General features: G+C 35.4%; 2 protein-coding genes across 3 annotated transcripts; one reads left to right on the top strand and one right to left on the bottom strand.

The window, feature by feature from the left end:
* Nucleotides 1-183,609: 183,609 nt before the first annotated feature.
* On the bottom strand, nt 183,610-549,425 carry TRHDE (thyrotropin releasing hormone degrading enzyme). Of its 2 annotated transcripts, XM_081060435.1 has the most exons (19): nt 548,047-549,425; nt 535,577-535,850; nt 441,462-441,588; nt 344,955-345,109; nt 340,839-340,952; nt 321,066-321,203; nt 285,732-285,797; nt 267,273-267,338; nt 266,406-266,593; nt 260,283-260,371; nt 254,454-254,587; nt 254,303-254,358; nt 220,053-220,200; nt 218,094-218,191; nt 217,500-217,607; nt 195,983-196,150; nt 195,305-195,445; nt 191,857-191,938; nt 183,610-186,403 (listed from the first exon to the last, which is right to left on the bottom strand). In XM_081060435.1, the coding sequence occupies exons 1-19, from the start codon at nt 548,949-548,951 to the stop codon at nt 186,260-186,262; spliced, it is 3,201 nt and encodes a 1,066-aa protein (XP_080916561.1). In that variant the 5' UTR covers nt 548,952-549,425; the 3' UTR covers nt 183,610-186,259. The 2 variants fall into 2 exon arrangements, with proteins under 2 accessions (XP_080916561.1, XP_080916562.1); XM_081060436.1 differs by lacking the exon at nt 321,066-321,203.
* On the top strand, nt 548,233-549,727 carry LOC308502531 (uncharacterized protein; the record flags this gene model as incomplete). The annotated part of the gene is made up of 2 exons (XM_081060440.1): nt 548,233-548,361; nt 549,419-549,727. The coding sequence occupies exons 1-2, from the start codon at nt 548,353-548,355 to the stop codon at nt 549,725-549,727; spliced, it is 318 nt and encodes a 105-aa protein (XP_080916566.1). The 5' UTR covers nt 548,233-548,352.
* Between the last annotated feature and the right edge of the window lie 26,989 nt (nt 549,728-576,716).

Below are 576,716 nucleotides of genomic sequence, written 5' to 3'. Positions count from 1 at the left end.
TTCATGTATCTATTGACCAGAAATTAAACTTCTAGGAATCATTTTATAGATGTGTTCAAATATGTATGTACAATGATATTCATTTGAGTATTGTTTGTAATGGTAAAAAAAGAAAACAACTTCAAAAATAATCATTTGGGATTGATTAAATAAATTATGGAATACTATGCAAATGTGAAAAGTTTTATGGAATAATACAGTAAGATGTAGCCTGAGTGACTAATGAAAAAAGCAGAACAGTAAAGATGTGCAGGATATTTCAGAAACTGGGAAAAATGTTTGTTCTAGGAAAAGTAATTGGCTTGTAGAAAACGTGGAAGGGAATCTTTTCAGTGTATTTGAGCATTTATAATTTGTATGCATGGTCTATTCAAAAGTAATTAAGAAAACAAATATTTTGGGAAACTGTTGTTGAACTGTAACATAAAAACAGCAGACAAGATTACTCAATTACTACTGTCTATAAGAAACAAATATTGGTATATTATGGGACTTTGAAATTTATATTCAATACAAATATATTTTATATTACTTTAAGCAAGTCTATGATATCAGTTGTAAAACTTGTTCTTGCTTCCTCCATCCCTGTCTCTGCCTTTTATAAGGATTGTAATATTTAATTTTAGATAATGATGCTTCTGAAACAAACTTGTGCTTTTAATTATTCAAGTATTCAGCCTTGCTGAAATCATTCTAATTATTCCCATTGCTCAACAGTATTAGTAAAAATTACATTTAAATTCAAAATAATTTAGATGGAGTCCTTAATATTCCCACAAGCATTTAGCTACTTTTATATTTTCACCTCTTGGGTTAAAAAAAATCAAAATAAAAAAGATTGAATGTAGCCAATATCATTGTTTTAATTTAAATAATTCTGTTTTTACCTCTAATGCAATACCATTGAAGGTAGATTAAATTTAGCTTCCTCTCTCTTTTTTGCTTTGTAAATCCCACCTCTCTTATTACTTCCTCATTTACACTTCTAAAATTTTTATGATGCTCATATTCTTTTATGATCTGTTAGGTTAATCAGCAGACAAAATTTTATGTACATTTTCTAGTGCATTGCCCTTGATAAATAAAGATTATTATTCATCCTGAATAAATAAATACCATGTAAGATTGTAATGGTAGATTTCAAACAACATAAACTGCCACCTAACATAATCTCTTGTTTGCTAGATTATGCTATCTATTTTCTAAAATAGGTTTTATGCATATACATTAAATAATACAATGTAGTTTTGAAAATAATACCTTATGTGGCATTTGGAAAACTAAAAAACCCATTATAATGTCTATTAAATTATTTAACAAATAATTCAAGATTGGTCCTTGTATTTAACATTGATTTAAATGGGAGGCAAGGACACAAGCCAGCCTAAAAATTAAGAAGTAGAAGTAGAAACAATGAAAACATTTCTTTCATGAGTCAGTCTTGAAATTTTGATTTAGGTTACATAAATTAAATTACTTTGGCCTGAGCTTTCTCTCCCACCACAGAGATACTATTCCCCAGAGTCTATTACAGCTGTGTATATAGATTGCAATGATAGCATTCAAAGACTCTGCGCAACATTTCTTCCTTCTATGTCATATACAGTAGAGGAACAAGGCACAGTAAGGAAACAATGTCCAGCGTGAATATGAATCTTAATTGAAATTTCTGTTTGTGGCTTGTTCTATAATTCTTCCCCATAAATTTTCGGGGCTCAACCTGCTTTTAAAAAAAAGTCTTTATTAAAGTTTCTCTTAGCGAGAAAATAAATTATTTTCTGTGAATTTTGGCAAGTAATGTCAATGCTTTATCTGTCATGATAGTGATACAAAGCAACACTCATGGAATGCAAAGGTCAGTCATTAATCACGCCAAAGGTTAAGGTGAGAGTATTTGCGCTGTGCCCCAAAAGAGCCCTTTGATGGCCGGAACATTGTTCCCATAATACAATGCCTTCACAAATTTTCTTAACTAAATTGTCAATTCTGAGCCTGAACTACAGGGGGTTTTAAGGAAGGATTGAATAGTACGACAAACATGGATACTGGCAATAAGTTTGAAGTGGAAGGAAAACCAGTAGTGATAACATATAGATTCTGAACTCCATGTTTTATTTGAATACGGCAAGTTAACATCTGAAGTAAGCCTTTCCTTTCAGGCAGATGGAAAACGTTGTCTCATATCAAACACTTCAAAAGGTCAAAACATCAAAACTGAAGTTTAAATAAGTCAGCGTTTTCTTTTGTCCATTCAGAATTAGGGAAAACTCAACCAACTCTGTCACTTTTTTACCCAGAATCACCTTATTCTGGAGATCTTGCCAATGACCCTCCCAACTTGACTACGTAGATGGACTTGCTTGTGACAGGGAATAATTGTTGACATCTTGAAAATCTGGTAGCTTCTGAATCATGTGTGCCCTAAGGTAAAATTGAAAAATGTGTTCAAATTGCTCAAATATAATACCACCAGTCACGTTAACATGACACTTATTTCCTAAATCCAATGAGTATAATTGTTGATATTTTTTATCTCATAGAGTGGGGTCTTTTTACAAAAAGAGAACATGATTCATTGCCTTTCTAGGTGAAGATGATCAGTGGCAATTCAAGAATTTTTGTATAGGAAACGGTTATGGAAGAGGACTAGTGGATACAGGTTAAAATTGTATTTCATAACAAATAAGTATTTATTTTGATTGTATTCTCATGCAGAGGCAGAGGTAAAAGAAACTGTAGGAAGGTCCTTAAGCCTTTGATTATTCTCTTCCCAAGTTGCTACTGGCTCCAACAATAGACAAAAATGCTAAAATGCTGTACAGAAAGTCAGCACCCAGCCAGAGTACAAGGACTGTAGAAACTGCAATTCCTGGCTACAGATTTAGACCACACAACACACCAAGTACAGGCAGCACAACTCTTAACCCTTTTCTTCCTAGAAATACTTACAACCAGAAAGTTTTGCAAACCCATTGTCAGGTTTCATATAGTGTAATGACAAATTTTCCAATATGGGTCAAAAATTTGATGAGTTATTAATTTCATGAAGAGTCTTCAAACATCACATTTCATCAAATTTATACCGGCCAGTGTAACAATTTGGGGGTGGAGGGGGGGGGGGGAGACAGAGAGAGTGAGAGTGAGAGAGAGAGAGCGAGAGAGAGAGAGAGAGAGAGAGATTAATATAATGTTTAATATACTAATGCCATATTTTAGGTAGAGTTTCTTAGTAGTTCTAAATGTCTAATTTAATTCACATTGCATAAGTTAAAAAGAGAACAATTTCCTGACAATATCTTCAATTATCCTGAGGACTCACAAGAGATTTTTGCTTCTCATCACTCATCTGAGATAGGTTTAAGATTATTTTTCATCTTAGGTGTGGTTTGTTGGAGAAACACTGTGAGCTGGATATTTGCATGGAGATAGTTTCTTTGGGGGCTTCTTCATACAGTGCCCATGAGGGAATGAGGACAGCAGGATTGGTCAGAGGAGAAATGTGATGCAGTTACAACAGAACCCACAGAGATCTCAAGAGGGAATAGCCCTTCAGTGTCCCACACTGAAGCAAAAAGCAACAAAGGTCACCTCTTATATGGATAAGTCGTTGGATGTGGTGCCCAAGGGAAGGGAAAAGAACTTGAACAAGGCACTTTACTTTGGTCTAGGGCAATTGCAAGACAGGAACTCAGCTGTGGTCCTTGGTCAGCACACTCCCAGCTGCAGAACCACGGACAGTCTGAAGGGGCATCTACATTTCTTGTTCTATATAAATCTAAAGCCATTCAATGTTTGATAATGAGAACCTACTGATCACTAGTTTCTGATATCTGCCACACATTAATGTATATATAGGATAGTATTCTGAATATTATTAACTCTATGAACATAAAACATCTCGAATGCTTGTGAAGGTTTTTGTATTTATTATCGACAGAATGGACTTTTTACCATCACTGATTTCTTACCAAAAATCTTTAAAACATAGCTTTTTCACACAACACACAGTTTCAAATAGAATTTGTGTCACTGCAACTGTCACAGATGAAAAAAAAAAGGCTTTCCTTTTGTAGTTCTACTTTTCAATCAATATTTGTTTAGGGCTCAGATGAAAGGGGTTCTGTGAACTTGTCGCAAGCTTTTGTGCTGACATAAATTCTGTCTATTTGCAACTGTGTGTGCCAAGTCTACACCATTTCTCAGCTGGACTCTTACAATAGCCTGTCGGCAGGCTACTCAGCATCCCATCTTCACCTCTTGAAAGGCATTTTCGACATAGGAGCTAGTGAAATGCAAATCAGACCACCTCATTCCCCTGCTTAAAAGCCTTCCATGACATCCCATCACACTCTGAATATATTTCAAAGTCTTTACCATGGCCTAAAGGGTGCTTCGTGATCTGGCTTCTCTCTACCTGCTTCTTTCAAATCCCCTCATATCATCAAACACTGAGCTTACAAACAAAGAGCAACACTGGCCTCTGTTCAGTTTGTATAAAATAACAAAGTCTTCTCACTCAAGGTATTTGCAGTCTGTGTTATCTATATCCAGAACACTTGTCTCTCTGAGTCTTGGCAGTTCATTTCCTCTCATTCTTTCACTAGGCTCTCCAAAAATACCTACCTGTCACCCTTCCTGGTCTTCTACTGCCTCTCCACGTACCTGCACCTTCCCAACATGGCCGATGTCTCTCCACAACACTTCATCACAATTCTCCATAGTTATTTTGTTTATTAATTTGATAACATGTTTATTTTAATCACTCCCATAAGAATAAAAACTGCATGTTTTGTTCTTTCCAATTTTAATAATCTGTGAGATCTATTCCAAATATTTAGTAGACATAGCACATAGAGGAACAGTACGTGAATTGAAACTTGATAGTTAGCCAAGGAATAGACTAGAAGAAATGTGTTAGGCCATGTTAAGAGTCTGGAGAAATGGAAACCATTGTTACGATTTGGGGAGTATGTTCTTGCAGTAGAGAGAAAATATGAATATTTCTCTCCATCGGATGCAATCACCCTGTTCACACCATATACATTTTATTGTATTCATACATTACTTAAATCGTGTCTATTAAATTGTCTATTGCTAAATTGTCTTTTGAAACATTTATTTTGGGCCAATCCTTATAAAAACTTTTTTATGTTCTTATAATATATTTGTAAAAAAATATTCCTATAAAAATTTTTTGATTCCAAAAGGAAATATCATATCACTGTTTAAGTATACTGTTTAAAATGTCACCTCTCCCAGGCCCACCTAAATTCTTATCCTCTTTAATTTTCTTCATGCTGACTGTATTAGTCATATCTATGTATTTATTTACCTGCTAATTGCCTGAGTATATCAGAGGGCAAGACTGTCTTGCATTCTCCTTTATCTCTATTTCTAGAATAAGACTTGGCAAATAAGATGTTCTCCATAAATATATGTCAAATTAATGAATCAATGAACCTGTTAACCTAAGAATTTCACATATATGGAAGTTGCTACTTCCCAATGAAGCTGAATAAATAAGATCTCTTAGTCACTATAGTCCTTTCACTCTGAAAAGGTCATATAATTAATTTTTTCTTTAATTCTCTGTATTTATGTATGCAAAATTATTGCCTAATCCAAGGGGTTCACCACTTACTAACAAGTAACAAAACCCTTATTCAATCTGTTCTATGGCCATATAACTAATGGACACCTAATTGTTAATTATAATAGTTGCATTGATGTTTGTTTTTAGTTACATTTCTTCCCAGTAATTATCTAGTTATTACACTTGAGTTTTGTTTTCAATGGAACCTTATTTACTCTTCCAAAGAAAAAATCAAAACAAATATATGTGTATATATACATATATATATTATATATATTATATTTATATATACATAAATACATATATAATACATAAATATATTTGTATATATATACATATATATGTGTGTATATATATACATATATACATATATTTCTATATATATTATATATGTGTATATACATACATAATATTATATATGTGTATATATATACATATATATATATATATATATATATATATATGGAAAGAGAGAAAAGAAAAAGAGATTTTGTCATTTTCATTTACTACTCTAATCCCAGTGCCTAGAATAATGCCTAGTACATATGGCAGTCTCTTGAGAAACATTTGTTGATTTAATAAATTAACATAATTTATACAGCCAAAGTGAATAAAGTCCCTTCTTTGGGAGAGATACTCATTTAATACATTCACCTATTTAATTAGATTTTTATTTTTTACCATGAATTCTTACCCATATTATTTTACCAGGTACATCAGGGAAGAAAGAGCATTAGATTAGGAGTAAGGATCATTATATTTCTAGTTCAGACCCTTTCTTATGTGACTGTATGCAAATCCTTTAAGTTATGAGGGATTCAGTTTCCTGAATTACCAAAAAAATAAAATAAAAGCAGTTAATTGACTCTCTAAGATTCCTTTTTAAAACTAAAATTTCGTTTTCTTCAAACCCTACCACTAATGTCCATTTTAATATGCATCTATTTTTAGAGACAATTTGTAGACCAGTATACATTTTTTTTCTCTTCAAGTATTGACAATGAGAAAATATCTCAATTATCCAAACCCCTTTTCTTTAATTCCCCTTTCTTACTTGTTTGCAGTGACGACTATATGGCGTCATCCTAATTGCATAATTAAGACATAATACATATACTAAAGTGATTAATTAATAACTATTTATGAGGAATAGATGGCTTAAAAATGAGGAGACTTATACATTTGGATGATGCTGAATAAAGCAAGAATCAGATAAAACTATCCAAGACAGATTCTGTTCTATTTCAATTGTTCTGTTCCCAACAATTGCTTTGAAGGCCAATGATACATGATATTGTGTTGAGTAATATAATTTCTATCTAATTTTAGAAAAGAATTTTGAGGCAATTAATACTTTCTATTAGCCAGTTGGATTTGTTACATTGCTTAGCAACATTTTATTCAATATAAAATTACCAACATCTTTGCAAATAAGATGGAATATATTATACATTATGTTATAGTAGTTAAGCTATTAAAAGGCACATTAAAAAAGAGTTGTCAATAGAAAATTATATTCCTTATTATTATTTATCTGAGAAAAAATCTAATAAAAGAACCAGAACATAAAATAAGACTAGTTTTCTTGTTCGAATAAAGAAATAATTAAGGTTTTAATCTTTTTAAATCTTTATTATTATATTATATAATATATTATATTATATTATTATAGTGTAATCTATAATATTGGGATAAGAGGTATCTTAACCACATGCTCCACTACATAGCGTGGAGTAAGATCAAATAGTCATATGAATAATTCTGTGAGGCTTTCTGGGATGTGCAAAAATCTTTAGGGGGGGGAACCGTTCTCTTTATTCCTTGCATATTATTGTGTTTTGTACCTTAAAATAATCTCTGCTTCCTTTTTCTTTCTCCCTAGATGTGATGCCTAGAATCCTTTAAGTGGAACATTCTCAGTTTTTTACCCACAGAATGGTGTTTAAGGACCCATCCTAGCACCCATAACAGAAAGGAAATTAAATAATTTCGAGCTCTGGGGTACATACTAGTCTAACACAATTATGGCAGTCTGATTCTCTTTACCAATACAGTAGTTTATGAATAGGCATGAAAGGTGTATCTGGTCCCTTCATTCTTTCATTCATCTCTTCAACAATTATTTTTGAATTCAATTATTGAGTGGCTTCTATGTGTCAGGCACTCTTTAAGGCATTGAGGATATAGGAAGACATATGAGAAAATACAAATAACTGCTCTTCATAGAATTTATATTTTAAAGGAAAGATGAAAATACAACAAATATAAATAAATCAATAAGTAATATCTCGGGGAGAGAAAAGTCCTGTGAAGAAAAATAAAGGCAGATAAAGTGATAGTGAAAAATGTGGGAAGAAGGACACCGTTTTCCATAGTGATGGGCAAAGGTCTGTATTATGTGAAAAAAAGGTGTGACTGAAAAGTCAAGGGAACAAAGACGACAGTACAATTGGATATCATTTTCATGTCTGTTATTACTGTGTGATTAAAAGAGACAAGATATGTGGAAAGAATATATGATTCTGTCATGTCCAATGATCTTTTACATTTAGATAATAAAGATATTTTGCATAACTCAAGAGACAACAAGGAAAAAAAACCTAACTCAAATGATATAACAATTTGGGTGGGGATTATAGACCTAATCTCACTTAAAAATTAACAATGATGTTACGCAGAACAGAGGGATGCCTCAAAATCATCACATTTTCTTCTATATCATGAAGCCCTTGCTGTACACTTAACAGATTTTATTACATTTCGGTTACTTCAGGCTTCCAAGCTAAGAGAGTGACCTCAAAAATTAATTGGAAATTAATTTCTGAAGACTGTGTTACATGATCTGTTTCCTTACCGTGTTGTTACTTTTGAACCCTCTATAGATTTACCATTAAGTTTAGGAGTGTTTGCAACAATAAAATAAAACTCACTCTATTAATATTTACATTAAGAAATATATGCATATTTGGTAATACAAATATTTGATTGTATGAGTAATATTAAAGAGAATTTGGCCTACTAGAATGACAAGTCAACCCTCCGCCTCATCGAACATTTAAACCTCAATATACTTATAATAATTACTTTACTTTGGAAGTGTTTGCTATTTAAAGGAAACAACATAGTTCTTGAGCAAATAAACTACACAAAATTTGTAAATATGGTAAATATGTAAAGGAACTTAACTAATTTAATAAAAGGGAACAAATGTTAATCCAAGTTCTTTTAAAGATAATCATTGCAATTATTAGTCTTAGAAACAGAATAATCAAATATGTAAGTTGGACTTTTTAGGAATGATTTTAAGAAAACAGCAACTTTAATAGATTGAATATTTATTTTTTTACGTATTGGAATAATCTTTGGTGTTCAAGAAAGTATCCTTGTTAGTAGATAAAATTTACATTTTTCATTGGAGTGACTTTTGAGCAGAGACCTGAATACAGTGGGGGAATTAGCCACAGAGGAAGGCTAGTTCTGGCAGAAGAAATAGTAAGAGCAAAGGCCCTGAAGCAGGAAGATGCTTGCTTGATGTTTGTGACCAAGTGTGATTCCTAGAACTGCTGAGGCCATGTTGCTCCCAAGCCAGAAGGTGAAGCTTAAGAGAGCCCGTCAGAACCCAAGATCAATGTGAGGTGGAGGCGGTGTCCTGGCATACTCGCCCTATCTTCCTACTTCTTGTTATATAATACATGCTCTTATTTTTTTAAGCCACTTTGAAATTGCAGTTATCTGTTGCTTGCAGGTGAAAACATCACGAACAATTCAAGTTACTGTTTACATTCTTTTAATCTTCTTCAAGTTGCCAAGCAATGAGTAGGCAATCTTTATTAGGCAGTGCTAGGGGACTTTATTTTCCAACAGATTTTCATTTGCAGTGTAAGATGTTTTTATTATTTTTTTCTGGAGTTAATTATTACATAATGACATACATATATTTGCCACTTCAATTTTATAGGCATTGTCTCTCTGAGCTTCATTCAGTCTCAGCAGGGTGTTCTTATCCACAGTTTATAGAAAAGGAAACCGAGCCTCAGAGAGGTTAAATCACTTAACCGTGAAGACAGGTGTTCAGTGCCAATCTGTTGCTATTTTCATTGTAATCAACTGCTAAAAATTAATTAGTCTTTGGCATAAAATCGCAGGCCAACTAAAATTCTGAAGTCATAAATTCGGGATAATGGCTGTCTAATAAGGAAATTTGCGGAAAGCTAACTGTAGAAATTATTTGATGGAGCAGCCTTTTATAGTACATGGAGCTCTTCAAATAAAACCACATTAATAGCTTCATCTATTCAAAAATTGTAACCTTACGTTGAAAGAGCCAGGAGCTTGTGGAGAGTTGGAGACACAGTTTATCATTTAGTAGCTGAATTTCAAGATTCAGTTTCCCCATTACATACTAAACTGTTGTGGGGAATAATATAAGAGTATGTATATAATGCTTAGTATAGTGCCTGGCATATAACAGCAGCTCAGTAGATGATGACCACTGTTGGACAAAAAGGAGTTGTCCTTTAAAAACTTCACAAAGAATCACAAAGAGAATGGTATATTTTTTTGCATCTTTTTTTTTTTAAGTTGATTGGGGTGACAATTGTTAGTAAAGTTACATAGATTTCAGGTGTATAATTCTGTATTACATCATCTATAAATCCCATTGCGTGTTCACCACACAGAGTCAGTTCTCCTTCCATCACCATATATTTGATCCCCTTTACCATCATATACCATCCCCCTCCCCCCTTAACCTCTGGTAACCACTAAACTATTATCTGAGTCTGAGTTTATATTTCTCATTTGTCTTGTTCTTTTGTTGTTTTTGGTTTATATACCACGTATCAGTGAAATCATACGGTTCTCTGCTTTTTCTGTCTGACTTATTTCACTCAGCATTTATACTCTCAAGATCCATCCATGGTGTCACAAATTTTCCTATATCATCTTTTCTGACAGCCAAATAGTATTCCATTGTGTATACATAACACAACTGCTTTATCCATTCATCTATCGAAGGACATTTTGGCTGTTGCCATGTCTTGGCCACTGTAAACAAAGCTGCAATGAACATTGGAGCACACGTGTCTTTATGTACAAATGTTTTCAGATTTTTTGGGTAGATACCCAGGAGAGGGATTGCTGAGTCATATGGTAATTCTATTCATAATTTTTTGAGGAACCTCCACACTGCCTTCCATAACGGCTGCACCAGTCTGCATTCCCACCAAGAGTGTATGAGGGTTCCTTTTTCTCCACAGCCTCTCAAACACTTGTTACTATTTGTCTTGTTGATGATAGCCATTCTGACTGGGGTGAGGTGATACTCATTGTGGTTTTTATTTGCATTTCTCTGATGATTAGCGATGTTGAGCATTTTTTCATATGTCTATTTGCCATTTGTATGTCCTCTTTGGAGAAATGTCTCTTCAGGTCCTCTGCCCATTTTTCAATTGGTTTGTTTTTTGTTGTTGTTGTTGAGTTTCATGAGTTCTTCGTATGTTTTGGATATTAGCCCCTTATTAGAGGCACTGTTTGCAAAAATCTTCTCCCATTCAATTGGTTGCCTCTTTATTTTGTCAATGGTTTCTTTTGCTGTGCAAAAGCTTTTAAGTTTCATATAGTCCCATTCGTTTATTTTAGCCTTTACTTCCCTTGCCTTTGGAGTCAAATTCATAAAATGCTCTTTGAACCCAAGGTCCATAAGTTTAGTACCTATGTTTTCTTCTATGCAGTTTATTGTGTCAGGTCTTATGCTTAAGTCTTTGATCCATTTTGAATTAATTTTGGTACATGGTGACAGATAACAGTCCAGTTCCATTCTTTTGCACGTGGCTTTCCAATTCTCCCAGCACCATTTATTGAAGAGGCTGTCTTTCCTCCATTGTATGTTTTTAGCTTCTTTGTCAAAAATTATCTGTCCATATTTATGTGGTTTTATTTCTGGGTTCTAAATTCCATTCTATTGGTCTATGTGTCTGTTTTTCTGCCAATACCATGCTGTTTTGATTATTGTAGCCCTGTAGTACAAGCTAAAGTCAAGGAGTGTGATACCTCCAGTATTGCTCTTTTTTCTGAAGATTGCTTTGGCTATTCAGGATCTTTTGTGGTTCCAAACAAATCTGATGATTTGTCGTTCTATTTCTTTAAAAAATGCCATTGGGATTTTGATGGGGATTGCATTAAATCTGTATATTGCTTTGGGTAATATGGCCATTTTAACTATGTTGATTCTTCCAATCCATGAGCACGGAATGTCTTTCCATTTCTTTGTGTCTTCTTCATTTTCTTTCAAAAATGTCTTATAGTTTTCAGCATATATGTCCTTCACATCCTTGGTTAAGTTTATTCCTAGGTATTTTATTCTTTTCACTGCAATTGTAAAAGGAACTGCTTTTTGTATTTCTTTTTCTGAGATTTCATTGTTAACATATAGGAATGCAATGGACTTTTGTATGTTGATTTTGTAGCCAGCAACTTTACTGTATTCGTTGATTGTTTCTGATAGCTTTTTGGTGGAGTCTTTAGGGTTTTCTATATATAGCATCATGTCATCTGCAAAGAGTGATAATTTAATTTCTTCATTCCCAATTTGGATGCCTTTTATTTCTTTCTCTTGCCTGATTGCTCTGGCAAGGACTTCCAACACTATGTTGAAAAGCAGAGGTGATAGGGGACAGCCCTGTCGTGTTCCTGAACGTAGAGCAAAGGGCTTCAGTTTTTCACCATTAATTATGAGATTAGCTGAAGATTAGATGGCCTTTGTCATGTTAAGGTATTTTTCTTCTATACCTATTTTATTAAGTGTTTTAATCACAAATGGATGTTGTATCTTGTCAAATGCTTTTTCTGCATCAATTGATATAATCATATGATTTTTGTCCTTTATTTTGTTTATGTGATGTATCACATTGATGGATTTGCGGATGTTGAACCATCCATGTGCTCCGGGGATGAACCCCACTTGGTGGTGATGAATAATATTTTTAATGCATTGTTGTATTCGATTTGCTAGAATTTTGTTTAGGATTTTTGCATCTGTATTCATCAGAGATATTGATCTGTAGTTTTCTTTTTTTGTGTTGTCTTTACCAGGTTTTGGTATCAGGGTAATGTTGGCCTCATAAAATGAGTTAGAGAGTACTGTCTCTTCTTCAATTTTTTGGAAGAGTTTGAGCTGGATTGGTATTAGATCCTCTTTGAAGGTTTGGTAGAATTCACTAGTGAAGCCATCTGCTCCCGGACTTTTGCTTTTGGGAAGGTTTTCGGATTACTGGTGATCGGTCTGTTTAGATTTTCGAGTTCTTCATGGTTCAGCCTAGGAAGGCTATATGTTTCTAAGAACTTGGCCATTTCTTCTAGGTTATTTAATTTGGTGGGATATATTCCTTCATAGTATTCTTGGACGATCCTTTGTATTTCTGTGTTGTCCGTGATAACTTCCCCTTTTTTATTTCTGATTTTGTTAATTAGTGTCTTCTTTCTTTTATCTTAGTGAGTCTAGCCAAGGGTTTGTCATTTTGTTAATCTTTTCAAAGAACCAGCTCTTTGTCACATTAATTTTTTCTATTGGCTTTTTTTCTCTATTTCATTTAGTTCTGTTCTGATTTTTGTTACTTCCTTTCTTCTGCTGACCTTGGGTTTCATTTGTTCTTCTTTTTCTACTTCTGTAAGGTATAACATGAGGTTATTTATTTGGGATTTTTCTTGTTTCTTGAGCTAGGCCTGTAATGATATAAATTTCCCTCTTAAAACTGCTTTCGCTGCATCCCAAAAATTTTGGTAGGATGTATTTTCATTGTCATTTGTTTCTATGTATCTGTTGATCTCTCCTCTAATTTCTTCTTTGACCCAGTCGTTCTTTAAAAGTATGTTGTTTAATCTTCATGTATTTGTGTTTTTTCCTGCTTTCTCTTCACAGCTGATATCCAATTTCAAAGCATTGTGATCAGAGAATATGCTTGGTATGATTTCAATCTTCTTAAATTTCCTGAGGCTGATTTTATGTCCCAATATATGGTCTATCCTTGAGCATGTTCCATGTACACTAGAAAAAAATGTATAGTCTGATGTTTTAGGATGAAGTGCTCTATATATGTCGATGATGTCCATTTCATCTCATGTGTCATTTAGGGCTGCTATTTTGTTATTTATTTTCTGTTTGGATGATCTATCTATATCTGTCAATGATGTATTTAAGTCTCCTAGTATAATTATGTTTTGGTCAATTTCTCCCTTTAGTTCTGTTAGTAGTTGCTTGGTATATTTCGGTGCTCCCTGATTGGGGGCATAAATATTGATGACTGTTATGTCTTCTTGTTGTATAGTCCCCTTTACCATTATGAAATGTCCATCTTTGTCTCTTGTTACCTTTTTCACCCTGAAATCTGTTTCATCTGATATCAGTATGGCTAAACCTGATTTTCTCTGGATACCATTTGCTTGGGTGTCAATTTCCACCCTTTCACTTTTTGTCTATGTTTGTGCTTGTAGCTGAGATGTGTCTGTTGGAGACAGCATATGGTTGGGTTTAAGTTTTTTGATCCAATCTGCTACTCTGTGCCTTTTTATTGGTGAGTTCAGTCCATTTACATTTAGGGTGATCATTGATATGTGAGGATTTTCTGTCATTCTAGCTTTAGTTTTCTGGTAAGGTTGTGTCTCCGTTTTTTCTTTGACTGTTTGTTGTTGTCTATTACTGCTGTGTAGTGGTATTCTATGATGTTTCCCTCTGCTTCTTCTTTTATTTCAGTATATATTTTAGTTCTGAGTTCTTTTTGAGTGTTTACCCTTAAGTTTATGTAAAACAAAGTTTGATATTTAGAGTATTCCATTTTCTTCCACACGCTTACTTTCTCCATTCCCATATTCCAGTTCAGGCCTTTACTCTCCCCCTTTTTAAATTTTGGTTGCCACAAATTTTCCCTGTTGTTGGTGGTCAAATAGCCTCCATTAGTATTTCTTGTAGTGCAGGTTGTGTATTAGAAAATTCCCTCAGCTTCTGTATGTCTGGAAATGTCTTTATTCTCCTTCATATCTAAAGGAGATCTTTGCTGGATATATTATTCTTGGCTCATAATTTCTCTTTCAATAGTTTGAATATTTGGTTCCACTCCTTCCTGGCTTGTAGAGTTTCTTCCGAAAAACCTGATGATAATCTAGTGGGCTTTCCTTTGTAGGTTACCGTCTTCTTTTTTCTGGCTTCCTTGAGGGTTCTTTCTTTGTCGTTGTTTTTAGACAGCTTCAATACAATGTGCCTTGGAGAAGGCCTGTTGGGATTGAGGTAATTAGGTGTTCTATTTGCTTCTTGGATTCGAAGATTCAGTTCTGTCCACAAGTTTGGGAAGTTCTCATCAACAATTTGTTTGAATATATTCTCTACTCCCTTCTCTCTTTCTTCTCCTTCTGGTATGCCCATTATTCTTATATTGCTTTTTCTGATGGAGTCGGAAAGTTCTTGTAGAGTTCTTTCATTTCTTTTAAGTCTCAAGTGTCTTTCTTCTTTCATCTGTGTAATTTCCAGGTTTCTATCTTTGATGTCACTATTTCTTTCCTCCATCTGGTCAACTCTACTACCTAAGCTGGTTATTTCATTCTTAATTTCTTCTATTGAGTTCTTAATCTCCAGTTCTATTTGTTTTTTTTTTTTAATTTCAATCTCTTTCGTAAAATGCTCATGTTGTTCTTTGATTGTGTTTCTGAGTTCATTAAACTGCCTTTCTGTGTTTTCTTGCATCTTGTTGAGGTTTTTAAGACGCAATCTTAAATTCTCTGTTATTTAAGTCACATATTTCCATATCTTTAAGTTCCTTTTCTGGAGACTTTTCACTTTCTTTCTGAGCTGTCTTGTTGCCTTGGTTATTCATGGCAATTACTGATTTATTATTTCTCTTCCTAATCTACAGGAGTGGCTTCTGCAACAGGTTGATAGGAAGAGGTCTTTCTTTTGTTTTCCAATACTTGTTGGTAGAATATTTTACTTTCTTTCCTACTGCAGCCTTTGTCTCTCTCTGACATTGTAGTGCTATGTTTTCTCTGTACTATTCCAACTTCTCACACAATGGGGGGGAATTCCCTGGGAGATGGGCTTCTCCTCTGTTAACAATTCATCTGGGTCACAGAGCGCAGTGTCCATTTGAGAGCTTTTGAAGTTCCAAAACTCTTTCTGCACCAGATTCAGAGCCTGTATGTTTCAGCAGTTCTGTTTACTCCTGCAGATCGGTGGGGCCAGGGGCAGGGTGAGTTTTGAGAGGTGGCCCAGAGCAATGGAGGCGGCCACCACCACAGCCAGTCCTGCTTCCACAGCTCCCTCCCGTTTACCAGAACTAGTTGGGCTGCGAATCTGTGTCTGCAGTCCACAGTTCTCATAAGAGCAAATATTCTGTTCTTTTGTTTTGACACTGCTACTGTTCCGCTTCTAGCACTGGACAGGTGGGCACGGCGTGAGCTCTGGGAAGGTACCGAGGGGCCAGCTAGTCTCAGTGCCTAAGGCTTCTGTTCTCTGCTCGGCAGTGAGGGCTTAAACCACCGTTTTCAGTCTTCTTCCCTCAGTCTTTTCCTGAGGTCTCAGCCATGAGTGTTGGGTTCAGCAGTGTTATATGCTGTCCCCTCAAGCGTTTGGGCCATAACAGAACCCTAGCAGTCCGAGTTCTTTCCCCTTCTGCAGTTGCAGTATTTCCGGGATGCAGGGAGCTCGGAGCACTGAGTTTGGTCTGCGTCCTGCACCCGTGCAACTCCATTTCTGCACTTCTCCCTTCCCGCCTCCCCTGCTCGCGCTATTCACCCACCTTTAGGTGAATTCAGTAGTGGCCCTCTTTGTCTTGCCTGTCTGCTGTGCAGGGAGTCCTTTGTGAAGTTACAGTTGTGAGATTTGTTGTAAATTCCAGGGGAGATTTGCAGAAGCTCAGCTCACACAGCCATTTTGATGACGTCTCTCGAGAATGGTATATTTTAAAACAGTCATCAAGCAGGTTGCTTTGAAGTTTAAATCTTAACACAATGTTTTTTACTAATATACTTAACGTGTCTTTCTATCCTTTACTGTTACCCTTGTTTGCTCCACCTATACCTCCATCACTCAGTCTCCAGTCAGTTCTGACTGTTACCTGTTAATATACAGTAAGAAAATGAAACTAAAATGAAGACTTTCATATAATCATTGACTATGATATCAAAAATGAGGACTGAGCAGTTAGACGAGTTAAAAGCAAAAAGGGAGTAAAAAAACTGGGAGACTAGCGTAGAGTGTTGGAAAGAAGAAGTATTAAGATATTGAAGGATTAAACAAGACCTTGGGAAAATCAATTAAACTCATAAATACTTTTATAAAAATTAGTCTACTTATAGTCAGACTAAGTCCAAATTAAGCACAGGATTCTATTATATTATAATACCATCATATTTTTTACAGAAAATATCACTTGTTTCATTTTTTATTGATTCATTTAAATGATTGCACATAATGGCAATTATAAGAGACACTTTGTTGAATGTAAAATGAAATACATTTATTATCAAGATACAAGGATTAAATTTTTTCACAATTTCTTAAAAATTTGTTTCCTTTTTTTAAATGATTTTACTTTTTTGGTTTGTTAAATTATCTTCTCACAATAGAATTTCCTGTAAAACAGTACCCTTAAAGGCTGATTACCAGATTACAAGAGAAGACTAAAGGTGTTAAAGAAAAAAATGCTCTAATTAAGTGGTAAATTAGTCAGTAATGGAAGCATTCATAGCCTAAGGAGGGTCACAGTAGCTATGTCACTACTGCTGGTCCTTTCTAATGTTTAAAGAGGGAGAGAATGTTTAATGGCCTGGATGGTTTCCCCACTCAAGCCATCACCTTGGGCAGTGGCTTCATTCAATCATTCAATTAATATTTATTTAGCACTCACAGAGTCAGGTGGGGGTCTATTGGAGCTAGAGTAGTTTAGAAAAACTGAAAATTCTCATAGACCTTATATTCCAGTAAAAGAGGCAGACAATAAAATAATCTATAAGTGAATTACATACTATGTTTGCTATGAATAAGTACTTTGAGACTAAAAATGAAGTTTGGGGTATATGAGATTCCGGGTTGGCTGATTGGAAATTTTAGATATGAGCTAGGGAACACTTCAATGAGACAGTGATTTTGTAGTCAAATCTGAAAGGAGTAGGAAATAGTCATGAGGATGTCTAGAAGAGACTTCTTAGCAGAGAGAACAGCTGGTGCAAAGACTTGGAAGTAGGAATATGCCTAAGGTTTCCAAAGAACTGAAAGAAGTGCAACGTGCCTGGAGGAGAGATGTAGAGGATATTATTGAATCACAACCAACACACAACCAACCTCCATAAGTCTCACTTCCTTTTGTGCAAAATAGTTTTAAACACAATGGTGGTTTTTATATGATGGCCTATGGTGGTTGTAAAAACTCCATGAGATAATTCTTACAAAGTACTAAGCACAATGCCTGGCACAAGTAAGTGCTTAATAAATGTTTGTTCTTGCTATTTGTTATTTCTTGGAAATAGAACCAAAGGGCTATCTCTGCTTGATGCCACTGAACATTTGAATCATTTCACCGACTCTCTTTACCTGACTGCATGACCACTCAGAGACTATTGCAATAGGATTTCATTTCCAGTGTTGTTTTGCCTCCATGGGGGGGATATGCTAGTTTTACTAAAGTCAGTGTTCCAAATTAGATGCCAGTAGAGTTCCCTTTATAAATGGATACATTTTCAACTTTGCCTCTATGAGTATAACTAATGAGTTTACCCATGAAAGACAGATCTACTCTCACATTTTACTTGCAAAGTCAGGTTTCAAATTCAGATCAGCTGACTTTATACCATGTAAAATTCCCTAAGGTGGTTCAGCTCAGGGATGCAGCCCAGAGAAATACCAGCAAGGCTCTCTTGACAACTTTTATCTCACCTCCTTTCCTATTCGAATGTTGCAAGTACCTAATCGTTATTTACCCTTACATAATGCTGTCACATATATCATCTCTTGTCAGCCTCTACAATTTTTATGAGTATGCAAAACAGCTGCTGCTACAACCATTTTATAAATACAGAACTGAGATAAAGAGATGAAGAGACAGACATGAATCCTGGGGCCAGATATTCAGACTCCTCAAAATGTGCTCCTTCTACCGCTAGAAATAAGAAAACCTGGGTTTTAGTCTCAGATTGCACACTAATGGATATTTGATGTTGAAATATCCTTCTTCTTTGAGTCTGTTTCCTTAGAGTTTGATTAAATGATCTAGAATATCCTTTCTAATATAAATATCCTAGAATTTTAAGGTAATAGTGAAATGAGCAAGTTAGTAGAACATGTGAGGAAGAAACTCAATTAGACCAGGAATTAACAAAAGAATATAAATATATGTTACATATGAACAGAAACAGCTCCGTCATATATTCTTATGTATAGGAAGTTGAGGAGGTGGGAGGAACAGGGGAGAACAGATTCCAAACATTTATATTTGGCAAAGAGGTCCCAGATACACTGACAGTTGCTTATTTTTATATTTTTCCCTTGGAATTTTTTCATGGAATATTAATAATTATAAAATGTAGTAATTAAAACATTAATAATGTTAATTAATAGAACTAAAACTTTCCAACCAAAGTTTGACTGAATACTCTAAAAGTACATATTTAAAAATTATTTTTAGTTTATTTGTTTTTTTTAATTAGATGTTCCAAGGACACCATCATGCAAATTTATGAATCAGTCACTACACCAGTGCTGACCTCCTAAGTTGCCACCATGAAATCCACCACGGTCTGTTTGAGTTAGAGACTCCTGTCTATTATCTCTTGATTCACTGATCTGTGTTTTTATTGGACATGTTAGAGAGGTGTTGAGGGCTTTGGCAGTCCAAGTCCCCTAGCGATTTTCTTCCCTGTCATCTGAAAAGGAAACTGTGCTGTATCATACAAAATCACCCTCACTAGTGCAGTGAAGTGGCAGGGAAAAGGAGGGCAGTCAACTCACCTCTATATATACTTTAGAATGTGTTCTGAAAAATTGCCTGTCTTTTTTTTCCCCCAATTTTCCTAATGAACCCATACCAGCCATTTGAATACAACAGAGATTTCAAGAAACTACAGTTTTCCTGCTCCATAGGACACTGATACTTCAGTTAAATGCACGCATTTGAAGCAAGATGATTGAAATAATAACAAATTAATTGCACCTGTACAAGCCAATGTAGGAAAGCTCTTTAGTATCCTATGCATTAAAATGTTATGTCTTGCAGCAAGAATACTACTGCACTTAAAATGAGGTTAGGACCCTCTTTTTGTGGTAGAAAGAAGGAGGCAAGAGAATCATGTATTCCTTAGAGAACACATACTTCTATATTTGTACATAAAGCTACCTTATCTTTTGAACAGGCATTTAGTTATATCCCAGGAAGAGAGTGACTTACATTGATCATTTACTGGTAGAATCCTGAGAGTATAACAAAAATGTGATTCACTCCCCTACAAACAATGACAGCAATAGTGCCTCTTCGTGCTGGCATTTGAGATTTCCTCCCTACCCTTCTTAGAATGCAAGATTCATTAAAGCATCATTGAAATTTTTTAACTGTAGGTAATCAAGATAAATGTAAAGCATTCATATAATAAATGAGCCTACAGAAGCCACAGAAACAAAATTAGTCACATCACTGGATTCCACTCTCCATCTACTTCTGTTATTTACTCAGTATGTAAGCTTAAATTTTGTATGACTTGAATTCTTATACACTACTTTGATATTTCACTGAATATTCGTAGGTGTTATTATACTTGGAATTCCTCGTTGCTCCATTTGTTATTCAAATCAGTGAAAACTATTTTCTATTGAATTTTCTTTAACATGGGTTACTAATAAATTTAAGATAAATATGAACAAAAGTATGACAAAATAAAAGAAATGAAATAGGTTTGACTAGTTTAATAATTTAATTTATTTTTCATGAAGATAATTAAGGGAAGACCAAAAGAATAAAACAAAAATATCATGTAAAGAGTGGAAAACACTTGCAAGAAAAGGAAATGGCATTTACAAAAATGTGTAGATAGCCATAGAAGATAGCAGTGACCAAATCTAATCTCACTTGGTTGTATCCATGTGAAAGGAAATTTTCACCAGAAGCTTTAGAATTGGATTAAATTGGAAATTGGATATGTGGTGTTGATATTTATCCAGATATCTCGATTTAAATCTATTTTCCACATTTTTAAAGCAGCTAAAAGAATAGATTCCTGTGTCCAGTGCAGCCCCTATCATGGAAGGAACTCAACTGAAATGAGCATTTGGTGTCACCTCCTTTTCTCTTTCAGAGTGAGGACATTAGGTGATGTGTCCATTGGAAATGCCACTAGAAAAAAGAATATAACATCACAGAATCACAGAACTCACAGTATCACTATACTTAAAATTGAAGTCATTTATTTGGAATATCTTCATAAAGGTGAAATATGTAGTTATTTGGTTGACCAAAAGGAGATGCGACTGAATATCATATTGCTTTTTGAGTTTTAATATGTACTGCAAACTATTTGGGCCTGGAGAGCAGCAATTAATGTTTTATATCAATGCTGCTCAAATTTTTTGGAATTGAGGTCTCTTATTGTTTGTTTGTTAGATTATCCATTGCTCCTATTTGTAAAGCCTATTAAATATTCTCAGGATATTAACATATTTGTTTTGAATATTTGCAATTTCTTTTGGGCATCTCAAGAATCACAAAACCAAGATTAGGATTCACTGTTTTATTACTTTGAGACATTTGAAATAATCTATACCAAGGATAAAAATACCAATTCTGTTCTATAGGATTATTACTCCAATAATCTCTTACTTTCCATTGCAAATATATTTGCAAACCACGAGGTATTTAGTTCTAGACTTTAGGCTTTCACAGGCAGATCATTTTTGGAAGAATGAAATAAAATGATTCTTGACTTCCCTGTCATTAAAAGCCTCTGTTCACAAACCACAGGCCTAAAAGGAGTGAAATGAACTAAAGGGAAATATGAGCTACAAAGGGAGCTTTAGCTCACGTGCTGGTCACTTAGATAAGATTTAACACCACCATTGATTTACACCATGTATTGTAGTTAAGGTAGTAATTGCTATATCAAAGTTTATAGTATCTCTAGTACCTCTGAAAGATAAGACTTTTTAAAACATGATTGTACACTAATAAAGCATCAGACTATTGCTATTTTTGTTGTATATTACTTTTTACAAAGAGCAATTATTTTTTCTCAAAGTTTAAACAATCCAAATCTTTCTACAGAACCACTTCAAAGACCCACTAAAATGTTATATTCTAAATATGATTTGATCCTGGGGTGTACCAAGTATTATGTATACCACAAATAGTCAGAAATTAGTAAGACATGGCCCTGTCTTCAAAGAGTTTATAGTTTCTTTGACTGTAAATACAGATACGTAGCCCCAGAGTTACATTGTAATGTGATAATAACAGGAAATGCAGTGTGCTATAGAATGAATGGGAGCACCAGAAAGAGTTACGGATTCATCACAGGAGGCTTCTGAGAGGCTTTATTGATCAGAGTGAGCTATAAGAGAGGAGGAGTGAACAATATTTCTGAAACATGGAAGGGCATACTCAAAGGTGCAGAAGGAATAAAGAGTATGGCCATTGGAGTAATTGCAAGCAGTTTAGTCTTGCTGGAGCCTACAGCATGACGTAGAAGTGCCATTAGATGAGGTGGATAGTTAAGAGGGGCACAGATCTTAAAGGGCCAGAACTTTATAGTCAGGATAATGGAAACCATTAAAGGGCTTTCTATCTGACACTTTTTAATGCAGCAATGCAGATCTATTTGGACAGACCTTTCTCTGGGTCCCCTAACCATATATATATATATTTTTTTTTCCAACCCAGCTGCTATTCCAGAAACCAGTTTTGTATGGGTGCAGAACAACTTTATGCAGGGATACTCAAACATGCCAAGTTCCAAGCCTTTATTGAGTGATGACAGCCTCACACACCAGGGCTCCCCTGTTGCAGTTGAAACATGACACTTCACAGGACCTGTGTGGTGCCTCAGCAACCCAGGAATGGGGGAAGTTTAGGCCCGTGCTTAAAGGACAAGTATACAAATGGATGTGTCATTCCACATATTGAAATATACTAATATTAATAATTGAAAATCAACCTAATGAGCTGTTAAATAAAATATGTTCCATCATCTTAACTTGATAACAATCGAAAGAGCCCATTTGAAATTTAAAATTTCAGAATCTCTGTAGTTTTCATATATATATATCAGTTATCTATCGCTTTCACAATAAATTATCCCAAAATTTAGCAGCTTAAAACAACAGGCATTTATTTCACAATATGGACAAGAAATGCAGAAGCAGCTTAGCTGGATGGTTCCGGCTCAGGGTCTCTCATGAGGTTGTAGTCAAGGTGTCAGCTAGAGCTGCAATCATTTGAAAGCGAGAAACATCCAAAATGTCTCATTCTCATGGCTAACAGCAAAATGACTCAATTCCTTGCTGGTTTTTGGAAAGAGGGCAGACGAGGGAAAGAGGACTCTGAAAACCTTAGGGTTTCTTGGAGCTACTGGGACAGAGAATCCCAGGGTTCCAGGTACTCGAAGTGTGATCTAAAAAGGTAGGCATGCATTCTGACTGGGTGAACATTCTGGGTGGTCAAGTGCCCCAGGTTCCATGCACTTCTCAACTTATAGGTGAATGTGCAGCTAGGGTAAGATGCAAATGGTGTAGAACCTTAGAGTGTCGTGCCCTTTATGCTGTAACTAAGAGCAGTACTGAGATAAACTTTGACCAAAGGAATACAGAAGGTGGAAACATTTTTCTTATTTTTTCATTCCCCTGGAAGAATGGCCCTGAAAGCTTTAATTCATACAGCCTCTGAAATCCATGAAGTTAAACGGTTGTTCTTGATACCAGTGGTAGGAAGCTTTCGTCTTCATATTGGTTCTCCTTTCTTCTGCCACTTCAGTTTTCTTTTCCCTCACCCAAGTTTGCGTATAGTTGCATCTTCTAATAATATTACAGAAGATTATTTTTGGCCTGAGGCTCTGCTGTCTGAGGTCCCAAAGTAAAACACGTTTTAAGCAGAAGACTAGCTTAATTAGATTTTTTTTCCTGATGTGTAAATGTGTTCATTCATTCATTTAACAAATATTTTCTGAGTATCTTATAGGACAAAGTCAAGTGCAAAGAACTGAGATAGATAAGGCAGACATAGCCTTTCGTTCATGAAACATGAGATGTGGGGAACAGAGACATTAACTGGCAGTTATGATCGAATATGGTGTGTGCTGCAGTGGACACATGCAAGACTATTGGAAAGCATGCGGAGGATACTGACCCCATTCTTCTAGCCTGATGCAATGTTTCCCAGAGGAAACAAAAAGGGCTCTTGGTTGTAAAGCCTGGTAATCAATGACTGTGTTCTTTTACCACCCACACTCATTCCCCTCCTCTATTTTCATTCATATTTACCATTTGGTGTGTTTTCCGATGTGCCAAACTCTCTATCTCCCACATTATTTCTTTGATCTGAAATATTTCTGTGCCACCTCCAATCTCCATGGACTGATTCCAGCTCCTCTTTTTGGTATTTAGAATACTGATAGAAGATCCTAGAAAAATGAAAAGAGGCCATGCCATGGAGGAATTTGCGTGCTAATATTACCATGTTTCCCCGAAAATAAGACCTAGCTGGACAATCAGCTCTAATGCATCTTTTGGAGCAAAAATTAATATAAGACCCAGTATTGTATTGTATTGTATTGTATTGTATTGTATTGTATTGTATTGTATTGTATTGTATTGTATATTAAAGACTGGGTCTTATACTATAGTAAAATAAGACCAGGTCTTATATTAATTTTTGCTCCAAAAGACGCATTAGAGCTGATTGTCCAGCTAGGTCTAATTTTCGGGGAAATACAGTAGGTGTTTGGACTTTGCTCAGAAGGGTGAATGAAATTGTAGGATTAGATATGCAGTTTATAAAGAGTGTTCTAGCTGCACATAGGGAGTGGAACATAATAAAGTAAGCCTGGAGGCAGAGAGAGCCGCTGAGAAGCTGTAGCATTATACCAGGTGAGAGAGAATCTTGGCAGTGAGGAAGCAAGGGAGTCAGAAGCATCTGAGGGATATTTTGATGGTACAAATACAATCATGCACTGCATAATGACATTCCGGTCAATGACAGACCACATATACAATGGTGGTCCCATAAGATTATAATTGAGCTGAAAATTCGTATTGTCTAGTGACGTCATAGTTGTGGTAATGTCATACAGCAACACATTACTCACACGCTGTGGTGATGCCGGTGTACACAAACCTACTGTGCTATCAGTTGTCTAAAAGTATAGCACACGCAAATATGCACAGTGCATAATACGTGGTAACGATACTATATGACTACATTATGTATTCATTATACAATACTTTATTGTTATGTAGAGTGTGCTCTTTCTACTTATAAAAAAATTAAGTTTGCTTTAAAACAATGGTACACCGGCAGCAGCCTCATTACATCTTGTGTTTGCTGCCTCTCTTGATTGCATCATTTTCTCTTGTGCTTGATTTAGTTTCACATTGTTTTGTACAGGAACGTACTGTACAAACTTGTATCCTAGGAGCAATAAGCTATACCACACAGCCTAGGTATATAGTAGGCTACACCTGCTAGCTTTGTGTCAGTGCACTCTATGATGTTATGTAAGTACACACAAGGATGAAATTGCTTACCGTCACATTTCTCAGAACTGTCCCATTCATTAAGTGGCACATGAGTATAACCAGAACAGGTTACATAAAGAAAGAAAAGCAAACAGTGAAGAAAAGGTTAATGCTCACTCCCAGTTTGCACCTTAGGAATCTGGTTTGTCGCTGGGCAATTTAATGACGTTTGCCTTGCCAGACAGAATATTTTTGTTTGCTAAATCTGGCAATTCTAACTGAGCTGGGGAACACAGGAGAAAGAATAAGTTTCTGAGAAATCATGAAAGGAATTGGTATGATCTCTGCCACCTTTCTAAGATGTAAAGATCCCTAGGAACTAACTTCAGGTTAGAAAAGGTGGGGAGTTTATTCATTTATTTCTCTGACTTTAGCAAATTGAGGACCAGAAAGTCAACAAAAGGTTAAAATATTACTTCTGATTAAGTTATGGGTGAGTGTAGTATAGTACACAGTACCTCTAGAAGTTTAGGCTGCCTAGAGAAAGCAGCTAACACCGGAAGGCAAAACAAAAAAGAACTTTTTATCCAAATTTTCACTTTCTGGACGTTTTCCCCATCTGTTGCCCAGTGTTAATCTTAGAACCCAGTTGCACAGAACTAGATCTACACAGAAAATACCCTTCCAGTGGTAGGGAAAATGGATCCTATTGCTGGTAAGAATACCAGAAAGAAAGATAGATACACACCCAAACACTCTCCCAAATCAGATTTTTTACTATGGAAAGATTGCAATACTCGTGATGGTAAATAATACCTTGAAGGAGAAACCAAGACTGGAAGCAGAGAGAGCTTTAGTGGCAGACAAGGTAGTGTTCAACTGAAGTTAACATTATTAGAAAGATTTGTTAAGGGCAGGATTGGCAGGACTCAACGTGAGGTACAGAGGACAGAGAACTGTCAACTATAGTGCCAAGCCTGGGTTATGGATGGCAATGTCATTCATTGAGAAAATTAACCCAGGAGGAGATGTTTAGGATCGAAAGATAGAAGTCAGTTTGTGCCTATAGGACATATTGCATCTAAGATGCATAAGGGACAGCCAAATGAAGATATCCAGGTAATAGCTGATGTGTGATTCTGACCACGTGTGGGTTTGTGTGTGTGAGTCTGTGCATAGTTTTGAGGATATATATGAAGTCTAGAGGTCAAGCAAGTGATTGGATAGGTCAAGAGCCACGTATAAGAGAGTAGCAGACACTGTAGAATACTTAAACCAAATAGCATATTAAAACCTATTTCCCCATCTTCTGCCTCTGTTCAAACTAAAACTTAATTTCATGTCTCCCCATAAAGATATGAATAAGCATGTTCCACAGTTATGGTCAGTATGGCAGAAGCAAAATTTTAATGTGACTCTTTTTCTATTTCCTCTTTTATAATGTCCAAACCTTGGACCTAAAGCTTAAACACTGAAATGTGTACTTAAGTACAACACACTAGATACTGAGGATGGCAGAACAGAAAAATAGAAAAAGAAACATTAACAAGGTGCCTCAGCCTTGCTCTGTCTCCCTCCTAGACTTTATATTATATAATAACAATGATAATGTTAATAACAACAACATATTCTCTTTACTTGGCCACTGCAGCCAAGGTGTGTGTTTGTAAGGGAATGCGGTTCTTCTGACTGGTACAGAGAATCATTAGAAAGAGATAGGGGGCAATAAGATTGCCCAGATAGAGTTATAGAGTAAGATAAGAAAAGGACCGAAGGAAGAATCTTGTAGAAACTAAGATTTAAGAAAGAATAGTCTAAAAGGAAAATATTATTAAGAAGTAAGCAGAGAAGCAGGAAGAAGATAGTATAATGTGAATTTCAAGAAAGAGAGTATTATGCAAGTTGGAGAGGGTTCCACAGAATCAAATGGTGCAGAGAGCTAAAGAAAGACAATTCAAAACTGGCACTTAAATTTATCAATTAGCAGTTCTTCTAGTGACTTTGGAAAGAGCAGTTTCAGTGAAATATAAACAGTGGAAGTCATTTCACAGCAGGTTAAGGACTGAGTGAATGGAGTAGAAATGGATAAAATGAGTGTACACATCTCTTTTAAAAGTGTCTCTGTGAAGAAGAAAAAAGAAGTCAATAGCTATTGGGCAATGAAAGCTTGTTGAGGATCTTAAAAACTGTCATTGTTGTAAGACGTGGTGCTGCTTATTATTTATTTGAAAATGTTTCAATGCTAATGGAAAAGATTACAGGCCGATGAGACCCCTCTTTGGTTAAAAAGGAAAGGGTGGAAATTGATGTTGCTTTTTTCTAACATGCCAAAGGATGTTGAAGATGTCCCTTTCTCAAAGTCATAAGAGGTGAGGACATCTGAAGAGAATAATGAGAACGTTAGAGGGATAAGAAGTATTAAAAAAAAAAATTGAGCTTTGAATGAGAATCTTGAAGAAAAAGCTACTAAGTAAAGGAAAGCGAATTTCTGGGTGTAATTGAGAAGCTGATTAAAATTGGAGAACACAAAATTATAACAGCATCTATATGATTACAAAGTTTTCTGTATCCGTAAATACTGTTTTGAATATGGTGAAGAGAAGATTGGACACATCTAAGTTGGGGTTCTATAGTGCTGGTTGGCTAGAAGAACAATGGGCAACCATGTTTAGAATAATACAGGCAAGTAGTAGTTGAGGTGATGGAGTACACACAAAAGTGTCTATATTGTAGAGGAAGAATTGGCGTAGGGGATGTGGCTGATAATAGAAGTTGAGAAATGTTGCTCTGTGGTTCACAATGAGTTTAAAGAACATGTGCAGTGGAATTAAAGCAAGTGAGGAAAAAAGCCTGTATAGAAGTATAATCAGGAGGTAGGATATTTTTATGTGTGAAATATGACAGTATTTTAAAAAAGGAAGGAAAAATAAACATCTTCATAGCAGTTCTGAAGCAGGCTATTGTTGTCAAGGGATTGGACAAATCTCTATCTTGCTTTCTATTTACAATTGAAAAATTGTTATGTGATTTTTCTTAATTAGCTACAAATGAGAAGATTTGAGCTATATCCAGGCTGTTCTGTATCTACATATACAAATAGGAAAGGAAATCACTTCCCAGAAGTATTTAGTTACTAATTTACCAATTGTATTTCCCAGGTTTATTTGTTTGTTTGTTTTGTTTTTAAAGGTACCTAATTTTTGATTAAATGATTGTTTCTCAAATTGACTTGTGGATGTGTGCAGGCTCACAGTAAGTGTTCATAAGCAATCCATTTTTGGATTTGTATAACCTTGAAATACCTTCTTTGGCACCCTGTAGAGAAAACTGTGTGATGATTTTTGACTTAGATGTTTTATTGTCATAGAAAGACAGCCCCAGAGAATTCTCTGCCCAACCCTTGGTTTGCTCCAACACTTTCTTCTAATTACTAATAAGCATAATCAAATAGAAAAGCAATCCAAGCCCAGCACGACTATGTCTTCTATCAGACCAAGTCGGCCTAGGAGTAATTGCTGTTCTAACAACTGCTGTAGCTTTCCTTAACCCCCTACAGCGACCTCTCTAGCATCTAGCTTCTCCAGCACTACCAAAATGTATTATCTTTCAACGAGAAAATTGTTGATTTGTGAGCATGTAGCCGATCTAAACTTGTTAGAAAGCCAGGCAGTAGGGTGGCCTTCATTTTCGCCTATTGCACACCCAGAAGTTTATCAATGCAACCACATCGAGACCTATAAATTACGTGTCAAGGAGGAACATCTGCAGGATATGTGAATTGGTGCTTAGAAAATTCTATCCTTTTAGTGCTCATGTACTATTTAGCTTCCATTTTACCACATCCTGCTGGTGCTATTTTTAACACTTTGCGGGCTAACGTGCTTAGTAGCCACGTTGAGAATGTCCGTTTGAATTTCTTTACCTGAAGTTCATTACAGGAAATAATTTAGTCCATTTATTAAATTTGATTTTAGGAAAACACAGCCTAGTTTTTATACCAATTTATAGGAAAGGCTGGCATTTCCATACCTAAGACCGTGGCTCTTCACTCATCTTTATTTAAATGATCTATGAGACAGCATTTTTGCAGCGTCCAAAGACTGCATCAAATAATGAGTCAACTCTTGTGTTTGGGGACAGGGAAGATTTTTTTTTTTTTTAAATCAAAGATAATTCACCATATTATATGTACTTGAATTAGCGGGTTGTTTTAAAGTGCTTCTGTTTAATTCCCATAAGAAAATAATCTCATTTTACTTTTATAGAAATCAGTGTTCTCTAACATTCCATTTGGTAAAAATCTGAAAATGAAAGTAGTAAAAAATTGAAAATTTTTATCAACCTAAATAGCTGAAACAATGCCCCCTCTTCCCAATCTCTTTGTTTGAATCGCATTGCAAAGCTACTAGATAAAGCCAGAGCTCATTCTCTATGTGCATTTTCGGTCTCAGTGAACCTATGGAGATATCACAGAGATTTCAATCAATAACCTCCCAAATTCCAGGAACAATTATTTTATTCTCAAAGATCTGTAAGGGGGTGAAAGGACTCTAAGATCTCCAGCTCACAAGGATGATATGAATTCATAAAGCTTACATCTGTGTCAGTTGTGACTCAGCTTTCCCTTTGTTACCAATTACTCATTTAAAGATGCAAAGAAGAAGATAACATGATACAAGCAAAATAATAAAAATGAATTAGACAGTTTGCCTAAATCTTTCCCTAGGAAAATGTACAATAGTGAAATAACCTACACAGACTAATTGTTTTTCACCTACGTCATTATAGTACTCTTTGTAAACAATGAATATGAATTAAGACTGTCACTGTAGTTGTGGGGACAGAGCCAGGAGTGCAGTTTCCAGGCTCTCGGCCTCACGTGGAAAGGTGCTGGCTCGGGTAGTAAATGGCCATCAACTGTGACTGGATGGCCATCAGCTGTGGCTAGTTGGCCGTCAGCTGTAACCAGTGAGCCATTGGCCCCCATCTATGGCTCCGTGGGTGTTTCTTTTTGGCCTCACCATGTCCTGTGTTCTTCTGTGGGGTGCAGGAGTTGAGACCCCGCAGGCCGCCCCGCACAACAGTAGTGCGTTAAGAAATGCTTTCAAATTTTAGGTCATGTCAGTGTTTTGATGCATCTCCAAAGAAAGCACAGGAGACATGAAAATATTCTCACTTCTCAGAGAATCAAAGTGGCATATTCCCAATTCTGTCGTTTGGCACAAAAAGGAAACATTTTTCTTCCCTTCTTGAATAACAAGGAAAGCCTAAACAACATTTGTCTCAGAACAAAACAGGTACAGGCCTTCGTAAATCTTGTTCTACTATTAGAAAAGAACTTGCAAGAATCAGACATCAGATATTTTGAGTGACTGTACAGTATTATGATGTCCATATAAACTTTACAATTTTACCCAGTTCTTTTAAAAGCATTAATAAATGTAATGTACTTTTTTAAAGGGGGTTAGGAGGCATTTTCTAGAATTGGTTCTTATAAAAGCATGTCATCTTCAATGTTCCATAATCTTGCCATCACAATAACTAAGTAAGACACGGAGTTTAATTTATAATTTATATTGGAGTCTTATTTGATCATGATTATTATTTATAAATAGCTAATGAAGTTTTTGATAGCTTATTATATAAAAACAACTTATTTCAGGAAAATCTACACAAATGTGTTTACTTAATATGTTCATATCCCAAAGGCTATCTTTTTTTAAACTTGCTGCAGTAATGTGTCTAAGAGAGAAAACATTCTCCTCTTCACCCTTCATTCTATAAAAGAGCTAATGTTTCTCCCTAATCATCTCCACATCCCACTGTCATATAATAGAACCCTGAGTGACTCAATTATTTCCTGTGAAGCAATCCATGACTTCACTGACGTCCCTATAGAAGCATTAGGAAAGAGTCTTAAAGAGATGGAGCTGCTAAATATTTAATCCTGACTACTAGTTGCACTAGAGTAAGACAATTAGTGAATTTATTAGTCAGGGTGCAATCTATGTGTCTACTTTTAGACATAAATCTTGGTAAGAATGTAACTTATGTGACCATTATAGAGGTTAGGGTATGAAAATAGTAGATAACCAAAGTTTCTTCTGTGAAATACAAGGCTGTGAAATTCTAAAACACCTGCATAGAACGACTGCATTTTCATTTTTAGAGCTACTAATAACCTTGATCAATTTGGTGTAGTTTAATGAAAACAAATGGTTTTATATCAATATCAAAAGCATAAATAGAATCATCACTCACGAACATCCTTACTATTCTTGCCTAATTTAGACATTTATTAATGATTTGACCTTTATAGTTGATGTTTTATTGTCCTAATATATTATTACTCAAGAATATTATTATCCTTTAATAAACCAAATGAAAGTGTTATTTTGTTGCCCACTAATCTTTAATGTTAACATTATTTCTTGGTAAATATATCATTCTGATAAACTACTAAATATAAAGATGGAACTATTTAGAGTCTTTTCAGTATAGCAGATACAATTAATCACTTTCACTGCATCATTTTCACCAAAATGGGAACACCAGGAGTGTCTACTGAAATGACAGCATCATGCTACTAGGAAATTTATCCCCTAGACCATGGCAATTATATGTGGAAAGATAACCTGTATATACCAATAGAAAAATTAACTATATTGTTTTCAAATGTTTTTCTCATGGTTTTCATTATCCTAGAATCACAACTAATATAATTGTGTGGGGACTTGAAGATGATGGGCTGTACTCAGCTTTATTGATTTAAGAAAATTTTTGCTCAGGGTGTCTATTATCACCCCAGGGAGATAAGGGGTTTCCCTTTAAAAATAGTATATTTTTAGTGACTAACCCTGCACCTGAAATCAAAGGAGTTTCCTACTGACTCTGACAAAGAGGATGGATGATGCAAGCAGAATCTAAAAGGGAAAAGTATGAGAAAAGGGTGGCAAATATGAATCAGGTTGCTGCAGTAGCAGGAGCTCGGGCTTCTGGGAAGCAGTTCTGTGCTGTACAACAGGACACTCATGCCCAAGACTTAGCCTACTTATTGAGGACTGCAGCCCACGGAGCCAGAATCACACACTGTTGACATAATATTGTGGTTTTCAAGAGAGAGAGACGTTATCTTCAAGGACGGGATGATTTATCTTGTGAAAAGTAAACACTAAATTTGAAAAACAAGCATTACCTTATAGTATTTATTTTTCTTTCTCAATAGAATAAAACTTTTTGAAAGGAGTATTCGTATGAGCCTCTTGACTGATAAACGAAATGGCATTTTACCGAGAAACTTAGGAAAAAAAAGACACACATAAGCTTTACTCTTCTTTGCATCATTTAAATTACAGGGGCAAAAATAAGATGATTCATTTTCAAGTGTTTAGGACAGATAGCTGAAAGCTCTACTAAACATAAAAAAATATAATATATTTGAATTATATTCACTGTCAAGGGAGTGCTGTCTAGGAGTTTCATATGTTAAATATAAGTTTAATTTGAGCATTTCCATTTTTCCAATTTAGGTTGAGATAAGTGCTCTTATGACAACTTATGCTAATGAAGCTAAACCCCAAAGAGTTTATTCAATGAACTGAGAAGCAGTGAATATGTCCATGAGGGAGATGATGTCATAAGCAACATTGATTACTATGGCTTTCTCTGGTGTCTGAGATTTTACTGGTTATTTGTCTAAGTGCATAATAATTTTGAGCATCCCTGAATTATTTATTATATGAATGTTGACTTCCACAGATACCTAGTATGAGATGCCGCATAGAATTCCACGGTAATAATCTGAAATCACATTGGAAATTGGTACATATATGCTGATTTACATGGCTTCTAATAGATTGTCTCTTGTTATTTCTGAACCTTCTGCTTCTGTAAGCAATATAACATACTCAGAAGCCATTATAGGAGTGACAGCCATCCAGCAAGAGTCAGCCTGTTTAAACACTGATTTTACAGTCAAGTTTGTATACCTTCAAAAGCAACCACAGGGATTTCTAAATCACAAAGTCACAGTTCTCCTGATGCCTAGCACAAGCAAGAAACTTGACATAAAAGGTGCACCACATGATTTTACCAAATTATAATGTAATTTTATAATATACACATGTCTTGCATATATAATATTATGTAAGAGAAATTCACTGTATATCAATTTAGGATTTTATAGCTGGACGGAACTTTAAAAGCCACCTAATCTAACTCTGTTGTGATTCTTCATTTTTATTTCTAACAGTAAGAACACAGTTGTCCTAAAGTGGAACTCATACTTTAATATCTTAATGATAACTTTAGAACATAAAAAGGGGCTATGTGCAGAGAGAGGCACTTAAATTTATTGGTATTTATTTTCTTAATTTTATTTTGCATCTATAGTTGCTCTCCACCTCACCCTACAAGCTTTCAATTTTTCCTTGAGAAACAGATCTAATAAATCTATTTTGGGTCAGAATAAAAGACTATAATTTCAATTAGAAAAAAAATGGGTTAGAAACAGGGAAACAATTTTCAACAAGGTTTTTCCTTTTCTGCTTTGGCTTCTGAAAATAGTTCCTCTTTGTTAGGTGCTATTCTTCTGTGAAATAGTAATCTTTGGCCCCTTGCAGATTTAAGGGTTTAGGGTAAAACAGACACCCCCTCCCAGGAGAAAAAGCCAGTAGCTGATTTTCCTGGAAGCTGAATGACAGTGATTTAGGCTTCCTGTTTTATGAGAACACAGTGAATCATGACAGCTTCTACCGATCCCCTGGGTCTCACCAAGCTTTCATCTTTGCCTTAGTTTCTCAAAGAGCCACTCTTATTTACCGTTCCTGTCTATACTGAGAACCTGCTCTTGGGGAGTTTGGCCTCCCTGCTTGTTCAGACAGAACTAACAAAAGTAAGATTGTTTTGTAGATTCTGACAATTTTTAGACATCTAGCTGTGGATACTTGAGCTATAAAACTGAATGTGTGCACTTGCTTTGCACAGAGCAAATAAAACTGCTTCTCCAAATTGTCATGAAGACCCCAGTATTTTCTAGTGAACTGTGTGCTTCTTAAAACATGGATAATTTATCTTTAGAGAGTTAATAGATGCTTTTATTTAGTAAAAATCATTTATTTTGTTCCATTGCTTTCCATCACATTATTCGAGGTAATAAATACGCAATGGCAGAAACTGTTCCTAAGGGAAGCTTGTTTATACCCAATTTGGGAAATGTTGAACTTTATGTATTCAAAAGCTCTCTGTCATTCACACTGGTGCTATCTTGGCTGACTCCTATAAATTATATGTTTCTTTATACCTAAAAAAGAAAAAAATTACTAGGCAAAAGTCTACTTGAGAGCATGTCACATTTCATGTATTGGGAAATTTGAGCATTTTGCCAAACTTTGATATGTTTTTAAATATCAGGTTTAGCAGAATATAAATTTTCCCAGGCAGGATGAAAAGATGAAAATGTACAATTTCACACTTCCTGAATTCCCCTAGTTTGCAGCTTTTCTGGTCGTTAACCATTCCTTGCTGACCTTTATACTTTTACCTTGAGTGTAAATGGACAGTGAAAATCCATGATTTTCATGAACGAAATTCACTGAACACATAGGAGTGAAGAATTCATGGATCATTATAGGGTTTCTTCTCCTTCACATCCTATGTGAATTGGTACTTTTAATTATAAAGTTGTGAATAACATATCCTAAAAAAAAATACAAAACATAATATTTAACTATGATAATCACATTAACCGACTCCAAGAATATGCATATGTATTTTTACAGCAGTGTAAAGATTAACACTAAAACTAAATACACGTCAATGAAAGGGACTTTCTACTCTCTGAATTAATTACTATTTCCCTCAGCCTAGTTTTACTTACTATCTTCCTCAACCTAGTTTTCACAGAATTTTGAAAATCACAAGGGTGAAATTAAGCATAGAAGATTGACCGCTACTAGAAGCAAACCCAGGATTGGGGATCTTCCAACCACATGCAAATTCCCATTTCACAATTTTACAATGTGAATGTGAAACTGTTATTTGTGGCAGGGAAAGTCACTCTATGTCAATTAGGATTTTATAGTTGAAAAGAACCTTAGAGATCACCTAATCTAACTCTGGTAATTCTCCAATTCTACACGACCATATAAAATAAATAGAATATTGCACTCTCTAGACCAACAGAATATATCACATTATTCTTAGATTTATTACTTATTTAAAAATTATTTTTTAAAGCTCATCATAATGGCTCTAATGCTCTATTAAAGTAAATGAAATATTTCTGATATTCTGGAAATTGAAACTGATTGGTCAAAAATGAGATAGCCTATTCTTCTTAAAAGAATGAATAAGGACAGTTACAAAAGAAAATAATTAAAAATAAAGAAACAAATAATGAAGGTGAAGTATTTTTTTTTGCTTAAAACACATAATAAAAATGAAGTTATTTTACAGTAGCATACTTACATACATATAGACAGATAAATTATTAATGAAACAGTAAAACATACCAAAATAGATTTTATAGAATGTAATATGCCTGGAAGGAGAAACTAAAAATAAAAATTGATAACGGGAAAATATGTTCAATAATTGAGGTCAGTGATATAATTATAGGGAATAAAAATATAACTCTTATACATCCAAATAAATTACAAAGGGATTAATACATTAAAATTAAATTATTTGTTACTATTACTATGTAAAAAACCATCCCTAAACTTATAGGCATAAAACTCCCCAATATTTGGTGCCTCACTGGAAAGAATAGAGAGTTGACCATGGCTTATTGGCTGGGGGCTGGAGTCATCTAGAGGTCTCTATTACCACATCTGGCTCTTGACTGGGACCTCAGCTAGTGCTTTCTATAAACCCCTGTGTGTGGCCTCTCTGTGTGGCCTGGGTTTCCTCACAACATGACAGCCTCAGGTAGCTGGAATTCTTACATGGAGGCTCAGGGCTAAAAATCTGGTCTAGCAGATAAGACAAACTTTCCATTAACTTATATAATCTAGTCTCAGAAATCGCATAGGTCCATTTTTGCCATTCTCTATTTTGAAATAGCCCCAAGCCTGCCCAAATTCAATAGGAAAGGATATAGATCCTCATTGTTTGATGTGAAGGTGGCCAAGTCATATTATAGAGAGCATATGAGATGGGAGCTGTTATTGTGGTGATACTTGAAAAATACAATCTGACACAATATCAACAGTAAAAGATAAACTGGAAATGGAAACAAGTAATTGTCAAACTTTTGGAGTGTTAAAAACAGTAGAAAAAACTGAAGCTGAATATCTTTTTATTCTAGGATCTATTAATTCTGCAACCAGGAATGTACTCAATAGAAATGCATTTACAAAAGACGTGTAAGAGAATATTCCTAGAAACTCTATACATAATAGTCCAAAATTGGATATTTCTTTTAAGAAATACCTTCTGGATTGGTATTGGCCCTTGTAAAGTCTGAACACTTGTCCATATAACACCAGGTGACATGAAACCTGCGCTGCCCAGATTGAACTCAGAGTTGTTCGATCCATTCATTCATAAGTTGGTCGTTTTTACAAGGCGGCACAATCCAACAAAGCACAAATGGCATACATGGGATGCATGCTGGGCAGGTCTGAAAGGCACAAGTAATCAGCATGAGTCGTTGTCTCAGATTCCCAAGACTGTTCCCCACGTCATTTTTACGACCTTTCAACTTCTATCTATGACCTCATGAGAGTTTCCTATGACCAGTGGTGGTGGGGGGGGAGAGTTTATTTGCTAATGTCTTTGCAATATAAGCTGGCACAGGTTTGAAGTGATATGCTTCTTACTTACATCCCAACTCTGGGATGATCCACAAAGACAATCGTCAAGGGAGCTCCCTACCTGATCCTTTATAGGAAGATTTCAAGCAGTGAAACTGAATGTGTGTTTTGCCTGGAAACCAAAACGGTCAAGATTGAGTTACACCTATTCATAGGCATTGGATCACTAAACAGTATCCACTGCTAAACCATCTCTCAATGAGCAACATCCAGTCTGTCAGTCTCATTCCCAGGCACCCTGGTGGTTGCTCAATGGGCCATATACAAAATATCAAAGCAGCAAAAAAGATGCTATCACTGGGCACTTCCCACCAAAGCTGACTCATTTTCTACCACCATCCACTGTGCAGCCTGCCAAAAGCAGAGGTCAATACCTGCCCTACCTCCCGCAATGACATTATTTCCTAGGGAACCAGACACAACCTGATGTCAGCTTGCTAACTTTAAAACTCTGTTTCCTGGAGGAACAGTGATATGTTCTTCCTGGAAAAACACCTGTTTTGAGTACAGATTTGCCTTTACCTGCTTCCGTGTGTTTTCCAGCATCACCACTCATGGACTTATGGAATGCTCTATTTATCATCATAATGTACTACACAAATATTGCTTCTGGCACACCAAAGATGTGGTAAAGGACTTAAATCCCTGGAATGCACTGAGGTTACCAAATATCTCATTGCCGAGAGATAGCTGACCTGATAGTATAATGGAATAAATTTCTGAAAACTGTTGCAGTGCCAGCTAAGAGAAAATGGTGCAAAATTGGAGTGCTTTCTTATTGGATATATGATTTGATTCCTCAATAAATATATGCTGTAGTTTCTCCCAGAGTATAAAATTCTTGGAAGCAAGTGTTGCTAATAGGAACGGCTCCTTTCACAACTGGACCTTTTAACCCACTTGAGCTGTTCTGGATTATTATCCCTGTGAAGTTGAGCTCTACTGGTTCAGAGATCTTAATTCTCAAGGAAGAAAGAGTTTCACCAGGGATCTTAATAATGTTTTCATTGGATTAGAAATTGAGACTATCATTTCAGACTCCCCTTGCTGTATGACCAGCAGGCCAAAAGAAAAAAAAAAAAACTATTATGTTGTAATAGGAGTAATTAATCCCGTGAGTAATTCTATTACCAAGGAGAGATAAGGTTGCTGCTACACAATGGGACAAGAAGAAAGATTATGTCTGAAAACTAAAGGTCTGCATTAGGGAACCTCTAGTACTTCCAATCCACTAGGAAAATTCAATGGAAGATTGTAAAATTTCAATAAAAGCAGGACTACTAAGGCTCAAATCCAGGTAAAGAACTCTGCCTTTCCCATCAAAATTGGCTTCTAAGTAGATTATAATATGAGAGTTCCAGGGAAAAAGTGAGTGGTGGGAAAAAGAAAACATCCAGGATATGACTTCTGGACCGTTCCATTTCTGCTGATTCTCTAGAAATTGTGTGTCTTCTTCATGGGGTCCAGCTCCCACTAAGCAGTATATGTTGTCAGTGCAATTTTCTCCTCTTGAATTCTGGTGATATGCTTTGTTTTTCTATCCCAAAATATTATGGTGGGCTCCTACTACTGTTAATCTCTGAATTGGCATGCTATGCACTGTCTTTTGAGGTCTCCTAACATTATTTCACCTATTCAACTATCTGACATCTGCTCTGTTTTCCTTTCTGAAACTGGAGTGATAAAGAATTAGTGGTAGGAGAGCTTTCATGTTCCTTAAGCAAAAAACTCATTCGTCAACTTTATTCAGTGACTTGTAGTTGGAATTGACTGGCTCTTAATAGAAGCAGTACTTTGTTTCACATTTTTAAGACGATCCTCTTGTATTTGCTGACTTGGTAGGGAATACAGAAACGGCCGCAAGATGAGTGCTAGGAATCAGAAACCAAACCCTAACCTCAAACCCAGCCTTTAAAAATGATGGTTGTTAAGACTCTGAAGCGACACAGAAAAATGCTTAAGCTCTAATGCTCCGTGGAATTAAAAAATATATAAATAAATTTTAAAAAGTTAAACATGTAGTATAATTTCAGTTTAGGAATTGAAATTACTTACATAACGTTCTCTGTATAGAATAAATAAATTGAAATATAATAAAATGCTATAGTGGTGGAATTATGGATATTATTTGGCACTTTGGTTGCTTTTCAAATTTCTTTCTACTGATCATATTACTCTTTTAAATTATTCATATTAAAATACAAAGATAGAGACATTCAATTTTTCAATATTGAATACATATCATGCCTGCATTCATTTTCAGTATTTTTGCTCTGTTATTTTAATGTTCTTTAAAAAATCATAAGTTACAGGCATGTTTAAGTCACATTGATTAAAAAATTTTATTTGTAATACTTTATTTTTATACAATTTGAATATATTATACTCAAAATTTTAAAATATCATTAATCTGTTATTGATAGCATAGATTATTAGGATTTTTATTCATTAATAACTAATTATACCTATTGGCTTCTGAAACTACTTGAGCCTTCAAAATTTTAGCTATAGACATTATGGTTAACAAAAATATTCAAAATTTCACAGTTATATTTTAATAAAAGAACCAAACTTACAGCTAAGAATTTAGAATAGGTTCTGTAAAGAGAATATATTTTATTTGACAAGATTAAAAACAAATCCGTAGCCTCTTTCCCCAACTACCATTTGTAGTATTTTAGAATTTCATAATACAATAATACAGAATATAATTCCCTTTTTTAATTAAATTCAATGTAAATTTCATAACACAGTTTGAGTAATGCATTGTTCACTAGAACATTATAAACTAGTAGCTGTTTATTCTGATATTTTAAAAATATTGTCTGATTGAGCATTCACTGTATGGCAAGCATGACATTTTACTTGGTAGAAGCATTTTTTCAAATAGTTAGAGCAAATACAAAGAATAGATGTTTTTAAAAAGTTAAATATCTACCAAGAAACTAATATTCTAATATATTCCTGTTCCACTCAATAAAATGTCCAACCAGTATGAATACTCCACCTTCTAGAGAAGACATTCAGCCAAATTGGAATGCAAAGCCTAACCTAATGTTCAAAATAAATATTAATATAGCTATGAAATGATAAATGATAGAAGCAGAACATGACCACATGGTGCTTTTTGGCATTTGGTAAGGTACAGAATAAATAACCTGTCATCACTTACAGTTCTTTTCCTCATCTTATACACACACATGCACACAACACATATGCATGCACACACAACACGTATGCACACACACTCACACACAGCACATAACCCACACATAAGCAAACCCAAAAGAATTTCATTGCATTAATTTACAAATCTCACCATTTTAAAATTCAAGTTAAATTATAAATGTTCTTCCTAACAACCACGTTATCTGAAACTATTTAACTCAAACAATTAAAGGTTTTGACTTTGTTGAACACTATTTCAACACGGGAGATTTTATATAAATCATATCTAAATTGAAAACAGTATATTAAATGCAAATTATTGGAAACCCAGATTACTGGAGAAATACATTACCAAAATAAAAACAATGAATATCCTTAGTAGGTGCAAAGTAAATAGTAGTTGCCAACACCTTGTCATTTGTATATATATTGTTATTTTTTTTCTTTTGGTTCTGTGTACTTGCTTTTTACTTTGCATTAGTTTTTATTTTTTTGACTATTAAAAATAATCAGTATTTTAACCTTATATTATATATATTCTGAGACGACCATCTGGGCAAATATATTGATAAGTTTTTGCAGTGTGCATGGCTAATGGACTATTTTGAATTATAACTTTTAGAACAATATATTTTCAAATTAAAAGTACATGCTCAATGCTGCATATACATGAATTCATATTCTGGTATCTATTCCTGAATAACAAACCACTCTTAAATTTAGTGGCATAAAACAGCAACTGTTGGTCAGAAATTCAGATAAAGCACTGTGGAGACAGCTTGTCTCTGCTCCATGATGTCTAGGACCCCAAAAAGGAAGAACAGGCGTATTTGGATTATGCTGATTTTGTGGTAAAAGAGTAAGAAAGGTGGCAAAGGCATGTTGTGATTCATAAACACTTTGCTTAGTATTTCTAACATGCCATTGTGTAATTCTAGTCACCTGGTGAAATTCAACTTTCATTGGAAGGGTATGTATGCTCCCTCCACCCAGAAGCACTGCAAGTTACATGGTAATGGGCAGGAATACACATTATTTGGTGGGCGGAGTAATAGACTCTATCTCATACTAACATCTGTATGTTTTTTAATTTCTCCAGATAAGTCTTAAGATCACATAGCTTTGGGGTCTACTATTCTAAGCTCAAACTATAAACAAACTAAAAAAAAAAAAAATCACCGATTATGTTTTACAAGGCATTTCTTTTGAACCAACTGAATTTGCTATCAAAATGATATCCATTGATTCATGAGTAAATCTTTCACAACAAAAACAATAACATACGAATTATGAAGCTTTCATAATAGAAAATGATGGCTGATGCCAATTTCCACCCAGATCAAACTGGCAAGAACCAAACAGCTGTCCCAGAGCACCTACAGGTTTTCAGAGGGAAAACTTCTGTACGTGTGTATGTGTTGAAGCAAATATTTATTTGTGGTTATTTACTTTAATTGCAGTTGCTTATTCCCCACCAGTGGTTAGTTCAAAGAATGGCAGAGGGGCTGTAAGGAATGAAGAAGGTCACACTCTCTGAGAATGTGAGTAACAATGGAAATGCAAAGTATTCCTAGCATTGAATAATGACAATCTAATTAATGATGTTAATTATGAAGGTGTCCACAATACTGTTTGGTTATCATTAACAAATCTCATTATCTTCCCCTTTTCTCTGTAGCAATCAGTGTCCGGTAGCAAAGTACATGGTAAATTCTTCTGACAGAAGGCACTTCCTTTTCTCCATTCCCTCCTTAACTCTATAATGAAATCCTAATGAATACTAAAGGTTTCTGTGAGTAGTACAATAATCATCTATTGTATTAGTGATTGAAAAGAACTTGCTGCATATTCAGAGAGATATAAAGGACCTGATTTTCAAACAAATAGTTTTGATAGGCAGATTCAGGACACATCTAAATTGTATTTAATTATGCTACTGTGCAGTGTTCTTAAAACAGTTGTTCACATGTCAAGTTAATATATTTAATATCTTTAAGAACTATTTTAATGTGTAGAGTCTATTTTCTGATTAGCTAAATCCATTTTAATACTATGACTACATGTAAGTACTCTGGGAATAATGACATAATGGTAGTCTAGGAAGTCAAAATATTGCCCTAAATAAAACCTTTAGGGAGAATGTTTTGGAACATGTGTGTCTATGGTGGGGGGCGGGGGTGAGGGTGGAGAGTCTTCTAGCATTAATTTGATAGCCTTTCTAAAAATGAAAATATTTTTGTTTCCAACTCTCAATTGCCTACAGGTTTAAACTCAGTTTTGCAAAGGAAATATATATGTAATGAAAAATGTACTGTTTCAAGTGTGTTTGTTATGGTTTCTCCATCCTAATGAATAACTTACTGTGGCCAAGAGCTTGAGGCCCTTAACCTGAACGTTTGTACATCTATCTCATCATGTGTGCTCACTGTACCTTTACAATGTTAGCAGAGGAAGACATGAATACATCCAAAAAGTTTTACCCAGAAGAGAAAACAGTCATTATTGAAAGTTAGATTTTAAAATAAACTCAGTTGAAAAATTATTGCCACTGGCACGCAGCTAATAAGTCACTGGAAAATTTTGACTGTGTTGCATTTTATCTTTATAGTTCAGTAGCCTCAAAGTATAATTTCCTTGAATTTTCACCTTTTATTGTTATTTTCATTTTGATTAGTTCCTTCTTTAATGCATCTTTTGTGTCTGACTAAATATGTCTTTGATTCCTCCTTAGTCTGGAATGGAAAACTACCTTTTGTTCTAAATGATCACAAAATTTAACAACACTTTGCAGTAAACAAAACAGGGCTATTTCACAATTGTCAGTTTCTTTAACTGGCAAGATGAATGTCAAATTGTATTCAAGGTTGGCTCTCAATATAGTTTATCAATACCATTTTAGCTTGATTTTGTGATTATTCTACCATTTTGAAACTACCGGTCATTCACTTAAAGTTTGAAATGGCATATCTTCTGTGATTACCCTGATTTGATCCTACAGTTGACAAATCCTTTGGTCAAGTGATAGAATAGATGTGGGGGAACAGGGGGAATATGTATATGTATATGTATATGTATATATATTCCTTTTCAAAACCATTTCCTCTAAATTGCTTTATAAGATTTCTATACTTCTGTAGGATATAAACATAATACACAGGAATAAATACTTAAAGGTACTCTTCAATTTTGAAAATAGTTATGCCCTATATAATAATTAAGAATGACATCAAAATGAGCCATCTCAAGTTGGTCTTGGATTTCTGAGGGATAAAACTCACTATATAAATACATGAATTACCTACCAAACACTTACAAAAGCAGAGGTTAATAATAATCATCAGTAAAATATCATTTTTAAATCTGTGCCTGAAAACTACAGAAACACTGAAGGACAATCAAAGTGATGAGGATATAATCTCCTGTAGTCAGTACCAGAATATGATTATAATTAAGTATGGTGGAACCTAGTCATCTGTATTATAAACTGTCAAAAGGAAGAAAGTATCTAGAGAGAAATACATGAAAAGATAATTCAGAGATGTGAAAATACAAGTGACTAATGAATAAAGTTGCAAGTTCAGCTAACAACCTAACAATTGAACTAATAGTGAGATGTCATTTTTACCCACCAAATTGTCAAAGATAATGAACAGAATAATACCAAATGTTTGCAAATGTTTAACAGGAAAAATTATCTCCCACATTGCTGGTGGAATGTAAATTCTTACCTATTCTGGAATGTAATTAGTAAAAGTATACTAATAACTTGTAAATACATTTATAATATTTTGATTAAATACACCTCTTAAAAGTGGATTTAATTTATTTAATTCTGTGTGGAATGTATCTCAAATATATATAAGATTATATATTAAGTTGTTCAATGCAATGTTAATAATAAAACATTATAAATAACCTAAAAACAGTACACTGATTAAATATACTGTATTTTCTGATATGATGGATTATTAGTAGTCTTTAATCATATTTTTGGAAAACTTAATGACATGTTAAGTAAGGAAAACAGTGTAAAAGAACGTAGATATATTATTCAATTTTTTGTTACATATATATGCATAGAAAAAGCTATTTGGAAATTTCAAAATATTAAAGGTTATCTTTATATTCTGAAATTGTGGTTAATTTTTGCTTATTATTTACACATAAGTGGTTAGGCAATAATTATTTACATTTGCCTAATAATTTTTACAAATAGATTTTCAAACTTCATGTAGATCTCTGTCTTGCTTTTTAAAAAATTAACAAATACAAATACACGAATTTCCTACCAAACACTCATAAAAACAGAGGTTAATAATAATCATCAGTAAAATATCATTTTTAAATATACCATAATTCAATCATATTGTTGTATGTAATTGTAGCTTGTCTCATTTTACTGCTCACACCAGTTGGATTTTGCTATGTAACAAAATCATCCCAACACTTAGTGGCTTATAAGACGAATTATATATTAGTTCATAATTTTGTGAGTCAACAACTTAGACAGAGCTCAAGTGGGTAATATGTGCCCTGGTTTCAGTGGGCACAGACATGCAGCTGTAATCTGCACACAGTTTTATTTGAAAATCAGTTGTTCTATGATGGCATTCCTTATGCTTCTGATGAGAGGTGCTAGTAAGTAATGGCTGTCAGCTCAGGGTGATGGAGTTAACTTGTCTCCAGAAGGTTGCCCTGGGCTTATACAAATGGTGGCAGTTGCAGGTTTTCCATGAGCAACAAGCTCCAATGAAGAAGCTGAATAATAATGAATGTCAACTATAATTTAATATATATATATAGTCACAGGATGTGGAGTACAGCATAGGGAATAGTCAGTGGAATTGTCTACGACGTCAGAGGGGTAGAATATAGGAGGAGAAGGGTTATCACTTTGTGAGGGGTATAAATGTCTAACTATTCCATTGTTTTATACACCTGAAACTAACAATAAAAAAAAGAAAACAAAAGGAAGCCTTTCTCAGTTTCTGCTTGCATCAACATTTGCTATTGTTTCATTAGTCAAAGCACGTTACTAAATCCAGAGCTAGCATGCAAAGGTACTAATCAAGGACATAAAATTCGGGAGGAATAAACAAAATCAAGGACCACTACTACTAAACTGTACCATACTTTTCCATTTTACTCCATATGTACCGTAACGTACTTATCCATTATCCTGTTGATTGATATTTAGATGGTTTCGGGGATTTGTTTTTATGAAGTTATTATGAATGCTTTACATATGCACACTCATGTCTCCTGTTCATAAATTCAATAAGTTCTCTTAGATAGATAACTAGGAGTAGAATTGCTTGGGATTATGAATGGTCAACTGTATTAAGATAATGAATTTCTCCCCATTAAGATTATTTCAATTATATTTTCATTGGCAAAAGCAGAGGACAGAAAATTGAAACACATCATCACCAACACATTGTAGTTTTAAAAACATAAGCTATCATTTTGTCTTCATTATTGAAAGATAACAATTAAATTACCAAGTAACAAGTACAATTTTAGGTAAATAAGGAATGGGCTATGTGAAACGTTGAATAGATGAATGGTAGAGTGTATAATTGTTTGCTCACTATTTCATTTATTTATTCACAAATATCTGTATATCTGTTAAGTACCTTACAAGGCGTTGTGCTGAAGGTAAAGATTTTTTTTTTTTTTTAAGGAATAATCCTTGCCTTCAAGGGTGTGATGGCTAATTTCATGTGTCAACTTGACTGACTATGGGGTGCCCAGATTAAACATTATTTCTGGGTGTGTGTGTGAGGGTGTTTCCAGATGAGATTAACATTAGAGCCCTGGTCTCAGAAAAGTAGGTTGCCCCCCACAATGTGTGTGGACATGAGGGTTCGAATAGAACAAAAAACAGAAAAGGAAAGCATTCACCCCTTTCACTTCCTGCCTGCCTAGTTGAGTTGGGACATCTCATTTCATGATGTCCAGCCCTCAGAGTGGGATTTTTTTAGACCCACTTGGAAAACTGGTTTCTTCATGCTGTTTGCAGGAAGATATGTCAGAGCTGGACCAGTCTAAAGTCTTAGAGGCTTTTCAGCTGGCCACAGGGTTGTTGCCATTTCAACCGTGGGCTCCCCTGGTTTCAGGCCTTCAGACTAGTACTGACTGGCACCATTGGCTTTCCTGGGTCTCCAGGTGGCAGATGGTTGATCGTGGGCCTTCTCAGCCTCCATAGGCACATGCGCCAATTCCTCATATAAGTCTCTATACTACTGGTTCTTTTTCTTTGAAGACTGACCTATACAAAGGGCTTGCAGTTTATTATAGAGTTTGGAGAAACTACGCCTTAACAGCAACAGCTAACACTTAACACAGTTTTCTAAATACTAGAGGTCATTGCGAATTCTTAACTTCCTAACATATATTAACTCAATCCTCACAATAGTTGTATGAGATGGACTTTTTACATCTCCATTTTACAGACAAGAAAATGGAGACAAAGCGTAAGTATTTTGTATGAACTTAACCAGCTAGTATGTGGTAGAACAAGGATTCAAACCCAGACAGTCTGGTTCCAGAATCTTTGCTCTTAACTTTCTATGCTAAACATTCAGGAAGGTAGTGATATGTAATATACAATGTGATATGTGTAGTCATGTGGCAAATTATGGTCAATGAAATGAAAAAAAGTAAGATTGTCCATGCCCAGGACTAATTGTTAAAACCTTCCATGTAATTGCCACCCTCTTTCCTCTTCCATCTGTCACTCATTATTGATTTCTAGAGTAACCTTGGAAGTTAGATGACATGTTGGCAAATCCATCATTAGTCTGAATCCCTGTTGACAGTGTGGCCATTTACACTTGCTATTCCTGCTGCCTGAAAGCTCTTCCCAAGATATCCCACATCTTTCACCAGTACCTCAGGTTTCTGCTTAAATACTTTATCAATAGATCCTTCCCAGTTCGTCCTATTTAAAGTGGCAGCCACCCTTCGGGATACTGTGTCCCCCTCTTTTGATTCAATTTTCTCCTATAACATCCCTTTCTTGCATACTTCTTTTTTATTCTCTCCTTCTACTTGCTAAAATATATGTAGAATATATGTTCCAAGATGGGTGGGATTTGTTTTTCGTTTTTTTTTTTTATGTTGTGTAGCCACAACCAAATAGAGTGCTACAACAAAAATTTGTTTAATGAATGAATGTTTATCAGGTATTATAACTGAATCTCAAAGATTTCACATGAAGTAAAAGGACTCACAAAAAAGTCAAATCTTATTTATTAATATTTTTAAAGATCTAAGCAATGCATTTTTTAAAACTCCATAAGTACAATGAAAAATAAAGGGGAAAAAATATTTCCCTTAGGAGGTAGAATTAGAATATAAATGGAAGGGAAAAAAAAGACCTGGAGAAATGATGGAGAATAATTACAAGAAAAGTTCAAAGGAAGACTGGTTTAAACATTACTTTTAAATTTTTCTGTTTTGATTAGCTGGTGATTCTTGTTCTGTCACATCGATTACAGAGCCGGAAGAAAGGTGAGAGAAAAAAAGAAATACCAGACATTTAAATTATAACCCAGCAAAAAGGTCAAAGAAATTCTGGTTAACACTTTACTTCTCAGGGTTGATGAAATATCAAAAGAACCAGAAGTTCAAAAATGGAAAGAAAAGCCTTTGCCACTCTGATACTAGATTCAAACTGGTGCCCAGAAGAATAATAAAAATGCCATTATTCTAACCAAGAAAAAATTCAGAAATAATACTCAGGCCACTGTCATCCATGTGACCAAATATCCATTCCGTGGACCTGCTTTATCAATTGTATTTTCCAAGCGTTATTGTGTTAAATATCTCCCAACAGATTAGAATTCAGTGGAACAGTTCCAACTGACATGATAATAGGGGGAAAGGAGCTTCTGGACAGACTTGAAGCTTCGTTTATCTGCAAGTTCTGAATTTTTGAATCTAAACTTTGTCAGGACAAAAGTTGTTCAAAAAAAGAATAAATATATTTCTTACCATTTCTTAAACTACCTTATTACCTTTTTAAGTACAGAGAAATGACAAAAAGATTGTAGATTGTAGTGTTTGGGAAGAGAAAAGAAAGGAAAACATATCTGAATATCTGAGTAATAGCCAAATATATGACTTTTTAAATTTAATGCTTGTATCTGTCAATGTAAGCCAGCTTTACCAATATGACAAACACTGCCACAGTCTCAGTGGCTTGAAACAATGGAAGTTTATTCTCATGTTACAGATCCAGCAAGGGTTTGCTGGGTTTTTCTGCTCTGTGTGGTCCTCATGATGAAACATCTGCTAGAACATTACCAGTAATCAAGACAGAGAGAAAGAGAAGGGAGCAAGTCACACAGGTAACATATAACATTTTTGCCTCTATTTTATTGGCCAAAGTAGATATATAGCCATACCTAACTTCAAAAGAGCAGAGGTATGTAATCCAACCATGCAGAAGAAAACCAGAAAAATTTGCTGGAAAGAAATAGCAAACATGACAATGCTCATAAAAACTCATTCAGGTTATGAAACTAAGCCCTAGAGAAGGTAAACAACTACCCTAGAGACTTGTTAGTGGAATTTTTGAAATCCAGGCGTTTCTGACTCAAAAGAAAAGAGATGGGAATTGGGAAATGGGTAGGACGAACGCTTAATTAATTCAATGTTGCTAAACCCTTGCTACCAGAAATTGTCTTGTCTGTAGAACTGCAGCTCATCACCACCTGGGTCTTTATTAGAAATGCACAATCTCAGCCCCGCCCAAGACACTGAATCAGAATCTGCCTTTTAACAAGGTCTGCTGTTAGCAATTCATATGTACATTAAAGTTCTGAAAGTACTGTCCTAAATTTCATTTGTTTTTGAGTACGCATTAGGTCATATTGGAAATAATCCATGATGGTGTCCCTCTTTAAACCTACATCGATCCAATTAGGAATTATATCTTCTCATATTTCAAACCACCATCACTCAGTTGTTTCTGGGACTCCTGTGTAGCACTGTAAGTAAATACACTTGTTTTCCCTCAACTTTAAAAAGTCTCTCCTTAATCCCTCTGCTGTCTGTGATCTCCAGGCACAGTGACCTCCCTTTCCTGCCTCTGTTTGCAAATATATTAGGGTTTAGGAAATGGGTCTCTGTGGAAATCATGCTACAGTTGACCATTTGGACTTCTAAGCAGCACTGTTTATGCCCAGAATCAAACATATTTGTTCACATCACAGCTCCTTCAGCTTTTTATCTGAGCAACAATTTTCAAATGGCTCAAGATCAGTCTATTGACCAAGTATGAAAAATAGCAATTGGGATGAGAGAGAACTTTCTCTTATATGCACTGTGCTCATAGTTCTCTTTTCTCTTCTTAAGAAGAAGTATGTGTCACACACCTACGTCAGCCAAAAAAATGAAACCTGCATGTTTTAATTCACATAAATAATACTTGAGGAAGGGGTACTTCAGACCAACAGAAATTGTCTAATAATTAGCCTATCGTATCTAGGTTATCAAATAGAAAAATGATCATTTTGAATAAATCTGAACACCCCCCTTTTTTTCAATTACAGTTCCCATTCAATATTGTTTTATATTAGTTTCAGATCTACAGCATAGTGGTTAGACATTTATGTAGTTTACAAAGTGATCCCCTGTTTAGTCTAGTACCCACCTGGAACTATCCATAGTTATTACCATATTAGTGACTATATTCCCTATGCTGTACATCCCTGTGACTATGTTGAAACTACCAACTTGTATTACTTAATTCCTTCACCTTTTTACCCAGCGCCCAACTCCCCTCCCATCTAGTAACCTTCAGTTTGTTCTCGGTATCTATGAGAATGCTTCTGTTTTGTTTGTTTGTTCATTTTTTTCGTTGTTCTTTATATATCACATATAAGTAAGATCATGTGGCATTTGTCTTTCCCAGTCTTACTTATTTCACTTAGCATAATACCCTCTAGGTCTATCCATGTTGTCACAATTGATAAGATTTCATTCTATGTTATGGCTGAGTAATATTCCCGTGTATGTATGTAGTACCTCTTCTATATAAAGACCTCCTAATTTTGATAAGTGCTGTGTCTTTATACTACTTTCTGTTCAAATAATTATCACAGAGAATATGTATTATCCTCTAGTGCCTTGACATCTTTCTGTTGTTAAAAACAAGACAATAGGCCAAAAATGAAATCATTTATGCAAAGCTCCATACCACCAAACTGAGAGACTTTTGGCTCTCCCAGAAATGGAAATTTAAACCAGTCAGTCAGGAATCACTTGATTAACACTAGTTGGGTAATTTGCCTGACAAACCCCTACTATCCCGTAAAGAAAAAGAACTTTACAATAACCAATCCTCTTGTTTTGCCTGGTGCTATTGCCTTGTTCCTGCTCCCTTCTATCTATAAAAGTCTTTCATTTTGTACAGCTCCTGAGAGCTTTCTATCTGCTAGGTTGGATGCTGCCAAACTCAAGTTGATTTTTGCTCAAATAAACTCTTAAAAGTTTTAATATGCCTCAATTTATCTTTTAACACTTATACATAATAATAAATTTAAATGTTATAAGAAAATTTATATCTCACAAAGAAATAATAATAAAGAATAAAAAAGAAAAGCCTAAATAGTAAGTATATATATCAATAAGACAAGCTGTGCTGCAGGTAATATAAGCAGATTTGGATTTTCCTACATAGGACTGACTACACTTATTCATTTTAAGAATGAATACCTCCTGTCCCACACTGTGGTTGGGATGCCTACCTAGATATAACAATTCCCAAACCATATGACCAAGCGTCAGCCAATGGCATGTGAACAAATTTCCGCTCACATTCTGAAAAAGAATCTACTTGCCTTCCACTTACTCTTTCCCCTTTCCCTAGGAAGTAGCAACAACTGGGGCAGTCTTTTTGGACTCAGAGATGGAATATATGCTGATGATGGAAAAACATTTCCAAACCAATAGCGTCCCATCTTAGAATTTTATGCAGAAGAGATCCAAATCTTCTGTCATGTTTAAGTCACTGTTAATTGATTTTCAGAGTATTTGGATCAATATTCTAATGTATATATCAGTTAACACACACAAAAAAAAGTGTGTGTTTTTTTTTTCAACAAAATCCATCCTCATAAAGAATACCCATATAACAGGATCTTGCTTTGCCTGCTGGCTGGGAACTAAAACCAAGATAATTATTATAAAAGAACAGAAGAAAAAGACAGCTGTATTTAGCTTTAGAAAAGTAAATAGTATTGACTTTTTAAAATGAATTTGGAAGAATTTAAGATTTTCAGAAGTATGAAATCAAATTTATTTGCAAAATATTTTTGTCTGAAGTAAACGAGGATCTTTAAGTCTATACATTTTATTTATGTTTTCATTCAACTAAATGCACCAGGTGAACATTAAAATCTCCTCCTTCTGAACATTCCTATTTCTGTGAATGAGGTCATCATTTTCCCCAGACGTCATTCCTCCCTCTTTCCGCCATCGTATTAGTCTCTTCTTTCTTTGTAGCGTCACCGTATGAATTCCTTCCCTTTCACATCACTGCTCTATCCAAATCCTTATCCAGTTCTTCCAGGGTTCTTGAAACCTTCTAAGCGATCATTACTTCAGCTGCCTCTAAACCTTGTCCTTTCTCTTTTTCTAGTTCAAAACTTACTGGAGTATATGTTTTAAGTCTTCGTTGTGCAAATCATTTTCTTCCTCAAATATCTTCAAAAGTTAAAGTGTTCATTTCAAACTTCTTAAACATTCTATTACCAAAACCTATTGTTATGTGTTCCCTTTCTTCCTCAGTAGTACTTCATAGAGTCTTCTCTCTGAGCTCCATCCAAGAAAGCTGCTCTTTATTTCCTGAATACAAAACATAGAGTCATACCTCCATTTGCTCAGCCTGCTCTCTGCCAGAAAAGCCTGGATGCAAAACCTCCCCAAGTCCTATTCTTTCTACAAAGCTCACATACTGGTCCCATTGATAAGATCTTCAACTAACCCAAGTCCTCAACTCGTAGGGTTCTTATTATCTGTTTTGTTCCCTTAGAGTTTATACTCTTTTTCATCCTTCAAGGGCCAGCAGTTGCCACCAATCAATTGTAATATATGAGTATATCCAACTGACTGTGCCAGAGGCACTGTGCCTGATGGTGAGAATTCAAAGAAACAAGAGATACGATACCTGCTGCCTTTGAGAGTCTTATAGGCAACTTGGAAAAATTCATCATCAATATTTTACAAGAAAAATCACTATACAAGATTACAGAGCTCTTTGAATTTAGAATGAGGACACACATAAAATTATGGCTTTCACCCCAGCCCTAGGATTTTATCATCTTATTTGTTCTTCTCCTCCAAATTAATTAGCTTTAAAACTAAAGAATTCATATTTAAAGCACTTTGAATTAATAAAACTTAAAAGACTGATATACATCTACAACCTTTATGTTGAACACTGTCCATTCAAATAGTACCTTTTCAGGAAAAGATTATGTTTCATGTGTCTGTATGAAAAGTCGAGTGATTCCATTCTTTCTCATTCATCCTTGGGTAATAAAAAAATTACACAGTCACTTTAAATCACAAAACATTCTGAATTCATTAATAAAAATATCCAATCCCAGATGGTAATCAGCATTCTAAACAAAATTCAAGTTGAGTCTTCTTCCCCACACACCACCAGAGGATTGCTTACTGAAAGCAGAATGCAGGCAAACGGAGCAGATCATCATTTCTCTTCTCTCCTTATACCTTTTCTTCTTCTCCTTCTCCTCTGAGTTGACTACTAAATTTTCTGACTCTGCCCAAGTCAAAGAGGAACAGAGGTAAGAGGGACAGGAAACATCTTACTCTCATAATGAGGTCTCACACTCTTGGTCAGGTGGGTTTAATGCTGACTTTCTCACCCCTTGCTACTCTTACTCTTTGGAAGTATCGCTAATTACCCTCTGTTACCTGAAGTTTCCGTGACCCACACAAATGTACTATATTATGTTTACTTTTTATTCTCCTTTCAGTTTCCAGAAATTGGTGTTCTACGTTTGGCTTCTCCTCTGCTGAGTCCAGTTCGCTCAGCCTCTATGTTGTGCCTGGAGAGACACACTAGTGTTCCTGCGCAGGTCCTATATCTGGGCAATGGTATAAAAACATTTGTTTGCTCCAAAAAAATGATGAGAGTTGCAGGCTAATCCAATCTAAGCAGGCCACTGACCATCTCTCACCCTTTTGAACTTTTGAATTTCAGATAAACAGATATTATTTTAATATAAGTATACCCCATGCAATATTCGGGACATTCTTTTTACCAAAAGACTAGTCATTGTTTATCTGCACTTGAAATTCAAATTTAGCTTGGCTATCCTGTGTTTTATTTGGGAACTCTACTCCTAGTATTTCTATTGATGTAATTTTGTTTACCTGAGGTAAAGGGAGGATTCTCCCAGCCCTCTACTTTGGGCATGGGTCACATGACTCTCTCAGCCCACTTTTATACAAAGAAATCCTTTTCACGAATTCTCTACCGATCTCTAGTCTTTGAAATTCTTTAAGTTATCAACTTTATAGGTGATAATCTTTTTCAATATTTATTCTTTATAAAACGACTTTATCTCAACTGGATCCTTCTCACTAAATAAATTTACACAGAGTCATTCTTCAACTTCACATTTGTTTCCAGATTATCACCATACTCTTCTTCACCTTAAATCTAACTTTGGACAATTCTTTCTAAAAGTCCGAACTTCTAGAAGTAAAAGTTAAAATTATGAACAATTCTTTCTAAGTTACATCTCCATGTTTTTAATTCATCACTCCCCAATCCACTCCAAACTGGCCTTTTTCTCTTCCATTTCTACAGTGAAAACTCATTGTTATCACCATGGACTTTCATGTCATGGAATTCAATGGATATTTTTCTGTCCTCAGCATTTGATGTTTCCACAGCATTTGCCAATGTAGACTACATCATCATTTCTATTCTCTGATACTATACCTTTTTCTTTTCTGGGTTTCTATGATGTCACTCTCTCTTGGTTTTCCAACTGTATTTCTGCCCTCTTTAATCTATGTCCATTCTTCCAGTCCTGATATTTAATGTTGCAGTTTCTTATGGCTCAGATATCTTCTTCTCTCTCTAGCTTTCTCTCTAAGCAATCAGATCCATGTCCTTAATTATCATCTGTAGGCTGATGACTCCTATTTTTCCATCTTTATAGTTTCAGTTAGATTCTCCTCTGGTCCATACATCCGACTGCCTATTCAACATCTTTACTTAAATGCCAAAAACATTTTGTACTCCTCAGATCCATGATTGAACACACATTATCTTCCTTAAAAACCTAGGTACTCACCCACTTTTAGAGTATAGCACCATCATTCTCCAGAGGCAGAAGGCAGAACCCTAGGACTCATTCTTATTACCTCCCTTCTCTCATCCTCTGATATTAATTGATTACTAAATCCTTTAAGTTGATCACCCAAATGTATCTCAAACATCTACTCTTGCCACTACTTCTTCTGCAGTCAGCCCTTATCCCAGCTATTGTCATTTCTTTCCTGGACAATATTTAAAATATATTAGAATTTATAAATTATTATTATTATTATTGCTATTATTATTATTATTATTATTATTATTATTATTTGGCCTACAACTGTTTTTCCTTTATCCATATTGGGTCTCTTCCCACCATTCTCCAAATGAGGCAGTGATTCTTCCAATAACAAATTTGATCAGGTCACTTTCTGCTTAAAACTCTTCAGTTGCTGTTGGATTGCTATTAAGAAAAAGACCAAGGTTTTTGTATTGTTTATGAGCTCTGTATGATCTGTCTCTTGTCATTTTCTTTAGTCTTCAGAGTATCCTTTCCCAGGAAAATGTTTTTAAATCTAAGTAAAGTTGGTTTGTTTTATCCTCTGATGAAATCATATTTCCTTCTTTCTGAGTATTTAGCTATCAGTTAATAACTTGAGCTTTCATTTGTAGCCTCAGAAGACAAAGAATTTCTGTTTCACATTGCATTTCTTTTATTTATTTATTTTTATTTTGTTTTGTTTTTTTTATTTGTTTCAGGTGTACAAAACAATGCAATAGTTAAACATTTATCATTTATATCCTTCACACAGTGATCACACCCCTGACGTCGCATACAGCCATTCCATTTCCACTGCCTCTATTCCTAATGCGGTACTCCACTTGTAAATATATATATTTACATACTTACATTACATATATATATATATATATATATATATGTATGTATACATATATACACATATATATGCATATATATACATATATATGTATGTGTATATATATATGTGTGTATATATATATATATATATATATATATATATATATATACATATATATATATATAAAATTGTAGTTGACATTCATTATTGTTCAGCTTCAGCTTCAGGTACTGAAAATGGAACTACCTTATTACCCAACAATTCCACTCCTAGGTATCTATCTGGAGAAATCCAAAACTCTAATTCAAAAAAATATATTCACTCCTATGTTTATTGCAGCACTATACACAAGAGCCAAGACATGGAAACAACCAAAATGTCCATTGGTAGACGACTGGATTAAGAAACTGTGATACATTTATACAATGGAGTATTACACAGCCATAAAGAAGAATGAAATCTTACCATTTGCAACAATATGGATGGACCTAGAGAACATTATGTTAAGTGAAATAAGTCAGACAGAGAAAGACAAATACCATATGATCTCACTTATATGTGGAATCTAAAGAAAAGAATGAATGAACCAATCAAAAACAGTCTCAGACATAGAGGGGGAAGATAAGGGGATTAGAAAGACCATTGCATTTCTTGCTCAAATCCCTAGACATGGTGCACGATCAGTACAAAAAAAGCATTTACTAAATGAATGAAGAGAAATAAACACAGCATAATGTAGTGTTTGAGAGAACAAGCTCTAGAGTCAGATACACTGAATTTCAAATTCTAATTCTTCCCTCTAGGAAATTTATTTTGCTCTTAGTTTCCTCATCCTTACTAAGGATATAATAATACTTATCTCATGTAATTATTAAAAATATTAATAGCTGACATTAAGGAAGCACATTGGGCTTGGCACTGAGCTAATTGCTTTCACATGCATCATCTCACTTAAAATGAATAGCATGAGGTAGATGTTAATATTACTCTTATTTTAGAGATGAAGAAACAGAAAATTAGAGGGTTAACTAGCTTTCCCAAAGTCATACACGTGGTACGTATAAGAGTTATGAGTAAAAACTAGGTCTTTTTGACTCGGAAGTCTGTGTTCTGAGTCTTACTGCTTTGGTCATCCTTTTCCTAACACTAATCTAATGCTGGCTCAACTAAGATTATATGTACATTGCTTACCACCATATCTAGCAGTGAGTAAGTCCTCCAACAATAACACTTATTGCTTTTCTCTATAATTATTATTATTGTTCATTATTTTTTATTATTATTATTATCGGATCACAAAATCTAAGAAGTGAAAATGACAGATTTCCATTTCCCTATAGGATAAATTTATATAATCTGATCAAGTCCCCTGTCAGTTCTATCTGCTAAAGAGCTGGTGGCTTAAATCTAAGGTAAAGCTTTTTTCTCAGCCTTTAAGATCCTTCCAATTTCCTCCATGTCTAAGAGTCTCCTACCTAATACATTGGGAGAGAAACTCTCCTCTGAACTCAGTGCAATTTGAATTTCCACCAATGATAGGGTAATTAATCAAAGGCCATCCAGCATAATTTATCTTTGGTATTATGTATCTTCTAAGGTTGCAGACACTGTGGCCCTCCAGCTGCATTGAAATTTTGCTGAACTCCAGCCTTTTTCTACTTTGTATTTCGTCAGCATCTGACAAACGATTTGCACACCATCAGTGAAGCAACAAATATTTGTTAACTGATTAATTAAAAAGAGACAGAAAACATTATAATTGAAACAAAACTTTTTATACCCTCTTCAGAGATGAAAATGTCAATGTTCAGCTGTGAGTAAATTCTGAGAGAGATGTTGTAAATTCAAAGAAAGTTTAGTACAGTAGTTTCTTTAAAGTCTTCTCACCATACACAGGCTGATTTCTCAGTAAGGCTACTAATTTCCACAGACGCTACCCTAGCTTAGAAGGATATTTCTGTATTTTTAAATTTATAACATTTAATAGTATGGCTCTTCATAGAGATTTAAATGACTGATTTTCCAAGGGGTATTGACATCATTTATATGTAGCCTGCAACTCAATATAGTCAAAAAGGTGAGTGTAAAACAGTAAGTTAGGAAAATAAAAATATCATAGAAGACAAGTATCCATTGAATACCCTACAAAATCTTTACAACATTATTGATTATATTCCCCAAACTGACTTTTGTATCCCCATGGCAATATTGTGGTTACCGATTGTGCTTTCTAATCCCCTCACCTTCTCCCTCATCCCCACATCCCTCCCATCTAGCAACCCTCAGTTTTTCTTCTATATCTCTGAGACTGTTTCTGATTCGTTCATTTGTTTCTTCTTTTCTTTAGATTCCATATATAAGTGAGATCATATGGTATTTGTCTTTCTCTGTCTGACTTATTTCACTTAACATAATGTTCTCTAGGTCCATCCACGTTGTTGAAAAAGGTAAGATTTCATTCTTCTTTATGGCATGCATACCTTTTGACCTATATTTAGTTCATTCTTTGTTAGTTCCTATTTGTTCCCCTTTATTTTATTTTATTTTTTTACCTCTTCACTGTAAAAAAAAAAAAAAGACATCTTAACAATGATCACTGTCAGGTTGATATATACATGTTTATACTATAAACTGACAAGGTTATCTGTTTACCTTTGAAATTGACTTAAAACTTAATTAATACTAGTCTCCCAGATTTCCTTTAATAGTGATTTAATAGCAGAAATTTGTTGGAAAGAGCAAGGGCAGAATATATTGGCCTGAAGATTGTTTTGAAACTATACTTATATAACAAGCATACTGACTAGTTTATATAAAATGATTGCTTGTGTTGTCTTTTGAGTGAACTGATGGATAATGTAGTTAAAGAAGTTCAATCCCTACTACTTACACCTAGTTTTTATGGTGGAAAACCAGGGACATGCTGTCTGAATAATTGACAAAAGATTTTCATGTGTTTTAATTTTGCTTAAATCAGTTAAAAAATAACAATAACAATATTAAGTTTATGTTTAGACAATATTTAGTTTACCAAAGCTTTCTTCTGGATTTTATTTGTACTCAAAGGGCAACCAAAAATGTGTTTATTTTGAACTATGGAGTTCGAAAACCTCTGAAGTCTTGCTGGGTTTTTAAAATATACATCAATATATTCTGTAGTGATTTTGCAAATAATTACTTGACAAAGTGGGGAGACGGAGTTGAGGTGGGGTAAATACCTCCGATTGACACTAGAGCACTCGGTAAAAAAATCCAGTCTTTTCCTATTTCCCTCAGGGGGACAGCAGCTGGTGTGATCCCCTCTTCCTGTCTAGTCTAAGAGATATATTGACCCAGTCTGTTATCTAATCCTGCCTCTTTCATTCTCCCATAATGTACTCAGGGGTTATGTTTACAGAGGACTGACAAAACTGTAGTGACATCTACAGCAACATAGAGAACATTATTTTTCTAGATAAAAAATATTATTTTCTACTGGCAAGATTACTCCTCAGAACAATAGTTCATTGCGGCTCTCCTGGCCTTCACCCATGCTTAGAACATGAACAAGTCTAGGAAGTAGTAAATCTAACAACCTGCAGAGTCTCTACAAAAATATTTACCATTCTCATCATTAACAAAAGTCTTTGTTTTTGTTTTCTCTCAAGGCTTCCTACACAATTCTTTACTCAGTCCTGTTTTCATGAATATTATAATATTCCGATTTTCTTAACAGAGGTTCCATACCAACACCCTTACTTTCCTGAGAATGGCAAAACCAGATTAGATCCTCACAGATCCCATTTCCTCATCCCACATATATGGAGAGATTATATTTGCCAACCACCTTTGTAGTTAGGTTAGGGTAAAATGCCAATGAAACATGAGTGGACATTAGATATATCTTTTTCTAACTCAGCCCATAAAATCTCTGGGGTAATTCAGCTCCCTCTCTCTTCTCAGAAAAGTGAAGACTGAACTGGCCCAGCCTCACTCCTAGACTTTGGGAAGTGTACATCCATCCCAAAGTCTTCTCTTGACAGAACTCTACCTACAACAGCTACCTGATATACTTCACATAGGAAGAAAGTAAGACATAAGCTCTTATGATTAATGTATAAGCTACTAAGATTTGGAGTAGTTTCGATACAGCAGACTTCACTAATTGTCCTGATCCACTAAGTCTGAATTTTCTTTTCTAAAATATACACTGCACGATTGTTCTGAGAAAGCAATGAGATAATGCATTAAAAGATACCTAAAATAGTATATTATCTTCATTAATGCTGTCAAATAGCCTGTTCTTTGTGTCTTCTGTTCAGCTCAGTAAATTATTGTGATCATCCCCACGTCTCCAATTTACATCCACCTTTAGGTCTCCTCTACCCTTCATAATTGTCACAGCAACCAAAAGAATCCATCCTATCCCTTCGTGTTTGCTCATGACATTCCACTTTTGGAAAGCTGAACCATTAGAAACTATTACTTGCAAGGTGTTAAAATTAATTTAAAAGGTAACTTCACCCACGGGGCATTTGCATCGTAATGAATGGTGCTTAGTGATTGACTGGCCTTTAAGATAAAAAAGATTAAAGCTTTACTAGTGTAATTAGAAAGAAGCTAGAAACTCTTGGGTACAGGAATAATTATAACAATTTTATGCTAAGTACTAAATATGCACCAGGCTCTGAGCTAAACACTTTATATTTATTATCACACTTCATCTTCATAGTACACCTATGAGAGACATCCTAGTAGAGCCAATTTTCTCAGTGAAGAAACTGAGGTTGAGTGTGGTGAAGTGACATGCCTAAGATCACTCAGGTAGTGGAGAAAGTAGACCCTTTAGGCTATCTGAAGTGATGACCTTACTTCTTTTATTATGCTGCCTCCTGAGATTTGGGGTTGGTTACACAAGTGGGCATTTGATAAATGTCAATTTTTCTTATCCTTTCTTAAATTGGCCCTCAAACCGTATCAGGTACAAGACCTTCAGTTCTGCTTTATTATAAACACAGTACTGGTACTTGACAAGTTGTGTTTAGACCAATCGTTGCCACCAGGTCCTGGGAGATACGGTACCTTATCAATTCCTGTACAAGACCCATGAACATCAGCACTGGTTTTCACCAGTGGGACATGAAAACCTATCTGTTAAGTTTTCAGAAAATAATTGTTCAGACGCCACTGTTGGGAAATATAATTAAAAACAAAATGTTGTTCTAACCCAGAAAAGCTCCCCACAAATGTAGTAGAGGAAGAAAACAAGTTTGTTACTGCATAAACTTTAAACCAGAATATCATGGGCATCACAGGAAATCTACTAAGAGATCGCAAAGTCAGAAAGAAATCACACCTATTTATACAGCTGACAGATACAACTCACTACATACATGTTCTCAAGATAAACAATAACTAGTCTTCAAGTAAGAGGACTTGACAGCACTATTTGTCACATATAGTTCATCCTAAATTTATTTGGTAATTGGGGTGACTATCTGTGTTTGTTAGCTGGCCTTATACAAAGGAAAAACAAATTCCTCCTATCTTTATGACAGGAGGTAGTTTAGTAACTTGGAGCAAGGAGCCTGAATAAGTTGGGTTCTTAACCATTCTACAGAGACTAACAGATAGGGACTCTATCTCTCTTCGGGTTTACAGTTCAAAGTGATGGCTTCCAGGTCCTTGAGAAAGACATTTCTGGGTTATAAACCCAGAAAAGGCTTAGTTAGCTGTTAAAAGGATTTACATATATTTCAAAGAAAAGGAGTCAAAACTTAGCACAAGTTTTCTGAAATGGATGCTCTAAGCAAAGGGAGTCCAAGGAAATCTCTTCTCTCATTTGCACAGGAAGAATTGAGCTTCTTATTTTTAGTTTGTATTTGTCCTCACGCCACTCCTTGTGAGTTGATTAATTTGTTCTGACTTGGAACCGAGGACTCCAAATCCAGGTAAAAGGAGCATCTGAGATCAGACCTAGACTAATAGGTCTGTCACGTCTACAACAATTCTCCAGAAATAGATGTGAACAGGCACCTCACAACCACACATTGATTAAGATGGCACATGTTCTATAGTAGGAATTGGGAGAATTGAGTCACAGAGCAGTATGATTGAGCAGAATATAAATTCATAAGTAATACTGTTAAATCCAGATCATTCTGAGAACTGCTGGCACCAGGACAGCAAACTTGAGGAGAGCATCTTCTGTGTTGTTTGACTTTGAGAAACAGAAATTCAGCATGAATTATTTGTTGTATTCAGGAAAGACTTAGACAAATAATACATAGTCATGTCTAGGGATGCAGCTACCAGGACCTCAGACTCTTTCTCTTGTTTCTGTTTCATTCTCTTTTATTGCAGACAAATATTCGCCACCCTTGCTAACCCTCCCACACCCTCCCCTCCACAGGAAGAAGGCAGAATTCTCAAGCACACACAAGACAAATCAAGGCCAAGGCTAAGGTCTGACTGATTTAACAGGTAAATATACAATGAGCCACTTTTGGTGTCAGTTTATTGTTTATTTATGGGGACAGTAAAAAGAATTATAAGCCATAGGTGCCAGCTCCCCAGGATTTTTGTTCTATACACCAAAAAAAGCAGGACACTGAAACAAAAGGGGTCAGATAAATGCAACAGGGGTTGTGAGGTAATCTGTTCTTGAAGGAGCCAATTCTGAACCGCAATTAAGTGTTTTCACACCCTGTCATTCTATTCCCAGAGTTGAGGCAGAAAATCCCATACCTTATCAGAATGGGAGAGGGTGTAAGAAATTGTCTCCCATCCTCTACTCTCCTGGGAGGATTACAAGGCATTCTGCCAAACTCAGATTAGCTGTTGGTCACATGTTTATGTGCCTGTGGGTCTCTATGAATATGTGAAGGTCACCAGGGCACCATGGCACAGCCTGGTTTTTATAAAATCTTACATATTTATGCATTTGAGGGAAAATGGTTTAGAGACATATCTTCTAAATCTATTTTCTACACACACACACACACACACACAAAAAAAAAAAAAAAATCCCAGGAAAGGGACTCACTGTTCCACCTCAAATTATGTGGCCACATTTGGACCATTCATGGGTCTCCCACGATGGACACATTTTCCCCATGATTTACAAGAAGCTAGGGAAGAAAATATATCCAACATATTCAGAAACCCTGAGTTCCCACTGAGTGGATCCTGGTCACCAGCAACTGTACTGTAGAGGATCTAGAGAGAAGATTCACGAAAAAGGAGGTAATTCAGAAACAATATTAAAATAAAGAAAATAATGACTGATACTTTCCTTATTGTCTCAGAGTTTCACTGAGGCCTCCAAACTGAGAGCCACTGGTAATCAATAATTCACCTATAATCTTTCCAGAGATACTAGATGCATCGAGAGAGAGAGAGAGAGAGAGAGAGAGAGAGAGAGAGAGAGAGAGAGAGAATTAAAATTTCACAAAATAATGCTTACCTTTCTTGCATGAGCTGCAATCTGAAGTCTAGTTCGTCTGTGCTATGGAAAGTTAGGCTAAGTCTATTTCATTTTTAAAATGTGTCCATAGTCAATTAAATCCAATATATAAGCTATAAATGAGTCTTGACTCTACTGCCTCTTAGGAGCTAGAAGGAGCCAAACTGGTAGAAAAAGAGGTGGAGCAAACAAAGCATCACAGCAGAACTTTACCTGCAGTTCATCCGCAGAGCTTGGCCCTAGGCTTTCAATAGGACAACAGATTGGAATTATGGTTTTTGTTTAACTGAAATTTTCTCTGTCTGTACTGACATCTGAACACACTTGAAAAAACTATGATATCTGCCTTATGGGGACAAGAAAGGGAGACTAACCGATCCTGTTGGAAGACAGTATTTGAAAAAATATAATCATTTCTTCTTTGTACCCCACTGAGTTCAGCTCATTCAATAAACTAGTTTTATAATAATAATTACATTTTGTTATGGAGTGAATGTTTTTATTCTCTCAAAATTCATACATTGAACCCCTAACCCCCAATGTGATCTTATTGGGGGTTAGGGTCTTTGGGAAGTAATTAGGGTTAGATTAGATCATGACGGGGGGGGGGGCTCTCATGATGGGATTAATAATTTTATAATTAAAAAAGAGGTGCTCTTCTCTCTCTCTCTCTCAATTGTGCAAGTACATGCATATGCCAAGTAAGTGCCATTGAGGACATAAGGAGAGGCAGCTGTCTGCAAACCAGGAAGAGGGCAATCACTGGCCTGCAGTGCTGACACTGAATTAGCCAGCACCTTGACCTTGGACTTCCCAGCCTCCAGAACTGTAAGAAACAAATGTCTATTAAGCCACCCAGTCTATGATATTTTGTTACGGCAGCAGCCTAAGCTGATTAAGACATGCTTTATAAAGACCTGAAGTATTTTCGAGGTGTTTTCAAAGCCATTATTTTATTTGATCTTTATAATAGATAATCATCAGATAGTTCTTAAGAGGAGTTTGGTGTTTTCAGCTTGAGTACTTCAATTTTCTGATCTGACCCTTGAAGGATAATTTTCAGGGTCAACTGTTAGAGGTATTTGTGATAAGAACCCAAGGGGAAAAGAAAGAGGACAACACAAATGCTTTAGGATTAACGGCTCAAAGAATATCTTTTTTATACAGGTGGGCAAGGAAGGGTCACTGAGGACATAGTATGAGTTGCAGTTCCTGCATGTGAAGGAAAGGAACTAGAGGTAAAAATTAAATTGCAAGTGTATTGCTCAGGGTTATGTGTTTTCCCTCACAGAGTTCAAGAAACTAGTAATGAACCTGAGTGCTATTGATGTTGCTTTTGGTTGAAGAAACTTCATCAGTTAAAATGAGATAGAGCTGGGATTTGAATCCAGACTAACACTCAAGCTCATGCAACCTCATTTATTTTAGTTTGTAGATACTATGGGGTATTTTCTTCAGAGTTCTGTGTCTGGAATTTATGTATCAAAGAATGACGCAGCATTGTCAGATAATTAAAAAAGAATTTGGAATAGATAGAGGATTAACTGAGAAGGAGCAGTGCTCTGGATGAGAACAAACAGTGAGATGTGTGTTATAATAATTCCCTCACCTGTGGCAATACCAACGGAAAAATGTCAGAAAAAATTTTCACTATCTCTCTCATATCAAAAAGCACAGAGCAATATAAGCAAACATGAATAGAGAGCACTGACAAAACACAAACTGAAATAACTGTTCTAATTTCTGTAAAGAATGGAGACCTGCATTATATGATTGTGAAGCTTATAAACTTGGCTTTCCCTATTATTTAAATACAAATTCATTTAATAACCTGAAGAATTCTGGAGAGATTTTTTTTGGTAACATTTACTATGCCATGGAAATTATCAATAAATTTGATGGCATGAACTGTAGTAGCAGGCAAACTGTTCTTAATAAGAAGAATGTCACATGTTGACTGTTCAGATCTACTTAAGAAATTATTAGTGACGTGGAGTCCTAAGGTTCTTTTTCAAGAGTACTTCATCCTCAAGTAATTTTTTTAAATTTTTCATGTCATTCTGACTAACGAATAGAGCTCTTAACAACAGAGATTTGATACATTTTATAGTTGGCTTCACCTTTTCTCAGGAAAAAAGCTTCCATTGAATGTAGCTCTACACCATCACAAAAGAACATTGAGAAAAGAAACAGGACTTAATCATCTTCAAAATATGAGGCCTGACAATTAAGTTTGCGAACTTGTTGCAACAATATTGCTAACTTTTTCCTGATATCAGAGGGATTATTCATTATGGATTTGTACCAACTGGACAAACAGTCAACGAAGTTTACTATCTGGAAGTGCTAAAAGCCCTGTGTGAAAAAGTTAGATGACTTGAACTTTCCACCAACAATTCATGGCTGTTGCATCACGACAGTGCACCAGGTCACACGGCACTGTCTGTGAGGGAGTTTTTAGCCAGTAAACAAATAACTGTATTGGAACACTCTCCTTACTGATCTGCTGTTGTCCCCAATGACTTCCTCCTTTACCTGAAGATAAAGGAAATACTGAAAGGAAGACATTTGGATGACATTCAGGACATCAAGGATAATATGATGACAGCTCTGATGGTCATTCCAGAAAGAGTTCCAAAATCGCTTTGAAGGGTAGACTAGGCACTGGCATCAGTGCATAGCTTCCCAAGGGCAGTATTTTGAAGGTGACCGTAGTGATATTCAGCAATGAGGTATGTAGCACTTTTTCTAAGATGAGTTAGCAAACTTAATTGTCCAACCTCGTACATCTGGAATATTCTGTGAATGTTAACAGAAAGAAAAAGAATATGTGTGAATAACATGTACACTGGTACACTGGGTCAAAACTCATAGAAAAACTCTGATTCAAGAAGGGCTCCTATACTCCTTTTTTTTTTTTTTTTTTTTTTTTTTTTTTGTTAAAGAAAATGGTATGAGAGAGAATAGGATGACACCTTCAAAACTGCCATTTCACAAGCTGCCATAACTTTATCTGGCTAAGTTTAGCTCAGAGAGTAGAACTTTAACCAAGAGTAGAACTTTAACCTATGTTGAAATACAGGCTGAGTCAATGTTGATAACATGTAATAGTCATCACAAAAACTCAAAACTTTAATGAATTTGATAAAAGCATGACAAACATGCTGTGGTTTTAGGGCTGTGGGTGAATAAAGAAATAGATGAAAAGTCTTCCATGAGCTTTGTTGTTGCTGTAAAGAGATCTTCCTTTTTTTGTCATTTTCTCTTTAATAGAGCTCCTCCTTATGCCTCCACTACAAACAGAATATATTAATTTAAAAACTGTTTGCAATAAACTAAACTAAGGCAACTAAAATTTCCCCTATGGCAATAAGCAGCCTTCACATATTTTATATCAAACGATAAACAGAAAAAGACATTATTCCTCCATTAACCAAGTCAGCCTACTTTAAATTATTTTGTATGCTATTCTTTCAATATTTGAATAATTTAAGTAACTTTTAGGAAAAGAACTATTTCTTGAAGTGTCTTGAAATTGTATTAGCATTGTGTTTATTACAATTCATGGTTTTTCTTCATTATGTTTTTTGTAGGGATGCCTGGGAAACACAAGGTATAAAGAAGGAAAATATATGTCTTGCAAAATAATAACAATAATAAGCTAAATTGAGAAATTCCAGATGTATAAAGAACCCGAGAGATTTGGTCCAATTGCTTCATTTGACAAACCAAGGTTCAAAGAACATAAATATATTGGTTTATCTCATTCATCCAAGATATTTAGCAAACTATACACTAAATTCAGTAATCTGTACTGTTTCATTTTGTCTTACTCTAGGGAGAGATCCTTTCAAAAGCATTAGACATTTATTTCGTGAAGAGTGAAGTCTTGGTTGGTTAAAGTATAGCAGATAACTATGTTTCTAACTTGATTGGAAGTTAAATAGCTATCCAATTAAAAAACAAACACTATTTTATTAATTGTTCCTTGTCATATCTGACCTTCTACAATGACAGAAGATTTTTGTTATTCTAAATAAATGTTAAAAATTCATGAAAGTGTTTTTGTAAGCTGGTTATTACCTATAAAGGTATAGCTGTTTAAGACATATTTAGTATAAAATATGTATAACTGCCTTATACATTATTAATAGGCTCCAGAATGTTTAGCACACTAGATGTGTTTAAAAAATCAAATTGGAATTTTGATCCCAAGTTTTGCTTCAAATCTAATACTTTAATTGTGGGAGGATTTTCTTAAATCATTCATTTCTAAATGGTGATTTACATATATATTTATGCTTTTCTCTATTAGTAATCTCAAAGTAGATCAGTCAAAATGATCTCATACAGAAGGGAAAAATAAATGCATTTGCAATCAAGAAAAAAATCTTAAACTTAGTTCAGTGACTCGGGTCAATAATGGTAAATATGTCAGTATTAGACTACAGTATGAGGCAAATACAATAAAACGTTTTTGTAAATGAATTCAGATTTATATATATATATATATATATATATATTTTTTTTTTATCAATATAAGAATGTGATCTCTGTCATCCATGACCTAGATAAAAAGATCAAGATGTTAGACTGGTTCCTCGGTGACTGGACAAAATATTAATGGAAGGATAAAACAAATTTCTAAGACTATCAAAGCAAATATATACCTGAAAGTAGCTAGTCAGAACTTGTCCAAAAGCGTTCAAGATGAAGAACAGAGAAAAGTTTCCATATGATGGATTTCTTCATCGTAGTAACTCCATTTGTTCAACAAATATTTATTGACTACATTCTTTATGCCAAGCACTCTTCCTAATGCTGAGGGTACAGAAATGAACAAAAATATCTGTCCTCATGAAGCTTATATCCTGTTGGAAGGATACAGACAAGATGTTATATGTCAGATGGGGATAAGTACTAAGAAGAAAAACGAAGTAAGAAAAAAAGATTGGTACTAGGTAAGAAAGCTATTTGAATATGAATGTCCAGAGAAAGGCTCTCTCATTAGATGGTGTTTGCAAAGAATGAACTATAAAGACATCTAGAGAAAAGCATTCCAAGTAAAGGGAACAGCAAGTTCAAAGACCCTGAAATGGGATAAACGTGACCCTATTGGCACAAGACAACAGTGTAGTGGGAGCCTGGTGAGTAAAGGAGAGAATGGCATTGCTGAGTTCAGGGAGATAACTCGGCCTGAAACCACTCTAACGACTCAGGATTTTACTCTGAGTAAATTGGGAAGCACTGAGGGAGGGAGCTTGAGTCCAAAGGTGATGTAAATCAGATCTAGGCTGCAATATGAAGAATAGTCTGCAGAGGGCAAGACTAATGCAGTGACCAGCTAGAAAGCCAGTGCAATAATCCAGGCAAGAGGTGATGGTGCTGGGCCACAGGGGTAGCAGTGGTGATGTAAGAAGTGGTGGGAGTCTGACGTACAGGTATCCCCTACTTTTCCGAAGTTCACATTATTCCACTTCTTTTTTCAGTAAAGGCCTGCATTATTACCTGTTGCAGTAACTGAAAGAAATCCAAAGAGTGTTTTTATTTTTGTAAAATAAAGTGAAAAGCAAAAATAGTGTTCATCATTTATTTTTCAGTGAGCCTAAGTCATACAGGCAGCGGCACCACGAGCAGCGAAGGTCACCCCGCCAAGCTCCTTCCAGGGGAACCACACTCAGCATCTCAGCATCAAGCTGCCATAGCTTTCAACTGTGTCATGAGCCTCTGTGCCTTATCTCCATTTATTTTGTTGCTCCTTTGCTTTATACCAGTTTGGCTTACAAAAGCTTTCAGAGGAACGCTCTGCTTTCGGATAGCAAAGGAAACCTGTATTTGGAAAGTAGCGTAAAAAAAGTTTCACTATTGCCATGTTTCCCCGAAAATAAGACCTAGCGGGATCATCAGCTCTAATGCATCTTTTGGAGCAAAAATTCATATAAGACCCGGTATTATATTATATTATATTATATTATATTATATTATATTATATTATATTATATTATATTGACCTGGTCTTATATTAAAATAAGACTGGGTCTTATATGAATTTTTATTCCAAAGGACGTATTAGAGCCGATGGTTCAGCTAGGTCTTATTTTCGGGGAAACACAGTGGTAGCAATTAGCTATGTGAAAGGCAAAAGAATGGTCTCCCAAAATGTCCATATCTAATCCCTACAACCTGTGAATATGTTGTTACATAGCAAAGGGGAATTAAGGTTACAAATGGAATTAAGGTTGCTAATGAGATGACCTTAAAATAGTGAGATTTTCCTGGAGTATCATGATGAGCTTAACGTAATCATAAAGAAGTAGAAGAGAGAGGCAGGAGACTGAGTCAGAGGAAGCTATGACTGCTGAAGAAAGGAACAGAGGGACGCAGCATTGCTGGCTTGAAATGTAGAAGAAGGGGACCATATGCCAACGTCAATGACAGCCTCTAGATGCTGGAAAGGTCAAGGAAACAAATTTTCCTCTACTGCCTCCAGAAAAGAAGGCAGTCTTGCCTACACTTTGATCACTGCATGGATCCAGTGTAGACCCATGTCAGATTTCAAACCTACAGAACTGTAACATGACAAATTTGTGTTTCCAAAGCAAGTTTGTAGTAATTGTGGCAATAGCAATAAAAAATTATTACAAATTAATATGGGATATTAGAGAAAGAAGAGTCAAGGGTGACTAGAGGTTTAATGTAATTTGATTTTTATAACTTGTTTGGCTTACAGAGTATTGATTCATTATTTGTATAGATAAATGTGTTTTGTTTTTTTTTAAATATCTTTTGGAAATCTAAGTAAGTACATTTACAAATGAAGGACTCTAATTCCAATATTGGTACCTACCAGTGAACTGATCGCCTCTATTTCATTTCCCATTCTCAGAATATGAACACAAACTTTTATTAATATTTGATCATCTAACACCAAACTCTGTGAAGTGTGATTGTAAAACACTGAAGACATTTTTTTGAATTAACATAGTACTAATTAAAAATGAGCATTGCCCTTCCAGAGTGTCAGATTACAATGCTAAATCCTAACAGCAATTTAGTGCCATTTCAAAACAGGCTTGAATCTTTCTTAGGCATTGCCTCCAGAGTCTGTTTACAAATCCCACAAGCAAAGCATATTATATGTTTACAAAACTGTGTTTTTTTGTTTTTTTTTCTGAAAATAAGCTAGCAAAACGTATTGCTCAGTTAGCATTGTTTTTTTTATTTATATTCTTCCTATTATATGAAAACCAGTTAAGGCAGAATCACTCACTGTCTTCATTAGTTCAGTAGATATTTATATTTTTATACTTGGTTCATTTAACATGTAAGAAAATGACTTTTATTTTGTCTGAGAGGCCATAACACCAACTGCATTATTCCCTTAGTAATAATTTCCAAGGCAACCAATTAACTGGGGAAGAGGTATTAGTCCAATTTTGGGAACCCAAAAAGACAAAGATATGACAGTTGTCATTCTGAGAGATCTAGGTGATGTCAGAGAAATTGTCAGTTCTTGAGAGATGAGGCAGAATCAAGCTTCTGGAAAAAACAATAAAAACATGATCAAAGACAGGGCATAAGGCTAAAATGAGAGATGTGTTTTTGATCCTAGAGATATAAATTGGTAAAACAGAATGAATAAGTACAAAGTAAGGAAAAACTGTGTTCTATAGACTTATAATTGGGGCCGAGTGGTACTAAACTTAGTGAATAGTTGAGCATCTGGGGCTTATATTTGACACACGTGGCCTACTGTTTTGTTGGCAGCTAAGAGAACACGGAGCATTAAGCTATGCAGAAAATGATGGCTCTAAGATCTCAAATTCAGGACAATGACTTGATCCAAAGCTAGTCAGACTGGGGGGGAGAGAGGATGATTAAGGAAAAGCCAAAATTGTGTCTCTTGCTGCTTCTGTGATTGACTCAAAAATGATGTGGGCCTCGGCCTACATGGAGCTGTGTAGGAAAATGGAAGGATATAATAACATAATAAAGAGTTGAAATAGAAAAATGTCAGTTGGGTTAAAGTGGTAGAGTTAAAAGAAGCTTACCTCTAGAAGATGAAAGGAGTAAGAGTGTTCAAAGGGAAAAAGCATGAATCCCCAAAGGCTTCCTACTTAATCTGCTGTGTAAAACTGCAGCCTTAACCATCTGTCTCACTCCAATAGGAGCTTTTTAATTGTGCATTTGTCTGTAGTATCTCCTCTCCATTGTTTTTACTTTCCCTTTACATGAGTTAACTTTCTAGATACTCTTAAAGGAATGGCAACCTAGCAATAATTTAAAAACTTCTCTTTTTCAGATGTTCATAAGGCCTTGCCTTGGGGATACTAACTTTCATTAGAAGTGGTCACATCAAAAAGTGGAGCTTATCTCAAATAATTAAAGAAATATGCAGAATATTTTAAGCAGTTCCTCCAAAAATAAATACAAGTGCTGCAGACTCTTTGCAGCTGTTGCTCATCTCAGCACCCAGCCCAAACAGATAATGTGGCTGCCACTCAGCGTGGTGCGCTAGGCTGAGGAGACAGAGCCACTTGTCTTAGGCATAAAATTTAAGAGGGTAACAAATCCTTCTTAATCAACATAAAATCAAATGCAATACTTTTTTAAATCTAAATTAATACAAAAATTATAATGAGCAAAATATCAAACTGATGAGCAACATATCAAAAATTTAAAGAAAGACAAGGCCAGTGCCTTAATCCTTTCATTGCTTCTCTGATGAAATAATATTTGGCCTAAGAAGAAAGAATGTATTCCGAATTATGTTTGCACTAATACAATCCCTAGCAATAAAAACATGGGATTTAGTTTATTGATTATTCTCTATATAAATATGAGACTGTTATCTGCTAAAGTTTGCTACCATTTAAAGCTATGGAATCAGTTGTTAATTAATAAGCCACAGAATGCCTGATCATTTTGATTTCATTTTAACTTATCTTTCACTTATCATTTATCGATACAAAAAAAAAACATTTTGAATATTTATATGGGATGTTTTTCATCACCAAGTTTCCATAGATGTGTTTCTCAAGATACACTAGCTATAGAACTATATGAAAATTTTAAATATGCTATATAGAGAAAATAAATTGTATGCATCAATGAAAGTGATACATAACTCAGCTATTAGACATCCAACACTTCTGTGTAACCCAGCTGTGTCTACTTGAACACAAATTTGACCCAAAAACCAGGCCTAACATCAGCTTTCTGAAAAAAGCTAAACACAAACATGTAGCTTGATTGACTATTGGTCGGGTAGTGTGATGTGTCACTTTGCATAACATCACACTCATCAGGCTTGCCTTGGATGCCCAGCTTTTCCTCCGAGCCCCACCACCACATCACATCTCCCCTTCAGTCTTTTATGCTAACGTAGGGAGCTCAGCTCCTCTCCTTTTTCCTCCCCTGCCTTTCTCCAAAGGAGACCCTAGTGTTAGTTGCCTTGTATCCATAGCTGACTGATAAAGTATGATTTTAACAAAGCAGAGCACTCTCCTCAGGGGAATTTTTTCCTCTAAAAAGATAAGAGTTTCACTCTATTGCTACATATTCCGAAAAAAGAAAAAAAGTGTACTTCCAGCATATTCCATATAGGAGATAGGAATGTACAACATTTCCGTGGGGTTCTTAGGCCTACCCCATTTTCTCTTTTTTGCCAGTGAATTTGCAATTGTGTTTAAAGAATGTCTCCCTGGATCTTTAGTCTCCTAAATACACAAAAGGCTTCCCTCTCTCTACCTGGAACACATCTCCCAACCAGGAAAATTATCCCCTTTGCTTCTCTTCCTTTCCCATGTCAGCTTTTGTCTCCATGGTTCTTGTCCAGGAAGCTTCACAGGTGGCCAGGAAAGAAGCCACATCAGCAGCCTGGGTCCTTTGTCCTACTTCCTCCCTGTTGTGCAGGGTCTCTGGTCCCACTCCCCGCCCAAGAACGCAGGACACGGTAAGGCCAAAAAGGAACACCCATGGAGCCATAGTAGGGGAGTCAAACCAATATATTCTCGCTGGAGGCTTGGCTGGAGACACAGGAAGCAGGATCTACATAATCTGCCTAACAGCAGTCCGCGCTTGCCAGCCACCATCTTCTCGCTAGCCCCATTCCTTCCTCTGCTAGCGTAGCCACAGCCGTTATATTAGTGGCCAATGGCTTACGGGTTACAGCTGACGGCCAACTAGCCACAGCTGCTGGCATCTGATCACAGTTGATGGCCATTTACTACCCGAGCCAGCACCTTTCTATGTGAGGCCGAGAGCCTGGAAACTGTTTTTTGGGGTTTTGTCCCCACACTCCCCTATCAGGACAAGGGTTCATCCTTGTGTACACACGCTGTCCACTTCAGCAGCCAACTCTAGGGGTTCTGTATTCTAAAGAGGGATCTCTTACTAAGATGGTTCTCTTTCATGGTCTAAAATTGCTCATCATTCCAGCACATCTCTTAGTTTCTAACATTCACCATGGCACCACAAAGTCAGTTCTCCTTATGGATACACTCTTTCCCAACAGCCCCACTCTTGTGCCAACCCACCTCTTTTCTACTTTATAAAATTCTAATAATTCCTTTATATGCTCTCTCTAAATCTACCCTCAACTTCAGCTTGGGACTCCTGGGGTTAAGGCTTGAGTGAATAAATACAACTGCTCTGTCTGTACCAGTAGTTAGCCAATTGTGATAACTGGAAGCCAGACGACTGGTGTACTCTCTGACTAATTCCTCCAGTAGCTTTGGAGAGAACTTCTGCCCTGAGGTAGATGATCCGCTCACTCCCACTCCCTGAAACTCTGCTGGTCTGTGATTAGACACAGAAAGCATAACCATGCAGACATCACTGCCAGTTCTCTCAAACTGAACTGTGTCTTCAGTCCCAACACAACCCCAATATTCCACCTTTGTTCTTTTTAGGAGTGTTGCCTCACGCATTACCTCTCTCCAATTTTATTTACCAGCAGAAAGAAATTGAGGGACCTTCTGGTCTTTCCTGGAGCCTGCCATTCTCTTCACTCTAAATAGCGGCTGCAGCAACTCGCACTAACTAGACATCATTTTTCATGTTGCGCTCCACAGCACCTCTACGCAAAAGTCATTCAAATCCTGACATATATGTTTAGGTACTTTCAATGATGTGTGTTCACCAACTTGACATATAAGACTCAGCATCTACCTGCATTATTGAGTAACTTTTTGACTGATGTCAGATATTCTGCTGTACAAAAGGGGGCATTTGTGGTATTTGAAAACATATATAATTCTCAGTGCCAGACTCTATACATTTTCTATTAATCTCTGTTTCATCTATACCTCAGGCGTTTCGCACCCCACTAACATTTCAATGATGTGTTCCAACCACAATTCAAAAATCTTCCTCTCAAGTTGCTGGCATTGGACTCTTTTCTCTCCCCACTACTGTCCGAGTCTCCAAATTCTGAGTAGTATAAGTTCTCAACCAAGAGCTCAAACACTGGCCTTAATATGGTGGTCAATAGTGATCCAGTAGCAAAGCTGATTGCATGCCTTGATTAGTCAAAGTATGTGTGCATACACCTCCTTTCTTCTTCTTTGACACACTCCATTTTTCTAAAAAAATGATGTCAAAATTAGTTTAAACACAAATGTATAGCTGTGTCATGCAGGATGTCATGCAGGGTCTCTGGTTCCGCTCTCCACATAAGAATGCAGGATATGTTGAGGCCAAATAGGAACACCCACGGAGTTCAAGTTGCTGGCATTGGACTCTTTTCTCTCCGAGGCATAGACAGGGGAGTCATACCATTACAGTCTCACTGGTGGCTGGGTTGGAGACACAGGAAACAGGATCCACACGATCTGCAACCTGCCGTCCACTTCTCTGCTAACCAACAATCCACTTGCTAACTGCAATCCGCCGTGCTAACTACAATCATTACTTGCTAGCTCAGCCACCATCTTCACGCTAGCCCCCATTTTTCTGCTAGCGTAGCCATGGCAGTTATATTAGTGGCCAATGGCTCACTGGTTACAGCTGACGGCCAATTAACCACAGCAAATCACAGTTGATGGCCATTTACTACCCGAGTGAGCACTTTCCATGTGAGAGCGAGAGCCTGGAAACTGCTCTGTGGGACTCTGTCCCCACAAGCTGGATACTTCATGAAGGCGATCCTGTGAGCTATACTACTAAGCTTACAAAACACTTGGCAGGGGAAACATTCCAGGTGAAATATTCAACATTCAATCATAGACTATTACAAAGACATTTCCACAGTATCCATGGGACTTTTGGTTTCTTTACCAAAGACCTGAACTAGTCCTAGTAAATTGACCTCTACTCCCTACACCATTAGCTGTGGGGAGCAGACACTAGAGGCTGCTCTATTAAGAGTGTTTTAATCTGACAGGATATCTAGATGCCCTCAGCAGATAAAATATCTCAGAAAATTCTCCAAGGCCCCAGGTGTCAGATACACTCCTGAATGGTAGGTTATCTATTCCCTTCTGCCCAAACAAATCCTGATTTTAAATGCAGCTAGTTTTTCAGTTTCCAGAGAATATCCAGTAACACCACATATATTGAGATCGTTTTTATTTTTTTTAGCTCTACTCAAGTTTTGTGGGGACGTGTCATTTATCTTAATTTCATTCTTAGCTCTATTCACTAAGCCTCTTCCTTAACCTTAATCTTACCCAAATGTAGATGCTGAGCAGGCAGTTAGCTGTATATGCCTGGAATTTTGAGAGGTTGTTTGAACTGGAGACATACATTTGGAGTTCTCAGAGTTTATAGACTAGAGAAAATTTTAAAGTCTGAGCTCTGGAGATTTCTAAATTTTAGAAATTAGGCAAATAAGGAGGAACCAACAAAAGGAACAAGGAAGGAAAAGTCGGTAAGGAGAATCCAGGAAAATGTAAAAGCCAAGGAAAGAAAATGTTTAAAGGATACTGTGCCAAATGACACTGATAGGCCAAATAGGGTAAAAAGAATGAGAATTAACTTTTATATTTGACAATATAGAGGGTATATCACTAGTTATCTTGCCAGGGACAAGTTCAGTGGAGACAGGCAAAGGCCTGTTTGAGGTAAATTCAAGAGAATGAGAAGAGAGAAACTGGTGGTAGTGAGTATAGACAATACTTTGGAGAAATTTTGCTGCAAAAAGGAGCAGGATACAAGAGCTAGAAGTTGGCAGATTAAGTAAGATCAATATCAGATTTTTTTAATTAAAAAATAGCAGACTGTATGCTTATGGGAAGAAAATAAGAAGACATAGGAGAAAGATCATCATTCCTAGAATGATGATCTTCAAAAGGCAAAAAGGAATGGGTAAGTGAACCACTGAAAAAGCTGACTTTGCTACGAAAAGAGATAGTTAATCCACAGTAATAAGAAAAAAAGGGCCCAGTATATGAACCCAGATGCCATATAAGTATATTTGGTGATGAGTTCCAGTAATAGTTCTCTTCGGATAGCTTCTTCATTCTCGGTAAAATAAGAGCTAAGATCATGAGCTGAGAGTCAATGGGGGTAGGAGATTAGTTAGATATTTAAGAAGAAAAGTAAAGGTGTGAAATAATTATCTAAGAGATCAGTAATCACAAATTTAAAGTGGCACAGCTATGGAGTCATCCAGCTTTATTCATTCATGTAGATTCATGCATACATTAAAGGGAGAATTCAATTTAATTATGGTTGTACTTTGACAAAAAAAAATGTGTAACAAAGTAAGAAAGGAACAAAAAAGTTAATTCTGTATGCAAGAGAGTAACAATAATAATTGATGAGGAAATTTCAGCAGACTAAACAAAGGAGTGAAAATATAGGTCATGTAACAGAAAGTATAAAGGGGTAGAATTAATGGGGTGAGGTCCTGGTGAGTATAATGGTTTCCAGATTTGGAATACAAAAAGAAATGAGCCAGACTCAAGCCTCCTATCCCTATTCCCCACAAAAAAGAAAAGTGTTCATTGTAATAGAAAACAGAGAGAATGGTTTTTGAAATTGAGATTAAGAATAGGGTATTTTTTTTTTCTTACAATGACAAGGTCTAATGATAATGATTGGAAAAGATGGGCAAAAGAGAGTATAGGACAAAATCATTGGAAAAAGAAAGATCAAGAAACTAAGTAGGCCCATCATTTTAAGACCATCTATGTAGATATTGAAATTATCAAGAGTTATGAGTCATGAGGGAGAGAGTATACCAGAAGCAATATCCTTCAAGGGATCAGAAGAAAGGAACATTTTCAGAAAAGTATTCTTTCTCTCTGCCATTTGCTAACAAAAAAGGACAATTTTATCATTATTTTACATATAATGAAAAAAGATAATAAATAAACACAGTCAGAGAAGGATGAATTGAACATTGTTATTGTTGGCTGTCTATCTGGATTCATTTATCCCTTTCTTTTTCCTATGTGAACTTTGATTTTGTACTGCTATCCACATCTTCTTATTAGAAATCATGTGCCAAAAGGACTGTTAACATTTGCTCCCATCTTCAGATGGTGCCTGACTATATTAAGGATAAATGCATTGCCCTTACCAGTGATTGATTAAGAAATGACATGTAACCTGACTTGTGCCAATGAAATACCCCAAAGATTTCCTCAGAATTTCTGAGTCAGTTCTGCCAAGAATTATTTATTCCCCTGGAAGTTCTTGGAAAAACAAAAACACCTTTCATTTTGTTATTAACAGGTATGGATGTGAAAGTTATGCCTCTCTTGCTATCACTCTGAGAATAAAACAAAACAAGGAAAAGAAAAGAAGAGAAATAATCACAGGTTGAGTGTGTTGACCCTGAACTAGTTCTTCCTCAGGACTTCCATTGTAATTAATCAATAAATTTCCTTATTGTTTAAGAATAAGCCCTTTTGACGGAAGTTTCCTCTCACTTGGATAAAATAGAATACTCAAAATATGAAAAGGAGGTTCTAAAATGTTGGTGAAATTTTTTTGTATCAGAGGCATAAGAATATAAATGGAAGGACAGAGAAATCTCACCTTCATGAATTAAGACAGATTTTTCATGGATATACTTAATTACTGGTCATCATAATTCTCCAGACTACCCACGGGTGTTATATGTACTTTATTTTAGGGAAGCACATAGTCTCTTATTTTTATAAATTAAATGGAGAATATTTTGTTACCTGAGATATGAAAGAAGAATAACAAAAATATCCTGAACTCTCTGTAATGGCAATAAATTTATTGGGAGCATGAGGGTAATTGTAAATTGGTACCGATGATCAAAGAGGTATCAGAGCATATGAAGCAGTTTGAGGCATACATAATAAATAATCTCACACAAAAGAAAGTAGTGCCAATAATAATAAAAAAAAAACATCATCATGATATTTAAATGACTAAAATATATTCCTTTAAAAAAAATAGAAATCCAGTTGAAAATAATTTTTTGGCCACATAATTCTCAAAATATCAAGAACATCTGAAGACACTGTCTTAACATAAGACTATAAAGGTTGTGTTTTTGCCATTACACATACCTAAACAACCATTAAAATAAGGTTAAAAAATAGCCATAATGAGTAGGAAAAAAAAGCATGACAAACAACAATAAAGCTAAAGCACATATCCTCAGCAAAGATGTCTAGAAAGGGGAAATAACTCCTCGGAAATAAAACAGAAATTTTTGTATAATTAAGGAAGCATATAGTTTATTAGATTACTGTTATCAGTTATTCCTTGCAAGTACAGTGAGGAGATTAATCATTCCTCATATTGCCATGTGATTTGCAGTATTTCTACCTACAGATATCACATAAGCCAATGAAATATTAACAGGTGAAGTTTATTACAAAATTTTAAAAGTCATGGCTAGGTTTTGCATCTTTTGCTTCTGCTCAGCCACTAGAATACTATGTTCCCTAGGGGAGATTATTCTTTAGTCTGGATTCTAGAATGAAGAAAACATATAGAATAAAATCAGAGATAACCCACAGTAGACACATAAATGAGAAATTAGCCTTTTTTGCTATAAGCCTATGAGTTTTGTGGTTGTTTGTTCTTGCAGTACATCTTTGCACAGACTGACTAATACAAAGCATTCCAAAAACATGTATACGTATGAGATCTAAACAAGAGATTTTAACTAATTTAAGAAAAATCCATGTAAGGGTCAAAAAAAGAGATATATAAAAGAACTGACATTGTGTATGTAATCATAGATCATAACACATTGGAGATAAAATTAGATTCATGTTAATCGTCAAAAATAGAAAATTATTTTTCTTTGTCCCCACTTGCTCTTCATCTTATTGATCTTTGTGCACAGATTCCTGACAGACATTTCCAGAAATACATTTGGGTATCAGGGAAGATGCAAGATTAGTCTTCTTGGTTATCCTGCAGCAACTACCAGTTTCCTTCTTTCTGGCTCAGCTTGCTGCACAGATGTCTTCTGTATCTGCCAACATACGAATGATTATTTTCATAGCTAGTACACACCAGGGGCATTTTTGTTGACATCTCTTGGAGTTTGTGATGAGGCTTCTGATGCCAGATAGCCAGGGAGCTGACGTCTGCAAAACAGCATGGTCTATGTCTCTGCTAACATGTCAGTTGTTAACTAAATGTCTCCACCAATTCTGTTGAGGCCTGAGAAATTTTAGTAAACAACTGATTTACTGTAATTCTCTCTCTCTCTCTCTCTCTCTCTCTCTCTCTCTCTCTCTCTCTCTCTCTCTTCTCTCTCTCTCTCTCTCTCTCTCTCTCTCTCTCTCTCTCTCTCTCTCCCCCCCCCCTCTTTCTCTCCCTTTCTCTCTCTCATTCTCGGTACTGGGCCAGATGACTTCTTAATTAACTCCATTATATACTCAAAGTGGTCCCTTCTCTCCCCTGTTAGCCTAATGCTTTTGAACCCAACATCTTTAGCTTCATATTAAGACAAATTCTTACTCAGGTGAGTTTACAGTCCCCCATCTGCCTGGATCCCTACCCCAACAACCCTCCAGTGGAATATTCCCTGAAATTCATTCAACAGATGTTTGTTGAAGGCCCGCTCCATATTGGACATGATGTTAGGTACTGGAGATGAAATGATGCATGAGAACATGGTCTTGGCCCTCCAGAAGTTTCAAGTCTGTGAGCAAAACTGAAAGGTAAACAGAAAATTTTTGTAGGACTAAATCCAATTTACTACAGGAGCCCAATGAGGGAAAATGAATTAGTATTGGCTATCAGGGAAGACCTTGCTGGAGAAGCATGTCTAATCTCAAACCCAAGGCACAAGAAGAATTACACATCAAGTAGCAGGAAGAAACGTAGAAGAAGCAGAAGGAATCAGTGTTTGCAAAGGCCTAGACTGAGAAAAAGTGTGATCAGTTTGGAGAACTAGAAAACAGACAACATGGAGGGCTCCATGAAGAGCATAAGCTCTATGAGGGCAGGACAGTGTCACCACATCCTCTAATCCTGGTAGTTACCTAATACATAATAATTTCTCAGTAACAATGAATGATTTCACATTGTCAGGATCAGAAAGATTGACAATATGTGTGGCTAGAAAGGTAAGTGGGAACAAGATTATGAGAGTCCTTGAAAGGCACATGAAGTAGTTTGGATCAGAGAGCAATTGATCACTATTGAAAGATTTTTAAAAGCGTAAGGAAGGACATGATAACATTTGTACTCCATTGCAGTGTTACACGTCTTTAGTTTGATGACTAAGATTAAAGAAAGGAGTTCTACTTTAGTCATCAGATGATTCAGGTAATAACTAATATTTATTTCATATTTATTATGAGCCTGACCTTTTTCTAAATGTTTTACTTGGGTTACCTCATTTAATCTTAACAGAAACTCAGTGAGGTAGGTAACATTATTTCAGATTTTTTACAAAGGAGGAAACTGAGTCATAGAGCGGTTAAGCAATCTGATCAAGGTCACATATGTAGGTACTCTGTTTCCCCGAAAATAAGACCTAGCCAGACAATCAGCTCTAATGCGTTTTTTGGAGCAAACATTAATATAAGACCTAGTCTTATTTTACTATAATATAAGATCCAGCATATAATATAATATAACATAACATAACATAACATAACATAACATAACATAACATAACATAACGTAATGTAATATAATATAATACTGGGTCTTATATTAAGTTTTGCTCCAAAAGACTCATTAGAGCTGATTGTCCGTCTAGGTCTTATTTTGGGGGAAACAGGGTAGAAAGTAGGTTAAAAGCAGAGCCAGCGTTCAAAACCAGTGAGTCTCCTTCCATGCCCATACTCTTAACCTCTGTCTTGTATTCTACATCAAAAGAAAGATGATAATGATTTTAAAAAGTGGAAAAAAAAAACTATGTTTTTTGTGGATAAAAGTGTCCTAGGAAGTGGAATATTAAGGAGCAAAAACTGACAAGAGTTGGAAACAGGATTAGATGTGTGCTGTGCAGATAAGGAAGATAGAATCAAAGATGATCTCCAAGTTTCTAGCTCAGCAAGTGAGGAAGTACAAAAGAAGGATTCTGAGGATGGAGATAAATTGATATAAGACATGTTATACCATAAGTGCTTGTGAGATTTAAAGTGGAGATATTAAATAAGTCATTATAACTGTGGGTGTGGATAGCATTCTGGAATGGAGATTTAGATTTAAGTTCTCAACTTCAGATGGTCATTAAAATCATGTAAGTTACACTCATTCAAAAACTATATACAGTGAGAGAAGAAGACAAAAATAAAATCATGACATACGTGAAAACTAAAGGGGCATCAAAAAGGAGATTGTCTCATTAAAAAAAAAAAATACACACACACAGAAAAAGAGATAAGAGTTACTCTAGGAGATGCCAGCAGAAACAAGTGTCTCAAAAATGAGGATGCAGAGATACAGAAGCAAAGAACTCATTGCCCAGAACCAAAGTAACAAGAAGTCAGAAAATTGTAGTAACACTTAAATGGAAATTTTGACAAATTGCTGGAGGCTCAGTATGGACTAACATGAGACTGAGAAATCTCTGGAACCACAGCTTCTGAGGATCCCTAAACTTTGTGACTTTTCCTCTAGGAAACTTACCAGGTTCTCATAGTGAGGATCCAAGATAGATTCGTTCAGGGCTCTGGTGGGGAGAAGGGAAGAATAAAGTGTGTGAAACATTTGGAGAACTTCTCCATAACAAAGGCTTACTCACCAAGGGAAGGACTTGGCCTCAGCTTAGGAAGTGGAAGGCTCTACATATTATCCCCTCCACCCTTCCATTCTCAGGATGGTAAAGCACATTGTCAGCCAGAAACGTGGCTTCAAGGAAACAGACTAGAAAAATTACAGCCAGGAAAATGGGACAAGGGTCAAAACAAACTATATCACTGGAGTGAGAGAAATTCTAAAGGCTATGACCAAGTTGACTTTAACATTCCCTTCAGCCTGATTAAACTTTATACAGCCTTCTCTCTGACTTTAGGGCTCTGACTTCTGTTAGTTTACAGCATCTACTTTATAAAACTTGTAACTTTTTTTCCTGTTCCCAAATTGTAAATCTTTGAAAACTTCTTGCCAGGATTTTGTCAAGGACCTGGGAGCTTCCTATGCTGGAGACAGAAGAAAGTTTACACATTTTCTTTTAGATAAAGCCAATTAGAAATCACATGGCCTAAGATTCACCTACGCTAGCTCTTAAAACACTCTCCCATCTTTTGTTAGAGTGGAGCTGACTATCCAGAGTTGGTTTGTGTTTTGTCCCTTATTACTGGTAATAGTATCAGAATAAAATTAATTTCCTTAAAAAAAAAAAAAATGAAGGAGCAGCTAATCGTGTCAGATCCTGCAGCGATGTGAACTGAAATAGTCTGAATCTATCCAGGGGACGTTAACAACAGGATTGTGAAAAGAAAAATTTTGGATAGAATCTTCCTTAGGAAGAAATTTTCAACCTATACTGAACGCTCCAAGAAAGTTTGACTTAAAAAAAAAAAAGCAAGAAGAAAAGAAATAATCCAGTTTAAGAACAGAGAGATTGTACTTAAATACATTTTCTGTTTCAAGCAGCAGAATCAACTTCAGCTAACTTAAAAACAAAATGAGAACTTTTTTAAAAGACTGAGTGTCTCAGTGTAATCCAGAACAGAAATGCTGCAAGACCTATAGAAGGATATGGTAGGCAGCCTCCAAATGGGCTCCCAAAGATCCCTGCCTCCCAGTATTCACGCCCTTTTAAGTTTTCTGCTCTTGAGTGTAGGCTGAATGTAGTGGCTCACTTCTAATGAATAAAATATGACAAAAGTGATAGAATGTCATTCCCAATATTAGGTTACAAAAATACTATGACTTCTGTCTTGATCTCTCTCTGTCCCAGCTTTTGCTCTAGGGGACATAAGTAGCTGTACGTTTGGTGTATAGATAACTCTCCCCTTAAGTTTCATAGATCTATCTATAGATAAAAGGAACTGTATCCAAGGAGCTATACTGAAGAAACTGTACCTGAGGATTCTCATTTGCACCTGAATCTCATTTATATAAAGTGCTTCTGGGCTTTGAGCTGATATTGTAATGAGATGAGACTTTGGGAGGAATTTAGGAGAGGCTGAATTTCTCTTGAATTGGCAGAGACGTGAATCATTGGGAGCTACACATAGACGATACTAGACAGCCATTCAAATAGCCCTCATTGATCTTTACCTCCTGGTATTCGTATCCCTGGGTATGAATGTCAGCGCTTCATAAATATGAGTTCATCCTGGTAACACTTTCCTAATAATTAAAATACAGCAAAAGCAATGGGATGTAAATTTTAAGATTAGGTAACAAAAAAGACTGACTTCTGCCTGGCTTGCCCTCTCTCATTCTCTCTCCAAGGCCTAGTTCTGGGAAAGTAGCTTTGAAGAAATCAAGTAGCCCTATAGAGAGGTCCATATGGCAAGGAAATGATATCTCAGGCCAACAACCGAAAAGGACCTTAGGCCTGTAAATGGTCACATGGGTGACTTTGAGAGTGGATCTTGTGCCAGTCAAGCCTTGAGATGACTGTAACCACAGCCAATACCTTGACTGCAGTTTTGTGAGACTCTTAGAGGCATCTAGTTAAGTCCTATTTAGATTCGGAATCCACAAAAAACTGTAAAATAATAAATGTTTATTTGAATAAATTTATGTGTTTGGGGGTAACTTATTACACTATAATAGGTACCTAATATAAAGAAATAACAACCAGGGAGCATAATTCTTTCTGAACGTCCTCTCCATCTCTATTCTCTGCTTCCCTGTCTGTGAGCATCATAGTAGAAAAGACAGATTCCCTTAGGGCTTAGGCCCTAGTTAGTTCTCGGGAACTAACTGACCACATTCCTTTAATAAGATTAAGTATGGTCATAGGGGCAGGATAACACTATGCAACCACACAGCCACCATTGCTCATGGATGAGAGATGGGCTAGTTAAGTGAGGTCCTAAAAAGCTAAATACACACAACCTGAGCATAGACACTGAAAGAGGTATTATTTTGAGTTTTAATAATGGCATATTTTTACAATTGGTATGACAAACATCTCCAAATATGCATCGTGTTTAAATGTCTATATTTCCCCAACCTAACAACTTATATTATCAATTTTAAGTTATGTTGGATCATTCAACTATGTGGGGTTTTTAATTGCTTTTTGCATGCATTGGGAAACGTTTTCTTCAAGCCAGAAATTATTGTCACTTTCTAAAATATTGAATACAAAGGATGACACTAATCACTCCTGATCTGAGTTTCAGAGGCAAATACTCCTTTAGGGGGAAAAAATAATAAAATGAAGGATGGTGGTAGGGATATGGCTTCCTCTACACCACAGGTAATAGATTTGAAACCATCACTTTGGATACCTCAAGGTAATAATTGAGAAGCTAGCATACGTATTAAGGGATTTATTTATAATAATTTTAATACTGTAAAAGAACAATGAAAAGTTGCTAGATAAATCAAAATATACAAAAATTTAAAAGGATAAAAATAATGTCCCATAGGCTAATTTTAAACTCGATTCTGTTAAGGTATTAAGAAATATGAGGCACTAAATATAACCAAAATAATAGATAACACAAAAATATGGGTGGAGGCAGAAAATGGAAAGATTTGATTGAGATATAATCTTTCTTCTATTTTTTTTTAATTGAAGTTTATTGGGGTGACAATTGTTAGTGAAGTTACATAGATTTCAGGTGTACAATTCTGTATTACATCATCTATAAATCCCATTGTGTGTTCACCACCCAGAGTCAGTTCTCCTTCCATCACCATATATTTGATCCCCCTTACCCTCATCTACCTCCCCCCACCCCTCTTACCCTCTGGTAACGATTAAACTATTGTCTATGTCTATGAGTTTTTCTTTCTCATTTGTTTGTCTTGTTCTTTTGTTGGTTTTGGTTCATATACCACATATCAGTGAAATCATAGGGTTCTCTGCTTTTTCTGTCTGACTTATTTTGCTTAGCATTATAATTTCAAGATCCTAGAATGGCTATCATCAACAAGACAAATAGTAACAAGTGTTGGAGAGGCTGTGGAGAAAAAGGAAGGAACCCCCGTACACTGTTGGTGGGAATGCTTCTAAAAATTTTTGATGTGGTACAATAAAAACACAGGTGCAATAAAACACAAAATGTGTGGTTAAAGAAAGAAAACAAAAGAAAGGCAATCTAAAAAGCCAAAAGGAAAAATAAGAAAAATCAAAATGTTAAAAATAAATTTTTTTAAACATTAAACTTTAATTTTTTTCATTCATTCATGTGTTATACATTTACGTACTCATTCCTCAGGTGTACATTAATGCCTATTTTATGCCAAGCAATCCAATAATTTCTGAACAAGACAGATGCTATACTTGCCCTCTTGGAACATTCTGAAAATCTCTTTCTTAAAACAAATATCTAGATGCTGAAAATACGCCATCCCAGAGTGAAAGAAAGTGAAATTCGAGGCGATACATTTTGTAAATGTTGAAACATGTTTGAGAGTCGAGAGTACTTTTCTCTTGCTATATCACTGATGGCAAGATTTCTAATACACAGCAGATTAGGGAGTGTGAATATCATGACTATCATTGAGTTATTTTAAGGCATTAAGTATGCAGGAAATGCTGCAGCTTATATTTAGATGCCTTTGGGATGCTCTGATGTTTGATACCTTAAAAGAGCTGACTGAGTCCTGTTGAAAGAGACCAGGCAAAGCTTAATACACAGCTTCACATTCACAAACAGAATTTTAACCCAATCTCTAGTTAAAAGATTTCCTAGTTGAATTTACATATAAGTTTGATGACATTTTTAATATAGAAGCATACACGTGAAATAAAGGATTTGAATGGTTAGCTTTCTTTGTGATAAATTATGCTACTCTACTTCCTTCCTACTTAGGATCCAAATTTTAAGACTTTCGAAGTCCAGTAAGAACAGAGAAATTGTAAATTTTTCCTTGTATGAGCAAGCAGTTGAAAAGCAAAAATGTAAGCAATAAATAAGATCCCAGTTACAACAGTAAACCTAAGTGGAGGTTATTGGTGTTAAATGCTTGTAGCACTCACTAATTCATTTATATATTCTGTGAGGAGTTATCGCTCACTTAGTGTCAGACATTAAAGGTATGGGGACATAGTGAAGCCAAGACAAAGCCCTCGTCCTGTTGGAGTTTATAGCCTAATGGAAGAGACAGGCCCATGCATGCTTATGCATACACACACACAAATGCACAAACTGACATATGACTCAGTTAGTGCTAACTGCTTTGAAAACAAATAAAAGAAGGTAAGCTGATAGATAGTGAGAGAAGGAGCTATGGCTGTCATAGAGAAGTTGTAATGGAAGGTCTCTCTGAGGAGATAGTCTTTGAAGAGAATCTACATTAAATGAGGGGGGAAAAACAGACAAACAATGGGGGAAAGAAAATTATAAGATAGAGAGTAGCCAGTGCACAGTCTATAATCAAAATAGGATTGGCATAGTCACAGAATTACAAGAAAGACAAGTGTAAGGAAAAAGGAGAAATGAGATTAGACGAACACAGATATAACATAGTACAAGGTTTTATAGGTCATTGAGAGAGATTTAGATCTTATGGTTAGTACAATGAAAAACCATTAAACATGACATGGTCATCTCCATTATTATCTTGTGGCGACATTTCCAATTCAAATCATTATCTTCTCGATCTCTTCCCCCAAATGATTTTATACCCATTAATCCTTCTATGACATTTAAAAATTAAGATTCTGTCCTTCATGCATATATGAAATATGGTCACTACTAATTCCTTCTTCTTTTTCACCTCCACCATAATGTGTCAAGAAAGCTCAACTAGGTACCTGAGCACCTAAATTCCAGTCCTGACTCGGTAACGTACTTGCTGAATGGCATTTAGCAGTTTAACCAACCTCTCTGTTTTCTTAGCTGAAGACAAAAATAGTAGAAGGTTGTTAGGTTTCTTATATGCCAAGTTTCTCACAAATAAAGAAACTGAGGAACATGTAGGCAAATTATTTTGCCGTATATTAGGCTATTAGAAGAGGTATTTGGGGATTTGAAGGCAACTTTCCTACTGCAGAGGTTTACAAGTATATCATTCTTCTTTTAAAATGAAGTTGTGTGTGACAATACACAACTGAAATAAAAATTAAAGTATTATTTTCTCCATCCATTATGTGATATATTTATAGATCTAATTTCATTCAGGATTTATCCTAACACTTATTCTGATTTTTGCTCTCTCCTGGGAATATATGGAAGACCCATCTTGTCCTCAAGTAGCATTAAATTTTTAAATAAAACTTTACAGTATTTTGCAGGAGGTTTATTTCAGTTAGGGATGGAGTGGAACAGGATGGTTGCATATGTAAATGGTCACGTGAGTAAATCTTGAAGGATAGTGTTTTTTATGCTGAAGTTCAGCCACCAACACTGTTGAAGTTCTTATTGACACAAGGAACATTAAAGCTGGAGGAACCCTAAGTGTTAATTTCAGGCCTATTCGTATTCACTTGTTGGGACCACATTGCATGTCCTCAATATTTGTGCTCTTCTCTTTTATAATTTCAATATTATCATTTTCCTCTCATTCTACCTTACTTTGAAAACTTCTCCCTTATTCAGTTGTTTGTAATATTGACTTGGCAGTTTCCTACGCCTAATTGCATTTTAAATGATTAAATATCATATTTTATTTGTCCTTTTAAGTTTCTCCTTAGTTTTCTTAACTCTCTTTTTTTCACTTTATCCAAATTTTCAATTCTTCTTTCACTCAACCCATCGAGAATGTGAGCCACCTGTTATTTATGTTGACTGTCCCATCTGAAATTGCACTCTGGTCAATATGGCAGAGGAGGTAACTGTGCTCACCTCCTCTCACAACCACATCAGAACTACAACTAAACTACAGAACAACCATCATGGAGAATCTCCTGAAGTCTAGCTGAACAGAAGTCCTGTAACTAATGACATACAGAAGAAGCCACATCAAAGCTGGTAGGAGGGGCAGAGACACAGAACAGGTTTGTTGCACACCTGGGTTAAAGATCAGGAAGGATTAAAGATCAGGAAGTATTTCTTGGCTGTGGAGGTCCCCTCTGAAGAGCAAGGGATCCCAGCCCCACCCCAGGATCCCAGAATAGGATTCCAGTGCCAGGAAGACAAGTCCTGACAACTTCTAGCTGTGAAAACCAATGGAGATTATGGCTAAGTGAGATGGAAGGCAGCTAGAGTCCCAGGCATTCCTCTAAAAGGGCCTTACTCACTGATTGACTCACTTGCTCTGAGTTCCATCACTGGGGCAGCAGCAGCTCAGAAAGCACCAGGGACATATGAAGAGGAACTAACTGAATTGTCTAGCTTCAGAGTGAGAGCTGGAGGAGCAAATTCTTCCCAGAAAAAAGTGCTGGCAGAAGCCATTTTTCCTTTGCTGAGCCCACCCCCTACTCAGCCTGCACACACATTTCTATCAACTGGGCTAACACTGTTGCCCAGCCCTGGCCATTCCCAAAGAACTTGCTTCACCCAACGTGTGAGCCCAGCCAAGCCATTGCCAGTGGTATTCCATACAAATGACCTGTTTTGGCTCATGCTGTACTTTCTTAATCTCTCAAAGGGTCACAAAACCCAAAAAAGCATTATCTGGCCTCGCTGTGTCTCATATATCTTGCTGAGAAGCCCCAAGTCCAGCATTTACTCCCAGGCACCTCCAAGTCCAGCATAAGTTGCTATAATCTACAGATCATTTTGTACCAAGGGGCCCTGGACACAGCACAAGCAATGGCCGGGAACAGAGCCCCTCCCAAGAGGACCCTGAACTAACACACCCCAGGGCCAGCTTCAGACCACACCAGAGCACCTCCACAAATAACGCAGCCAAAGTGCAGACTCTTCAGGCACCAGAGCCCAGCTAAAGCAAATCATTCCCCATAAGGTCAGCTCATGCACAATAGCTCCTCCACTGTAGTCAGGGCCAGTTCTCACAACCAATCAGCCCAAGAGTAGGTCCCTCCAACTGACATGCAAGCAGCAACCAAGGCTCAACTACAATAGAAGGGCACACAAAACCCACACAAGGGACACAGGGACACATAGAGGACCTGGTTCAGGTGACCAGGGAGACTGCACCACTACACCCCCACAGGACACTTACTATTAAGTCCACTTTACTGAGACCAGGAGACATAACAGCCCTACCTAATACGTACAAATAAACAAGAAGAGGCAGCCAAAAAGGGGAGACAAAGAAACATGTCCCAAATGAAAAAATAGATCAAAACTCCAGAAAAAGATTTAAACAAAATAGAGACTAGCACTCAACCAGAGGCAGAGTTCAAAACACTGGTTATAATGATGGTCCACCATCTAAGCAAGAACTTCAACAAAGAGACAGGAAACATAAAAATAGAGATAGAATTGAACCATACTGTAAAAATATAAAATAAAAATAAATAAAACATAAAATTGCACCCTGGCACTGTTTGTCCTTATTCTGTTTTATTTTTCTTCTTAGTGCTTATCTCTGCCAAACCTACTAGATTCTTATCTATTATCTAATTCCCTATTCAAATTTAGCAGGATTCTTTGTCTGTTTTGTTCAGCGCTCTCGTCCCAATCACTGCTGCATCACTGTCACAAATGAAGTCTTTAATAAGTATTCGTTGAATTAAATGAATCTAACTTTTTAAAAATTTCCAGAAGCACATGTTATTCTAATGTGAACTTTATGTTTTTCTTTTGCAGGCTGTTTCTTTCTTTTTGGGTGTGTTGGAATACCTTTTAATAGATTCAATGTTCGAGTGAATTTATTTTTGTTTACATGTCTCTGAATATGGGCAAATTTATAAGCTTCTGCTATTAATTCAAAATAAAGTAGATAAGCTCCAGTCGCTTCCATGGTCTGTTTTATCTGAACATGACTTGTCTCTTCCCCTTCAACCTTGAGTTGGAGTGTTAACTCTTAAAGTTTCACCTATTTAGTAACCTGAAGGAGAAGGAGAGGAGGCTAAGTCCACAGGCAGCCACAGGTGTGGAATTTTATACCTGCATGTTTCTGACAATTCTGCCTAAAAGTCATACTTTGCCTATTGAGTTGGGAGCATATGCTACAAAATTCAGGTAACTTCTAAATTAGACTCCTGCCTTGGGACAAACTGGTGACTTCAGTAAAAAGTTCATTTTGAAACATGTGAATACTTTTAATTTAGTGCGGATACACATTTTGTCTTGGCAGTTTGTTGCTGTTGCTCTTTAATTGTAAAAATGACTTTAGAAAGTTGATTTTTTTTCTTTTTTCTTTTTTTCCCCACTCTCCTGCCTTGTGTCCTTATAGTGGGTTGAATGGTTGCCTCCAAAAAGATATGTCTATTCACCCATGAATGGCAATTTGTTTGGACAGGTGGGGTCTTTATAGATAAAACTAAGTTAAGGATCTTGAGATGAGATCATCAGGATTATCTGGGTGGGTCCTAATTCCAAAGACAAACCTCTTAAGAGACACACAGAGAAAAAATACAGAGAGAAGAAGGAAAAGTCCATGTAAAGAGGGAGAGGAAGATTGGAGGTAGGCAGCCACATCTAAGAACAATTGGAGCCACCAGAAGCTGGAAGAGGCAAGAAAATCTCCCCTAGAACTTTTGGAGGAAGCACAGCCCTGCCTGCCAATTCCTTGGTTCCTGACATCTGGCCTCCAAAACTGTGACAGAATAAATTTCTGTTTATTTTAAGCCACCTAATTTGTGGTAATTTGTTATGGCAGCACTACAAAATGAATACAGTCCTTTATGCTAGATATTGCCCTTTCTGGTAAGGGGGAAATTCCCTCCTTTATTTGAATGAATACTACAATTATTAGAGAGTAAGTCAAAACAGGGGGACAAAAATGGAAAGTTCTGGTCACATTTATTCCCTTGGAATCCTTCCATTGAAATGTCAGCATGACAGTAATAATGGCCTCGGGAAAGCAGCTTCCAAGCATAGAATTCCCTTCTTTCCCTGGTCTGCCCATGCTCCACAACCAGTTCATCCATCATTTGCTGAAATTGCCCAGCTCTCTTTTGAATTGTGTTTTATGTTCTGTCTGTGTAAGCAGTGCTGATTTTTGGAAGGGTCCGTGTTATTTCCTGGATTCTACCTTTATTTTGTTGCAAATTGTAGTGTATTTAGCAGGTTGTCCAAGCAATATAAGTGGGAAGGGAAAAGCCTCAAACATTCTCTGATTTTGAGGTTAAGATTCCCCCCTCCTTGTTTTATAATCTTCAGTTGTGTTTTAGAAAAAGAGAGATTTATAATCCTGCACTTGCAGTTCTATCTGCTTTCTATCTGCCGTTCTATCTGCTTTTTTTAAAAAAAAAAGTATTTTATTTTTCTCTTGTGATCTAAGAGGATAATTGATATATTGGCTAATTGCTCTCCCCATTGTCAGTTTTGATCAGCATTTATATGCGTGTATGTTATTAAACATAAACTTAAGTACCATAAACATAAATTCTTTATCTTATAAAATACTTTTGCAGCCAACATAGCAATTCTAATAGCATAAAGTTTAATGGTTCACTGGCTATTAAACATGCTTATGATCAGAGTTTCTTCCTGCCTCCCATGTGTCCATGGAGGATACTTCAAATTATTCTATATTCCATAGAATTGATGTTTTTATAGAATGTTGGCAGTTATACCACTGGCTGCATATTCTACAACTTCACGTGCCAACTCACTGATTATTTCCAAAATACATATTTCACTGAACCATAGATTATAATCCCTATCAGAGACAAGAGATCTAAAAAATACTACATGACTGAAAACAAGTACTCTTTGGGATGGATAAAAAACATGAACGGGATTACAAAGCACAAATTGCCAATTATAAAAGAAGTCATGGGGATATAAAGTACAGCCTAGGGAATATAGTCAATAATATTGCATAACTATGTATGGTTTCAGATGGGTACGAGACTTACTGGAGTGATCACTTCATAAATTACATTAATATCTAATCACTATGTTGTACACCTCAAACTAATATAATACTGAATTTCAACTGTAATTGAAAAATAAATTTTAAAACTTATAATTATCAAAACATTTCTTTAATATGTAAAATGTTCTATTTCCAAAATACATTTAGCATAATATAGTGTGAAATCTCTGAAGTAATGTGAACGATGGAAACGCTATGGGAGAAGTTTTTCCAAAAGTTCCCTCTGGGACCCAACAGAAAGCCTAGTCTGCTCTGATATAACCTCTTCATTAATGACCTAGAAAAGGGTGGAAGTCAACAGCACATTAATTAAATTCACATCTGTTTCTTAATTGAAAAGTGTACCACATACCAGTGAAAGACAGAAACTCTGAAATTAAAAATAGAAATATAGAAAAAAAATATATCCAGGCTGGAAAATAGACTAAAAACCAAATTTCATAGGTTGATGATACTTGAAATGGTGTTCAGAGTTCAATGACGCTCAGGCTGAAGATGACATTACAGAATATGACAATGCAATGACCCATTCTAAGTGGCCAGAGATTTATGTGGCCAAAGAGGCACGTGGAAGGACATCATACAGTATACAGAGATGAAAGTAGTCCCATAAAAGATGTGGTTAATCTCACATTAGTGTAAGTATAGAGGATCAATTTTAAAAAGTGGCAAGAAGAGATAGCTGAAAGAAATAATGACTCATAAATATAAGAATTTCTATGTGGTCCTGTAATTAACCTGCAAGTCAGATCACATGAACTTTAGAAATGCTCTCAACTTATATGGGAGGAATATGTTACCAAGAAAGCTTAAGATACTAGCCCAGGATCCTAAAGCAAATGTCTGAGAGAAGCTGAGCTAAAGTTTAAGTGTCCTGACTACTAATTTCTGTACTGGATCCCGGTACCATTGCCAGGTTTGACTTGAACATCAACATTCGGGATGTGGAAATATCCTGATTTTAATATAGGAGATTCTTGGTAAGGAAAGTTTAGTAGAAAGTTAAAATTCCATGACAAATCCTTGGAGGAATAAAGGAAACAGAGAGAGGATCAATGCAAGATGTATGCAGGAATGGTTGGTTGTGGTATCATGTCTTCTCTGTAGACCATTCAGTGGTAGGTTCCAAACTGTCTTGTGAAACGTGGCAGAGAGCAGCATACTAAAAGCCAGAAGAATTTTGTTCTAAAGCTTGAACATTTATTTCAGTCTTGTGGTTTTCAGCTTTAAAATTTGTAAATTAGGGGCAGCCAGTTGGCTCTGGTTGGAGCGCGGCACTCCTAACACCAAGGTCACCAGTTTGAGTCCCACATGGGCCAGTGAGCTGTGCCTTCCACAAGTACATTGAAAACAATGACTTGACTTGGAGTTGAGCTGCGCCCCTCACAACTACATTGAAAATCAATGACTTGACATCCTGGAGGAACACACTGTTCCCCAATATTTCCCAATAAAAAAAATAAAAATTTGTAAATTAGATCTCAACAAAATTGCCAATTAAAGTTAATACCTATAAGGTATTAAGTCGTTTTAGGTTAATACTGCATGACAAAGCTGTGATAAGGATCATTTTTTTTTAATTATAGGAAGAATTCTGTAAAAGAGAAAACTCATGAATTAAGATATAATTTGCCTGAATCCTGACTTAGTGACCTGCTCCAACTTCACATAGCACATTCGATTGAGGTTGTGAAACTGAGTAACTTGCTTAGAAAGTCCATCCAGTAAAGGAGCAGATATTCAGGAGGAGTAAATTAGAATAAGGTTAAAGACACAGCTTCACTAGAGTGAAAGGTTCCTGCATCCATCGTCACACAGAGGATAGTAGGTTGATACTCTTTATGTATATAATTTGTAAGAAAACCAAAGGTTTCTAAATTCATTGATTAATAAGAACACCCAGGAGAAGTCAGCTCAGACCATAGTGTCTAGGATCTAGCAAGATATCTAAGAAATGACAAAGCTTTAGAGTCAGAATGATCTGTGTTTTTATCCTAGCTTCACAGTTCATGGGCAATGTGACTTAGAAAAGTTACCAACTTTAGTTATTTCACTTATAAAAGGATAATAATTTTATGTCAAAAAGTAAGGATTAGAGCAGCACATATAAATCTTCCAATATGTGCACAATCTACAACATAATCATTTTTATACCTTCCAAAGCAGCTGTGGGAGATTTTCTCCCAGAACAGGAAACACTCTTATGGATTGCATGCAGGTCAACTTCTAGGATTTTTGTTTAAAGCCCCAATATGTGAACTGAGCTGTCACTGTTAATGAAAATAAAGACAATGGCCACTGAATGTACCTAGTTATAACTCCACAAGTGATACATGATCGTACTGAGAGAATATCTTGCGCTCACAGGGTGATAATATTTTACATGATTTCATGAGTCCTTTTCATGTTTAATTTATCTGGCTGTGAATTTTGTAAGTTAAGTAAGTTAGTTAAAGGAACAATTCAAACCTACGTTGAGATAGCTAGGGAAAAAATTATTCAACTAACCTTTTGCTGTGCTATTAGGTCCATTAAAACCAACTTATTATAAATATAGACAGGTCAGGTCCAGGGAATAATGAAAACTGGAAACAATGTATCAGATCTTTTAGGTAGCCTGAGCCATGAAGTCATCACCGCCATGATTTTCCCAGAGCTAACCACTCATTTGCACACTAGCACTTATGAATCATTATGTTATTGTTTTCCTTTTAATATCTGCTATGCATCAATGGTCATAATAGGTGGAGATTGATGGGGAATTGAGACTTCACAGCAACTTAGCAATTAAAATGCTCAACTGGTCTTTGTTCTAGTGTTCCCCGGTGCATATGGCTCTGTTCATTAATCTGCATGTTGATTACAGCCACTGTGTGCTATTGATCTGTATTTCCCAACCCTGTAGTTACAGGAGTATTAGATTGCCATAGGCATCTACAACAACTCATACTTCTGAACTGAATGCTGCTGACAATCATGCAATGAAAAAATTATAGTCACCTTTTGTGCTGACTGGAAGAGACTTAAGGAAATATTCAAAACCTGCTTACCTTAAATTATTTTAATAAGGTAAATTGAGGCTAATTTTACTTTATATCATTGATGTGGTTCTAAAATTGTCCATATAATAAAGATATATTTATTTTCTCATTGACTTACTTTATACATTTCAGATAAGTTTTATTTTTATGTATAATTATTAGTGACTCCATTACATCATTTTAAATTTTTTCTCTTCTGTTCCCAAGTTTTTCCTCTCTGTCAAGTAGTCAATGATGTGTAAACTAGCACTTAGGTGTGCTGAGAGAGCATGTTATTTCAAAGAATGTGATCATGAATCTTTTATGAAATAGCTTTTTAAATGTGTGAACAATTATCCTGAAATGTGTGTTTATATTAACTTTTAAAAAGTGGAATACAATTCAAAATAATGGTGATTGGAAGAATGAAGCTATTTTAATTGACAAAAAAACAAAACAAAACAAAACAAAAAACCATAAAATCTTATGTTTAAATCACAGTGATTGAGAAGAATGATTTTGTAGAAATTTTATTTAGTATACTTTAGTTAATACCTCCAGTGTTAAACATGAATATTTGAAATACTATTAAACTCAGCAGAACCTGTAAATACTTTCACTTAGACGTTTTCTTTAATCACTGATTCATTTTAACAATGTAATTAATTTCTTGAGTAGTGTTTTAACACCAGAAGTAGCACCTACTAACAGTTAAGCATTTAAATTTCCTAGAGATGTAACATGGCCTCTATACATGTAACTCTGTTAGAAGGATGAGATCGTACTTAATTAGCTTTGTAATGTAAGGATAATTTTAGATTGAAGTCAAAACTATGAACCCATATTAACATGAGTCCTATGCCTGTATAAATAACTATACTTTAAATTTTGTTCTTCACCAGAATTTAGGTATTATTGTCAAGTTTCACTACCTTGTCCACCTCTACAAAAGTGAAAATACATGTAAATTAACATTTTTTTAACATACTGAAAACATAGAGGCCAGAGGAAGAGAGTAAGTTACCATCCAAGAAGCAGCAAAGTCTTCTGAATATAGCATGCAAATTACTGTTAAAGCAATAGCTTTTCCCAGCGCTTTTAAAAGTCATTCTGCCCAAGCCCAGCACCTAAATCAAATTCCTCTGTTAAATGTGAGGTCACCTTATAAAGTTAAGGCAGCATAAGTCATATTTCACATTATTTGATAACACCCTAGGTTTGGAAAAGACTTTTTAACTCGTCTAATTCATCTCTTTGAATGAGTTCATCTGTTTCTAAAATGTCCTATATGTCCCCTGTTTAGTCTTGAATATGACATTTAGAGTTAGTTTTTTATCAGGTTTTAAATTACATCATAGTATATACTAAATTTTAGGTCGTCAATATGACCTAACACTATCTGAAGTCCAAAGATCTCTGTTGTATGTCTCTGAGAGAAATTCACCTGGAGACATTGTAAAAGAAATACCTATCTGATTCAAGTGTAGCAACTGCTTCTATGAGGTATAATTTGAGAGGCATCTCAAGACCTCACTTTTCAACAACAACAAAGTCACTGACTTGCATGCCACCGCTTTAAACCTTCCTTTCCGATCACCAAACTTCTTTGGTTTAAGAAATGTTCTCGTTAAAAAGACACTTACTAAAATTACAATGTATTCCCTGGGCAGAGAAATCAATTAACACTCTCTTACCCCTGAGGCTAGAAAGGAGAAAGGGAATAGACATAGGTCAACAATAATGGGCTGTATGTGGGAAGGAAGTAGAGAAGGGCCTGGAAAGTTTCAGACAATCAAAGGAACCTGAGCAGAAGAAGTTAACAGAGAGGAGAATGAAGACATAAAGGGCTTGAAGGTCAGGAAGAACAAGAACTGAAAAACAAAAATTGATGTTCTACCTAAAGCATATTCACTATTTATAATTTTTTTAGGTCCTCCCAAAGTGTGCTATCCCTTACTTTCAATATTTTCACCAAGGAATCAAAATGGAGAAGCTGTAGCTATCACTTAGAGTATAGAATATTTATTCCTAATTTTGTTTACTCAGTTTAGGATCACTGTGATGACATCAGCTTCATCTTTTCACTAGGATGATAGTGTTACATCTCAGCTCATCTACTTGAGAGTCATTTTAGTCTGATGATTTGGGTTAATATACTATGGTTTAAAACGTAATAAAGTCTTCTTGTCTATAAATCACTCTTTATTTTAGTGATACATATATTCGACTCTTAAGTCAACAAAAATATTTATTATTTCCTATAATTTCCTCTCTACCTAGAATTTAAGTTTCTTTCATGAAAATAAGATAAGGACTATTTTGATTTGCATAAACTCGATTTTAATTCACTAGTTTTACCACAGAATTTTAATTAACTCTGCTTAATATTTTATTTACTTTTCATCTTATGTACCAGTGAGAAGCAGGTAAGTGTAAGTCAAAAAATGGTTTAACTCTACTGCATTCTCAAAATAAATAATTTTATTTATAATAATTTAGTACACACACACATACACAAAAATTTAAGTTGTAAGAGCAATTCTTATCCCAGTGATGTCCATTCCAGAAATAATGTACTTAGCAATAATTTACTTCCTTTTACCCCCACACCTAACCCTCTCTCTAGAATGCAACTGAAAGCCACACTTGCAAGATATCTGTTGAGATTTCCATCAGCTAAAAGGAATCAGAACCTCTGCTAGTCATTTTTCATCTGAAATCCCCATAGCACTTTCCATCATAATGTCTTGGTAATCAGGAAAAAGAGTTATCTCCTCCTCTGCCTCTAAGACCCAAAATTCACATAATTCCTCCTGTCGGAAAGATATTACAATAACAATTATTCCTAGGATCTCCTTGGCAACAGGAACCACTGTAGCTGTCCCCAGAACCTTTGTTCTTTTCAATATTCTTCTATAGTTCCCTATACATTGTAGCATCTCAACTGTCCTCTTGGGTCCCCAATCTCTTATTGTAGCGTTACATGAAGAATAGCTGATAATACCCTCTCATTTTTCTGGATACTATGGAGACCATAGCCTATGAATCCTTAGTGTATTGTTTTTGTTTTTGTTTTTGTTTTTTTGTGTGTGTGCTGGCTAATAAATATGACTTGTACTGCAGCTAATGTTTCCCTCAGCAAGGGGAAATATGAGCAATGTTTAATAAGAAATGACAACATGGACCATTTATACTCCACGCTTTTTTTTCCCTGCCTTATATTGTATATTATCAATGCCACTGCGCTCTTTAATTCTTATGAAACCAACTCTGCATGTACAAGTTGTAGCTGTGTAATGCAGCTTTTCTTAGTGATTGAGTGTGAGCTTTAAAGCAGAGTCATGAAGTATATGGGGAAAAAGAATCTGAGTTATGTAGCTGCATGTAAGTGCTCAGATAATACAATTCATACACAATTCACAAGAGGACTAATATAACTAAAAGATACAAATCAGATCTCAGGCATTCTGTATAGGATAAACATTTTCATTGCAGACACATTTTTTTTTTTCAAAAAGCATTGGGAAAAGATCTGGTCTGTTAGCAGGAAAATCCAGAGAGAATGAAATAATGTTTGTTGAGGACATAGGGGGAGGTATCAGGGAAAGGGAAAGATAGGATAGACTTATGATATTGTTTACTGTGACATTGGCAAAGAAAAATAAATAGAAATAAGGCCTGTGACATAAACAAGATAAAAAAATAAAAGGCAAGAATTTGAATACATTTTAAAAGCTTCGCAAAGCATAAAGTGATCAGGAGAGGAAGCTGATGATAGCATTTATAACAGAAAAGAAAATGATTAAAATCAAAAAGGCAAAACATTATATTTATCAGAATGAGAAATTACCCTAATATAAACAAATGGTTTTAACTATAGGATAAAAAGAAGAAATAGTTGACAAGATTCTACCATAATCTGAATGAAAACAGAAGGTGATATCAACCCCAAAGTTGTATTTTAAAGTGTTAAAAAATAAATAAAAAGAGGTCTGAAGTGCAAAACATCTGTCAAGAAAATATCATAGTGCCTATAGGTAATAATAATGTATCGTATACATAAAAATTTTCTGTGGGGGTAAATCTTATGTTAAATGTTCTTACCACAAATAATGATAACAATAATTAAAGACTAGGAGGAAACTTTTGGAGGTGATGGATATAGGTATGGCATAGATTGTGGTGGTAGTTTCACCACTGTACACTTATCTTCAAACTCATCAAGTTCTATATATTAAATACGTTCAGCTTACTGTATGTCAATTATACCTCAATAAAGTGGTTTAGAAAAGATAAAATATAATTAGTATGCAAAAGTTAAAAAAATATATATTTGTTGTATAAAACATACACTCTTCAATTAGATCATTTTCAGCCCCAATATTCGACATGGTATATCAGTTAGCTAAAGTGTTTCCCCGAAAATAAGACCTAACTGGGAAATAAGTCCTAGCATGATTTTTCAGGATGACATCCACTGAACATAAGCCCTCATGCATCTTTTAGAGCAAAAATTAATATAAGACCTGGTCTTCTTTTCGGGGAAACACGGCATTCCAGCATAACAATCTGTTGCAAAATTTAGTGGTTAAAAACCAAAAGTATTCGTATGAGTCAGCTGATTATTTCTATTGGTTTGGGCCAGAATCAGTTGATTAAAGTCTCCATGCAACTCTATTCAGGTGGTTAAATCAGCTGGCTGGGCCAGGAGGGCCTCAGTTGGGATTATTAGTCTGTGCTCTGTGTGGTCTCATCCTCCAGCAGGCTAGACAAAATTTATTCACAGGTATTAGTAGGGTTCCAAAGGAGAGCTGAAGAACGTAAGATCATTGGTGACCTAGGTGTAGATCTGATAAACCATTACTTCTGTCATATTCTATTGGCTAAAGTGAGATACAAGGCTATTGTATATTTAAGAAGAAAGGAAATAGACTCCACGACTATATGTGAGTGGCTGCAAAATCACTTTGGAAAGAGAAAGGACAGGGGATTATGTAAGTGTTAAATCATGATGGTCATTCAGAGACTAAAATTTAGTTTCTAATGACTAAAGAGGAGGCTGAGTGGGGAAGAGATAGCAGGCTAAGATGGCTTGGTTATGTCCTATAAGAAATGCAGTGTCTATAAGAAGAGCAGGGACAAGACTGAGAAGTGGAAATGCAAAGGTATTGATAAGCTGTTAAAACAGTTAAGTGAGAGAAATTAGAGAGTAGAAGTTATATTTGAGAGTTAGAAGTTAATGGTTGATGTACTGGATGTTGGAATGTATGTGTGAAGGTTATTGAATGAGGAAGAGGAATTGAGGGTAACATCAACATTTTAGGCTTAGACAATTGGATGTATTCACTGAAGAACATGGCAGGATAATTGGTTTCTCCTTTTTGAGTGTGTGGAGAGTAACAGGGGCTGTTGAGAATTAGTAGAATTTTGGAAATGTTCAACTTTTTATACGCCTAATAATGATGCATTTCAATGATGTAGGAAAAATAAAAGTCAAACCATAAATTGAGGAAAGAATGGGAAGTTAAGCAGAGGCATCTTGTGCAAATAACTCTTTTATGATGCTTCTCTGACAAAAAAATGAAAGCTGTAGGATGTATTCAGAGGAGGCTGAAAGATTGAAGAAAAAATTTTTTTTTGCTTGTGTAGTGTTTCTTTGCTTTTGTTTTTAGGATAGAAAAGGCTTTAGCATTTTTATAGGTTGCAAAAAAGAAAGAAATTTAATGTATAGGTGGATGAGGATAAGATTAGCTTTTGACAAAAGAAGAGAAAACAATTTTAAAAGAAAGTACATTAAATGCTTTTTTTATGTGACAAGATGTGGAGTTGAGAGCTAAATGACTGATAAGCTCTTTTCTCTGCTCAGATGGTTTTAGTTAGCAGAACAGAAGATTTTTAAAAATGAATAAGATATAAAATAGCTCCATTGGAGAATTTGGAGAGAGAGCAGACTGAGGACACATAGAAAGACTATGAAGGAAGGTTGAGGATAGTCCTAAAGGAGGAAGTTTATTTGTATCACCAGGAATTATACTTGGCTTGATCTTTTCATAGGTGTTACTACATTGAAAGGTCTCATCAGCAACTTCTAAGGCAAGGAATCCCATTCTACTCATGGAGACGTGTGTATAATAAAGCCTCCTGGAGGATGTATTGCCTGAACATCCTAACACAAAGGGGAAAGGGCCAGAGATTTCATTCCAGGTATATTTGGATTCAAAGCAAACCCTCCTACAATACACTCCCCTCAATTTTCAATTTTCCATGGTTTTCTATTGGTACTTTTCCATAACTTATGTCTACCCAACTCCAACTTTTGACGAGAAAGAGTTTATTCCTTTATCAGAAATTCAAGCCAAGCATTTGTCCCTCCTGAGGAACCATTTATAAAGATAGTAGGTTGCTGCAAGGACAGAAATTGCTTCCTCATTCCCATGGTGGATGCCCACTCTGGCAGCAAACCTGTTGATCTGTTCTTTCTGACTATTTATCAGGAGAAATAGGGATTATAAGGATGCAATATGGAGCAGTGGCAGGTGGCATACACCCCACTGTGTGTGTAACAGATATAGGGTGTTTCTCTTGGGTTAAGGGGTTTCTATGGAAGGCATTGGAGCTTTAACCATCTTTCTAGTGCCTGCCCAAGAAAGTTGCCTCCCCTGCACGAAGAGCTCAGCAAAAGAAGACTGAGCAGGAGATGATGGACAGTGTCAGGACAGATTATCCTAGAATACTACTCCAAAATCTGGCACCTATGCGGAGAGAGAGACCTCATTCAGGTTACCCTAGCACTCAAACACCCCATGAAGCAATCAGCATAGGGTATTGCACAACAGATAAGAACTTAAAAATGTTCACAAATCACCCAGAATTTGTGCAAAGAGAGGAAAACTTTAAAATGGATTTGAAATTGAAATTGTAGCCCAGACTAAACTGTACAGGGATTTTCAAAATCTAACAAAAATAGTGCTAAAATATGTTTATAGAATGATGTTCAGTGGCAGGAACAGGATAAAAAAACAAATCAAGGTTAAATACAGTGATTTAAAAAAAAATAAAACTGATTCTTATTTATAGTCCCACTAAAACCCTCCTTTCCCAAAAATTAGACCTAGCCAGACAATCAGCATTAATGCATCTTTTGGAGCAAAAATTAATATAAGACCCAGTATTACATTATATTATATTACATTATATAAGACCTGGTATTATATTATGTTTATTATATTTATTATATTATATCATATTATATTATATTATATTATATTATATTATATTATATTATATTATATTATACCCAGTCTTATAGTAAAATAAGATCAGGTCTTATGTTAATTTTTTGAAAAATAATGACAGAAAACTTCACTAACCTGGCAAAGGAAATAGACATACAAGCTACTCAGAAAGTGCAGAGAGTCCCAAACAAGATGGCCTCAAAGAGACCCACACCAAGACACATCATAATTAAAATGCCAAAGGTTAAAGACAAAAAGAGAATCCTAAAAGCAGCAAGAGAAAAGCATTTAGTTACCTACAAGGGAGCTCCCATAAGACCATGAGCTAATTTCACAACAGAAACTTTGCACCCTGGAAGGGATTAGCATAAAACATTCAAAGTGATGAAAAGCAAGGACATACAACCAAGGTTACTTTACCCAGCAAAGTTATCATTTAGAAACCAAGGGCAGATAAAGAGCTTCTCAGATAAGAAAAAGCAAAAGGAGTTCATCACCACCAAACCCATATTACAAGGAATCTTAGAGGGACTTCTTTAAGGAAAAAAAAAAATTCAAATACATGAATAATAAAATGGTAATAAGTATATATCTATCAATAATTACTTTCAGTGTAAATGGATTAAATGCTCTAATCAAATGACATGGTGGCTAAATGGATAAGAAAAGAAGACTCTTACATATACTGCCTACCAGAGTCTCACTTCTGATTGAAAGACACATAGAGACTGAAAGTACATGGGTAGAAAAAGTATTTTATGAAAATGGAAACGAAAACAGAAAAAAGCTGGGGTAGCAATACTTATGTCACACAAAATAGACTTTAAAACAAAGGCTATAGCAAGAGATTAAGAAGGACCCAGTAATCTCAATTCTGGGTAATTATCCAAAAAACCCAAAACCCTGCTTTGAGGGGTCATGTGCATCCATATCTTCATTGCGGTATTGTTTATAATAGTCAAGATGGGGAGGTAGTCCTTCACTGTATTGATGTACAAAGAGAAGATAGTACATGTATACCATGGACTATTGCTTGGCCATGGAAGGGAATAAATTCTCATCATCTGCAGCAGCATAGAAAGACCTGGAGGGTATCGTGCTGAGAGGAGTGTCAGAAGAGAAAGACAGATGCAATGTGATTTCACTTATATGTGGAATCTAAAGAACAAAATAAAAAATAAATAAATAAACAGAAACAAATTCATAGATACAGAGAACATTTTGATGTTGCCAGATGGGAAGGGGGTTGGGGGAGTTGGGTAAAAAAGGGGAAGGGATGAAGAAGTACAAATTGGTTCTTACACAGTAGTCCTGGGGATGTAGAGTATAGCATAAGGAATATAGTCAATAATATTGTAATAACTATGTAAGGTGTCATAAGGGTACTAGATTTATCAGGATGATAGATGGGAGAGAGGTTGGGAACTGGGTGGAAAAGGTGAAGGGATTAAAAGTACAAGTTAGTAGTTACAAAATAGTCATGAGAATGTAAAGCATAGGGAATATAATCAATAAGATGGCAATAACTATACATAGTGCCAAGTGGGTATTAGAATAGTCAGGGGGATCACTTCTTAAATTATATAACTGTCTAACCACTATGGTGTATACCTGAAATTAATATAAAATAATATTGAATGTCAGCTATAATTGAAAAATTAAAACAGAGGGAGAGGTGAAGTGGAATAAGAGGTTCAAATGTCCAGGTATAAAACAAATAAGACATGGGATGTAATATACAGCATAGGGAATAGAGTAAATAATATTGTGATAACATGGTACAGTGTCAGATGGTTACTGGACTTATGGTGATCACTTCTTCAGGTATATAAATGTTGAATAAGTATGGTGTACACCTGAAACTAATATATTGTATGTTAGAGATATTTTAATAAAAATCTTAAAAAAGAAAGAGCTTTGGCGTGAAATTCAAGACTAAGAATTCATACACCTAGACATGGTGTACATGGCATGCAAAGTACAAAAGAAACATTTCTGAATGACATTTGTTTCTTATTGCATAATTTAAAAATATGTTTCTACCATAAATGTTATCTTCACTTGAAGAAGTAATTTCTGCATCTTGTTTATGTCTCATATTCTGTCTTTCATCTTCATAGCCAGGTGCATCTCCAATTTCTATTTCATTTAAAAAATAAATCTTTTCCATTTCATTTATAACTTCTGAGTTTCTTTCATTAAAAAAAAAAATAATACAGCTAATTATCTATCCTCTGCAACAAACTCCTTACTCTGGTTTTTCTTTTCTGGTCTTAAGCAGTCAGTCAATGTTGAGAGATTTATATAGGCTGCGAGAGTCCTTCAGAGAACTCAAGAACACCCAGGAACACACTCAAATCACTGTCTAATTACATCTGTGGTTCTCAGTCCTTCCCATTTGGATTTATTTTAAAATCCAAGCGCTGCTATGTAATTCCTTTTCTTTTTACAAATAAATAAATATACCCTAACTGAAGGTCTGTCAGAAGATCTTATGGAGCATAGCTCTTGACACAAATTGTATGGCCAGCCCTTTTATTGTGTTCGATGATGTCTACGGCTAGATATCTGGAGTTTAGAAACCCATAGAATTTCTTAAAGAAAACCCTGGTGCTGCCCAAAAGGTGGTCATTCTAATGTATTACCAAGGAAAACCAGTAGGTCTGAGTTCAAATCTGTATCCCGGACAGTAATCCTCACTTCAGAAAGATGTACTGACAAATAAGATATCAAATTTAAAGTACCTGGCACTTAATAAGCCTTCACTCCCTTTCACTCCTTAGCATTCACAAAGGAGAACTACTTACATTTATGCCTGTATTATGCGGTGTATTATGAATACCCTTACAAATGAACACTTACAAGTGAAATAACTTGGCTCTTTGTTTTTGACCAGGACAAGCATGGACTAGGTCTGGGAAATCTCACAAATTTATCTTCATCATTTAAATCTCCCTGGGATGATTATTTTCTCCATTGAGTTTTCATGCCTTCTCCCGCCTTTCAATGTTGAGATGCTTCCTATTTTCCAATCTCCTTCACCTAATACAGGTTTTTTCTGATACGATGTGCACCTATCAGCACAGTCATACAGTTGATCTCTCCTATCCAGTTGGATTGCCAGCTTTAATTTTATTTTTATTTTCGTATCTCTACTTTGGTGTCGGGGTATATGTTATACAGCAATAACCTGTTAAGCGAAACTTTTTAATCCAAAAATATAAATACTAGATGGAAGAAAAAAATTACCTAAACTTTTTGAGTGTTTACTGTGTGTTCAGTCTTTTAAGTACTTTTCATAGATTATTTCATTTAAACTAAAAACAATTCCATGATGTAAGCATAATTATTAGTGCGATTTTATATATAAGGTAACTAACGCATAGAAAAATTAAGTCCATCATGGCTATGATGAAGTAGATTTGAGATTCAAACACAGGCAGTCTGCTCCTTGAGCCTATGCTATTATCTTATTAATAATTTATATTGTCTTTGTCTTTCCCCAACCTCACTTCAAATCCTATGAGGAGGACACTTCAAGAGAACAATTATAGAAGTTTTTGCTTGTCAGGGGCAAAAAATACGCTAGAACATAATACATAATAGAAGACAAAATCATGTTCATGGACTATATTAGTTCCTATTGCTACCATAATGAATTACCACAGACTTGGTGACTTAAAACAGCACAAATTTATTATCTTACCGTTATGGCAGTCATACATGTGAAATGAGTCTCACTGGGCTAAAATCAAGGTGTCAATAAGCCCTTATTCCTTCTGGAGGCTTTAAGGTCGAATCCATTTCCTTGCATTTCCAGCTTCCAGAGCTGCCTGCTTTTCTTGGCTGTGCCCCCACCCCCTTCAAATCCACAGCATAGTATCTTCCTTCCTGTCTGGCATCTGCTTCTGTTGCTTTGCACAGACTGTTAGTAGAAATATGGATGTTAAAGATCTTGTAGGTGAGGATTCAGAAGAAAGTGAGAAAAGGGTGATAGGAAGAGTATATTTTCTTGGAGAATAAATATATTGTCGTAAAAAGAAAGTTGGCGGAAACGTAAATATTAAGGGCACTGCTGGTGAGTGCTCAGAGGGAAATGAGGATCAGGTTATTGAAACTGAAGGAAAAGAAATGTTATATCATGGTGGAAAACTTGACTGAATTGTGGCTTTTAGTTGTGTGGAAAACAGAACTTAAAAGCAATGAACTTGGATATTTAGCTGAGATCTACAAAGCATTAAAGATATGATCTGATTTCTTCTCGTTTATATCCAAAAGCTATAGGAAAAGCATATATTGAAGGAAGAACCATTAAGCAAAAAAGGAGTTAGGACTTGATGATTTGGGAAATTCTTAGCCTATCAAGATTGCAGAAGGAGCTAAAATTAGGAAATTCACTACCAGGAAAATGTGCTCTGGAGTGAAAGCTAAGGTTATAGCTGGACTACCTTTTGCTAGCACCTCCAAAATATCAAAAACTCGAGAGCATTAAATCACACAAAAGTCTCTTTGAAGAGATTAAGCATATGACTCATAGATCCCCTTAGTCTTCTCAGCAGAGGCCAAGATAAGAGATGAGATTATCCAGGAAAGATCTGTAGAGAAGCTTCTTGTCTCACAGAGTGAAATCCTGTGGTATATACTTAAGATTAACAATTTTTCTGGGAATGTTATGCCAGCAGAAACACTGACAACTTGGACTCAAAATAGCAGAGAGAGAACAAAATGAATAAAGGCTGCAGGACTCCCAAAATTCTGCAGGCAGGAAACAGGCTCATAAGACTACCCATCTGCAAGCACATGTGGGTAGAGTACCCCTGCTGTTAGAATGAGTTTTGTGGGAGCAAGAGTGACTCCATATTGAATGAAAGAGAGTAACTCCATTTTGGACATGCTCAAAGAACTTAGCAGACAATGCCCAGGGAGCCACCTGGTTGTCCTGGTAATTGGGTGCAACCAGCTACACCCAGAAGGTCTGTACTGAAGATATGATGACGTCAGAATTGTTGGCTGGCTGCTCCATAGGGTGATGTTAGGAAGGCTCTCAGACCTACATAAGAACTGAGAAGTTTTGCAGTTTAGAGAGCCGGTCTCGACTGAGAGGTGACCATGCTGCCACTCTGCTCCAAGAATCTTTCACTCTGCTCTGCTCTGCTCGGACCCAACCTCTATCAGGCCAACCTCCCAGACCAGCCACCCTTCCTCGTTTCACCAGGACTCTGATTGTCTTTGGGACTGGTTCATTACTCTATTTTACCCAATTATTGTATTACTCTGTGTGCTTTACTGTTTGGTAAAGAGCATATTGAAAGGCTCTTAAGATCTTGCATGCTCTGTTCTTTGCTCGTGCCATGGCTACCGCGGAGGACTCAGTCAGTGCCAGGTAGGTCCTGGAGGTCTGAGAGTCTCTTGGGGGTTAGTCCCCTTGACTTACAGGAAGAGACTGCAGCATGGACTGTGGGCCTAGCCATCATTCATGACAACATGCTACTCATGATGGGAAAGGAAGGATGACTCCAGGGGATTAACTGTGAGCCCAGAGGTTGGAGCTGCTGCACACACAGGATTATCCTCAGTTCTTGGAACCTAAGGGAATCAGCCTGCTGGGATTTCAAAAATACTTGGGATTGGTAACTTCTTTTTATTTTATTATTTAACAAGACTATTTTTTAGAGCAGGTTTAGTTTCACAGCAATATTGAGAGGAAGGTACAGAGGTTTCTCATATATATATATATATACTTTTGTTCTTTTGTTTTCTCTCTTTCTGAATGGCAATGTCTACAACTGTTATCCTATACTTACTCCACCATTGTATTTTGGAAACAGATAACTTGCTTCCTACTTTCAGAGGTCCAAAATAGATAGAAATTTGCCCAAGGATGGATTATGCCCAGAATCTCACCCATACCTGATTTAGATAATGAAGTTTGGGACTTTTGAGCTGATGAGGTTTAGATGAGGATTTTGGACTTGAATGCATTGAGACTTTTGAGACCTTAGAATGGGGTGGATGTATTTTCATGTGAGATGGATATAAATCTGTGGGTCCCAGAAAGTGAATAGTGGCAGGCTGAATAATTCCCTCCCAAAATGTCCCCATCCTAGTTCCAGGACTGTGAAAATAATTAGGAACTTGAAATGGGAGGTTTACTCTGGATTAACTGGGTGAACCCAATACAATCATATGAGTCTATTAGAGAGAGGAAGGAGTATCAGAGTCCAAAAAAGGAGAGGTAAGGACAGATGCAGATGTCAGAAGGGAGAAAACATGCTACACTGCTGACTTTGATATTGGAAAATGAGGACACAAGCCAAGGAATGTAAGCAGCTTCCAGAAATCAGAAAAGGCAAAGAAACAGATTCTCTCCTAGCATCCCCAGGAAAAATGCAGGCTTGCCAAAAGAAAGTGAAACTGATTTTTGGTTTCTGACCTCTAGAACTATCAGATAATAAGTTATGTTGTTTTAAGCCACAAAACTTGTGATTGTTTATTACAATAGTAAACTAAAACATGGTCAGCAAATTGTCAGTTTTATTTGTTCTGCATCAATATAAACATTAGTTTTTTCCCCGGAGACTGAAGGTAAAACAAAGATAAAAGTGAACATCCAACCCACATGAGTAATAGAGATTTATCACTATTAGTCAAATAATTTGTTTACAGTCAAGATATTTCTTCTAATGACCTGGCAGAGCATTGGAACATGGCAGATATGGTGAGAGAAATGTTGGATCTGCAAGCACTATCTCTAGCTATTAGTCACTTTGAGTGTGTACCCTCCCGTTCATATGTGTTAGCATGTAGAAAACAGTTGTATTTTTATTTAATTTGTATTGTAGGAACTTGGTAAAATCACTTTTTAGTTCTAGTAGCTTCTTCATAGATTCCTTAATAATGTCATCTGTGAATAAAGACTTCACAATATATATGTATTTTATCTTCTTTTTTTTTTTTTTTGCATTATATTACTGTCTAGGACCTTCAATACAAAATTGAAAAGAAGTAGTGAGAGTGGACAACCATGCCTTTTTCCCAATCTTAGGAAAAAAATAATTTCATCTTCATCTTTAAGTATTAAGTTACATTCTTAATTTGTTTGATGCCTTTTATCAAGTTGAGTGAGTTCCCTCCAACATCATAAATTATGTCGAATTTTGATATATGCTTCTTCATCTACTGAAATCATCTTATGATTTTAATTTTTTTTTCTATTAGTGTCTTGTTATGATGATTTGCACTGATTGTTTTTCAGTGATAAACCAGCCTTGCATTCCTGGGTAAATTACACTTGATAATGATACATTATCATTTTTATATATTGGTGGAATCAAGATGCAAATATTTGTTGAGAGTTTTTGTGTCTCTGCTCATGAAATACATAGATATGAAGTTTTCTCTTTAGTAATGTCTGGTTTTCACTTAATGGAATGAGTAGGAAAGTGATTACTCATATTCGATTTTCAGGAAGAGTTTCTGTAAAATTGGTTTTATTTTTTCCTTAGGGTTTAGTAGAATTCACCAGTAAAGCCTTATTGGTCTGGAGTTTTCTTTATGAAAAGAGTTTTGAGTACAGTGCTGCATAATGACATTTCAGTCAACAATGGACTACATACACGATGGTGGTCCCATAAGATTTTGATGGAACTGAAAAATTCCTACAGCCTAGTGACATTGTAGTCGTTGTCATTTTTATAGTACAAAGTATTGCTCATGTGTTTGTGGTGATGCTGGTGTAAACAAACCTGTACTGCTAGTATAAACTATAGCACACACAATTATGTACAGTACATAATACTTGATAATGATAATAAACAACTATGTTCTGGTTCTCATATTTACTATACTATACTTTTTATCAGTATTTTAAAGTGTACTGTTTCTATGTACAAAAACAATTGCTGTAAAACAGTATGCCATGTTACATTGGCAACAGCCCCCTACATCTCGTATTTACAGCTTTTCTTGATTGCATAATTTTCTCTTGTGCTTGATTTAATCTTGTGTTATTTTGTGCAGTAACATGCTGTACAGCTTTGTAGCCTAGGAACAATAGGATATCCCATATAGCCTAGGTGTGTGGTAGGTTATACAATCTAGGTTTTTATAAATGTACTCTACAATGTTCACACAACAAAATTGTCTAATGATGCATTTCTCAGAGTATATCCCTGTCTTTAAGGGGTACATGACTGTTCAACTTCAAATCCTTCAGCAGAAGTGAAGCTATTTCTTCTTAATTAAACCTTGGTAGTACTTTTTTCCCTAAGGTATTTGCACATCTCATATAATTTGTCAACTGTACTAGAATAAAATTGTTAATAATAAGGCTTTATTATCCTTTTAGTGTTACAGGATCTGTAGTGGTATCACCTCTTTCATTCCTGATATTGATGATTTTTATCTCTTTTTCTTGATCAGACTGGCTAGAGTTGTATCAATTTTATTCATCTTTTCAAAGAACCAGTTTTTTACTTCCTTAATTTTCTTCATTGTTTTATGTTGTTGTTTTTTTTTTTTTTTTTTTTTTTTTTTTTTTAATTTCATTGCTTTCTATTCTTATATTTACCTTCTGCTGACTTTGGATTTTTCTTGCTTTCTTTTTCCTTTTTGTTTTTTGTTTTTGTTTTTTTTTTTCCCCCTTCCTTGTTAACCTGAAAACTTACATCACTGATTTGTGACCTTTCTTCTTTTCTTGGGTAAGCATAAAATGCTATAAATTTCTCTCTTAGCACTGCCTACACTTCTGATTTGGGGGTTCTTTTCTTTCATTTTTATTTTTTATTTGTTTTTATTTTTATTTATTTATTTTTTAATTAAAGTTTATTGGGGTGACAATTGTTAGTAAAGTTACATAGATTTCAGGTGTACAATTCTATATTACATCATCTATAAATCACATTTGTGTTCACCACCCAGAGTCAGTTCTCCTTCCATCACCATAAATTTGATCCCCTTTACCCTCCTCTACCACCCCTCTACGCCCTTACTTTCTGGTAACCACTAAACTATTGTCTGTGTCTATGAGTTTTTGTTTCTCATTTGTTTGTCTTGTTCTTTTGTTGTTGTTTTTTGTTCATACCACACATCAGTGAAATCATATGGTTCTCTGCTTTTTCTTTCATTTTTATTTGATTGTAGAGGCCTTTTTTTAAACCTACAATTTCTTTTTTAATCTATGGGTTATTAAGAAGTATGTTTGAGAATTTCCAAATATTTGGGTGTTTTTTCCAGATCTCTGTTACTGATTCTAGTTCAATTCTGATGTGGTGAGATAAGATGCTTTATGTAACTTTAATTCTTTTAAATCTGTTGATACTTGTTTTACAATCCAGACTATATATTTGTAAATGTCCCTTGTGCATTTGGAAAAAAAAAATGTTTTCTGCTGTTGTTAGATAGTGTATTCTATCAATGTTAATTATGTCAATTTGCTTGATAATGTTCGTCTTCTGTAACCCTACCTATATTTTAAATCCACTTGACCTATCAATTACTGTAGGTATATTTCACTGTAATTGTGGATTTTCCACTTCTCCTTTCAATCCTGCCAGTTTTTGCTTCATGTGTTTTGAAGATATTATTAGGTGTATTTGCATTTAGGATCGTGTTTGTTTTCTTCATGAATTTAATCAAGATTTGAGACAGAAGAAACAGAAAATGATGAGATGTAAATAGCACTTATTTGGCAGGAGTTTTGGGGTTTCTTTCTTCTTATTATTATTTTTCTTTAAAATAATAAGTAGTCAATATTCTATCAAATCATCCAGACAGAAATGCATTTCACTTGTCAGGATGCAATTCATTTTAGACTTTAATTCCTACTAAGTTATGAATGGCACAGAACAGGGTACAGAGGCAGTGAAGTTTATTAAGCTATGTCTGGACAGGATTCCTTCTTAGGCATGCTTCATTCAGGATTTCTTCAGGTATAAACTGACTGTACTGTTCACAACCATGAGTCTGACTTGGATGGTATGACTGGGAATAGCACTTGCTGGGAGAAAAATTATACATAAATTATCTGCTCAAATCTGAGACACTAGAAAGCACTGAAGAAGGGAATTGATGAGTAAATTCTGGGTTAATATTGTGGAACACAGGATGTTTTCCAACCTTTACAAGTAATCTCTATTCTCTTACCATCATATACAAATTACTGTCTTCCATACAGTATTTTATTTATTGTTTAAAGAGCTTCAAAGGCAACCTGGCCAATTTTATTCCCAGAAGGTTGGCTCACCATCTGCTGTAGTAGTAAACCTTCACAGCACTTGGTAAATATCACAGGCTATGTCTACACAGCACAAAATGGAGATATTTCATAATACTCTAGTTACTTTTGGTTACCAAGTAGGAGAATTTGACTTGGAATATTTTCTGATTCCCATTTTTTAATTAATAATCATCCTAGTAATTAAATCTTAACCAAATTTTTACTTTTCATGATGTTATCCAGCAAAAGTAGATTTATGATAGGCTTTACTATGAATAAAGTTTATGCAGATAGAATAATCGTATTATATATTTATTCATCTTTTTATTTTTTTATCTAACAAAATTTACTGAACACTCATTTTGTACCAAGCACAATTAGAAACTCTGGGATAGAAAATAAAATAAAATAAAATAAAATAAAATAAAATAAAATAAAATAAAATAAAATAAAATATGCCTTCTTTTACATTCTAATGGAAATATAGTCAATAAACAAATGAACATATACTGTCAATTATAGGTACTAAGGGGTTAAAAATGATAAAGACTTTTGAAAGATGGTCAGGAAAAGTTTCTCTGAAGAGGTGACATTTTAACAAAGACATGAATAAAGTGAGGGTGTGAATAAGCCAGTTATCTGGGGGAAAATCATCCTAAGCAAAAAGAACAGGTTAGAAGCAAGCAAGAAGGCCATGATGAGGTAGTAAGGAGACAGTGGTAGGAGATGAACTCCTAGGTATCTGGGGATCTATGGGGGGAATGGGTCAGATCACATGGTGCCTTTTGCATTTTATTCCAAGTGTAATGCAAGTTCACTAGAGAACTAGAGCAAGGCGGTCATTTGATGTTTTGAAAGGATCTCTTGGGCTACTGAGTGGAAAAGAAAACAGACTATATGCTATCGGCACAAAAAGAGAAGCAGAAAAAGCAGCTAGGAATACACCGCATGGATCCAAATGAGGGAGGGTGGTAGCTTAGAATAAACTGGTAAGTAAAATAAAAGAAGAGTGGTAGGGCTTTGGATCTTTGTTGAAGAGCTTTTGCTAATGGATCGGATACATGAGAAAAAGAAGAGCCCATGTGTCCAGGGTTACCAGGTCACCACGGAGTGAATGGTTGAGCCAGTTACTGAAATTGGGAAAGAATCAAAGGTTCAATTTTGAATGCCAAAAGTGATATGCTTATTATATATTTAAATACAATGTTGATCAGGCAACCTGTAGAATTCTGGAGTTCAGGAATAGATGCCTAAGCCATTGAAACAAATGTGGGAGTCACCAGCTCACAGATAGTACTTAAAACCATGAGAATGGTAGAAAAGAGATCTGAGGTTGGAGCCTTGGATTGGTCTAATTTTGGTGCCCTGGAGTACTCCATCGCAGAGATGAAAGAGTGACTACTGTGATAGAATGAAAACAAGAATGTGTGGTCTCCTGGAAGCCTAGGATCAAAAGTGTTTTAAGAAAGAGGAATGATCATCTCTGTGCATTTGCTTCTTAATGTTCTCTCTCATTTTACCTCAATCAGAATCATTATGAGTAGGAAGAAATAAGCACTTTTTATCTGTGGACAAGGAAGGAAATGATGCTGAAATAGAAATGTCATTAAAAATACAGGATTACACATCATATTTCCTGATCATAACACCTGGGATCCACACAGAAGTACACTGTCTTCTTATTTATGAGGTTATCAAAGCTCAGAATAACGACTCAGATGAGCAATATACATGTGAATATGTATCTGCATCGGTTGCTATCTTTAGTGGCAATGACAGAATCTTTTTTTTTCTATTTCCAGATTATCAGTGATGTGGATAACCAATATATTTAGAAATGAATCATTCACTAAGAAACTAAAATAACTATATTGGATTCTACTCTAAACGATCTATTCTTAGTTGATGAAAGGGGCGGGAACACCACTCTGAACAAACTTTCTTCTATTACTTAAATTTCTGAATATTATTTTGGTGCTAAAATTACTCTGTGACTATAAATTGATAATGTCTTAGTCTACGTAGAGCATAGGGGATATTGAATTTCTTTTCCTGTGATGTTAAAAGAGCCAAAACAAGTATAGGCCCCTTATAGACTCACTGTCTATTCCCACAGAAACCAGTCTGCACAAGTTAATTGCTTAAACCTGACAGTGCAAACAGCAGCATTAATAAATGGGGTGTACTGGGTTGTAGAAAGAACAGATGTGAGTTTTCTGCTCCACTGTATGATGAATTAATTCTCTATATCTCCATTTATGTATTGCGGTCACCACTGAAGACCTGTGTTTAAGAACTCTATAGTAAAGCACTCTGCATATGGTCTCCACTATTTCAAAAGTCTCCAGTAACATTTCATATTTCTTGTTTAAGATATAGTTCCTTTTACAGTGTTGAGAAGGGGTTGATTTTAGTTGAAATGCCACTGAAATATGATTTTTGTTTCTGGGTACTCTAAATAACTCTTGCTTACAGACCTACTGCCTGGAGAAACTAGAATTCTGCAATTACCTATAACTTTATCCCAGTGGAAAATGTAGTTGAAATACTTTTTGTAATAAATGTTGTCATTTTATTTTTTATCTGACTCAAAGGATGCAGGTCTTTAAGCTCCTAGGAATATAGCATTAGCTAAGGGTTCAGAAGCTTGATCCATGAAAAGAAATGCACATATTTAAATATCACACCAAAGCAAAAGTGTTTTTTTGTCACGAATTTCATTATTCAATGCCAACTGTCCTGCAAACCTCATGTGTATGTATTACTTCTCTGAGAACAGACCAAAGTCTTGTGGATGAAAAGCATTCTGAGAATCTATTACAAGACAGAAGTTAGAGGTATGGGAATATTTTTCCAGCTGCTGCTATATTCCAAGTGCTATGTATTTGTGCTACTCTAGCATACTCAATCATTACAATAGTCTAGTATAATGGTAAGAAGCTCTGTTCCTGGAGTGTTACTTCTCTGATTAAGATTAAGTTTTCTCATCTGCAAAAAACAGAGAACAATTGTACATGACTCATAAAGATTAAGAGAATTATGCCTTGAAATTGCTTAGCTCAGTCCTTGCATAGAAAGCTCTCTCTATTACATATTACCTATGAATCAAAAAAATAATAATAATAATCAGTAATAAATGAAGAAAACAAATTGCTGTCTATGTAACATGGTTCCTTTAACATAGAGCATAAGAATATCAGGAATTTAAATGCAAGTCTTTCTGTTTCCAAATATTTATAATTCCCACATTTATTGAATGCTTCAGTATACACTATGCTAGAAATTTATATGCAATATTTCACTCAATTAAAAAAAATACTTATGACAAACGGAATATGATTTCCATTTTATAGATGAGGGAGCTATAGATCAAAGATATTAAGAAAATTTCTAAACCTGCCGAAGTTTAGAGAAGCAGGAATCAAAACCAGGTCAACTTCACTGCAAACTCTTTTTGGAGAAGAGACTCAAGACCTGATTCTGTGACTAGCACATAAATAGCATCCATTAAATGGTGGTGGAATGAATGGATCTGACTCAAAATCTGAAGCTTTCTTCTGTATTATCACTCCAGCACACCCCAAGGAGATCTTTATTAAAAGTCATGCTTCACAGAATATTAACATATATGGGGCTGCAAACCAGTAGCCTACCTATGAAGCCAAAGTGAGTTTTTCAAGAATGCCAACAGTCCTAAAAGTGTGCAAGATAAATCCTATATTTTCACCTCGTATAGATTATTAAATAGTTTGTTTAAAGAAAGGGAAAAGGCACCTGAGCAGAGTCAGAAAGACAGAAATATATAAAGCCCCTCATCATGTCCTGGAAAGGGCCAGGATACCTCCCGCACATGATGTGGGGTCCTATCCAGTAACCCCAGATAGACTAGGTCTGAACTATCACCTATTTGAAGAAATTGTTTAGAAATTCCAACTTACAATCAGAAGAAAGTTACCCAGAATGTAAAAAGCTATATTTGGATATAACTGAGCATAGAGTCATTCCTTATATAATACCAGTTTAACTAATCATGGAAAATTTGACTCCAATCCTAATCATCATTGAACTTCCACAAAATATAATTGCTTCAATACATTTAATGTACTGTACTTGGCTCATTTATTTTCAATGATCAACAAATTTAACATGATGCTAACGTAGTGTGAGTAAAATGTACACTTCAACATAATTCTACATCATCCCACAAACAGTGGAAATTTCTCGAAGTATATCTTATTTTCTTGGTCTATGTCATTAGATTTCCCCACCCAAAAGAAACTTCAGAGAGTTATATTTAGTGTTCTTGAATCCAGACACAAATAAAATGATTTTTAAAACCAAACATACTGTAGTGTGGGAAGCTTCCTCACACAATAATGCCAACATATCGCAGCTCTTTTATTATTCAACTCAGACTTTCACTGATCATTTGCCAAATAATACTGAGTCAAAAGCAAAGTTAAAACAAGGTAAAATAAATGAGAGTTGTAGAGATAAAATTAGCTCTTCCACACTTACTGGTAGCCAGGACAGGTTCTGATATACTTAAAACTCAAATTGACTAATTTCAACACACAGGATGATTGAACTAATGTTCCAATAAAATGTACGTCAATCAACATATGGGCTTTCTGTTTAAGGGCTGATGTTTAATGTAAAGGGGAAGCTGAAAGCAACAAAATCATAGCTTGACCTAAGGAAAATGTGAAACCATACCTTCTGAGAAAGCACCTCATGTAAAAAATCCAGAAGCATTATGGATGCTAAAGAAACATAATGAAATTTTCAGAGCATTTATACTTCTAATAATTGCAGAAATAAGTCCTTGCATTTGCAATATCTTTTATTTTATTTTCAATTCATCTTTATATATGTTTTAAGAAAAACTCCATTCTTATATGTCACCAGCATCACTGTCACACAAACATAACATGCTCATTTCTGTTTCCACATCCCTCTCTCACTCCCTGTCATTGGAAAGGTTAGGGCATACTAAGTCAGCCCCAAGTTGAGAGAGCAAACAGGAAAGTTGGTAACAGGATGGTGATATGGTTAAGAATAGAGGCTAGATTCTAAGACAGACTTGGAGTTGAGACAGTGTTACCACTTGCTGGTTAGGTCTCCTTGAGGAATTTATTTAATTCCTCTAAGCTGTTTCCTCATCAGAAAAATAAGGATAATAATTTCTATCTCATAGGGATGTTGTGAGTTTCAAAGGCGATCACATATATACTGAGTTTTGCATAGAACCTCATGCATAAAGACACTCAGTAATTTTAGCCAAAGATATGATTGTAGCTTTTATAAATTTCCAAGTAGTTTTTAGTAGGTAACTCTGTGCTAACTACTTTACATGCACAAAAAGATCTATAAAATATTTTGATTTCTTGAAAGTCAAAACCACAATGAGCTATCACCTCACACCTGTTAGAATGGCTATCACTAACAAGACAAATAATAACAAGTGTTGGAAAGGCTGTGGAGAAAAAGGAACCCTCATATACTGTTGGTGGGAATGTAAATTGATACAACTCTTAAGGAAAACAGTATGGAGTTTCCTCAAAAAGTTAAAAATAGAATTATCATATGACCCAGCAATCCCTTTCCTGGGTATATATACAAAAACTCTGAAAATATTTATGCATAAAGATATATGTACTCCATGTTCATTGTAGCATTATTTACAGTGGCCAAGACATGGAAACAACCAAAGTGTCCTTCAATAGATGATTGGATAAAGAAGATGTGGTATATATACACAATGGAATACTATTATACTCAGCCACAAGAAAAGATAAAATACTGCCATTTGCAACAACATGGATGGACCTTGATATTATTATGCTAAGCAAAATAAGTCAGACAGAAGAAGTCAAGAACACCATGATTTCACTCGTATGTGGGATATAAAACTGAAAGCAACAAAAGAACATTACAAACAAATAAATAAAAACTCATAGATACAGACAATAGTTTAGTGGTTACCAGAGGGTAAATAAGTGGGGAGGAAGGATGGTAGAAGACGGTAAAGGGATCACATATATGTTGATGGAAGGAGAACTGACTCTGGGTGGTGAACACACAATGGGATATATAGAGGATGTATTACAGAATTGTACACTTGAAACCTATGTAATTTTACTAACCATTGTCACCTCAATAAATGTAATTAAAAATATTTTGATTTCTCTGTGCAATCCCCCTTCAACGTGGACATATTAACTCAAGACTTGCCTCTGTTTGGAGATAAGAAATGAAACCACTCTTGCTCCAAGTTATCATTAGAAAATATGGAGAATTAATGGTCAATCATTGCCTTTTAGGATTTAAAAACTCCCAATCTAGATGAATGTTGGTGAAAACAAACAAACAACCAAAACAAACACCTCTTTTTAAGTTTCTCTTTTTAAGCTACTCTCCCCACCTCCCCACTCACTCACCATTTCAACTCTATGTTTCTGAGCTGGGAAGGAAAAAGAAAATTGAAAGTAAGAAAAATAGAGCTAAAATGCAGAAGTACTGAAACTGAGGTAGGACACACTACCTTTAAATTTGGGAAAATAAAAGTAGAGGTGTTTGAGACTCACTTTCTGGCTAAGTTCTGACATGCTAGCAGATGTGCCCAGAGTCACAGTGATATGGGGGGGTCAGCTGAATGAAAATGACTGCCCGGATTTCAGTGGCAGAGAATATCCGATGAGGGCTCAGTCTTCCTCAGTCTCAAAGAAGTTCAGAAAAACAACAAAATCTTACTTGAAACAGGGATTATGACATAAAATTAATCTTTAATTCAATGGACATATGCATTCACAAGTAGTAGCTTATACCATATGTCAAGAAGCCATTGAAACAAATGCCACCAGAAGTAGAAGCCAAATGATTGTGTGTCTCCTGGATACCAGCACAGGGCAGACAAAGACCTGTGGAGTTCTCTCCCAAACAAGTAATGCAGGTTTTTTTATTTGTTTGTTTGTTTGTTTATAAACCTGAATCTTAGAATCAACTCCAGGGATAAGGAGAGTGAGGAGAAACAATTCTATAATTTGATTTTAAGCTCAAAATGATTGCAAAATGTGTAAGTTTCCCTGGAATGAATTGATTACAGATTCTTATCCTGGATGAAATTGGAGTGCAAGATAGAAATTAAGTTCAATTATGAGAAAATAAAATTACTTTTTTGCATGCTTGACTTTTTAGCCTCTGAAAAGATTGTGTATTTCACATATGCCACTCTCCTTTGACTGTACAGAATAGGTTTTATTTCCATATAGTAAGAGAATAAACTATGTATCAGAGAGGTTATGTTATTAGCCTAACACACATCCAGACCTGGGTCTGCAGTTAAGGTAACTGTTGCCAGGTATGTGGTGGGTCCTCGTTATTTGTACAGTAGTCCAGTGGTTCTCAAATATTAAGGTACATAAAGGGCTTATTAAAACTGCTCTGTACCTCAAAGATTCTGATTCCTTAGGTGTTTGGTGGAGTGTAGGAATTTGAAGCTTTTCCATGGTATCTAGGAGGTTTTGATACTGGTTAGGCCACCCAGCAAGGCTCATTTCAGGTAAAAAGGAAAGAGAGGAGGCAGGATTGACAGAGAGAGAGAGAGAGAGAGAGAGAGAGAGAGAGAGAGAGAGAGAGAGAGACTGAAATACACGATCAAAGATTAAAATGATGACATATACAAGTATACAAAATAGTATTTGGTAGTAGCATTGTAATCACTCTTTAAGGAAAGATATGCTCTACTGAGATATTTAGGAGAATACAAACAGCTAAATTTAAACTATTGGATAGGCCTCTAAAGTTATGTATCATTGTCCAAACAACTACAACTATAAACCAACCACCATCATGAAAATAATACAAAACAGAATGATTGCAAAATGCAAACATTACTAAAATTTATAAATTCTTTGTAATAGTAATTCTTTTACAAGTAAATCACAATAGAAAATACTTGTTGACTAAAAGAGTATAGGGTAACTGTTTTAAAACAAACTTAAGAACCTAAACTAGCCATTTACTGAACACAATAAAGCAGTTTACTGGCTAAATAAAAGAACAGGCTGCTGCATCTAACAGCTCCACTGAAATTAGTCTCTGTGGCCTTGGCCAGAAGAGCAGTGATTAAAACTTTTACTAGTAACAAGGAAATTAACTGTGGCAAGATTCTGCCATCCCCTTAGGTCTTCTCCAATCCCTCAACTGTTGTAGGAACAAAAGGTTTTTCAGGCCAAGTAAAGCCACAGGAGACTTTGTCAGCATATTAACACAATAATATTATCCTCAGAGTTGCTCAACATTTGCAGGTGGGGTGAACAACTGACTTGGTTTACCCAGAACTGTCCCAGTTGTAGCACTGAAAGTCTTACATTCTGGAGCAAACCAGGATAGCTGGTCACCTTATTGCAAGAGAAAAGATAGCATATCTTGTAAAAATTCTACTCAGTAGAATATGAAGACATTCATAATAGGAATAGCATTTTTGGACACTCTCCATGCGTTGCCTTATTTGCCTTATGAGCACAAGACTTTCAATGGTCTGCCCTAAGCACCCATCTATGTGGAGCATGGCAATTTAGGTGTGTTCTGGGGAGAAGTAAAGTTTGGCATTTGATATAGAAGAGAATCTTGTGACACGAACAATGTAATGTTTCGGCTTCACATACGTCACTCAAGGCTATTGAGACAATAGTTTTGCCACTATCAATATTATGCCTTGAAACTATTGCGTTTCCAACCAGCTTATGTTCTTGAAAAAGGATTCCCAAGATTGCTTTGTTACCTCTGTAGAATATAGAGTCTGCATCGCATAGAAATGGTCGTTTACCTACCTTGAAGAGCCAGGTTACTTTTATTTCTCTCTGAATAAGAGTCAAGGAGGAGAACAACTCAACAAATGCCTGTAGCAAGATCAGGGTAACTGGTGGCACAGAGGGCCCTAGGTTGCAACATTCCCCAACCCCCCTTGATTCCCATGTCACATCAATGAGTTGAAAGTCAACGGGCTTGCAAAGATGTGTACTGTGGATGAGCAAGGTGCCTCCTTCGTCTGCCAGAGACCAGGGAAGCATCTCCATATTGGAATGCTAGTGTGTCAGATATAGTATCTGGCAAATATCTAAGATTCCCCAATCAGCAGAAATCAAGGTGAGGGGCTGCCACAGAGGGCATTATCAAGGTAAAATAATTAATAACAATGATGATCATGATGATGATGATGATGATGATGGTGATAATGATGATAATAATAATAGAGTTCACCAGCTACAGACTTAAGCATCAGAGGATGCCAGGGCTCAAATTACCCAGTTGCACATGAGTTTGCTTCAGTGGTTAGAGAATACCAGACCTGATGGACTCCTCCTCTAACTCAAGGTCACCCTTCACCCATATACACTAGACCTCCCCTGAAGTAGAGAAGCAGGGGAAGAGGGAGTCTCAGTATCTGACACTCTGAAAAATGTTGTCCAAGAAAGACTGAACTCTACCACAATGGTCTATTTATATTATTAGATCAGGCTAAGCTTCAAAACAAATAAGACTGACTGACTTTTTATTTATTTATTTATTTATTTATTTATTTATTTATTTATTTGTTTTTATTTGTATAGTCTACTCTCCAGAACCTGGGTGCTCAGAAAGAAGTACAAGTCATTGACTAAGAATAGAAGCTACTTTTTTTTGTTTTTGATTCTTGAATATCCTTGTTGTAGTGTAAGTTAGTGCCAGTTTTCAGTACATGCATTGATCCTTTTTCTTTAGTACTGTATCACGACCCTTGTATGAGAGAGGCTGCTAACTGTTCACCCAACTCTTTTCTCTTTTCTCTGGGCAAGCAGCTGAAATATATCTACAAGACGACTTTGTAGGTCATGTCAGTAAGTCCCAGCTAGATGATGTGATTAAGCTGAGCAATGTCACTAAGTGGTTGGCTAATTAAAACTTTACCCTCATACAACTTTTTCATCTCTCTTCCACTGGCTAGATACAGAAAACTCTGAAGCAGGCGACACAGTCATGGGCTGGCAGCCACCCACTGACCCAGATTACCCTTATCAGACTGTAGCTTATGTCAGAAAGAAACTTTTATTAGGTTAAGCCACTGGATTTTTGTTTTGTTTTGTTTTACAGCAGCTCACTTTACCTTAACTAATATATTAGTTAATACAATACATGGAAGGGGAAGTTGGGAATAGATGAACGGGTTAGAATAGGAATGATGGGTTCAGAATGGAGGAGGAAAACCAAACAGAAGAGGATTCTTAAAGTCTCATCAGTGGTGATCTCAAATCTGAAAGGTACTTAATAATCAGAACCATCTTGGTTGAAAATAACAGAAACCTAACTCAAACTAGCTTAAGCTAAAAACACAATTCATTGTCTCTTTAAATTATAAATTCCAGAGGTCAACCTCACACAACTAGAAACAAGGACTCACATGTTACTCTTAGATCTCTCTCTCTCTCTCTCTCTCTCTCTCTCTCTCTCTCTCTCTCTCTCTCTCTCTCTCTCTCTCTCCTCCCTCCATCAGCCTTTCCCTAAGAAAAAATCATAAAGAATACTGATTGGTCTGCTCTTCTCTGCTATGTACAGAATGTCCAGCATAGGCCACATGTCCAGCCCTCTGATAAATCTACTAGATGGAGAAATTTCCAAAGGAAAAGGCACATAGCGGACAAAAATAACAAATCAACCACAGTGCTTAAAAAAGACATTATATCCATATATATCTATCTATCTATCTATCCAACTATCTATCCATCTATCTATCTGTCTATCTATCTATCTATCTATCTATCTATCTATCTATCTATCTATCTATCATCTATCTATCTAATTAACCAAGTCTTTGAAATCCATAGGCAGGCCAGTTTTCCTTTGCAGAAAAAGGTAATTTGTTTTGACAACTGACCGAGACTGCCTTAATATTCCCTCAGCTTGACTAAACTTTAGACAGGTCCCTGCTTGACTATCCAGCTCTTGACCTCCCTTTTTTTAGAGCTAATTTACTTTTTAAAAGTTACAATTGCAAATTCTTCCTCTGTCTCTCTGAGGTGTAAATTTTCTATAATCCAGGAATGTCTTTCTCAAGGAGCTGAAAACTAACCCTTTATAAAGAAACAGCCAAGAAAAATAGTGCCCCTAACTCCTGTTCTCTGTGGGAGGATAGGAGCCTCACTTCTGTAAGTACCAATCAGCAAACACAGATAACCCCATCACATTAATTAGCCTCCCCACTAATGTCTGCCCGTACTTTCCACCAGCTCACCTCAGTCCTTAAAAACTCTCCTGCCTTTTGTTTCAGTGAAGTTAGTTCATTTCCTCTCCCTTAGTGAAATAGTGTTAAATAAAGTCTTCTTTGCCTGATTCGCCAGTCCAGTCAGGTGTAATTTATTTTTCCTTTACACAAAATATCAGATTATTTGCTGATCAGGCTGATCCTTTTGAGCCTCATTTTAAGCTTTTTGTAGCTGTCTTTACTGAATGCCACATGTTTCCAATGAGGTTACACCACTCTGATTGGATGGAAGTTGAATTTCTCCCAACCTTTTGGGAACTCAGGAAATTGTTCCACTTAGAGCACTCTGGTTTTCTCTCCCTGACAATGGAAGTTCCCCCATATGTATGCACAGATCAATCCCTAGTCGGGATCCAAGGGAATCCCAACACAGAATTCTGGAGCTCTTTATCTGTGTGGCTCCCTTCTCTCCAGTACTTTGACCTGCAAAATTTAGCTGCCTTGGTGTCCTTGAACTTTTTATCTCTGACACCTTAATTTAACAAGGCATGGCTCTGTTTGGATCTCACCTTCCTGCACTTTCTGGAAATCATCTCTAGAAAGAAAGTCAGGAGCATAGTAGGACTCACTCCATTTGTTTCTCTTCTCTCAGGGATTACTACCTTCCTCTGCTTGTTGTCTAGTGACTGAAAATAGTTGTTTCAAATGTCTTTTCCCCCTAGGTTTTGGTTTTTTATGGTGGGAGGCTAAATACCATCTTCTTACCTTGATAGACAGACGTGGAAGTCCTAAAGTGCTACATAATTTGAAATGGTTATTTGATCGTGGACATCAAAGGCTTTGTGTCCCCAAACAAATCAGAAATTTGCTACCTTTTGTGTTTATGCAAACTGTCCTTTTGTTTCCACTTAAAAAAAAACACAAGTTTCCTACATTAGTGCATAAATACACAGCTGTCAATTGTTTGATGTGACTTAATATCAAATGCAACTTTTTACAAATATTGTCATACATTTCAAACAAAAACACACTCTATACTTTGGGATTATGTTGAGACCTGTGGTATACAAAAATCCTTTACAAATAGTCTTTTATTTATATGCATTTTTAGCTGTTCTAAATAAAATTCTATAAACAAATAAATAAGAATGCTAATTGAATGGCTATAAAGTTTTCACAGAGAGGCTTTTAAGACCATTAGAAAGATTTGCCCATATTATTGAATTTATTTTTCTTGACTTCAAACCCAAGGTCATTGTCTCTTTAGTTGCCAGATACCTTAGCTCAACGAGAGCAACCACACCACATGTATAGGTTAAATCTGAGAGTCAAAAAAGAGTTTGTTGAATGATGAGGTACATAACTTATAATAGGATAGTTCTTCCTGGTAAGACTATTGAGGTAAGCAGAATTCTAAGGTGGCTGCCAAGATTCATATCCCTGGTGTATATGCCCAATATAAGACTTTCCCCTTGAGCATGGATGGGGCTTGTCCAATGGTTGATTTCACTCCTGTGATTAATTTACATTATACACAATGGTGAAGGGATTGTACAAATGTAATTAAGTAACTAATCAGTTTGATTTCGAGTTAGTCAAAGGAGAGATTATCCCAGATGGACCTGACCTAATTAGGTGAGCCCTTTAGAATAGGGTGTAGGCTTTCCCTGAGATCAGAGATTCTCCTGTTGTCGTCAAAGTAAACTGCTGTGTTGTGAGAAAGTCTAAAGAGGTCTTGTGAATGGATCACATCACAAGGAACAGTGACAATCTTCAAGGAGCTGATGATGGTGGTAGATGATACAAGAAAATAGGAAATTCAGTTTTGCACCCAAAGGAACTGATTTTTTCCAATATGTACAATAAGCTTGTAATAAGATCCTGAGAGCCAGAATGGAATGCAGTCTAACCAAAATCTTTGAAGCTTTGGGCTACTCTGAGCAGTGAACCCAGTCACACCATGGCTGGACTTCTGACCCACAGACACTATGAGATAATAAAGTATGTGATGTAAAACTAGTATATTTTTTCATATTTTGTTATGCAGCAGTTGATGACTAATACAGTTATATTGGTTAGTAAAATATTAAATGGTTTTACCAGTTGGGAAATAACCTCTGCTCAAGCTCCTAAGACCCCCCCACGACCAGCACTCAGTTATCCGGGCTATCATTGCTTTCAGACCTGTGGACATTCCCACAGCTCAGTAACTCAGGGATTAACATTTGAACAGCAGGGAACTCCAGAATCCTGCTTCCTCAATGTGGCAGTTCCCCTTCTGATTGGCCAGCAATCAGGCCATACTGGTTGTTAAATATCTTTAATATAACACTAGATTATGTATTATTTAACTTTATATTATCAATATATAGTATATTACTATATTATGTGCCTCAAAGCTACTTCACAGAGTTGTAGAGATGGTACAGAATAGACCAGGAAAAGTTTCTGCCCTCGTGGGGTTTATCTGTGAGCTAACAAAGAGATAGAAAAAAGAAAATCAAATGAACAAACATGATTTTTGACAGTGATAAATTCTATAAACAAAAGTAATAGGCTCTGCATGACAGAAACATCTGCTGATGCCCAGAGATTGCAAGCTTCATTTCCTGAAGTGCCCTATTTTGTCACAGCTGCCCTTTAAGCCTTGTCTCATTTGATGACAAAGGTGATGGTAATGTTTATAATAATGACAATTATATAATTATATAATTAAAATATAAAGCATAAAATTATAATATGATAATAACCATCACAAATATGTTTCCAGTGTTTTCTTTGTGCCAGGCATGGTTATACATGTTTAACATAAATTGTCTCATGTAATCCATTCAACAACTCTGTTCTTGAGTTGGCCTTGAAATTTTACATATAACACCACACTATACACACACACACACACACACACACACACACACACACACGTGCTTGCTCAAGAAGGTCAGACAATTAAGGTTGCGAACTTTCCACCTTGTAAGTGCTAATTTTCTGATCTTTCGTGTGTGTGTGTGTGGTGTGGTGTGTGTATACATAAAATATAGTAAGTCTAAGGGTGATGTTCAAAACATTTAACAACTGGCCAATCAAAGTAATGAAGAGTGATTGGCAAGGAGAGAACCTCTCAAAAAGGTGAAATTTGAGCCTAGACCCAAAGATTGAAAAGGAACCAGCCAAGAAACAATCTGTAAAAGATGAGGCCAGAAAAGTAAACAAGATGGGTTTATTTTAGTCAGGCCCATTTAAGACCATTCAGGCCCATTGTAAGGAGGAGAATTTTATCTGTAAATGAAAAGGGAAAGCTTTGAAAACTTTTGAGCAGAAAAGTGACTTGATTTGATTTTCTATTTAAAGAAGACTACTCTGCTTCCTGTTGTTTTGGCCTCTAGTGTCCATCAACCATGGCATACCTCCAGGAGCTTTTATAGGGCACTCCTTTACAGCACTTCTCTCTCCCCACCCTACAAGTAGGTCCCATACAGCCTCTCAAGTAAACAAAATTCAGTTAACTTGCCCCTACCTGTCTCACAGTTGACACCCTGCTTTTTAGGAACGGTTTAAGTCCACCCATTTGACTTGAGTACTCGTAACATTACTGAGCATATCAATAAGGGGTCTTCTTAGTTGATCTCCATGTCTGTACTTCTTGGGTAAGCTATTTCATATTTTAGCACAGCTGTGATAGAAGGAGGTAGGCTAGATTCCTACATAGCTAGAAACTAAATTAACTGCTGCTATCTCTCCATGATTCTTTCCCATGCTTTCCATTTAATGTAGTATTTTGTGGATGTCATATTTTTGGCCAATATCTAATTCACAAGCTTTTCTGACACAGAATGTTCAGCACATGACTCAAAGGGGTTAGTATATTAAGACTAGTTTTCGCTAATAACGTGGATGAGAATTTGGGGCTGTGTGTGTCTCTCCTGATTCATTTTTAGTCCAGAGCAGTAGCTTTACAGAGCTGTCCTACTCTGGCACCACAAGCTGAGGTCTGCATGACAGAAACATCTTCATGCACAGAGCTCACCAACTTAGTTCCCTGAACTGCCCTATTTTGTCATTGCTACATCTCATCCCTTACAAATTGTCTGTTTCTTAGTCTCTTTTTTCATCCTATGATGACGATGATGATGGTGGTGGTGGTGATGATGATGATGATATAATAACAAACACCACAAGTATGCATCCAGTTTTCTCTGTGCTGGGCATGGTGATAGATGCTGAACACACATTATCACATGGAATCCATTCCACAACTCTGTGATTTGAGTACAGTTTGAATCCTACTCTACAGAGGGGAAAACAGAGATCTTGAGGCTAGAAGGTCACTTAGCTTGTGGGGAGCGAATATAGACCTTACACTCAGAATGTTCTGACATTGAATCTCATGAACTCACCTATCCACTCCTTCTTGGAATGCTGAGTGTTCTTGACCCTCCAAGCTACAACTGAAATTTAACTTGATGTGCTCCCAGATTCACTCGGGAAACGATGCTTCCAACTCTGCCTGGCCTTGGGAAAACCCTTCCAGTGTACTGTCTCTGAGTAACAAAGGCAAGTTCATGGTTTTGTTTTTGTGACTTACCCAGAATGTGTCTCGCCATGCTTTCTTACTTAAAGCCACTTACAGTGGCTCCTAGATCAAATGGAAACAATGCTATGAAAACTTTATAATACATACACCCTGTTTTATTATTCATTACTTTGCCCCAAAAGAGTTTCTCTAAGGGGCAAGAAGTATATCATTTAGTTGATTAATACACACATTGTTTCCAAAAAAGGATTTATACCCATTAGAAATACAATTTTAACTCAACTTGCTGCTCTTTAACACAGCCTTAAAAAGAGTCATAAAATATTAATTGAAAAGAAATTTATGTTATTAAGTAAGACTGTTTTGATATGCACTTGGTCAGAAGTAAATTACACTTGTATTGCTTAGCCAAGAAACATGTAACAGTTTTCTAAAAATCTGTTTTTCTATAACCATAATGTTGGAAATGATATGAGTTTTCCTCATGTAGAATTTTCTGGATTTTCCTAGTATTTGTATTTGAATGTGAAAAAGCCTTCTCTCCTGTACTTGTCATCCATGGTAAAAATAATATTCACATTCACTTTTCATAGTTGATTTGAATTTCCTTTATGGTATGTACTCATTTAATCATTTAATCTTGTCATGATTGGTCTATTTTATCTTTTTTTTTTTTTTTTAGCTTATCTACTTGTCATAGACTAGCATAGAAAGGCAATTTATACTTCTTAGACAGCAGATAGTATGTATTTTCTAGCTAACTTTTTAATGGAACCAGACTTCAATGAACAAGATAGAAATATTTTTTAAGTACAAGTATTTTTTAAGTACAAGTATCCCCTGAGTGACCACAGTACCATAACTGAGCAACTATATTGTTCTAAATGAAGATAAGTCTTTAAATAATATTGCAGCATCATAAATAGTAAATGGTCCAATAATATTCAAGACTAACTTTTCTTGTTCTTAGAGCAGATTATGTCTGCATCTTTATATATGCATACATATAAATAAAAATTGACCTGACGTTCTCATCCTCAGAAATTCCTTTGTAAATAAATTGAAAAATTTTAAGTGTTATCTCCAGATTTACAAATAAATAAATTTAAGATATGTTAACTAGTGAAAATAAATATAAATTTAAAGATAATGTTGTCTCAGTTTAAGGGTAATAGTGTATTTTGAATGTATTTCTGATAAACCTATTTGAAGTGTGTTCACTCTATTCTGTAAACTGAGTTTATTTTCTGACTGATTTTGTCCCATTATTTTATATTCCAAGTCATAGAAATTGCTAATGGAAAGAATATGATAAATGCATTACAAATGTATGTTCCTTTCTATTTCCTTTTGGCTATCCAAGCAATTTTTCAAAGACTTGTTAGAGCTGAAAGCATACATTAAATCATAGTGATGATTTACTTTTAAAAAATGGAGGGCATTTTGCAAATACTACTTATTAAAGTGCAGGATGGGGTAACAAGTGACAATAACAGGTATAAACATTTTTGTTTTATTCATATTGATTCACATTGTACTGATCTTGTTTTCAACGTATTGAATTTATATAAAATTCAACAGAATGAACTTTTAGTCCATTCTATTGCCACAGAAAAAGAAACTGAGAATTTCCTAAATGTGTAATTCAAATACAGCTTAGTTTTACTTGCATGAACAGGAACATAAAATTTAAGTGATATTTTTCTGGAATAATATTTATTATTAGAAATATGGTGACTTGTATATGTTTACTTTGTTATTTGTGTATACATGAGAAAAGATGGTGTTTACTTTTTCATTAAAGTATATTATATTGGCATTTTTTCAAGTAACCTCTCAATTCTCCAAGAAAGCTGATGCACATAAAAAAATAATAAGTGAAAAAGTATCTGATGAATGCTTGTCTTTCAAGATGAATTTGGTTAAGAAAAAAATTCTGGTTAAGCAAATTTACGGCTAAAATTAAAGAGATAATTGTGTCTACTTCTAGTTCTTTCTGTGACCTTTTTTCTTTTCTTGGAATCTTCATAAATAGGGTGTGAAGATGCTTTGTATCAGTTTTCCTAGTTTTTATTCATTTTGTTCTATTTATTTCTCTTGCAGTCTCAAATGCTACAATGCATCATACTTGTTTCCAATGATCTAATTACACCTCATTTTTATGAAACACATTGATAAAGGCATCTGCCCTGTGGTCCACTGGAAATTTTCCAACTCTTAATTACTGGTGTTGGTAGCAAAGCCTTCCCTGTAGAGAGTGAAATACTGCTTAGAAATGATAGGAGTGGCTTCTGGGGACAGGAGACCATTTCACTGTCCCTCTTGCCACCATAAATGCTTTTGTATAAATAAAATCAGGCTAAAATAAATGTCATGGGGAGACGTGAAGGGCAACACAAATTACTAAAAATGCAGTGGGCAGATTCAGAGAGCTGAGTTGAAGGTTGGAAATGTCTAAATATTCAACATATTCAATTAAAGCATGAGCTCTGGACTCATACTTACTGGACTTGGTTTCCTCCTTCAGCACTTAGAAACTGAGCAAGGCCCTTAACCTTTCTGAGCCTAATCAGTAAATGAGGACAATATTAACACCTACTTCTAAGGTACAATGAACCGTTGTAGTTACCAGGGATACAGCAGTAACAAAGCATATTTTCTGGCTTCATGGAACTCACATGGGGGAGGGGATAATGCATAAATAACAATATAATTTGTCAAGAGGTTATAGCAACAGAAATAATATAAGATAAAAGAATAGAGAATGAAAGAACAGGAGTCTGGGGAGGCTGTCAATATTTAGAAAGGTGATTAGGGAAGATCTCACTAAGACAGTGGAATCTGAAGAAAGTCAGAGAGCAAGTCATGTAGATATTCTGGGGGACTGGGACCCTAGGCAGAGTATAAGTGTGGAAAAGCCTAAGCCAAAAACATGTGTGGTATGCACAGATAATAGCAGAAAAGTCAATGAGGATTCAGTCAAAGAGAGAAGGAAAGTGACAGAAGGCTAATTTTAAAAGGTAGGAGGCAGTGAGTGTGAAGGTAGCAGATCATACAAGACCATGACTGAAGGTAAGATTTGCATTTTTACTTTGAGATGAGAAGCCATTGGAGGACTTTCTATAGAACTTGTTTAGATCTTACAGAATAGCCCATGCTGATGTGCTGAAAAACCCTATAGGAGAGGAAGAATGGAAGCAGAAGGGAGAAAAACAAAAACATTTAATAATTGTACCTTCAAATAATTCACTAGCCCAGTGGACATGGTGAAAGAAATATCAGTTTCTAAATATAATTAGAAGGTAGACTTAAAAGGATTTACTAATGTATTGACTGTGGCATAGAAGAGAAAGAGAAGGTATTTTGCCTCAGTATTTGGAGGGAAGAAATGAGCATCTACTAAAATGGTGAAATTAGAAGAGCAGTGTTGGTGGGAAAAGGAAGCTAAGGACATGGTATATTAAGCGTGCTCCTTGGTAGGTCGTTGCCTACAGGAGTCTAAAGTTTAGTGAGAGGTAGAAATGTAAATTTGGAATCTATCACTGTGTAGCTATTATCTGAGGTCATGACACTGAATGGCATCCTCTGGGTAGTTAGTGTTGATAGATAACTGTCTAAGAACTGAGCAATAAGGCTTTAGAGAAGATCAGTAAAAACCAGCGAAGGACACGGAGAAGAAATGGCTAGTGAAGGAGGAACACTTAGAGAATGCCGTAAGATTAGGAAAAAAAAATTTTCAAACACTATCAGTAGGTAAGTAATGGGAAGTGACTAGTGAATCTGTTAACAAGAAGATGACTGCTGACTGACACAAGAGAACTTTTGGTGAAATGGTAGAGATGAAGCCCTATTGGAATGAGTTCAAGAGAGAACAGAAAAGGAGGAACAATAAACAGTAATTCTTTTGCCAACTCTTTAAAGAAATTTTGCTACAAAGAGAAAGAAAGAAAAAGGATAGTAGTCAAGAATTTTTTTAACTCAAATTGTTGTGAATATTAAATGAGATAATACATATAAGGTACATAGAATACAATAAAACCTGGCATATAAAAGCTCACTAAATATTAGCTTCTATTATTATTGCAGAATAAAAGAATTTTTTTTCCCCATCATAACAGAAAAAAAGTCAATTCTTTCTGTCCTTTTCCTTCTCAGTCTCTGAGTAAGTAAATCATTCTAGGCTCACAGAATCTTAGGAAGACAGAACTTGCAATCAACTAAAGCCAGCTGAGTTGGGGACAAAAAAATATATAGGTAATTCAAACCCATGAGTTATCAGATAATCGAAACTTTGTATTTGTGCCATCTATTTCAAACTCTGCTGCAGTTGACACCTCCTCCTTCATGAAGCTCTCAGAGATCTTGATTTTTATGACAACTTGTTACTGATTTTTTTCCCCTCACTGAACACTTCTCTAAATTGTTTTCTTCCTCTCTATGTGTAGATTTCCCCCCCAAGATTCTATCCTCATTCTTAGTTCTCTCTCTCACACAATGATCTCACCATCCACAGCTGCCTCATTCTGAATATGTTCAGACAGGAATACATTTTCTTAACCCTACATTATCTCTTTCTACTCATTTCACTATTACACCTGAAACCATTCTCATCTTATCTGATAGCTACAAAACAATCCTGTCATTTTCAACATCTCCTTTTTACTTACCTCTGAAATCCAGTTTCTTATTTAGTCCTGTAGTTTTCATCCTCTTGTCTATTTGTTTAAATGTCCTCTATGCTGTGGACTCCCAAATTTGTGTTTCAAGCCTGATCCTCTCCTCTGAGTGCTAGACTCATAACATCCCTACTTGAATGCCTAATTTTTTTTACCTTATATTTGACAAAACGAAACTTGCAATTCTTTAAGGTTCTCCACCACAGTAAAAGGCAACTTTGCTCACTCATTAATCCAGTCTTGAACTCTATAGTTATCTTTCACTATTGTATTTCTCTAACCTCCCACCTCCAATTCATCGGTATATCTTTCAATCTACCATCAAAATATATCTCAAACACATCCAAAGCTGATCACTTCCCACTGCTTCCACTGTTAGTATCATTATCTTTCCTCTAGATTACTGAAATACCCTCTTTGGAAGGCTTTTGTTGTTGCTGCTGCTGTTGTTGTTAACCAATAATCCGGTTCTCCCCTACATTTTGGATACAGAGAAACCATATTTTTCTCTACCTTCTTGACATCGAGTATGCCTACGTGATTTGCCTTGGCAAGTTTAACATATGCAGATATGATTTGTTTCATTTTCAGATGAAATCACTTAATTGCCATTGCTGATGCTTTTGATCCCCCCCCTTCTTTAGCAATTGTTGAAGTACTAGTTGATACAGAGGTGCTATGAAATTGAAGCAACTTGTGACACTAAAGTTGCTTTAAACCACAGCACACTTTGCATGTGTTATCTAGCCTAACTGATACAACCTCCAAACTGAGCTCCTTGATATACTCTTGCTTTCACGTCCCTACAGACCATTTTTAACAAAACTGCAAATTGCTCTTTTAATGCAAAAAGCATTACATCAGTCCTCTGTTCCAAACCTTCTAATGGCTTCCTGTGATGCTTTGAATGACAGGAAAGCCATATCAACACCCCCACGGACCTGCATACATGATTTGGTTTCTGTCTAACTGTCTGAAGTCTTTTTGTACCTCTTCCCCCTCACTCATTCTCTTCTCCAGCTGTATAGGACTCCTTTAATTCTTCAAACATGACTAGTACACTCCTGCTGGAGCCAAATGTCATCCCTCTTCCTTCTTCCATCTACTCTCTTTTCAGTGCATTCATTGGCAAAGCATAACCAAAACTCAGCTCTTGAGAAAGTTTGGGAAATGCTATCTTCAGCCTTCTAGTTTTAGTAGTACAGAGAAGAGAATAGACGAGCAAGTGTGGAGCTAAGAACCAATAAACTACTATTCAGTGCCCTTGGCATAATATAAATTGCATAATAAATATTTATTGAGAAGACAAAATGAATATGTCCTCCTCAAAGTTTCTCCTATTAATCAGCACCACTCCTAAGGTGATGAATAATAGAGAGGTACAACTAACGGCCTTGGAGGTGGTAATCTGGAAGTTGTATAATGAGTAGGTAAGATATTCCTGAAACTCCCATATTAAGCAAGCCAATACAATGAGACTGTTTTCTTATAGGTGAACGTTGCATTAAAGCATCTCACTGACTAACACTTTTATTCAAACTCTTCTGGAAAAATGAGATACTGTCCTCGCTTAAGACTGGGATCCTTGGATCCAAATCTGGCAGTGATGACAGGGCTGTTACGTGGTAAACAGCACGACTGAAGCAGATCTAAATGATGACAACCAAGGCTAAAGCAGGAATTAAACCAAACTGGTATTAAAAATGAAGCATGAATTTCATGAAACTAGGTAGTAAGGCATAAAACAGGAACCAGGCAACAGAATAAGCACTAGTCACCAAGAGATAGACAAATGCTGAGAGTAAAGACTAGGAGGCAGAGCCTTAAAAAACATCCTGTGATTCTGGAACATGACTTACTGTAGCTTTTTGAATAGAAGCTGTGTTTCAACTCTTTTTGTGGGGAAAGCAGACATACTATAAGATTAGGACAGAAGCGCAGATGAAATTTGGTTTATTGATAGTTACTCTGTTAAGTTTTAGGCACTATGATAAGCACTTTACATGAATGTGTTATCTACCTTTAATTTCACAAAAATCCCCCAATTATCCACAGTCTCAATTTTACCCCTGAGTAAATTATTCCTATTTACTCTAGGAATAATGAGACCTAGAGAGGTTAAGTCACTTTCCCCAGTCATACAATCCAATAAGGGGTACAGGCAAAATCAAATAATGACCTAATTTCACAGCCCGTGAACTTTCCCAGTAGCTTTATCTTCTGGTTAAAGTTGCTGACATTAAATATATTAAAAATATAGGATACACACACACACACACACACACACACACACACACAGGAAAAGAACATTTTATCAATAATGCAAAATATACTTATAACTGCTTTTAAAGCATAAATGCTGAACTGATTTATCTTCCTAATTAAGCTTCTTATATTAATAATATAATGCTTCTTTTTTTTTTTTTTTTTTTGCCTAGCAGTATATTCCAAGCAATGAAGGAAGACAGGTGCACAAGGATGTTGGCTGGTGATAATGAATATTTGTGACAATAACCCGTGAAACAAACAATCTTCACATAGCTAATTGAGAGAAGACTGTTTTTTCCTATTTTGTCTTATCAAACCAGTAGATAATTTTGAGTTAAATCCATATTAGTGATAAACTGCCCACTGGCATTTTTTTAATGCTTGTAATCACTCTTAAGAGATAATAAACAAACAGAAATTTAAACTTTTGAATTCTATTGTGGAAATACTGCAGTTAGGTGCTATCAAACCAAATTTGTATTTTTTAAAAAAAAACTGCAGGAAACTGTTCACATTCTACTTTGTCACTCCCTTTCCAGAATGTAATGGATTAAAAACAATGGGATATCTTCAAGAGGAAATAGGAATACAACATTAAATCAGCAGCATCTATTTCCAAGCACATTTGTCAGGCAAAGCCCAAGAAGAAATATAACGAAAAGACCAAATTTTACACATGAAGGGAACCCTGAAATTTTGCCACCCTGAAGCTGCCTTTTGGGATATAGATATTTATTAAGAAACAAGACTCTGAAAGAAACTTTGACACCCTCCCGAACCCCTCCCCACACACCAACTCTCCCACCACCAGTCCAGCCCAAAAGATTCAGACAGAAAAAACCTGCTTTAAGAAGGGAACCATGGCTTAATCACCTTCAGAATTTTCACCCTAACATTAGTCAGGAAGACTACAGGCCTATTAGCTAGATACCCCTGTGTCCCATTGTTTCTGACTTGCCTAGCAAGAATTTTCCTGTCCTGTGTGTTTCCCTCTTCCTCAACTACTTGTAAATCACCTATTCTCACTTCTGAGTTCTAATACACCATAATTCCCTTTCTCCTTTGTCCAAAACTGTCATATACCCAATGCTGCCTCACTGTCTCCAGAATTTTCATGCTTATGTGAATTCCCCATGTGCATGTATTAAAATTTTGCTTTTCTCCTGTTCATTCCTTTCTGTTAATTTGATTATTAGCCCTGCTAGAAGAATTTAGGAGGTGGGAGGAAAGTATTATTCTTTTAGCCACTTCCCCCCCCACACATACACATACACACAAAATTTAAAGATGTAAATAAGTTAAGAAGATATTTTCCCCTTAGATCTTAACAGGAGGTAACATTTTACCTGCAAATTGTTTCGTTATTAAAAAGCTAATATACGTAGGAAAGATTAGCAGTTGTTTCTGCTCAATTTTCATCTTCTTTGGTTGACTCCTCAGTTCTTCAGTGGAACACTTTAGCTTTTCTTTACCTAGTGTTAACACCTTTAGGACAATTGCTCACCTCCATTCAACTTACTACAATTTGACTCTGCAAACCATGGAAACAATTTCCCAGAATTTCTAGGTGCTCCATATTTAAGGAGTACTTGACAGTTCTATTAATTCATTTTATCTGAAGCATTTGATACTACCAACCATTAAACTTCTTTTTGAAATTCTCTTCCTTTGAGTTCTGTGTCGACATACTTCTCTGGTTTTCTTCCTACCCCTTGACCTCTCCTTCATAAAATCTCTTGAGGATTCTCCCTCTTTCTTTGTCAAAACTATAAATGTTGGTTATTAACAAGATCTATTTCTCAACACTCCTATGTAATTCTTTTTATTGTGATATTATCCACTCTTAATTATTATTTCAAAAACCACATTTCCAGCCCTGACCTCTCTGATAAACTCTAGACCTTTTAATCACACTGCACACTGGCTAATTCCGGGTGAGCCTACACATCAGCAAAACTAGAAGACAGCAGTCATATTGTTGAATAGTTTGCTCTTTTTCTTTGCCCTGTGTCTTATCTAGTGTCATGACTATTCATGTAGTTTTCCTAGTCTAAAATCTGAGAGTTGTCCTTAACTCTATCTTCACTTCAACACTCATCACAGCAGAAGGAAAATGAATTCATATTACTCTTACAATTTTAATATGTGCAAAAGTTTCAATTCTTTCCTTCTTTACCAATTCTCTATCTTCTTTTACCCAAATTATTTTAATAGCCTCTTTTCTTTTTCCCTTGATTCTGGTCTTGGTATGCTTCAATAAAGTCTCTGACTTTTAGTTACAGCAATCATTTTAAAAGTCAGTTCTCATCATGTCACTGTTCTGTTTATAACCCTTCAAGTATTCTACCTGGACTTTATATCTTCTGCAACTTCTCATGCATTGGATACAAGTTCTTTCATAATCTGACCCCAGATAAAGTCTTGTCATTATCAGTCTTCATCCCAATACCCTACCCAGTTTTACAAAACAATCTATTAAACTACATAGTTCCTTAATTGCAACATACTTAGAAAATGTTACTAGTAAGGATAAGTAAAAATGAATGCAACTATAGAATTTATACTTGAAGACTAAAAAGTTTGATAAAAACTTACAAAAATCAATTTAAAAATGCAAAAGAATAAATTAGAAATTTATAAAGTTATACCATGACAGATTCTATTTTTAATAAATTATATACTTTGTAATTTATTAAATTATAAATTTATATTTTTATATTTTATATAAAAATATATAATTTATATTTTATAACTATAAATAGCTATAAAATACTGTACCAAAATTTTTTTAAGTTTACATGAAATTGTTAGATTCTTATGAAATATAATTGAATCTGAAGAAATAGAATTTGTAATTATTTTTTTTTCTCACAAGAAAAATCCAGGCCCAGATTGCTATACCACAAAATTCTTGCAGGTATTTAAAGAAAAAATAAAACAAATCTTACATAGTTTATTAGGGATGAAAGTATGAAGGTGGGGGAAGAGTTTACATTTCCCAACTTGTTTGCTAAGGACAGAAAAATCTTGTTACTAAAACCTGACAAAGATATTAAAAAAGAGGAATGTTGCAGGTCAATTGCTTTCTCAAAAGGAAACAACAAAAAAAAATCTAAACACAATATTAGCAAATCAAATGTCATTATCTGATATATAAATAGGATGTCATATCAAAAGCCATTTGTTTATCTTTTCAGAATATAAGGATTGCTGGCAGAACTTCTGGTCAAGATGGCAGAATAAGAAAATGCTCCTCTCATGAGCACATCAAAAGTACAATTAAATTAGAGAACTGTACTTGAGAACCACCTGAAGACTAGCTGAACAGAATTCTTATAACTAAGGCTATGAAAAAGAAGACATATCAAGACTGGTGTGTGTGTGTGGGGGGGAGTGTTGGAGAAACAAAAAGAGCTGATCCCACACTCACATGTGGTGCTTAAGAATTGGGAGGGCTATCTCAGCTGTGGTTGTCCTCACGGAGGAGTGAGGGGTGTGGACTCCACACTGGATTCCCTAGCCCGGATCACCAGTGCCAGGAAGAGGAATCTTCACAATAGCTGGCTGTGAAAATTAGCAGATATTCCATACAGGTGAGATGGAGGACTGCTGTAGACATAGGCATCCTCCTAAAGGGCCTGAGCACAAACTCACCTTCTCCCAAACACTCGCCAGGGACATACGGGGAAGGAAAAGTATTACCTGGCTTCAGGGTGAAGGCTACAGGAGAGCCGTCTTATTGAATAAAGTGCCAACAAGCAACATTATTTCTTTGTTAAGCACTCCACCCACACAGCCTGCAGGCATAGGTGGGTGTCATATCTGAGTCTCCATCAGCCTGGCTAACACCATTTGCCCCACCCTGGTGATTCTCTGAGACCTAGCCCCACACAATTCATGTGCCCAGATGAACCTCTTTCAGAGGCTAATACACACAAGTGACCAGCCTGGGCCCATGCTTTCCTAAAGTCTCTCAGAGGTCCACAAACCACCAAGAAGCAGCAGGTGTCTTTGGCATGCACTGTACCTCTTGTTAAGCATCCCTAAGCTTGGCACTAGTGGCAGCCCACCTTGGTTCACAGCATAACAACTCCCAGACTCCTCCAAACTCAGCACAGGCAGTTACCAACCACAAATCACTTTGTAGCTCCTACCAAGTGGCCCCAGGCTGGACACAGGCAGTGGCTGACCATGGCCTGCACAGTAGCCTTTCTTAGGAGGCTCCAGAAAGAACACACCTGGTGGCCTACTTCAGACCACACCAGAGCACCACCTAATTAGTTCCACATCGAAACACTCAAAGAATGAACTTAGCAGGCACCAGAGACCTGCTAAAGCAAATCCTATTCCATGGGGTCAGACCTCCCCACAATAGCTTGTCCACTGTAGTCATGGCCAGTCTTCATAGCCAGTCAGCTGGAGGGTCAATCTAACCCACTGATGTACCAAAAGCAATCAAGTTTCACTGCAAAAGAGGACACAGAACCCACACAAGGGATAACACAAGAGTACCCAGTTCAGGTGAACAGGGTGACTGTGCCACTGGGCCCCACTGGAAACCTACTACGTAAGGCCACTCTGCCAAGACTGGGAGATATAGCAGATCTACCTACTACAAAGAAACAAACACAGGGAGGCAGTAGAAAAGAGGAGACAAAGAAACATGTCCTAATGAAAGAACTGGACAAAATCCAGAAAAGGAATTACAGAAAATGGAGGTGAGCACTCTACCACATGCAAAGTTCAAAACACTGGTTATAAGGATGTTCAACGAACTTAGAGGAAGAATAGATGATCTCCGTGAGAACTTCAACAAAATTATAGGAAACATAAAAAAGAACTAGCAGAAATGAAGACTACAATAACTAAAATAAAGAATACATTAAATAAAATCAACAGCAGAATAGATAAAGCAGAGGATCAAATCAGCAATTTGGAAGAGAAGGTAACAGAAAATACATAATTGCAACAACAACAAGAATCAAAAAAATAAGAATAGTTTAAAGGACTTCTGGGACAACATCAAACATAACGATATTTACTTTATAAAGGTACAAGAAAGAGAAAAGAGAGAGCAAGTGATGGAAAACCTATTTGAAGAAATAATGACAGAAAACTTTTCTAACCTGGTGAAGAAAATAGACATACAAGTCCAGGAAGTACAGAGAGTCCAAAACAAGATGAACCCAAAGAGACCCACAGCAAGACATATCATTAAAATACCAAAAGTTAAAGACAGAGACAGAATCTTAAAAGCAGCAAGAGAAAAGCAGCTGGTTCCCTACAAGGGAGCTCCCATAAGATTATCAGTTGATTTCTCAACAGAAACTTTGCAAGCTAGAAGGGATTAGCATGAAATATTCAAAGTGATGAAAATCGAGGATGTACAGCCAAGATTACTCTACTCAACAAGTCTATCATATAGAATCAAAGAACAGATAAAGAGCTTCCCAGACAAGAAAGAGCTGAAGGAGTTCCTCACCACCAAACCGGTATTACAAGGAATGCTAGAGGGACTTCTTGAAGAGGAAGAGGAAGAAGAAGAAGGAGAAGGAGAAGGAGAAAGAGAAGGAGAAGGAGAAGGAGAAGGAGAAGGAGAAGGAGAAGGAGAAGGAGAAGGAGAAGGAGAAGGAGAAGGAGAAGGAGAAGGAGAAGGAGAAGGAGAAGGAGAAGGAGAAGGAGGAGGAGGAGGAGGAGGAGGAGGAGGAGGAGGAGGAGGAGGAGAAGGAGAAGAAGAAGAAGAAGAAGAAGAAGAAGAAGAAGAAGAAGAAGAAGAAGAAGAAGAAGAAGAAGAAGAAGAAGAAGAAGAAACCATATGAATAAGAAAGTATTGCAAAGAAAAAAATTCTCACCGATGAAGGTGTAATAAACAAAAGCATATTATAAAAGCACATAAGAAAAGCAGTGGACCAACCAACACTAAAGGTAGTATGAAGGTTAAAAGCAAAAGTAGGAAGATCATGTGTAGTTACAACAGTAAATTAAGGGATACACACACACACACACAAGAAGTAAAAAATGACAAAAACATAAACATAGAGGGGATGAGTAAAAATGGTAGTGATTTTAGAATGTGTTTGAACTTGAGAGACCATTGACTTAAAATAGACTGCTATAAACATAGTTTGGTACATATGAAGCACATGGTAACCACAAACCAAAAATCTATAAGATATTTATTAGAAATATAGAGGAAGGAATCGAAACACAACACTACAGAAAGTCATCAACATACAAAGGAGAGAGCAAGAAGATAAGAAAGGAATACAGAAGAACTACAAAACAATCAGAAAACAATAAAATGGCAATAACTACATACCTATCAATAATTGCTAAATGTAAGTGAATGAGATGCTTCAATCAAAAGACAAATAGAGTAAAAAAAAAGTGGTACATATGGAATATTACTTGATCACACAAAGGAATGAAATCTTACCATTTGCAACAACATAAATGGACAAAGAGCTATACTAAGTGAAATAAGTCAGACAGAGAAAGACAACATATGATTTCACTTATATATGGAATCTAAAAAATAAAATAAAATAAAATGAAATGAACAAACAAAACAGAAACAAATTTATACATATAGAGAATAAACTGACGGTTGCCAGATTGGAAGGGATTGGGGGCTGGGTGAAAAAGGTGAAGGGATTAAGAAGTATAAATTGGCAGTTACAAAATAGTCATGGGGATGTAAATTACAGCTTAGGGAATATAGTCAATAATATTATAATAAGTATACATGGTGTTAGGGGGCTGCAAGACTTATCAGGGAGATCACATTGTAAATTGTATAAATGCCTAACCACTATGCTGTACACCTGAAACTAATATAATATTGACTAACAACTGTAATTGAAAAACTCAAATGAATTTTTAAAAGAATATAATGTTTGCTTAACATTAAAAAATATATTATTCACCATATTAACATAATAAAAGAAAATATACTAATAGATGTAAAAAATCAATAAAATTGAATACTCATTAATAATAAAAATGCTTAGCAATCTGAGAAAAGATAGAAACTTCTTTAAATGAAAAAAGGCACCTACAAAAAAGCATGGATAAATATTGAAACTTTTTGCCAGAAATCCAGACTGAGAAAAGGTGGTCTTTATAAGCTACCACCACTTCTATTTAACATTGAGGTCCTAACCAGTACAATAAGACAGGAAAAGGAAACAAAAAGAATAAGGATTAAAAATAAATAAAATTGATCTTATTCTCAGATGACATGATTGTGTACTTAAAAAATATACCTATCTACCTATCTGTATACATACATACAGACAGACATGTATACATATATATACTCATATAAGGTATGTATGTGTAGATATATGATAGATTAGATAAATGATAGATAGGTAGATAGATAGATAGATGATAGATAGATAGATAGATAGATAGATAGATAGATAACATCTATAAACATATAAATGTTAAAGAATAGTATTAGAAACTCCAAGAGGAAAAAACTTGCATCTGAAAGCAAAAAATATAAACTAAATAAAAAATTCATATGATTTAAAGTAAATTGACACAATGTGAGAAAAAGGAATTTGACTTTCAGCTTTTTTTTTTCAAGTGACTCCACCACCTCAACATTGGACATACAGAGAGCATAATAAGACCCCATGTTGTTGTGTAGCAAACGATATATAATTAGTCATAATTGTGTAAACTTTGTGTACTGCTTTTGGCTTTTTTTTTCCTTTGGTTTTTAAAATCAATCTAAAGACAAAGCCTTTAAGACTAATTATAATGACGAAACGTAATGTAAAATATTACAGCATAAACAAGGTGTTGTGTTTAAGTTGGGTTTCCCTAGAATGAGCCTCTGAGATATGGATTCCAATTGAAGTTCTTTGCTGGGAAGCAAAACCCCAGAAACACCAGCAGGTGAATGAGGAAATGAGACAGAGAAAGGAAGGAAGCCCCCAAAAAGAAGCACCGTTAATCCTATTACTTTTTAATCCTACTACTTTTATGGACATCTGATCCTCAAACCTACAAGAAAACTCTAGGAGATAATGTAAAAGAAGCCTGAGTTGTTCTCCACTCAGAGGTAAGAAAGCTGGGGTCTTTATCCTTCAAATCCTACCTGTCATTTGCTGAGGCCCAATACTTATGACCTGTCTGGTAGAAGGATCAAGAACAAGCCTTCATGAAGAGAGTCCCTGGTGAATACAGGAGACACCATCACGTACAGAAACAGGGGTGCTAAGAGGATATGAGAGGGGTTCCAACAGCTTCTGTTAACGTTCACACCTTGCTCTGCTCAGATCCACCCATACCTCCCGATACCGTCACTATGTGCCATCACTTCTTCAAGTTAGTGGCCAGTCAAACTTTCTTTAAAAAGAAAGAAAAAAGACATAATTGAAGAGGTGTAGTGGGAGAAGCTACTCTCGTAGATACTCATTTTCTCAGTCCTCTAGCATTTATTCTAGATTCCCCACACCCTTAGACACTCTTCTGTTCTAGGTTGCTTGTTGGTGGGTATCCCAGACCTTCATGGTGAGATGTCTGAGCTGCTGGTCACCTTGCCTTTGTCAGGCCTTGGTTGCTCCAACTGCTCACTCATAACTATCACTAGTCATGGAAACAGTATTGCTAGAGGCTCACAGGGATGTCCAAGGCAGACTCAACCCGGAGCAGTGGTGACTGGGTTCTTGTCTCCGTGCGAGAAAGAATTCAAGAGCGAGACAGGTGCAAAAAAGTGAAAGGGATTTATTGACAATGAAAGTACACACTTCAGAGGAAAGTGCAGGCGAACTCAGAGAATATGAGTTACACTGAGGAAGTCATGGTCAGGGGTATTTATTCTTCCTGGGGTGGGAATTGGTGATGTCCCATTGAGGTGGTTCATTCATCTCCACCCCCTGGACAGGACCCTCCATTTCTCACTTTTTCTTCATTATTTGGCTCCTCTGAAACTGTCATGGCATTGGATGCATGATGGGAGTTGTAGTAACCTCGATGTAAATGAGATTATAATGACATTAGAATTAGCTGAAGAGCCAGTCACGTTCATAGGAACCAGCCTAGCTGAATGAAATTGGTTCTTGTTTTTCTCCAGCTGCAGGTACTGGATATAGTCACTTGTTATTTGTGTAACCAGTGAAGCACCTCATGTTGTACCCTGCAGGGAGCTGTCAATTTCTTAGGCTACATGTGCTGCCTTAGCAGCAAGAGGCAACTTGCTGAATCCTCTGAGTCCTGAAATACTTACTCCTTAGTGCCCCCAATATATTACAGCAGAGGTATCTACATAAAAATAAGGTCAATTATTTTTGCCAATTTATGTGAACAAAAGGAATAAATCGAAGTGGTAAAAACAAATCAGAAAAATTGAAACCTTCCTTTTTCTAATCCAAACTTTATTTGCCTGCTGGTCTGCTGATGTGAGGAGCCCAAAATAACCAGGTATCAGCTTTAACTTTAAATTTAGTTGAACATTTACTGTGTCCCTAGTCGTAGCCCCAACCCCTTGCCACACACCACTCAGGAACCAAAATATTTAATCCAGTAGAGACTGAATTGCAGGGACAGGAAGCACACATTCCCTAAACGGATAAATAGGAGTGATGGTGCTTTAAAGACATTCCACTTCCACCACTTGTTGCACAGACCCATGTATTTTAGCTATTTATATCACCGTCTCATAGAATAGCCACTGATATAAAGTGTATGCTATACCTTGAAGGACAATACTCTAATGCTGCAGAGTGCCCTCCCCGAGCTGATGTTTTATGTGCACTTTTGAGATACCTTTCTAACATTCTATGAGATCGACGATTCCTGACCTGTGGATCCTATTGTTTAGTGTACCTCACTATACCTCCTTAACTCCATGTGAGTCCTTAGTCCTAGGTGATGTCACATGGAGATCCCTTGACAATAAATCAGACATTCTGTGAGCCTTCTGACAATTCTGCTAGCTGAGGCAATGCAGATTGAGAGGCATATCAATTTCAGTAATGATGAACTGCTGCCAATATAATCAACTAGCCACCAAGTGACTGAATGGATCCCTCAAAAGATGATGCCATACTCAGAGTTCAGTGTTAGGCTCTGGGGCTGACTGGTCACACAGTCAGCAGCAGATTATCCTTGGTGAAAGAGAATCCATGCTATTAGGCCAATAGATAGCCATTATCCCAGCTAACATAGCTGCTCCATTCATGAGTCAATCATACAAATAATGGGGCGGAAAAACAGAGGCTGATTCGCATGTACTAGATGAGTAATTCCATCCATCTGGTTTTAGTAGCTCCTTTGAAATTAATACTCTACGGTAAGAATTGTCATGAAACCAAAAAATATCCCTAAACATCTGTGCCATTTTTGCATACATCCGCATGCATGCCTCTTCCCCACATCTTCGTCGCCACTCTTCTCCTCTTGCACTTTCCAGATCCCTGAACAACCTGCCAAGCTACTCACCACTTCTCAATATTTTGTGTGTCTCAATCCACTTGTATCTTTACATAACGTTAATGATAAGGTGTATTGAACGAAGTTCTGTCCACTGGGAGACTTTTCCCTCACTGCTATCTTTCAAGGCCACTCCAAGTGATAGTAACGTGGCAACCATTCTTTCTTGCCCCAACATATTAAGCAATCCACCTACGATCCAGGCCCAGGTGTGCTAAGGTCCATCATCTGGTGCTAAGGAATCCTCAAAGAAAATATGCCTGTGAGCTTAGGGAGAGTTGTTGTTACAACACTGGTAGGTAACAAATGGTTCTGCTCAAGGAACAAATGTGAAGGGTCCACAATCTAACAAGTTTATCCAGCATGAATATTCACATACCCTCAGGGACCAGAAAAATGACTATACTGCAGGTCTGTGAAGTAGACATGGACTCCATTTATCACCTGACTTCTGTATGTCATCCTCTACAAGGTGGTCAGTTGATGTTTGAGTCTTCGGGTATAAGTGTAAGCTCAGAATATGTATCTTAGTGCTCTCCAAAGAGCCGGGCGTTTCTCCATTCCCCAATGTATGCTATTCTATTAAAGGAAAAGGAATGGAGGAATGGCTATTGAATGTGCCTTCTATGTGTATTCCTTCTGCAGGGCTCTTCCTCTCCTTCAGTCAATAATGCTGAGTCTGAAAACTGGCTAAGATCTGGAAACAAGGATTGTAATTTTCCATTATAGAGAGGCTGACATCAATCTTCTGCTCACTTGTTCTTGACCTTCTTTTATTACATAGGTCACGGGTCAGCAAACTTCTGTAAAGGGCCACATAGTAAATAGTTCATGGTTTTGCAGGTCAGTCTCTGTTGTGTCTACTTAGCTCTGTCACTGTAACACAAAACAGCCATAAACAATAAGTTAACAAAGGGATGTGGCTATGTTCCACAGACAAATGACTGTTTTTGACCCACAAGCTGCAGTTTGCTGACCCTGATATAGGTCTAGTAATATTCGTACTGGCCATCCATCTACCTCATCCATAAGAGATCCATGGTCTATCAGCTAAGATGGATCCCCAACAGTAGACCTCTGCATGCCATTCTGACCTTGCTGCCCATCGTAATAATTATGTCTTCTTTGATCCTGATTGGAAGTGCTGCCACCTGATATCAAATATGCCATAATTTTATTATCCATATTGACCCCAGGGAGAGAAGTTCTATACAGCATTTTTTATCATTAGTGGAAACCTACAGAGACCGTCACCATTATGCTTCTGATCAATGCTGGTGCCCTCCTTAATAGAGAATTTCTTAGCACTTTTGTACAAGGACTATCCTTGGGCCCTCCCAGGAAACATAGTCAGATGATATTATTTATAGGCTTATATAATCCATTTGTTTTAACATGTTCAATTCTCTAAGTCTTTTATCCCTTGCAATACTCTGCTAAGGGAGTTCAAGCAAATTTATTTACTGTAGGCTATCATTCCAAACTTTAAAGAGTCACCCTAATAAAATTATAGGACCAGCTTATTATCCTATGTTTCCATCCCATTCAATCCTGAGTCATGAGAGAATGCCTCCATATCAATAGTATCCACTGACTAGACTTATGTTCCACCCTCTGGTATAGCATTTTAACATTCATTCTGAGGCATGTTCTCCCAGCTCCTCATAGTGTAATTTAACCAGATCTCTGATAAATTATCCTTTTCCTCCTGCAGGTATAGTACTTCACTACTTAGCCAAGCTGAGATTACTCTATTGGCCTCAGGCCAGGCAGGGGAGGCAAAGAAGATTCTGAGGAAGGCAAGCATGCAAACCAGAAGAGGCTTCTCTCCTTCTGCAAAGGGTGGGGTTAGAAAGATTACTGGCTATCTAGAACATCCAGGAGAATATGGGAATTCAAGCTTCTTAAGTCCATTTACCCAAATATTTTCATCCAGCTCTCAGGTTCCTACTTCTTCCCTCTTAGGGTCCTAAATTTGCTGTAAACTCAACTTTCTGCATAATGGTGCCACTTTGAAAATCAGGTATTGAGCCTGATGTTCAGCAGATCCTACTTTCTTAGGTGCAAGATTTAAGACTCTCTTTATTATTGCCTTGGAGACCCTCTGGCTCTTGCACAATCCCTTCATTAATTGGTAGCTGACCTAAACCTTTTATATTCTTCCTTCAGGACTTCCATGGCAGTTAACAATTACAAATCAACTCCATGTATAATTACTTACTCCATGTCTCTCAAGGGCTAAAGGTGTAGCATAGGCCAGTGCATCTCCTTTCACCTAAATCTCATCACAATTCACCACAGGTAAGAGCTTTAGTAATTGTGATGTTATGCACACAAGGTGTACATCTATCAATTACCAAACTATGCTCCACTTCCCAGAAGTTTGTTTATCTCAGATCACTTCTTCTTCCTTCCATAATTTCATGACAGCTGTACTGAATGAAGTTCTGTGCATTAGGGTGGGGGTGGGGGAGGGTTTCCCTTACTGCTGTTTTTCGGAGTTGCCTCTGAGTGGCAGCAGTGTGGCACTAGTCTTACTTCTGCTTGTACCAACATATAAGCAAACCATCCACGATCAAGCTCAGGTGTTTTGCTCCTCTATTAACTATCCCTAAGGAATACCCCAGGAAGCCATGACTATGAGCTTAGGGAGGGTTGGTGATGGAGTTTTTATCATCTGACTGGTAAACTCTCCAATTCTAGAACCTTACATCAAAGTGTCAATTTCTGGTACTATCTTAAATTGACTTCCTCAACCAGCATACCCCAAGAAAAGGATCTGAGGACAAGGAGCTTATCTGAGAGTTGTTCCCAAGAAGTACTGACAGGGGAAAGAGGAAGTAAGACAAATAAGGAAAGGAAACCAAATAAAGAGTGTGGTATCACGCAAGTTACTAGTTGTGGGCAACTAAAATGCAATCTTCCTGGGGAACTCTTGGAGATAGTGTAAAACATGCCTCAAAAATAGCATTCTCAAGGGTCAGGAAATCCAAAGTATTTATCTTCAAACTCCAATCCATCATTGGCAAAGGATTGCTCTTGGGCTGTTAACTCCCTGGTACTTTCAGACGCTCTGAATGTAAATTGAGAGAAGCCCTGAGACTGTCAGTGGCAGAAACTTGTGGTAGAGCACTGTGGTATGTCCTAGCACAGTACGTACAAAAAGAATATGAACAGGACATCAATTATATATATTACAAACAGTGTAGCTGATGGAAAGTGAGATAACGATGGGAAGAGGAAAAACAGATTTTATTTCTTAGAGTAAAAAGCTAAATAAAATACTGTAACATAAACACTACCAAAATGCTTAAACGAGATAGAAGCTTATTTTCCTCTTATGTCAAACTCAAAGTTCATGGCCAATAAGTGGCTCTTCTCCATGTAGTCATGGACTAGGCAGAGACTAGGCAAAGACTAGGCAGTTCTACAGTATTCAAAATGGGGCTTCAAAGGCCACACTGAAAACCATCTTTTCAGCCAAGGAAAGGGGAAAAGAACAGAAGGTAGAGATTGCCTCTTAAACAAGTATATTGAAGCTAATAGTCATCTTTTCCATTTGTAATATTAGCAAGATTTTTATCACATAATCACGCTTAGCAACAAAGCTATCTGGTAATTGTTGTTCTTTCTGAGAAGCCACATTAAAACAAAACTTTTTTTACCATGGAAGAAAAGGAGAATGGATTGTGGAGTAGTGTCTGCCTCCGAAAGTAAGAAACCTAGAAGAGATTCTGGATATTAATTAAAGTTGATGAAAACAACAAATAGTTACATTATTAAAAAATTCACAGATAATATAACTATCAAAAATTAGGAAATAAAGGATTATATGGTAGTTCTATTTTTAATTTTTTTAGGAATCTCTATACTGTTTTCCATGGTGGCTGCACCAATTTACCTTCCCACCAACAGTCAATCATATTTCAGTAAAAGTGAAAATAAAGCATATTTTCAGTAGACAGTAAAAAAAAAAAAAATGAGAGAATTAATGCAAGTAAGCCAAATGCTCATGGTTTGTGAAAGGGTGTCAATAATGATTGCCTAAACTTAATGATTGTCTAAACTTAATGATTGTCTAAACACAATTACTAATAATCATATGATTTAATGGCTTGAAAGTAACCACCAAAGGAACTTAAAGAAAACTAAAAAGTTTTTAAAAGAATTGCTTCTAGATACTTAAAGAAAACTGAAAAGTTTTTAAAAGAATTGCTTCTAGATATGAGGTGGGGGTGGGAAGGTGCACGTAAAATTTAATTTTTACCATTGCTTTGAATATAAATAAAATACTTTTTGGAAATATAAAGAATAAAGTAGGTCTTGATTGGCTGACACAAAATAATTTCTAAAAAGTTTTATTAACTGATAAAAGCAAATTATATAGTATTATATTTAACATAATACCATTAAGTGTAAATAGTAAAAAATACATTACACACAAAACACACAGAATATGCTTGGTTATACTTAAAAAAAAATTTAGAAAGATATATAAAATGTTATTCACAGTGGTTATCATCAAAGAATGAAATTGCTGGTCAGAAGTTTGGATTAGAAAAAGGAAAATTTCAATTTTTCTGATTTGTTTTTACCACTTCGATTTGTTACTTTTATTCACATAAAATTTTAAAACATATCTACAGGAAAAATAAATCCATTGGGCTAAAAAGTCAAATACTCTTAACTACATCTTCTAGTCAGGTAGGTTAAGCTGAGAAGTATTTTTAAATTCCTGAGCATTCACTGCAGCCACCCATCTCCCATCAGTTGGTGGAATCACTGAGTTATAACACTACAGAGTTTTATTAATATGGGCAAAGAAGAACTCTCTCCTTCTTCACATTCCCCATCAGTGCTATTTGAATAACTTCCCTCCACCCAGAACAAGACAGTTCTAAGTTAGCACGCATTCATTCATCCATTTATCAATTCATTCATCTCCTTAAAATTTCATGCCAGAGCAGCAACAACATCATTAGAAGCAGCTGATGAAAACATCATGACGGTGATGGATGGTGCAAAAAGAATTTTTGGAGATAGCAATGTTTTGGAAAAGGTATTTGCATGATTTAAGGGGGCTCTACCAGCTATGGCCAGAGATGGAAAAGATAAGTCTTAGTCCTTGTCCAAAGTCTTCAATTCTTTTTCATCACACTATCTTTAGAAATAATAATCCCCTGAGAGTAAATAGTAAGAGGAGATTTTATTCATAATAATTTCTTTCCTAGAGCACTTTAATGAATGTGATTATTTAAATATGACAGATGTCCTGATACATCTGCTCACCTGCACCTACTTTGTACAAAGAGAAATAAGGACCACTTTTAGTATAATATTCATTCATCAGTTATGTTTTGAACATAAGGTAAAATTTCCATTTCCACAGAATAAAATTTTTTAAGACTTTTCCGCTGGCTGAACGCAACTTTTTTCTCTGAAAGTGATCAAATTTGCCATTTGTTTATGCAGTTATGTCCCTATGGCTGTTTAGAACATCACACCGATTTTGCCTGATGTTTCTGATCTTAGGGCGATAGGATAGGCTTGCTTCTGAGTGGATTCTGCTGGGCCAAGACCAGAGTTGACAATTCCATTCTTAGCTATCAGGGTTGTGGGGGACCAAAGAAGTGAACACAGCACACACACACACACAAAAAAACAGCAAACATGCCTAAAATCAAAATGGCAGGAGGTGATTCAGAGTGCCATACAATCTGAGGTATCACAGGCCAATGTCAGAGTAGAAATGTGAAGGAACAGGAGTCTAGAGGCAGGAAGTGAGTACAAGAAGAAGAAAATTGGACGAAAAGGCCAAAAATGGTTTCAGGCAATAGCCTACTTAAGAAGCTGTGACAGCATCCGCCCAAACAGGACCACTGTGTGCAGCTTTGTAGCTTATATGGTACATAAAAGTGGCAGAAGACACAAGTGGGGACTGCCCTTTTGGGTCTCATCTGTCTGCCCAAAGGCTACATATAGGCTAGTGGGATCCTGGGCTCAGGTTAAGGAGCCAAGCTTCCTCTTGGCTGCATGATGCTTTTTAATCACATTCCCTTCTCCAAGCTGTAACAGGCTTTCTTCAGTCAAGCAACAAGTGCGTACAAACATACAACAAAACCAGAGAAAAATAAGAAAACACAAGAACAAAAGAAACAAGGCAAAAGTTAGAGGATGAATCAAGGGTTGTAGAACAGAATGGATACCATCCTGAATATGACTTAGGATTTCTGGTAGCTACTTTCCCACACAATAAAAAATATGTTATCAGGTAAGTAATGTTCAGGCAAGATCCCATTTCAATAAAATAATACAATATTTATTCTATTTTTTAATGATGAGATTTCATCGTTTAATTTCTTCTACAGATATGTAATGAATTCCTACTGTATATATTCCAAGGGATTTTCCAGAAGATACAATGTCCTTCGCTCTCATGGAGTTTACAACCTAGTAAAAGAAAAATCAATGATTCCACTGAGTTAGTCTTTCAAATCTAAAGGAATGTAAAAGACGCCCTGGAAGCACATAACAATAAAAACTGGGTGGAGAGAAAGGGTGTGTTGGTGCAGGCTGTTGAGCTTCTCTTCTTTGCAGTAGTAAATGATATTCTATTAACATACATAAAGACATTTCATTCCATATAAGATTAGTGCATGGCTTTTGAATTACAAACACTTTAATAAAATAATGAGTGCCCTGTAGAAATTAGATAAGTGTTCTGATGCTTCAAATTTTCAATTGACAGTAAGAAATTTAGTTACAGACACTGGGGTAGGATCACTTTCTTATAAAAATGGAAGAAAAAAAAACAGTTACAGATATCACATCTGAGCTGCAAGCCAATTTGCTTCATCCCAATTTCCCCATGCTTTATAATGAAAAAAAACCCATTCTTTTTCCACCATCACTAGAATTCAAAAGATGTGGATTTGAATTTCACTACACTAATTGCTATTGGGCTCTTCTTCAAGAGTCATCTTTGGAAAATGGGAATAAAAATAATACTTGTTAACAATGAAGGATTAAATGAGAAAACAGAAAAAAATGGATAGCACAATGTGGACTATGTGGTCTTAAAAATAAAATGAATTATCTTCTTGGTGAGGAGTATTTATTTTGCTATAATCCAGGAGGAAAACTGGCCACAGACATCACCAGTGCAGAAAGAGAACACTTGAGCTTCCATTGTCTGAGACTTCTACCCACAGGGTTGGAGCTCCCTTTTCCCCACTTGCCCTGTGAGGCCAGCAAAAAATAACTCATTCCATCAATATCTAGCTCAAGTCTGAAGGTCATTTTGTAAGACAAGAAGAGTGGGAACTGTGACATGGACAAGTATTCTATTGCAACCATATCAAATTACCAAAAAGGTAGCAGTTTCATTTGTTATCTAAATTTTCTGTGGGGCAGAAGTCCAAGTATAGTATGGCTCAGTTGGTTCTCTACTTAGTGTCTCACAAGGAGGAAATCAAGCAGCCTGAAGCTCATGCTTCTTTCTGGAGAACCTGGGTAAGAGTAGGCCCAAAGTCATCCAGGTTATTGGCAGAATCTAATTCCTTATGAATCAGGGAGTCTCTCTCAGTTCCCTAAACTCACTTACATGCCTTGTCATGTTGCCCCATCCATCTCCACACTAGCAATGGGGTATCAACTTCTTCTTAGCTTTAAATATCTCTGACTTCCCCTTTTACTTCTTCCAGCGGAAGATAGTTCTCTGTCTCTAAAGCTTGTGTGATTAGGTTGATAATCCAGGATAATCTTTATTTAAGGCCAGAACATTAATTCATCAGCAAATAAATAATATGTTCACAGTTTCTGAGGTATTACGGTATGAAAATTTTGCGGAGGCCATTGTTCTGCCTAAATCAGTTACGTTGCACTATGGGAGCTGGAGCAAATCTTTTAGCTATGGCAAAAGAGAAGGAGACCCATGATAGGGACCGAGGAAGGGTTGTTAATTCGAGATAAAGAAGCTACTTCTGGTTGGGGGTTTTGTCTGGTTAGTAGGGTTTTGGCTGTCTGTTTGGTTTTGAAATTGAATTTAAATGCCTTTAGTGACATCGTGTATTTATGAGGTATGATCAAAACACACAGTAAATGTTTAAATTTGAAAACTTTATTACAGTAAAAGACACATTGCCATTGATACCCCTCAAAATACCCCCCCTTGCTTTGAACACACTTAGCCCATTGTTCTTGCCACATTCTGAAGCAGTTCTAGAAGTCCTCTTTTATGTCTTTTGTTGCTCTGTAGTGGCTGCCTTGATGTCCTGAATCTATTCAAAATGTTTACCTTTCATGGTCATTTTGACTTTGAGGAAGAGCCAGAAGTCACACAGTGCAAGATCCGGTGAATAAGGTGGATGAGGACACACTGCAATGTTTTTATTTGACAGAAATTGCCATATGCCAGAAGCAATGTGTGACATGGTGCCTCTCCGTTGTGATCAAGAAATATGGTAAATGCTGCTGCTGAGTGCCAGGGATTTTCAATATGGGAAGTGACACGTCAAACCTTAGTAACAGTATGTGACAAGTTTCAACTTGTTTGGTGCAGTCAGGTGTGAGCTACAGTTGAGGGAAGGTGTGTTTTAAAGTGTGCCATAAATCATCCTCCATCATGACAACGCTCTGTGTCACACATTGCTTCTGGTATGTGGCAATAATTCCAGCCGTCCTATTCCATGGGGATCTGAAGGGCTCTAGGGTGTTCTCCAGAAGATGGCTTCTATCTTGAGTATTCCTACCATCAATTTCCCCAACACTTTTCTCCTATAGAAAGGAATTAGGAGCATACCATGGAGGACAGAAAGGAAAAGGTCTGCCAAGCACAGCTACACTAGTGTATAGTAGAGGCTCAGTAAATGGTTACTCATCCCACTAACCCACCTCTCTCTTCATAAACTCATTCCTTAACTGTTCACTAAAAACTAAAATGCCTACAAATGAACGTTCGTGTGCTTAGCATCTATAACACTGACAAATTCATAACATGAGTAGATTCATCAGAAGCAATAGAGCAAACAAACAGTTAAGACCCCAGTTTCTGGAACCAGGTTGCCAAGATCCAAGCTTCAGCCCTACCATTTACCAAATGCTTACAACTCGGGAAACTTATTTAACTCCTCTGTGCTTCACTTTTCTCATCTGCAAATTGGGAAGAGTAATGGAACCTACTACATAGGGTTTTTATAAGGATCACGTCAGTTAATATGTATAAGGAAACTATCTGATATATAGTACTTATTCAATCAATATATAATATTATTATTAAAACATCTTAATTGTTTCTATAATATCCATGATCTTTTTAAAAAAACCTGAGTATTTTTGAGACAGATTAAAATGTTGTTCAAATATATTATTTTTAAGGGTAAAAAGAAATGTACTGGCTTCTCATAGGAGCTCAGTGTTTCCAGAGGATACCAACATAAAGTGATCTTACAGAAAATAGCCACAAAATTTCACAGTGGAGAGTGTAGGGCAAAGGTAGGAAAGATGGAAATATAACTGACAGAGATCATAACCTGGTAGAGTTTATATCCTAATCAGAGGTGGATTTTCCATGGAGCTAATGAACCTGAAATTTTGGAACCCTTCACAATGTAGGACCCTTCTAAACCTTGTGAGGAAACCTAAAATTGTGTGAACCTAGTTTTGTGCTGGAAATTGTTTAATCATTTCCCCCCAGATTTATTGGCATATAATTGACAAATAAAATTGAAACATATTTAAAGTGTACAACATGATGATTTGATATATGTACATATTGTGAAAAGATTCCCCTTAACATATCCATCACCTCATAATTATCTTTTTTGTGTGTGAGAAAATTTAAGTTCCACTCTCTTTGAAAATTTCGATTATATAACACAATGTCATGAGCTATAGTCACCACGATTTACACTAGAGCCTCAGACCTTATTTATCTTATAACTGAAAGTTTGTATTTTTTTACCAACCTCTCCCTATCCATCCCCCAAGCTACTAGTAACCACTTTTCTACTCTCTGTTTCTATGAGTTCAATTTTTTTTAAGATTGCACATATAAGTGATAGTATATAGTATTTATCTTCCTCTGTCTGCCTTATTTCACTTAGTATGATCCCTCCAGATTCATCCAAGTTGTTGCAAATGGTAGGATTTCCTTCTTTTTAAGACTAAATAATATTCCATTGTATACATGTCTCCCCAAACCTGGATACTCATCTAAAATGAACACATTCATCCTTTGGGGTACTTGAGATCCACATGTGGTTTGTTAGTATTCCTAGCATTTATTTCTGGCAACCTCTGCGCCATTTCATCTGCTCCAGATTTGGCTTATTGACAGAAGCATCCAGTTTCTCAAGCCAGCAACCTATTTATGATTGGAAACTCTTCCCTGCCCTGTTGCCAGCACATTTAATGATGGCTGCATTCTGGAATTTTTACCCCCTCACCATTTCCTCAGGCATTTCCTCTGCTTCACCTCCACTGCCAGGGTCTCATTTAAAAACTCATCAACTGTCATGGGGGACTACAATAGACTATGAACTGATGTCAGAGCCTCCTCCCTTACTCTTTCTCAGCTATCTTAAATATTACCACTAGTATTAGCTTTATCAAAGTCAAATTATGGCTGCAATAATCCATTGCATAAAATTCTTCAATCCATTTCCTGTAAGAACAATTGTTCACTCCTAGTAGGAAATTTAAGATCTTGCATAATCTGGTCAATATCTTTCTCTCAGTGTATCTCATCTTCTACCATTGTTTGGTTTCTTTGTCCCTGCTTGCTGCATTGAATTACTTGTCATTTATCAAATATGCTATCGTGTTTTATGCTTCCATGCTTGTTCATGCACTCTACCCCAGGTAATAGTGCACTTAACTCCACCACCTTACTCCATGGTTGACTGTGATCTGCCTGGTGAATTGCAAGGTATCTTTCAAGAGGTTATTTTCTTTTTCATGACCTATATAAAGAATTCCTTGACAACACGTTGAGAATTGGCATTATTTCCTTCATGTGCCAGTTACTCTTTGTACATAAATCCTTCATAATTTTTGCCACATTATCTTCAAGGGCAGAAATCATTTGTTTTCTTTATTATGGCTCTTAAACCTACCACATTTCTAGGATATTATATATTTCAATAAATTTCTGGTAATGATTGAAGGAATGGAATAAATGAAGAGAGGTAAAGAAATGGTTGTGTAGAAGTTACTTCTTATGAATAAATCTTGCCCTCTCAAGAAATATTTTAATAAGCGTGTCATTGACAAGTGTCATGTCTTTTTCTTTTGTATCAGTCTCTTGAGTACTTATCACAGTACAGAGCACATTGTAAATACTTCTTAATTGATTGAATATTGTCAGCAAGGGAAATCTAAAATGCACGTCATTTAACTTCTCTGAGAGAAAAACTAGAGAGTCCCTCATAGAAGAAAATAGGGACAAAATAAAAAACAACTTCTGCCCAGAGAAGAGAGGGTTTGCCTCTTTCCTCCATATCTCTGCAAAAGTACTAAATACCCCATTTAGGGAGGAATATCTCTGTGATAAGAATCCCACAGCCGTTTTCATCTTGTAGGAAAAGCCAGTGCAAGTCATTAGATCCTTTTATACATTAATCGAATTTAAGCTTTTGTTTTCCCATGCTTTGGAAATACATATTGTTTGCATCTATATTGATTTCTAAATGTGTAGCTCTGGGATCTGCACACAATGTATGTTGATATAATTTAGGTATTTGTTCTAATTGCAGAAAATGATGAACAAAACTTAAGGAATAAAACTATTTCTAATCCCAATATAGGCCCAAAAAATTGAGAATTAGTGTTCTTTATTGCTTTTCTAACAAACTCATAATTAACATTTTTAAAAAGCAAAAATACTTCCTCTTAAACATCCATATATTATCATCAAAAGTGCATGCGAAAAGACTAAGTTGAGGAGGGGTGGCCAGTTAGCTCAGTTGGTTAGAGCGCCGTGCTCTTAACAACAAGGTTGCCGGTTCGATCCCCACATGGGGCACAGTGAGCTGCACCCTTCACAACTAGATTGAAACAACTACTTGACTTGGAGCTGATGGGTCCTGGAAAAGCAGATTTAAATAAATAAAAGTTAAAAAAATTAAAAGACCAAGTTGAGGAAAATATGATCAAAGTTTAGATCGACATGCCATATATAAACATTGGAAGTATTTCAGTATATTTTTTCATATAAACATATCCTAAAAGAAATTTTGTCATGTGTTTCCCTAAAATCTCAGTGCAATTTATGATTACAATCATAACATTATTATTGTAAATTAGAGTGGCAAAGATATGGGCAGCAGCACATTATCAGATGACATCAGAGAAAAACGGGTTTCTTCCTCCAGAAATTATTGAGAATGCCCTCTCTCCTATATTTATAAGGAAAATAATCATTTCAGTTATGTTTTTTTTCAATCCACAAGTATGTTTTCTGCCAAGCTTCCTTCCCTCCAGAAGAAGACTGCGCAACTCTTCGCAACTGAAATCACCTTTAAATGATGCAACATGTACCCAATCAGTTGTACTAACAACAATCACAGCTACCATTAATTGACTGTTAATTATGTGCCAATAATTTTATATAAATTATTTTGAAATCCACACTATAGCTCTAAGAGTTAATTATTATTATCTCCCCTTTCTACAGTGGTTTAAACCAAGGCCAGGTAAATTCAAGTTGTCCAAAATGCAGACTTGACAAGGAAGGTGCAGAATCAGGACTCAGTCTCAGGTTGCGGCCTAGCTCTCATCCACCAAGCCATATTTACTCTGGGGAGAAATCTCAAATGCCCTAGGCTTCTATCAACCTTGTTGTCAGGAAGCTTTCCTTTCTTACAAGTTTCCATTTCCTATGTAAGTCTATTTCTTTCAATTCTGCCCCCTGAGAAGAACAGCTGGTCAGTACCCTCGTTCTAATAACATTAACTAATTCATTGGTTGAGTAATTTTTCTTATGAAAGTTTTTAAACCCCTAGAGAACCGAGTATTTACTCACAGAAGGAAAAAAAAAAATCTACACTGAAAGAATGCCAGGTTTCCTCAGCATCAGGTTTTCCTTATATTTTCAATGTGGGTGGGATGGAAAGAAGTAGACACTGTAAAAGAGCCATAAGATATTTTCTTATTTTTTTCCTCTTAACTATGACCTCGAACTTGCTGACTGCAGACAGAATAGTTGATGGAAATTCAAAAAATATTAAGAACATACCCATGTAAACATTTTCAGAGCTTACATCCCAGACAAAATTGTCAAACATTGCTTCAAGTATTGTAAAAAAATTTCACAATAATATCTGTTTTTAGATGAGACTCTTCTCCTCAGGTTTATCGTTCAATAATCACTTTGCAATTATTCTTATTTCATGAATATTTTTGCTGGTTCTTTATACAAGCTCTCTCATCGGACTCATTTAATGCCTCACTATGATTTTACTCATTAATCTCTGCCTCTGCTTTGAAAAATAATCCATGTTTAATGGCCACCTTATGTAATATGCAACAAGGCAGAATTCTCCCACACATTCCTAAAAGGGCAGTGTTGAAATGTGTCAACAGATTTATCTTTGCATCAAAATCTCATTCATTCAGTTGCCAATCTGGGGAATTGTAGAGCCTCATTACATATATATTTTTCTCTTAGTGACTCTAGGGATTAGAACTCCAAATCACTCTGCTGTTTCTTGAGAGATTACCAACATTACAGGAAGGATAAAGGTCATTATACATTAAAATAAAACATAAATTTTAAAATATATTGAAATCACTAAATACTTAGAGCAAGGGAGTTCTTTAGTTCTCTCAGTGTATCTAAACATAACTTCTTCTTTTAACATTTACCAGAAACCTGATCATTAATTCAAAAGGAAAGGCACTTTTTTCTTGAATATAAGTAAACTGCTGAGTCCTATCTAAACCAGAGTGGCTGGACTACAAAATACATGTAGAAAATTAGCTCTAAAATAAAAATAATTGAAAATGAATACTTTTTGTAAGGTGATAAAAAAGAACCTAATCATTTTTGTGAATGATAGAATGAATGAATAAATAAATGAATGTTACACGTGTACTCCAATGTTCATTGCAGCTTTGTTTATGGTGGCCAAGACATGGAAACAACCAAAATGGCCTTCGATAGATGAATGGATAAAGAAGTTGTGGTACATATACACAATGGAATACTATTCAGCATGAAGGAAAGATGATATAGGAGCATTTGTGACAACATGGATGGATCTTGAGAATATAATGCTAAGCGAAATAAGTCAGACAGAAAAAGCAGAGAACCCTATGATTTCACTGATATGTGGTATATAAACCAAAAACAACAAAAGAACAAGACAAACAAATGAGAAAGAAAAACTCATAGACACAGACAATAAGTTAGTAGTTACCAGAGGGTAAGGGGGTGGGGAGTGGGTGATGAGGGTAACGGGGATCAAATATATGGTGATGGAAGGAGAACTGACTCTGGGTGGTGAATACACAATGGGATTTATAGATGATGTACACCTGAAATCTATGTAAATTTACTAACAATTGTCACCCCAATAAATTTAATAATAAAAAAATTTAAAAAAATGAATGTTGAAGTAATTGGGTTGTTTGGTTATTATCTCAGTCTGTACTTCCCTTCTCCACCCTTTCCCTGAAATTCCCAGAATATTATAAACCCTCAAGTCCACAAAGGAAAATGCTTAAAGAAAGCAATGCCTTTTTCTTTCGAGTGCTTTTCAGTACACCATATTGACCTGTTATTTATCTATTTGACCAAAGTATTGAACTCCTACTGTATATCAAATTCTGTGCAAGTCACAAAGACTCACAAGTGACTAAGAATAGTCTTGTCCTCTATGAGTTGACACTCTAGCAGGAAGACAAATGGATAAAAGATCATTTCTAAACAATACACAAAATATAATGATTAAGATACGATTTAGGGGAGTGAAAGCGCAGAAGAAAGGTAACTAACCATTTGGCAGAGCACCAGCCCATCACGTTTTAAACCCGTGCACTCCCATCATTGACCACTTAAACTTCATCCTTGCATGCCAAATGTAAACCACAAAATTACCAAACTCTTTCCTAAATACTGCCAGCCAGATGTGAAAAGTATAATAATAGCTAACTTTTATTGATTGCTTCCTATATGTCTGTTGTTGTAAGTTTTAATGTGTATTAATTCAGTTAGTCCTCCCAATTCTCTTTGTTGAGTGCCATTATTAACTCACAGATGAGAAAACTAAAGCGTGAGAGGCAAAGTTACTTTCTTAAGGTCACAGAGCTAGAAAATAAAACTAAATCTCAGACACTGAGTCCAGACATCCAGTTCTTAAACACTTCACTCCACTGCTTTCTAACACTAGAATGTACAGCAAAGTAAGGAAAATTTGGTTTGCATCTCAACTACAGCAGTCGTTAACCGTGATCTTAGGTAAGAGTCCTAATTTCTCAGCTTTCAGCTTTTTCAGGGTAAAACACAATTAAGTTTGACCTCTGTGACACACATTTTCAGTGTGATTCTAAAATTCTTTGAGAAAAATTTAAAATCGAATAGAATAGAATAAAACACAATATTTTATATATCAAAATAAAATTATTCGACCATCCTTTCGTTAAGAGGTGAGATCTATGTTCTTCTTACAGCTAGGCTCTGCAAGTGACTAACAGAATTCAATGGTGGTGACACTGCCAGTTTCCAGGATTAGTCCTTAAGAAATAGTCAGATGCTACTTATTTGTCTTTGGATGTTCTCTTTTGTAACCCTGACTGTATGTGCGAGGAGTCTCAGGAAAAAGCTACATGTAGGTGTTGGGGTAGGGCTCCAGCCAATACCAACCTCAGACATGTAAATGAGGAATCCTTTTAGGCAATTCTGGACACAGCCACAATATGATTGAGTGCAACTGCGTGAGACCTTGAGCAAGAATCAGTTACACCCAGTTCATTCCCAAGACCCTGAGAGATAATTAAAAATGATTAGCTTGTTTTAAGCCACTAAGTTTTACAGTGATTTGGTATGTAGCAATAGAAAAGAGAAACCATTGTCTACTTTGTCAATATTATTGGGACAAGTGTGAAAGTCTTTGATATATTATGAAGTATTATACAGGGGGTGCCAAAAAAATGTATACATGCGGACACTTTGGTCAATGTTGCTCAAACAGTAGTTTGCCATAATCAGAAGTGTCTGGACACTGATGGTTACCACTTTGAGCACCTCTTGTAATTGAAGAAGTCAAACATGACTTGTATTCATCTTTTGTTATTGATATATATTGAGTATTACAATTTTAATAGTTTTTTTTTCTTTGTTAAAACATGTATACATTTTTTTGGCACCCTCTGTATAAGAGTAAAGAAGTATTAGCTCTGTTGAGTATGTATAAGCAGAAAATACTGTATAAAATAGTACAAAATCTCAGAAATCTCAATATTCAGTTCCAAGGGTCAGCTAATAAATTCAGTGGGTATTCCTTGAGTGTCTATGCCTACCTAGCAGCAAATTCGGTTCCATAAAGAAACAATAATAACAAGGGCAGGAATATTCTGTGCATTCGAAGAGTATATTAAAAGCATCTTAAACATAAGCAATGAATGAAAGAAACTATTTCATTTAGCATTTTTCTCAGAAATGTTGTTTTATTCCTTAAAGCATTTTTCACTTTTGATAGAAAGTTGGTGCTGAATCAGGGTTCCAATCTGTCCTTTAAAAATACTTCTTTGAGTGCATACAAAACATCTCTGGGTGAAAGGTTTCTATTTGTAAAATGAGAGCAATAATACCTACCTTGCAGGAGGAGTATTGAAGGCTTAAATAACATAATGTATTCTAACAGCCTAGGGCATAGAATTAAATCAATAATGGACAGTTTCCATTGTAATTGACCATTCCAGTCTTCTTCTCCATTGCAAATTTGCAGTAAAACAATCCTAGATATCAGTCACCGCACTTGAGAAATATGGCTGCCAAGTTTTCCTGTGGTCAATTTTTAGGAGTAATAGGCTGCATTTGCTCTTGAATTACTTCTAACTCTTCTCTATCAAACCACACATGCATGCATAAATCCTATTGATGTTACCTTTTTAAGATACCCAATGCCCTCCATGACCTCCACTAGTACCAACTTAGGCAAGTCACCATCATCTCTCACTTGGAGTATTTGCAATAACCTCCTGTAGTAGTTTCCTAGAATTTGTATTTTTTAAAGTGCCACAAACTGGGCACTTTAACAATAAAAATTTATTCTTTGATGTTATGAATGCTAAAAGTCCAAAGTCAAGGTGTCACCTGGGCCATGCTCCATATGAAGTCTCTAGGAGAGGATCTAGACTCTCATCTGTTCCTTTGGAATTCCTTCAATTGTGGCAAAATAACTCCAATCTCTGTCTATGTCTTCACACAGCCTTCTTCCCATATATGCCCAAATTTACCTCTTCTTATAAGGAGAAAAGTCACTGGATTAGAGATTGCCTTAATGTAGTACAACGTCATCCTAAATTGATTACATCTACAAACACTCCATTTTCAAATTAAGTCATATTCACAGGTAGCAGGGGCTATGACTTCAACATATCTTTTTGGGGGACACCATTCAATCCATAATCCTGCCCATGTGCTCTCCTATTTTACACTTTTCGTCTTTACACTATGCACCTCATCACAGCCAGAATGTTTTACATGAAAGATTATATTTCATCTCTGCTCAAACTCCCCATTGATGCTCCATTGCTTTTGAAGAAAAAAAAAATCAAAGTCCTGAAGGACAAGAGAGTTCATCTGGATCTCCCCACACCTCCCTGCAATACACCCACCCCAGAGCCATTTCTCAGAACTCCTTTCCCTGGGACTTATTCCACACTAGTTGCATCAGGCCCCTTCTCCATTCTGGGGTTCCTGCCTCTGGGCCTTTGCACTTAGTGTTCTCTACTTATGAAACTATCTCTCCCTTCAACTCCCATAGCCTCGTGTTTTCTCCCTTTCTTCCTTCAGGTTTCTCTTGAAATATCTTGGCAGAGAAGTTTTTCCTGATAACACCATAGAAATGTGTATTCTCCTCTAGCCTACTTACTTAGAATCAGTATCCTGGTTTGTATTTCTTAACAGATAGGATGTGTCTCTAAGGTCACATAATATACTTATCTGTTTAATATCTGATTCCACTCCCTAATACACACACACACACACACACACACACACACACACAATAATGTAAGCTCCAGGAAGCCAGGGACATTGTTTTGTTTACTTTTTAACTCCAGTACCTAGAAGAGTGCCCCCCAAATTATAGTGAACAAATAGTAATGCAAGTGGTACATGTCCATAGAAATGCAAGTTGTGTTTGGTGGAGATTTGGTTAATTATTGCCCTGTGAATATTGGCCAGTTTGACACCTTCTCATCTAAGAAAATTTATATCAGCATTCCTGATGGCCTTATATAAGTGTGGTTCTTTGAATTTATTTGAACATCTTGTAACATTTTACTAGTTTCCTCATTATTTATCTTTTAGCAACATCCCCATTGATAAGATTTCTGGAATAGGATGGATGTGAATTGCGTTTCAGAGAGAGTGCAGGTATATACTGGAAGAGAAGAGGGCTTATGACAGGTGGGGATTTACAAGACAAAGAAGTCTATAAGGATTTATGTATATCATTCTCTGTTAACTCACAATTTTCAAAAAGGTAAAATCATGACTCTCATAAAAATATAAAATGAACACAAGTCAACAATTTTATTTAGCTCATTAAGTAATGAGGAAACTAGTAAGGTGAAAAAAAAACAGAGTTAATCTTCATAAATCCAGTTCTTCAAAGGATAAGACACTTCACTGATGGATCATTGATGCATTGCCATCAGTTCTCTAAATGTTAATCTTTATCTTTATAAAGGTGCAAAATACACTAACCAAGAACAATAACAGGTACACATCCCATAAAATAAGATAATCCCTGAAGAATACCCTAGATATTATAATATCCAGCATTCCATTGAAAGGGCTTCCAATAATCTTTTTCAAAAATCTTTCAGAATTTTCCTAAAAATACAAAGCAAGTTATGTAAGGTCTAGAGCCTCACATATTTCCGAGAGTGATACATATTTCCTTGCTTAGAGGAAGAGACAATCCATTTGGTGAAAGATGTTATTGCAAAGCAAATTAGGATTTTGTATAATACGGTATGGAAAATTAAATTCTCAATCAGAGGAGTGACTTGATGAAAACAATGTTTGAAAAGAGTCATTTTAACAGAGGCGTGTAGGATGGAAACTTAGAGTTGGAGGAGAGGCAGGGAGAAAACAGAAAGTAGGAAGATACATTTGGAAATATTCCGTAGGGATTCAACCCTGGTTTAGGCCTGAGTTACCCAAGTGACCTAGATAAGGTTGGATAGAGAGCACTGCGCATGAAGAGGGCAAAAGTAACCTATTGAGTTGACCAGGAGATAGTCAGCTTTCTTGAATTTTTTCAAAAGATACCTGATTGTGAGAGTCTTTATATTCCTCAAATGTGTACTTGCTAACATTTGACAGTTTATTTCTCTGCATTTCTGTTACTTTTTTACAATATGCTAATACATTACTTTTCATTTGAATCCAAAATACTGCATTCACCATTCATTTGAGACTTCAACTTTTGTAGTTTTTCTTGCCTAAAATGTTTTCTATCTAAAATGTCTTCCTCCCCTACCATTTGAAAAAGGTATATATCTATAAAATGCTCAAGTGCAACTACTCCAATCTATAAAAATATTTGCGATAATCTTTCTATGATGGATGCTATTTAGATGTCAACTCTAGTGTAATTTATCAAGATAATTTCGCTAATATTTATTTAATGTAGTATTTAAATGCAGTATTGAATGTGAATTAAAGCTCCTACAAAGCTTAAAATTAGCTTAGAGAAACCCATCCTGTTTTTGTAACCAAAATTTCCCTCCAGGTTTATTGAGATATAATTGACATATAACAGTGTGTAAGTTTAAGGTACTCAATGTGATGATTTATACAAGTTCATATTGCAAAATAATTACCACATTAAGTTTAGTTACATATATTTTAAAAAATAAGTAGTTCAATTATATTTTGTGTATGTGAGTTTTACTGGATTTTACTTGGTTCGTGAAAAATAAGAAAAAGCATCATGTCTCTTCAATATTATAAAGTAAAACAAATGATTCAGGTCACCTAAATCTATAACAACACATGTTTGAAGTCGTTGGGCTATATACTGATTTCAGGAAAACCAAATAACTGGGAACACTTACATCATAATTGCAGCTACGCAACTGAACTTCAAGCCATGCTTCCAATCTTTGATCTGAGTATGCTTTCTTCATTCACTTGGATTTTGTAGAAACTAAACAATGGTATGTTAAGAAAATGGCTTTTTTTGTAGGTTAACATATTCTAACAAACATATGCACTCTAAAAATGCACATCCAAAGTTAACCTTTTGAAAATGCAAACTGTACTGAAGACATCATAAATGATTCACCAGTGACAGACATATAGGTAATTTTTATGACCTAAGCCATGAATCGTTCTTTAGTTCTTGATTGAAGTGACTACTTTTCACTATATTGAGCCATGAGTTTCAAAAATAAACCTTCTGCTGATAAGGAGATTTACAGAGAACAAAAAAGCCTGAGTCAACTATTTATCTGGGACCAAATTCTGTGAACTAAGCTTAGTTCAAGCAAGAGGTTTTCTAAGCTGTTCATTTATTTTAATGAGGTGCAAGTATTTTGGAGTTACAGTGTAGCTTATGTTCACAGTGCACTGACAGAAGAGAAGGGGAAGGCCTGGAGGTAACATTTCATGCATTCTTAGAGATAAGAATTGAGCACCTGCTAGAAGCAAAGCTTCATGCCAGATTCTCTGGAGATACAGAGGCCTAGCCTGCAAGGAACTTCTACCTATTATGGAGGAAATAAAACAAGTGCAGAGATCATTGTGTCATGATAGAGTATAATATAAGACAAAATATTATAAATACTACAGGAAGAGTATAAAAGCAATCTTTTTAAAGAAATTCCAGATAAAGAAAGTACATTGGTTTTCTAGGGCAATGAGAAAGACCTCATGGCATTTGAACAGAACAGTATTTCTCAAAGTTCTGCATGCATAAAAGATGCCTGAGGAGCTTGTTAAAATTTACATTTTTGGACCATCCCTAGGGATTCTGATTTATACAGTCAGTCTGCATTTCTAACCAGCACCCCAGGTGATTGAGATAGAAATGGCACAAGTACTGTGCTTTATGAACACACAGGCAGAGCCTTAAAAGATAAATGGCATTGAGAAGGCAGTGATAAAAGGAGAAAGTATTATCTGATCTCCATGGGGACTTTGGAATCTCTTCTCCCATCCCAATTAGCCTATTAAAATAAAAGCAGTTTCTGATGAGCACGTCTAGAAAATAGACAGACTTGGAGTTCAGCACTAGAACGGATTTAATATCGCCACCCCAAACATATCCCTAAATTGCCCCAAAGTTGATGAAGAGTACATAAGTTATCGATTAGAGGTCCTCACACCTCATCGAAACAGGTGGAAAACTGCTGAAGACAAGACATCACAAGGAACTCATAACAGAGGTCAGCAACGTGATGAACTCTTTTTGGAACGACAGGCAGATACTGTTTTTCTGTGGGCCTGCTCTGGTGACAGGATGGCTCGACTTGTCCCTACAATCAATGGGCGATGTTCATAAACACGTGCCAACAATAGTCACGGTCGGGAGGAGGTGGAAGACTCAACTATCTCCTCTGTCTAACTGAGACTGATTGGGAGTTCCCTTTGTCCTGTTTCCTTAGACATAAGCTCAGATTCCCTTATTTATATTGTACTATCACTCACATTCTTACTTTACATATTATGTGCCCTCACACAACATTCTATTGCAGAAAATGTTGGTTTGAAAAATGGGGAGTTCCCTGGGTGAAATCTCCCACGGTGGAGGGCAGGGAGAAACCAAAGAAAGAGGCAGACCACTGCAGAATAAGCAAGAGAACTTCCAAGGCTTGTCTTGGATGGGATCTCTGCACCTGTCTGCCAGAATCTTATAAGTTTATATAGAGGCCTTCATGGGGTTTAGTCACATTTAGTCTCAGCACCTTACTCTCTCTAATATGCATCCTTGGAAAAGTTCCTATTGTGGGATGGTGGGTGGAATGTACATTCCAAAGATAGAAGGGAATGAGGAGCTCTCAGTTGCCTGGGTCCAGCTTGCAGGTGAACCAGTAATCAAGTCCTCTTGGTGACCACCTCCAACAGAAAAGCTACCTAGAACTCCTTATCTGTGTTGGTATCTGGCTAAAGCAGCAGAGACACAGGGGCCAGGACTCAAGGTAAAACACCGTATGATGGGTAAGTAGTACATATCTAGCTTCCAGCAGATAAGAATTTTCTAAGCACTCATCGCCCAAAATGCTTGCAAAAGACTCAAGAACACTATACTCAAAACATATATGGCAAGAAATAAAGTATCCCTATTTATGAACTCATACAACTCAACAACAAACAACAAATTTAAAAAGGGACAGAAGGAGATTCTGATTAAGATGGCAGAGTAGGTAAATGCTGTGCTCATCTTCTCAGGACCACATCAATTACAACTAAACTACAGAAAAACGATCATTGAGAATCACCTGAAGTCTAGTCTTACAACTAAGGATATGTAGAAGAAGCCACTTCAAGACTGGCAGGAGGGGCAGAGACACGGAACGGGCTGGTCCCACACCTGCATGTGATCGTTAAAAATTGGAAGGAATATCTTAGCTGTGTGGGTCCCCACCCCCCAAAGGAGCGAGGAGTCCCAGCCCCATACCAGACTCCCCAGCCCAGAGTTCCAGTGCCAAGGAGATAAGTCCCCATAATCTCTGGCTGTGAAAATCAGCAGAGATTGTGGCTGAACGAAATGGAGGGTGGCTGCACTCCCAGGTGCTCCATTTAAGGACCCGTTCATGAACTTACCTGCTGACAGACTCACGCTGAGCTCCAGTGCTGGGACAGCAGCTCAAAAGGCACCAGGGACATACGGGGAGGAACTGAATTCTTTGGCTTTAGGGTCAGGGCTGGAGGGGCACTTTCCTTCCAGATGGAGGAACTGGCAAAAGCCATTGTTTCTCTGTTGAGCCCTCCCCCTCCCTGCATACAAACCCAGGTGGCAGTCACATCTGAGTCTCATTAACCTGACTAACACTGTTCATTTGCCCTGATTCCTTGAGACACCACCCACCAAAATTTTGGGTACACGCAAGCCTCTTCCAGTGTCTTTTCCATACAAACAACCTGTGCTAGCTCATGCTGCAAACTTTCAAAAAAATCTCTTAAATGTTTACAAAACCCAAACAAGCAGCATCTGGCTTCAGCATGTCCCATACCTCTGGTTGAGCAACCTTAAGCCTGACACTACCAACAGCCAGTCTCGGTTCACTGATTGGCCTTGTGAGGTACCTCTAAGCCCAGTGCAGGTCAAAGACATCTGCAGATTGCTTTGAGGCTCATACCTGGTGTCACTGGGCAGAGCACAGGCTGTGGCTAAACTTGACCTGTAGTGGGTCCTCTCCCAGGAGGCCCCAGGGCTGGCACACCTTATGGCCAGCTTCAGACCAAGCAAGAGCATCACCCGACCACCTCTAAGGATGACACACACAAAGGGAAGACTGGGTAGGAAACAGAGTCCCGCTAAAGCAAACCCTGTTCTATAGGGTCAACCCTTGCACCACAGCTCCATCACTGTAGTCACAGCCAACACTCACAACCAATCAGCCTGAGGGTCAATCAGCAACTGATGTGCAAACAACCAAGGCTCAACTACAACAGGAGGGCACCCACAACTCTCACAAGGGACACACCTGGAGCACCTGGCTCTGGTGACCCGGGAAACTGCACCATGGGTACCAAAGGACACCTACAGCCCTACCTAATACATAAAAACAAACACAATTTTGTCTGCCAAAATAGGGAGACAAAAACACATGTCCCAAATAAAAGAACAGAATAAAGCTCCAGAAAAAGAACTAAACAAAATGGAGATAAGCAATCTACCAGATGCAGAGTTCAAAACACTGGTTATAAGGATGCTCAATGATAGTGGAGAGAATTTCAACAAAGAGATACAAAACATAAAAATGGAGATTGAAAACATAAAAAGAATCAGTCAGAAATGAAGAATACAGTAACAGAAAAGAAGACTACATGAGAGGGAATCAACACTAGATTAGATGAAGCAGAGGATTGAATCAATGATTTGGAAGAGAAGGTAGCGGAAAACACCCAATCAGAACAGCAAAAAGAAAAGAGAATCCAAAAAAAAATGAGGAGAGTTTAAGGGGCCTCTGGGACAACAGCAAGCATACCAACATTCTCACTTTAGGGGTACCAAAAGAAGAGAGAGAGCAAGGAATCGAAAACCTATTTGAGTTTACATAGGTTTCTAGTGTACATCATCTATATATTGCATCTATATACACATTGTGTGTTCACCACCCAGAGTCAGTTCTCCTTCCATCACCATATGTTAGATCTCGTGTCACCCCAATAAGCTTTAATTAAAAAACAAAAAAGAAAAAGAAAATCTATTTGAAGCAACAATAACTGAAAACTTCCCTAAACTGATAACGGAAATAGACATACAAACTTTGGAAGTGCAGAGAGTCCCAAACAAGGTGAACACATTGACACATTATAATTAAAATGCCAAAGTTAAAGACAAAGAGCGAATCTTAAAAGCAGCAAGAGAAAAGCAGTTAGTTATCTACAAATGACCACCCATAAGACTATCAGATGATTTCTCTACAAAATCGTTGCAGACCAGCTGGGACTGGCAGGAAATATTCAAAATGATAAAAAGTGAGGACCTACAACCAAGACTATCTACCCAGCAAAGCTATCACTTAGAATCAAAGGACAGATAAAGAGCTTCACAGACAAGAAAAAGCTAAAGGAGTTCATTATCACCAAACCAGTATTACAGGAAATGTTAGAGGGACTTCTTTAAGAAGAAGAAAAAGAAAACAAAGAAGATTAAAAGTATGAATAATAAAATGGCAATGACTACATATCTATCAATAATTACTTTAATTGTAAAAGAATGAAATGCTCCAATCAAAAGATAAGGTGGCTGAATGGATACGAAAAGAAGACTCTTACACATGCTGCTTATAAGAGACTCACTTCAGATTGGAAGACACACATAGACTGAAAGTAAAGGGATGGGAAAAATATATTTCCCATGCCAGTCTTTATTATATTATACTATATTATACTATATTACACTATGCTATACTATACTATACTATATTATATTATATTAAAGACCCAGTCTTATAGTAAAATAAGATTGGGTCTTACATTAATTTTTGCTCCAAAAGACTCATTAGAGCTTATTGTCTGGCTAGGTCTTATTTTTGGGGAAACATGGTATGTATGGTGTCAGATGGGTACTAGATTTATTGGGTTGATAGAGGGGAGGGGCCTGGGGGCAGGGTGAAAAAGGCAAAGGGATTAAGAAGCACAAATTGGTAGCTACAAAATAGTCATCGGTATGTAAAGTAAAACATAGGGAATATAGTCAATAATATGTAATAACTATGCATACTGCCGGGTGGGCACTAGGCTAGCCAGGAAGATCATACAAATGTCTAACCACTATGCCGTACATCTGAGATTAATATAAAATAATATTGAATGTCTAAATAAATAAGTGTAAAAATATATAAAATAAAACAGAAAACAAAAATAAATATACATAAACAACAAATTAATAAATAAATAAGTGGCAGATGACTTGAACAGACACTTCTTCCAATAAGACAAATAAACACCAATAGATATATGAAAAAAATGCTCAATTTCACTCTCTATTAGGGAAATGCAAATCAAAACCACAATGAGATACGACCAGACACCTGTTAGCATGGCCATTCTCAACAAGTAATAACAAGCGTTGGAGAGGTTGTGGAGGAAAAAGAACCCTCATACACTCTGGTGGGAATGTAAACTGGTGCAGCCACTATGGAAAACAGTATGGAGGTTCCTCAAAATATTAAGAATCGAATTGCCATATTACCCAGCAATTCCTCTTCTGGGTATCTACCCCCAAAATCTAAAAACCTTGATCCATAAGGATATCTGTAACCCATGTTCATTGCAGCATTATTCACAGTGGCCAAGACATGGAAACAACTAAAGTGTCCTTTGATAGGCCATTGAGTAAAGAAGATATAGTACATATATACAATGGAATATTATTCAGCCATAAGAAAAGATGAAATATTGCCATTTGCTACAACATGGATAGATCTCAAGATTATTATGTCAAGGGAAGTAAGCTATTAGACAGAAAAAAATCAAGAACCATGACTTCACTCAAATGTGGGATATAAAACTGAAAGTAACAAACTGACAAACAAACAAAGAAACAAAAACTCATAGACACAGCCAACATTTTAGTGGTTACCAGAGGGTAAGGGGGGAGATGGTAGAAGAGGGTACAGGGGTTCAAATATATGGTGATGGAAGGAGAACTGACTCTGGGTGGTGAAAACAGAATGTAATATATAGATGATGTATTATAAAAATGTGAAGTTGAAACCAATATAATTTTACTAACCAGTGTCACACCAATACATTCTACAAAAATTTAAAAATAAGTAAATAAGTAAATAAATAAATAAATAAATAAATAAATAAATAAATAAAAGAAAAAGAGAAATGAGAACCAAGAAATAAATAGTATGTCAAAAGCAAACTGTGAAAAATCTTGCAAGTCAGGGCAAACGACTTTTTCAACATACCAAAGGGACTCATTACACATAATTCAAACTGGTTGTAGAAAATTGAACTGTATGCAAAGCATGGATAAATTTGTTAAAGAAAAGACAAACAGAAAATTCCAAGCAGATTCACAGAGTTAGGATTATTGTTATGTAGTCCATCCCCCAAAATACCCCATGTTGAATTATGGAAGAAATGCATTTATAACATGCATTTCAATTTGTTTCTTAACTTGTGTGTAACTTCCAAAGCAAAGTTCCAGAGGCCTTACTATGGGCATTCTGGAAGAAGAATATAATTTTACTCACTTAAATTATATAAATAATAGAAAAAATCATGAAATGGAAACTTGAAGGATTATATATATATATATATATATATATATATATATATATATATATAAACTTGAAGGATTTTATATATATGTGTGTGTATATATATATATATATATATATATATATATATATATATATATTCCCTTTCCTGCTATATACTTCCATCACACACAATTTTAAGAAGATGCTTGTTTTATAGCTTAGTTTCTTCCCATAATAATCACCGCTTCTGAAAAATAGTCCTCAAAATAGAAATAGTTTTCATCAGATCAGACAGAAGTAACTTAAAGCCAGTCAAAGTCTTTCTGTAACTTGGATGAATAAAAAGAATGGATAGAACAGATCTTGAAGGTCTTATTAAATTTTTTCCATGTTAAGTATTCCTCACCCCCCACCCCCCACCCCCATGCCTTACCTGTTCTCTCATGGAAACCATAGAGTGGTCAGTAATCTTCCTCCAACTCCATTTACTCCACAGTCTTTCCCAAGAAGCTCAGTCCATTCACAATGTACCCTTTTCTCAAAAGTGGAATAAAATGTGTAGTCTACGTTTTTCTCTATTCTTTTATGATAGTCTGTTTTAGCCATAATTGTCATTTTTCCAATCACAAAATTTTCTTCTAGGCAAAGACCTATGCCTTACATTACTTTAATGTCAAAGCACAGCATATAATGTAGGTTTGAGTGCACAGTAGGTCAACAGAAATTCACCATTCATTAACTCCATACTGATTGTAGCTTAGACCTTTAACATTTCGTAAGATTATGAAGCATAGTAGTGGCATGTGAGCCAAATGATTATATAATTCTATGTCACATCCATTTCATACTAAAATATCAAAGATCAAAAGATTAACTCCATTTTCCCAGTCCAATCCATGGTCTTGCAAGGAATTTCAAAGCTGTAAGTGGCATCATTTTCTTGAATAGATTTATTTTTGGCAGCAATAGGGTAATACCGCCAATGGTTTCTATATGCAGATAATTGGAAAAGGCAGCATGCATGCAAAGTCAAGTGTAGGTCAAGTTCATAGACTATTAATTAAGCGGAAAGTGTGTTTTGTTATCACAGAATCTCCACTAACAGTGAACAAAAATCTCTTTAAAGAAACAGTACAGACACTTTCTTAAAAATTATACTTCTTGGTTAGTTCAGTTCTTCAACTAAAATTTCATTCTCCCTTGTGCATTTTACAAACTTTTGGCAGCTTTATTGTTGAAAAGCCAAGGTACATTCGTAATTGCACCACAGTAACATGCATTTATCATTGGCAAAGGTTTCATACTATAAATGAATTACTGTAATGGATATGTCATGAAATAGCGTCTTATTATCCTCCTCTTCTACTTTCTCTACCAAGCAGGTCAAAGTCGATAACAAGTGTTACTCTAAAGCGATATTTTTTGAACAAATTAAAGGAATGAACTGAGTTTAAAAGCTTTAGCTTTGCAATACTTTAAAATGATCAACGCTTTTTATTCTAGTTATGTGTCTAAATTCCCAAAACACTTCTTGTTCTGTGCTGTTTTTGCTCATCCTGGAAAGTCATTGGTTTCCATACCGGCACTTAGGTTGTTCTCAATCAAGAAAATGTGATTGAGAATTTATTATACCTGAAGTTGCTGTCAAGAAATGGAAAGATTATAATATTTCCAATTGATTTTATTCGTGTGTGTTTGAAAACATTGAGAGAGAAAAAAATCGACCTAACTCCTCTTCATAAAACTCTGGCAAGATATTAGAGTAAAAATTTTTCTTAGCTGTATGGTATTTTGATAGCTGCCATTTCAATGTTTCTGAGGTAGGTAAAATGGAGTTATCAGAAACATAGAAGTGTAGAATTCTGTTACCATTTTATTTTAGCCCCTTAACCCCTAAATGTGGCAGTGCATAATCTGTAAGCAGAGAAGATTTCCCCAAACAAGTCCCACATGGATATACACTAACCACAGGCTCCACACATCTAAGTAAGAAATGACTGGCAGGTATCAGATCTGCTGGCACAATGATATCTGCAACAAAAACAACCCCATCTCTTGATTTAAATGAGGGCAAAGATGACGTGGTACTATATAGAGAAAAGTTGTTACAATGGATGCCAACATCAGATCTCAAAATTCTCACATAACAATCTTTAACAAGAACAAAAATATCAATTGCTTGGCTCAAGTCCAAATCACAGCCAGTATTTAATTGAGATTTGCCTTAGCAGTATTCAAACTTTGGAACTTTAATTAACAAAAAGCTTTTGGGATCAAGCTGATCGGAAGGAAACTGCAAATTTAGGCACCTAGGGCATGGCAAATGATATTTTGCTTGATCCTTGTAATTTGTTCATTCTGTACAAGGTTTGTAGTATAAAATCAAACCTCTCAAGTGATGATAAATATCATGGTAAGCAAGCTAAGTGTCCATGGTCAAATAAAATGGAACATTTGTGCACAAAACTCAGCCAAAGCATTTGCTTTCACTCAAATTGTTCAAGTAGCTGAGAATGGCTAGAAACTGGAGACATGGGAATCTTTATTTTAAAAGGTGGTTATGACAAAATACATTTCAGTCTAAATCTCTCCTCTAAATCACCAAATATTTCTTCATATCCAACCAGATGAGCATTTTCAAACTAGCAAATTGAATAATTTGAGTCCAAAAGATTAGAAAATGATTTTAATATATAATGTGGGATTATAATTTTATTTATTTTCATGTGGAAATATAATTGGCATATATCCACAGATATTATCCCCAACATTAGAGTTTAAATGTTTAGTTACTAACCAGAAAGGGAAACTTGATTTTTTTCTGGTTACATTTATCCAAAGTTAGGTTTGGGTATTTCTTTTTTAAATTCAAGAGAAAACCTAGCTTCTGTTGCACCCAGAAATCTTCTGAATCTTATTTGACAGTTCTAGAAACTCCTGTCACTTTCTATTGAACCAAAAGTAATAGTATCACATTTCAGTCTAAATCTCGCCTCTGAATCACCAGATATTTATGCAATAAGATGAGAAATTTCAAACTAGCAAATTGAATAATTTGAGTTTGAAAGATTAGAAAATGATTTTAATGTATAATGTGGGATTATGATTTCATTTGTTTTCCATGTGGAAATATAATTAAAGTTTCCATCATCGGCTCTCAACTCTCCTCATCTTTCTCCTCCATCCAAAACACACACACACACACACACACACACACACACACACACACACAACATCTAAACATTAGCCAGTTCTTGCTCTTCAGAGACAGTTTGAACAGGATTAAAATTAATATTTGTTTTTGAACTTGTCTTTATTTTTTCACTCAATTATCTTCACTCAAATACCACTGGAAAATATTGAGGTGTTCCAAATACCAAAATAACTGTTGCTTGTATAACGTATTCCTGATGTACTCAAACTGTACTCTTTCAGTCACCTGTTGCACCTTTGCATGTTCTGTCTTCTGAAGTCCACCACCACCTTAAATACGGCAAGCCTACTTTCCATTCTCTTTTTTGTGTTAAATTTTGGTGTACATCTACCTAGTAATGTGGGATTGCAGCCATTCCTATTAGGATTTAGCTTTAGGACTTCTACATAGATCTTTGCTCATTAAGCTGTTCCCTCTTTTACTTTACCCAGCAGGCAGTTGTTGGAGTTCTTGGGTAGACCTGAATTTGTCATAAATGTCTCAGCGAAATTGGTCATTGTACAAATTCTAATAACTTAATAAAAAGCTACTGACCTGGGAGGTCTTACTCTACAGAAAAATTTCCTCTCTGCATGAAAATAGGTTCAATATTAAATCATATGAAGACAACTACATATAGGGTGAAAGATAAAGAATGAAAAAAATAGCAAAAGTAGAATAAAGAGGAATAGTGTGTGTGTGTGTGTGTGTGTGTGTGTGTGTGTGAGATAAGGCTCAAGAGTTCCCCAATTAAGTGTTTTACCATCTATAAGCTTGCTACAATGTTCCAGAGGTGGCAATGTTTCTAGTTCCTTTTTTAGTGAAAAAAATAATTCGTTTGTATTCTGAAATCTCTAATTAGCTAGAGATTTTAGGAAAAGGAAGCAGATTTTAACGACCTAAGGGACACTAAGAACTAAAGAAATGATGAATGTGCATTAAGACTCAAGAGCACAACCAGGCAGTTTCAATGTATCCAGGTGCCCTTTGGGCCTTGTTTGACAATCCCAAGAACACATGTCACTTTCTATTATGCACACTGATATAGAAACTGCTCAAAACTTTCAGTATTCTTTTTGCAATGTCAAGTGAAAATATAGCTGAAAAGACTCAGTGCTCAACTGGCAGGTCACAACGAGAGAGAGAGAGAGAGAGACAGAGAGAGAGAGAGACAGAGAGAGAGAGAGACAGAGAGAGAGAGAGAGACAGAGAGACAGAGACAGAGACAGAGAGACAGACAGAGAGAGACAGAGAGAGAAAGAAGGGAGCAGAGAAAAAAAACGGAAAATAACTTCAAAAAAAGAATAATGTTTCAGACAAAAATCATTAATAATTAACAGTTTATGTGTGTTTATCTCCCAGACATAACAATTTTAATCTCTGTATTAGGCTGGATCTCCAATTTCAGGGACTTGAAAATGAGCAGCAGAAAAATACTTGTTTTTTTCTCAGAGCAAAAGATGCAATCATTTGATGGAACACCCTGCAAATGGGCACCTTCTTTATTTCAAAACAAAATAAAAGTTGAAAAATTATTATTGTTGATAACAGTAAATATGGATATAGTCATACTCATTAAGGCTATGGAGAAAAGGATGTAAGATAAAGTGGGTGACAGGAGAAAAGTCAGTGTCAGAACACAAGAAAATTAGGCATCTATATGGATGGCTGGGAACCACTCAGTTTTTTGCCCTGTGGCAGTGATATGTTAGAGCAATGAGGTCAGTTGTTTAAACTCCTTGTTCACTTTTTACTATTTAGCTAAGTAAGAACACTTCTGTATTTGGTGAAGAATGGAGGAAACTAGTAAAAACTTCTTAGATTTTTTTTTGAAAAATAAGCACTTTTGGTAACATTCTGTAATTATTGCTAAAGTTACTTAATTAATACTCAATTTGGTATCTCCTGTTCAGGAGGTCTTAACATTGACTGCATATTAGAACCATCTGGGGGCTTTAAAAAATGACAATGCTGATTCCCCATGCCAGAGATTCTTCTTTAATTGGATTTGAGAGTGGCCCAGGCATCAGTATGTTTTAAAAGCCACCCCGGGAAGTCTAATGTAAAATCGGGCAGACAACCACTGCGCCAAGCCAATGTTTCTAAAAGTGTCATCTAGATGGATCACCTCTACAAGAATCACCAAAAATCCTTGTTCAACATGCAGGTGACCATGTCCCAACCAACAACTACTAAATAATTTCTAGGATTGGGGGCCAGGCAGCATGGCTTCATAATAAGTTCCCTCATGATTCTTCGAGAGAATTCCTGCGATCAAGCCTTTATAATTTGATGATCCATTTGACATGCTATTCAGGTAAAGATGGTAGCCATGCTCTATTCATCCAATTTATATTTTGCAATAGTCATTTTCTGACACGTGATCGTTCTGTCACACAACTATCATTTGAACATTGAAATAAAAAAACTATATAGATATAGTTTGAAGTCTATATGTATATATGTATATATGTATATACATCTCCAGTATATATGTATGTGTATATGTACATAAGCTCTCATCCTAATAGAAGTCTTAATTCTGGCTTGGAAGGCCTTCCTTTTCTTATTCTCATGCTCATAGCAGAGGAAGATTTCCTCTGGTTGTGTAAAGTTTTACGGGTAAGGCTCAAATGGGTGGCTATGCAGAGTTAAGTTCTAATGTTCTCTGAACAATCTTTAGAAAAACCCAGAGACATTGAAAAATATATTTTGAGTACTACTTATGAGCCCTGGTTATATATATTTTATAGCCCTGTTGTTACTGAAAACTGTTCTTGAAATCCAAAGATCCTGACAGTCTGTCGAACGCAGAAAACCTATTAAAAAGCCATCTGAAATGCATTTCAGGTGAAATCACTTTTACCAAAGTGCCGATCATTTAATTTACTCTAAAGGAATATAATTAGAATGGAGACCGAATTGGTATTTTTTTCTCTTTTCACAATATAGCACAAATACATACTTCTTTATCCTAGCTTCAGCATGTGTGTAGCTTTTTATAAAGCCCATGTCAGAAAAGGGAGCGTTTTTTTTTTTCTGTTTTCATGGACCTCTACAGTGTGTACACTCAGAATTTTTTAAATAGGTTCTCAAGTGAAAACAGAGCATAATAAAAAAAAAATGTATTATTTATCTTGGCCTTATCTGCACATGTTAGAAAATTAAGACAGTGATGAATTATACATTACTGTATAAAATTTTATTATCAGAGGCAAAATTCAAATTTGTTCTGCTTAAAATACAGAAGACAAATTTTCTCATTTAGAAAAATTCATTTTGTTAGTGCTTGGTTATAATGGAATAAAAATTTCATGTTGTACATACTGATTCAGTTATTACTGAATAATTTTAAAGGCATACCATAGAAAACATCTGCTAAACTAACACAAGTTATTTATTTGGTAAATGCTTTAGTAACTTGTGTTTTCTAAAAGATGTTACATTTGTATTTCTAAATTGTAAAATAATTAGAAAGAAAAAATTACTTCCATTTGGCATATTTTAAATAAGTCTGTTCATTTGGGGAATGGTTTTAGGAAAATAAACTTTGTTGCTGAAAAATTCAAGTTCACTCGAAATAGTCCACATAATATTTTTGTAAGATTATCTGATGAGTGCAATGGTGTCCAGAAAGCCAATTATGAAAAAGGCAGAATTTATTTTGTTGCTTCAATAACTGGATGGTGCACATGCTTCATAGTCCTAATGCGTTTTAGTTTCATAGCCCTAATTTATTTTCAGTGACTATCAAAATATAAAGGGACTAAAAGATAGTAAAAAATGGCAAGTGCATTCATATATGGCAATGTACAAGCAGCATTTAAAAAGATAATGTGAGATTACTGTTATATAATATTTTAAAAGGTAGGATACAACATTTGAGGAGGCATTCATTTGAAAAATGTTTAGGACTTGAGAAATGACATAATAAACATATTTTAAATAAAACTGGATAACAAATAATAATAATAATAATAATAATAATAATAATAATAAATGTTCTCACCCAGTAGGTCATAAGTTATGTGAAGGTGGGAACACAATAATATACACTATTGTGAATTTAGTAGGGGTTAAATAAACAGTGACTGATCAACATAGAAAATTAATGCACTGCACATCGAAGACAGATAATTCTTAACTTCAATGTAATATTTACTATAAAATAGTTCACTCTTTCATTTATTTTCATGGCATAATAAAAATGTGTGCTATTAGAAACAAATTGACCTGTGCAGAGCTAGGTCAAAGCAGTTATCTTAAATTGTATCTACACACAGCATGTCAGTGAAAATTTTAACTTCAGGTAAATTAAACAGCTGCAGTTCATCTATAGTTCTAAGCAGAAAGAGAGAAATCCTTCTCTGACCTCATCACCAAGCAAAATTCTCTCTAGACTACTAGGTCTCCTACACATGCAGAAGAGATTTAACCTTATCGTTTGGTCCACTGGTGAAGAGCTTTGCAATTCAGCCTATCTTTTTATTTATTTTCCATATCTTGGCTGGAGTACCTACTACAAAACCTACTATGGTAATGTAAAACATCCTGATATATTTTTTTAATAGGCGATATGAAGTAACCTTGTTAAGAAATGAGTGGCAAACCAGAATGCACTAAGTAACACTTCTCTCAAGTGAGCCAATAACGATGAGAAAGTGAGCTAAGTCACTAATCAAATCTTCGATAGAGACTGGCCTGTATGGATAAGCATTATGTTTCCATTCACGTTGGAGCAGCTTAATGACTAATTTGAGCTGTCGGAGGCTTGGGTGTGCAGGATTTTGAATACCAGCTAATACCTACCCCCAGTTATACAAACTGATCATAACTCAGCCTCGTCGCCTCCCTGGTAAAATGGAACTGATAACTCTTTATTAGGTTTATCAAATAAGACATCTAGAAAATGCTTGGCAGTTAGTAGACGTTCAAATTTTTGTTCTTTCTCTATATTCTAACTCATTTTAATGTTAATAAAGCACAAACAAATTAATTCAGATTAAAATAAAGAATTGGTCTTTTTTTTCTTTTTTCTTAGTATACTAGTACATGAAATGGGAATGTCCAAAAGATAACTATTCAAAATAAATTCCCTTAACACGCTATGTTTTCAAAATCTGGATAAAAGAATAGTGTCTACTGCTAGGGCCACTTGTGAACTACTTATTTAAAAAGTAAAATTCAGGTAATCATGCATATGCAGTGTACTTAAAATTAGAATATATACTTTCACCAACTACTTATTTTTAGTATTTCAGATACTTGAAACTTCCTTTGAATAAAATTTCATAAAATAAAGTTAAAAGTAAAAGCTACCAGAGTATACTTTTGTTAAATGTATTTTCCCTAAATATAAACAGCAGAAAACAAAGTATTTTAATTAAAAGATTTCTTATTAATTCAAAGCAATTGAACTGAAGGTTACTTTTACATATTAAAATTTGGAATTCTAGAATGTTTTACAGGAACATTTTTGTACTCGAAAGTTTACCTATATTACTTTGAACTGATACATTATTGCCTAGGATAAGAATTACTGAACCTGCTTGAAAAAACATATATGATTAACCCAAAATTAGCACATTGTGACTATACAAATAGTATGCTAAAACCATTTTAAAAAACTTGAACCACTTTTACATAAGTAGGTTAAACATTCTTCCTGCAACTTACTGATATTATTAAATTGCTCAAACAGCTTTTCTTACAGATAAATTCCATCCCAATTTATATTCCAACTATAAAATTTAAACTAACTGGTTTTATTATACTTTCTAAATGTTACACATTTCCATGAAACAGGACTAAGTGGCATGAAACAAAACAATGAGAATTATCCATAAACATTCTGAGAACTACCGCACAAAAATCATTGCATAAATTATCCAAACCTAAAAAAGAATTTAGTTTCTTTTCTGTAGCATGTAATTATTTTTCATGTTGCTCTTATTCTGATTGGGTCATTATTTCCTTATGTTTGTTTCACTCATTGTGATGTGAATTCCTTCAGACCTTGTTTATCTCTTCCTTCTTCACCTCTCACAAAGTGCTTTGTGAAACAAAAGATACTCAATTTGTTTAATTAATTTGAATTCTGTCATTATATAATTAGCAGTGTCAACTGATAATAATTCAACTACAATCTGTGATAAAGGGAAGAATACAGGTATGGGACTGTAAATTTCTCATTATATGAGCTTTTACTACTTCTTTAATAGGCACATGTGACTACCTCATGGGCATGCTAAGGAGAATAACTGGGCTATTGTAGGTTTCAGAATTCTTAGAAAAAACTTCCTTGAATTTTTAATAACCAGTAGATTTTTAATTAAATATGTTATGGTAAATTTCTTTAGGAATCCCTTTACTGCATCGTATCCAGTACTACAGTTGCACAAAAATTTGTTATTTCACAATTTAGTCTGCATAGATTTATAAATATTTTACTGAATGCTATTTTCACCGATTTAGGTGGACCACATTTTATCTGTGGTCTGACCATCTGTTACTACAGATAGAGTTTATCAGAGAAACTTGTGTGGAAAATAAATTAGCAGTATTTAAGGTCATTTAAACAATGTTCACCAAAAGCTTAAAAAAGGAAACTATAATCAATATTTTTCATCCTAATATTTGACTACTTATGCTAACCAAAGTGAATGCTGATTAACATTTCATCCAGTTATTTGACACCATGTAAATTAGAAATGCAGACTTGTAAAACTAACATGATTATTGTAGATATATTTTATCACATATTTTGATGCTGCTTTCAGTATTTGGAAAATTTCCAACTAGTGAAATGAATAGAGATAATTCAAGTATGTCTTTCTATTTTAGTTGTATGAAGGGTGTATTGAAAGTGTTAGGTTATTGTACCCGTTTCCAAAATAACAACTATATAATTTTAAATAGTTCATTTTGCTACTCTGTGCCTCAGTTTCCTCATCAGACTATCAGGGCTAATATAATTTATTGTTTTTGAAGGAAGTTAAATAAAATAGCATGTGTAGAAGTTCTTTGAAAATAAAATGCAATTTATAAATATATCATACAATCTTAATACCCTTGTAAGATATTAGTTGTAATATTTGTAAATTTCACTACCACAAAAATCTCAGTTCTATGATATAACTATTCAATAAATAATATAAACCAAAGTGAGTTTTAAGCTCCAGCTAAAATCCATATTATTAAAATTCAAGAATAAACCTAGTATTGTAGTTATTAGCCTTAGTGGTTGTGCTTGTATATTAAAAAAAAAAAAAAAAAAACTTCAAAGATTATAAGAAACTTTTAAGGGAAAATGTGTCAAAAGAGATAAAACTTTTTATTTACAAGTTACTTAGAGATACTTAATACTCAGTATGGTAAATAACTTAGTTCTTTCTAATTAAAACCAAGTTTTGCTGTTGTACATACATTGGCACAGTAAAGTTTTAAGCCTAGATGTTGGATACTTTCAACAAACTGTTATTTCATGCATAGATATGATTTGTAAAACAGACAAAGAAGAGAAAAAAGATAAAAATTCTATGTAGAAAATAGAATTTTATAACTACATTTTACAGAATATTCCAAGAGATATCATTGGTCATTTTATTATTTTGAAAATATTACTTATTTAAACAACTAAAAAACGTTAAAGCCTGATATAATCTTCAACATTTGAAAGGATAACTATTGAAAAATATGTAGAACAAAAATTCCATCTCAATGTCATTGATACCACTTATACTGTTGAACAAGTATTATATGAGGTATTGAACATTGCACATAATTATACACTTAGGATTTGACATTGTAGCTAAACCAGTTGTTCAAGGCCACTAAAATACTGAAAGAGGATTAAGATTATTAACAGTGGGGAGGAAAAAAAAACTTTAACAGCCCTTCTAACTCAAATCTGGAAATGGTGATTTCACTCAAAAGAATGTCACAGCTACTAAGAATTTTCAGTAATTCACGACAAAAGACAAGACATCCACCTCTAGTTTTTTATCTTCTCTATTACATGAATCCAGTGGTGACATGGTACGTGTTTTGGACTTGCACAGTAGTGTGATATTTATTATAGATATGTCTCACACTCACCCCTTAAGGATTTTGTATATGTGATGAGTACTAATTGAATTTCATTACTTCTGATAGGTGGGATGACTCATAGATTTTTTACAAAGCATTACTATGTCTTACTAACACCACATAGAGTACTTAAAAGTCATGTGTTTTAATTGAATGAAGTGCTGGAAAATTTAGGTGTAAATATATATTACCTGCTAAAAAGATAAAATTCGATTTTAGGTGATACTCATTCCATGAATTAGGAACTACAAACTTACAATAAATCAATGACTCTAGTTTCTAAAATAACTGTTTTTCCCTCAGTGTGCACTGACTATTAGAGTTACAATATTTTCTTTCAGAGATTTGCAAGAAGATTTGGAGTAGAAAACCTCAGGAAAATAGAAAGTAGTCCACAAACTTTTGACTTATGTACAGTAGTTGTATTGGAGTTTATAATGATAAACAAAATGTGTCAATTTGGAGCATCTGAGCAATGTTTGGAGAGCTGGCCTACTGGGTGAGACATCATTTATAAACACTTATGTTACATAACACAAAGCCATGAAAAGGGTGGTCAATGCCAAAAAAAAAAAAAAACTTTGCTCAAGAAAAGAAACTTTTCTTCTTAATTGATGGCACAACTGGCATCAAAGGTCATTACAGGCTAATAGACCCTCTTGAGGTATGGTTGCTTAATGGAGGATTAGATTCACACAGACACAAAACCAACATACAGAGAGAGTTTTGAACTCTCTGGACCACCCAACATGAGAAGGAAAACCAAACAAGATGAAAAATAAATATTTTTGCAGCACTAACAATTACTAAATATGCACAATCGTTTTATGCAACAGGAAGTTGGGCAAAAAAGATGACAAAATCTATATTTGGAAAGTGAGGTGGCCACTTAGGAGAATTAGAACAATGTTGAGTTTATACATAAATTTTGTTTGAATTCATTTTTATGTAGTAGAATAGACAATTGTTCAGGAAGTAGATGACAAAGATCCATAACAGTTGAGAAATTTAGTCAGGAAATTTTCAGGAACGACAGTATTGAGATAAATTCTTTTCAGCCTTTTCTAAGTTTGCATTAGTTTATAAAAAGAGATAAATTCTCTTTGATCTGAAGAGATTCTTTGCAGAAGTGCAGTGTACAACATACTATATACATATGGGGCTTCCCTATGTACATATACATATGCATACACTATCGATATGCCTTTTTAAATGTATACACAGATTTAACTCAAAGAAAATGAGTTAGCAATACGGTAATCATTGCAAGACAATCCAAGTGCTGAAATAAGTGACACTGATCACTTAAAGGGCTATTTTACTTCTTACAATGCCCAAGACAAAGAATATAATTCTCTTTCTTTAGTGTTTTTTTTCATTACAACACTGATTGTCATAGATAATCTTTGTGCTTTTGCATAATGCCCATCCTGGAGGTAACATATATTCACATACAGCATTGGACATTTTAAATAAGCATGCTGGAACACAGGCAGGACCATACAACCATGCACAAATTATTCTGAAAACGTGTTTCCAAATTTACTGCAACACCAACATGCACCACTATCATATTTGGTCCTGGAGAGCAAGGAATGTACAGCTGAAGCAATCATGGCTAGTTTCACTTGCAAGAGTTTCTTTAGAGAACGACACCCAGTAGAGAAACAAAACAGAATGAATGAAGCACACACACACAAACACACACACACACACACACACACACACACACTCCCCCAAAACCAACAATTAAAAAAAATTTCCTCCCACACGTTAACACTGAAAATCTGGCCATTCTCCATGTAGCATATTTTCCTCATTCCACAGAAAGCAGGTCTTCTCACAAAATTCTTAGCTGACTGGTGTATGACATATACTAGTGTCTCAGAGCTTTTCCTAACCATTGGAAAAGCTCGTCTTGGTAAAGCATTTTCCAGCGCACGTTGGCTTCCACTGTTTCCACTGCTCTGGAGAAAGAAGCAGCAGCTACTCCATCATAGTTCTTCATAAAGTTCTTTAGCTGGAAATAGACATTTTAACATGGTAAATATGCATGTCTTAACATGAACTCATGTCCAACATATGCAAGCAAGAATCCATTTGAAACAATGTGTCACAGTCACTGAAGGAGGTATATTTATTATGTGGAGCAGGTTTAGTAATGAAACACGACAGAACAGAGTGTATCCATTGGGTGTGATTTCTTTTGGAACTGAAAGAAAAAACTGAGTGCACATTACAGTTTAAATAACTCCAAATCCAGCTTCTTGTTTCATAAATAACTATTAAAACAGATATATTTTTCTTTTCATCATAGGTTGAAGGGATTGTGACAAAGTTGAGTTCTAATTACAAAGCATATCCAATAGACAGAACAGCCTTAAACACTGAATATAAGGATTAAAGTTCATTTTTTTTGTTTGGTTGTAGAGAGAAGATATTCTTTATCTTCTCCAAATAAGCATGATGAGGGCAAGCATTATGATGGCAAAGAATTACCAAAGTTATTGGGTGGTGGGGAAAAAGTAATGATGATATAAAAACTGGATGTTTAAATGGCATTGCAATAACCTGAATAACTACATATAGAAAGAATGAAACAGGAATGTAGTCTCATTTAGCTAGAGAATTTGAGACTTAATTAAAATAAGTTATAATTTTTTAAAGTTTTGTCCTAATTTTTATGGAAATAAAATTTTCTCTACAGAGTTCACACACTCTAGGAGTGCTCGAGAATTTTATCTCAAGATTCAATACTAGCAGTTTTTCTTTCTAGTTGATATGTCTTAAGAAACTGGCAACCAACCAACAATTGTGGTGCTAATAGACAAATGTGAAAACTCAGCTTGCAACACAGGAACATTATGTGGTGTAATTAGTGTGGGGTGTGATTCATTTACACGGTGGGCACCACATGGAAGATAAGCCAGGAGGGAAATGCAGCGCGTGAAGATTGGCACAAGGACAACCAAGGAGAACAGGAGCGGTGGAGGAGGGAGTATTTAAAATGGAGTCAATTACAGCCTTTGAATTAATCTAAAAGTCGGTTCACGGATATCTTGGTTTGTTTATGACAGGGTTATTTTGTTTACATGATACTGATGGTTTTTCTCAAATTTTATCCTCTACTTTCTTGCAAACCCATGTCCCAGTGCTTTAGCAATGGATAACCATATCTCAGAGCTATACACTTTACAAGAGTTCAAACAGCTTTGATAACAAACCTGTAATATTTTATAAGATCCAATGTATAACCAAGATTTGTCAGTGCTATCCTTATAACGAATTTAACATTTGACCAAATTCACACATACAAAGGAAAGAGGAAGAAGGGAAAGGATTGGAATTTATTGAATAGCTCCAGTATTATGGCATATACATGGTGCTGTGTATGCTGTGCCGTACACATGTACCTGTAATATGTATGCATATATAAGAAGTCTAATGGAAGTACTTGAGCTACATTTTAAAATTCTAGCTGATTAATCCAATAATTCATTTGTATTTATATATTTGTTCAGACTCATTCAGTCTATAGCCCTAAAGCAGAAAATAATGCATTTAGATCTAAGTTTTGCATTTTGTGTTTCAATTTATTACAAAAATATGTACATTACATATGTACGAGTTCTGACAATTAAGTTCACAAACTTGTTGCTAACCGTTTTTGATATCAGAGGGATTATTCATTATGAATTTGTACCAACGAGACAAACAGTTAACCAAGTTTACTATTTGGAAGTGTTGAAAAGGCTGCATGAAAAAGTCAGACGACCTGAACATTTTGGCAACAATTCATGGCTCTTGTATCACAACAATGCACCAGCTCACACAGCACTGTCTGTGAGGGAGGTTTTAGCCAGTAAACAAATAACTGTATTGGAACACCCTCCCTACTCACCGGATCTGCCCCCAAATGACTAGGGTGGACTAGGCACTGGTGTTGATGCATAGCTCCCCAAGGGGAGTACTTGGAAGGTGACTGTAGTGATATTCAGCAATGAGGTGTGTAACACTTTTCCTTGAATGCATTCCAGAACTTAATTGTCCGACCTCGTACATAACAATGGCATTATTTACACAATATATGTCAATCAGGAAAAAAATGCATCTACCCCTTTAAAACATGTTCTGCTTTATTATATAGTTTCCTAGGCAGTCACTGAATATGCCAGATAGTGAAAATGACCCTTCGGCCACTTTGATTCTGTGGAGCATGCTCTTGGCCTCTTGATGAGATAGCAAGCAAGCCTGAACACATGAAGTAAAACTCTTAAGTCTTCCTCAAAGGCAAACTATGGATTTGAATATGAATGTGCTATTTACACAATAGTAGGTCAGACTATCTTGCAAGAAGATTCATTTTTAAATCACTATTTTGGTACACGAAATTCTGCACTCAGAGAGCCTGAGGTGACTCACATGAATCTTAGGAATAGCTTATTCATCAGAATACATTTGGCCCACTTTCCATAGTTGGCACAAATTGATCTTATGCCCGTATTCCTCCACAGTTCTTCTGGCAAAGAGGTGGGCAGAGCAACCCTCTAACTGGTCCTAGGGTGTGAGCACAGAGTCTTCCAGACCCTGTCTCACTAGAGGCCATGGGGTAGATGGAAGACATTTGGCATTCCAGTTTGCTTATATCTGCATCTCTTTGGTAGGTTTTCTGCTGTTGTTAGTTTTTATTGTCGTGTTTCCTAAATATGCATGTGATCTTATGCTTTTATTTGAACGTGTTGTAAGTTTAGATATTTTTATGAAATAACATTTAGTAAGATGTCAGAGTTGTTTGTATTCCCTGTTCTTCACAGCATAAAATTTCTAGACATGTTTGTTAGTTTCTCTATTAAAAAAACATTTTAACATTTATAAAACTCTTATGTTAGGGTACCTTAGATCCTAAACATCACAAAATAAACTATTTGTACTGTAAATTGCAAAACCTAATATACCTTAGTGACCATATCAATGAATTGGATTAGCTATTATCCTTATATGAGATTTGTATTTTCACATTAAAACTGTACATGGGATATCTGGTGCATGGGATCTATATTCTTCCACAACTATGTTGTATGTTAGGTTCAAGAGGCAGCACAATGACTGCAGAGAAGGATTGCTTAATGGACATTAGTACGGAAAAATGGCAAGGGCCTCTGAAGTTCCATATGGTGGGACTTCCATTAGTTTAAAATTAAGGAACTAGTGTACTGTCTCATGGAGAAATATTGTTCAAATTGCTAGAGCTGTGGAATTCAAGGAAATTGCCAGTTTCAGTTTCTAGAATGCAGTTTTGGGGATGGAACCATGGCACAATATAAGTATCTCTACTTACTGGTCCTGAGGCTGGTGGGGATCATTCAAATCTCAAATGAGTTTTCAGAATTCATAAAGATGCTGATTCCTTTTTGATCTACTAACTGTTGAAATAAGAATATGCTATATCCAGAGGCAGCACGTTGAGTTTTCTGCTTACAAGGATGATTGGTTACAGGAGAACGAGATTGAAATTTCCTCAGCCCCTTTATATTTATGGAAGGAAGTTATCAGCAGTACAAGTTAAACCCCCATCCCACCTAACAAGAGTGGCCCCCATCCTACCGTGGACTAGATAATGACAGTGTAGGAAAGCCTCAGGCCACAGTTGTTAAACTAGAAATGTCAGAGCCAGCAGCTGTGTCCTGATGGAATTCATCCCTCCTGTCACTGAGAGCCTCTATTGTGAAGTTAGCTGCTTTGTACATAACGGAGTAAAAGTCACAAGTCAGTTTCAGTTCTGAAATTGCACCTTTCATTATAGGGATATGTTGGAACATTTCAAATGGAAATTAAATCAAGTGTAAAAAATGAAATATATAAGTGAAATATGTAAAAACAAACGGTCAGTATATGATACAATTAATTAAATGTCCATTTAAAGGATGTTTGTTTGTTTTTTCCCATGGCCTAGGTATTAATGAAACAAGGAAAATAGGAAAGACACAAAGAGTTAGAGGATAGAAGAAGAGGAAAAGGGGACAAGAGAGAATCAGGGAGTAGAGGGGGGGAAGGGGAAGAAGACAGGAGAGAAGCTGGGAGAAGGCAGGCAGCAATAAGGAAGAGAGAGGAGGGAAGAGATTTTTCACTTCCGCACTCACTTCAACGGCTGCGTAGGTCGTGACTAAATGAGTCTTCCACTCCCAGGTTATTGAATGTAAAATCATGAAATTAAAAGGACTTCATTTAAATACAGAGTAAATGGGAAGCAATCATTAATTTACTGATCTTTCTGCTTCGTATGGATATGAAAAAAGTCCTTCCCATTTAGCTTCTTTTATTAAAAAATATAGTGAAACATGTGCTGGGGCTTTCAAAACTAAATCCTTCAGGGTTGGGAACACATGTAGCAGGGATAAAAATTGAATTTCAAATAATTACAATGAGAGACTTAGCTTAGCTTAGCTCATGGTGTGAAAGAATCCAAGTTAGTACATGGGGAATGATCATACAAAATTGAGCAATAGCAGAAGATATTAAGGATGGTGCCAGGGTGGGTGCTTCTGGAGGACTGCTGCTCAATGTGATTAGCTCTGTGTCACAGCATTGGGCATCCATTCCATCAGTGAACACTGAGGAAACCATGGCTCAGTGACAAATCTCAGCTAGATTTTATAATGGAGGAGAGCAGGAGGTGAAAAAGAGATGTTTGGAGCCCCACTCATCATTTAAAAGTATCTATATTTTGTTCCTTCCTCCTACTTACTTACCCTTTCCTATTTCACACCTCTGTCTACTAGAGATGTAGGTAGTCAAAACAGTAGCTTGTTCCCAGAGAAATAAACCGGAGAGAAAAGGAAATATTAAATACTCCACAAAATGGACACTCGTGCTAAAAATGAAGTTTATTTTCCTTAATGAAATTCTTTAGTGATTGTACCAAGCAGAATTTTAAAACAAATTATTAATCTCAACATATATTGCCAGATACCCTCCCTTCCAACATATGAATTCATTCCATTCAACAGACTGGATAGCATGAAGCATTATTATTATATCCAGTTATCCACTCTCTGTGCGGACCCAAGCACAAAGGAGTGAGACGCAAGTTCTGGGCCTCAATCTCAGCCTCGGCCTTCTGTATCCAAATACTCAAGTCACTGTGACAGAACAATTTTGCTGTTTCGAGGATCCTAAACTGGGTTCACAGAATCAGCTGATGAGCAGTTCATTGTACCCAAGATATCTGGAGTGGATTTGGAATCCCCCAGTTTGAGAATCTTTATATTCAAACACTTCTCCCAGGCATTTAATATTTAATATGTTAAAATTACCTTAATAATGAATTGAGTAAAGACTTTAACGTGTGTGTGTGTGTGTGCACGTGTGTTAAAGAAATGGGTATGAATCTGTTGGAAAGAAATGGTTGAAGTAAATGTATAATTTCATATGTTTATGAAAGAAAAGCATTAGAACTCATCTTAAAATATTTACCTCTTTGAGTTCACCTTCAGTATTAAGAAATTCTGTAACTCCACTGATAAGTTTGGAATTCATAAATAATGCCTCTCCATACCTCAAAAGATAAAAAAAAAAAGTTTTAATGTTAATACAGGCAGTAATTTAAGAAATAATACAATAAAGATTTTCCGGAATCTTTTGCAAGGGTTCCATTTGACCGGTGCAGTCTTGATGCCATGAACATCCCGGAGCATTCAAGGTCATTCCTCTAAGGGAGTCAGAGAAGTGCCAAAGAGCTGTGTCTGTGGGATACCAGTACAGGCCACCTGATTTGGCCCACAATTTTTAAAAGATGTCTAAGTTGTAGTAAGTCAAAAACAAAAACAAAACAAAACTAAAAACCTTCTAAAATTAGATTTAGGAATTGCTATTATATTCCCAATCCAAGAACTGAGGAGGAACTATTTTTAAAACTTTTCAACTTTAAAGTTACCTAGCTCATTATAAGGGAACATAATCCCAACAAAGGAAACAGGACTGCAAGACAAATTTGGGCATTGTCAGATGTCACATAGATCCTTTGGTCTGGTCAGTCGTAATTGACATCGGCAGTTTCTTTTTCATGCTTAGAAACAGCCAAATTTCTTAAAAATGTTTCTAAAAATATTAGCTTTTTTTTAATGTAGGTAGTAAAACAAAATATCAAATTGTTCACTTGAATTGCATAATCCTTCTTCTACAAGCATAATTCCTTGACTCACGGACCAAGGTAAGGAACAATTTGTGTCTGTGAGTTAGAAAGATTTCTCATTTAATTGACTTGTCTCCACTGTGCTAATGATACCTATCACAGGTTATCATACTCTTAGAATTAAGAAAAGTACACCAACAATAAGATTTAGAGTTTTTTGGAAGCAGAGGTCCAGTCACTGTTACAGTAAGTTTTGTAATGTTGCTCTTACTTGTGGGACCTTAAGTAATTTAATTTTTGAAGCCTCAGTTTCCTCATCTGTAAAATGAGGGAACTAAACTGATGACTGTCATAATTTGTTATAATTCTAACGTTTAACTATTCCATGGGAAAATGTTAGCTAAATAAAATAAACAGGAATTCAATAATAATATAAGTAATCATTAGTAATCACTGTGGTTACAGATATGGCTTACTGTCTAGGAATGAAAATAATTCCTAGAGTGTTTTGCTTATACTTTGCTTACACTCATGTGAGGATGAATAAGGCACAATTCTTTCATTGAAGGTATTATACTATCTAGAATTGTAAGCAGTAATTTCCATTTATTGTGATTAAATGTGCTGATAATACAATTATACACCTTGTTCAGAGAAGGTCTCTGTAGCTGTGGGATCTTGGGAAACGATTCAGGGAGATGGTGGCATACAGATCGAAGGGAGTAGTTCCTAACATCAAGGAAGAAAGTAATTTCAGGCAGAGGACCAACATAAATAAAGGCAAGGAGGTCTGAAACAACATGGTGTGTGCAGACAACTACAAACATTTGGTATTAAGAATGTATGAATTGTGAAGTGAGGGATAGCAGAATAAAAGACTGAGGGGTCAGTCAGAGGACTTATTAGGGAGCTTAGATTGTCAGTGTGGCACAGAATCATTGAAGTTTTTACTTCAGGGGAATGGCACTTTTTTTTCAGAGTGATTCTTGGAACAAAGGGAAAAGGGGTGTGTGTGTGTGTGTGTGTGTGTGTGTGTGTGTGTGTGTTGGACATAATTATAGAGGCAGGGAGACAGAGGCCACTGTTAAGCGTAGTGGTAAGAGGTAAGAACCTGCACAAGGGGCAGTGGTAGCAGGAAAGAGAAATAACTCAGGAAACATTTAGGAACTGCTAAATTGACAAGACCTCAAACCTAATTGTTGCCTATAGCAAGGGAAAACAAAAGCCATATGTAGATTTCCAGATGTTTGGGTTGAATAATTGGTGAATAGTCATATTGTTTGCTGAGAAAAGGAAGACAAGAGGAAAACGATAGGTTTAGCTTTGTAGGCACACCTCAGTAGGGGATCACCACAGGTCACAATCTATTATAGGGTGATTCACAGGCCTAATGTCTGAGTTAGAGATACAGATTTGAGAGTGATTGAACCCATCGGAATATATGGCAAGTGAGAATGTGCAGGGCATGAAGTAAGGAGAGCCGTGGACAGCACCCCCATGACCTCAAATGTTCAAGGATTGACCGAGGAGTAGGAGTAGATAAAGACAATTCTATTTGTCAAAATAAACACAGTCCTATCTGTAGATATGCTAAAACCTCAACCTTTCTACCTTTTGATTAGAGATCATGAACTCTGAGACAAAACAGGCATATCAGGAACTAAACATCTCTTGGTAGGGACTAAATTATATATACATTACATTGAACTCTGATCTACAAAATCACTCCTTAAAGAAACTCAGTGTGTTCGTAAATATTTAATATTCTTTATAGTGAGCATAATGAGCCTGTATGCATTAATTTCATCTTGTGTCTGACTATTCACTATGTTATGTGCATGACAACAAAGCATGTTCTAATCTTCCAATCATTCCAATTTCTGAGTTGAAAATATGAAAAAGCCAACGTACTTCCTCGGAATATCAGTGCTTTCTGACAATAAAATATCTGTAGCTAGAAATGGGTTTTAATATGACACATCCATTCAAATTGAACTCTTTATATGAGGGCAACTGATAAAGTGTACGCTTTAAAAATAAAGTTTATATTTCCATTTTCTAAGAGACAGAACAGTAGGTCTGCACACTATTTGGGGAGATTTAATTTGAGAATGTGCAGCATTTACATACTCTATAATAAATTTAATTTTAAAATGCCATTGAGATTATCAGAGCACTAAATTAACATTTATTATAATATATTTAAATATATCATAAAATATTTTCTATAATTGAGGCTGAAGGATTCTCACCATGAAACAAGATGTCTCAGGAATTAATTCAACTGCCAACTAGAAGTATACAATGATTTGAATATTCCTTCCTATATCATGGTTTTATTGTAGGTATTTTATGATTTTATAGTTAAAAGAAATTTAAAACAATTCTACAGAAGTAATTAAAGTTGTGTTGTTATAATACCAGTATATCTGATTTATAAATATATTTATTTTTATAATGCATTCAGGACATAGGTGTTTTATGATACAATTTCTTCAACCTTGGACAGTTTGATAGATTTTTCCAGGGACATTGCACTGCTAAAACTTTCACTCCTTACATTTCCATATATAATTACAGTTATCAATTTTAATAAATGAATAATTTTATAAAATTGTTAAAATAATTCTGACTTTCACAGGCGTAGCAACACCCATCTTGATTGACTATTTTAAAATCTAATTCTATTATGTGGACCTTTATTCGAACACAAAAAGTTGGGCTTTTATCTCTCATGTGTCACCTTTAATTTACTCATTCAAGCAGAAATGACTGAACTCTTATATCTACCTGGTATTTAATATCTTCCACTTATCTCTGAAAAACTTCCAGGCCAGGTCCCGGCCATGTGGATTTCGTGCTACATGGATTATCACATCGATTGCATCTTGATCCAGCACCACCTCAGAATTCAGTGACAGATTCAGAAGCCTTTAAGGATAGAATTGTGGGAAATTTTTTAGTTAAACAACTTAACCATTTGTATAAAATTGCATGATTTAATTTATCATATTTGTCAAGAGAATAGTCCAGTGTAAACTTTATTAATGCAAATTGATCAATAGAATAATTTTCTGGTTATTAAAGAAGAAAGATCAAATTCATAGTATGTTAATTAATATATTAATTACATTCTGAAATAAATCTTGTGCATGGAGAAGTCACAATTCTGGTTTGATGATGCAAACGTACTTTAAAAATTATTTATGGTAAATACTTCCTTTTATATTGACATATTGTCTAACATGTGTGAATAAAAAGTATATAAGAAATGAGTTAGAAGCTAAGTTATATCTTTCAAGTCACCTAGCTTTAGTCATGTTCACAGATCAATTTTCCTTAGCTCTAAGCAGATATATTTCATAGTAACTAGCATATATTCAAGAAAATAAAATCAACTTCAGAACAGTTTGATAAACAGAGAATATTTTCATTACACAAGTAAATTTAGAACATTCATTGACCCACCTATTTAATAAATTCCTGTCATCACTGCAAGTTAAGGCTTCCAATAATATTTTCTTCTCAGAAACTGCCGTAGTGGAGTGGAATTTCATCCATATGAACTCCCAGACATCCTCATCTAGCAGTGAAACTCCTGTACAGTACACGATGTCTCTAACATTTAGTGGTATTCTAAAGAAGCAACCCACGGTGGTGTTCTGTTAATTAAAAGCTCCATAGTATTTAAAATAAAGACAGATGTTTTACTACAGTTTTTAAAAGATTATTTTGTTAATTAGATTTCACCTGAAAGAGAATAATACTACATAGTAACAATTCCAAAAATATTGGTGACTGAATGAATAAAATAATGGATTCTATTTAAAAGTAGTTTTGAACGCAGCATTTGTTTTCACTCTCAAAACTATGCATATATTTAAACAAACAAAAAAAGGAACATAAGAACTTACAAAACCAATAAAAATAGGGTGCTTTATGTTTTCACCAACATGAATATACTTATCAACCAAAGATTTTGCTCTCACAGGAATAAACCCAAGAATGACAAGAAAGCACTGGTTGAAAAGACTAATTTGGGTAAAACAAACATTTTCTCCTAAATTCTTGGAAAGTTTTTTTTTCTAAAATTATTTTCCTCAAATAGTTCTCTAAATTTTGGAGATCATTATACAGATAATAAACAAATAAAATATAAATAGTAAATTTTGAGAAAGCAAAAAGTTCTTTTTCCCTATGTTTATAAAGGTGACTATAAAAATAGACTAGATTTTGACTGATTCCAAAATAAATGTTACAGTAGGAAACTGTTAGTGGACTTAAACAGTTGTGGCTATTTCTAAGCTGTAAATTCTCACGTGCACTTTGCCACAGCAAATTTTTACTAAACATTGTTCTTTCAAGTTTCAGTCTATACTCATTTAAAAAACTTAATTTTCTAAAAGAACACTCCAATACTTAAAAAAAGTTAAAAATGCATTTCTGCTTTGTGCAATATTTCATAATCTATTATTAAAATTTCTCATTTATAATTTGAATGTGGCTAATAATGAGAAACGCTTTCTCTGGATAACAAGATAAATCAATCCCTTGTAAAGATTTCGGACTTTGATGGTTAAAACAGTGCTATCATTAAAGGAGTATTTGAAAAACTGGAGAAACTGTCAAATAATTATCAATAAGGTGATTGTCATTTTGTTCTGTTAAGCAGCTAAATAGGGCCACAATCAGAATACAGAGAACTGTGCATCAGGGTACTGGATGTATAGAGTTGTTAGAAGTTTCATATAAATTCATGGTTCCCAGAAATAGCTAAAACTGTTATTCTGTCTTTTCTTGCAAGAAATTAAAGTGTTTGGAGAAAAATTACTTTAACTTTGCTAACTGAAACCTTTTCTCTCTGTAGTATTAGAAAGCAAGCATTTTGTTTGTTTGTTTGTTTGTTTGTTTGTTTGATTTGTTTTATTTTTTAAGGAAACAAAAGGAATACAGACATCAGAAGACACCAGCAAAGAGTTGCACGTCTTTCTGCTGTCTTCTCTCTTTGCCCTGGAGCCCCATGAAAAAAGTACCAACAATAGTTTCCCAAGGTTGGTGAAACCTTCTCTCTGTTCTGTATATGACTGTTGGCCACACAGTACATCTGAAATCACTAAGGAAACATTGCCACCACATTTTGAAGAATGTGTGAATCCTGGTAGATACAACATGAGATTACAAAGATGCCTCCATGTTTACTAACTGCAATAAGAAAGCTAAACAATCTAGAAAAGACAATGAGTCTTTGCTTCCAAAAATTACAGGCTACAGAGCACAACACTGTCTTATTGTCATGACTTTAGCCAAGAGATCAATATAAAAATATACAAGACATAATAATAATATGTCTATTATAATCATCAACTCTTCAATCATTGCATATTTTCTTAATGTTAGACACAATTGTTACAGGTTACTTCCTCAGAGAAATTCATTAAGCTATTAATATACCAAAGAGAGTACAGCAATAGGGCCCACTGAATTAGGTTTGTTACTGTCTAGGAAACCAGTTCCCATTATCAATGGTTTCAAGTAGAAACAACAGACAGAAATATAGAAGAGGGAAAAAAAGTAAAAGGGAAAAGCAGGTATTAAACTATGTTCCGTAGAACTACCTTGAATGCCATATACTATAATTACTAGCAACAGTCCATATTTTTGTTATTCAGCGATTGCTACTGGTAGATGCCGACCTGTGTAAGACGCATACACAAATGACTAAATGGATTAAATGGCGAAAGCCCTGGACACTGGCTAAAGGGGCATCACAGATAAAAAAAATGACACTTTTATGCAATACTATGTTTCAGGGTGCCCATCTTATTTTATTTAGTCTATATAATAAGATCATGATGTGTCTATTTTAAACTTCTTTTCGCAAGAGAGGGAACTTTGTTCCAAGGGAGGGTATTATGCACAATAACAGCTATCCAGTAAGTTGAGAACTAGGATGATCTGCACATGTAAGTCATTCTTATTTTCATTAGCTTAGAGATGGCTAATGACAATGAAAATAAGGTATATTTATTTCTATTATTAGTAATACTCAAATAATTGTCACTGAATTCTGATTTTTGTTGTTCAATCAAATGCCATCTGATAAAAAGTAAAAATAAGAAAAAGTTTTAAATAAAACTATACTCTGTCCTTTAAGAGGGTACTATCACCAAGCCCTGGACCTAACCAGTGGGCTGCAAAGTAATATCAATGCATCTAACCTATAATTCTCTTAGTGCTGAACTGGCCACAGATGTCACCTCTAACCTCTTTTTAAATTATATATATTACATAAATTATATATATTATATATTTAAAAATATATACATATATATATATTTTTTATCCACAGTATAATCAGTCATTTTTGAGACATATTCAATATTGGCAAGACTGTTTTTCCAATCATAAGTACTCATTCTGTTCGTTGAAGTGATCTTTGTTAAAACGTAGCCGCTGGGTAACCGAAAGGACATAGGCAAGCAGAGTATTTAAGGAGCTGCTGTATGGCCAGCTGGTCAACCACAGAGGAAGCAGAAGAAATCTTGAATGGCGACCCAGCATTAAAGTGTTGGATGAAATGGCAGACAGACCACCCTGAAGGAATCTCACAAAAGTTTTCCTGGGCAAAGGAGACCTTTGAAAGTAAAGTTACCCAGACCAGTGGCAGATTCTGTATCTGAAGCTGAAGCTACAAACCAAGAGAAAGACCGCATCATTTGGACGTGCTCTGCAAGAAACTGCAGGTCAGCTTCCAGGCTTTGTCAGCAGCTGTCCCTCTGTGCATAGCAGATGTGTCAAATGCGATTACTATGAAAATGGCACACACATATGTCTATACATATAATCTAAAACCTGTTAATGGTCCACTGAAAAATAGCCCCCCGTCTTAGCTACAAATCCACAAAATCTCAGAAAAGAAATAGCTCTATTTTCAGATGCTAGGAGGTACACACTGCTTAAGGTTCCTAAGGCTCCTTAAAAGAGCATGAACAGAGCTGATTAGATGGAGAATACCGCTCTGATTTTTCTAGCATCTCTTCCCACCCCATCAATTTTTCATCTTCCTCACCCACCTACCAGATAAAGAGTCAATGTATAGTTCACAAGATGATTTGTACTCATCATCGAAAATAAAACAAGACTGGAAAGCACTGAATCTGCCAAGAATCCTTGGTCCCCAATAATTTCCATTGTTAATGAACTCCCCTCCCCCAACTTTGTGGCTACATTTGTCAAGATGTTCTAATAACATTTTAGCAAAATAATTGCTCTGGGGAGAGTTTAAGATCTCAGTGTATAAACCGAAGCCATTAGGAACAAATGAAAAAGCTCATTTGTTTATAAAGCATGAGTTGGTAAACCCACAGATCCCATAGTTATGAACAGTACAAATGAGTCCTGTGAGATTCTTGATGTCAGGATTACAGGGAGAGAGGGCCCCTTCTCGTGAACATAGAAATTATTTATGAAAATGTGAATATCCCCACAGTCATTTCTCCTTAACTGCTCCTCAGAAGTAAATCCTTTAATGGGATTTTATCATCTGGGAAAGAAAGCCGTGCTAGTTTTTCTCTAGGAATGGTATACACCATAAATGTGAGTGGGAGCTAGTCTCTCCTAGATGCCTGCATCTGAGATGAATGAGGTAATGTTTAGCCAAAAGGAAGTGCCTTAATTTTAGTAGGGTATTAACATTGCAGAAATTATTACCTAATTAGTGTAACTTGTACTATACTATATATTTTTTAATTCTATTCTCTATTTAAATAAGATCATGACAGAGTTCATTTGTATGATACCAGTTTTAAAGCATAAAAGTTCAGTACATCATTGTAAAGTAATTTAATTTTGTATTTTGGTGTTTACCCTTTTTTTTCACCTTGCCCAAAGCAAATGCCTAAAAACTATGTTTGGGGAGGAGCCAAAAAATTAAGCAGGTAGAAAAATAAAGGCATGCATCTTTTAGGAATAATTTTTACTGAATTCAATAACAATGATAGTGAAATGGACCTAAAATTTTAAATCATAGTAAACTGATACTTTAGTTATTAAAATGGAACATTGTAAAGTCGATTGATAAATTAAGAAAAATAATGAGGAAAATTTCCTAAGATTTTGCTGTGAAAGTTTTCATTGCTGCATTGTTTCTTAAGATAAAAAAAAATCAGGATTCATCTAAAATAATAATAAGGGGTTGGTTTAAGATAAAAATAGCAACTAAGAATGATATCATAGATTAACATTTAATGATGTGGTAAATATATTATTTAACACGATGAGCTATATTAAGGAAGAGAATGTGATGAGATATGTAAGGACAGAGTATACTACATATATAATACAACGGTGTTATGTTTGAAAACCCATAATGTGTATGCTAGAAAGACATAAAGGATAAACAAGAGAATATTAACATTTGCCTTTGGATTTGGCGACCATATAATAAATAATCAGTCTTTGTCTATTTTAAGTCATATGTTTCAAATTTTATAATTTAATAACTTTTATAATTACTTTGGAAATAGGATAAGTAAATGTATAATTATATTTATAAAGGTAAGATTCTGTAATTACTAGAATAAATTATATTCCAATATAGAAAAATGCTATTAAATAAGATATAGAAATAATTCTGATGATACAGTTAACATATCTCCCATAGGAAACTATTACTTGACAGAGAAAAAAAATCACCCAATTTTAAAATATAAATTTGGACCAGAAACTGCCTCTAGGACTGGGCAAGTCAAGGTCATTGCTTTGGGCTTCATTTTTCATTCTAATTGGACGAGGCGATAGTACATGAGTTCTAAGGTCCCTTTCCATTCTGTTAGTACAAGATTCTTTTCATCAGTAATCGTATTAACACTGAAATGTGGTTTTAATTATTTTCAAAGACAATGAGAAAAGTTTCTCAAATCACTAGCCTCTCTAAGAGCACCTCTTTCTTTTAGGAACACTACACATGCTATTGATATAGAGCATGGCCTACCATTTAATTAATTTTATTTAATCTGCAGTTAATTAATTCATTTAAAAGATCATTTGCCTAATCTAATTAGAAATTAAAAGAGTTTGGGTTGAGGCTTCCTCACCAACACTGCAAATCTTGTTCTGCCTTATAAGTACTAATGTTCTTACTTCTTCCAGGGCAGACAATCCATGACTTGAAAATGTCAGACTGAAAAAGAACCTGCATTTACAAAGTCCGACCATGGTCATAGTATCACCTTCCCCATCTCTCATTCTATCCCCAATTCCTTAGTCTCTTAGCTGCTGCTAAAAAACCCATCTTGAGTAAAACTTAAAGCTGTTTAGAAGGACTGTGTGATGTTGTTTGAACCTAAGTGTCAGTTTTCCTCATCTGGAAAATGGGGATAATAATTCCTTACAGAGTTGGTACAAGGATTAAATGAGATAATGTTTAGCCAGTGCTTAGCACAGTGCTTAGTGCGTATCAAGGGCTCAGTATGAGTTTTATCTAAATGCTGTGCATAGCCAAGGGCAAGAGACATAGACAATTGGCTCAATATGTGATAATGACATTCCTCCTCCTCATTATTTATATTACTATTATTAAGATGACGTGGCAACAAATACTTCTATCTTTCCCAAATAAGTACTAGACTAAGAATAAAGCAGAAGTGAAATGTTTAGACACTCGCTAAAAGTGAACGAGTAATGATAAAGATCATGACTGACCATATGTCTCATTTAAATGCATTTTTATAATCCCACCTAAATATACTGGTACACTTGTCCATCAAATATGCCACTGAATCAATATTAAAACCCTGGCCAAAAAGAAAAAAAAAAACGTTCCTTAACTCTATCACTGCATTGATTTCAAGTTTTTTTTTTTCTTTTTCAAAATTTGTCAAAAACCCACAAAAAATAAAAAGTTGATATTTGTACTATTTTATGCATTTAATAACATTTTGAGCTGCTTTGTACATAAATGATATTGTTTTTATTTTAATCCTTTGTTACATGATAATAAATTTACCATTATATTGAATTTTAGCAAAAAATACTCAAAACATACTAGGTGGCATCAATTAGATTTAAATATAGATAAATTAGAATCTAATGGCATTGATTACATAAAAAAATGTATTAGAAAATGTCACACAATATGGCATACAAAACATCTTAGTTCTTGATAGTGCGAGCCACAGGAAAACATACCCAAACATTGCAGCAAAAGAGCCACTATGTCTATAAGGCCCCTAAGGGAGAACAGAATCTCATGTGTAGTGTGCAGCCAGTGACCAGTGGAAGAGCACTGGACAGCGCTGCTGTTAGCCAGGCACTGATATGCAGCAGCCAGGGTTGCTCTGTTTCTAGGGAGTACTGTCACTGGTGCATACAGTGGTGGTTCATTTCCATCAAAACTAAAGCATAACAAAAACAAATACTAAAACCTCTAAATGAAAGAAAAGACAGTTCAAAACCAGTCTGCGGTCTTTGGACCTCAAAAAAATAGAGCTGGAGAAACTTGGTGGAGAATAGACCAACTGTATCTAAAATTACTGTGTTTTGAAAGGGCTAAGAATCTGGGCTATCCCACTTAATAAAATCTGGGCTAAGACCACTTGATAAAATGTAATTGCTAAAGTTCAAAAAGATGGGAAACCACGTGACCCAGACATAAAAAAGAAGAGGACAAAAAGGAGATATCAAAGTAAAGGTAGAAAGACAGGAGAACACAAGTGAGAAACATACAGAAAAGCCAAAAAATTCAGAGATGGCGACAATGATGTGCATGACAAGGACATACAAGAAAGGAAAAAAAGAAAAAAAAAACAATTAGAGGAGAAATTGTGATTTGATTTGTCTAAAATTTTTCTTTGGCCTGTATTTTAAACACATTCAACTGAAAAGCCTAGAATAGCATTATTTAACATTTCACATCTCAGAGCCCTTATGACATCCATAATTAATTATACCTAAAAGAGCTCAAAAAAAATCAAACTGCTTTACAACAAAAGTAAAAAATTAAGATATCTATGATGATTCACTCTAAAACAGTGAGCAGCATGTTGCTAGTATAAATAGCTCTAAGAGCATAACATAATTGAAAATGTAAGAGGCCATAAGAAAAGATGAAATACTGCCATTTGCGACAACATGAATTTATCTGAGATTATCATGCTAAGAGAAATAAGTCACAGAAACAAATTGAGAAACATATGATTTCACTCATATGGGGGTATAAAACTGAAAGCAAGAAAGGAATAAGACAAACAAACAAATAAAAACTCATAGACAAACAGTTTAGTGGGTACTAGAGAGTAAGGGAAGAAGGGGTGGTAGAAGAGGGTAAAGGGGGTCAAATGTATGGTGATGAAAGGAGAACTGACTCTAGGTGGTGAATATACAATGCAATAGATAGATGATGTATTATAGACTTGTATACTTGAAAGCTACATAATTTTACTTACCAATGTCACCCCAATAAATTTAATAAAAATAAAAAAGAGATATACAGTTTTCATAGAAGTTGTGAAATAGCTGATAAATTGCCCTATTTATAGATGGTTGTGTTAAAGATGGGGTAAATTGTTTTCTGATCATTGCTTGCTAGTTATCCATGACATCTCAATGAATCTGCTCTATACTGATCCATGAGTGTTTAAGCTCAGTGAAGACTCAGTCAGAGCACCAGTCAGAGCACTGTACATTTAACTACCTGCTCTGATACGAAGTCTAATATATACATACGAGGTCGGAAAATTAGGTTCGCAAACTTATCCTAAAAAAACTGCTACATACCTCATTGTTGAATATCACTACGGTCACCTTCAAATTACTACCCTTGGAAATATATGCTTTGATGCCAGCACCTAGTCCACCCTTCAAAGCAATTTTGGAACTCTTTTCCTGGAATGGCCAGCAGAGATGTCATCGTATTACCCTTGATGTCCTGAATGTTATCAAAATGTCTTCCTTTCATTATTTCCTTTATCTTTGGGTAAAGAAAGAAGTCCTTGGGGGCCAGATCAGGTGATCAGGGAGGGTGTTCCAATACAGTTATTTGTTTACTGGCTAAAAACTCCCTCACAGACAGTGCCCTATGAGCTGGTGCGTTGTAGTGATGCAAGAACCATGAATTGTTGGTGAAAAGTTCAGGTCATCTAACTTTTTCATGCAGCCTTTCCAGAACTTCCAAATAGTAAACTTGGTTAACTGTTTGTCTAATTGGTACAAATTCATAATGAATAATCCCTCTGATGTCAAAAAAAAGTTAGCAACATTGTTGCAACAAGTTCACAAACTTAATTATCAGACCTCAGTATTATACATATAATCTAGTGTATATAGTAGACTTCACATATATAGTCTAATATATATATAAGACAAGATACATATATGTGTGTCTAAATCACAGTGATTAGGAATCAGTACTTTAACTGTTAAGATGAAAGAAAATAATGGGAATGACACATTTGTTACAATAGCAAATCCATGAGCACTGTTCTCATTCAAATCATAATGCAGGCCTGAATGTTCATGAAAACTCGACTGGATAACATTGTTGCCCATGATTTATAGCAACAGTCATTGTCCTTTGTATTCTTCATACAAAAGTTGAAAGTTGCATATATTGTATCCATCAAAATACTACATCTAGAAATGTGAGTGCCTGTGCCAAAGTGGTTTAGCTTCCTTGCTAATGCAAGGTCAAGGTTACTCATGTTAAAAAAGCTCTTTCTCCAGCCTGAGAAGAACCTCTGTGGCAATTTCCTTACTTTTTTAGATGTAACCACTGAGCTTTCATGAGTAGATCAGTAATATAATTCTAACTTAAAAGTCCCCCAACTAAAAATAGATTTTATTTCGGCCAAAGTAAATTTTACCCTTTACGTGTGTGTGTCTGTGTGTGCATGTGTATGTTTCTGTGCTTTAACCAACATGCAATTCTGCAGGATTTCATAGTTTTAATTGATAGGTTCACTACACAAGAAAATGCTGTGATTTTTAAAAATAGAGAAATATTCTTATTCATATCAAATCCTACATGTTTCTATGGCTTCACTGAAATGTACTTTGACCTACTGCGTTGTGAAAAAGCCGTGAAATGCAGTCTCCCTCTCTCTCTCTCTCTCTCTCTCTCTCTCTCTCTCTCTCTCTCCATATATTATATATATAAATATATATATACATATATATATATATATATATATATATATATATATATATATATAATGTCAGGGAAAAATATATATACATATATCACATATATATGTTTTAAGGAATAAGGACAGATATCATTTAATCTGGTAATTTAATTTGATAATTGAAAACAGTTTTGAAGACTTTAGCCTGTTATATAAGGTAACAAAAAATTATTAAGAAAGAGATAAAACAACAATATGGATTCTAGAGAAAAGGGGAATGGCAAGAGTGGATGAAAAATTTACAAAATGAGCAAAAAAGGCATATTTTGCATTGGAGATGATATAACTTGGGAAAACAAATGCTGTTATTTCAAGAAATTACAAATAATCAAAGTTCTTTCTCACTTTCAGGTATTTTAAGATATATATATATATATATATATATACACATCACAAAACAATATTTGGTGCTTATGGGACATTTTTCATCAATATTATCACAATGTTAAGTAAATATTATCACACTATCATTAGAAAGAAGACTAATAAAATATTTTCAGTATCATTTTGAGATAGAAAGATTATATGTAAAGAATCAGTCCTAAATCTTCATAATAAGAAAGAAAAATAAACAGAAAAGAAACGTCGATCTTAGTAAATATATCTCAATGCTGTTAGCAAGGCTTATATTATTATTTTGAAAAAATGTGGAGAAAATTTCTTCTTTAAAGTGGTTGGTGGTAGCTTCAAAAACCTTATACTCTATTAATCTAAATCCATCCAGTATTACCTACTCTCTGTAAGTAGAAATGTTTTAGAAGTTGCAAATATTTTTGTTGGTGCTTCAACTCTGGCGTAGTAAATAATAATGATTACTATTTAAGTTTAATCATTAAACCTAAGTGAAATCTATATTCACTTAGCACTTGTACTGTGATAAATAGACAGTTAAAATAGAGCTATTCTATAACTAATCAATAGGCATATCTTTTGATAGATGACACGAAAGTTCAATTGTGTTATCCCTGAAATTGGTATAATATTAGGAAAAAAAAATACTAGCATGGTAGGAAAATTACTATTGGCAGAAACGGGGGGAAAGCCAATTACATTAAAAAGAAAAAAATTTAAATTAAACCAAGTCACTTTCATAAGCATACTTCTGTAAAACTGAAAATACCTTGAAAAATACTATTGACTATTTGCCTCTATGCACGGTTAGCAATATAATTTTTTTTTTAAAAAAAGTAAAATGTCAGGAAAAACACAAAAAGTGTTGGAACAAGGAAAATAAGTGTATGATTATTTCTGCATTTAAATTAGAATATAAAATCATTAATGCATTTAAATTACAAACTAAATGTAACTATACGGAAATGAATAGAACCGTGCACTACTGGAGTTATATTAGCTCTTGAGGCAATTAAAGTCCCTGCTACACCAAACAGTAAATTAAAAATACATTCAGGTTAGTTAGGACATTCAGTGAAATATTTATCCCATAGTGGGCTGAACTGAGCAAGCACGTATTGAAGTCTCCAAATGGCAAGAAAAACTGATATTTTCAGTATGATTCCAGAGAATTTTAGGGAAAAGAGAAATAATAAAGTCCTCTTCTCTATGCCACTACTTAAGTAGTCTTAATATATGACCTCTACTTATACAAATATTAAGTCAGGTAGTGGTTGTTGGTTACAAAAAAGATATCCAGTTTGACAAAGGAATTCACAATAGGATTAATTCAGAGAGCAGGCATACTTGCCGCATTTCATGGTATTTTACTTCCATGTTGCTATTCCAAAACACTTCTGTTTGGTACCATGCGCTAATTTAGAGGAGAGATTCCTCTAAAACGTTGATGAAAGAGCATAATCAGTAAACAGGGATTTTTGCTATTCTCAGCAAAGAAGAACAAAACAAACTGATTAACCGCAAAGAAAAGAAAAAATTTACAAAATTTCCAGAGAACGCTCATGGGTCAGTATAGATTCTGCACAATCAGCTAAAATTTGGAAAATACCAAGGATTTAATCTCGAGAAATGATGTGGAGGAGAAAGGCCGTTTTTACACACTGTTCCTTCTGCTTAACATCTCCTTTCCCTCTGTCTAGTGAACATGTATCTTTCCTGCCAGTTGTTGTTCTGCAAGAAGGTCAACGTCACTGGCCAGTCAAATTGTCCTTTTTGTATAATTCCCCAGTCTGGGTTCTCAATATAGTTAAAATCTTACAGTATTCTTATAGCATCTGATTCTACTCAGACTGTAGTTTTTGGAAGGCAGAAACTGTTCCCTTTGCTCTGTCGGATGCCCTGGAATGTGGCAGAGATTCAAGGTATATTTGGTACCTGCATTAAGCACTGTTAAGAGACTAAATGAATCCTACTTAACTAAATCAAGTAGATGTATGGCTATGGCAAAAAAAATGATCAACAATAATTTAGAAATAGAGCTAAAGGTTTAAAACCAAGTTGACTACTAATCAGATATCTCATTACCCAAATGTGGACTAGGGAATCTGCAACACTGCCTGTCACAATGAGGGACATGGCATAGTAAAGATTTTATTTTTTTAGGTTTAAAGAACCATAGGGATACATCGATAATGAGATGTTAATGATGATGACATCTTTGATGGTAATTGTGAATTATTCCAGAAATTCCCACACCACTTTCTGCTTTAATGATTCTTGTGAGCAATTTCTAAGTCTCTATGCTAGGATTATGCAGGCAACAACTCATAGCGAGGTGACGGGCCGTAATTAGTGAAGTATAAAATTCCTATGACAGAAAGATAATGGAAGGATGGTGATTATCCCTTAAGGTTTTTTCCCAAGCATATGATAAAAGTAAACAAAAATATGTGCCCTCAGATTTTATATTGGGGGAAACTAGCTGAAAGTATGTTTTTTAAATCTTCATTACAAACATCCAGGTGATTCACTGTATTATTTTCCTCTCACCTCAATGGGTCTGTTATAAGAACGTTTACAATGGAATTCACACACAGGGTGCATGAAAAAAGAGAAGTATCTTTTTAACAATGCCCCAACTGTGCACAGTGTGAAACAAGGAACTAGCCAAACAAATTGCAGTGTAAGATGCTGTATTATCTCACATGCAAGTAAAAATGTGAGCTACTGAAAATACAGGGTAATTAGTTTTAAGCTACTTAACATAATCCACTGAGAATATAAATACCCTTTGAAGCATCCTTCCTGAACTCTTCGAAATTAATAATTAAATGTCTTCTGATATTCTGATGGAAAAAAAAAGCAGTTTCTATTCCAGGTGTTGGCAGGAGGTAAAGGGATACATAACTTAACTTGTAAAAGCTGTATTACTGATGTAGTAAAATAATGTTTTGAGTAAAATATTTAAACACATGTGAGAAAATCATAAGAATCATTTTGAAACTAACATATGAACTGCCTACTTTATAATGCAAAATAGAATGCAAGTGGTTGTATTTTTTTAATGGGAAATGAGTTAAAGTACAGTTAACAATTGTATAAGGTTTCTGGGGACATTTATAAAAATAATTCCAGACATAAATTCTTAGACTACAAGGTGCGATCAACAAATATGGTGAGTGCTGCTGCTGAGTACTATGCAACAGAAAGGTGATGTTAATTGTGTTTTTTGACCTTGATAAAATTGTGCGAGCTGAGTTTGTACCCAAGAACACCACCGTGAACTCTGAACGTTTTAAGGGCTTATTAGAGCATTTAAGAAACAATGTGTAGAAAACAGCCTGAGAAATGGGCAAACAGTTTCATCCTCCATGATGACAACGCTCTGTGTCACATATCGCTTCCGGTATACAGCAATTACTGCCAAATAAAACCATTATGGTGTATCCTCATCAACCTTATTCTCCGGATCTGGCACCATGCAATTCTTGGCTCTTCCCAAAGTCAAAATTACTCAGGATGTCGAGGCAGCCACGACAGCGCAACTAAAGACACTCACGAAAAAGGACTTCCAGAACTGCTTCAGGAAGTGGCAAGAACGATGGATGTGTTCAAAGAGAGGGGGAATAGTAGTTTGAGGGGGATTAATGGCAATGTGTCTTTTACTATAATACATTTTTTAAAAATTTAAACATTCACATTTTTTATCACACCGCATACATACCATTTTTACACATCTATCTTTATAGATATATCTACTAATATATCTTTAGACAGATAAAATCTTTGGATTTATAGTGGAAAGTATTAATAAAAAATGACAAATATATGAAAATTGGTAGAGAAATAAACAACTTTTGAAATACACTGTAAATGTTAAGCTTTAAGGGCCACAATTCATGCCTGGAGTATATCCCGCAATTCAATGTTGTGATTTCTCAATTCTTAGCACTGCACTCTCTCTTTATGTTATATTCTCTCCCTAGACAATCTTATCTGCCTCTCATTCTTTCCATTCCTAGTGCAGTGGTCTTCAAAATAGGGTGTTTGTTCTTCTGGGTTTAAGGGAAGACTTTTCATGAGTATATAAGGATATGGGTAGTGTTATTGCAATTAAGTTCCACATTCTAAACTTTCATATAGATTCTTCTCTTTTTTTATCAAAGCCCTTCTCTCACTTTCTCTCACTGTCCAGGAGAAGACACATTTCTCATTCATTCACCTATCTTCCGAAGGTGCATTGCACAGCAGTACCAAATAATGAGAAAATTCTATATATTGGTGTTGATATCTAGGAAATGAGTTTTCAATTTTTAAAAATTCATCGCTCCCGTAAAATGTGAAGAAGAACCTAACTATCAGGTGATAATTAAACATTTTTGGTGAGAGATTACTGTGTGATTTTTGGCTTAAAATGGAAAGATTTTGAAGAATTGTGTTACATTGCTATAACCTAAATCTTCCCATTCTATCAATTTATTTTTATGTATAAGGTTTCTCAGCACTTTAACATAAAAATATGAATAGAATTGATGGAGAAACTTTTCTCATTCCAGCAGTGAGTAATATTTATCAGTGACTATATAATCTATTTAGAAAAAAAGGCAAATGTCAATTTTTACTTTTATGTTTTTATATTTAACAATTTTATTTTATACTTGAAAATTATTTATCAAAGTTTGTAATGTGTGGAAGTTGATCAATTGTATACAAGTAACAATTGTACTGAAAACCCAGTTTAGAAAAAAAAATTAACACAAGATTTTATGTTGACATGAAAAAATTATGTTTGTATATAATATGGTGTGTGTGTGTGTGTGTGTGTGTGTGTGTGTGTTTTATAGAGAAGTATTATTCGGTGATCCAAAAAATATTTTCAAGAAAAAAATATATCATATTAGAATACAATTTGGGAAAAAAAAAACATATAAAATGTGTGACTATTAAATAAGAAAATAATCATATTTTTAAATGACTAATGGTGGTTTTGAAATAGCTCTGGTGTTTTGATTCCATTGGATACAGTTAGAGGTCTTGAAAGAATTGTATTGAAAAACTGTCTACTTACAACATACTAGAAATTAAATCTTTGCATTTATTTAAACGTATTATGGAGAGTTTTAGAATTAGACTTTAAACTGTTATTTTAGGCAATTCATGTGCATAAAAGTTTGTACCCTTTTGAATTAGTCAACTAAAATGTCAGCGATGCCTTCCTTTCTCTTACCTTTTATATCCAAACAATCATTAACTCCTGTCATTCTCCCTTCCTCTATCATGCTCAAATTCTCTTCATTTCCATCTCCAGCTCTCAAGGCTGGAAGTCTTTCCTGATCTCCCTGATCTGGTCCAATTCCCATATGACAGTCTCTCAGAACACCACAGATGTTTCCTAGGTTGCACTTCCCTGAGTTTCCTTTTTAGTTTTGTATGGTTATTAACACCTTCTGTTTTCCTCCTATCCCCGCCATCAATCTTTAGGGTGCATAAGGGCATGGACCACATATTTTCAATGCCAAGCAAGTTACGAAGCTGGAGCTAAATGAAGGAATGCTGCCTTTTAAGTGTCTAGCTCAGTGCCTGACACACACAGCTGCTTGATATATACTTATTGAATACATGGATGTAGGAACATATCTCCTTCAACTGTATAATCAAAAAGGGTCAAGAGTGGATACATTGTAAGAAAACTGTATGATTTATGTTCACGCACAATGAGTGTGAAATTTTGGACTCTTAGAGCTAATGTAAGCATTGGATAGTTAGTTGGGGGAAACAGCCTCACTCAAGAAACAAGATCGAGATTTGGAGAAATTAAAAGCCACAGCTGTCTAATGACTAACTTGGAGCAAACCTAATTCTTCACCCCAGCTCACTGGACATTTGGACAGACTCTCTCCTGTGTTCAATTGTCTGGATAATGCCTGTGCTGATAACTCAGTACTACAATGGCACGTCTGGCTGGTGTAACTTTAGCCCATTCTTTATACTATTTATTTATAGTAAGAAGAATACATAACACAGTGTAAAAAACAGAGGGAATAGGACCACAATAACTTGGAAACATGGACAATAAGTTAGGATCTATGTTTTAGGGGAAGAAAACATGAGGTTTCTGAACCAGACATATACACACCGTGATAGAGTCCTTTGTCCCTTCACCTTTATGTTCTCACGTAAGAAAAACAAATATCAATGGACAGAAAGCAGACAAAAAGGAGAGGAGCTTAACTGGAACTCTTTACACTATGAGATAAAATGACTGATGGAGGTACATGTGCCATAAATAGTAGGTGACTAAAGGGAGGGAAGAAAAAGTGATATTTACCTTGGAGGTCAAGACAGGCAGTATTTCTTCAAGCAGGAGGAAAAGGGCAAATGTCTCCCTGCTCCTAATTGAGAATCTCTATGGTAATATTTTGTTTTATATTTTATGTTATAGGTCACATCCTTATATTCTCAAAACTTACGGAGTAGGTTTAATGTTGCAGGCATTCTATAAATGTTCTTTCTTGTTCTATACTGTTCCTAGTTTCCTTATTTAAAATGTACACCATCCATTACACAGGAATGGTCAAAACAACTAGAAGACAACTACAAAGACGATTAGCGTTTTATGATTACCTATAAGGGCCAGATATTATATAGGCATTCTTTTATATAACTCTTAAGGCTTGTGTGGTTGGTAATATTATCGCCATTTTTCAGATGATGAAACCAACTGATTTTCGTAAGGTCAGTTAGTGGCACTACTGTAATTTGATCACTGGTGTCTCTGACTCTGAAGACAGTAATATTTGCCCACACTAGAGGTTCTCAAAGTGTGTTCCCTGGACCAGCAGCACCAGCATGACCTGGAAAGTTGTTATCAATACAAATTGTTAGGCCCTATTTCACCTACCGTGTTTCCCCAAAAATAAACTTAGCCGGATCAACAGCTCTAAAGCATCTTTTGGAGCAAAAATTACTGTAAGACCCAGTCTTATTTTAATATGATATAAGACCAGGTATATAATATAATATAATATAATATAATATAATATAATATAATATAATATAATATAATATAATATAATATAATATAATATAATATAATATAATATAATATAATATAATATAATAAATATATAAATATAATATAATAAATTAATATAATATAATACGGGTTTTATATTAATTTTTGCTCTAAAAGACGCATTAGAGCTCATGGTCTGCCTAGGTCTTATTTTCGGGGAAACACGGTACTGAATGAGATGTGGAGGAGGGCCTAGCAAACTGTTTAAAAATCACCGCAGTGATTTTTATGCATGCACAGATTTGAGAACCACAGGTTTATGCCAGGTAGGACAACCTGCATACAACTATTGCTTAAACTCACTGCAGAGTACTTGAGTTCTGTTGAGTGTCTTTCTTTTTTAAATTATTTTTTTTAATCATCTTTGAATATGTATTACTGATACGTGGTAATTTGCTACTGCACCACAGAATCACTTGTGGCAGGGTCAGAAGGCAGGCAGGCTGAGGGTGGGAGCCCAGATGCACCACCTGTTGTTACGTAAGGTCGGCAAGTTACACAACCTCTGCGACTTGGACTTGTCATCCGTAAAAATGAAAATAAAAATGATGAGACCATGCACAAAAAGCACTGTAGCCCAATGTCTGAAATGTGGTAAATACTCAATAAAGTAAATATAGTTTTCATTATGATGTCATTATTGAAGACAATATATTAATAACATTATAATTAATTGTATGAGTAATGAAGCTTATATATTATGTATGCTGCAAAGCTCCATAGGTGTTCCTCTAGTTCTAATTTTTATTATCAATGGACTTAATTTTTCCAGTTTTAAAATGAATTTCTAATCCATTTCAATTCAATAAACATTTTTGATTTCCCACAATGTACAAAGTACTCTTTTGTTTCAGGCTTTTGTTTACGCAGAGTGATGATACCAGTTATCAATTTATATGTTAGGGAATGGATATCAGTATCTATTGAATGACTTTTTAAACTAAATATTTCAAATCTTTACTCTGTATTGGCTTAAAGCTTTAAATTGCACCTTTTAGCATTATTTGAAAACTAATACATTATCACAAAATTAAGAGGCTGTGTTGCTGTAGACACACATTTAATTTCAGGTTAAATTCTTTTATTCAAAGAAAACTTCATATTGCCATATTGTGATCTCTGTATAGTTAACCGTACAATCTCAAAACTGTGTTTTAATATAGAGATTTTTCAACAATAATTCACCTGCAGTAATGATATATTCCCTACACTACACTCAGTGAAGCTTAGGCCAATTATTTCTTGTTCATTTGCACCAACCAGTAAAAGAAGCCAGTATCTGTCCCCTTTATTATGCTTTTTTATATATACAACAAGACTAGCATCTTTTGTACGTATTTTTTTTTAAGAGTAAAATTTTCAGGTCTCACAACCACCTCGTGTAGCTCATGTTTTCAAGATATTTTTATCATTTGTATTATTCTCTACCAAATGCTTAGTAATTTGTCTTTTTTCTGAAACGTGGTGTCTGCTGAACTTAGTCCCCAAATCACAGCCTAACAAGACCTGAATGTAGCTCAATCTGTTTTTATGCATGACATCACCATTATAATTCAACACACTGCAGCATTTGAATATTTTAACAGGGATCAGAATGTCCACTCATTCAATTTATCATCCACTATAATTCCTGAACTTTTCTCTCTGCTGCTATCACCTCTAGCTTTCCATCACACTTTTTGGTTCCATTATCCTGCTCTGCATCAACTTGCACATCCATTCCACTTTTCTGAACCCAATGTCACTGGAGGTTTGATTACGTTTGGAGGTTTGATTAGATAATTTTATGGTTCCAGTTAAGCAAAAACAAACAATGATGACAGGTCTGTTGCTTCGAGCACATTTAAAAAGAAACCTTGTCCTTCCCATCATTGATTCAATTTAAGAAAGTTAAACTCAGTACCAACTACAGGATTGCATTATTGTTTTATTATTAAGCTGTCATTCAAATATCACAGATTAAGCCTCTGATCTTCCCACACATAGCTAGCTCATTGAGTATCATGTACCCCCCAATGCAGGTCACTTGTGTATGCTGTGCGTGTCACATGGTTGGTTGAACAAATCTTTGTAAACACAGAGCTAGTTTCACTTAACATGTTTCCTTGCCCCGTTACGAAGAAAGTAATGCAGAAGAATATAAAAATAATGAAAGAAAGAACCAAAGAAACTTCAAGTGTCAGGCCTAAATTTCATTATTTACCATGAACAAATGGCAGAATTATCAACATCAAAATGAGCTGACACCTTATAAACAAACTATCATTTATAAGGGAATTATGGAAGTGATGGATTATTCAAAAACACAAGTGGAAAAATTACTACTCATTAAACTAAACATCAATCCATGTGCCTGCCTTCCTTCAGCCTGAAATCCCCACCCACCCACTTTACATATTCAGATACACCTGCCTTCAGTCAGGTCCTGTCCATCTAACAGTCCCACTTATCCTTCTTGAGGCAGAATACGATTCCTACCCATCATTCCCTTAGTTCTTGCTTCAAAGTACTATTTCTTTATAGCTCTGTATCTTCTATTAATTTGGAGCTCTGCCTCTACATTTTACTTCCCACTTACCAACTGGTATTGAGAATTGCTCAACAAAATTTTGTTAAATAAGTGAATTATTTTAAAAATAGCATTTCCCAATAGCTATATTTTTAAACAGGAAGTGATATGAGGCTTGAAGTGATATGAGGCTTGAAGACTCTCTAGAAAAATTATGGCAATGGTACATAATGGTAAATGGCATATAAATGGTATATATAATTCAAATTTTAATAAATAGTAAAACTATACAATACCATGAGTAAATTCATTAAGGGGTTAAAAGAAACTATCAGGGAAGTAGAGACTACTATACATAAGTAATATAATATATTTCACCTTTTTTCTCATATGTATATATGATTATGTATCGTAATAAAATTCTGGTTGTATTGATTTTGGATACATGTTTATGTTTTCATGTCTTAAATATATGTGGTAGACTTAAAAGAGATATTAAAAAATAGGAAAAAGTTTTTATAACATTTTTAAGTTCAAGTTTTCAGATGACTTAGCAAAAAGGATAATCACTAGCAAAAGTTTAAATAATGAGGATGCTTTAGTTCAAGAGAAGACAGATGACAGATTTAATCACTGTCTTCAAGTATATAATCGATCGACTGAAAGATGATAGTGATAAAATATTTTCCTTCGTAGCTCAGTATAAGACCAGAAATGATTAATTTAACTTAAAGGGCAAACAGGAAAATGCTAGAGAAGGTAATATATTATGACAAATTACTAAGTAATGCGGTGAAAGATTTCCCTTACACGTTTTTAAAGCAGAATAGCTACCTTTTTCTGGAGTCAGATACATTTGAACCTAAATCATGCTCAACAAAACCAATACCAATTTGCTCCATAAGTAAGTTACACTCTCCATGGTTCCCTGTGTTCATCTAGAACAAATCCCTTTCACCATTGTCCATGGAATCATCCCAGCCAGTCATCAGTCATATCAGGGACATGCCCATTGTGGCATGTAAAATAGAATCATCTGAGCAAATCGCCCCCTAGCTCCTCACCCTTCTAATCAGACTCTCCTTAACAGCGGAGCTGAAGATTGCAGAGGGGTGATTATGAATTGCCCAAAGTGCAAAAAGCAATGGAACATAATGGTCCTTGGAAATATAAAGATACCTTAGAAGGTTTAAAAAACTGCAGTAAGGATCTTATTGATGTTTGATGTTTTTATGTTCAACATTCTCTTCATTAACATTAATAAGTGACATTTAGTATAATTTTTTTTAATCAAAAGTAATTCCATTAAATAATTTTAACCTCACATTATATCTGAAAATACTGTGCTATGAAATTCTAAGAGGAGAGACAAGTTTAAGGTCTCTGTCAAGGGTCGCTGAAAAGGTAAAGATCTTTTTTATAACCTTTTTGGTTTTAGTTTTTAATATTAACACTTATTATGCTACTTCATTTACATCATATGCTTACAGTTGTTTTATGAATAAATACCATGACCTTTATGAAGAACCTTAGAGTTTGGCCTACATTTAATTATTTTGTTCTCATACAAAAGCAAAGCTACCAAAATTCGAAACAAATTGACACCTTATACGTAAAGAATAAGGGCTTAAAAAAAAAAAAGAATAAGGGCTTAGACTTACAATTTTATTTTAAAATTCAATAAAACATTCCAGATAAGTATATTGTAACTTTCATGTTGTTGCCCAGTAAGCTATGAACCTAAAACAAAGTTTTGCAGTGTTTTTTTCCTTGTCTGCTTTTACTCCAGGTGATAAACAGAAAGCATCCACTGGGAATCTGAAAACAGTATTATATCACATCAGAAATCCAGGATTTGGTTCTATTTACCTGTTCCTGTTGCTGGAAATCCAATCTGAAATAAGTGTGGATGCCTGTTGGTGACAGTGCTTGTTGCCAAAACTGCATGCCAGCATTATAACTTCTCTACGTAGTTCTCTTATGTATCATCAAAAGGGGAAAAAAAAACACAAAAATAAAATAAAAAGCAGTGTCAATATCTGGAGAGAAAGGGTAACCCATTACCTTACATTACAGTAGATAAATAATTAGTACAAACATAGTTTTCAGATACAGAAGTCCTATTTTGCCCAGTAAGAAGAGACAATTAGCCAGAGTTAGAAGTCATAAGAATTATACTAAAAGTCTGCTCTGGAAACAGTACTACAGTGAGGGGCATGGGTTCAGATCTCAACTTTACCAATAAAGGCAGATCTTAAATTAAAACATGAGAAGGAAATGCCTTTGTTTCCAGAATCAGGTGGTGGAAACTATCTACCCATCAGCAGTTCTCCCAGGCAAAGGAAATGAAAGATGCAGAATGAAAGGTGGATCATCTCATGCTGCTAAAATCACAATGGTATTTGTTGTATATTATTATACAGCTCTGAGGGGAAGGAAGCAAGTCAGAAAATAAAACAGTACTCATGTTGGTAGGATGCTTGAACAAGGGATCCATTAAAATTGTTTTTTGGCCATCCGAGCTTGATGTACGTTGTTGCAACTTGCTTTAAAATATATTCCTAAATAAGGGGTACAGCAAATAAAGATAATGTCAGTTGCAAATCTCTCCATGCTGACAATTAAAATTATATGATAAAATTAAAATATGTTTCTAAATGTACCTGCTTGAAAATATAGGCAAAATTATGAGCCTGGTAATGATCTATTATAATTTTATTCAACTTATTATTTCAAATATAGAGAATAGGATAAAACACAATTGCAGTGGTGAAAATCTACTCTTTACTTCTTATTGAATGATGAAGTAATTTACACTATAAAATATTTTAGATGACAGTTTTTGTAGCAAAACAAGGAAATAGGAATATAGATAACACTCCTGCATACATATATACAAACGTATGTAGATATAATTTATGAAAATGAGCACCTAGTATTTATACATTTGTGTCAACAGAGCATATTCAACATAAAACTATTATGTTGGCCCAGTCAATAGCCTAGCATTGTTGAACCTGACACTCACAGAACACTCTTCAGTTAAATGATACATTATTTCAAAGTCAATAATCCATTCAGCTGATGATACATTTAAATATCAGTGGCAAGATAAAATATGCTCTCCTCACTTTAATCTGGTCTTGAATCTTGTCAAAATAATGAAAGCACTGAAATTATAGTAAAAGCAATTATTAACTTTTACTGAAATTGAGGTGTCTGACATGATCTACCAACGTACAAATATATACAAAATGTATTTTACTTTTACAAAAGTGTAACATCACAGCGTTTCTCTATTCAGAGAAGCGGGGTGTGTCATAAGTCTTTCTTCAGCATATAAAAATTATGCCATAACAGTCATGACACACTTCTTTGCATGTCTGTTGTAAGGGCCTACACAAAACTAACAACAATAAACACTCAAGCCAGGATTATTCCCATTAAAAAAAAAAAGAACTGAAATGGAGGTGGTTTCATGAAGCTCAAAATAAGATAAAATGAAGCAACTGTGATATCCATCAGAAAATTTAGATGACCCGATTTTTATTAGATCTGGTCATGGTAATTCCAAATGTATAGGCTAATTAGCAGAGCCAGCATGTCATAAGAAATAGGATAATTTTATAACCCATAGGGCAAACTCTTAAAATAACTAAATGAAAGCAAATAGGGCTCAAAGGTGATAGAAGGCACAGAGATACATTCTGATGCAAAGCCTCACTGGTGATAAGAAATTGAGGAATCAAAATCTCATTAGCCATACTTAATTCTAATCTTACTCAAAATGATTATTACATTAGATTAGGTGGAGACAGCAGTGCAATTTTGGTTTACCAGGCTTTGAGCTTAGGAAGTCTAGTCAGGTAATATTTTGGAATGTTTGTCATGTCTTCATGTCTATTTGGATTATCTGTTGTTTGCTTTTTTGTGTCCCCTCGGACCCAATTATGAATGGGCTTTTGCCTCAATGTTGATCTTATCCTTGTTAATTAAGGAAGTGAATTGAATTCACTATGCTCTTTTGGATAGAAATAATGACTAAGAATCTTTACTGAAACTGTCTATATTCTGTTAAGATCTTCGTGATCTTCCCACCCAGGTTAAGTCTTTTGTGCACATGGAGCCCTTTAACTCTTGGAAAGTAAGTTTGAACTTTAAGATTGTGCCATGTATGTTTGTTCTTAAATTTTGAGGCATTTAAGCTTAATTGACACTTTTAGGCCAGAACAAAAAGTAGCTTGTTTTAAATTTCTTCTTCAAGAAACTCTCATCAGTGTTACATAGAAAATCAGGACAAAAAAAAAAATGATAATATGAATTAGAAGAAACTAAAATAACTCAGAACCAGTTGAATATAACAGATAATGAGAAAATAATTTATCTTCTGAAAATAGGAAAGAAGAAAATACATCTTTTTACATTGAAGACATTGTATTTCTCCATGCGGTCCAGTAGTTTATCTAGAGGATAAAGAGCTCGGCTGGCAGCATGCCAAGGAAGAAAATCCTTCTCCTCAGACAGGTATCTGATAATCTCCAGGGGAATGTTCTGAGGCAAATAGCCAGCTCTGCACAGTCAAAAAAGTTAATGTTAATTACATACAGAAAAGATACACGATGATGCAAAAATGAAGAGTTTTACTTACACAAATTTACTTACACAAATAACACAAATAAAAGGCAGAAAGCAAGATTCATCATGATATAAAGAAGTCATACTCAGTATTGTAAAAATACTTTTTTAATATATTAGTCCTACTTAGGATGCCAGTGTCCCTTAATATATTCAGAGTTGGAGAGTTAAAAATTTACATGAACACAAAATCTTAGAATGCATGTTTTTTTAAAAAGGAAAGAATGCGAAATTTGAATAAAACCAATTCTAAGTACTTACTTAACAGAGACTCTTCAAAGGTCACAAATAAGTGAAAATAATTTAATTACTGGAATAAAATTTCAGTTTTTCAAGACATTCCCTTTACTTTTCATGTAGGTATGTGTAACAATATTCAATACATATTGCTTTCAAAATGACGATCAAAGTAGCAACTTTTATTTTTTACTGTATCTGTTACCTTAAAATGTAAGCATTTTCAAACCTGTCTATTTTAAAAGTGCTTTCCACAATGCTTATGAAAACCAGAGTTATATTTTAATAGAGTTCAAATTACAAAAATGTTAAAAGAATAGACTCTTTCCATTTTCTATTTTCCTTTTAAAATAAATGTTTTGTTACCTTGGGGACCAATGTCTTTGTATTCTTTGGAAAATATGAAACTGTAGCTTTTTAAAATTATCTGAACACTTGTTGCCTGTTTTCAAAGAGCGTATATTCAAAAAAGCAGCCCAAAACAGATGTATATCTCTACTCTACAGAAGATTGCATATAAGATCCTTGCAAATCAAAGCAACATAAATGACAATTCACAGTACATTAAAAGATGGTCTTAGCCTTGATGTCCCAGATGCATATATATATATATATGTATATATATGTATATATATGTATATATATATACATATATATATATATGTATATATATATATATGTAGTATTACTATATAATTTTGATGGATTTTTTTTTAACATTAAGAATCAACTGAACTCAGACTTTTAACACAGGGAACAGGTAAATATGAAAGCAACCAGTTATCTCCTTTGTCCACATTTCACACTCTTGTTCTATTGTAACATCACAAAATTAGCTGGACCTTTTTATCTGTGCTTGGTAGAAGATGGGAAGGAAAGGAGCAAGGACTTTTTCTCACCTTCATTAAAAATGAGTTTGCCAAATTCTTTAAACTTTGTTCAACATGAGAGGCAAAAATTATTCTACAGATACATATTAACTTGCAACTGTGTTTATAATGTTCATAATAAAAACCAATTCTGAAGACTGTCAGTTTTCCTTGAATTAAAATATATATATATATATACATATACATATATATGTCACTCTAATGATTTTTGTTCACTCATGGTATAGTACAGTGTTTGCCCAAAAATCCGACCGAGTGTTATACCGTATTTCTCTGAAAATAAGACTGGGTGTTATATTAATTTTTGCTCCAAAACCTGCATTAGAGCGTATTTTCAGGGAATGTCTTATTTTTTCATGTACAACAATCTACATTTATTCAAATACAGTTATGTCATTTTCTTCTAGAACATCGTCATAATGTACTAAATGCGTCCGTCTGGATGACGATCTTAACTGGGGCTTATTTTCGTGGTAGGTCTTATTTTGGGGGAAATATGATATTAACCACAGTCAATGTCTGATGTAGACAAGCATGGAGAGAGTAACTCCAAATTTCCCCATAATTTCAAATTTTTCTTTAAGTTTGTGTGATTTGGAGCACATCTAGATTTTTGCCACTTTTCTTGCACACTTTCCATTTTATACATCCTTGACAAAAAGACTATGGTAACAACAATTAAATCAGGAACTTTATCTTTTCCAATTGTGCAGCATCTCAATAATACAGTTAAATTTCGCTTTTAGGGGTTTCTCACCTACTGAAAAAGCAATATAATATTTTGAATAAAAATAATAATTTGGTTTTCTTCCTTAAAAGAAACATAGCTTCCAATATTTCAGATTTTGTAATTTGTTTCACCTAAACTTTTAATTCTAAATATTAATTAACATAGTGATGATGAATTTGCCTCCTCTAAAACTATATAATCCACTTATTATGGATTATATAATTTTAGAGTTGAAGATTTGTTTAGAATTCATTGTTTTTTTGTTGAAGAAATCAGAAAAACACTATATTAAAAAAACTTTAATAAGTATCTAACTTATTACAGAGCTTCAAATAAGCTTGAAAAATCTAAAACATTGTCTGGGTCTATTTTCTCACAGATTTAAACATACTAGCCTTATGTCAGTTATAATTTATTGTGTTTTACTTCCTTTCTGTAAACTGATGGATATTATTCACTGACTTATGCTTTGTGGGTGATACATCTACAAATAAAAAAGATGACAACTAATGTTATGGGATTTGAGAAAGAGCCTGAAGTGGAGAAGAACCTGAAATCATTAATATTCCCTATACAATCAGACAAATAAATTAATCTCTCCAAGCCTCACATTCCTTATCTATGGAAAAAGAGGGTTGAACTAAGAGACATTTTGTTGTAGCTCCAAAATCCTTTTATTCTAACCTACTTATTTACAATTTGACCTGCTGAGAAAATATTACAAAACATGGGCATAATACATTTTGTTTAAAAAAAGAAAAAACTACTTTGTAGTTTTTTATACTCCCCACTCTTTAATTGTTTAGTATATACAAGTCTGAGAGTCAGGACTTGAATCTAGGTTTTATAAGACATTGAACATAGTATAAAGAAAAGTAAAGAAGTTCTAAGTAATGATAAGGCAAATAAGTAGAAGTATTCATTTATAGAGGTATGGAGTAAGTTCTGTTTTGAGTCCTTATGGCACAAATTGCTAACTGCTCACTAAAATCCATGCTCTCCTTTATTTTCTAGTATAGACTATAATTTGCATTTCCTTGGTGGTTAGGTGTGGTCATGTAACTAACAACTAGCCAATAGAATATGAATATTCCTCATGACCAGGATTAGCCTATAGACATCTCTCACTAGCTTCTCTCTGTTCTTCTTCCCTGAAATAAATCTTCAAGAGTGAATTATTTCAGGAGTGAATTCTTGCAGTGAATATGCGAGAAACCCACCTGGGTCCACGTACCCAAATACCAGGTCTCAAACTCAGTTCCATTATATGACCTGGAAATACATTTCTATTGTGTTTGATCCTCATAAATGTTTGGGTCTATTTTCTCTAATGCAGTCCTCAGATAGAATAGGAAACAGTTTATACTCAAATTGCCCTTATTTTGTGTTGTTACAAACATATGTAAGTAATTACCTACTACGTAATTCAATATACTTGCATTTAGTTAGCTTACTGGATCAAAATATGTAGCTACACTCAGTTGAACAGGAGAATGACCAGCTTTGTTACAAAATTAAGACTTGTAAGAGATAATCTTGGTGAATAAGTTACCTAGTTTAGATATGTTTTTGTGTAATTGGCTGATATGATACCTACGATCACTACGTACTATTGATAATGCAATCAATATAAGGGAAGTGTGTGGAGTCCAGTGAATGGAACACTATGTTGGATCAAAGTAATCAGCCCAGTAGGGAACACACGTAGGTTCCTGACACTGAAATGAAATTTCCATAATTTTGCATCATCACAAAAAATGATGCTAACAAAATGGAAGGAAATTAGCAAATTTAAAGAATATTTCATGTATAACTAAATGTATTTTATTATTTTAGGGAAAAGTTACAGATAGTATCGATCTTCTCTACTGTTGGGGTGAGGGTTAACACAATAAATGATTTAGGAATTAAAGGAAAGACAATGGGAACGAGAGGCAAATGAGAAAAGTTAAAGAAATAGATAAAAGGTTGCCCATATGTAGCTATACAGCTCCTCTTCTCACCCCTACGACCCCCTAAACACACACAAACTGTCACCTCCTCCTCCTTTAATTCATAGGAGCTTGCAGTGAAACATATCTATCTACAAGAGATTATTTTTTTTATAAGAAAGAAATTAAAACCAGGTTGTATTATAGTTGATGTTGCAATGCACTGATCTGAACCGGCTTTGTTTTCACCTAAGATCAAAACTACTTTCTAAAACCTTTCTGAATTCCTTTGAATGTAAACCCATATCTACTGAGATCGGTGGCTCGTATACAAATAACCTACTTTATTGTGAGTTTTCTTTAAAAGCAATTGGGTGCTTGAAACTTAGGGGAAAAAATAGAAAGCACAGTCCTCAGATTCTTCGGAGCATCATACTCCAGTCTTCATTTATTGAATATTCATTTAAAACCAATAAATACCCTACTATATGTTTCACAATATAGCAGAAGACACTGTAACTGTCCCTAGGGCACAGATTTTTAAAGCAATTGCTGAAATGCTTAATTAAAAAGTTCACTATTTTATTATTATTCTTCATTACTCATTATTAAAAGACTTTAATGTGCTCTTTCTGGAAAGATCCTATGGCAGAGATTAGAAATTCCACTAGCCTTTGGAATGCCAGAGGAAAAAGGGAAATACATGGGGGTTGTATCTCTGTCAACCAACAGTCCGTTTGGTCAATTCCTACAGAAAATAAAGATAGGATTCAGGCATTGGAGAACCCCCATCTGCAGAAATGAAAAGGACGTTACCTATTTGTAGCCTCATATAATTAAGAACATAAAAAGTTGGACAAAAAAAGAGTTCTCATAGCTCCACCTTTCTCCAGCTCCTTCTCTCCCAGGAAGCCATCTCCCAAAACTGACTTAGGCATCTATTTTCTGGGCTCACATAACACCTCTATTCATAATAATTATTATATTAATTATATAATAATTTTAATATATTACCTTTCTCACTTCCTGGACTTAGATCTTTAAGGAAATGAAACATGCTTTACCTATCATTTTATCCCCATAGCCTAATGCAGAATCAAGCACAATCAAGCACAAAATAGGTACTCAATAAATGTTCCTTTAACTAAATTAAATTATGGCAATAATGTAATCGTTCTTAAAACAGGAGCACTTTACAAGTATATAAAAACTTAAACATAACCATAATTTTCTAAGGTTAAAAGGTCCCAACAGGAAGCAAAAATTCTATTAGAGTGACATTTATAGTATTTTTGCTCATCTCATGTATTAATGATACACATGATAGAAGATAAGAAGGCCACTGCTCTCTAGCCAATAGCTTTGAATAAGATAATCGACACCAAAATAAAATAGCTTCATAGCCAGAGAGAAAACAGAGGCATTATGTAAACATCTCTGATCTTTTCTCTCTGAATAGCAAATTATTTTTCTACTCTCCTAAAAAGCAACAGTATTATTTTATACCAGAATTTAAATAAATTGATGGAGGGCTTGGAAATCTCTTTTTTCTAGGCAGTAAATTGACCGGAGTGAACTGCATGATATCTGGGGTGTCTTTTTTCTGTAAACATTTAATAATTAAAAATAAAACATTCAGATTTTTTGTTTTTCTACTTATATTGTCCCACTACCCCCACTACAACCACTCTTCCCTCCCCACGCATACTTGCCTCTTTATTTGTAAACACAATTCCCCAGAATATCAGCCACCATTTAAATACAGAGGGTCCTCTGAACATTCAGTAATGTTAAGAAGCAGAATCAATGTTTGGCCACTAATTGGAAGAGTTAATAGATGTTAGCTATTTGACCAAAAGGAAAAGTCATTAGTTTAATGGCCAAAGTCAAACATTTTTTTTTTTTTTAGAAAACGATCAACTTCATTATTTTAAACTATTGTATATTGATGACTTACTGTATACTAGAAGCTATGGTTCTAGAAAGATGGTCTAAGTTTGTTTCAGTTTAGAAGCCTCAAAATCAGTACTATTATGTCCCCCACCCCTATTTTTCAGATACAGAAGCTAAAATTTACAGAAGATAAGTACCTTTCCAAGCCCACTTGGCTGATAAGTGACAGAACTAGAATTCAAATCCAGAAATAACAAGAAAGCTCCCACTGGTTCTACCACATGAGGCTGCCTCCCCAAATACCACTTTGAACTAAGGTTAAATACTGTCTTTCTCCCTACATTTAACATCTGTTTACATGTCACTGCCATAGCGCTCATCACATTAAACCTAATACACAAATAAATATGTAATCCCAGGTGCTATGAAGGGAAAGTAAGTAATATTGGGGAAAGGTGAATAGTGGGGAAATAGTTAAAAAGGGTGCTTAGGAAGGGCCTCAGTGAAGATCCCTTCATGAAGTGAGAGAATGGACTTAGCGAATCTTGGAGGAGGGGCATTCTGACTGACAGGAAACAAGAGTTCAAAGGTCCTGAGACAAGAACAAATTTGGGATGTTGGAAAAGAGGCTTTTGAGCTGGAATGAAGTGAGCCAAGAAAGAAGAGTAGGATATGCAGCTGTAAAGGTTGGTGGTGCTAAATCATGAAGGACATTAAATAATAAGGGCTTCAGATTTTATTTTTAAGAGTGATAGAAAGCCACCACAAGTTTTTAAGCTGGGAAATGCCATGATCTGATTTATGCTCTAAAAGGGTAACTCTGGCTTCAGTAGAGAGCATACTTAAATATGGTCTTCCAAATTGAGATTGAAGTGAAATATGATTTCCTAGTTGGTGTCTCAATCTCTCTCTCTCTCTCTCTCTCTCTCTCTCTCTCTCTCTCTCTCTTCTTCTCTCTCATGAGAAAAATATATGCCTAGTGAATGAAACTGATGACATAAAAACGGACATCGTGATTTTTTAAAGAGGCTATGAATGAGATTTGTTTCCAAAAGTTTCTTATGCTAGTATCAAAAAAAATTCCAAAAGCTTATCTATGCATTATCTAATGTTGCTCCATTGCTAATAAACAGCATCAGATAATATGGGGAACATCACCGAGAAATCATTTACACAATTAACACATTTTTATGTACTTCATATACAGGAAGTTATATATTCCACTTAGGCTGAATTAGCAATTATTCCAGCACTGAAATACAGAAAATAGCATGAAGGGTCACCAGGAAAATTATCCACATAGCTTAGGATTTCCATGGAAAATACAATGCTTGAAGTTGGTATGGAATTTTGCCTACTGGGCAGTGAAATTTTCCAGTGCTCTACAGAGTCACACGGGAGTAAAAAGAATAAAAAATTCCAGTGGGATTTTGCAGAGTTTGAGTTTACTGACATCAAGATATCAGATCATTAATCTAAAGATCCATAGATCAGTGGAGCTTCTAACATCCTACATAGCTGCGTTTGTAGAGAGATATCTAAATAATAGGAAACTAGAAAAGAGAAAAACATCACACAAACCAAACCACTTACAAAGAACTGGGTGTATCTCCTTTTATCTAATATTTATGTCAAAATTTTGCTTTTAATATAGATTTTTATTACACTGTACATAAGTTTTTATATTTAACTTATAAAATTTTCCAATGTTATTAGGAATTCCTCATAATTACCTTTGAATTCATTCTAACAGTATTCTGTTGGGAAGAGAAGTGTAGTTCACTATTGTTGAGCAGGTTGGGTATATACATATTCACATAATAAGTAACAGAGTTAGAGACATTTTTGTGTATAATTCTTTTACATATTCTGAATGATTTTCTTTGGATGGAATACACAAACTGGAACTAGCATGCTAAAAGTCATAACATATTGTGGTCCTTGACAAATCTGAATTCATGTTTTCAGGCTTCATCTATCAGCACCTGGTCCCAGACAAAGAAAAACAGGAAGTTACCATGGAGGCAGACACTGATTTGGCACTCCTTGTGTGCCGGTCCCTAGGACAAGTCCGACACATGCAGTATGCTATTAAATTCGTATGCCAATCTTCTGAAGTTAGCAACACTACTATCTCCATTTTACAGACCAAAACTGAGGCTCAAAACACTCCCCTAACTTCTCCAGGGTCACACTGCAAATTAGGGTGGTGCTGGGAACTGACCAGTCTTCCTGCACTGAGATCATGATATTCTTACCACTATTCAAAAAAAGCCTGACAAGTAATTTTGTATTCTTTCTCCCATCTCCTAGTAAAAGAGAAAAAAATGAGGAGAGGAATAAGGCGATATCTAGTGGGAGGAACCTATGGAGGTTTTATGAGGGAAACATGATATAGTAATAGAACATATGGGAAAGATGAACTGTTTTGGTCCATGGCTGTCACTGTGAAATGAGGGGCTTAGTGTACTAGTTGTAGACATAGGTTTTAGATTTTGGTCATTTGGGGCCATTTCTGCCAAAAACACTTTCTTCACCACTGCACCCTCATCCCCTGTGTTCCTTCAGTACCTAGTCTAATCTCTAGAATTCAAGGAACACCCTCAGCCCAGACTCTGGCCTGGAGACACTGATTCCACTTAGCAGCCATAAACCTACGATGAACATTAATTACAGCAACTTTGCTTTCAGAAGTATTGTTAACATTGTAAGAACAATAGGTAGAGTATTAGGACACGGTCTTAAAAAAGAAGTGAGAGGTAATCGTATTAAATTATGATCTTTAAATAAGAGGAAATGCTTCAAAGAAAACTTTTTTTCTATCTCAAGGTCTTACAGGAAAGGAAAGACTTAAGGCTATAGAAAGTGATTTGGGGGTCCTATATAAAAAGGAAAGGATGAAGGACTCAAATAACAGTATATGGAACATGAAGGAAATTGCTTCCAGGACATAACTGTAGAGCAGACTCTTGGGCCTGGATAGTCTACCTTAATTAAAAATCTCCGCAAGAAATCTCAAAACCAAGCCAATCCCATCCCGTTTATCCACAGAGGTATCGCCACATATATGTGGCCATTATAATTCCCTATGGAATTTTCTAAATGTATAGCTAAGTTCTAAATTTTAGACTAACATAAAAGTTAATAAATAAAAAGGGAGATACATATCAGCCAAAAAGTGGATGAAGTTTTGAAAAAAGAAACACACACTTTTGAGAATGTAACGTAGCCATGCAAAAGAAAATGAAGACTCAATTGAGAAGGTGTTAGAAGAGCTGCCAAAAGTGATAAAGGGAATCTAACAAGCGCAGAGTGAAAGCATCCCATTTAATCTGACTTCTGCAGTCAATTTGAAGAAGCTTCAGGCCAAAGTTAGAATATTTTGAATATCAATAAGAATAACAATTGCAGTGTATTTAAACTAATCAAATACATTTAAATACATAAGTTAAAATGATAAATAAAAACAGAAGAAAATTGGCTCATTATTTTTGATACTGAAAAATACAGGGGAACAATCAAGCATTTATTGTTTTCATTTTATGTACTCATATAGAGTCGACTCTGAAGTAAACTTGCTAAAAATTTAAACTTGTAATGGTGGAAGCCTCTAGTGTTAATTACCAATTTACAGATGATAGACAGAACAGAGGAACATATAATAGTGCAGGGTAGGGATGTAACCAGCAAAATCCAAACTGTGGGAAATCATGTACGATAAACAACCTCATTCTTCACCAAATCATTTGGAAAGAATTTTTTTTAAAAGGTGAAGGGGGAAATCAATAATTTGGAAGAGATTAAAAAAATAAGAATATTAATCACTCACAGAGCAATAATACCATTTGGATTCTAAATCAAAACATTTTTAAATGTGGGCACTTAGGAGACAACTAGAAACATGAACACTTCCTGGATATTTGATATCATTGAGGAAATGTTAATTTTAGGTCAAAATGTTTAAGAATTTCATCGCTTTTAGAGATGCATAGTGGAAATTATTTTGAGGACACAATTTGATGTCTGGAATTCACTTCCAAAAAGTACGAAAGGTTGGATGGGGTCATGGATGAAATAAGACTGACCATAACTTGTCCATAATTGTTGATATAGAGCAATGGATACAGGGGCTTCATTACACAGTTTTGCCAATTTTTGTATATATTTGAAATTCTTCACAATAAATGGCTTAAAAGCCAAAGCAGAGACTAAGTCTTATTGACCTGGGTATCCCAAATGTGCATCATAAAGCCTTCATATTGTACATGCTTAAAAATATTTGCTGAATAAGGACATTTCCAGACTCCGTTTCTTTCTTTATAAAATGGAAGCAGTGGTATTTACCTCCCAGGGTCATTGTAAGGATTAAATGGCATGAAATGGAAGCGTATTTTGTACACTGTGAAGCACCACAGAAATGTGGAGTGTCTTAAGTTGAAGAACCAGAACTAGAATTCAGGAACCACGTGTTCGCATTTGTATTCTGACCTTGATTTGTTCTTACACCGAGCTACTAAACTCATGGATAGATCCCAGCACATTCATTTTTCCCTTAGGGACAAAGTACCAAATGGTAGTGTAATTGCCAAGGGAAAATTATTACTCTGTTCTGAATTATTTCCATCATAAATCCAAAACAAGTCAAACAGGCTCTGTCACGAAAACGACAGGGTTGCTGTACAGTGATGAGAATCCCACATCCAAGTGCCCCATAAATCTATGAGTATCACAACCCTCCAAAGTCATTCTGAATCATGTGTTTAAATCAGAAGCAGGAAGCCCGGCAGCATGTTGGTCAACATTGTGAAAACAACGAAAATGAGGTGATTTATTCAGACATCGGTTAGAGAAATACCCCATCATCTGTTTTATGTAGATTGCAAAGCACATGACAAGCATTTTGTTTGTTTGACATTACACATTTTCTATTGCATCAAAGGAAAAAAAAGTCTTTTTCATTTAGTAATGATAACAATCATGCAGATTGCTTTTTAATTCAATCAGAGCTGCTATTAGCATGTTAAGGAAACATTTCAAGCAACAACAGTGAATGACAGAAAAGGGATAGAGAAGGACATACCTTCTGCATGCCATTTTTTCCTACTCTAATCTGAGTAAAATATTCATCTTTACTTATGGATAAATGAAATACGTAATCTACTTCTTTGTGAGACTTAAAGTGATATTTTCCTGCCTCTCAGAACATGATACTCTATTCCAAATTAGAGTTAAAAGCCACTCAACACCATTGCAGATGGAATGTGCAAGGTAAAAATGCTTTTTATTACCAGTGAGATAAAAAAAATGACTTCAACTGTATAATTCATTGTACAGACAAAGGATAGTATTTTGAAAATGATAGCTGTGCTCACTTGAAATTACATTTGGGGAAACAGTCCTGTTAGTTAGACTTTTGATACTTTGTTCTCCCTCATAAGGTGCTAAATGATGACCCAAAGAAATAAAGGACAAAGCAAGCTAAATAAATTTACTGAGCCACAAGAATATAAAGTAAATGGTGGCAACAAAAGGATGCCATCAACTTATTTGAGAATTTGTGACTATTACTACAAGAAGTTTTGGATTTATTTGAGGAAAATTTAAAATTTAATTGTTAGAATTAAAATACATTGAAACCCTTTTGAAATCAGCTTAAGACTATGTATTAAAATAGCAGATAACTTCTGTCCTTTGAGACACTAACTTGTAGATAATTTATAAAACCTCCAGGGACAGAGGTTAGAAAAGGAAGTAGCTTCCTGTAATAGCTATTAGGTTGGTGCAAAATTGTGGTGGTTACTGTGGTTTATGCAATTGTTTTCAACCTTTTAAACCGCAATTACTTTTGCACCAATCTCATAATAGCTCTCATATATCTCAATTTTAGCTTCAGCTTCCAGTGTCACAAAATACTGAGGATATACCATTTGTACAGACATCTAGGGTTTAATTAATCCTAGATCCCCAGTTCTGAAATATAAGAGATTACCCTTTCCTTGATTTTCTTACAAGATGATGATGTTCAAATAAAACTTAGAAAAAGTAATGATAACAATGTTCTAACTTCTTAATGATGATTAACAATTAGAGGACATTAATGATATAGATTTACCATGTTCTAACAATGACACTCATTAATTTTAATTACAGTCTTATAGTTAAGTCCTTGATTATTGTCTGAAAATTTACCCCTCATTAGCACTTATAGAAAGTAATTTTTTAAAGTTGAAGCATCAGTGAAAATACAAAATAATAACAAAAAATGTACTGGCTAATTCAGAACAAGGATATATATTTATAGTATCCCAAAATATAAGTGTAAAAATAAAATGTATCTTTTTCACAGGAATCATATTAGTTTATAATGTTTTATATTTTGCTAAGTTTACCACATGTAGTTAATCAATATTATTAAAATTGAAAATGATGTAAAATTGTAAAAATTAAAAATTTCTCTCAAGCAAGAGAATCACTTTTACAAGACGAAAATTCCAGAAACTTAATTTAATAAAATTAATTGTCATTATATTTTAATGTACAATATTAATATGACAATCTTCATAAGAATCACGTTTAAAAGTAAAAAGCATAAACTTAGGAAAAAGATGACAAAGGATAAAATTTTTCAAAATTAATAGAATTGTAGAAAAATGACAGGTAACTGAGACACTCCATGTGATTAAAACACTATTTTATTGATTAAAAACTTATACTGATACTCTTTTCATTCAAAAGGAACTTCATCTCAATTAAATTATCTTAAAATAAATTTTTAACTATGGGTTTATCCATAGTTAAGTCTTTATCCACTGAGTCCCTGATAAGAAAGATGAGGAAAGCAGCAGATTTATACTTTCTCTATTTTTCCCTCTGGATTTTCATTTGTTCAATTATTTCTGATATTTTGAGTTTTAAAGATTTGCTTTCTATTTCATAACGTTAATTTCCTTGTTTCTTAATCCTTGGTTCTATGTGCAAATGAAATCAGGACTCACCATCATTTCTTTGTAAAAAGCATAACATGATTACATAAAGATTTTGTATTCTATCTAATGGGATTTTTTTTGCTTATAGAAATCTGAGCCAGTCTCGATTTTTCATTTACAGGTAACTTTCTTTATCTTTAAAGTCCAGGGTATTCACCAAGATATCTCTCAATACCTCTGTGTATAAGATTTTTTTCCTAATGTATAGGGTGTCTTTTCAGTTTACATATTCATGTCATTATTGATTTTTTAAAACTTTTTCTTCATTTCCATAAATACCAAGTAAACATGCATGCACACACACACACAAGCACACTATATCTTTTGTTTACATTATGATTTTCATTATTTTTTCCATTTCATTTATCTCAACTATCTCAAGGTTATTCTCCACGTCCCTGACTGTTTTCCCTTTTGTCTATGGAATTTTTACCGCTTCTCATACTGTTTTTTTTTCTTATACCATCAGATCACTTTTATTCTTTCTGTTGCTTTACCTCTATTATTCTTTTACATGTTTTCTTTAAACTCTAGTCCACAAAGAAACCACACTTCTTTGTTTTAATTCTTTGAAATCAAACAGATGGATGTATTTAAATTTTTTGCTTGATGTTATAGTTCTTCTGCTGTTATTATGATTCTTAATTATCTTTGTTGTGGTATCTTTCCATAGTTCTACAGCTTTCAGGATGGTTCATGTTAAAATATCACTCATATTTCAAGGGGATAGTCCTATCTAGTAGAGGTAGGTGCTGATAGATTGTGGCTAAAGGGCAATCATGGTGAATAAGTTGAGTGGTAGCAGTTTACATTTAGACTTGTTATTTTAGACCAGGTTCTAAACAAATCGGTGCTTCCATCTGTTTAGGGGCATATTTTTGCTCCGTAGTCCCATTTCAGAATGTGTTAAAGAGCTGTGTGATTCATAGTTCAACCTCATATATTGTAGGTTATTGTTGTGGTGATTTAGCATTTAATTGTTTCTCCCCAGCTGTCTGAGTTAATGGTTGCCAAACCAATCATCATATATATTTCTCTCCCATCCTACCATTTCTGCCCCTGCTTCCTGCAAAAACTGGGAGTTTGTGTGTCTCTTCTTTCAGGCCTGAATTTGTTTCCTGATCTTCCATGTGGAGAAAGATTTAGCAGTGGGGTTACATCATGCCTCCAGATTTCGTTACTCTAAATAAGGCAGTCCCTTCATGGATATGCGTTCCATTTTTGTAGATTTCTGTGTTCCATAGAGGATCTGTAAATACTTTCATCTATTTTGGGAATCTTTCTGTATTTAGGTCCATAATTCAGTCATTTCTATTTTTCTTTCCTTTCTCTCTCTCTCTCTCTCTCTCTCTCTCTCTCTCTCTCTCTCTCTCTCTCTCTCTCAAATTGGCGGTTGGTGTTGAGAAAGTAGGAAAGTTGAAATATCTACATTTCATTTCCTTCAACTGAGCATCCTTAAAAAAAACAAAACAGAATACACAAAAATACCTTGCTAATATGGCTCCTGAAAATATTGTGTTGAAACCGGTACTCTCATGTATTTCTGGTATTAGGTTCAATTGTTATCTGTGGAGTAATCAGCTTGCTCTTAACCAAATCCGTTCTTTTTACTTTCTGAAGACACAACCTGATTCCTTCAAAATTATGTATTACCATGTAATTGATTTCTACCAAAGGAAAGTGGGCAGAAGGGTCACAAACCTTTTCCAGAGTGGCATATTAAAGCCCATTGTATGTTTCTCCATGTTCTGTGTCCTGTGTTGCTGGAATGGAGACAACCCCAAGTTGACCTCAGGGCTACTTATTAAAGATAACAACTCTAGGTCTTGGAGGAGGTCTACTCAATAGCAAATCTTTTCAAATAAGAATACAACTCAGGGAAAATGCCTACTGCTCTGGTTTTGCTATTGAAGGCTGGCAAACTCAGATAATCCCCAATATGTCAATGAAATATAGAGGATCTAAGAACAAAATTTCTAAAATAATTATGGCAATGGGTACTCACACATGGAATTGCCTGAAATAAAATAGGAAGGCTACCAAGTTTTTAAGAGTTTTGCTACCAAAGATGTTATAATCTTGGATTAAAAGAATGCGTAACTGTTTAAGATTTGAAACAATCCTTATCTATTCCACCTTCTATACGCAGGAAGTAGGATGATAATGCTGAATGCCACACAAGAAATGTATATGCCCAACACTCATTTCATATGTGTCCATGGAGGATGCTGGAAAAGGAAAAGGAAGAGTCTCTCCAAGGGCAGATACAGAAAATACAAAAAAAAAAAAAAAAAAAAAAAAAAAAACTGACCAAGAAGTTATGCTCCAAAAGCAAAATTTGCTCATTCCCAGGAGTCCTTCACAGTGGCTTCTGTATGTTCCATTTTTCCCTGTCATGAATGACAGCTTTTATTCTATCCCTGATCCACCATAGATAATCAGTTGTGTGTGAGACAACCAATGTATTAATTAATAGATTTCCAAAATTGATGTAGAGATCTGTGCTTCAATTGGAGATACTGGACTTTGAGCTGGGACTTTGGTTTGTATTTGAAAGATAACAATTCAGAAGGTATCATTTGAATTCTCAGTTTGCTGACCAAAAATATAAAATAAACATAAAGAAATCGGCATTCCATTTATTAAAAAGAAAAAAACAGATGACAATCCTATGTACTCCTTGTACTTTATCAGGTAAGATTTTTTTTCTTAAGGATATTTTAAAATAAAAAAGCAGCATAGGAATTTAGCAGGAGCATTTGGAAATCAAAAGTGGATAAAGACAATGTTGATTTTAACTAAATAAAGATATATGATCACTGTTATTAATGTCTGTTAATTTACTAAGTGTAAAACAGTAGATTTTTTTCCTGCCACACCCTATGTATGTTACACAATCCATTTGTTGAAGAAAATGTTGCTTAGGTAAACTTAATTATGTTTGGACAGTTAAATAAATATTACTTGGTAATATTTTGAAGTAAATGGTACATTTAAGAATATTGTATTACAAAAAGAAAAAAAAAGAAGAGATTACAATAGTTTTCTCTCCTTTTGCCTCCTCAGATGTGGCATGTAAATTAGGAGAAACAACACGCTAGTAGCTTTAAGGAAACCTGACATATAACTTCTATTTTAGAATATACAAGATATGACACTTAAGTTTGCAAACTATTCCTATAAAAAGTGCTACACACTTCATTGTTGAATATCAGTATGGTCACCTTCCATGTACTCCCCTTGGGAAGCCATGCATTGACGCCAATGCCTTGTCCACTTTTCAAAGCAATTTTGGAACTCTTTTTCTTGAATGGCCATCAGAGCTGTCATCGTATTATTCCTGATGTCCTGAATGTCATCAAAATGTCTTCCTTTCAATATTTCCTTTATCTTCAGGTACAGAAAGAAGTCACTGGGGGTGAGATCAGGTGAATAGGGAGAGTCTTCCAATACAGTTATTTGCTTACTGGCTAAAAACTTCCTCACAGACAGTGCTGTGTGAGCTGGTGCATTGTTGTTTTGCAAGAGCCATGAAGATTTGGTGAAAAGTTCAGGTCATCTAACTTTTTCACGCAGACTTTTCAACACTTCCAAATAGTAAACTTGGTTAACTGTTTGTCCAGTTAGTACAAATTCATAATGAATAATCCCTCTGATATCAAAAAAAGTTAAGCAACATCGTTTTGACTCTTGATTTGGACTCATGGAACTATTTTGGTCATGGAGAATTGGCTGACTTCCATTGTGCAATTTGACTCTTTGTTTCAGGGTCGTTTTGGTACACCCATGTTTCATCACCAGTGATCACATCGCCCAAAACATCGTCTTGCTTTGCCAAAAGGTCTTGGCAAACTTCGACTCTCCTTTGCTTTTGTTCATTGATGAGCTCCTTTAGGACCATTTTTGCACACTCCTTTCTCATGCCAAAATTTTCAGTTAAGATTTTCTTAACTGTTTCTCTATTGATGTTTACTTGGTCTGCTATCCTTCTCACAATCAGCTGACGATGTTGGTGCACAATTTGATGAATTTTTGCAATCTTTAGTCAGTTCTGCTCGTTACTGGCTGCCCTGACCTCTCTTCACCAGTGATGAATTTCCCCTCAGAAAAATGTTTAATCCATTTGTACACTGCTGTTTTCTTCATGGCATTATCCCCATCAACGTGGACCAACATGTCCCTGATTTCACTTCCACTCTTGCCAAGTTTCACAAGAAATTTAATGTGTGTTCATTGCTCTAATTCAATCTCAGCATTCTCACGACAACACACAAAAACACACAACAATAATGAATGCCACTCAGCAAGACACCACCACACATTGACACAAACACAGCTGTGAGACTCTGAAATACCAAGGTTATGAAACCTTACTGAGCTGCTTGTACAGTGTTGCCAATGTAAGCACACAGTGCCAAGTTCACAAACTTAGTTGTCAGACCTCATATATTAGTCTCATATGATTTATATTGTAAATAGACATGCACACACACACACAAACACATGCACACACCCCTCTCTTACTTTTCCTAATCAAAGTGCAAGTTGCTATGCTTCATAAATATAATATAAAAAGAACCACACAAGTTGTCAACAGTTAAAAAGCAAATGAATGCACTGTAATATTCTAAGCAGGGATCCAACAATAAGAAACTCCAAAAGATCTCTAGTTCAATGAGGTTTAATGAAGAGAGAAATCTGTATTTCCACATCATCACTGAGTTCCCATGTAGTAGTATATAACTAGACATGTTATATTTTCCAGAGTGACATATTTTTACTTTCTTATAGTGCTATCTCACAAGTGACTTAATTCAGATAAACATGGTTTAAAACTGGATCACATAATAAGTGAAACTTGTTGATAATGGAAAACTTTTAAAAATGGTCTTTCTATTTTGGCAGGTCACTTTAACTAGGCAAAGACAAAATTGGACATCCTCTGTGTATGCAGAGATTTGAAATTTGGACATGCTTCTTAGTTTAAAATTGAGAGCAGACATTCATAATGGCAAGGCATTCTTTTTTGAAATTTAAATTTCACAAAACTACTATCATTTTAACTTTCTCATTCTGAGTATTCAAGTCTGCCTTCGTTCTCTACAAGCATTTGATGCAGTCACTTTATTTTGAGATCTCTTTGAAGATTATCCTGAATTAGTATCCATTGCTAAAATGCTTGAGATCTATTACCAGATAATTCTGCATGCCGGTGTCACCATATTATTTGTGTGATATTATTTGTTTCCCTCTTCTAGATGTTTAACAAGGTCACCCTACATTCTCAATTGCCACCTCTTCCATGCAGCATTAGGAGATTGAGTATACCATCCAGAGTGATCACTCTCTCCTTTAAAACATAATTTATGTTCTCTTAATCTACCTAACATTTATGTTAAACATTAAATACTTTGGACCAATGTATTACGTTAGATTAAATCTTACATTAGATAATTGTGAGATTATACTCTAAATTCTCAGGCATTTGAAGATATTCTATTGAATTCTGTAATTCATATGTGTAATATACAGTTATAGCAGGTTCCTCATAAACACTTAATAAACAAACAAAATACGTATATTTCTAACAACTATTGTTAGATGAAAAAATTAGTTTGTTTGTAAATATTGTTTTTAAGAGGTTACTTTCTCTCAACATCATGAAACTGGTATTATCCAGAGATATTTGTTACCTCTATTATCTATTTAATTATCAAAACTACTAAATTTAATGTTAAAATGCAACCTTCATATTTAAAATTACATGTTGTATATTGGAAGGATTATCCTAGATTACAATGATATTTCTTATCAAAAGAAAGAGTATATTATAAAGAAAGACAAGATAAAAAGTAAGAGTCAACAACTTCATCAAAATAGACTCATTTTAAAATTTGGGAACACATTTTATACTTTAGTACATTGGTATAAATAAAATCCTAAATAATTTGTTTTAAACTGAGGAGAAACTAAAGAAAAAAGGCCATACCTCAGATTAAGCCTTTTTCCAACTCTAAAGTCTCACCTCAACATCATATGTCTTTTGAATCCAGGTCTGTCATGAAATCTTGCATAATAAGAGAAAATAGTGATTTAGAACTTACCGGGACTCGGGCCATACAGAATGTTCTAATTACATTGTCCCATTTAATATTCAAAATAAAACTCTAATGTAGATACTCTTTTATCCACATTTTATAATTAGGAAGCTAAGAATAGAATTAGTAATTTGCTCAAGATTACATTTTTTGTTGGAGCTAGGACTAATATTCATATTTAATTCTACAGTCAGTGATCTGAACCACTATAATTTTGTAAACTAAAAATTAGACAAGAGGGAGCAACTATTTAAAAATATATATGAATCTTAAAATTATTTTTGTTTAGGGAACAGAATAATGTAAAAAGAGAAATTAATAACATGAATTTTAAAATTGGCCATGCTGGAAAACACTCTCATATTCTTCCTGGAGAAATTTGTCATCTTTAATGGCAACTTGACAATTTGTTTCAATGATTTTAACCACTATGTTTATGATCATGGACTCGACAAAGTTCCCAAAAATATATCTTAGCAAATAATCAATAAATAATAAAAATTGCATGAACAAAAATATTCTTTAGAATTATTCATAAATGAAAGTTTGAAAACACCATAACTTTCTAATAATTAAAATATGTTTACGTTAATTATGGTATAATATGTATACCCATACAATAGAATATTACAGAACACTTCAAAATTTTTTTATTAAGATATGGAATTAAGTACATCAAGTTTGGACAGGAAGTAAAACTATTGTTTCCAGATGACATTGCAATGTTTGCAGAAAACCCTAAGAAAACTATTTTTAAAAAACTGTAAGAAATAATAAGCAAAGTTAGCAAGGTTGCAGGGTATAAGGTCAATATAAAAAAATTCAAGTGTTTCTAGATATAAGGAGCTGGCACACTTTTTCTTAAAGGGCCCGATAGTAAATATTCCAACTTGTAGGCCACACAGTCTCTGTTGCAAAAACTCAACTCTACCTGGGTAGCATTAAAACAGCCACAGACAATATATAAATAAATGAGCATGGCTGTGTTCCAATGAAACTTCGTTTACAAAAGCAGGTGGCTGGCTAGTGCACCATAATTTGCCTACCCATAATTTGTGTGTGTGTCTATATATCCAGACATAGGCAACTAACTAGCCAAATGTAAAGTTTTTAAAAACAACTTCATTTACAATAATATAAAATACGCAGGAATAAATTTATTAACAGGTATATAAGACCTGTACACTGAAAACTACAAAGTATTACAAAAGAAAACTCAAAAAGACCTAAAAAATGAAGAGATATTCCAGACATGGGTATTATTAAGATGATAATTCTCCCCAAATTGATTTATATTTTCAAAGTAATCACAACCAAAATCCTGAAAGACCTACTATATAGCTCCAGTAATCAAGAGAATGTGGTATTGGCATAGTGATAGATAGTATATGGATCAATGGAACAGTCTGTAGAGTCCAAAAAAATAGATTCACAACCTACACAACGTTTTTGTCAAAGAGGCCAGGGGAAGTCAATTGAAAAAGAAGGCCTTGTAACCAAATGGTGCTGAAACAACTGGATATCTGTGTGGAAACAATTAATTTTAACCCTTACCTTACATTGCACATAAAAGTTAACTAAATGTGGGTCATAGACTTATATAAAAGACGTAATATTATTAATCTTTTACCCAAAAACATAGAAGAAAAACTTTGTATTATTAGATGTAATACAGATATCTTAAACAGAACATATAAAGCACAAATGATAACAGAAAAAATTAATAAAATGGATTTCATCAAGATTAAAAACTTTCAATACTGAAAGACAAGTTAAGAAAAGAAAAAGACAAGCTACAGACTGGTAGAAAATTTTGTGAAACATATCTGATTAACAGGCTTGTCTCTGAATATTTAAAGAATTCTTATACCTCAATAATAAGACGACCAAATTTTAAAACTGGACAAAAGATTTGAACAAATATTTGAGGAAAAAATAATATAGAAATAGCAAACAAGTGCATGAAAAGATTCTCAACATTATGGATCATCAGAGAAGTGTAAATTAAATCTATCCAGGAAAGATACCCTCTACACACGATATAAATGGCTGATGTCAATAAGACCAACAATTCTAAGTGGTTGGCGAGGATACAAACCAAATAGGACCACCCTATCTTGCATGTTGGAATGCAAAGTGGTCCAGCCAGTTTATAAAACAGTATGGTAGTATCTAATAAAGTAATCTCAGCATTCAACCCATCAAGTCCACTCCTAGGTATCTGCTAAGAGAAAGGAAAACATATATCCACACAAAAATGAATATACAAATGTTCAAAGCAGTATTACTTATCACAGACTAAAACTGGAAGCAACCCAAATGCTTAAAAGATATAAATGTCTATTTTTTAATTTTTATTTTAACTATTTATTTATTTATTTATTTATTTATTTTTATTTATTTTTTTGCTATTACTGCTTATTGAGTAACTATTTTCCAGGAAAACATCTGCATGGGTATATAACTCTGGTCTGTAAACCTCTGCCACTCAGGAGGCTCCCTTACCAGGCAAATGGCCATATTGTATTAGAGTTCTGAACATCTCTTAATAGAGTTTGTCTTAATTGCCCTCCTAACTGGGCTCCCTGCTTCCACACTTGCTCCCTCATAGTATATGCTCAACAGAGCAGCTAGAGTGATCCTTCAAAACGTGTCTGATCACATCACTCTTCTGTCCAAAAACTTCTAATGACATTCCCTCTCACTCTGAATAAAACTCCGAATTCTCACAATAGTCTATAGGGTCTTACATGATCAGTGCTCTGTTACTTCCCTAAACTCATTTCATCCTGCTATGCCCCTTACTTACTCCATTAGCACCACATCCATCTGTTTGCTTTCTTTTGAACATGCCAAGCACGTTCTACCTCAGAGCCTTTGCACTTGCCGTTCCTCTATCTGTAATGCCCTGCTTCCAGATGGTTTCCTTATTTACTTCTTTTAAGTCACTACTCAAATATCAACTGGTAAGAGCTTCCTTGACTATTTAGAAGAAACTCCTTCTCTGTGCTATATCTCCAAACACTCCCATTTTTTGCTTTATTATTTATTTACTCTAAAAGTATTGTCAGCTGACACAATTATTTGCATGATAATCTGACTTTAATCACTCCCCACTGTAACATAAATTCTCTAAAGCACAGACTTTCACTTTTTTATTCACTGCTATTCACTCTAGTGTCCATGACAGTGCCTGGTACACAGTAGTGTTTATTGAATATTTGTTTAATAAATGAAATGTCACACTGTGTATAGGTCATTTGGGAATACCACTCCTATTATTATCTACATATTTTCTTAACCCCCATGTAATTCAAACATACAAAGCTGCTGCTATATAACTAGAAAATATTGCTGACTAACTTTCTATTACAGAATGCTTCATTTGTGAATTATTCTTACTAATGAGCATCAAAAATTAAATAAAAAAGGTCAACTCACTAAAAGCATTTTGAAGTGCTTCTCATGCTTTTCATTATTTTCATTTTTCCTGTTTGTAAAGATGTTATCATATTATCTATAGATGATAAGAACACAGTTCATTTTGTTACCATGTACAGATACTTTAGGAACTGATTAACTTATCTGAAATGAAAAATAGACGTTGGATGATGACAGCACATAAAAACTAAGTAACTACTGAAAGATTTTCCAACTAGTTTCTATGCATTTTTATAATGATGAAATATAGACTAACAAATAAAGAACATATGTTCCTACCTTTCTTTTAATTTGGCATATCATGAAATAAGTGAATATTGGAAATATCTTCATCCAACAACTTGTAACCTTTTATTGTTACATATGATAATTATTTAGTGTGTAATTCATATGGATAAAATATTTATCTCAGTAATATCTTCCTTTCACTAAGAAAATTACTTGAATTTATTTTAACTAAATCTCAGCTATGATTCTCAGATTTTAAAATTCTATGTGACTTTTCTCATATGAAAGTAAGCATGACAAAATAATCTTTCTTAGGCCAAATATAGTGATTCACTGTATTTGTATTATGGTTCTGTCTTTGTTATCAACCTACCTTTCAATCCATGTCTCTATTACTGGTCTGTCAACAAACTCATCAACATTCATATTGTATATATAATTTATTGAAATACTCTACATATTACTTTGTATTTACTGAAACACAAATTTTCATATGGATATCTCAACTCTTCACACCCTAAGAAATAACTGATAGTCTATCAATGTCAAAATTCAACAGAATGCAGTAACATTTTTAAAATGGAAATAGAAAACCTGAGAAACTCTACAAAGATGAAAATTAAGAAGTATAGTATGCTAGCAGGCCAGGGGCCTAATTGCTTTGAACAGTAACTATATTTCTGTAATAATAGTCTCACTATTGGCTGAAAAAGGAGAAGTAACATTTGCCTCCATGTGGTACGGACAGAATTCATGATCTTGCCCTCAGCTTTTGCAGTTAACGTCCATTATATTTGCACACTGGGAATGCAGAACCAACCAATTTCCACCTGGAGTTCTTTCTATTTTGGCATTGTGACAGCATTCCCCCAAACCTTCCACTAATTTAGAGTGTGTTTAAATTAGCACCACATAAAATTCTCTGATATTCAATATCATTCTCTTCAGGGCCTATTAGTCTTACATGAATTTGTCACATCTACACTTCTAGACTAACATGTTCTTTCTTATTACAAACTCCTTTTTTTCCCCTTCTGTTTAGCACTATCACCTGGTGACCTGGAGACTTGATATTGAACTTCTGTTTAATCTTGATCCTAATTAGGTAAAGCAGCTGAACAACTGAAAACCTCTGCCTACTTCCTTCCTAGGCCAGAATCCACTGCATTCCAGGCCATTCTCTGTTTAGGAAAAATCCAATCTGTGATTCAAATGTGGTCTGATCCTGCAGGGCTTAACACTACTTCTTAGCTTCTGAGTGGGCCTGTACTCTTTAAATAACATTAAATAGGCTTTGGCACAGTTGCAATGAATAAAGTTTTCCTAATCTGATGTTTTCTTACATTGAAAATAGTGAAGACCTCTTCACCGGTACTCCATTCCACATAAAGACATTTGAAGCATTCCACACAGAATAGTTCAAATTGCATGCAATTAACGGAGATCATGTATTTTACATCATCTTTCAAGGCTTTAAGATTTGCCTTGAAGACGGAAAAGGAAATTTAGTTCCCATATTTTGAGCAATGAAGGTGAGTGATTAATTCAAATTAACACATAGACTTTTTTTAAAAATAGACTTTTACATTAACAAGACAAATACCAGAAGGATTCATTTAATTTTTCCGCAGACTAAGTCTACCACAAAACTCTCACTTTCTTCTTTCTTATCAATTATTCCTTGCTGATAAAACCAATTTACTCATCTTTTCCTTTCTTCCCTTCATCTTTCTAAGTTCTGATTTCCTCAAAGAACAATCACAGAATAGCCATATAAATCTAATAACCTTCTCTCAGTTAACACTTGTAGGTAGCTCAACTGTTCTTGCGTACTTGCATTGGCAATAGATTTGCAGATATTCCAGGTTTAAATACCAGATTAACTTGCATAAAAATCCCGCCATGCCTTTCACCAGGGAAAACTATTGAATACCTTAGAATTCTACATACGTGGTTGATAGGTGCCATTTGAACATAAAGGTGTCTCTTAATGTACATTTCTACGGTTGAGAAAATTTCTGAGACACCAGATTATGAGTTATGTTTACAAGTATCAAGTGAAATATCTACAAAGGTAACATATTTAATAAGAAGAATTTTAAAAAGCATTTTGGATACTTACAATGGATTCCCTGATATCCTAATTATTGAGTTATTAGCTCATGACTCCAGGATCCAAAAAAAGCCATGCTTACTGTTGTTCTGAGGCCTTTCAGCTTCAAAGGAGCACATGCCTGTCTAAGCCAATGCCATAAATACCATGTGGGCCTCAGAAGCAGCAGTTTTAACATTATTCTGTGTGTCAGAATCTCGTGAAGGACTGCATGGAATGCAGATTCCCAGAGAGAACAGGAATATGCGATGTCTAGTAAAACATCTCAGGTGATTGTGATGTAGAAGGTTTCTCAGATCATACTCAACAGAGCACTAACACCAAGATACTAATTCAGGTCTTTAGGTTAAAAGTATATATTACAAAAATCTATTTAAGTAAAGTTGGTGTTCTGGTATAAATGACCATATTGGAGGGAGCTCTGCCTAAATAATGTATATTACTTGTGAACATGCAAGTGTTTCAAATTGTTGGGAAGTTCAGAGATCGCAAAGCAAATTCTTACAAAATCTCAGGCTTAGTTTTCAAAACAATTAGAGAATCAAAAGAATCACAATTTTGTGTTAAAGATGACCAGACGGTACTAACTACAATGTGGATTATAAAATTATTTTTAAGTTGTGAGATGCTAAAGATATACACTTACTCACTTATTCAAATATATACACTTATTCAAATAAATTTGTACTTGCATTTTGAAATTTAGACTACTTATTCTTACAAAAGAATAAATCCACGTAACCTGCAAACATCACCCACACTTTTGTAACTCAAGAGTGCAGGCTGTTTGCTGTGAAAATGGATCAAACCTACAGACCGATGACACAATATTTCTCTTCTACTTTCTATTGAGCATTCTCAGACATTAAACATTAATATTAAAACACTTTCACCTACAGAGTTGAAACACAGAGTTGGCACTGGAAGGTTACAAATTTGCTTTTGATTTAATGCAGTGCAATTTAAAAGTCACTAAGAAAGTTTGTGTCTTCAAGAGCCATAGGCCTGCCCTTAGTGCCCCAGGAAGTCTGTACCTCCCAGAAGTACCCGAGATGGTAGCTTCCCCTGAATCCTTATCTGAAGGACAATATCTGTGATTCCACCCTCAAAAGATTTCCAAATATTGCTCAAAGGAACGTTACTTCATTCTCTAACCTTGAGCAAACAAGTGTATGCCTTGCACGAACAGTATAGCTTGAAAATTCAGGCATATACTCTAAGGTTTTACTGGGTTATGATAGAAAGCCAGCCAAGGACTCCCAGGTCAGTATAGCAAAATATCCTGAAAACGCTTCCAGACTATTTTTACCATTTATCTGTGGCAAAGTGTTGCGTAAACTAAGACTAATTCAGTGGCCTTTTGGATATGAACTGTTAAGTAATTGCATGCAAAAAGGTATCAAATGAAAGGTTTTCAAGGTGACTTTTTGTGCGTCTCAAGAGGAGCATTAGCTGATGGTGACGAACAAATAATTAGGATCCCAACCTCAGAGACGTGAGAAATATTGTGATCTTTTGGAGATGGCCATGAAGCTCCTGAACGGACTCACAGTGGGTCACTATTCACAGCATGGAAAGATCTGCACTGGTTAGAAAAGCTGAGAGAGTAACTATGAGCTAATTTTAATAGCTCTTGGTCTTTGGCAGAAGATTGGAAGCTTATAGGTAACAAATAAATCTTAGTTGCAATAAAAAATTTTATCTCTTTCAGGATTTCATAAATATTTAATTGCAATCCTTTTGCACACATATTCTGATAGCTTCAGAAAAAATAAGTAACATAATCCTCCTACATGGATACTTCTCCCAAATGAGTCTAACACACACAGCAAAAGAATCATCCTTCTCTCCCTGCCCACTAAGTATGATATAAAATATGTTTTAATCAGTATTCTGAGCAGTCTATTATTATTACTTTCATGATTTCATTGTAAAAAAACAGCTAAAAGAAAAATATTTATGCTAAAATTATATAATGATTTAAAACAAGAAAAAAGGTAAGGATTAAAGAAAGCATTCTGAAACTTAATATCGTTCATAAACTCAGAATTAATAAAGCAGTAGACAGTGTCAAAGGGATTCTTAACCAGAGTTTACACTGCAATGTTCAGCTGAAGTGCAGTAGTCTTGTTATCTCCATAACAGAATGGGGGGATCAGGAAAAAAATTCCAGTCTGTCAAGGTATTTCTCCCAAAAGTTTTCTAAGTCCTTCCTTTTCAATTTAATCTACAAAAGGTCAGTGCATAACACATTTAAAGAACCAGCTGTGAAAGTAGGAAAACCAGATCCTCATCTAGCCCAGGGCAGTGGACAGTTGTTCTCAGGCACATCGCGCTACTATTTTCTGCAATGAGTGAAGAAATGATCAGTACATAATTCGCAAGAGAAACTTTAAGCAAGATACAGGAGAACCACACTGAAGAAACAGAAGAATTTCTAATAAAAGCCATGATGGAAGGAGTCCTAGAAGGAGCCAGATTACTACCACTCAGTTGGCAAACACTGCGAAGGTGGTTGTATTAATGCTGTTACCAGTCCTGAAAACAGGACTCAGAAACGAAAACAAGGTGGAAGGGTAGGTTTTGGATGTTCTCATAATTTGCTTCTTCGTGCGTCATTATATTTTCACAGGTTCATGTATTGAATTCTCAGCTTTCCTAACATATCTCAGACTTATAAACTCTAAAGCAAGTTATCAAACATTAATGTATTAATTTTAACATATTAGAGTACTTCTAAGTGTGACATTCCCAATCTCCACGTATAGGTCTTTATGTTGGTTGTCAATAAAACACTAATATTTTAAAAAGAAATAACTGCTCTCTTATTCCTTAACAAAGTTTGCAAACTAAGTTGTAATAATCCACTCTTTTTAAGGCTTTATAAATAACTGGACTTTTAATGGAATAACCTATAACAGAAACTTTAAAAATATACTACACAGACTAAAAAGCATGTTATGATATTAATAATTCCGCAAAATGTCATGTGTTCTGCATAATTGAATTTTCCAAGAAAGTGGTGACTAAATAAATAAATAAATAAGTGCAGTAACTACCCAGGGTCAGGAGGGTGGTAATGATCATGATGATAATGATGTACGTCCAGAACTTTTTTGGATATGAACAAACTCTCCAAATAATTGTCATGTATTTTAAATAAAATAAAACATAGGTCCAAAAGCCAGTGACACACACTTCTACAGCTTTATAAAATTGTACTCAGAGCATGTTAATAGCTTTAAATATCCAAATCCAGTGGCTATTATACTTCTTATTGCATATCTTCCAAATTTCTAGTTTCTTTCACGTATTAAGCTAATAACTTCAATAAGAGTTCTTACTTTACCTAGCTGCCAATTCCACTCTTTCTCAAATCACTGCTTTATCCAAGTTGTAGAATGAGTATTAGTATTGTAACAGGTCTCCTGCTGTAAGTTCATCCTCTACTTTATACTTTGCCCTATTCTTATTTTCCTACTTTTAAACTGTCAATGGATTTTCATAGTAAAAGAACATTCTTCTAATGTTGTTTTCCTATACGATATCCTCCATAGTCTTCCTAGGCCAAGAAAATTCTTTATTTTCCAATGTTTCCAAAATATTTTATTCATAGCACTTATATCGTGAATATAGTTAATTGTTTACAGTGTATTTTCCCTGTTAGGCTGTGAATTCATTGAAAACAAAGAATGCCTCTTGTTCATTTTCAAATCTCCAAATCTAACAATGCTTTATTAAAACAAAAACCAAAAACAAACACACCAAACAACAACAAAAACAACAACACAATCTAGGCATTTTAGTCACTCATTTCAGAGTTCAAGTCAAAACACAATGACATTTGCAAGGCAATCAATTAATTGATTTTGTATATAAAGGAATGATGAAAAAATATGATGAATGTTTAGATTCAGTAAAATTTATTATAGTAAAAGGCACATTGCCATTAATTCCCCTCAAAATAGCCCCCTTGCTTTGAACACACATATCTGATTGTTCTTGCCACTTTCTAAAGCTGTTCTGGAAGTCCTCTTTCGTGAGTCTTTAGCTGTGCAGTCATGGCTGCCTCAATGTCCTGAATCAATTCAGAACGCTTACCTTTCATGGTCATTTTGACTTTGGTGAAGAGCCCGAGGTCGCACGGTGCTAAATTGGTTGAATAAGGTGAAGAAGACACTTCACAGTGTTTTTATTTGACAGAAATTACTGTACCAGAAGTGATGTGTGACACGGAACCTTTCCAGTTGTGATCACAAAATATGGTGAATACTGCCGAGTGCCATCCAACAGAAAGCCAGGGATCTTCAATATGGGAAGCAGCATGTTGAACTTTAGTAATAGTGTGTGATAAATTTCAACTTGTTCGATGCAGTCAGTCGGGTGTGAGCTACGGTTGAGAGAAGGTGTGTTTTAAAGTGTGCCATAAATCATCCTTCACCATGACAATGCTCTGTGTCACATATCGCTTCTGGTATACAGCATTTTCTATAAAATAAACATGACGGTGTGTCCTCATCCACCTTATTTACTAGATCTGGCACTATGCGACTTCTGGTTCTTCCTCAAAATCAAAATGATTTAGGACATCAAGGCAGGGATGACAGCTTAACTAAAGACACTCATGAAAGAAGACTTCCAGAACTGCTTCACAATGTGACAAGAATGAAAGGGTGTGTTCAAAGCAAGGGGAAGTATTTTGAAGGGGATTAATGGCAATGTGTCTTTTATTGTAATATATTTTTTTTTATTTAAACATTCACCATATTGTTTGGTCATACCTCGTACAAGCAATGAAAATCAGAATATGTAAGTGCAGAAGCAATGCCACTTGCTAGAGAACCATATATCATTTTTTTAATGGAATAATATAACATTACCACAAACCATGTACACAAAATCAAAGAGCTTCACTTAGGGACCTGGATAAATAGGGAGAAATAAGATGTTTTGCTATTGGAAAGCCAACATTTAAAAAGATGTTAATTCTTTAAAAATTAATTTATATATCCAGTCATAACTACAGCAGGATTTTTTTCCTATATATATATTTTTTTTAGTTTCAGGCACACAAAACAATGTAATAGTTAGACATTTATCATTTATATCCCTCACACTGTGTCAACCCCCCTCCCCCCACCCACTATCCCTCTGACGTCACACACAGCCATTATATTTCTACTGTCTCTATTCCTAATGCTGTACTCCACTTCTTGTAACGATATACATATAAGTGTGTATATATACATATATATATATATATATGTATATATACACATATATAAACGTAGTTGACATTCATTATTTTTCAGCTTCAGCTTCAGATATACAGTGCAGTGATCAGGCACTCAGGTGGTCTGCCTAACAAGATAAGTGTCCATCAGATACCCTACAAAATCTTTACAACATTACTGATTACATTCCCCAAATTAACTTTCGTAACCCCGTGGCAATCTTGTGGTTACTGACTGTGCTTCTAATACCCTCACCTTCCCCCTTATCCCCACTCCCTCCCCTCATCTAGCAACCCTCAGTTTTTCCTCTATGTCTCCAGCAGGATTTTTTTAATGGGCTTTGTCAAACTCATCCTAAAATTTATATTTAAGAGAAAGTATGTAAGGTTTTGAACAAGAACGAGAGAAAATTTTGTCAACCACAACATACTATAAAGCTAAACTGATCGAAACACTATGGTACTAGTGTGAAAAGAACAAAGAGGTCAATGAAACAGAATCAAATCAATTCCCTAAAGTATGAGAATTTGCATTAAGATAAAGATAGCTTTTCAAACCTGTGAATAAGGAAGGATTTTTAAATAAGTAAGATTGAAATAATTGGTTATAAATGTATTAATGTTAAAGAAAATTAGACATCAATTCCATTCTATACCAAAAAACAAATGAATTAGAGATCAAAAGTTTGAGGAGATAAATTTAAAAACAAAATAGCTTTTAAAGATAAAAACAGAATATTTTCAAAATCTTCAGATAGAGGAAGTCTTCCATGTGAGACAGAACCAGAGAACCAGAAAGCTATAAAAGAAATGACTTGACATATAAATTAAAATCCTTTTGGTGATGAAAGACACCACAAAATAAAAAAAAATTAAAAAATCTGACATACTATTGAGACAAAATACTGTGAAGATGCTACAAAAAGAATTAATATCCAAAACCATCCAAAATACACAGGAAAATTGAGTAGGAAAAATACCTCACCCATTTTCTATTACCTTTTTTATCTGTCGTTTCTTAAGCAGGCAATTTCTTTTATTCACAAATAAAAGAAATACAAATAACAAATGTATATATAAGCAATGTATATACAGAAAAGATGCACAAGATAATTTAGTACTGTAACAACTTCAAAAAAAATTATCTGTGCTGCCACACTGTCAAAAATGTAAAAGATGTATACTCTTTGTTATCATAAAAAGTTTGATGGAATTCAACCCTCTCATACATGGTTGATAAAAAAGAAACTGGAAAAGCCTTTGAAATACGGTTTTTTAAGACTGCTTTGGATATTGGGCTCTTTTGTGGTTCCATACAAATCTCATGGTTTTTTGTTCTAATGCTTTAAAAAATGTCATTGGGATTTCGATGGGGATTGCATTAAATCTATATATTGCTTTGGGTAATATGGTCATTTTAACTGTGTTGATTCTTCCAACCCATGAACATGGAATGTCTTTCCATTTGCTTGTGTCTTCTTCATTTTTTTTTAAATGTCTTATAGTTTTCAGTATATAGGTCTTTCACATCCTTGGTTAAGTTTATTCCTAGGTATTTTATTCTTTTTGTTGCAATTGCAAAAGGAATTGTGTTGTGTTTTTTTAATTTCTTTTTCTGAAATTTCACTGTTAGTATATAGGAATGCAATAGCCTTTTGTACAGTGATTTTGTAGCCCACAACTTTACCGTATTCATTTGTTTCTAATAGCTTTTTGCTGGAGTCTTTAGCGTTTTCTATATATACATCATGTCATCTTCAGAAAGAGACAATTTAACTTCTTCATTCCCAATTTAGATGCCTTTTATTTCTTTCTCTTGCCTTATTTCTCTGGATAGTATTTCCAATACTACATTGAAAAGCAGAGGTGATAGGGGACAATCCTGTCATGTTTCTAACGTACAGCAAAGGGCTTCAGTTTTTCACCATTAATTATGATAGTAGCTGAGGGTTTGTCATATATGACCTTTACTATGTTAAGGTATTTTCCTTCCATATTTATTTTATTAAGTGTTTTAATCATAAATGAATGTTGTATCTTGTCAAAAGCCTTTTCTGCATCTATTGATATAATCATCTGATTTTTGTGCTTTATTTTGTTTATGTGACATACCACATTGATTGATTTGCATATGTCGAACCATCCTTGTGCCCCTGGGAGAAAAAAGAACAATGCTGGAGGTATCACACTCCCTGATTTCAGGTTGTACTACAGGGCAATGACAATCAAAACAGCATGGTATTGTCAGAAAAAGACACACAGACCAATGTAATGGAACTGAGAACCCCCAAATAAACACACATAAATATGTACAGATAATTTTTGACAAAGAAGCTAAAAACATACAATGGAGAAAAGACAGCCTCTTCAATAAATGGTGCTGGGAGAATTGGAAAGCCACATGCAAAAGAATGAAACTGGACTGCTATTTGTCACCATGTACCAAAATTAATTCAAAACGGATCAAAGACTTAAGCATAAGACCTGACACAATAAACTGCATAGAAGAAAACATAGGTATTAAACTTATGGACCTTGGGTTCAAAGAACATTTTATGAATTTGACTTCAAAGGCAAGGGAAGTAAAAGCTAAAATAAATGAATGGGACTATATCAAACTTAAAAGCTTCTGCACAGCAAAAGAAACCATCTACAAAATAAAGAGGCAACCAACTGAGCCTGGTCACCTCCAAGAGTGACACACCCACAGGATAAACTGGGCAGGCATCAGAGCCCTGCTATAGTGAATCTTGCTCTGTATGGTCAACTTCTGCACAACAGCTCCTCCACTGTCTTCACGACCAGTCTTTACAACGAATCAGCCTGAGCATCAATTCCTCCCATTGACATGGATAAAACAACCAAGGCTCAACCACAAGAGGAGGGCACACACAACCCACACAAGGGACACACCTAGAGCACCCAGCTCAGGTTACCAGGGAGACTAGGCCCTTGGGACCCACAGGACACCCACTACATAGGGCCACTCTACTAAGATACAGAGACATAGCATTCCTACCTAATACATAGAAACAAACACAGAGAGGCAGCCAAAATGGGGAGAGAAAGAAACATGTCCCAAATAAAAAAACAAACAAAGCTCCAGAAAAAGAACTAAAGAAAATGGAGACAAGCAATCACCAGATGCAGAGTTCAAAACACTAGTTATAAGAATTCTCAATGATTTCAGTGAGAACTTCAACAAAGAACTAGGAAACATATAAATTGAGATAGAAAGCATAAAAAAGAACAACTCAGAAATAAAGAATACAATAAGTGAAATGAAGAATATTGAATGTCAATTGTAATTAAAATTTTTTTAAAGGGGGGAAAAGGGTGAAGGGGAATAAGAGGTTCAAATTTCCAGGTAGAAAACAAATAAATCATGGGGATATAAATTACCACATAGGGAATATAGTCAATAATATTGTGATAGCGTGATACAGTGTTAGAAGGTTGCTGGACTTATCATGGTGATCACTTCTTTAGGTATATAAATGTTGAATAACTATGGTGTATTCCTGAAATTGATATAATGTTGTATGTTAGCTATATTTTTTAATAAAAATCTTAAAATAAAAAAAAGAAATTGAAACTGTACTGGGATGAGGCATACAAAACATTAAAAATTATTTAGTCTCAAAATTGAGTAAACAACTTGGGTTTACAATCAATATTATTTCAAAAGAATAACTAATGACTATTCAAAGGAATAAATGATTGTGACATTATAAATCTAATTATGAAAATAACAGAAATATTACTATAACTAGTACAATTAAAGGTTTCTGCAAAAAAAATGATATATGTTTTTTTCCAGAAAAGTTTTAGGCTGTGGAATATTTATTTCTGTCTTGTAGCACAAGCTTCTCGTAATAAATCAGATTTTTAAAACTCTATTCTAGAATATGTCAGGAAAAAAATTGCTGAGGTTTGAAGGCATTTTCCATCAAACATCAAATATGACACAATGGTCATTTTGTAGAGTTCATTAATGAAACTGGGAAGAGATCATTAATCTCCGGTTAAATTGAACTTGTAGTGAAAATTGATCAAGCTTCTCCTGACTCAGAAATACCTTATGGTTCATGTTGACCAAGGGTTTGGGACACCATTGTAATTAATCTCCAAACACAAAGAACGTGAGTAAAAAATTGTTTTTAAAAGATTTATTATTCAAAACATATGCACTAGTTAGCTTACTAGAGGAAATCTTATGGCATCAGTTTTATTGTGGAGATCCACAGGAAAACATACCTGGCTAGGCTGAAGGCATCGTCAATCAAACCCGCTCGATTACTGACAGAGAGAACCTATGAGATCAACCAGAAAAACAATGGAATCACTTAGGATTAAAATTGCAAGTTCACATATCAAAACAGATCTTTGATGAGTAAATCCAGTTTACCTCGTGGTTCCTGATTAACTGATCAATTAATAATCTCCAATTTCTTAAATCATAGTTGACTCTAAAATAGCCAGTTTGATTGATGTTCCCAAGCAACCAACTTCCTTTTTCCAAAGAAGTTATTCTGTGGTTCTCTGAAAAGCATTTTCAGGGGTAGAATAGATATTAAATTTTAAGGGTTAAAATGGTGTGAAGTATGTTTTCTTAATACCAGATACCATAATACAAACAGTTAAAAGAGAACACCATCTTAAATGCCTAAATGAAATCTATTGTTTAATCAATTAATCACTATATCTAGAACTTGCTAGAAAACTTCTAGTTGGTTACTCATTACCTCAATTAGTATTTTTCTTATAATTAACATTTTTGTTCTTGATAAAAAACCCCATATTCCTATACATATTTTTTTTCCCTGAAGATAAATGTAACCAAGAAATCTACTACTGTATTCATGTGGCTTCTAGTTAGTTTGTATATGAATATGTGGCTAGAATAAAAGAAAAGTTTTAGGTGCATTTTCTACGTATTTTATTCAGTGAAAAATGGATTACCAATAGGGCTCATTTGTTTGAAAGTCATTGTTGTGTCTTGCCTTTTTTCTTGTGCTTTCTTGGAAGTACTAATAACTAATAGACTTTCCAGAATCATCAATAATGTTGGAAAAAGGAACCTCATTAATATTTCTACATATAATTACAACAGGAGAACACATTTTGCTTATTGAAATGACTTCGGAAAATGGTAACTTTTGTTCACCAGCTAATTCAATTAAAGCAAACTAGTAAAAATAATCACACAACTTACATATTTAACTCCATAAAATATGGTACGGAGAGAAAACTTCATTCACTTTTAATGTTAGCCTTTATTGACTTCACAGAACCATAGTTCACACTTCTGATCATTTTGTTGTTGATGTCCTCTAGACTCATGTTTCATTGAAGTTACATAATGTATGAAGTTACTTAAAATTTATATTTCACACACACACACGCACATAAACACACACCATGGTCTGTCTAATTTCCACAATGACTCAAAGCCAAAAAAATGCATCCCAGCAACCATTTGCAACCTCCAATTTTCACTCTATTATCAAGGTTTTTATACAGCTGAGTACAGAACAGGTTTTGTTTTTTTTAACAGTGAATTTATAGTACCCTCTCTCAAAAGAACCCCACAAAAGAAGAGGTTATACATACCACAAAAAATTATTGAGTAAACATTAATGACCATTAATTGCTCAGGACAGGAATGAGGTGGGCTAATTAGTGTAATTCATATTGTCAATTTTCAGAAATGTACAGTAAAACAAAAAAAGAATTAAACATAAACATATACTGAACGTAAAAATCTAGTCTTTAATGTTTCAAATAGCACTTCAACTTCTTGACACCTTTGTAAACAGTATCTGCTGGAACAGATAAAGAAATGAGGCTCAGACAATATAATTGAATTGTCCAAGAAAGATGGAAATGGTCCATATCAGGTCTCCTGATTTTGGTGTCCTTTTTACTACGTTGTATTCTATTGATACAAGATGGTATAATACTTTTATTGTAAAATGATATAAATGTTCCACATTCTTATATTGATTCAAAAAGGGAGGAAAGCATTTAAAACAAGAATTAGCATTTAAAACAGAAATAGGAAAGTTGAATTCTCATTCCAGTTTTCCTATACATAAGTGTTTGAACTTCAGCCACTTACTCTCTTTAGTTCACAATTTCCTTACCTATAGCCCAATGGCGAAGTAATGGCATTTAAGGTCTCTTCCAATTCTATGATTTGAAGAAGGGGCTACTTCTCTTAGTTTGAGATTTTTACCCAGCTGAATTCATGGTTCTTAGAAAAATTAATCCATTAGATATCGCTCTAAAATATTAACAGCTCCTGATACTTTGTTTGTGATACTTTGTATATACATATTTTTCAAAAGTTTAATGTATTTATGCACACAGTTTATGTGAAGCTTTAGAATGTCACCCATTTTACAGATGTAAAAATAAAAATAATGAAATATGGCATTTAAAAAATCTAAAATAACCTCATAAAGAGAGATTTTAGTTAATCATGTCTGAATTGAATGAAGAAAAATTAAGATTGAAATACTGAGTATGCTAAATTGATAACTAAAACTTGCAGGTTATTACTGTTTGTGAATATTTTTATACCTTTGTTATTAATCAAATCTTTTGAGAAATGATTCCCAAAAAGATTTTGTAATAGATTTTTAAATATCATTTTCATTCTAATTAATTATATCTCTAAAACGTTCTTCAAATTACCTAATGGCAAGCAATGAATTTCAAAGGTATCTTTTCCAGTGACCTAATGAAAATGTAATGAGTACCATAATAAAAAGTATGGAAGTTATATTTCGAATGTTAGTACTAACAACTAAAAATGAGATTTAGAATGTATCCAAAATGGCACAACTAGACTATATCAAGGCACAGAGTAGTTGGTACTTTTTATAATATTTTGTTTTTATATTCTATACTTTCTTTTAGAATAAAGAGAAAGGAGATTAGGCCATTTTACTTAACATTGGCTGGTTGCAGAAAAATCAGAATTTAAAACAAGCAAGAAGTCAACCAAGGTAACAAGGTAACAATGTGAAAAAAACTCAGTTATAATAACACATATAGGTTTTCTCACTGGACTCTTGTTGGAATCAAATTAGATAGTGCTCTGCAGAACCTATAAAGAACCATGTACCTGTGTATCCAATGGCAACATGTTTAGTAACTGATGCATCGGCAAATCAATCTCCTCAAGTATTAAAATCTCTCTCTCTCTCTCTCTCTCTCTCTCTCTCTCTCTCTCTCTCTCTCTCTCTCTCTCTCTCTCTCTCTCTGTGTGTGAAGGGTAAAGATAATAAATTTAGAAAATAAAACCAAGCTCCTGAGACACTTTGGGCAAGCTATTTCTCAAGCCTTCATTTCCTCATTGGTAAAATGGGGATAAAAATAATATGCACTTTAAAGGCATGTGAGTCTCATCTGAACCAATGCTTATGGAAAGCAATAAAACATTATACTGTTTTTAATGTTTACTCCTAATTTTCATCAATTTTTTCCTTTATTTTGAATATTTTCTTTTTCAATATTTATTCCCTTCCATTGAACGTTAACCAATAGCCAGTCAATGTACAAGCTACAACATTTGTAAACGCCTGTATTCTCAGTATTTTCATAGTAAAAACAAAAGAGATGAATTCTTTTACCTGCTTTCAATAACTTACAAATTGGTTTTAAAACTATGATCAGGGTAAAGCGATCTATGCCTGATCTTGGAATTAATTAAATTTTCATCTAAAGGATTTAAAAATTTAAATGTCATGAGTATATGACGATTCAAATCAAATTTATATTCTATACTATTCACCAATGACTTTTTCTTAATATCTTGTGAGATAAAATCTGTGTTACTGATAATGAGAAATTATAAAAACATTGATTTGATTGTTATAATTAAAAGGTACATTTTTTTACATATGTCGAAAAAACCGACCAGAATATATTCTTGATATTTTTATGGATGAACATATTTCATTGACATTAGTTGACCATATTTTGAAAACAGGAAGCAACATGTAAAAGGAAACGAGTTAACAACCTTTTTATTCCCCTAATCTCTGCAAGATGTCAGTTTTTTTCATCATCGAAATGAAAAACTTCAAGACAAAACTAAATATAATTAGAACGAGACTAAACAGAGAAAATAGAAAGGCTGCCTTCCTTTTAGGTCCTTCTTAGAAACTTCTTCAAGATTCATGTATTTATTAAGTTTCCAAGAAACATTTACTTGGTGTAGGCATTCCTTCACAAAAAATCCTCAGCATTTTAATCAAGACAATGTTTTATCTACCAGAAGCCTCTGCTATACTTTAATGGAAAATGACACATTATATTTGTAGGTTGAATACAGCACAGCTTTGGGATGAGGGAGTGTGCCATTCATATCATAGTCTATGTAAATATCATCTCCCAGAATTATGTACTGCTCAAATGGTGTAGCAATGTATAACAAACGTGTATTGACATAGGGATATTTTAGGCAAACATGCTTTGGAGTATATGTTGTTATTCTTCTTGATTAATACTGAAAAACTATAAATGAAAACCACCTCTTAAATACAACAACCTATGGCTACTGGTTAAGAAATGTTGTGACACTATTCTGGATATTTTGTGTGGAATAAAAGGATACCATGAATAACAGAATGGAAGTAAGTAGGGAGTTAGAGGAAATGGACCTGGGAAAGCTATCCAAGAAGAATCTGACTTTCTCTGAATCCCTGCTCTGTCTAAAAGTAAAGTTTGGGGCCGATTCTGATATTTGATCAGTATCTTTGTGCTCTCCTCATTTTCCCATTTCTATTCCGCCTTCCAATGAGAAATGCTTTATTTTATTTCCAAATACTGTTCTATTTCATGTCCCTAGCAATCCATTGAAGACTTCATTCTAATAGTTGGATCATTACTACAACAACTCACTGTTTCATTCATCGTTTCATAATAAATTACATAGATAAATAAAACTATATGGAGGTAAAAGAGAAGTATAAAGACAAATAATACAGTAAGCGTGAATTCAGAATCAAGGTACAAATACTAACTCCAACAAGGTGAAAAGAATAGATTATAACAAGCTATTTAAAGGAGAAACAATGTTTTCAAGTAAGCATTTCAATGTGTCACCATATTACATATGAATGTTTTATACACATATAAATGAAAGCACATATTTTCATAATATGTGATTATGTGTTAAAATACAATAAAATGAATATTTGAATAGAAATTCAGCTGGAAATATAACTGTTTATATGTTGGGTAAACAGATTAAATTCTGTTGTAAGAACATTTTCTTGTGTGCATATATTTTGAGCACCTACATCTCCCTCATAATAGCAAGACTGAAGGAAATAAACAATATTGATGTCAGTATTTATTTATTTATACCTCACATGATTTCAAAAAAAGACATGTGGCTGTTTAAAATGATGCCTAAGAAATAGCAAGATAACATCAATTAGCAGAACATGAGAAAGGAGTAAAAAAAGAAAAATGTGGACATACTTTACCATCTACATTAAATGTTACATAAAAGATGGTAATTGGCTTTTTCTTCAATTAATGTAAAACAGAAATAAAAGAGACCTGTTTTATACCCTGGCATAAAGGATTTAGATTAGATTCAAGAAATAGCTTTCTGACAGTGAACTGAAATAGGTCACTATCTTATTTGAAGCTATTTAGAAACAGAATAGAATCTCCTCTTTCTCTGCTCTTTGAGAGTTGACACTACCTAGAGGAAAGTTTGATAACCTTTCAAAACCTCTCCCTTCTGGCCCTATAATTATCTAATTTTATGAAGACTATTGCTTCACCCATTCTTTAAAGTTCCAGTCTGGTAAAGAGAAGATAGTAGGAAAATGGAAACAAAAATGTGGCCTGTGTTTTAGTATATGGTATGCTGTCCTATTGGAAGTTATGACTATAATTTAATTACATTTGGGATTCTTAAAATGATACAATTTAAAACAGCTAAAATTCATACTACAAATACTTAGTTTTTATATTTTCTTTTTACAAGCAAAGACACAAATACATTTAGTAACTATACAGGCTGACTGAAATCGGACTATGTCTAAATTACACTATATTATACTTAATTTTGTAGAGGTGATTATCATTTCTGTATATTCTCTTCTAATTTGTATTTATTCCCATTTGTATAGCAGCTGAAACCAAAGGTTAAGTTGTTAAACAATTATATGAAACCAAAGAGTTCCTTGGGGTAGAACATATATTTTACCTGATTTGTTAGACACCCAAATAATTGCTTCTGAAGACACATGGCTTCTATTTCCTACCACAATAGTTAATGGAATCTGCCACAGGTAACTGCAAAATAAAAAAGAAGTTTTTCAGAGGGTAAGGGAGTTGGGGGGTGGGAGATGAGGGTAAGGGGGATCAAATACATGGTGACGGAAGGAAAACTGACTCTGGGTGGTGAACACACAATGGGATTTATAGATGATGTAATACAGAATTGTACACCTGAAATCTATGAATTTTACTAACAATTGTCACCCCAATAAATTAAAAAAAAAGAAGCTTTAAGAATAAAAATGATTATAATAAATAAACAAACAACATGTACTATGCACCTTCTTTGTGATTTTTTTTTATTATTCTCTTTAGAAAACCTAAGGAAACATCCCTAGTCACAAAAGTAAGGAATAAGTCAAGAAGATGAATCTACTTTTTCAATGCCACTAAGCAGACTTGGACTCTAAGAGTTTTAATTTCAGTTCAAAAGAGGGACTGCCAACAAAACAATTTACCTTGAAGGAAAAACAAACAAAACAGAATTGCACTTTGTACTAGGAATAAAAAGTAGCTAAAATCTGTAAATCTGAGCCACACCATATATTGATTAAAGTCTAAAAATAAGTGCTTTCTACTGTTTCTATATTAGATTTATAGACATTGCAGTGCTTTCATGCGTGTACATATCAGCACTCTCCTTATTTATTTGTCTACATATTCTAAAAATTACTATTATCATATTTTTACAGAAAATTTAACATAGCATACCTAAAGTTACTCAGCAATGCAGAGTAACTGAAAAGCAAAACTAATCAGCTCCCCCTAAAATCCAGATCAATACAAAGAACACTGTGGGATACACTTTATGCTCTATTTTCTGGAGTGGAATTTCCAAATTGATATGTAAAATCATCCACCACCAGGCAGGGATCAGTCAAGAGTCTCAGCTATTAAAGAGAAAAGAATGTTCTAGAATTTGACTTTTCATAGGACAAAAATTGAGTCCTATACTTATACATGGAATAATACCAATTTAATTTCAGATGAGGAGCCTGAGATATGCTATGTGGTTTTAATTTATTCATTAAAATAAATTCAATGATCACATTTTGTTTCCCTAAAACACAGAGGGTGCCAAAAAAATGTATACACATTTTAAAAAGAAAAAAACTGTATTAAAATTGTAACACAATGACGCTAACATTCATTTGATTAACGCCATATTTTGAGCAAATGTCATCCTACACATTGCTACTGTAATTCAATTCAACTTCGAAAAGTAAAACATAGAGAACATCTCTTAAAATGTGTACTTTTTTTAGCCCATTTAAAACAGATTATTGTGACCTCTGTATAACCAGATTATCGTGACCTATCATTTCACCATCATCAACAGGGGTAGCTAACAATGTATGGGAAAACTATTTTTTATTTTAAAAATGTAAAAAGAGATACTATGTGAGATCCATAAGTGTCAGAGTGAATAGAGAATTGAGGATTCTTCAGAGAACATGTGTGGGGTTATTTGACTGAAAACATAATGAACATGTCTTTTGCAGGGTGAGAGGGCAGGTCATCTTCTCTAAATCTGTCATGTGAAATTTATTATTTTATCATTTCATGTTTCCCATTCGTAATAAACAGAACTCAGTAACAGTAAAAAAATCCAAATGGACGATTGAAAGAAATTCCTGATTTTATACTAACCGCTATCTACAATATGGAAAATCTTAAATAATACGTTTAAGATTCTAAACTTTAAAATTATATGCTGTACTTAATCAAATAAATATTTTTGAGTGCCAGCTATGTGGAGACACAATGCTATACTGCAATGGACTCCAAAAAATTGGTCAGGAAACAAACAATGTACACTAGCCACACAAGTATTGATTTTTTAGGTAGAAGTTAGTGAATTCAACTCACGTAAGCTCTTTGAAAAAATTTCTAAGCTCGGAACACATTGTTAAGAATTAGCCACAAATATTTACTGATAGATTTACTATGAGGAAAAGACAGATAACTGATATATTTCTTTAACAGCCAATCTCTTTTTTTAAAAAGAAAAAAATGACTTTTTTGATTACTTGGAATAACTAGTTAAGAAACAACAATGTCTGACTTTGGATTTGATTCTCAATTTAAACTATGAGCACATTTTTGCATACCTGAGATCTTGCCTGGAAATGGAAAGCATTCCATAAATTGCTGTTCAATTGGATTGAAGCAAAATTAAGGGACCAAATCAGCTCTAGACAAGACAGAGATTAACTTTACAAACGACTTTTTAGTATATATTCCCCACATTCAGTTGGGTCAACGAAATCATGAATTCAAATATCAACTAAAGGGCAAGAAATATATAAAACTGAAGATGTTCTAAAATCCTCAAGGATAAATGTTTCTTTTTTTGTAGCATGGTCATAAAATATTTGTGAAACATTATTTGCCTCTAATATAAAGAAACTTATAATTTGCATGTATTTAAACTATATTCTTCCAAATAATGAAACTAGAAATTATGATAAAAATTGATATAGTTCAATGTTACCAAAATTCTCTAAAGTACCGGAAAAACAGATTCATATCAATACTTTTATGTTGCTTACAGAAATTCCACATACATACAAGAAACCTTCCTAAATGGCAATCATTGTATTGCATAGCTGTTCATATGCAAAAAAAGCTACCTATTAGGTATTGGGTTAAAAACACCGGGCATTTTGAAAACTGTTAAAAGAGATGTCTATATATTTCCTAAGAATGTTTCTGTTCTCTATTCCACATGTCTGTATGTATATGTATGTATGTACACATACAAGCACACAACCAAAATCTATACTTTGTCACAAAGACAAAATAAAAATTACGAATTACTAAGCATAACTGAAATTTGTATTCACTTCTGAATTGCTGTGCTATCAATGCTATATGTTATTTTTCATAACTTTCCCAATAAGTATTTAGTCTTTTCACAAATTTCATTTGAAAATCAAAGAAACCATAATAATTATGCTGTTTTATGATTACGACTTAAAAAGCTGGAAGACACTGAACACTGTTGAGCAAAGAACTCTGCATGGTATGCTGTAAAGAAATCTAAGACTGCAATGGGTTATACTTAAAAAGAGACTAGAAAAAAGTACTTGAGAACTTAGATTGTAGCCCAACTGTGTAAGTTTAACTTGACTTTTAGTCAACTCATTTTATGCAGAAAAAAACAAAACCAAATTTTATTCCAAGAGACCCTCAAGATTTTTTTTTCTTTAATAGTCCCTGGTACTATCCCTTATCATCATTCAAATTTTTATAATAAAGCAATGTTTAGTCTCATTATGTTAAGGTAGAAAAGAATATATACGTATTTAGCTTGAGTGAGAAATATTTTTGTAAAAAAATTGTACCAATATTTGTAAAGCATTAGTGTATATGCCATGAATAATTGTTCAGAAATTACTCTCATCAGGTCAATAACAAAAGGAAAATATGTCTGTAGAGACAAATATAATTCTCTGTAGCACAGGACTCTGAGAAGTGTCTGAGGAAACATTACTGAACATTGCAGTGTATTAACTTTATAAAGGAAAAAAGCTATAAAAATTCACAACTTCCCAAATTCTCAAATTCCAGCAAATATTGTACTCACTTTTACGTATCAACTAACTTTTTACAATTATTAGTTACGTAAAGATTTCTTTTTCTGAGCTGTAATATAGTAGCTACTACACATAAACCATAATCACTGTATACATTAAAAATGGTCTAGGCATGCTGTAGTGATATTCCTTCACAAAATCCAAGACAAAGAATTAATTATACTGGCTCTGAAAATATCTACAATTCACAGGATTTTTGGCATAGATGAGCACTATGTTTTATTACATCAAGAGTTTGTATTATACAATAAAGATCTAGGAAGGCTATATATAAAAGGTAGATAGAATTGTATTAAAGCTCTGACCACAATGTTACAGTGAATTAAATGATCAACAATATAAAATTGAATACTAAATTTTCTACTGGAAGCTCTATTATTTCAAAATAGACAGAAAACAATTTTTTGAGATTAATGTGACGCCATGTATTACCTTACCCTTAATATTTTATACACCAAGTTCTCAGGGTTCAAATCATCTATATGATTTTATAACTCCAGCAGAAGCAAAGCTCTATAGATGTTACATATAGTTATACAGCCTAGGAGAAACTTTTCCTTTAAAGGATCAGCTCGTGGCTGATAGCATCTGATGCGTGTTATAGGTTGACAGAGTATTTTTTGTTCAAAATTTGTTCTGTCATCTGCATGTCCTTTATGTTTTACTGCATCAGTGATGCTTGTATCAAACTAATTATTCTCAAAGGCATGGCTGAATCTCTCTAACTTTGCCACAGTCAAGTAGTTTTTATGTATTTGCTGGCAAGGCCAGGGTTTATGCCTAAGCGGTTTAGCCTGGAGCCAGTTTAGCAGAAGCAGCATTTGGTAGCTGTGGGGAATCCTGGCTGTATGAAGAAGTGTTGACAGATGGACAACACGGATGGACGTTGAGAATATCATGCTAAACAAAATAAGACAGAGGGAAAAAAGTCAAAAACCATATGATTTCACTCATATGTTGGATATAAAACTGAAAGCAACAAATGAACAAACAAGAGAAACACACAAACAAAAACTCATAGACACATACAACATATGGTGGCTACAAGAGGGGAATGGGGGTGGGGGGAGGATGAATAGAGTAAAGGGGGTCAAATATACGGTGATGGAAAGAGACTTGACTTGGATGGTGAATAGACAATGCAATACACAGATGATGTATTATAGACTTGCATCCTTGAAACCTGTATAATTTTGTTAATTGATGTCACCCAAACACATTTAATAAACTTAAAAAAAATAAAGTGCTGACAGACCCGGACCCTAATAGTGTGGCAGGGTGGCAGGGTAATTAATATGTATTCCATGGGAGCAGATAGACTGCAAGGGCAGTTTGTTGAAGACCATATATATATAAACAAGACACAAAACACTAAGAAAACATGAAGTAGAAAAGAAACATATATATATCAGGAGATTTAAGACAATGCTTTCCTAAATGGGATTCCAAACTTAGTCACCAGTAAGCATTAATGAATTTCTCTTCTACTCGTAATCCAGCTGGGAGAGAGGCTACTACTTGGGAATGATTTCCATTTTTCTTAGTAATAACAAAGAAAACTTAATGCATGCCCTAGATGCTGGTGAGTGATAAAGTCAGACTCCTAATATTCCAAGGTCATAGGAGGTAGCATGACCAACCTAGTCCAAACACCTCATTTTATTTATTAATTGTAACCCTCCTTATCCCACCAATCTCTTAATAGGGCACCTAATAAAAATGAAATTGAGGGATAAAGGTCTACTATCTTTCCTTGGCTTGGCCTTTAATAAGACATAAAACACTAAGAAAACATGAACTAGAAAAGAAACACATGGTGCTGAATTATCAGTAATGAAATAATTTCAAAAGTAAGTTATCAAAATTCTATGTATGTTGTCTTTTTAGTGGTTTAAAACACTAAAAATGAGGGAAGGGAACATATTTTATACTAAGTGGCATTGATACTTAGACTATTTTGAAAGGAATGTAGTTCGTGTTCCTTTGGCTCAAATACTATTTAGTCTAATTTTGTTTGTTTGTTTGTTTGTTTGTTTGTTTGAATGCATCTTCCTGGATTGTTAGTTTCTGTTTTCATCTGTTATAAATCACGGTTTGCTCAATTCCATTTAATTCACTTCATTGCATCTTAACTTTCTTGAATTTAATTCAACAAACATTTACAGAGAAAAGTAAATAATTACATATTATTTTCTTAAATCATCATGATAATTTAAATGCTGTTTTCCTAAACAAAATAACTTTGGTGTGCTGTTATCTTGCTGGTGAAAACATCTTGAAATGTAAAAGAGTAAAAGAGGAATCAAAATGAAAATACCATATGTAAATAAATCAAAAGATTTCACTTACAAAATTTCAGAATTGTTACCAATGCTTTCCAAACTATGAAAAAATGTGAAGTAAGACATAAGAATTAAAGCAATTTTTTCATGTAAAAAAAAGTGTTGTACCTGTTATTTTGCAGTGCAAGTGCTTTCGTTTTAGTACTGATGTCATAAATAAAATGTTGTTGGGTAATTATAATCCAATTTTCTGCTGTTGCATTTCCCAAGATGGTGATGACAGGATAACCCATCTGGAGTGTCCATTGATCCATTACTTCTTGTATGTTTACATATTTTCCATTTCTTTTTAATGCCTTTATAACAAAAATTGTATAAATTAGTTTTATAAATTTAAATTATAAACATAATTAACGTTGAACCATTTTCACTTTTACCTTTATGATCTACCTAAACATGAAAAACATTTAAATCAGTGAAGTTAATGTTAGTAAAATTAATCCTCTTGCCTTAAGTTAATCTTTATATATATACATATATATGTACATATACATACACACACACACATACACATACATATATATATGAAAGCTTTATTAACATTAAAGATTTTACTTAATGGAAGATAAGACATGTTTTTTTGTTGTTGTTAGAGCAAGTACTTGCAAGTATTATTAATTACCCCCAGTATGTCTAGTATCAAATTTAAATATTCATTATTCATATATAGAAAAACAATTTATTTAAAACATCAATATCTGACAACATATTAAAATTATATTTCAGAAGTATTGTCATGTTGAAAGTAGGCAAGATATATTTTACTACCATTTGTAGTTTAAGTAATTTTAAAACTCATTATCTTTATAATATATATGTAATATATCAAAAATAAAACAAGAAAGCAATATCAGCAAAAGAAAAGTATTAAAAGCAAAAGCAAGCTGTCAGTAGCAATAAAAGTTAAGACTGTTTTATAAACTCAATTCAAATATTCAAGAAGAGGTTTTGATATTGGAGTTTTCTATACTTTACCTCTGATAGTGTATTCCAGAGATCATTTCTGGCTGCATTGCCATACTTATGAATGGTTAAATAATCCTGCAAAGAGTGCAAAACCGTAATTACAATTCAAAGGCTAAGCACTTTCCAGTAAATGTATTTATTTCTCAATTCAATTAACCATTTCCATTTGTTGGAATTGCATTAACACTAAAAGAAAGACATGCAGAAAGATGAAGAATCTCATTTTAAAATATTCCAAAAAGATTTAACTACAGCACATATCTTAATTAAATCATCAAACAATCTTTTAGAAATTAATAATCTTTAAAAATTATTTCAGAGCCATAATCACTCCTTATGGATTTCCAGGGTCAAAGATCTTCCTCTAATTTAGCAAGTCAACTTCAGGCAGCTCTCAAGAAACTATCTCTGCAGCGAAATACATTAGGCAAAACTTTCTGTCAAGCTTTCATGTTGAAATTTTTTGTTTTGTTTTCTTTTGTTTTATGGAATAATAACAAACAGAATACTGCCTGATTATGCAGATGTGAAGAGGGATTTCTTTACCAAAAGAGCGGTGACTTTCTCCACAACCTGTCTAGTTCCCTAGTCTTTCTTCAGAGAACAGTCTGCCTAATACAAAAATGATACGTACTTATTTCCAGGAGTTTGAAACATATATTAATATGTAATAAGAAAAGTCTAAGTTTATTTAATATGTTTGGGCTTAGGACTTCCCATTTCCCATTTTCAATCATGAGTAGTTAGACCTACACCCTTTCTATCTGATTCATTCTCTGAAGCATGGTTTATGTCACTACAAATGTGCTATTTAGTTATGGCTACTTGACATTATCTTTTTCTGAATCCAAAGTAGAAAAATGAATAGAAAGCAGTGTTTTATATTATAAAACAGACAGTCTCTTCCTTCATTTGAAATACCATTATCTCTATAACATGTAGGTAGTAGACAAAATCCTAATTTACATCACAGAACTAAAGCTAAAAAAAAAAATGCTGACTCCTTTCATTACTTTATGTAGAGTGGAATACTTCGGGGATAATTAAAGTTGGGAAAGCAAATTTTCTGAAATACAAATTACAGCACCTGTGACAAATTCAGCTTTGTTGGCAACTCACAGCCCAGCAAATGGCAACGCCCACTCTAACGGACTCCTAGAAATGCAGTGTCCAACAGTAGCTTAGCAACCACAAATTCGTCATCATCATCAGGTGTTATGAATAACTTTATTGAAAAAACTACAACCCTGAATAACCAATCTGAATCCCAATTTTGGCTTTGAAAAAACCATCTGAGGCATTTTCATTTAGAACCCAGGGACCTGGGTTTACATAAATTATTTCAGATTTAATTGTCTGAATAATCTTTTATGCTTTTTTAGCCCTTACATGAATAAATTTGGGAACATTGGGAATTATGAAACATAAATTTGAGTTGTATTTTAGTGATACTATAATAAAAAAGGGTTAAAATTAGAACTATTTATTACTGATTTCTATTTATGCATAGTGCTTTTAGGATAATCCAAAAGAGGGAACAAAGGAATACTATATGGACCCTGAAAGGTCTGGTACATAACTATATATTTCTCTTCATAGACAGGTCATAAAAATCCAACTGTTCATGATATGAGTTGACTTTGGCCCAATACTGATCATCAACTCGAATTCTTGGTCCCCTCCCCTATTCAGAATGAAATAGAAATTTACATCAAGCAGGCTAAAATGGCAAACTTTGAAGCTAAGGAGGCAGCTCCAACTTGCCTTCCTAGTATTCAGGGCAACAGCATATCTTCTTGGACTCCCAGCTGTCCCAGTTTTTGGATGTTAATGGAATTCTATATATGTCAACTCTTTTTTCCAAAAATAGCCCCAAATGTTTTCGTTAGTTATTGCAGTCATCTTCTTGTACAAAAATAGTCATATATTCAATTAATGAAATTTTGCTTTCTTTTTGTAGAATTACAAAGAAATTTGAAAAATAGTAAATGTGTTTTTTTTTATAATCAATCATTTATTTATTCACTTATTCCAGAAAATGTACAGTACACTTTGCATGTGCCAAGTAGCTTTCTAGGTGCTGGGCAAACAGTGTTGGAGAAAAGTTTACTGAGAACAACTGCAAATATTGAGATGTGATTTGTGGGGGGAAGGTTTCTGTGACTGAAACTGTAGTAGTCTTAGTACAATAATCACTTGAGAAGATGAATTCTAACATCTGGTATATAATTAAACAAGTTCCTTTTTAACCTACAACGAATGTGGAAATGGCTGGAGTTATGAATTTGAAATGAAAATTTGTTTATATTTTAAGTGTATGAAAGTCAACCAGCGATTTGACATTATGATATAAAGTAAAAGAATGTTTTAATATTAACTGTAAAAAGAATCATGGGTTCTCTACACAAACTATTTCAGAAATAGCAAAGCTGTTGAAAAGAATAAAACAAAGATGACCACTAGAATAATCTTGTTGGGACATAACCAACAATATAAACTGACTAAAAGTTAAAAGCATGTTAAGCAAAAGTGTTTTCTGATATATGGAGTGCAGGCTAGATGACTGTTGCAATCCCAAGCATCCCATTTCAGACATGATATGACACATAGGAAAGAGACAGAATGTCTTCCTGAGAATCTGTTTTTAAGTATCAGGAAAACTTCCTCTTGAATGCTGCATCAAATCCCCATATTTCCCACTTGTCAGAATTGCATCAAGTGCTCTAGCCGAAATCTGTTAATTAAGCTTTAGGGAGAACTGTGTTGGATGGACAAGGCAGGGGGACTCCGTCGTGTGAAGTACATGGTTGTATAGAAGAGTGAGAACCTGAACAAAATCAGAATTCAATTAGTAAGAAAGAAGAGACTAGCTATGGGTAGACCATAGCAGTGTTTCCTCCGATAAGACAGGAGATACAAATCTGGGCCTCAGTACCACTGGGAGGTAGGACCCCTTCCACGTGTAAGACTAGTCTAGGAAATGTCACTTAAATTCAGGCACCGATTTTTCTGACTAGGTGACAAGAAGGCTGAAGCAGGGGTTTGAAATATTGTTCCTTTGTGTTAAGAACAACTGTACTTCAAAAAATCTGTAGTGGGAATTTGTCATTCTTTTGATTTTTTCAGCATTTAAACCCTACATATATATGGGGGCAATAACTCGCTGTGGAATCCTGGAAGAAAGTGAGGGCTCTGCCTCCCACTTGAAATGGAAAGAACAAACTTCTAAAAGTTCTCTCTCCACTCTCCCTGATTAAAGCATGGACCTGTGCCCTGGTCTCAGAGAATGGATAGGTACTTCGTCCCAGGACTGTGAATCCTACACAATCAGTGCCAAGAAGCAGGAACAGTTAAGAGATTATTCGCTATGAAGGCAACATTGAGGTTCCACAGGTAGCCAGGCTATGGCAGCAACTGAACCAGCCACTCATGTGGCACGAACATGGCCAGGTTTCTTAATTTCTGAGTCTCCTTTAGTTCCTATTATCTGTTTTCTAAGCCCGATTCTTCAGCCTTCCCAAAGATTCCAAAGGCTACCCTACTATGTTGCCAATCAATTCCTTTTTGCTTAACTTAGAGTTTGTTTCTGTTGCTTACAACCCTAAACCTGGACTTACACGATAATGGATGATATAAAAAACAAATAAAGACATTTTAAATGTTATTGTTAACCTCAGAAAGGAAAATAGAAATGATTTCTCACAACATATACAAAAAGGAAGAAAAGAAAAAAAAGAAAAACAAAGAACACCCAGTTCTATTTAGTAAATCTACTAGTCTTTCATTGTGTTATGAACTGTGGGTAAGGAGGCTGGAAGGGTAGAGGCAGACACCCTCTGCAGACAGGAGTGTACATGAGTAACAAAACAAAAAAATAAAACGATGCAAAATTTTTGTCTTAAATCTCCTACAGCAGGGGGTTGTAAACTGGAAATCATAAGCTCTAAAATTAAATATTTGTAAGTGTGTGCATTATTAGAGTAAAGCTATCTGAAAGGGATTCATTCACAAAAACAAAAGCTGCCAGATCACAGCAATGTCACGCAAGGATTGAATAAAACCCATATGAAGCGTGGCCCGTGCACTTCAGAGGATGTTCCCACATTCCCTGACCATGAGAAAAAGAAACAAGGAGACTAAAACAATGACAGATTAACAACTAAAACACAAGAAAGCTAAACTACAGATCAAGATGTTATTTTGGTTAATACCTGAAGACTATTCGGAGATTACGAGATAAAATGAGAAGCAAAGCATTGAAAAAGCATTATGCAGAATAAAAGAATGTTTACATTTTCATTCTATTCAATAAGAACCAAGGATGAAAAGACACAAGTAATTATTCAACTTTTGTTATTAAATTATGACAAATTTTCAAGGAGGAAACCCAGTAAAACAGAAACCATTACCAAACTTTTTGAGGTATAACAGTTTCTGGCCACCAGACACAATAAAAAAAGAAGTGGAATTTAGGAAAAAAAGTTATTTGAATACATAGAACAACAGTAATTGAAAAGTCAGTTATATCATTGTTTTCATGCCATTTTGACTTTGATTTTTGAAATGTGTCTTTATCAGAACTTCATTTTTAGAAGTTGCTTGCTTAGAGATAGGCGTATTTGGTTATTTTTCTAGGAACAAAAATGCATTTTACATGCTTTAAACATCCATTACTCCACCTAATGAGTGTAAATTTTATAAAATCAGTAGATTTCCTTAAGAGGTTGCTAAATACACAAGATAATTAGAAAATTTAAAATCAAAACAACCTGCTAGCACGTGAAAGATTTTTTTTTGTTTATTTGTCTCAAATTCTAGACAAATGGCATCTTCTCACATCAGTGTTATTTTCACATATCTCTTACTTAGTAATTACAGATCATGCCATCAATGTCACAGCATACAGGAGAGTCACCAAATGCACAATATTGCCGCTGCTGAATTTGTACTCCATTCTGGAACAACTTGACAGCGTCCTATACCTGTCAGTGAAATAGTGTGAATGTAAGTCTGCAGGGGTGTTCTGGGGTATAAAATATCCCCACCTCTCACTTCTGCTGCTAGTTTGAAATCTCACTGATACATAAAATGAATCTATTGGTGAGACTGAAGTTTGCAAATTGCTTTTTTCTGAATGCCCTGGTAAAGGGCTTTGACCACGACAAGCTCACAAAATAGATAAATTAGATTCTAGCTGGTAAAAAAAATATACTGCCTTTTGTAAATCAAGATGCCCACTGACTGTAAGCCATGTACACGAAGTTCCCCACTTCCCCTCCTTGTCTTGTCAGGCCCCGTTGCTGGTGACCAGTTGAGAAGAAAATCCAAGTCAGTTGAGAAAGAAGTGGTGTAGACGCGAATTCTGAAAAACTCAAGAATTCAGGCTGATCTTTATCAGCCATATAATCTTGGGTAAGGTATCTTTTTTCCCAAAACCTGAATTTATTCAACTAGAAAACGTAGATAATACAGTACTTGAGCAGAATATGCACAGCTAATGACACAAAACAAGTAAAGCACTTAGAAAAATACACACCACACATAAAACCCAAAAAACTTTCGTTATTTTAAGACCAAGCTCAAGAGGGGGAAAAAAGTCTAGAGTCAACATCTTCTTCAAACTTACCTCTAAGAGAAGAAAACGTGTTCCAGAAGCCCACGGAAGGGAAATTATATAAAATAATTTGAAGAAAAAATATACAATTTTTTTTAAAAGTGAAAAATGCAAGAAAATAATTGAGACCAATGCTTCTTCAAACTTGAGGAAAACTTTGAAACCTTCCCCCACCCAAGACTGGAAAACAAAAGACAGTTGGAGGGTTCTGCAAGTTGTGGGGTCTAGCAGCCTGTTTTTTACAGAGCTCTACTGAGGGGAGAAGATCATTGGTGGGTGGCTCATGGAATGGGGGCATTAGTTAGGCTTGTGAGCACAAAATAGCCATACCTGAGTTAGCACAAAAGCAGCCAAGACAGGAATCTTCAGATGACCAGAAAGGCAAGGCTTGGAGAAGATATACACTAAACACTCAAGCGATGTGCATTGTCTCATGTCTTTCCCACTCACTCATCAACCCACTCCATGAAACCAACATGACTGCATACCAGTGTGGATGAGAACAGAGAGCTTATACCATGTGTTTTGGACTGAAAAAGTGCCCTGGAACATTCTCATATTAATGGACATGCCATAAGGGGAATTCAATAAGGACAGAGTAAATTTCCTATATGCTCAGAAATATGGGATTTCTTTTATTCGGTGTTAAAATTATATACACTTGCTAATATATTATTTACTGTTAACCTCATTCATGGCAGGTATTTGTCTATCGGGCCCTTCCATCTTCACTTCCCTGATTATCCAGCTTATATTTCATAGTTTATTTTAATCAATTTCTAGCAAATAGCCTCATCTCCTTTACAACTCTGTCCTTCAATTTTACTAGCTGGCCAAAACCCCAATCCTGGATAATACCAAGTATTTGCCTTCACCAAATCTACACTCATAGAGCTGAGCATCACAGGAGAAAGTAATGCAATTGAGCAGTTTAGCTTTATTATAAATGTGTAATTACCAAACTCAAACCAGCCCTCAATACAACCATGCCTTCCTACTCTACCTAATCCTCAAACCTCTCTAATGCCCAGCATTCCTTCACTTTCAGCTACTGGCCTTGCCTCAAAAAACACTGAAAAATAAAATTCACCAGAAAGAACTTCCTCATTTTTCCAATTTGTAAATCTCCAAATTTACTGAAAGTGTATCTCCTATCAAAAACCAGTCATTTCACCTTCTCCAGAACCAATGTCCCAGTTATCTTTTACTTCTCTAGAGTTATCAAAGTCTTTCTCTCTGTTCTCTACCAGCCTAAAACTATTATAGTATAACTGTCTCCTATCTTTAAAAACTAAACAAAACAAAAGCCTTTCTTAGCCTTTATCTCCTCTAACTACGTACCCTGTTTTTTTCTGCTCTTCCTTGGCCAATTTCTTTAAATTTTATTCTACATACACTGTATCCACCTACACATTTTCCATTCACTCTTCCACTGAAATCAGTAATTTGCAAGCTTCCAATGGAACACTTTCTCTTTATCCTTCTCCACCTCTCAGATGCATTTAACCTCACTGATCACTTTCTTAGCATGTAAATAGCTTTTTCTTAATATGAGTGACTCTATAACCTGGGTATCCTGTGTGACACTCTAGATGTTCTACTTCAGTCTCTTTTGCTGTCCCCTTCTCTTCTCTCAACCTCCACTGTTACAGCCCTTCAGGGTTTAGTCCCAGGCCTTCTACCCAGAAACCTCAGAGTCATTCTTGGGTGCCTTTTCATGCTCTCCTCTCACACCTCACTCTTCATCCAATCTATCCTTAGGTCCACTAATTCTACCTTCAAAAAACATTTCGAATCCACACATGTCTCTGTATATCTACTGCCTATTTAAGCTTCCATCATCTCTCATCTGAATATTAAAGAGTCTTCCTAATCATATTACCTGATTCTTCTCTGAGTATTCTGAGCACTGCAATCCCAACGTATTATTACAAGTAGCCACATAACTGTTTTAAATATAATGAAAACCATATCACATCCCAGTTTAAAACTGTTTAATCGCATCCCACTGCACTCAGAAGAAGACCCAATCTTCCAAACACAGTCTACTTTGGAACTGCAGATTTAGCTCCTGCCTCCTCTCCTACCTCATCCCTTATCGTTACTAACTCTACTCACCCACATCAGTTTCTTTCTTTGCCTTGAAAATACTCAGTTCTTTGCCTCAGCCCTTTGCACAAGCCCTTCCATCTTCCTTGAATGATCCCTCCTTCCCCAGCGCTTTCTCTTCCTTCAGACCCAGTATACATGTTTCTTATCAAGGAGTTCCTAAACTTCCAACTAAAGTTGCCCTACTCACCCACCCAAATGTCCTCCCAGAGCATCCTATTTTATTTCTTCCTAGAATGTAGCACATTTAATAAATATGTATTTGCTTTTTTCCTATTCAATGTCAATCTTATCCTATTATATGATTCATGAGATCAGTGGCCATATTTGCTGTGTGCAGCATGCCCTGAATATTCAGAGCTTATCATGGTATCTGACAGAGTAGGTACGCAAAAAGTATATGGAGAATAAATAAATATTGAACATATCTGTTGGATGAGCAGCAGGGATTGTAGACATAAAACTAAGCAGAGCTGGTGCAAGAGGGGGAAAGGTCGCAATTTTGGTTTATTAGCACAAAGCATTGAGAAAAGATTCTAACAACTAAAATGAGTTATTGTTCTTAAGGAAAAGATGATCTGTAAAATAATCACAGGGAGAGACCTTGAGCAAAAGAGATAAGGTGACTATAGGAGACTGATTGTAAAAAGAAAATGAGATGCAATATAACAAATGGATATCACATTTCTTTGGGTGTCATACTAACTCAGAGCTCTCTCTTCCATAGACAGAAATACAGAGGTAGATCAAAATTGAATTTCAAATGCATTTGAACCTTTTGCAAGACAGGTTCCAAGTATATAACTTGAGCTAGATCTTCAAAGCACGCCTCTTAAGACATTATTTTATAATGTGGTTTTTTTCTTAACAATAATTTTGACATTTAGATATCACAAGGAAAAAAGAATTTGTAGTAAATATGTCATGGTTTTATTTTAGGACCTTATTTTAAGACATTATTTTATAATGTGGTTTTTTTCTTAACAATAATTTTGACATTTAGATATCACAAGGAAAAAAGAAATTGTAATAAATATGTCATGGTTCATCACTTTTATTTTAGGACCATTTTACAAATTATGAAAAAGAGAATAAAATGCCAATTTTTAAATGGGTAAAAGACATGGATAAATATGTCATAAAAGACTAAATGAAAAGAGTGAAATGTGAGAATATATGAAAAAAATTTAATCCTATTTGCAATAAAAAATGCACATTTAAATATTGGAGCAATTTTTTATTTACTAAATTGGTAAGAACCTAATTTTTAAACTTTATAGGACACAAAGCTATTTTCTTAGTGTACTATAAAAAGAGAACTTTCTACCAATATATATTGGCTTAACATTTTGGAAGAAAAATTCATAATGTTTCCAGAAATGTATGTGAAGAAACAATGAAAATATTATGAGAAAAATCTGTAACTTAAGGATTATTACAATATTGTTTGTTTAATAAAAGTTGAAAAGCATTCTACATGTTCACAGACAAGAAAAAAACTAAATAGTATGATACATCTATGCCCTGTTACTAGTATTAAATGATGTAATAAAATTATCAAGCAATTATGAAATTGTTTTAATGATTGTTTTTCCACAAGGGAAAAATATCTTCCCAACTAAGAAGACTTTTGTAGTGTCAAAACTTGCAACATTGCCAAATATGTAGTTCTAGGCTATTACATGAACATTCCTAAAAGAGAACATAAAATAAGAGAAGAAATAAACTAAAAGAGAAAAAGAAGGAAAACTGCTGATGCAAGAGCTAAATACGTTGGAGAAATATGTCTCTAAGTCAAGTTTATTATACTTATGAACTAGCAATCAAAGCAAATGGTTGTCTTCAAGGAGTGAGAGACAGTTTGCAGGGGTACCCAAGTGTTTGCATATTTAAAGATCAGTATGCATTTTCATACATACCAACACACAACTAGGTCCACCCATCAGCCAACGTGTCTAATAATTTCACAGATACATTTTAAATAAAGTTATCAAAAACATAATTTTATAGTACCAACCCTATTAGCTAATAATAAATGTATAATATATCATGAACATTTAACAAACAGGTAAAAGCAAACCAGTAAACATAAATGTATAAGGTTTCTCACTGAGCTGGGTAAATGCCAGCAGGACGACAAAATGGAGATACGTGTCTTTAAGAATAAGAGCTTTTTAGTTAATGCTTTCTAGTCAGAGTGGTCAGTTAACAACATTTAATTCAGGGGCAAATAATGAAGATTCAGTATGTGGCTGTCTATAAACAAACTAATAGAAACTAATGAATAAAAGTAATTTCTGATTCACAAATATGACTAGCCATTGCTATATAATATTTAAAAGTACTTGCTTATGTATTGGAGCTAGTATGCTTAATTCTGAAATCTACGGCGTCTTTTAAAATTAATATTTTTCCCTCTATAATATGCTCATTAATTTTAGCTTTATAGTTAGATCTTAAACAAAATTAATGCTAATTAAGTTAAATACAATGATTAAGCACCAGAAATGATAACATTACTTTTCATATGGCATTGAGTGATCACAACAAATTGTTATCAAGTGTTAACTGTTTCTACCTACAGCATATCTAAACTGCAAAAGCAATTTAAATGAAACACAGAGAAGTTGAGCAAAAACTGTCTACGGTCATTCATTTAAGATTAAGTAAAATTCAGCTACCGTCTGGATGAAAACACAATACTATCTCTTCAGAAAGGAAATTAACTTTGACACACTGTCTCTTTCCTTCTGTTATTTTCTGAATTTTCATTTACCTGACAACCTACATGTAAGGGAGCAAACACTCATAAATGTAAGCCAGTAGTTACCAAATAAAACTCCTGTGTACACGTTAATATATAACTTCTCATTGGAACACAAGTTATTGAGCATGTTGGTGCTACTAATAAGCCCTACGGCTTTGTGCTTGTCATTACCTTCTGGCAATCAGAATTTTATGAGCACAAACCAATAATAATGATATTTCCCTTTTGCTTTTATCCACACCTCATTGCCTTACATTGATTTGCATAAGCAATTTCCACCCTGATAATTGGAGCCAAACATCTTGTTGTAGGTTACCTTATGGAAAAGAGCAGTTAAATACTAATCAAGATAAATCTTTCTTTATTCAACCATATTTTAGATGATATTGAATTACCCTCATTGGTTGAGCAAGAAGGTGACTCATTTTTCTGACACAGGTTTCAGAGTTTGAGTTTATATCAAGCTCAGCAATGATCTTTCTTTGTAATTTCAATTCCTTGATGTTGAGTCATAACAACATGAAGAATAGTACTGCTAGGCTGAAATCACTACAACAATATTGTTTTTGTCTGAAAAGAAAAAGCAATAGCACTAATTACTTTTAACAGCTGCTGAGCCAATCAATATTATCTGAGGATTTCATAATTATAGTCTTATTCTTTTATTTCCAGAAAAATCAGAGAAAAAAATGTAACTAGGGAGATTAAAACAAGTAAAAATGAAATAAGACAGGTCAAAGTCATGTAAAAATTTCTATCAGAAGAGCCATTACTTGAATTACTTACTTTAAAAAGAAACCTATAATACTTATGTAGAATTAGTATTTGAGCTATAGGAACTTAAATTATAAAAACAAGGTAAAAGAAGTAGATCCTAATTTATTGATCATATGAATAAGCATTGTTACAGATGGGTGACATTTAATGTATATGCACTTAAACACTAAGAACCCCAGGAAATGAAAGATATAAGGATTGCTGAAAGATGCTTTGGAATGGAAATCAATACAGTGATGGAAGGATAAAGAATGCAAGAATCCAGACGTTCTGTGGAGGATTACCTTCTTTCCATTAAGAGGTCTATAAAAAGGAGCAAACTGAGATCCTAAGGTGTATTTGCATTGAAGGAGGTGGTTAGAGGAAGCATTTGTTCATAGGAGCAAGGGAGATTTCAGGGGTATACATAAAATCACCAAGAACTTCTAGAGAGATAGGGCAAAATTGCAGTTTATTTCTATATTTCTCTCTCTATATATTCCAGTATATTTCTATATTTCTTTTCCACAAAGGAAAGGAAAGTCAACAACAGTTAACACTGAAGATTGTCCATGTGAAAAAGAAGATAGAAATGAGGTTCCACTGCATGTACTCACTCCCAGTGACTCTGCTAATGCTTGTGACATTGTGATGAGGAAAACACATTCAGATAATATATTATTAAACAGATGTGGAGCCGCCCTCACACCCAGGAAATCTTACCACCTTATCCTTACAGGATGACTTGGGATGGAATTTGGAGGTATTTATGCTACAAATATGAGGTGATAAACGTAAGAATTACATTATGTATAAAAAGTATAACCTGAGCCTGTATACCAAAGGGAATTACTCATTACTTCTGACCTGCCTGTTCCATTTCCCACTGATGCTAAGTCCCTACAGATAATGCATCATGCAGGTGTTTTCTTAATCATTATTACTCACCGGAATCATTGCTAGGAGAAAATTCTGGACTGAGAAAACCCATAAGCTTAGTCTCCAGATTCCCTAGGTATAGCTGGTCTTAAAAGCAATTTAGGCAAACTGCTACTTAAGGTTTTCTCCCTGCATTTACCCTATCTTACAATAATTTGCCTATTTGGAGGTGAGAGGGGTAGAAAGAGAAGCCAGCAGTTGTCATTGTGCAAACCAAAAGTTTAAAATTTTTAATTCAATAAAAAAGCAAAACAATTACTCACAATAGTAAATCTCCTTGTCTTTTCTGCTTTGGTTCTTTATTTTAGAAGAAGAATAAATTTAGATATGTAAAACTGTTAGACAAATTACTGGTACTGATTCACCCTGACACAACTAAATCAACTCATTCAAAGAGGAAACTGGGGATTATAGACCACAGACAAATTAACTGTAGTGAGGAAATAAGTGAATGATGGTCATTGATTGATTTTCCTAATTTGTCTCATTATATATCCTTATAAAATGATTGAAATCAGTTGAAAACATTCTCCTCAGCTACAATAGTATCACTAGGTCTTAACATAAATATCAAGGAAGAGATAACTATTTTTAAATCTGCATATGTTAATTCCACCTACAAAAATAATAAAATAATATTTAATCAATAGAACAAAGACATTTATAGATGAAATGTGTCAGATTGTCTGTAAGCAATCCATCACCACTCCTACTACATTCTACATGTTTGTGCATCGTATTGGCTGGAAGCTTCAATTCCCAGAATCCTTTGCTAGTTAGGTACAAGTTTCAGTTCTGCATGAAAAGTACACATAAGAGGCATAAAAGAAAGAGGAGTCATATTGCTCAAGCAGCAATGAGCAGGCCTGTGGGCTTTCGTAGAAGTTAAGGTACCACTCTAGTGGCTTCCAGGTCTACTGCAGGCAGCTGAAAATATGGATATTAGTTTGTTATGATACTTAAATTTCTTTTGTTTTAATTGTTATTAAATTTATTGGGGTGACATTGATTAGTAAAATTATATAAGTTTTAAGTGTACAGTACTATAATACCTCTATATATTGTGCTGTGTGTTAAATTTCTTGCTTTTCTGAACTTTAGCAGTTGTTTTCCTACTTTCACTCTTCTAGCCCTCCCAACAATTTTAGAAAATTCATATACTCTGGGTCAAAATAACTTTCTGCTTGAAGTACCTTGAGTGATTTTGATTGGGCTATTATATTATATGCCCAGTGTTTTAGGAAACAGACCCTCAAAGATGGAAAAAAATAGTTGCTTGCCTGTCTTGATTAGATTTAAATGAGGTAATAGCATTGATAATGGGTGGTAATATCCTGGTAATCCATGGTTTTCAGAGCCACGGCAAATTCTTAAATTATCCTTTATAGTTGTCCAAATTGACTAATAGGCTTTGGGAAAACAAATTACTATTTCAAAAAAAAAAAAACACATTTCAGTAGAATAGAGAATTACAAAATCTGCAAGAAGAATGGGTATTTCTGACTAGACTGGAGAGAGTACAAAAAGAAAAGTGTAACATCAGTGCTTTAAATTCTCTGCTGCAGTATGGGCAGAGAATCAGTGGTCATCTGTGACTATGCTGAAATAGTCTTCTCTCCCCACCATTTAAAATGTAAAAAACAATTCTTAGTTCTCAGGCCATGCAAAAGCAGTCAGTGGACCAGATTTGGCCCACAGGCTGTAGGTTGTCAAGCCCAGTTTGAAATCTCCACTAATCTGTATCTAATAATAAAAGTTTCAATTTAAAAAAATAAAAGAGTCATATATCTCTTTTAGCCTTAGAATCAATATAACTGAAAAGCAGACTAAGGTTTGAAATTCTGAGTGGTAAAATTACACCTCAAGTAAGTTTCATAGATTTCTTAGGTCTCTTATTAAAAATTAGGGTACTGATTGAGAAAGTGTGGGACACTGATAATTGGATTGGGGACCTTTAAAACCTAAATTCCACACTTGGGTTCAAAAGCAGCTCTCCTTGTCTTGAAAAAGTCAGTTACTCATTGTTTGAATCCCCTGTAATGCCACTTATCAAGGGGGTGCCAGTTCTCCTCAAAACTAACCTCCAATGCACCTCAATGGTGTTAGACCCATAAACAAATCAACATCATTAGATTTCAGGAATACAAGCAAAAATCTGACCTTATGGAGGACAACATATACAATGAAAAATCTTTAAGAAACTTCAAAAAGTCCTTAGAAAATGTCATCTAAGATGATTATGGTTAAATTACAAACATGCAAAGAATCCAGAGCAAAATATGAAATTATAACAAAATAAGAAAGGTAACTAAAAAGCAAAGGAAATATAAGCTGTTTCTTACTATCGGCAAAAAGTAACATAGGTATTACTAGCAGAAATTCTCAGTAACCTCAACTGCTGGTCTGGTTGGACCATAGTTACAATGCTACAGTTGACCCTTGAACAATGCAGAGGTCAGAGCAACCAACTCCCTTGAAGTAAAAATTCACCTACAACTTCTGACTCTCCAAAAACTTAGTTGTCCCTCAGTATCCATGGGGGATTGGTTCCAGGATCCCCATGGTACCAAAGTCAAGTCTCATATAAAATGGCATAGATCAAAGCACACTCCCATCCATGGATCGAAAACAGTACAGGTATTTCTTGAAATAAATCCACATAGAAGTGGAACTCTGCTAACCCATGTTGTTCAAGGTCAACTATATATACATTGAATGCCACATAATCTTAATATTCAGATTATTAGCTGAAGATTCAAACAGTGAATCACTCACTTTTGCAAATCTAGTTTATAAATTTTCCCATCAAATTAAATCAGCTGTCCCAAATTAAAGTATAAAATCCAAATTATATCACTAGTAAAACGCATTAAATAAATCTTAGATTCAGAGAATCTGAAAAATAGAAAAAAAATCTTAAAGAGTATTTAGTCCAACTCTTACATTTGATAACTATAAAGTCAAAGGCCAAGAAAGATTTAGTGACTTGTAGAAAACCTGCCATTAATTAGAAACAGAAATTAGAATTATTTCTGCCTACTTATTCCATGGCCTCATGCTTCCCAAAATACACTTGCCATTATTTTGGGAAATTAATCATTTAGAACAGTAGATATATAGTTTGCAAAAATATAAACATTTCTATGTTTTAAAAATACATTATTCACAAGTGGCATACAGAATCGAACAGGGGTTCAAGTTTGGTTCACTCTACACTTTTCAATATAAATATCAAAACAGACTCTAACTTATTAATGGTAGCCATGATAAATATTTTAATGTATGTATTGTCTATTTTCCAAAAAAAATGTTTTGAGGCAATTTTTTATAAAGATATGCAAGACTGAACCATTTAAGCATCAGACAAAATACAAGAAGAAAATTAGACAAAAATGTATGAAGTAGACTAGACTAATGAAAGTTGTGATTATTTAGTATAAAACTTTTCTAGACTTTCTAACAACTGGCACAGTGGATTATATGGTTATTAGGAATAAAACTTTTCTCACAACAATTTCTGAGTCCCTTCCTACTGAGGGATATATATGTAAGCTGAAACTTAAAAAACTATATATATACATACATTTTATATATATATATATATATATATATATATATATATATATATACATATATATATATATAACAGAATATTATAAAAGGTAAAAAAAAGGTAGTGAAATCTACACTCGGACACTTTATAGGTAAAATATGAACATGTGAACTGACCCAGAAACTTCCCAGAAACCTACTATTTTTCTATATTAGTTTTATTACATTTAATATATAAACATTATATTTATAATTTACTTTATATATTTATATTTATTATATATTTATATTTTTCTTCCAGTTGTATTTGTAAAAAATGTTTGCTTTGTTCCCAAAAGAGTCTAAGATGAGTTATAAGGATATCAAAATTGTAAGAGAATACAAATTTTAGAAGAAACCAACATTATTATTGTTCCTGTGTGGAACATGAAGGTTAAGTAAAGTCCAAGTACTAAGAAGGAGAAGCAGAAGGACAAAGAAGAAGTCGAAGGAGGAGGAATAAAGGAAAGGGAAGGAAAGAAAGAGGGAGAAAAGGAGGAAGGAAGAAAAGGAGGAAAAGTATATGAAAAACATGCTGTTTGCAATTTGGGAATGCCTCTACCTGTACATCTAACCTTGGGTCTGTCTGCAAATATAAACTTCCATTTGACTACATGGAAACAGCCATGGTTAATATAAAAACAATTAATAGATTTTCCAGCAGAGGTAAGCACTGACAGTCCAAGTTAGCTCTTTCAACAACACTGTAAAACCAAAACTCTCTAGAGCCTCGTGGATGGGAAATACATGACTATCATCTCTGTGACCACTCAGCACCATGACATAAAGGGTCTGTTCAGGAGGTCATTTCCAAAATGTATCCCATGCATCTTCATGCACAAGAGACGATAATTTATCACCTAGACGTAGGGATCTACTGTAAACTAATCCAAACTGCTGATGATACACTAAATCAGTTTGAGTGATGAGTATAAATAAAGCTGCAAGGAAGTACTGAAGGAGGCATATCTATCTGATCAATGAGATGTCACAAGGCAAATGAAATGCAATGTTGACAAACATAGAGTCCCTCAGTTGAAAATTAACCAAATCAGGTATCAGAACGTAAAGGCATACATTAACACAAGTTTCAAATGAAAGTTTAATACATGGGAGTCAAAGGGCATATTCTAACTGTTTTGGGCAAAACTGAACACATGGGGCCAGTAGAAAAGGGAGTATTAAAAATGGATGTATTTTGCATACTATAGAAAGCACAACAGGACAAAGAAAAATATCGCAAAACAGTAATCCTTTCCAAATAATATAACTATAATTATTCAATCTGCAGAGCAAATCCATGCACACAGATGAGGAAAAAACAATAAAATTTATATACAGAAAATGATTTCACACCAACTTGCTACCAGAAAATCAAATTTGATTTGTGTTGCCCTTATGGAAGCTTAGATATTTTCTGGAACTGTCATGCTACAACTTCAATGGGGAAAAACAAAGGAGTGGTGATAAGGAAGGACATTCCTCCAGAAAGTTGATATTCATGGAAGGCATTCCGTGAGAAAAAAAGATTTTCCCAACTATGTGATCAGAATAAAGGCTTTAGCACCGGGCAAATAGGTTTAATGGAATTCAGGTATTCTGAAGGTGTCCGTAATGGAAAGAGCTGATTAAAGTAAATTCTAACCCCTGCTGGAACAAATCTGTAAAAACATTTTCTAAGGGAAATTACTCCTCAAGAAATGTATTTGTTTGTCTTTGTTGTATTAAATATAATATAGCTTTTTCATAACATTTAACTCTTGCTTTGTATTTTATCTTTTAGTTTATTTTGGGTAAAGATAGAATTATGTTACTAACATATGACCTGATCCCATATGTAGTTTATTTAAATTTCAAAATGAAAAGCTTACTAAGAACAGATAAGATTGATTGCTCTCTCTGTCTTAGCATAATTGTATTTCAGGTGAACATCAATTTACTTTAAAGGACACTTCTAAGTAGCAGAACGCATTATAAATAATTCATCAATCACAGATGCTAGGAGCATGATTTACTTCAACAGATTCAATGGAATAAAAGTTCTATTTTTCTATATTTGTGCTTGCTTTACAAGTTTAAGAATCCTCCCTCTCTAAGAATCCACTACTAGGTTTCATACTTCATATTCTAAACGCAATCTGATAAAACTGTTTCTTTTTACCCCATTTAAAATACTGTATTTTCTAATTTACAAAACATTTAGATAGCAGTAGAACAAATAACAACCTGTGTACATCAACTGTGAAAAAACAAACAAACCAAAAACATAAAAGGTACAGATCTGAAAAAATGGCATAAAGATTTTATTAAATACATAATGTTAGTAAGGCTATCTAATTTGTTTACACTTTAAAATTTCATATAAAATTTTAAATGGAAGAAAAAGGAAGCAGACCTTCAGAAAATCTTACATAGATTATTTAGGATCTGATATGTTTGAAAATTACTTCAATTGAAAAATACATACTAAAGAGAGTCTAAATCTCTTTAGAGATTAAAGAACAGTTTGAGGTTTTATTGGTTGATAACCACTTTAATTTGTCATGGAAGACACTGCTTACCTTACTCACCCTAAAGTTTTCCATTAAATTCAGCAATTTTGTGTTAGAAAGGTCCCAAGCTGTAAAAAATCTTTAAAGTAAATATATGGACAAGGAAAAATGTAAGAGAAAATAGAAAGCATTCTACTTACTTGCAAACCCCTCTGAAATACTGAATGGCCCATAAAATTAGCCAGCATTCTAATTAAAGCAGCACCCTGTAGGAAAGAGTATTTAGAAAAGAGAAAAGAATTTCAACCGAGTAACATGATTCTAAAATTATCCTAAATCAATCAAAATAGTCTGTTTCATTCATGCTATTTTATTCTTAAAAATAGTTAAGAAATAGTAATAAAAAAAACATAAATACAATACTCCATTTACAGGTGAAAATTGCATCTTTCACTTTGTGACTCTAAAATCAATGACATCAAAATAGAAGTCTCCTAGACAGAATATCTCAGAGCAATAAAAAGCTCTAATTCAGGAGTAATAAAAATGTTATTTATCACTGCATATGACAAAGTTAATAAAACATGGCTCTTGTACTTACAAGTTCATAATCTAGTAAGGGAGAATACCCATGTTAATAAATAATCATATTAAAACATAGCTTTTGAGTAACACAGTTACTTTAACTCTGGCTCAAACAGGAATGGTTTACTGCAGAAGTGAAGAGTAGGGAGTACTAAGCAGTCAGACTGTTTAGGTTCAAATCCTGGCTCTGCCACTTACTTGCCATGTTTACTCAGGAAAATTATTTAACCTCACTTTCCTCACTTGTAAAATGTAGGTAATAATAGCCAAATTTAATATGGTTTTTTTGAAGCTTAAATGAATTAAGGAAGTTCAAACTGGATCTGAAAAATAGTAACCATGATATGAGTGTTACTTATCAGTACTGCAACAAACTAATTATTTTTATTTCCTCTCTGTAGAGGCAGGCTGTAGCCATATATCCATATACAAGCGAAACATGTGATCGATATAAATACTTAGAATAATAGAAGAAAAAATTAAGAGTCTACCTCACCTGAGAACAATTACTATAATATTGTAGAACAGTATCAGTGTAAAAAGGTAGACATGTAATCAATACGAAACATTCCAAGTAATGATGGTTAAGTCTAGACGATCACAAATGTATATGTAAAGTATAAATAAGCTTTCAAGAAGCTCTTTCATTCGGCACTAAATTGTTTTAACTATAGAGCAACGGATTATAAGCAACAAAAGTTTAAATAGAAAGAATAGCCTGGTTTTAGGGGGAAAAATCTTTTTATGGCTTACATATAGAATTCATACTTCATTACAAATTCACACCCTCCCATAATTCATTTCTTACCAGATGTCTCTTTTTTAAGTGAGAGAATCATATGAACCACACAGACTCATCCTGCCTAGGACAGAACTGTGGCAGCCAGTCCAGAGACACATGAAAGAATTCTCATTGTTTGTTACTAGAACCGTTTCCTAGAATACTAAAATTTTAATGCAATACAATACCCAGGCTCCATGAATCACCATTAAAGAAATGTCTCAAAAAATTTCAGTCATCACCAAACTTGCTCCCAAAATTGGTATTTTATTCACAACTCAACAAATGATAAACTGGACAAGCCAGAGAGTTTTGTGCCTCTTCTGATATATTAATATTTCCCCCCCCCCACATCGTCTACTCTGCCCTTCCTTTTGCTTCTTCCTCTTTATCTTCTGCATACTTGTGTAAGTCCACAAGATATAAGCACTTATGATTCCACATGGGAACCAGACTAGAATTCCTGTTAGAATTTATCAGCTCTGCTCCTTCAATTTCCTTGACAAACTCTCCTTCTATACATTTCCCCATCTAATCTACCTACCCCGAGGGTGGAAACTGTCAGTTCTGTAGCAAAAGTACCCCTTGCCACTTGGGGAATGAGACTTAGAATCTCAAGCAGTCAACTCAAACTTTTCTTCAGAACAGAATAGGCATCTTCAGATGATTTAAGTGTTTCCCTCCAGGTAATGATGATTTGGTCTCTTGTCAGGCTATAAAAACTATCAATTTAGCATGGTTTAACGGCAAAAGAGTCCTTTCTAATCATAAAGAATGTGCCCGTTTTCCTGTCTCAGTTGAGTGGGAGCAGAGTGCTAACAGGAAATAAGACCTAGAAATATGATCAATATATAAATGTTATATATCACTGAACTCCCTATTATTATTATTATTATTATTATGTTATATAATTTAATTAACTTTTAAAAATATGTTTATGTTGCCCACTTGAACATTTTAAATTCTCCAGGGTAGCATGTACTCTTCTATATTTAACTAGCCTCTTCTTTCCAAAACTAAATTTTAAAAATACTTATTTTATAGAACTTCATAGACAGATGGCCTCTCCAGCTGTCTAATATGTTCAGCCAACATATACTGAGCACCTACTATGCATGGCGTATAAAAAGGATCACACCTCAATGCAGGCATAACTCATTACAAACCTTTTTTTTTTTTTTTAAAGAAAACACTGACGCCTCTTTCATCATGTCTTTAAAACATTTTTTTCACCAAGCAAATATTATTTATAATATTATAACTTATACTCACTCGTGATTCAAATTCCAGCCCCAATCAAACAAACTGGCAGCCTAACTAGTTTTATGAGAAATAAATAACTATTTCTGCAAGATTTTCATAATTTTGAGACATGCTTGAGAAAAACCATCATTATATTTACTATACTAAGGTTCAGAGAAATATTAGGTTGGAAAGTGCTACCTGTTTTTTTTTTTCTTTTTTAAGTTTTCATAAAGAATATTCCACAAAGCTATGGTTGTAAACCCATTTCTCATTTCGTAATTTTTCCATTTGGAATATCTTTTCCATATATGTTCTTACCTAAAAATTATTTTATTTTACATTGTGCAAATTCATGATTTGCATTCATGTTAGTTTCAAAAACAGTAAATATCCCCAGAGAAAGAGCAGTGCCCTCACAACTTGGTACCCCACTCCATTCCCTGTGCTTGCCTCAGAGGTGGTAATCCCTTAACATAATAACTGATGAGAGAGAAAGAGAAATTAGTTGCACACTTAGTAATTACTTTGTATTCTTGAAAACTACTCAGCCTGGATATACAGTTTATTACTTTATTGGTGCACCTTAGTGATAAGTAATCACATTTGAAAAGAAAGAGATCTTCTCAACTAATTTGTTCCTTTTACACATGCTTATTGAGTAAGGCAGTGTGCTCAGTATCTTGTAGAATATAAATAGGTATGCTACAAGTCTCTGTCCTCCAGCTCCACAAAACCTAATAAGTGAGAAAATACAATACAGTATAAGATGAATGACAAAAGAAATATTCTACTGTGTTTCAGAAGAGGGAGAGTTTATTATATCTGGAGGGATGAACAACAAAAAGGCTATAAAGAAGTGGAATTTGTGTTAGACCATGAAGGATGGATGGTATTCCATGAGCAAAGAAAACAGAAAGCACTTGCCTGGAATGGCCAGAATGGCCTTTGCAAGATCACGCAGGTGCGGAAGTGAAAAGCACAGTAAGGGGGGTGATACTGTAGGACAAAGGGCATAAGAAAATTGAGGCTTAAAAAGTTGTGTAGGGCCCGCCCAGTGGCTCAGGTGGTTAGAGCTCTATGCTCCTAACTCCGAAGGCTGCCGGTTCGATTTCCACATGGGCCAGTGGGGTCTCAACCACAAGGTTGCCAGTTCAATTCCTCAAGTCCCGCAAGGGATGGTGGGCAGCGCCCCTTCCAACTATTGAACACGGCACCTTGAGCTGAGCTGCCTTCCGAATGGCTCAGTTGGTTGGAATGAGTCCTCTCAACCATAAGGTTGCCGGTTCAACTCCCGCAAGGAATGGTGGGCTGCGCCCTCTGCAACTAGAAAACGGCAACTGGACCTGGAGCTGAGCTGCGCCCTCCACAACTAAGACTGAAAGGACAACAACTTGAAGCTGAACGGCGCCCTCCACTAAGACTGAAAGGACAACAACTTGAATCTGAATGGCACCCTCCACAACTAAGATTGAAAGGACAACAACTTGACTTGGAAAAAGGGCCTGGAAGTACACACTGTTCCCCAATAAAGTCGTGTTCCCCAATTAAAAAAAATAAAATACAAAAAAAAAAAAAAAAAAAAGGTTGTGTAACTTGACCAAAGTAACACAGGTAGTATGCAATGGGGCCAAGATTAGAATTCCACTCATCTCCAACTTCAAAATTAATAATCTTAACAAATTTGAATTATTTTTTTTGTAATTCCAAATCAAAATAGTTACATATTTTCCAGAACTTGGAAAACGAAAGGGAATTTTTAGAGTGGCTCAGAGCTTGGAATCAGCAGATGTTCCCAGAAGAGTGAAGGGAAACCTAACTCAATGAGACAGAGCTGAAATAGCTGACCGATATGCCCAGGATTGGTGATGGAATAGAAGACATAAATGGCTAGCATCATAGAACATGTTGATGTTGTAGGAGGCATAAGCTAGTTTAGAGCAGGTTCAGCAAAATAAAAGACCAGTCAAATTGAAAACAAGTGATATTTTTATCAGATGTTGTATGTGGACGTGGTAGCTGTGAAAATGCACTGTTCAGAGTTGTCCTTCCCCATTTGGCACCATGAAGGCCAACTTTCCATAGTGTACTCCCAGTCAATGACTGAGCATAACAGTGGAACTAACGTAGACATTTTGTAGCGAGGGACTCCTCTAATAGAAAACTCTGGCTCCAGGATTCTCCATTGCCCTGGATGGATGTTTCTTGCAATTGGACTGAAGTCTGAAACTCTTTCAACCCAATGCTTCTTTCTTCCCTCTTTCCTTGAACAGGCTGTGAACTGTCTTATGATCTCAAGGTGGCTATCCTTACCTTAACCGCTCCTTCCTTAAATAAATATCTTGCACAGCACAGTGACTTCTCAGAAGACCTGACCCAGTATGGCAACTTAAAATGCTGCGGTCCAAACACGTATAAATTATTGGTCTTTAGTTGGCATATTCCAATATTCCACATCACAGATGTGTTTGCTCTTATCCAGGATAGGAGCAGATAAGGAACAATGTATCATTATATTCAGTTTACATATGGGAGAGACAAAGGGATGAAGTAATTTGTCCAAAATTAGAGATATGATAATTACTGGAATTTTTCTCCAGATTTGTTTCCATACATTTAGTTGTTATTTGTTAGCAGAGAAACCTATGAAGTAAGACTTTCTTATTACTTTCTAAGTTACTGAAAGAATTAGTCTATTGATTCCAAATCAAAGTACTTTTAAAGTGTAAATTTCTAAATGATATGTCTGAATTAAATCTGGACAGGTGTCAAGATTATGCAATGTTCTAATATGATTAGTTACTGAACAATGGCTTTTGGTCTAAAGTAAAAGCATATCTTAAATCCTCCATGGTTTTCAAAAACATGGGTTTTTGTTTGTTTGTTTCTTTCTTTATTTTTTTACAATAGTATTATAGCTACATTTAGGACCTCAGGAAGAAGAAAAAAGGAAATATCAAATGCTAAATATCACTCACTCACAAATTGATTAACAAAAAGAAAAGGTGGAGGAAAGAGAGAGAGAGAGAGAGAGAGAGAGAGAGAGAGAGAGAGAGAGAGAGAGAGAGAGAGGAGGGATAGAAAACAAAAAGGAGAAAAAGGGAAATAAAGTTAATTTGAAAAAGGAAACATAATTAAAGCTCCTTTGCCCCAATCACCCACACTCAGAATCTTGGAGTCCTCTTTGAGTTATTACTTCCTAAGGCTAAGCCTCTATTACTGAACCTAAATTATTTCACAGCCTCCAGTGACAACCCCAGATGCATTCTCACTTTCATAAGTTCATCCTATGGACAACATCAGACTTATTTTAATAATTACTTCTGATTCTCCACTTTTTCTGTCTGACTTACTTCGCTTAGCATAATAATCTCAAGGTCCACCCACGTCACAAATGGCAGTACTTCTTCTTTTCTTATGGCAGAGTAATATTCTGTTGTGTATATATACCATATCTTCTTTATCCAATCATCTATCAAAGGACACTTTGCTTGTTTCCATGTTTTGGCCACTGTAAATAATGCTGTAATGAACATCAAAGTACATAACATGTTTCCCCAAAAATAAGACCTAGCCAGACCATCTGCTCTAATGCATCTCTTGGAACAAAAATTAATATAGGACCTGGCCTTTTTTTACTATAAGACCCGGTCTTATATAATATAATATAAGACCGGGTCTCATATTAATTTTTGCTCCAAAAGACACATTATAGCTGATGATCTGGCTAGGTCTTATTTTCGGGGGAAACACGGTATATCTTTATGGATAAATGTTTTCAGATTTTTTGGGTAGATACCCAGGAGAAGAACTGTTACATGACTTCACTTACATGTAGGATATAAAACTGAGAGCAATAAAGGAACAAGACAAACAAACAAAAACTCATAGATGTAGACAGTAGTTTTGTGGTTACCAGACGGTAAGGGGAAAGGGAGGGTGGTAGAAGAGGATAAAGGAGGTCAAATATATGGTGATGGAAGGAGAACTGACTCCAGGTGATGAGCACACAATGTGATATATCGATGATGTATTATGGAATTGTACCTTGAAACCTGTGTAATTTTACTAACCATTGTCACCCAAACAAATTTAATTTAAAAATATTACTTCTGAAGAAGCATAACGTCTGCTAAAAGTCCTAGTTCTGTCATCTACTATATGTAAGAGCTTAGGCACATTAGATGGGCTGTCTAAGTATCTACAATTAGAATGTAACAAGAACAGTAACAATGACTACTAATCATGATGATAATGATGATAATGATACCTCAAGATCCTTCTGAGGATTCATTTAAATCACTTATATAAAGCACTTGGAACAGTGTTTAGCATACAAGGTCAAACAATTAAGTTCCTGAACTTGTTGCAACGATGTTGTTAAATTTTTTTAAATCTGAGGGATTATTCATTATGAATTTGTACCAACTGGACAAAGAGTTAACCAAGTTTACTATTTGGAAGTGCTAAAAAGGCTGCATGAAAAAGTTAGACGATCTGAACTTTTCACCAGCAATTCATGGCTCTTGCATCACGATAACGCACCAGCTCACACGGCACTGTCTGTGAGGGAGTTTTTAGCCAGTGAACAAATCACTGTATTGGAACACCCTCCCTACTCATCTGATCTGGCCCCCAGTGACTTCTTTCTTTACCTGAAAGTACAGGAAATATTGAAAGGAAGACATTTGGATGACATTGAGGACATCAAGGTAATATGACAACAGCTCTATTGGCCATTCCCGAAAAAGAGTTCCAAAATTGCTTTGAAGGGTGGACTAGGCACTGGCATGCGTGCATAGCTTCCCAAGGGGAGTACTTCAAAGGTGACTGTAGTGATATTCAGCAATGAGGTATGTAGCACTTTTTCTAGGATGAGTTCATGAACTTAATTGTCCAACCTCGTATGATACACTCTACAAAAGCATGTAGGTATTGTCATCATCCTCATCATTGCCATCCTTTTCATGTTAACTCCTTGCCCCCAAACTCTATTTTATTTTAATTCCTATGGTAGTAAATCAAGGCCATGCACAATGAAACTCATCATGACCTACCAACACTGTCTTCCATGTGGCCCAATAATCAGCCTCTAGTTATGAAGACCTCAGTATCCTATGAGCATATCTTAGATCATCATGTTTTAATCATACTGTTATTTTTTTGCAATGATATTCTTTTCCAATCTTATATTCTAAACCCTATACATTATTCAAAAGCACAGGATAGCCCATACTATAATATAAAACTTCCCACAAATATGTTAGCCCTCAATGGTTTTCTCTCTCCTGAAGTCATAAAACTTTTAAGTCTAAACTACACAATTTATTAAATTATTTTATATCACTCACCAATTGAGTCAAATGACTGTTTCTTCTTTCCACAATCACATGTGGTTCATATCCTTTAGACTTATTATTGGCACAATTGTTAGTTGTCAATGCCATAGCTTTTTCATTGCCAGTGAAACATGGTCCTAGCAGAGAGAGGTATTTACCAACTACTTGCTATTAATAGTTTCAAATCAGCAATCTAAGCTAAAACCTCATAGTCAACACACAGGTATTCAGTCTTCTCTATAGTGAAATTCAGCATATTTGCTATACTGGGGTCTTTTGTTTTTAGGTATTCTCAAGCAATTCAAATAGGGTAATCTATATTTAAATCAATAGGAAACCTAAAAAGAAGACTATAGATCCTAGAACAAGAAAACAGGAAGCTTTCAATAGTGTCAAAAACTAGCACTTATGTGAAAGTATCCAATGAAAAGAAATATGAAAAAGAACAGTACTATAAACTCAAATGAATGTTGATGGAAGGATAAAGCATAAGAGCAAAAATTAACAAAATAGAAAATAAAATGGTAAAGAAGATGAAAAATACAATGTATCAATATTGTGGGGAATACATTTGCTATGAATTAGTATTTATTCAAAATAATGTATCTTAGTAAACTAGGAAGAGAAGGGAATTCATTAACATATTAAAGGCCATCGTCCAAAAATATATTGAATGATGAAATATATGTTCTCCTTATGGGAATAGAACAAGAATGCACTCTATTAATACTTATACTCGAAGTACAATAAAATAAATCAACAAACAAGAGCATTATGAAGCAAAGATAGAAATGAAGCAATAAATTAGTATTACACGGAGATGATGTTAAATTTCTTACAGAAATCTAAGAGGATCTATAGAAGAAACCGATAAAATCAATAAAAGAATGCAGCGAGGTTACCTGACACAGAGCAATACGTAAAAATCAAGACAGCTGATATAAATCAGTAAAAACCAATTTAAAGAATTAATTTATAAAGAGTCCTATTCTCAAGAGCAAAATACAAACAAATATAACAAAACCAAAAATTATAGGAAGAAATAAAAAGTTGTTCAGAGCTTTCATGGAGAAAATTACATACCTTAATCAAAGGCACAAGGACTGAAATACAAAAACTGTATTTGTTACAAAGCTATGGAAAAGCTGCTATTGTAAAAATGTCAAATATTTCAAAATTAATCTATAAAATCTTGAAAAGATTTTTTTCCCCCCAGAAACTGTCTTCATCTTAAAATTTATATGGATTGGCGAGTAGCAATTTTGAAAGAGAACAAGGCAGGGAGAATCATCACACCCAATGGCAAACTGAAAATCCTATAGTATATAGACCTTAGTCAGAAATGCAGAAGCAAAAATATATGTGGAAACCAGGGCCCAAAATCAGGAGCTGTAAATGCACTAACGCTGATATTGGCAACAGCTGACAGAGACAGTATTACAAAAGATTAGGAATGGGGCAGGGAAGTCAATAAATAGCACTGAGAAGATAGATTAGCTAAACAAAAAATGAAATTACATTTACATACCAACATAAAAAGGAAACAGCAAAAATATTTAAATGGATTAAAGAAATTAATATAAATGCAAAATTTTTTAAATATTAAGAAAAATGTCAGACTCTCCTCACCTCCACCATAGATAACGTACCTCAACAGTCTTCTAAATCAGTGCTGTGCAACAGAACTTCCAGTGATGATGGAAATTTCTATATCCGCACTGTCCAATATGGTAGCCACTAACCACTATGGTGGGCCTCTTGAGAACTGAAAATGTGGCTGGTGCAACTGAGGAACTAAATTTTTAATTTAAGTTTAACTCTCCATACGTGGCTATTGACTAATGCATTGTACAGCACAAGTATATATGATATCCCTGCCACAAGTGTACTCCTTTTCAGTCCCTGGCACAAATAAAAAACAAGCCAACTAAAAAAAAAAAGAAAAAAGAAAAATGTCAAAGCATATCTTTAAGAATTGGGGGTAAAGAAGAATACTTAAACAAAACAAAAAGCATGAAATATAAAAGAGAAAAGAGATAAACAGACTACATCTAAGTTAGACCTCTTTGTGATAAAAAAATTTAAAAGATAAATTACAGTCTTATTAGCAACCAAAGATTTATATCCAGAATATGGAAAAAACAACAACAGAAAACAACAACAACAAAAAAAAACTCTCATTAACCAATGATTAAATAAATGAGCAAACAAATTTAAAAACAAAGACCCCACTGGAAAATTAGTAAAGCACAGAATTTTTTTAAAAAAAGCAAAAAACTTAATCTCACCAATAAACAAAGAAATGCAAATTAAAACAGTAAGACAGCATTTCGTAGCCATAGCCAGGCAAAAAATCTGGAAGTTTAAGAGATTAGAATGTGAGGAAATAAGATCTCTCAAACATTCTAGTGGGAGTGTGTATATATGTACAAATACTTTGGGAGGGAAATGATACCCCAAGGTAAATTTAAGGATTGATTTATTTGTGAAATTAACAAACTATTATTCAGTACTTGCTGTGTCGGGCACCATCACAGGGACTGAAAATGATGCAAAGAACAAACCAAATAAGCTTCCATGGAGTTTACATTCTAGGCAGAAGAGGCAGTTAATAAACAAAGAAACAGCTTCAAATAATCATCCAAGTACTGATTATTACTGTGAAGAAAATAAAGCAGTGTAAGGGGATAGAGAGTGCTAGGGAAAATGGGCTGTCAACTTTATTAAGCTAATCAGGGAAGATTTCTCTAATAAATTGACAATTGAATAGAGACATGAATCAAAGAAGCAAGTCATGTTGATAACTGGGGAAGAACATTCCAGGCAGAGAGAACATTCTAAAATTATGTCTGCTTAATGCTTATCTCTGGGAAGAGAGGGAGAGATATAATGATATTAACAAAATGATATTTGTTAAATTTGGTCTTGATGATAATGATAATAAAAAAATGATAATTTCTGTTAAATTTGGGTCATGAATAGAAACATACCTGTTAGTATTCTCCGCATGTTTGAAAAATCACTTGAGATTTTTATTTAAAAATAGAGGTCTTTGCTAAACATGAGACCTAAAATGATAAATTGCATAGAAGAAAGCATAGGCACTAAACTTAAGGGCCTTGGGTTCAAAGAGGATTTTATGAATTTGACCTCAAAGGCAAGGGAAATAAAGACTAAAATAAATAAATGGGAATATATCAAACTGAAAAGCTTCTGTACAGCAAAAGAAACCATCAACAAAACAAACAGGAAACCAACCAAATGGGAGAAGATATTTGCAAACTATATGCCTCTGATAAAGGACTAAAATCTAAAATATGTAAAACAGTCATACAACTCAACAACAATAACAAACAAAAAATCCAATTAAAAATGGGCAAAGGACCTGAACAGATTACTTCTCCCAAGAAGACATACAAACGGCCAACAGATATATGAAAAAATGTTCAACTTCACTAGCTATTAGGGAAATGAAACTCAAAACCACAATGACATATTAACTCGCACTGTTAGAATGGCTATCAGCAACAAGACAAATAACGTGTTTCAGAGGCTGTGGAGAAAAAGGAACCCTCATACACTGTTGGTAGGAATGTAAGTTTATATAGCTGCTAAGGAAAACGGTATGGAGGTCCCTCAAAAAATTAAGAATAGAATTACCATACAACTCAGGAATACCTCTCCTGATATCTACCCCAAAAATCTGAAAACTTATCTGTAAAGATATATGTACTCCGATGTTCACTGCAGCATTATTTATGGTGGGCAAGATGTGGAAACAACCAAAGAGTCTCTCTCTACTCTGCCATAAGAAAAGATGAAATACCGCCATTTGTGACAACATGGATGGATCTTGAGATTATTATGCTAAGCAAAATAAGTCAGACAAAAAAAACCATGACTTCAAGAACCATGACTTCACTCATATGTGGGATATAAAACTGAAAGCAAAGGAACAAGACAAACAAACAAAGAAACAAAGACAAACAAAGACACAGACAACAGTTTAGTGGTTACTAAAGAGTAAGCAAGGAGGGCAGATAATAGAAGAGAGTAAAAGGGGTCAAATATATGGTGATGGAAGAAAAAAATAAACAAAAAAATAAGGGTCTTTGGGAAAATTGCTAACCTAAAACACCTTATAATTGATCTTACTTAATTCAGTCTCCCATGTTTAATATAAATTTTGTTTTTCTCTTATCGTAATCTTCATGGTGGAAAATCCCTAATTCCATGATCTATCTGCACAATTTTTTAGTAGTATTTTAGTGCTACCGTTTTTTAAAAATATAAAATGAACTTATCTAACAGAGAAAAAATGAAGTAAGTTGAATTGAATTAGCCAGACATTTGGAGTAATTCTTTAAACAATTAAGAGCAATTCTTTAAACAATTTTTTTAAATCAAAGTATTAATGAACATACTGTTTCCCATTAAAGTTTTATGGTATTAATAAAGCATTGGTTTAAGAATAATTGATAGATCGGTGTGAGGTCGGGGTGGTGGTGGATGGGGGGAGGGGGGTTCATGCTGTGAGGGATGTAAAAATAAAATTAAATTAAATTAAATTAAAAAAAAAGAATAATTGATAGATATTTTTAAATTATATATACGTGTGTGTGTGTGTGTGTGTGTGTGTGTGTGTGTGTGTGGCTGAAATATCACAAACCAATAACAGTATTGAATGAGTACAATTAATTTAAGAATTTACAAAACACCATTTGTTTGCAAAAATATTGAAATATTCTTTAATCCCAAATTCATTTTAGAATTTGAGAAAAATAGGCTGTAAAATAATTGCACAAAGACGTCAATACCATTGGTGTTTTCTGAATATCAGCCAACAAATGATGTCCTCGTCACTTACTGTAGGACAATTGTTCCTTGTTGGATTTAAACTATCACAGCTGGAAACCCATATGAAATTTAGCTTATTAAGAAAAATGCAACATGAATTAACATTAGTGAACAAGGCATATCAAATGTGCTGCATAAATAAGAATGAAAAAAGACATGTAATATTGTGCTAGCAAATGTCACAAAGTAAATACTTAACAGAATCATTACAAATTAGGTTTAGATATGTTCTGAATACAAAATATTTCCCCAATTTCTGTCTAATACAAAAGATGACCTGGTACATTTTTTTGTTTTGCTTCTTTGTTTGTTTTTTGTTTTTGTTTTTAAGGAGGGCACAGCTCACAGTGGCCCATGTGGGGATTGAGCAGGTAACCATGGTGTTATTAGCACCACACTCTGAGCTAACTGGCTATTCTAACCTGGTACTTCTTAAAGAGACATTGCTGGATTTAGTTGAATTCTAACAACTTAAGTAAATATGCTTTATTATGCAAGCAACAATTATGTTAGTGCAATAAAACTTTAGTGTTCGGTGGATATTTTGTTAGAAAATTAGAGTACAGACCCAACCCTAATAAATTATTAAATTACATATTTTCTGAATAATCTAAACATTCGTTTTTCACTTAATAATGAAAATGCCAAATATTCAAATATTTGAAAGTTATCTATAAAGTAATGTATAAGCACAAAATTTAGTTACATGATTAAATTCACTCTTTTCTCCAATTTTTCTTTTCTAAATTTTATTTATATTCTATATATTGATGTATATAAATTGAAGTACATAAAATATATGCAGCATATGTCAGTTCATTCATATTTTATTTGACTTGCTGAAAGAGAGAAGAAACAATGAATGGGAATGTGACTCTTATAAGAACAGTATTTTCTTAACTCTGGCTCTTCTTTATAATCCTTCTCCCAGATTGGGCCTACATCGTCTTTTGAGAGACTATGGAAAGAGCCACCACCTATCTAGTCTCCCTGTATTTCTTTGCCTCCACACAAGTTCTTCATGCCTGAAATATCCCAATTGTCCCAAATCGAGTCTTAACTCTAATATGACTTAAGTCCTAACTCTAGTATCACTTTTTTCTAAGAAACCTTTTGTAATTCAAGACAGAATTAAAATTGTTCTCACAGTTCTCCTATAGCTCTTGTTTTTATATCTATTTTATATCAGTTTTGACACAGTCTGTCTTATTTTGAAAATTTATATGTAAGAAATATTAGCATGGGAGGGCTCAGGTGCTGCAAAACCCAGCATCTTACTACATGACCATATTCAGTACATGTCTGCTAAACTAGATGACTAAATGCATTACTATGTGAAACAGTAACAAAAATAATAGCAAAAAAGAAAATGATACATACGTGTAACAACAGCATTATTTGGAATGAAGACTAACCCTTGGTAAATATTTCTCCTGTTTTCTAGAGACAAACCCAGGTGGGGATGTCAGAAAGAGAATAACTCCACAAACAAGATACAGATTTGATTAGTCATCTACTTCTCTTTTGTAAGTCTCAAATTCACTATTCCCTTTTACAGGTTTGCCCTAACATTTTCAAAATTTCTTGTTATTTTTTCTTAAATAATCTCGTACATTTAACCATTAAATTATAGCCTTTGGGTATTTACATTAAAGTCATAAAGAGACATGCCTCCAAAACTCAGACTCCATGTACAGACACCTTGCTGACTGCTCAAGCTGGAACACTGTAAAGTGTATCTCTACTGAAAGTGGCACTTGGAAAGGCTGAACCATGGGAGAGGACAGGCACTTTTGTGTCATCTTCATATAATGCCCGAGAAAAATCTGTTTGCAAGCTATGAAGAACTGATTTGATAGTAATGGGAAAATGTCTCTGCATATTCATTTTTAAAGAATAATTTTGAACTGTTACATGTCATCAACAGAACACTCCAGAAGCACAGTCATCCCAGCAAAATAAAATATCCTTTACAAACGTAATAACCAAACCAAAAGAAGTTGGAGTCTTGAGGTAATATTTCTAAATCTTCTACCAACAGCTGACAAAAAGTAAGCAATTGCTATTGTCTGAGTTGCTAAGAAAGAGGATTTTAGCAATAAGTTATCTTTTAAAAAGTGTAAAAGAAATCAATCCAGCGAAAGCAGAACAATAGAACTCATGACCCTTTGCTCCTGAGTCTCTGAGTATCTGGAAGCCCTGTCCCAAATGGGCATGCTATTGGGATGTAAAATATAATGCAGGGGAAAAATCATTCTATTGAACATGATATGAAATAACTTTGCGCTGAACAAAAAAGTTACAGGTAAAATGTCCAAGAAACATCAGGGAAAATCCAGAGATAGGATAAAAAGCTTGAAAAACAAGATAAAAGATTTATTTTCCTAGAAAAAAAGCAGGCCAGCCAAACACTTAATATTAAATTGTTCTTAATATTAGAATTTCAAATATAGGAAAATGTCATATAAACTTGATGTGGTCAGTTGATTTTCAACTCCACTGGGAGTTAAACAGCAACCACATGAAAAAAAATGACTAATACAGAGATAACTGACAGAATTTCTTAACCATGAAAGGCTTAATATTTGGCATTAATTATCAATGGAACATGTAGATTGTCCTTCAAATGATAATTTGAATAACGTATATTTTCTTTTTGTATTAAGGATTAAAGTATGAATCTGCCAGAAAGCAGAATATTTCTCTAGTAAGACCTACCATCACCAGTTGTGATTGGACTCTTATGTAGCCTGTCTCCAAACTGGCACATTTATTGATTTATTAATTTATTCACCCATCTAACCCAGCCTCCCACTAATATACATGCTGCTCCCAAATCCTTACCCCACCATAGCTCACTGATATCTCTGTTGGGAAGAAGACAAGACCTACTAATTGCCAGCTACACACACACAAACACACACACACACACACACACACACACACACATGCACATAAGAAACATCTATCTTAAGGTTCTATATGAGCACATGTAATAAAGGCAAACAAATCAAAGCCTAAATTTCAATAATCCCAAATTATACTGGACAGAATATTTTTATTTTGTATTTCATTAGGCTAATTAATGATTAAATATTTCATGAGTGTGCCATTAGTTAGCTTTGAAAGAGTTCATATTTTTAGAAAGGACTAAACTTAGGAAGTAATAGGTTCCAACCTAAAGGAAGAACATTTTTCAATTTAAAAATAATGCATATGTCTAAAGGGCTAAGTTATTTGATTTCAAAAGGGATACCAAATTTTCAAAACTTTTAGTTATCTAAAATATGTATGCAGTCAAGTGACTTTTTTCTAAATGACGTTAAAAGGAAGTAAATTGGGGCACAATTGTATTTACAGTGTATTTTATATAAACATCCACAGCTTGATGGTCTAATTCAGAAACTCTAGATTCAAATATATCATAGGACAAGTTTTATTGTGAGTGGTATAAATGCATATTTGGGGACTGGTATTAAAAGCTGCCTCCATGGAAAATTAAGGAAATTCAAGTCAAGAAGATTTGAGACTCGGAGGTCAGTTCTCTGGACTTTTAGGCATATTTTCCACATGAACAAAATCACTAGACATGACCATGAATAACTATGTCCTTCATGTGGGCTCAGGATTGTCTTTTTTTCTGTGAAACCCAGTATGCACTAGCTGCTTACTCATCCAGACAAAATGTTGCTGGGCCTCCTCTTACAGCAGAAGCTTTATTTAGCAGTTGTACCGAATATCTCATATGTTCTGACACCACTGACAAGGACAAAAGCATAGTACATTTTTTTCATTAAGCATCCATATGAGGAACTCTTCAAGGATGGGCTCACACAAGAGGTTGATGAGATTATTTACACAGATGGGCCATCACGGAATTCAAGAACAATATTGAATAAAGCCACACTTCTCAAACTCCAATGGGCTATAAAACTGAATTTGCCATTTTACTAAATCCATAATAAATAAAATATGTATTATCAGTGAATACCAGCATAACTAATTGTTCATTGGTTGCAATTAATCCACATCAGAAATGTATCAATTGAAATTTCCATGTCATTTTATCACTCAGATTTATGTAGTAGAAGCAAAAAGGAAAAACATCTTGCATAGGACATGGGCTTGATAACTGAATGACACTCTCTAATCTTCAGGGTCGGATTCATTTATACATGATATGAATGAATTTCTTCTGCAAGCTAAGAAAATTATTTTACTGTTCCAATATTTGCAGGATAAGGAAAATACTTGCTTGAGTAAGGTTTTCCCTATCTCCCTTTCTGTTATCCTGACTTCAGGGTAAGTTTACGGAGAGACTGAAATGCCCAGATTAAAGTTTCATCAAACCACCTTCAGCTCTTCTCAAAAATATATATAATTAGCCTCTTCACATATTTCATTGAGAAATGGCTCATTTCTTTCCTTGCTTCTCCTCGAAAAAGGCAGAAGTTATAAATTCTGTTTGGATGCTTGTGGGTAGCAGAGTATGATGGGGAGCAAGTTAGTATGGAGGACTCGATAACACGTAGACATGAGTCAATAGGTACATATTCATCTCCATCCCCTCTTGTAAAACAAGGAGAGCTTTCCCCTCCAGCTTTTGATTTTTGTTTTTAATGTGGCAAAGCACAGATGTATTCCGTACTTAGAGTATTTTAAAATTCAAAAACATATCCTCCAAGGAACCAAAGCAGCAAGCCATTTATCATAAAGCAAACTCTTCTGAGGTGGTGAGCCATGAGCACAATTAGGCTGTTTTTATATAGAGATAAGCAAATACAGTCTTGCCAGAGTTTATTCAACAGGAGAAATTCACTGTTTGAATCTCTCACTTAAGGTATAATTTTGTGTAATGCCATTAAGCCAGATCAATGAAATTTGAAGCTTCAATATCTGACTGAGGAGAAAGAAAATAATTTTAAGAGCATATACTGTGGTATTCCACAGATCATACTTTGGAAAAAAATCAGCTTGGTAGGTTAAAACTTCCCAAGATACGTACATAAAAATGCACAATGCCCTTTCTCCTAGGAACCTAGAAAGTAACACTTTCTAAGCAAATATCTACAGCACAGGTTCTGTTATTACTTTTCTAAAATTTAGCATCTTGTACGTGGCAGCAAATTTCTACCTCTAGCTTTTTTCCATTCTTTTTATAATCAATCAAAACCAAGCAAAACAAAGCAAACAAAAAACATTCATTGTTGACACTACCAGAAGCCTAGAAGAAATAAACTATCTTAATATCTGGTGATCTAGCACCTTTTCAGTTTAGAAACAATTCAAGGTTAAACCATAAACTCAACGTGACTTTCTCATGGTTTACCATAGAGCAAGTGTGAAAGAGAAAAAGCAAGTGACTCTTATTTTATTATCTCTGGGAGAAAAGCAAAAGGGTTCCACTTTGCCCGTAGCAAATTTCCCCCAAATTCTACCAGCAACATCATGGCTTCAGCTCACTGAAAGAGACATTAAAATGAGCTGATAAGAAAAACATTTGGCCACAAGTTCACTGAAAGAGACATTAAAATGAGCTGATAAAAAAACATTTGGTCCCAAAGCTATAAAAATGTTTTCTCAAGCAGAAGTGGAAAACAACAAAAGATTTAGCTCTTAAAGTATATAAAAATGGAATTAGGAACCAAAAAATTGCCATAAAGAGGCAGAGCAATGATCCATCAGGCTGTGAGCTGTCTCTGACAGAGGCCTCCAGGCACTCTAAGAGTCAGCTATGCTCCTTTTGTCCAAGACCTTCATCGCAGAGGTGAGGGGGGCTTTGAACCTTCCTAATTTATCCCTCGGGTTTGTCTAAGGAAGTATGGAATACCAGAACAAGGAAGTACCACTTAACGCTTAAGAAAGCAAATTCAGGACAAGCAAAAGAAGATGTACTCTACATTACTTTTCAGGAAAAGTATGAATAGTTCAAATTCAAGAACACTTAAAAAGGTAGTATCAGCATTTAATAAAACATGACTTTTCTTAATGGTACAGGGCCATGTTTTTATTTCTCTTTTACATGTTAAGTGATTAAAATAAAAAGCAAAAATATCTCAAAAGTTACTGCTATGAGGAATCTGAAAGAACTAGAAATTAAATCTGTACCTTAAAGTCTCTGAGGGTTTGGATGGTAGTATTAGTCACTGTTAAAATTCATTCAAACTACAAGTATTTATTGTGTGCTCACTATCTATAAGGCACTGAACTAGGTAATAACTAGTATATTGCTAAAGCTTTGATTTCAAGAGGACTATTAAACAAATAATTACAAAATATAAGATCACTACTAGAAAGAAATGAGTGTCTCTTTATGTTTTATAGGCAATGTGATGTCTAAACATAAAAGGAAATCAAAGGATTACCAGTCTCATGTAGTTGACTAAGAACACAAATAAATTTGTCAGTGTATAAATCCTGACTCCAACATTTACTAACTTTGTGATATTGGTTAAGTTACTCCCTAAATTCTGTCATCCATAAACTGGTGATGGAAAGAGTATCTTGACCATGGGGTTGTTGTAAGGATTAATGATAATATAAATAAAGAACTTAAACAAAAGTAATTGGTGTTATAGAAGAGTTAATTGATGTTATTATTTCAGACAAAATGCCTTTAAATATACTAACTTTCCCTCAACACTACCACCACACTAATTTCAAACTGAAAAAGAAAAAAACAAATTGTTTTAGACATTAGCACTTAAAACTCTTCTACTCTTAACAAATGTGACTACTGAAATAGCTTGATTGCTCCAATTTATTCACAAAGTCCCTGCTGTGACTGATGCCCTTCTAGAAGGACAATAATGTGGCAATGAATTTCATCTCAAAATTGTGGGGCTAGAAAACCGTTTGGGAAATATATAAGCAAAACATGAACATTGAACTGCTTGATCATTGCTTTGCTTAAATTGATCATAGTATTTAACAGAGGGATACATAACAAAAATTATCTACTTTAGGCCAGATATTTTTATGACACTGAGATAATTGCATCCTATTGTAAAAGTACAGATGTGAGGTAGTGCACAAGTGAACTGCATCAGCTGGTTTGCTTCTCATGTGCTCACTCTATAGAAACCTAACCATGCTTCTCAGAGTCAGCTTGACCCACACAGCCCACTCCAGCCATGCACTTCACTACTTATGGACTCTCAGTTCCAAGACAGTCTTGGTATAACATTTTTCTGAGGATCCTTAGGCTGTTAGCTCAAAAAGTAGAAAGGAGTAAGCCAGGAAGAGCTAAGTAGAGCATTATAATGATGGATGAGAAGGGAGGATAAACAAAATAAAAATATCTGGTCAAGGTAGACTCTTCAGGAACATAAAGTTATGAGACTGATTTTCTTGGACAGGCAAGGAATTGTATCTAAAGATCATTTCAAAAGAGAGGTGAAATAAATGGTCAGATAAAGGCAGAATCATTTGAATAAATGTATAATCTTCTCTACTGTGAAAGTCCACGCCTATTTGACGATGTGATAAGGTGATGAGAGAACAGACTTTGGAGTCAGGTAGGTTTGGTTGAAATCTTGGTTCTTCTACTCACGAGTTGCACATGTACACACTAAAAATGTAACTACTCTAGGCTTCACCTTGATGTAATACTTAAATGGAATGAGGTATGGTAAAACTCCACAATGAGTTATCACATCACACCTGTTAGAATGCCTATCATCAACAAGACAAATAATAACAAGTGTTGGAGAGGCTGTGGAGAAAAAGGAACCCTCATACACTGTTGGTGGGAATGCAGGCTGGTGCACCCGCTATGGAAGGCAGTGTGGAGGTTCCTCAAAAAATTAAAAATAGAATTACCATATGACCCAGCAATCCCTCTCCTGGATATTTACCCCCAAATCTGAAAACATTTATCCATAAATATATATGTACTCCAATGTTCATTGCAGCATTATTTACAGTGGCCAAGACATGGAAAGAACCAAAATGTCCTTTGATAGATGATCCGATAAAGAAGATGTGGTACATATACACGATGGAATACCACTCTGCCATAAGAAAAGATGAAATACTGCCATTTGTGACAACATGGATGGATCTTGAAATTATTATGCTAAGTGAAATAAGTCAGATAGAAAAAGTCAAGACACAGATGATTTCACTCATATGTGGGATATAAAAGTGAAAGCAACAAAGGAACAAAATAAACAAATAAAGAAACAATAACTCAGACACAGACAACAGTTTAGTGGTTACCAGAGGGTAAGAGGGGAGGAGGGATGGTAGAAGAAGGTAAAGAGGGTCAAATATATGGTGATGAAAGGAGAACTGACTCTGAGAGGTGAGCACACAATGTGATATATAGATGATGTATTATAGAATTTTACACTTAAAACCTATGTAATTTTACTAGCCATTTTCACCCCAATAATTTTAATAAAAAAACTCCAGTAACATAGTGAGCACTCGATAGAAAATAACTATTAATATAAAAAGTATACTGTGTTCAATTTTTAAATTAATATCACTGTTTTATCTTGTTCAAGCTTTTAAGATGGTAACAAAAGAGAATAAAGATGATAAAATAGTACTTTGTTGATGGATAAAATTCATTACTTAAAGAAAATCTGAGATCCAACTCCAAGCTCTGTTTCTAAGAATGATGCTATCATTTAATGTAAAACTTTAGTGCCTGTAGCTAAGAAGTAGGAATTTGATGAAGAAACAAAGGATAGAAAAAATAAGTGAAGCTAGGTAGTGAGTTTATGTATTCCATTTGTTAGACCTTTCCTCTCCCTCTCCTGTGTCTCTTAACCTCTCTTTCATATTTTCCATCTCTTTGTCTCTTCATGCTGCACTCTGGATAGTTTCTTCAATTCTATCTTCCTTTTTACAACTGCCTCTTCAGCTCTTTCTAATCTGTGATAAACCATCTACTATATGTACTATATTTTTAAATGCAGTTGTTACATTTTCATTTCTAGGAATCCTCATTAGTCATTTTTAAAATCTGGTTGCTTGTGTTATTTTGTTTATATATTCAAGACTCTTTTAATTTTCTCAAATGTATTAATATATTATTTTATACTCTATATCTAACATATCCAATAAAGAGGGTGCCAAAAAAAGTATACACATTTTAAGAAAGTAAAACTGTATTAAAATTGTAATACTCAATACATACCAATAACAAAAGATGAATACAAGTCACGTTTGACTTCTGCAATACAAGAGGTGCTCAAAGTGATTACCATCAGCATCCAGACACTTCTGATTACGGTGCACTAGTGCTTCAGCAACATTGACCAAAATGTCCACTTGTATACATTTTTTGGGCATCCCCAGTATTTTAATAATATGCATGAATAATTCTGTTTTCAATTATTTCAGCTGTCTCATGGTCATGGAACCTTGTTTCCTTGCATGCTGTATGATTTTTTTTATTATAAGATGCTCTTTTGCGGGGGGGAATATATCTGTGGAAATCTCTTGAGATGTGGTATGAAGGCATGTAGTTCTAGATAGAATTTGTTTACTTTCTGTCTGGCATTAGGAGACACCTATAGTTCAGGATTTTAAATTAAAATTAATTTTAAATGATTTTAAATTAAAATTCTGACTTGATGTTTATCATGTACTAAGGTTGTTTTCATTTGAGCTAAAATGTCAAGCAAGGGTTGTCAATTTTCAGAGATTTTCTTTCTGTCTCTACTTGCTGTCCAACTTTAAAACAGATCATTTCTTTGTGTCTCCTGAGGAAACAGATAGGTTTATTTCTAGTTCATCTGTGTGCTAAAGGTGTAGTTCTTTAAGGTCCTGGCTTTATGGGAAGCTTCCCATTAAACTTCTCACCTTTGGCTCTGTCTTCTTTTCCTATCTCTGTGAAACCTTGAAAATTGTGCTCAAATTCTCCTGGTTGGGAAAATGCCCTCAGGAAAAGTTGGCTTCAGTATATTTTTTTTTAATCTCTCTGTTTTTTAAAGGTAAGAATATGTTGTACAAAATCACAGCTTAGCTTTCTAATACTGATATAAAGACAACTCAAAAAAAGCTAAAAGACATTCTATTTTTAAAAAGCAGAAAAACTAAAAACTTGATTAAATGCTACCAGGAAATATGCAATAGCATGAATGATGAAGTATGTAGCAAATATATAATCTCTAGATAATTTTCTCAGTTCATCATCAAAAGACCTTTTGCACCCATGAAAATATCTATGAAAGTGTGTCCAAATAAATATTTTCGTTATTTCAAGGGAAATAGCATATTTACCTCCAAAAAGACTACAGAGCCAAACAGGAAAGTTTTTCTTGTTTGACTAAGGTTGTATCTATCCTGAGTAGTAACTCAGTTTGGCACATTTGAAACAGAAAGTTCGATTGAGACTTACATATGTCTTTGATTAATATAGAGGTGAATTGTTTAATACTTGGTAAGCATAATTATTTTAGTAATAAAAATAGACAATCTTTGGCTTCACACGAAAGAGGAATAGTAATTATAAGAGTCCCCAATGATAAAACAATTGGGGGATAACTCTTTTGAACTTCATATGTAATATTAGTAACCATATAGGGCTTCTGAACATTTTTATACTACATCAATATACCATGTGTTGTTGATTAAAAATTGGTGGTCGTCATGTTGAGTAAAAAGATGAATCCATCAGACACTAAAGCACAATCTAGTCACCATTATTCTTCAGGAAAATTTAATTCAGTTCAACCTCTCCCAACCTATTCCATTGTTATAAGTATACAAACTGCTTATATTGTGAATATTTTTATCCTTCATTTTCTCCAACCATTCTTTTTCGTAAAAAGATAGTTTTAATCCTGTTCTCCTTTTCCTTCTTCTATACTTCTCATTTGTCAAAATGTCAACCCTTAATTCCAGTTGCCTTACTTGTTTATCCTTTAAATCTTAATTTGTTCTTAAATGTATTTATCCTTTTTCTAACCACCATGGAATCCCATTATTCCAGAAAATCTATTCAAAACACTGCAATCCCCATATGTGTTTGTGGGTTATACATTGGCTGATTCCCAATTCTTTTTAGTTTTTCTCTTCAATTGCTTTTTCTCTCTGACTATCCTATATAAAACAATTTCCGATTCACAGGTCTCCTAACTGAATTGACCTTGTTCTGTTAACAGAAGCTCCATTCCTTTCTGAGATGCATTATAGCTTCCTCCTAGCGTAATGGAATTAAAGTCACAGAGAGTTACAGGGTGAGCAAGTTACAGGAATGGAACACTTGTTGTATATTACCATTTATACTAATTGAAATGGTACTTTTTATTTTTAATTATGGCTATTGATGAAGTCTGGCATGACAGAACCACTGCAGAAGTCATTAGAATTAGGCTTTTTGCATAAGCAAAACACTAAGAACAACTGTAATGGTGAATGTATTTCAGAAAGCTGCAGAAGCAGAATCTCAATACTATCAACTTCTGCAAGCTAAGACTAAACAAAGGACTGGGTCTTAAGCTTCTTACGATGTGTGATCACCACTCTAGCTTCAAAAACAGCAGAAGAATAAAGTCAAAACCTTTTTAAGCATTTCAGCAAAGTAAAAAGGACAAACTGTGTGCAGCAGAGGAATTCAAAACTAGTATACTAAACCATTAGCTAATAACAAAACAAAACACAAGAGGTGCCAGATAGGATAAGAATCTGTTGGGATTCTTTATACTATTGAGTAATATGCTAGTCATTTTTATTAAATACATACTTTTTCTTTTAGTTTCATCAAGCAAATCTAAATCAGAGAGGAACAGCTAGGGGAGAGAAGTGTAAATTACTAGAAAGTAAAAAGCAAGCTGTTTTAAGTATTAGAAGTTGAGCAAGAAAAAAAGAAAGAAACCATTCAAATGACGATGAATCAAACACATACGCAAAAGGAAAGTTGCTTCCATCAGCAAAATGCACAAATTAATAATTTACCAGTAGGTGGTAAAGGCATTTATCACAGAAATGTCAATAAAATCATCTCCTCCCACCACGTACATTTTCTTTAAGAGGTAAAAAAAGGCATTTCCTTTACATGAATGTCTTACAATCACCTCTGGCCTAGAATAATGATAATTCAAGGCCAAACTCAAAGGCAAGACACACTGGTAACAAAGAGAAAGAGTCACTAAAGTATGCTCTATCCTGGACATTCTTTTGATATTTTGTTGATGTTGTTTTGTTTTTACAAATATCAACAGATGATTCAGAGAGGGAGGGGAATACCTCTAAATTTTCCCATCCCTAAGAAGCAAGTAGTTTGCTTCCTTTACCATTCGCACTTCTACACATATAATCAAGGGGGAAAAATGAATAACACAAGGATAAATATGTGCATGCAAAATTAATTTCTAATAAATTATAATTTTATCTTACATCATTTGACTATGATATGCCATGTTGTGAAGATCCAAGAGGAATTTTTTCAATAGTCCTCTAATTTGGTTTGCTAATCTGGGAGCAGATTTTTAATTTTCTTTTTAAAGAATATCAAAGAATAAAGATATTATAATCCTCAATAGTTCATATTAAAATGTTTGCCTTTTATATCAAGAAGGTCTTTCTTAGATGAACTGAAATTTCTTCCTGTTTTAAGTCCAGTTAACTTACTCTGACCTTGATGTTGACAGAGAGGTAGTGAGTAGCTGTCTTATAATGACCATTTATATATATTAGAGCCAATTATTAAGTCACCTCTTAGCCCTCTATCCTCCAGAGTGGACATATGTAAGTTCTTTAGCTATTCTGATAAGATTATCTCCAATTGCTTCTAAATCATTCTCTCTCCCTCTAACCCTCTCTCTGTTCTTTGCTTAATTTTTCTCAGTCTCTTAAACTTGTTCACATTTTCTTTATAAGATGATCTTAACAAGCAATTATTACTTCCCAGATTTTATAACCCTTATTTTTAATTTGCATGCCAGTACATTACTTATTTTAAAATACTACTTTTATTCAGGAAAATCCCTTACTCTAGTATATGTCAAAAGACTGTAACCCAAATCATATTTCCTATTGAAACAGTGGCATAATAGGCAATTAGTTAAGGAAAGCATCTTGGTAGTGTGGAAAGAGCATGAGTTAGAAACAATGAGATGTGAATCCCAGCTCTGAGGCCTGGGAGCCTGAGAACATCATCAAACTCACTGGACCTCTGTTTCCTCTTATGTAAATTGGAGTTAATGTCTGCCTTACAGTGGTGGGAGATTAAATAAGATTCTTAAATGGATGTCCAGTGGCAAAACAGGCCCACAAAGAACAATTGATACTATTATTCCTACTGCTAGTATTATTGCTATTATACACCTGACCAAAAGCCTGTGGTCCACTGCTTTATAAAAATGACCACAGGTGCTATCGTTAACCTGTAAATATATACATATATATTATATATACTACATTGAATACAGTATAGTAAAGTATGTACAAATGTGTCAAAAAGGACAAAATAGTAGTAAATTACATTCATATGATAAAATGTACGTAGTTGATTGTGAATAGAGAAAGCAGAGACTAAGAAGTACCTGTTTAGAAGAATAAAAGCTGGAAAGATTTGCAGAACAGGAGACTGATTATACCTGAAGCAGGAGAATACAGAGACAGCAGAAGAGCTGAGCTGACACGATAGGGGTCCCATGAGGTCCAGGGCTGAAGGGTCAGGCCACACGGGACAGAACCCATTAGTAAACAGAATGACTGGGCAACACAATCTTCCCTGCCCCTCTGGAATGCATGTGGAATTACATTTGAAACTCTTTAATCCTATTTCAAGTGCCAACTCTTTTTCCTAATTCCTATAAAGAGATAGGATCTTCCCCTCTGAAACACCATAATGTTTGCTTCTATTGATTTTCTGACATTTACTTTAATCAACTCAACAAATTTATTGAGCGCCTACTACATGCAGGCAGTATAATGAATGCTGGAAAACAGTGAAAAACAGACATGAAACTCCCTTTATGAAACTCATATTCAGTGGGGTAAGCAGGAAGTCAGATAATATGGTAAACATAATATTGAATAAATTGTGTAATATGCTAGAAGGTGATTTTGTACCATGGGGCAAAACAGTAAGTGGATTAGAATAAGGGAAATGAGTGAAGAAAACAGTGAGGGTGTCAGCTGACATTTTAAATGGGTGTCCTCTTTGAGAAGGTGACATTTAAGTAAAGATTGCAAGGAGAATAAGTTAGAACTACAACGATCTCTGGAGTAACATCACTCCCTACAGAGGGAACAGCCAGTTCAAAGGCTCTAGAGTGGTAGAGTTTTGTTGGATTTCGGGGAAAGCCAGTGAACCAGTGAAACAGGAGTACCATGAGTGCAGGGACAGTGATAAGAGATAACGTCGGAGAGGTAAGACGTAGAATAAGGGTAAGGAGCCTATGGGGGGTTGCGGATAAGGCGTGAGTGGAGGTCAGACAGAGCCCTGTGGGTCTTCATAAAGACTTTGTTTTTTTATTCTCACTCTGGCGGGGACTCATTGTAGGGTTTCAAGCAAAGTGCACTATCTGACTTAGGTTTTTAAAAAGATCACTCTGAGGGCTTGGTTAAAAGTAGACTGTAGGGAGCAGGATTAGAAACAGAGAGAGCTTTTAGGAAATTATGTGGCGATATGGTGGTGATTTAGACCACTATGGCAACAGTAATGATGGGGAGGAGAGGTCAGATTCTGGAAATATTTTGACAGCAGAGACAGTAAGATTTCCTGACAAATAGGATGAGAGAAGACAGGATCAAAAGTGGCCTGAGAACTTGGAGTTGAGACGGTTCAGATCATAACTTGCCTTAAAACATATTTATTGATTTGTGAAAAGTTTCATAGGTAAGAGCCCGGAATTTGGAGTTAGACAGATCTGACTTCAAATCCTGGCTTCTTCAGTTGCTGGATGTCTGACACAGTGGAAATCACTTACTTTTTTTAGTCAGTTTCCTCATTAGTAAAATGGGTTAAAATGCCTACATTCCAAGTTTTCTGTTAGGAGTAAAATGGGATAATACAAGCAAAGCATTTCACAAAATGCCTTGTACATAGAAAGTGCTCATTAAATGATAGATGTACTTTACTGTTAGTCTTAGCATAATTATTGTCTTCATTTCATGTTTCATATCTACTTCTAAAATATATTCTTGATGGAAGGTACCATCTTACTTTTGTTTTTCCTACAGAAACAACCTGTCCTATAGAGAGAGTCGATATGTTCTCTCTCCATGTACTAATCATGGCCTGGCTGACATGATGCTGTAGATGGGGAACCTGGTATCAGAAGGGACAATAGTGAAAATGGCTGAATGGTCTTTTCTGATTCACTTTTAAGATAAGAAAATGTGTATATTTCCCTCTTTAGCCATATAAGGATTTTCACACTTCAAGTCTGGAATATATTGGTAGAGTATTGCAAGTTGAATTGCCACATCCCCTTTTTTAATTTGTGTTCACCATGACCCCTTGTGGATTTTTCTCTGCTTGCCAATTCTTTTCTTTTACTCTACATAATTTCATTTAGTCTCTAAAGCATGTCAACCTTGATATAAGAATTGCTAAAAGGTATTCTTCTTTTTAAAGCATCCTTTTTAAATTTGCTTAAGTTATGTTGAAATCAATTCCTTTCTCTCAAGCTTATAGCAATCTTCTCCAATGTGGCATCATATGTAAATTTAATGAGCATTCGCTTACTTTCATCACCCAGGTCATGGGGTCACAGATTCATATTTCTCCTTGTGCTTTTAGAGAAAAGAGAGTATCTCAATCTATCTTTTCCAGTCCTCCTATCTATGGGCAGTATTTTCCTGTTTCCATTATACTTTTAGGATAAAAGCATTTTCAATCCACTATTAAAATCGAAATTGAAATTTTGTTATTTTACTTGATATAACTCGTTAACTTTTTTTTCCCCACAGACTAGTTCTCACTTTTTTCTCTTCCCATTCTAAAAATATATATGTGATTCTAAGAGTTTTTGTTTTGGTTTGTTTTCATTTAATACTGGTCTTAAGACTATCCATATTGAATATCGTGTATTTCTCCAAAAATATTTAGATCTTAAATTTAAACCCACAAAGTAATTAGTATCTAATCTGTTAGTTCCTAACCTTTATTTCTCTATAATCCTCAGAAAACAGAAGAGGGAATAATTAGAATAATTATTAAAAGAATAATTACAAGAGATGATAAGCCAGCGAAGCACTGATGCAAAGAGAGGCTACCTTTTCGCAAAGGTTAATGTTGTCTAGTAACAGGGATCTTCTGGGAGAAGAGCACAGAAAAGCAGTGGCAAGACGGTTTTATTAAATGCTATGTACTACAATACCAAAAAAAAAAACAAAAAACAAAATTCTCTACGTGCTAGAACTCTAGTCACTACAAGCTTTTCTGAAATTTCCAGACCTACATATTACTTCTATCTCTACCACACCTACAGGACTATTCTTTCTAGGATAAAATTTTGATTATTTTATACCTTGGTTGAAACTCTCCGTGGTTCCTGCTGACCTGCTGAATAAACTTCAAACTTCTTAGTATCATATAAGAGGTCCCCCAGCTTCTAACCAGCTATCTCCCCAGCTTGTCTACTACCCCATAACCTCGCTGTTCTGTGATCATGTTAACCTCCTTGACATTCCACTCAGTCACCATTGTGTTCCTTTTCTGAGCCTTCTCTAGAGAATGGTTCTTTCTTGCCTTTTTGTCACTTCCCTTCCTCTTACCCCATGACTATATCTTGATCTTATTTCTGTTGTAAGTCCTAATATTTTGAGGTTGGCATCCATTACTTTTTTCTGGCCATCGTTTTCTTCTGAAACCCTACTTCAAGTAGTTCCAGTAGGCCTGGCAATAATGTGGCCTAATAATGTGGGACAATAATGTTGTCCCACAAGAGCATGAGCTCATGAGCCATTCTAGCCAGTCAGAATGTCCATGGGGACTCTCCAGTACACGACACAGGGATTGTCTGGTGGTGAGCTATTACCTAATCAGAACAAACCACAACCCTCTGGGGCAATAGAAATAGATGCTGTTGTGAGAAAGGAAATTTACTCTTACTCTGAGCTCATAAGGATCAGAAAGTTGAGAACTCTATCAACCTAAACTTGTTTGAGACCATCTTCATAAGAACTACTTAGAAATTATGTCATATAGAGGCAAAGAGCCCTGAAACTGATGAAAGGTAGATTTCTGACGATACTGTTAAAAATACCTGGATTCAATCATTCCTAAAGCTAATACTAAATCTCAAGCTTATCAGTTATTCAGTCCACAAATTCTTTTTTATTGCTTAAGATGGTTTAAATTAGGTTTCTACATTTAAAATGGAAATATTGCTGTTAATCATTATGTGTTATTGCACTGACTTATTTATAATCTGTCTCTCCTTTCTGTCTTATTGATTGTTATACCCTAGCACTCAGCACACAGTGGAACATGGAACATAAGTAGAAACTTACAAATAAGTGCTCCAACCAAGCTTGTTGATCAAATATGGTAGTGGCAATAATCTTGGCTCTGGAGCCTGATTTTCTGGGGAACATATCCTTGGATTAACCATGACTCAATGTTCTCATCTTTAAAATGATGATTATGAAACTAACAATCCCAAAAGGAGGTTATTAGAATTAAATGAGTTAATACAGGTAAAGAGTTTGGTACAGTGACTAGCACAGAGTAAGCACTCAATAACTATTAGCAGTTGATATTATTTAGGGTTGTACAATTATCCACATTACCTGTCATACAATCTAGAATGACATAGTACCTTTCATATATCCCAAAAAGGTTTTTCCATTCCACCTACAAAGTTAAATTGGTTATTGCATATTACTCACATATGCCTTACTGATACAAAGATCCTGAGAGAAGTTAAGTCAGAAGACTAGGTGAAGACACTAAATATATAGTAAGTACTCATACAGAGATTGTCAAAATGAAGTTCCCGAGGTTATAGCCAAATTGTTCTTATCTTTATCTTTGTAGAGTCACATTATAAGATTATTTTCCAGATATACCAGCAAGGGAGAGGGGAGGGAAGCACTATTGTCTACTACATTTTTAGATATTTGATTTGACACCATGTGGGTGAATCCAAATGATGAGGGCCCTTCAAGAAAGCATGATGAACAAGCAGACAGAAAATCAATAAGGGTATAAAAGACCTGAACAACTCTATTAACCAATGTGACCTAATTGGCATTCATAAAACTCTCCAGCCAACAATAGTGAAATACACATTCTTTTAAAGTGTATCAAGTACAGTTAGCAACAAATTCTGGGCCATAAAACAAGCCTCAAGAATTCTAAGACATACTATATATTTCACTGACCACAATAGAATTAAAGAAGAAATAAATAAAAGAAAGTTTTCTGGAAAAATCTTCAAATACTTGTAAACTAAATAGAGCACTTTGAAAACCCCCTGGGGCAACTAATAAATAAAACAGGAAATTAGAAAGTATTTTAAAGTGAATGAAAATGAAACCTCAATATATCAAAATTTGGATCATGCCCTAGGCAGTGCACTTAGGAAGAAATTTGTAGAATAAACACCTGAATTACAATAGAAGTCAACTAATGACCTCAGCTTGCACCTTAATAAACTAGAATAAGAAAAACACAAGTTAAACCTGAAGTATATAGGGGAAATAATAATGATTAGAAAGGAAATCTATAGAAAGAACAAGAATCAATTAAATCAAAGGCTTTTTAAAAATAAAATGTATAAACTTCTATCTAGACTAAGAGAAAAAAGGATAAAACAAAACATCTGGAATAAAAATGACATCACTAGAGATTCATTAAAAGGATAAGAGAGGGGCAGCCAGATGGCTCAATTGGTTAGAGCGCGAGCTCTGAAAAACAGGGTGCCCGGTTCGATTCCCACATGGGCCAGTGAGCTGTGCCCTCCACAACTAGATTGAAGACAACAAGCAGCCGCTGAGCTTCCAGAGGGGCTACCGGATGGCTCAGTTGGTTAGAGCATGAGCTCTCAACAACAAGGTTGCCAATTCGACTCCCGCAGGGATGGTGGGCTGCACCCCCTGCAACTAAGATTGAAAACAGGCTACTGGACTTGGAGCTGAGCTGCGCCCTCCACAACTATATTGAAGGACAATGACTTGGAGCTGATGGGCCCTGGAGAAACACACTGTTCCCCAATATTCCCCAATAATTTTTTAAAGGTTTTAAAAAAAAGGATAAGAGAATATATCATATACAACTTTATGCTAATAAATGAAACATTTTAGATGAAATGAGTCAAATCCTTTAAATCCTTTAAAAGATACAAACTACCAAAGGTCACTCAAGAAGACATGAATAACATGAATAGCCCACTATATTTTGATGAAATTATTAATTAAAAATCTTACCATGAAGAAAATTCCAGTCCGAGATTCTACCAAACATTTAACAAAGAAAGAAAGAAATTCTCCCAGAAAATTGAAAAGGAAGCAATTGTTTCCATCCTATGAAGCTAGTATTATAATAACAAAACCAAACAAAGAGCTTACAAATAAAGAAAACTACAGATCAATATCCCTTATAAACATAGATGTAAAATTTCTAAACAAATTTTTAGCAAATTGAACTCAACTATACATATATTTAAAAAAATAATTTTGACCAAATGTATTTGTTGCAGGAATAAAAGGATAGTCTAACATCCAAAAATCAATCAATATATTTCACCATACTACAAACTGAAAAAAAAAAAAAAAATCTGACCATCTTAATAAATGAGGACAAAACATTTGATGGAATCAGCATCCATTTTGGATTAAAATTCTTGGCAACATAGGGATAGAATGCAATTTTTCTCATCCTAATAAAGGATATTTATAAAATATTTGAGACATCATGCCCAGCAGTAAAAGACAATATATTGCTAAAATCAGGAATAATACAAAGATGTTTGCTTTTACTATTTCTATTTAACATTGTACAAGATAAATATACAAAAATCAATTGGATTTTTACAATAGAATAAAAAAATTAGAAATGGGAATTAAAACCAATACCATTTACAGTAGCCTAAAAGTGTAAAATATTTAGGAATATGAAAATAGATATGAAACATTTATTCACTGAAAACTACATTATTTAGAGAAAATAAAGAGTAACTAAATTAATGGATATTAACGGGTATACAAGTTTCACTGCTATCCAAATACAGGGTGGTCCTATGAAACCTTTCATAAGCCAAAATGGTGTAAGGCCTAAGAAGAAATAACCTTAGGACACATCTTGCTAATGAATGAACAAAGTAGGCTGAGATAAAGCACAGATGCTCACAGATACAGTTCAAAGCTATGGCGATTTAATGCTGGATATCAAGTATAGTTCTCGGGGGAAGGAGTTTGGTGGGGCTACTCTCACTGTTTAGGGTGTGTGCTGTCTCTGTAACAGATGATGACAGAATAAATGCTGAACACTATTTCTGTTTTTCGGCCTGTTTTTTTTGTTGTTGTTGTTGTTGTTGTTGTTGTTGTTGTTAAAAGTGAAAATCCTCTTCAGATTTCTTTTGGTTGGCAAAACAGGTACTAATGTAGGTCTTTGATAAAAGCAAAGTGGTTTAAAGAGAACTTTGGAAAAGCAGGGGATACTTATACTGCATTCATGGATCACTTAATATTGCTAAGATGTCAATTCTCCCAAATCATCTTATAAGTGCAAGGCAATTCCTGCAATTCAACAGAATTGCTCTAGAAATTGAAAAATTCATTCTAAAATTTATATAGGAATTCAAAGGACTAAGAGTAACGAAAAGAACTTAAAACAAAACATGAAGAACAAAACTGGAGAACTAGCAATCTTATTTCACAGATTATTATAAAGCTACAGCAATCAAGATTGGTGGCATTGGTGCACAGAAAGACAAATATATTAATAGAAAGTATTTCATTGAAAATACTTAGGAATAAATTTGGTAAAAACAAAATTTGGAAAATAGTATGAAGGTTCCTCAAAATATTAAAATATTAGAAATAGAATGACCATAGGACCTAGCAATCCCTCTTCTGGATATCTGCCCCCAAAAATCTGAGAACATTTATCTGTAAAGATATATCTACCCCTATGCTCATTGCAGCATTATTCACAGTGGCCAAGACATAAGAACAGCCAAAGTGTCCTTCGACTGTTGATTGGATAAATAAGATGTGTACGTATATACAACAGAATAGTAATGATCCATAAGAAAAGATGAAATACTGTCATTTGCATCCACATGAATGGATCTTGAGAGTATCATGCTAAGCAAAATAAGTCAGAAAGAAAAAGTCGAGAAACATATGATTTCACTCATACATCGGATATAAAAATGAAAGCAACCAAGGAACAAGACAAACAAACAAAAACTCATAGACACAGATAACAGTGTAGTGGTTACCAGAGAGTAAGAGGGGAGAGGAGCAGAAGAGGGTAAAGGGGGTTAAATATATGGTGATGGAAGGAGAATTGACTTTGGGTGGTGAACACACAATTCGATATATAAATGATGCATTACAGAAATGTACACTTGAAACATATATAATTTTATAACCAATGTCAGTCACCCTAATAAATTTAACAAAGATTAAAAAAAATAAGTATGTTTCTACACTTCCACTTATTTTTATGAAACATCGAAAACACCCTTTGTGTTACTTATCAGGGTGATCACTTTATAAGTTATACAAATGTCTAATCATTATGCTGTACACCTGAAACTAATATAATACTGTATGTCAAGTGTAATTGAAAAAAAATTTAATTAAAAAATACTCTTTTTGAGCCAATGCAACGATCAGTTATTTGAAAAGATATTTTCTAACACAATTTTATCTTTATATATTATGGCATACAATATTAACTAATAATCATTGAGATAGTCATTTCTTGAATGTAAAACCATTTATCTAAATCACTCTCCCAAAGAATTCTGATGAATTGTTATTTGATCTCTAGTTATAAACAGTAATATCTTCCTTTTTAGAAAAAAAATTAGCAACATTCTTTTACAAATTTAAAATATTATTAAATCAATAAAGCACACAGAAATCCCATAAATGCAATTCAATCTACACCGAAGATGAAGTAGACTTTAACAGCATTTTAACAGTTATGAAGTGGCTACTAAATACTGAGATACACATGCTCATATTAAAATAAGAACAAAAAGATATTGATATTAGGAAAATCCTAACCTAAGTAACAATGGGAAAAATTTCATAGTATATCTTATTCCCATGTCTGGTCATTGGCCCAAAATCTCACCATTCGAAGTCTAGTCTTTAAATTTTCATTTATTATGCTTATTATCCAGAAAGAAGCTTTATCCCCCAAATCTCCCTTAAATGGGGTTTATAAAATACGTGTCATGTCACTGCCTACACCTGTTTCAAAGTAAAGTATTTAACAGGCATTGGTGAAAAATAATCTGTCACAATATAGGTCAGTTCTCTCATTAATGATAATAAAACTGACATTTATATTACACCACTTGTACAGACAGCAACTTCATATCGAGTTTCCAAACATTTATTAATTAACACTCCCAATATTTCTATGCATTATTTTGCACACATTCATCTCCATTTTACTAATTTATAAAGCAAAATCCTAAGTCATAAAATGACATGAACCTGGTGTCTCTGTTTTCTAATCACTGTCCCTTTCTATCTGCCAGGAAGAAGAGAAGAATACAATATATGTAGCATGAGTTCTGCTACCCCAGGACAGTGAAATATCCAGTTGGCACTTGGGTCTTATCTATTCCCACCTTTTTATATGCGATCCAGTCAAACACCCTGTCAATATCTGTTGCCTGTAGTACTTCCTGTGATACTGGATGGGAGCTGGCCAAGCCGTCCAGCAGCATCACTTCATGCAGAACGTCTGTCAGAAACCTCTGCTTTTCCTGCAATACAGTAGACAGGGCAATATCATAGGTGATTCATGGTTGTGACAGAATGCCTGTGACAATAGGAACAGGATGTGTGTTACTTCACTGATGATGGTCCTCAGCTTCCATGGCGAGACTTAACTCTAAAGAGAACCCAGCACATAAAACGCCCCTTAACTTACTCTAAAGTTAAAGTGGTTGATTTGAGTACATGAAACACAATTAACGAACTACAAACAGATAAAAACAGTGGGTTCTGTTTGCTTTAACAGTGGTGAAAGCAAATTTGGACAGCGGGCACATAGTGATACTGACTAAGCTCATTTGTGCATTCTGCAGGGTCAAGACTACAATTCCAGTCCCAAATAAACTTTTCAGTTGAATTTAGTGTAAGAATAATAACTAAAATTCCAGTGTTATTTTGCTATTTATACCATTTATTTCTAGTACCATTTGAACAGCTCAGTCTCTCTCTCCCTGACCCTCTCTTTCTTCTCTCTTTGAGTTCTCTCTCTCTCTTATTTTTTCACGCACACACACACACACACACACACACACACACACACTTTCTGAAAGAAGTTCAGGAGACCACAACAAATAATAAAAGGTATATTGACAATAGACTATAATATCTGTGAACATATAGTGTATATGGGAATTCAGAATAACGGATGTAAAGTGGAGATAATTGACGTTAATAATCTATTACCATAAAGTTGTGAAAACAGACAAAATCATGAGACTTCTTTTCTGTGTATTGTTGAGCCATTAGTATTTCCTCTAATAAAATCTGATTTGCTATATTACGAATCAACTGTAAAGAAAAAGTACCCCTCTGTTTTGTTTTGTTTTGTTTTGTTTCTTTAAAGAAACAGCTTGAGTTTTGTTAACAAAAATGCTGGCAGCTACTAGTCCTCCCAGCCTCTTGCCTACATTGAGGGAGGACGGAAAGTAAAAAGAAGTTCCAAGAGATAACAAGAGCTAAACAGCCCCTAGGTAGTTGGGACCTGAGGAATATCATTACAGAGATTAAAGACTGCCACACTTAAATTGCTCTAACTAATTCTGAACTCATTCCTGGAGCCTCCTAGTTTTGAGCCAGCAGATAAACAGCATGTTATTTCCGAACAAATTGTAATTTCAAGCTCAGAGTACATCAATCCTGGATTTTAAAAAATGAAAACAGAGAATAAATATGGTGATAAAACAACAGTTAATTGGGCACATAAGTGTGTGTTACTTTAAATCTGGCTTTAAAGAAACATTTTTGCTCATCATTTGCTCAGCGATTTAGTATATTTACTCAATAATTTAATTAATTAGCTATCTAATGATATACTGTAAGGTTTATTTTCTAATAGTTTATTTTTTATAGTCTGTGGACTATATTTATTAATTTCGTCAGTCCTTTTTTTTTTTTGGCCTAAGAGTTTCACATGAATGGTCTATGTTCCATCAAAGAAGACAATATAACAAGGACTGAACCAAAAGTCACTCTGAGTTCCAGACAGTTATACCAGACACTGAGAAGCCACAATGAAAAGGTCAAATTTACAATGAATTAACAAATATGACAAACTAATATACTATATTTCTCCTCAAATGAAGTTCTTAATTCAAAACGAATTAAGGAGAATGGAATTGGATCTTGTGATGTAAAATTTGAAGAATAAAACGATTGATATTTACATCTCTCATTTTAAACCCTCTAAAAAGCAAAGAAAAGATCTCAAATAGCCTAGATATAGGGAATAAGAGAAAATCATGCATTTACAAAATAAAAATGTTAGTGTTACTTTTAAGCAGGTATGTAATCTTGTTATTCATTCAATTTTAAAATGAACTTAAAAATTATTTGATATTGGAATTTATTGGAGGAATCATGAAATGTATAATTATACTTCAACGTGACCAATGAACACTTTTATTTATAAGAAGTAGCAATTGAGAAGGTGATTTTCATTCTGAAGATAAAACAATATTCAATTTTTCAAATAGTGATTGCATATTCAGTTTTTCAAATAGTGATTGCCCATTTCATGTCACTCAAACATCTAATAAAAAATTACAGTGTAAAATGAACTTAAAATGATGCTTTATTTGAATCCTAATTATTAATATTTAGCAACTATAAATATATATTGATCAATATTAAAATTCAGTAAACATACCTTAATTTCCTAGATGTAATTTTTTCAAATGGTATAAAGTAAATGGCTATGTAATTATAAAAACAAAATCTGAGGTAAATTTCAAAAAATGAAACTTTCTTTTTTAAGGAAGTTTATAAACAATATAAATTGTACATAATATATTGCTTCATGCTTCTGGAGAAAAACAAAAACAAACTCTTGTCTAGTCAGTAAATTTCAAGAAGCAGTGTTTAAATTTAGTTGTGTTAAGTCATTAATAAAACTTCATCTTTTACACTGTTGGAGAGATGATATTGTATAATTGAGAAAAAGGGCATTAGAAGAGACTAAGAGAGAAAGAGAAAGAAAAAAAAGAAAAGAAAAGAAAAGCCTGCCAGAAGAGCACTTGCAAAACTCAGGAGAGAGACTACCTAAGTTAAGGATAAAAAAAGGATATTCTAGCCAGAGGCAAACCCAATTTAACATAACTACAAATAGTTTCCAGGAGAAAAGGTGCTAATTTTTTTATAAGGACCTGTGTCACAACAAAATAAGAAATGAATTTAGCTTGCCCCTGGCTGGGGCCCTCATTCTCCTTCTTATCAACAACAATAACACCAAAATTACTAAGTATTGATTAATTGCCTACTGTTGACCTGAGACTACAAAGTTTAAAACTAAAGTTAAATAAATTTTAGCTGTAATGTGAGATAAGAGATAAAACAAAATAGCCACAGTGAACAAAATAGTTTTATCTTACAGACTAGATATGCTAAAGAATTATGAGAAAAATAATGGAAATATTATTTTATAAATAATAGGATAATACAACTATTTATGGAAAGTTTAATGGAAGAGGTAGAATTTGATATGACCCTTGAAGGAACTTTTAAAGTTGGTGTGTGTGTGTATAGGAAATAATATATGTATTCATGGGAACATTCAAGAGTTAGTTTTTATTTTACTTTATATTTTAAGGACACTGAGATAAGCCATTCTGCCACTTTCAAAGAGCAGCACAATAAGGTAAAATGGAGAAATTTTAAAATCTATTTACAAGAAGTTTAATGGTAACAGTAACAATAAATCTTACCACTTTAATATATATATCCCTTAGAGTTGTTGCATACATGTGTACATTTAAATAGTCCAATAATATTGAATATATCATGTCATATTGTACTATTTTCAACAATATATTGCATTTGAATTTGGGGGGAATAAAGCAAAGGCTTTCAGAAAAGTAAACAAAGTGTGACTAAATGCACTGAGTTGAGAATGATACATGGAAAAGAAGAAAGCCACTATTATTTTATTCATTCATTCAACAAACATGTATTAAATTCCTACTCCATGTCAGATATTGTACTGTGTTTTGGGAATAAATACAGAGACTGCCAAAAAATGTATACACATTTTAAGAAAGGAAAAACTGTACTAAAATTGTAATACTCAATATACACCAATAACAAAAGATTAATACAAGTCACATTTGACTTCTGCAATTACAAGAGGTGCTCAAAGTAGTTACAATCAGCGTAATTTTAATACAGTTTTTTCCATCCTTAAAATGTGTATACATTTTTTTGACACCCTCTGTATATACGTAAAACCTAGTCCCTAACCTGGAAGACAAAGTACAAGAGAATAACAGACAAAAAGCTAATTGTATTATAATATGATGGATGTTATAAAACACAAAAGGTGAAATGATTAATTAGTTCAGAAAAGGCTTCACAGAGGTAGTGACATTAAAGTGGGTTATTGAAGGATGAAGGATTACTCAGATGAATGAGGGAAGTAGCTAAAAAAAAGAAAATAAGAACAAATCCAGTCAGAAGAAACATGAGAAGAAGCTACTCTGTGAATCCTCAGTTATCAGGCTGAAGAGTTTGTGTGTAATAAATAGGCAGTAGCACACATAATAACATAACACAAGTAGTGTCTTGGGAAAATTAATCTGTGGTCTACAAGATGGCTTGATGTATGTAGAGACGGAAGACAGAAAGTGGCTCTTCTATTAAGTGGGCATGTGGTGATGATATAAGTAGAACATGCTGTTGCTGAAGGACTACTTGGTCTGTATATTTTGAATGAAAAATTGACTGGTATTGATGCCTTGATGCCCGAGTCCCTTAGTAGATGATGGACAGGAAATACTAAGAGATAACTACATGGCTTTTAGATTTGATGCAATTTATTTAAAGGTTGGGGAGGGAGCATCTATAGACAGAAATGGAGAAGTGAAAAAAAGTTTGGTTTGGAGGGCAAGCTAAAACATCAATTTTAAATGTTACAAGGAATGTGACAGTGCACTTCCAAAAAGCAATATGCTACAAACAACTGGAAGTAAAAGCCTGGGTCTCAGATAAGAAGTCAAATGTAAACAACCTTTGGCAATAAATTGTAGTTTGTATAAAAGTATAAATGAAATCTCAGAAGGGATCCACTGTTTTTAAATTATTTCTTATATTATTAGCATGTCTTATGTTGGTTTTTAGTACTATATGTAAAGAATGTTATTAAGAATTCTTATCATTAGATAATTCTTGACATTAGATATACTGAAGAAATTATATTCCTTGATGTCTCAAAATGGCTCCTACCTGAACATGTCAGGGTGTACAGGGTTAAAAGTGAATATGCCTGGTTTAGCCGCAGTCATGGTGATGAGTGGGAAAAGAAGAAGTTCTATTGAAAAGTAGGTCTGTCCTCAAGTTCCTATAACAAGGCTGACAATTTCTGGTGAAAAGCAATACCAGGAAGACACTTTAACTCTGCGCCAAAAAAAAGGAAAAAAAATTGAGAAAAATCTGAATCGAGATAAAAGAAAGTCAGATACATCAAACTAGACAAGGAAGATGAGAGCCAAGCCTGAGCCAATTCAAGTAGTGGTGAGGTGTTCACAGGCATAAAAGGCGCAGAAAAAAATTCCCAGGGCAAATGTGGGTGACATCAGAGCAGCAACCAGGACTCAATTTTCTGGGAGGATGGATCTGAACTCAAATGGCTCATTTGGTATTCCTGGAAGACAAGACTGCAGCAAAGTTGATGACAGAGTCCTAGACTGCAAGAAGAATATCTGCCATTCACTAGCTGTATGACCTTGAGTATATTACTCATTCTTTTTAGACCTCAGCACTCTCATTTTTAAACATATGTGGTTGTGAAGATTAAATAAGGGAATGTGTTCCACAAATATTTACTGAGCACCTGCTTTATCCAAAATGGTATGCCTGGCTCTGGGGACAGAGATACAAAGACAGGGATTAAAGGAAGAGGCAACGATGAAAACAAGTATTAAAACATCACCTGCTATGTGTAAAAACGGAGGTAGGTTCAGGATATAGTTGACTACACACAGAAGGCTGTGATTTCTTCTGCCTAAGGGAAAGCAGGAAAAAGCTTCTGGACTGGTAGTTTGACGTGAATCTTTAAGCTTGATTTGAGTTTTCTGGGCGGATACAGCAGAAAAGACGGAAGGACGGAAAGGAATATCTGGGGAAACTCATGGAAAGGAATATCTGGGGAAACTCCTGGAGGCCTGAAACAGCATGATCTATTGGGGAGACCAGAGTTTTGTGTGGCAGAAGGTAGAGAGTATAATAAGGTAAATGACTAATGATTAGCACACGGACATAGACAAGAACAAAATCATCAAGGTCTTCTGTGCCACATTGGGAAGCTAAAAGTGACATCACCAGACCAACATTTAGAGAGAGAACTATGAATAAAGAGTGGAAAGTGAGCCAGACTGAGAAGCTACTAGAAACAAAAGTAGGAAAACACTGCATAATTATGCTCAAATAACACACGATGTGGGCTTCTTCTTTGTGACAAGATATTGTACCAATTATTTCTCTAAAATTTAGTTCAATTTTGGGATGACCAATAGTGATCAAATGGGGTATTTAGTTTGGAATTCCAAAATGTATGAGTAAATTATAGCTATAGACATAAACATAGACATAGATACAGATATGAATGTAGATACACATGCAGATATCCAAACAGATACAAATATTTTCTTTTTCAGTATTTCACTTGTTTATTTAAAGTGTGATGTCTTATTCAAGTTTTTAATATCATGGTATACTCTTAAACCTAGATAAAGACACTTTCATAGTTCTTGGAGTCAAATCAATAAGAATGTCTGATAAAAATATTTGCACAATGTAATTTAATTCCATACATGTTTATTGACTGCTTCATATATATGTCTTGTGTTAGAGGCTGGAGAAATGAACACAATTGGGGCACAATTCCTGCATCCAAGCAACACTGTCCATGAAAGGAAAGACAGATAAACATATAACTCATCAATGCTATGTGATGGGTGAAGCACCAGTAGCACAAAGTACAATGGGAGTACAGAGCAGAGGGAAAGATACAGGTAAATCTGTTTTCAGTGTCTGTGACTATGTTGATTCAACTTCAACCGATCTATGATAAAGAGAAAAAAATAAGATATATAATTTATGGTTTACCTTTCTGGAAATCTATACTACCATGAGATAAAGACATTTAAGATTTCATAGGTTACACAAAATGCCACATGAATCATTACTGATCTGAAGCCTTTGCTTACACAAGGCTAGAACAAGGAATAAATGTATATCTAGAAATGCACAGTTTGGCTTTTTTACTCTTGTTCTTCATGACTTATTCAAATCATGACAAAGGTTAAGCAGAGGAATACAATCGAGAATTCAAACAAGAAAAGCAAATGTATTGGAGAGAAATATTCATTGGGTTTTATTTATGTGCTATCTCTATAACTTTGCAATTATCATCTTTTTTTTTAATTAAAGCTTATTGGGGTGATACTTGTTAGTAAAGTTACATAGATTTCAGGTGTACAATTCTGTAATACATCACCTTGTGTGTGCACCACCCAGAGTCAGTTCTCCTTCCATCACCATATATTTGACCCTGTTTACCCTCTTCTACCACCTCCCTCCGCCCTTACCCTCAGGTAACCACTAAACTATTGTCTGTGTCTATGAGTTTTTGTTTCTTCATTTGTTTGTCTTGTTCTTTTGTTGTTTTCAGTTTTATATACCACATATCAGTGAAATCATATGGTTCTCTACTTTTTCTGTCTGACTTATTTCGCTTAGCATTATAATCTCAAGATCCATCCATGTTGTTGCAAATGGTACTATTTCATCTTTCCCTATAGCCAAATAGTATTCCATTGTGTATATATACCACAACTTCTTTATCCATCCATCTATTGAAAGACATTTGGGTTGTTTCCATGTCTTGGCCACCGTAATTAATAACAGAATTACCATATGACCCAGTAATCCCTCTCCTGGGTTTATCTGAAAACATTTATCCATAAAGACATATGTGCTCCAATGTTCATTGCAGCTTTATTTACAGTGGCCAAGACATAGAAATAAAGTTATCATCTTTTTAAAACACATTAACACGTGCCATATTTATAAAAATTAGGAATTATTTGGATTCCTCATTTCCTGAAATTTTAAAAAAAATTTATTCTGTAATTTTATATTGTCATCCCACCTTTATAAATTTCTAAAATGCCCAAAGACATTTTAAGCTTTACTCAGTTGAAGATTAGCTAAATGTATTGTGAAATATTATATCATTATTTAGCTGATTAACATTTTACAGACAGCTAAATCACACTGATAGATGAAATAAAACTAAAGAGCTAATGAAAATAAATGTTGCTTCCATAAAACAATGTACTTTAAAAATAACATTTCAAAATCTCATGTTTAAAATGCACATAAAGAAGACGTTAATCATTTTCATGCACAGCTTGTTAAAGCAGTCCACTTATATTAAAATCAAACTTGTGTAAACACAGATATATACAGTAGGCATTGAATAATATTTTTTAAAAATAATCACCATTAATGCCTACAATGAAATAAGTACTAGACTGAAAATTGTATCTCTGTATTTGTTTACATAATCTTTTACAGAAAGTGGTATATGAATACAATAATCCACGCAGATCTCTATTGATATAACATTATTCTGTGATTTCACACAAGCTTTATACTTAAGTAACTGAAATGCATTCTGTAAGTTATTTGTTTTAACTATCAACCGTATTTCATCCACAGCCAAGCCACCAATGTTCTAAGATGACTTAATCAATCCATAAACAAAAAAGCAATTATATTTCTGTGAACATCTTGGATGATTTTTATAAGCTTCTCATAACCCCAAATAACTCCCTGCATAGGTTTTTATGAACTGCCGTACTCTCAAACATGACTAACACAGAGAGTGAGTTAAATTGTGAGTCTCTTCAATGACTACATCCTTCAGCTGTTTTATATTTTATTTGTAATATCCAAGCTAAATGTGTCATGTCTCATATTATCCAAGATGTGACACAGCTGAGGGAAAATTCTAAGATGGAACACAAAATGTACTGCATTATATACAACCAAATTCTAAACGTTCTGCAGACTTACCTACTCAAGATGCTTAAAGATGTAACAATATTTATATGGCAGAAGTTACCACCAATTTAGTCACTCACATTTTTGTTAATTATGATAATCCTGGGCCTTAAGAAACAATCGTGAAAGTACTTCGAATAATGTCAATCATAGTAATAATTACAAACGGTTTGTCTAATTACATAGCTTTCTGATTCCGGCAGCCCAAAAAAAATCACTATGAACAATCACCATATGCCATGTGTGTTCATATAACCCCCTTACAATATGCATATCATTTCACTTCCCTTTATTTTTTTTTAGGATTCTTTGACTCCTTTCCCTCTATTTTCCTTCAAACATTTCTCCAATGTAGTTTCATATAATTTTAAAGTCAATATTCTTTTTAATTCAATAAATGAGTTCCTAATATAGAGAAACTGTTATAATCTTTCACAAATGATTTCTTGACCTTCCTTTCATAATTTTTTTGTTAACTTTTATCCAGATTTTTATTATTAAGACCCTCATAGATGCTATACTTTGGATTAAATGCTGAGAAATAATGGAGGAATAAACAGTCCCTAACTAGAGGAAGCACATTATTTAGTGGGGGAGATTTACCTCCTATCCTTGGCTAGATACCATGAACTCATTCCCACTCTTCTATATGTCACTTCAGGATCCTCTTCATAGACTTTAAGCTTTTGAGAGATAAGAGTCTCTTCATCTTTTCAAAAATACTATCTCTACTTTGGCAGTATGAATCTTTTTCTCTATCTCTATGCTTAATTTTTTGACAAGTTGATAAGACATTTCAATAAAATCAAATTTGCCAATCTCTTTTGATACACATTTGTTTCTCACATTCATCACAAGGAATCTCTATTTTGCAGGCACATTAATAATAACCAGTCGAAGGCACTATAATATTTAATTGATAAAATATAATTCAGAATATTTTTAAATGCATACTGATTAATTGTCTTAAATAAATTAAATTTCTGTTTAAATGCTAATGGGAACTTTCTTATATCATTCAAATCTGGAAGAATTCAAGGATAAGCTAATCAACACCCAGAAGTTATTAACATGTTTACCAAGTGGTTAATTCATTTAAGTTATTTTAATTTGTGAAATAAATAATAATTCAAACGACCTAACTCTGTAACAAAAATGTTAACTTGATGAATAAAATTTATTAACACATTTTTATGTACTTAAATTTAAATATTTATGATAAAATGGTCAGTTCATCAAATAGCCCAGCCTGTTAAAACTTTACACTTGTTGCCAGATTACTCAAAATCTTAATGAAAAGTAATGGCTATTGTAAGTAGGTAAATCTGAGTAAATATTAGAGAACATGTTTGAGCCATGTTATATAAAAATAAAAATAGGTAGCTAAATGTTCTAATTGTTTCATCATTTGGCTAATCTGCTAAGGCTTACAGCATTAAATTTTATTTTCCAGATATATCCAAGAATATGAACAGTCTGATTAAGGTTATGGATCTATGTTTTTGAGCTACTCCATAAACAAAGCAATTTCTGACAAAGGCATTGTTGGTTAACTAAGAGCCAAAAAAAAAAAAAAAAGAAATTTATCTACATCTACTAACTGAAACCTTCACAATAAAGATAAAATACAGTGTATATAAGAAAGAAATTGATATATAGCAGTTCCATGCTAATAATATCATGAGGTTTATTCCATGGAAATTAACAAAATTGAATGCCTCATTTTAGGTGCTGGATAATTCTTTGAATGAACTAAATAGAATGGATAAAATGTATGACTGAATGGAATGACAAAAAAGTGGCAGCAGTCTATAAAATTAGTTTATATAAAATTATTGAACTAATATACTATTAACAACATTCAAGAAAAGCATTACTGGATTATAAATTTGGAGAAATGAAAATAAAATGATTAAAGGAATTAATTGGACACAGACGTATTTGAAGTAGGTTCTTAAAGAAAAAAGCATTCCCACATATCTTCATTTTTAAAGACAAATATGACACATGTTGGACACTCTAATCACTAGAAAGAATTTTATTTCATTAAACCCAGAGAGAAATAAAAAGGTAAGAATATGAATAGTTTTAAAAAGGGACTTACTTAAACTTGTGACTTAAATAACCTCCACAGAGGTTATTCAACTTAGTGCCAAAACATGTTCTACCCCAAATTATTTTTTGGGATTCACTGTTGAGGAGAGTTGCCAAAGTGGTGGACTGTACAGAGGTCCAGCCATTACCATACTTTTCAAACTCTTAAGAAAAATGGTAATAAAGATGTGCATTCTCAAGACTCCTAGCAGAATGTCTTGCTCTATTTCACAGAGAATAAATATATACAAAGTGTTTAAAGGCACACAGAAAATGCTACATAAGTCTTTATTATAACAAGTGTTACTGGAGTAATTGAGGCAAAATCTCCATTCACCTTATATTATTCTCTCTCTTCCCCTCCCCCCATTTTCTCTTTACAGAAAGCTCTTTTGCATTTTTTTATTTTTATCACTTGAACTCACTACTTTCATTTCTGACAGACTTGTCTAGTAACAACATCTCAACAGTATTAAAGGAATCTTGATGAAAAGGAAAAAAAAAATCCCATAAAGTGTTGTGGGCTGAGACAGTCATTCCTTGCTTAGAAATGAGCTGTGTCCTGATGTCTTTTAATACATAGTTGCCCAGTTAAGGACAATTAATCATTAGAAAATTAATGAATTATTCTCTGGTTGCCCACTTAGTCCCTAACTGTCATTTTTTGTTGTGTTCATGTTAGAGATTTGCAAAGCAAATTATTTTTAACATATTTTGGAAAAGGCTGAATAATATCTGATGTTGCATAATTCATATATTGTAGGAAGATAAACATTTTCACCAGGGGTAGTAAAAGAGACAGATTAAACAGTGGTATTATCTGCTATTGCCAATAATATATATTTGAGAACAATGATGCCTAACAAAACATAGCATCATTTTGGTATAAATTTTTGGTGTTATCAACTTTTTTTGGCTTACCAAGTGATATCTGACAGCTTTTAGCAAGCTGGAATATTTTGCTTACAAAATAGTCTTACTTGAAAAGAAAATAAATGGGTTAATTTTCCCTCTAATATTTCTATGAATATTTTTATAAATATTATAATATTATAGGTCCAGGTTCAGTAAGAGTTTGCGTCTTAGAAAGTGGTTAATCTTGTCAATTTATTGGTTACTTCAGAAATTCCTAAAGAAATATAGAAAGACCTTGACACCTTGCAAACCTTAACACGGTTTTTGGAAAAAATAATTTATTCCAAAGGGACTACTCATTTATCATATATCTTTAAGTTTAAAATATACAAAACCCCAAACAATTTGTGTCTGTCTGAACAAAATTACTTTGCTTTTTTTTTAGTTACTTTGCTGTAATATATATATATATATTCTTAAATATATTTTATATATATATTCTTTAAGAATATACATGGAATTTCAATTTGCAGCTTTGTTTTAAATTTTTAAATTCATATAGAAAATAAAATGTGAGGTAATCTTACTAAAATCCTCCCAGACACGTACCTGGATATATATAGAAATATATGTGAATATATATGCATACTAATGAATTATGCTTGTTTCTTCTTCCCTTTCTAAAGATATCTCACTTAACAAAAGCTGGGCTTTCATCTGAAACAATAAATTAAGCAGATTTTTTTGAGACTTAGCACACCTTGATAACAGTGAAGCTCTTCAAAAGCTTCCATTTCCTAAATAGCTGTGAAGCCAAAGTCTTGATTCTTTTGTTTACAAAAGTATGAATATATTGTCTGTTGTTCAGTGGTAGTTTTATCCTCAAAAATGCATTTGTACCATAAAATTTCTCAATCAATTCACGTACAGGTAGCCCCCATATAACACAGTTGTTAGGTTCCTAAAAAATGCCATGTTATGAGAATCTGTGTTATACAAAACAAAGAACCAGTACACAAAAGGGTACAGTTCCTGTTTTAATTGTTATTCCTTGCTAGAAATTCTTAATATCTCTTCAGTCACCATCAGTTAGGATCCAAGTCTCTGGCCTGCTTCTTAACACTGAGGTCTTTTATGGATTATCATAATTTGTACACTCTTTGAATGTCAGTCTAATCTTCAACAGAGGATAGAGACAATTGAAAACATTTATCAAGGTTTTGGGCAGTACGCCTAGAAACATCCTGAGTATTTAGCATAATCAAGTTTAGTTGCATGATTCTCCATTAAAAGTCATCTTGTAATGAAGAGTTATTGGATGTATGCACATTAGAACTCCTCCTACAGTTACTGAGACTTCAGATATGGCAGACAGGGCCCTTTCCTTTACTGGCATCAGCTGCTGTTCTCACTGAAGCTCTTACATCCTCTGTGTATTTTCCTTGTCTTGTTATAGGCCCATTTTCCACCAATGCCCCAAAATACTCTGACCACTAATGCTAAGGAAAAAGCAACCCTTTCTCCCAGAAGAGGGGGCTATAGCACCCCAGTGATTCTTAAATGAGAAAAAAATATTTCTCCACTCAAAAAAAAAAAAAAAAGAAAGAAAAAGAAAACGCTCTATATTATCAGCAGAAAAAGAAATTGCAGAGATGGGAGAAGGGAAGAATAAGGAAAAGCATGTAGAGGTCCATTTTGAAGACTGACCCCCGAATGACCCAAGTAGGAACTTCTACTTCCCTTCTAGCCTATGAAAGTAATGTCACTTTTAAGCTACTGAACAGGATCAAAAAAAAAAAACACCCACAGATCCTTGGGACTAGCTATGAGAAGCCTTTAAATTTTTCACATTCAATATCTGTCAGTCATTTGAGAATAAAATATCACCAGTCAATTTAAAACAATTGGATCACCTTCTAATTTACTGACATCTCAGGAATAGACAAACACAGCTATATAAAAAATAGACAAACACAGCTATATAAAAATTTGTATGGTAAGATTTTAAAATGAATATTCAATTCCCAAAAGGTCTATCTCTGACCCCTCAACTGGGCAAATATATCTTGATATTGATGACTTATAAACAATAGTACCAACATACCAACTATTGTTGAAACATACATTAACTTAGAAAAGCGTGTGAAAGCATTTTTCTCTATAGACATTAAACTCAAGATGGACTTCAGAAATGAACAGCTAAAGAAGTAAAATATTAACTAAAACCAAGATTTTTTTTCTCTCTTCTATTTATCCATTTCTGAATAATAGTGTTTATTTTTGTTTAGAATGAGTAAATAGTACTTTTACATTTAAACCGGAAAAAAACATTGAACTCAGTAAACGCTCACAGTAGTTTCCCATTATCCAGTTTCCTTTTCCATGGTTTCAGTTATTCACAATCAATCAGGGTCAATTTTTAGTAAAAATATTAAATGGAAAATTTCAGAAATAAATAGTTCATAAGTTTTAAATTGCACGCTGATCTGAGTAGCATGATGAAATCTTGTGCTCTGCAGTTCCGTTTCACACGTGAATCATACCTTTGTCCCATGTATGCACACTGTATATGCTATCCATCTGTCAGTCACTTGGTAGCCATCTCAGTTATCAGATTGGTTATGAGACAGAGAGAAAAAGAGAAAAAGAGAGTGAGAGAGAGAGAGAGAGAGAGAGGGAAAGAGAGAGGAGAGACCACATTCACATAACTTTTATTCAGTATATTGTTATAATTGTTTTATTTTATTAATAGTATTGTTAATCTCTTACTGTACCTAATTTTTAAATTAAATTTTATCATTGGTATGTATATATAGAAAAAAAAAAACAGTTCTATAGGGTTTTGTATTATTCATGGTTTCAGGCACCCACTTTGAACATATCCCCATCAGATAAGTAGAGACTACTGTTTCTATTTCAGTTCACCAGTGATTTTCTCAACTTCTCTTTGGAAAAAAAAAAATTTAAAGTAAAGATAATTTTATCGCAATAACTGTTTTATATTTAGCAGGAAATTTTTGTTGGAGCCTATTAAAATGATACTGAGTCTAATGGCAGAACTCAATTTTACTATTTTAGCCCTGCCCATGATAGAGACAATCAAAAACATTTATCAAGGTTTTGGGCAATACATTTTGAGATATCCTGAGTATTCAGTATAATCAAATTAGTTGCATGATTCTTCACTGTTATCTTTATGCCCAGGTATGTGTTCTCATAAAAATTTAGGGAGAATTCCCAGTCTTCATACTTTATTAGCATATAAAGTTATTTCTGTGTGAAGCTCCACAGCATCCCAACTCACTTAATAAAAGAACATACACTCATGTTTAGTAATTTTCATTATAGCAGTACATCCTTATAATGTTATATTCTGGAAAGTAAAGGACACACATATAATATAGCCACAAGTTATGCAATATGTACAAGGAATATGATTTTGCCTGCATCAGCACCAGGTCTGGTAAAATAAGGAGTTCTTTATAGAATCATTTTACTATTTATCCTTTTCCTATATTAAGACTCTCTTATCATAGACTTTTTCAAATTAAAATGATCAAGAATTGTTGAAGAACAGTAATTATGTTTCATGAGTCTTTCCTTTTCTTCCTTTTCAGGAAACACAGTATGATTTAATATGACTTCTATCAATACTGTGTTTCCCTGAAAATAAGACCTACCCTGAAAATAAGCCCCAGTTAAGATTGTCAACCAGACGGACGCATTTAGTACGTTATGACGATGTTCCAGAAGAAGATGTCATGACTGTATTTGAATAAATGTAGATTGTTTTACATGAAAAAATAAGACATCCCCTGAAAATACGCCCTAATGCATCTTTTGGAGTAAAAATTAATATAAAACCCAGTCTTACTTGGGGGGGATTTACAGTATAAGGCCTGGTCCTATTTTCAGGGAAACACGGAAGCGTACTGTTACTTGATCCATCCAATAATGCTGTCACTAACAGCCAACTTTGATAAAATAATGTCAAGCAAAAGAATTGTTTGCCCCATGAATTGTATCCTTAGCCCTGAGCTGAAGAAGTTGCCTCTGATGAGCTTGACACTGCTGTTTGATGAATGAAACATTATAAAAGGCTTATGTTCTTTCAGAATAGCCCACATTGCCAGCACAGATAAGAATTGATTTGATGAGACTGAGTCTAGATACGAAGATTATAGTAATTATTTTGTAATCTATATATAATTGCTATAAATCTAGAGTGTCGAAATAGACTACCGCGGTTGGAAATATTAGGGCATCTATACATCAAATCAATGCACCTTTCCAATGGAGCATTCCTTCTCCAGATCTGTGATGCCTTCTCACATTTGTGTAGTAGTTTATACATTTCAAAGGCCTTGCAAGTTATTTTATCTTCACAAAAATTATGTGAGTTTGCCAAGTCAGTACAATTACCCCATTTTTCAAATGATAAGGATGAGTCAGAGAAGTGAAATGTCTTTCCTGGAATCTGAATTTCTTCTTTTCAACCCATTCCTCTGACCTTACATCATACTACCGGCAAGGGCCCATATCTATAAAATGGTAAACTTGATCTGTTTGTTGGGAACCAAACTATCATAATAGATTTTATTCCACGCAGTGTTCCTAATATAAAAACTGACTACTTCTGTATCAGAAACTGACTCTGAAAACAAACACACATGCACAGAACCCAAGATTTTACTAACAGTTAAGCAGCCTAAACAAGCATACTGGTCTAAATCAGTACAACAGCTTTCTTAACAATACTGTGTAATAATTCTGGGCTTCTTTACTGCTATTCCATTGCAAGTAGATTGTCATAGTAATCTCTCTAGCAAATTGAAATTGCATTTCAGTGCTTGAGCCTTGGTGTCTAAAAATGATAAAAGCACTATTTTTGAGATTTGAGGCAAAGGAGGTCAGCTTCTGAATTTCTTTACTCCTGACGTGAGCCTGACTTCGGGGTTTTCTATTTTAGGCTAAGCTCTAGTGAAGCCCAAGTCATGCACTCCGAGGTAAGCTTTTGTGCATATTACAACAGTATTAGTTACTGCTGACACAGCCATCACTCTTGTTCTTTCTAGTATTTCATTCATTCTTTTGCTGATGCCATTATGAAAAATCATGTTGGCACAGCCTGAAAGTCACTTACTATCCTCTTTTATTTATATGGCTAACATATTACAATTTTTTTTCAAAGAAGATATTAATGATATATTTTTTTTTAATTTATTTATTGGGGTGACAATTGTTAATGAAATTACATAATTTCAGGTGTACAATTCCGTATTACATCACCAATAAATCCCATTATGTGTTCACCACCCAGAGTCAGTTCTCCTTCCATCACCATATATTTGATCCCCCTTACCCTCATCTCCCTCCCTCCACCCCCCTTACCCACTGGTAACCACTAAACTATTGTCTGTGTCTATGAGTTCTTGTTTCTCATTTGTTTGTCTTGTTTTTGGTTTATATACCACATATCAGTGAAATCATAGGGTTCTCTGCTTTTTCTGTCTGACTTATTTCGCTTAGCATTATACTCTCAAGATCCATCCATGTTGTCACAAATGTTCCTATATCATTTTAATGATATGTTGATGAGCAATTTCTTTAGAGTTTCTACTTATACACTTTATGAACTTATATATTGGGGTATGCTACAAACTAAATAAAGCTACTAAAAAGCAAACACAATCAACAATCAGAAGTATTTATAACCTTTACAATATGAACATAATGAGAAATTATAGCAAGACCTGTTCCTCCTCCCTATTGCCTAATTAATTGTGATGGAGTTTAATCTTTTATTTCTTAGTTTAATAGGGTGAGTCTTCTGTGTCACTGTACTTGTGCCATCATTAATTACCATTCCTTAATTATGAAATATGGATTTACAAGAAATGAAATCTTGTATTTTACCATCCCAAGGTTCTTATACTTCCAGTGCATGGTCTGTATTCTAAGGACAGTCTCATATGTGTTATTTACACTCCGTGTTCATTTGCAATACCTCTTACAAAAATGCTCATCAGAAGGCATACATTTATAATTTAACTGATAAAAATGATAAAGGAATACAAAAAATATTTTTTTAAAGAATCCAGTATAAGGACAGTGAAACAGGATATATTGCCATGATGAATCTATTAAAAGCTGTCAGTTTTCACCCCATGTATAGTTCTGTTGCTTACTTTTTAAATTTTTCATAATGGAGAATAGAAAGGATTTTATCATAGACAGCTGAATGAGCTTACCTATACGAGTAACAAGTCATTTGTAGTAAGGATATCTTTTAATATTAAACATAATGAAATTATAAATTCAGTAGTAATCTATAGCATAATGAAATTTTAGGCAAAGTTGGTAGAAAGTCATCTAAAAACAAAAGATATTTTTAGAAATGTTTCAACATCTTTAAACATTGAAGTTTCAAATTTTACATTTGTGAAAAATACTTATAATATTGCATAGTATTGATGATTTTTCTTCAAAGTTCTTTAAAGGCAGTTTTAATTAATTTCAATACCATGATAAAACAGTTTAAGTAAGATTTTAAAAACTGTATCACATATACTTACATACCTACATACATAAGGCTAAGTAAAATTATCTCATACATCAGTGTAAATAAACCATACTGCCTTCGTAAAATATGGACAAAACTGCAGGAACATAATTAAAACATATCAATATGGTATGCCATTGCAATATTTTTTCCTGTGAGATATGTCATATCACAGTTTTTAATCAGCAGGAGTTGGTTGAATTTATGGTAGACAAGTTATATCATGACTTACAGATATCTTTATATTTCACCTTGGTTTAAATAGTCTTTAAACCATACTTGTAATCATGACAGATAATTAGAAAATCACTTATTAAAAATTCACGCACCAAAAAGAGTAACATAAAATAAATATATATTATCATTTATGCTATATCACAGGTAAAATTTGACCTTCTGCAATTTGATAAATGTTGGTATTTTGCAACTTTTATATAGTAACACTTAAACTAAATTTAAAATTTGAGTTCCAAAACAACATACATCCTGCATCACATTTAATAATAACAGTCACTATTGATTAATGGAAGCGTATATAAAAAAAAAAAAAAAATTATATTAGAAGACAGATAAAAATCACATCATCTTTTCAGTTTTTTGTTTGTTTTTCCCCCCTAGGATTCTCTAGAACATCACTGCTTAAGGGACAAGAAATCCTACTTCTTTCAGACATACAGGTATGTTCCTAGAGTGTGGGTAAAACGTGCATAACTCTTCATAAACTTAATTACCTCTTATTAAGTCATTTAATCCTAAAGTATATCTACAACTATAATGCGTCAACAATTTTAACTTATTTCTGTTTCATCACATTGAAGAAATATTAAGTTCTCATTTTTCTATATACTGAAAATTCTATATACTTAAAATATCACTTATTAATTACTGCTAACTTCTCTATTTAAAGACAGTTTGTTATAACATACCACAATCTAAAACATTTCTTTTTTCATTTAACAGTGTTTTTTATTTTTTAGTTAAATTTATTGGGGTGACAGTGGTTAGTAAAATTACATAGGTTTCAAGTGCACAATTCTATAATGCATCATCTATGTAGGGCATTGTGTATTCATTACCCAGAGTCAGTCCTTCTTCTATCACCATATATTTGACCCCCTTTACCCTCTTCTACCACCTCCCTTCCTCTCCTACCCGCTGGTAACCATTAAACTGTTGGCTGTGTCTATGAGTTTTTGTTTCTTTGTCTGGTTCATTTGTTGCTTTTAGCCAATAGAGCATGAGACTCTTAAAACATTTCTATTTAGAAAAGTTGTAGCATTTTGAAATCATGTACAACAAATCAGACTCTATTTAGTACTAGTACATAATTAAAAGAGAACTCTTTGGGAATAGTATTTTAATGTACAAATTAAAATTACAAATTGAAAATTGCAAAATACAAATTTACAATTTTGGTTACTTTTTCTTTATTGGACATCTAATATTTTCCATGTATCAGTTGGTATTTTAAGTCACCTCTAATGATAAAAAAGCCCGATGGAACACCAGAGCAATCTTTGGCTGGGAGCTCTAAATAATTTTTAAACAGTGCACTTACCATGTTCCAGCCAGGGTAGAGGTAGTCTGTACCAACAAATTCAAAGTAGTGAGCAAAACCTTCCTTTAGCCACACGTCTTCCCACCACACAGGAGTCACGAGGTCACCAAACCACTGCAGTGACAAAATGAATGTGTATCAGATAAAATCAAATCTATCCCAGAATTACTTTATCTAAAATTAAATGTGATAAACTATGATTATCATAACTGGAATTCATTCCTCAATTGATTTGGGGATTTTAAAATGTGTTGGGGTAAGACTATTGATTTATCTGACTACTTGGATAAACATTAGTTTCTGTGTTGTTCGTTTTTTGTTTTTTTGTTTTTGTTTTTTTTTTGTTTTTTTTATATATAAATGCATTCAACGAAGAACAAAAATAAAATGACCAAGGAACACACACCAACTTGCAGAAGAAAGGACTCAAGAGGAAAAACAAAACCTGATCACAACTGTCTTCGATATTTGAAGACCTACTATGTAGAAGAGGAAAAGGCTTGTGTCTTGTGGTCCTACAAGGTACAAATCAAGACTAATGAATGGAACTTAGGGTTGATGGATGTCTTCTGAGAATGCAGGAGACGCTCTAACAGACTGAGATGGCCAACCATGGAGAATACTGCCTTAGAGGTGTTGAGTGACTCATCACAGAAGTACTGAAGCATTGTTTTCTAGTTGCAGAAGCAATTCAGAGAAGACATAGGCTGATTGAAGGAACTAAGGGCTTTTAAAACACTCTGCACTGGACTCGCCATTAGTCTATGGTAATGAGGGGCTGGACCAAAAAAATCTCTAAGATCCTTTCAATAAAAAACAATGTTGTAATTTTTAATCGGTGTTTTCATTAGATCACAATGTCTTACTCTGAAACCCTTGTTTAGTTCAGCAAAAGGTTAAAAGAATTATTTTTCATTAAAGAAAAAAATACATTCTATGCCAGGCGCATTCTTAAAAACTTGAAATTTAATGATGAAAAGTTAAATAATGTCTCTTCTCATGCAGCTGACATTTTATTGTGGAGGCAGGGGGCATGAGATAAAACTGAAAATAAAAAATAAGTAAGCAAATGGACAACACAATTTCAAATCCTAATAAAGTGTAATAGGAATGGGGGAAGGACCATCTTAGATTATGAAAGCAAAAACATTCTCTCTAAGTATGTGACATTTGAGCTCAGACTTTGGTGATAAGGAGGAGCCAGCCATGAGAAAGCCTTGGGCAATAGGATTCCACACAATTCTAAGCAACCCTTAATGTGAACACCCTAAGTGGGAATGAGTTATTTAAGAAACAGAAAGAAAAAGTGGACCAGTATCAAATCACATACAGCTTTAGGAGCGACAGTAGTACAGAGCTTGGTGACTGAGCTTTTCAATATTAATAATAAAGTATAATTTACTCAAGAGGATCTCTAATTGAAATACAAATAAGAGATAACTCTGAATATGGTGGTGACCACAAAATAAATGATATTTTAAATATTTTTATTCTTGATCAAAAATGCATATTTCTTCTTTAAAATGAAAGTCTGTCTTAAGAATTGTGACAATGTGCTACAGAAGTGTTCTAAGCAGAAGAGGCATATGATCTGAATTCAGTTTTTCAAAGACCTCTCTGGTTTCTGTGTGGGGAATAGCATGTACAGGAGCAAGACAGGAAGTAGGAGAAATGGTTAGAAGAACGTGAACTTCAAAGGGGCTAGAAGCCTTTGGAGGAGGATGGTGCTTTGGAACCGGTGAAGGGGGTGAGAGCAAGAGAAGTCACTCTACCTCCATCCAGGCCCTGAGATGCTGGAGATGTGAGCAGGGATGCTGGAGGACAGCCAGGTCCAGTTAGTGGGCCAAGGCAAGGAAACACTCAGAAAAGAAGATGGAGCTGTAGGGAGTTCACTTCAGCGGCAGTGGGGACAAATCATAGCAACAGTTTTTTTGTTGTTAAATATGTACCCTTTGTCTAATAGTATTCTAATTGCTTTGTTTTGGAAAAACTTCTTTGGTCTTCTCAATAATCCTAAACTGTAGATATTATTATTAGCCCCGTTTTACACAGAAAACTAAGACACAGAAGAGTGGAAAAAAAACTTGCAGCTATTAGGTGATATATGGCTGGGATGACAGGTTCTTAAATTCAGAAGTCAGAGTGGCAAGTTTTGGAGATTGTCAGGGGGGTTGGAGAGTGACCTCATCAAGGGAGGGGTAGAGTGGTCTGAAGATGAGACCCAGATGATAAAGGTGATCTGTGAGCTGGTGATGAAGGCAAACAAGTTTGTTGCATGATGCCATTTACCCTGACTGACAGATTACTGATCAGTGCAAACTGGAAGCTCAGTGCCTGGGAGTGACTGCGCTTTCCTGCAGCTTCTGTGAATGGGAGGGAGCCGCTGGGTGAGCCTGCTTTCTGAGGCAGCCTGTGGGGCAAGAGCACTTTCACCTAAACAAGACCATATCTGGACCTGTTTTATCCCACTGCCCTGGGATGGGGAGAACGCTCAAATTGACACATTTCTGGGATGTTTCACTGTGACTCTCATTTGGAGACAAGAACCACTTACCATGATTGATTAAGCACTTAATACCTATCAGGCTCTAAACTGAGCACTTAACATATATTATGCCTTCAATAAACGCAAAAACCTCAGGATATTTTAAAAAGAAAAGAAGTGTGACAATAAGTAGGTAAGGAGAGAGAGTAGACAATAATTAGGCAATGAGAGTGAAAATTATTATGTTTCCTAGTAAGTAACCTAACACTAACTACTGAGTTATAACAATAAAGTAACTTATTAGGTTGTTGCAAAAGTAATTGTGGTTTTTGCGATTATTTTTAATGTTTTAAACCGCAATTACTTTGGCACCAACCTAATAGAATAAAGAACAAATGAAATCCAGTTCTAGGAACATTGATAATATTACTGATGTACTCATTTCAACAGAACTATACAGATAACTTGTTTCTAGAAATGTTCAAAAAGGAAACTTTTTTTGCCTCAAAGAATTGTATTTTTAGCTGGAAACCCTTCTCTTTAGCACAGTGGAGGAGCTCTGGTTATCTCTGCAATGGATCCCTGTAAGGCTCTGAGGCAAAGAACACATGTCCAACTTGGCCAGCATGACAGGTACAAACATCTTACAGGTTCACTGCAAAAGGCTGACATTTAGGTAAATGGTTGTATGGCCTGGACCAATTTATCATTAAGTCAGCATTCATGTATTAGCATTAGCATTTCACCTTTTTTCACTGACAGGATTTTCCACAACACTCTTTCTTAAGTTTTTCTAGCTTTTTAAAAAGGTTTTAGGTTTATAATACATTGAAGTCCTACAGTATCACAAGGAAATTTCTGGTGTTTTGACTTAAAAACTATCCATAGTTACAGGTAACAAGGACCAACATTGCTTTCTATTAGCATGAACATTTATTTTCAGTTTTTTTCTCGCTACAATCAAGATTCAAATAAGCACTGCAAAATCTCTGTAATACCTTCCACTCATTGTAAGAAAGTGCATAAAGTCAAAACGAAATTAATTTTATCTTAGCTTCACTACAACGTTTGCTAATTTACATATGAATTTCCACACATGGCAAGACAAAAAAATATCAATCATTTGAGAACAAAGCGTCTAAGGCCGAGTTAGTGAAAAACTTCCTAAGTGTCTGTGTGATGGGAAAAGGGGAATAACAAATTGATTTCAGCAAAAGCAAATTTTGACATGTACACAAAACTCAGCTGCATCTCACAGCAAAGCAATAAATCATTGCCATCACTGCACTTACCATATATACACACCAATGATCACGAGAAAATAAAGCAAGGTTGACAAGGACTAGTAACTGGATACGGTCTCCAATGAGGCTGCTGGGTGGCAGTGCCATCTCACTCCTCAACTCAACTGACTGACAGTTGCTTATTCAACATGATCAGCGTGTTTGCTTCTGTTTGTGCTGCCATCAGAGAAAAACGATGTATCTTCCAGAAAGAACTACACAGTGTGCTATATACAATTAAAACTTAATTGGGAGGATAAGAATTTAGCTCCTAATCTAAGTATCTGAAATCGTTCCACATTCTCAATAGTTAGCAATTATACTTACACCCGATCCTTTTTCTCATACCTGGTGACATATCTCATGCACAATGACCATGGTGACATCCAGCAAATAAGAAATAGACGAAACACTGGGATCCAGCAGTATTCTCTGTTCCACAAAAATACTTAGTCCCCAGTTCTCCATAGCCGCATATGGATGCTTAGGCACAGCTAAAAGATCTAGAAATAGAAGAAAACAATTCCGAAGGCTTTAACAAACATCCCAGATTCTAAAGAGTCACGTCCCCCAAAAATCTAAAAATCCTGATTAGAAGGAATACTTGTGTCTTCGTAACTTTTTTCTAAACTAAACTACCTGCGGTTTCTACATGACAGCAGAAATATAGGCTGTCACTGTAAACACTGGCCAGGCCCATTCATCACGGTTCATTTTCAGACCCAATGCGGTAGGAGGCTTGAAGGATCAGCACCATTATTGATGGGCCCATCCTAATACGCTTCAGAAAGTCAAGGAAACCAAATGCAACAGAAACCTACAGAGTCAAAAGATATCGTGTCTTCTAATGAAAATATATTCAGTTCAGTGCAGTGACTACTGTTCTCTCATTTTTACCTCAATATCTTTCAAAAGAAAACATGCTATATCAGTGTAAACGTGTGAGGTGTCATTTTTCTAATGGCTTGAATTCTAATTTATTTTTGCAGTTCTATTAGAAATAAAATGTCACATGCAAATATAACATAGAGAAAACTATGGTAGTGGATATAGTGGAAAAAGGACTGTTGTGGGAACCTGCAGGCTTTGGCTCTGGTCTAGCCTCCACCATTAACTAGAGATATGACTTCGGTAAATCACTTAATTTCTTAAAGCCGCAATTCTCTCACCTATAAAACATAAGGTTATTGGCCTTCATTATCTCAAAAATCCCTTCCAGCTAAATCTATGATTAGATGATTCTAAGATTTCTGCTTATTTGAAAAGGACATAGAGGTATTACCAACTTCTGGTGAGGGTGACAAGAAGTTCATGCTTTGATGTACTCCCTCTGCTCCAAACACATAGTGATGATACATAAAATATTAAAAGGCGAAACTAAAATAATTTCTCCATGCTTGAAAATAAACCTTTCCACGGACCAGAAATGGTACAGAAATGCAAAATAGTGCTTGTGTGTAAAGCCACAGGCCTGCTGGGTTCTGGCTCCAGGAACAGGCATTCGCAGCTGAGAATTGGCTCCAGCAGGACGTGACGTAGCCAAAGAGACTGAAGCCAAGCTGACTGCTTGATGCCAGGGATTGAGGGAGGACATGCATGCTCACGAGAAGGGCTGAAGAGACCTGGTGCTCACTGCGTCTTGAAAAAGGTAACAAGTGGCAGAGGAGGGATTCAAACCTAGGCAGCCTGGCTCAGTGATTCTTCTTAATCACAATGACATAATGTTTATAGTCTCTGACCCAGAAGTTCCACTTCACAATATAAACCCTGGAGTAACTCCGAAGGAAGCCAAGAAAAAAACCGGTACAAGAATGTTTACTGCAATCTTGTCTACAAGGGTGAAAATGGAAAACTAAATGCCTTTCATCAAGATAATAAGCAAGGAAAATGTGAAATTGCTATACAAAGGAATACTATGCAGCAATTAAAATAAATTATCTCACTAGGAGATTCGAACACAGCATGTGTCAACATAGATAATCTGAAAAACATAATATTGAGGGAACAATGAAGGTGTAAAATGACCCTTACCATATACTATTTAAAACAAGCAGAATAATACCCTGCGTTGTAAATGAATACTCACACATGTATCCACATATCCAGACACATAATATTCAAATGATAAATACCAAATCCAGAATTACGATTGCTTCAGGAAAGAAAGGAGGAGAAAGAAATGAGAGATGGTCTTTTAGGTTCCTGGACCCAATTTCAATTTCTGGGTGTGTGGGGGGTCCCACATCACTAACAAGCAGTTCATGGGCACTAGCTGGGTGTCTGAGAATTCAACTCAGTTTGGACCCTATCTACCCAAGGATAGCATCAGATTCCACAAGTTAAAGGCTCAGTCTTTTAAGACTCCCCACACCACCACCCCTCGACACATACTGCAACATCAGAGGCCTATCACAAACCTAGGTTGTTACCTGTACTTCTAACTGACCGCGGTAAATCAGAGGTTCCCATGATCTCCTCTCTGGTTTGATTAATTTGCTAGAGCAGCTCACAGAACTCAGGAAACATTTTACTCACTAGATCATCAGCTTTTTATAAAAGGATAGAACTCAGGAACAGCCAGATGGAGGCAATACACAGAGCAAAGTAGGAGGAAAAGGCACAGAACTTCCATGACTTCTCCAAGCCCATTAACCTCCCCAAATCTCCAAGGTTTACCCACCCAGAAGCTCTCTGAACCCTGTCCTTTGGGTTTTTATAGAGTCTCCATTACATAGGCATGATTGATTAAATCACTGGCCATTGGCAATTGAACTCAATCTCCAGTCTCTCTCCCCTCCCAGGAGGTCAGGGGGTGGGAATGAAAGTTTTAACCCTCTAATCACAGGGTTGGTTCTCCTGGAAACCAGACCTATCTTTAAGTGAATTCCAAAAGTCACCTCATTAATATAAAAGATAACTTTATTGCTCTTAATACGTAGTAAATTCCAAGGGTTTGGGGAGCTGTGAGCCAGAAACCATGAAGGAAATACAGTGGTACCTCGGTTTTCGAACATAATCTGTTCTGGAAGACTGTTCAAGTTCTGAAACATTTGAAAACCGAGGCACAGTTTCCCTATAGAAGGTAATGCAAAATGGATTAATCCGCTCCAGACCTTTAAAATCAACCCCTACAACTGCAAATTTAGCATGAATTTTACTATCTAATGATACCATAGATCCATAAAATTTACAGCGTTCGTAAACCAAAATGTTCATCAATGGAGACATTTGAAAACCGAGGTACCACTGCATATATGAGAAATAAGTAGCTGGTCATTTGAATGACCAACTACATATTTCTTAGAAATCACAATATCACAGATGGTCACACAGGGATTGCAAATGTGTCTTCAATGTTAAGTTTTTAAAGCAGGTGATGAGAACATGGGCATTATTTGTATTATTGATTCTTTTCTGTATGCGTTAAATATTTCATAATAAAAGAATAAAATAATAATCTTACAGTTTGGGTGGCTTTATTCATGACTTCAACAAACACCTCAGCATTTGCCATGTCCTTAATTCTGAAATGCATATTAAAATAAGTCAGGTACGGTCCTTGTGTCTGCTACATGTTAAACCAAGAATGGCGACATGACTGCTTCGGTCAAGAAATAAAGAAAGGATAAAAAGTGCTGTAAAAAAGAGATAAAACAAATCTTGTTGGAGAGGTTTTTGAAAGTGGTAGTGTTTGACTTGGAGTTGAAAAGATAAGTAAGAATTAAAAAGGCAGACAGGGGTACTGTCTGTATTTATTCATACGAGTATTGAGTATTAATTGAGCAGCTCCTTGGCTCAGTATAAGCATTGTTCTGTCCGTTAAGCTCCTTGCTCCCTGCTCTCACGGCACTTATATTCATACGTGGGTGTGTGTAGGAGGAGGAGGTCAATTAACGTGTAATAAATGAATGAAAGAAATTTAGTAAATGTAAACGCTACAAAGAAAATATAACAGAGTAAGGCAGTAATTGACCGGTGGGATAAGGGAGGAGGGTATTTGTGATCAAGGCAGACCTCTCCAAGATAATCCCATTTCACCTCAGACATGAATAATGGTTGAAGCCAGCTGCTTGAAGCTCCATGGAAGATGGGACAATACATGCAAAGGCTGTAAGGTGGAAATGAGACAAACAGAAGGAAGGTCGGTGTGGCTAAAGCATAGAATGGAGAAGAATGTATATCTGAGAATTAGTACAAATTGCAAGTACGTTACAAATAGGCATTCTTCTATTTCAGATTTTAACTTGAGACCTTCCTTAAATATGAACAAACTGGGCAACAGAACAACATTGTGTCAACTCTGCCTGTCACCAACAGATGGCAACAGCAGTAGCCTATCTGGTGTCATTTACTTGTAGGAACCTGTGGATTTAGGAACAATCCTTTGGAAACCAAATCTGTTGCAAAACAGAGGTGCTTCTGTAAGCCCGAGTTCTCCGAGAGCCGAGCGTAGGCAGGCCCCCAAGACCAAGTGAGCAAATGAGGCCATACACTGGAATTTGGATTGGCTCAAAAGGCACAGAGAGACAACTCCAAACATGAGCCAGATGCAGAGTCTGGGAGTTTGGAATGACGAAGAAGGTACACTTAGGGGCAGTTATCAGACAGCAAAAGCCTGACAAGCAGCGTAGGCAGGTATGATGGGGGGGCAACTGAAGGTTGGCGCCAAAGATATCAGGCAGTGGTGACTTAGGCAGGCAACTGATTTCATATTGGTTTCCAGCAGTCTGAGGGCACAAAAGTCAGGCCTGGGTAACAAGACTGTACATCAACCAGACAAGGACTCCAGCAAATAAAGTCAGATTCAGATAAAATGATTAAAAACAGAATAAAACATAGAGAGCTCAGTAATAGGAGGCAGATTCTCAGAAATAGACAGGTGTTATAGCAGATATAGGGAACCAGGTCTATGGATGGTAGAAGGGAAAAAAGAAAAATTTTTTAAAAATAGATTATGCTATACACTCTCAATATACACTCTCACCTTTGAACAAAGCACTGAAGAAACTTGGAATTTGTTCCACTATTGAGATTTTAACTGTGCCTCTCTGTTCTCCACCTTCATAACTTGAGGAATTTCATGTAATAGCCTTGCTATATTTTAATAATATGTGTATGAAGTATATATCCATATAAAGACTTGTACACAATGTTCATTACAATTTTACTGTTAATAGCCAGAAACTGGAAATAAATGTCCATCAACAGGTAAATAAATTGTGGTATATCCATACTACAAATACTACTATTCTGCAATGAAAAGAAATTAACTATTGATATATACAACAACATAGGAGAATCCCAAAAAGTTATACTGAGTAAAAAGGAAGAAAACTTATACATGTTGTATGACTCATGTCATTTTTATAAAATTCTAGAAAATGCAAACTAATCTATGCTGTCAAAAAGCAGATCATCTTTGCCTGTGGACAACGATGAAAGGGGTTAAGAAGAAAACAACAGGAAACTTTGGGAGGTGATGGAAATGCTCACCAAGGTGGTGATTTCATGATATTCACACATTTTAAAACATCAGATCGTATACTTTAAATATGTGTAGTTTCCTGCATGTCCCTATACTTCAATGAAACTGTTTTAAAAATACCTTCTATACCTGAAATATTTTTTTGCTGAAAAAAGATAAGATTTATTGACAATGCGTTAAATTATTTTAATTTTTGCAAAATAAATTTGTCAAGAGGCTATATCCATTAAAATGTGCAACCATAACTCTTCAATATGCCTTAAAAACAGAATTTAAAAATGCCAACGTTCCATAATCCAATTTATTTTGAAATTCAAAGAAAATCCTGGATAAAATTATGCATAGCAGTCTATTTCCAATTAATTACTACAGTCCTAAAAATTATAGACAGATAGCAGATATTCATATAGCACTAGTGAATGTGATTACATAAATTAACATAAAAATCTGACTTTCTCTACGTGCTCCTTTCAATGCACTATAATTTGCCTTCTGCCTTTAACCCTATGTTGAAACAGCCCTTGAAAACCAAGATCGCAACATCTCATGGAAACTTCTGTTATTTTTTTAACATTGTTGAGAATTATCATACTTCGATTACGATCTGTTATAACAGGATATCCATTTTTCCCTCTACTTATTAAATTAGCCTTTCTTTTTTTGTTGTTGTTTTGTTTGTTTTGGTTTTTTTTTTTCTTGTCATCCTTTGACTTCTGAAAATCAAAGTTCCCAGGATTTCTGATAGTGGGTTTTTGTTTTTGTTCATTCTATAATACTAGTTTTCTTTGAATGTTCTCACACACTCCAACGTTGTCCATCACTACCCACATGCCCAGACAGCTCTTTTAGAGCTCTACAGGAAGATGTTTAAGCACATTTGTAGTAGACAGTTACTTGATAGCCCCTTAATGTACTATTCCTTCTCAAATAGCCCCCTCCCATTTCATCTGCCTTACACTTTCAGAAAACCTTGAAGCTCCTCTTCTGCACTCTGGGTAAAGTCAGCCACCATGAAAAAATGTCCCACTAGCCTGAAAACACCATGCTTTGCGGAACCCTAAAACCATATGAAAAGATCCGAAGAATCACCAAACGGAGCCTCATAGTATGTACGAACAGAAATCCAGTCTCCAGTATCAGGGGCAGTGTTCCGACACATAATTTTGGAAACCAGAAATATACACTAATGCATTCCACAGAATTAACCACTAGCAAAAAAAAAAAAAAAAAAAAAAAAAAAAAAAAAAAAACGTGTGCCATATCAGTCCTCTCCATTCTACTACAGTCACATTGTGGGCTCACAGATCATCATCATTTGTCTCTCACAATAAGATTCATTGCCCTAGTTGTTGGCTGCTCCAAAGCCTGGCTCCAGTATGAGGGTCTGGTATCCTCCAGCTCAGACATTTTCTGCCACATTATGAAGCTCACACACCATGCTCTGTCTAAGAGTGACAGGACTAGAGGAGATATATTTGAAACACGACCTCAGATACTTGTCAGTTGTCCTGCTTTCTCTTGACACTTTCTCTTTTGCCTAAGCCAGATTCCCGAGAGTCATGGCTTTCCTCCACGGTACTTCTTTGCCAGCCAATATCTGTCTTCAAGTTGTCCACATCCAAATTTGTCAATTCATTTTGAATTTGCCATCTATTTATCTAAATATTTTGAGGCCAGTAAGAGAGTCTCTGCTAAGATCAGAAACAAAACTCCACACTTCAACCTTGAGCTTGAAAAAGGACAGAAAGTTCTGGAAGATGAAAGGTTGAATACCAAGGAAAGAAGTATTACCCCTAGCAACTCTAGAGCATCACCTCAGCAGCCAGTCTCTTTCGTACTTAGGCAGAGAACAGACCTGCTCCCAAGCCCCGAGTATGGTCAGAGGATGTGGTGCTTTTGTTATAAAGCAACAGTGGTCCCTGCATGGCTGTGAGTTTTCTGCTCAGAAAATCTAAAGTGCCATACATTAATCTTAGACATTTTGGTCTCACAGATGAAAAAGATCTATAAGGCTTCTCATGGGAATAACCGCTCTTTCTTCTTTTCCCTGTACATGTAGTACATTTCATTCATTCATTCATTCATTCATTCATTCATTCATTCACAAAGCTTGTTGAGTCCTTACTCGACACCAACAGAGAAGGAGACCGACCCGGGCCCTGCTCTCATAGAACTCACATTCCGGCTTCCGGGGTGGAAAGGAGATGGGTAGGGTAGGGAGCCAAAACATACTCAGATAAATAAATAATCAAGATAATAAGAGACTGCAATTGGGACTGTGATGAAAATAACACAGGGTATGTTAAAGAGTAATGGGGTTGGCAGGAGGATAATTCAGATTGAGGGACCAGGAAAAGCCTCTCTGAGGAATAACACCTAAACTGAAACACCACCCCACTTGAACCCTAGCTCTGAGGCAGGTCATTTTTCATCTCAATTGTAGCATTTCCAGTGCCTAGGATAGTGCCAACGCATGGCTGATATTCAACAACTAATTGCAAAATAAATGAATAGTTTACCTTCAGACAACAAGTCATGCTAAATATAGCTTACAGCTAGTTTTGCCTGGTCTTACAAACCAAACAGATGTGTAACTGTTACCAATACCCATTCAAAAAAGAGCACTAAATTTTTCAGTGCTGGTCATCATTTCTACTGTTTTATTCTCTGCCACGTGAAGGGCTCTGCTGCAACTTTAAATCACCATCCTACTCCTCTGTTAACTATCACCCAGAAGCACTCTCTCCAAACCCAAAGACACATTCTGAACTCTTGGCATGGTCCTTCCATCCCAAATCCATCTTGCACTCAAATCTCCAGGCTTTTGACCTAACTCCAGCTTCTTTCCTGCGTCACAACAGTGTCTTCTATACTGTCCTCGAACAGCATCTCACTGATAATCCAAGTTATCTTTCCGGCACTGCTGCCCAGATGTTCTTGGCAGAGGGTAATGGACATAACAGTTAAAAGTTGGAGCTTTGAAAAAGAATGAAACTGGACTGCTATCTGTCACCATGTACCAAAATTAATTCAAAATGGATCAAAGACTTAAGCATAAGACCTGACACAATAAACTGCATTGAAAAAAACATAGGTACTAAACTTATGGATCTTGGGTTCAAAGAGCATTTTATGAATTTGACTCCAAAGGCAATGGAAGTAAAAACTAAAATAAACAAATGGGATTATATGAAACTGAAAAGCTTCTGCACAGCAAAAGAAACTATTGACAAAATAATGAGGCAACCAACTGAATGGGAGAAGATTTTCGCAAACAGTTCCTCTGATAAGGGGCTAATATCCAAAATATACAAGGAACTCATGAAACTCAACAACAAAAAAACAAACAACCCAATTGAAAAATGGACAGAAGACCTGAAGAGACATTTCTCCAAAGAGGATATACAAATGGCAAATAGACATATGAAAAAATGCTCAACATCGCTAATCATCAGAGAAATGCAAATGAAAACCACAATGAGATATCACCTCACCCCAGTCAGAATGGCTTTCATCAACAAAACAAATAGTAACAAGTGTTGGAGAGGCTGTGGAGAAAAAGGAACTCTCATACACTGTTGGTGGGAATGCAGACTGGTGCAGCCGCTATGGAAGGCAGTGTGGAGGTTCCTCAAGAAATTACGAATAGAATTACCATATGACCCAGCAATCGCTCTCCTGGGTATCTACCCCAAAAATATAAAAGCATTTCTCTATAGAGACACGTGTACGCCAATGTTCATTGCAGCTTTGTTTACGGTGGCCAAGACATGGAAACAACCAAAATGTCCTTCGATAGATGAATGGATAAAGAAGTTGTGGTATATATACACAATGGAATACTATTCGGCGTTAAGGAAAGATGATATAGGAGCATTTGTGACAACATGGTTGGATCTCGAGAGAATAATGCTAAGTGAAACAAGTCAGACAGAAAAAGCAGAGAACCCTATGATTTCACTGATATGTGGTATATAAACCAAAAAGAACAAGACAAACAAATGAGAAACAAAAACTCATAGACACAGACAATAATTTAGTGGTTACCAGAGGGTAAGGGGGTGGGGGGTGGGTGATGAGGGTAAAGGGGATCAAATATATGGTGATGGAAGGAGAACTGACTCTGGGTGGTGAACACACAATGGGATTTATAGACGATGTAATACAGAATTGTACACCTGAAATCTATGTAAATTTACTAACAATTGTCACCCCAATAAAATTAATTAAAAAAAAAAAAAAAAAGTTGGAGCTTTGAAATCCACACTGTCTGGATACGGACCGAGGTCTAACACGAGCTATAGGACATTGCAAAAAATGTTCACGCTCTCTGTGTCCATTTCCTCATTGATAAATGGTGATATGAATGATACGTTCCTTGCAGGTTTTTGTGAAGATTAAATAAGATGGTCCATGTAAAGCACTTAGTCCTAAGCACATAACGTGATAAATTAATGTTATCACTATTTGGAATCTTTTCAGTTCATCCACACCGGGGGGAATCTAAAGCGTCACCGGCCTTAGCTTGGGAGAGGAATCTTGTCTTTGAACAAAGATTAAGTGTAGGTTAGTATGTTATATTAGGCACTTTGATTTCTGAATTGAAATTTTATTTTATGACATAATGCAACAATAAGGACCTACCTAAGAATGAATCAAGAAAACATCACAGGACATGCCCATATTACCATTCAGAGGCACTGAATAAATTTTAAAGGTATAGCAGGTAAAAAACAAAGCTGTATTTTGAGGATGACATAACTGTGATTTGCTAAAGATACTATCTACATAGGCTTTATGCTTAAATATAAAAAATAAAATTCCTTGCTCGACAGTTGCCATATGCAGCTAGGAGAAATATAAATTGCTTTTGAAATAGAAGTATTAATAAGATAAAATTCACAGAAGTCAGACTTTATTGGTATTTATAATGTGAGCGCAACCAACTTTTTCTTCCTTTCAAGTGCACATTCTGAATTTTTTTTTTTTTTTTAACTCACAAACAGGTTAGGTTCTGAATGGCTGTGTTTCAAGTTCATCTTAAAGGAGTTTTAAGCTTTGCTATCCCTGGATACATTTCTACCAAATTTAAAAGTGAATCAACCTTCAACGTTTTAAAACAAAACACACTTTTCTCCTGATAGACTTTCTATTTGGGCATCTTTCCATCAAAAAAAAAAAAAAAAAAAAAAGACTAGTTTCAGTTACACAGTTTGGCGGATAACAGAATTTTCATCAGCATCACTTGTATTCACAAGCCTAGCATTAAAGTTCTCAAACTCCTAGCGTTCTCCTGAATTAGCATTAGGCTACAATATGTACTCAGGATTTTTTGCTGATCCTCCTGTCACACACTCAAAAGTTCGTTTTGTTTTGTTTTTCATCTGTAATCACTTTTCCTCAACACTTACTGATTACTGTCAATTGCAAAGGAGGAGCACTTTTCATGTGTTGCTTAAGTCCCTTTTCCCTGAAAAAGAATTTCTATACCAAAGGACTTATCCCATATGCACAAGGAACATTTGCCATTTTCACACCCATTGAATTTTTAAAATTAGTTCTACTTTAATTTCCATCATCATATTTTCATCTTCTTCTGAGCACTTTCAAAATTCATGGTCTTTGCTTTAATGGACATGATTAGGTGTAAACATAGGAAACACACTAAATGATCCCTGTCCCTATCATTCAGTGACAGGCCGAATTGACTAATGCTTGTTATATAACAAAGACTTGCTGTTATCTAAGAGAATGCAGATTGAATGTAAAGGTTCCTCTCTATTAAGATTTCACTTATGATATATTTTTATTTATCCCTGAAATACTTATTCATTACCTAATATAGGCCTGATCTGAGCACTGGATATAAACATCTTGAACAATAAAGATGAAGTCCCATTAAACTCTCGTGGAGCTTAAAAACTAATGGGGGATATAAACAAGTTAAAAAGTATATATATATATTATAGGCACACATGAAGGAAACTGCAGGATAGCGCATATGCTTTGATGAGTCCGTAGTATAATGGGTGCAGCACAGAGCCGAGATTAAGAACATGGACTCTGAAGCCAGGCAGCCTCCTTCAAAATGCAATTCTGCTACTTAATGGGGCACATTACTTATCACTTATGCCCCTCATTTTCTTTACCTGTGAAATGGAGATTATAACTGCAACGATTTCACAGGGTTACTACAAGGGCTATTGTTGGAACATAATTCTCAAGGGTCTCTCACATTTCTGTGTGTCTTATCAGCACAGACATTGACTGCTTTTTGTTTCAAACTATCTTTATAAGGTTATTTGAACAGCAAAAATAGAGATAGTATCCTCTCCCGTCCAAAGGACAGTCACTTATTCAAGAATCAGATTCCCCAGGCTCAGGATTCCTCACCCATAAGATAATCAATTGCATATGCAGGTCTCATCCAGACCTCTTTGCATTGCTCCTGGGAATTTGGGCTCAGGGAAACGGCACAAAAAAAAAAAAAAAAAAAAAAAATGCTGACATTCAGGCTACTGCTATAGCTAGAGCAATAAAGTTTTTATGTCAAATCTAGGAGTTTCATATCTTCTGCCAACATTCATGAAACAATGGCAGGCTGACATGTCAAACTTGCAAATAGGGTAAGTTAAAATCTCAGATCCTTCACACTTTTGACCACTGTGTGAGTTAACACGTGTGAGGTACTTAGAACAGTACCTAGCAAGTGGTACGTTCTCAATAACAGTCAGCTACTGTGGTAGACAGAAAAATGTCCCTCCAAAGACATCCATGCCTTCATTCCCAGAACCTGTGACTATATCAGATTACTTGGCAAAGAAGAATTAAGGTTGAAAATGGAATTAAGGTTGCTAATCAGCTGTCTTTAAAATGGAAAAACTACTGAATTATCCAGATGGACCCAATATAATCACAAGAGTACTGAAAAGTGAAACCGGAAGGCAGAAGAGTCAGTGTTAGAGTGATGCAATGTGAGAAATACTCTGGAGGCCATTGATGGCTAGGAAGATGGGAAGGGGCCATGAGCCAAGGAATACAGGCAGCCTCTAGAAATTAGAAAAGGCAAGAAAATTTATGGATTCTCCCCTAAAGCGTCTAGTGAAAGCAGGTCAAGCTGCCAACCTATAGAACAGTAAGATAATAAACCTGTGTTATTTTAAACCAAAAAGGATGTGGTAATTTGTTACAGCATCTATAGGAAACTAATAGAGTATCATTATGATCATCATTATCGTTACATTTATCACTATTACTATATTGATAAATATAGTATAGTATAGTAATAACTAAACTATATTACTGTATTATCAAAATGTATTACAATATATTATATACTATATATACTATATTCTTATATAATATGTATCAATATTATATAATATTTTGCTATATTACATACGATAATAAATTACTAAAATAGTATTACTATATTATTATCATTATTACTATATAAAAGAGGTCCCAAATCTTAACAAAAGAATGGGAAAAGGCTTTCTGGAAGAAGTCAATTATGGGATCTGTTGAGTTAACTGGAGGGAAAGTATATTTCACGCTAAGGGTATATGTAAAGAAGTCTGAGAGAACATGGTACTTTCAGTAAACAAAAACAGGATCAATACCACTGAAGCATACAGTGACACATCCTGTTTTGAACATGCTGACTTTGAGTTGCTTCTGGGACATCCAAATGAAGAAATTAAGAGGTTGAATATAGAGGTCTGACATGTTGGGGAGAAGTCTGGGCTGGGGGAGCAGATTGAAGAAGTCATCAACTCATATATAATAGACTATGACGAACACTGAGCGTAGAAGAGGGCTAAGAAGATATCTGAGAATCACTGAGATTTAAGAAACAGGCAGAGGAAGGGGACAAGTGGAGCAGGGCCCAGAAAGGATACTAACAGGCACTGTCATAAGACGGGGGGAGCCAGGAAAGTGTGACATTACATCACTCAAGAGTAGCGGTGCACAGCACGTGGAGGCAAGAGTCAACAGTGTCTATGAATACCTTAGATACATTTATAAAACACAGATATTATACACTCAAGAAGTTAAATATTATTTAATGATTTCAAAGAAGACTATGTTACCATTCAACATCATTCTCAACAGGTTTTTCAAATGGATTATAAGACCTTTTACACAGATATAACATCAAGTATTTCATGTATGTTAGCATCATCACCTGAAGGGGCCAGGGGGAAAAAAAACAAAAAAACAATACTCAGCGCTCTCATCAACGAGTGGTATTTAATGAGTGGTAGTTGCTGGGGTGGGCCGACCCCACAGCATGGAACCTAGGAGTCTTGCTTGTTTCAAAAGTCTGAAGTGGTTGGGAGTCATTGTAGAAGTTTGGATAGCTATTCCACACGCTTTAATTGACAGATTCACATTTCCAGCAGAAGAGAATATGAAAATAGTACTACTTATAAATGAGCATTCTTACCTCTTGAAAGTTGGAGTTGTCAGTAAAATGTATTTCCAAATTCATATGCATTTTAGACAGCCTGAGTACAAAGTGGTTGCCTCTAAAAGAAATTATTTATGTAGGTTTGGTAAAGTGGGAACAAAGATTCATTGTGCCTTAAGGCCAGTTCCTCTTAGCATAAACTGTACTAGTAGTAGACACAAAATTCAATTAAAAAAACCACCATATAATTCAAAGAGACCCATGTTGGATTCTTATCTTAAAACTGTCTAGCATTTATTTCAAGTAAAATCAAATATTTGTTGAAGTTCCTGAGGAAAAAAATCTCTGAAGCCCAATATTTGTTGATTTTTTTTATCACTTCTTGCTGCAGTACAAACTGGCATCTAAACAATGGATAAATTTTCAGAGAGCTAGTAGTATAAAGAGGAGATACCAAAATTCACTATAGATTTTAAAGGCTGCTAGGGAAATTTCTGATGGTGTTTGGGGTAATGAAGGCAGAGAAAAAGGAAGAAAATAGAGTTTAAAAATAGCACAATTATAGAAATACAAAATGCGATGACACTGTTACTTCACTAAATTTTGACACTAACTTGAAGCTAATTTGCATTTAAGAGAACTAAAAGAGAATCTTATCAATTTAGTTCTTGGCTTATTACTAAGACTTTTATCTTTTTATAATCCAAACTCATAGATTTAGCATTTAAAATAGCATCAAGTCACACAATGCTGTGAAGAAAAATAAACGTCATGTCCCATTTAGGCTGAATTATGTATCGGTACTGATCAAAATATGAAACATCTTTTACTACCAGAGGTACCTGATGCTTTGTTATAAATATCTTCTTGAGAGTATAAAGAAACCGCCTTTTCCAAATTTTTCTACAGAAGGATTTCTAACAACTTCTATTCAATGATTTTCGTTTTCAGAACCCACTACTAAGTGTTCCAAATATTCCCTAGCTCAATCTACATTAGATCAAGAAATGAAATACAGAAAGAACTAATAATGAGCCAGAGATTGAACTGAACCCTTTACTTCTCCAAGCTCCAGTATCTAACATACATCACTAAGTTATATTCTGAAAGTATGTTTTATAGTTTGGAAAATATTTTGTGGGCCTAATGGGGAAATGCTGAGAAGAGGGGATTTTTTTTTTTTTGTACCCATCACAAAAATGTTTCTCCTAATGTAAATACTCAGGGAATTGACATGAAGGAAAATTGCCCAAAGCCACTTTCCTAATACCAGTTAATAGAACATGAGGGTTCTATAGCTGAAAACAACATGTAACTGATCACTGTACACTTGCAGCAGGAAGACTACCGTGAAGAAAATAGTAACACCCTTCTAGTTATTTCTGTTTCTTCTTGTCCTTCAAATACACTATGCAATTTTTTTTACTTGTGTCGTGTGTCTTGGGAGCTGTCTGAACAGTTGTTAAAATGAAAACCAGTATTCTGTGGAGTGCTACACTAACATGTACAGGTCCAAAAACACTAAAGTTCCTGCTCATGTTTTGCAGTAGCATTTGGGATATCCTAGTCCTGGGTGGGGGACGGTACCCTTACAGACTGACCACCTTACAGCCTGGGCAGAAAATGCTGCAAAGTGTTTGGGATGCTCTAAGAGCTAACTACCTCAAGGAACTTGTGTCCACCTCTCTAGATCTCAGTGCACTATGCATGCATGTGTATGAATGTGTGTATGTGCATATACATGTGTGTCTATAAGTATATATTCTATAATATTTATATGTGTATTATATAATATTTATATAATATGCATATTATATAAATATACATACTGAATGTACGTTACATATTACCTATATACACATACACATACTATATATATATATGCTTACACATATATATGTAGTTGAAATTAGTTAAATTTTGGTGAATACATCGCATTTTATGAGTCTTTCATCTTAAATTCATGCTGGAAGTAGACTGCTCTGTATCTCATCCAGTGTAACTTCAGGCAAATGAAGGTATTAAAATTAGGCCACAATTGTGGATTTTGCCCCGAGGGGTCCAATTTAACAAAAATAATAGCTAATACTTTCCAAAAATCATCCTCAAGGTTCCACAGTAGCTACACAAATACAATACCTATAAATTCTCAGCGGGTTTTTACTCCTAACCTCCTGATCTCTACCACGCCTCAAATTTCATCAGTTGTTTACTATTAGGTATATTCTCACATTTAATGTAATTGCCCGCAGAATCTCAGGACCAGCTCCAGATCTCCTGAACTAGAATATGCTTTTAACAAAATCCTCAAGCAATTCACATATACATTAAAGTCTAAGAAGCCCTGACAAATAGCAAATCTTCCAAGGTGGGTGCTTTTTCCCCAGGTGTTGTATACGACCATCCATGGAGGTGTGAGAGTAAATTAGAACTTTTATTTGAATTTATTTTTGTCTGACATAGATAGTCTTTCTTAGACAAATTGCCAAAGACCTGGAAGAGAGAGCAGGACCGCCTTGCTCATTAGTTCCCTTTCAAGAGATTGGGGCACGGTGATAGTACAGGAGCACCCAATTAAATGGATTTATGGATTATACTACCTCGTTTAACTAAACAAACCCTTACAAAATAAATAGGTGGCCTAAAAAGATTCCTACAAAAAAATTACAGATTTGAGATTAATACTAATAAATCAAAGATATCAAAAACAAGTAAATGATGGAGCTGACAGTTCTTCAATTCCAAGTAAGAATAACTGACGTTTTTGGAACGCGTACTTAAGGTCAGACACTTTCTAACTGATTTACGTGCATTGACTCAGTTAATCCTAACAGTTCTTTGAGATAGACACTATTCATGGCTCCATTTTGCAGGATTAGGCTCAGAGACATGAAGTAAATTACCCAGGCCTGTTTGTTCTTAGCAGAGAAGGGATTGGCTGTCTGATTTAGATCTCCCAGCCACTACACTCTATTCACTCTATTGAATTTGTATTATAAGATAAAAACAAAGATATTATTTATTACGAAAAAGAAAAATTGATCAAGAGTACTTACACTATTGGTTTACATTCATTCTCATTAACAATGAATGTCACTTTAAACATAGTAATGCTGAGATTCTACTCCTGCTCCCAGCACAAGAACACAAGATACGGTGAGGCCAAAAAGGAACATCCACGGAGCCATAGATAGTGGAGTCATACCACTATATTCTCGCTGGCGGCTGGGTTGGAGACACAGGAAGCAGGGGCCACACGATCCACAACCTGCCATCCACTTCTCTGCCAACCAACCAACCCCTTACCATAGCTACAGCAGTTATATTAGTGGTGGCTAATGGCTAACTGGTTACAGCTGTTGGCCAACCAGTTACAGCTGATGGCCATCTATTACCCAGGCCAGCACCTTTCCATGTGAGGCTGAGAGCGGGGAAACTGCTCTCTGGGACTCTGCCCCCACACTATATGTTATGCCTTGAAACTTAGTTAATAAAAGTATCATGCGTACTACTTCAAACTTAAATAAATATAGGTACATGCAAGTTAACATACTCAAAAATACCTGGCAATAGTATACAACCAGAAAAAAAACAGCGGGTGGGAGGAGACTTTTGCCATAGAGCAGTGGTTCTCAAATTTGATCATTCACTGGCATTACCTGGAAGTCTAGTTAGAATACATATTTCTGGGCCCCGAGACCAGAGTTTCTGATTCAGTAGGTCAGTAGGGCCTGGATGTGCATTCTAACAAGCTCCCAGGTGAGGCTCATGCTGCTGGTCAAGTGATCATACTTTGAGAATCATTATTACAAAGGGGAGTTTACAACAGAGGACCTTAAGTGTTGTCATACATTTGAGTCCCCTGGGAAACCTTTAAAAAAGATCTAATGCTCAGGTCCTCAAACAGAGATTGCGAATTAATTGTTTGTAGAAGGGACCAAGGCCTCCGTATTCTTTAAACAGTCCAAATGCGCAACAGGACTGAAAATTACCGCTTTAGGTGGAGGGAAAATAGACGCAGCAAGACTGGTTCAAAGTAATCCAGGTCAGAAATAATAGAATCCAAACTAAACGATGCCAGTGTTTCAGAGGTGGACACAGACAGAACTTGGTAGTTAACTAAACACTGAAGACGAGAAACCCGCAAAGGAGGCATAGACCATGCTGCCTAGTTGAATGAATGGGCAATAAAAAGGATCATGAACCAAGTCTGTGACGCCAGGGAACCGGAAGCGGAGAGTGAGGAAAGGGTGTGAAAATAAGGGGAAGAGAAAGGGAAAGAAAAAATAAAACTATGTTACAAATAGAACAAATTATTTTCATAATGCTCACCTGAAAAAGTCCATTTTTGCTAGTAATATAAAAGTGATACGGAGGTTCTTTCCATTAGCAGCACCTATCTTTAAACCCCTCTAATAGTTAAAACCTAGGCTGCCTCGCTTCAGAGTCCAGGTCCTTAATCTCTGTTCTATGATGCATCTTGCTCTATTTTCATGTTGATGGCAAAGTGACTCAATTCAAAGCCAAGCAATAAGTCAAAAATAATAGGGATTAGCTCCCAGAGCTATGAGAGACTAAAAAGATCACCTACCCTAGTCTGTCTATCCTTTTATTCCCAGTGATGCTGTTTGAACTAAAGTCTATTGTTTTAAAAGGTATCTGAAGAAGAAAACAAATAATAATACAGGCAGTGTGTCTGCAACGCTGGGAAAAAATGTTGAAATTTCAGATCACATTCACTTCTGCTCTGCTGGTATCTAGGAAGACATAAAATAAACAATATTTTCAGTTTTATTATGAACTACCAGTGTTGATTTCCACAAACGTTCAATCCCCTCTTAGAGAACTGTGTTATAAAAGACAAGACTCTGAGTAAACTTGCTCTAAATTCTTTTGCTTAAGTGCCAATGAGTTTGTGTAAAAGCATAGTTACCTATTTTAAACATAAGTTTCTTGGCAATTGAGAGCCTGCATTCTTTACTATGGCTTATTATCTGGTGTTAATGAAAAATGTCAAAACCTTCTCCCCCCTACACAAACACCCTATAACAAGAAATAGTAAATTTTAATCCTTAAAGAAAAGGGAATCCTTGGCATCAGATGCAAACCACGCTCTGCTGACATGCTGAAATTAAGAAAATCTATATGGCGAGGCACTGACTACTACAATATAAAAATGTTTCATTTCCAGTCTGGCTAAATATAACAGCAGGGGGCAAAATGGCATTACAAGCCAGGCACTTTCACTTTAAACCCATAGGCAAAGGATCCATTCTATTTTCAGAGTTAGTTTATGTTATTCTGCTGCTTCTTTTATACATAACACACAAACAAAAAATAAAAAAAATGAAAAATTCCATTATCTCCAAAGGCAAACAAAATGACTACTTCATGATATATTTTCTTTCTTTCTTCTTTTCTTTCTTTCCTTCTCTCTTTCTTTCATTCTTTTTTTTCTTTCCTAGATTGCTTTCTATAATGCTGTGGTTCAACTCACTGGGCTAATCTGGGAAACGACTGTGCATACTCTAAGATGTTTTAGTGATATTAAGTGTTATTTCTTAATAATGCCCTAATACATAATGGGCACAACTTTTTAAAATAGTCAAATAAATTAGGTATTAATACCTGGCTGTCAAATAAATTTATTATTGGAACACTACCGCCCTAAGTTTATATTAGCTAATTAAAACATATTAACTGCTTAACACTAATACTAAATTGAACGGATGCTTATTTTCCAAATGATTGATTACTCAGTATGTTTTTCAGTTGAGGGACATTAGTCTTATCATGAATTTATAGTGGTCATATTTGTTATAGTAAATACAACCCTAGTGCTAGCCCAAATAACACCATTATACAATTTAGAAACAGCCACCTCTACCTCAATGCACTGTACTCTCATCTGCCAGAAAACAGTCCTTATAAATACACACACACGAATGGTGCCCTTCTAGAGTTGTGGTGTCCATAACCTAATCTACTGTCAACAGAATAAACAAGAAATGTTTCTGGATCTACAGAGCTCAGAAGTCTGATGCACTCTGCAAGGAGATAGTGGAACAGGCTTTCAAAATAACAAATACCATGAAGACATGATTTATGAAACACCATACATGATCAAAGGACCCAATGATTATTAAGAACATGATGGGAAATCAGTTGTGTTTTGCTTTATAGAAGCTATAGCAAAAAAAAAAAAAAAAAAAGAAAAGGACTTAAGTGTTAAAGCTATATATATTTTTTTTCTGACAAGAGAACTGTTGAATATCTAGGTAATGTACCAAGAAAGTCTCTTTACTTAACATAGCTCTTAACTCTGCTGTATATTAGATTCAATTGAGGAGCTTTTAGAAATACTGATGCCTGGGCCCCACCCCAGATCAATTCTGTCTGAGTCTCTAGGGCTGGAGCTCAAGCATCAATCTTTTTGCAATTTCCCCAAATGATTTCTAATGTCCAGTAAGGTTTAAAACCTCTGACTTAGGTGATTTTATGGATAGTGTTCCTACCTAAGATAGACTAGAATGGTGGCCCTCAAATTTTAGTGTGCAATTAGAATCACCAGGGAGATTTCATAAGACAGATTTCTGGTCACAATATCCAGAGTTCATGATTCAGTAGATGCCAAAGCTTCTGGTCAAGAATAGCACTTTGAGGACCACTGATCTAGAATCTTACTACTAAAAATGTTATCTTGTGATGGTAACTTTGACATCACTGGGAGCCTGTTAGAAATGCAGAATCTCAAGCCACACCCACTACTAAAAGGATACCTGAATTTTAACGAGATTCCCTGATGATTCACTAGAAATTAAAAGTTGATTTTTTTCCCATTTTTTGATTAGTTTCAGGTATACAAAGCTACATAATAGTTAGACATTTACATCCTTCACAAAGTGATAACCCCCCAATCTACTCCCCCTCTGACATCATATATAACTGTTACAATACCATTCACTATATTCCCTATGCTATACTTTATATCCCATGACTATATATATATATAACTATAGTTGACATTCAACATTATTCTACTTCAGCTTCAGGTGTATAATGCAGTGGTCAGGCATCTACACAGTCTCTGAAGTGATCCCTCTGATAAGTCCGGTACCCATCTGGCACCCTCCATAATCTTTACAGCATTATTGATTATATTCCCATACTGTATGGTCTAGAGTATGGACCAATTAAAAAGTCTATTGGGGGGTGGTTGGTTAGCTCAGTTGGTTAGAGAGTGGTGCTGATAACTCCAAAGTTGCCAGTTGGATGCCCCCATGGGCCACTAGGAGTTGCGCCCTCCTTATAAATAAATAAATAAATAAATAATTTAAAAAAAAAAAATCTATTGGGATAAAGAGGAACAAAAATGGGGATGAAATAGGATATGGACTTGCAAATAACTAGAGAGCTTATATTCTAAAAACTTCAGTGCCCATGTGAAAAGGCAGACTCAGTGTTACCAGATATTCTAATTTTTCAAAAACATTAGTAATCTGGATTTGTATGTGAAATCACCCAACTGTAAAATACTAACAATTAATTCAAAGGTTTTAGAACACCTTTAAGACCAAATAAAATATGTCTGTGGGCCATATCTGGCCCATAGATCGCCTGTATATGACTTCTGATCTAGAAAGAATCAATCATAAATTGAATTAGAGTTTGAAATAAATCACTGGAAATTCCCCTTAGAACTCTTCCTTCAAAGGCTTAAGATAAATGATATATTTGGTAACAGTTAATTATTTTCCAGAGGGCATATTTCTGCCTGACACGAACTCAAGAAAGCAGCAGAAATAAATGTTATACAGGACTCTGAAATATGAGTTATGGAAGAAAAATATGCAGCTATAAGGTAGGAAGCAAGAGAGGAAGTTGAAATGCCTTGGGAGTGCCTCTGAAGAACATGAGATGCGCGAACAATAAATCTCAAAATGAGAAAGGTGAGGCATTTGATTGTGTTTACTGATAAATACACCTATGGACACAGCAAAATTTCTAATCATAAGTCTTTGAGAGTGGAAGAAAAATAGCAGTATTATATATGTGGAATTTATTTTCACTGGTAAAGGAAGAAATGGCAAAACAACCTCAGTTCCATATTTCCTCTCCATCTTTAACATTGCATTGTATCATTTCCTTTAACTATGAAGTTTTGTGTGTTTTTTTTTCCAATGAAGGCACACAATATTCTCAGCATATGACATTTTACTAGTCACTCGGTATTTGTTCTTTAAACCTTAAGCAATCACTTATTAAAGTCCTCTTAGAAGCTATCCAGAGAATAACAAGAAGGTACCTTTCAGAAAGGTCACATAGGACTAGAAACACACAAAAGGAGTAGTTGGGCAGGCTGAAAAGAATCATGAAAGTCAAATTATATATCTAAGTGGAGGACAAGAGAATAGAAAGTTATGAAAGCTGCTTGTTACTCTGCTGGAGTACCGGTAAACAAGTGAACTTTCATAAAGGATGTGGGTATGGCATAGAGAAAAAAAGGCTAAGGGAAACATCCAATCTCTCCTAACCAGACTGTCCTTCCTAACTCACTTCTTCCCTTTTGTGATTCTTGTTTATTTTTTATTTTTTGAATTTTTATAAGAGTTTATTTGAGTCAAACTGATAACAATTGCTGAGGAGCAGGATCTCAAATGCTCCAGAGAATAACAGTTTTACAGCTTCTTTTATTCATCTGAAATTAAGGAGGAAACATGAGGAAGATTGAAAGGCGGTGGTAGAAAGCAAGGCAGGGACTGGATTACAGGATAGTTAACAATAGTATGTGCTCTCTTGATGGTGGTTTATTTCAAAGGTATTGTGGGGGAGGAACAAATTTTCTCTATCTTAAGATTCTGATAATCAAATGGACATAAGACACATCAATGTCTAACAATCAAATAGACACAGACACATTAGCAAGAGAAAAATAACCAAATTTATAAGGAAACCCCACATACATGAGAGTCAGAGACCCCATATGCAGGATAGGTTCTGAGACAAAAAGGGAATATGGGATATAAGACATCCTGAGCTAGGGATGAAGCAAGGTGCCTTGGGGGCTTCAAAGGGTCATTGCAGGAGGATAAGAACAGATGTTCAGTAAACAGAAGTTTGACCTGCCCTATAGATAGTAGATAGTTAAAGGAAGAGGCCCAAGTTTCTCTTGAGCTGGAAGCTAAAGTTGCCTTTTAGCTCAAAACAACCTACATTATCACAGAGGCACGTCTTGGGGTGACTCATTCTGGACCCCTACGGTTCCCTCCTCTTAAACTTCCCTGGAATTTTCACATTCCAGAAAGCTGACAGACCATTCTATTATTAAACCAGTCCCAGTCTTGAGAATAGTTCAGGTAAATAGTTGTGTCTCATTTCAGGAGGTGGGGATGCCAGTAGGCCCCCAACATTAAGCCTATGGTGCAAGCAATAAGGTTTTAATACAAGGCGTCTCTATGGAAACAAAAGAAAAAGAAAGGTTAATGATTGGAGCAAACTATAATCCTGGTTTCTGAGCTATGAAGGCAGGCAGTCAGTCAAGATTTCTAGATGTCTGTCTCAAATCATCTTCAGATGGAGTTCAGGCAGGCAGTAACAGTGTGATTGATTCTCCTGGTCTGTATTTTGAATGTGAGTCTTAACTCCATAGCCTCCAGAGGCTCTCTCTCCAGGCTCACTAGCATATTTCTTAGCCTGTGATAAAAGGTATTCATAATGAGATTTAGCTTTAATCCTATTAAATTATTAAATACTTTCTGCTCACTTCTCTCTAAATCCCTTCAATTAGGCCAACAATTGGGACAATGGATACTTTTCTGTACTCTAAATATATCCTTATAAACTTTTCAAGCTTTTGTCATTAGACTAATGAAACAAAGGTTAGCTGGATATCCTTCTTAGTTCAATATTTGAGAGAGCTATCATCATCTCTTCTTAATTTTCTCATCAGCCTGTTAAAAAAATTGTGGGTATACCAATGACATTTAACTAACAAAGATATTAGATGAAATTATTTCTACAAAAAAAAAAAAAGTAACACACCTCAAACTATATATGGCACCTTAAAATGACACATAATAGCAGATAAAGTACAGACTATTACGGCCCTACTGAAACAAGGCAATTTGTAGCTGAAGCTGCCAAGATTGGAGATTATAAATGAGAATATTCCCTAGAACATATATTTGTAATATTTCATCTTTGGGAACTTTTTAAAAATATTGCAATTAGAACATGATATGAAAGAGGAGTGCACTGAAAATCACGGGCACTTGTTTTTTTACCTTTGCCTGCAAGAAACCATGTGACCCAAAGACAAAGCGTTTCAGTTTCTTTATTTTAAACCGACATCAATGTTTCATTTTCATTATATTCAAAAGGAGGAAAGAAATGAATTAGTATTTAATCAAGGCCTAATATCTGCCAGGCTCTGTGCTTGGCAAAATAACCAGTCAGATGAGATGATGAACTAGACAATCTTGATGGCCCCCTTAATTGAAAACTTATCTCTTTTCTGTGGAGTATTTGAGTAAATTGCTATGTAAATCACATGTAAATCCTGATCACAATAAGTTATCTAAGGACCACTGTTCTCCTGAAATCCATTTTCTATCATAGCCTCACCCCTCTACAGTGAATAATTTCTTTATCTAAGTGTTAGTACATAATTCAGAACTATAGAAAGAATCTACAGTAGGAATCAAGCAAATGCCTTTCTTCTTGTCCATATTGCCACAGTACACTATACAATTAGAGGAAGAGGGGGAAAAACATATATCCATATATATGTATACACATATATATGTATATACATATATATATGCAAAATGTCCCAAGCAATATATTCTCCATTTTTCTTAATGATACTTAAAATAGGTTTCCTTTATTTTTACCAGTTCACTTCATTATCATCACTTTGTTAAAACTGAGCTACTGTGCTAAATCCTAGGGACAGAAAAATGAACAATACTGAAAACAAGTCCTTGTTTCTTAGGCCTCAGAAAGATCATTAAACAAATAGTTTAAGTACATAGAAAGCACAGCATGCCTAGGATGCTAAGAAAATACAAAAAGAGAGCATCTAATTTAGTCAGGAAGTCAAAAGAAGGCTTCCTAGAGTAAATGATACTTGAGTAGGTCCCCTGAAAATAAAACAGGGTAGAACAAAAAGAAAAATGGCATACGGTATCCCAAGCAGAGGGGATAAGGAAAGGAAAGACACAAGGTTTGAAGTAACCTAGTATGCCTGGAAAACAGGCTGGAAAGTATTACTGTAGTATAGAGTTAAAGCAAAGAGTGTAAAAAAATGAAACTGAAGTGGTAGTCAGTGGCAAAATCATGGAGGACCTTACGTGTCAGGCTAAAAGCTTGGATTTTATTCTGGGGCTAATGAGAAGCCAATGGAGGGTGCAGGAGAACAGTATGCCTAGATATGCCTATGCTGCATGTGAAAGATGGATCTGCGGTAGAAATGACCGAAGGCAGGGAAATCAGTGACAAGTTGTCACTATGCTATGTAATGTGTTGTGTAATGTTAACAGGATTCTGGGCGACTGGATAAAGTTAAGAAATATTTAAGATTTAAAATTGGAGGAGTAATATGGGGGCATCAAGATGGAGGAATCTGAGAATCTTCCTCTTCTGTTTATGGCGTTAGGGCCAAGTCCTTATGTGTGTGTAAACAATTGAAATATGAAATACATGAGAAGAGCAGGACTGGTTAGGATGCAAAATGGGGAGTAGGAAAGCTGAATTCTGTTTGGATATGCTGCAAAAATATGAGTCATAATCTATGAGGGGAGATTCAGCAAGCATTAATCAAAGCAGGAGAAGGAGAAACAGGAGATAGTACTTCAGAGGAAATAAAGTTCCAAGAATGAACGAGGGATCAATAATGCCAAATGCAGAAAGGAGATGCAGTTAGATAAGTACTGAAAAAGTGTTTATTGGATTTGGCTAGTTTGCCTTTGCCAGGCACTTTCAGTGGACTACTGGGCACGAGAGCCAGATCTCACTATAGGCTGAGTGACTAAGTAATAAAGAAGTGACAGCAGCAAATCTGCCAGAGATTTCTAACCCATGTAAATGGGTGAGTCTTGCCCAAGCATCTCTGCCCTTTTTCTGTGAAGCAGAAATCCCTTATTTTACACACACATCCATAAGGATCTCTGTCAAGATGGTTTGAAAATACAGTCATTTTCCCCAGACTGAGTGAAAAGCCTTAATTACATTTAAAAATCATTGTGAATAATTGTTATCACTTAATAAGTCTCCTGTAGAGAGGTAGGATGAGCAGGATACCCATCCCCAAATCGCAAGTAATCCCAGCATCATTTAGGGACTACGCACTCTTCCCAAATTGGAATGTTACCCTAAATACAACTGAAACATTATAAAGAGTATAAAGAGACTGGGGCTCCAGTTTGGATACTCTACCTTTTGCCTATTGTTTACAGGGAATGTTCTAGAGAATTCTGTCTGTTGCTCCCAACCTTACTCAAAGAAAATGGGTGGCAGAGGACTCTGTCAAAGGAGAGGACCCTTAGCTAAATTTTCTTATTTCTTTGTTCATATATATATATATATATATATATATATATATTCCAAGCACTTCCTCTGAATTATTATTGTTCTATTTCTTGCAAGCATTGGCTTTATTATCTTGTTTATCCCTGCATTTTGGTGATTAGATTCAACACGAATAAGATGAATTTGGCCTGACAACATCAACAGGACTGGAATAGCTTCTAGTTCTTTGGAAATGAGAGTGCACCTATAACAGCTCTCTTCATTAAACTCAAATCTGGTATTATATTTTGTTTCTTCCTGTAACAGTAAACCACTTCAAGAGATTTGAAGAGATTCTTCGGCAAGAGGATTAGTAAGAAGTGGTACTTATCAGACTTTTCCCACACCTCCCGTCCATTTCCTTTCCTGCCTGTCCAGCCCCATGCCAACCAGCTTGTGTCCAGCAATCAGGGATGGACCGCCTTATCCAGAGATATGCATCATGGGAGGCTTCTGCAGAAGGGGCAAGTCCATCACAAGGGTGGGAAGGCAGGAGAAAAGCAAAGGGAGTAAAGGGAAAATTGAAGTTATTATCAGGAAATTCTATTTCTGCTTCAGCCAAACAACACATTATCTTTTTCCTTGCAAATGACTACACAACTTCAATGATAAAAATGGAAAACTTTATCCGAGAGGAGGGCAGAAGTGTGGATTAAAAGAACAAAACAAAATAATAGCAATAAAACAAAAAGAGCTTGTCACAACACAGGTACTCTGAACTGCAAGTAGTTACAATTATCCGTTGATTTTTTTCCCCTTTAAGCCCTTATCACCTTACATAATAGTAAAATCTAAAGCAATAACATGGAACTGAGTAAAACAGTATTTTAGTCCTCCCAGATTTTCCTCATTTCAGAAAGTTAAAACAGACATGAACATCATTCACCCCTAAAAATCACCACACGTGTACTGTTTACTAATTGAATAATTTGTCACTAGCTCCTTGATTAAAATCCATTTTGCATATGCACACTTCCATCCACTGCAGTCACAAAATGTGATGTCATCTGAATCCCAATAATTAAAGTCCTGGTTGCCATTATTAAATACTTACCAAGCATCTACCTGTTACAGACTGTGCTGAGTGAGATCTCTTGAAGTGCTAAGCATACTTTAGTTCCCACTAAGGGAATAGTGGGGGGGTCCAGACCTGGGATGCCAGAGCTAGACCCGAATCTGCCACTTTCTGCCACTTACTCATCAATCTGCCACTTTCTGCCACTTACTCATCAATCTGCCACTTACTGCCACTGTTTAATCTCAATTCCTATTTTGACCAAAGTATGATAACATGAATATATAGGTGATAGGACTGTTATGAAGATGAAATAAGTCAGTATGTGTGCTAACATGTAATACATGCTTAATACGAGGTCTGACAATTACGTTTGTGAACTTGTTGCAATGATGTTGCTAACCTTTTTTTGATATCAGAGGAATTATTCATTATGAGTTTGTCCCAACTGGACAAACAGTTAACCAAGCTTACTATTTGGAAGTGCTAAAGAGGCTGTGTGAAAAAGTTAGATGACCTGAACTTTTTGCCAACAGCTCATGGCTCTTGCATCATGACAATGCACCAGCTCACACGGCACTGTCTGTGAGGGAGTTTTTAGCCAGTAAACAAATAACTGTATTGGAACACCCTCCCTACTCACCTGATCTGGCCCCCAGTGATTCTTTCTTTACCTGAAGATAAAGGAAAAATTGAAAGAAGGCATTTTGATGACATTCAGGACATGAAGGGTAATATGACTACAGCTCTGATGGCCATTCCAGAAAAAGAGTTGCAAAATTGCTTTGAAGCATGGATTAGATGCTGGCATCAGTGCATAGCTTCCCAAGGAGAGTACTTCGAAGGTGATCATAGTGATATTCAGCAATGAGGTGTGTAGCACTTGTTCTAGGATGAGTTCGCCAACTTAATTGTTAGACCTCATGTGTCTTATCTAGTATTATTAATATAAGTTTACACAGGTAAATATATTTTGACTCCTCTACAAAACATAAAATATTTTCCAAAAAAATCAATTCATGTCAGATGTCAGCTTATACTCAAAAATGTCTATGTAAAAATTGAACAGAGCCAACTTGGTATATGTATAAAGATAAATTAACAATGAACATCCAAAGAGACCTACCATGCTGTTATTCCATAAAATTGTCAAATCATATAATAAGCTGACAGTGACAATAATAATTCAAAACTTGCCTGACTCTGACTTCTAATTAGTTATTTTTTCCATTTGGTATTATTGGGCAAAAATAAAATCGGGAGTCCTGAGGACAAGAGATGGAGTAAGAGGCCTCTTTTAACAGCCTGAAATATTACTTGGATTAACACACTGGTTTCCTACCATGTGAGGAGCAGTAGAGAAATGGGTGACAAAAGTCCAGAGAAAGATGGACTTTGAATTGATTTAGGGATAAGGGGAGGTTAGAAGAAAGCACAATAATTACTTTCATAAAGTGTTCATTCTCTGTCAGGCAATGTTGGAATGCTTTACTCATAGTAACTTGTTTAACCCTCCCAACAAAACCCAAGCTAATAGGAAGGTACTATTATTACCATTCTCACTTTATACATAGGGAAACTGAGACAGGTTAGTCAATTTACCCAAGGTCATACTATAGCAGTAAGTGGCATAGGTAGTTGTACCCGAACAGTCTAACTTTTATTCATGATACTTTACTGCTTCCCTCAAATATAAAGTGATGTATTTAGCTTAACTGTATCATGTATAAGCTGAAATTATAAATATCTGAAAATAGATAATGACGGGTATGTTTCATGATGTGTTTATTCAATCAGGTATTAACATAAAGTTAACATGTAAATGATAGGTGGTTGCATGCCAAAATTTTGCTTTAATGTTCTAGAGTCTGTGAGGTTCACAGAAATGTTTGGTTATGCACTTAAGAGGGGAGTTCATACTACATTTCACCTGTCCAGATCCTCCCTTGATAGTGCCAAACAGAATGAAATTCTAGAAGCAAGACAGCAAGAGAGTTCAGAGAAATAGCTCTCTATTCTTAAATACCTCAATTCTACTGAACTTTCAAGCATCCTAATTCTGGAGGGTATGTTAGGCTGATTCTCTTGGAATACTATTAAAGGAAGCATTAATACTGTACCCAGGCCGTGTCTTATTGCTATGCCTGACCTCAAAGGAACCCTGGGAAGCCCAACAAATGGCGTAGGCTTGAGTAAACAAGACAAAACATCAGTATTTTTTTTAGTAACAACTCAAAAATAATCCCAGCAGAGTAATTAAGATAATGTTTTTATATATGGAACATTTTAAAATTTTAATAGGGTTGAATTACTTTTATCAAACCAGACTGCAAACCAACATGACAAAAAGAAAGAGTGAATGATTAAGTTAAACAAGCTGGTGAGTTATCAGGATGGAAAATAAGTCTAGTCATATGTCATATCTTTATTAATGACCCGGAAAACCCACAACATGTTAATTAAATCTATAAATGCAACTAAACTGACGTGGTATTTCCAAAGGTTAAGCTAGGACAAAAGTTAAAAAGATGCTTCTTCACCTCAAGGAAACAATTTTTAATAAATAGATCTACTGTCATAAATTCTCACTCAAAGCACCATCAATTATCATTGAACAGAGATGATCTTTAAATGAAGGTCAAATTTCACATAATAAAACACTTGAGGACAGACACATGGCCTTGGCTTTAAGAGAGGCTTCGTTTATATTTTCATTTAGTATATAAAAAAAACCTCCCTCTTATTTTTATTGATCAGTGGGGGAAATATGTGAACAAGTGAAAAAATTAAATTTTCACCTTTATCATTTAAACTTATTTTTTGCCTTTCCTACTTAATGAACCAGAAACTCTCTGTTTGCTAGTAATAACATAATTATGTCTTTGGGAACTGGTTTTTATATTGCAACTATTTACTCCTTTACCTACAAGGTCATTAGTTCAGAATTATATGTTTCTCTTATAAGAGCTGGTAGTAATAAATTCTTACACTGCATCCCAAAAGAACTATGAAAAAAATTCCTATTAACCACTTCATTCAAAGCAAACACAGTGCAACAATGGTGGGGAAATTTTGGCCAAAAACGTTTGCCGAACTTGGCTCTACTTTCATCCATGTAAAATTAAATTAAGTGCATTATGAATGAGAATGCAAGAAAACCAGGACAATATTATTAACATCATAAAATTAGAAGACTGTTTTCATGTTATAATCAAACATATAACAAGCTGATTTAGAACAGACTGAGATCAGAATCATTCAGTCCAAGAAGCTTCCCATCCCAGTTTAGAGGAATTTGGCCTAATTCCCCGACTCAGGGAACTCTCAAACAAAAAGACCACCAATACCAACTTACTGATGTTATAAAGATCAATTACTACAAGATGAGTTAAATAAGCCATTGCACTTTGAAGGAAGATTTCCATCTTTTCGGGAAAACAGATTATGAAAGTGGATACTAATTTTATCTGATTATGACATACAGATGACAGTCATGTTTTGCTTGACCTACAGGGATGTTTTTGTTTTGTTTTTTAATTAGTTGTCAGCAGTTAAAAAATTGGGCGCTTTCACATATAAAATAAATCTGGATTTCTGGCTCTTGTTGAAGAATGACAAGAACTCTTAAAGGATGACACCCATCTGGAAACAATCATCTGCTGTTAAGGAAGAACTTCTCTTTAAAGGGTGACACATCTTCCCCAGTTTACTTCAATTTCTAATTCTCTAATTCCCATTACACACTTGACCCCTCAAGGCATATTTAAACTATTTCAACTTGCCATCTTTTGTTCTATGGTCCAAAAACCCTATCCTACTGCTCTTCTACTATGGGATAGGCCCCTACCTTGCTCGCAAAGGGAGAACTATTGGAGAACAACAGAAGGAGAATAAGCGATAGGATTCATTCTCATAAAAGTGTGAACATGTTGGGGGTGGAGAGTAATTTGGTAGACTTTTATTTTTTTTTCTTTTTACCGGAGGTTTTGATTTTCCCCATGGCTGACACAGCCTGCAAGCTAAGAGGTATGGATTAAAATATGAGATCTTAAGATTAAAAAGAACCTATGAGATCATGTTGTGCATGGCTCCCCCAAACTAGGTCCATCATGAGAATCATTGAAAAACCTTATTTTGGACAGGAACGTCAGCAGTGACTGAAAATCTACTCTAGGGATTCAGAATATGTCCAGAATTGTGTCACAAGAAACTCTGCTGTTCAGCAAAACAACCGTAACTGGTGAAAATTATGGAACAACAAACATATAAAATCTTTGAAAATTGGCCTCAGGCTATATAACAAGTGGAGAAACATTTATTAAAGAAAATCTACGTGTCAGTAAGAAGAGTGAGAGTCTGTGGCACTTGAGCCACAAACCACTCCCTCACTCACCTATCTCCCCAGGTCTACATGATGGAAGCTCCACTACCAACAGCTGTGGCCAAAAGATGGGGCTCAGGGAAACTTTCTCCCACTAGCTCCCAGGCAGGGTCTACACTATCTCCCCTGGAAGGAAAGGCTTCCACTATTTCAGCCCCAGCTCCATATTTCAGAGGAGGCATGTGCAGCAAGAGATCAGGAGTTTCCTTTCTACACCCAGTCCCACCCAGACAGAAGAGGCACTGCCCTACATGTGGCAGGTAGAGAACACTAGGGACCCAATTGCATTTGCTTTCGTTTTCTCACAGGGCAAAGGTTTCATGCTGGTAAAGGCAGTCAACAAACTAGAAGCTACTGCTTCTACCTAGAGCGCCTCCCATAAACCCAGGGTTTTACTCCAAGAGAAAAAGGTCACTGTCCAAAGCCTAGTTCAAAAACAGTGGCTCGAAGATTTTGCCCATGGGGAAAGCAGGTTACAAGAACAGAGAACTCAGAAGTTATCCCCCTAGATATTTTTATTTGGAACAGAACTGAGGAAAATGCAAACCTAAATTTATGCAAGGTTGGTATAATATCCCAAAATCAATAATGTAATACACTGTATCAATAAAATAAAGGACAAAAACCACACATCTCAATAAAAGCATTAAATGCATTTGAAAAAAGTAATCTAACACCGCTTCATAAATTTTTTAAAAAATTTAAATGGAACTTCCTCAAGCTAATAAAGGGCGCCTAAGAAAAACCCACACTTAATCTCATACTTCATAGTAAAAGACTAAATGATTTCCCCCTAAGATAAAGGACTTGACTCTCTCAACTTCTGTTCTTCATTGTACTGGATGTTCTAGCCAGGGCAATTGGGCAAAAAGTAAAATAAAAGGCACTCATATTAGAAAGGAATAAGTAAAACAGTCTCTGTATGAAGGATGAAATGATCTTTAGTGGAATCAAAGGAATCCACTAATAAACAATTAGAACTAATAGATGAATTCAGCAGGCTTACCAGATATAAGTTCAATATGCAACAGTCAAGTGTATTTCTATATACGAGTAATGAAAAATCCCAAAATGAAATTGAGAAAAGAATTCCCTCTAAAATGGCATATAAAAGAATAAAATGCTTAGAAATAAATTTAACAAAAGGAGTACAAGATGCATACACTGAAAATGATAAAGCATTGTTGAGAGAAATTAAAAACTCCAGTAAGTGGAAATACACCTCATGTTTATGGATCTAAAGAGTTAATTTTAAGGTGGCACTACTCCCTAGATGTATTTAGAGATCAAAGGCATTCTGTATCAAAATTCCAATTGGCTTCTTAGCATAATTGACAACCTGATCCCAAAATCCATATGTTAATTTGAGGGACCAAAATAGCCAATACAATTTTGAAAAAGAAGAACAAATTAGAATAACACTTCAAGGTTACACAAATCAAAACACTTGTGGTACTGGCATAGGAATAGACATGTAGATCAATAGAATAGAATGGAAAGTCTGGAAATAAACCCTAACATTTATGGTCAGTTAGTTTTTGACAAGGGTACCAAGAAAATTCAATGGAAAATTAGTCTTCGACAACTGAAGCTGAAACAACTGGATAGCCACATGCAAAAAAAAAAAAAAAAAAAAATTGAAGTTGGACCATTCCTTAAAACCATTTATTAAAATGAACTCAAAATGGATCACAGACCTAAATGTATGAGCAAAAGTTGTAAAATGCTTGGAAGAAAATATAGTGACCTTGTATTACGCAGAACCTTCATAGATATGACACAAAAGCAGAAGAAACAAAAGAAAAAAAATCGTCTAATTCCAGACTTTATCAAAGTTAAAAATATTTATGCTTCAAAACATACCATGAAGAAAGTGAAAAGACAATCCACAGAATGGCAGAAAATGTAAAGCTTATATCTGATAAGGGACTTATTATCTAAAATACATAAAATATTCTAGCAACTCAATAAAAAGACAAGTAACTCAATTTAAAAGTGGGTAAAGATATGAATAGACATTTCTCAAAAGAAAATATACAAATGGTTAATTAAGTATATGAAAAGATGTTCAACATCCTTAGCCATCAAGGAAATGCAAATCAAAACCACAATGAGATTCCACTTCACACCCACTAGGATGGATATAATTCAAAGAACAGATAATAACAATACAAGGACATAGAAAATTGGAAGACTCATACACTACTAGTTGGAATGTAAAATGGTCCATCCCCCTAGGAAAATAGTCTGACAATTCCTCAAAACATTAAATATATATTTACCATATAACCCAGTAATTTCACCCCTAGCTACTATATACCCCATTGAAATGAAAATACGTATGTCCACAGAAAAATGCATACATGAATATTCATAGCAGCACTACTCATAACAGCTAAAAAGTAGAAACAACCCAAATGTCCATCACCCGATAAATCAATAAATATAATGTGATATATCCATACAATGGAATATAATTTAGCAACAAAAATGCAGAGAAGTGAAGGGACTGGGAGAGATTCTAAGAAGAGAAGAGAGGCCATAAGCAGTGCCCTTCTAGCACAGATACCATACCATAACACATATTTGTAAATTAGAAAAAGTAGCCTTTTCCTCCAGGTGATCTCACCCTGTAGACCAAGGGTTAGCAAACTACAGCCCCCAGGGCCAAATCCGGCCACATCCATTCATTTACATATTGTCTACAGCTACTTTTAGGCTACAATAGCAGGCCGAGTCAAACAATTGCTACCATCTCTATGATCCACCAAGACATGAATGCAGCACTGCTTTAAAGCCTAGATAACACAATTGGCCAGAATTTGTTTGGGAACCTAAATAACTAAAGATTCACTTTTAGTTTTCTGGACCATTAGAGGGTCTGGACTACATATAGATGATATCTGGCCACTAAGTGGAAATGCATACAATGAAGACAAATTTCCTTTTCATGGGGGAAAAAGGTTTGAGAGTAACAAAAATATGAGGGGGAAAAAAAAGTATTAGGAATAATTTTCTCTGTTGCTTACTAAAGTATATTTTTGTCTTCTTGGTAACTGATTCCTTTTCCCATGAAAAACTATGCACAAGAATGTAAATTACAAAATGGGATTTTTGTTTAAATTATGTTTTGTTGCCACTATCTCTCCCGCAACTACAACAGTACCTAACAAATGAAGTCACTCAGCAAATAGCTGTTGTCACCATCTCTACCACTTACCAGATGGGCAACCTCTGGCAAATTACCTTTATATTCCTGGTCCTCAGATGCCTCATCTGGAAAAAGAGAAACATAATAGTCCTACCTCATAGGTTACTGTTAGCTTTAATTGAGTGTTTGTGTGTGTGTGTGTGTGCGTATCTAATATATATCTTAGAGGTATGTACATTATATATATATTATATATATGCACATTATATATATATACATAATACATACAATATATGTATGATTTAGAATAGAATTTGCCACAATGTATTTATTGTTATTTTCTGAAAATCTTCAATTTCAACATACAATTTATTATAACCATTGAGTGTTAGTTTTAGAAATTTTGGAACTTTCAGTTTCTTTCACAGAGATTAAAGTTTGCATTTTATAATCCTGTAGAGTAGGAAAGCCCAACATACTCGTATACATTACACGTCTCTGATGACATTTTACCCATAAGAATATAGTATTAACAATTGTGTTATTACATTCAACAATAAGACAACAGTGTGTGCCAATGTATTTCTTCAATCAAACATATACTATGTATTCAGAATATCCCCAATAATATGTCCCTATGTACTTTAAAACCAGATATACCTTGAATTACTGAGAGGTTATACATACTACATTCACTTGCCGTGTAATGGCACTTACTGCACAGAAGAGCAGAAGACTCCTTAATAATGTTGGCTTCATCCCTACCAGTAGCTCCATTGTCTGACTCTATCACCAATGCTTATTGGCATGAATACTTGGTGTCTTCCTGTCCCTTTCTAGGTCCTCTGTAAATTTATATCTATGAGTTGTGGTGACTCCAATTGGTTCCTGGGCTTCCAAATTTCTGCAGCAAAGCTTTGTTTTTATTGCTGCTGCTGTGATGGTTGTTGTTACCCATCACACTGAGTATGATTTATTTGCCACACAGCCAGAATGAAAACCAAATAGTATAATTAATTAATGAACTGATTAAATTCTTGCCATGAATAATATGAGGCAGTGCAAAAGTTTTCCTCTTAAAATGATTTCTTTCAACTGGGGTTGGAAACAGAAAGACAGCACAGAAACTTCAAAATGTTCGAGAAGTCATGGCTTAGAATTGAGAGAAGAGAAAAATATTGTTTCTCCATTTATTTTCAGGCTTTCCTTGTAATGAAAACTTCATTCAAGAGCTTTCCATTAGTTGTCATGAAGTGAGGATCTTAACTGAAGACAAATTATAGAAATTCAATTGATTTGATAACCTGAAGTACAATTGCTAAACTAAATGGAGCCAACACACACGCACACAGATAATTTGGTTAACAGATTCTTTCAGATTCTTCTCTATAAGTGAGAATTTTAAAATATTAAATGGGCTGTGGAACAGTTGGGAACTATGAAACAAAGTTTGATATTAACTATATATTGTAGGCATATTTAATCAGAAATATGCATGTTTCATTAGCTGCAGAAATTGAACCATAAAGAAAAACAAAACTGATCCATTAAAGCTTTTCAAGGGAAAACATTGAGGGCTTTGCCGGAAAACAGAATGCCAACGTTTTCTGTGCTACACTTGAAAAACACTCTGGGAGTCTAAACCACATTAACAAAAACATCAAAATGCATGTCAATTGCTCCTTTTTATCAAAATATTCTAAGCCCACAACAAAATTTAATGTAAAATACAAGACTAATATTACTTTCATTTCTCTTACAGGAATAGCTTTTTATAGTGACTTTAAAAGTTACTATAGGGGCCGGCCCGGTTGCTCAGGCAGTTGGAGCTCCATGCTCCTAACTCCGAAGGCTGCCAGTTCAATTCCCACATGGGCCAGTGGGCTCTCAACCACAAGGTTGCCGGTTCGGTTCCTCAAGACCCACAAGGATGGTGGGCTCTGCCACCTGCAACTAAGATTGAACACGGCACCTTGAGCTCAGATGGCTCAGGTGGTTGGAACACATCCTCTCAACCACAGGGTTGCCAGTTCAACTCCCGCAAAGGATGGTGGGCTGCGCCCCCTGCAACTAGTGGCCTCGGCTAGACCTGGAGCTGGGCTGCGCCCTCCACAACTAGGACTGGAGGGACAGCAACTTGAAGCTGAACGGCGCCCTCCACAACTGAGATTGAGGGGACAGCAGCTTGACTTGGAAAAAGGTCCTGGAAGTGTACCCTGTTCCCCAATAAAGTCCTGTACCCCTTCCCCAATTAAAAAAAATCTTTTAAAAAAAGTTACTATAAAATGGTTTTGTAGTAAATTTTTAAATGATTTTTTTTTCCTTTCTTAGATTTCCTCTCCTTTATTTTAGTTTACATTTACTTCTTGGAGAATTCCTTGACACTATTACAATAGGAATTATGTTCTGGATAAGAATTTAACATTCTTTCACTAAATAGTTATTGAATGGCTATCAGGTTCTAGTTACTCAAGGAGCTACAAAGATGACCCTCAAGTACTTTAGCATTAGAGGGATACAAGCATAACAAAATGGCAAAGGCATGATTAGTGATTAACATTTAATATTAATATTTAGAAAAGTATAAACAAATTAGTATTGGAGGAGAGATGGAATTTAGCAAGGGGAGGTCAGAGACATCATAAATGAGATAGAATTTGAGTTAGTCCTTGGGTTAGTTTCTCTATGGCTTCTGTGACAAATTAGCACAATTTAGTGGCTTAAAACAATATAAGCTGATTATTTTAAAGTTCTGGAGATCAGAAGTCCAAAACAGGTCTTACTGGGCTAATACCACGGCACTGACAGAACTATGTTCCTTTCTGAAGGCACTAGGGCATGTCATGGGTTGAATTGTGTTCCCCAGGAAAGATAAGTTGAAGCCCTAACCCCATGGTACCTGTAAATAAGATCTTATTTGGAAATAGAGTCTTTGCAGATGTAATCAGGCTAAGATGAGGTCATTAGTATGGGCTCTATTCCAATATGACTGGTATTCGCATAAGAAGGGGAACACACACAAGGTAAAGACAGAGACACACAAAGAGAATGCCATGTAATGATAGAGGCAGACAAGGACCATGGCCACCGCCAAAAGATAGAAAGAAGCAAGGAACAATTCTACCCAGAGTCTCAGAGAAAGGATGGTGCTCCTGACACCTTAATTTTGGACTGTTAGTCTGCAAATCTGTAGAAGAATACGTTTTTGTTTTAAGCTACCCAGTTTGCAGTACTTTGTTACAGCAGCCTTAGGAAACTAATGTAAGAAGTAAATCTGTTTCCTTGCCTTTTTCAGCTTGTAAAGGAAACTTGCCTTTCGTGGCTTACGGTCCTTTTCCTCCATCTTCAAAGCCATCAAGAGCAGATAGAGTCCTTCTCAAGTCACACCACCTGAACTCTGCTTCCTCTGTCACATCTCCTTCTCTGAATAATTCCTCTTCCACTTTTAAAGACCCTTGTGATTACAGGCAACCCTCCCAGATAATCCAAGATAATTTCCTTATTTAAAAGTCACCTGATTAGCAACTTTGATTCTATCTGAAATTTCCCATTTAATGTCACATATTCATAGGTTCCTGAAAAAAGGATGGGATATCTTTAGGAAACCATTATTCTGCCACCACAGTCCATAAAGTGAGTTCCTCTAAGAGGAGTGGACAGAGCACCTCTGTCAGAATCACCACGGTGTCAGTTAAAAATGCCAATTCCTGGGCCTTGCTTGCTACATTGTGAGTGGGGACTAAAAACCCATACCACTTTAAAAGCTGAGCAGGATCTTTGACTTGTAGTCTTGAGAGAAGAAAATAACTCAAATGGAAGAACACAATGAGTCTATGTACGAAAAGAAAAAAATGAAGATTGTGATCATGGAAATATAAATAGTTTAGTTTTCCCATAGTGGAGAATAACCTAAAGGATATTCATGAAAAACAAGTTTGGAATTGAGGGTGGGGCCAGAGTTGAAAAAAACTTCAAAGGCCAACCTCAGTAAGTTTGACTTCATTTGGAAAGTCAAGAAACCAGACATTATAGAGATCGGATCATCTATTTCTTAAACACATTTGCTTTCTCTCCAAAAGGAAATTTATACCAGAAAGAGTAAAATGAAAACATCTGTAGTCTTTGAAGATATAATTGAAATAACATCATTTTGTATTATGCAGTTAGGAGGCCATAAAAAAATTACTATTCCTATGTTAATCCATATTTCTCCAAGAATAAATCACTGGCTAGAACTGAAAAGACAGATTGCTAATCAAAATGTTTCAGTTACTTGACACTGTATACAATGAGAATACAGTATCTTGTCTCCCACTGGTTAATGAATATAGACTAGGATTGTATAGGGAAGGCAAAGACTAAATGATAGAAGTTATAAATGTTAGTCCTTTCCAACTCAAATGATGCTAACAACTAGTTAAGCAATTTGCAAACTCTTGCCGTTGTTTTAAGGTGAACTATAAAATTGGCAAGATTTTCATATTCTTGTCACTATTTCTAGGAACCATAAAATCCCAACTGAAAAAGGAACTATTTCTAGAAATAAAAATTTAATATAATGTAAGAGATGAACAGAAGCAGCCCCAGAACATTTTAAAACAATTGTTTCAGGGTAAGAGATAATGGAACATTGTAGCTATGAAAAAGACACGACTCTTTATAACAATACATCTACGTCAATATTAAGAAATAAAGGTGGACACATATATCTATTATCTCTGTACCATAAAATATTTGGCAATCTGTTTTACACAACATTTCTATTTAATAGGGCATTGGAGTATATACTTATCACAGCTTTTACAAAAATGTCCTGAAGCAATGGAGTTTTTATAACTCATAACTGAACTGCCATTACTACCAACGATGAGTCTTAAAAAGCTTAGAAATGCCTTAGAGGTTTCTCTGTATTTTCCCACTTTACTCATAGTCCAAGAAAAACCAAAGTCAATCAATCAGACTAATTAACAAAAAAAAAAATAGCACAATGTGACAAATTGTATTTTTCCAAAAATGCCCACAACAATATATTCCATTCTCTAGGATCTTCTGTAATGTGATCTTGCAAATCCCCTACCCCTTAAATCTGGGCTGGCTTTAGGAATTCTCTTATAACCAATAGAATGAAGCAAAGTAATGCCTCATGATTTCAGAGACCAGTTCAGAAAAAGCCCCACAGCTTCTGCCTTTGTCTCTGGGAACGCCCTTTCCAGGTAGGTACTCCTTCCCAGGCCATCCCTTCTCGGAACCAGCTGTCATGCTGTAAGAAGGCCAAAACACATGGAGAGGTCACATGTATGTACTCCTGTTAGTCATAGCTGAGCCCGGCCTTCAATTCCTCCTGGCCCAGTTATCAGACATGTGAATAAGAAGCTTCCAAAGAATAACCCAGCCATTTGAGCGTCACTCTCAGCATCAAAATTTCCCACCTCAAGCTCAGACTTCGTGTCGTAGACATGAGCCACACAAACCATGAGGATCACAAAATGGCTGCTTTGTGAAGCCACTAAGTTCGAGTTGGTTCGTTGTGTAGCATTAGATGGTTGGAACAGTTAGCCTAGTTTATATTTTGTATAGAAACTACACTAACACCAAAGTTAGTCTGTTCAGAATCCAATGCATAGGTTATATTCTAGAATTCAGGAATCGTGCTACATGTACTTAAAGTCTACCACCTACAGATTCAGAACCATATCCAGCCCTCAGGCCAAGTTGAGAACCTAATCTGGGAGTATGTTAGGTGTTTCCCCACTAAAGATTGAGATCTACTTCCCCACATCCGATGTCCCAAAATTGGAGAAAATCTCAGTCTATATGAAATTGATGTATCTTCTGTGTGGCCAGTCTGGTCATCTCTAAACCTTAATCTCTGGTGGAATTGAACTAAGTATATTTAGATGGTTTCTTAATCCCTTGGGCTTTTTTCTCGACCTCTTCTCCAGGATGGAAGTCTACTTCCGGGAAGTTATTGTGATTTCCCTTAGTATGAATGAGATCCCCCCTAACACAAAGAACTGTGGATAATATTATGTGTCCTATCAATGCAGATCTGTTGAACACGATCCTAGCTTGGATCGTGAAGGTCCCTCGGACTTGCTTATGTAAACAGTTTGTACCTTCCAAACACGAATCAGACTTTCTGTCCAAAGAGAGTTCCCTCAGCTTGTGACCCTTGTTCTATGAAAATTTGGATAGTAGGAGTGGCTGCCAAGATAAGAGATCAAGAACATGAAACAAGACAAAGCTGCAGTCTCCAGAATTAGGGTTGGACGACCCGGATCCTGATTTTCAAGGTTCTAAGCTAGAGCTCCTTAATTACATTCAAACTAATTTCAGACCTGATCTTAGAGTCATGGAGTGTGCCTGAATCTACAGATAGGGTCAAGTTGACCTAGCAAAAGGATATAGCAGAATGCAGAGATCAGGAAAAAGGCACTGCTTAATGGACATGATTGCTTCTCTGTACAGTTCATGGTGATAATCCTTTAAATAAGGCATTCTAGAACTGTACCTATTTTTAATTCATGGATTTGCCGATGGTGGTTTTACTAATTTGCCTTTTTGCTTCTTTGGAAAATGGGGTATTACTTCATTTCCATCCTCATTTTCCATGATTTTTCAAAGATTTACCCCCAGTAGTTTAGCAGATTCCTCTGCAATGCATGGGGAAACAATTCATAAGGGTCCGGAAGGAAGTATAAGGCAACTAACATTTACTTACCAAGTGGCTACCGTTTCCCAGACCCTTTATTAATATCAGTTATCTCTCTTAATGACCTAACTTCTAGGAGCTAGATTTATTTTTCCTAATCACCAGGTAAGGAAACTCAGAGAGCTTAAATATTTGCCCAAGTTCTAAGGCAAGAAAGTAGCAGAAGCCAAGATTCAAACCGACATCTGCTGACCCCAAAGCCCACACACTTTCCACCACACATCACTGCCATAAAGTTTAAGCTCATTTGGGCAGTTATTTGCCTCCTATAACCACCTCAATCCTGAATTTCTAATTTTCCTTTAGAAATATTTCTCTCATTGGTCTGAGAATTATTCGCCTTTGTAGAGAAGAGGAAGAAACAATTGAAGCTGAGAAATTGCTTTTCTTCTTGCCATCTGCCCCACTCCCTCTCTCTTCTTGCTGCAAATATAACTTGCCCTTTTGATTATTATCCGTTTTGTTTCCTTTTGAAAAACCTTACCTAAATCTGTGTTTTACCTTTCAGATCATGCACTCTTTTATATTCATGCATGACATGGGACAACTTGCTTAAGCACTGTGACACTAGGTTATCTGATCTCTAAAATGAAATAACAGTAGTACCCAACTTACAGTATGTGGTAAGATTTAAAACACAGTATAGTTGCATTAAATGTTCATCAAATTTCATCTATTATTTCTGTTGTCATCCTCGGTCATCTACCTCTCCTTCCATTTTTTGTACACATGCTTTTCCACCTTTTCTCTGTCAAACCCATCAGTGAAATTCTTGGATTTATGCATCAATTTCTTTAAACACTGATTTACTGTCAGAATTTTATTTGGAGTTATTTCCTATTCCTTTTATCCATTTATTACTCTTTCTTAAGTCTCCATCAAAAGAATTCTAGATAGTTTTTCCACTAATGATTTTGAATTGTGATATGTTCAAATATCTCCTCTATGATTAACTCTTGGATGACAGAGCTGTTTTTTCCTAGTTCCTTCCTACCCCTTCCTCTTTAGTATTCAGTGTCCTCTTGAAAAAGTGTCCACTTTTTCTCCCAAGAAAATAAAGTAACTCTGTTTACATCATTATCCTTCTGTTTTCTTAATAACTTTCAAAAACTAGAAACTGTTCTGCAGTCTTTTCTTCTTTAGCATCAAAATGCACAGCAGACAACAATGTTTCTTGGAAGCAGAAACAAAAGATAAAATTTTATTATAGATTTATCTCTGACTCAACACGTTATTTGAAACAAGACCTCTTGACACTTTCTTTTTCTCACCTGAAATATGGGGACAATAATGTTTTCCCATTATTGCTGTGATGTGAGGATTAATAAGACAACGTTTGTAAAGAGCTTTGAGAGCCTCTGATGAAAGTTGCTGTATTGTCACTCTGATTTTCCCTAAAAAGATGGAGAAAACAATTCACCAGTCTCTACGGAAAGTTTTTTAAAAAACCATTTTGCTCACTTTTTGTAGCAAAAGCTGGAAGAGAAGTTCACATAGGAAAAGATACCGATCCAAAGATTCTATACTGCATGTGGTCATCAGAACCATGAAGCATATTGAACTTAAGAAACTGTGTATGCAGCAGACAGCTTTTAAATATTTTAAATATGTATTTACCTAAAAAGTAAACAGGCATTTTTCAAGTAAATATCATGTATTTTTCACTCATCTTTAAAAGTATTTATCTTACATTTTGCTATTATAGTGGAATACAAAAAGAGAAACATTAAAGGTATAAAAACTTTGAGTCATGCGTAAATAAATGTGGGAATTAAAAGTTACTGTTGAGGACAATTCTTGACTTAGATCTTTATGCTTCAAAGAAATTGAGCAACACACCCTCTGTCAGTTATTTTTGATAATGAGAATTAATAAAGTAAGAATTACGGAGAAATTTAAACTTCAGCATAAGTTCTGAAATACCTTTAAAAATAATACGTATGACATCTGAAAACAAATTATCCTCGCTGGGCTCACAATGTCTACTTCCAGACAATCACCATTTTTCTACTACATTTAGTAAACAATATACACAATGAATGTTCCCACGTAATTGAGAAAGACAATGAAAAATATGAGAAAGACTAATGAAAATTGGTCAGTAGACTTAAAGGAAATAAGATACATTATTAACATTTGTGGGGAGGAAATTACTTGACAATGACTTAGATATATCTAAGGCTTATTTCGATGACTAGACGCAGACAGAGCCATCTGTCTAGGAAATTCAGGAATCAAACTAAGAAAAAACATCCATAACAATAGAAAGTATATGCACCAAATGAAACCTCACAGCCTAGAGATTTTGGAAAATAAACTGTAAAAATCCGTCATAGAGCACTCATGCAAATAAAATCCAGTAAAGAGTACTACTTAAAGCCCCACCTCACCAGCATTTTTTCTTTCTTTGGAAAACAACTTCAAATCCAAAATCATCAACAATATACTTGGTACAGATAGTATCAATTGCTTAGTAACTCCAACACCCAAAACACAGTTATTTTACAAAGACGCAGTAATATCTTGGTTTGCCCCAGACTGCACAGGGCAGAAAAGAAAACCAGAGTAATCAAATAAGCCAAAATTGATGTGAAATTACAAGAATAAGAGTCTAACAGACAATAGTTTAGTGGTTACCAGAGGTTAAGGGGGTTGGAGGTGGGAGATGAGGGTAAGGGGATTCAAATATATGGTGATGGAAGGAGAACTGACTCTGGGTGGTGTAATACAGAATTGTACATCTGAAATCTATGTAATTTTACTAACAATTGTCACCCCAATACATTTTTAAAAAATAAAAAATATGATTGACAAACATAAATACATTTAATATGCTATTAAATAAAGAAAAGAATTATGAAAAATTAAAAAAAGAATGAGTCTAATTCTATAATCTTCACCAAGGCTAAAGTACCAATGATTCCAATTATATATCTAAAATACAATAGAAATTTAAGACTATCAAAGTCATGTTCCAGCCTCCTTGCAGTTACTACACTTGTCTTTTACAGGTTAGTGGCAGAATCAAAAGAATTAGGGACTAAATAATAAAGTAATAAACCATAGTAATAATTTTCCAAGTGAGTTGAACGGCTGGGCAACATGAGGCAGCATATTATCATCTGTAGATATTTCGTTAGTGTAAAGAACTCCACAGCTAAAATCCTGGAATAGATTCATGAACGGATAAATAGTAGGAGACCCTGCCAGAGAGGCAGCTGCACAGGTTTCAGAACCAGACAAATACAGCTAAATTCAAATCCTTTCTCAGACCCTTACGAATTGTACGACCTTAGACAATGAAATATTCTGAGTCTCAGGTTCTTCATTAAAAATGAAAGCATATTAGCAGTGCCTTCACAGGACTGTTGTAATGATTAAATGTTTTAATGTATGTAAAGAGATCACTAGAGAGTAGTAAATGAATAAATTATGCCCTCCCCCTCTTCATCATAGAGGATACGAAGCAGGGATCAATTAATACATCCCCATGTCTCTACCAAAAGCAAACACTATACACATTAAAGACAGTTTTACAGCTAACCACCTCTTGTAGGTTGTAGTGATTTACAGCTTCACTGCCCAGTGATGGTCCCTACTGTTTACCTAATTACAGATTAAGTCACTTTCTTCTTGACCTTATTCAATTATGGTACTCCATGCCTTCTATTTTTTTTAAGTATATTCTTTAAATTTTTTTTTAATTTTTAGTTTCAGGTGTACAAATAATGTAATAGTCAGACATTTACACCCCTCACAGTGATAACCTCCCTCAATCCACTACCACTCTGACATCAAATACAGCTGTTGCAATCCCATTGACTGTATTCCCTATGTTGTACTCCACCTCCCATGACTCTGTGTGTGTGTATGTGTGTGTATAAAGTTGACAGTCAACATTATTCAACTTCAGCTTCAAATATATGCCCATTGGTAGGCGATGGGATAAAGAAATTATGGTACATTTGTATAGTAGAGTATTACTCAGCCATAAAGAAGAATGAAATCTTACCATTTGTAATGATGTGGATGGACCTAGAGAATATTATGCTAAGTGAAATAAGTCAAACAGAGAAAGACAAATACCATATGATCTCACTTATATGCAGTATCTAAAGAATAGAGCAAACAAACAAACAAAACAGAAATAGTTACTCCATTCTTAATGCTGGGCTTCTAAGCAGAGGGTGATTACTGAGAAACTCTTTGCTTTTTAAAATGCATTGTTTAAAACTAAAATGTGTTAATATATTTTTAAACTTCCTTTTTTTGTCCTTTCTTCTAATTCTATGCAATTTAAGAATCACATCAAACAGCTAGTAACTAATATTGGGTTAGCACTACAGCATATAAATTTCTTTGTCTCTCTATCAAAGAGACAGTCTTTCAAATTTAAGGTGTCCATGGGCCCTGATTTCCTCCACTACTAATTTATAAAGAAACTAGTTTTATTACTTCCTTTAAAAAATTCTAGGTCTAAATTTGAGCTTTGTCACCAACTTGTTCTATTCCTAGTCAAAATCATGCAATTATTCATTTGTCTATGTATAAAATATACACCAAGCAATATAATCATAAAAGAAAATGGCAATTCCAGGCCACACAGAATGCGTCAGCACTAGAGAATCTGTTCCCCCAAAAGGATAGTGGAGGCAGCCAGGTAATTACCAAAATTACTGTGTTCTGTGGTTGTAAAAGCACGTATTTTATGAAGGATTGATTTTAAAATTTTATCCTGGATACTTAAATATTTTTTTTAATATTTTGAAACTTTCCTTCAGCATGCATTCCCAGATATATCCACAAAAACTTAGAATTCATTTCCAGAAAGAAGGAAAATAAAAATACCAAAAAAAAAAATAATAGGCTGCAACCTTATGATAATACATAAGCAAATGGAAACTACTATGACAGGGGCAATCCATATAACTATTAAATTTTTAAAAGATTTATTCTAAAATAGTCACTTTGCTAAAAACTGGCATGTAGCCTTTCTCATTTTACTGTCACAATTGCCCAGCGAACTGAGTAATATTACAGTATTTTATAGACCAAGAAATTAAGGCCTAATTAAATTAAACAATTTTATGAGTAGCTGCTAAGTTGTGCTGCTGAGATGTGAGCCCAAGTCTGTATGACAACAAGGCCGACATTCTTTGTACTGACCACAACCGTGTGACAATAGACAGAGCTGGAAGGCGGTGATAGTTTTGGTTTTGTCCTGACTCCAGGACCCTCAGGATAATTTTAAGACTTGTGGATGTACTAATTATGGTAGTCAAATTTGGGGAAAGTAATTTACTACACTTGGGATGTATTTTCCCATCTGTAAACTGGTCCATATCAGCACTGTCCATAGAAATAAAATGTGAGCCAATACGTTATTTAAAATTCTCTACCAGCCAAGTTATAAAAAGAAAATGAAACAGGTAAATTTAATTTTAATATTTAACCCAGTATGTCCCAAATAACATTCCCACATGTAATGTTTATAAAAATTGTTAATGAGGTAGGTACATTAGTTTTTTTCTAAATCTTCGAAGTCTAGTGTGTATTTTAGACTTACTGTACATTTGAACTAACCACATTTCAAGTGCTCAATAGTCACATGCATCTAGAAACTACCATGTTTCCCCGAAAATAAGACCTAACCAAACCATCAGCTCTAATGCGTCTTTTGGAGCAAAAATTAATATAAGACCCAGTCTTATTTTACTATAAGACTAGATATAATATAATAATATAATATAACATAATAATATAATATAACATAATAATGTAATATAACATAACATAACATAACATAACATAACATAACATAATATAATATAATATAATATAACTGGGTCGTATATTAATTTTTGCTTCAAAAGATGCATTAGAGCTGATTGTCCAGCTAGGGCTTATTTTCGGGGAAACAGGGTAACATTTTGGACAGGACAGCTCTGGACAATCTTCAAATTCTCTTCCACCCTAAAAGTCTAGAAACCTATCCTTCTATAATTTGCAAAACACCCCATATGCTGGAAGATAGCACAAAAGCATTATGCTGTAAAGTTGCCTTGGAACCAAAGAAGCACCCACACTCATGTAGATTTTATAGCCTAACTGGGTCTTTTATTACTACTGTTAGATGACATATATAGAAAAAGTAATAAGATACAAACATAATCTTGAAGATAATAATGTGTTTTTTAAAACCCATTTAATTACCATCCAGGTCAAGAGATCCTTGCAGGACAGTTGGTCCTGTCCAAAACATCCACTGACACATTTGAGCCACACCAGAAGGCCCTTGATATTTGGTCCTGTCCAAAATATCCATGCTTAGAAAATGTCCCTGGGTTCAAATAGCCCCTAATGTTTGCATATGTTTTTGGTTTGTAGGATTAATACATAAAAAACTATCATGTTTTAATGGTCCAAGAACTCTGTTGTGGCTTTATCATCAATAACCCTTCTTGCCTTGGTGGACCAAATATCAAGGTCTTTTTGGCATGGACCAAATGACTCCATGGATATTTTAGACAGGACCAAATGTCTGCTAATCCATTAAGAAATAGAATTGAGCCAACCAACCACCCCTAATGTGTGCCCTGATCACCACACATTTTTTTACTCCTTAGAGGTAAATACAATCCTGATATTTGCAATAATCATTTCTTTACTTTTCTTTTTTTAACCATTCTTGAAACATTTTATTTCACAGCTCTACATACAGTTATCTTCTTTACTTTTCTTTAGAGTTTTATCACCTAAGTAAGTATGAATCCTCCAAACAATATACAATAGTTTAGTTTTCTGTTTGTTAATTTAACAGAAATGGAATTGTGTAGTATATATTATTCTGGGAATTGCAACATTTGCTCACAATTATCTTGTGAAATGCATACTTTTTTTTGATATAGTTTATTCATTTTCAAGGCTACATTAGCTCATTGTTTGACTATTACCATTCTATTACTATTGACTATTACCATTCTATTACTATTGATTTACACTCAAAGTTCTTTCTAGAGTTAGACATTATAAACAATTAGGCTATGAACATTCTTGTTCATATATCTGAAGAGGTCCATGCCCAAGATTATCTTAAGAGGACATTTGGAGTGGACATTCTCGGTCATAGGACAGGCTCGTTTTCAGCTTTATTAGATAATGTCTAACTTTTCTGAATTGGTAAATACATTTACATTTACAGCAGAGGTGAGTTCTGCCATATCTTTACCAATGATTGGCATTGTCAGACTATAACTTTTGCAAAACACATAGGAATATAACGGTATTTCACTGTAGTTTTATTTTATATTTCTCTAGTTATTAACAAAATTGGCCATATAGACACATATTTATTGACGATTTGGGTTTCCTCTTTTGTGACGTGCCTGTTGAAGCCTTTTGTCTATATTACTATTGTCTTTTTTCTTATTGATCTGTTCTTCTTTATATGTTCTGGATATCTGTCTCTTTTCTTGGTTATACAAATTGTTAATAATTTCCCCAACTCTATAATTTGTTTTACCGTGCTTTTAATGGGGTCTTTTGATGCATAGATATTGTTAATTTTAATGAAATCAATATATTTATAGGTACTAGTTTTTATATGTTGTAGAAATTAGCTTTCTTTACCTTGAAGTTATGAAGAAATTCTTCTATATTATCTCCAAGAACTTTGCATTTTGCCTTTGACATTTAATTTTTTAATCTTCATTGGAGTCAGTTTTATGTGAGATAGGAGTCAAGTTTATTTTTTCTATTTGGATATTGAAATAGTCCAGATTATTTATTTAAAAGTCTGTCTTTTGCATATGAATCTGCAGAGGTATCTCTTTCATAAATCAAATTTCCATAAATACGTGGGTTTCTTCTTGGACTCTCTGTTCTGTTCCTTTGGTCTGTTTGTCTAGCCCCATGCCACTGTCATATTTACAAAGCTCTAAAATGTGTCTTGATAGTAGATAAGTCAATTCTCCCCCACCTTATATTTTTTCCCAAGAGTTTTTGGACACTCTTCTTGACCCTTTCAAGTTCTATATAATTTCTGAACCAGATTGCAGATTTGAACAAAAGATATGCAACAATATGGTTTAGAATTCACTCAATCTACAGATAAATTAAGACAGAATTGAAATATTTTGTAATTTTGAGTCATATTTTATTAATTTTTGTTCTAAATATATTTATATCATTTTAATATTAATTTTATATTTTTCCACAGAACTCATATATCTTTGTTAGATTTATTCACAGTTATTTCATATATTTTAAGCTACCGTAAAATGTGTTATATTATTGCTGGTATATAAAAATACATTATTACATATTAATGTGCATGTAGCAATCTTTTTGAATTAAATTAAAGGGGTAATATTAGTTAATAACATATAAGTTTCAGGTGTACTTTATAATATGACCTCCATATACTTTATAGAGTCACGTTATCTGTAAAGAGGGTAATTTTGTATTCTGTGTTTTATCCTCGCATTCTTTGTTTATTTTCCTGTCTTACTTCACCAGCTAAAGAATCCAGTGTGATATCAAATACAAGTGGCCAGCATCATTGTTTAATTCCTGATCAAGAGAGAAAATATTCAGTGTTTCATCATTAAGTTCTATTCGTTGTATGATGTTTGCAGATGGCTTTTAATCATATTAAGAATGTTGATCCTAGTTCACTAAGAATTTTTTTCATGAATTAAATATTGAATTTTTCTGTACCTATTAAGATGATCACATATATCTTCTACATATATTCTATATATAATCATATATACAATCATATATATAATCATATATAATCAATATATGTATATAAATATATAGTTTCTTTTATTGTCCTGGTATATATAATCATATATAAAACCATATATATATATATAAAAGAAAACTATATGTATATGTGTGTGCATATATATGTATATATACACATATATACATATATACATATACATATATACATATATGTATATGTACACATACATATATACATATATACATATGCATGTGTGTATATATACATATATACATATATATACATGTGTGTATATATATATACATATATATGCACACATATATACATATAGTTTTCTTTTATTGTCCTGGTTTACATTGATTGATTTTTAAATCTTGAACCAATCTCATGTTTCTGGAATAACTTAAGTTTGCAATGCTACATTTTGAACTTGCTACTTTGTTGTTGTTGTTTAGTATTTCTGTATCTATGTTCATAGATGAGAAACACCTGTAATTTTCCCTTTTATAATGGCCATGTCAGGTTCTGATTTTAAAGTTATACTGGCCTCACGGAATAAATTGGGGTGTATTCTTTTTTTTTTACATTGAATTTAGGAATGTATGTAAAATTGATGTTATATCTAGCTTTTTACTATTTGGTAGAATATTATAGAATTCAATGGTAAAGCCAGCTAGACCCAGAGTTTTCTTTGTAGGCATATTTTGACATGTTCAATTTATTTAATAGATATAGGGCTATTCATATATTTCTCTCTATTCTTTTGTCAACACAAGTTTATTTTTCTAGGCATGTGTCCACTTTACTAAACTGTCAAAATTATTAGCATAAAATATTAATAAATCTCATATATTAGTTTTAATATATACAATATCTATGGTTATACCCTCTTTTATTCTGTACATTGATTATTTGTACATTCTCATTTTTTGTTTCTTGATTAATCGTAATAGATATTTGTACATTTTATTATTGTTTTCATAGAATCAACTTTGCTGATCAACTCTTTTTAGATTGTTTATAGTTCTTTTACTTCTGCACTCTTTTTGGACAAAGCAAGAACCTTAGAACTCTGTAACTGCATTTATTTCCTCTCCCAATAGATATGTTATCACTACCAGTTACTTTATTTCTATTTTAAATTCCGCAATACATTTTATTATTATGTTAAAGAATTAATGTTATTTTATATTTGCCTAGATATTTGCCAGTTTTTCACTTGTCATTCCTAACTAGGTTTGCTTTCCAAATCTTCCATCTGGGATCATCTCCCTTCAGCCTGAATGACATCTGTATTGAAAACTTAGACCAAATTAAGCTGCAATAACAGATGACTCCATAATCTGGCTTCCAATAACAAAGGTTTAGTTCTCTATCACATTTATGTCCATCGTGGATCAAGTACAGCTATGCTCAACGTACTCCTCATTTCAGGATCAAAGCTGAAGTAGCAGCATTATCTAGGACAAAAGTTTTAAAACTTCTGATCAGAAAGAAGTGTTACATGTCACTTCCACTCACACTACACTGGCTAACAAAGTGATATGGTTAAATCTGATATCAGTGGGGGATAAGGTCCATATTAGAAAGAGACAGAAAACTATCTGACATTAATAAAATCTACTCAACTTTCTTTTTGATGTTTACATTAGATAGAGTCTGTTAATGACAAACTCAGTATTTATTTGCCTGAAAAATGTCTTTCATTTACTGGCATTCTCTGGTATGCAAACCTCTGGGTATATTTCCTTTCAGTACAATAATGATATCATTCCACATTTTCTGACTTCATTACTATTACTAAAAAGTTAGCTGCCAGTCTAAATTGTACCCTTTTGAAAAATTTTTTTTTTTAATTTCTGGCTGGTTTTAATATCTTAACTTCTACTTGTTGCACTAAAGGTTCATTATGATATATTCAGAGGTATATTCCTTTCTACTTATCATGCTTGGCATTTATTGGGCATCTTGAATCTACAGATTTTATTGTTCTTGTCTTGGAAATTTGCAGGCAACATCTCAAATATTTCCTCTTCCCCATTTTTTCTCTCTTTTTCTTCTAGAACTCCAATTATACATATACCTCATGTATTAGACATTTTCTTTTTTGTCCTCCATGACTTTTAACATCTCTTTCACATATATATGAGATTTTAATTTCAGTTACTGAGTTTTTAATTTCAGTTATTGGATTTGTCATTTTTAAAACTTTTCTTTTTCAAACCTCCTAGAATATGATTAGAATGTTCTAATTTCAAATATGTTTTTATTTCTTTAAACATTGTTAGCATGACTGTTTTATATCTTGCAACTATAATTACAATATCTAAAGTATTTACACATTTGTTTTTGTTTTATGTTTTGTCAGCTGGTTCTTACTATCGATGCCTGTTTCCTTGTGTGATTGGTTATTATTGACAGTGAATGTGGTTGAGTCATTTTCCATAGAAAAATATTTATAGATATTCGTTGAGGCTAAGATAAAGATATCTTTCAATAGAAAAAAATTAATTTACTTCCATGGGTCTTTAAGGATACTCACAATCCAGAAGCAGTAAAACAGAATTGAAGTTTTGGGGAACCACCAACCCATGTAAAGTTGGGTTTCAAATACACAAGAGAACCAAATTGTGTTTATAACTTCTCTGAGAGTTCCCGCCTCTGCTTTGTTCGGTGTCAGGTGACTTTCCTTTCAGATTCATGAAACTGGAAGAATGAATCCAGTTTACCTCTAATTTCCCTTCATTCCTCAGGGTTTCCAGCTCCACAAGAGAAGTGTTATCTATTAGACTCTCCACCTAAAATAAGCCCTGGGTTTCTTTACTATTCACCCTATCTTACTTTCACTTGAGCATAGAAGCAAAAATCCTAAACAACAACAAAAGTAGCAAGTTCAAGATATAGCATTGCAAAGTTGAGTTATTCCAGAAATGTGAGATTTTCAACATTTGAACATTTGAAAATCAATCGATGTAAACCAGGACAGTAAAAGGCTACATGTACATGATCATTTCAATAGATGCAGAAAAATTCAACATCCAATTCACGACAAAAATTCTTAGTAAACTAGGATCAGCATTAATACAATAAAAGCCATTTGCAAACACTGTATAGAGAATAGAATTTAATGATGAAACCTTGAACATTTTCTCTTTTGTTCAGGAATTAGACAATGATGATGGCCAGCTGTCCACCACTGCTGTTTAATATCATACTGGAAGCTTATCCAGTGAAGTAAGGCAAGAAAAGAAACAAAAAAATACTAGGATAAAGCACAAAATACAAAATTGCCACTGTTTACAGATCTTTACTGTCTTTGTAGATATTTGGTGTTTTAAAAAAGATTTTTTTCTATTTTATTCAGCATGTTAAGTTGTTCTTATTTCACTTCAAATGTTGATCCAAATAATCTATCCCATCATGTTTCCAAAAAGGGAAGTTCAAAAATGTACCTTCATTTAAAATGATCCTCATAGTTTGTTGAGGTTTTGTAAGTAGCACATATTAACTGTGAACAAAACACAAATGACGTTTTTTTCTCACCTTCACTTTGCAGTTTATTTAGTGGAATCAATCTTCTTCTGCCCTAGATGAAAGCTCTAATAGGTCTCATGTTTTGAATATCCAGCCCTGGATAACAATAAGTTTTAAACCTAAATTAGCATTAAATTATCTCACTACCTTCAATCCATCCTCATTAACTTTAACCTACTTTGGTGTGGAGCCTGCTGTATGGAAAAAAAGTCTCTTTGCTATTCTATTCAACTCTCTTTACTTAATTCTTTTCCTGTTTTATCACTTTGCTATTCCATTCTACCATCCAGTAGACCCCATCCATCATCCCCATCATCCATGGGGAATACATTCCAAGTCCCCCAGTGGATACCTGAAACCACAGATAGTACTGAACCTTATATATATATATATATATATAATGTGATTTTTCCTAAACACGCATACCTATGATGAAGTTTAAGTTATAAATTGGGCACAGTTAGAGATTAATAACAATGACTAATAATAAAATAGAACAATTATAACAATATACTGTAATAAAAGTTATGTTAATGTTCTCTCTCTCTCTCTCTCTTTCTCTCTCTCTCAATATTTTATTGTACTGTATTCACCCTTCTTATGATGATGATGATGTGAGATGATACATGCCTACATGAAGAGATGAAGGGAGGTGGATATGTTGGACAAGAGAATGATTCACATCCCGGTGAGATGAAGAGGAACAACGTGAGATGTCATCCTGCTACTGAGAATGGTGTGCAATTTAAAACTTATCAACTGTTTATTTCTGGAATTTTCTATTTAATAATTTTGGACGGTGGTTGAACGTGGGTAACTGAAACCACAGAAAGCAAAAGCACAGATAAGGGAAGACTACTGTACTCCTCTATGTGCAATTTCTTCCCCTTTCACTAGCTGCTAATTAGCCTTTTTCCAGGATCGAAGTTATGTGTGTCGTCATGGGGATGGAGGTGCGAGAGTTAAGAGAACAAGGAAGTACTTACTTAGATGGGTGGCTTTGGGCTCTCTGAACCTGGAAAATGATGAAAGCTAACTCTGACAAAGTACTTTGTGGATTCAGTGGAGGACCCGACATAGCACATGAGATTCTATTCTTGATGGTCATTTGAGATGCCTTCCTTAACCCTTAGCTATTGATGGTACACTTCCAAAGTATTACTTCTGAAGATGACCTTTGGATAAATCCTCCAGTGATTCCATACGAGTTTTCTCCTGTGTAGCCCATATTTAATCCATGGGAAATGCTACACATCTCTTGCCCTGACATACTCTGGAAGTACAGGTCCATCAGATCACAGCAGCACTCTGAGCTTTGTCAAACAGCATCTTTCAACTTTTTATCACCTCCAGATTTCTCAAGCAGGAATCAGACCTCAGTCTTACATCTGCTTTAGTTTTTCTCACATGTAAGTCAGACAAAAGTCCTCTACGGCTTCCAACTATATGAAATACATTGAAAATTCTAAGTTGCCTTACTGACATCTTCCCCAGCTCATTCTGAGGGTGCAAGAACAGATCATCCCTTCCCCAAAGGCAGTGGAATGGGGACTCCCCACAGAACTGTAGCTCTCTAAAAATAAATATATTTGGCAATTTAGTCCCTGAAATCGTCTATGATTGTCTAAGGCCTTGCTCTTGATGAGGGAGCCTAGGGTGATAGAGCAGCTTATCATTCATTCTCTATAAATTCTGCATGGAAAATAAACTGTTCTGTTCTTACTTGCCATCCTTCTAGCTACGCTTTTGATGCCTCAAAAATGGGACATTCTGTACATTTTGATATCATTTTTCATAATAAAAAATAATTTATGAAAATTTGTTTTTAAACTTTTAACCCTACACTTAGCCAAAATCTGTACAATGCTTGTGGTAAGAAGCTGTATATCTATTTACACTATTTGTTTAACAAAATTTCTAAAAGATTCAAGTAAAACTACATGATATAGTCCACTCTAGTGGACTATTGGAATTTTATACTTGCTAATTGACATCAATAGCCAAACTCTAGTAAAAAAAAAAAAGATAGCAATAAATATGTACCTTACAAAGAAGAAGTGGAAGGGAGCGATTTAAAGCTTTCTAAAATAGCATAATCTATTTGAATAATACTTAGGAGAAGCGAATATCTTAAAGTTTTCATCAGGAAGAGAAAAATCCACCCTCACCAAAAACATCCAGGTACACATCCTTTTTTTTTTCTTTTTTCCTTTTTTAAGACAACCAACATCTCCCAGTAAAAACCCTATTTCCTCTAAAAGCTGTACGTCTTTTACAAGAGAGAGCCTGAATATCCTGGCCATTGCTCAGAAGCAATGATATTGCAAGCCAAGAGATCTCTGCTGGACTTCCACTGGGAGTCTCAGTGGAAACAGTAATCTGTTGTATGCTATACAGCGCTATTCAATGCCCAGGAAAGCCCTAATTCCCATAAAACAAAAGTTCTACTTGAATGAGAGTGATCTATTTTGGGAAAGGCAATCCTACTCAGAATCAGATTTGTCACAGCACATTCCTTTAATCCCTAGCAGTATGAGCTCTGTAAACACAGTATTTAAAATAATATAACACATTATTTTATATAGAAGCTTTCAGAGTCCTGCATCCCTGAGTGCTTTCTAGAAAAGCAGCCAAGTTACTTACTTAAGCTTTTTTTTCTTCTTCTTCTTCCTCTTTTTTTTTTCTTAAAGCAGAAGTAAAAGTTTTATAGACCAGAGAGCAAAGGAATGTTTGAATATTGAGAGAAGTTAATAAGACAGAGAAAGAGCTGTTTCAGTTGACAAGACCTACAAAGCAAAGGTTTGTGCAAAGTAATAATGATTTGAATTAAAGACAGAGACACTAATCATCTACTCGATATTTATACCCCAGAATATTGGCCTCAGTAACTGTTCCAAGACTACCAATTTGCTAACAAATAGAATCCTCACGAAATATGACATTTTCCTTTATACTAAGCAAGCATTCACCCTTTTAAAAACATCACAATAGATTTTGTATGAGGCTTTTATCAATCTACATAAAGCCTCTTTGAATTAGCCAATTCGTTTTTTTCTTTTGTTTGTTTTTAATTTTCCCTTCTGTGGCCCACACACTTGGATGACAGATGTACATAGAGAAAAAAATAAAATAAAATAAAGACTTCAATGAGATATGTGTATCCATTTTCATAATCAGATAAATGATGACTTTGGAGAAAAGTATAATTAGGAATTAACCAATTATTAGAGACAAGAGTTACCAACATACAACTGGGGAACTAAATCAAATCATGGAAGAGAACCATTGAAGAAAGTGGAGAAGTCACAAACATAGTAACTTGATAGGTGCTCTATGTAGAGGTCAATTTAAATGAACAAAAATAGGCAAGTTACATAATATTTTAAAAGTCAATAGATAAAATATTAAACATTATCTCCTCCATGAGGTCTCCCATGACCTTCCTTCTAATAAGCATTAGAGATCCACCACCAAATAAGTTAATACAGTGTTCTGGAATGCTGTTCTACCACATATACCTATATGTTGTCCTCTTGTATCAGTTTTGTCTTCTGTAAAAAAAAAATTAGTGATACCTTAAAAATTAAATGGAGTAACTCCTAAAAGCCTCTAATACATGCCTTAAACGCCATGGGCATTTAGTAAATGATCATTAAGATTGTACTCAAAATATTTTCACTTCGATTTGTCTCCCTCATTACAATCTCCTTGAAGAATTTATCATAGCTAATCAAAACCAATAGCTACTTTAATTACGAAATTATTATACAGTAGGCATGGGTCTACGTGTTTTACATGTATATTCTATTGTGATCCTTATTTTACAGACAAGAAAATAGAGGCACTGAGGGGATGACTAAATTGCCCATAATCACATATCTGGGAAATGACAAAGCTAATACTTAACCAAGGTAGTCTGCTTCATATGTAGAACAACACACCGAGTACTGATACTATAGAAACACAGAAACACACACACGCACATTTGTGTGCATTCTGCTTAGCTATAAAAAGCACCAATGTTAAGTCTGAGTCAAGTTGACCCCCTTAACATTTTCCTTTCTACCCTAAATCAAAACTATAAAAGCCTGCTAAACCATCCTCAGCTAGGACCTATCTCCTTCACTCTACTCCAAGTCCCCATCATCTGTTCTGATAAGTCTGGTTTCTATTGTGTTCTGCTTTTCTGACGATCTTCTTCAAGTAGATGTCTGATTTGGACTTCCTAGCTGGGTTTCAATGTTGGCTTCATTCCGGAACCTAGTTAACTTTGGGGTTGAAACTCTGCTGTCTTTGGATATAGCCTATCCTACTCCTATGTCCAATCTACATCCCTGGGGATCCACTCTAGAGCCTTGTTTTGGAACCCATCTTTCGTTGAAGGCAAGTAAGAATATTTAGAATCAGTCCAATTTGCTACTGAATCCCAGTCATCCTGGGCATGTTTTTAATCTCTCTGAGACTCTGTTTCCTTATTGTTGATACATGTGGAAATTATTAGGACCTGTGTCATCAGGATGCTGTGAGAATGAAATAAAATAATACATATGAAATACCTAGAACCACGCTTGCTACATGGCAAACAAGGTAAAGGTGCACTGAATGCAGAAAAAAAAGTTGAGAACAGGATATTATAATTCTGCTTTATTATGTTGTGTACCTGAACGTTCCTCCTATTCTTCACTTTCCCTTCACTCTTCAAGACTCAGCTCTGCTTTCATCTCCTCATGGAAGTGCCCTTCCTTTGTGCTGTCACAACAATCTAAACAAACTTTTATCTTAGTTTCTGCCACATTTTGTATCATGTGTTTCTTTGTTTGTAACACTAGATTTTTAGAGGCTGAGGTATGAGTATGAGTGTGTGTGTGTGTGTGTGTGTGTGTGTGTGTGTGCTGGGGATTATATATGCATACTACCTCACTTCCCACATCATAGGTACTAGCTTTTTCTGGAATTGAGTATATGATCTTATCCCAGAACCACCAAATGACACGATGACAACTGACTAAATAATAAGGTTGAATAAAACAAAGGGAGAACAGCAAGGGAGCAATCATCAACCTACAACTCCCTCTCAGCTCCAAAGCAGAGTGAAAGAGCACCTTGAACCTTCACCCTGCCGCTGAATCAGGCAGTCACCTCCATGTGAACTGATTGCCTTTTACTTTAGTAAGAATGAAAAGGTGTGTCCCGCTAAAAATAAGCCAGTGGGGATATTTCATATGAAACACAGCAGTGTCAAAACTAGAATGGGATATTGTTATGGGTTGAACCGTTTCCCTCCCAAAAGATGTTAAGTTCCTAAACCTCGATATCTATGAATGAGAACTTACTTGGAAATTGGTCCTTTACAGATGATCAACTTAAGATGAAATTATTAGGGGAGCCCTAAACCAATATGATGGGTATCCTTATAAAAAGAGGAAATTTGTACACAGAGACAGACTCAAGTAGAAGACATACACATACGGAGAATGTCATGTGAAGATAAAACCAGAGATGAGGGTGATGCGTTCACAAGCTAAGGAACACCAAAGATTGCCACCAAATCACCAGGGGTGGGGGAGTGGCACCCAACAGATTCTCCCTCATAGCCCAAAGAAGGAACCAAGCCCTACTACATCCTGATCTTGAACTTCTAACCTCCAGAACTGTGAGACAGAAAGAATGAAATCTTACCATTTGCGACAACATGGATGGAACGAGAGAGTATTATGCTAAGTGAAATAAGTCAATCTGAGAAAGACAAATACCATATGATCTCACTTATATGTGGAATATAAAGAGCAGAATAAACCAAAAAACAAAACAGAAACAAACTCAAGACATAGAGAATAAACCGATGGTTGCCAGAGGGGAGGGACTTGGGAGGGCAGGGTGAAAAGGTGAAGTGATTAAGAAATATAAATTGGTTGTTACAAAATAGTTACAAGGATGTAAAGTACAGCATAGGGAATATAGTTGATACTGTTGCAACAACTATGTACAGTGCCAGGGGAGTACTACACTAATCAGGGGGATCACTGCATAAATTATGTAAATGTCTAACCACAGTACCTTACACCTGAAACTAATATAAAACAATATTGAACATCAACTATAACTGAAAAAAAATTAAATAAAGAAGAAGATTGGGGAGAAAAATAAAAGAAAATTTCTGTTGTTTAAACCACACAATCTATGGTAGTTTGTTATAGTAGCGCTAGCAAACTAATATAGCTTTGTTCAGGAAACAATAGGGAAATCTCAATAAAACATAAGAGGATTCAGTCAAGAAAATAAATCAATATAATCATTTTAGCCAAAATACTAGAGTGAAGAAAAAAAATGTTACTCATCCTAGGCCAGCCAACAATTCCGTTTAGCAGCTTATCATCCACAACTTGAAAAGGCAGGCCCTCTGCAGGCCCAAACACTACTATTCTCTTTTCAAATGTTCATGATCCATTCTTGCTCATCTATTTCTATTCTTCCAGCTGAATTTCAGGAAACTTTTCTTAAGTTCCTTTTTTTTTTCTGATTCTTTTTTATTTTTAAATTTATTGGTGTGACAATTGTTAGTGAAATTACATAGATTTCAGGTTTACAATTCTGTATTACATCATCTATAAATCCCATTGTGTGTTCACCACCCAGAGTCAGTTCTCCTTCCATCACCATATATTTGATCCCCTTTACCCTCATCACTCTCCCCCCACCCCCTTACCCTCTGGTAACCACTAAACTATTGTCTGTCTATGAATTTTTGTTTCTCATTTGTTTGTCTTGTTCTTTTGTTGTTTTTGGTTTATATACCACATATCAGTGAAATCATAGGGTTCTCTGCTTTTTCTGTCTGACTGATTTCGTTTAGCATTATATTCTCAAGATCCATCCATGTTGTCACAAATCTTCCTATATCATCTTTTCTTGCCGCCGAATAGTATTCCATTGTGTATATATACCACAACGTCTTTATCCGTTCATATATCGAAGGACATTTTGGATGTTTCCATGTCTTGGCCACCGTAAACAAACAGGCAATGAACATTGCAGCACATGTGTCTTTATGTATAAATGTTTTCACATTTTTTGGGTAGATACCCAGGAGAGGGATTGCTGGGTCATATGGTAATTCTATTCGTAATTTCTTGAGGAACCTCCACACTGCCTTCCATAGCGGCTGCACCAGTCTGCATTCCCACCAACAGTGTATGAGGGTTCCTTTTTCTCCACAGCCTCTCCAACACTTGTTACTATTTGTCTTGTTGATGATAGCCATTCTGACTGGGGTGAGGTGATATCTCATTGTGGTTTTTATTTGCATTTCTCTGATGATTAGTGATGTTGAGCATTTTTTCATATGTCTATTTGCCATTTGTATGTCCTTTTTGGAGAAATGTCTCTTCAGGTCCTCTGCCCATTTTTCAATTGGGTTGTTTGTTTTTTTGTTGTTGAGTTTCATGAGTTCCTTGTATATTTTGGATATTAGCCCCTTATCAGAGGCACTGTTTGCAAAAAACTTCTCCCATTCAGTTGATTGCCTCTTTATTTTGTCAATGGTTTCTTTTGCTGTGCAGATGCTTTTAAGTTTCATAGTCCCATTCATTTATTTTAGCTTTTACTTCCATTGCCTTTGGAGTCAAATCATAAAATGCTCTTTGAACCCAACGTCCATAAGTTTAGTAACTATGTTTTCTTCTATGCAGTTTATTGTGTCAGGTCTTATGCTTAAGTCTTTGATCCATTTTGAATTAATTTTGGTACATGGTGACAGATAGCAGTCCAGTCTGATTCTTTTGCACGTGACTATCGAATTCTCCCAGCACCATTTATTGAAGAGGCTGGCTTTCCTCCACTGTATGTTTTTAGATTCTTTGTCAAAAATTATCTGTCCATATTTATGTGGTTTTATTTCTGGGTTCTCAATTCTATTCCATTGGTCTATGTGTCTGTTTTTCTGCAAATAACATGCTGTTTTGATTACTGTAGCCCTGTAGTACAAGCTAAAGTCAGGGAGTGTGATACCTCCAGTATTGTTCTTTTTTCTTAACATTGCTTTGGCTATTCGGGGTCTTTTGTGGTTCCAAACAAATCTGATGATTTTGTGTTCTATTTCTTTAAAAAAAAACGCCTTTGGGATTTTGATGGGTATTTCATTAAATCTGTATATTGCTTTGAGTAATATGGCCATTTTAACTATGTTGATTCTTCCAATCCATGAGCACGGAATGTCTTTCCATTTCTTTGTGTCTTCTTCAATTTCTTTCAAAAATGTCTTATAGTTTTCAGCATATAGGTACTTCACATCCTTGGTTAAGTTTATTCCTAGGTATTTTATTCTTTTTGTTGCAATTGCAAAGGGAACTGTTTTTTCTATTTCATTTTCTGAGATTTCATTACTAGTATATAGGAATGCAATGGACTTCTGTACGTTGATTTTGTAGCCAGCAACTTTACTGCATTCATTGATTGTTTCTAACAGCTTTTTGGTGGAGTCTTTAGGGTTTTCTATATATAGCATCATGTCATCTGCAAAGAGTGACAATTTAACTTCTTCATTCCCAATTTGGATGCCTTTTATTTCTTTCTCTTGCCTGATTGCTCTGGCAAGGACTTCCAACACTATGTTGAAAGAGGTGATAGGGGACAGCCCTGTCGTGTTCCTGAACGTAAAGCAAAGGGCTTCAGTTTTTCACCATTATGAGATTAGCTGAGGGCTTGTCACATATGGCCTTTATTATGTTAAGGTATTTTCCTTCTATACTTATTTTATTAAGTGTTTTAATCATAAATGGATGTTGTATCTTGTCAAATGCTTTTTCTGCATCAATTGATATAATCATATGATTTTTGTTCTTTATTTTCTTTATGTCATGTATCACATTGATGGATTTAGGGATGTTGAACCATCCTTGTGCCCCGGGGATGAACCCCACTTGGTTGTGATGAATAATCTTTTTAATGCATTGTTGTATTCGATTTGCTAGGATTTTGATTAGGATTTAGCATCTGTATTCATCAGAGATATTGGTCTGTAGTTTTCTTTTCTTGTGTTGTCCTTACCCAGTTATGGTATCAGGGTAATGTTGGACTCATAAAATGAGTTAGGGAGTACTGTCTCAATTTTTTGGAAGAGTTTAAGAAGGATTGGTATTAGATCCTGTTTGAAGGTTTGGTAGAATTCACTAGTGAAGCCGTCTGGTCACGGACTTTTGCTTTTGGAAAGGTTTGGATGACTGATTCAATTTTGTTACTGGTGATCGCTCTGTTTAGATTTCCCAGTTCTTCTTTGTTCAGCCTTGGAAGGCTATATGTTTCTAAGAACTTGTCCATTTCTTCTAGGTTATTGAATTTGGTGGCATATAATCCTTCATAGTACTCTTCGATGATCCTCTGTATTTCTGTGGTGTCCGTGATAACTTCTCCTTTTTAATTTCAGATTTTGTTAATTAGTGTCTTCTCTCTTTTTATCTTAATGAGTCTAGCCAAGGGTTTGTTGATTTTGTTAATCTTTTCAAAGAACCAGCTCTTTGTCACATTAATTCTTTTCTATTGTCTATTTGTTCTCTATTTCATTTAGTTCTACTATGATTTTTTTTATTTCCTTTCTTCTGCTGACCTTGGGTTTCACTTGTTCTTGTTTTTCTAGTTCTTTAAGGTGTAACATGAGGTTATTTATTTGGGATTTTTCTTGTTTCTTGAGATAGGCCTGTAATGATATAAATTTCCCTCTTAAAACTGCTTTAGCTGCATCCCCAATATTTTGGTAGGATATATTTTCATTCTCATTTGTCTCTATGTATCTTTTGATCTCTCCTCTAATTTCTTCTTTGAACCAGTCATTCTTTAAAAGTATGCTGTTTAATCCCCATGTGTTTGAGTATTTTCCCTGCTTTCTTTTTGCAGTTGATAGCCAATTTCAAAGCCTTGTGATCAGAGAATATGCTTGGTATGATTTCAATCTTCTTAAATTTGCTGAGGCTGGTTTTATGTCCCAATATATGGTCTATCCTTGAGAATGTTCCACGTACACTCGAAAAAAATGTATAGTCTGATGTTTTAGGATGAAGTGCTCTATATATGTCAATGATGTCCATTTCATCTAATGTGTCATTTAGGGCTGCTATTTCGTTATTTATTTTCTGTTTGGATGATCTATCCATAGCTGTCAATGATGTATTTAAGTCCCCTAGTATAATTGTGTTTTGGTCAATTTCTCCCTTTAGTTCTGTTAGTAGTTGCTTGGTATTTTTTGGTGCTCCCTGATTGGGGGCATAAATATTGATGACTGTTATGTCTTCTTGTTGTATAGTCCCCTTTACCATTATGAAATGTCCATCTTTGTCTCTTGCTATCTTTTTCACCCTGAAGTCTGTTTCATCTGATATCATTATGGCTACACCTGATTTTCTCTGGGTACCATTTGCTTGGAGTGTCAATTTCCACCCTTTCACTTTGAGCTTGTCCTTGTAGCTCAGATATGTCTCTTGGTGACAGCATATGGTTGGGTTTAGTTTTTTCATCCAATCTGTTACCCTGTGCCTTTTTATTGGTGAGTTCAGTCCATTTACATTTCGGGTGATTATTGATACGTGAGGATTTCCTGTCATTATATCTTTAGTTTTCTGGTAAGGCTGTGTCTCCATTGTTTCTGTGCCTTTTTGTTGCTGTCTATTATTTCTGTGTGTTGGTATTCTATGATTTTTCCCTCTGTTTCTTCTTTTATTACACTACATATTTCAGTTCTGGATTTTTTTTGAGTGGTTACCCTTAAGTTTATGTAAAAGAAAGTTTGATATTTAGAGTATGCCATTTTCTTCAGCACGCTTACTTTCTCCATTCCTATTTTCCGGTTCAGGCCTTCACTCTCCCCCTTTTTATGTTGCCACCAATTGTCCCTGTTGATGGTGGTCAAATAGCCTCCTTTAGTATTTCTTGTAGTGCAGGTCGTGTATTAGAAAATTCCCTCAGCTTCTGTATGTCTGGAAAGGTCTTTATTCCTCCTTCATATCTTTGGATATGATATCTTTGGTGGATATCTTTGCTGGATATATTATTCTTGGCTCATAATTTCTCTCTTTCAATAGTTCGAATATTTGGTTCAACTCCCTCCTGCCTTGTAGACTTTCTGCTGAAAAATCTGATAATAATCTAATGGGTTTTCCTTTGTAGGTTACTGTCTTCTTTTCCCTGGCTGCCTTGAGGTTTCTTTCTTTGTCTGTGATTTTAGACAGCTTCAATACAATGTGCCTTGGATAAGGCCTGTTGGGATTGAGGTAATTAGGTGTTCTATTTGCTTCTTGGATTTGAGGATCCAGTTCTGTCCACAAGTTTGGGAAGTTCTCATCAACAATTTGTTTGAATATACTCTCTCTTCCCTTCTCTCTTTCTTCTCCTTCTGGTATGCCCACTATTCTTATATTGCTCTTTCTGATAGAGTCAGAAAGTTCTTGTAGAGTTCTTTCATTTTTTTGAAGTCTCAAGTCTCTTTCTTCTTCCATCTGCGTAATTTCCCGGTTTCTATCTTCGATGTCACTGATTCTTTCCTTCATCTGGTCAACTGTATTATGTAAGCTGGTTATTTCATTCTTAATTTCTTCTATTAAGTTCTTACTATCCAGATATTCCATTTGGTTCTTTTTTTAAAATTTCAATCTCTTTCGTAGAATGCTCATGTTGTTCTTTGATTGTGTTTCTGAGTTCATTACATTGCCTTTCTGTGTTTTCTTGCATCTCGTTGAGTTTTTTCAGAACTGCAATCTTGAATTCTCTGTCATTTAAGTCACATATTTCCATATCTCTAATTTTCTTTTCTGGAGACTTTTCACTTTCTTTCTGAGCTGTCTTGTTGCCTTGGTTATTCATGGCAATTACTGATTTATTATTTCTCTTCCTAGACATCTACAGGAGTGGCTTCTGCAACAGGTTGATAGGAAGAGGTCTTTCTTCTGTTTTCCAGTACTTGTTGGTAGAATGTTTTATTTTCTCTCTGACTCCAGCCTTGTTTCTCCTCTCTCACACAGTAGTGCTATGTTTTCTCTGCACTATTCCAGCTTCTCACTCAATGGGGGCATTCCCTGGAAGATGGGCTTCTCTACTGTTAACAGTTCGCGTGGGTCACAGGGCGCAGTGTCACTGTGGGGATGCGGAGAGCTTTTGAAGTTCCAAAACTCTTTCTGCACCAGATTCAGAGCCTGTATGTTTCAGCAGTTCTGTTTACTCCTGCAGGGATCTGCCCAGACACGTGGGGCCAGGGGCAGGGTGAGTTGTGAGAGGTGGCCCAGAGCAATGGCGGCAACCACCACCACATCTGGTCCCGCTTCCACAGCTCCCTCCTCTTTGCCAGAACTAGTTGAGCTGCAAATCTGTGTCTGCGGTCCATAGTTCTCAGAACAGCAAATATTCTGTTCTTTTGATCTGACATTGCTACTGTTCCGCTTCTAGCACCGGGCAGTTGGGGGCGGGGCAAGCTCTGGGAGGGTATGGAGGGAGCGACTAGTATCAGTGCCTAAGGTTTCCATTCTCTGCTCGGCAGTGAGGGCTTAAACCACCATTTTCAGCCTTCTTCCCTCAGTCTTTTCTCCGAGGTCTCTGCCATAAGCGTTGGGTTCAGTCATGTTATATGCTGCCCCCTCAGCCCTGTGGGCCATAAGCAGAGCCCTAGCAGTCCAAGTTCTTCCCTCTCCCACAGCTGCAGTAGTTCCGGGATGCAGCGGGCTCAGAGCACTGAGCTAGGTCTGCGTCCTGCACTCGCGCGGCTCAGACTCCGCATTTCTCCCTTCCCTCCTCCCCTGCTTGCGCGATTCACCCACCTTTAGGTGAATTCAGTAGTGGGCCTTTTCATCTTGCCTGTCTGCTGTGTAGGGTGTCCTTTGTGGAGTTATTGTTGTTCGATTTGTTGTAAATTCCAGGCGAGCTTTTCACCTCATGCCGCCATTCTGATGACGTCTATGTTAAGTTGCTTTTAAGATAATATGTAAAAGGGTTCAACCAGATTTTTAAATGGCACTGAATATAAGATTCAAAACTTTCTCATTAATGGCATACCTATGTATTTTATAAACTCTGTTGTTAATGTGACCTTGATCACGGCTCTTAAACTGTCACTTGCCAGCAGGAAAATCTCAATTTCTATGTTTTTATAATAGTGAATTGCAGATTCTGGAGCACCATGTTTGGATGAAAACCCCTACTTTTCCACTTGCTTTGAATGTGATTAAATAAGTTCTGGTACCAATTTCAATGTGGAGGGAGGGCAGGTTCCCCATACCAACAAGAAATTCTCCAGGACTGGGCATTGTACACTATCTACCAGGAGATAGCATCCGATGACACAGGTTAAGGACCTTCCCCCTCAACTGATAAGGTTCCAACAACCCTCTCTCTGGTTCAATTAATTTGCTAGAGCAGCTCGCAGAACTCAGAGAAACATTTTACTTACTAGATTACTAGTTTATTTTAGAGGGTGCCAAAAAAAATACATACGCATTTAAAGAAGGAAAAACTATTTAAGTTGTAATACTTAATATATACCGATAACAAAAGATGAATACAAGTCACGTTTGACTTCTGCAATCACGAGAGATGCTATGGGAACAGAGCCAGGAGTGCAGTTTCCAGGCTCTCGGCCTCACGTGGAAAGGTGCTGCCTTGGGTCTACATGGCCATCAACTGTGATTGGATGGCCATCAGCTGTGGCTAGCTGGCCATCATCTGTAATCAGTGAGCCATTGGCCACTAATATAACTGCCGTGGCTATGTTAGCAGTAAATGGGGCTAGCAAGAAGATGGTGGCTGAGCTAGCAAGAGCGGATTGCAGTTGGCTAGTGAGGTTGGTTGGTGGAGAAGCAGATAACAGGTTGCGGATTGTGTGGATCCCGCTTCCTATGTCTCCAACCCAGCCACCAGTGAGACTATGTTACTCATAACTCCCCCGGTAGTGGTATGACTCCCCTATCTATGGCTCCGTGGGTGTTCCTTTTTGGTCTCACCATTTCCTGCATTCTTATGAGGGGAGCGGGAGCTGAGAACCCACATGGCACCCTGCATGACAGATGCTCAGAGTGATTACCATCAGTGTCCAGACACTTCTGGTTATGGGGAACACTGGTAGACTTCCGTGGCAAGCGTGTAAATTGTTCCAGCACCATAGCAGAAGAAGCAGGACTTATTGCTGAATGAGGCCTTCTGGATCTTCCCTTGTGCACATCACACACAGTACCATTCATCTCAAATTTACCACAAATGTATGCAGTTGTTAGGCATGTTGGAGGTTCTCTTGCATACTCCCGCCTCCTTTGTCATTGTACTTCCACAATGTCCTTGAATTGCAAATACCACTTCCAAATGGTCTTGCCCTCCTCCAGTGAGAACTGTGCTTCCACCATTTTCTTTGATTGTCCTACCCGTCACATGGTGAAACTAACATTTATTTAATTAACTCCATCTTTTGAGCAAACATCGTATTACACATTTCTACCATAATTCAATTCAACTTCGAAAAGTAATACATAGACAACATCTCTTAAAATATGTGTACATTTTTTTGGCTCCCACGGTATAACTCAGGAACAGCCAGATGGAACAGAGGCATAGGGCAAGGTATGTGGGAAAAAGTACAGAGCTTCCATGCTCTTTCCACAAATTTCTATGTATTCACCAACCTGGAAGCTCTCTGAACCCCTGTCTTTTGGGTTTTTATGGAGGCGACATTACATAAGCCTAGTTGATTTAATCATTGGTCACTGGAAATTGATTCAACCTCCAGTTCTTCTCTCCTCTACCAGGAGGTTGAAGGGTGGGATTGAAAGTTTCAACCCTCTTATCACTTGGTTGGTTCTCTTGGCTACCAGCCCCATCCTTAGGTACTTTCTAAAAGTCACTTCATTAATAACAAAAAACACCTTTATGGCTCTCATCAGTTAGGAAATTCCAAGGACTTATAGGAGCTCTGTGCCAGAAACTGGGACGAAGACCAAATATATTTTTCTTATTATAAACCACAAAATCACAGTGACCCTAGCTATTAAATCTCTTTAAGGCTCAGTTTTTTCTTCTGTAAAATGAAGATACCATGTTTCCCCAAAAATAAGACTTACCCCAAAAATAAGCCCCAGTAAGATCATCAGCCAGTCGGACACATTTTGTATGTTATGACAATGTTTCAGAAGAAGATGACATGACTATATTTGAATAAATGTACATTGTTGTACATGAAAAAAAAAAGACATCCCCTGAAAAAAACCCTTATTCCTCTTTTGGAACAAAAATTCATAAAAGACCCAGTCTTATTTTCGCGGAAACACAGTAATAGTAACACAACACAAGGATATCAGAATTCAGTAACATATGGATATAAAATACTTAATAAATACTATGTATACAGTAAGAACTCAGTGAGTGTTAGCTATCATTGTTGCTGCCATTAGTATTAGACATATATTAATATCTGAATGGGACATTGGAAAAATGATAACTCATGGAGATCTGCCTTTGAAAAAGACAAATGCCCCCCAAAAGTCAAAAATCACTTTAAAATAATATAAGTTTTAAAAGTTTAAAGGGCTAGAACTTATTCTCTGATCATTACATTTTACCTAGTACACATAAGTCATTTATAAATGAAGTGAAGCTAAGTAATAATGTTGTGCATATTTTTTAAAAGGGAGGAAATAGCTGAGTAGGGCCTTCTCAAATACCAGGGGTACCAAAAAAATGTAAACAAGTGGACACTTTGGTCAACGTTGCTCAAGCAGTAGTTCGCCATAATCAGAAGTGTCTGGACACTGATGGGAACCACTTTGAGTACCTCTTGTAATTGCAGAAGTCAAATGTGACTTTTATTCATCTTTTCTTATCAGTATATATTGAGTATTACAATTTTAATAGAGTTTTTTTCCTTTCTTAAAATGTGTCTACATTTTTTTGGCACCTTCTGTTTTATCTTTAAAAATTGCTTAAATGTTCTCAGCAGATTATTTTAACTACATACAAAATAGAATAAGTCAAGAGAGAAATTATTGTAGTCCACTAATGCTATCCTTTTCTAATTGAAAACTACTTTCTTCAAGCCAAGACGTGCTCTAGGTAAGAAGATACAGGAGAGCATTACTCAACATGCAAAGTATTTAAGTAATCATAGCTTTCTTAATTAAGACTTTTTTTTTTCACAAACCTGAACAGCATACAATATACAGTGAAATCAAATATGCAATTTAACAAAATATATGTTATCTATAATTCGGTACTAATATGATTTATTTTTAATTGTCTCCATAAACCAGGGATGTGATTTATTTAACTTACTTATAAATATAATATCTTGAAAGTCATCTTTGCCAGGATCTCTGCAAAATCCTCACTCTCCCAAGGTTGGGAATCTGTGCCTCCCTAGCTGCATAGCTGCTAATGTGCATAACAAACACATTTATCCTGAGAGTTTTTGTCAGTATGTGAAATCTGATTTTGCTTACACCTCCATATTAAATAAATGTATGTGTAGTCTAAGATGTAGCTCTCTGAACAAAAGCATTACTCATTCCAGTAGCAGTTAATACCAATGCCTAGTTTTCTACACTGCCATGAAAAAGTCCTCAAAAACTAAGAAATGACTTCTATACTAATAAACTCGATCAACCTTGCAAAATACTTTCTGCTGCAGTGTCTTATAAGTGAATTTTCACTATTGAAAATGATTCATTTTACTAACACCCAAGAAAGCATACTTGCCTAATTGAACAGAATTTAATATACTTCCATAGGTACCGAATCTATATTCACCAAATAAGTCACTTTCTGACTCAGAGGCTTGATACTCATTTATCGATATCCTAGACAAAAATGAAAATGACAAACAGTAAGATCCCCATTTATTAGATTAAGAAACTGAGGTCCAGAGAGATTTTTGCCCAAGATTAAACAGTGAGTTAGTGGTAGAGTGGGAAATTAAAACTGAAATCATTGCACTCCATTTTCTCCCTTGAGAGTCTATTCATCTACATTTTAAAATAGACCGTGGACAATTGAGATATAGAGGCAATAAAGAACCCAGAAATCTGTCATTCATTAATCATTGAAAGTTTACCTTCTAAAAAAAAGAAAAATTAGTCTGTATTTAATGTCATAAGAATAACTACACTTTAATAAAGAATAAGGAAAACAAACATTATTTTAAGTATACTTGTGTAGAAATCATCTAAAATTCAATGAAAGGAAGTTATTTTTGCAGCTTGTATGTCTCATCAATTACAAACTGAGTTTAATTTCAACTTTCCACATTCAAATTTTAGCTTTTGCCAAAAAATATAGTTTTTTCATGATTAAAAAAAAACATTTATTGGTGAGATATGTAACTCACAACATTGACGTTTATGTTTTTATTTGAATAATGGAATAAATAAATCATTCTATATCCTATCCTTTTTTAAAGCATCACAGGAGTGGTTCGTAATTATTATTAAATCAAGAAAAAAGTATCAAGTTTCACATCAGATTATCCCAATAATTAGAAATTGACCCACTTGCTGTATAAAATAGTTTGCACTTTTTCTAGTAAGAATTAGATATTTTTCTCTTGAAAAATCAATTTCATGATCTAATTTGAGGGTATTCTCCTAAGTCGCTCTGTGATGATTTTTCTAACACTGGCCTGCAGGTAACACTTAGAGTTTAATTTTTTATTAATTTTGACTAGTAAATGTTTCTAATAACATTAAGTATGTAATACTTCAATTTCCACCTCCTGATGGAAGTGTAAAGGGAGGAATACTCTACTAATTCTCCATTCCCACTAACAAGAGAAATTCTGCTTGCATGTTTTGTCTATATTAAAGTTCTAAATTTGATTCGTTTTTTTAGATTGGATTCCACTGACTTGAAATAATTGAAAAGTACAGATTTACAGAAATGGGGGGAAAATAGTGAACTAGGGATTAACATTGATATTTCAATAATTCACCTATCCAATATATAGTTGTTAACTATGTACCATATGTCAGGCACTAAGAAACCGTATATTAAGGTTAACAAGATAAAACTCCTGCCCTCATAAAACTTCTAATTGAATAAGTAGACACTGTTATATAAATGGCAAAATATGTAATGCAATGGCATATGAGAGCTATAAGGGAAAGGAAAGAAGGACAAGGATATAGGGTCAAATGGGTAGTTACTTTTGATTAGATCATCAGAAAATGTCTCTCACTCTCTCTATCTCTGATAATAAGTAGCACTGAAACATATTCCCGTAATACTAGAGTGTGAAGTATTTCAGACCAAGGGAACAATAATTCAAAGCTTCTGAGGAAGAGATGAGAGTGATGTTTTCAAGTAAGCATGAAAAAAAAATCGTATTAATAAAGGCAATGGTGGGTTAGGTTGGAAAAGTAACCAGGGGTCAGATTGTAGAGGGCCTCATTGGCTGACATAAGGATTTGTTCTAAATTTGATGGGAAGCCACAGAACAAGAGACTGATGTAATGTGATGTGTATTTTTTAAAAGTTCACTCTTAGATGTTGTTTAGATAACAGAATTGGACAGTATGGAAAGTTGCAAAAGAGAGTAATTTGGAGGCCAGTCCAATAATCCAGGAGAAATAATCCAGATGCTGACTTGGAGTAAGGAGTAGCAGTGGAAAGAGGGAGAATTAGTAAAATGCAGGATACATTTTAAAGATAGAAGCACACAGGATTTGCTGATGGATTACAAAAGGATGGACAGAAGTTGAGAATCAAGGCTGACTTTTCAATATTTTACCTGGGCATCCTGGTGCCTGAAGTTGCCATTTACGAAAATAAAGAAGAAGGAAGAAGAAGCAGGCTTGGTGCGGCGGGGGCGGGGGTGGGGGCTGAGTTCTGTATCTGAGGTGTTTATGTTTGCCTATTTGTCATGTGAAATATCAGATAATTTGGAGCTCCCAGAAGGTCAGAAGTGAAGATATAAATACGTGAGTCCTTAGCATACATGTACCTCCAAACTATGGGACTGAATAAGATTAGGCATAGATGAAGAAGGAAAAGGAGGAGAAGGAGAGGAAAGAAAGAAAGAAGAAAGAAAGAAAGAAAGAAAGAAAGAAAGAAAGAAAGAAAGAAAGAAAGAAAGAAAGAAAGAAAGGAGGGAGGGAGGGAGGGAGGGAGGGAGGGAGGGAGGGAGGGAGGGAGGGAGGGAGGGAGGGAGGGAGGGAGGAAGAGAGAAAGAAAGAGAGAAAGGAAGGAAGGAAGGAAGGAAGGAAGGAAGGAAGGAAGGAAGGAAGGAAGGAAGGAAGGAAGGAAGGAAGGAAGGAAGAAGAATTCCATTTTTAGAATATTAGATATATAGACATTGAGAAAACTAAGAACCCAGGAAAGGAGTCTGACAAAAAATAGCCAGTGAAATAGGAAGAAGCTAATGTAACATTCCAGGAGCTAAGGGAAGAACATTTTGAAGGAGTGAGTGATCAACTCCATCAAATGCTATTCAGGTGCCAAGAAAAATTAAGTCCCTCAACTGATCATTAGACAGCAACCTTAGTGACATTCAGAGTCAGCTCTAAGGACAAAGGAGGGAAGGAATAGAGACTGTACAGAAAACACTCTGTAGAATTTTGTTATAAATAGGAACAGAGAAATACTAGTCAGAGGGCAAATCAAGGTCAGGGAATTTCGTTTGTTTTTGTTTGTTTGTTTGTTTGTTTGTTTGTTTAAGACAGGATATATTGAAGCATTTTTTGTTTCAAGATCATCCAGTTGACTAGAGGAAAACAGCTGATAATACAAGACAGACAGGATCATTTCAGGAGCAGCCACAAGCTATAGGATCAAGACCGCCTGGGTGCACAGAGGTCATCCATTGTACTAGGAGGGAAAGCAAGGTATAGGTTTGGATGCAGGGGGTGAAAGAAGGAAATTCACTTCTGATTGCTTCTCTCTTTTTTCTATGCAATAAGTATATAGGTCTTTGGTTGATGTGAGGATGGTAGGAGTATACTGGAGATTTAAATACAGGGGAGATGTGGCAAAATGATCTTGTAGTATGGGAAAACAAAATGATTTAACAGAAATATAGTATGACCGCTGCACAGCATAAGGACCCACTTCACTGTGTCGTCATAAATTTAAAGTGAATGATCAATTCAGTGCAGGCACAGGATGGACACAGAGCAGGGTTTAACCAGGGTCAAGGTTTTGCCAGGAGAGAATGATAGAGAGAGAGGCCAAGATGTTGAAGACAGCAGTAAGGGAACAATTAAATGATTACTGTGATTCATCATATCCTCTAACCTGAGTGATATGAGAAGAGGGGTAGTTGTGAAAATTGTGTTAAATTAATGGATTGAGGATCCCGGGGTGGGAGATGAAGTATTGTTTTAGTAGAATAAGTGGAAGAACAAGGCTGTGAAGACAAGATGCTGCCAGCAAGAAGTGGAATACTTGAAATGAAGACATTTCCAGGTGCTGCAGTTATTGGAAATGACAATGTCCCGGGTATGATCACGGACGGGATAGAGACAATGAAAAAACTTGTGCATTAAGCAACTGGATTTAAATCTCAGATCTATATCTCTAATAATAATAGATATTATTTTTTATTGATCCAATGCCTCTTCTCACAGTTCTAAGTTCACCAAGCCTTATGCTGAGAGCATTGCATCCATGTTTCAGAACTTGAGCCACAGGAAGCGGGCTCCCACATTGCTAGAGTGTTTTTTTGTGAAGTGCAAGGCAGAACAAGACAAGGATGGGAAAAGGGAGTGCAGAGGCAAATAGTCAATCTCAGGGAACATATAACACGCTTCAGAATCTGTCACATTTTTACATCTAGCTAATAGTAAAATTGAGGATCTGTTCCGACAGTGTCAGATTTTGTATATCTGTTGTCAAACATATCAGTCACTGAAGATACGAGATGAAAAAAACTACAAATAAATGATCACAAAAAAGAAAAGATGCTGATCCCTATTCTTGGATGGCAGTTGATTTATTTTGATCGACATAATGCTGTGTTATAGTTGACACGTTATTCTGTACTGAGCCTAGAGAGTGAATCTTAGACTGTTAAACTCAGTTGTGAAGTGTGTCACAAGTATCACAAGGATGTTACTAGAAATCTCATGAAAGCATTAAAGCTTACTATGAATAAGTTGTTTTTCAAAAATATAGTGGAATCAAGGTTTGTGTATTAATACAGTTCCCAAGTATTTGCTGTTTGCAGTGCTCTACTGGGAGAGAACAAATGGGTTGAAATTACAACCAACAATTTACTTGGCTCGTGTGAACGTGCTCACGTATACATTACCCAATTGTATACTGAAGGTGGCAAAAGTTTGAAAAAATACTCGTTTAGACAATTAATTGCATAGACTTGGAGACGTCAAGATGAACTGTATTCAGGCCTACATTAACGTGCTTAATTTGAATTTGTTCCTAATTACCAACATCTAATAAATAGGGCAAGATGACACTTTCTAAGCTCTCAACTTCTAAAACTGAGAAACTTAACTATAACCCAGGTAACAGGCAAATTCTGAAGATGTCAATTTCAACAGGATTGAAAGAAATCCATAAGGCAGAGTGTATTCGTGAAATCACTTCTACATCTCTCATCTCCCAGCACAACTCTTACTTTTCTTAGGCATAACAAACTGCCTGAGGGGGAAAAGACTGTACAAAGAAGAAAGTCATAATTAGATTTGATTATTGGCCTTCCTTAATAGACAATCAAACCTACCTAACTCCATACCACGATAACCTAAGCATCTCTCATCTTGAGTCTTTGCTACTTTTATATGTGTATATTCCCTAATCTAATTCAAATACAAAACTATTCCAAACTCTTCCATTTTACCTTTTAGAACTCCCTATATGACATTAATAAATTCTTTTATGTCCCTCACTCTTTTTTTTTTTTCCTGAATGTTTTGTTTACTTTTTAGCTCTAACTGAAACTTGGCTATATCTTGCAGGACACTTATTTACTTGTGGCTTTCTCAAGAGGGGTCGATTTTTCTTTCACACCCACAACAAACAAGCCTGGGAGTGTCATCCTTGTTGTTTAAAGCTGATTATAGGTGAAGTAGCCTCTCTATCACTTCCATAAAAAGCCTAGCTACCTGAGTAGATGCAAGTGAATTATACTATAAACTTCCTCATCTTGGCTGAATTCATCTGCTATCGTTTCCCAGGCATTTCATTTCATTAAATGATGTCTCATAGATGATCCTGAACCACTGATTTTCTTTCTACCACTGCTCTGTTTTCCTTCTTGGTGATTTCACTGTCCAAACTGAATATCCTTTCATTCTAGTGATCTTTTCCAATGTCCCTATCCAGTCCATGATCATACCTGGGACATTGTCATTTCCAATAACTGCAGCACTTGGAAATATCTTCATTTCAAATATTCCACACCTTGATTGCAGATTAGTGCAGCCACTATGGAAAACAGTATGGAGGTATCTCAGGAATCTGAAGATAGAACTACCCTATGATCCAGTAATTCCACTCCTAGGCATCTACCCGGAGAAATCCAAAACTCCAATTCAAAAATCTGTATGCACTCCTATGTTTATTGCAGCACTTTACACAATAGCCAAGATATGGAAACAACCGAAATGCCCATCGGTCGATGACTGGATTAAGAAGCTGTGGTACATTTATACAATGGAGTACTATGCAGCCATAAAGAAAAAAGAAATCTTATCATTTGCAACAACATGGATGAATCTAGAGAACATTATGTTAAGTGAAATAAGTCAGAAAGAGAAAGACAAGTACCATATGATCTCACTTATATGCGGAATCTAAAGAAAAGAATATGTGTATGAACTAATCAGAAACAGTTTTGTGGACACAAAAAACCGAGAGTTGTTAGATGGGCTGGGGGAGGGGGTGGAGGATGGGGGAAAAGGTGAAGGGATTGGGGGGCGGCTGGTGACCACAGGATGGCCTCAGGGTTTTTTGAGAATTACTTTGGGGAACTTATTCAATAGTGTTTGGGGATTTTGTTGGGTGTCCGATGGACATGTGTCCTGTTTGGGAGACCACCTCAGGGATGCTGTGGATGCCTGGTCATGGCATTGTACACCAGAGACTGGACATTAATGAATGCCAACTATAATTTTATGTGTATAATGTGATGGCTCGGTGTGAGGTCGGGGTGGTGGTGGATGGGGGGAGGGGCGTTCACGGTGTGAGGGATGTAAAAATAAAATAAAATAAAATAAAACTATAAAAAAAAAAAAAATTCCACACCTTGCTGGAAGCATCCTATCTTCACAGCCTTTTTCTTCCATTTCTTCTATTCCAATAATACTTCATCCCCCACCCCGGGATCCTCAATCCATTAATTTAACACATTTTCACAGCTACCCCTCTTCTCATATCACTCAGGTTAGAGGATATGATGAATCACCGTAATTATTTAATTGTTCCCTTACTGCTGTCTTCAACATCTTGGCCTCTCTTTCTATCATTCTCTCCTGGCAAAACCTTGACCCTGGTTAACCCTGCTCTGTGTCCATCCTGTGCCTGTACTGAGTTGATCATTCACTTTAAATTTATGACGACACAGTTAAGTGGGTCCCTATGCTGTGCAGCGGTCACACTATATTTCTTTTAATCATTTTGTTCTCCCACACTCTGAGACAATTATCTCACATGTTTTGTTTTTTTTCCCCCTTCTTCCGCCTCCCCCTCCCCCACTCTGGTTCAAGCCATTGTTTCTCAGTCTAGTTGTGTAGGACACAGCTCCCTGGCCCATGATGGAGACCGTGGCTGCCCACCGCAGCTCACGCTGTTAGCAGCCCAGCTCCAGGGAGATTATTCACAATCTTAGCTATCTTAGCATAGCTTATTGGCCCATATGGGAATCGAACCCACGACCTCAGCATTAGGAGCACGGTGCTCCAACGACCTGAGCCAGGGGCCAGCCCCCACATCTTCTTTCTCCTCAAATAACCAGCACAGCCTCCCATTCCTTAATCATAGCCAGGCTCTCTACTATCTCCCTTCTTAATTTGAAACATCATTATAAGTTACAGAGAAAAATAGGAAACATAATCTTGAAAAAAAAGTCAAAGTTTCCACACACTATTCATTTTTGGTGAGAATTAAATAAATTATATAAAGGTATTTGATATAATAGTTTTGTGTAAATATTAATACAGGATATAAATATATAATATATAAAATGTGAATGTGTAATCAGTACATATAAATATATTTTTACACAAATATATAGTTATCATTTAAATGTATATGTTAATAAATTAATATATAATATTTAGATAATGTAGTATATAATTATTGTCTATTAATACATATGTAAATTCCATTAATGTATGTATTCTGTATACACTTATAAGCAAACAGATGTCTTTAAGAAGAACAATGCATAATTACTTTGAACATACCAATTCAGTTTGATTCTTAAGTATTTACAAAAGTGTAGAAAAAAATAAATCCCTAATAAAGGTCTCTTGGTTTGATGCATTTGTAATTTTAATATTGTTGAATGAAAGAGGTTACTGAGTAACACAGGAGTGGGTAAACTATAAGCTATGGACCAAATCGGGCCAGTCATCTGTTTTTATAAATAAAATTTTATTGGAACATAGCCACATTCATTCATTTATACATTATCTATGGCTGCTCTCTTGCTATAACGGCAAAGTTGAAAAGTTGTAACCAAGATGCTATGTTTCACAAAGATGAAAATATTTTCTATCTAATCCTTTACAGAGAACATTTACTGACCACTGTCATATTGATTATGGAGACTTCTTTAGATGATTAAAATTCTTTCTAATCACAGATTTTATTCACTACAGATGAAAGGGAGGGGTGAGGCAAAGCAACAGGTATTTCAGAAGGTAAATCAGTAATTTCTTCTTGAATGACCCAAATAATTCAGGCAAAATAGAATTGTAATGGGAAGGCCTGAATAATTCAAGTGGTTGCTACAAACTTTATTTTGGATAAAGTCCTCATTGGCATCCTCACTACAAAACTAAGCAAACAGATCTGGAAATGACTTGGGCCCATACACAAGAGTATTAGTTAGCTCAGGCTGCCATAACAAAATGTAGTAGACTGGGTAGCTTAAACCACAGAATTTTATTTTCTCACAATTCCGGAGGCTAGAAATCCAAGTTCAGGTTGCAAGCATGTTTAGGTCCTGGTGAGAGTGCTCTCCCTACCTTGTAGACATTTGTCTTCTGAGTCTTCAGATGGCAGATAGAGAGCTCTCTCTCTCTTCCTCTTGTAAAGCCACCAGTCCCACCAGATTAGGACTCTATTCTTATGATCTCACTTAGCCTCAATGACCTCCTAGTCACCACTTATCTACCTTCTATCTCCAAATACAGTCACACTGAGGGTTAGAGCTTCAGTATATGAATTTTCAGGAGACGCAATTCAGTACCTAGCGATAGGTATATGAAATTATGATTTGGGATATACCCAAATTTCTGCTACAGACCTAGACTGCTGATTTTGTCGACTAGAGAAATTGGGCTCATTAAGTTTCATGTCATTTACTGGCTGGCTTTATTAATATTAATAAAAATTGACAGGATATATCTCAATATACTTAAGAAGCTAAATGAGCCTAAACATTATCAACCTATCAATTATTTTACAGCTTAGTGAATTTTTCAGTCTATAAATAAAAAGAATTGCTAAACAATTTAAAAGCTAAAAAGATCCCATTCTATACTATTGAAGACAGACTCCAGGTCTTTCATGAATTATTTCTCATACAAAGATAGAACCCATGAGGGATAAAAAATAAAGCCAATAAAGAATAAATCTAAGTTATAAGCCATTAAAATTCCACCAACTGAAAAATGGCATTTGAGACTTACCCTTTCTTTCAAAATTACCCTTTAAAAAAGCTTCTGAAATGCCCTGAGGGCTTCATTTACAACTACCATATTGGATTTGCTCTGCATGTGTATTGCAACCTCCCTTACAGGCTAAGGGTTGTTTTACATTTCTGTCTGTTTTACATTTCCAAGTCCATAAGCAGCAGCATCAAAATTCTCAGACAGTAACAAAAGATTTTAAAACAAAACAATGGACCAGTAGTACATTTTCCATTTGAACTCTCTCAAAACGGTTCAATCTCAGTCCTAGATCCCCCAGTGTCATCATGGTGTATAATGTCATAATTTTAAAACTTTAAAGTAGCTGATTTTATAAAAATAATTTATTCTCAAAATGAATATATCACTTTTACATTACCTAGAATTTTTTTTATAATAAGTTTTTCTTATCGTAATCTCTCAGTAGCCATCCAAGTTGAATTTTATATGGTTTGCTGAGGACCCATCACCTACATTGTAAGTACACCTCACTCAGATTACAATAGTATGTCTGATTTGTACTCTACAAAATTATACGTATATACACCATGGTTTACCACATGGATTTTGAGTACCCTTCATTATCTAATGAGATCAAAAGACATTAATACCAAAAGTAAAGGGATGTCCTGATCATGATTATGACTTAAAGTTCCAAAATCTTAGAAATGATAATCAATAGGTAATCACTTCATATCTTAACATGGAAACATCTGAAAAGTTTTGTAGTGGGTAAAGAGCACTGTCACAATTACACTGAGACAAAGGTAAAAAACATATTTCTACTATTTCTCTCTGATAGAGCATTTGCCTTAATGGACTTTTAGATGTTTAACCTTAATTTACATAACTATCCCTCAGTTTCTTGAAATTAAGCTATTGTGAAAAACCTTCTGATCTCAACATAAGCTATTTTAGCTCTAAAGTTTATGGGAATTGTCACCTGTCTTTTAAAATTGCCTGATTGGCAGTGCTTCTGTCAGCAGTAATCCCCAGCCCAGACTTTATTGAACTGTCCCTCGCTTTCTCTAGGGATTTAGATTGCTATTTGGCTATAATTAAGTCCAGACTGACCAATGGTCAGTGAAGAAAGCAACTCAACTCACTCCCAGAAGAGGATTATTACAACTATTATTTTGTTCTAAATACAGTTGCTCTGTCTGGAAAATACAGAAAATGTAAATTATCTTGTGATTGTTAATTTTAAATAACAAAAAAAGCGAGAAGGAGGCATAAAATGATTGCTCCCTTTCATTGTAGCTACACAGAAAAGTAAGCCTGGGGAATGGGAGGGGGACAAGTTTTTCAACGTGTCCCAATCTTCTAAACTGTAGTTGAGAGGAAGTGACATCAAACCTTCATTTGAAATCCTACTGTAATGTAGTAAACCCTGTTGATTATCCTTCAAAATATATTCAGAAACTGCCCACTTTTCACCACCTCCACTGCTACTACTCTGGTTCAACAAAGAATTATTTCTCAGATTAATGCAGTGGCTTCTTTTTGCTTTGGCCTTGCCTCCCCCACCCTCCACAGCAGTCTGTTCTGTATGAGGCAGCTAATGCAACCCGTTAAAAACGTAAGTCAGGCCTGCTCATGCTGGTAATGGACTGAATCATCTCTACCCCAAATTCACATGTTTAATCCCTAACTCCCAATGAGATGGTATTTGGAGATGGGATCTTTAGGAGGGAGATAATTAGGTTCCGATGAGTTCATGAGAGTAGGACCTTTATAAGATAAAACACCAGAGAGCTTGCCTTCTCTTTCCACCATATGAAAACATAGCAAAGAGCCGACCACCTGTGGGCCAGAAAGAGCTCTCACCAGAACTCAACAGTACTGGCACTCTGATCTGGGACTTTCAGCCTCTAGAACTGTGAGAAAATATATTTCTATTGTTTAAGCCACCCAGCCTATGGTACTCTGTTATGGCAGCCAGAGCAGACCAAGGCAATGCCTCTGCTCAAAATAAAAGGGCATGTCTTTGCCCCCTGGTGCAGTTACCTCACAGGCTTCACCTTGCCCTACTCTCAGTCTCCCTCATTCTGCTCCAGGCACACGACTCTCCTCACTATTTCTTCAACAAATCAGACACCCTTCCTCTTAGGGTTCCATCACTCTCAAATTTTGAATCAAATGTCACCATTTCAGCAAGGAATTCCCTGACCATCTATCTTGTTTCAAATTGCAACCCCTTCTATCCTCACTACTATTTCTGACGCTTTCTTCTCTGCTTTATTTTTTGTAGAGCAGTTATCACTTTCTAACATTACATGTTTATTTTATTGTTTGCCTCTCTCCCCTATTAAAATACAAACCCAATAAGGACAGAGATTATTGTACCTTTTGTTAGGTGCTAATTCTCCAGTACCTAATAGTGTCTAGTATAAAGTAGATATTCAACAATGTTGTTGAATCCATGAATAAATGTTCTTATTTCAAAGAACAATAAGAGGGGAAAGAAGTGATAGACAACTAGATACTTATTTCATTTTTGGAATGAACAATCATCCCAGGTACAAAGTATAGCTTCTTAATAGCCTCACTCTAGGATTGCCATGATAATAAACCAAGAGCTCAATACTTCTTCTAGGTGTCAACTCACCTATTTTCACCAACTACATTGACATAAATCCTTATTAAGAAAGTGGCTACAACTGTAGCTACCTCATCTTTCACCACCTCCATTTGTATTTACCCAAAATGGGTTTCCATAGCAGTTTGCAAGTTTGTGAAAATTAATAAACAGAAACCTTATTTAAAACGGAGTCAGGAGGCTAAAGGAGAGAACTCTCACCCTCGTGTCACTCAACATACACTACTGACCCCCAACAGGAAGAGATACACCTTGCATGTCTCACAGGAAGTAATACTACATTACTACCTCAGCAGAAGGGAGAAAAGATTCCTCCTTGCCAGTAACAGTTCAGCCAATGGGAGACTGCCATAACTCAGCCAATGAAAAGTCATTTTACTTCAAACTTTGAGTTTCCTCAATGGACTTTTTGTTTACAACAGCTCCTCCCAAGTCCATAAAAGAGCACTCCTCTCCTTTGTTTTTCTGGAGTTGCGGGTGGTTCTCCATTAGGTCGCATGTTCCAAAATGCAATTCTTTGTTGTTCCCAAATAAACCCATTTTGCTGGAGAAATTTCTGGCTGTCTATTTACTTAACATCAACAAGGTACATCACCATTATTTCTTCATTTATTCTGTTTCAAAAAAATCATTTAATTTGATTCACAAAGCAGTCAAAGCTTTGCCTTCTCTGTCTCTCTGACGTGAAGATGGTTAAAAGAAGTTGGAAATTGCTCATTCATTCAATGGTAATTTATTGAGTGCCTATCTTGGTCCAAGCACAGTTCTAGGCAGAAAGCATAGCAGTGAACAAACAGATAAAAACGTCTGCTATCATAGAGCTTACATTTGTCAGGGGGAAGGTGGAGACAGGGGAGGGGTTGTGTTGGGATGGACAATAAGTAAAACAAGATAAAATACGTGCTAGGGGAGATAATAAAATGTGCTATGGAGAAAAGCAAATCAGGGGAGACAGATGAGAAGTGATCAGCAAGGCTGCGATCTAAATAGAGGTGTCAAAGAAGACCTCATGAAAAAAGGTGATATTTTAGCCATGCATATATCTAAAAGAAAAATATTTTAGGCCAAGGGAAGAAAAAGTGCAAAGTCCTAAGGTTAGAGCGTGATCTATATATTGGAGAAACAGAGTGAGTAGGGGAGAATTAGGAGATGAGTTTAGAATAGCAGCAAAGGGCCAGATTCCCAAGGAGTTTGCAGACCAAAGGAAGAATCTGGATTCTATTCTATTAATAATGGGAAGTCTTTGGAATGTTTGATCAGGACAGCAACATCAGCAGATAAGTCCAATATCCTTTCTAAGAACTCAGTAAATTCAAGTATCTCATGTTCTCATACCACTTTAACTTCACATTTCCTTTGGTTGAACTCTTAACTCAGGCAAGAGAATATCTGGCTGGAATGAGAGTAGTAACTAAGGAAATGGTGAGAAGTAATCAGATTCCAGATATATTTAGAATGTGGAATCAAAAGGATTTGTTGATGATTTTGATGTGTAACATGAGAGAAAAGGACTACAAGTCCAAGGGTTTTTACCTAAACACTTTTGAAGGGATAAAATTGCCCTTTACTGAGATGCGAAAGAATGTGGAAGGAAAGAGTGATTTAAGATCTGGAGCTCAAGTGTGAAAATGTTAAGTTGAGATACTCATTAGTCATCCAAATGTAGATGCTAAATAGTTAATAGAATGTAGAAGTTTGAAAAAAAAATAAAGAATGTAGAAGTTTGGAGTTGAGGAGAGAGAACCAGGCTAGAAATGTGAATCTGGAAATTACCAGGATCCGCAGATGGTATTTAAAGCTATGAGGCTGGATGAGGTTACCACCAAGATAGGTAGCAAAGAGAAGAGGTCCAACACTTGAGTCCTAGACACTCTAGTATTGAGCAGCTTGAGAGGAGAAGGGGCGGGGCGGGGGGGGGGGGAATTAGCCTTGGAAAGAATGGCCAGAGGTTTGGAGGGGAAAATTTAAAAAAATAAAAACAAAACAGGAAAACTTGTTGCCCTGAAAAGCAAGCTAAAACTGTGTTTCCAGGAATTAGAGAGAACAACTGTGTCAGAAGCTGCTGACAGCTCAAGATGAAGACTGAGAATTGACCATAGGATTTAGCAATGTGGAGGCATTATTGAACTTGACAAGAGCAGTTTTAGTATAGTGTTGAGGGCAAAAGCCTGAAGACATTTAAGAGACATTTAAGAGACAAGGGAAAGAGAAGTTGGAGTCAGTGCAGATAGACAACACTTTCCAGCAGTTCAGCTGTTTGAAAAAGGAGAGAAATGGTGCAGTAGATGGAGTGAATGTGCATGTGTGTGGTTAAGTTGAAAGAAATAACACTATATTTTTAATGTTGGGGGGCAAAGATCCAATAAAGAGGGAAAATTGAAGATTCTAAAGAGAGAAGGTAAAAGTGCTGAAGTGATGTCCTTTGAGCAGGTGACAGAAGACCCGATCAAGTGGACCAAAGGAGGTGTCCGATGCTGGAGCAATGCCACCTGATCCACAGGAATGGGAAAGAAAGCAGGTTACATGGCACAAGACTTATGCCATGACTATGAAAACACGGGAAATTGTTATTTCCAAATTTAATGTCCAAATGCCTTTGTATTTGCAAGGGCCAAGTACCTCTGTTGGAATATGTAAAACAATAACTTGGAGGCCCCTTCATAAATATGTCCGGATTAAGTTAAGCATTTTCTAAAATTGCATTTACTTTCGGGATAAATAAACTTTCACCAAACCCTGATTGAATTAGTCAACGTATATTTAAGAGCACATCCAAAGTTGCAAAGGTCTGAAATTCTTAAAACTGGAGAAAAGGGAGGGAGGCGTTAAGAAATTGAATGTGTAACAATATTCACAATCAAGCAAAATAATAAAAAAAAAATTCTCTTCAACTAGATTTTAAGCTTCTAGCAGAAGACATTTATTATCATTGCAAGTACAATATACATAGTAACTACTCAGTAAATGTTTATTAAATTAATTAGTTAATTCAGTTAAACTATATATATATTAGTTAAACTATAGTTGGTTTGTATTGCATTAAATTCTCCACTCAGTGTACTTGTGGTTTGCAAGTTTATTGCATAGTAACCTCATGAATCAGTCCCAATAAAATGCATTGTTTTCATTGATTTCTTTCTTCTTTACTGCTCTTTATTTCTTTTTTTGCATTAGTGGTTAAATATAATAAACATTGAATATCTTACATATTTTGTATTTGTTGGTAAAGTCTTAGAAATGCATAGCATGTAATAGCTGCAAAACAGCTAAACAAGAACAGTAAAATGGCCATATTATAGAATCATGAATGAAGGGGAAAATGCCTTGTTAAATTGTACTAAAATAACTGTTAAATACTGAAGTAACTGTGTTTATTTTTTAGGAGTTGGTGTTGTTTTAGCATAAATGGTTGTCAGAGTGAGGGTTAGGAATGTACAAAAAACATTTCTCATTGAAAGAAATTACAACTGCATTTTGGTTTATGAGAAAATCTCAATGTGAAAGGTTTTTCAGAAATAAATTACTTTCATACAATAGGGAGAGACTATATTTATTTTGATTCCAAATAGGATGAAATGATAGTCATTTGAAGAAACTCATTTCTCTACAGTACCTGGAAAACTAGAAGACTAGGAACCAATTCCTCGGATGCCCTAAGAATGCACTAGTAAGGTTAACCCACCGAGAGACACACATTAGTGTCCACCAGGAACCATGCAATTAAATAACTCCAGTGTAAGTTAAAATAGTTCGAGGAATTCTGGTTAAAGGAAGCATCTTGGGAGTGAATTGATATTATTCAGCTTTAGACCAGACTATATACACAGCCTCCAGATATTTTATTTTGAAAAATAGTATTACTTGAGGCCATCAACAAAGCATATATATAGTATTTAATATTTACCTAATCAAAAGCAGTTAAGAAAAGATATAGATGATGTAATACAGAATTGTACACTTGAAACCTATGTGATTTTACTAACCATTGTCACCCCAATAAATTTTAATAAAAAATAAATAAATAACAATAATTTAAAAAGCATCAAATAATAACTATGAGATGCATGATTAGATGGGAATGGTATTATATAATCATCACCTCAAATTGAAAACAACAAATATATCCACTACTTAAAGAGAAAAGATATATAACCATAACAAATTAAATTTAGCAGTCAATAACAATATTTTATGAAAGAAAAAACTCCAAAACTGTACTAGTCGCAAATAGCAAATAGCAAATCATCATCATCATCATCATCACCACCACCACCATTACTACAATAAGCAAACAGATGTATCTGTTATAGCTTAAAAAAAACTCAATCATTCAGGGTAGCCTCTCCCATTCATAAATTTCAATAGAGCACGTTTCACCTAACTTATCTATTCCATTATAGAAAAATAGAGACCCCATCAACATGATACACAAAGCCCCAGGTATCAGGGGCTTTCCCTACTGCACAATTCTCAAAACAAGTTCTCCTCTTTCTTCTCCACCTCCAATTAAATTTGTTTCTTTTTTCAGGACTCAAGTAAAGATAAGGCTTCTTTTTATGTGCATTTCATGCCTACAGCAATGTGCAGTGACCCCACATTCTTAACGTGATACTCTGTTTTTAACCCACAAAATGTTGGTGCTTCTATATTGCATGAGTCTCTAATCCATTAATTTCTGTAAATATTGTATTCTCTCCTCTACAAAACCACAGTCTCCTTGAGGACAAAAATTCTTGTTACAAAATACCTGTGCTCCCTCTACAATCACAGGACTATGCCAGGTAGATATTGAATTCTTCATAAAAGCACAGTCTCCTGAAAAAAAGCAATCAAGCAAACTCCTTTACAAATCATTGATTTACAAATTACAAAATAGCAGCAAAAGGAAACTGAAAACTATATGCCATAATTAATTGAAATTTAAATAGAGTGATTAACAAAATAGTCCATACAAATCTGTCACTTTGCCATTTAATTAATTTATAAAATATCTGTGATGAAAAAAAAAAACATTTAAAATACCCAAATATATCTTCTGGTTGATGACATTATGAGTTATAAGGCACAGTTTTTTCTTTTTTTTTTCCTTTAAGTTTCCAAAGACCATCCAAGGGCTATGTATAACTTTTAACATCAGTATGAAATTAGCAAAAATAGATACTCCATTATTCTTCTAGAAATCAGATTATCTAGTTCATTAAGGGGACCTATATTTTAATCTTTGAATCCTGGAATATATTTCAGCAGAATCCTAAGACTCTACAGCCAGAGAGCTTGGGTTTGAATTATAAATCCACCAATTCCTGCTGTGCCATTGGAGTACATTACTTAGTCACTTAGTGCTTAAATTTCCTCACCTGGAAAATAAAAAACTAACAGGCATTATCTCAAAAGCAGAAAAAGATTAAATGGGTTAGAATGCATAAAGCTCTTAAAAGGGGTCCACATTTAGTAAACACAAGCCCTTTTGTTGTTGTTCTTGTTCTTGTTGTTGTAGTTATGCTGAACATGTTTTAGGGATGAGAGGGAAGGTAACTTAATTCTTTATACGTCTACCTTCTTTTAAAGTAAACCTCCAGGCCTCTGAGAGTTCTCATGAAAATAGGGTACATACTATAGAAAGACTGCCATATTACATCAAGTAGACTCTACACCTCTGATTACAACTTCACACCAAGAGAGAGAAAATCTGTACAAACCTCAAACAAATAGTTTTAATTATCTAAATTAGAGATTTAAAAACACACTGTTACTCAGTGTATACCAGTTGCCTATTTTGGCTTAAAAATGTTTAAGGAATACCCTTGTATAACACAGAGAATAAATTATTGCCCTAAGAGTAAGCATAACTTAGGGAACTATTCTGATAAACTCTTTAGAGTGGAAACTCGAATCCCTAGAGACAAGCTGGCATGAGATGATGCCACAGTAGAGAAAGTTAAACTACTCAGCATTAGAAATGAAAAATAATTTGGTAAAAGAGAAGAGAGAAGACATTGCAGAGTTTATGATAGAACAGCAAAGAGACCTTTAAGAAAAGGAGGCTCCAATATTGCATTTTAAGGGTGTGTTCTGTTCTTTTGATGTTTTGCAATGTAACACCCTGGCATTCACATATACCCACACCTGCTCCAAAGGTTCAGTAAATTCAGGTTAACTGGTGGAGAGTTTCTTACTTATTTGTTTCATTTTTGCTTTTTTTAATGCAAATCAAAGAAAGAGGCAAGTTCTATATCTCCCCTGAAGTGGCTTGGGACAGGGACAAATCTGTGAGGTAAGGATGTTCTAAGTTCACAGAAAGAGCTCTTATCCAGAGGTGAGAATTATTAGAACACAAATAATTCTCCTTCTCCCCTAGTCCCAGAATTGTCCCCACTGGGAACTTTCACTGGGAACTTTACAGAAATGCTGATCTGTAATCTATATTTACTGTCTCTAGTCACTGTATCCACTCTCCAGCCCCACCCCCATTTGTACTTGAACACACCCATCAGACCTTTGCCTGAAAACTGCTCTGGTCAAGGTCACTAACAATCACCATAAGGCTAGCACCAATGAATGGTCAATTGTCATTCCTCATCTAACTGTACTTGCCACTTTAATCATCTGCTTTCTTCGAAATACTTTCTTTGGGGGATTCAGTCAAGATGGAGGAGTAGGTAAATACTGTGCTTGCTTCCTCTCAGGACCATATCAAAATTACAAACTAAACTACAGATCAACCATCTTTGAGAATCACCTGAAATATAACTGAACCAAAGCCCCTACAACTACAGAAATACAGAAGAAGCCACCTTGAGATTGATAGGAGGAGCAGAGATGGTACGGGCTGGTCTCATACCTGCTTGTGACCATTAAAAATCAGGAGGCATAACTCAGCTGTGGAGGTCCCCGCCAGAAGAGTGAGGGGTCTCAGCCCCACAGCAAGTTCTGCAACAAAGGGTTTCAGTACCAGGGAGAGAAGTCCCCACAGCTTCTGGCTGTGAAAACCAGCAAAGATTGTGGCTGAGTGAGATGGAGGGTGGCCAAGGCCCATGCATGGCCCGTGCATGGACTTACTGGCCAGTAGACTCATTCATTCTGAGCTCCAGTGCTGGGGCAGCAGTTTGAAAGGCATCAGGGACATATGGGGAGGAAGGAAATCTCTGGCTTCATGGTAAGGACTGCAGGACCAGCTTTCTCCGGGATGGAGAAACTGGCAAAAGCCATTGTTTCTTTGTTGAGCCCTCTCTCCTCCGGGAAAGCAGACACAGGCAGCCACCATATCTGAGTCTCCTTTAACCTGGCTAAACCATTCCTGCACCCTGATTCCCTGAGAGCTCACCCCACCTAACTTTTGGACCCACCCAAGCTGCTTCTAGTGGCTTTTCTGTATAAATGGTTTGTCTTGGCTCATGCTGCAGACATTCCTAAAATTTCTCAAAGGTTCATGAAACCCAAACAAGCAGCATCTGGCTTCGTGTGTCCTGTACCTCTGGCTAAGTAACTCTAAGCCTGGCATTAATGACGGTCGACCTTGGTTTGCAGCTTGGCCTCTTGAGGCACCAAGACCAGCATAGTTGGTAACAATCTGTGATTGCTTTGTGGCTCCTGTCCTGTGTCCAAGCAGGACACAGGCTGTGGCTGAACTTGGCATTTGATGGGGCCCTTCCGAGAAGGCCTTGGGGCTGACACTCCTGTTGGCCAGCTATGGACCCAGCTGGAGCATCAACCAACCACATCTGGGGATGACACAACCCAAAGGCAGACTGGGCAGGCACCAGAGTCTTGCCAAAGTGAATCCTGCTCTGAAGGGTCATCCCCTACACAGCAGCTCCTCCACTGTAATCACAGCCAGTCCTCACAACCAATCAAACCTAGGATTAATCCTTCCCATTGATATGCAAACAGCAAACAAGGCTCAACTATAAGAGAAAGGCACACACAATCCACATGAGGAACACATTGGAGTACTCAGCTCAGGTATCAGGAAGATTGCTCCACTGAGCCCCACAGGGTACCTACTACATAAGGCCACTCTATTAAGACTGGGAGAAACAGAAGCCATACCTAATACTTAGAAACAAACACAAAGAGGCAGCCAAAATAGGGAGACAAAGAAACATGTCTCAAATAAAAGAACAGAAGAAAGTTGCAGAACAAGAACAAAATGAAATGGAGATAGATAAGTACCAGATGCACAGTTTAAAACACTGGTTTTAAGGATGCTCAATGATCTCAAGGAGAACTTCAACAAAGAGATAGGAAACATAAAAATGGAGGTAGAAAACATAAAAAAGAACTGGTCAGAAATAAAGACTACAATAATTGAAACCAAAGATACTTTAGAGGGAATCAACAGTAGATTAGATGAAGCAGAAGATCGAATCAGCAATTTGGAAGATAAGGTACCAGAAAACACTCAACCAGAACAGCAAAAAGAAAAAAAATCCCCAAAAAAGTGAGGATAGTTTAAGGGGCCTCTGGGACAACATCAAGTATACCAATATTCTCATCACAGGGGTACCAGAAAGAAAAGAGAGAGAGCAAGGAATTGAATACCTATTTGAAGAAATAATGATAGAAAACTTCCCTAATCTGTCAATGTAAATAGACATACAAGCCCAGGAAGCGCAGCGTCCCAAACAAGATAAACCTAAAGAGGCACACACCAAGACACACTATAATTAAAATGGCAAAGGTTAAAGACAAAGAAAGACTCTTACAGGTAGCAAGAGAAAAGCAGTTAGTGACCTACAAGGGAACTCCCATAAGACTGTCAGCTGATTTCTCAACAGAAACTGCCAGCCAGAAGGAATTGGCATGCATATTAAAAGTGATGAAAAGTAAGGACCTACTACCAAGAATACTCTACCCAGCAAAGCTATTATTTAGAATGATAGATAAAGACCTTCTGAGACCAAAAAATAAATAATAAATAAAAAACATGAATAATAAAATGACAATAACTAGCTATTGTCATTTTAGTTATTTTAAATGTAAATGAATTAAATGCTTCAATCAAAAGATAGATTGAATGGGTAAGAAAACAAAACTCTTACATATGCTACCTATTTGAAGAGACTCACTTCAAATTGAAGGACACACACAGACTGAAAGCAAAGGGATGGGAAAAAGATATTTCATGAAAGTGGAAACGAAAAATAAAAGCTGGGGTCACAATACTTATACCAGACAAAATGAACTTTAAAACAAAGGCTATAACAAAAGACAAAGAAGGACCCAGTAATCCCACTTCTAGGTATTTATATGAAAAAATCCAAAATGCAATTTGCTACTTCAAGGGAACATGTGCATTCATATGTTCATTGAAGCATTATTTACAATGGCCAAGATGTGGAGGCAGTGGGTGTCCATCGATGGATGAATGGATAAAGAGAAGGTAGTGCATATATACAATAGAATGTTGCTTGGCCATAGAAGGAAATGGGTTCTTTCCATCTGCAGCAGCATGGATGTACCTGGAGAGTATTGTGCTGAGTGGGGTGTCAGACAGAGAAAGACAGATGCAATTTGATTTCACTTATATGTGGAATCTAAAGAACAAAACAAACAAGCAAACGCAAGAAGAAAACTCATAGATACAGGGAACATTTTGATGGTTGCCAGATAAGAGGAGGGCTGGGGGTTGGTTGTTACATAGTAGCCTTGGAAATGTAGGGTACAGCGTAAGAAATATAGTCAATAATATTGTAATAACTATGTATGGTGTCATATGAGTACTAGATTTTGGGGGTGAAAGATGGGATGGGGGTTGGGAAACAGGGAAAAAATGGTGAAAGCATTAAGAAGTACAAATTGGTAGTTACAAAGTAGTCATGGGGATGTAAAGTAAAGCATAAGGAATATAGTGATTAATATGGTAATAACTATGTATAGTGCCAAGTGGTACTAGACTAGTCAGGGGTGTCACTTCTTAAATTATATAAATGTCTAATCACTATGCTGTACACCTAAAATCAATATAAAATATTGAATGTCAACTGTAATTAATAAATTTAAAAGTGGGAGGGGAAGGGGAATAAGAGGTTCAAATTTCCAAGTTTAAAACAAGTAAGTCATGAGGGTGTAATATGCATCATAGGGAATATAGTGAATAATATTGCGATAGCATGGTATAGTGTCAGATGGTTGCTGAACTTCTCATGGTGATCACTTCTTTAAGTATATAAATGTTGAACTATGGTGTACACCCAAACCTAATATAATATTGTATGTTAGCTATATTTTAACAAAAATCTTTTTTAAATATTCTTTGTTAGATGCCCATAATATCACATATACTTATTTTCTTAGTAGCTCAAATAGTTTCTCCTTGTCAATCAGTAGCCTTTACTGGCTCCTAATCTCTATAACCTCTAAATATTAGATCAATTCCTCCTTGTTTCTATTGTCTTTTCTACCTACTCCCACAGCCTCAGTGTTCCCAAACATCATCATAATTTTATATATCATAATATGCTGGCAAATGGATATTTCTAGTCAAATAACTCACCCAAAGTCCATATTTATAAGTTCAATTGTCTACTTGAATTTCTCACAGATATCAAGTGCCACCTAAATGTTTAATAGATACGTCAGTCTCAAAAATGATCTCCTTCCACAATTGTTCTGTCTCAGTAAATGGCAATTCCATCCTTCAAATTCTCAGGCCAAAAATCTTGGAGTAGCCCTTGATACCTCTCTTCCTTTCACATCCCATATCTGGTTCATCAGCAAAATTTTTGTCTCCACTTCCAATATATACCCAGAATTGGACCGTTTCTGACTACATCACTGTTAGTATCCTAGCCCAAGCAACGATCATATTTTGCCTGAATTTTGCCATAGACTCTTTACTGGTTTCATGCCTCTGACCTTTTCCCTACATCAGAGTCTCTCAATTTCAGCACTATTGACATTTTGGGCTAGATAACTCTTCATTGTGGGAAGTGTCATGTGCATTGTAAGATGTTCAGAAGTATCACTGGCTTCTACATACTAAATGCCAATAGCACACACTCCACCAACACCTTTCTCCGTGGAATTTTGACAAACAAATACATCTCCAGATATTGTCAAGTACCTGAGCAACAAAATCACCCCCTCACTGAGAACAACTGCCCTACAGTGTATTCAATCTGGCTACAAGAATAACCCTCTAATAACAGAAACCAGATTATGTACTACTTCTGCTAATCCCTGACCAATTGATTTCCATTATAACTCAGGAAAGAAAAAAAAAAAAAGGTCAGAGTCCTTACCGCAGTGTGCTGGCTCTGCATGATCTGTTACCGACCATTGCTCCTTGAACTCCTGTCCTATTTCTCACCCCTGCACTCTCTGCTCCAGTCATACTTGCCTCTTTACTATTCTTCAAATACACCAACAAAACTCCCATCTCAAAGTCTGGCCACCTTTCCCTTCTGCCTCCAGTTTTTGTTCCATGATATCCACTAGGCTTCTTACTCCTTCACGCCTTAAGTTCTTTGCTCAAAAGTCAGCTTCCCAATGAAGCCACATATTCACTCATTAAAAAATTCATCCCTTTTCCCATGCCTGATCTGCCCCACATACTTCCTATTCTTCCATTCTAGCTTTATTTTTGATGGCACTTATCTCCATCTGATATACTATACATGTTACAGATTGTTTTAATATCTGCCTCTAACTAATATAATGCAAGCCCCAGGAGGGAAATGATTTTTGTCTTTTTTATTTGCTGTTGTATCCCCATCAAATAGCAAAGTACCTATGAGAGGCACCTAACAAATGCTTATTAAATAAATGAGGGAAGTAGGGAAGAGAGGGAGGGAGGGAGGAAAGGAGAGACAATACATCTTGGAAACGATCTTAGATAGATCTGAAGGGTCGAGGCAGACACAGCTGATATCGAGGATACATCCACACATACTGTTAACAAAGACTGAGTTGGTTTTCATAGAATTCATTTAAAATATAATTCATAATTACATTGGAAAGTAAAGATTTGTCAAAATGTTTCTGTGCTTAAGAATTTTTACATAGGGATGTGATCAAAAGATTCAGAGAATATTTAAATTAAAAAAAATTATTACAGTAAAAGATGCATTGCCATTAATCCCCCTCAAAATACTCCCCCTCGCTTCGAACACACTCATCCCGTCATTCTTGCTCCTTTCTGAAGCAGTTCTGAAAGTCCTCTTTCATGAGTGTCTTTACTTCACCCTCTATCATGACAATACTTCATGTCACACGTTGCTTCTAGTTTGGCAATTTCTGTCAAATAAAAACATTATGGTGTGTCCTCATCCACTTATTTACCTGATCTGGCACCACGAGACTTCTGACTCTTCCCCAAAGTCAAAATGGCTATGAAAGAAAAATGTTTGGAATTCCTTCAGGACATTAAGGTAGCCATGACAGTGCAACTAAAGACACTCACAAAAGGCGACTTCCAGGACTGCTTCAGAAAGTGGCAAGAATGATGGGATAAGTGTGTTCAAAGTGAGGGGGAGGATTTTGAGGGGGATTAATGGCAATGTGTCTTTTACTGTAATAATTTTTTTTAATTTAAACATTCACCGTATGTTTTGATAATACCTCGTATAAAAATCATACTTATAAATCCATTCACATATAGATCTAACTACCTATGGATATATAACATAAGTAGAACTGTAAGAGAAATTTTACAAAATGCCACAGGCTAGAGTAACTCCCCTAAATACATAAAAAGAAGTGTGCTGGGGTAACTCAAATCATTCAATTATATACACCATAAGGTAGCGTATCAAGTAATAGTAACAGTGAACAAAGCTCTTTTCTACAGATGAAAGCCTGCATGGTTCACTTGTGAGTGAAATAGAGGACCAAAAATGCTTCCTGCTGCAAGCTGACAGTTACATGGAACCCCCTGAAGTTATAAATTGAATTCCTCTACTAATTACTGGTCTGAAGGGGACAAAGATCCACATGTTATTTCTCTTGCTGAACTTGCAACATAAGCACTTGTGAATTTTACATTAGGGTCAAGCTGGGAAGTTCCCAGTCAGTTTTAGTTGGAGTGCAGACCATGTCACCTCCCATGCAAATGAGGTCAGGTATTCCTTCCAGCCTTGGGTGTCTACTAGAGAGATTTCAGTTAACAGATTTTAATAAGGAAGTTGATACAGAAGGGAAACGAAAGAAAAAAAAAGACAGAACAAAATAAAATAAAACAAAACATAGATCCTATTTGAAATAAAATTTTGTTTAGAAATTTGAAATTAAATATTATGGATTCTAAGAGTACATATTTCAAAAAGACCTGAGAATTTTATAATATCATTCATTAAAATTGCATGCCACACCCATTGATAACAATATCAACTATTCTATTTACTCTCTGAAATATTCATTGTAAGACCAGCAAAGGTACCCAGCCGGCAAATACTTGAATGAAATAGGTCTAGGCCCAGTCTTCCAGAGAGGAGAAACTAGGGTTCAAATACTAACACTTTTGATCAGGTAAGCACTTTATTCTTGCCAACAAGCAATAACTTTTATGTGGATGCTGATCAAAAATGCTCTTGGGAAGGAAAAAGAATGGGGAGGAAGGAGGGGTACAAAGGGCTGTTGTACTCTTTCAAAACAGGTTTTCTGAGAAGGAAAAATAACTTTATCATTTCTCATGGGTGTATGTACACTTTCTAACTTCCTGGAAAGTCGGAGTTCACTCCCATGCAAAAGCATCAGCTTTATTCAAATTAGAATAACAAAATTCACTCATTTATTCATTCAACAAACAATTATTGAATATATTCTCTTTGTAAAATAAGGGAATGTCAGCATATTCATGGTGAATACAGCCTACACCATTAAATTTCCCTTCTCTCTTGATTTTATTCTATTTACCATAATTTATGAGTACGTGAAATATGACTGAATAAAAATAATCTAAGGGATAACTAATACACTGACGTCTGACATCTGAGAATTAGGAAAGGGAAACAAATCAGTGAGTGTAAAATATTGACTAGTTCTGGGAGTAATCAAGACCCAGCTTGAAATCCCAGCTCCTTCACTTACTGGCTGTCTGAGTGAATGGAAGACTCCCTGAGTCTCAGTTTCCTTAGTGGGAAATGTTCTAAGAGTACCTACCCACGTAGTAGCTGTGAGGATTAAATGAGATGCTGGCAAGCACTCTTTCCAAGTACATATTCAACACATTATAGCTATGTGGGGTATTTATCGGAATCCGAAACACACATAATGCTTTTCTTAATTCCTATGAGCACTTTTTGGCCAGTCTTCAGAAACACTAAATTTTATTTTACCTCATCAGAAGAAATTATTTTTCATGTTCATCTGCTCTAAAAATATAACCCTTGGAACTTTCATGTTTCTGGGAATCTCAAATAAATGTGTGAAGAAGAAATGCGACCTTCAAGGACCACTTCCAATAAAATGAGCAAGAAAATTCTTACCTAGTTTTGGCAAGGAATAGGGCACTTTAAAGTAGTCTTCATAAAATTCTATTAATCTCTTTGTTATATGGAGAGCATAGTTCCCGGATCCTCTTCTGATAGCATCGGGTCTTGCATATAATCGTACCTAATTAAAAATATATATAAAAGTTACTTTAGCCTTTTGGTGCTCAAATTTTATCTTCCCTGCATATATGAATCTACACAAATCACTTCGAATACTACAAAACTTAAACAGTATTCTTGTTCATATATTAAAGCATGCTGTGACTGAAAAAACAAAACTTAAACAATTAAAATAACCAAGTTGAGCAAGTCACAATTTCCTCACTTTACAAGAAGACATTGGATTTATACACCTTGCATCAAAATAAATATTCAAAGTTGTCACTTACATGTGCTTGCAAGAGATATGAAAGTACTGTGGATTAGGATAATGGTTCCCTGACTATGCTGTAAATGGGCAGGATATGGTGGCTTCACAGAGGAGAAAATCCAGGATTTGCTAAAGACACATTGCATCCAGCTTTGGAAGTATTACTGAGCTGAGCAAAGATATAAGTTATGCTTCCTACTTCTCTCTGAAACCAACTGTCCTTATTCCCAATATGCAAAGTAGGAACAGAAAATTTTTCATGTACATAAATGATTGCCATTCTGGAAGTCCTTCTACAACTGCTCCCGGCTTGAAAACCAGCTGAAGTAATTCATATTTCTAACACAATCCAGATACTTAATATTGATTTTTAAATCAAGCATTGTATATTATCTAGTCCTTGGCCAAAAAAAAGCCTGAGGCAAATAACATAAAACTGAACAAAACTAACAATTGTACAGAAAAGGTTAAAATGAGATTAGTTTTCATAAAGCTTTCATAAAGCTATCCAGCATCTTTCTTTCCAAAGGCTAAATCTATTTTTCACAGATGTGGTCCCTAATCCTCATATCAATTCTATGAATAATAAATTTGTATTTTGTGGAGCAGAGGAGAGCATAGCAGCCTGGGAGTTGGGTTTTAGTCCTGCTCTGCCACTAACCAAGCTGGGTGATATTAAACAAATTACTTAACCTCCTTGGGTCTCAAATATTCTCATTTACAAAATGAAGGTGTTGACCACCAGCTGGTTATTAAAAGTTCTTTTCAGTTCTAAAACATATTACTTCCAAACACATTTTACAGATAAATGAGTTTGTGTTCTCTTCAAATCACTAAAAAAATAAATGGTTTACTCAGTATGGGAAAATGGATATTTATATTCAACAGAAAAACAAAAGGAAGCCGTACTCAATCATATAAAAATTGATTATACAATCAACTCTTTATTATGCTTGCTTAAGGAAAGAGAACAGAGATATCAGAAATGTGTATAATCAAAAAGATTAGCAAGTTTAAAAAAAAAAACTTGACTTTATGTTAGAAAGTCTTGTAATTCAATAAGATATTTACTAAATTCAATAACATTTATTTACTGGAAGTATGAAACTACTTCGCACCAAACAACCACATCATGTATCAAATTTAGTTCACAGTCACCTACAGTTTTGGTTGGTGGGGTAGAAACCACCTACGACAGCAAAACTTAACAGTCTTAGAGAGACAGTGGTGATAATTCCCTGCCCCTGACATCACCTGCTTATAAACATGCAATGTCTTAAGTTCCCAAGAAGCAGGCCCTAAGGAAATGATGAATGTACAAGTGATTTACTAAGGAAGTGTTCTCAGGAGAAGCTACAAGGGAACACAGGAAGCAAGATAAGGAAGAATAATAAGCCAAGCAAGTTACAATTTCAGGTGAAGTCCTGGCTCAGCCTGATCTCACAGGGAGCTCTAGAGTGTAAATTGCACTGGCAAGTGTGTTACCTTAAGGCATAAACACCGACTTCTCAAACTCCTACACCTCAGTTAGTGATACTGGTTACCAAGGGGAAGGCAGTAAATCCCAGAAACTTCCTATTCTTGAAGGGTCTGGCTGATGGCGGCTCCAGTGGCCCAAGGATAGTCCTTTGAAGAAGATTTCAGGTATGAACTATTAGGAGCAAAGCAGGGAGAGTTGGGGGTAGGCACCCCAAACAGGAAACAAGATCTGGTCTGTGTACCAACAGCATCCACCACAGACAGCAATCATTCATTCAACCAATGTCCGTTTGACATCTGCTTTGCACCAGGGCCTGCACTAAGCATTTTTAACTTAGTGTTGAAGAAGACATGCTCTCTAACCAAAGGTGGTACAAAGCATTATTGGAGGAAAATGCAACAAAGACGTACTCCCCATGCTCAAAGAGCTTCCCATTTATTAAGTTAGATAATAATCACAGATAATGATACATGCCATATGAATGGTAATCTATAAATGCAAATGGATACTGCGGAGAATGGATAGCTTTCAGAAGGTTCAAGGTGAAGAAAATAGTAATTGCATGTTAAAACCATAACCAGGACCACTGCAAAATGATGCAGCAAAAGGTCTCTGATTTTACTCCTAGGAAACATCATTCATTTTGATAGAAACAGCCATTCCTATTAATCAACTCTACCAGTTAGTCCAGCTATCTGTAGGCCTAGACAAGAGAAACACAATTAAATCAGTCTGGTTGTCAAGATTTGATGGAAATGATCCAATCTCAGTGAGAAGATAAAACATACACATGCTTACTTAGCACAGTGTCTTCATTTGTTCATTCAAACATTTATTGCACACCTGCTGTGTGTCAGGAATTGTACTAGAGAATAGAACAATGAAATTTTCTACCACAAATAAAGACATTTACTCTTACTACTCTTATAGATTCACAATATGTGTGTGGGGGGGTACCAAATAAATCAATAATAAAATACAATGTGAGAAATGCAACAGTGTACGTTGCCTTCCCTCCCATTACAAAGCACGTACAGACTGAGCTCCTGTTCAAGACCAAGCCCTCTATATTCTATCTCTTCTTGCCTTTTCAAAGATAGCTTTCTCAAAATTCTCCCCTTTATCTCCCGTATCACCAATTTATGCCTCCACACTGGATCGTTTTCATAAGCAAATGCCCTGCATTGTTTCCTATGCTTAAAAAACAAACAAACCTTTTTGGCCACAGTTTTCTAGCTGTGATTTCCAGCACAGCAATGCTTCTTGAAAGAGTTTTCTATATAGTTAGCATTAACATACAAATTGCCATCCAAACTAGAACACTTTTAGAATGGAAAGGAGCACTTAAGTGTAAGTAGGATGGTTGCCCATTTATACTCTCTTTCTAGTCTCTCCTGAATTCATTGCAACACAGCTTTCATTCCCGCACTCTTCCCAAACTGCTCTCATCAACATCACTAATGGCCCCAGGATGACAAATCCAACAGTCAGTTCCCAGTCCTCAGCATGTTTAACCTGGCAGCAGCAGCAGCATTTGACACAGTTCATCATTTCTTCTCCTTCTAAAGATTTCTCAGACTCCTGGATGATTCCTCTTCCTCTTCCTCCTCATCCTTCTCACTATTCAATGTTGGAGAGTCCCAGGTTCCAATCCACAGACATCTTCACTTGTCTGTCTATATTCAGTCCCTTGGTGATAACATTTACAAATATCAAGACCTACCCCATAATTCCAGACTTCAAGACTCATTAATCCAACTTCAACTTCCCACTGGATATTTCCACTTAGCTATCTAACATGCGTCTCAAACTTAACATGTTTAAAACCTAACTCCTGATAGTACACACACACACACACACACACACACACACACACACACACACCCTACCTGCTCTTCCAAAAGTCTTTCCAACCATCTGCCCAAGTCCAACATCATCCTTTTTCTCCTGTTTCTCTCACAGTCTGTGTTCAATTGGTCCTCATTCCTTTTGGCTCTACCTTAAAAATATATCCAAATTCCAACCACTTCTCATAACCCCACCACTACCTCCCTGGTCCAAGTTTCCTTCATTTCTTGCCTGGACAAAAGCACTAGTATCTTACGATGTCTTGTCCCTTCAGTCTGTTCTCTACAGAGCAACAAAGTGTTCCGGTTAAAACGAACATCAAATCATAGCACTCTTGCTTTTCCTCTTCCAGTGGCTTTCCATGTCATTCAAAGTAAAAGCCCAAGTTTCTACAGGGCTCTAACATCCCTGTAAAAATCTAGTTCCTTTACCTCCCTGGCTTCATTTCCTACCACTTTGCTCCACACTAACCTTGCTCCATTCACATACTTCCTTTGCATTATTCAAATATACTAAAGAGATTCTCCCACCAAAGCATTTGAGCTTTCTCCTAGGTATCTCCATGGCTTGCTCCCTCTACCCTTTTATCTATTTGTTCAAATATTTCTTCTTTCTGAGACATCTTCCTTCCCACCTCTATCCTCCTTCCTTTATTGTTTCCTGTAACATTTATCACCATTTATCAAAAGATACTTACTTACTCATTTTATTTGTTGCTGCTTTTTTTCCCCAAGAATGCAACTTACATGAGGGCAATAATTTTTATCTATTAATTCTGACCATGAAAGTGCCATTTTTGTAGGTCAAAATATTTTGTTCAATTTGCTTCTCAAGCACATGTTACATAGTCAGTAGTCTATAAATTTTTGATGAATGACTGAATGAATTTCATAGGCATGTGCAGCTCCTAGGGGAGTACGCAATAGGAGCGCTTTGATAAGACTACAGGATTATCAGGGGAGGAAATGTTTCAGCTAAGTCTTAAAGGATGAGCTTGATATTGTAAGCTATCAAGTGGACGGTGATACTCCAGACCAAAGTTACATTATGTACTAAGGCAACAGTGCTGACCAAATAATAAGTGATTTAAAAGGCAACAGTAAATATTAGGACTTAATTATAATAGCGGTGGTAATTCATTGGAGGATATTAAGCCAGAAAGTGATAAAATTACTTTTGCATTTCAGAAAGATCTCATCAGTGACCTATACCAAGGTAAACCGAAATATGGGGCGACTGCTTATTAAGATTCCCCACAAAATTAGGAAAGTGAAGAAATACACAGTGATAGCTGAGGCCAGAGCAGTAAAGATAAACTTCAAACCATATTAAAGAAGGGTCTGTATATTAAATTGTAGAATACTGATTTAATATTATGGGCACAGGCAAGTTATTTAAAGATTTTGAATCACAGAATGACATGTTTAGAATTTGATTTTAGCTGATTATATCAACTGCAGTGTAGATAATGAATTAGGAAAAGAATAGAAACAAATAAAAGGAAATGAGTGAGACTATTGCAGAAGTCCAAGTGAAAGATGGTGATTTAGACTTGAGAGATGGCAGCAGGGATCCAGAAAAATAGATTTATTCAATTGGTCCTAGCATTTTACAGAACAAGTCCTTTAGCTACCAAGTAAAACCAACTGTAGTCACATTCTCACTTAAGAACAATCATTCACTTTATCTGTACCTGTCTCACTCCAGTGTCCTGTTGGAACTAGTGAGATCCATTTGAAGGATGGGGGAAAGGCCCAAACTATTTCAAAACTGGATAATTCCTTTGTGGTTAATCAAGAGTTTGCTATACGATAATTCTTTTATACTGTGAAAAAAATCACAGTTGTTTTCTTCTTTTAGGTTAACTAGGCTCTACTTAATAAAAACAGAAACTAAATCATCATAAACAGTTATCACTCAAAAGCAATGAAATATAATTTTATTACACCTGCTTATTTGCATTTTCTGACATCCCATGATAAGAGCCCAGCTCTGAAATTATAAATTGCTTACCAGGGTTTATCTCTTCCTCTGCATAGCCTCTTCCAACAACTAATATGAACCAAACTGCTCAGTTTCTTCCAGGGGAAATGACATTACACTAGGAACTGGCACACAAGGAGATGAGACTCAGTAGTTAGCTTTCTCACTAACTACTTCTATCAACTTGCGAAAGTCAGTTAATTTCTCTGGGTCTCAGCTCAAAGTTCCTTTCAAAAATAATAGTTTATCGTTAGATATATGTGTGTGTGTGTGTGTGTGTGTGTGTGTGTGTGTGTGTGTGTGTATATGTATACATATATGTTCATGATATATATATATATATATATATATATATCATGATATCTATACCTATATCCTGAGAAATGGGTGCCTCATTATGTCTAAGAGATTGGTGTATCATACAAACTTGCCAAAATTCTTCTCATCTAGTCCCCACTTATTTTGACAAGAAAATAATGAAAAGTTACTTTTTTATCTTCACATAATTTTACATCCTTGCGTTTTTCACATGCCTTGAAAATACATACCAACTGCTGAGCAACCAATCTTGAACATTCCTCTTTTTGTTTTCTCCATTAACGGCACATGATTAGATAGAAATATTGCTACTGATTAGATAGAAATATTAGGTTGGTGCAAAAGTAATTGCGGTTTTTACAATTGTTTTTAACCTTTTAAACTGCAATTACTTTTGCACCAACCTAATAACTGTAATTGCCAATATGGAATACAAGAAGTTGGCTACAGAAAAATATTCTTATGGTGCCACTCCTGTGGTAATACAGCATAGCAATGAACTACGGTATAGAAGTTACATATGTTTGATCTCTTACAACAGTTAAATGCCCAAAATAGGTGTTCCTACAGGAGGTCTTTTGGAATTTGTTCCATGGATTTGTTCCAGTGGCTTTGTTCCATGGATTTATTCATTAGTTTCATGGCCTCTCTATATTTGTAGTATGTTTGTTTCACTTTTTACAGGATTTTAAGTATTTTAATCATTGAATGGGGAAAAAATACTAAAGGCAGATATCTTCAATCCCTTTAGTCATCTCACTTTCTCACAAAAACAGGGTTATCAGTTAAGTGTCTACTATTCTGACAACTGAGAGCGGCTAGTTAGAGGACACGTGGGGAAGGATCCTGAGACCACATCTGCAATTAGCAGGAGATAGTGCCAAGCTCTGTGCAATGCCATCTGCACTCTCAAGGGAGAGATGGTATTAGTGTCAGATATTGGCCATGATTCGGATCGAATATCCTTTGGGAGGGAGTCATAATGGAAGGGAACTTGAGACAAATGCAAATTGACTTTGTCTCTGATAACTGTGCTATTCAGAATAAGAACATCAAAGACTGTTCAAGGATTTCATCAATGGGACATTTATTTATTCAGTTACTATTTGAGGAGCATCTACTAATGGTCAGGCCACTGTTCGTGTGCTGAGCATCCATCCACAAGTAAGCAAAGGAGACAAGGTCTCTTCTTTCTAGGAACTTGCAGTTCAGTGGGAGAAATACAGCAACAACATCTTATAATTGAGAATAATAAGTGGACCTAATTTACGTTGGCTCTTCAGAGGAGTCCTCTCCTAGAGACGATGATTAAGTGCAAAAGGGACAGAGCACCATGGAAGTTAAAAAAAAAAAAAAGCAAGTAGTTATTGATTTTTACATCTAATGTCCTACCTTCCATTGTATTAAAGATTTCAAAGTAAGGTAAAAATATGCATACAATTCCAAAAAATGTAAGTAGATATGCCATTGTCAGAAATATTATAAAATCTTACACAAATAATTTTAGAGATTTTCTTCTAACAATTTAACATACTTCACAGATTTTCTAATTTATCTTTTTATAAATTAAAGTTTATCGGGGTGACAATGGTTAGTAAAGTTACATAGGTTTCAGGTATACAATTCTGTGTAATACACCATTTATATATCACATTGTGTGTTCACCACCCAGAGTCAGTTCTCCTTCCATTATCACATATTTGATCCCTTTTACCCTAATCTACCACCTCCCTCCCCCCATACGCTCTGATAACCACTTAACTACTGTCCGTGTCTATGAGGGTTCAAAAAGGATTTTATGAATTTGACTTCAAAGGCAAGGGGACTATATCAAACTAAAAGGCTTTTGCTCAGCAAAAAAAAAAAAAAAAAAACATCAACTAACTAGAGGCAATCAACTGAATGGGAAAAGATTTTTGCAAATAACACCTCCGATAAGGAGCTAATATCCAAAATTGATAAGAAACTCATACAACTCAAAAAAAAAAAAAAAAACTCATACAACTCAACAACAAAACAACAAGCAATCCAATTTAAAAATGAGGAGAGGACCTGAAGAGACAGTTTCCAAAGAGGAGGACATACAAATGGCCAATAGACATACGCAAAAATGCTCCACATCACTAATTATCAGAGAAACTCAAATAGAAACCATAATGAGATATCACCTCACCCCAGTCAGAATGGCTATCATCAACAAGACAAATAGTAACAAGTGTTGGAGAGGCTGTGGAGAAAAAGGAACCCTCATACACTGTTGGTGGGAATGCAGACTGGTGTAGCTGCTATGGAAGGCAGTGTGGAGGTTCGTACTTATCTTTACAAAATACATGTACAATAAGTAGTTAGCAGTAAATTATGATTTTCAAGTTGAAGAATTTGAAGAGGTTTTGTAAAGTCACTGAGTTGCTTTCAAGGGCAGTGAAACTAAATCTGTCTGTCTAAAGCCTTTCTTCTAGACCATTTTAATTATTTGTTGTGTTAAAAATGAATTGTTGTAGTTGCTATATAATTATGGGAAACAGTGTGTAGTGTCATCATACAGCAAAGAAGAAAAAAACACGTTTACAACATTAGTGCCCCTGTAAAATAAAGACATGCATACCATTTTCCCTGATTTGATGTTTGTAATTTGGTGGCGTGAAGTTAAACAAAACTTCTGGCTTGCCGGAGTTATTCTCTGAGAAAATTTTACACCGCAAGACTACATTAGGAACTTTGGAAGACAAAGTAATTATTTCATGGCTTTAAAATATCACCACAATAACAATAATAAGCTTACTTTTCCTTTCGCCTAAGTGAAAAATCAGTACCCTTCTTTAATAACTGCAAAACAATGATATGTTGTCACTAAATTCTCAGCCAGTTAAGCTGAATTAATTCACCTATGTAAATATAATTTGATTTGGGGGTTCTTCACACAAATCAGTAAAACAGAACAAGCCAGGGAGAAGGGAGCAGGGGCTGTTGGCACTAAGAAGACAAATATATTGATACAAAGAGGAAAGGATATTGTAAACAAGAAACTAAAAGTCCTGGAGTATTAGTCCAACTGAAAATACAGATTTTTTTTTTTCTTAAGCAAAAAGGAAGTAAATGCACACAAAACTCTGACAGAAATAGGGAATCACTGTGTATTTGTGTGAGTCAGTCAACATAAAGAGGAGGCTGGAAGTGGGTTGGGGAAGGAGCTGGCCTGGCTGGAGCAGGCGATGTGGGCCCAGGAGACAGGAGCTTGTGAAAGGCCTTGACAGCTCAAGAAAAGAGCCTGCGTGTGCTGCTTTGAGAAACAGAGAGCCACTTCAGGTTCTAAAGCAGAGTAACATGATTGAAAACAACAAAGGGAGATTATTTAGGCAACAGATTTTAAGATGTATTGAGACAGGGAGGCTAGTGAGTAGAAAAGCATATTACAAGTGAAAAATTTGTTCTGTAGCTTTTATAGCAAGAACAGCCAGTAATAGGCTATCTCCATCACTGTAGTCAAAGAACTTATTCTGAGAAGGAGGAGAATTTAGAATTGGGAATGGATAGGTAATAAAATCCCAGAACCAAGAACGAGGCACATGGTGATAGCAAAACTACCACAGCTACCTCAAAACTACCATTCTCACAAAAACAGACTGCAGAAAGAAATATCACAGCCTCTCCATGAGTCTCACCTTGAAATCCATATGATAGATATTTGAAGAACAATTACTTAAACGTTTTTAATGAGTTCTACAACCAGCCTTATATTAAATTCCACTTCATATTAAATACTATTTTAAGGAGACTCCAGAGTACTACCCCTGATAAAGTTGTTCTAATGGCCTATCCCTGCTTGTATTTGCCCCCTTCCCATAGAATTGTCCTAGGATTCAGAGAAAAACACTTGCTGAGAATTCTGAGAGAAGTTTGCTATATTCTGTGGGTTCCTTTTGGACCCACTGGCCTTTATTCTATAGGTTCATAGGCTTTCTATATTTAAAGTGCATTTGCCTCATCTCTCTATAGGACTTTCAGTTCTTTAAGCATTGGGTCCATCTTTTCAGTTTATTTTTTCACTCCTTATTGTGCCAAACACAATGGCTTTCTCTCAGTAGGGACTGACAACATGTTGCTAACTCCCACAAAATGGCAATAAACTTTGAAGGTCCTTGTCCACTCTAATACTAAAATGCTGTTATAATAGACTGATTACATCTTCCAACTGCATTTGGCTTCAGGCAAGGAAATTGGTACTGTGGCAACCTGTATAGTCTCTCCTTAAAATCACTTCACATTTATTTACTACGCATAGTATTTACTAGTTCACTATGGAGCTTACGAATTCAACTTACTTATGGGTACTTCAAGAAAAGTGCAGGGCTTTGCCATAATCACACTGCTGTTGTCACCTTTTTCTAATATACATATATTAGAAAGATTGTGTATGTGTGTGTGTATATACATATACATACATATATATGTGTGTGTATACATATACATACACATGTACATATATGTATATGTATACACACATACACACACATATATATATGGTGTCATCAAGAAATATGGTGAATGTTTAAATAAAAAAAGGTATTACAGTAAAAGACACATTCGCATTAATTCCCCTCAAAATACTAGCCCTGGCTTTGAACTCACTTATCCCATTATTCTCACCACTTTCTGAAGCAGTTCCGGAAGTCCTCTTTCCTGGGTGCCCTTGGTTGTGCTGTTGCGGCGGCCTCGATGTCCTCGACCTATTCAAAATGTTTACCTTTCATGGCTATTTTAACTTGGGGAATATCCAGAAGTCTCATGTGCCAGACTCAGTGAATAAGGTGGATGAGGACACACCATAATGTTTTTATTTGACAGAAATTGCTGAACCAGAAGTGATGTGTGACATGGAGCCTTTCTGTTGTGATCAACAAATACGGTGACTGCTGCTGCCAAGTACCATCCAATGGAAAGGCAGGGATCTTCAATATTGGAAGCAGCATATCGAACCTTAGCAACAGTGTGTGACAGGTTTCAATTTGTTTGGTGCAGTCGGGTGTGAGCTACAGTTGAGAGAAGGTGTGTTTTAAAGTGTGCCATCAATCATCCTCCATCATGACGACGCTCCGTGTCACACATCACTTCTGGTATACGGCAATTTCTGTCAAATAAAAACATTATGGTGTATCCTCATCCACCTTATTCAGCAAATCTGGCACCGTTCGACTTCCGGCTCTTCCCCAAAATCAAAATGATTCAGGACATCGGGGGAACCACAACAGCGCAACTAAAGACACTCACGAAAGAGGACTTCCATAACTGCTACAGAAAGTGGCAAGAATGATGGCATAAGCGTGTTCAAAGTGAGAGGGAGTATTTTGAGGGGTATTAATGACAATATGTCTTTTATTGTAATTTTTTTTATTTAACATACACCATATTTCTTGATCACACACACACACTATATATATACATATACATATATATGCGTATATATATATATATATATATATATATATATACACACACACATACACATACATCAGGGATGTCAAAAACATGTATACAGTGGACACTTTGGTCAACGTTGCTCAAGCAGTAGTTAGCTGTAATCAGAAGTGTCTGGACACTAATGGTAACCACTTTGAGCACCTCTTGTAATTGCAGGAGTCAAACGTGACTTGTATTAATCTTTTGTTATCGGTGTATATTGAGTATTACAATTTTAACACCATTTCCTCCTTTCTTAAAATGCGTATACGTTTTTTGCTATATATATATATATATATATATATATATATACACACACACACACACACACAAACACATATGTATACACATATATATACATATATGTATGTGGGAATATATAAATATATATGTGTATATACATATACACATATATATAAAACGGCTGAATAGTGGCCCCCAAAGATAGCGTGTCCTAATCCTTAGAACCTGTGAATGTTACTATAAGGGACTTTGCATTTTTGATTAAATTAATAATTTTAAGATGAGGAGATTATCCTGGATTATTCAGGTCGACCCTAAATGTAATCATAAATGTGCTTATAAGAGGGAAGCAGAGGAAGTTTTGACTACAGAAAAGGAGAATTTGATAGCATGGCAGAAGCAAAGAGAAATTTGAAGATGCAAAGGAGAAAGAGTCCCTGAGCCCCAGAATCCAAGGAATACAGTTTTTGAAGCTGGAAAGGCAAGGACCAGATGGCCCTTTAGAGCCTCCAGAAGAAACCAGCCCTACCAACACCTTGATTTCAGTCCTGCAAAACTCATTTTGGATATATAATCTCTGGAACAGTAAGAAAATAAATGTGTGGTGCATTAAGTCACTAAGTTTGCAGTAATTTATTACAGCAGCAATAGAGAACAAATACATTATAACTTTTTTATCTTCACACCAGTTAATACACAGTTTGTTTTGTGTTAGATTTTCACCTTCATGTAGGAGCACATTTCATATTTCTTTGTGAGCCTCTTTCTCTTCAAATATAATTATTTACAGCTTTCGAACTGCTAATGTTGGCACACCTGTTTTACTCGCATATATTATTATGAAGCACACAACATCATTACTGCACTTAATTAATTGTTACAGACAGAAAAAAATGAAATAACTGAGTAAAAGAATCATCTACAGAAATTTTTCTCCTAGTGTTGTCCCACTATGCTTTGCATCAGAATCACCTGGGGTAATTGTATAAGATTCAGATTCCTGGGCTTATACACTCCAGAAATTCTGAATCACCTCTCTCCGGTGGGGCCCTCAAATCTTCATTTTAACGAACTTACCAGTTGAATCATATATACACTAAAGTTGAAAAATTACTGGCCTAAAGTCACCTGAAGAAACTTTTGTTCATTCAGTCCCACAGCAAGCAAACCTCAAGTCTAAAAAGAAATATTCAGCAAAAGCTTAACACATAGGAAAACATATATCCTTATTCCTTAAATCTCTTTCAATAGCAGAGTGTTCAATGAAGATACATTCAATATAGCCATTACTGTTTTTAACTCTAATCTTTCTTTCCCCTGCACAATAAACAATAAACAACAGATGAGTCGGATCCAATGTTTGGAAACCAGTAAAAGTTGTTTAACACTGTCACAGCCCATAGATAAAACAGTAGCACTTAATCGCTCTCTGAGACAGAGTAAGTACCTCTTTCGTAGCGAACTGAATTGCAGTTATTTTTTTTAAGCGAGATACAATAAATTTAGAGTATTTTCTTATTAAGCTATCTGTTTTATGCCTCCTCAAATTCCTTCAGCAAGACTGACAGCCAAGTCTATCTATTTGTAAATACAGGAGCTCAGTGCTCAGTAGGATTCACTTTCAGTTTGGTTTGAGCCATCTGTCCTTTTGTTCCCTGATCCCCCTACCTGCTGACCTCATTTTTACATATGCTGTCTTCCCCTCCAGAGCAACACCCCCAGTTCAAACATATCATCCTGCCTGCATCACTCCTCTCTCCTGTATCTTTCAATGATGCAGGCAGCTTTCTGCCACCTACGGTCAGAACCAGAGTTAATTTGTTCATTCACTCACTGAACAAATATTTATTGAATATCTACTCTGTGCCAGGCCCTCTTCTAGGTGCTGGGGATAGAGAAGTGAGCTAAACAGACAGAAATCTTTACCATGGTGAACTTATATTCTGGTAGGAAAGACGGATAAATACAAGCAATACAAATAAATAATACAAATAATACAACACAAACATAAACACCACAAATAAATAAATATAAACAATGCAACAAAGCATGATAAATAAGAATAAGATTTCAACTTAAAAAATACATCAAAGGGAGTTAGAAAATGTCACAGGTCAGGGAGAGCCTCACTGAGAAAGAAGATGATACTTGAGTAAAAGTGTAAAATAAGTAAGGATGTGAGCAATGTGGATACAGATTTCTAAAGTGAAACATCCCAGGAAGAGCTACCTATCAATGTCCTGAAAACTCATTCATTTCAGTCCTCAAGCCTCTCCATTCAACTCTTTCTGTAAGGAAACTACCAAATATTCCAATTATGTAGAAAAATCCAGTATGAGTGAACATTATCCCAACAGATTTAAATGATGATGATGTTTTTTCCACATTTGCTTCAGATATTTTCAAATTATGTGAAACATTACAATTCCCTGGAGGTAATACACCCCCTTCTTCCCATTCCCCTCCCTCTCTAGAATTAACCACGGCCATGAAATTCTGGCTTCAGCATATTTCCAACTCATGTTATATTTGTCCTTCGGTGTTCCTCAGGATTATCAGTTTCTCTTCAAAGGAGTTGTACCAATTTACATCCCTCCAGCAATGCACGACCCTTCCTGTTTCCCCACATCCTCGCAAATTTTGTATTTTGAAATGTTTGTTAGTCAATAGGGATGTAATGTTGCCTCACTGTTACTGTCATTTGCATCTGCCTGATGATGGACATGTCATATATCATGTCCTATGCTTATGGGCTTTTATGTTCCTCTTCTGCAAATTGCCCTGTTCCTTTGACTATTCTTCCACTGGCTCGTTCATCTTTTTTTTCCTCATGATTTATAGTAGTCCTTTGTATATTCTAAACAGTACTCACTTGCCAGTATATGATTTACCAAAATCTTCTCCCAGTCTGTGCCAACCTTGAACATTACGTCCCTGATCAAATAGAATTTTTTAACTTTGAATGCAGTCCAATATCAAAATGCTCCCTTTAGGAGTTGTGCTTTCCGGGTGTCTTTAAAGAAATCTGTCACTGCCCTCAAGGTCAAAACATAGTTTTCCTATATTTTCTTCTAAATGTTTTTAACTTTTGCTGTTCAAAGAGAGAGTTTTAACCCCCATGGAATGTGTTTGTGTGAATGATGTGAAATAATGATCTCATTTTATTTTTTTCTATGTGGATAATCAATTGTCTCAGTACTACTTGTTGAAAAGGCTTGCCTTTCCCATTGATGTATAATGCCCCTCTTCGTAAACAGCACTAAGTTCTCATATATACTTGGATCTCCGTTGTTTTCTGTCAGTCAGTATGTCATCATGACAACAGAATATTTTGTAATCATTAAGTAAAAAATGTGAGGTCTAATAATAGCAGTACTTTTACTTTTTTTTTTTAACTCTCTTACTATTATACGAATTTTAGGATCATTTCCACATTTACATACAAAATTCCGCTGAGCATTTTGCTAAAACTGCCCTGGATTTGCATGTTAATTTGACAGCCTCAAACATTAGATCTTAACATCTATGTCCATGAAATATCTTTTGATTATTTCAGTCTTTATCCCACTTTTAAGTTTTACTATTTCTTTCATGTAAGGCCTGCACATCTGCTATTAGATTTACTTCTAGATACCCTATGGTTTGTTGTTACTGTGAATGGGATTTGAAAAATCATATTTCTAATCTATTATTTCTCATATTAATCACATTAATTTTTGCAAAGTGACTTTGAAACAGCCAACTTTCTGAATTCATTCTAATTCGTGTTTTTGTGGATTTGTGTGTGTGTGTGTGTGTGTGTGAGTGAGTGTATGTGTGTTGGCTTGTCTCAGTCAAGATTTCTAGAACAATGCCAAATAGAAATGAAAGAAGGAATCCTTATCTTATTTTTTCTTTTTTTACTTTATTTGGAATGCTTTTACTGTTTCACTACCAACTATAATTCTTGCTTCAAGATAAGAAAGTTCCCTTCTATTCATTGTTTGCCAAGAATTGTATCATGAATAGCGTTAGGTTTTTCTAATGCTTTCATCACATCTATTCAGATGATATGTTTCTTCTTTTGTCCTGTGTTCTGTTAAGGAAGTGAATTATAGTAATAAATTTTCCAGTGTTAAATTGTTTGCTTTACAGTGGGATAGAGGAAGACAACCTACTTAGACATGTTGGGAAGATTTTTTCTTTTATTTAAGATAAGATTTAACTACAAAATGTCTAGCAAACATCTGTCACCATACAAAAATATTATAATATTGACTATTTTCTCTATGCTGTACATTACATTCCCATGACTTATTTTATATATATAAAATGAAGGTTTGTATCTCTTATTCCTCTTCACCCTTTCATCCATCTCTCCACACCCTCCTCTGGAACTCATTCACCCCCATCAGTGTGTTCTCTGATTCTATAGGTATGTTTCTGTTTTATTTGTCCTAGGTTAAATTTTTTTCTTCCTGGGGTATATCCTGTAGTGACTGGTTTCACAATGGTCTATAAACACAAAACTCTCCCAGTTCTTCTTTGTCTGAAAATGTTGATATTGTGCCTTCACTCATAATTAATAATGTATGAAAATATGGAAGCTTAGGTAAGCCAATCACTGAAATTTTCTCTCAACATTTTGAAAGTATGTATTACACAATCCAGGAGACTGTGTTGTCATTGATAAGAAGTCTACTTTTTATTCCTTTCTCTTTTTTTCCCATTTTTTTTTCTTTTTTATTAGTTCCAGGTGCACAAAATAATGAATAGTTAGACATTTACACCCCTCACAAAATGATAACCCGCCTCTCCCAATCTTACCTCTCTGACATGGTATATAGCTGTTACAATTCCATTGACTCTATTCCCTATGCTGTACTCCACATCCCGTGATTATATGTATATATATATTTATACACACATACACACACACTCACACACTCACACACACACACACATATATATAAAATTATAGTTGACATTCTATATTATTTAGCTCCAGCTTCAGGTATACGGCACAGTTGTCAGGCATCTACACCATCCATGAAGTGGTCTCCCTAATAAGACAAGTGTCCATCTGACACCCTAGAAAATCTTTACAGCATTATTGATTATATTCCCCATACATTCCTTTCTTAATAGGTAATCTTTCTTTTCTTTCTGGTTGCTTTTTTAAAACATAATTTAAAATATTCAGAAAGAAGCAGAGATGACGAACCCTTGTCTAACCATCTCCTAGATTTGACAATGATCAAGAATTTGTTTTATCTATGTCTTTTTCTTTGCTAAAATATTTAAAAGGAAATCACAGATATTATGTCATTTCACCCATACCATATACATCTCCAAAGCTATGGATTTTTTTTTTTTTTTTATGTAACCACAGTGTTATTATACATCTTACAAAATGACGTCCACCTGCTCTTAAGGTTTTTTCTTTGAGTTTGGTGTTTCAGTTTTACCACGATGTTTCCTATGTGGCTTCGTTTTTACTTATCCTGCTCAGGTCATTTTTTATCGCCCCTCTACCTTACCACATCATTCCAAATCCAATCCATCACGAAGCCCTTTTTAATTTTACCTTTTTAATTGATTTTTAATCCATCACTTCTCTCCATTATCACTGCCCGCCAAGTTAAGTGATCCCATCTTTGTCACCTGAACTACTGTGATAACTCTATAACTTCTTATTTCCATTCCTTTGTCCTCTACATTAAATCGTCACAATGTAGCCAGAGGTTTCTAGAATGAATATTTGATGATATAACCTCCATCTTAAACCTTTTATTTTATCTGAAGAAAAAGGTCTAAGAGGTCTATGTGGTCAGTCTCTAACCAGCTATGCATAAACTGTTCACTTAATCTTTACACCTTCCCCAACTTCTACCCTCTCCCACACCCCTAACCACTTCCTAATCAACTTTTACTAATCCCTCATATTTCCCATGCCTTCTTCAGGGAACCCAACCTTAGAATACAAATATAGATCAATGTTTTATTTCATTCTTTTTAAGTAAGTTCTCGGGAGAACACTTGGCACAATAGCAACTTTGTACCTCCCATTTTTTTGGTGTGATCATTTGATTCATGTCAGTCTCCCTGGGAGACTAAAAGTTCCATGAAAGTTCCTCATTGTATACTCCAGACCTAAAAGAGAAATGGGCACAAAGCAGGAACTCAAATTAGTATTAGTCAAATGAATAAATGAATGAATGAATGAATGTCCATGCATTCATCTTCTGTGCTTCCACTTCAATCTGCAAATCCCTACCTCATAGTACTTATCACACTTGACATTATTAATGGTTTTCCACTCAATCTCCCCAAATAGATTATAAGTCCATAGGGGGCAGAGAATGTGTTTAATTCACTTTCCTATCTCCAGCAACTAGCCTAATGCCTATATGTAATATGTATTTAATTTTCAAGTAAGAAATTGGGAGGGGAATCCTACTTTTGATTGGCTCCAAGGTACATGAAACTGAGTGGATCAGCTTCTTAATTTATACATTCATTCTTCACTTCCATTTCATTTATCTGAGCACCCGCTGTGTCCCAGGTACTGATTTAGGCATAAGGGGTAAAGCAATAAACAAAACAGACTAAATTCTGGCCCACATTGAAGTTAAGTCGTGTCTTGCTTTCACCAGTGATCTCTGAAAGTTTCCTCTTCTGTTTTATATTTATTTTTTATTATTGCTTCCCCCTTAATTTTCTATCCCCCAAATCATTCCTTTCTTCTTGGTAATAGCTACTTCTATGTACTTTGTATCCACCCACCATACTGTTTTTGCATGTAAGTGTGTCCAGGAAAACATGTAGTATTATATATATGTTTTTTAAATTTTTTTAATAAATAGTATTAAGTTATAATCTCATTATTTTTTTACTTTTACTCTTTGTTCATTCAGTTAATTTTGAGATCTATCCATGTTTCTAAATATAAAATCTAGTTAATTGATTCTGAGCAATCCATAGTATACCATCCTACAAATACACCAAGGTGTCCATTTCCCTAGAAAAGGACTTTTATGGTACTTTCAACTTCCCACATTCCCCAATATCAATGCAATAAGCAACCTAGTGCATGTCTTCATGTGCAATAACTTGACAGTTTCTCTCTGACACATGCCCAAGAACGGCCAGAACATCAGCACTGGCATACCCAATTTGTCTAAGAAATACAAGCTGTTCTCTGAAATGGGCACATCATCTTATGTTCCCACCAATAGTGGAGAGGGCTCCCCTCAACTTCCCATCCTCACCAGCATTCGATATAATCTGATTTTCACTTTTTTGAAAACCTGATTGTTGTAAGATGCTATTACTTTAATACATATTTCTCTGATAACTAGTGAGATTAAGTCTCCATATACAAAATCTGAAGCCAGGTTTCCACTTAGCAACCAAGTATATTATTCCGTGACTCAGTTGTTTCCTCTGTAAAGTTGGGATAACAATAATACTTGTATTATAGGGAATTAAATGATTAAAACTTAAGCACCAAGAAAAAAATCCAGTACAAAAAAGTGCTAATAAATGTACACTATTATTACCATTTATTATAATCATTTACTATTATTTTCATTCAACTTTCCTCCTGTGTAAAATGTCCATTTATATCCTTTAACAATTTTTGGTCTATACTTCCTGTATAGTCCTTTCTGGTCTACATGAGCTTCTTATGTATTCTGGGTATGAATCCCCTGCAAATGTTTTTAAATGAATAAGTGAGTGAGTAATCAGAGATCAAACATTACAGAATTCCAACTGTTTGTTCTTTTTTGCATATTGCCTTGCTGGGTCATTTTTGTGAATAAATGTTGAATCTCAATGTATTTTTTATCTGGTCAATAAAATTTAATTTATATTTCATTTTTTCTAAGTCAACAACACACAAATCCACAATTGTAGGGAGAAAATAGTAGCTCCAGAGTGGAAAAATTAAACAATTCTCTTTGTGGTTTTTAATGGGAAATTTAAAAAGAAAAAAAAGTAAAGATAGTACAAGGAGCTATGGATTCTGCCAAATCTTCTCAGAGACAAGTACTCTGTCTCGATTTTAAACTCATTATTCAACTTGAATAATCCCTAAAATGGGTTTCCAAAATAATACAATTTTCTGCAAGATTACCAAAGGAACTATTTATTACTGTTAAAGGGCCACTTTTAATAGAATTCTTAGTAATCATTTATAAAAAAACACATAGAAAATCTTAGAAACTTCAAAATCGAGTACCAATAAAAATTTGATAAGAATTAGTGTTTAAAGGTAATCTATGTGGAGAACGCTAAAGTTTCTAACCATTTTCCTACCAACTAAAAACACACAAATTAATTATAAACTTCTCAGCTCAAATCTACACAGGAAGTCTATGATTTCTATATTTTTAAGAAGAGATCCCAAAGTGTCAGTAAAGAAAAAAGTAATTATGTCCATCTTAAATGAGTGCAATTTATATAAAAATGGGGGAAGGGGAGGATCACAGCTAAATAAGAAATGGAAATAATGATGAGTCACCACCACTTCCACCACCTCCTGGATAGCTTTCTCATACCTGATATTGTCACACAATTTTTATTTTTAATGGCAAAGTTAGGTGACATAAATAAGAATTTACAATTGACAGAGAAAGCATCCTGGTGAAAATAACGTGTTTCTATATATGCACTAGTAATATTCTAAGTAGGTAAAATAGACACAATTAAGAAAAAGTTAGCCAAATCTCTTCTTTTCCAACTAATTCCAAGGTAGTATGCAGATTCATTCTGCATACTTTATGTTTAATGAACATCTATTGGATTCTGGAGTTACAATTGTGAGCAAAAACTCACAATCTCCTTAATGGTTATGACTTAGCAGGGGAGACAAATGTTAATTTTAAAAATCATACAAAGGTGAAATTATTCTGAAGGACAAGTCAATCCTACTCTAATAAAGAATCTGACCTAGTCTGGAAGATCCGAGAAAGCTTTCCCAAGCCAATGTCTGTTAAGGAGAGAAGGAGTTAAGCTGGTGAAGGGAACAATATGTTCAAAACTCTATGACGTAAGAGAATGTAGTAAATCCACCACTGTGGCTGAGATGGAAGGTGTACAGGAGATGCCAGATAATGCTAGGAGAAAAGAGAGGTCTCCAGAAGGAGCCTGGCTATTTGGCTATCCTAAGTGTTTATTCTTTAAGTAAAATGGAAAGCTATTGATGGGCTTTAAGAAGGCAGGCTCCAATGGAGAGAATGAATTGGGGGAACAGCAAGAAGGGAAACAAATTATAAAAATGTTTCCATAGTCCAAGTGACAGCTAGTACTAACTTGAACTGAGGTGGTAGTGATGGAGATGAAAAGAGGTGCAGAGACTCTAGAGATATTGGACAGGCAAAATCAATAGGCTGAGATAGGAAAGGATAGCTGCAACAAAAGCCTCTTTTATAACTGCTCCAAGAATCTTTCTAGGCATTGTCCTGCTTTCTCTGTTATGGCTGCCCGTCAGTCACATCTATTCAGGTTAAAAAGGAACTGCACTCTTGCAACTGTTTGGACATCCAGGCAGAATTTTTCATGCATCTATTAAAGAAATCGTTTCAGTGCCATTTATAATAAAGAACAGTTTTAGCTGTAGATATTCTGTAATCTACACTTCTGGAACATGGCAGGACTAATTTTCCAGACGAATGTACGATCCTATTTAACCCTGTGAGACATAACTTATTTTCACTGCTGTTAACCTTGCTTGCTTCTTCAGCACATCTGATTATCACACATGGGATACTTACTTCCTTCTTTTCTAAGGATTTGTTCCCATTTATAAAATATTTTATCGGCAAAAACCTTTGAAAAATTTTAGAAAAATGTCTAACCTTTCGTCTGGAGCTTCTATTAGTTGAACAATATATGTATGACAGAAATAAAAACGTGTTCAAAGGTTTTGCTACAATTTTTCCTTTATGTTCACAGTCAATTATATGCAAATGGCTAGCTCTATTTGGCAAGGTTTGGATTCTTTTATTATAGACCCTCAGAGTAACATTGACCAGGATCCTGCCCATCAGGGTAATTTTACCTTTGTGTGATTTTAAAATTAACGTTTGTCTCCCTTGCTAAGCCATAACTCCTAAGGATGTTGTGAATTTTTGTCCTGTCCTCTCCCAATTGGACTATGTAATTTATTTGTTAACATCCATTCATATATTCTGAAAACACACCCAGTTTTAAATTTTAGAATATATCTGTACTCCCATTTTTCTATCAAACCTCATTTCTCATGCACAGTTTCAGCAGGGGATTTGGTAACTGGAAGATGCAAACCTAGGCAAGCAGAACTAGCCATGTCAACCATCTGCTGGATTTCTGGGCTCATACGTCATCAGCACAGAAAGGTATTGTGCTTAAAAACGTGGACTTGGGTATCAGCCTGATCCTTTACCACCTACCAGCTATATGACTTTGGGCAACTTATTTAACCTACATAACCTTCAGTTTCCTATTAAAAAGAAGATTATAATAAAATATATTATGCTCTGTATTATATTATGTAGTATAAAATATGTTGAGACATAATATATACAGTGCGTGGCACGAAGAGATGGGTGGGAGCTATCCTCACCACCACTGTTGTCATCACTGTTAAGCTTTCTGCTTTCTTCTGGGAATGGCCATCCACCAAAGGTGGGATATTTAAGAGGGAAAGGTGGTGTCAATGACCCTCTGTCTCTTGGCATATTGAAAGATGCAAAATTGAGGAAGTCATATAGCAACTAGCAATAAACATAAAGAATTAGGTAAGTTCAGCAAGAATACATGAAGAGAGAAGTCGTAAAGTGATGTTTGCATATGTGTTTGTTGAATAGATTAAATGAAGGAAAAAGGTGTAGTTCCAAAGAAAGAAGTACATAGAGTACAGAAAATGTTAAAAATGGCATATAATATCAATTGAAGAAAAAAGATGACAGCACAGTTTTGAATCCAATATCTCTGGTTTTTATTACCTTTTAGATTTGTGTAAAAACAAGCATATTCTCATTTATAGCCAACAACCATGCATAGAAATGCATGAGAGCAATTCCCATTTTACACATGAGGCAAGCAAGGCTCAAAGCAGTGACTCATTTGTAGTCATACATCTAGGAAATAACAGGCCAAGACCAGCACCAGGTTTTCTCATTTCAAAGTCCATGCTCCTTTTTTACATCAAAGTTGATTCCATGGCCACACATCTGGGCCTTCTTTTACCAGAGCTATACATGTAATTAGTTACAGTCACAAATAACATAAAAAGATGTCCTTAAGCCTCAGTGTAAAGCAAGCAGGGTCTACTGTTCAGGACACTGTAAGAGTATGTATTTGTCTACAGGCTAAGCATGCCACTTACCTTTATAAGGAAATGCTTTTACTAAAAGTAAAACAGAAGAAAGAAAAAATGAACCATATTCACATTCATTGTCCCCAGAAATCAAATAAAGTCACTCTAATAACAACATTGCTGGTGATGGTCCTTACAAAATTGCCATATAATGTTTCGAAATTTCAGAAGCATAAAGAATGCTTATTTGTCTAATAAGGGCAATAAAATAAAGTCAGGCAAATTAAAAATAAAAGTATGTATTTTCATGACGATTATAGAATGTATGAACAAATAAATTCTGATATATATGGTTAGCATTTTGAAGAACACAAAGATATTCATAGGAAAAAATGGTAAAAATGCATGCTAAACTCAAATTTATGTATGCGAAGTCACAACTACAGTATAAAATCCATAGTATGAAACCAAATTACATCACTGATGATGGCTAATATTAATGGACCAGTGGGGACTATGTTCCTTGAAGCTAGAAACATGTCAGAGGGGAAAGACATACAATTCAGCTTGAAAAAGCAAAATCCATTAACCATGAAATAGGGAAACACAAAAATCAAACTTTCCATATACCACGACCTACTGGAAAAAAAATCTATGAGCGAAAAAGACCTCTATTAAACAAAATGTTTTCAACTCAAAACAAATATAAAAATAAATGATTTAAAGTCAAGAAAACTTCCAAAGAAATTATACAGTGATATTATTTTGGCCATACAGATCCATCAAGGTACCATCATACTTCTCTGAGTGAACAGAACTTCTCAACAGAATGTTTGTTGATTGGATGCACTTAAATGCGTTTTTTATATATATTTTTTTAGTTTAAGAAAGTATCATATTAGCTACCACAAATTTGATGTGAAGAGTTCCAAGTTTCTGTTTCCATTGTGAAATTACTTCAGACAACATCCAATCTTGAAAAAAAAAAAAAATCCTAGACTTTCTAATAGAAAGAGTAGGACGAATAAGAGAGATTTGACCCCCTCAGCATATTTAAATTTCGTAAGACTTATAATGGCTCCTAGAATAATCTTTTTAAAATATTACACACTGAAAAAAAAAGACAACTTGAATCAAGAGTTGTTCACATAGCAGAACTCCTACATAGAAAAGGTCAAGGCCATTGTCAGGGATCAAGTGATTAACTGCTTTACCAGTAGTCCAGAGTAATACAGAAGAGAGGTGGCATATCATACACACACTGAGAATTAATCCAGCAAACAGAGGCTTTCTACTACTTTAATGGGTTAAAGAAGTAAAGTCCAAGATGACGGACACCTAAACGTTTAAAAAGGTGAGCAACTATTTAAAGTACAGGTCTTTACTCATACAAACAATAAAGCATGTGTAGGCAGATGGTCCTCTGCAAGATGGTTCAATGATCCCCACCTGCTGGTATTCATGCCCTTCTGTGATCCAGCAGGTGGGGATTATGAATACCATGCAGGTTAGCTGGACCTGGTAACATGCTGTTAATGAGCAGAATGTGGCCAAAGCAATGGGATGTCGATTCTGAGATTGGGTTACAAAAGACTAATTTCTGTCTTGCACTCTACCTTTTTCTTCTAGCTTGCTCACTCTCATGAAGCCAACTTTCATGTTGAGTTGCCCTATGGAGAGGTCCACAGGACAGAGCATTGAGGGCAGCCTCCAGCCAGTACCAGCAAGGAAGCCCTTAGTCCAACAACCCATGAGGAACTGCAACCTGCCGGCAATCACATGAGTAACTTGGAAGTGGCTCTTCCACCATTTGAGCTTTGAGATAGATGACTGGAGCCCCTGCCAACAACTTCATGGTAGCCTGATGAGAAACCCTGAGCCAAAAGACCCAGCTAAACTGTGTGTACCTTCTCGACCCACAGGAACTGTGACATATTAAATGTTGTTGTTTTTAAGCCACTAAAATGTTTGAGATAATGTGTTATGTAGTAAAAAAGGAACATACAATACTCAACAAAAATAACATCTTAATTAATGGTCTCATATATATACTCATATATATATATATATATATATATATATATATATATATATATATATATATATGAGTATATATATAGATATAAATATATAGATAGAGATGATAGAAATAGAGATAGAGATGATAGAGATAAAGATAGAGATAGAGATAGAGATAGAGATAGAGATAGAGATAGATATATACTGATTTTAGAGTGGAAAGATCCTTATCTCCACCCCAACTCTTATTATTTGATTCCAGGACTTCAGGATCTCTCACTTAGGTTTGTCTGCTTGCTTCTAGATTTATTGCTTCTGAATTCATCTGTTATAAGTTTGTCCCTCAAAAATTCATATATTGAAGTGCCCTTACTTGGAAATAAGTTTGTTGCTGATGTAATTATGATGAAGTCATGTTGGAATAGGTAGGACCCTAATCCAATATGACTGGTGTCCTTACAAAAAGAGGAAATGTAGACACAGACATGCACACAGGGAGAACACCATGCGAGACTGGAGTTATGCTGCCATAAGCCAAGGAACTACCAGAACTAAGGGAGAGCTTCAAAACAGATCCTTACCTAGACCCTCCAGAAGTTGAATTGGCCTACCAACACCTTGATTGCAGACTTCTAGCCTCCAGAACTGTGAGACAATAAATTTCCATTGTTTAAGGACCCCAATTTCTGCTATTTTGTTACAGCAGCCCTAGCAAATTAATATATCATCTTTTACCAGGCTTGCCAAGAGAGATCAATTTGAAATATGAATCTCACCACATCAGTGCACCTACTCATTCATTTATTCAACAAATATTTACTCAATCCCTCCTTAATGCAATAAACACGAAATACATCTGCAAAATACACTAGCACACTAGCACATGGGGTGTCCTTGTGCTTGAGAAAAGAGGAGCCATCTCTACGCAGACAAATTGCAAAATGGCATTCTCTTGTAAAGAATGAATTAACACAAGATGCTCCTCTGAGTGGGACGATTAGATAAAAGTACGACACATGGACAGAAAAATCCACTGGTTCTATATGGGCAGAGGAATTGCACTTGGCAAGAGAGAGCCAACTGGATTGCAGCTTGCATTTCTGCCCTCTTGGCTGGATTCTCTTGTGAGGAGACAACTCGCACAGCCATTAATGGCAGACTTGAGTCAATGTCTCTACCTCTCTCCCCTCACAGATCTTTCAAAACTTACAATTTCTTCATAACTCCCCACCAAATATCTGCTGGGGATATCCAAGAACCCAGAATACCATGCTCAAACAGCCCAGACAGTGGCTTGTTAGAGCTGGCTCCGACAATAGGGCTCAATGTCTACCAAACGACCTGTAATAGCAGAGGAGAATCAGAGAATCATTTAGCAGTATCCAAAACCAGACTACCGCAAGCATGAAATTTCTGTTCTGTGTGGCATTTTCTTTGGAAAATAAATGCAAATTTTATACACTACTCCGTGGCATATTCATTCTTATTTTAATAGAAAAATAATAGATTTTCCTCTCAAACATCAGAGCAAAATTGATGTACCAAGACGTGATATGCTTATCTTATAGCTTCACTCGACTAAGGACAACTTGTCACTGTTTCAGAAGTACTGAACGGAGACCAGAAGGCACTCTGGGATCTGGCCTCAGAACTGTCTTTTGATGTGAAAGACCAAAGCCCCTATGCTGGCCCCACACTCCAGAGGACCTCTCTCCTCCACCTAACCTCTCCCCAGCAGATGAGGGATCCTTGAGGCCAAGCTGGTGTGCCCATCATGAGCCTACGCATTCGCCCACCCAATTAAATAATGCTCTGGATACCCAAGACCCCAGAATTCCCAAATAGCCCAGTCTAGCGATATTCTGGAGTCAGCTCCTACTGGTTCACAAAAGTCCATTGTTAAATTTTCATAAAATTAGCAAGCTGGATGCTAAGCGTGGCCATTATTAAAAATAAATTCCATAAACTTTATGTTATATTGAAAACAAAGGTAATAAACATTAAAACTCCAACACTTCCTATTTATTTCGATATTATTTATAAACTTGAAATTATTTACATCTATTGTATCTGTATAGTAGAAACATTAGACTACTACTGTGCATCTCTTCCTAAATATGGATTCAGTTACATCACATTAGTAGCTTGAAAGTGGTCATGGTGAGAGTATTTACACCACAGAAATCAGCAAACGCTTTACATCAGGACTTGATTTATTATTTCATTGATTCTTTAGGCATAAGAAAGTAACGGAGAAAATATTACTAATGCAGATTAAACTTAAAAACGTGTTGTGTCTCTAGCCATCACACATAGGCACAAAAAATTTGCAAAAACATTTGTCTGATATTCAAAACCTATTGTATAATTTAGCAAAGAAGTCACCCATGTCATTGAGGAGCGAGTGAAGTTCCCCTTTCATCTTACTCATTAACATAAATAAAAATCTCAAATACCGTGCACGTAGGAACTATACTCTGAAAGCTAGTTGTTAAACGTTTACACATCACTAAGCCCAGAGTTCATTTCCAGGACCCACTGGCTTCTTCTTGGATCCTTCCTCCTAAGAGTGGATCGTGCTACCTGGGGTGTACACAGCCCTGCAGCAGGGTGTTCACCCCAAGCGACTTGCCCCTCATGATGCTAAACCAAGCCAGGAGGAGAAAGACACAAGTACCACAGCTAGTTAGAGCTCAGAGGTAGGAGTCTGGACATGGCTTCCCCTTGTACTCTCTGACCTGGATCTGCATGCATGAGGGGCAGTCCAGACCCACACCACTCTGTCTTGCTCTCTGCACGCCAACTGAACCAGACTGCCTGCAATTCTCCATACCCTCCACACCATGCTCTTCTCATTGACAAGCCCTTGCTCATGTTGCTTACTTGCATTGGATTCCCTTTTACTTCCATCATCCTACCACCAGAACCCAATCCAGGTCCTGGCATGCAGTAGGATTCAAAGATTTGATTTGAATTAATGAGTAAATGAATTTTGGAGGCACCAGTGCTTTGTCCATTACCTTCTAGCTATGTGGTAGTAGACAAGATATCGAAGCTCCTCAGGCTTCAGTGTCCTCAGTAGTGAGGATAAATAAATCACAGCTTATCGTAAAGATTAAATAAGATATTACAAGTGATAATTATAGTAGCAACATATATTAAGCACTTCTTGCTAGACACGGTGCTTGGTGCTTCACATGAACTAACACATTTTAATTCTCTCACACTTGAACTCTAGGAGGTAGGTACTATTATTATGCCCATTTCAAAAAGGCAGAAACTGAGGCTTAAAAGATTTATGCTCAAATAATAAGACTTAAATAATAGCTCTATATCTACTCCTGCAAATGCAGTAATATATTTGGGTCAGTAAATTTCAATAAAATGATTGTTGAAATATTAATAAAGAAACAGCCCATCTAATCTGGCCATATGTTCAGTAAATCTTGTACTGAAAAACAAACATTAGCAAGTCCAATGTCAACAGATTATAAGTAATCAATGTAGTCAAAACAGAGTAAATATGATTCTACTGTAAAGCTAGTTTAGATAGACAAGAATAATCACAACAGAAGTTTCCAATGAAAGCAATACAATATAAATGATGTATTCAAAGAAATAAACTAGTGAGCAATTCTCCAGCCATGAGAAGAGCGCTCTCTTTTTAGAATCAATGAGCTAGAAGATATTTTAGGAAGTTTAACACTTTCTTTAGCTCCTTTAAGTCTCTTTATACCGTATCCTTAGTCATACTAGTCATATTACTTTAATTTTTCGCTTCAAAAAACACCACAAGGAAATAGATCCATTGAGAAGAGTACCAGTCATCAGTTATGAAATGCCTTAAACAACCACCACTGACAATGCAAATTCTTGGCCCAGTAAGCAGGAGGATACATAAAATTAAATTTAAAGTAACAGATAATAAGGTTGCCAATCACAGCTAGCCTAGACAAGAAAGACAAGAAAATGTGGACTGTTGTGGACCATACTAAGAATATCATAAATCTTAACATTTAATATTTCATCTTAACAATGCTTATAAGGAGAAGTGACTTTCTCTGCTTTCTTCTTGGAACTATTCAAGTTAACATTCCCAATATGTGTTCTTCAAATAGCATAGTGATTAAGAGCATGAACTATGGAGCCTGACTGGATTAGAATCCTGATTCTGACAGTTATTGACTGTGTTACATAACCTCTTTGTTACTCAATTTGCTCATCCACAAAATGGAGATAGTAATAGGACCTAGCTCATGGGATGTTAAGAGTACTATATGTATAGCACTTAGAATAGTGCCTCGCACATAATAAATGTTATATGATGGATATGATTATTAGCATTATTGTTGAAATTAACTGGTATCATGTTGTGAACTGCATGTTTCTGTCCCCACCACCCCTGCTGGAAAAAAAAGATCTGTACATTGAAATCCTAACTGCAAACATGATGATATTAGAAGGTGGGAACTTTGGGAAGTAATTAAGTTTAGATGAGGTCATAGCTCTTAATCACTATGCTCAGGATGGGATTAGTGCCCTTATAAGAAGAGACTAGAGAGCTAGCTAGTTCCTTCCCTCTCCACTATGTGAGGATACAGCAAGAAGGCTGTTGTCTGCAAACCAAGAAGAGGGTCCTCACCAGACAACAAATCTGCTACTACCTTGACCTTGAACATGCCAGCCTCCAAAACTGTGAGAAATAAATGTTTGTTGTTTCAACCACTCAGTATATGGTATTCTATTAGAGCAGCCTGAACTGACTAAGACATATCTCAAAGCCTCGTTGGTACAATGGCTGAGTTCCAAAAAATGAAAGAAAAAAATCTCTGAGGATCATGTCTGTAGAACTGTATTACATATCATTATAATGAAGAAAGAAAATCAATAAATGCGTTCTAATTCTTATATGTCCAATTTCATCTTTCTCTAATGTTAAGAAAGATGACAGAACTCTTCTTCAGAAGTATTAGCTAAATCTACTTATAAAATACATAAATTATGCTCCAATGGTGTTCTCTTTATTCATTAATTGCTTACTTCACTACGTAATGAAAATAAAAAAGATTGATTCTTCCAATTCTACACTGCAATCACCTACATTAACCATATTCTCTTCATTATTGCTCTCTTTAGGAAATAGAATACACTTAAAGGTGTTATTTCAGGAAGAATACACCTCAGTTTTTAGTAGATAAAAACAGAACTTCTCTCCTGTTGAAAAACGTACTCTGTTCCCCAAGAGTTTAAAACACTGAAAATTAGTTTAGAGTACACATTTAAAAATAAACAATTACTTGAGAACTAAAACAAGTCTTTAACTCTGGTAGATTTAACTTGTTTTCACTCATACCACACTTCTCATGTAGTTTTCAACCTAAGAAAAAGGTGTATCGTTACCAGAGGGTAAGGGAGGTTGGGGGGTGGGAGATGAGGGTAAGAGGGATCAAATATATGGTGATGCAAGGAGAACTGACTCTGGGTGGTGAACACACAATGGGATTTATAGATGATGTAATACAGAATAATGTAACCTGAAATCTATGTAATTTTACTAACAATTGTCACCCCAGTAAATTTAAAAAAGAAAAAGAAAAAGGTATATCTACAGTTTTCTTTAAATTAGATTATATAATGATGTAAATAAGTAAATAGAATCAAAATATAACAATAAAACAGACTAACAATTTAGGAAGACAAATATCAAATATCGGCATTCTTTCCCTAAATGAGCTCCAATTTTTATTTCAAACAGCTCCACAGTCACAGAAATTTGAGAGTTTTTAAAGTCTTTTCTTTCTACTCATATTTATATTTTGAGCACTGATTTTAAACTGGTGTTTCATTCTTTTCTACCATTTATTTATACCCTGCTGTTTTGTAGCTCACTACTTTTGTAGACTAGTTATTTCAAAATCTTCTTCAAGTATTTTCTCCTTCTGAATATACACCTATAACTTAGCAGCCCAGAATTTTAAAGGACAATAGTATTTCACTTGGTTTTAGAAGATTTTTTTAGAACTATCTTTGTAAACATCTGGTTCATCTTTTATTAATGGATAGTATTTGCCCCGAGATATGCAGTTTTTAAATCCTGTTGACTTTACCTTCCAAATATCTTTTGAATAATGCCCCTCAGCTCCACCCTTATTGGTATCTCTAAACTTAGACCCTCAACACTTCTCATCTAGATAATGCACTGATTTTAGAACTTTCTTGGCTTCCAACCTTAACTTCTTCCAAATTATCCAATTCTGACGGTTTTGAAAACTTTTCCAAGGCAAAAATCTGAAGATAGTATCACTGTTCTTCTTAAAACTCATTGCATTCTTTCATTTATAGACTAATGTCTAAATCTTTTAATGTGGGTAATATGGTATACTATGGAAACTTTTTTGCATATGACAGAAACAACTTTAAAGTTAAGGAAAGACACAGGATGGTTCACAAAATCAAAGGAAAGACCAATTAAATAGGATTACAAAATAAGGTTCCAGGTTTCAAGAACACATGGATGGGTTCATCAAAATAGCAACTATGTCAGTCTTTGGGTTACTCAGCTCATATTCAAATACCATGGACAGAACACATGCTTATCTGGGTTTAAGCCACTTGTCCACCCCTTGATGCCTAATAAGACTGTATCTAATGGAAGGTGATAGTTTCTATAGTAAAAACTACTAATTATTCACAATATTCTGTCTTTTCATCACACTTTTAACTTCATCCATAGTCTCTTGTATTAGGATGGTGCAAGAGTAATTCTGGTTTTCACAATTATTTTTAACCTTTTAAACCACAATTACTTTTGCACCAACCTAATAATAAACACTACATTGTCACCCTCCCAAATATAGTGTGACCATATGACTAATTTCTGGCCAATGGAGCATAAGTGGAAGTTGTCATGTGCAACTTCTGGGAAGTATCCTTAAAGGTATGACCCTCCCCCCCATGCCTGCTACCTGGAATACAGAAGTGACAGATTGGTCCAGCAACCATCTTGGCAATCACGTTGGGGAATGGAAATCATCTACAGTGGAATAACATCATAGAGGTGGGTTCCTGATACCACAAAGCATCATAGAAGCACGAGGCTGACTATCTTTATCCTTCTTTCATATAAGAGAGAAATAGACACACTTCTAGTTTAAGCCACTATTATTTGTGTGGTTTCTATTACTTGCAGCCAAATCTAAACTGAACTAAAACAGTTCCTCATAGCAACTCAAAGTGTTAATACTCGAAGAAAGAATAATAGATGCTGGATGGAATTAAACAATAGATGCCTACTGCACACAGCCATTCATGATTTCTACTCCACTTTTCTTTTCCCTCATTTTATGAAGTTAATTTCTATTTAGTGTTGCCCAAATATATCAAGCTCTCTTAGCAAAAGCATTAAGCTGCCTGGATTGCTTTTATCCCCTTCATCTGAATGGCTAAATTCTATAAACACAAGTGTCAGGTCATCAATCTTCACTTCCTTATTGTTTTCTGTGTTCCCATATTCCAAGGTGAGCCTTTTATCTTTCCTTCAAGTTCTTATATGACTCTGCAGTTTCACAATTGTGCTTACCATATTTACTTTTAATGACAGGCTTTCTTATCAATCTCTTATACTAACAAAATTATGAGCTCCTGAAAGACAGCATCTTAGATTGGTTTCTCTGGAAACTAACTCTCAGAGAGAAAGTTGCATACAGAAAGTCTTATGGGATATCCTCTCAGAAGATATATCTGTAAGAAACCTAAGAGGGAGTGTGGAGCAGAAAGAGTGGCTGACCTGCAATGTAGTTGCACCTGTGACCTCAGCCCATCCTATGAGGAGCTGTGGAGCTGAAATGGTGACTCTTTAGAGTTGTCACAAATTGAAGCAAGGGAGCAGGCCTTGCTATATTCACATAAGCCAGTTATTTATTTTGTCCCTACCCCTACCACCACTACCCCCTCATTTCCCAGAGAGATAAACCTTGAGTTAGAAGGATACCTTGGCCAAGGACAATTTCCAGTCAACTACGATCATTTAGCAGGAGGTATCCTCAGCAGTGGGGCATGCGTGAGCACTACAGTATCCTCTATAGTCAGAGATTGTCTTATACATTTGGAAATATGCAATGCCTGAAATAATGAAACAGCTGTTTAGTTTTACATGGATAGATTTATGGACAATGAAACCAATGAACAGTGATGTCTGTCTTCAGGCAAAGGGGATAAACTCAATGAGGAGAAATACGAGATGCTCATGAAAATGCTAACTATGGAAGCAAAGCCCTGCTAGAGAGGAAGACAGAGTTGGAGTACCATATCAGCTCTAGGCTGATATTCCTTAGAGATGAGGTAAATTAGACCCCCAAGGAGGTTAAATGGCCGTATCCAAGAGCAACCCCAGGATAAAATGACATACGTAGTAAGACTGAGAGTTTAGGCATATGTAGAATACTCTTTAAGATAAGGAATGATACTTCGTTAACATAGCAATAAAAGAAGCTTGTATTGATTCAAGGAAGGAAAAAAATGTTAAAGTAACAGGGAAAAAAGGGAATTTGAAGGTAAAAATGTCAGTATTTTAAGCAAAATAGGAGGAAAAAATAATTAGTGGCATTTGAATAAAAGCACATATGAGTGGCAGAAGGGTGAAAGTTAGTTAAAATGTTGTAGCAGTGTCCCAAGAAATAGAGCAATATGAAGAAAGTGGACTTTTAGATAGGAGGTTATTCAACCATGTTGCAAGTTCAGTTAAAGTGAGTTGACAATACTTGTTATATACCAGCTCAAGCAACCCACACAAAGGACACACCTGATGACCAGGACACCTACTATATAAGGCCACTCTACTAAGACCGATAGACATAGCAGCCATACCTAATACATAGAAACAAACATGGGGAGGCATCCAAAATGGGGAGACAAAGAAACATGTCCTAAACAAAAGAACAGAACAAAGCTCCAGAGAAAGAACTAAACAAAATGGAGATAGGCAGTCTACCAGATGCAGAGTACAAAACACTGGTTAAAAGGATGCTCAATGATCTCAGGGAGAACTTCAACAAAGAGATAGGAAACATAAAAATGGAGATAGAAAAACATAAAAAAGAACCAGACAGAAATAAAGAACACAATAATAGAAATGAAGGGTACATTAGAGGGAATCAACAGTAAATTAGATGAAGCAGAGAATCAAATCAGCAAGGTAGAAGATAAAATAGCAGAAAATACCCACTCTGAACAGCAAGAAGAATAAAGAATCCAAAAAAATGAGGATAGTGTAAGGGGCCTCTGAGAAAACATCAAGCACACCAACATTCACATTATAGGAGTGCCAGAAGGAGAAGAAAGAGAGAGCAAGGAATCGAAAACCTATTTGAAGAGATAATGACAGAAAAGTTCCTTATAATGTCAAAGGAAATAGACATATAAGTCTAGAAGGTGCAGAGAGTCCCAAACAAGATGAACCCAAACAGGCCCACACCAAGACACATCATAATTAAAATGCCAAAGGTTAAAGAAAAAGAAAGAATCTTAAAAGCAGCATGAAAAAGCAGTTAGTTAGCTACTAGGGAGCTCCCATAAGACTGTCAGCTGATTTCTCAACAGAAATTTTACAGACCAGAAAGGACTGGCACAAAATAGTCAAAGTGATGAAAAGCAAGGACATACAATCAAGATTACTCTACCCAGCAAAGGTATCATTTAGAATCCAAGGGCAGATTAGGAACTTCCTAGACAAGAAAAAGCTAAGAGTTCATCACCATCAAACCAGTATTACAAGGAATCTTAGACGGAATTCTTTAAAATAAATAAAAATAAATAAATAAATAAATAAATAAATAAATAAATAAATAAATAATACGAATAATAAAATGGCAATAACTACCTATCTATCGATAATTACTTTAAATGTAAATGGATTAAATGCTCCAATCAAAAGCTATGGTGGCTGAATGGATAAGAAAACAAGACCTTTATATATACTATCTAGAAGTGACTCACTTTAGATTGAAAGACACACACAGACTGAAAGTAAAGTAGTGGAAAGAAGATATTTCATGAAAATGTAAACAAACAATAAAATAAAAAGTAGGGTGGCCAGACAAAGTAGACTTTAAAACAAAGGTTATAATAAAAGACAAAGAAGAACCCAATAATTCCACTTCTGGGTATTTATCTGAAGAAACTCAAAACATTACTTTGAAGGGACCTATGCTCATTGCAGCATTATTTACAATGGCCAAGATATAAAGGAAATCTGGGTGTCCATCAATGGATGAATAGATAAAGAAGAGGTGGTACATATGTAGAATGGAATATTACTCAGCCGTTTAAAAGAATAGAATCTTGCTATCTGCAACAGATGGACCTAGAGTGTATTATGCTGAGTGGAGTCAGTCAGACAGAGAAAGACCAATGCCATATGATTTCATTTATATGTGTCATCTAAAGAATACAATAAACAAATAAACAAAACAGAAACAAACTCATAGATACAGAGAACATTTTAATGGTTGCCAGATGGGAGGGGGTAGAGGGGGTGAAAACGAGGAAGGGATTAAGAAGTACAAATTGGTAATTACAAAGTAGTCATGATGATGTAGGGTAGTATAGCACATGGAGTATAGTCAATAATATTATAACTATATATGGTTCCAGGTGGGTACTAGATCTATAGGGGTGATCACTTTGTGAGTTATGCAAATGTCTCATCACTATGCAGTACACCTGAAACTATCACATGTCAACTGTCATTGAAAAAAATAAAACAATTATTTTTAGAAAAGAACACAAATCATGTTGATTATTAAATCTTGAAATTCTTGTAGGAAAAAATCATATATTAATAGTACCCTTTTGTTAATGTCTCTTTCTAAAGACAGGCTGTATGTTCACAAAATTCATTTAGAATATGTCTTCCTCCTGAGACATAAGTTACATTACCATAAGTAGCAGCAACAGCATCTTCATGATCATCTGCTATTTGATATGTTTATGGCACATCATTGTTGCCAAGGACTTTACATACATCAACTACTCAATCCTCCTTAAAGCCTTGTGAAGCAGAAGAAATTTATCCTCAATAATAAACAAATGACTTGGGCAAAGTCATATAACTAGTACATTGTAGACTCAAAGCTAGAACCTACACTCTAACTCTTCCTGACCCAGTACTGCTTCTGTCACCTTCACACACTGACACTCAAATATGTTACTTTCTCTGCTTCCAGTAATTCTAAATTCTGAAGGTCAATTTAGCTCTTAAATACCTATTCTTCATCATTCTTGAATTATTTAAAATTTACCAGGTAAGTGCTACAAGTAGGAAATACCCAATTGAAGAAGTCACATTCTGTCTACACATTCAACCTTGATCTTTGACACAACTGCCAGGCATTAAAGCAATCATCACCACCAATCCTCAGCTGGAAAAAAAAAACAGAATTTTTGCTGGAGGTTGAGAGGGTGGAAGAAAGCCCCAAACTGGCAATAAAAAAGCTTCAGAGAAAAAACTTGGCATCGATCTAATAAATAAGTATAGTCAAGAAAGAAAAACACATTTCTTTCCAATACTCTGTGTGAAAACATAAGCAGGCACAGTGACACTTGTTCAAAAAGTCATCTGAAACATATTTTTGAGTTCCAATCAGCAGAAAATTCCTACAGATAAAACATTTCTACAAGTTAATTTTTTTCTGGGATCTGTTTGAGGATTTATTCGATTTTGTCGATATGTTTTCACAGATTTCAAGTTCCTACCTTAAAAGAGATGTTAGTATCCTGCTTAAGCACAGCCAAGTGCATGCAACAGGAAAACTGTGTCTTTATCCACCGTACTACAGTTAAACATTTGCACTGGGCCAACAATAAAATAAAATAAAAAGTAGTAATCCCAGTGTAACTCAACTACGCATATTAGGAACAGCATGTAAAACCTGGGACCCAGCAGTGAATCTACACCAGCCAAAGACCATAAGCAGGAACTCTTCCGACTCCAGCAGTTTAGGAATAATGTAGATAAATCACAGAACAAGCAAAGGGGAATGGAATGCGTTTCAGGCTTGGCTCAGAGGAAAAGACATATGAGACACACTCAGGGAAACTAAATTTATACAGTCTAGAGAATGAGCTCCAAGGAGGGAACCTGATCACAATCTATAAATACCACCAAGGTAACACCATAAATAATTAAAGAGAACTATTCGTTGTCTCTGAAGTAGGTCTAAAAATGAAGTCTTAGATTTACTTCTTTCCTTTCTTCTTGGCATCAAAACATGCTTGTGTTAGGAGTCGTTGGCTCCTGCCTGGGATATATCGGGGCACAGCACTAGACAAGTAGGTGCCTATAGCTAGTCTGCCCTGCATGCATGTGTAGCATGGTTAGCTCCCTTTTCCTCCTGCCATGCAGCTCAGTTCTGCCTAAAAAAAGAGCAACTGCAGGAGTAGAAGAATAGGCTCTCTCTCAGCTAACACTCCTGACATGTGCCTCTGACAGGAAGCCAATGCATCCACACTCTCATAACATCCAATCAGGGGCCTGGGTTACATGTGTTTTAAATATCATTTATTTTGCATCTCTGCGCAAATGGGTGCTTACCATGTGCTAGGACAATGCTTCTCAACCTGACTGTATACAAACTACCTGGGGAGTTCCCTAAATGCAGATTCTCATTTAGTAGGCGTCAGGCACAACCTGAGATTCTGGATTTCTAACATGCTTACAGGTAATGCTGATGCTTCTGGTCCACAGATGACACTTTGAATAGAAAGGGTCTAGGAGCTCAGAGTTCCTAAGTGTAGCCAGAAAGCGAGAACTAAAATACAATATGGTAAATGCCATGGGCACTAACCCAGCCTGAGGGGCACAGAGAAAGTCAACTTCCTGGAGAGGGCAGTCTTTAACTAACAGTCCTTACAGTTAGGGACTAACGGTTAGTTAGTCCTTAACTAACACCTGAAAAGGTGTTAGTGCAATAAAATATCAGAAAAGACCACCCAGGAAATTCCCATGATGTTTTCATTCATTGACAATTAATACAGATAATTGGAGGGTTAGGAAGGATTGTTTCTACCGTGTTACCCCGAAAATAAGACCTAACCTGGCCATCAGCTCTAATATGTCTTTTGGAGCAAAAATTAATATAAGATCCAGCCTTATATTATATTATTTTATATTATATTATATTATAAAGACCCGGTCTTATTTTACTATTAATTATGCTAAAATTAATATAATTTTACTAAAATTACATTAATTTTTGCTCCAAAAGACGCATTAGCGCTGATGGACCAGCTAGGTCTTATTTTCAGGGAAACATGGTATCAGCTGCTGAATTGGGTGCTGAATTTTCTTGAACTATTCTATGAGATTTTACAGTGTTTTAACATAAGAGAATGTAGAGTAGAATAGCACCAGCTTTGGAGTAAAATAGCCTCTCTGAATTTCAGTTTCCCAACAGTAAACCAGGTATAATAAAACCTGCCTCCAGAGTTTTAGAAGAGATAACAAACATAAGTTCATAACCAATGTTAAAACTCTTTTCCATTTTTACTGGCATCTAAAATAAACTGCACCTCCAGCCTCACCGTAAATGCTTTTTCATCCATACTACATACGTAACTACTTCCATCCTTAATTACTCTAACTGTGCTTATGCCTAAGGAAAATCACATTGAATTTACAAATTTTGCTTGTTTTTAATGTTTAAGTGTATCATTCCTTTTCCTCACTAAGCGTTTTAAAAAATAATTGCTCATGAACCTATTCTTTCACAGAAAGAATAGATATGGCAATCATACATGCTGCGTTTTTCAGGGCAGCTCTGATTTCAGAGATCCTGCCTACTCATCAAATAACTATCTCCAATTTTGGCCTAAAAATATGGTCACCAGAGATATAAAACAGAATATCCTGAATTGTTGCCACGGTTCTGGGAAATGTTTTACTAAATTTTTTATTCAGTAAGCTCAGTTTGATAGATGTTTACTTTTAAAGTCCTACACGTGAGAGTCTGTAGAGCAAGCATATAGGATTACATTATTGTTCCTACCCTCCAGTTGTTCATCCTCCAGTGGGTAGTTGTGTGTGTACAGGGAGGACGTTGGAAGGAGTTGGAAGAACGTCTACGTGATATAAGCACACCCAAGTGTAATCTGGTGTCTGTGCCAAGTCACTTGTTTTAATTCCTATCTTCTGTATCTCACTGGCCCATGAAAGAAAACACTGAAAAAAAAAATGGTTAAATGCCAAAGTAATTTCTAATACCACGTATGTGCGCCCACTAGTTCATCTGAACTTAACATCTATGGTTCAAAGAATGAATCTTCCTAAAATAGATGGAAAATGTCATTTAAGGGCTATGCAGTTGTAATTGGGTTTACTCCCTGAAATCTCTTGACAGAATATGGAATTTGCCCCCAAGAGATTATAAAGCAAAGGCTCTATGATCGGCAACCTCCTAAGTAAGGTACAGTCACAATAAACTAGAATTCGAGTGGGAGTGGATTTGGAAAATACAATGTTTGTGTCCCTGTTCTATCATGAAGAATAGAATTGAACCCTATAGTTACTCTTTAAATCATTTTTACTGGAGAAAAATTCTGGCAAAAAAGGGGAAAATCTACAAATGAGCCAAGTGTCGACTATGGCAATTATGATGATGAATGATCTGCTGAACAATATATTTCACAGAGATTTTTGCTCTCTGTAAGCACCGTAATGTTATTATTTTACGCTGTGCCCCTTGAAATACAGTTCTAGCAGAAGCGACTGCTGCTCTTCTCTTTCCATGTTAAAAGAATTAAAAGAAGAGAGTAATTAGGAAAGTTATTCAGAAGACTCAATAAACCTAAAATTATACCCATGCTACTAGGTATAGAAAATCAAAAGTTGACTTTAATCTCCAAGTAGCTGGAGCATAAAACATTCGTTTCCTCTGTGCACTTTCACTTAAATTTGAATGATCCTGTGTAATATATATTTTTAAATCTGTGTTTCTTAAGTACGTAACAAGATTTCCAACAGGAAGTCTATCTACTCTTAGGGAAAAAATATGCAGGTGACCAAGGTCCAAAGTAACATTTTACCTCAATCCCAAATCCAAATCATTGACTCAGTCTGGTCGTGTTGCTATTTTTCAGAAGTGTATTCAGGCTATGGAGGCAATAGGATCAAACAAGATTTACTAATGGTACAGGCATGCCTTGCTGACCTGTTATATGCCCAATTATCAAGGTGTGTGAATTTCCACCTTACTGGGTCCCTTCAGCACAGGCCCATCCACTTTTATGCACAGAACAAGAAATCTTCAGTAGTGCAGAGCTATTATTTTAATCCCATTACTGTCACAAATTTTTCACTCTATCTCCCCAAACCACCTTCTTTTCTAAAATTAGACCTCATTATCTTTACCTGGATTATCACTCTCTCCTGTCCTGAATTCCTAATTTTTAACATTTCCCAATTCACACAACCTTCAAATCTGCTTTTCTTACAATTTTTATCCTGGGTTTAGATCTCACAGTAAGAGATTAATACACATTGGTCAATACCCAGAAACAATCTATATTTTCTGATTTAATTTTTATTATTTTCTCCACCATTTGAGAGTTCATAAGTCTTTACCGACCCCGGAGTTAGAAGCTGAAGAACAGAGAAAAAGTTAATGTCTCCATTACTATACCATTACTGGAGACATTCAATCAAGCACCTGATGACCATTAGTCAGGGATTTTATTTCTGTCACATTTTCATATGTTCCTATTTACTTTGCTCATTCTGGGAAATGTATTCATCGCATAATTCAGACCATCCTTCACAGACAATGATAATTTCAGTGAACGAGAAGAAGAGAGCAAAGTACTAAAAGCTGAATTGAGTGCTTCTAAACATTAACATAAAATATAAATTGCCTGGGAATCTTGTTTAAATGCAGATTCTAACTTAGTAGGTCTAGCTAGACCTGACACTATGCATTTCTAGCAAGCTTCCAGATGATGCCCGATGTTGATGCTGCCAGAGCACTGAGTAGCAAGGACCTACACTGGAAGGTCTCTCAGTGCAGGGTCTCTGTCTTTTATACCTTATTCTAGACCAGAGCCTGGCCCGCTGCCTAGCACGTAGCAAATGCTCAATAGACATCTTTGGAATGAATAATTAGTTGTGGAAGAGACATATTAAAGAAGAAGAAAAGAATATAGGGAAGCAGTGCATTCATCTCAATTTTCTCTTATATAGAGTTGGCCAAACCATTTTTCAACCCAACTTCTCATCCCAACCATGAAACTGACCCTTATTGACTCATTGTTTCTGCCTATCTGCTTTTCCCTATACACCTTCTCACATTGGGCCACTTTTCCCAGGGCATATACGTAAATGTATGCCTGCCTTACAGAGTGTCCCGTAACCTGTATCTCTTTCTCCACCAACCTCTTCTGTCACCTCCTTTGGAAAGTCCTGTTTCGCTTCCTCAGCCATACCCAACACCACCTTTCCAAGACGTCCGTAGCTCACAGTTCTTTTTGGACATTGAAAGTGGGGCAAAATGACATGGGAACAGATCCATAGTGGAGATCATTGGCTCATTTGGTGGCAAAAGAGGGAAATGTCCTTCTGTCAGGGTCAAGTTCACTGAGAGAGTTCAGTCCTGTATTTGCATAATTCTAGCTAAGTAAATAAAGTAAATGAATCAGCTTCAGTTGCTTTTTCAGTTTTTTTTTATTTGGGATACAGGGCGAGATAAAAAATTTGAGTTGAGCTAATAGGTAAAGACAAGACAGCAAGACGTGTGTGAGTTTCCGAGACCAACACTTAGGTTTAAATCGTGGCTCCATCCCTTGTTATATCTATGGCTTTGGCCAAGTCCTCTAGCGTGCGCACCCAAAGTTCTGCCTTTAAAAGGGATAAATGATACCAATATGGTTTGGGTAAAGGTCCGTGAACTAAGAGACGTGAACTGCTTAGCAATGTGTCTGGCATTATCATAGGTGCTCAGTTCGCTATTGTGACCATCACCACAGAGGGTTGTACACAAGCGATGGTTCTCAGAATACGGTTCTCACAGCCACGACAACAGCATCACCTGGGAACTTGTTGAGAATGCAGATTCTCAGGCCCCACCATGAACTTCCTGAATTAGAAACCTGGAGTGAAGCCCAGCAATCTGTGTTTTAACAAGGCCTGTGCAGGAGTCTGATGCACACTAAATTTGAGAAGCACGGCTCTAAAGATTAAAGAAAGTATAGTTGTGAGCCTCGTAAGCTTAGTGTCAGACACAGTAGGAGATACTAAATGGTTCCTATTATTTTTAATAGGATGTGATTTTTGCTCTGGAAGTGCTTTTATTCTACTTCCTAACACTGACACATCCGGACCCACATATGGAACTACCTAGTTGCTTCAGTTGTGGAGCTACCTAATTGCCAACCTTTGAGAGTGACCCAAACTGCTGCTCACAAACTATTTAATTGCTTATCCAATTGCCTCCCTAGAAACACCCGTGGGTCTAATTACCAGTGGCTGACCCCTGGCTGCGGGAGCATGACCGCCAGCAATCCCAGGGCTTCAGCGAGCACCACTGGAGGCTGAATGCTGCACACACAGCTCCACTTCTGACACTTCTATTCACACAGTTAATGTCGCCCTGGCCACATGAACCAACTATATGCATGATTCTGAATTGCTTTGGCGTGTTTCAACTTTGATTTAGGTTTTGTATTTTTCTGTGCTTTTGTTTTTTGAGAATTGGGGGGGCGGGAATTGGGGAGAGGTGCTTTTGTTTCCTTAACAGAAGAACAGTAAAACTGTTCCATAAAAACTGTGTATTGCTCAAGGCCAGACCGTTAAGCAGCTGGGGCATTTTGGGCACTGCCTGTTACTGATTTTATTTCCTTTTCACTGCACTTGCAAGCAAGTCATTTATCTTTAAGTTAGCAAGCAAGAAATGGGAAATAACAGAAATATGTTTTATTTAAAGCAGTGTTTGGGGCTAGGCACGATGAGGGAAATGGGCACTGCCTATGCTGATTTCATTTTCATTACTCTGCACTGACAGAGAAATCATTTATCTTTTTTGGAGTCCCCCTTTCACCTCTCTGCTTCCCTTCTGTTTCTCTTGGTTTCTTCCTCCCAACCCTCCTGTCATACAAGTGTTCTTGAATTTTGATAAGACCAAACTGGTGGAATCCAGAACAAGTGCTTTCTTTGGGTAACAAGCCCCAAGACATCCTTTTCCTCTCTGAGAGAACTGGCATAGGATAAACAAGCCATCATTTTATAGCATAAACCAGAAAAGAACCTCTTTTTTTGTTCCCATCCCAATGCGATAAACAATAATCAAAGAAAATGTTCCACTTCCACACTTTGTCTTCTTTAAAATGGAGGTATATGTTTCTAACATCTATCAATGCAATCTATATAGTGTGGAACAAAATTGGAACAAGCTAGAAATGTCCTCAAAAACAAAAAAAGTAAAGGTTCTTCAATAAGTTTCATTTGTTTGCTTTTAAAATATTACACAACACCCACTTCAAAGACTTGGTGGGAAAAGGTATTGCATTATCAACATGGAGGGAAAAACAGGGGTTTGATACATTTACTATCATTATAGTAATTCTCTGATTTCTCACGATTTGCTCTAGATATACCTAACTAACTCCCATTTTCAAATCAAATTGGATTTTCCTGTAGTGTAAATCTTGTTTTAAAGTTGAGTTTATCGACAATTATTCAAAATTTCAAAGACTGGTTTATCTGAAATGGGTGAACTCTACCAATACTATTCTGTATTTAATATCCAAAAGTAAGACTATACCTTTCATGGTCCCATAATGTCCTCTGCTTGGTTTATCATAGTAGACAATGTATGATAATCACTGGTTTTCTTGTCTGTCTCCTAATCAGTTGACTATATATTGGGAAATGTACACTAAACCCAAGTCTAGCAAAAGACAAGAATATGGAGTCCTCTCCACAAATACGTTTGTGATGGATTACAAAACTTTGAAACTATTTTTCATACCTTTAAATAAACATATTTTCAATGACATTAGAGAAATAGGACCAGAGAAAAATAGAGATATCAGAAGAATTAGTTATTACTTAGAAGCTTATATGATTTAGCTGTTAAATAAACAACATATTATAGTATAAGCTAAAACAAATAAACTATTTACTCAAATAGGATTATGTCAATTAGGAGAAATCCCTCGCCACCTGAAAATTATCAGTATGACAAAGCAAAGAACATTAGTCACCAAGAAACTTTTCCTCATTACAAAATTACTTCATTCCATGTAAAATTAAATCTTGTCATATTAAACCATTTCAGTAATTTTTTCTGGCTTAATCCATTTATAATGCATATGTGTTATAGTTTCTTTCTAAACTATAACATGGTGGAAATATATTAAAATCTCAGAAGTACCTAGAAGAAAGATGATTCGTAAGCACTTCACTCAAGGTCCCCAAATCATAAATGCACAAATTGCTTTCTTATATTATCTTCCTAAGATCATGATGAATTAAATCATCCATAATCCAAAGATAAATGTAAGAATATCTCTTTATCTTTAGGCTGATGATCAGTATTTAAGAAAGTCAATAGAAAATGTGAATGCTGTTTATGAAAAGAACATAGATCAAACTTTAATTTGAACTATTAAATATAATAAGGTGACCTATTACAAAAAAAAACAAAACCCAAATTAGGCAATTACTTATAATGTGTCTGTAACATTTGGTTTCTCTTTCTATTGTCCCTGAATGCTTAACCAACCCTGTCAATGCCAGCCTTTGTAGAAATCTAATTTTAGTATGTCAATACACAGCAAAATAAAAGTACACTAAGCTAGCATCAAACTCAGAGTAAACTCTCTGGTTGTCAGATTTAAATATTTTGGCTTTGGCTGATATAGTTTATAACCTGACGTTGTTTAAACCTGGTAAGCCAGGTTTTTCCGTTACTCTTGGGCCATTTACAATGCATGTCTGTACATTAAAAAAAAAAAAAAAAAAAAAAAAAGGAGTGACTAGTGTTGATTAGGTAAAAGCCAAGCAAGGACAATTGCTAAAATTGGGCTTGATCTGTACACATTCCTAATGAGAAAATTGAGGAGAAAATGTGTAAGTGACAGACAAGTGGCAAAAAGAAGTCTTAGCAGAATAAATTCCCAAAACAATCTTTTGAAAGTTAAAGCCAGTTCTTTCATATTTTCAGTCTGATATGTAATCAAATAGCTTAGGTGTTAATTTTATGTTACATCTATTTTTCTTTTAAAATTAATCCCATAAAAGAGAATAACTGCTAAGAGCTAGTTTCATCTGGGATTTAAGGAGCTTCAAAAGGAAGAAATAAAAGTGCTCAAGTCTGCAAGCAGGAAAAAAAATAAATAAATCATCCCTAAAATGATATAGAACATCTCTTAATTGTGATCTCGGGCACTTTCCTCTATTGACAATGTTACTATGAATACTGTGTGGCAATGTCACTATGAATATTATGCTGAATTATAAAAACAAATCTCTCTGGTCAGTTTGGTGACTCTGTTTCCTACTAAGTTATCCATTAAATCGTAATAATTTCCCAAATACAAATAGTTTTAGAACATATGAACCTAAGTATTTTAATCCAGAAGAAGATTTAATGATGTGAAAAAAGAACATTCATTCATCCATTCATTCATTCTTTCTTTCACTCATTCTCCCAACCAATATTACTAACTAGGGAAATCTACACCAGACCCCTATGAGTGCCACACCTTCAGGTCTCACCCCATGCCCATTTTCTCTGTAGAAGTCTCAATATTAATTAAGGGGATATAATGCAGGAATCCCCCAGTTGAACTTCAGTCTCACTATTTAGAGCTCCTGCTCAGTGCCTCAACTTCAGCACCCCTCCTTCTCACTGGACATGTTAGCTCAAACCATTTTCTGAAATAACCGGCCGTTTGTAGAAGATATGAATAAGATACACATCTTCACAAGGAGTTTTAAAAATTCAAACTCTTTTGATAGACCTTATTTTTTTCTCTAAGTCTGTAAATGCTTAGAGGAAGGAACAAAACTTAGAATCACAAAATCAAAAAACTTTAGATGTTGTGCAGACAGAAATAGAAGGAGAGAGAGAGAAAGAGAGAGAGAATAATCTAGCCCAGGAGTTTCCAAACGGGGGCCCCAAGGTTACTGCCACTGCTTCCCAATGTAGTCACTATTCAAATCAAAATGAAAAAAGTAAAGGAAATGTAGCAAGTTTTCACAAAGCTTAATTTGTTCAATGTGAAGGATAATCTGCTATTCTGAGAGTGTGATTCCTCCTTTTTTTAGTGTTAAAACACACTGTCTTTGATGGACTAATGGCAATAATGATGGTGGTTTGCAGGGAGAAACTTGTGCTTACATGACAGATTAAAAGGTGGTAAACCTATGTTGGCTCACAATATTTGTTTCTTCATTTTTCTGTTGTGTGAATTCCCTAAACTTAAATTGCATTTAATCTACACACTGCTATTATATAGACGAAGCTTGATGAGATACAGAAACAAGAACACAGTCATGTGGTCTAGGAAGTGCCAGGATGGGAAATGGGATTAGCCTCTTGACAACATATCAGAGCCTTTTGTTTTTGAACTGCATAGGTGTCCTTTAAAAATAATGGTAACAGAAAAGACTATTTTCCTCATGAACATGGAACAGTCGGTGGTTTATAAGAAAACAGAGGCCCCTCTAAATGTTCTAGATGTTCAAATTGTCTCTGGGTTCTGTTTTTAATAATGCCTTAATGACTAGTACTTGGGGAACTGGACTGATAATTGTTTCGGGTGGTATAGACTTTCCTCCCCAACAAACTGGCAAGTTACTTGATTGAATATGCCACGTGAAACACTTGGTTTATAGTCCCATAAACCAAGAATAAAATTTTATGTAAAAGCAAAGTGAATTGCACAACAGGTAGTTATCCAGTTAATTCAAGCAAAAAGCCCCAAACCTACTATTAAAAAGGGAACTGGCTGGCTGTATTGTCAATTTCACTAGCTAATTCCTCATTTTAAAGTAATTAAACTCATCCTAACAATAGGAAGGTTTCACTGGATGCTTAACAAAGGCAGAGACTTGGCTTCAAAATCACTGATTAAAATCTTTTACAGGTACAGGATATTGCAAAATACTTCTGATAAAAAGACAATACTATCTTTTTTTCCCAAAAATAAAATCCCTTATTTTGTTGTTTTTATTATTTGTTGTATTTGCATAACTTCTTCTAAAACATCAAATTCTGGTCGTAACAACAAAATCGCCATTGCAGTTTTGCTTTGCAAAATGCTGTTTGATAAACAAGTGTTCACTTATTTTACTCACTTTATTTCTCTACGTTTTTTCTTCCTAGGATTTGAATAAACATGTAAAAATACATAAATCTCTGAAGATGAAATCTAAATCTTTGTAGTGTGCAGTGCTTTAAAATACATGAAGAATTGTTAAGAGAAGAATGGTGACTACATAAGAATAAAACTGGAGGGTACAGGCTTACACTGAAGAAAATAGAATTTAATTTCGAATTAAGCCTTTTTAAATAACAATGTTATATCTACATAACAAATAATAAGAGTTTTTTTCGGGTTAAAAATATGGAGCAAATGGCTATGGGCAATGTTTTATGCCAAAAGAGTTCTACTGAGTTTTGTTTTTTTCTCTTTTAATTTGTTTTCCATTTTGTGTCAAACAATTTGCTGCTTTCTTGTGCTATCCCTGAAAAGAATATTCAGCTCAAAAACTCCCAATTGATGATAAACACCTCAGAAGCACAACTGACTATACATTTACCATTACTAATACCTGTGTTTTCTGAAATGTCAAGTCATACCCAATGTCTACAAAGATATTTATGACAGAAAGATTAAAGAACATCACTTAAGTATAGCTATCCATTAAGGAGTTTTACAGGGTAATAGTAAAGATGGTGTAAGAGGTCTCCTTCTGATACAAAAATATAGAGATGTAAATAAGGTCTGCAAAGATTCAAAGGGAACAAAAATACTCTTCCAGGAAGAAGTTGGCCTCAATATAAATTGTTATTTATACAGCAATATGCTACTCCTCTCCCTGACTCTGATTTTTAGGCAGATCTACCCAACCTTTAACCATATCACTAAGGGAGCATAGCTCCCTTATATCTACTGAAGTTCCCTGCACAAACTGGAGTCTTTCTATGATGATCCCTCTGGACCATAACTGACAATAGGAATATTCAACTCATGTCTGATTCTTCACCCAATTTTTCCCACATTTATCATTTCATTTTATACCCTTTATGATGTCTCTACCTCTATGTATGTTGGGAAAAAGAATCTCATGCATGCAACCTTTCGACCCTATTCTGCTGCATGAGAATGGGCCATGGGCCTGGAACACTCATTACCAAGAGATAAAGAGTCCTCACAACCTGGGCTAGACTTGTCACCTTGTAGCTTTCCCTGCTTCAGAATCAATGTGTGCTCCTTTGTTATGCTTCAGCATGTGTGTCATACGGCACCTGGCCAAACCCACTGCTACATGTGTCCTGGCAGGGAGATAAGGTCCTTTTGCTGCAGCATAAATGGGGTCAATTGCCCTGTGTCAGCTGTTGGGAAGGACCCATTGGCAATGGGGGTCTCATGACCACTATGAAGCTGATCTTGCTCTGTCTCTTCTCTATGTGAATAAAGCATTGTTCTATCCAGTGCTTGACTGTGTTGTGTTTTTCTTGGCAACTCAGATGCTAAGATGTAGTCGGCAGAAGTGCTTGGACTTCTACTCCTGCTGATGTCAACAGAGGTCATTTGCTCAATAATGTAAAAGGTCGATCTCTCCTTCACTGTAAATCCTCCCCAGCACCTCGACTTCCTTCATGAAGCCTTTTCTACATTCATGGAGGTGATATGTGAAAATCAAGGACAATAGCATCGAGGAGACTCAGGGTCCAGTCCTGGCTTTAACACATTACTTATATGTCTACCATTTCAGATCTCTGAGCCTCAGATGTCTCTAAGGTTCGTGTCAGTTTTAAACTGAAATAACAAATAGAAAGTATCCAGCAGGTATTCACTAAATACAAACGATTTTGGTTACCCCAGGTTCACCCACTCAATTTTGCTAAGCCCCTTGGTTCCCAGGATGAGAAAAGCTGTCAAGGGATTGATCCAACCAGGGGGTTATTGTTATATAAACAGGCACAGGAAGTGCCGAACAACCTGGCAGCAGGAAGGTCAGGAATTATAATATGTTTTGATCTTAGAAAGAACAAAACTGTGCAGTAGAGCTGAACTTTGGGGTTTTCAATGAATAGCCTGCCATTAATGTGACACAGGCATTCTGTGTCTACTTCTCTGTCTGCTCTATCAACCAGATTCCTCCCCACTCTCCCCATCTCTATCTATCTATCTATCTATCATCTATCTATCTGTCTATCTATCTATCCATCATCTATCTATCTCTCTATCCCCTCTCATAACTTCATCTTACAAGAGATCCATCATGATCAACCCAACTTCTCTCTATATCATAACTGGCTTTCAGTCTCAACTTCCATAACTGCCTCCTTCTATTAACTATTTCGTAGTTCAAATTTGCTCAGGGGGAATCTGATTGACCCAGTTCATCTTTTTGCACCAAAACATGCCACTGAACTGGCTTCCTTTTGGTCAGGTGCCCCAATATAATCCAATCATTCATGGGATTGGGGTGAGAGGGCAGTGTCAGCGGTACCTGGAACAAACATGGCTGAAAAAGAGTAGCCCTTTCAGTGTGTGACCACATCAGTGGAGCTGTGGGCAGGACCAATCCTGAGAATGACACACTGTTGTCCTTTTTTAGAATTCATACAACACTCATTATCAAGGCTTATAAATCTTACTTCATTAGTACACATTTTGAGGGAAGGCGCAAAGTGGAGAGGAGGGTTATATAGAGTTAACCTGAAAAATTCTGTTCTTCACCAGATGATTCTAGTAAGCCACTCTCTACTGTCCACATCCAGGTTGAAAACTACTGCTCAATAGAATCTAATTTATATATTAATTATACATAATTTCATGTTGTTTACTGTTTCATGTTGTTTACTATTATCCCAAATTGGTTGTGACCTTTTCAATTGTAGGCACCATATTTTATATAAACACATCTTTGTAACCTTTCTCTTTCCCCTTCCCTGACAATCATGGGTAAAAGCATAAGTGTTAAATTAATACTCTCATAGATACATACCATTTTAAAACTAGAAAGAACTTGGGAAATCTTCACACAGCTCATTGTTTTAGAAATGAGAAAACAGAGTCTAAATGAAAAAAGCTTGCTCAAGATCACACAGCTCATCAGTAACAAGGCTAAGACAAGAACCCAGGTAGGCTAATGTCCCAGGCAGTGCTGTAGTACCCCCTCTATCTATTGTTGATATGACACATGAACATGGATATCTCAATTACTAAAAATTCATTTACAATACTAAAGTAGTATCTACAAATCGGAGTCCATATTGAAAAAATAGTCAATTATCTCAATATTTTCATATACAGTCTATTCTCATAATTCACAGTAGTTATGCTCTATAAAGTTGCTGCAAACACTGAATTAACGAATACCAAATGACTACTCTTAGGGAAAACATGGGGTTAGATTCCTGCAAGCCTCTGGTCACATTTTCATCAAACAATCAATATATAAATTTGTTTTGTGTTTGTTTCTGTTTAAAGACAACTTATTTAATATATACCATTCATTAATTAACACTGAACTCACGGTCAACAGCACTATAACACATGCCTGAACGGAGCTTATCTAACACATATTTTCTCCCTAAGGCACATCACAGCTTTCTTGTGCTTAGAAACACTAGACAGCACTTCAGCACTAAGCTTAGGGACCATTTTAAACTGTGAACTCACCAACAAAAAGCCCAGAAATGCAGGGGGAAAAAGAAGTGGCACTAAACAGACAATGAAGAGGACACTTGTCTATAGCATGAGAGCTGAAACACATAGGCAAAACGTCACCTTGTTTGACCTCAGCTGGGAACATTCACATCAAGTAACTCAAATTGTTCACCATTCTGCACATTCTGAGAATGACCATGGAAGTCCCATGAGTTTTGATTTTGACGTTACAAATAAATTTTAGCAAGTAAGCAAATTTGCAAATATGGAATCTGTGTATGATGAGGATTGACTGTATTTATATATATTCTAAGTAACTAAATTGCATTCTATTTTCTTCCTTATATTTTGTTATCTCCTATCCATAGAGACTACTATAATAAAATGAGCAGTCAACAGTTCCTTTGATGTTAGTGGAATACAGCCTCCAGGACTACCATTTTTTAATAATGTGTCTGCCACAACTAGGCAGAAAGCATCAACACTAAGCAAAAGTGTACATTATTTACAAATAATTGTTTATAAATACTGTGCTACTTTACAACTTTACTAGCCTTGCATTTTAATGTACACCTCTATAATGCATTTGCAGTTAAGAGTATCTTTTAGAAACAAAACTGAATATATTTAAAACACAACATATAGGTTTTCATAGACATTCACTAGAGAAAAAGCTTTGTAACACTATGTAAAATACATGCCCATTTACTTTCTAAAAACAGTTTACAAATGTATTCTTCCTTGGGTCTGTGTAGCCTCAGACACAAGGTCAATTTTGAAAATTCTTTCCAGAGCAGAGATCATGAACTAGTTGCCCAAACATTGAAGATCACGTTTAGTTTTCCCTGAGCCGTGTTAACCACTCAGTGTATTTCTTAGAATTTGAATTAACTGCCAAAAGTTATAAATTAGGAAGACTTACACAAAAATCTAATTTTGGGGGTTCACTTGAAAAAAGTTATCTGTGAACATTGCCCCATTCCTGCCTGGAAACCATTAGCAACCACTGAATAGTAGCTGCCTCTTGTGCAGGAGGCATGCCCTCTCCTGTTGGCTTCAGTTCTAGCACTGCCTCTTATCCTTTACACTAGGGTTGAGTGTCGGTTCCATGTTCTTATTGTAAAATTAAGACATAGGTTAAACTTCATGGATGGTGTAGATGCCTGACCACTGCAGTGTACACCTGAAGCTGAAGCTAAATAATAATGAATGTCAACTGTATATATATATATATATATATATATATATATATATATATATATATATATATATATATATACAGTTCCACCAACTATTCTTTATGCTGTATTCCACAGGACTATACATATATATATATATATATACATATATATATGTGTATATATATATATATATATATATATGTATAGTCCTGTGGAATACAGCATAAAGAATAGTTGGTGGAACTATAACAACTATATACAATGTCAGAGGGGCAGTAGATTGGGGGAGGAGGTTATCACTTTGTGAGAGGTATAAATGTTTAACTATTACATTGTTTTGTACACCTCAAACTAATAATAATAATAATAAAAAGAGATAGGTTAAGTATTTCCCTTACTGATACGTCTATCAGTATATGTAGAATGCCTGAAAAAAAAATGGGACAGAAAAACAGCTTAGAATCACAAGTTTCTTTTTCTCACACCCTGTTCATTCATGTCAACATCTGAGTTGGTAATTCCTGTTCTAAAGCTAAAATACATACCCTTCTGACTAAGAAGTTAAAATATCCTCCACATAGAATCAAAGCCGGGATAATGATCTTACTTATAGCTCTTTACAGATTACAGAGGCAAATGTTCTATCTAACTTAATCTTAGCAAAAAAAGGTAAGACGCGGAGAACAGGTGTTTTCATTCTCACTCTACCAAGAAGTCCAAAGCCTATCGAGATTAAACAGCTTGTCCAAGGCCCCACAGATGGAAACAGACTAAGAAATGTGAAATCCAATCTTCCGATTTCAAATCCAGAGCTTTTCCTAATATACTCTGCATATGAGCAAAAGGGCTTACCTAAACTTTATCAAAAATTGCATTTTTAATGTATCTTTATCATCAAGGTAACATTATGGAGTGATAGAAATGAAACTGTTGTTTTTATATTCCACATAGAAGAGCTGTCTTCACTTGAATAAGAATACTTGTGTCCATGTCACTCCATCAATGCTACTAAATAAAATATGTGTATGATTCCATGTATATATGTGTGCTCTAGTGCTCATAAACACTCCTCATTCCAAACAAGAACTGAGGCAATTTACCATTACAACAAGACTAAAATAATAGAGAAAACTGTGTTGAGGAAAAGTAAAAGTAGGAGAGAGAAAATAAAACCATAGGTATGGTTAGTGTATGAGTACAGGCCACAATACTCAGATGCTTCACTCAAGACTATATATTTTACTGTGAGCTTTCCAGTGATCAGTGCACATAGAGAAACATCATTGGCTACCCAATTCACTGTATCAAGGAAGAAAATATGTTACTGATGTCTGACAGATATTTTTCCCTCAAGAGTCCTCATAAACTCCCTTTGGTGCAATATAAGGACCCTGATTCTCTACAATATTAAAACAGTGAATAAAGGAATAAATCCTTTAGCAAGGATTCCCTTGCTATTTCTTACAATATTTCTCAGTGCAGGCTGATGGCATAATGTCAAATAACAGTTCAGTAAAAACAATCCTACTAAGAGCCAATATAAAACAGTCCAGATACTCAGCAAATCTGACAGCCAGATTAATAAAAACAGATGAGAGAGAGAGAGACAGAGAGAGAGAGAAAGAGAGAGAAGAGAGAGAGAGAGAGAAAGAGAGAGAGAGAGAGAGAGGAAATATCTATAAGCAGTACATCTTTCAGGCATGCTACATATACTGTTTTTCCCATTCAAGCTTTTGATTAAATATTGTGCACAAAAGAGCTCAAGGTTAAAATTTTTTGACAAGACCTTGGCACAAAAATGAGCATGTTGTTGATTAAAGACAAAGCCATAACTTGTGACCATCTATTGAGGTGGGTCTAGGTTAGATAATACATATGAAATAATAGAGGCCCTTTGCCACAGTCCTACATAGGGGAGCCAAGGGAGGCACTGAGGGCAAGGTCAGCGGTACTTATTTTTTCACTTAGATAGTGGCTTCTCTGTGAGAGGTCAGTAAGTGCTAAAGACTATGGCACTTGACCTTTCTTCTGAGGTTCAGTCCTATATCATCAGCAAGCAGCCCACTAAATATTTCCATTTGGCCATAATGTCTGCTATTCAATGTGCTTTTCTATTTTTGTATTCCTAACCTCTAGTTGGTGACCTTACTTAAATTCATCCAAATGAAAATCATAGGGACACTGTCTTGTGTCCTCTCCTTCCCTTCACCCCAACCATGAACAAGTCTTCCCCATGTTAGCACTCACCAACTGTGCCCTCCTCCACGCCTACTGCCACTGCATCAGGTCAAGAGAGAACCACCTATCATCTGTGATCCTGAATAATGATCCTAATGATTTCCCTATCTTTCCTTCTTCATGCCCACTGATGGAGTAATCTTCCCAAAATACTACAATTACTACTACCACTACCACCACCACTACTACTACTAATAATAATAATAATAGTAATAATAATACTAACAAAAACAATAGCATTTATTGAGACTTTATCACATGTCAGCCACTGTTCTAAGTACTCTACATATGTGATCTCACATATTCTTTTAAAATTTCATTTATTGAAGCATAATTGATATATAAAATTGTAAGCTATTTAAAATATACAATATGGCGATTTGATATACATGTACATCATGGCAGGATTACCCCATCCAGTTAATTAACACATCCATTTTCTCACACATTTATCTACTTTTGTGTATGGGAACATTTAAGTTCTACTCTGTTAGCAAATTTCAATTATACAGAACAGTCTTCTGAACTATAATCACCATGCTTTACATTAGATACTTAGACCTTATTTACCTTATAGCTGAAAATTTGTGTCCTTTTACCAATCTCCTCAAATTTTCCCCACCCCCCAGAAACCCTGGCAACCACGTTTTCACTTTTGTATATAGCATTTATACAAATAACAATTAAGTTTGCAAACTTGCCACCATGTGCTTCCATTGGCAGCACTGTACAAACAGCTCGGTAAGGTTTCAGAACCTTGGTGTATCAGTGTCTCACAGCCGTGTTCATGTCGACATGCGGCAGTGTCTTGCTGAGTGGCATTCATTATTGTTGTTGCATGTTTTTGTGTGCCATCCTGAGAATGTCTGAGCTTGAATTAGAGCAATGAACAAACATTAAATTTCTTGTTAAATTTGGCAAGAGTGGAAGTGAAATCAGGGACATGTTAGTCCCAGTTGATGGAGGTAATGCCATGAAGAAAATGGCAGTGTACAAATGGATTAAACGTTTTTCTGAGGGTAAAGAGCACGTCATTGATGAAGAGAGGTCAGGGTGTCCAGTAACAACAGGACAAAAACATTGCAAAAATTCATCAAATTGTGTTTCAAAATCGTCGGCTGACAGAGACAAGCATAGCAGACAGAGTAAACATTGATAGAGAAACAGTTAGAAAAATCTTAACTGAAAATCTTGGCATGAGAAAGGTGTGTGCAAAAATGGTCCCAAAGGAGCTCACAGATGAACAAAAGCAAAGGAGAGTCAAAGTTTGCCAAGACCCTTTGAAAAGGCAAGGTGATATTTTGGGCCATGTTACGACCAGTGATGACACATGGGTGTACCAATACGACCCTGAAACAAAGTGTCAAAGTGCACAATACAAATTAGCCAATTCTCCACAACCAAAAATGTATCACCAGTCCAAATCAAGAGTCAAACAATGCTGCTAACCTTTTTTGATACCAGAGGGATTATTCATTATGAATTTGTACCAATTGGACAAACAGTTAACCAAGTTGACTATTTGGAAGTAGTGAAAAGGCTGCGTGAAAAAGTTAGATGAAAACGTCCTGAAGTTTTCACCAACAATTCATGGCTTTTGCATCACGACAATGTACCAGCTCACACAGCACTGTCTGTAAGGGAGTTTTTAGCCAGTAAACAAATCACTGTATTGGAACACCCTCCCTACTCATCTGATCTGGCCCCCAATGACTTCTTTCTTTACCCAAAGATAAAGAAAATATTGAAAGAAAGATATTTTGATGACATGCAGGACATCGAGGATAATACGATGACAGCTCTGATGGCCGTTCCAGAAAGAGTTCCAAAATTGTTTTGAAGGGTAGACTAGGTGCTGGCATCATCAGTGCATAGCTTCCCAAGGGGAGTACTTTGAAGGTGACCATAGTGATATTCAGCAATGAGGTATGTAGCACGTTTTCTAGGAAGAGTTCGCGAACTTAACTGTCTGAACTCGTGTATATTGCGTCTTCTTTATCCATTCATCCATTGATAGATACTTTAGTTTTTTCCATATTTTAGCTATTGTGAATTATGCTGCAATGAAGATGGCAGTGAAGATATCACTTTGATATCTTGTTTTCATTTCCTTACATCTATAACCAGAAGTGGGATTGCTGGATCATTAGGTAGTTATGTTTTTATTTATTTATTTATTATTTTTATTAATTTATTTATTTATTTATTTATTTATTTTATTTTTACATCCCTCACACCGTGAACCCCCCTCCCCCCATCCACCACCACCCCGACCTCCCACCGAGCCATCACATTATACACATAAAATTATAGTTGGCATTCATTAATGTCCAGCCTCTTAGCGGCTCGTTGGTCTAGGGGTATGATTCTCGCTTAGGGTAGTTATGTTTTTAATTTATTGAGAAATTGCCATACTGTTTTCCATAGTGGCTGCAGCAGTTTACATTCCCAACAATGGTGCACAAGGGTTCCATTTCCCCCATATTATCACTAACATTTGTTATTGCTGATCTTTTTGATGAGATCCATTCTAACACATGTGAGGTGCCATTTACTGTGATTTTAATTTGCATTTCCCTGATAATTAGTGATGCTCCTTTTTCAGTACCTATTGGCTATTTGCATGTCGTCTTTGGAAAAATGTCAATTCAATTCCTTTGTCCATTTTTTAATTGTATTGTTTGGTATTTTGCTATTGTGTTGTATGAATTCTTTGTGTATTTTGAATACCAATCTTTTGTCAGATATATGACTTGCAAATGATTTCTCCCATTCCATAGTTTGCATTGTCATTTTGTTGATTTCCTTTGCTGTGCAGAAGGTTTTTAGTTTGATGTTGTTCCACTTGTTTATTATTTTTTGTTGCCTTTGCTTTTGATGTCAAATCTAAAAATCATTGTCAAAATTGATATCAAGGAGCTTATCCCTATGCTTTCTTCTAGGAGTTTTATGGTTTCAGGTTTTATGTTCAAGTCTTTAATCCATTTTGAACTGATTTTTGTATATGGTATAATATAATAACACAGTTTTGTTCTTTTGCATATGGCTGTCTAGTTTTCCCAATACCATTTATTGAAGAGACTGTCCTTTGCCCATTACACCTTTTTGACAACTTGGTTGTAAATTAATTAACCACATACCTGTGGGCTTTTTATTCTGTTTCATGGATCTGTGTCCATTTTTATGCCAATACCAAACTACTTTGATTACTATAGCTTTGTAACAGACTTTGAAATCAGGAAGTGTGATGCCTACAACTTTGTGCTTTATCAAGATTGCATTGGCTATTCAGGGTCTTTTGTGGGTCCGTACAAATTTTAGGATTCTTCTATTTCTGTGAAAAAATGCCATTGGAATTTTGATAGGGATTGCATTGAATCTGAACATTGTTTGGGGTAGTATGGACACTTTAACAAGATTAATTCTTTAAATGCATGAACACAGAATATCTTTCCACTTACTTGTTGTTTTCAGTTTCTTTCATCAATGTCTTACAGTTCTCAGTGCATAGATCTTTCACCATTTTATTTCATCTGGTTTCAATCAAGTAGTTTCATATTGTGTGATCAGAAAAGGTGCATGAGATTTCAATCTTTTTAAAAAATACATTAGGACTCGTTTTATGATCTAACATATGATCTATCCTGGAAAATGTTCCATGTGTATCCTGCTGCTGTTGGATGGAATGTTCTCTAAGTGTCTGTTAAGTTCTTCTAATCTAAAGTGTAATTTAAAACCAATGTTTCCTTATTGATTTTCTGTCTGGTTGATCTATCCATTGTTGAAAGTGGGTACTGAAATCCCCTACTATTGTTGTATTTCTCCCTATAGGTCTGTTAATATTTGCTTTATATATTTAGGTGCGCCTATGTTAGATGCATAGCTTATACATTCTTCATAACTTTTTGAAATAACCCCATTTTCAGATAAGGAAATTGAGACACAAAGAAAATAAATATCTTTTCAAAGTTATTTGGGACATACTGGAGACAGGAGTTGAGAAGGATCAGTGTGAATTTATACATTGAACTAGTAACCATGAGAAACAGAAAGCAGCCCCTGACAACCAGAAATTGGCATGAAACTCACAGCTAAGCCATGATGTTCACCTGTTGGCATAAAGAATCTCAAAGTACACTAACACCAGCAAAGGTCACTGTGACTGAGATAAAGTGAACCCAAAACCAAGGCCACTCCATAATCTTGTCTAAGCACACATAAAAAATAAGGTCATTGTACAAATGACAAAAATACCAAACATCTCTCTCTCCAACTAGTATGAGTTACCGCCTCTTCTTTACCGATTACAGCTTTAAACTCCTCTTGTCTGCCCTTCAGCTAGGTAAGATTTATTAAGGTATCAAATCACAGAATTACTCCTGTTTCCTAATAGACTGCAATCCAGAATGAACCCCTGCTATTTTGGACCCTCCCAAAAGTCAACCAACCATGACCTAGATAAATAAATCCTTTATAACACCCCCTATTGTCTGTAACCTGGATGTCCACTCATTGCAATGAGCAACAAATCCAACTTTTCCAATTACAGATATGTCTTTGGCTGAAAAAAAACTGATACCACCAAGCTATACTACTTTTAATGATTTTTACATGATGAAAAGCCTTTTGATGGCTACATATTCCCTGCATGGAAAAATCCAAGCTCATTAGGAAAAAATTTCAGTCCTCCATGCTCATATCCATGCTTTCACCTTCAGCCTCACTCCAACCACATCCTTCCTTTTGCCACCCCCCACTCCTTCATCCACTTTGAAGTCTTACTCCATCAGCATTCCTAAATATTCCATACTTTTACACATGCTGTTGTTCTGCCTTAAATGTTCTCTGCCCATTCCATCCTACAACTCCCACCCTTCGACACCCACTTCCTTATTCTGTAGGCCGCCATTGGCATCCTCCATCCTTATACCTACAACTCCCATATCTCTATTACAGTTCTTCTCCACGATACTAAAATTCACATTGAATTTGTCTGCTTTGCCTACTTGCAGCTCTAGTCCTCACCAGAATATGAGCTCCACTATGCAAGTTGCATGCCTAAATAACTTGTAAGAGGATTTAGTAGAAAAAGCATAATGAAGCAGCCTAAATGAACTGTTCCATCACTTAGAAGCTGTGTAAACACAGACAACTAACAAACTTTCTGAGACTCAGTCTCCTCATCTATAAAAATGGAATGATAATACACTGTAGAGTTTCTGTAAGAGTCAAAAGTACCTAACACAATGTCTGAAACTCAAGATATGTTTAAGGAATGTAATAGTACCGAGCATGACAAAATACACATTAATTCTCATGATATGTATCATGCCCTAATATATTCGTTTCTAAAAGTTGCTATAGCCTACTTTCTCGTGAATTTGAATTTCTACTAAATGCCCTGCTATATGAGCAACCACAGGATAACCATGTAACTTACACATCAGAATGTGTTGCTCTGAATGATCATTCAGTTATAAACTTCAGAGCAAGGAGAGATTACAGTGTTACTTAATCCTGTGAACTCTTATTTTTTAGATGGATAAATTGTGGTATATTCACATAATGGAATTTTGCCACATGCATCAACGTGAACGAATTGTACATACATATCAGTAAGGGTAACGTCAGAAACCAAAAAGCACGTATGGATGATTTTGTCTACATAAGGTTAAGAAACACAAAAACTAATGTATGCTGTTAGAAGCGAGATAGTACTTTCCTCTGGGAAAAAGGGTAGGGTTTGTGACTGACAAGAAGTCTAAGAAGGCCTTCATAGGTGTCGCGGATGTTCTATTTCTCGATCTGGGTGGTGGTTACATGGGTGTTTTCACCTTGTAAAAATTCATTGAGACGTAAACACATGACCTGACCACTTTTCTGTACATTTGTTATACTTCAATAAAAATGTTTATTATTTTAAAAAATGGTAGCCTCAAGTAGCTCCATGGTAGCTGCGAGGCTCCCAGTGATATGGATCTGCAGACAATGTAAGAACTTGCAAAATGAGAAGGGTGCCAAAGCATAAGTGACTACCCCAAAGTCATATAACAAATCCATGACTCAGAACTGAAAACTTGAAAGTACTGGTTTTCTTGCCAGGGCTCTTGATTTATGTATGTATAATGCTATTCCAAGTAAATATATCAGTGTCTTCCCAAGGAAACAGTTCCTTGGATCTATGCGTTCGGAAGCTGGAATAGAATGCATTCAATGAAAAACTGCTCTTTAGTCATGTCCCAGCTATTACGTTGGCTGCTGGCAAAACATACTTTGAATCTGAAAATTTGCAAATTAAGTCCAGGCCTCAATCTGCAGCTGATGCAACACATATCTGTTTGAAATGAAATTTAGCTACATTCTCCCCCACCTTCCACTAAATTACACATAAAGGAGGAAAATATTTAAAGTAACCATAATTCCAAGACCACACAATACAATTAAAATGCTGCAGAAAATCAGGCTACCTGGCAATAACGGTGCACAGCCAGCTCTCCACTTCCATCAGTAGTGAGAGGCCAGTCAGAGGAAGCCAGGAATGATGGGACACCAACCCATGCTCCCTAACTGGAGGACCCAAACCCGAAACGCAAGAAGGCAAGGCCCCCCGGCAGCCTCAGACAGGAGCCCTGGTTCCCAATGCCAGCCACACTATCCTGCAGCTCAGCAGATGTGCCTTTAAGAGGCCTTGATTTGCCGATTTGCTCAGGTACAGAGAGAAAGTGCACACCATAATTTTACAGTGATGAATTCTACTACCCAGCAGGACTTTACTGTTCTAAAGTATTTAGATGGCAAAAAGGCTAGGCTGTGCATAAGTAGATGCTGATTAAAAATGCACAAGAAATCATGAGTCATGGTGTCAATGGCTACTTGATAAAAATCTAAAGTATATATGGACTTTACAAAACCTATGCTACTTGTTCCATAAAATAATTGTCACCTTGAGGAATTTGTATAAGACTTAACAGTTCGTTCATTTTTCTTCTTATACAATTAATAAAAAGCAACCCATAAGTATCACTTTGATATACTTCCTAATCTCACTAAAGACTAAGGTACCATATATGCCTGAAAATAACACCTAACCGGAAAATTAGCCCTAGTATAATTTTTCAGGATGCTCATAATATAAGCCTTACCCCAAAAATAAGTCCTAGTTAAGGTTGTCAACCAGACAGATGCATTTAGTAAGTCCGTTGCAACACACGATGGACATATTGAATTATAAAATAATAATATTAATATATAATTATAAATAAATAATATTATTGACATTAATACTTAAAATAAATGACAATATAAATTACAATTAAGTATTTATAAATACCCAAGCAGGCCCCTTTGGAGGAGAGGTCAAGGCCTATGTAAACAGATGAACTCAAGACTTATTGTCTAATAAGCAATCAGAGTACAGACACAACGCACGATGACGTGCACACTTGATAATGAATGGACGTGGTTGCGTCTAATGTGAATCTTCATAATTCAATATGCGGTGTGTTGTAACGGACATACTTAATGCACTTGTGTGAAATAAACGTTTTCTGAATTTTGGTGCCTGCAATATTTCGTCACTTTTGTGTGGACCATCATTCTTAACTGTCATGATTTTTGTTGCCACTCCTGTCTCGAAAGTCTTCAATTAACACTTGATTTAATGGTAGATTTATATGGAATAATATCTTGACCTCCAGACAAGATAAGTGCAAAAAGAAAGATCTACTCTGTTGAGTACAAGAAAGGAATCATGGAGGACTCCTGGGGCAAGAATCTTATGGCTTTCTGCAAAGAGAAGAAGATGGATCTCCAAATGGTCCAAAAATGGCGAGCAGAGAATGATAATCTCAGTCAACAGGTGGTCGAGGGAAATGCTAAGAAGCGAATGTGTGGATCAGGTCAGCAACCATTATTCTCTGAGCTGGAAGACATCATCTATGAATGGATTGCTGACAGAAGAACAAAGGCTTTCGTTGTGTGCTGGGCTGATATTCAAGCATTTGCCCTTGCAATGGCACCACAGTTAGAAATACCTACAGAAGAATTCAAAGCATCACAACACTGGCTGAATGGCTTCCTTCAGCAATATAAGCTGTCTCTAAGAAGATCGACAACACTGTTCAAGCTGGAAGATACTGCAGTTATTAAATGTGTACTTGCATTCAAGTCCTTTGTTGATGGCATCGACTTTCTAAATACCAACTCTCCAACATGATTGCTACGGACGAAAGTGCAGTGTTTATGGGCCAAGGATCTCAAATGACAATTTATCAAAGGGGTGCCTCGTCAATCTACATTGCCTTCACTGGTTACGAAAGTGTAAGTGTTACCTGTATTTTGGCAATTCCTCTGGATGGAAAGAAAGCCCCCACCTCTAATCATCACTAACGGCAAGAAAGACAAGGTTGAATGTCTTTCAGGCATTTATGTTCTTGAAACAGAAAAAGCCCGGTGTACACAAGCAGTTATAAGAAAGCGGGTCGATTTAATGCTGCCACTTGTTTTGTGAGGTGGCCAAAGAGGTCTGCTAGTCTGGGATTCAGCCAGCACTCACTGCACTAAAGACAGGAAGAACTTCCTTGCAGAGAGAAGAATGGATCAAGTAACGATTCCCGCAGGAATGACTGCCTATCTCCAGACTCTTGATATTGCAATAAACAAGCCATTCAATGACCATTTGCGCATGGAAATCAATGACTACATTGAAAACAGAATGGAGAGAAATCAATGTGGAAACTTTGTGAAGCCTAGCCGCAAGAAGTCATGACTTGGGTGAAGAATTCATGAGATAAAATCACTGACAGCTGTGTTGCCAATGCACTACGAGCAGGCTACATGGGCAAGAAGTGCTCGTTTAAGGAGAGCTCTATTGCTGGACATGAGAGAATGGGGCCAATGGTTCTACAGGAAATGGAGTTGCAAGAAATTCAAACCGGAATTCGGGGTTTGGAGAGTTATGACGATGTTCCAGAAGAAGACAAGACTGTATTTGAATAAATGTAGATTTTTGTACATGAATAAATGTAGATTGTTGTACATGAAAAAAAGACATTCCCTGAAAATAAGCCCTAATATGTCTTTTGGAGCAAAAATTAAATAAGACCCCCATCTTATTTTGGGGGAAATATGGAAGAAGTTTGTCTTCCTCACATAGGTATGTTAATAAAAGATCTTGAGGCTAGTAGCTGAAAAAACCTTGAAACAAGTAAACTAAAAAAACAAACAAACAAACAAAAAACATAAGAAGACACAAGTTTTTTTTAAATGGAACAAAATATATTCTTTTAAAAAGCTAAGGGTAAAAATACTCTATGTAAACTTTAAGACACCATCCTAATGTAAATTTAATAGATATGCTTGCCTAACAATTTATTTTTAAGTAGGTGGCATCAAGTTAATCTGGCCAATTTGTACTGAAAGCCTGAATTATCATAACAGGTATTCAGGATTCAGTGAGTACAAACTTGACATCTAACTATCTGAACACCGGTCCTGAATGTAATGATTTTTCAATCTTTTTAAATGTATCCACATTTTAAATCACAATTCCTAATTCCAGCATTTAATCAGTGGAGCTGAGTCTGAAAAAAAAAAAGACACAATACTAAGCAAAACAAGATCCCAGTCTCTAGCTATCTTTACTTTTAAAACTCTGCAATGTTTTTATGCATTCACTACAAGTCACATATAAAGTTCTCCTGAAACTCTTTATAGGGCTGAAGAGTTGAACTCTACAGAACTACCATTTTTCCTTCAGCAACAGTCATTTGAAACAGTAGTGATTTTATGCAAATACAATTAATTTCATATTCATGTATTGTGTCTACAATAAATGCTGCCATAGTGGATTATGTTTTATAAGGTAGATATTGTATATGAACGATTCATTCCCAGTGCATTTAATTTGCAAAATCAACCACAAATCAAGAGTAACAGATTGCAAGTTTGCAATTTATAAGGTGTTTTTCTTCTTGATGTTTTCTATTTTTTTTTTTTTAATGAAAGACCTGGTGCTCTGATCTTTCACATTCAGCTCACATTTGATAAAACAAGTTTTTGTCAAGAACAACAAAGGGTCTGGAATTTTATCTTGCTTGCAAACTAAGTTTAGCCTGCCACAGTTTCATAGATATTGGCAAATACATGAGACACTTAGGTGGGAGGCAAAGGATTTTATTACCCATAGAGAAGGAGGTAACATGAGTTTCCTGGTCATATGGTTTCCCCATGCCTCCTAGTTCAATGTGGGCCATACAGAGAGGCCAAGATGGAAGGATCCATCTTGACACAGACACGGTAGGTCTGTGTAACAGCTCGAAAACTCCCAAGGTGGGAAACCCCCAGTCTTATAAAAAGAAGTGTAAGCAAACATGCCTAACATTTGTCCCTGAGGGAAACAAATCTACCCTCTTCCCCAAGAGCAGACACTATGTCTAGTTTCCAAAGCTGTTTGCTATGCAAACATCCTTGATATTCCAGAACCAAAGCTGTCACAAACCTTGTCGAAATACAAGTGAATAATGCCCCCCAATCATTTGAGGTTCTATACTCCATACTTTGTTAAAATTACTTTTTCTAAATAGATCCCCACGTTATCTAAAAATAAAAGTTTGTACTATTTTCATGAAGACATTTTTCAATGACAAAACTGTGAAGTTTGGTGTTGACTATAAGAAAATAACACTTTTTTGGATGGTAGAATTAATTTCATATATTTTGGGCTCTGTCTCACACTATCACAGTCACAACTTATTTGCATAAAACAATATTTTAAAAACACGAATATAAACATTTAACAAGTATTATAAGTATTTTGTGTATTTTAGTTAAAATAAGAAATAAGTAAAAAGCAACGGGAAAAATACAAAAAGACAATATAAAGACTTGCACTAACATTTATTCTATCAGGTGTTCTATAATATCGATAAAATCTATTTTTAAAAAACTTAAAAATCAGTCAATATTCTGGAAATAGCTAAAGTTTTGGTTTTCAGAAAAGAGCGAAATGTTTGCCTATCTGACATAGTTGTATAAAACTGTAAATATTGCCTCAAAACTGTAAATATCGCCCAAAATAATGAAACTTGATAGCTTGGAAGAATTTTAATATTTCTAATCTAATCAAAGATAGTCTAAGGGCTTACATCACAAGAGTAAAAATATTTCAAATAGCTAAAAAGGAAGGAAGCGAGAGAGGGAGAGATAAACTTCCTTTAGGAGAAAAAAAAATTTAAGAAAAGTTTTTCTTCAAGACCCTCAAAAATTAGATATAGATTTCTTCACATAAATCCACAGAAATGGAAAGAGAAGAGGGATAATAGAGAACATTTGGGTCATTGCTTTATCATTTAATAAAACTCCTGAACCAAATATTTTCTCATTAGCCTAGGAAGTTGATGTTTATCTCATATTTTTTAGGTGGCATAACCTTAAAACGTTTACAGAATTATAACCTTCAAGAAATTTTATTAAGTTTTGAGAGAATAACATAGTCCAATGAAATCTGGTAAATTTGTGGCCTGCCGGAAAATGTGTTCATCTACTCTGTAAGTGGAGTGACGGGAAATAGTCACAGAGCACCAATATTACCTTTTTAACACCCACCACATTATTACATAATAACCAAAGTATCATTTGTTGTGTTATTTATTTTTTTATTATTTTTAAAACAATGGCTGAGTGCTCTTGCATCATAATTAATAGCAGGCTGGAGAAGATCTGGTCATTACTTTACAGGAAATGTCTGACCTAAAGGTCATCATATTTATTATGAGTTGTTCTAACTTCCTAAATATAGAAAATAAAAAGCAATTCCTGTTATTTGTTGAACAATTGTACATAATCATAAAGTTGATGCACTGTGAACACTATCAATACATTTAGCCAGTAGATAAATGGAGCATAAGGGATGATACTGAAAAGTCATCACCTAGCATAATAAGCAGCACTATGGGAAATAAGCAAGGTGAGATGCATTGACTTATTGCTTTTGAAGACAGACTTAGTTTTACTAGCTGTGTGATCCTGGACAAGATCACTTTTGGTTTACTTGTTATCTGTAGAATGGTGATAATTAACACTTACTACTCAGGGTTTTTGTGAGGATTAAGTGACATGCATTTGAAGTGTCTATTACACATGTGGCAGGAACTCAACAAATGTTGATTCATTTTGTTTCCCCATCTACCAACATCTATGCTAATGCTACAATCCAGACTTTGAAATGGTCTATGTAGTAGTCCTATTGAAGAAAATAAGGAGAAGAAAAAAAAAGAATTGTAAGAAAAAAAGCCTTTTTTGAAGGAAGATACTAAATGATTTAATGCTGTCACAGTAGACAGTTACGTAATGACTTTCATTCTCCCCCACATGTTATGAAAAGAATTTATATTGCCTCTAAATTGAACAATTTGTAGTCAATTTAGTTTACGCTAGCTGAGTTACTGGACATCTACCAAGATGTACTGACTCAACTGTGACACACCAAATTGGCCAGTGTAATGGACAAAATAGGATTACTTCTGTTATTTTTATCATTGTTATTATTATACAGATTTAACTGAGTTTCTCCCTGACAGCAGGTAAAGCAATTTGGTTAGTGTCCCATTAAAGTATCATTCATCTGATGAACAGTCAACAATATTTACTGAGTGGCAACTTAGAAAGATAACCTCCTCTTTTCCCTGGATTTTCAGCAATGTTAATGTGCTGACACCATCTATGATGATTGCACCACTAGCCCTATGGGCTGTAAGTTATAAATGAAGCATGCATCATTAGCACCATCTTTGTTCAATTACCCATAGCCAGCTATGAGGAGTGATCAAACAATACAGTGAATGCTTAAATAAAAGAAAATTTTATTATAGTAAAAAGCACATTGCCATTAATCCCCTTCAAAATACTGCCCCTCACTTTGAACGAATGCACTTATCCCATCATTCTTGCCACTTTCTGAAACAGTTTTGGAAGTCCTCTTTCGTGAGTGTCTTTAGCTGTCGTTGCTGCCTCGATGTCCTGAATCATTTTGATTTGTGGAAGGAGCCAGAAGTCACACCTTTTGATTTGGGGGAGATGCCAGATCTGATGAGTAAGGCTGATGAGGATGCACTGTCATGTTTTTATTTGACAGAAATTACCACATACCAGAAGCAATGTGTGACATGGAGTGTTGTCATGACGGAGGATGATTTACAGCACACGTTAAAACACACCTTTTCTCAGCTGTAGCTCACACTCAACTGACCACACCAAACAAGTTGAAACCTGTCACACACTGTTACTAAGGTTCAAAGTGCCACTTCCTGTATTGAAGATCCCTGCCTTTCCTTTGGATGGCACTCGGCAGCAGCATTCACCGTATTTTGTAATCACAACAGAAAGGCTTCGTGTCACACATCGCTTCTGATATCGGAATTTCTGTCAAATAAAAATATTACAGTGTGTCCTCATCCACCTTATTCACTGGATCTGGCACCAGGCAACTTCTGGCTTTTCCCCAAAGTCAAAATGACCATAAAGGTAAATGTTTTGAATCAATTCAGGACATTGAGGCAGACACAGCAGTGCAACTGAAGATACTCATGAAAAAAGACTTATAGAACTGCTTCAGAAAGTGGCAAGAACAATGTGATAAGTGTGTTTGAAGTGAGGGGGAGTAATTTTTTTTTTTTAAGAAGTCAACAAAGCTTCATTAAACGCCTTTGATGAAGATTAATGACAATGTCTTTTACTATAATAACTTTTTTTATTTAAACATTTACTGTATTGTTTGAGCACATCTCATACATAGACATATGCATTCATACATTCACACATGTATAGATGATGAATAAATTATGGTGTAATTAGTAATAAAGTCCAAGAAGAAGTTTCCAGATCCTGTTTTAAAATAACTAATTGATACAAATGACATTCTGGAAAAGACAAAACAATTGGAAAAGAAAAAGAAAAAAAAAATCAGAAGTTGCTAGGGGCTGGAAGAAGGGACTGACCAGAGAGAGGCATAAAGGAACTTTCGGGAATGACAAAAATGTTCTGTATCTTGACTGTAGTAATGAGTACATGACTGTATGCATTTGTCAAAATCCATAGACTTATACACCTAAATTGGGTGAATATTGCTCTTTATAACCTATAGGCCAATAAACCTGACTTTAATAAAAGATAGTTAATTGGAAAAGGGAAAAGAAAGTAGAATGGCCGTTAGCGACAACAAATGCTGTAATTTATCCTCTAATAATGCTCCATGAAGCTAAAATGCAGTTGTCACGAATCTTTAAAAGAACTTGCAACATTCTATATATGAATAAATTCTTGGACTCAATACTACTAGAGGTCAAAATCAATTGAAATTGGTATTGATTAAGTACTGTCAAATTTCAGCTCCACATTCTAAGGCAATGAAAGGAAATGAGATCCAGAAGGAAAGCAAAAACTTCATTTTAATTAGGAATTTAAATGGCTGCCTTCTCTCCAATAAATTTTTTATTCAGAGCTACAGTTTAAAAATATAATCACACAAATATATAATTAAAATTATTATAATAACAACCCACAAAACCTTTGCAATTTCCAATGCTGATCTACATATATGTAAAGACTTCACATGTTGAAGCATTTTAACATTATTTTATGTAATCCCGGTGTAACCAGACACACAATAAAGGCAATATGTTATGTGGAATAATAAGACTTCCTTATTTTGTATAGTATTTCAGAGTTACAAAGCACTGTCATGTATATTATCTCCTTCAATTGTCATAAAGCACATGCAGTAAACATTTGTTAAACCTGTTTTACAGATGGGGTAAGTGAAAAGCAATGGTTGTATGGTTTGCCCATAGTCTCAGACCTAAGATTCTGAACTTAGACATGGGACTTGAATTCAGGTTTTCTGACTCTTAAGAATAAAAGCTAGACTTACCTATTGGCACCTAGTAAAGCACTTAATTTGCACAACACTATGATTTGAATGTTATTATTGTCTCTCTTTAACAAGTGAGGAAACTAAGGTATAGAGGGGTTAACTAACTTGTCCAAGGTCACACAGCTAGAAAACTGAGGAACCAGAATTCACACACAGGCAATAGATTCCATAACCCACCACCATGAAATATTGTATGTCACAGCATCTTCTATTATTCCTGCACTGGCCATAAGGACGACTCTAACCAATGTACACCCTCAGCTTTGTTTTAATGGAAACTGAATTAACAAGTAACAAGTTAGAATGATCACTATTTCACTTCTTTTTTTAAAGGGTTTCAGATCTGACAGAGACAGTGAACTGTTTCTCACCCTGTCTTGACCCTGACTTTAACTGGCTTCCTAATCCGTTTAAACCCCATGGTGCATACCATCAACTACTCTAAGCACTCAACTGATTTCCCTGTCCTTCCACTATCCCTGTTTTACAACTATCCTCTTTTTGAAAAACCCATCTTTTACTTCCTTTGCTGCTACACCCAAGCCACAGACAGCAACTAAAAAAATAAAAATAAAAATAAAAAAATTTACCATGAGATTGGTTCCACCATAAAGTCTTGACCTCCGATGTCAAGTAGAGCATTAGAACACTCAAAAGTTTTTGCCACACAGTCCAACTACCTGTGCCATTCACACACAGCTGCTATTTCAAAGCCTCATTATTCTCCTCAGGCACCTTCTCACTTTTCTTCATATCTCTCAATACATGAACTTTTCTGTCACTTGAATAAAAAAATTGAACCATCAAATATGGACTCTTCAGTTCTCTGCCTCCAAGTAAAATAATATACCTGTTATCTACTTTGTCTCACCACCTCACCTCTATTGTTTGAGAAAAAGCTGTTTTTCCTTTTGTTTCCAGTTATTCCCCCCAATTAGGTTTTTCACCCCAACCCCTCTCATCCCCTTTGGGACCTCTTTCATCATTGATCTCTAATCTCTACAGTATCTTTAAAATCTCCCTTTCCACCACTTTTTCCATTCAGCACATAAACATGCTAACATCTTTTTTATTTTGAAAAATTCCTCCCTTAATTTGTCTGACTACCTCTCTTAGACTTTCTCTTCACAATCAAATATCTTGAAAGTGTACAAATATGTTCAGTGTACTCTTCACCACCTCTTTGCTTCACTACCTCTTTGCTTCTCAAACCAGTGTCAAATGACACCTACCTCAAAAATTACTTACCAAAAAATCAGTTGTAAAATAAATTCAGTATAGAGTTGACTGAGACTGGGGATGGAAAGAGGGGCATGAGGAAACTTTGGGGGGCTGATGGAAATAACCGGTATCTTCACTGTGGCAGCAGTTTCACACTTGTCAAAACCCCAATGAAATGGCATTTTTAAAGGGTGCCATTTATCATATATAAATTATACTTCAATAAAGTTGATTAAAAAATAAACTCAGTGTGACAAGAGTTGTAATGTTAAAAAAAAAGAACAAAGAAATGAACCAGAGGGAAGTGGACTAGAGTTATCAAAAGGTAAAATAAGATAAATTATGCAATTAAACACTAAATTGAGACGTAAGTTTCCTCTCAACCAAGTCAGAAAGGAAGTAATATTGGATTAGATTAGAGAAATTTCTTCATGGTAATAGAGTTTAATGAAGAATGCATCACCTAATATGAGATTTTAGGTAACAGAACAGTTTTTAAAATATATAGAAATAATATTAAATTGAACATTTTATGTATCACCTTCTATTTTTAAAAAATGAAAGCATGACATTAAATTATTACTCAATGAAAGCATTTCTACAGTTACTGATATAAATGAACTGGGTTTCCTACTTTCTGACAATATAATACACTGCAAGAATAGATAAGCACTGAAGAAAAATCATCCTCCACATGCCAGGTACTTTATGTATGTAATTTCATTTCGTCTAACATGCATAATAAGAGCTTATTAGATGAAATAAAATTGCTTATTTAAAGTGGTTAAATAACACAGCTAATATGTAGTAGAACGAGAATCAGTTTCAGAATCTATCAAGCTTTAAAATCCTTCCTCTATGCCATCTACATCCACTCATCTAAAAGAGTGGATTGTCAACATGCCCATTAAACAATCTCTCTCAGATATCAATTGTCTGAAGAAGCCATTGGCAAACGCTGGGTCACAGGCAATTTGTCTTCACATTCACTGATGTGTGCATGAAGTACCAATAATCTAGGGGACAGGAGGAGAAATAGACATGCTTTAGCCACCAAGAAGCATGGGAGTTAGAGCTGCCCACTTGTATTCTCTCTCCGTCCTGTCACACGTTGTGAACCAGAGGAGGATCTTCAAGAAAGCAAAAATTTTATCATTACCCTTGATTCTATTGAAGCTTTCAGGGAGTCACTGGTTTAATCCCAAGAGTTCTACTCCATTTAATATGGAAAAGACAAGCATGACAGAAAAGAGTAACTTCCTTGACCATAAAGCATTTGATTTTTAATAAAAACTACATTTTTATAGAAGCACATAAAATGTGTTAGCTACACAATTCATTCTCAAAAGTTCAATGAATTACCTTGTTGGTGAGAATTATTTAGTATTATCCATTTAGAGAATGGAACATTTTCCGTTTTAGTTTCAGTTTAGCAGATTCAGAACTGTCCTCTCTGATCACATGTGCAAGAAACTCAGCTGTTCTCTGTGTAACACAGAGATTGCAGGTATCTTCTCAGCATAAAACAAAGTGAGAGAACTCCTCGATTTCTCTCATTTTCTCAAAACTCATATCCAATACTGGCATGAATACTGGCAGTTCTACATTTAAAATACAGCCAAAATGTCACTACTTTTCTACACTCCACTACCCACACACTGAGGTCACCACTTAGGTGATCTCTTCTTCTATCCTTACCCCACTAGTGTGTTTACACACTGCAGCCAGAGGGCCCCTTTTGAAATGCAGTCACACACCACTTAACGACAGGCATCCATTCTGAGAAATGCTTTGTTAGCTGATTTCATCACGGTGCAAACCTCACAGAACGCAGTGACACAAACCTAGATGGTACAGTCTCCTACACACCTAGCCTGTAGGGTACAAGCCTATTGCTTCTAGGTTACAAACCTGTACAGCATGTGACTGTACTCAGTGCTGTAGGCAATTGTAATACAATAGTATGGTGCATCTAAACATATCTAAATGCAGAAAAGGTATGGTAAAAATATGATATAAGAGATTAAAAATAGTACACTTGTATGTATAGGGCACTTACCATGAATGGAGCTTGCAGGCCTGGAAGTTGCTCTGGGTGAGTCAGTACATGAGTGGTGAGTGAATGTGAAGGCGCAGGATGTTACTGTCCACTGCTGTAGACTTTGTAAACACTGTACCTTTAGGCTACACTACATTTATAAAAAAACACGAGATTAAAATCAAACACAAGAGGAAATGATGCAACCAAAAAATATGGTAAACACAAGACTCATGAGGCTGTTGCCAGCATAATACGGCATAAGTAGAAAGAGGGCACTCTCAAATAACAATTAAAAAAGCATAGTATACTAAAAACATAAACCAGTAACATAGTTGTTAATTATCATTATCAGGTGTTATGCACTGAACATAATTGTGTGTGCTATACTTTTGTACGACTGAGAGCCCAGTAGGTTTGTTTCCAACAGCATCACCACAAACAAGTGAGTAATGCATTGTGCTACAACACTATGATGTCTATGATGTCACTAGGCGATATTGTTTTCAGCTCCATTATAATCTTAGGGGTTCACTGTAGTATATGTGGTCTGTTGTTGATCTAAACATCATTATGAGTTGCATGACTGTACAATTCTGATATGTCATTGCTCTATGTGAAATGCTCCCAAAGCCTTCCCATCACACTCAGACTGAAAAAAAGAAGTGCCTGTGATCACCTATAAGACCCTACCTACATGCATATTCACATACACATATCTGACCTCCTCATCTACCATTCTCCTTTTCACCCCAATGCTCTTCTTAAAGCACCTGGAATACTCCAGACTTTTCCCTGACTCGATGTCTTTGCACTATCTGTTACCTCTGCCTGGAATCCTCTTTCCTCAGCTGTCTCAATGATCCCAATTTCAGTTCAGAGAAGGCTTCACTCAAGCATTCCCTTTCAGAGAGGTCTTTCCTAATCACCCTATTTGTAATTCCATCACTCGCTTCCCCTGCTTTGTTTTTCTTCTTAGCACATATCACCATCTCACATATTATGTGTTTTATTTTCTTGTCAATATCAAGTTGTTTAATATAAATTTAAAATAAATGAGAAATTAGGGCAAAAGTCTGCTCTGCATGTTTGAGCACTGGAATTGTATGTATAATAAAATAATTCCTACCCTCCCTGATTTAACAATGTTAGTATTATGCAGATTTTTCAAGAAGCATTTACTAGGCTATGATTTATAGACATATTTTGCTTAGTCTGTAATTATTTTCTGACATGAAATCAAAAACTAATGGGGAGGATTAATGAATACTGTCCAGTAGGGTGTTTTCAATGAATACTAGAGATATTTTTAAAATTTATAAAAAATAGATATGTATAATTCCTACTTGTTTCCCTAAAATATTAGATTGTCATCTAATCTCATAATTTTTTAAAAGAAAACTGAAAGAGTGTCAGTTGGATACTAATCAGCAGAACAAACTCTCAGCCATAAGGCAGATGGAAAACAAAGGGGGCTGATGGAACAACCCAAACTTCACAGGTCCTGTCTTAGGACTAGATAGAGTCTCTCACTAATGGTAACCCAGCAAGATGGAGTTGTTGGTACAGCTGAGATGTACGAGTATGTCCAAATGGGCTAAAAAGTAAGAATAGCCAATGCAGAGATAAGCAGAACACCGAGACAGAAATCTAGGAATATGTCTTCCAAGATTCTGAGTGTGAGGAGAGATAATTAAGCCATATCTGAGGAGGGAAAAAGGAATGTTAGGCCTAGAATCAGTGGAACCAGTAAAACTACTGGAGAAAATGATCTATTCGTGTCAGACTGTACATACTCATTTAGACGGACCTTGGATCTTCCACAGTAAAATCTCATCACTGCCAGGCTTTTTTGCTTGTTTGTTTTTGGTTTTGGCCGGGCTGGGGAATGCCCTGCTACCATACTTTAAAACAGACAGAGAAATTCTCTTTCTCTTGTTACAGATACATCCTGATACAACTGTTCTCATATTGTTAGCATATATCCTACTGAAAATATTAGGAGGCAAATGATTCTTGTATCCAAAATCCTCCTGGCTACTCACCATTTGGTAATTAATCATTTGGCTTGTCATCAATGACGGTTTACGCCTGTATGACTTCATTTGCAAAAGTTATATCATGAATACCAACAATGTTCCAATACCTTCCTCAATAATTATCCATAATGACTGAGCCTGGACTTCAGTGGGATTTAGTAATCTAACATTTATGGTTTTCTAATGAACAAGTCACATGTCATCTTTAAAACTCAGTCAGAGTTGTTTTATTGTCATTGTTGGAGTTTAGATACTTTTGAATAAAAAATACAAAAAATTCATTGAATGATACAATACTCATGAAACTATCTCGCATAATTAAAGGCTTTCATTATTGTTGATATTTTATTGAGGTCTTTTTTGAGGGTAGGATATGCTAATAAAAAAGTCATGGTCAATCTCTCTGCTTCTCTCTCTCTCACAATATTTATCTAACCACAGGACAAGATGACAGGAGCATGGGAAAGTAAGACTGACTTCTGCTTATCTACAACCCTACACAACTACTTACAGAGAAAATACCTCCCTAAAGAGACCAGAGTGCTATGAATAACTTACTATTTAAAAGGGTAGTCATGGACTTGGAAAAATATATTTTCTATATTAAAAATTTGCTAAAACAGCCTTTGTTTAGTTATATGAAAAATGTGGCTCAGTGATACTGGGAGTCAAAAGAAATCTATGGAATACTATTCAGCCATAAGAAAAGATGAAATAGTACCATTTGCAACAACATGGATGGATCTTGAGATTATAATGCTAAGCGAAATAAGTCAGACAGAAAAAGTAGAGAACCATATGATCTCACTGATATGTGGTATATAAAACTGAAAACAACAAAAGAACAAGACAAACAAATGAAGAAACAAAAACTCATCGACATAGACAACAGTTTAGTGGTTACCAGAAGGTAAGGGGGGCAGGGGGTTCTAAAAGAGGGTAAACGAGGTGAAATATATGGTGATGAAAAGAGAACTGATTCTGGGTGGTGAATACATAATGTGAGATATAGATGATGTATTACAGAATTGTACACCTGAAATCTATATAACTTTACTAACAATTTTTACCCCAATAAACTTTTTAAAAAAAGAAAGAAAGAAATCTAAGAAAAAACTCCAGATGAGAATACCCAGCTCAGAGATAGACCCAGCTATGAGGACTCATTATTAACTGGCCTTTTGATTAGACAGATGGTTCTACGTGGCTGCTGTTTATGTCATTTTAATATGACAAATAAGTTTAACCAGGTATGTTTCTATTTGATTCATGAATTAGCTATCATGAAGAGAAGCCTATATATTTATATAATTCCAAACAAGATTTTCTATGAATCATACTCTGGAAGGATCACTGTGACTCCAAAATTTCCTAATATTTATGTCTGATCCTGGAATATTGGGCACTATAAACTGAAAATGTTACCAAATTTACTAAATAACATCAGGCTCTTTCTGCAGCCTCCCCAACTTATGGTGATATTTCCTTTCCCCATTTAGAACTAAGAAAACAAAGTAGCTATAAAAGTAAAAATACACAGTAGCAAAATTCTAACGAAACCTGAAGCATAAAGGACTACTGACATTCTCATTACCAACAAGAGCCAAATATGTTTTGTATCTAAATGTAAAGAATATAAAGATGGTAACTAGTAAGTTCATTGGGGCAATCGAGGTAGTATAATTAAATCTAATTATACTACCTCGATGGAAAATGCTTGTAGAACTAGGTAGAACCTATTCAATATTTTAGCTCTCACATTTACCAACTATGTGACAGTAATCAAGTTGTTAAGCCCTTCAAGATTCCATTTCCTCATCTATGAAATAGGGAAAATGATAGCAGCAACATCATGTGGTTGCTTTTCACAGATCCTGGCACACATTTAGCATTTAATAAGTGTCCAACGCTGTTATTGTGTTTTAATGATGATAATCTGTAACAGGGACTGCTAATTGTCTACCAATGTCCAATCCTTTCATTCTTTCCTTTTATTTTTACTTATTTATTTATTTTAATTAGTTTCAGGTATACGAAACAATGTAATAGTTAGATATTTATTATTTTCATCCCTCACACAGTGATAACCCCCCACCCTCCATCTACTACCCGTCTGACATTGCACACAGCCATTACATTTCCACTATCTCTATTCCTAATGCTGTACTCCACTTATTGTAACTATATACATATATATATGATTGTAGTTGACATTCAATTTGGAGAATGTAATCAACAATGTTGTAAAGGTTTTGTAGGGTATCCGATGGACACTTGTCTCCTTAGGGAGACCACCTCAGGGATGATGTAGATGCCTGATCACTGCACTGTACACCTGAAGCTGAAGCTGAACAATAATCATTCTTTCATTGACCCCCTCATTTTGAGATCAACATGGCTTTATGAAATAAAGACTACATTTTCCAAAATCCTTTGCACCTGGATACAACATGTGAGAAAGTTATGGCCAATGGGAATTTCTTTTTAAAATGCTTTATGTGTGAATTCCAGCGTATGCCCTTAAAAAGAGGGAGCAGAGTCCAAAAGATTATCCAAGACAGAGAAGCATGGAAAGAAAAGTATTAGTTGCGTCTCTTTCAAGAATAAAGTATAAAAATAAAGAATAAAGAATAAGTATAAGATTTAATTATACTATAAGAATAAAGAATAAAGTATGCGTCTCTTTCAAGAATGTATATCAGAGCATTTTAATATATTATAGAATCAGAGGCCCCACGGCTAAAGTTTTAGATTCGGCAAGTCCAGAGTAGGGCCCATAACTGTGAATCTGAAAAACAGTCCCCAGATTATTTTAATAAGTACATGTAGTTTAAGAATCACTGCTATAAAGCCTCCACCTGTTCCTGTAGAATATAAAGGATAAATGAACATCAATCAAATAGTATATTGGAAACTCTGAAAACTGAACAGACTATCCTTAAAACAGCCAAGTAATGGCGGATCATAGAATATCATATAGAAAGTTCTTGCTTATTTGTTCTTTCTATATGATGAGCTATTTCCTTTAATTATGAAAGCCTTAATCCTTCTATTGTTTCCCATCCAGAACCTCAAAGTCTCTAATGATATATTCTAAATTTCTTCTAATTACATTGGCATGCACATTTCTCTGCAGCAAGTACCGATCAGTGAGGAAAATGAGTCTTGATGAGCCTTTTATCACCTCCTGAACACGTGTCCCACTTTGGCTGCACACCTCCATAGTCATCAACCCCCAAGTCATTCTTCTAGAGCAGTGGTTCTCAATCAGGTGTGATTTTTGTCAGGGCACATCTGACAATGTTAGGAGACATTTTCAGTTGGTTCAATCTAGGTGCTACTGGCATCTAGCAGGGAGAGGCCAGGGACGCTGCAAAGCATGATAGGAGGCACAGGACAGACCCCCACAACAAAGAGTTATCCAGTCCAAAATCTACAGCGTCAAGCTTGAGACACTGTCCTAAAGAGTGTTGAAGGGACCCTTCCGCTATAGATCTGTAGTTAAAATGCTCAAAATACATATTCTCTGAGAAGCATCTTACATCTAGCTAGAAAATAAGCTCCGTGAAGACACAGGCTGCTTGCGCACACCCCTGTCTGCCCTGCCGATGCTCCATCTTGCCATCTGAAAGGCATAGGACAGCGGAACTGCGAGGAGCATGAGCTATGCAGTCAGACTGCCTGAGCTTGAGCCCCAGCTCCAGCGTTTAATACAGTGGCAGGGTGAGCACATTATGCTATTCCTTTGAGCCTGTTTCCTCTTCTGTAGCATATAAAAATTATTGTGATAGAAAACTTCCTAATATGTTATTATGAAGATTAAATGAGATAAACCATGGGAGGTTCTTACAACACCTGACACATAATAAATGATTAACAAAACAGTGTTATTTTAAAATAATAATTTGATGAATGAATGAATGAATGATTGTTGTGATGCTCCCATAGTATAGAAAATTTCCTCTTTTCCATCTTTTAACTTGTATGTCCCTTTCCTCCACCCCACTTTTAACCATAACCTGGTAACTGTTGAAATATACCATTTTTTTTATATGTGTACATAGGTAGTAAGAGACATAGATACCTTTGTGTTACCGGTGTAATCTCCATGTCTTTAAATACCTTTCCTTGGTTCTTTCCCGGGAGCAATTCCTCTATAAACCTAAGAAGACTCCATCTTCCTCCAGATGACAGAACCATACAGGAGCTTCCTTTACACCCATCTCACTTTCGTTAATAAGGAGGTGATAAGTCCCTTGCACAATGTTGGTCACCAGAGAAACAATAAACACTACCAATTTTTGCAACACTTTTCACAATGGCATTCTGCTGGGGTGACAAAATGAAATAGCAGTGCTTCCTGTCTTCCCCTCTAAACAATCCTCCTTGGACTTTGCAAATTATCTTTTAAAGCTGCTCCCACAAAGGCTCCCATTTTGATCTTTTGTGCTCTTTATTCCCCCACCCCACCTGGCCTACATTTGCAAGTCATAAACATACTCCTATCTGGATAGCTGCCACACACTGAGTGTCCTTAGGGGTCCAACACTGTGCCGGGCACGTCACTTCCAGTGTTTTTTTTTTAAGTTTCTCAACAGAATTACAAGGCATACATTGTTGTTCCCATTCTATAGAAGAGACTGTGGCTCTAATTAAGAAACTTATACACCCCGTTCTTCCTAATACCAATGTTATTTCCACTATTCTTCTTCTTTGCCCAGCCTGTGCATGACTCCTACATGGCCTACTAGAAAACACACATCATGTAATGGAGTCCCTCCACTGTCAGGTGATTCTTTTACATGGGACTATTTCACTCACTACCTGTTCACATTGTCTCTCCCTAGAGGAAGGGAAGGTAAAAGAACTGCCTCGACCATGAGAATCTCTTTCCTTTCTACAGAGGCCCTTCTGATGGAATTTCTCATTGAATTCCAAAAATTGGAAAAATAAATAAATAAAATAATAATAATAATAATAATAATAATAATAATAATACGATTCTCCCACTCAGACAAGTGATCCTGGTTCAAATGACTGTGTGTTTTTTTCCTATCTGAAATGCTGAGAAACATTTCTACATTAATTCCAGGCATGTGTGAAGATAACCCAACTTCCAGCCTGACTTGCCATTTAAAAGATTTACATTTCATCAGAGAGACACATACTATAAATTCGCCATACTAAATACAAAGAACTCCGCATTTCTTCATTTTCTTTCACTGGTATGACAGTAGTGTGTACTGTTAAGTTGAAGGGGAAGAAAGAAAGTGAAATGTCTCATTCCAGCCAAACCTCCACCTGAAGCGTGAACTATACAGAGAGGAGTGAGAGAAATAAGAGGATAGGGGAAAGACAGTAAAGAGAAAAACTACAAGAAGGAAGGGCACTGAACTAATGCACCATCCTTTCAGTCAAGCAAACTGAAACTTTGAGGTTGTCTTTGATTCATTTTTTTTTCTTTGTCACCCAAACAAGGCACTCATTAAGACCTATTGATTTTTCCTTCAAATTCATCTTATATTATCCATGCTTTATATTATCCATGCTTTGAATATTTTCTGAGAGATTGCTATGGGCAAGGAATTGTGCTAGATACCATGGAGTACATAGTACATATTATATATTTCTGTGAGCTGCCCAAGATATATTCAGAGGCTGCCAAAAAATTGTATACACATTTTAAAAAAGGAAAAAACTGTATTAAAATTGTCATACTCAATATATACCAATAACAAAAGATGAATACAAGTTACGTTTAACATCTGCAATTACAAGCAGTGCTCAAAGTGGTGACCATCAGCATAATTTTAATACAGTAATTTTTTTCTTAAATTGTGTATACATTTTGGGGGGGACCCTCTGAATATATATCCGGTAGCATGTGTGTCTGATTATATACTATATGAGTGTGTTTTTCACTGGGAACAGTTTTTTTCCTCATAGCTTTTACAACCTAATAAGTGAGAAAAGATGTGCAGAAAACAACAATATAAATTTATTTGGACAATGATCCAAAGAGAAATATAACTGAAGTTCAAATGAGGGAAAGGTGGGGCAAAGCTTCATGGACGACATGAAACCTAAAGCTGCCTAGAAGAGTTACGCTCTTGTGCTATGATAATTATTCATTTTTAGACTAACATTCTTTAAAAATCTTATCTTACTAACTGAACCACAGCATTTCACAGTTACATTTTAAAATCATTTCATTGCCATGTGAAAAAGACATGTGGACAGTCAGTGCATATGTCTTCACCGGGTCTAAACCTGTATTATCCAAGCTTGATCATGACCTTCTAGTGGACTTTCAAAACTCCAGGCTTTCTCCCCTCCATATTATTTGGCACATTTCTTCAAGATTAATATTTCTAAAACATTACTTTTATCATGCTACTTCTTTATCTTTTGGGGATCCTTATTTCTGTACATTTCCAGTCTAAGAGTTGGTCTTTCTGACCCCACTCTACCTATTTAATATCACTTCCTGCAACTCCATGCTTTGGAGCATCTTCCACAGGATCCAGCCTAGTTGAGTACAAGGTCCAGAACTCAACTGCCTGGACCTAAATGCTAGTTGTGCCCCTGGTGGGCCACACAATCCTGAACAAGTCAGTGCCTCGTTTTCCTCATCTTGAAAATGGGGGTAACAATTCTTGGCTCAAAGTATTAAAGCATTAAATGAAATGATACTTAGAACAGTGCTAGTAAGTACTCAATAAATGATATCTGTATTTACCTGATGTTTTTGCTTACAAGGTATACCTTCCTCTTTTTTGATAATGTAATACTGTTTTTCCTTTGAAAAATTTCCCCTCCCAGATTTCACCTGCCCCAGATAGAAGTACCAATGAGGGAATCCCAGCATCTACGTCATCCCTGGAGGTAGACACTCTATTCAGACAAAACAAATTGCTCTCTCTGTCTCCTGGAATTGTGAGGACTGCAGATAAAATAATCTGATGACAGTGCCCCAAGAAGATTATTAATTGTTATCTGCTGTCTCAATCCTCACGGCTATTCTTCCCAAGACGTAATTGTTTAATTCTTCATTTCTGTCAATTGTCCAGGATTCTACCCTTGATTTTCCCTTTTGCTTAAATTTTCCTGAGTTGCCTTCAGATATTTTCAACCAACTAACTGACATCAATCTTCTCACTCTGAAGAAAACCTCATGGTCATCCCTTCCTTGGACATTCTCTTCATCTCACAAAAAAGGTTTTCTTATTTGCCTTCCACCTACTCATAGCCACTCATCCTTCCAGATCCAGTAATTACATGTGCCCTCATTGATCTCTTTTCCTGTTCTTAGACATAAAACATAACACTGAGTTTACCTTTCCTTTGTAAAATAGTGCTTGTACCATCCAGTGTATTTATCATGTCTCAACAACTGACTCCTAAACCCCTTGGAAACAAAATCTATAGCTTACACCTTGGTTTATGTGTAGTATTTAACATGCTGCTAAACCCAGAAAAGACATTTGGTATCTATGAGTTTCTGATTAAAGTTAATTAGAAAAGTTTAGAATTTCTCCTCTCCCTGTCACTCAAAGTCCTACATCTATGTGAACTTCTCATAAATTCTGCCCTACATGTTCTCTTTTTGATCTTCTCACTTATGCCAGAATTTTCCAAATATCTGTTCATTACGGAACACAGTTGCTCAATATATATTTGTGAATAGATGAACAAATGCTTTCTGTGGTTTTAGGAAAGATGGTTGAAATAAATAATTTCAGTGCCATGTGAACAGTACATATGGATAGTGATTGGTTTCAGGCATTCTCCTGTTCCTCCACAAATTAAATCTAAGCAGAAAACGGCAGCATCTCAAAAACCCAGTGAGTTTCTTTTCTACCATCTGGTCAGAAAAGGAAGTCAAGAAACATTAGTAGGTGGCAGTGGCTAAGGACAGACAGTACTATTAGTACTTTCAATGTCTTCTTCCACTCAGAATATTCCGTTTTATGGATCCAACTGAATACAAAGGCCTTTCAGGAAAAATATTTGATTCTTCAGCAAAGAAATTGTCTTGTTTTCTGCAAATTCCATCTCCAGAAATATTAATATATCTCAACCAAACATTCTCATTAGTCTTTCTGAAATTTGACATCAAATCCTATAAGAATTATTTGAATCTGAGAAATGTCAACCTTTAGAATATGATTTGCTTCATCATTTGCTCTACAGCATGGTTATCCACAGATTTTTCTCTGGACCGCTGCACATTTTGTGTCAGAGACTAGATGCAAACGTTTGGCTATATTTTCATGTCAGCCACAACTGAAGTAACTCCACTTGTTTGCCATACATCCACTCATTGCCTGTTCCTTGATCCTCAGGAAAGCTGAGCTAACAGGCATGGCAGCCTGCATCAAACAGGAAAATAGATCTGGTCAAATAAGTAATAGAGAAAAAGTACTGAGTCTTTTCGCAAATGTGGTAAGACATTTTGTATTGTCCCCGTTCTTCTACAGAAAACTCCTGATGCGATCTAAAGCCCTCCCAAGCTCAAATCCTTGAATGGTTCCCTCTGCTTACAGAATAAAATCAAAAGTCCTTAATATGGCATACAAATCCCTTCATGATCTGGCCCTGTCCTAAATCTCCACCTCATCTATTATCACTTCCCTCCTCAATATTACACAATATTCTACTTCCCTTAGATTATAAAGGTTTGGCCAAAATTTTAACCCTTTGTAGTAAAAGTCCTAAAGAACTAGAAGGAAAAAGAAGAAAGATCAAAAAAATAATAATAAACAACTTTTTTAAAAAAAAAGGAAACAGTAAAGAAAGGAAAAGCAAACCCTTTCAGATGATCAGATTATATGCTTTTACTTTACCGTAGATATGGCTGGACCCTATCAAAAACACAGTGGATGGCCTCCACCATTACCACCCAAAATCCTAGCAGGAAGACTAAGGAAAGATCACAGCCATACTCATCTCCTCCTCTCTACCAAGACAGAAATGTACCTAGCTAGACACCATATAACCCATCAGACACAGTATCAAGAATAAACATACTACAACTATGAATACTCTACACTGACTAAACTGTTCTGTTTTGTAGGTTTGTTTCTTAAGCCCCGCTTTTCCCATAGCTTCTATTAACCTTTTTATATGTAGACTCTTACACCTCAGGTAGTTGATAAGTTGTGGATTATATAACAAAATCCATTATCATTTATCATGAATTCACCATCAGCCTAGGCCAGGCACCAGGGGATGGAGATTTGCTGAGGTACACTCCGTTATACCAACATCCCAATGGAAAGCATGGGGCTGGATAGGTCTAGAAGCTGCTCTATTAACTAAATTCTGCCTACTCAGTCCTCTCCCTCTTCTATTGTTAACAGGTCTCTCCAGACTACCACTCCACCTGCTGTGTAAGTGATGTTCATGCTCAGCAGCTCTCATCCCTTATACAAACCCCTGACTCCCGCTACTTCTGCCCACATTCTCATCCTTATTTAGATTTGCTGTCATCCACCCTCAGAGACAGAGAGAGGAAGGAAATTTTCCCTAGCTCTGCTATTGCTGCTTTTACACCACTGTTCCTCCATTTCCATGAAAACACTCTCCTCTTTTGGAGTTCATGGCTTTCATGAATCCTCTTCCCCATCTAGGCCTCCAGGGGATACTCACATTTCTGGGGTCTAAAGCCTGGTTTACAGCTTTCTTACCAATATGCACAAGGAGTCCCCTAAAATGTTTTTGATCTTTGTTCTAACATGGCCTTACAGTTACCTTATCTCTGCTCAATCCATGATTCTATCTTCAATCCCCTTCATCCATTCAACTTTACAATAACAGGATTAAAATTCCTCCAATTCACCCTGAAATCTGAAACCCTCTTCTCTATCATAGACCTTCTCTTTCCACCTCATTCATTTCATCATTCCAGTCCTATTTTTTACTCTAATGGTGACTTCTATTCGTCAACCATCCCAATCCATTGTTCATGAATATAATTTCGATTATTATGGATTCACTTGCCTCTCTGCCTCTCTGGTATTATGTCTTATGATATCAGCAAAATTTTATTGTCACTCTAGATGTCTCACCCTTTTGACCTCTGGCCATGTGCGCCTAATCAGTCTCCCAAGTTTAATCTCCCCATACCTGCTTTCTCCATTCTTATTACTAAAGTTCTTAAAACTTGCAGAAATAGCCAAAGAATGTTGGACCTTTCCTCTACAAAGACAAGCCATTAAATATCAAGTCCTTAGTTACTGTCCTTAGTTACTGTCCGGAAACTTTTTTGTTCTCTTTTTACATATTCAGCTCTCCTACTATCTAAAATCACTTACGGTAGGCTCTGCATAGATGTATTTTCTTATCCCTTCCCTTAACTAGCACTCTTAAAAACATAGTCTATGATCACCATTTCTTCACTCTACACTCACTCCTTCACAGAACCTATCTCCTCTGTTCCTACCACACTAATGAAATTTAAGGAAGTTCACCAAGTACATTCTTTTTCTTTTCAACATCTCAAACTCCTTGACTCCAGTAAACTCCTGACCTGGCCACACTACTTGCTGACAAGAGTGCAGAGTTAATGGGATGATTCAACCTTGGCTCAGACGTATTTCTCATACAGCAGAAGTGAGTTGGGTACCATAATCCTAAAACATGCATATGGCAGCAGACCACCCAAACAGCCCAGGCCTAGCCAGCTATCTCCAGCCCATCATCAATACTCAGAGACTTTGCTTTCCTGATAGAGGACAGAGACAATCCTGGTTTTTCTGTTTATAAGCATCACCCCATTTCTCCTCCCCTACATTAGATTTTCCAGAGCCTGGACTCTGGCCCGAATTCAGTTCCCTGATTGGCAGTAAAACTTTGTCCCTCAGTACTAACCTCTCTTTAACAACTCTTTCCAACTACATCTTCCACTAGAATGCCTTAAAGTGGTGATATCTGTATTATGCATGACATTTATTATTTGTAGTTCAATATTGGTCAAAATTACTTCTCATCAATTTTCGTGCCCTAATTATTAATCTAACCAAAAGGTTTTGGAAACTGCCAACATTGTGACTTCTCTGAAGGGAATTCACTAATTTAGAGGTTCAATGGACTTTCCCTGAGTGCCTACCATTTTCTACTTACCATAGGAACTGTTGATCTTACAAAGATGAGAAAGACAGTACCTGCCTTCAAAGAGTTCACAGCCTGCAGGAGCAACGAGGCCAGCAAGAAAGAACTACGAACAGTGAGATAATTACAATGACGGATGAGTGTACACAGTATTCTAAGAGTAGAGAGGAATATAACTAGAGACTTCCTGACTACTTCTTGGGGTAGTCAGGAAGTCTCTAGTTGTATTCCTAAATAGATTGCAATCCAACTCTTCTGTTATTATTTATTTCTCTATGGGCCATTATTATAGTTGTACTGCAATCTAACTAGAATGTCTAATGACAAAAGGTCTCATTATTAACATGGGTATTTTTAAACTGGAATAGATGCTTAGACTACATTAACCTATCGTCCTCTACTTCTCTTGTTAAAATGAGAACTTAAATTCTATTTTCAGTAGGAAACTACAGAGAATATACATTACAATATCCACACGTGTTTTAAGTGTGTATACACAATATCATCATTAGAACCTTGGACATCAGAAATGTGCATCACATGTGTATGTGTGTGTACTTTCCTGGGTGAAGGCATATGTTCATATATACCAATGCCATACGTTTTGTGTATTCTTCCTATGGTCGTCAGTCCAATAAAGCTAAAACTAAAGCTAAAAATATATCTGGGGTACTTGTAGCTTTTTGCCCAGCATCCATCCACTAGCAACTCCTCTTTTTTTCCCCACACACTTCCATTCACAAAGTGAAGCAGAAGATGCCATGTTCCTATGTTGTGACGCCACATGTGGACTCAACCAAATATCCTCATTAGTCTTTCTGAAATTTGACAACATATCCTATAAGAATCATTGGAATCTAAGAAACATCAACCATTAGAATATGATGTTTCATCGTTTGCTCTATAGCACGGTTACCCACAGATGTTTGTCTAGCTACATGATCAGAGGTGATCATGTGACCCAAGCAAGGGCAATCAACACACTCCCTATGTGTTTGGGATTTATAAAGGTCACATGCCCACTTGAGGCCTGCATGGCAATATGGAAATCCTGGGAACTTCTGGTAGCAATATTCCACCACATGAATCAAAGAACAGAGAAAGCCTTTCCACAGTAAGAGAGAAAAGCAAAGCAGAAGAAGCAGTAACAAGGACCTGAAATAGGATTCCCAAGTTTCTCACAGTGCTCCAAGCCCCAGGTCTATCCCTAACTGGAGATTCCTTGAGATACCCCAATAGCTTTCTAATAAATTTCCCTTTTTTGTTTAAGCTCCAACTGAGTTTTGTAACTTGCTAAAAAAAAAAAAAAAATGCTGACCAAATGGTCATAGGATGTAAAGCAAAGCATAGGGAATGTAGTAAAAAATATAGTACTAACTATGTATAATGTCAGGTGGGTACTGGACTGGTCAGGAGGATCACATCGTAAATGATATAAATGTGTAGCCCCCCCAAAATGTTGGTGAAACACACTTACTAACAAATGTATCAGAACATTTCTGAATTTTAATAAAGAAACTTTGTTTTAAAAAGAAAAAAATGCTGACTAATGAAATGCTATACAACTAATTGTAATAGTATAGGTTGTGCATCCCAGAGTTTAGAAAAGGCAAATGAAAACCCTCAGTGGCTGTGATGCCCAATTCAGAATACACAGTGATTCTGGAGGATAGAAACTACAGAGCTGTTATAACTTAAACCTTAAAGTCACTTCTTGAGTCTTTGAGTCTTTGCTCTTTTGCTTCCCCAATGCTTACATTTCCTTATCTTCTATTTCTCGCCAAGTACTACCAATTCTCCCTTTAAAATGCCTTTCAGTACGCTATGCTATTCATTTAAATTATAACTATTCCAGTCCAGAGTTTCTTAGCGAAATGGACCCCCTGCTTCCAGTCTTCTCATGTCCACATACTGTGAATGCTTTTCTCAGGCAGATTATAAAAATTATACAAATGTCTCCAGCTTTTAAATTCCCAGCGGCTCTTACTGTTAACTGAACGAAATCTTACAATTTAGCTAGACATCAAGCTCTTGAACAATCTAGTTTCTATCTGTCTCTCAAACTTACATATCACGACTCCCTTCTATGACTTCTGAATATCTAATCAACTTAATTGTCAGAGTCAGTACAATGTGTCAGGCACAGTGCTTATGATTTTATAAACATGATCTCCTATAACACTTATAACAACTGTGGTGGTTTTCAAATGAGTCTGCAAGTTCTTTGAAACTACTCCCATTGAAAAATGGGGTCTACATCCCCTCTGCTAGAATCTGGGCCAACCTAAGTTGCCCCAAAAGTGACACTGTTTAACTTCTAGTTCAGAAACGGTAATACAGCCTCTGCCTTGCTAAAGGCAGAGGAGAAACATGGTGACTAATATAATCTATGTAATCATTTATAATGGAATGAACAGGGAATATAAATCTCACGGAACACTCACCTTTAGAGGCCTAAGTCACAAGTAAGAAGTCTGAAAACATGAGGAAACATGCTGCAAGGAAGCTCTGGCCACATGGAAAGACTGCTCATGGATGCTGCAGGTTAGAGCCTTAAGCGAGGGCTCAGATAGCAGCTAACATCAAGTAAAGACACTAAGTAAAGAAGCCCCAGGATAATTACGACTCCCAGCTGTCAAGTCACTCCCACCTAATGAACCTCTCCAGTGGAGACATAATAGAGCAGAGATGGGTCATTGCCTGCCCTGTAGTACTCATTCTCCTGACCCACAGAATCTGTGAGCATAAAAAATGGTTATTTTTTATTGCTAAGTTTTAGAGTGCTTTTTTATTCGACAATACCAACTGGAACCAATTTTCGAACTTGGAAGTGGGGCACTGCCATTAACAAAAGCCTCAAAACACATGGCTTTGACTTTGGGACTAAACTGTGGGCAAAAGCTGGAAGATTCTTGAGGTGCTTATTAGGAAAACCTTTGTGAGCCTTAAGGAAGCTGTGGGTGAAGGCTTGAAGAATATTGAGGCGAATGGTATTGGAAGCTAAAAAAAGGGAACCTTTGTTATGTAGTGGAAGAAAGTTTGGCAACATTGTTGCCTACAGTTTCATGGAAAAATGAGAATTACAACTATTGAACTATATTTTCTAGCTAAGGAGATTTCCAGGTATAACACTGAAAGTGCTACCTGGCTTCTTCTCACTGGCCATGAAAAATGTGGGGGAAAAAAGGTGAGAAAAACTTAAGAACAAACTGTCCAGTTTCCAAGCAAAATTCCAAATAAATATTAAAAAGTCAGAATTTTCTACGCTTGAAATTAAAACTCTTCTTCTTCCCAGCCTCTTCCCCACAGATGGCAAAAGATTCTCAAAGTAAGAAACAGCCTCAGGGGAAATAAATACAGGTTACTGTGAGGAAAGCACAGTCTGAAAATGAGGCCAAAGATGTGACTTCAGAAACGAAGACTTCAGATACTCTTAAAGTGATGCCCCATATAGGTTTTCTAAGGATCTTTAGAGTGTGCCTCATCAAACCTCTCTGTTAAATCATAGAGCATCTAAGCATGCCAAGAGTAAAGCCTCACGGTAGACAAAGGCTCATCTTAAAGAGACCTATGGGTATAGTTTCGTCTGATGAAATGGATGTAACTTAATACATAAAAAGCCAACAGGTTTTTTTACATAAGTGTACTTGCTTGGACTGAAAGCAGAAGAGCCAATACAAAACAAAAATAAGCCTTTGGACCCCCAACTTTTTACTGGTAGGAAGCAAGCCCAGAAGACTATTCAATTACAAACACAAACTACTTTTCAACCAGAAGAGAAAAGATGCCTTAGAAGGCAAAACTAAGAGCCCCAAGGGTAGGACCAAGCTCCAGGAATACCTCACAGGAAGCAACACTGAGCTATAATTAAGGAATTGCCAACATGTGTCCTGTTGGATTTCAGAATTGCTATGGGCCAGCAAATGCTGTATCTTCTCATTTTCTCTATTCTTGAATGGAAAGGTCTAGTGCAATAATCATATTCTTATCTTACTATCATTTCATGTGGGTGGGGAGTGGGATAGATAATTTGTCTCCTTCGTTAACAGGTCTTCAGAGAGAGAAAAACCACGCTCAAAGAAACCAAACCCAAGTAGTCTCATCTGCACCTAGACCTAAATTAGATGGTGAGATCCTGGACCTCAAACTTGAGCCTGATACTATAATGGAATCAGACCTTTTGGCAAGTGTACTTTGTATGTGAAATGAATGTAAATAATTTGTGACCAGAGGTCAGACTTTATTGATTTTAAAACAAATCCACAAATTCTTTGACGCTCTCCATCAGCAGGTGGGGTCTATGTTCTTGTCTATCAAATCAGGACCATTCTTAGTGACTTATAACCATTAAAAATGAGAAGAGGTGAAACTGTGTTACTTTTGAGGCTAAATCAAAACTAGCTCTACCTAGTTCTTTGGGGACATTTACCTTTGGAGCTACTTCATCAGGCAAGAAGTCCAACCACCCTGAGACCACCATGCTTTGAGCAAGCCCAGGCCATGTGGAAAGGCCACGTATAAATGCTATGGCCAGCAGCCCCAGCTGACATTGCAGAAGACTGGAATAACAACCACCAGACACGTTACTAAAGGTGGTCCAGATGATTCTGGTCTCCAGTCAAGTCACCCCCAATCATCAAATCTCCCCAGCTGAGGCCCCTGACATCACTTAGAAGAGGCAGTGACCCCAACCGTGTCCTTCCAAATTCCTGACCCACAGAAACTTATAGAGTAATAAAATGGTTGTTTTAAGCCACTGAATTCTGGAGTAGTTAGGTCATGATAGTAACTGAAACAATATGTTAAAGGAAAAATTCATTCCTTCAATTTTTAAACAAGAAAACCAGGATAAAGAGAGGTTAGGTAATTAACCAAGTTCATAGAGAAGCAAAGTGAAAACCCTAAAACAGACTTACATGATTCTACACTTGATCTTAGCCAGAAGGCCCAGAAGCGATCAGACTTACAAGATTCTAAAATCCATGTTTATAATCATAAAGTTACACTATTTCCCATAGATATCCATATCTCTTTTCTTATTAACATTTTCCCTGCCAAGGATTATATGCCCACATTCATCTGCTCCTCTAAGACCAAACCATCAATCATTCAGAGCCACATTAAATCCTATCTCCTCCATGAAGCATATGCTAGACTCCAACTCTTGGCAATTTCTCCCTCTTCAAAACTGTCTTCAGCTTATTTTCTACAACTTTAATTTGACAAGTAGTGAATGCTAATAACACGAATTCACAATTAGTGAATTCATTGCTTTTCCAGTGTATATTCCTTGGCTACCCTCTTGAATTATGTCCCTAGACAAGGGTTGAAAATCCAAATGCCTACAGAATGACAGCAGGTAATATGCAACAGGGAAGTGGACTAGATACAAAGGACAAAAGTGGTCTTGATTCAGTTACATTGGGAAGTAAATGCCCCATGTATATTGGCCAGCCACCACTTAGCTTCAGCACACTGCTTTTCTTCATAGCACATCTCATCACCCGACATATGTTTCATTTATCGGTTTATTGTCACTCTCTCCTCATTAAAATATAAGTTTGCTGAGAGTAGAAACTTTGTCTGCTTTGTTCACTGCTATGTCACCAGAGCCTAGAACAATACCTCATACTCAGTCAATAAATATCTTTTGAAGAAATAAATGAATGAACAAATGTTGTCAAGCAGTAATGTGGGCTTGACAATTACCCACATTGGAACGACTGTGACCTTCCAATTTTTCAAGAAAAGCCAGAAATAAATAATTTTATGTGCACTCTTCCAATGTGTAAATGCTGAAAACTAATTAGAAAAATGTTAAGCCATTGTGGAGGTGGGTAAACAAGACACGTCCGTAGGATTGGATTCAATCTGAAAGTTGCATTTGCAATCTCTGTACTAGAGGGATCTTAGACTATTTTTTATCGTTCTAATTACTTAGGATAGTGCCTTGCAGAGTATAGGTAATTTGATAAGCAAATAATGATGATATTTCAAATAGGTACACTTGAGACACTGCTACAATTCAGCTGTGTATTATTAAGATGCTACTCAAGTTGCTCTTTCATATCCTATAGGAAACTGCTTTAGCTACTGATCCAAAATTACCACTTGGATTTCACCTAGCCACCATACTTTCAGGATTTTAAAGATAAACTTCCACCTGTTCCAGTTCTTAAGAGTTGAGAAATGTACTCCCAGTAATAAAGAGGAAAGTCAATAAAAAGAAAGATTGGAGTGAAAGAGGTGACAGAAAAAGAGATACAGGTTTTGAACCATATTTCCACAATTGATTACTAAGGGGTCCCAATAGCAATTTTGTTTTCCTTTTACTATTCATAGTATTGTTAGATTAAACAATCTAAAATTTTATTTCAGTTGACCTTTCAATGTTTTCTAGTAGTATGTTTCATCTTCCCTACAAAGTTATTACAGAGAAATTTTAAAATGTTTGCTAATTATTTAGATTCTTAACTCTAATACAAAGTTACATCTAAATAATTAGAATGTGTCTGGTTTTAAACATCGGTCATTTAGCAGTAAGCATAATTGTGATGGATTGAGAACATATTTAAGAAAAAATACTTAGAAAAAATATTTCCATTGTACCCTATGCTGCTAGTTGACCCACAGCAAGTCAATCATCAACTTTTGAAGCTATAAAAGGAAATGAGATGTCTTTTTCTCTGATCCAATGTGTACAGTTTTGAAATAGCTATAGGAGACATCAACAAACATCAGAGGAATTCCTTATATCAAATAAGTATAAGTCTAAAAAAGTAAAATGTCATCTAGCTTTCTATAGCCAGCATTTAAGACATTATTTTAATGATTATGTAGATGAATTCACTATATGCAGTTCTCTAATAATAGCATTAATTTTGTATGCAGGTAGAGTTTACTTTTTTTCAATAGGCTCCACAGTGATTTATATTGAAAGTAACATAGAGAAAAATTTATTTAGCCAAACCTATTTTTCAAAATTTAGGTTATTATAGAGCTATGTACTTCCTACAGAATAAGAATATAGATTTCTATTCACTTCTTTTGTTTTGTTCAAGCAACATTGAAAACGATGGTCACTGGATGGGAAGAATCATTACCTGAATTATCTTACAGACACACAAGTGAAATGATGAAACAGAATTTTCCTTGGGCACAGGATGGAAAAGCCCAAAATATGGAATCAAACCAACAGAGGTTTGACTTGTGGCTCTACCACTAGCTTATTTTGTGATGCTGGGACAGTTAATCTCTTTAAGCTACTGCACTCATTTGGAAAAACGGAGTCATAATACCTTGCTTTAGGATTGACACAAAAATTAAAATAAATGCATATTTATTGTGTAAGCCATTGAAATGAGGAAGAAAGTTGTTAACTCAGCATGGTTGACCTAGCCTGACTAATGCAATTCAACAGCATGCAAAAGTACCTAGAACACCATGGTGTCACAAATGATAGTTGTCATAGAGAGTCTGATTTTTATTATAAATTTAATACAGATTGTAATTCTCCAGGCTTCCTATATATCACCCTTCCTTAAGAACATATTTTTTATACACTTGGGTGTTATGGGCTAAAAGAAGCTTTATACCTTACAGAAATTCTAACACATTGGAAGAACTTATATGCAAAAATGCTCACTAGAGCATTTTTGTTAATCATTGAAAATCACTAAAATTAAAATGTTCACCCATAGGAGGATGACAAATTTTGATATATTCATTCAATGATTCTATTCAAATAAACCACAAAACCATAATTTTAAGCAAAAAATAAAATGAAATGAAAATAAGTTGCAGAATAGTATGTATAATATAAAACCACTTAGATGAAATTTTAAAGCATGACATGTATTTTAAATGTATATATTCATACTTAATACTCATATAATAATATTCATGGAAATGGCAAACACCAAATTCAGGACAGTGGTTATCTCTAAGAAAGCTGGCAAAGCATGAGATCAGACAGGGGTACAGAGAGCATCAACTCTATCCAATACATCTTACTTTCTCAAAAATTAAATTAGAAGCAAAGATGGTAAAATGTTTAGATTCTATATAGCTGGCTAGTAGTTATGTGGCGTGTATTGTGTTATGCTCCACATTTTCTGTATGTTCAAAATATTTCACAATAAAAAGAAACAGCTTTCTCAGCAATATAAATAGAAACAGGCAATTTCCCAATACAAACAACAGCTCCTCCAGAGATACTCAGGAGATGGAGAGGAACAGGGATAGCAGAGGTGAGGGAAGTGGTTAAAGGAATACAAGCGCTGGGTATAAAAGAGACATTCCTCTCTGGCTCTATGAAACTAGGAAGATAATTTTCCTCCCAAGGGTTAGTTAAGGAAAGAATTCAGTTATCGGAATGATTCATTATTAATCCAGAAATAAGGTTATTTTACAGAGTGTGCATTATCCAAAAACATCATTAAGTTTAAAATACTTACTACAACCCCACTCTTGGTGGTAGTTTCTCTGAATGTGAAGTTGCAAATAGCCCAGGCTAAATAATATGTGGACATGAGAGGGGTCTGTGAAAAGTGATCCGTAACCCATCCATCTTCCTCAAACACAGAAGTTTCCACTGGCATATTGGATAAAGATAAATAGGTTGCTTGATGCTTGATGCTGATTTTAAAAGTAGCCTTGTAGATGGGCTCGTCAAAACAAGGAAATGCCTTTCTGGCATGTGTAGGCGAAAACTGAGTAACACCAAGGAATCTGGAAAAAAGAAAATGACATTCCCAATTACTTTGATGGCTTGAGTTATGACCACTTTACATGCTTCCGCTGACAAAGTATTTTTGCCAAATTGCAAGAGACTTTTCATTTTGGAACCAAACTTAAATGCATGAATAGCATGAAAGCACCATTCATATATATTTCCCCAACAATAAAAGTTCTTCAGGGAAGTTTTTGTCTCAATTTAAGTAAATTCTCTAAACCCAGAGCAGTGCCTATTAGATGAAACATTACAGTCTACAGAAAACCAACTCATTAGCATCACATTGGCAAATATTGGAAAATAATAATTCTCTTTTTTGGTGTGCCCCACTTTCCTCCCTAAAGCTGTACAACATGTAAAGACAGTGAAACTAAAATCCAGAAGTTGTCAGCAGATACATACAGAACATATACAATCACACTGGGAAACATCTGTTCCCTCAAATTTCAACAAGACATGACCTGATTTTATTAAGAAAAAGGACTTTGAAACCTGACAGACCTTGGTCTGAATTCTGGCTCTACAACATTCTTAGCCATACCATCCTGGACGATTACTAAATGTCCCTAAGGTGTAGCTGTTTATTGCTTAAAAGGAAATAATCAAGCCTAATTCAAAATAATTGTAAAGCTGGTTGGGGAGGTGTGGGGGGGGGGGAAGAAGAGGGAAGAGAATGTAATACATCTGTCACTGTGAACAGATGAATAGGACCCAGCAGGCTGTTACTAAATAGCAGCCAGTCAAAACATGGCAGCCACTGATTCACAGTATCTTCAGACTTTCTTGGAGTGCTATAACCTATGTTTACATTGACTAATCCAGAGACCATTGTTTTTACTACTCGTAATATATACTTAATATATTACAATATGTTAATATAACAAACATCTACATAATAAACATGTTGATGTGTGTGTGTGTGTGTGTGTGTGTGTGTGTGTGTGTGTGTATGGTATATTTAATGCCCTCAAGCTTTCAGATCAAGTTGCAAAGTTGCTTATTAAAACTCTAACTAGAAGCAACTTCTACATTCTTTCACAGTTTGAAAACACTCATGTTAAGTACTTTAGGAACGACACTCTTTTAATTTAGAAAAGGCCATATTTGTGAAAACGTTGATAACAAAAGTTAAACTTTTAAAATAATACTAGTTGTAAAACCTGATACAAGGCAAATCAACATCACACCTTTTGTAAAACACAGCTGAGTTCTACAGTAATTTCTCTGAAAAGCTGTTTCCCCCATAAGTAGTTATGCTACCTCTCCCCTCTCCATCATCCAAGGTATACATGGTTAATCTAACGTGGTACATTTTCCTACTCAGTCTGAACTTGGCCTCAAAATTATTCTCAGCATAGAACTTCAGACAGCTACTATCAATCAATAGGAGTTGACGTGCTTATTGAATCTTTTTGGTTATCCCTGGCTCAAACCATGAGGTGTATGTTGCCACGCAGCAGCCTACCTGTCTGTCTCCTTGTACCTGCCCCTAAAGAAAGGAGAGTCTGTGAGACGAATCCTTTCAGGGACTTTGCTTCACCTTTGTGTTTGCACCTTATGTCTCCCTGTTTGGCCCCAGAAAGATGGCTGGTTAGCCAATGACGAGTAAGATTACCCACAGTGGGGACAACTCAAGCCAGGCACAGTCAAGTGGGGACCAACAGGAGAACCCACAGGGTTCACAGAGGTGGGCACAGCATCCCACCTTCCCCCAGCTAAGGAAAGCCTCAGCCTCTGTGGCTGCATTCCTTCCCATAACCTGCAAGGGAAGTGATTCAGTGACGTGTTCTCCATCTATTCATATGCATATAGTTTTGTCCCTTGGGGAAGTACATACATCCTGAGACTTAAGGTTCAGCTGCCTGCAGGCAAGGGTGATTGGCTCAAATCAGTTTCCTATTATAATGTATAGGATTCACAGATCTTGAGATTGACAAGCTTTATCTCCTTTACTTCCTCACCTAACTAATAAAAGCTAATACATAGGCCTGATTTGGCCCGTCCAGTCCTCGAGGCTGCAGGTCCCTTGGCTCCCCTTAAACTCTATTCATGGCTACTGTCTTTTCTTAATCCTGCGCCTCCCTCTTCGCTCCCCACAACCCTCATCGTGCAGGATACAACAGTGTAAATTGTTTACACTATTTTAAAATTATGAAGCTCACATTTATCATTGAGGGCCTACCTTTTTAAAGCTTAGTTTTAAAATAGAGAAAAATCAGACAGTTTTTAGATTACTTGTATACTAACTCTCAGAGAAAGGGTTTTTGAGAGTTATCTTGGAAACGGTACTGGGCTGCTTATACAAGACTTGGTAAATCACTTAACTGCCTGAGCCTATATTTTCATTAGTAGAAGGAAAACAATAACGTTTCCTAGGCCTTCCTTACAAAACTGTCGAGATGATAAAATGAGATAATATATGGGAAAGAAGTTTTAACTATAAATCTTCAGACAAATATAAGGTTAAAGTTGGAAGCAATCTTAGAAACAAATTGCCTAGCTCTCATAAATTTCTAAAATGAAAAAGTAGTTTCAGTAAGGTTAAGTGAATTGTCCAAAGTTACACAGGCAATTAGTGCAAAGCTGGGTCTAGAATTCACATTTTCTGTGTCTGAGTAAAAGGCAATCATATTTCAAAAACAGCAAAGTTAATTTTTAGGCAAAACTTATAAACAATGTTTTCATTTGACTGTTAGTAATAAAAGTTCTTCTTTCCAAATTTGTCAAAATCATGGTAATATTTTTCCCTATTATATTTACTGATAGCAATATAATTTTTGCTTAATGAAATGTCAGTATCTTTTAGTTTAAATGCACCCATTTACAATTTTCTCATCATTTGCTTTTGTCTTACGTAATGTTCTTGAATTTTATCTTTCAGTCTTATTAATTAAGAGGTCTACTGAACTTGATCTTTCTCTACTGAGGCCACTTAAAAGTTACCTATGTGATTTCATATATGAGGAAAAGTGTTCCCCTTTAACTTTCAAGTTTCTGAGAACTCCAATTCTAGTCATTGAGCAAATATTGTTGACTATGTAAACTTTTTACTATATTAGGTACATGGTAGAATTGTTTAAAAAATGATATAACCGTTATTGCCTTTAAGTTCTTTGCAATCTAATTGAAAAGGATCTATATTTATATGTTGTAATAATAATACTAGGTGAAAAGTTCTACAAGAATTCAACAGAGTGGTTGCAATTAGAATGTATTAGTCATTATGTAAAAGTCAAAAGTGTCTTTAGCACTAAGTAATTAATGGGTAGGAATTTATTAGATATAGAAGTTCTAAATACCTTTGGGCTAATGAGAGATTAATAAACCAAATATTTATGCAGAAGAATCATGTCGTGTAGTCTCTTTTTGCCTTACGTAGTAAGTAAATATGTGAGTGAAGCTAGCAATTTAAATAACTGATTCTCAGGGTTGGAAGGAACTGTAGAGATCATTTAGTGACTTTTCCTGCAATTAATATTCTTAATGAATTCATACACACAGTATATATCTATGCACAGAGGGCCCACATATATTCTGATAATGTCTAAATGAGGAAATACCAATTTCACAGTCTGGCACCTAAGGACGATTGCAACGGAATTTCAATTCAGTATTTAGGAAATCAAAAAAGTCCCTTGGTAAAGAAGAGCAGTTGGATTAGGTTGCATTTAGAGTCTTTTCCAAGCTTGAGATCCTAAAACTGAACAAAAATTAGAAATATTTCCTGAATTTGATGAGGTTTTTAAAAAATGTTAAATGACACTACCACTAACTAGCTTTTTACTATATGTTCTATAATGCATGTGTTTCTCTTAATCATTCATTTTTGAGTGTTTAATACTGAGGAGAGAAAGAAATAGCTTCTTTTCTTCAAGGAGTTTACACTCTAATAAAAGAAATTAAACATATACCTGAACAGGTATCACACAAAAAGCAATGACAAAGAGAAAATGTATAAATTACATTCTCCTACAGCAGGGTTTCTCAATCTCGGCACTACTGACATTTTAGGTTGGATAATAATTCATTGTTGGGAGCTGTTGTGTGCGCTGTAGGATGTTTATCGGCATCCCTGGCCTCTACCACTGGACACCAGTAACACCACCTCTCCCCAGCTGTGACAATCAAAATGTCTCCAGACATTGCAGATGTCCCCTGGGTGACAAAATTGACCCAGTTGAGAACCGCCAGTCTTAAAAACTGAAGGAAGGATTTATGGAGGAGGAAACATAAGAGTTGGTCTTGAAGTCTGCGTAGTATAGTAGGGTCAGAGATGATGGAAACGTGAGCAAGTTGACCAGGGGTAGCACAGAAATAAGCCTTTAAGAAAGATTTGACTCACATATTAAGTTAGTGTCTTGTTTGTTCTCTTATAGGTTCTGGTCTTATCTGATCTCAGTACCGCCAGACATCTCTAACACCCCTCTCATCCTTAATACTCTCCTTTCTAACAAAAAGGTCTAGTTTCAGGCTCAAAGCCCATCACAGGCAATAGTGCCTGTTAGGTTTCAAAAATATAATTTTGTCTTCACTGCACATAATTTAGGGTTGCCTTCAACTGGTAGAAGTAAGGCTCCTTTTCTGCTTATTGTCATTAAAAACATCAGAGGCCTCTAGAGAAGGTGATTTGGAATAGAAAATAATGAGTTCGGATTTGAGTAAATTTGAAGTGAGTGGGAGGTGGTACAGGACACCAGCTAAAAGAAATACAAACAAAAAAATTAAAAATAGAAAACATTTTAATAAACCATATGGATATGAAATACATATGTAAATACAACAAGAAGTAAAATAAAAGAGCAGGAGGCAGAAGTTAATGGGGACAAGTATTTTATTGTCTGTTTTTCTCCTGCTCTCTTAAACAAAATCACTTTTAGCTTTTAATGAATCCCTCTATTACCACAAAAAAATCCGCTTCCAAACGTGTCATTCCAAGGATGTCACTTTAGCATAATTAGAAAAATATGAATAACATACCTGTACTTTAATTCTCTTCTATTTAAAATAAATTACTTGATTTCTTAACAACTTGTCTACTTGACATTTCGGTTGAGCTAAAGAGAGCTTAAAGCTCTATGTTGTCTCTCAAGGATATAGAGAATTGATTTCTTCTTATTTCTGCGGAAGTTCACTAGGCAAGCTACTTGTGTCAAGTCATTATAAGATTCAGCAGAAGTAATGCATTAACGGTTGGTTGATGTTGCCAACAAATAACAGTATGTGATACAAAACAATTTCTGTTCCATTATTTTCAGTTTGCCTTTTAATAAAGTGAAAATATGCAGAGGAAACAAACATTTGCATAATACTGTTAGTATTCATACTGATTCATGACTTTTCACTGTGGAACCCACCAAAACCAAGAGAACCTCACAAATGGCATAGTATATTTGAGAGGTTTCCGTTTTGGCCACATCGACGCATACCACACATACAGCATAGTGAAAAATGATCTTTGAACTTCTACTGCAACTGCAAATGGCCTAGTGTTGCAATAGTTTAAGATTGGTAATAAAAACTCTGAAAGAAAAGTTACAATGGGCCATCTAGTTACTATTCAACTGTTTGTAATAAATAGACTCAGTTAGGAGGTCATGGAACTTACACATGTCCCATTTAAAGTTAAGGTTGTTAATCAAAATGCAAATTATCACCCAAAGACAAAACATTTTAAGTCAAAAAGTATATTGGTTAGACTGTGTGTTTTTATGTACTTCAATGAATCATTAAACCTCTGCCATTTCAGAAGAGAAGTTCTCCTGCTGAATATTCAATACTACAAGCAAGCGTGTAGTCTGTTTTTTTTAAATAACCATTCTAGTAAACTAAAAACATAATGCAATAATGCCAGCAATATGTATGTAGGAAATGGTGCATGTGTGAATAATTGTGTTATAAAAACAGAGCATAATATTCATAATTGTTTTCCTATTTGTATACTAAATAGTCTTATCAAAACTACTGAGTATTTGATCACCATTGATGAAGAGTATTATGAATGCATAACATTAATGTCCCAGGCCGTAATATTAGGTTTTCATAAGAATAAATAAACTAGTGTTGGAGATTCGTTTGTTTAATATTGGAAAAAGGCAAAGCTTTATGTAAGGATTATAAAGTACTGCTACTATCAGAAAGCAAATAAAGGCTGGAGAACAATATTTAATGACTGATGTGCCTTTCTCTTGGTACTTGGAGTTTTTCTATATGTTGTGCAAACTTCCAGTGAGTGACAAGGAAGGTATCCCTCCTGACCTTTCAGTCACTGGTTTTTGCTGTTCTCACTGCTGAGAGGGAGCTGTGTGGTAATCAGAGCTGTGTGCTCCTTTCTTTCTCACACTCTTCCCAGTCCCTCAGCCCTCTCCATCTCAGTGTCTGAACTAAGCATGGGGATTCTCTAGCTGTGAAGTGTCACAGCCTTTCTCTCTTTACTCTCTTCTTCATGGTGAGGGGGCCCTGTTTCTTCCTCTACCATCTTTTGACTTCTGCTTAGGCGGCAAGACAACAGTAGCAGAAGAAATGTCATGGTGACCATTTCCTTCCACCTCTGTTTTGCTGGTAAGGGGAAGACCCAAGACAAAACACTGACCCTACACGACCTGGTACCATCACAAATAGCTCTCCAGCCATGACAGAATATAATAATATTTAATCCCCACCGAAGTGATTACCGATTGCCGGACACTGTCCTAAGTGCTTTATGACTTAACTCATGCAGTCCTCACAAATAACCTTATGAAATAGGATGCCATTAACTCTACTTTACAGATGAGGACACCAGACCCAGAAACATTAGGAAACTCGAACAAGGTCATAAAGCTAATAAGCAGCGGAGTCAGGATATGAACCCAGGCAGTCTGGTTCTAGAGTCCCTGAACACACTAAACACACACACTTTTTCATCTATCAACACAACCAAAAGTGGCTTGCACCTACTCGTAAAAGAGATGAAAAGTAACTAACATCAGTCATTTTAAAGCTTCACTTTTTTCATCCTTTGATTTTTTTTCATTTTTTGAGTGATGCAGTCATAAGGAAAGAGCTGCATAATTAAACTAAAACTTCACCCTGAAACATAAGTCTACACTGGGAAGAATCGATTCACCCCCATCTCTACACAACTGGTGCCAGAGCACTTTAAACCCTGGGACCACTCGGGCACTTAGAGACTGAGAAGGTGCCCCTGCTGTCAGGACGGACAGGCAGCTGGGGCGCTTCCCCCTATTCAGCCCCACGCCACCCTCAGAGCCTCCCCGCCGCCGCCACCACCACCATTTAGCTGGACCTGTTTGTGAATCATTTCAGATTGTCCAGGAAACTGAGGAAAGCAGGGAGTATGTGTCACTTTTATATTCTCCCAAATTCTATGTAGTAAAATTCTATCTGTTGGAAAGAGCATCCACTCTCTAGTGGCAAAAAGCAGGATTGCATGGGACTTTGAAAAACTCTGGAGGAACCCAGCCACTAATGTGAATGTAAAAGGATATAAAGGACATGAAAAGAATTAAAAGAACGACAATGATGATAACCATGGTGATGACCATCATTGTTGGTGGGCGGGAGGATGAACATGGAGTAATGGAAGGAAGCACTTTCTTACCGACTATAAAACATTGATGTGTTAAGGGTTAAGTATGTCTTCCTCACTTTTGTATGTCATTCTTTGAAGTCATGTTTAAAGAAGTGAGTCCTATTCTTGTAATCATAAGGACCAAATGCCACCATCCTCTAGCAAATCTAAACTGTTGCCCACATACATGGTGGCAAAAATTGGTTTGAGGAAATAAGCATGCTGTTCAAACTAAACAAACACAGGGAAACCAGTCACATCTTTGCCTGAAAAAGATCCAGAGCAGATAAGCTCTTTGTGGAGTTGCTTTGAATAAATAAAAACACAAGCAAACTAATTTAACTCTTTTAGAGAAAGTGTACACTTTATTAGTATCCAGGGTGATCAAATCAGATGGCACCATGAAAAAAACACAGCAAGATAAACACCAATTATATAGACTTTCCTCCCTGAATGAGTCATGAAATGGTCAAAGCTTTTTCTAAAAAAGTATTTTCTAGATTTAGTTTACTGGTGGCATTTTTAATTGTGACCAAAATCCAGCAGCACTGGACTCAGTTTGGCCATATGGTTACGTATGCCTGACAGGAAAACAATTCCTAAATCCATTATGAAAAAGTTTTCACAGAAACAAATGGTTCTCACAGATTTTTCAATTCAAAGCCTTTCTATAGAGCTATATACACCACCTTGCTCGTGTAAAGATTTCACCTCACCAGAGTGAATAGGAGAAATGAGGTTTCTTTTGACATAAAAACAATGTGGTGGTTTTCTTGCTTTTATTAAATGTCATGATTATTAATTCATTCCAGAAAAAGTACAAGGCATCAAACCATGTACGCTAATACCACAAGAGATCAAATGCCTACCCATAAAATCCTCTATGTTCTCCACAAGATTTTTGCAAAAATTTCTTGCAATTCTCTTTGAGAACCACAATGTTATTTTCCCATTTTACTTGGAGATCATGCTTTCTCTCTAAACAATCCTTAACAGAAAAAGACCTCCTATTTTTATTCTGTCTTCTGACACTGTGGCATGTTATAGACCCAACCAAAGTTTGTCAAAGAAAAAGAGTCTTCCTTTTGAAAGTGAATAAAATGTTCATTTACTTTGGGTAAATTTCCTCTTTCAATCCGACCATCTGGATCTAAATTAAGGTACCCTACTTTGAACATGGGCATGCTCGCCATCTGGCTACCCAAAAGCGGCAATTACTTCAGGTAAATGAACAGTTTACCTAATTCTAAGCAAGTATATTCTATTATAGAATACTACGGCATAAATCCACACCCTTTTCATGTGCCCACTATACACCTACTTGAGGAAAAGGTGAATATGTGTTGTGTTCTGCCTAACGGAGATAATTTACTGCTGTGTGTAAACATTTCAAATTTAAGAGAATTTTTTTTATTTGCAATTTTCAACAAGTGATGAATTTTCCCTTCAGCCAAATTATCAACCAAAAAGTAGAGGATTTGCCTCAAGTAGAGGAACCCTGGACTTCCGTAGGGAGCTTGTCTTCTACTCTTTCTCCGCTGCAGTCTGGAAACCAGGAAAGGTAAGTTTTCCCCCTAGGACAAAACCAAGGCCCCCTCCAATGTCTACCTAGTGAGAGATGAAACCTTCCAGGATTCAACGGTATACAACACCTGGTAAAATCCAATTTTCCTGCCCTCATCCAAATTCTTTCTCTCAGACCTCTGAGGAAGGAGTCAAAGAATCAGATTGATTGGGTATTAATGAGTTGTTTCCACATAGGCTAAGCAAGTGGACTGAACTGTAGTACTACTCTTCTAAACGTTTCAAGGGGCTCAGTGTGACTCCCCAGTGGCAGATTAAATATTTATTTTTATTACAGAAATTATCTGATAATTAAATTGGCAAAAATTATGACTAACTAAAAACCAAGATATTTAATGATTCATCAAATAAAAATTCAGAGTTTGCATCGGTGTTCTTTTGGAAAGTGCATTTTAAAACATCGATTTACATTGCACTTGGGGGACAAAATCACCAATAAAAGTCCAGCGCTGGCTCAATTCCTCATACTGGCATGTTAAAAATGCTCCAAGTACATACAGTATTCACAATCACCGAAAAAAGATTTTTAAAAAAGATTAATATATGTAATGTCGACGTAATTGTGAAATGTTTTTTTTTTTATTTCCTTTGCCTTATCAACTCCAGTAGAAATATCCAAGAAATTATCATATTCACTCTGCTATTGAATGGGGAAAAAGAAGCAAGAGGAACAAGATTCTAAGATGTGGTTTAGAAATAAAACCATCCTGGGATCTCCAGAAACACGGAATCCTGCACTTCTACTGGGATGCAGTTTAGCCACATATGCACTAGGTTAAATTTTCAACCAAGTTATCTATTACATCTTGGGAGAAAACTGAAGGAGAGTTTGAATACAAATATGTACCAGAGGTACAAAAAATCAGTTATGGGTCAAGCAGAAAAATCTGATCTTTTTAAGAGAACTGTTAATTTGAAAGCACTGACCAAAGCAAGCTCAGTTCCACCAAATATATTTTGGCATGGCTCAGAAAACAGGAGTTGTTGAAAGTAATTATTTCACCACAGCTTTATCAGTAATGATATGCAACTCCCACTATTGTCATTTTAATATAACAAGCTTGTTTTTAAACATAACATGCAAATTTGCCTTCTATGTCTTTCCCCCATATTTGATATGATCATGGGTTTTAAATATTTTTAATCTGTATTCTTTAGAATATGTTGGAGGAAGTAGTGGAAGGGGGCTTAAATTGTCCACATCTGATCTTAGGAAAATGAATAATTGACACACTCACTTATAGGAGATTTTAACTATCATACAACTACTGAAGCATTGGGCAATTTATTTATATGAGGTTACTTCATAGCACTCGATAAATCATAAAACATTTGTGTTCTCCCATAACACACTGCAATTTCCCCAGCCTCTTATACAATAACAACTTCTTCTGAGAGTTTCCAGACAACACAAGCCCTGATCCAGGTATCAGAACACCAAAGTTCAAGTCCACTGATAAGACTGCTGACCTCAGGTGCCCTGGGCTGCTCAGCCCCAGTTTTCTGCCGTTGTGAAAATGACATAAGGACAGAGAAGGCTCTGCCGTGGCATCATTACTAATTCCCAACCTGCTTCTACTTCTAAGGTTGTCGATTTCATTTTTAAATTCACTTTGGTTGTTCACCAGCCCCATAGTCATTTAATTAATTGAAGTTGTTTTAAATGTAATGAGTTAGGGCAAAAAGCAAGAATCACTTGTTTATTCACTCAACAATATGTGAGAGGGCTTACTACCACCAGAGACTCATAATAGCTAACATTTATGGTGGACACTCTAAATGTTAGCTATAGGGTGAAGTGACTTTCAATGCATTAGCTCATGGACACCTGAAACAATCTTATGAAGACAGTATCATTATTCCCATCCCTAAATTAAAACTAAAAATATGGGCTCTGGAGCCAAACTGCCTGGGTCAAAATCCTTGCTTTGTGAACTCACTATGTGACAAGTTACTTAACTTTTGCCTCCATTTCCCGATATGTTAAATAGGAAATGTTGGTAGCACCTACCCCATAGGGTTCTTGTAAGATTGAGTTAATAAGCACTAGAGGTAGTCATTGTTAAAAACTACTGACTTAGATTCATCAACTTGCTCAAGCCTTCCCCAGAGCTAGAGGTGCAGCTGGAATTCGAACCCAGTTCTGTTGGACTCCAAGTCTCAGTTCTGAACAAGTGGTGAACAACCCACAGCCTCTTTTTTAAGAAGAAAGTCACAATACTTCCCAAATCTAAAAACCATCAAGGCTCTAGCTAGCGAGGCATTTGAGACTGTGAGCTTTTCCCTTTCACCACTGGAGTCATTTCCAGAGGCAGTAACTCAGGAACAAACAACTGTAGTTCTAACTGTGTTAGGAAAGAGCTGGCAGCACCGGCAACATTTCTCGCTGGCACTGACCATGGTAGCCGTCTCACCCTCCCCGCCCCCCCACGCCTTAGTATGTCAGTGGGACCGGCTCTTACTGCTGCGAATAGCAACTTCCAGTTTTGGAAAACTTTATGCAGCTAAAGTCCATCCTCTGCTCTATGCTTGCCAGAGAATAGACGAGGTGGGCATTTGGGGGGTATAGGATGGCGGTAGAGAGGGGATTTTCCCTGCCCTATCCTGCGCTGACCTCTCCCGGGGATGCACTCCTGCCCTGGCCTTTTGGCACTTTTGTATTTTCCCTCGACGGTAACTTGGCAGGTTTTAGATGTTACCCTTTGAAATTGAGCTGTGTGCCTCGCTGGCTAAGAAACTTTGATGAGATGGCGGCCGAGGTGGTGGGGCGGGGGTAGGTTCTAGACTAAAAGAAGGGGTAGATGGCATTCATCGTTCGCCACTGGTGAGTGAGTTTGTGGAGTGGGCAGCAGTGAGAGCTCAGGCATCTGGGTGACCCTGAGGGTTCTGGGTGATGGTCCTACCCCACATTTGCTTCCTTCCCCCACCCTTCTCTTCCTGGGTATCGGTAGCTAGCCGGGTCCCCGGGGTCGCCGGCCGCCCAGCGGTTAGAGCAGCCTGCGGGGTGGGGCGGTGCCCGGCACCGCCTCCCTCCGTACCTTCTCTCCCCGTGGATCACGTAGGAGCTGCGGAAGAAGCCCAAGAGCTCGTTCTCGATCAGGGCGTTGTAGATGATTTTCAGGTTGTAATTCCTCTGAGCGTCCAGGGTCCTATTCAGCACCACCACCAAGACCTGGGTTTGTGGGTAGAGGAAAAAGCCGGCCACCGGGACAGCCCCAGCCACCCGGTCCTCGGCCACCTGCACCTTCTCGACCGCCACTCGGGAGGCGTGTAGTACGACGTAGCGGGTGGCGTTTCGGCACGCGATCTCCACGTTGACCTCCCCGGAGAAGGTGAAGTTCTCCATGAAAGCGGTGAGCATCAGATTGTAGTGTAGCGGCTTCAGGTGGCCGGACAGGCGCAGCTGCGTCCACGGCTGCCACTGCTCCTGCTCCTCCTCCGACGGTTGGGCGGACGGGGTCCCAGGGGTGGCCTCCCTGCCTACCTCCGGCAGCGCGGAGTCCCCGCCAGCGTGGTGGTCGCGCCTGGCGGAACCCGGAAGGCTTCCGTTGCCACCGCGCGGTGGGAAGCCAGCGGGGCTGCCGTCTGCGCCCGGCGATGCGCTCGCCCCACACTCGTCGAAGCGCAAGCTGAGCAGTACTGCGAGCATGGTGACCGCAAGCAGAGCCACGATGGACACGGCGAAGGCCAGTACGAGCCGCCTGTGCACTGTGATGTGGCGCTCCGTGGTGCGGGGTCGCACCCCCATGGACTCTGCCCACGGGTCCGAGAGCCCCCTGCCGCTGGCCCGGAGCGCAGCTTCGTTCTCTCCCATCGTGGCCGTGAAGGTTGCGCTGCTCTTCTCAGCCCCCTCCTCCTCCTCCTCCTTCTTCTTCCTCTTCTTTTTCTTCTTCTTCTTTTTCTTCTCCTCCTCCTGCTCCCCCCGCTCGCCGTCCAGGGCCATCACACTGTTTCCTCCTCCTCCTCCCCCGCCCCCTCCGGCAGCCCCCGCGGGCAGGCCACGCGGGCCCCTGCCAGCGCCGGCATCAGAGAGTGCACCCGGGCGGAGGACTGGACGCCAGCTGGGACCCTGGAGATGCTGGTCTGGATGCTTTTAAGACGGGCTCTAGCCGCAGGCGACAGCAACCTCGGTGTCCCCCATCAGCCCCGCCTCTCTCTTGACACCCTCGGCGGAAGCGCGGGGCGGCGAGCTCTGGGACGCGCCCAACTTGGAAAGCCGCTCTCCCGCCCCAGCGCGCGCTCTACTTCCCCGGCGGGCGCCGGGCGCCGGGGCACATGCTGCTCCAGCCCGCTGTGCGCCTGCGGCTCCGCCTGGCTTCCCGCGGGAGCCTTACAGTGGGTCCTCGGCTGGACAAGAAAGGGAGTGGTGGAAAGGGAAGTTAGGGTTTCCGCTTTCTCTCCCCACTCTAGCAGCCGTGTTCAGTCCTCTGGGGGAGATATGCTCGTGGCAGCAGCGGCGGCGGCGGCAGCAGCCCAGGCACCCGAGCCATGCACCCTGCAGCCAGGGACCAGAGGATGGCCGAAGGAGAAGAGACCGCGGTGAACCAGCCGACGAAGTCCCAGGGCCGCGGAACTGCGCCGGGAATCTGCCCTGGAAAAGCCTTCTCCTCCACCCTGGACACTTTAAGCCGCGGTGGCGGTAAACGGCGCGAGGTTGCAGATCGGACAACGAGCCTCTCTCGTTACGACGTTGCTCTGACCTCTGGAGATGGCAAGTGAGCAAGTGTCCGGCCGGACCATCCCTTCAGGTAGATGAAGCTCCGGGTTTGCTCAGTGTCCCGGCGGGGAGAGCCTGCGTGCGTGTGTGCGAGTGCCTGTGCATGTGTGTGCACGTGTGTGTGTGTGTGTGTGTGTGTGTACACAGGCTCCAGGTTTAGATTGCCAAAGCTACTCTGGCTGCATTCAGGGACTGAAACTCCCCGAGAAAGGCTAAGGAGAGAGCCAGAGAGCGCTAGGAGATTGGGAAGGGAAGGTGGGAGGGAGGGGAACGGCTGGGAGGCAGAGGCAGGCACTGGGAGATTAGAGAGCTTTTCTCCGCTCTGTCACACCAGACACCCACAGCCACAGAGGGGGTTGCTGAGCCGTCTGCAAGAAGTACATTGTAAATCCTCAGCGCAACAAGCCCCGCAGTCACCCCTCTTCCCGACTTCTTAGCCCCACAGGGCCTCTCTGGATGGATCGTTGAAGCCTTAGGCTATTATCACCGAGAGCAAAGGAAGATCCTGCTGGGGAGACATGGTCGTGTCAGATTTCACATGAAGCTCGCCAGAGGATTTGGAGGATTGTATGTAAATTGAAATAAATTCTCCCAAGCCTTACTATATATATTATACTGCATGACGTGTCCAGGTGTGCAGTACTAAAATTAGAGTTAGAAGTGAAACATTATAATCCTCCAAAAGTAAAGGCTAAATAAAAGAGATACTTTCCCATCGAATAATTTTAATTTTTAGACTGGGGAAATAATTAAACTAAAATGCCTACAATGTAGCATTCAGGACCAAAAACTTGAGATGGAGAAAAGCTGGGAAGATGAGCTTCATTACTTTAGACTTATTAAAACAGTGAATAAATATATTTCACTTCAGCTAGCCACAATTACTTTTTTGCAGTTTTCAGTGTTATCATGAGAATTGTTTAAACTTTTTTAGAACAGTTAACAATAGATGCTGACAACAGGAACCTAGAAACAGATTCATAGACCATTGGCTGGTTATGGACCCTTGTCTAAGTTTAAACTGCAGAGTATATGTGAGTATTTGGGCTACCCAAACCCTCAGAATTTGTGTGAAGAACCCTAATTGGAACAATATTTAGAAAACAGTTATCCCAAAGGTAACAGCTAAGAGGCAGGAGTCTCTAGTTTTTAACAAAACAAAGTATGATGGGCTTCGTAGTCAAAAAAATAAAATGCAGAATAAGAATGAATTCCTTTTTACTTTTCTTTCATATCTTCAAATTCTGAAGGCATTTAAAAAATCATGTCCATAATTATTTTTCTTACAAGAAGGCAAAAAGGAATGTTTAATGCTACTGCCTTTGGAGTCCTAAAAATATATAATTAAAATATTGTGTTTGGCTTTAAAGGCATGACCAAAGAGAAAAGACCAAATACACATTAACTTTAGCGAGACAACCACTGAAAACACAGCCCTGCTGGATAAAGCTCTTTTCCATTTATCCCCAGATGGGAAACACTCCCAATCCCACACTTTCTAAATGTCCATTTGAATCATTTTTAAATGATGATGAAAAGAAGTGCCAGGGTGTTTTGTTTTGTTTTGTTTTTTTTAAGATATATGTGGGCCGTTAACAACAGACCAAGGGAAATGCCACATTCTGTTCAAGTTACTTTTTTCTGCTCTGTTTTTAAAGCTGTGTGCTCTTGCTGTCCATATGTATCTGGCTATATACATTTTAAGAGTTGAGGAGTTGAGGTTCATTAATTTGTTTTCACAGAATCAGGAAATATAGTACAGGCAGACAAAACAGAGCTGTGTGACTCTTAGCAGGTCACCAGACTTCTCTGACCTCAGAGTATGAATCTGGCTATTCAGAATTATCAATCTAAAATCCATGGATTCAACTCATTTGGTTTATCAGAGCCATGTGGAACCCATCCTCCCCCACCAAAATCTGAGAACCACAATCTAAAAGAAGAGGTTAACCCACTAAGAAATATTGAAGACCTTTCTCTAAAATGGTATTAGTCAAGAAAAGATTCAAAGAAGGCTTTTTCTGTTCTTCTTTGTGTTTTTTCAATGTGTTGATGTACTTCGGAAAATTACTACAAGGCAACTCTCAAATATTTCAGAATTAAAGACTATATATATCAATTAATAAAGTCTCTACTGACTGTGATTAAATTAGGGGTGGATTATTTTTGGGAACCAAGTGGAGTGGACACAGTTTACTAACACAGAGTGGACACAACTAATTAAAACATTGATTACCCTAAAATGTAACTTTATCCCATAAACTCAATATCAAGGCCAAGTGGGTAAATAATTCTTTCGTGTGGATATTACAAAAGGGTCCCAGTGAATTTTTCTTTCTTTTAATTTCTGAAAGTATATAGCACCCTTCCCTTGAGAAGCAAGCAATTTGGCAAAAAAATATTTTAATATTTTTCTAGAGAATAACCATTCTACCCTCAACCCCCCCCCCAAAAAAAGGCAAAAATTTTAGATTGTGTACCTAACAAAAATATTAAATAGATGACTCACTAATAACTATGAAGAAATTGCCTTTCATGTTGTAGATCATTAAATTTGAGATAGTTTTGATTTTGCCAATGCTAGAGCCATGCAGTGGAATAAGACTTTGCAAAGTGCCGGATGCTTCTCTCAGAAACACATTTATTGTTGGGAGAATTTTATGATTACATTCTGTAGCTAATAAATGTCTTTGAAGCCATTTTGTGGCCATATTTGATTTAGGGGCTTGTAAAACTCAAAACAGTCTAAATACTTAATATACATGAGATCAAACAGAAGTTATTTTTAATTTAATCTACACCTTAGTCCTGCAAATAATCAAAATGAACTACCTTCAGTGAATGAGCTGGCTTCAGAAGCTTTACTCTTTGATTGTTCACACTTGAAATGCTTTTTTTTTTCTTTTCACACTGGTTGGTATATAGAGGCACAACTTAAGTGTCCTTATATTCTAAGCCCCTTCACATCCAGAGGCATCTTGGCTCAGGAGAAAGAATGTCCCCATCTGCACTCACCTCCCTACATTATCCTAACCTAGTTACAAGGCTCAGTTTCTTGATGTGCTGATGTATTGAGTTAGATGAGGTATCCTCAGAAGTCTCTTCCAGTCCTCAAATTCTATGAACAAAATTCTAAATCTGGTACATTAGTCTCTTTACACTCTCAAGGGATTTTTAATTAATCTTCTTCATTGAGAAGCAAAAAATTTCAATTAAAAACTAAAATTTTAATTGGTAAAGAGACTTTACAAAAATACCCTGTACTAGCAAAAAATATAGGGGGGAAAAGAAACAACCCCTGCTACTCTGGCAGTGAAAATGAGACTGATATAGTTGATAATAGGGATATATTCCTGAAGACCTCACGCAATTGGAGACCAGTGTTGACAATGAATGGCGGAGTCTGTTTACCAGCTAAAGTGGTGCCCCCATGTGGCAATAATAAAACAGCACTTTGAAATTTAAGATTGTGATTAGATGGAATTTTTATTTTGAGAAAACACATTATTGCAGATTTTATTGACGTTTTTATATTGAATAATTTCAAATTGTCATACCATTTGACCACTGTATCTGTCAACATTGTTGATGGGCTTCATATAAGAAACACCCTTCTAGATAGAACATTCCTTAGGATATTAAAGATGGAAACAGGAGAACTGTTTAAAATTAGCCATCATTAAGACAGTGAGATTTCATGATGTCTGTAGTTTGCCAACTACAATTAACACCTTGATTTAACTATTGTCTGACTTCTGTTTATTTAAAAAGATTAATCTGAATGGAAATTATATCTAAATTTGACTGTGTCCTTTTTTCTCACAAAAATTGGTGAAATTATAAAGTTCTTTTAAAAAGAAAACATATCCTAACCTATTAATAATTACATGTTATTAGTCCTAGGAAAGTCTCATAATTATGGTTACACCAAAACAAAACAAGTCTTACAGCATGAAAAGGGCCTTTCTCAGTAGCAAATATAAGGAAAAGGGGAACCAAATATCCACAGTATTATTCCCAATTCTAACAATAAATGTTATATCCAGAGACGAGAGAATTAGGATCTCAAGAAAGTTGTATTGTTATTTGGGGGTTCTAACTCTAGGTTAAAATTCTTCAGTGTTCACTTTGGACTCTTTGGTTTATCTCAGTAAGAAAGCTCCATGAAAAGGCAAAGAATGTATCATGGACATATTTGTAGTTTACTCATGAAACTTGCAAACATAATATACACCAAATTCTACAAGCACAAAAGAAATTGGATAACTTTACAGAGATGTTCCTGTTGAACTAGTCAATTTGTCTAGTAGCTCAAGAAATGGAAATAGTAATTATACCAATATAGTTTTACCATTTAAGTCATTCAAATCCATGGTTCTAGATAAATATGGCAGAAACAATTATTATTAATAATAATTCCTAAGTTTTTCAAGGTCTTACCTTGTGTCAGACTTAAAGTCCCTGAGTACTTTATGTTACCTTATTTAATCAGGAAAATAACTCCATGAGGTCAATGCTGTTATTGACCTGATTTGACAAATGAGGAAATTGGGGCTCAAAGAGATGAAACATAATGCCCAAAGTCACTTAATTAGTAGGTAGCAGAACTGAAATTCGAAACTAGGCAATGACACTTCCTCACTTGTCCATTTAACCATCATGCCATACCATTTCCCGAAAGGTAAGCCAGATATAAACCATCCAATTGTAAAATTGGTGTTTGTTGTGAAAATTAAGAAGTCAGTGCCAGGCAGAGTGCTAGAGGTATATAGCATTGAACCAGAGAAACATGGTCTCCATCCTCATTGGAGGACCCAGTGCCTGGAGCATGATGAGTGCTATATACCAGGGGTGCCAAAAAAATGTATACACATGACTTGTATTCATCTTTTGCTATTGGTATACATTGAGTATCACAATTTCAATACAATTTTTTCCTTTCTCAAAATGTGTATACATTTTTTTCACACCGTCTGTACTTGTAAAATGAAATGAAAAAATAAAGAAAATGTAGTGTGACCCTGAGCAGAATAATAATTGTAATTTTATAAAGTAATGATAGAAAAAAAAAAGGGAGAGCATTATTCATCCTAGATTGAGAACTAAGTAGTTGGAAGAGTTGACTATAGCTCATATCCATACTGCAAAACAAGAAGTTTATATGCCTCAGAAATCTTACCTCTTGAATGCATTAAAAAAATGTATCTTTGACCCAGGCTTATTTGACAACTCAAATTTACGTGAAATGAAAGAGGTGACTCACCTCTTTCAGGCCATGAAAAGTATCCACTACAAACACACACACACACACACACACACACATATGTATGTATATGTAAAGTCACATAAAGACATAAAATATTTTGCTTTATTTCTTACATATATCTTCTAATCTATTTTTTTTCTTTTTTCCAATCATTTTATTCACTCTTCTTCCATTTAATAATAAAACATATTGTTTATCTCGTAAAACCTGCATTTTACTACAGATAGACATTTGTTTGACATACGGTAATCACTACAACTCTTTAAATCAGGTAATTACAATATTCTCTTAAATTTGAGTAGCAAATGATCATTGTAAAAAAAGAAATGTAATGAAGGTTTTCTCTTTTAGATAATAAAAAAATCACTAGTCTTGATGTCATACACCTCTGTGCAAGTTTTTGAAAGCTGATGTTGATCTAGAGTATTTTTTATTTTTAATATAAAATACATAAAATATAGTTTCACTGAGTCAGTATTCTAGTCAAAGATGCAGTCTTTCTGAGTGAGAAAACATCTTCAGTTAGAAAATATTTCACAAACTACATATATATTACACAATAGTAAAAATTAAAATTACATTGGTTTTCAACTCAGTACTACTTTGAAACTTTGAGATCCTACTTTGAAAATAAGAAAAAAGATGAATTACAGAAGGTCCCTTCAAGTTTTATTCATAGGCCAGTGCATGAATAGCATATCTCTTAATCATGAAGTGAATAGCCTCTTTTTTTGGTATATACCTTCTTGCTTATAATCAGAGATGCTTCCTAGAGAAGACCCCATTCCTCCTACCAAACGGGACTATAACTAGGGATCCTCTACTTTCAGGGTTATATACCAAGGCTATGTCAATATCATACCATTTTTTCTTTCTCTAAACATGGTTTCTTGAGAACATTTCCCCATTCACATCCAGGAAGTACTCTCCAGAGACATTGAAAGTTAGGTGAAATATGTATTTGGAGATCCAAGAATTATTCTTGGAATTCAAACTAGACTTTGGCGTAAATGCCTCTTTCTTGGTGGTTTAAAAAAGTTATTATACAAACAAATATTAAAAGTCTACATATATCATTATTCTATACATATTATAATGTTAAATAGACTTTTTTTTTACATTTATATTAAGTACTAGACACTCTACAAAACATAAAAAAGAAATGGTCATAATGTACAACCATACAGTGATTGTGGAGTCTACACCTGGTGGGGAATAAATACTTCCCTACAAAAAGAACTATTATAAAGAAATATCCAAACAACTTAATTCTTTTGAGAATCACCAGCTGCTTGGTTAAATGAAATCTTTTTACTCCAGAACAGTCTACAGGAAAAAAGCAACATACCTGAATAAGTTTTGACTTATTAGCATATTAAAATTTGGGTGATCATGTCATAAAATAGGCTTAATTCTCATAGCAGAATTGATTTAGTATAAAAGTTGCCTGTGATCTTTTTTGTCACTTTTCTCTTTAGTGCCACCTTGTGGGTTAGCCAGTAGCAATAAATATATAGGGTTTTGAGGTTGGGTTTCTTCCCCCTCCACCCCCTCGCCCCAGAGCTGTGTTAAAGCTAGCCTTAGAAAATAGTGTGGCAACACTCAGATGTGAAGCAATTTGTTTGTTTCTCAGAGAAGCAACCACTTCACTAGAAGATATTTGCCATAATTCTGCAATTGGCCATCCCAGACACCAGAACAGTTTCTCAGAGATTGGAAATATTGGAGTCTACACAAAAATCAATGTTCATTTACAGGATAAGCACCAAACTTATCTTGGATAACATAATTGACAAGCTTTAACTTATGATTTTTCCACAAGAAAAAAATGTTTTCTTAACTCAGTATCATTTCTACAACAGCATCCCGTGAGAATTGATTCTAGGTGATTTGAAACACTGCTTAATCCTATTTTACAAAAAGCTCCTGTATCTGATTTAGTTTCAAATTCAGCTTCCTTCTATCATCAGATTGAATTTGCATTGTGATACCTTACTTAGTTTATTTTTTAATTATGATGCAGTTATGGGAGAATAAGGAAAAAGTCTGTACAGTATATTGAAACGTCTCCTTTATTGGAGACACACAGGAAATGTGTTACATATTCTCTAACATTCTCCATATATTAGATATGCTATGATAATCTTTTGAATAGCCAAACAAAAAAGAATAGTTTCTCCTCTTAAAAACACATAATGTGTTAGAATTTATTGCTAAGTTTTTTTTGTGTGTTATGATGGAGAAATAAATTTTTAAATTGCATTTATGGAGTTATTTCAGAGCAAGTGAAAAATCACGTGTAATCTGGTCACTTTGAAAATGTAAATGTCCATATCTGAACTCCTCTTGCCCTATTGAGAGTTGAAGATTATATCACATGTTATTCAAAAAGTAATTTTCCATGGATGTGTAATACAGCATCAGATTTGACTTATAACCTGAAGGTCATAAGCTATCAGTTACCTATGCTAGAAACACACAAATAACAAGAAAAAAGCATTTTAAGTATTTTTATAGGCTTGCTAAAATCTTATTATACAACCACAGCAGCCAAATACTATCAGTAAGGTTGTAAAAACTTTAGACTTTAACTCCAGCCACTTTTAACTTGAGCAAGTCTTATGCTTTGTCTCTGAAAGTAATATACTGTGCTTTCCAATTCAGAAAATGCATTTTAATTGTTAATTTTTGTGCCCTTTGATATTGGAATCTGTCTATGACATTCTGACACATATCCAGTTTCCCAAGGATTTGGTAAAGGAGCAAATTAAAAGGTGCCTTAGAATGGCAACGTTCAATCTCTTGTCCTCCACTTAACCTTTGCATGACGGTCAGTGAACAAGTCTTTGTTCTTGGAGCTTAACCCAAAAAATAATTAGGAAAAGGGTATTCTTATCTGGTGACCATGAAAAGTTGTGACCATCTTTCTGCTCATGCTTCAACTTCAGCTTTAATAATAAAGGTGTGTCTTCCTTCTGTTTAAACCAAATAAAGCTTAATAAATAAGCAGCTGTGTAGGGCCATCTAGAAGATTCCTAGGACACACTGTGCTGTCATTGGCAGTGAGGGGCTGCACTAGATTCAAACAAGTGGTACCTTTACCCACCACACATCTTAACAACAGGGATGAATTTCAGCCTCTCTCATTTTTATTATATTCATGTTAAACACGTGGGGTTTTCACCACAAGTTTGAAAACAACAAAATATATTTCATATCTACTCTGTCACAGATTCCAAATTAAGCAGATCCTAATTCATTGGGTTACATTACATACCAACAGCCTTTCACTCTAATGTCATAAGGCTTTTATGATCTCTATTCAGGTCCTCTTAAAGTGAGACTAAGCAAAATACTTTCTTGACATTTTGGAGAATTTCATTTTCAGTTTCAAAGGATCATTTATTCCTTTAATCTTCCAATGTGCAAAAGTAACAAATATTGACTCATTTTTAGAAGCGCTAACATTCAACTAGGTAAACTTAGTAAGCAATAGCTATTAATGTTCTCTTTTGTCTTCTAGACAGAAAATCAAAGCTATTTAAAGTAAAGGATGTGTTTCAAATCAATGTATGTCCACAAGTTAACATTAATGTTTACAGACACTTTTTGTAATCATTATGTCTTATTTGGATGTCTAAGTGTCTTTATTTTCTATATTTATATATAAATATAGAGAGATAGATACGAATAAATGAGAGAGGTATATATGTTTCTATGTGGTCTGAATAAAATGTTTCATCTGTCACTATGCTAACCTACAATATTATAAAGTACACAAACAGTTCTCTGTGTCACTCTTTCATTTTCAGTGCTTGCCACCATAGTCAAATTAAACTACTGGTGTGATAGTCATTCAAATATATAATTCTTAAAACCATGATCATAGGATCATTTCTTTATTTCTATGAGATTTACCTGTAGCAATTCTTTGTTTAATGTTCAGAGTTCTATAGCCGTTCTCTTTTAAATGTTCAGAGCAGAAGCTATACCTTCTAGGATGTGCAAATAATCAAGTCCTAGCAACACTATAAAATATAATCCTCATTATGAATTGAACAGAATGGGCCCTCAGATCTGATTGCCTAAGGCTCAAAATATTAATGCTCTTGACACACCTTGGACGTATTAGCAAGTTGAAATTGCATTAAAATAAGAGAATGAATTGTGATCTCGACCTCAGGCTCACTTCACCAGCCTTTCCGGCCCTTTCCTGCCAGAGAGGGGAGCCTCTGCTCTGCAGGCAGAGGGCTGGCTGCAGATCGTCACCTCCTGTATGTTTCCACAATTCCAAAAAGGATCAGGCCTGAGGATTTTATCTTTTAATTTTCTTTTGTGAACTGGCTTAATTAAGTTTTTCCCGAAGTGCAACATTCTCCAGTTCTTACTCAGGAGGGCAAATTGAGGAGACACAGAAACAGGTCTAAATGAAGTGATTTTTTTTTTTTAATGAATTCAAATAATGCCATGAAAAAACACTTTGAATTTTTCAATTCCCAGACAGTTGGTTCTAAAAAGAAAACCATTCTAAATGATCCACATGCTGTCATTTATTTGTCTAGAGTTCTTGCGCAAGGAGTTATTAACAAAGACAACATATAGAACATCATGGTGATTTACTTGCTTTTTAAATATCTTTGCCCACAAACTGTAGCATTGAAAGTATGTCAGGAAAGAGAAGTGACTATATGAGAAGGCTCATTAATAAACAATAAAGTATCTAAAAAATAAAGGGATACAACTGAATCCCAATTTTAAAAAGTCAAATTCTGCAGAAAGTAAATGTCACAGATATCAGTGCTTATTTATTGATAAGCACTTAAGAATAATCTGTAATTTCTTCCTAATCATCAAAATAGGTTTCTGCCAGTCACATAACAGCCTTTCTTATGAAATTAACCACCTGATTTTGTAAAGTCCAGACCAATTTAAATAAAACTCCATAGCCTTCATTTACCCAATGGCTATTCAAAAATGATACTGATAATGAAAAGTAAACAAAATAACAAGTTACCAGTGCTTTAACGAAAAGGTAATTTTGCACACCCTTTAAAATTCAGTCCACTATCATCAAGATTTAGAGAAATACAGCCACTAGTCACTATGCTTTTTTGTCTCAGAAAACTACTATCTACTTCCTTGGTACTTGTAAAACAACTCAAGAATGGGAAAAAATATTCTAGGTAAGTCTAAAATTCGTATTTAAATTCTTCTTAAATTGTGCCTCTCAAACACATAAAATATTGTGTAAAATGAGTTTTAAATGTAGTATTTAGAAATGACTTTCCAGCTCTACAATTATAAATTGATATAAATCTTACGGAAAGTAATTTAGCAACAGCTATCAAAATTCACAATCTAAAAACTGTAGCAAGACTTCTAAGATATCTTGTTTTGTAACTAGTGGCATGACTCTCTTCTACTAGAATAAAAGCTGCTTCAGGGCAGGAAACACACATATATTCATTTATATACCTGGGATATACTGAGTCCTTAATAAGTGTATGTTGAATGAATGAATGCTCCATTTGGTAGTATTTGTCATCAGCTTCTTGGCCCTAACTACTGCTGTCTCTTGTTTAAGGCTTCTCTACTGGTCCCCGCCTAGGACTCTCTGGCCTCCATTCCTGAAGAGGGCACTCTTCAGTTTGGCCTCCTACGAATGCCCCAGTGAGCCATCTTATTGGAGTTGGTCCCATCGCCAGGACCCTGCTCTTCCCTAGCTCTGGTCTAGAAATATGGTATCAGAGTATTTATTGAAAGCATTTTTATCTACATTTTAGAGGGAATGATCTAACAAACAAAAACTATATCACATTCCCTGAATAAGCCAGTGGTAAGTAGGTAAGAGCTAGATCAGTATCTTATCCTCTCAGCTCCAATTGTGGAACCCGAAGTGATGTGTTCTCCTGGAGAAAGGATTTGGCTGGATGTTGAGACAATTTAGGCCATACAATGGAGTAATACTTTACACAGGAATTAGATTGTGAAGTTGGCATACAAAGTAAGAAACACCCATGGACAAATTTGCCCTTGAAAAATCCCCTAAACAGCTCACAGAAAGTAGTAAACCATGATTGCGTGTATCTTTTCTCATACTACATATTGTTGTATGTATGTGCAATATGTACATATACATGGAAGTCTAAAGTCTGTACAGTGGACCTAAGCATATGGTTTTATAGATACAGATATTCAAATGTACATGTATATTTGTGTCCATTAAGAGAACTGGAGAGTAATGACAGTAATGAGTCATTGTAATGAGTATACTTACGTAGTAATGAGTATACTTAATTAATGCCCAAGGCTTCATTTTTAAATACATCTTTCCAGGGCTCTGGAGAGCCTAAAAATGGATCAGGGAGAGAATAAAATGAGTTTTGAACATCTTTGTGTGCCAGAAAATAAGAAAGTTCTCTAAAGAATGATGAGGACATAACCAAAGAATACAGGAGCCACCTCGAAGGAGCTCCCACTGACAAAATCTGGGACAATTTAAGCATTAAAATAAGTAATAAGGACGATGGATTATAACCTACTGAATAAAATAGGAATCCATGAATCCACACTGAAGTAAGAAGTGAATAAATAGGAAAGAAAGAAACCTCTAAGGTTAGAATTCCAACTAAAAATGTAGAAGGAATTCAGACAAGACACATCCATAAATGCTAAAATTAGTGGATGAAAGTAAGATGAAGAACAGTCTCAAAGTATCTGTCTACAAAGTGTTTACTAATTACAAAAGAAAAGCAAAAATAACTACTCAGTGGAAAAACCCAACAGACAGCACTTGCATCAAGTGTTCAAAGTTAACACCACCAGTAATGGAACAAATCAATATCATGTTTCACCTGACAGGATGCAATGAGAAGAACACAAGATCACATATGTAATAATTCCGCAAAAGAAGTTCATAACCTGGTTATAATCAAGGGAAATATCAGATGAACAGATATTTAGAAAACTTCTATAAAAGAACATGCTTCAAAAGTGTCAAGGTCACGAAAGTCAAGTAGAGACAGAGGAATACTTTTGGACTGAAGGAGCTTCGGGAGACATGACAATTGAGTACAACGTGTGGCCCTAAATTGGACCTTTTTGCTATAAGGACATCATGAGAATAATTGGCAAAATTTGAATCAGGGGTCTGGAAGAAGCGTTATTGTCATACTATTCATGCAACTTTTCTGAGAGTTTGAAATTACTTGAAAATAAAAAGTTAAATAAAAAACCTCCGTGCTCATTTGTACTTTTCTAAACTTCCAATGTGCAGCTCTAAAGTTACACAAGCCAGGAAATGAACGTTCATTGAAAAACAGTAATAGTAGCATCAGTAAAGTGACAAAGGAGATTAATCATAGGATGGCAACCAGTCAATTTTTTCACAACACTTTTTGGTTTTTATCTACTCTCCTGGCATCCTGTGGGCACCAGCTTTGCTGATTCACATTTTTCTTTTCACAAATTCTGCACTCATTTTAAACACATCAAAAGACATTTTGAGAATACCTTTGCAATTACTTTTATCTTTTGCTTTACTTTCCTTTTATTCCTCCCTTCCTTCCTTCATTTATTTGTTAAGGAAGCAGTATTCACCCTACTGGAAGAACCTATTCGAAACATAAAATGCCCTGCCCACCCTCATGACAAAGTAGCATATGATCAGACAGAGGAGAAAAGAATCTCTACACATTTACCCTTCTCCCCTGTTCACCCACCCAGCAGACTCTCATGGCCCTTTTTTATCACTATTTTTGTCCTTTCTTCTATGGACCAGGGATGTAAAACTGTTCTTAAAATTAATTAAACAGACGTAGACCTCCAGCAATTTTATTAGCCCTTTAATCTAAAGTACTCAAACCTCTCACTTATAACACAAAAAGAAATGAGGGCTAGGTAATATACATGCTGTTTTTTGTTTTGTTTTCTACCTTCTAATCCACCTCCTCCTGCAGTAAGTGAGGGCTAGGAAACAGTCTGACACTCTAAACAGCACTTGTCAGGAATGTGGGAAATTGCTAAAAGAGAAGGAACCTTACAAGATCTAAATTCAAATTACCTTGACTACAATTAAAATAGCCACCATTCCTTAGGAATGACAGGTGAGGCAGAAAGAAGACAAGAACAATCAAAGAGACTGTCTGAATCTTGAGCAACATTCATACATCAGAAGCATCTGAGAAACAATGACCCCAAGTTTTATTTGGAGAGAGGTTTTTACTCTCTTGCCAAAATCTGCCTCACAGAAACTTGGGAAATATACTATTAGATAATCTGGTACTTTCCTCCTCACAGTCACTCTGATTTGATGATGATGATGATAAAAACAAAGCAACTTGGCAACACTATTTGTGGCATCATGAAAACCATTGCCAATATCTTCATTCCCTTTGATATTTCTAAAGGCAAGAAGTATTGCAACTTGAACTGCATGCCACATTTATTGGTCATTTCATGTGATGCCGTGTGCACACACAGCTGACTCGATTTCATCCAGTAGCCCTCTCAGTAACCCACATCTCTTTACCGATGAGGATCCTGAGTGTAGCTTCTTCTGGCCCAGGATCTGCCTCACACCTCTGAAAGGATTACAGCTCTCCTTAGATAGTCCAGGACCACAAGAAGGGGCCTGTGACGGGTTCCCCAACTTATAATATATGAGTCTCTTTTCAGTATGGCCAGTAATGCAAGCATTAGATCACAAGGTTTCTTTTCTGAAACTTGTCCCAAGATTACCATCCCTGTTATTTATTTATGTGTTTATTCATTCATTTATTGAGCAAATATTTATTAAGAAACAACTGTATGTAAGGTACTGTTCTTGGTATAGCGAACAAAACAGATTAAAATTCCTGACCTTGCAGAGTTTGCTATCTACTAGGAAGACATATAATGGAAATTTTTTTAAGTAAAATAAATGGAGATAAAAGAAGGGATAAAAGTCATGAGCCCAGGAAGAGGTCTTACAATATTAAATGTGACAGGAAGTGAGGTATGTAGATAGCTGAAGAGAGGGAACAGCAAGAGCAAAGGTCCTGAGACAAGAATGTGGCCACTATGTTTGAGACATATCAAGTCCCATGTTGTCAGAATGGAGTAGAGTAGGCAGAGAGGAAAGGAGGTGGGACCCGAAAGATAATAGGGATCCAAGGCTGTACAAGGTTTTGCAAGCCATTGTAAAGACTTTGCCTTTAATCTGAGAGTGATGAAACATCATTGGAGAGTTTTGAGCTGAGTAATGACAATCTTGTGAATTCTAGAGAAATACTTCTAGTGAATTTGATGAGAATTCTCTAAAAGATTAAAAAAAAAGAACAGTTTGAGGTTATTGAAACAGTTCATGTTCAGAGATGATTATGGCTTGAACTACGGTGGTAGCAGCACAGGTGGTGAGAAGTGATTTGGTTTTGCTTCAAGATTGTACATGGCTTATGTGTGAGAAACCTCAAGACTGGCACCAGTATTTTGATCTGAACAACTAGAAAAATGGAGTTGACATTTACTGAGATAGCAAAGGTTTAGGGAAAGGAAGGTGTGAGGGGAAGATAAAGATTTTTGTGTCTGTGCTGCTGATAGTCAAGAATATGTGGTTGAAGCATTGATCATTTTAGTTTGCAATGTGGAGGCCATCAGTGATTTTCACGTGAACAGGCTCTGGAGACTGTTGGAGACAAAGCCTAACTGGAGAGAGTTTGAGAGCGAATGGGAAGAGAGCATTGGTGAGTACAGGTAAATATTTTCAGTTTTATTTTCTGTTATTGGAGTTTTGTTCTGGGTTGGAGTTAATTATAACATGCTTATAATGCTGATGGGAATGATCCAGTCAGGGAAAATACCTTGATGCAGGAGAGAAGGGGAAGAGTTGTTGGAATTATGTCCTAAAATGAAGTTCTAGAAGTAAAGGTAAGCCTTGAAGATGCACAATTCATCTGTAGGAACCAGTGGGAAGCAGTTAAGTAGGTACATATGGTAGTGGGTGCTTTTAAATATTCTCTCCCAATTGTTTCTATTTTCTTAGTGAAAATAGGAAGCAAGGTCATCAGCTGAGTGGGTAAGATGGTGTTGAAGGTTTGAGGGAAAAGGTAAAATATATTCTATAGTAGTCTAAGAAAATGAGTAAATAGAAAATGGAAATGTTGGCCTTTACTGTTATTGGGACTAAATAGCCACATGATATTAGTAGACACAAATTTAAAGTTTTTCTGGGGCCACTCTATGCCATGTGGGTACAGGCCTAGAGTAGTTGGAGAGTTGGATATAATAGGAGTAAGGGGCAGGAAACTGCAACAGAGGCAGAGCAGGGTAAGGGAGTTAAAGGGTATTGGCAAGGGAGCAATTGTAAATATGAACCATGGAATACAAACTGAGTGAGGAGGTTAATGAGGAAGTGAGGGTTAAAGACAGAGAAAATGGGGTAGAATGAATAGATTGTAAGTCCCTGTAAAGTTGAAGAAATATTTACTGCTTAATATTAGTTTTTGAAATGAAAGTACTACATTTAAGGCACAGTGAATCCCAGAAAATAGTGGCTCTTGTATTTCAATACATAATATTTGCCCCACAGCTCAAACATACATGTCCTTTTTTATACTGTCATTTGTCAAGAATTTATACTTAAATTCACTGACCTCCACTCAACTTTAATGTGCAATAGGGAATTCCTGTTCTATTATGAATTCATTCTTTGAATGTTATTTTCTTCCAAACTCCTTTTAATTTTTCCTTGTCATGATTGATACCTGCTTTCCACCAAGACTTCATTTACATAGCAAATTTCATCATCATGAGCCTTCAACTTACAGGATGAGGAGGAGGAATTGACATAATCATTGTATCAATTGATTAGAAAAAAAACATTTGACAAAATCCAATACTCATCCATAAATTAAAAACTCTCAGCAAGTTAGAAATAGACAAAAACAGCATCAACTTGAGAAAGAGCATAGAAAAACTCTCTAACTGTCATTCTTAATGGTGAAAACCAGAATGCTTTACCCTAAAATAGGGAAGCAGGCAAGGGTTTTGTTGTCACCTGTCCTGTTCAACATAGTACTAGAAGTTCTAGCCACCAGAGTAAGGCAAGAAAAGGAAATAAAACATATACAGGTTGGAAATGAATAAGTAAAACTCTCCCTACTTGCAGATAACAGGATTGTCTATTTAGAAAATCCAAAGAATTATACAAAAACAAAACTCTTAGCACCTAAAGAGTGGTTTCCGCAAGGCCAGAGGATAAAAGAGCAATACATGAAAATCAATGTTAAATCAATATATAAATGAACATATGAAAACAAAAATTAAAACACATTTATAATCACTCCAGAGAAAATGAAATACTTAGGCATAAACTTTACAATACATGCATACATACTATCTGTATGCTGAAAATTGCAAATGCTGATAAAAAAAGTCAATAACAATCTAAATAAACAGAATACCATGTTCACAGATTGAAAGATTCAACATAGTAAAGAGATCAGTTCTCTCCAAATTGATCTGTAGGTTTAATTCAATTTTATTAAGGAACTGTGAATTAAACCACAAGTAACTATCACTATCGGAATGGCTAAAATAAAAATAAAAAAATAGTGACAGCACCAAATGCTGGGAAGGCTGTAGAGAAACTAGATCAGTCATGCATTGCTGGTGGGAATTCAAAATTGCTGTGCTTTACTTGAAAACAGTTTGGCAGTTTAAAAAAAAAGAAAAAACCTAAACATGCAGTTACCATACAACACACCAATTCTACTTTCCAACATTTATCCCAGAGAAATGGAAATTTATGTTTACACAAAAATCTATATCTGAGTATTCACAAGTATGTTATGATCAAAAATTGGAAGCAATCCAAATGTCCTACAATGGGTGAATGGATAAGCAAGCTGTGATACATCCATGCTATGGAATAGAACTCAGCAATAAAAGAAATGAACTATTGATACACACAACTTTGGATAAATCGCCAGGGAACTATGCTTAATAGGAAAGAAAAAAAAAGTTAACCCCAAGATGTTGTATTCTATATGATTATGATCCCATTTCTGTAATATTCGTTAGATGATAAAAGTATATAAATGAAGAACTTAGCTGTTTCCAGGAGTTATATACAGCAGTAAGGATGAGTAAGAGGGACGTGGGTGCAGTTACATAAGGGATCTTTGTGGCGATGGGACTCATATCCTGACTGGTGGTGGTGACATGAATTTACACGTGGAACAAAACTGCATAGAATTAAATTCTGTTTCTCTCTCTTTCTTCTCTCTCTCTCTCAAATGAATGTATATAAAACTGGACAAATTTAAATAAGGTCGATGTATTGTTTTTAATGGCAATTTTCCAGTCTGCTATTATACTATAATTATCCAAGATGTTAACATTGGGGAAAACTGGGTGATGGATATACAGAATCTTTCCGTATTGTTTCTGAATAATAGCAACAACTCTCAGTTATCTCAAAATAAAAAGTTAAATAAATTATATATAAATAAATTACATATATATATATATGTAGAGAGAGAGAGAGAGAGAGAGAGAGCTTTTCCTGTGGAGAATGGATAATTTGAGCAATCTTATGCTTTAGAAAGGGAACATACACAATAAGAATCAAACATTCTAAATCTGTAACTTTTATTGAAAGTGACACGTCATTTTCGGCAAAAGTGAAAGAAATAAAAACAGCAGCATATATTTTTACTTTTAACATTAATCTTTAGACTACCTCTGGTCTTTTTTCTGGCCAAAATGAAAGAAATCTTCAAATCCACTCTGAAGCCTTTCTTAGACCGAGAGGCCTCTGATACATTTTCAAAGCAGCTTTGTGTCAAACAATTTGGAGTATCGTCTAAGAGTCTGTTTGCAACTTATTAGAAAAAATTTTAAAGTTTCCTTCTGACCATACACAATGAGTTCTCACTTATCCAGTTCCTGGCTGCTCTCTGAACTTTAGCATAACCGAGAAAGATCTTGGCCCCTTAACAATCCATAAAAAAATTTAGATGAGAAGGAGTTTCCTCAAAGCTGGATTATCTGACTCTCAGACCAGTGTGATCTTCCTTCCATTTTCAGCTGCTTTCCACAGTACTTAACCAGGCCTGACATTTCTAAACTACCATCCCCTAATGATAGCTTTTATCTCTAAACTTCTAGAACACATTATCTATACTGATGTGTTTATTTTAAACTGAGGCATATCCATATGCAATAAAAAGCACTCATTTTAACTGTAAGTTTGATGCATGCTGACAATGAATCTACCCCCATGTAACCATCCTAATAAAATTCTAGAACATTTTCATCACCCCAAGAAGTTCCCTTGGCCGCTTTCTCCAGCCCTCAGCCCCATTATTTTATTTTCCATCACTATAGATTAGTTTTATCTCTTCTAGAATTTTACTGAAACAAAAAGATAAAGTGTGAATTCTTTTGTGTCTGGCTTCTTTAACTCAGCATAATGTTGTTTTAAAATATTTATCGATGCAGTTGTGTGTATTAGTAGTTGTTCATTTTTATTCTATTACCTATACATAGTTTATCCACTCACCTGCTGATGGACATTTGGATTGTTTTTAGTTTTGGGCTATTACAAAAAAAGTTGCTATGAACATACATGTACAAGTCTTTGTAAGTGATCATGTGTTTTTATTATTCTTAGGTAAATACCCAGGAGTGGAACGGTTCCTAGAAACAAATGGTAGATGTATATGTAACTTTATAAGGAACTGTTGGACTATTTGACATTACCACCAGTGACATATGAGAGTTCCAGTCTTTCCACATTCTTGATAACATTTGCTTAGTCTATTTAATTTTAGCCATTCTAGTGGGTGTGGAGTGGAATATCATGTGGCTCTAAGTTGCATTTCCCTGATGACTCATAATGTTGAAAATCTTGTTATATCCTTATTAACCTTCATACTATATCTTCTTTTATGAAGTCTGCTCAAATTTTTGGCTCATTTTTTTTTAATTGGATTGTTTGTCTTATCATTGAGCTTATGTATTCTGGATAAAATTCTTCATTAGGTACACAGATTGTAAATAGTACCTCCCAATTCATGGCTTACTCTTTTGTATTTCTTAAGAATGTCTTTGGAAGATCAGAAGTTTCAATTGTAATAAGATTCAATTTATCATTTTTTTAAATGTATGATGGTGCTTTACATTAGTCTTATATATGAAATGTTTGCCTACCCCAAGGCCATGAAGATTTTCTACTATGTTTTTGTCTAGATGTTTTATTTTTACATTTAGGTTTATAACATATTTTAATTCTCTTTTTATTTTAAAAATAATAAAAGCCAGAACTCAACTCCATTTGTCTGTCTCCATTAATATTAAATTATCTAAATTAAATTTATTAGTGATTCAGTGTTTTATTTTAACCCCAAAGAACTACCATCAATGTAATAAATCAAAACATTAATATCTGTTAATGAGGGTTCCAAATATATAAATTGCTTAATTTCTTAGCAAATTATCCATATTTCACATGTACCAGGGTAAAAGCATTAACTATAAGAATTTCTACCTTAATCATGCTTTTATCAAGAACTTCATCCTTGGCTCTCTTTTTATTCTAGAATGCCCATAGCTTAATAGATCTTACAAGGAGAAGTGACCAAAGGAGAACCCAATAACAATGCCACCCCCTCTTATATTCAAGAGTTGGAAAAACTACTACACAACTAGTAAATTCTAAATCTACTTTTGTTCTCCTTCTTTCTTCATATTCTAATGTATTTCCATTAATGATTTATCCTCTGAAATGGATTGGCCCCATGAGATGTCAGAGAGAGTTTCATAATAACTTAGGAAAACCATCTTGTTGATAGATTTTTTTTTAATGTAAGTAAAGTGAAAACACATATGAATAAGCATTTCACTCTTTGATTTACATATTCAATTCATATGTGTATACACACAGATGGGTAGGTAGGTAGATAGGTAGATACATAGATGATAGATAAATGATAGATAGATAGATAGATAGATAGATAGATAGATAGATAGATAGATAGATAGACAGATAGATACCAACGGCTTGTACCTAATGAGAATGAGGCTCCAAAACACCATTTTGGTGTCTGTAATACTGAGAAAGAGGTTCTTGAAATTGCTTTGAACCATTCATTCTCCATTTAAAATAACCCTGGTCTACCCAATATGACTTAATATTGTGTTATATAATTTAAATATCTTTTAAATGTTTTTGTGCTTATAGGTTTTCTAATGCAATTCTAAAATAAATTCTGAGTGTCTACAATGTGAAATGCTATGTCCTACAGAGTGATCTTGAACTCTGGCTACATGTTAAAATAACATAGGAAGTTTGATAAAATACCAATGGGCAAACCTACCCCAAATTAATTGAATCAAAATCTCTGGGACTGAGACTCAAGGTACCCAAATGATTTTCATGTTCGGCCAGATGAAGAGTCATTGTTCTAGATTAATGGTTTTTCTCAAAGTGTGGTCCATGGAATTCTGGAGGTCCCAAAGACACTTTCAGGGCTTCTACTAGGTCAAAAGTCAAAACTTTCCCCAAATTCATATATAATTACTGAATGGAAATTTAGCATGCAATATACACATTTTGTAAAATTGTATTGAATTGAATTAATCGTGATTTTTATTTTCCTTCAACTGCATACAGTGCTTCGAACCAGGATACTCTTTGGCAGAGAGTAAAAGAACTGACAATAAAGCAGCAAATGTTCTTATACTTTCAATTTTACTCAAAGGTTTGGAATAAGAAATCCAGTCATTATTTCCAAGTTCATCATCTCTGCTTGTAGAAGCAATTTTTGTGAAAAAGTTTCGACAGCACCACCTTAAAGAAAGAAAAAAAAAAGCTTTCTAACACTTAATAATAAAGTGTTAGAAACAAACCAAAAGCAGGAAGACTGGAAATGGAAGGTGAGGTGATTATGCCTTTTGCCCTTCCAGGAGTGTCCTTGGTTGGTGTTCTTGCCAGAAGCAATATCCAGCTATTTACGTTAAGCAAGTCAGCTGCTTAAGGTGAAACAAGCAGGCTTGAGGAAGACCTCTCTATACAGTTTATTTAAAAAGATGAAGAAAAAATATAAAAGAGGAAATGATCCAAAAAAGAAAACTGGGAAATATGTTTCTTAGGAGTCAGAGGGGAATCAAAAGCCGTACCCAGATAACTCTGAGCAGATAAATATGGCTAGGGGAAAAAGAACAGTAACATACTTATTGGAACTCAAATTAAGTGCATGCCACTTCTTACAGAGCAATGCACCAGAAGTCAGAGAAACACAAATTGAAATAACCACAAGAAATTATTCTTTGCCTATTTGAAGGAAAAAACATAATAAAATTGGATTATATGTATTTTTATGAAGATGTATCAGGAAGCATATTTCTTCAATTGTTCTATGAATGTAAAATGGCAGTTTTGGGAGGATAATATCCATTAAATTTAACATGTGCAGTCGTTGACCAAGTAATTCCACTTATAGAAATCTATCCTTGAGAAATAATCAAACAAAAGCACAAAGATATAGTCATAAGAATGTTCTTTGCAACATTGTTTGTGACTAAGAGACTAAGCCTTGAAAGCCTTTTACATGTCATCAATATGGACATGGTTGAATATAGCTTGGTACTTTGTACATTGTAGTTAAGAATAATGAGGTGAAACAACAGAGTATATATTGTGACCCCAGTTGTAGAAAATTACCTCAATAAATATATGTGTGTATGTGTATGGATTCAAATACACAAAATAAATTTTTAGGTAATTTCCTACATCGGTGCATGTCATGTGGAAAAAAAGAGACTGAATATAGATATATTGATATAGGGATATATAGATGTACTTATAGGCATATAAATACAACCATATGAGTAAAAGTGGACCTTTTGAAGAGAAAGCATTATTCTTCTTCTTATAGGGGTCAGAAAAGGGAAAATTCCCATACAAGAGATTTGGGAAACTTCCAAAGGGATTATGAAATCTTGTATAGAAAATTTAAGTACTTGTAGCTTTGTAAGAAAGTGAGATAGTTGAATGCTTTCATTGCTTTTTTTCTCTGAACATTGGGATTTGGAAAAATAAAGTAGTATGTGAGAAGTGAGTAGTTAGAGATATATAGATGGTATAGGTATAGGTATAGATATAGGTATAGGCATAGATTAGATATAGACATGGACATATAGATTTAGATATAAATATAGATACAAAAATCAAAGAACAAGATTTGGATTTCTAAACTATGGGCATGGTGAGTTAGGGATGTATTCATGTCACACAATTGGTAAGGTATTGACTCACAAACTATCTAACTTCTTCAAGAGGAATTTATATTGTATAGGATGAGTTGGGGGAGGGGAAATGTCCAGATAAAATTTGACAGTTTACTCAAAAGCGTGTTTTTCCTGTACTCTATAAAAGATTTTTTAAATTATTGATACACCTTCCACATTTTGTAGTCAACATCTAAAAACTTTATTATATGTATAAATGATTGCAAAGGATATAATTTCTTGTGTGTTTTAAGAATGGCATTTTAAAATAGAATTGTTCCATCATGTTTAATATGAGTCAAATGAATCTAAATAACATAATAATTTGAAGAGTACATGAACAAGCTCCCCTTTGCCAATTAGAAATCTTATATCATTCCTTTTTCTCTCTGAACTTACATTTTCATTCCTCAGTCCCCAAAAGAATTTGATCTTAATGCAATATATTGCTATGCTTGAAAGTCTTTCATTGATCAACCTGTTATATTCTCTTCAATAAAATGTGTGTATAAATTAATTTTTTAATTTTCAAAAATGTCATAGGACCATTAAGTATGACAACTTTTCTTCTGGATTGAATTATCATTTAAAAAGCTGTTATTAAATAATCAATGAAAACAGAAATATATTAAATATTGTTAGAATTAGTAAACATAAAAGTAAAATTTTATTGAGAATTCATCTCATTGAAATTAAGGTACTCTTTATTTTTTAATTAGTTTATGTATCCATGGATGATTATTTTATTTATAATGAGGGGGTCAGTGGAAATTAACAGCCAAAGGAAGAGATATATTAGATCATCATTAGGAGCTGGGCTTACAAGTGGTGTTACTAAATGCATCATTTACAATAGCATCCACAATGCATTTCTATTAAATTACCCAACTCTAATACCATATCCTTTGAAAAAGCTCATTTACCCCCAGGGTTGTGTGCGTCCCTGTTTGAAAATCACTGTTATAGAATATATCAGGAAGACATAAAATGATGGCAAAGATTCAATAAGTCACATGAGAAAGTTATTAAGAAAGGTATCAGTAAATCATAATCTCAGATATCTATATACTAATGTGCAAACAATGAACAATAATAAATTTAACAACATAAGGTGATATATAGAGCCTCATACTGAACACCACAGCTTAGTAAATGATATGAGATGATGGAAAACTAATGTATTCCAAATAAACAGAAATATTTGAAGGAAGACAGGGTAGGACTATATGCCATGTATACCGTATACACCTGACTGTGGTAGCGTACTGAGAAGCAGTTAGAAAATCATCCTAAAAATCATGAATTGAAATGATACTATTATTAAAATAACCACAGATGACAAGGCCAGTTAGAGGAATTTGATGATGCTTTTTGGCAGAGATTTTAAATCTTGAAGAAGCCCCAGTAAATAGCATTTCTCTTTCCCACCATTGCTTCTAGTAGTAACCCCTAAATTAGGAAAATGAAGCCCATTGTTCACAGGCTATGATGGTTTTAAGGAGGCTTACATTACTTAGGGCAAGAATGAGCAAAGGGAAACTTAAGCTCTCTGTGGGCAGACTCACTCCTAGGTGAAACAAGGGGAAAGCTGACACAAATATTCCCAGTTTCTCTTGCCAAGTCCAAACCTCCCAGGGACAAAGTGAGTAAATGGAGCAGAAAGAGGCTGATAGTTTAACAACTTTAGCTCCCTATAGGGAAGGAAAGATCGGCAGGAAATAAATACTCCCCATTAATGCAGATTATAAAACAGGCAAAGTGGCAGAAGATATTAATTACAAAATTAACTACCTGGACATTTTGCTAGAAGCCTTACTTCCCTCTTAAGGAAATTGTCAGTGAGGTATTTATTTGCACCTGCTAATAATTTCAACACTCAGAGAGAAAATGGAATATAGGAGAAATTACTCTGAAGCTATTACTTCTTTCTCTTTTTTAAATTTAAATTTTATTTGAGTATGAAATAAAAGCATATCAAAATTCAGAATATAACAAGGGGTAAACTGTGAAAAGGAAGTCTGGATGATCTTTAAAGACAGAATAAGAAATGATTGATTCAAAAACTCATAGACACAGACAATAATTTAGTGGTTACCAGAGGGTAAGGGTGTGGGGGGTGTGGGATGAGGGTAAAGGGGATCAAATATATGGTGATGGAAGGAGAACTGACTCTGGGTGGTGAACACACAACGGGATTTATAGACGATGTAATACATAATTGTACACCTGAAATCTATGTAAATTTACTAACAATTGTCACCCCAATAAATTTAATTAAAAAAAATCAATGATTGATTCATAGATATGGAGTACCTTCCATGCAACAGCCCCTATCCTGGAGGCTGGAGATTCAGCAGGAAATACAATGGACAAAATCCTTGTCCTGGTGGAGCTTATATTTGGAAAGAGGGTAGAAAATAAACAATGTATGATGGTAATAAATAGTATGGTGAAAAATAAAAGATAAGGGAGGCAGAGTGTATTGGAGGCACACGGTAAAATTTTAGACTTTTGGGTAGAAACTCAAAGGAAGTAGGAGAGCAAGCCATGGGGATATCTGGAAGAAAAGCATCCAGGTAGATTCATCATTCAGTGCAAAGACTCTGCAGGGTTCACTGGACAAGTCTGAGATCAGCATGAAGGCCTCATGACCGGAGTGAAGTGAACGAGGGAGTGGGTAGGACATGATCAGGTCAAAGAGGTACCGGGTCCAGATTTTCATTTTCACTCTGAGTGAAAAGGTACACCGCTGAAAGACCATGAACATAGAAGTGAAATAATCTTACTTCTGAAGAAGATCATTCTGGTTTCTGTTTAAAATAGAGACAGTTGCAATAATACAGGTAATAGATAACGGTAGCATGAATTTAAGTGGAAGTACAGAACACAGTGCAATATGTTTGGATTATAGACAGTGTCTGCACGCAGTACCAATAGATATCATAGGTAGGAAAAAGAAGGAACCAAGGAAAAATCCAAAGTTTTGACCTGTGCAACTTGAAGTACTGAGTTGTCATTTACTAAGATGAGAAAGACTACAGAAAAACATATTTGAAGAGAAATATAGGAAGCTGAGTTTGGACATACTAAATTTGAGATGCTTGCTCAGTTTCTAGATGAAGCTGATGAATGGGCAGTTAGATACATAGTCTGGGATCCAGTGCTGTTCAATAAAAATGTAATGTGAGTCGTGTATATAATTTTAAATTTCTTAGAAGCCATATTTTAAAAAGTTAAAATAAACTAATGAAATTTAATATTTATTAAAATAGTATCTTAAAATATTATCCTTCCAACATGTAAAAAACATAAAAATTTATTATGATATTTTATTTCATTATTTTTAACGAAATTTTCAAAATTTGGTATGCCTTGCACTTTATAGCACATCTCACTTTGGAATAGCCACATTTTAAGTGTTCACATGTAACTGTGAACTTGTTGGACAGGATAGCTTTAAAAAAACAGATGATCTCAGAGGGAACTCTCTGAAAGGTTCAGATCAAAACAAAACAAACAAAAAAACTTTGTACAAAATGCAGAAAGAAGAATACTATACTTTAAGATACTTTCGACAGCAAGTAAAAGCCTCAAACCCCCAAACCTCAAACAAGCTTAAAAGAAGGTATGTATCAATCATCAGAGGAAGTCCGGAAGTACAGCAGATGCAATCATGTCATCAAAGACCCAGGTTCTTTTCATGTGTTTACACTGTCATCTGTGTGTTGCCTTTATCCCACAGCTGGTACCAAAATGGCAGCAGTAGTCTGAGATATGACATCTTTTTTTTTTTTTTTTTTTTTTTTTTTTAAACAACCAAAATGTCCTTCGATAGATGAATGGATAAAGAAGTTGTGGTACATATACACAATGGAATACTATTCGGCGTTAAGGAAAGATGATATAGGAACATTTGTGACAACATGGATGGATCTCGAGAGAATAATGCTAAGTGAAACAAGTCAGACAGAAAAAGCAGAGAACCCTATGATTTCACTGATATGTGGTATATAAACCAAAAAGATATGACATCTTGACATCACAGTATTCAGAAGTAAAATAAAGAAAGCATCTCTTCTTGTGTGTCTCTCTTAATTGGTGAGAAAACTTTGCTACGAGACCATACCACAGTAGGATTCATTTTATATCTCATTGGCCAGAATTGAGTTAAAAGCTGTTCCTTAACTAATCACTGTCAAGAAGTGGATATGGGCCGTTCCAGTTCTGGATAAGATGAAGTAGGCACCCTCCAGCCTGTCTTTCCCATTGAATGCAGTCATAAAATCAGGACACAATGGATGAAACAGATATTTGAGGACTCTTAAAAGTGAAAAGCAGCAGACATATTTGGGAAGAAGACAGGGATTCAAAGCATCCCCGAATCAATAGTGAATTTATTTTTTTCTCCAGTATCCCACAGGTGGTTTCCAGGCAGGCCAAGAACCAGATGTACA

The sequence above is a fragment of the Rhinolophus hipposideros genome, assembly GCF_964194185.1.
Source record: "Rhinolophus hipposideros genome assembly, chromosome: 9".
Classification (NCBI taxonomy): domain Eukaryota; kingdom Metazoa; phylum Chordata; class Mammalia; order Chiroptera; family Rhinolophidae; genus Rhinolophus; species Rhinolophus hipposideros.
Note: the sequence above shows the minus strand (reverse complement) of the source record. Positions and strands in the feature narration are given on the sequence as shown.

Bases quoted from the DNA above. Each gene is read 5' to 3' on its own strand.
- TRHDE (XM_081060435.1), bottom strand. From the start codon at position 548,951: ATGGCCCTGGACGGCGAGCGGGGGGAGCAGGAGGAGGAGAAGAAAAAG. The intron at 340,953-344,954 runs GTATGAGAAAAA...TTGTCACTGCAG, and splicing joins TGCATGAGATATGTCACCAG to TGGTTTGGTGACCTCGTGAC. The intron at 285,798-321,065 runs GTGGGAATAGAT...TCTTTCCTACAG, and splicing joins ACTGGATCGCATATAAAAAG to GGTGCTGCTTTAATTAGAAT.